Source organism: Mustelus asterias, chromosome 5 (genome assembly GCF_964213995.1).
Source record: "Mustelus asterias chromosome 5, sMusAst1.hap1.1, whole genome shotgun sequence".
Classification (NCBI taxonomy): Eukaryota; Metazoa; Chordata; class Chondrichthyes; order Carcharhiniformes; family Triakidae; genus Mustelus; species Mustelus asterias.
Window position 1 is genome coordinate 111,503,201 of NC_135805.1, and position 557,899 is coordinate 112,061,099.

The window sequence follows — 557,899 nt, forward strand, 5'->3', positions numbered from 1 at the left end:
CCACAATACAAAAACTGTCCAATTATTAGTGATAACCTCTCGAAGTTTGTCCAACTACAGATACAGATGCTGTGAACTTGGAAATACAGCAGAGAGTGGACTTTGAGAATGGGGTTAAGACTTCTTGGTAGCACAAATGATAATGAAACACCAACTTGTTCTCAACCTATGCTATGACTTATAACATGGTGTTTGGAAGTGACACACAATAATGGATTAATTTTGTCAGTATCAGCATCCTAAAGGTGACAAGGATTATGTAGCACGAGAAAAGGAAAATGTTACAGCGGCACACTTGAGATATTCTTTTGCAACTGTGGTTAAAGGATATTTGGGTATCAGGCTGTGATAACACTCTCATTTCCGAGTCATGCCCCATTCAAGAATCTTGAACAAATAACCTTGACAAGCAGCTGACTGCAATGTTGAAGGAGTGCAGCAACGTCAAAGGTGCAATCTTTCAGATGAAATGTTAAGTGGAAAAGAGGCGTGGATTTTTTTACAGTAGAGCATGGGTGTCCTCCATTGTCCTAGCAAAGAGGCAAACTCAGCCAAGCTAAGTTACTTATTTAATTAACAATTGTAGGATCTTGCTGTGTGCCAACTGGTTGCAGTTCTGGGCACTGTTCCTAAGGGACGATAGATTGGTCTGGGGAGTGCAGTGACACCTAAGATCCAAGGGTTGAATTACGAGGAGAAACTACACAAACTTGGGTTGTATTCCCTGGAATTTAGAAGGTTATGGGGTGATTTGATTAAGGCTTTCAGATATTAGGAGGAATAAATAGGGCAGCAGAGAGAAACTATTTCTGCTAGTTGGGGAGTCTAAGACTAGGGGACATTGCCTCAAAGTTAGAGTCAAACCTTTCAGGAGTGAAATAAAGAAATACTTCTAGACAAAAACAGTGGTAGAAGTTTGGAGTGTTTTTCTGCAAATGGCAGTTTACGCCAGGTTAATTGTTAATTTTAAATCTGATACTCAGAGATTTTTGTTAACCAAAGGTATTCTGGGATATGGGGCAAAAGTGAGTTTGTGGAGCTAAGATACAAATCTGCCATCATCTCATTGGGTGTTAGAATAGATTCAACGGGCTAAATGGCCTACCCCTGTTGCTATGCTCCTTTGTTTACGGAAGTGCATCCTTATATAAGCCATGAGCAGACTGCTCCTAAATTGTAAAATTATGGCCCCAGGTTTTGAAAAGTTTCTATCTGACCTATCAAATTGATTAAGCATCTTAAGCAGTTCAATTAGATCATCTCTTAATCTTTGATACTGAAGAGAATACAAGATTAGTCTATGCAATGTGTCCTTATAATTTAACTCTTTTAGCCCCAATATTTTTCTGGTGAATCTGTAGTGTTCTTATTCCAAAGCCAATGAAGCATTTCTGAGGCATGGTTCAGGAGTTCTGTGAGCAGTTTTGTTTACCACACCTTAGGGATAATATATCGGCCTAGGAGTGGGTGCAGTGCAGACTTACCAAAATGATATGGATTCCAAGGGTTAAATTCTGAGGCGAGATTACGCAAAACTAGGTGTGTTCACAGAACTGAAGGCAGTATTCCAGATGCAGTCTATAACCAAGGCTTCATACAACTGCAGCATAACTTTTTCATCTCACTCGAGGAAAAGGTTAACATTCTTTTAGCTTTCCAAATTGTTTTTGTACTTGCCCACTAGCTTTCAGTGATTATTGTAGACCGACCTCTAGCTCTCTCTGTCCCTCCACAGTTCCTAGCTTTTCGATATGCACTGATCTATTGTTTCTGGATTCCCCACATTGGTAGGAATTTTCCAGCAGTGCCAATGCCAGTGGTGGATCCAGGAATGGGTGGCATTGCTGTTTGTGGTGGAAGCAGCTGGCTGAACACAATCACGTGGCGGTGGGCAAATTAATAATTTGGAGGCGTGGAGCCTGGCAAATCAAGTGTTAGGCAGGTAGAAAGGCACCAATCCCAGCATCAGGTGATGGGAACATATGTACTGCCACAATTTCTAAATGGCAGTTGATGTACTACTGCCGTAAAATGTTTGCTTTGTTAACTTTCCAGCAATTTTAAACAGCCATATACTTCACATTGATCCTCAAGACTGAATTAGCAATCTCCCAGGTATATTTGTCTTTGATTGCAACAAATTCTTCATACATTACTAAATACGTAAAATGACATTGTGTAATATTCTAAAATTGGTTAAACTGCATACATATTTGTTTAATCTATTGATTTTTATCCTTTGCAAAATGTCCTTCATTGCCCTTCAATGTTTTTATTTTAATTTTCCCAAAAGAGTCTTTAAGTAGAAAAATGTTTGCTTACCAATTTCTTTAATAACTGGATATGTGGAATGCAGTGTTCCACTTTGTTACCCTATTATGGCAATTGTATTTGCTTGGAAAATATTCCAAATAGTAATCTGTAAATGGCTGTTGACCTAATGTAATTGCGAGATGTAGTTGTCTACTGACTTATTTTATATCTTCAAAGATGCAGTTATATCACATCTGACGTTTATTAAAAGGGGTAGTTTACACACCAAAACCTGTGTTGGACAGCAGAAAAGCTTGGTCACCTTGAGAAAGCAGCATGTTTCACAGAATGAGCTACAGTTTCCACATGGATGTTTAGAAAAAAGTGTTACCTTCAGACTGAGGATCAAGGAAAATAATTAATTGTACTAAACATTAACTGTGAATCCTTCATCCATCAACTTCAAATTCACTTTCTCAGTTCCAAGTCTCTACATGGCCTTGTCCATGTCTAACATTTGAGATCCTTATCCTGTTTTACATCCTAACTGGCATCCTTTGCTCTTCCAAAGAAGATCTATTCTGCACTTCAATCCATCATCACTGGCACCTCCTATTCAGATGACCAAACGCTCTGTTCACCCTTGCTGCTACTTCTCTTAACTCAAAATACTTACTCAGTGCATATTTCCTTAAAGTCTCCCCTTGGCTTCCCTGGCCACCAGTTAACTCTCAACCAACATCACTAAAACATAATTCATCTCATGATGGTTTGGGGAGGATCTTGCTATGTACAAAATTGCTCTAGATTACATGATTAATCCTCAGAAGTTATTGGCTGCAAAGCGTTTTTGGGGGGCGGGGGGGAGAAATGTGGTGATGTTGTGAAAACGATTTATCAACACAAGTTAGTTCTTTCTGACGCGCTGGACTCCTCCCCTCGATGTATATTTTTGTTTCTGCAATTGTTTTCAAACATTTTTGCCATCTTAATAACAAATATTGTATCTGCAGCCACTCTATGTATATACAAGTTATATTCACACTGTCCTAAAGATTATCTAATATTAGGATACCCTCTCCTCAATTTTCAAAAATTCAAGGACAAGGTTCCAGAGCTCTTGCAACAAACTGAACAGTTTCTCCAAATTCCAGGTCAAAGCATCTTAAAAGTGAATGCCTTGCACAGAAATTGCAGCATGCAAACACAGTCTGAACCAATTCATACTGAACAGTAATCTTACTAAAGATTTACACCCATTCACCATTGCATCGCAAACTTTACTTGCACCACCTCTTGCTAGAAAATCTAGTGTTTCGTTAGCTTTTAGTATGGCCCTACCCACTTAGTGAGCTATTTTTCAACCGGAACTTGTAAAAACGCTCTGCTCTTCCACATCACTCAGCCTTTCCTTATTCCAATTCGTACTTTACATATCAAGTTGCCCCACTTCACTTTAGTTTCGCGTACAGATTTGGACATTTCTATGTCCCATCTAAATCATCCAGTGAAAAGAAATGCTCCCAGGACAGAACAGCTCTACCCAGAAACTGCCCTTCAATCCCGTTCCCTGCTTCCTCGCTTCTCATTCAGTTTGCTATCCTCGCGTCCCTTCTCCGGACGGTCTGACTTCACCGAGTCCACTGCACCTCTCCCGGATCCACCCTGCCCCCAGCCCCTCAGGAAGAAAGTTAGAATCAGGAAACAAAACTGTGGGGTCTTTTAAGTTTCTCCAAGAGGCAGAGCAGGTGAAGAGGAGTGAAAGCAAAAGAAAAGGTCTGCAAGAACTCTTGAGGCCAAATTGAATTAAAAGGAAACCCCAGCCCTTGCGCACACACAGACGGCTAGAGAATGAAGACTACTGCTGCTTCTGCTGCCTTGTCCCGATCATCGGGAGCTCGCTCTCGCGCCCCACACTAAACCCCTCTGACGGGGCAACCGAACGTGCTGGCACCATCCCCGCCTCTCTGATTGGCTGTGCGGTGGGCGGGCTGTTCCTCGCGAGGCAAGGTGCGGCTGTCAATCAGCTGACGTCACAATGCCCGGGGTGCCGGGTTAGGTTGAGCGGGCAGAGAGAGCGAGAGCTTTGTGGTTGTTGTGCTGCGGACTCTCCTCCTTCCAGTGCACTGAGTGTTCGCCCAGAGGCTACAATCAGAGCGGCGGCCGCGCAATGCTCGGGAAAACCCGCTCTCTCCTGGCAGCAGCAACATGCCTCTTCATGGTCGCCTTCCCACCGCGGAGCACTGCTTGCCCCAGCCGGTGCCTTTGTTTCCGCACCACGGTGAGGTGCATGCATCTCACGCTGGAGCATATACCTGCTGTCTCCCCGCAAACGACAATCCTGTGAGTATGTGCACAGCTCTTGCAGGGGAGGGCAGGCTGAGCGCTGTCTAAGCTGCTGCTACTGCAGTGCTTTAAGGGATCAGATACATTAGCAGCAAGCCCAGATTTTAAACCACTGCTTGATTGATGTTTATCACTTAGAGTTAGGTGTGCTACATAGTGTGTTTATGAAGACACTTACATCTTACCCCACTTTTACAGCTGTGAATAATCTTTCCAATTTTGAAGAGCATTCTGTATATTGGGAGGGTTCTTGTCTTCCTCTAATCAGTGGCAAACTGCACTAAAACCGTTGGATAGATTTTATTCTGGGAGCTAGGGGGTGGTGAAATAGTCTTTTTTAGAAAACTTATTGCCTTCTATTGACAATGATGAGTGTTGAAAACATGGTGATAAAGAGGATGTGCTTAACGGAGCCAAAGGTATTGTTGAGTGGAAAGTTTGGACACGGCACATCTGGTTTTAAGGATGACTGGGAAGTTATTTTTTGGGGGGTGGGAGTGTTACCGCACAATCTGAAGTCACGTTTAAAAACGAGAGGCAGAAAATAAAAGACAAAGATCTTATATAGGACGTTTACATTTAGTTGTAAATGCAGGGTCTCATTAAAGGGCGCCTGCTGAAACTCGCCTGGAGTTGGGGCACTTCTCTCCAGTGACTCCGATTCGACCCATTGACCAAGTGTAAAATATAATGTCCTGTGCATGACCTGGAAGCTATGGGTAACTGGATTGAGATCAGACCAAAAATATAAGTGGCAGCCTTTCATAATGATGTGGCTTGGGAAAGAAAAAAAAGTTTCAATCGCATTCACTTTTGATTAAACACTGGTTATGTATTAAATAGAATGTAGTTAAGATCAACGGATTTTTTTTGAGTCCTGGTTTACTTATTTTCGGGTTGGAGGTGCGAACGGAAGACGTAATGGAAAGGTTATTGGTTCAGGAAGCATTTCTTACATGGAAATGCTGAGACACATTACCAGGATTACTGGACTTTAGTCCCACAGTGGAATGTAAATATTGGTAACGAATCTGTAACTGGAGGGGAGAGAGGACAACGTTCCTGTTCGTCTTCCAGTTTAAACCACAGGCTGCCCAGAAAATAAACTGTTAATCCTGTTGGAGAGCAATCCATGCCATAAATCGACACCCTAGCTATGACTAACATTACATTCTGCACTCTCTCCTTCCCTATGAACGGTATGCTTTGTCTGTTTTGTGTGCAAGGAACAATACTTTTCACTGTATCCCAATACACGTGACAATAATAAAATAAAATCAAATGTCAACAATTTTGCCTTTTTTGATGGTGTGGGTGGCAAGTGTTTCCCTCTGTTGTTGCCCATAACCTCTGCCCTCATGGGGACTCTAGAATCTGTTTTACTAAATATACATTCATTAAGTTGATGCTCTGATTCTGGTGAGGGCAGAAGGTTAATGTGTGTGTAACCAAGTTTGACTGAGGTAGTTTGTAGGTCATGTTAATTTTATTTACTGATTAGAAAGGAGGAGGAAAATTAAGGTGGTGTATTTTTTCTAAGCATCTGTGAGTCATCAGCCAAAACTTCTCTTTGTTACTTTCATGTTTCGTTCCTTCCTTAGGATGAGCTAACCATATTTTTTGTGCTTTTATTGTAAGCAATTGGTTTTTGTTTTAGCTGTTCATCCATTAATGTGAAACAAAGGACCAGGTTTATCTGACAATTTGTATACATTCAATTTAACTTACTGATTTTCAAGGATGGAGCTATCTTATGCATGGTTGGATCAAGACGTAGTAGAGATGTACTTTAATGAGAATATTGCCACTATTTTTAGGTTTATTTAATGTGCAGACAAACAAAAATTACAGGCAGGAAAAGACCAGCTGATTAATCTAGCCTTCCCCACAATCATAATGACTGGAAAATCACAACTGGACACTTTTTACGGCCAGAAGTCATTTAATTTCCTGGGAGAGATATGGACCAGAATTTTGAGGATGGCAGGGTTTTCTTTCCCACCATCGGACGAGTCAGTGCCGAATACATCCCTGTCGATACTGCCTGCTCCTGGGTGATTTCACGCTCCACAGTGTTAACTGGCTGAAGGCGGAACTTCCACCCAACTTGGGAGGACGTCCCCCTTTGGAGAGCTGCCGACCAATCAGATTGGTGGGCAGCCCAGTCTGTGCAGTGCCAGGGTCTGCAATGGACAGAACTGGGACTGCAGCCGGTCCCCAGAGCCCAAGTCCCAGGATTCCAGGAACAGCGAAGTTATGGGGGTGTCAGGGCCTGCTGAGGGTGGGCAGAGAAGGTTTGGGGTGTCGGTGGAGAGCTGGGAGTCCTGAGGTTACCAGCCCATAAGTGGAGTGCCTGGTGTTATAAAAGAGATGCTGATGGAGGCACTCCCTGGTCTTCCCTCCCTTCCCATTTGAGGGCTGAAGGCAATGTATATTTGTTTCATCCCATCAGACTGAAAATTGAGCCTGTGTGGGAAGTATCCAGTAAATGATCAATAAGTGGCCACTTAAGGGCCTCGATCAGGGCAAAGGTGGACCCAGGCCTCACCCACCCCAGCTTAAAACTGCAGAGAGGCTGGGGTGGGCGAGAACCCAGTGGGAAGCCCATTCAAGGAACTTTAAGCCCCCCTTGCCCCCAAACCAGAAAATCCACCGGTTTGGATGTGTAAAACTCTGCCCATGAAATCAGCAACAGTAACCGAGGGCCCAAAAAATCAAGGGTGGGGGGTGCAGTGCGTTGCGTTGGAGAGGGAGATCTGGACAATTCCTCTCAGATCCCCTGAGGCAAACATAAGCAGCCCAGGAGACCACATTGACCTTGCTTACATCAACTGTTAAATCGCTTGGCCTTTTATTAAAAGTGACCTCTGCCCCAGCCAAGAACACTCCAGCTCCCTTTGAAGCTCTGTAGCAATGCAATATAAAAGCTGACGGTGTATCCTGAAGGTTCACCACTCACTGGGAACATAAGAAACATTTATCTAAATGGCCTAAAAACTTCTCAAGTTAGTTTGGGCACCAAGTGGAATGGGGAAAGAATGTTGATTGTGAGAAGTGGGCGAGGTGATGCGATGTGTAATTGTAGAGGTGGAATTTTGAAAGTCAAGCAAGATGCAACAGCTAATCATTGAACTTTCTGAGCTTTGTAGTAGTGCACAAATGCTGAAAAAAATTACCAATTCTATTTTAATTAAAATCTACCGTTTAATGGCAATTTTGTATTTTACACCCAGTAAGATGAAAATGATACTGCTTCATTGAAGTTTCACTGGTTTTTGGATATTAAAAAATGTATCTCATTCTGACTCTTGTCTCAGCGTGGATGAAACAATATATCCTCTGAGTGGGCATGAATGATGGGACTATTTGGCATAATAATGGTCATGGGAGTTTTCGTTTTTGCACAGTATGTCGCACTTTTTTCTCACTCTGGTACAGGGTTGGTCTGACATGGAAATAAGTAACATTTTTACTTTACTGTCCAGGTAGGCATGCAGATAAATGTTCGCAAAGAGTGATGGGTATTTTTGTTGTGATGATGAATCCCTGATAACCTTTGCGCTGCCAAGTAATGCTGATTAAATTGCAGCCTCTTTTGCGTTACATAACATCTATCAGCAAGAGCTGGTTTTTAGTGGATATTTTTAATAGTGCATGTTGGGTGAAAACTACTCATTTTCATGTTTTGAAATTGTTGCCAGGAAACATTTTTGATATTTGCGTTATTAAGTGTATTGACGGGAAAGCTATTGTGGTATAGAACCACACAGTTAATATGCAAGATTTGTATTTTTACAAGGTTGCAAAATGCTGTTGCATGTTTTTGATGTGGAGGAGTAATTTGGAGCAGTGCCAAGGTAGATTGAAATAGCATTTACAGCCAAACACGGAAAATAAAATCAGATATGTGCAAGAGCTGCTTTTACTGCCAGAATGGTAGAAATGCCATGAATCGTGTTTATTTGATTTTAATGGATCTTTCCAGCAAAAGCTGCAGATGACTTAATTTGGTACACAGAAATTCAGATCATTACTGTCACACTGTAAATCAAACATTTTAGTGTGATTACCATATACATGCAGTCCATTCTGTTGGATACCAGCTTGCTGAAAAGTTTTCATACTTTGATAGTCTGTTTTTGAGTTATTCGGCTTCAATTTTGCATAATCAAACCCTGAAACTAACAATTAATTGGCATATTTTATACTTGCAGTAAAATCCTCTTGTTTTCTTTTTGTTTTATACCACCAAAGTGGATTTTGCAAGATGTCAGTTTATCTGAATGCAAGTCACAGGCAACATCAAAGCTTAATTTGATCATAATGGGCCAGATCTTATTGAAATCATAATGGCATGTTAATGACGTATGCTGTTATTAACAAGCAAATCAGTCACCAAGTTCAGGGAAAGAAAACATTTGACAGGAGTGCAAATTTCCTGAACCCACTGTTTACCTCACATTAGTGCCACCGTGTTCCTGGTTTCCCTGCTATTTTTAAGAGCTTGTTGGATTTGCAAATTAATTTCCCAGTAAAGTCTGATCAGAAAGTTGGAGCCCATAATTAACAGCACAAGTATCTCTTCAGTGATGTGACTTGTTAACACAATGCATGGCACAGTGGTTAGCACAGTGGAGCCTCACAGCTCCAGGGACCCGGGTTCAATTCTGGCCTCAGGTGACTGTCTGTGTGGAGTTTGCATATTCTCTGTGAGGGTTTCCTCCGGATGCTCCGGTTTCCTCCCACACTCCGAAATGTGCAAGTTAGGTTGATTGGCCATGCTAAAATTGACCATTAGTGTCAGAGGGCTTAGCAGGGTAAATACACAGGATAGGGCCTGAGTGGGATAGTTGTCAGTGCAGGCTCAAAAAGGCTGAATGGCCGCCTGCACTGTAGGGATTCAATGATTCAATTTTTGTCCAGAAAGGGAACAATTAAAACTGTTGAGTCTCATTTAAGTAGTAAATTGTTCTTAGAGTTTTAAAATGACAAATTTCAAATGGAATTAGAATGGCTTGACAGCAGCCAGACTTGCAACCAAGTGCTTACATTGGCAACTTTTATTTATACTTTCTGTTTGTGGGACTTCCTTGCGAGCCTTAATATGCTCCTAGCGAGCCCTGTTCTAAAATATAAAGTTAGAAACCCAAGTAAGTAAAGTGCCATCATTACAGAAGATATTTTTAATGGATATTAAGTACTTGCATTCCAGCAAAAATCAAAATCTGATGATTGCCAGACAGAAATTTGACCACACAGATCCTTAATTCTCTTCAGTTTGGCAACTTTGAATGTTTAATCTCAAGAGTAATTATTGTGTTTACTGGTGCCACTGCATTAAAAAAAAGAAGGAATTTGCATTTATGTGGCACATTTCACAATCTCAAGATATTCTAAAGGACTTCAGTCAATCAAGTAATTTTGAAATGCAATGTCTGTTGTACTGTCGGGAATTGGAGCAGGCAATTTGCATGTAGCAAGTTCCCACAAACAGCAATGAGAAAAAAATGATCAAATAATCCATTTTAGCTGAGGGATAAATGTTGACCAAGACCACGGGAGAAGTTTTCTTTCATTGAAAAAGTGTTGTGAGATATTTTAATGTCTATTGAAAAGGGCGGATAGGGTCTCAGTTAATTGTCTCATCTCAAATACAACTTCAAATGTGTAGCGCACTCTCAGTACTGCATAAAAATGTCTGTCCAGATCAATTCAATTGATGTACCTTCTGCTTCCAGGTGCTGCAACTGCTCAAGGTTAGCTAAATGCAAAGAGGCAAATGAAATAATTTCTAGACCTATTTCAAAGTGAGGAGGATGTAGTGAACTTTTAATTTCTATTATATGACCATTTCACAAGATAATAAAAACATATTCAAATGTCTCGACTACCTAGAACTGGGTAGGATATATATCACAGAAACAGACCACTTTGCCCCAACCAGTCTGTGCTAGTGGGTGGCACAATGGTAATTACTGCTGCCTCACAGTGCCAGGGCCGTGGGTTCGATTCCAGCCTTGGGTGACTGTGTGGAGTTTGCATGTTCTCCCTGTGTCTGCGTGAGTTTCCTCTGGGTGCTCCGGTTTCTTCCCACAGCCCAAAGCTGTGTATTGACTATGCTAAATTGCCCATTATTGTCCCACGTTGTGGAGGTGAGAGGGATTAGTGGAATAAATGTGTGGGCGTATGAGCTGTGTAAGATGCTGTAATGGAGAGTTGGTATGGACTCGCCAGCCTCCTGCACTGCAGGGATTCTATGGTTCTAGTGTCTGTGCTCCACTTGAGTCTGTTCCCATATTTCCTCATTTAAATTTATCATTATAACCCCTTCTTCTAGTGGTAGGCAATCTGGGCTGCATGATTGGCCCTCCTTCATCTCAGTGGACCGCAAAATTGAAATCTGGCATGTTTATTAATCATGACCCCATGAATAAGATTTAATACACAGTGAATATTTCATAACGAATTAGGGAAAAAGCATAACCATATTAATAATTGTCATCAATTTCAAATGGTAGACATAAAATAATATTTACACTTTGATTGGATGCAGAGGGTACACACAGCTCTCACAGTCAAAGTTGTGTACAGTCCGCATATCACTTGTCTATGCTATATGTATAGTTATAGGTACACTTCAGTTAAAATGGTAGGAAAACAATTACCAGGATGGAAACCAGCAGACTTTGGTAATCTTGCATGTGGGCGATGGTCAACAAAATGTCTAGTAGGCTGCATTCAGAAACTTGATCGGCCACGTGTGACCCATACACCACAAGTTGCCCACCACTGCTCCATTCCCTTCTCCTCATATGCTTGTCTAGCTTCTCTTTAAATGTGCCAATACGGAGCAGCACATTGGCACAGTGGTTAGCACTGTTGCCTCATAGCGCCAGGGACCTGGGTTCAATTCCTGGCTTGGCTGACTGTACGGAGTCTGCACATTCTCCCCATGTCTGCATGGGTTTCCTCCGGGTGTTCCGGTTTCCTCCTGCAGTCCGAAAGATGTGCTGGTTAGGTGCTTTGGCCATGCTAAATTCTCCCTCATTGTTTCTGAACAGGTGCCAGAGTGTGGCGACTGGGGGATTTCCAATAACTTCATTGCAGTGTTAATGTAAACCTACTTGTGATACCAATAAACAAACTTAAACTTTACTATTTGTTTTGACCACGTCCTTTGAGAGTGAGTTCCATATTCTCACCACTCCTTGGGTAAAAAAGATACTTCTGAATTCCGTATTGCATTTTTTTGGTGACTATCCTACACTGGTGGCCTCCCCATAAGTATCAACTATCAAAACCTTTCATAATTTTAAAGCCCTCTATTCGGTCACCCCTCAGCCGCCTTGCTTCAAGAGAAGACCTGTCAGTCCTTTCCTAATATGTATACCTATACATTTCTGGTATCTTTCTTGTAAATCATCCCTGCACCCACTCCAGCGTCTCCATACCCTTTTATGATATGATGACCTGAACTGACTGAGGTTAGGTTTAGCAGAACTTGCCTAATTTTTTAATTCTCTCCCTCTAGAAATGAAGCCTGGTGCTTGGTTTGCTTGTTGTTGTGATCTTTGTAACCTGTGGCACAATTTTTTAGTTCTTGGTGTATTTATACTCTGATCCCTTTTGTTCCTCTTCCTCTAATTAAAATTAGACTAAATAGTTTTGTCTTTAAATGCTGTGCCATAAAGAATGAAAACATTGTTACTAAATCAATGCCACTCTGGAAAGGTTATTGAGTGCCGCATGCTGTAATTAGAATTACTTGTCATCCTGGTGATTGAAAATGCAACTTGACTGGCTCTGAGGTTGGAATCATGCTGGAAATGGACTCAGATTTGTTGATAAAGACTTATTTTTGCATCCCAAATCTTGGCTTTGTTTAAATAGTTTGTAAATCAGAAATGTGAGGATTCTATTCATTTCCTGTTAAATATGGCTCAAATAAGGCTCAAACTACCAAATATGGTAGTTTAGAAGCAATGTAAAGTTTGGTTTGTAGTGAAGTACTTTTTATCCGAATTCAGAAGAGTAATTCTCTCTCGTGATTTAAATCTTGATGTATTTTCTGCCATCTATTGTTGTTTTAGAAAGATTTCTATGGCTGGTTTCGGCAGTTTTGCTGCTACGACTGAAAGCTAGCTAAACTAAATACTGAAAATTTGAGTTGAGAATGTTTGATAGAAACTGGCGTGTCCAGGTGAACACAAATGCCTGAGGCAGGCTTTGATATGATAGATTAAGAAGCTGGGTACAAACAAAAGCACAAAGACCCAACCTCAGCAAACAGTAGGAAATAGCTCTTCTGTGGAATTTGCTACAGTTAGGTTTTCCATTCTCTGTGCTGTTGTTGGAATGCAAAGCCAGAAATCCCTAAAGCATTATAAATTCCTGCAGACGCCTGTAGTGTTTTTCAGTGATAATGGATGCAAAAGTAGGCTTTTTTTGTTTTCCCCAAGTGTTGCTGAAAGATGGGATTAGTTTCCCCCCCACCCCATTGGAAATGCAAACTGTTTGGTTTTGACAACTAAGATATTGGAATAAAAGTGATTGTACTGCTGCTTCCAAAGTTTCATTTTACTTTGAAACTTTCAAAGTAAAATGACTGGTCAACAATTTGTTCACCTGTTAGCATGAAGTAGTGATTCATAGATTGTCTAGGAAATGAAGTAGCTACTGCCAAAGTAGTCCCCTTTGTAAAGCTATTACTAATGGGGAATGCATTCCTGAGATCGAAGATGCATTGAGACCTGCACTGTTCTGTGTGATGTTTTCAACTGTTCCTGTTCGCAACTTGTTTCTATCAGTCACTGGTTGTCAGGATCTTAAGTTCTTTAACTAGTAAAAGAAAATGATGAGCAGATGATTGAGTTGCACAGACTGGTCATCATCGGCAAATCCTTGTTTTGAGATTGATTCCTCCTTGTGGATGGTGGGTTTAAGTGAGATGTTAGCATTGGTTGTGGGTACACAGATGGCTCATAAGCTATCTATCTTATCCTTACAGTCCGTCCTAAACTGGCCAGTAGAGATGGTGGCGGCGGATTGTTCACTCCACCATTCTATCTCATTTGCCGCTCTTGTTGATTGGAAGGTTTTGACACCATTTTTGGTGATGGTTGCCATTTTGATCATGATTGGGTATCTGCTTCCTGTGTGCTGATCTTAACAGAACAGACATTTGTGGAGGCTTTGAGATTGTCTTTGTAAGCTTTGCTTTGGTTCCTGTGTGAATGGGCTCCCTGACGCCCCTGATTAGAGCACCGATTTGACATATTTCCGTCTTGAGTCAAGCATCCCGACAATATGCCCCGTCCATCTCAGCTAATGTGAGATTATCATGGCCCCGGTACCTGGCATGCCTGCATCCTGAAGGATGCTTTTGTTTATCCTTTCATCCTCCTGCTTAATTCACAAGATCCTTCTAAGGCAGCAGTGATGATGTTGTTGAGTGAGTTGATACAGTGTCTAAGTTGTCCAAACTTGGAAAGCGTGAGGAGAATCATTGCCCAATAGACTTTGAATTTAATGTCGAGTCTGATATACAAAGAACAAAGAACAGTACAGCACAGAAACAGCCTTCCGGCCCTCCAAACCTGCGCTGATCACGTTGTCCTATCTAGACCAATTGCTTGTATCCCTCTAGAACATAGAACATTACAGCGCAGTACAGGTCCTTCGGCCCTCGATGTTGCGCCGACCAGTGAAACCAATCTAAAGCCCCTCTAATCTACACTATTCCAATGTCATCCATATGTTTATCCAATAACCATTTGAATGCTCTTAATGTTGACGAGTCCACTACTGCTGCAGGCAGGGCATTCCACGCCCTTACTACTCTCTGAGTAAAGAACCTACCCCTAACATCTGTCCTATATCTCTCACCCCTCAATTTAAAGCTATGTCCTCTCGTGTTAGCCATCACCATCCGAGGAAAAAGGCTCTCACTATCCACCCTATCTGATCCTCTGATCATCTTGTATGCCTCTATTAAGTCACCTCTTAACCTTCTTCTCTCTAACGAAAACAACCTCCAGTCCCTCAGCCTTTCCTCATACGATCTTCCCACCATACCAGGCAACATCCTGGTAAATCTCCTCTGCACCTTTTCCAACGCTTCCACATCTTTCCTATAATGCGGCGACCAGAACTGTACGCAATACTCCAAGTGCGGCCACACCAGAGTTTTGTACAGTTGCAGCATGACCTGATGGCTCCGAAACTCAATCCCTCTACCAATAAAAGCTAACACACCGTATGCCTTCTTAACAATCCTATCAACCTGGGTGCCAACTTTCAGGGATCTATGCACATGGACACCCAGACCCCTCTGTTCATCCACACTACCAAGTATCTTACCATTAGCCCAGTACTCTGTATTCCTGTTACGCCTTCCAAAGTGAATCACCTCACACTTTTCCGCATTAAACTCCATTTGCCACCTCTCAGCCCAGCTCTGCAGCTCATCTATGTCCTTCTGTAACCTGCCACTTCCCTCCACACTGTCTACAACTCCACCTACTTTAGTGTCATCCGCAAATTTACTAATCCATCCTTCTACGCTCTCATCCAGGTCATTTATAAAAATGACAAACAGCAGTGGCCCCAAAACAGATCCTTGCGGTACACCACTAGTAACTGAACTCCAGGATGAATATTTCCCATCAACTACCACCCTCTGCTTTCTTACAGCTAGCCAATTCCTGATCCAAACCACTAAATCACCCTCAGTCCCATGTATCCGTAGTTTCTGCAATACGTACCATGGGGAACCTTATCAAACGCTTTGCTGAAATCCATATACACCACATCAACTGCTTTACCCTCATCCACCTCTTTGGTCACCTTCTCAAAGAACTCAATAAGGTTTGTGAGGCACGACCTACCCTTCACAAAACCGTGCTGACTATCCCTAATCAAATTATTCCTTTCTAGATGATTATAAATCCTATCTCTTATAATCCTTTCCAATACTTTGCCCACAACAGAAGTAAGGGTCACCGATCTGTAATTGCCAGGGTTGTCCCTACTCCCCTTCTTGAACAAGGGGACAACATTTGCTATCCTCCAGTCTTCTGGCACTTCCTGTAGACAATGACGACCCAAAGATCAAAGCCAAAGGCTCTGCAATCTCCTCTCTAGCCTCCCAGAGAATCCTAGGATAAATCCCATCCAGCCCAGGGGACTTATCTATTTTTACCCTTTCCAGAATTGCTAACACCTCCTTATGAACCTCAATCCCGTCCAGTCCAACAGCCTGCATCTCAGTACTCCCCTCGACAACACTGTCCCTCTCCTGTGTGCATACCGACGAAAAATATTAATTAAGTGCCTCTCCTATCTCTTCAGACTCCATGCACAACTTCCCACTACTGTCTTTGACTGGCTCTAATCTTGCCCTAGTCATTCTTTTACTCCTGACATACCTATAGAAAGCTTTAGGGCTTTCCTTGATCCTACCTGCCAAAGACCTATGTCCTCTCCTGGCTCTTTTTAACTCTTTCTTTAGGTCCTTCCTGGCTAACTTGTAAGTCTCAAGCGCCCTAACTGAGCCTTCACGTCTCATCTTAACATAAGTCTCCTTCTTCCTCTTCACAAGAGATTCAACCTCTTTAGTAAACCACGGTTCCCTCACACGACTGCTTCCTCCCTGCCTGACAGGTACATATTTATCGAGGAGTAGTAGCTGTTCCTTGAACAAGCTCCACATTACAATTGTGCCCATCCCCTGCAGTTTCCTTCCCCAACCTATGCCACCTAAATCTCGCCTAATCGCATCATAATTTCCTTTCCCCCCAGCTATAACTCTTGCCCTTCAGTATATACCTATCCCTTTCCATTGCTAAGGTAAACGTAATCGAATTGTGGTCACTATCACCAAAGTGCTCACCTACCTCCAAATCTAACACCTGGCCTGGTTCATTACCCAGTACCAAATCCAATGTGGCCTCGCCTCTTGTTGGTCTATCTACATACTGTGTCAGGAAGCCTTCCTGCACACATTGGACAAAAACTGACCCCTCAAAAGTACTCGAACTATAGCTTTTCCAGTCAATATTTGTAAAGTTAAAGTCCCCCATAACAACTACCCTGTTACTTTCGCTCCTATCCAGAATCATCTTTGCAATCCTTTCCTCTACATCTCTGGAACTTTTCGGAGGTCTATAAAAAACTCCCAACAGGGTGACCTCTCCTTTCCTGTTTCTAACCTCAGCCCAAACTACCTCAGTAGACAAGTCCTCATCAAATGTCCTTTCTGCCACTGTAATACTGTCCTTGACTAACAATGTCACACTTCCCCCTCTTTTACCACCTTCCCTGCACTTACTGAAACATCTAAACCCTGGAACCTGCAACAACCATTCCTGTCCCTGCTCTATCCATGTCTCCGAGATGGCCACAACATCGAATTCCCAGGTACCAACCCATGCTGCAAGTTCACCCACCTTATTGCGGATGCTCCTGGCGTTGAAGTATACACACTTCAAACCACCCTCTTGCCTGCCAGTACACTCCTGTGACCCTGAAACCTCATCCATGACCTCGCTACTCTCAACCTCCTGTACACCGGAGCTACAATTCAGGTACCCAACCCCCTGCTGAATTAGTTTTAACCCTCCCAAAGAGCATTAGCAAATTTCCCCCCCAAGATATTGGTACCCCTCTGGTTCAGGTGCAGACCATCCTGTTTGTAGAGGTCCCACCTACCCCAGAAAGAGCCCCAATTGTCCAGGTATCTGAAACGCTCCTTCCTGCACCATCCCTGTAACCACGTGTTCAACTGCTCTCTCTCCCTATTCCTCTCCTCTCTATCACATGGCACGGGCAACAAACCAGAGATAACAACTCTATTCCCCGTCGGTTCACGTGTCTATCCAGATAAGTCTTAAATGTTGCTAACATATCAGTCTCAAACCACCACCACCACCCCCCCCCGAACATTTTACATCATTCTGGAACTCCAGTACATAAGTTACCATAGGTTGAGCGAGATGGTGGATTTGGTGGTGTACCTCTTCATAAATGTCAGCTTTATGCACTACATAGCTTTCAAGGTATGGGTAGTGAGGGATATTTTCCAACATTTCACCATGAATCTCAGTTGAAGGCATTGAATTTGATCCTACTGTAGTTGATAGAGGACTTTAGTCTTCCTGAGAGGATTTCTGTCTTCCTGGCAAGTTCTGCTCTCTGTAATTTTCCTGAAATGGATCTGTTACGAAGGCACTGTGGCACAGTGGCTAGCACTGCTGCCTCACAGCACCAAGGACTCGGGTCACTGTCTGTGAGGAGTTTGCACTTTCCCCCCGTGTCTACGTGGGTTTCCTCCGGATGCTCCGGTTTCCTCCCACACTCCAAAGATGTGCAGGTTCGATTGATTGGCCATGCTAAATTGACCCTAGTGTCAGGGGGATTAGCAGGGTAAATGTGTGGGGTTATGGGAATAGGGCCTGGGTGGGATTGTGGTCGGTACAGACTCGATGAGCCGAATGGCCTCCTTCTCACTGTAAGGATTCTATGAAGCTTAGGGTGTTTGTTTGTCTGAAGTGTCAGAAGCCAAACTGGGACTTTGGAAGGACCTTCTCAGAAGTTGGGGGGAGGTGATTAAGAAGTAACCAAGCTAGGATAGTGCCAACAGTTGAGAAAATGCTCCTATAGTTGCTACAGTTTGATTTGTTTCCTATTTTGATGATTGTGATCGTTATGGCATTCGGTGGAAATTCTTCATTCTGCTAAACAAATAGGGTATGTGTATGTCTCTTCCACGTTTCAGTACACGTGAGGATATTGTCAGGACCAGAGCTTTGTTACTTTTCATCCGGAAAGTCCCTTTATAAATCCTTGTTTATTGCTGAGTCTGCTGATTTCAGCCAGGATGACAATGACGATGCTGCAATTGCCTTTGATGCCTTTGAACTAGGCAGAGGGAATACCAGGGTTCCAGCTCTTAATCACTACCCGGAAATACATGCTGGAAGTGTGATTGTTTGTACATCTGATAAAGTCAGCCTGTGATACCCGACTAGCAAAATGACCTGTTAATGCCTCCTACCTACTGCATATGAAAAATGACCACTTGACAGGAGGTACTGCGAATGGAATGATACTGCAGAAATGTTGTGTATTTTAAATAGGATAGGGAATCAAATTGTTAGGAACTAAAATGGCATGCAGCAAACAATATTCTAAATAATAATCACAAACACGTCATGCGAAAATGAAGTCCTAGATCAAAGAGCAGTGGAGTTATTCTACTGTCTTGACAAACTTGAATCCCTCAACTAACATCAATAAAGTGGTTTATCACTTCACTTAGAAACCCTACAGTGCACAAGGAGGCACCGACAACAATCCCACCCAGGCCTTATCCCCATAACCCCACATATTTACCCTGCTAATCTCTCTAACCTATGCATCCCGGGGCACTAAGGGGCAATTTAGCATGGCCAAGTCACCTAACCTGCACATCTTTGGCCTGTGGAGGAAACCGGAGCAGCCGGAGCAAACCCATGCAGACACGAGGAGAACATACAAACTCCACACAGATAGCGGCCCAAGCCAGGCATTGAACCCAAGTCCCTGGAGTTGTGAGGCAGCAGTGCTAACCACTGTGCTACTGTGCCGCCCCTTAGATATCTCATCGCTCTTTCTGGGACATTGCTGTGTGCAAAATTTCTGCCACATTTCATAGAATCACGCAGAAGAGGCCCTTTTGGCCCAGCAATTCTGCACCGACACATTAGAAACACTTGAACTCACATCTAATCCCATCTGCCAGCACTTGGCCCATAGCCCTGAATGTTATGATGTGCATAACATTTTGGATGGATCTCATCCAGATACTTTTTAAAGGATGTGAGACAACCTGCCTCCACCACCCTCCCAGGCAGCCCATTCCAGACCGTCACTACCCTCTGGGTAAAAAAAGTTTTTCCTCACATCCCCCTAAACTTCCTGCCCCTCACCTTGAACCTATGCCCCCTGGTGACTGATCTTTCAACTAAGGGGAATGGCCACTTATCCACTCTGTCCATGTCTCTCATAATCTTGTACACCTCAAGCAGGTTGCCCCTCAGTCTTCTGTGCTCCAACGAAAACAACCCATGCTTACCCAACCTCTCTTCATAACTTAAATGTTCCATCCTAAGCAGCATCCAGGTAAATCTCCCCTGCACGCTCTCCAGTACAATCACATCCTTCCGATATTGTGGCGACCAGAACTGTACACAGTACTCTAGCTGTGGCCTCACCAAAGTTCTATAGAACTCCAACATGGCTTCCCTGCTTTTGCAATCTATTTCTCGATTGATAAAGACAAGTGTCCCATATGCCTTTTTAACCATCCTACTAACATGCCCTTCTGCTTGCAGAGATCTGTGGACAAACACGCCAAGGCCCCTTTGTTCCACAGAACTTCCTGGTGTCCTACCATTCATTGAATACTTGTCAAATTACTTCTTCCAAAGTGTATTGTGCATCACCTCACACTTTTCAGGGTTAAATTCCATCTGCTGAAACAACAAAAATGGCACATTTTGAAAAGCAGTGCAGCAACACAGACAATATTTCAGCATTGAGCTGGTTACATTCTCACCACAGTAATGTCAGGCAATGACCATCCTCAGCAAGAGACAATCTTGTCTCCCTTTGCCATTCAACAGTGTTGACATTGCAGAATCTCCCATCCTCAACACTCTTGACCAAAACGAACCAGCCATGTAAATACAGTGAATGGAAGAACAGGTCATGGGGGCTGGGTTTCTTCAATGAACTCCTTCAATGAATAACCCATCTCTTGACTCCCCCAAACATGTTCACTATCTATAAGGCTCAAGCCAGTAGTGTGATGAAACATTCTCCACTTGCCTGGATGAGTGGAACTCCAACAACAACTCAAAATTTCAACACCATCCAGGATAAAGCAGCACACTTGAGCCTTCTTTCCCATGGCGGCAGTCTTCTTGCACGTGGCACCTTGCAGGTTTACAGGTTGGGCTGCCACGTCTTAGCACTGTGTGTTTTGAGATGAATTATCATCAATCCTGCAGCAAGTATTCGTGTGGCCAAATTGGTTTAGTTTATTTATTTGTGTCACAAGTAGGCTTACATTAACACGGCAATGAATTTACTGTGAAAAACCCCTAGCTGCCACACTCCTCCTCCGTACACTGAGGGAGATTTTAGCATGGCCAATGCACATAACCAGCTTGTCTTTTGGACTGTGGGAGGAAACTGGAGCACACGGGGAGAACGTGCAGACTCCACAGAGACAGTGACCTAAGTTGGGAATTGAACCCGAGTCCCTGGCGCTGTGAGGCAACAGTGCTAACCATTGTGCTAAGGTTACAATGTGGTGAGCAGTTTGATCTGGGTGACCAAAGGCTGGGCTGTCCTTAAATTTCATTTGTGAAGGGGCTGCGATGTCCTTGCAAGGAGTTACCACACTCACATAGGTGCCTTCAAAACCCAGTTTCAGCTCACGGGGATATGTTTGGTGGTGATAAGTTATAATCTAAGGTTTACAGAATATGTAATAACTGAGATGCTAACTTTCTGAAAATGTTTTTTTTTAAATTTCTTAATTTCACCAGTGTAATGTGATGTTTATATTCTACATAGGTGTGAATCCAGTGTAACATAAAGCAAAATTTAAAGGAGGTTCGGTAAATAAAGTAAGATAAGATTCAGATATCTGGCATCTGCAGCATTTTGCTTTTATTATATATGGATAGACAAGGATAGACAAAGATATGGATAGACAACCTTGCATTGCAGCCTCTGGCAATCGGTTATGGAACTGGTTTTCTTTCTCACACCACCACTAACTTATTCAGCTTGTTTTCTAAATAGAAAGTTGGTTTTAAAAACAAACTGATTCCTGTGCTTGATGTATGCACCTTACTGTAAATACAATTGTCAATTAAACCAGCCTCTTTAGAAATGTGACATCAGATCTGTTACTGAAATGCCATAACAGCTCAGATATTCACCATGAATTTGTATTTATATATAAAACATTTAAGTAATAAGTTGTTGCAAGGTGCTTCACAGAGGCATAAAAAAAAACAAAAGATGATATTGAACCAAATAGGGCGGCATAAGGGCTGATAAACCAAAAACCGAGGTAGATTTTAAGGACTGTCTTAATGAGGAAAATGAGGTGGAGAGGTTTAGGGAGGATATTCCAGAGCTAGGGGCGGAGGCAGCTGAAGGCACAGCCACCAGTGGTGGTAATTAAAATCAAAGATGTTGAATTAGATCAAGCAAAGCTATCTTGTGCTTTTTAGGGGCTGGAGAAGATTAGAGTTAGGGTAGGGCCAGTCCATGGAGGGATTTGAAAATGAGGATTTATCATTTTAGATCGAGACATAGTTTAACTTAGAGTTGGTGCGGATCAGGGATGATGGTTCCACATCATGTAGGGCAGCAGGTTGGCACCGTGGTTAGCACTGCTGCCTCACAGTGACAAGGACCTGCATTCAATTCTGGCCTTGGGTGACTGTGTGACATTTGCAATTCTCCCTGTGTCTGTTGGTTTCCTCCGAGTGGTCCGATTTCCTCCCACACTCCAAAGATGTGTAGGTTAGGTGGATTGGCCATGCTAAATTGCCCCTTAGTGTCCCAAGTTATGAAGATTAGGGGGATTAGCAGGGAAATACGTGGGGTTACTGGAAAAAGGCCTGAGTGGGATGATCTGTAGGAGAGTCAGTGTGGACACAATCGGCCGAATGGCGGCCTCCTGCACTGTAGGGATTCTATGAATTGGTGCGAGTTTAGACACTGGCAGCAACATTTTGGATGAGCTCAAGTTTACAGAGGTTAGAATGTAGGCAGCCAGTCAGGTGTGTGTTAGAATGGTCAACCAATTTAGGAGAGGTATGGAATAGTGTTTCAGCAGCAAACGAGCTGAGGCAGGGGTGGAGGCGGGTGATGTTACAGGGGTAGATGTGGGTGGTATTAGTGGTGGATATGGATGTGTGGTGAAAGTTTGGGTCAGGTAAGACACCAACATTGCAAACAACTAGGTTCGGCCTCATTCAGTTGCCAGGGAGGGGAGAATGGACTCACTGGCTCGAGAGGAATGTTAGTGGCAGGAACTAAAGACAGTGGCTTCAATCTTTCCAATATTGAATTGAGGAAATTCCTGCGTATCCAGTATTGGATGTCAGATAAATCATCTAACTGTTTAGAGAGAGCACAAGCATCAAGAGAGGTGTTAGAACATAGAACATAGAACATAGAAAGCCACAGCACAAACAGGCCCTTCGGCCCACAAGTTGCGCCGATCACATCCCCGCCTCTAGTCCTATCTATAGCCCTCAATCCCATTAAATCCCATGTACTCATCCAGAAGTCTCTTAAAAGACCCCAACGAGTTTGCCTCCACCACCACCGACGTCAGCCGATTCCACTCACCCACCACCCTCTGAGTGAAAAACTTACCCCTGACATCTCCTCTGTACCTACCCCCCAGCACCTTAAACCTGTGTCCTCTCGTAGCAACCATTTCAGCCCTTGGAAATAGCCTCTGAGAGTCTACCCTATCCAGACCTCTCAACATCTTGTAAACCTCTATCAGGTCACCTCTCATCCTGCGTCTCTCCAGGGAGAAGAGACCAAGCTCCCTCAACCTATCCTCATAAGGCATGCCCCCCAATCCAGGCAACATCCTTGTAAATCTCCTCTGCACCCTTTCAATGGCTTCAACATCTTTCCTGTAATGAGGTGACCAGAACTGCGCGCAGTACTCCAAGTGGGGTCTAACCAAGGTCCTATAAAGCTGCAGCATTATCTCCCGACTCCTAAACTCAATCCCTCGATTAATGAAGGCCAGTACGCCGTACGCCTTCTTGACCGCATCCTCCACCTGCGAGGCCGATTTAAGAGTCCTATGGACCCGGACCCCAAGGTCCTTCTGATCCTCTACACTGCTAAGAATGGTACCCTTCATATTATACTGCTGCTTCATCCCATTGGATCTGCCAAAATGGTGATTCTGAGAGGCTGGCATCAATGTACATGTGATGTTGTACTTTTGGCTGATGTTGCAGAGGAGCAGCATGTAGGTGAGAAACAGGAGTAGTTGAAGGATAGGTTCTTGGGGACACCAGATGCAACGATAGATGGGGTGGCATGGTAGCACAGTGGTTAGCACTGCTGCCTCACAGCGGCAGGAACCTGTGTTTGATTCCTGACTTGGGTCACTGTCTGTGTGGAGTTTGCACGTTCTCTTCGGGTGATCCAGTTTCCTCCCACAGTCCAAATATGTGCGGGTTAGGTGGATTGGCCATGTTAAATTGCCCGTTAGTGTCAGGGAGAATAGCTAGGGTAAATACATGGGGCTATGGGGATAGGGCCTGGGTGGGATTGTGGTCGGTGCAGACTGGATGAGCCAAATGGCACTGCAAGGATTCTATGATTCTATCCAGGAATAGAAATATAAGCCATTGGTGTTTATTTGGATACGAATAGATAAATAAGAATGGAATCAGGTGAATGGATGATGGAGAGAGTTTGGTGGAGGATAGTGTGATCAGCTGTGTCAAAGGTTTCAATTGGAGTGAGAAGGATGAGGAGGGAAAACCTGTCTTTGTCACAGTCACTGAGGATGTGATTTGTGACTTTGATAAGAGCGGTTTCGCTACCATGGAAGAGACAGTAACCTGGTTGGAGGGATTCAAACATGGACTCCTGGGAAAGCATGGCACAAATTTGGGGGGTGATGACATCTTCCAGGGCTTGGGAAAGGAAAGGGAGATTGGAAATGGGATGATAGTTTGCAAGGATGGAGAGAGTCAAGGTTTGTGTCTTTTTAAGGGGAAGGATAATGGTGGCACATGTGAAGGAAAGAAGGGCAGAACCCAAGGAGAGAGAACTGTTAACAATTTCAGCCAACATGGGAGCCACGAGGGGAATTTGGTGATCAGTAGTTTAGTAGGAAAGAATCAAGGGACCACGATGTGATCTTATAGACAAGATGAGCTTGAAGAGAGCACGATGGGAGAGAAATTAGAGAAGGAAACCCATTCAAGTTTTGGAGGGGAGGGGGAGAGAGAGAGAGAGATACAGAGAGAAAGAAGAGGTTGGGGTAGGGGGAACTTTGGAGGAAGCTTGGCCTCGTGGAGAAGAATAATGAGAGCTGTACCTCTACCAGAGTCCTTGGGATCGGCATTGGAAAAGGGGAGTTGGATAAAGAGGAGATTGGCAACATCAGTCCCCCATTGTCCCTCAGGTGAAAGGTAGGTGAGACATTGGATGGCGCATTTGGGTTCCTGCTCAGGAGAAAACTACGCCTTGTGCCTTGAAGGACTCTTTGAGGAATGTCAAGAGAGTCACAGAGGGAAGCTGTAGGCTTACATGAGAGACAGAACCAACCTGGCCTGGTGGCAGGAGAGTAGGAAGGAGGTATAAAGACAGAAAGGAACTGTCTAGGAGGGGCAGAAAGAAACTAAGTAAAATAGGGAGGAAAATGATAGTGTTGCACAGCAAATGACCGGCTCTATTTCATAATGGCAGCTAAAGTGTGACTTTAATTAGGATGGATATATTCTTGTAGTGACTGGACTTGCTCCTGTTGTCTCCTCAAAATTCAGTAAGAAGTCTCACAACACCAGGTTAAAGTCCAATAGGTTTATTTGGCAGCACTAGCTTTCGGAGCCTCAAGCTCCAAGGAGCTTGAGGCTCCAAAAGCGAGTGCTGTCAAATAAACCTGTTGGACTTTAACCTGGTGTTGTGAGACTTCTTACTGTGCTTACCCCAGTCCGACGCCGGCATCTCCACATCATCCTCAAAATTCCCCAGAGTTAATCATAAGCCCTGCGTTGCGTTAAAGTTAAACTAGTTAGATGGAGTTGGTGTGGAGCATCCACAAACCTTTGTTGCAAGTTTGGAGACAGTCATGGTGGGTGAATAAAGTTCAGAAGCTATTTGAAGGGTAGATTATCAGAGGATGCACTGATGGAGGAATCCCCATTGGACGGAAGGCCCTGGAGAGACGCAGGATCGATTGCAGGACAGAAAAGTTGGAGGCAAACCCCAGAAGCGGCACTGATGTAAATCAGTCTCAGAGACAGTGATCTTGGCCGGAACCCAGCTGAAGCTGACAAATACTGCAGACTTGGCAGGGGGTCGAGTCTCTCAGATGCTTCATCACAGCAGCAGTGGGAGAAGGGCAGAAGCTGATCAAAATTACTTTAAAAACAGAGCAGCAAGTCCATGACACAGCAGCTGTATCTTTCAACATAAGACCCAGAGCTCGCTGAGGAAGGCAGTACACCGATATGTCTGGGTAATGGACAGTGGCCACACACACACACATTCTAAATCTTGTGAAGGAGGCATTGATTGAGCCCAGTTTATTTACATTATATTTGCATGTGAATTATTAAGCTGTTTGGACTCGGACTGCAGCATATTGCAATGTTTTATTCATGACTGGCTTTGTAAAAAAAAGAAACGTGTACTTTTCCGCATCATGTCAGTTGGTTCAATGATACAAATCTTCTCTTGAAAATGTTTTTGTTGGCTCCCCTGATGGTTCGTTTAGTAAGTACACTTGTCTGGTGTAGAAATGAGCTATAAAGGTCAGGAAGGTCCTGCTTTGATTTCTGTCCTATAATGAACTGGAATGATCTCTGCCAAGGTTGTAATAGTACAGCTATAATTAGCCTCTTGGCTGAGGTGGGTGGGGTGGGGTGGGGAGGTTGGGATTCTCACTCCCTGCGACTGCTGCAGGAAAATGCTTGTGAGCTCAAGATGAGGGGTTCACTGCAGGGTCTCTCCTCGGAAAATAGTCAACCATCATCCACTACCTTCTCCTGCACGTGAACAATGGCCGATTGGTGCAGGTAGTCGTGCTTTTTGTGCAGCAGAATGAAAAAGGAAGACAATTTGATTGGAAAGATGAACATTTGTTAATTTGCATACCACTTCTATTGGAACAGATCTGTTTTCAAAAGTGGAAAACTGGAAACTATACCTCTTTGTTATGTAAATTCTGTCATTTGTGTTATCATACACAGCAAATCGCGGAAACAAAACCAGTGATCATTTTACTTGTACACAGAGGGTAGAACTCAGCCTGTAGTTTTTAAACTCGTTTCACATGGAGCTCAGAAAGTGAAAAACAGATTGAAAACAATACACGGTTGTTAATGAGCTTTGCAATGTTTTATAAATTTCAGCAAACTCCATTCATATATTTGTCATGCCTTTTAATGCAGAACGTGTTTGGCACAACATCGTGGGCCGAAGGGCCTGTACTGTGCTGTACTGTTCTATGTAACATCCCAAAGTACTTCCGATCAATGGCGCATTATTGACTGCACTTCTCTTTTTTTCAAGTAATAGATACTTTCTAACATGAAGTGAGTTTTTAGTTAGTGATTTCCACTGCAATATATACAAATCCATTTGTGTGCCAGAAAATTTTAAAAAGCCTTTTTCACCATTGCTTGAGTGGAGAGGAATTAAAACTGGATAGTTGGTGAAGGTGAAAATGAATGCCAGCGACTACCATTTTCTTCCTGGATGTAGACAATTCGTTCATGCAATTCATGATGATTTTATACGTTCAGTGCGAAGATGGTGCATATGATAGCACAAAGTTCATGCAGGAAATATTACAGATTGAGAGCAGACTGCCTTACTATAAATTTATGGCACATTTCTTTAATAGCACATAATCCAGAAGTGAGGAAAGCATTGCTACTTGTAGATTAGTAGCATTCAGTAAAGCCAAGATTTTACAAATATATCCTATCTTTAAGATGATCCATTCATTTGAATTGATTTGACTCAATGTATTATTGTCACATGTATTGGGATAGAGTGAAAAGTATTGTTTCTTGCGCGCTTTACAAAGTATACCATTCATAGAGTACATGGGCAGAAAGAAAGGAGAGGGTGCAGAATATAGTGTTACCAGTCAGCTAGGGTGCAGAGAAAGATCAATTTAATATTAGGTATGCCCATTCAAAAGTCTGATGGCACAGGGAAGAAGCCAGTTCTTGAGTCGGTTGGTCGATATAATCAATAGTCATTCCTCCACTGTCACCTTCTGTCCTACAGTTCATTTAGGATCTGAAGATTGCGAGTAATAGGCCAATAACAGCTGCTGTGAATTTGCTTGCTGGTTCATTTGGTTTGGGATTTAGTCAAGACATTCTTTCAGAATCAGATTATGGACTCTTTTGCTCTACTTTTGTCTTTAAAATTGTTTTCATATCCCCTTTGTGTGTTGGTCTGTTGGGTCCTGCTTGATGTCTGTGGGTTAAAATCTCTTGTAGGCTTTGATAGGGCACAGTAGCAATGAGCTTGTTAAGTTTACGATGTATTTCGCAGAGATGAAGAAAGCATTGCTACCCATTGCCTTGTATTCTGTAAAGCTATTGTCACCTGTTAAGTGTTATTGCAACTGACACAGCACACATTTTGTTGGTATTAAACTAACGAGGTAAAGATAATGATTCAGATTGCAAAGTAACAAATGAAAAAAATATGCTGTATATTAGTCTTGAGGCCAAAGTTGAATAACTATAAATTTTTAGCTCTATAATCTACACTAATCCAGGAAATGGTAGCTCTAGGCTTGCTGACCGTGTGAATTTTTGTTGACCTTCATTGTGACTGAGCTGGTATGAATGTGTGACTCACTTTGTAGTTTTCAAGCTTGTTTTTTCTGTTGGAAGTCTTTTGTCTGTTTTCTGTTTCTTGCTGTGTTGCTCTTCTATTGATCATGTGTGAAAATGAAGTTCTTCAACGCAAGTTGAAGAAGTTTCCGGATTTTTTTTTAGAGCTAGTGTTTCAAACTTTGGGCATGAAATCAACGATGAGATAGTATCTTTTCTCTTGAGCAGTTTGTCTATTTTCTCTCCCGAAGATATTGTTTCTTTTCAGGTGACTAACTACTCTATGGGTGTTTGTTATTCCCTCACTTAAGTGGTCATTATACCTCTGCGAACATTAGGTTAGGAATGGGAAAAATGAGGCAGATAATCCATTCACTTTGCTGAAAGGACACAGTCCTGGACCTTGGGTTTATGCAGGTTGCATCCTCATGATGAAATATCTAGCAGACAAATAAATAATAGACACTTGTGGAAAAAGTGAGTGACACCCAAGGATTCACATCTTCAATAGAGTAGGGATGTGTCTTTTGATCAAGGTTGTATTTCCAACATTGTTTTGTCTTCCATGCAAGTCAGATTGGACAGCATAACCCCAGAAATAAGTACATCTATATCATATGGACAATTAAAAAAAATAGCAAATCCTGTCTCCCACAACATGTCTTGTGACGAACAAGATCTCTTGGTGTTACACACTTCAGTTTGATCGTCTATTTTATACCTCACAATAAACCTCAGGTTTGGAATCTCCCTCACTACCATCCATAGAAATTATAGAAATCATAGAAACCCTACAGTGCAGAAGGAGGCCATTCGGCCCATCGAGTCTGCACCGACCACAATCCCACCCAGGCCCTACGCCCATATCCCTACATATTTACCCGCTAATCCCTCTAACCCACACATCTCAGGACACTAAGGGACAATTTTAGCATGGCCAATCAACCTAACCCGCACATCCCAGGTGTATTATCCAGAAACCTACCTAAAATGCACAGACCAACTAGCCAGCATGATGTGGGGAGCAGAACTTTACTTTCCTTTCCTTTTTATCTTTCTCCCACTTGTGAACTATTCAATTTGATTTGATTTGTTATTGTCACATGTATTAGTATACAGTGAAAAGTATTGTTTCTTGCGTGCTATACAGACAAAACATACCATACGTAGAGAAGGAAAGGAAAGGGTGCAGAATGAAGTGTTACAATCATAGCTAGGGTGTAGATAAAGATCAACTTAATGCAAGGTAGGTCCATTCAAAAGTCAGGGAAGAACCTGTTTTTGAGTCAGTTGGTACGTGACCTCAGAATTTTGTATCTTTTTCCTGATGGAAGAAGGTGGAAGAGAATATATCTGGGGTGCGTGGGGTCCTTGATTGTGCTGGCTGCTTTTCCAAGGCAGCGGGAAGTGTAGACGGTGTTAATAGATGAGGAGCTGGTTTGAGTGATGGACTGGGCTTCGTTCACAGCCCTTTGTAGTTTACTGTGATATTGGACAGAACAGGAGCCAAACCAAGCTGTGTTTGAACTGGAAAGAATGTTTACTATGGTGCATCTGTAGAAGTTGTTGAGAGTTGTAGCGGACATGCCAAATCTCCTTAGTCTCCTGAGAAAGTAGAGGCGTTGGTGGGCTTTCTTAACTATAGTGTCCCCATGGAGGGATCAGGCTGATGGTGATCTGGACATGTAAAAACTTACAGCTCTCAACCATTTCTACTTTGTCCCCATTGATGTAGACAGGGACTTGTCCTCCACTACGCTTCCTGAAGTCGATAACTATATCCTTTGTTTTGTTGACATTGAGAGAGAGATTATTGTCATTGCACCAGTTCACCAGATTCTCTATTTCTTTCCTGTAGTGTGTCTCGTCATTTTTTGAGATCGGACCCACAACGATGGTGTCATCAGCAAACTTGAGAAGCGAGTTGGAAGGGAATTTGGCCATACAGTCAGAGATGTATAAGGAGTATAGTAAGGGGTTGAGGACACAGCCTTGCGGAGCACCGGTGTTGAGGATGATCATGGAAGAGGTTGTTGTTGTCTATCCTTGCTGACTGCGGTCTGTGGGTTAGGAAGTCTAGGATCCAGTTGCAGAGGGAGGGGCCGAGCCCCAGGCCAAAAAGTTTGGAGATGAGTCTCATAGGAATAATGGTGTTAAAGGCTGAGCTGTAGTCTATGAATAGGAGTCTGACATAGGTGTCTTTGTTATCTAGGTATTCCAGGAGTGAGTGTAGGGCCAGGGAGATGCCATGTGCTGTAGACCTGTTGCGGCGATAGGTGATCCAGGCAGTCTGGGAGGCAGGAATTGATTTATGCCATGACTAACCTTTAGAAGCACTTCATAATGATGGATGTCAGAGCCACCCGACGATTGTCATTAAGGCACGCTGCCAGGCTTTTCTTTGGTATCGGGATGATGGTTGTCTTTTTGAAGCAGATAGGGACCACCAGATTGGTGTAAAGAGAGGTTGAAGATGTCTGCGAATACCCCCGCCAGCTGGTCTGCGCAGGACCTGAGTGCTTGTCCGGGTACCTATCTGGGCCAGTTGCTTTCCATGGATTGACTTCTGAGAAGGCTACTCTAACGTCGGCAATGGTGACCTTGGAAACAGATTCATCGGAGGCTTCCAGGATGGAGGGCTTGCACTCTCTGATCTCTTGCTCAAAACGGGCATTGAATGCATTGAGTTCATCAGGGAGTGGTGCATTGGAGCTGGTGATTTTACCTGCCTTCATCTTGTAGTCTGTTATGTCTTGCAGACCTCGCCATAGTTGGCAGGAGTCAGTGTGGCTAGCCTGGGATTCTAGCTTGGTCCGGTACTATCTTTTAGCATTTTTGATGGATCTCCGTAGATCATATCTGGCTTTCTTGTATATTCTAAGATTCCCCAGGGTTAAGATTACAAATTTGAGTCTGTTTCACCTGAAAACACCTATATAATGTTACCATCTAGACAATGCGTTAACAACCACTTGTTTTCCAAAATTATTTGCTTCTCCATTGGACTATTCCCAATATTGTTTCTGTCTTCCACAATTGGAGTGACTTATTCTAAGATCGCTTTGTGCAACATCCACAGTTTTGTTTGGCAGTTACCTTGTTTCTTAGCAATGCTTATTGTTCATCACTTTTCTGAAGGTTCCACACTCCCCATGATAGTACCTAAGAGTAGCTTTTTCTGATCAGTGGGGGTCTCATTTTCAGGTTTGAAGTGTACTTTTTTGAAGTTTATTTATTAGTGTCACAAATAGGCTTACATTAACACTGCAATGAAGTTACTGTGGAAATCCCCTCGTCGCCACACTCCGGCGCCTGTTTGGATACACTGAGGGAGAATTTAGCCTGGCCAATGCACCTAACCAGCATGTCTTTCGGACTGTGGGAGGAAACCCACATGGAGAACGTGCAGACGCTGCACAGACAGTGACCCAACCCGGGTCCCTGACGCTGTGAGGCAGCAGTGCTAACCACTGTGCAGCCATGCTGCCCAATGTACTGTACCAATGGGAAGTTGTGTGAGATCTCTGTCCATTTTGTGTGGATTTTGAATATGTGATTTTGTGAATCCAGGAGACGCTTATGTCATTGTTGACGATGCATCCAGATAAGGACCTAAAGACCTCATAACGCCTTAAGTACTAGTTTCAGCAACTGCTGGTTTTCCATTACTCAACAACGTAGGGTGGGTGTCTAGAGCTCCGCTGTGTATAAAAATGTTAATTACCGGAAGATTTGTGTTAACCCAGCTGATTTTAAATGCTAGGATATTCCAAATCCCAGAAGGGAGAAGGGCAACTTGAAATGCTGGTTCCTAATTGTATTTTTTGCAATGGTATATTGAAGACAGATGCAAAGATTGGAGAAGAATGTTCCAGTCTTGTTTTAATAATTAAAAAAAAAAGGTTATTGAACAGTAACACAAGAGAGGCAACTTAAAACATACACTTAACTATATTAATTGCTATACACAATACATCTAAATTGGCCCAGTTCCAACTCCCTCTTCTTTCCTACCCCAGAGCTAAACCTCCCAAACAACATTTCACAGGTTTTAAACTAAGCAAAATCCAGCAACAGCTACCACACTCAGCAGTTATATGCCTTGTAGGAGTGCACCTGACTTAGAATTGAGACAAATTGGCTGTTCAAACATGATACCTCCAGGTACTTGCTGGGTTGGGGTGAACACAGCGTGCAGCTGTGTGGCTGGGATATTGGACCAGCTCTCTGTATAGGATGAACTTTTGATGTGGAGATGCCGGCGTTGGACTGTGGTAAACACAGTAAGAAGTTTAACAACACCAGGTTAAAGTCCAACAGGTTTATTTGGTAGCAAAAGCCACACAAGCTTTCGGTTCTGTTCATGCTTATATGCTCTGTTTGTGAACAGAATTCCCACTCACCTGAAGAAGGGGCTTGCAGCTCCGAAAGCTTGTGCGGCTTTTGCTACCAAATAAACTTGTTGGACTTTAACCTGGTGTTGTTAAACTTCTTACTAGGATGAACTTTGCCACTGAAACCTGTTTTTTTTTTCTTTTGATCTTTTCTTCTTTGAACTACCTGTCATATAGGTCCTTTTAATGACATTTCTTACATGAGCTTACACATTTAGAATGCAAGTGTGAAATTTTCCCTCATCTACTCTTTTGAATTTTACTATCTTTGCTTTAACTCCTGAAATTTTATGTGCTATTGTTATCCACTTCTCTGAGGGAAATATATCTTCACAGTGTTGCTAGGCTAATCTGCAAATCAAAAACCTCAGTTCCTTCACCTCAGCCAATCGGTCTTCATAACCAATTTGCATTTAAAAATAGTTTGCTCTCTTTAATTCCAAGCCTGTGAGTCCCACAGCAATGTGGTTGACTCCCACTTGAACTTTGAACTGGCATAGAAAGGCACTCAGTTGCTTTGAAGTCGGGGGCTCACCACCATCTTCTTGAGGGCAATTAGACGTTGCCGTACCAGTGATATCCAGCTATTGTGACTGAAATTAAAAGAAAAACCTTTCTAGTGCAGTTTTGTTTGCATCGCTGTTATTTCATGCAGTGCTACTCTGAGCTTCCTTCATTTGTTCTTTTCAACTTGAAAGTAGTAATCATATGCACTCTTCCTGCAATTTTATTCTATTGAAATCGGGTGTCATTGCCCTGGTGTCTGCTCTAATTCAAACGGCATAACCTCTTCAGGGTTCCATCCCTCCTACAATCGAACAGGCCTTTTAAATCCATCTTGGCATTATCCAATCATAACTTCCTGATTTATCTTGTTTTCTGAACTGTTTCCAACTTTCCTGGTCTCCCACACTGTTTGCCTTGGCCCTTGTTTTCTCAGTTTGAAACAAAATATTTACTGTGTGTCATTGGTAATGGCCGAGCTGCCTAAACATTTTAATTGATCCCAGATACATATTTAAATAGTGACTGGATCTCCAGGGACTTTGTTTACCCAGCCGGCACTGAATCTCCCTCCAAATGACATAAAATGAACCAATTTTCCTACTTCCTCCCCAGCACTAGTATAGTATACTGCTTCCCAGATCTAGTTAAACTCCAGTCGTCATTTGTGAAATGGAATCTACTTTCAAGCTGCACTGAAGCTGTGGTGTAAACACATTCTTTGCTGCATTGGGGAATACGTGGGAAGAGCCCAGGTGCTTCCACTTGGGAAGGAGAACTCATCCTGGGTTGCTCTCACATAATTGTGGCTGTTGGCTAAAAAGATTTATAGATTTCCCAGTAGTCTCTTTTTTCAGCTGGACAGTGTTATTTTAAATGGACAAAAAAAAAATTGGATTTTTTGATGGCCTGGTTTTCATGAATTCCTCTGGCCCAGTTGGCACCTCTTAGCTGAACTTGGCTTGCACGTTTCCCCCCACAAGCATGGCAACATGCAGTTCCATACATATTCATTCATAATGGACCATTTGGAACTGCAGTTATTCTTGTCAAAACTAAACCCTGTAATTTGATGTACCTCTTAACGTTTCCTCATGCACTGTATGTAGCTCGATGGGTTGTGACCCTGCCTGCGAGTGAAAAGTCAACCCACTTTGTACAGTGCGTGACCTTCTGGCATGTCACTGAGGACTGCCTCAAAAAGATGTTAACCTCAGTAAACCCAATAATATTCAATTAAATGAACTGTTCTCCGTTGATCAGCAGGATGTATGTGACTGATAGCAAAACGTTGATATGAGTGCAACAGGACTTCCTGCTTCCCGTCAATTTTGATTTTCATATCAGCAGTAGGGTTGGAATCCTATGTTGACAGGGTCCTGGGAATTGCTAACCTAGTAGTAACCTTGGCTGGAAATGGTAATGGTGGACTCAAAGGCCAAAAAAAAGGGAATCTCATCTCTTCATCAACTATCACCACCACCCAACCCTTGATTTGATTAAAAGAAAACTGAGATGGCTGTGGTTTTCAGTTTTGGAAATATGGCTGCCTATTTCTATTCGTGCAACTTAAGCTGGCATTTTGTAAGATTGATGTCCTACTGCGATACATATTAGGCTCAGATCTGTCACCCTACTTGATCTGGAAATAGTCATAGAGTCTTACATCCACCTCCAATGTACCCTCTCAAAGACTGCTCATATTTTTCCCAAACTGATTTTTTTGGATCTGACGCAGTACTCTAGCTATCAAGAGGATTCTTTCCAAAGGATGGAATGGTTTAGTAGGAATCAAGTGAAATAGAGAGCATGCTTCACTTTTGTCATTGAAGTTCAATTTTTTTTCTTGTTGCATTTGTTAATTTTTTCACATTTTTGTAACTGGGGATAGAAACATACAATGTTGCCCGGGAAATGACCCTTTGGTTCATTCAGCATTTCCCAAGGAAATGCAATGTCATACATTCTTCATCTCACCCAAAAGCCACCTGGGAGGGGTGTGAAACATGTCAGTTGGAAGGAGTCAAATGTGGAACATTTCCCTCTGACCCCTTAAGAAGATCAAAACAACTTCTATACAACTCTGGCCCTGATAAATGTTGTGTACCATTGTCCTCGTCATCTGTTTATTGATTCATGGATGACGTCGACTCAGAGTTGCGTGTTTCTGCCATATGTCTTCTGTGTGACTGAACAGGCTAATTCATGATCCACATATCTCTCAGCACGTGGAGCAGGATGTCCAGTGAGGTATTGGAATTCGGAGTACAGGGTTTGCTTCCTTTTCTTGTCTGCCACTGCTCTTCCTCCTCATTAAGACATTGGGACTCAAAGCGTGATGTGGTTAGATGGACGGGTTGTCGCCATTCTAAGTGATCGGCAGGAAGTTCCTAGTTCCTTCCAGTTGTTAAGGTTAACACTGCAGCGGAGAGCTTCAGAATGTCTTTTAAGTGTTTTGTTTGTTCTACCCAGGACGTTGATCCTTGAGTCGAGACAACAGATCTTGGTACGGGCGATGCTTTCTGGATATCCAGATACAGTGCCCAGTCCATCCATGTTAGTTTTATAGGAGTTTTGCTTGTGGAGCTGGCTTCAAGAAGGACATTTCATTGGTTTCATTGGTCAGAACATTAAATACAGGAGTCAGGACGTCTTGTTGAAGTTGTAAAAGACATTGGTAAAGCCACACTTGGAATACTGTGTACAGTTCCGGTCCCCCTATTATAGAAAGGATATTAAACTAGAAAGAGTGCAGAAAATATTTACTCGGCTGCTACTGCGATTTGATAGCTTGTGTAATAAAGAGAGGCTGGATAGACTGGGACTTTTTTCCCTGGAGCGTAGGAGGCTTAGGGGTGATCTTATCGAGGTCTATAAAATAATAAGGGGCATAGATCAGCTAGGTAGTCAACTTCTTTTCCCAAAAGTAGGGGAGTCTAAAACTAGAGGGCATATGTTTAAGATGAGAAGGGAAAGATACAAAAGAGTCCAGAGGGGCTATTTTTTCACAGAGGGTGGTGAGTATCTGGAACAAGCTGCCAGAGGTAGTAGTAGAGGCGGGTACAATTTTGGCTTTTAAAAAGCATTTAGACAGTTAAATGTGTATGATGGGTATAGAGGGATATGGGCCAAACGCGGGCATTTGGGACGAGCTTAGTGGTTTTAAAAAAAAAGGAGGCATGTACAAGTTGGGCTGAAGGGCCTGTTTCCATGCTGTAAACCTCGATCACTCTATGACTAGCATTTGATGGTTCTCCAGTTTAATTCGAATGATGTGGCAGAGGCATTGCTGATTGAATCTGACATTTCGCTGCTACAGAATCCAAGTCTCACTGCAGTGCCGGTGTGATGGCAATTACTCTGTACGCAAAGACTGGTCAGGAGCTCTTTAAGACAAGACCTCCTTTCCAGATGGGGCTGGAATTCCCGCCCTGAGCCAATTAACACAGCTTCCAGTGTAAAATGGGTGTAGGGCAGCTGGCATTTTGATGGATGGGCTCTCTACCAACTTTATAAAGGAGGGGGTTGGGGATGTTGCGGGGATTATGTTGCCCCATTAAATCCAGTCCCTGATTTTCTAATTTGAGTCATGAGAGTCAATAATATTATCCTAATTACATATGGAAAACAATGAGATTAGTCTAATAATGTGTTTGAGCAGTGAGAATGTAAACCAGTGTTATTTTTCCCCGTCAACATGTGCAAAGAATGTGTTCACATGATGGAAGGGAAAATCTGAATTGTCTCTGCATGATAACTGTCCTCAATCTCCAAAATCCTCCAGGCAAAGACTCAAGTTTGGGACTGCCTGGGTCCCAGATGCTGCCACTTCTACTATTATGTCACAGACCTGGAATGAATCGGAGACTTCATTCGAAGAAAGGCTTTTGGAATCTGCTGTCAGAAGCTGCTAAGTTAGAGAAGCAGCCAATTTTCTGCGTGTGGTATGTTTCCGAGGAAGATCATGAATGCAGTAAATCAGTGCCGGTAGATCTGGATAAGAGATATCTGAAAAGTAATAACATTGAGTAACAAATGTTCAAATCGTTTTTATTAAAACATGCATTGCATAGAATAGGTGAGGCTTGTGTGTGTCGTTTAGAACTGTGATTGTCACCAGTCCTGCATAGGATCTGTGATCACTCAACCTATACATCATAAAAAGCTCATATTTCTCACACAGCCTGAGCCTGTGTTTTGCCGGCATGGCATAGCATGTGCTGTTCGACATCTAGCCAATCTGACTAGAATGTCTGAAAGAGCAAATTCACTATTTATCTTTAACAATTGTAACAAATAACATAATTGCATAAAGCCGTTTATGTTTTGTTACAATTCATTAATGGCCTGTGGTGTGTTGCACGAGTGGGAAAATGAACTGCTTTTTAACAGCAGTCCAATTAAAATAAAATTGACAGCAGCAGACTTCTCTTCTCGCCCCCATCCAATTTAGATCATTGTTGATATGTTTTTATTCTCCCCTCCCTTGTGTGTGTATATGTATGCATTTGTCTATCTGTACATTTCCATTTCCAGGGCTATAGCATGAGTGAAATAGATACATTGGTGTTTGTTTGAAAATTGATCCTTGCGATTATTGCCAGGTTGTTAGTTAAATAAAGATGGAGGTCAATTTCCCCGTTTCTAAGGCGCTAAGAACATACATCAGAGCCAGAGGGGAATGCAGCTTCTCACACCTGAGATTGCTTTCTGCATCTTACAAGCATTTTGTTTCTTTACATGTATGTGCTTTCGCTAAGTGGTGCTTGAAAGATTGCATGATCAAATTAGATCTTCTGGTATGAGGGTGAACTGTGATGTTGAATGACCATTTGGCTAAGGGACTGTAAACAAAGGGCAATTTTAGATGGGGTAAATTAGCAATGAGTTAGGTCATGGGTGGAGTGCTGCAGATTTTAATGATGAGAGTCATTGTGGCTCAGATGAAGGCCAATTAGTCCATCAATTCCATGTAGCCATGATATGGAGATGCCAGTGTTGGACTGGGGTGGGCACAGTAAGAAATCTCTCAACACCAGGTTAAAGTCCCAACAGGCTTATTTGGAATCACGAGCTTTTGGAGCGCTGCTCCTCACTCACCTGATGAAGGAGCAGCACTCTGAAAGCTCGTGATTCCAAATATGCCTGTTGGATTTTAACCTGGTGTTGTGAGACTTCTTACTGAGCTCTATATAGAGCAATCCAATAAGTGCCATCTATCTCTGTAGTCCATGTTAAGACCCAGGCTAGAAACTTCCAAGCTGCTTTATGAAGTTGGCCAAGACCCTAAGTTTTACATTTGATTTTGGCATGGGTGAGCAGAGGGTGTTTCACTCCAGATATGATTCTAGTGACCCACTAAAGCTTTTATTGAACAAAGTTTAGTTAAGAACACAGTTAGAATATAAGAAAAATAATTAGCATAGCTTTTCCCAATTACAAGACTTAAACATGACACAGTATAACTCCTAACAACTAGTCATCTCTGTTCCAAGTTAAACACCATCCCACAGACACACCACCCTTCTTCAGACTTGGCACAGAAACAAGTATGCTGACGTGATGCTAGATTTGCAGCTTTTTAACACTTGCTGTGAATTATTCCTTTGAATGTTGAATCAAATCTCTTGAGGCTCCCCAGTCTTGGAACTTTCAAAAAGCCTCTGAAGAGAAAGAGAGAGAGAGACAGCCTTCTTCCACCAGCTTCTGGCAGCAACTGAAAAAAACCCTAAAACTTGGAATCTTTGTAAAATAAAACACCTGTTCCCAGGCATATCACATGACCTGTCAATCATCCTTAATCAATCTCCATTCTGCAATCCTAAATGACACTAAAAACTACAGGATCCTATATTAGTTCAGATTAAAATAAATATGCTGTCCATGATATTGCTTCAGTAACAATTAGGAGGACACCAGCTGCAGACAACATGGTGCCGACAAAATCCTGCAGAGAAACATGATTAAAATATATTTCTTAAAGGCACGGTACTGTCACACCCAGCAGTTTATTCCCCCCAAGTGCCCATTCAATTTTGAAATCATGGTCACCTTTGCTTCCACCATCCTCGTAGGCTGCGACTTCTAGGTCATCACCACTCCTCACATGAAATTATTCACCATATTTCCTGCCTCCAGCTCTTTTCTAAAACATTAAACCAAGGACTTTAATTATCCATGTACCATTATTTAATGGGAACAGTTTTTCTTGTGTACCTTATCTAAATATGTCATAATCTTGTACAAGTTTGTCAAGTCCCAGTCTACTTTACTCCACAGAAAACAACACCAGCTTCCCCACCTAACCTTGCACCTAAAATAATTGATTCCTGGAATTATTTCGGTAAATGTGTTCTGCATCCTTTCAAGGACCCTTGCATCCTTTCTAAACACTGGTGACTTGAACTATACACACTCTAGTTGTGGCCTAATCAGAGCTTTATAAAAGGTCAACATAATTTCCCTGCTTTTGTACTCCATATCTATTTATAAAGTCCAAAATCCAATGTGCTTCACTGACTGCTCTCTCTTGTCCTCCCACCTTCAACGATCTATGCACATGAACTCCCAGGTCCATCTGTCTACTTATTATTTTCATATAATGATGTAGAAAGGGGTGTTTTCAGTATAACAACCATTACATTTTCCAAATTGCCATGACTATTTTTAGAAGATAGTGGTGATTTTGAAATGTATTTCTGTATGTTGAGGAAGTGGTCCCAACTTTGTTTTGCAGTACAGACATTTATTGAATTTATGCATTTATGGTGTATGGCATGATTGCCCATTGGTTAAAGGCAGCTGAAATGAAGCAGGAGTTGAGAGTGAGCATCAATCTCTCAAAGTTTGGACACAATGTCAGGAGGCAACATACAAGCCAAAATGCTCCATTGTTCAGACGATCCACTACTGCAACAATAATAGGGTTATTTGGTAAGACATAATTTGGAGCACAGACTAGGTGTGGTTCTTCCATTTCAGGAGGAACATTATGTGGTAGATTTTAAGCTTGGTGCATGGGTGTCAAGCTGGTATTGTGGGTTGTCTGCCCATTATGGAAGTTGTTTATTTTATATTTCTATTGCTTTCACCAGCTTTATCCCCTGGTGCCAAGCTGTAAATCTGAAGAAGGTGCATGAAGGGAAACAAGGATGGTTCTTGGAGCATTGTACTATGAAGAGACTCTTGATACTTTGAGTTTGCACAAGTTAGTGACTCAAAGACTGAAGAGTGGATTTGATCTAGTTATTTGATTGTTACGGTAAGGATAACTTGGAAGAGCATATGCCTAAAGTGATTAAGGTGGATAGAATTAAGGTCACCCAAAAAAAATGAGAAGTATGAAATAAGATTGAATATCTGGGGGTCTTGCATTTTTCAGGGACTGACTGCCTTACAGGTCAGAATTCCAGAGGACTTAGTACTGAATGTTATTAGGGAAACATTACCTCTTCTAGAAATCGGATTAATTACAACTTTTAAAGGTGGATCATTCTGGATAATTTTATAGATATGGAACCTACTGAGACTTAGTTGTTTTCTATGAGGGATCAGAGAGGAATAAATAACTCAAAAAATGGCTGCAGTTCTCTGTTTATTATGCCTCTTCTAGGAAGTATGGTGACAGGAGGATTGATATATGGGGATGGCATTTGCAAAGAATGGAGGATGCTGATGATACAAGCATAACCTCAGATTGCACCTTCAAACATGAGAATTGATGGGGGCAACAAATGTTCGCTGTGATGCACTAGGTGACATGAGCACAGAATGTCATGAGAATCAGAAAATGAGATTCTCGCAGCGAGATCTTGTTTTCTGATTTTCCCTGTCCTGCTCCAGTGATGTAATGAGGTTCCCACCCAGACGGTTTGAAAGGTTGGCACTGCCTAGGTGCACTGTCGGATGGACCCTCAGGAAAGCTCCATTGGTGGTGGGGGACTTGTCCTGGTGCTTGCGGTAGGAAGGTTCGCCATATCCATGACGGGGGGCTGGGGAAATACTGTTTTCAGCACAAAGTGGTGTGTCCTTTAGAAATGCACCCCGATCTCTGTGGAGTCACGTTACCTGTTCTGTCAGGCCCTGCCCCGCCAGCGTGATGGTGAAAACCTTGCCCCCAGATTTTCTGTGCACAGAGTGCCAGAGAATCCGGGGAGAAAATGCTACACACCAATGTTCTCACCTCAGCCAGCACCCTGTGCATAGAGTGCAAAATTCCACCCAATGGTTCTGTTATTTGGTGGGTGGGTGGTGGGGTGTGAATGGTGAAGAATGAGGCTGTTCCTGGAGTTTGGAGGTCTGATGAGGTATATTGTGCTTTTGTGCAGTGAATGTTTTTGCAGCCAAATAAATGGATGCGTTTATTTTTTTTTAAATGGCATCTTTCTGGGCTGAATTTTATTTTCAGATGTATGTAATAGGTTGGGAAAGGAGCTTCCACAGTCACTCTATGCCTAAGAGAAATTGCTTCTGTACAATATGATTGGTTGCCGATACTGGGAAAGTTGTTGTTTAGTCGATAGTTTCAAGATTCTAAAATCTGTTGGGTTGCAAAGGTCATGATCTTTGACATGAAATTGATTAAACTGGGTGTGATTTGTGCTCTTTCTTCAATTCGTTAAAGCAATTTTATGTACCATTACAGGAAAGACACAATTCTCATCTACCAACTATGACTATTCATTTTCAGGCTCGATGTTGCCTGGGGGAGGGCAGAGAGTGGGGTAATGAGATTTCGTGAAGGCATGTTGCAGCCACTGGGAATAACTTGTGCGATTATGTGCACCTTTTTGAATTGCAGAGAAATACAAAAAGGAACAACTTCCTATTGCTCCTGTCATCAAGTACCATTAAAGCAATAAACTAAGTTTATTGCTTTAATGGTACAACAAAGATGTGCAGGTTAGGTTGATTGTGCTAAATTGACATTAGTGTCAGGGGGATTAGCAAGGTGAATGTGTGGGGTTACGACAATAGGGCCTAGGTGGGATTGTGGTCAGTACAGGCTCGATGGGACGAATGGCCTCCTTCTGTACTGCAGGGATTCTATGACACTAGTGATTCTATAAATGTAACTCAAAAGGCAACTCCCTCCCCAAGTGGGTTCTGCAACTTAAGTGCAATTTACAATGTTGACATTCATTAGGTTCTTTAGAGCAGTTAGGAGGCAATTCAGAGTTGTACTCACCCAAACAGCATGAATAATCCATGACTGGATACTGCTACATACGTAGTAATAGTGACTATTAGCTTTCACATCAGTCTGAAATTCTGACTGGTCTATACTCACAGAATTGGGTAATCACTGTCCAGTTTGGCTCTGAATAATCATATTATTGACTACTAAGATATGGTGTGTGATTTTATCCTTTTGAAGGAAGGTTTGAGGCCTAACTGTTCACTGCTACCTCACAGTGCTCGGCTTTGATTCTGGCCCTGGGTGACTTGTCTATGTGGAGTCTGCACTTTCTCCCTGTGTCTGCGTGGTTTCCTCCAAGCGCTCTGGTTTTCTCCCACAGTGCAAATATGTGCAGGTTAGGTGGATTAGCCATGGTAAACACACAGGGTTATGGGAAAAGGGCAGAAGGAAGGGCTTGGGTGGGATGTTCCTTTGGAGAGTCGGTGAAGATTCAATCGGCTGAATGGCCTCTTTGTGCACTGTTGGGATTCTATGGTACTTCCCTCTCATTTAGATTGATAAATGATAAAGATCTGTGGAGCTCAGGCATATTTAATTTTGTAACTGATATTTTCTATGAATGTGAGGTTAGAAATGGCGCTTCTAACCTTTACCAATTGGTCAGCTGTGTGATTATAGAAATTTATAGGCTCATTATCTTGACATTATATTGAAACATATATGTTTGAGTCTGTTATAAAGGAAACAGTTGATGAGTACTTAACAAGTAATAAATTAAACCTGATGTGGATTTAGGAAGTGAAGGTTACATCTGAAAAATTTATTGGCATTCCTCAACAATGCTGTCTGGAAAATACCCGATGTATATTAAGGAAGAAACTGATTTTTCACTTCCATGTGGGAAAAATGGGAGGGAGTTTCAGGAAGTAACATAATTTAATCACACCACCAGTAGCAAGCATGGTCTCAAAAGAAAATAAAAACTTGTACTTATATCATGCTATCTCAAGATTTCTTTGAAAGCTAATGAATTACAAAAGATACTCCTAAAATGATAGAGAAAAATAAAACCAATTTGATAATAAATTGGCGGAAGAATAAAAAGTAAAAATGATTTCAGTTTTCTGTGAATTCATTTCCAAAATGATTTCAGTTTTCTGTGAATTCATTTCCAAGAACAATATTAGACAAGACTGTGCCTTTGCATTTTCAGACTGAACCTTCTGCTGCTGTTACAAGACCATAAGACGTAAGAGCAGAGGTCTTGGCCTTGAACATACTTAATGATCCAACCTCTACAGTCCTCTGCGGGAAAGCATTCCACAGATTCACTACCCTCTTGAGAGAAGAATTTCCTCCTCATCTCTTAAATGGGTGACCCCCTTACTCTGAGATTATTCCCTCTCATCCTGGACTCTCCCACAAGAGGAAACAACCTATCGGCATCTACCCTGTCAAAGCTCCCTGCGAATCCTATATGTGTTAATAAGGTCGCCAATCATTCTTCTAAACTCCAATGAGTACAGGCCCAACCTACTTAACCTCTCCTGATGAGAAAATCCTCAGCAGATTATTGCATCGTCCATGTTGTTTACAGGGGCGAGTAGAAGGAATCGTGGTCTGAAAACCCCAGAAGGTTTCCCTGAATGTTGTATAGTTTTAACTCCAGGCTGCTTTTGGATTTTTATTCCAACTTCCCTGCTTGACAACCAGCCTGATTGATGGACTTGCCTGCTTATCAAAACAGTAAATAGTGGATTGATTGTGTAGGATGTAGTTAGGTGAGTGTCATGCAACATGGCAGGGGAGGATGGCATGGCTGGGAGTGGGGGTTTGGGAATTAACTTTGGGAGGCTTGGGAGTTTCTTTATTGGGTTAGCTTGTTGGGCCTGGAGCAAATGCTCCTTCTCCTAATGGCCCAAGACATAGAATCATAGGACCCCTACAGTGCAGAAGAGGCCCATCGAGTCTGCACCGACCCTCTGACAACGCATCTTAGCCCCATATTACTGCTCCCTTAACCCCACACATTTCCTCTGGCTAATCCATCTAACCTACATATCTTGAGATACAAAGGGGCAATTTAGCATGGCCAATCCAAATCTGCAGATCTTTGGAGTGTGGGAAGAAAGTGGAGCACCCGGAGGAAACCCATGCAGACACGGGGAGAATGTGCAAACTCCACACAGACAGTGACCCGAAGCTGGATTTGAACCTGGGTTCCTGGTGCTGGGAGGCAGCAGTGCTAACTACTGTGCCGCCCTTTCCAGCAGTGCTGTAAAGGCACTTTCCTTGCAGGTCCAATCTCTTTTTTTTGCTTGTTGTGGTTTTTGGAGCAAGAGAAACCCATCTAACAATGGTGAGAAATAGAAATCTTGCCAAAATTAAGATGCCTATTGGAAGGGTTTTGCAACCAACTGCCTCTTATAGAACATAGAACAGTACAGCACATAACAGGCCCTTCGGCCCACAATGTTGTGCCGAGCTTTATCTGAAACCAAGATCAAGCTATCCCACTCCCCATCATCCTGGTGTGCTCCATGTGCCTATCCAATAACCGCTTAAATGTTCCTAAAGTGTCTGACTCCACTATCACTGCAGGCAGTCCATTCCACACCCCAACCACTCTCTGCGTAAAGAACCTACCTCTGATATCCTTCCTATATCTCCCACCATGAACCCTATAGTTATGCCCCCTTGTAATAGCTCCATCCACCCGAGGAAATAGTCTTTGAATGTTCACTCTATCTATCCCCTTCATCATTTTATACACCTCTATTAAGTCTCCCCTCAGCCTCCTCCGCTCCAGAGAGAACAGCCCTAGCTCCCTCAACCTTTCCTCATAAGACCTACCCTCCAAACCAAGCAGCATCCTGGTAAATCTCCTTTGCACTCTTTCCAGCGCTTCCACATCTTTCTTCTAGTGAGGTGACCAGAACTGCACACAATATTCCACATGTGGTCTCACCAAGGTCCTGTACAGTTGCAGCATAACCCCACGGCTCTTGAGAGCAGATTGGTTTCTTGTTCCTCCTCCTGCTGTTGGTAAAACCATGATGTGGAGATGCCGGCGTTGGACTGGGGTAAACACAGTAAGAAGTTTAACAACACCAGGTTAAAGTCCAACAGGTTTATTTGGTAGCAAAAAACCAAACATGGGCATGTTTGAGCTGGATTGATTCCCCGTTTCTGATTTTTAAAGTTTTAATTTCCACCTGACCCAAACCCTCATCAGTTTTGGGAATTAAAATGACCCCTTTTGGTTCAACTTTCAAGTTCCTCGTTTAAAAAGGACAGGTTTATCTTTGGATAGGCAGCTCACTCAGAAAGATACCTTTTGGTGAATTCAAGATGCATCTTGAGGACCAGGCATCTCCTCCATTTCTTCCAGACCACTCGTACCATCTCAAAGTTTCTCTTGTGCTTCAGGTTTGCCCAAACCATTGGTAAGTTCTCCCCTACACTTTCCTTCCACCTCCAACCAAAGTCTAGCAATGTTTCAGCTGCCTTCTCTTTTCCAACCCCCTATGTCTTTCCCTTGATCATGAATCCTGTTCCGTTTCTGGCTTGGTCAACTCCAGCGTGACCTGATCGTTAGTGTGTGATGCATGGACACTGCCCAGATCGGAATGAAGGACCGTCCCAATGTATAATTTTATTCAAAGCTTTCCGTAATGGTAATACATCAAGATTACTTCTCAATATGAAAGGGGTAAAATGGATCTGAGCTGGGCAGTGTACGTGAAGGAAGGTTTAAGCTTTTTTTTCGAAAGGGCATATTATAGGTTTTGTAAATAAATACATTGATAAAACAGATTTAATAAGTTTCATGTGAGGCGAGAAACTTTGGTAATAAATGAAAGACAAGTTAACTAAATAGAAATTGCCCTATTGTACTTGCCTATCTGGTGCTGGAATATGATGAGTAACACATCTCCTTATTCTGGCTGGCCTTACTTGCTGCAAGCAATTGCCCTTTGTTATTCTTCAAAACTTAACATTACTGTAAATGCATGTATTCACACTATCACTTATTATTCATTCACAGTCTGGAGGAAATGAGAGAATCCATTGTGTATAGTTAACATAAGCCAGTAGTGAATGTATTGGTCTAGACTTTCAGCCTCTCCTCTCTTTCTCTCCACCCCCATGCCCTGCAACTTTTGTCTGATCTGGAACGTGGGGAGGCAGAAAGCAATGTGGGGAAATGCTCAGCTTTGTTCCTACTTTCTAGTTGTTTTATGGCTGATCGTGGGAAACTGCCCATTCATTATACCCCTGCCAAATACATCCTTGCCAAATACATACAAATGATGAAAATGTGGCCTCAGCCATGTTTGCTACCATTTGTAGTCTTTATAAAGCTGTACACTAACCATCTGTTGGGCCCTGGTCTTCAGTGTTGAGACTGATGGAGAGGTCACGTAGACAACTTGAAGAAGGGCCAGTGTACCTTGTGTCATAGCACAGCTCTGCTTAGATCCCATTGTATGTGTAAGAAATAGCTTTTTGGAGGCAGATTTCTCCTCCAATAAGGAACACACTAGCCACTTGTTTTACCCTTTTCATCGTGCTCTCAAAGTAAGTCTTTGCCCTCAAATAGTTGCGGCCCCGTCATGCTCACTGATGCCATGTCATATTCATTACTTTTAAGATACTAGTTTTATTCAATGTGGACTCTTTACAAAGGAATTGTTGACTTCACTGTGCTTCAGAGATGACTGTTAAAGGTCAGCTGACTTGAGTATTGAAAAACTAACTCACTGTCTAATTGAGACAAGAGGACATCCCAGATGAAAATCTGTCAATTACACACATCCTGAGACCATCATAAGGTATTCCCGAATTGAAAGGGTTGTCTTTGAAACAGAAAGGCTCTTAACCCCCTCAAAGTGAATGTCTTCTAACAATAAATCAGGATATGGTTTATCAACCCCAGGCCAGCACCATATTTGGAAACTGAGGAGTCACATCGGCAGTCATGTTAGTCCCCTTGTAATCTGCAACAAGTAAAGCAGCAGCAGGGAGGGCAGTATCATCTGTGGCTCAAAGCAAAGTTTCCTAAACTTTTGGAACTGCAGAGCCCCTAGTGACCCCCCTAAGAGCATTGGGGAACCCCAAATATTCTCATAACATTGTTGCCAATGAATAGGTACAAACACGGAAATCAAATATAAACAAGTCCTTTCTAATTAGATCTATGCATGTATTCCCAATAAAACATGATTATTTTATTTGACAGAGAACCGAAGGCTAACCGTCCTGTTGTCAGTGTGCTCATTCATGTAGGAAGAGGCACACATTCACAAATACATTCATCAGCTACATGGCCCTTTAACATTAACCCCTTGACAAAGCATTCTCCCATGGTCACTTAACAGCAGTATTGGCTAAGCCACCCTCCCATGACCACTTAACATTAACCCCTGGCTGAACCATTCTCATTGGCCCCTTAACATTAACCCCTGGCTGAGCCATTCTCATTGGCCCCTTAACATTACCCAGGCTGAAGCATTCTCATTGGCCACTTAACATTAACCCCTGACTGAGCCACTATCCCATGGTATTTTGTGGACAGGTCATACCTGGTAATTTTACACATTGCTGGTTAGATGCCAGTGCTGTAGCTGTATTGGGACAGCTTGGCTTGGGGTGTGGCTAGATCTGGAGCACAATTCTTCAGTACTGTTGCCGGAATGTAGTTGTGGCCCGTTGTCTTCATAGGTCCCAGCCAGTCTTCAACCAGTTCAATTTGCTCCACGTGCTCTGAGGCCTGCATTTGAAACCAGAGATCCATGGAGATCCAAAGATTGACCTGTGAAGCAGTGGTGTTCTGTTGGCACAGTTAGGTATCTGAGGGATTGCATGGAATACAAAGCTTGAATGCACATGACGCTCCAGAAGAGAGAACCACCAGAAGGAGGTTGAAACCCTGGAGGTGGATCCTTGCTAAAGACATCCGAGAGAAAGCATTATTTGAAAAACGATTCCAAAGGCATATTCTTCGAGAGCAGAGATCAGAAATGCTCATGCGAAAGACAGAGTTCCAGTGAGACCAGTTGGTACATGGTGTGATGAACTTCTGGGGGAATTGATGAGAAATCCACAGGAGTTGTTCTGGGTGGCATCTGTCATTTGGTTTCACCACAGTTTGCCTGTTGATTTACATGGATTGTGTACTTACTGTGTGCATTAGAATATAAGATGGATTTTGTAACTTATGTTATCCTTACAAATCCATATGTGGGGGAGAATGTTCCTGTCCCATAACGGGCGAGAAGCGGACCATGGAAAGGTCCGTTGACCCCTCGCAGGATTTTCCGGTTTCAGGGTGAGCATGAGCAGAAAATCCCGTCCATGGTTTAAAGGTATAGTTGGGGGTGAAAGAGTAGTGTATTATAGTTCATCTTATTCTTTTGTTAAAAGTACATCAGCAGTCTTTGTGACAGTAGCTGCTCTCCACATTTCTAAACAAAAAATAAAAGCTAGGATCTATGAAGCTGGGTTCCACCCTGGGATGTGACTTGTCCAGCAGTAACATCATCTGGTATGGTAACGCATAGAGCATTACTGATTCCTCAGCTGAAGAAGCTGGTAATCCGCAAGAGATTTCCTTGCCCATTTCTGATTCCATATTTCTCTTCCCACTCTCACTCCTGGAACATCTTGTCAAAAAGAGTTGGTATAAAGTCTGGTTTAAGCTGAATGGATGCTTGCTGTGCCATAACCTAGTTAAGTAATTCCCTTTTTATAACTGAATGTTAGCATGTCAGTAGAAGTATGCTAGCATTTCATCTGATGTATAAGCTTTAACCGCATTGTTTCCGAAAAGAAAGCCTCCAGTATAAAACAGAATTGTGCCATGCGCTTCACAGCTGGAACATCTGTTGCTTTGCATTGGTAGAGCAGTATGAAGTCTGTGCTCTGAAGCATAAACTAATAATGTAGCAAAAAAGAAAAGACCATACAACCTATCAAAATTGCAAAGTTACTCAGATTCTCTGTTTAGAACCCTATTTTTTTTATCTTCTAGCAGTTGGAAATATATGTTCATTTTTCTTGCTACTATTGAAGACCTAAATCCATAGTCAAGGGCTACTCCACAGATGGTAAACTTTATTAGGTAAACCAAATTGCCTACATAATGGTTGCTTTAGTTAAAAAGTAAGCTATCGTGTGAAGTTGATGTTTTGACATGTAGGCACATTATACAAAACAATTGCTTTGTTATTGAGTTTTGATTGAAAAACAATTTTTAGTTTCATGTTTTGTGGTTTACTGCAAACGATTGGACTTTGCTACTCACTATTCTGCATGTTAATATTTTTTCAAAGTTTTAAATAGTACGTTCACAGGAAAAAGAAAAGCAACAGAAATGTAAATTTCTTAGTATAACTTTCCAGTGAATACATTGTTTAAGGTGGAAGAAGAATTGGATAAACTGTTTTGGTATAATGTAGGAAGTCTAAAATTGTTATAATAAACACTGATTTTCAAAAAACTTGCAATTTATTTCACATGACCAATGCCCCAAGCACATTACAGTGAATGGCTATACTAGAGGATTCAAATACAGAGGCCTATTTTCATACAAAATCCCAAATAAACTGTTCATTCTTTCAGTGATATTGGCAGAAGGGTGAATGTTAGATATGGCACGAGGATGAGAGAGTTGTAGAGATACACAGCAGGGAAACAGACCCTTCAGCCCAACTGAACCATGCTGTTCTTGTTTTTCCTTTGAAGTAAGATCTTTTAGGTGCCTTCTGGTGAGAACCCTACCAACTGATTCATGGAACAGCTGCAAGTTTTGCCCCAAGCCACACAGCATCCTTGCCTTGGAAGTATATCACCATTCATTCATTGTAGTTGGGTCAGATTCCTAGAACTCCCTTTTTATGTCACAGTGGACATACCTGATTCAAGATGGCAGTTCACCATGACCTTCTCGAGGGCAATTAAGGGTGACCAACAAATGCTGGCCTTGCCAGGTGCAATCGCATTCCATGAAAGAATGAAAAAAAGCTGATAATTGGAAAATGACAGGCTATTTAATATGACCTGCTAAGACTGGGAATGTGATGAATAAATTTGTAAACAACAAATTTTACCTGTAATTAGAAGGTTGAAGTCACACTATTATTGCTTTTGCTGAAGCTAACCTGTTATTATATTGTCTAGTTATCTATAATAATGTATGTTATCAAATGGAACAAGCTATTGTTTAAATGAACTGATCCCTGTGAACAAAACAATTTTATAAGGTTTCTAGATTCAATCATTATCTGACTTATTCTCCCCACGTAACTCACTCCTAGGGTGATCTTGTGTACTGCCTGAAATAATGGTGATACACTCGCACTGACTTTTGGGAAGAAGGCTCACTCTATCTTCTGCCCATCGGGTACTTAAGAGGACACAAGCGGGTCTTCCTTCTAACTGAGGATCCTGGGATACAACATCTGCCTGCCTATAGCTGCAAGACAATCAGAGCTGGCAGCTTTTTTACTCTGCAGCGCTACGAGTGGCTGCTGCTGGAACAACACACCTGGAGTGCCAGGGTTGTGGAATGGCCCAAGAAAAAAAAGTGCTGTTGGGTCAGCAGGGATGCCCCTAGACTAATTTTTTCACTAGATTGTCCAACTTGATTCGATACATACTCTCTCCTTGCCTCCCCCATACTAGCATTGCCCTAGTAAAATTAAAAATTTGTTTGATTTTGTTCTGCATCCACTCTCTCATCCTCTTTTCTTAATTCAGGCCTTTCTTACTTCAGCCCAGTGCTCCACCTCAATTTTCTCTTACCGTATATTGCTTCCAAATGATTTGATATGTATAGTAATCAATACGACTGATTTATACTTTTGAAAGTGGTAACCATTGGACAATTGCATTCTCAAAATTTCAAAGCAATATCATAAAAATGCTAATTTTAATTATTTAGTTGAGGTAAATCAGTGGCCCGAGACTAGGTTCTACTTTACATTACATGGCACCTTTATTTTCTAGCAACTTTTACATCAACATTACGTGCAATGTTATTGGAGATCTGCACAATATTTATAGAGAGAGCACGTCTAGTGTTCCTTTCATGCTTGTCACACTGTTCAAAAGAACTACCCAGGAAAACACAATACGGAAGCCAGAATGTCTGCAATCTTTTTTAGCGTGCCTCATTGTGAACTCAGTGCTTGCTTGCTTTACCTATTAATTTGCAGCCTTTATTGTATACATGCCTACATGTTCCTACCCTCATAAAATGGTGCAAACTCTGCTTTCTTTAGATGAGTGTCATGAATTTTGTATTCGTTTTTACGATCCCAGCTGATACTACTGGACAAGTCAGATCCCAGAGTGAAACCTGGCTTGATAGATCCTAACTTTTTTTTAATGATAGAGGAAAGTTACCAAAATTGAACAAGTTCACAGGAGTCTGCTGATGGTCTTTTAACATGCAAAGAATAAAACAGTTGTTGAACAAGAAAAATGAACTACATTACACCAGACAAAAAGGTTGGAAAGATTTCAGTTCGAACACAAGAAAATGATTCAAACTTTCTCTTCGTTTTGCATAGCAATACAGACAAGTATTGTGAGAGAGATAAAACAAAACAGCCTATTTCTCTACTCTTTTTCCCTAACATTACTGAACAGGATCTGTTTCTGATCTCCGTCCTTATCCCTTACCTGAGACTGTCTTCTGGGACCTGTTTCTGCTCCCTTCCCTTGTCCCTACCTGCGACTTTGTTCTGGGACCTCACTGTCCCACTTTCTGGTTTGGGGGCTTCTTGGTTTGGGACCTTCGCCCTGTCCCCCTCCCTGGGACACCTTCACTTGAATGACGCTCTGGTTCAGGTCACTGTTTAACTTGTTTTGTTTTCCACTGCACACGTACACAGGGTGGGTTCCTAGCCTAAAAACATGAAAATGGATGAACTGTGAATGCGTGGCCATTTCCCAGCTGGTGCATGCACAGAAGGCCCGGCGAATCAGAGAATCCCTACAGTGATAAAGAGGTCATTTGGCCCATAGAATCTGCACCAACTCCCTGTCAGAGTATATTACCCAGGCCCTCTTCTCCGTCCTATCCCGTAACCCCACACATTTACTATAGCTAATCCATCCAACCTACACATCTGTGCAGTGTGGGAGGAAACCCACGCAGACACAAGAAGAACATGCAAACTCCACACAGACAGTGACCCAAGGCCGGAATCGAACCCAGGCCCCTGGCGCTGTGCGGCAGCAATGCTAACCACCATGCCACCCTGTAATGTTTAATGTTTTAACAAAATAAAGACCTGCACTGTGCATGTGCAGCCATGGCCCAGCTGGCGCATGCGTAAAACTGTACGACACTGCTGATTTAAAAATAAGGTAAATATTCTCATTTTGTTGCAACAATAATAGAAAAATGGGATACCGAGTGTGCATTTCTGTCTGCCACACTGAAGTAAAAGCAAAAGCCATTATGTTGCCTTTGCTCCTGTGCAGAATTATTCCAGCAAACTCTGCGAAGTCAAAAATAAATCACCTGAAATGTGTATAGCGAAACTCCGCTGCCATAACAAAATAATGAACATTAGAGTCAGACTGTCTTAACATTCTTTTTGAAGTTCCAGTTCAATCAATCATATTTTAAAGAAAAGACTATGAAATGCAATACTAAATGTTGGATTCTGATCTCCACTTTCTGGACCGAGCAATCATAAAATTCCTCCTAATCTGCGGCTGGATATAAAAATAGACTTGAACCTACAAATTCACCAACAAGGCAACAATTAAACTCTGAATGACCTGAAGTTCTGTTTAGTTAAAATAAATTGGACTTCATGGCTTTTAAAGGACATAGCTCCACTGTGTCAATCGAGTGATACATTATGCACTGCATCGTATAACATTATAGTTCTCAAAGTACCTTCTGACTTATGGTGAGCAGTGCCATGGAGGGTAAGCTAGTAAAAGCATTCTTTTTAAAGAAACACCACTCATTCTCTGCTAAATTTCATGGCCTTGAGATATCCAGACCAGGAGAGTTGAACGGCCGCCAGCCTATTAAAAACTTCAAACAATAGCAATAATTAAGCTATGGTTGATTTTGGACTATTTTGGATGCTTGCTCCACCTGGACTGTTAGGACAATGAGACCTACCAGGTCAGCAATTAAATATGATTGTGTTTCAAGAACCCAGGCGAAAATAAAAGAAACACTTCAAATTGTACAGAGCCTTTCCTGACCTTAGGACATCCCAAAAGGCATTTCAACAAATGAAGTACTTTGAAAATAGTTGCTGTGGCAATGTAAGAAATACAACACTGTATATAAATACAACACGCTGCCAGAAACAACAGTGAAATAATGATCAAATGGTCAGTTTGTGATAATGTTGAGGGATAAATATTGCTCAAAAACACAATTAGCTTTTCAAAATAGTTCCATGGGATCTTTTGTATACATCCAAGAGGATAATCAAGAACCATGATTTAAGGTCTCATCTGAAAGACAGCACCTCAACAGTGCAGCATTCCCTTGATACTGAATTGGACTGTCAGTCTTGATTTTCGTGCTCTAGTGTTGGAGTGGGACTTCAACCCAAAAACCTTGTGACCAACTCATGAACAATGTCCCAGAAGATAAGCTTGTATATTTGGTCTCCTTATTTAAGGATGGATATAAATGCATTGGAAGCAATTCAGAGAAGGTTTAATAGACTAATACCTGGATTAGGCAGGTTGTTCTATGAGCAAAGGTTGGAGAGGTTAGGCTTGTATCCATTGGAATTTAAAAGAGTAAACGGTGACTTGATTAAAATGTACAAGATCCTGAGGGGCCTTGACAAGGTGGATATGGAAAGGATGTTTCCTCTTGTGGGAGAATCTAGAATGAGGGGTCACTGTTTAAAAAATAAAAGGTTGCCCATTTAAGACTGATGAGAATATTTTTCTCTGAGAGTCATGGTCTTTGGAACATTTTCTGAAAAGGTGATGGAAGCAGTGCCTTCAAATAATTTTAAGGTAGAGGTAGATAGATTCTTGATGAGCAAGGGGCCTGAAAGGTTACTGTGGGCAGGTGGGAATGTGGGGTGAGAATACAGTCGTATTAGCCATGATCTTATTGAATATCAGAGCAGGTTTGTCAGGACAAGTGTCTTGTACTCCTCCTATGTTCGTATATATGTAATTAATATTATAAATTTGTAAGATGCACAGACTTGCCTGTTAATTCTTTGCAGTATAGATTCTACTTACACTCCTGTTGCCCTTGAACTCGGGTCAACAGGCGCTGTGAACAAAGACACTCAAACTCTTGAATTATTGTACAACAATTCTCCTTTATTGTACTCTACTAAGTTACCTCAAAAGTTTCAAGCTCTATTACAAATCTTCAGTCTGCCGGGCATCAAACTTTGTTATACACAAAGTATTTAACCTCTGAATTTGCTTCGATATACACAAAGTAACTAACCTCTGACTTAACTTTTGAATACTTTGTGTTCAATGAAGTATCAAAACTTCACAATGTATCCAAACTCACGATTTGGACATCGAGATACTACCCGTAGCAAGGTAATCAGATTCTCTGCCGATGGGCATTTTTCCGATGTCCCCGCGTCCCACACGGGGTCTTGGTGCTTCTTTTACAGTGGTTAATCCCGGGTTACTGCTGCCGATGTCTCCGATTCTCTCCTTCTTATACAGATATTACTGGCACTGATCATACTTCCGGTTATGTGCTCACAGGACAGGGACTAATCAATCATTGTATTTTTGGTCATGAATGCTGAAGAGTCTTGTCTCTGTCAGGGGTTGTAATTCCCTCAAGAGCACAAGACATATAAGGGTTTGTGTTCAAACATTGTTTGTTCAAGGCATTGCAACAGCCATTGTCCAATCAACTCTCACACATGTTCCATGGCTGCACATCCTGTTCTTTGCTGCTCCTAAAGTCCTTAGCCTGACACAGAGTTAGGTCTTTTAACCGTCAGGCTTTGCTGGTGTTTTCACTTTGCTGTTTTTTTATGAATAGCCATAAGGCTACATTTCTATAACCAAAGGTTTATCTAAATTGTCATATTACACTGGTGGGAGTGTGTGATTATAGACTCCCCTAAAACCAACCCCCCCACAAACCCATCAACTCCTCTGTCTGTGCTGTGGAGAAACTCCTAAGCTAAAAGCAGATCTACTCTGATTCCCAAATTGAAACAGCTGCACATTTTATTTAATAAATAATGCAAAGTCCAAATATATATAAATAGAGCAGACTGAATGACTTTCAAATGTGAACTGAATTATGCTTGTGCATCCTAACCAAATTATCTCTTCCCTTTTAATTCAGCAATACTGTAGGAGATTTTTTCCTGAGGGTTGTTGGACTTTGAAACTTTGCCTCAGAAGGTGGTGAAGGCGGGATCATTGAATATTTTAAGGTGGAGGTAGATAACTACTGATTGCTTTGCCTAACAAGAATCTATCCGGTAAATGGGAATGTGGAATTTGAAACAAAGAACAAAGAACAATACAGCACAGGAACAGGCCCTTCGGCCCTCCAAGCCCGTGCCGCTCCCTGGTCCAAACTAGACCATTCTTTTGTATCCCTCCATTCCCACTCCATTCATGTGGCTATCTAGATAAGTCTTAAACGTTCCCAGTGTGTCCGCCTCCACCACCTTGCCTGGCAGCGCATTCCAGGCGCCCACCACCCTCTGTGTAAAATATGTCCTTCTGATATCTGTGTTAAACCTCTCCCCCCCCCCCCCCCCTCACCTTGAACCTATGACCCCTTGTGAACGTCACCACCAACCTGGGGAAAAGCTTCCCACCGTTCACCCTATCTGTGCCTTTCATAATTTTATACACCTCTATTAAGTCTCCCCTCATCCTCCGTCTTTCCAGGGAGAACAACCCCAGTTTACCCAATCTCTCCTCATAACCAAGCCCCTCCATACCAGGCAACATCCTGGTAAACCTCCTCTGTACTCTCTCCAAAGCCTCCACGTCCTTCTGGTAGTGTGGCGACCAGAATTGGACGCAGTATTCCAAATGCAGCCAAACCAACGTTCTATACATCTGCAACATCAGACCCCAACTTTTATACTCTATGCCCTGTCCTATAAAGGCAAACATGCCATATGCCTTCTTCACCACCTTCTCCACCTGTGACAAACGCAAAACGCAAACAGATTAGCCATGATCTTGTAAAATGGCAGAGCAGATTTGAGGGGCCCAATGGCCCACCTGTGCTCATAGAATTGCTACAGTGCAGAAGGAGGCCATTCAGCCCATTGAGCCTGTACCGACCACAATCCCACCCAGGCCCTATCCCCATAACCTCACTTATTTACCCTGCTAACTCCCTGACACTAAAAGGCAATTTAGCATGGGCTATTAACCTAACCCGCACATCTTTGGACTGTGGGAGGAAACCGGAGCACCCGGAGGAAACCCACACAGACATGGGGAGAACATGCAGACCTCGCACAGACAGTATCCCGAGGCTGGAATTGAAACTGGGTCCCTGGCGCTGTGAGACAGCAGTGCTATCCACTGTGCCACCGTGCTGCCCCAATTCGTATGCCCCTAATTCATATGTTCATAGATTGACCAGTACTTTGTAGCCAGTTTGAATATAAAATCAGGGTAAATTAGTGGATTAAAAGTATTCCTAAAAACTGGATGAATGTAGTTGGAACTTTGTTAAATCTATTCAAAACCTGATTGTACACTCATTGTGATTTTAATGCATGTTCTCAGCTGCTGGTTACAGTGGAGTGGCTAGCAAAGTAGAGTAATTTTTGCAAACTCGAGAATTGTATAGTCATGTTGTTTTAGTAATATTCGATGAAACAAATTTGGCTGGCTTGCCAAGAAAACATTTAGAAACTTGTGTACATATAGATTCATTATACACAGTTTTGAATTTCTATCATAGTTCAATGCAAAACTTACATTACTTACAATTGTTAAGCACAGTCACCATGTTGGCTGGTATTTTTTAGCTGTGAACCGTCACACATTTTTCCAGCTGAGAGACTTCACCTCGGTTCTTAGGAGTATTTGAGGAGGACAATGTACTGCATTGCAACTATACTACCAACTGCACTACAAAACTATAGTGATCGTTCTTCTAAGGCATTGTTATCGTTACAATAATTTTCATATCATATATTTTGGACTACTATTCCTCACGACTACTGTTGGAATGAAGGTTTAATTGCTCATGGGAACTATTGATTTATTTTGTAAAATCACAGAGAGCCAGTTATAAAGACCTTTATGGACAAGTTCATCAGGAAAACTATTATAAATGCATAGGACATAAATGTTGTTACAACTGATGAGGCTACATGACAGGACTTGCCCTATCTTTCAATTGATCATAATAGGGTTTTTTTTCGAAATGTATAAGGATGAAGGTGTCAATTCAATTTATGTACTTAACCATTTACATGCTGATTGCAATGACCTGAGTAGACAGGCTATCTGGAGTTTAAATGCAATGGGGTTAGTTTTTATTGTGCTAAAAGCTCACCCTTGTAAAGATATAAGAAATACTTTAAAAAGGTGGACACACATTCCAGCCTTTGAATACACAAATTTATAAGTTATACAGTAAAGGAGGTTAACTTTTGGCCAAATTAAGAATCAGTGATAAAAAGGCAAGAAATGGAGAGTGCACTGTTTGAGTCCTTTGCTGTTGTTGGTCATGGATTTTCAGAGTTGTGCAGACTCTGGAGATCTTTAAAAATGGTGATTGGGATCCAGATGTGGAAATTCCAGTTCTATTTCTGACAGATCCCATTTTTGCTTGCAGGGGAAGGAGCAGGTTGTGTAACTCACAAATGGGAAAATTGAATTCAGCAAGGCCATTTGAAATTAGTGCTCCATTCAAACAGACCTCTTTTACACTGTTCCAAGACTTTAATCCTCGTGTGGGAGTCACACATATATGGCGTAGATTTAAATGCTCTTAACAGGTGGCTATGGTCTGTTGAAGTTATTTAAACCCCCTGCCCTTTAAAAACAATAATCAAAATAAGAAAATAAATAGTTTGAAGCTATCAGAGTTCAGAAAAAATACCAGTATTAGACTGCTTTAATTTAAACACCATCCGAGTAGCTTAGGGAAAAAAACATTGCCATCTGTTCCTTAGTTTCAGTAGGGTTAATTGTTAACATTTCCCAATGGCTAATTTTGCAGCTAAGTTAATTACGAATGCTTAGTCGAAATTCAGAAGTTCCAAAAACACTTACCTCAAGGGTTTGGGCAGGGAGGGGATATAGATTGTGCACTGAGTTGACACCTTAAAGAGAATATTAAAGGATTAACTGCCTGTGATATGGTCACTGAATACAAGTTTGTTGATCTACAACAATACTGAAACATCCTGAATCAAAGACAATTTCTGTAACTGTGAGCATGGTGCATTATCTCTACTCGCATTCTTTCAGTCTTTGATGTAATTGACTGTAGTATTTCTTGCAATAACTCTGTTTTGTGGTTCAGAATGGGTGGGACTGTCTTTGCTTGATTCTATTCTTAATGATTTGATCTTAGCCAGAGCATGTCCAGCACTGGCTTCTCCACCAATCTATTTTCCTCTCCTTAAAGATTTTCATTTTTCACCTACCTTCTTTGGCCTGTGTATTTCTATAAATTTTGTGGAATCAGCATGGATTTTCTTTTCTATGTTAAGGGCATAATATGCATAGAAATTATAAATATTACGTGTGATAATGTTCACAAACTGTACTCCACACCCTTGCCTGAACCGAAACAGCATTTTGTACAAATTTGAACTTGCATTTTATTCCCCAAGTTTATACAATGCAAAATAATTCTGACCTTTTTATGGATTTATTTACCCATGCACTCTCTATCGGGCAATTATATTTTTGAACCCCTGGGCCCATCTGGTCCTCTGTCTTCACTTTCTTTCCACTGAGTGTTCCATTCTTTTTTTTTCTCTCGCTTCATTTTTTCTATTACCTCCTAGATACAGGAGCAAGCCGATTCTGCAATTCAATATCATGGCTGGTCTGTATCCTAACTCTGTCTGGTTCCATGTCTCCTAATACTCTTGGCTTACAAAAATATGTTGACCTTAGTTTAGCTTTAAGGACATGTCACCTTTTCCCCTCGAGTAAGTTTGGTTGTTTACCCCATCGCTATCTTTCAAAATCCAATTGTACGAATAAGTCAACTATCCTGGTAGTAGTTTCTTGGAGCCTTAGTAACATTCCGGTGAACCTGTGTTGCACTCATTCAAGGCCAATATCTTCTCTCAAAGGAACATTGTATGCTTTACACCAAACCATATTCCTATCGGATTTCCAGATTTTTCATTTATTCATCTAATATGAAATTTGAAATACAATTCTTTATTATCTAGTGTACGTATAAAAAAAAATTCCCACTTAATCACCTTTGAGATCCGATCTTAATATTATTTGCTTTTCTAAAACCACTTCCTCTGTGTCTGTTTATTAATTTTAAGCAGTCTCTTTAATTGAGCACTTTTTATTTGACCACATTCTTTGATATCAGCCCTTCTCAAATTGCATTTGGTAAAATGCTGTGTAATTTTGATCAAATTTCACATACAAACAATTATATAAATTGGAAGATTAAGATACAATAAGGAAAATTCCTGAATTGTAAATAACTATCTGTTCATTATTTGATACTTTCTGGTCCAATGCTTTTTGTTGTCTTTGGAATCTTGCCTTTTTACTTAACATGAAGCCGCAGTTCAAACAGTTACCCATAATTGATGGATATTAATTGACTTATTATAGTATCATTGAATGGTTACAGCAAAAAAAAATGCCTTTGCTAGCTCTGTAAGAGTGACTCTCCTAGTTTCTCACCCCTTCATTTCCTCCAAAACTCTGTTAATTTTTTTTTTGCATAATTACCCAAATAGACAGTTACGTGGGTAAGATGGATATAGAGGGATATGGGCCAAATGTGGGCAGTTGGGACTAGCTTAGTGATAAAATCTGGGTGGCATGGACAAGTGGGGCCGAAGGGCCTGTTTCCATGCTGTAAACCTGTTTGACTCTATCAGTGGAATTTTACCGCCATGCTAGCCCCGGAATCGGGGTGGGCGAGCCTCGCAGAACAGAATTTTCCACTGGCCTCGGGGTGGATTTTACGAACCTCACCCAAGCGAGGTCGTAAAATCCCGGCCAATGACTCTAATTCAGACTCATTGGCTGCTTTCTTCAACATAGTTTTAACTATTCCTTCCCTACGTAGTACAGATTTCTTTCATGAGCTAATCCACAAATTAGCCTTTATTATCGCCAACAGTCACCTTGACCTCTCCACCTGAGAAGAGCTTGTTTCACAAGTATGTTGCAGTAGTAAGCATATCCAATTGAGCAAAGAAAGTCAGCACATTTTCTTATTCATTCATGGAATATGGGTGTCGATGGCTAGGGCAGCAATTATTACCCATCTCTATTTGTCCTGGAGAAAGTGGTGATGAGCCTTTTTATTTTGAAATGCTATAGTTCATGTGGGTATAGGTACATCCATTGTATTGTTAAGAATAGAGTTCCATAGTTTTGACTTTGCGCCAAGGAAGGAAAGCTGATTTGTTTCCAAGTCTGGATAGTGCTGGTCTTGGAGAGGAACTTGTAGGTGCTGGTGTTCCCAACAACCTGCGGCTTATATTCTTCTCAGTAGAGATTGCGAGGTGGAAGATACTGTGAAGGAATCTTGGTGAGTTCAGCAATGTAATGTGGGATGTAGTAAATTGGGGGTTAATTACTCCTTCACTGAGGGGAGGAAAAGTGGGTTTGGGGTGTTAGCCAGCACAACACCCATTTTAGATGTGTTGCCAAAGTAAAAAACAAACTTTACAGCCCTCTAAATTTGTTCTTGCCCTTCCCTTTCTTCCTCACAAAGGAAAGCTGTGTATTTCAGTCGTTGAAAAATGCAAAGAGGCTTACATCTTCAATTTCTTTGGAGGCATAATCTTAATGGACATAAAATAACTTTAACAACTCCATTTTTTTCTTTACCTTTTCATAAGATGTGGACATTGCTTGGCATTTGATGCCCATCCCTAATTTTCCTGTAACTGAGTAGCTTGCTCGGCCATTTCAGAGGGTGATTAAATTCAACCATATTGCTGTGGGTCTGGATTCACCTTTAGACACATTTCCTTCCCTAGGGGGCATTGGATGGGTTTTAAAGATAATCAATGATGGTGTCACCATTATTGAGACTAGCTTTCAATTCCAGATTTATTAATGTTGGGGCCTTGCACAAGGACAACATTTGGAGATCAAAAATGACAGGAACAAGGTGTCCTTAAATGAGATCCCTTTTTGGGGCACCTGATAATTAGCAAGTGCGATTGCATGTGAGTCATTGCTTTCTTTGGCCAAGAACTTCCAAAACTGTATGGAGGATTTGATTTATTGTATGTGATAGTCATGACACATGCTTTGAATAATTTGGTGTGACTAACTAAAAAGCGGCAATGAGATACCATTTATATTGCTACTTGTTGTAGGAATCTCTCATGTTCCAAAGTACTATAGCCCCATAATGAAACACTCTTGAAGGTTCTAGCTTTCACACTTGGCTGTGGGAATTCCATGCAAATATTCACACAACCTCAAGTCTCTTTGAGATTGTCAAATTTCCAAAGGAAAACATTTTTGTCATTGTAAAAGAAAAACAAATAATATAGTATTTAACAGATACAGAAATCTTGATGACCTTAAGAACCCTATGAATGACTGCCTTGTATCTGTAAATTCCTATGTTTGAGGAACTTCGGATAACATTTATGTCATCTCAGTTGTTCTGCACTTGTGTATTTAAAATATTGTCATCTCTAGCTCAAGATGATCTGGTCTACCGGTCTTGCAGCACAACCAATTAGGAAAACAGCAAACAGTGATCAGTTTCTTTGACTGTGGCACCAAATTTTGCTGTTGAAATAACGGTGATGCTTGTTGTCATTTGTGCATAAATGATATAGAATTCAACTAAAAAAACAGGTGCACAACTAAATGCCAAATTTGGAAAGTTGCTATCCAAGGATAAATGCAGCTCCTATTAGCTCCGCGGAAATGGCCATTTACTGTTGTCCCACCATTGAACTGCATTGAGTAGCGTGAAAGTTGCTGCATTTCTGCAATAGATATGAATCAAAATAGCCAGAGAGAGGAGAGTCTTGTCATTTCAAGTCCAAATACTTTTAAACGATGTTCTAAGTGGTAGTTACTGCCAACATTCTCTCTGGACTGAAAATAACCATTACAACCCAACAAGAAAGCTGAACTATTACGATGATGGTGTTTCATTGATTCTGGTATGAACTTTTGGAGATTTTGAATACATCAGATTTATTTTTTCCTTCACATTCCCTCTTAACCTAGTTTTACCCCCTCCAAGTATCTTGCTGTTCCTGATCTGACGTTAACTGCACTCACTCTAAATTTCCTTCACTGTCCTTGCACAATTTATTTAATGCCCCTTAGTTTGGTTGTTTAAGCAGATGCATTGTTCTTTGCCCTATTTGCTTAGGTGTCAGGTGGTTGCTTTTCATCATTGCAAAATTATCAGTTCACATTTGCAGCAACTTAGCAAAAGTGCTTTGAGTTGAAGAATGTAAGAGCAAGTCTAATGTAGATGGTATTAGACGCCCTATGATAGTGAAATATAGCCAATTGGATTGTCCACAGTGGATTAGATCTGAATTAACTTTGGCCTAGAACATGCATGAGTAGTTGCAGCCAAAAACCTTCAGAGATCCAACCAACACAGTGGAATATATGATCCTGATCATTTGTTGCCATGTACAATATAGAAATTTTATTCCCACAGTTCTTAATTTTCAAAGAGATTTTGTTAATCGTTTGCAAGTAAGTGTTGTATTTCAAGGGATTTGCATTAGTAACATGTATTTTGTAACAATTTTACATTTTATATTAATGTAATTTTTACTTTGTCAGTAATATATCCTGTGTTAACAAACTCGCTTAGAATTATAACAAAACATATTGCTGGTTATTTTGTGTGTTATGAAGCAAATTCCTTTGAATGCAATCACACCCAGTGACAGTATTATAACCAGTAAATGTGACATAACTCTAATCCTGCATATTCTTTCTTGTGTGTTCTGGAGAAGAGAAACATCTGACCCTGATCCTATCTGCATCCATGCACTTCCAGTAAGGATGGTGTGCAAATCAGTGCGTGTGGGAATCCTGGCCATTGTTTAATTCTCTATTCCTTAACTCCTAGTAAGAGTTTTAACAACACCAGGTTAAAGTCCAACAGGTTTATTTGGTAGCAAACACCATTAGTGAATATCCCAGTGCTCACTTAGCCTTTTTGTGACTCACTTTCCACACTGTAGAAATCCTCAGATTATCGCCAAGATCTTAGCAGAAACTTGGTGAGTTTTTTTCTGAGCTTTTTGAGCTGTGTGATTCAAGCCTGGTTGGCAAGTCTAGAATGAGGGATTATTGGGCTGAATTTTGCCATGGAGGCGAAGGTGAGCTGGCAACACCATGGTGTTTGCTACCAAATAAACCTGTTGGAGTTTAACCTGGTGTTGTTAAAACTCTTACTGTGTTCACCCCAGTCTAACGCCGGCATCTCCACACCTTAACTCATACGCAGATGAGGCCCTCTTTGCAATCAGCTTTGTTGGTGTAGACTGGAGGGTGACACTTAGATCTTCTTCATGCAGCAGAAAACCACAGCTACTCACTGGGTAAAATTAGTAAGTCAGGTAGATGAATCCGCTTACAGAATTAGTGAGGGAATAGTTTGAAAACGTTCATTTAGTGTGTGAAATTTGGTTAAATTACAGCCTTGTAATATGTTGAAATATTTAGTGAAGCTAGTTTGAAGGATAATACAATTCGTTAAGCAGTTGGGGAGATGATACCGTTGTGCTAATGTCACTGGACGAGTAACCCAGACGCCCAGGCTGACGCAGGTTCAAATCCCACCATGGTAGTTAGTGGAATTTAAATTCAATTAGTAAGTGTGGAATTATAAGCTCAGTATTGGCGACCATGACAACTAATCATCGATTGTTATCAAAAACTCATCTATTTCATTCATACCCTTTGGGGGAGGAAATCTTCCATTCTTATCTGGTCTGTCCTACATGCGACTCCAGATCCACAGCAGTGTAGTTGACTTTTAACTGCCCGCTGAAATGGCCTAGCAAGCCACTCAGTTCAAGTGCAATTAGGGATAGACAACAAATGCTGGGCTTTCCAGCAAAGCCCATGTCTCATGTAAGAATTTTAAAAATGTGTAAGGGTCATAAAAACATAGAAAATGGAAGTAGGAATAGGCCATTTGGTCTTTTGAACATGTTCCAATATTCATTATGATCATAGCTGATCATTAAATTCAATATCCTGATCCTGCCTTCCCCCCCATACCCCTTGATCCCTTTAGCCCCAAGAGTTGTATCTAATTTCTTCTTGAAATCACACAATGTTTTGGCCTCAACTACTTTCTGTGGTAGTGAATTCCACACATTCACCACTCTCTGGGTTTTCTATATTTTCTATGAATTTGCAAGATTGTCTACTTGATGTTCACAGGAACTGAACTCAAATGCTGTTTTCTTAAAACAAAAATTTCACCCACTGATTTCCCACAACTCCATATTGTATCTAGGATGTGCTGTCATTTTCTGGTAATAACAGCTGGCTGTCTTCGAATATCCCAGTGCTCACTTAGCCTTTTTGTGACTCACTTTCCACACTGTAGAAATCCTCAGATTATCGCCAAGATCTTAGCAGAAACTTGGTGAGTTTTTTTCTGAGCTTTTTGAGCTGTGTGATTCAAGCCTGGTTGGCAAGTCTAGAATGAGGGATTATTGGGCTGAATTTTGCCATGGAGGCGAAGGTGAGCTGGCAAATTCATGCGACAGCACGCTGTGCTGTTTGCCTGGCGCATATCCACAAAAAATTGCTTGGAAGTAGCAGTGGCTTCTCGGGGAGGACAGCTACCCACCCAGTAGCGATGGGCAGACAGTTTGGGTGATCAAGAAAATGCTAGTTTCGAGACTGACTTTCAATTTGATTAACGTCACACAGACGCCATCCAAACGAATGAGGTAGCTGTACAGCTGGATCTCCTTGAATAAAGTGGCAGACATTAAATTCACAGTATTAAAGGCAGACTGAGCAAACAGGAGCGCTCACATAACCACAGACTTTCCACTGTCTAAGCAAACTCTCAGATGGGGAGTGCTGAATGGGAGGGCGGGTCTTGCTCATGAATCAAGGTGAAAGTTTAATTTGGCAGCTGTGGTCTCAGCGATTGAGACTCTTTCTGAATATGACGGCTAATTATTCAGCGGTGAGCTTTGTGGGGAGACAGCGGCCCGGAGACAAAGATAGTCCTATGGTGTACGGGGGTGGAGAGGTGCTGGTCAAAGGGCAGGAGGGGCTTGAAGGCAATAACCACTGGACCGAGTATACCACCAGATGATCAGCTGCTTGACCATGGTGGAGCAGCAGGGCTATGCCTTTCGAGGCTGATGGTTGTATATATATGTGCATTCTTGCCTCAAGACCTTATGCCACAAGTGACTCTCTAAATGTGACCATACACTATCTAGTAGATGGCTTCGTTTTGGGGATTGACAGTTGACCAATGTGGGATCTCGCTGTTAACAGCCCATGGCTTCATATCTTGGGTGACCAGATGCACTTTTTCTCAGGGCTTCTGTCATTGTCACCCACAGCGCAGTTGCAGCCAGTCAGGAATAGAAGTCTGTGGGATTTACCTCAATGCCAGCCTTCCCTCAGGTACAGAATGTTATCGACTGCACATGTGACTATCAGTCAGAGCTCTGTTGTCTCAGACTGTAAGAAGTTTAACAACACCAGGTTAAAGTCCAACAGGTTTATTTGGTAGCAAAAGCCACACAAGCTTTCAGAGCCTTAAGCCCCTTCTTCAGGTGAGTGGCACTCACCTGAAGAAGGGGCTTAAGCTCCGAAAGCTTGTGTGGCTTTTGCTACCAAATAAACCTGTTGGACTTTAACCTGGTGTTGTTAAACTTCTTATTGTGTTTACCCCAGTCCAACGCCGGCATCTCCACATCATGTCTCAGACTGCCGCATTCATTGACTGGAAAGGCTTTTGTTCATTAAGCATGCAGCTCATAGATGACTATTGGAAGCAGTTACTTCAGGTGTGTGCTAGGTTTCCTGGAGAGTGTCAGATTTCTTTCATTCTGAGGCAGTCACAGGCACGGTAGTTGTTCATGCTCTTCAGACAGTCTTCATGATGACCTCTGTCTCACAAGAGATGACTGCTGATTGCTGTGCAAACTCCCACAACAGAGACATCGGGCAGATACAACCGCTGCCATGTGCTAACAAGGACCGCTACTGAGCAGAACATCATCCTCCTGAAAATGCCATCCTGATACCTTAACTGGTCGGGGGTGGCACCCTCCAGTACAGGTTTGTTGCATTGTTGTAATCTGCTAAACTCTGCAAAATGTAGTCAGTCAGAGCAAAGAACCATTCAGGAGAGTGCATCACCTTGTTAGTGGATGAAGATTTCAATGAGGTCCAGACACAGGCACTGCGGTGCTTACCAGAGAGCAGACTCGTGAGGTGACACATTAACGAGAATGATAGGGGATTGAGCATTTGTTGCCTATCCCTATTTGACCGAGAGAAGGTGTTGGTGAGTTGTGTTCTTGAACTGTTGGAATCCATGTACCTCTCTTTTCTGGTGTACCAACCAAATAAAATCGTATTAACTTGGGAACAACTCAAAAAGGGCAGCTCCCTAAAAGGAGGGGGAACCGCCCGAAATAAAAAACAAAGCACAAAGGAAACTTAAAACATCAAATTAAAATGTGATTATCGGGGTCGCTAATACACCCCAGTCCCTGTGGTGCACAGTGGGCACGGAAGGCTTCAACTGTGGACACTGCATGCTTCCTTTCTGGGGACACCTGGCCGCGAATATAGCCGCGGGAAAAGGGCAGACAGTCAGGGTGGACGACCCCATCAATCGCTCGCTGCCTGGACCTGTTGATGGCTCGCCCCACTAGATCCAGGAGCAGGTTCACAAGGCGGTCTCTCCCCCCCCCCCCACCGCACCAGGTGCCCGTAGATCAGGAGCGTGGGACTGAAGTTCAAACAAAAGATCAATAAAAGATTTTTCAGGAAATGAAAAGGTTGTGCAATCTATAACACAGAACATAGATATGGTTCACAGACTCCACAAGATTGCAAAAAGGGCAAGCTTGGGAGCCCGTGAACCAGAAAAACCTATGGTTGTACGGTACTGCTGCGTGCAGCACCCTCCACCCCAGGTCCCTCAGTAGAGGGACCTCCACTGGGGACGTCCACCGCCCAGCGGCAACAAGGCCGGCCAAGGTGTATCCGGGCGAGGACGCGGTAGTGGAAGGTGTGCAGCAGCAGCCCGTACAGGAAATGTCTCCGTGCAGTGGCAAAAGGCATGGAGGGCATTGCCATGAGGCGCTTCAAGCCGTGGGGCGCCTGATCCGGGCGGGATTCTATGCTTGAGGTCAATGTGAAATTTCGTCCGAGCAGGGGCTCGCTTGGGCAGGATCCCACCGCACACTTGCGCCGCCTCGAGACCACGTGTGCCCTCGGGTCCGAGCACGACTGTCCTAAGGTCTTGGATGGCTTTGACCATGTGCCGGACGGTCACCCCCGCGCGCTCAGCCAGCTCATGGGGGTTCATCCAGCTCACTCCTCCGCCACCCAGCACGTCCCCGATCCTGGTCACCCCGGCATCCACGGCCCTCCTCTCCGCCAGCCACCTGAAGTTATACGGTTGGAGGAGCGGATTCCTGAGCAGCGGCTCTCACACGAGAGCCACTACTCCTGATGGGGGAGAGCTGTGTTGCGAGGCGACCATGTTCCAGACCGTGAGAAGGCCCTGGTAAAAGACGGGCAACGCCTGCAAGGAGGTCCGAAGACTCCCCAGATTTATATACAGGAGCTGCACGTCATAATTCAGGCCGTGCAACTGGCGGAAGAAATACGTCACCAGAGCACACCATCGTGGAGGAGGCTCAACATAAAGGCATCTCTGCAGGATCTGGAGGCGGAAGGTCACCACCTGGGTGCGGAGGCACACCAGTCCCTGACCGTCCTCCCTCAGTGGGAGATGCAGAACCTCAGCAGAGACCCAGTGTAGCCTGTTGTCCCAGAAGAACCGGACGAGGGTTCTCTGGATGTTTGTGACAAAGCCAGGGGGAGAGGTCAAAGTGACCAGCCGGTACCACAACATGGAGGCAAGCAGCTGGTTTATGACAGGAACGTGCGCCCTGTAGGACAGCACTCGGAGCAGTCCTGTTCAGCGACTCAAGCAAGCGGTGACTTTGGCCTCCAACTCCTACCAGTTCGCTGGGCAGAGATGAGCCTCCAACTAGAGGAGGTTGGTCCTGTTCCAGGTGAAAGACCTGAGCTCCTCCGAGAGGGGGTCCGTCTCCCTCGGATTGGCCAGGAGTCCGGAGCACTTGGTCCAGTTGATCCTGGCAGAGGATGCGGTGGAGTACACCGCCTGGCAGTCCCGCATCCTCCGCAGGTCAACCGGGTCCGTGAACATGAGGAGCACATCATCGGCGTAATCCGACAGGACCATTCCGACGCCTGGGCCGCGCAGAGTCAAACCCGACAACCTCCTCCGCAAGAAGCGCAGGAATGGCTCCACGCAAATTGAATACAGTTGGCCGGTCAAGGGACAGCCCTGCCGCACTCCTCTCCCAAAGCGAAGGGGCGCAGTCAGGGACCCGTGAACTTTAATGAGACACTCTGTGGCAGAGTACAGTAATTGGATCCGGGTGACAAAATGCGTCCCGAATCCGAATGCCCGCAGAGTTCCAAGCAGATACTCATGCTCCACCCTGTCGAACACCTGCTCCTGGTCAAGAGACAGGAAGGCGCTCGACAGACCAGCCCTCTGGGAATGGTGGATCAGATGGAGGTTGTCATGTATTGAACGGCCCGGGACTGTGTAGGATTGGTCAGGGTGGAGTCCCTGTGGTGTAGATAAAGCCACAGTGTTGTTAAAAGTGGAGTTCCAGAATTTTTGTCCAATGATAGTGAAGGAAAAGTGATATAGATCCAAGTCAGGATTTTATGTGGCTTGGAGGGGAACCTTTGGATGCTGGTGTTCCCATGCAGCTGCTGTACTTGTCCTTCTAGGTGATGTCAAAGGAAGCTTGGTGAGTTGCTGCAGTGCATCCTGTGGATGATGCACACTGAAGGGTGTGAATGAAAGGGCCGAATGGCTTACTCCTTCCATATTCCATGTTACTATGTTTGAAGCCACTGTATCGTGGTGGCGTAGAGAGTGAATGTTTAAAATCATGGATAGAGTGCCAAACAAGTAGGGTGCTTTGCTTGCTTGATGGTGTCAAGTTCTTGAGTGTTTGCACTCATCCAGGCCAGTAGAGAGTATTCCATCACAATCCAGACTTGATATTTGAAGATGGTAATCAGGTGACTGTAGCCTGATCCTGCTTCTGCAAAGTGGCCTGGAGGTGGACTAGAGACAGGAAATAGCAGGCCAGCTGATGGGGCTAATTTTTGGCCTCACTCACCTTTTAACCCAACCTTGGATATAACAACAGAAAAAATAAAAATAGTTTAAATCTCCAACAACACTGAAGGAATGAGACTTCACACCTTTAAAAGTTAAATTTTCAGTCAGAGAGGCTGGTAAGCTGTAATTATGACCAAAAAATAACTCGCATCTAAAGTTTAAGTTTATTTATTAGTGTCACAAGTAGGCTTACATTAACACTGCAATGAAGTTACTGTGAAAATCCCCTAGTCGCCACACTCCGGCGCCTTTGCGTACACTGAGGTAGAAGTTAGCACGGCCAATGCACATCACCTGCATATCTTTAGACTGTGGGAGGAAACTGGAGCACCCGGAAGAAAGCCATGTAGACACAGGAAGAACATGCAAATTCCGCACAGACAGCGACCCGAGGCCGGAATTGAACCCGGGTCCCTGCCACTGAGGCGGCAGTGCTAATCACTTTGCCACCGTACCGCCCCAGGTACTGTTATATTGCAGGCTGTGAAGCAGCTGGGTAACTAGCAGCCGTAACTTATGGATTTTTACAGTTAACTGCTCGTGTACAGACTTTGAGAGTTGCTTTCCAATTTATGCTATAATAATGCTGAGTGCTCATTGCCTCAGTTGGTTCCTCCCCCAAAATACTGGTCACTATCCATGAACTTAATCAACTCTGAAATTGAGATGTTGATGCTGGACTGGCATAACGCACATAACAGTACGGCTGAAGGAGTTTGAAATATTTTAACTTTTATTCTTGTCATATTAGAACCAGCATTTAAAGGGTTAATTGCCTAGGTTACACACAAGCATAATGTTGAACTAATCTGTCCTCGGGGTGCAAGGACTTTATGCTCTGCTCAATAGTGGTCTGTGGTGTTAATCAATTAATCGCCCTGGGGGGCCCATTATTTACAATTCATAGCTTTTGTTAGCGTTAAGACGTCTGATTGTCCTTCAGCAGTACCATTGTAATGGCTTTCTGCTAACTGTTTCATTCAATTAAAATTTGCATAATAAGTGGAGCAGTCAGGCAAAGTCTTGCATTCTGTTAGAATCGAAGGATAGGCTTTCAACACCTTGCCTTTGATGGCTATTTGTTTCCCCTGTAAAGAGGGTGGTTGTCTCTGTTTTAGATACATTAAAATAAGCTAACATTGTCTAAAATGTGGTCCCGCTGTCCAGAGTTTCAGGGCAGTATGTAACCTCTTTCATATGGTCGACAGGAAGCGCACTCATAACTGCAAGTGTGCTGTCCATGATATTGGTAGAGTTGCCAACTCTGGCTGGACATATTCTAGGTGATACCAGTGGAAGTGATGACATGAGAAGCCAGCCCAGTGTCTGCCCAGTCACCACCCCAAAAATTTGGTATGCGGTACTCATTCCTTAAAGAGATGTTTAGCTATTTGCAAATACAAATGAGGAGTTAGGGGCCTCTTTGAGACCCTCAGTCTAAGATTAGTTTGCTCTAAGGCAACGGTGCAATGTTTGCACTTGGGTTGTGTGTAGAACTAGTTTTCTTAATAGTTATTCCTTAAAAGGACTGTTGGAGGTCCAGTAAGCTTAGATGGCGTTGCAGCAGCCCAAGTTCACTGCTGGTGAGCTGCCTGTCGTCCGTAATTTGTGAGACCCAATACCCCGATATCTGGTATGCCTCCGGCTTCTCAATTCACTTAGCAGAACCCTTTCAACCAATGCTTGAGTGTATGAAGTGCTCAGAGTTTCCAGAGATACTGGAGCAATTTTCAATCCTTTGGGTGAATTTGGGTTCTAATGAACTTTGTAAGTTCTGAAAAGTAATAGGAAGTTGTACCAAAGAAGGAACACAATTTCTTGAGGCAGTTGTAGTAATAGCGTATGGTATTTCTGTTTATGGTCAAAGAGATTGTGAGGTTAAGAATATTGGTAGACCAAACACCATTGGAAGTAGGAGCGTCAAAACTAAAGGGTAGCAGCTTTAGGGTGGATGTGCATTTTTTTAAAAAAGCAATCGAAAGAATTTGAAATATTTTTTTATTATCCAGTTGAAAGACATGGAGAAAATCAACATATAATTACTCCATCATTCATGGGAATTTTGTGCAATGATAACATATTTGAAGGAAGATGTTGGCTGCAGAATGGAATTACTCATAGAATATAGAATTCCTACAGTGCAGAAGAAGGTCATTCGGCCCATTGAGCCCACACCAACAACAATCCCACCCAGGCCCTATCCCCGTAATCCCACACATTTACCCTGTTAATTCCCTGAAACTAAGGGGCAATTTTAGCATAGCTAATCAACCTAATCCGCACATTTTTGGAGTGTGGGAGGAAACCTACGCAGATGCAGTGAGAATGTGCAAACTCCACATTGTCACCCAAGGATGGAACTGAACCTGGGTCCCTGGCGCTGTTATGCACCAGTGCTAACCACTGTGCTATCATAAGAAAAAAAGCAAATAGTGTGGAGTGAAGAAAATTATGGAAGAAAGAATCATAAGGGAGAGGAGAGAGCTTTGGGAGCACTAACTTAATGGAAAGAGTCAGAAAAATATATACACCTGTAGACCTTTGGCGATTTACGATAGTAGATGTCGGGAACTTGGAATTGTGATTTTCTGAGTTCCAGCATTTGTTTTGAATGTGTGGTTGCACAATCTAGGGATACTTGATGTGACTTGTTTGGTCGGAGAGGAAATATTTTGAAGCTTAAACATTCACTAAAATATTTACAATAGTCAAATTAGAGCTGTGCTTGATCTTCTGAGAGATTCAGAAACTTAAGGCAATAAAGTGCAATTTAGCACATAGACACTAATCTTGCAGAATACCAGAATGCGAACTATGTTGTGGGAGGATTGTGGGATGGGGTTAACGAGGATATGGTCAACGTTTTTGATGATTAAATGCAGACTGAGAAAAAATGTTTCAAGCAAGGCAGCGGTGCCTTGGTTACTGAAACGGTGCATATAACAGTGCAATTGTTATAAATCTGTATTCCTGAAAGCATAACCTTGTTGTCCAGTCTGCTTATCTGTGGTGTATCAACCACAGTGCATTCCCTGATATGATTTGGAAACCACTGCAGCACGCCTCTTAATTAAAGTGAATTTTGATTTCAAAGTTGATTTGTCATCAATTGTAACTGATTAGAATATCTAAAGTTTGGAAAAATTTCACTTGATCTATCCTAGGGTTTGATGCCCAGATGTTTTATGGGCTAAATTTAGTTGCCCATTTTCTGCAGTTTTTTTGAAGCTAAACTTAACCATTCATCTATAAATGGCAAAAGAAATCCTGAAATGTGGTGTGGCTAAATAGATGCAGATATTAATTTCAGTGTTCCCACAGCCACCACCCTTTGTCAGATATGTTCCACTACGTTGAAGCAACTGGTTATTTGTATTCAGATGTATTGCTCTGGGACATCGTCTCATGTAAAGCCTTAAGTTGTGATCTTACTAGCTGCATAATAATTCTCCAGATTGAATCAAATTTCATAAAGCTGTTCCAAAGAACCTCACCATGGGTTACTTTTGAAGGAGAATAGTTTATAGCATGTCTAAGGAGTGGTGAAATATCATTGCAGTTTGGCAAATAACTTTGAATTCTCTCAGAAAGGTAGACAAAGATTCCTTGCTGTACTCGAGTCTGTCTGTTTCAGATACCACAATCGTTTCAATCCTGTAACTGATTCATTTTGTGAAGTGTTGTACTTAGAGGGCTAGAGCACTATTAAAGTGTATTTATTAGTGTCACAAGTAGGGCTGACATTAACACTGCAATGAAGTTACTGTGAAAATCCCCTACTCCAGCGCCTGTTCGGATACACTGAGGGAGAATTTAGCACGGCCAATTCACCTAACCAACACGTCTTTCGGACCGTGGAAGAAAATTGGAGCACCTGGAGGAAACGCATGCAAACATGGGGAGAATGTGCAGACTCTGCACAGACAGTAGCCCAAGTCGGTAATTGAGGCAGTGAGGCTGCAGTGACCGGCTGTGAGGCAGCAGTGCTAATTGCCACCGTGCCGCCCTTAAATATATAAATGCAAATATTTGCTGCTTGTGAATTGATAGAAAATGGATTCCCCAGTCATTGCAAAGCAGCAGTCAGCAAAGATAAAGTGTGTGGCCAGATGAGGAGAGTGCAAGTGTCATTCATTTTGCTGTGCTTAAATTGAAGTCCTCCAGTCAGGTCACATTTTGAGCACTGCATTCAGTTCTGATCACTGAGGCATAAGGCAATAATTCATGCCCTGTGGATAATGTACAAGGGGTCACGGGCTGTTTCAGAGGGTCATAAGGACTTGTTCTAGGGTAGACCATTATAAACTCAAAAGCTTCAGGCTTTAAAGAAGGAGATTAGAAGGGACTTTGGAAATGTGCAAGTGGAATAGGCAAGTTAAAGGTTACAACTGTTATTGTAAGACAAAGGAATCCAATTCTAAACTGCCAGAAAGGCAAGCGGTGAAATATTTCAGGAAGAATTTCTTTATGCAGAATCTTTACTGGTTGCAATGTCTTTCTAGTTGGGAGAGCAGACAAAAACTCTGAAATAATTCAACAGATGTTTTGAGTGAATTCGGGTTTGTTGTAAAATAAGGTTATGCGAAATGAAGAGCTACGTGGACTCCTCTCACCATGTATATAGAATTAGTGAATGTTTATCCTTCAATCTACATCACAATAACGATCATCCTCAACACCGTGCCCCACAAGGCTTTGTCAATCATAGAAACCCTACAGTGCAGAAAGAGGCCATTCGGCCCATCGAGTCTGCACCGACCACAATCCCACCCAGGCCCTACCCCCATATCCCTACATATTTACCCACTAATCCCTCTAACCTACGCATCTCAGGACACTAAGGGGCAATTTTAGCATGGCCAATCAACCTAGCCCGCACATCTTTGGACTGTGGGAGGAAACCGGAGCACCCGGAGGAAACCCACGCAGACTCGGGGAGAATGTGCAAACTCCACACAGACAGTGACCCAAGCCGGGAATCGAACCCAGGTCCCTGGAGCTGTGAAGCAGCAGTGCTAACCACTGTGCTACCGTGCTGCCCTAGTCCCTAGTATACTCCTTATACACCTATGACTGTGCGGCCAAATTCCCCTCCAATTAAATTTTCAAGTTTGCTGACGACACCACCGTAGTGGGTCGGATCTCCAACAATGACAAGACCGAGTACAGGAATGAGATAGAGAATCTGGTGACACTAATCTCTTCCTCAATGTCACCAAAATGAAGGAAATTGTCACCGACTTCAGGAAGCATAAAGGAGAACATGCCCCTGTCTACATCAATGGGGATGAAGTAGAAAGGGTTGAGAGCTTCAAATTTTTAGGTATCCAGATCACCAACAACCTGTCCTGGTCCCCCCATGCCGACACTATAGTGAAGAATGCCCATCAACGCCTCTACTTTCTCAGAAGACTAATGAAATTTGACATGTCAGCTACGACTCTCACCAACTTTTACAGATGCACCACAGAAACCATTCTTTCTGGTTATATCACAGCTTTAGTATGGCGCCTACTCTGCCCAAGACCGCAAGAAACTACAAAAGGTTGTGAATGTAGCTCAATCCATCATGCAAACCAGCCTCCCATCCATTGACTCTGTCTACACTTCCTGCTGCCTCGGCAAAGCAGCCAGCATAATTAAGGACCCATGCACCCCGGACATTCTCTCTTCCACCTTCTTCCGTTGGGAAAAAGATACAAAAGTCTGAGGTCACGTAATAACCGACTCAAGAACAGCTTCTTCCCTGCTGCTGTCAGACTTTTGAATGGACCTACCTCGCACTAAGTTGATCTTTCTCTACATCCTAACTATGACTGTAACACTACATTCTGCACTCTCTCATTTCCTTCTCTGTGAACGGTATGCTTTGTCTGTATAGCACGCAAGAAACAATACTTTTCACTATGCTAATACATGTGACAATAATAAATCAAATCAAAATTTTTAAAAAATCATCTGGTCACTAGCACATTGCTATTTGTGAGTTTGCTGCATTTGCACGGCACAGGGGTTTGCACAGCAGTGGCTGCTGTGTTTCCTACAACAGTGACTACACATCAAAAAAAAAACTTCATATTCAATAAGTGCTTTGAGACATCCAATGGTTATGGAAGAATCTTGAGAAATGCAAGCCTTTTTCTACTTTGGAATTTACAGAATACAAACAACCCATCTGGTCCAACAGGACTATGCCAGTGTTCACATTCCGTACAAAACTCCTCGCCCCACTTCTTTCCCACCTGCAATATACCTGCAGTGTGTGGGTGAATGCTAAAGGAGTGCACTTTGAGAAATAATGGGATGTGTGTGAAGGAGTCGATAAGGTGAGCACACAAGGATCACTTACTCATGAGTTGATTTTAGTGGAGGTGGATTATGCTTGGCCAGCTCACTCTCAGTCCTGCACAGCTGTTCTTGGTGCCTTGACAAGCCAGGGCAATTTGAGACGTGTTTGACTGCTGTGGATGATCTGCGGCTGTGCTCACGAACTTTACAGTTGACAACACAGCTGTTCTGCGATACTTTCAGCACCATGGGGGATACCATTTCTTCTGCTACATCTGTCAAGGCAGCTTTATTTGTGCGACTTGAAAAAGTGTGGCTGAAACCCTTGTGTACACCAGCCTTCATACAGTGCTCACCTGACTTGGGCTGTGTGGTGGCTGGTGTGCACAGGCAGCTATGTGGAACCACAGGTGAGAGCTGTGTGAGACCAGCTGAAGTTTATCGATCCATCTATGGAAGTACGGGCCCGGTCTCTGTCAAGCACCCGCCACACTCCATCCCAATTTCATCTAACCCTATCAATATATCCTTCTATTCCTTTTTCCTTTCCTGTATGCACCAGTTTCTCCAAAATATATCAATGCTATTCATCTCCACTGCTCCATGTGGAAGCAATTTCTGCATTTTCTCAATTCTGCGTTGGATGGAGCACAGTAATGCTACTGCCCTGATTTTCTCTGTCCAATGTGAATGATGTCTGCAGGTACCTACTGGGATCTCAGGAGATGGAATTTACCATCTTCTACGTTGTTGACATAAAGAAAATAATGTACGCAAGTGGAATGAATCAACGTTTGTAAATCACAGACGTTATGTTCTCAAATGTCAGCCTGCTCTTTGTGCAGTTTAATTCTGATTTTGGTAATTACTTTTACCAGTAACTTCTACCATAGCAGAAACATTAGGCTCCTGAGATCAAGGGTAACAGTTTCTGGTTCAAATCAGGCCACTCAATATGTTAGCTTAGACGTAATGCATGAGGTATTTCTATGTTTCATGGTTGTGAGATCAGAAACAATTTAAGTATAATTGAACAATTTGCCTTGTATGTAATACTAGGGTGGGTGGTGGCTTTATCCTGCTCTTTTTGTATTTTTTTCCCACCAAATAACAGGCTATTGTAATTGACTGATGTATTTGAATTGGAGTGATATTGTACCTCATCATTTAAACTATCTCGATATTGGGATTTATTTGCTAGTTTCAGACGAACATTGTATCGTGTACAATGTAGAGTACCACTGCATAGTTACCAGTGCATTGCATTTATAGAGGGTCCAAGCTCCAGAAAGCTGGGAACAGAATTGTGTGTGTTAATTGTGACTAGGGCCATGAGTTATCATTGAAGGTTGATTTTTGTTTTGAAGAATAATGTTACAATACAGGTGTTGTTGTTGGAACACGGCATTAGGGGAGGTGATGGCGCAGTGGTATTGTCACTGAGGTAATGCTCTGGGTACGTGGTTTCCAATCTCAACAGGGCAGATGTTGTAATTTGAATTCATTTTTTAAAAAATCTGGAATTAAAAAGTCTAATGAAGACCATTGTCGATTGTCATAAAATCCCATCTGGTTCACTAATGTCCTTTGTTTGATTTGATTTATTATTATCACATGTTTTGGGATACAGTGAAAAGTATTGTTTCTTGTGTGCAATACAGACAAAACATGTCGTTCGTAGAGAACATAGGGGAGAAGGAAAGGAGAGGGTGCAGAATATAGTGCCACAGTTACAGCTAACGTGTAGAGAAAGATTGGCTTAATATATGGCAGATCCATTCAAAAGTCTGATGGCAGCAGGGAAGAAGCTCTCCTTGAATTGGTTGGTATTTGATCTAAGATTTTTGTAAATTTTCTCGACGGAAGAAGGTATGTCCGGTGTGGGTTCTTGATTATGCTGGCTGCGTTTCCAAGGCAGCGGGAAGTGTAGACGGAGTCAATGGGTGGGAGCTGGACTGGGCTACGTTCACAACCCTTTGTAATTTCTTGTGGTCTTGGTCAGAGCACAGCAATACCAAGGTGTGATACATCCGGAAAGGATGCTTTCTGTGGTGCATCTGTAAAGATTGTTGAGAATCATAGCGGACATGCCAAATTTAAGAAGGAAATCTGCCATTCTTATGTGGTCTGGTTTGTATATGACTCCAAATTCTCAGCAATGTGGCCGATTCTTAACTGTCCTCTGAAACAGCTCAGCAAGCCACTCAATTCAAGGGCAATTAGGGATGGGCACTAAATACTTGCCCAGCCAGTGACACCCACATCCCATGAACGAATATTTTAAAAATGCAATGCTCAAACGCCGCGTTATTCAGCAGTTGGCATGCAGGTCAGCAGTGGCCTGGGAACTCCTTTGATCTTGCCACCTCCTTCCAATTCTTCAGCGTTCCCAGATTTGCAAGGCCAGTAAAGAAAATCGCTTCCTGATTGGCTAATTCTGCCATATTGTAAAAATGTCAACATTGGAGCAGATTGAATGTTCAGATGTGACAAGTCATTCTTTTACGTGATCAAGTGAGGTTGATCATTGTTAGATTTGAGTAGGCATTGGTTTTTCCGAGATGGAAAAGGGACTAGCTGAATTAGGCTAGTAGAAACTATGGAAAAGTGTACCATGCAGTCATTTTATGACTTTGTTGGAAGATTTGGAAAGTGGGCCCTACTGCAGTGTAAACTTGGCAGATTTTCATTGTTCCTTTTAGCTTTGGGACTTGGACTAGAATTTCTTGTGTGGACTCTTCTCATGAAGTTTCCTTTGGAATTTAGTCTTCTGGTAGGATCATTAGCTTCGTTGGGCAAGCCTAGATACTGGCAGGGAGTGTGACTAAAAGCATTGGAACACTATTGAACAATCAAAGGATCAGAGTTAATCTTGGGCAGGCAAAAAGTACATGGAAAAGACAAACCAGTAATCACCCCAAGGCTCAGTACTGGCTCCAATCCTGTTTAACCTGTACACAAATGATCTCCCAAAAACTACTTCCCAAAAATTCGTACATGCCAGTGACATTTGCCTAGCAACTTAAGTTCCTAACTTTGATACCTTGGACCAGATCCTAAGCTAGGACTTACTAAAACCTGAATGATGTGACAATATGTGGCAAATCGAGCCAAGCCCTGCAAAATCAGTATCCAACGTATTCCGTCTTCACAATGTGAAAACCAATAAAGAGCTCAGCATCCAAATGAATGGCTACAAGTCAAAGCCCTCCCACACAGGACTAACCTGGACAAATGAATGGGAATCATTGGACACGACAAACAAGTACCTGGTCCCCAACCCTACAGTTGCCTGGGTTTCAGCCTTCCAAGGAAAGAGTGGTCCACCCTCAACAGGTTCAGGACTGGCCATGGCTGCTGCTCACCCAATCTCCACAGATGGTCACTAGTGCCAGCTGCCTATGTGTCTGCAGAAGAGAGAAAACTGTGCACCACATAATTGAAGAGTGTCCAATCCACAGACTCAGCAGAGGCCTATCCGCACTCAGCACAGCAGGACCGGGAGAAACTGCTGGGTTTGTAGCCCATATTTCTTTTCATTCATCTTCCCTTTATTTTCTCCTTGTGATGGTGCTGACTCTTGATGGTGTACAATTCCTCAGCTGCCAGCAATATTCAGTATTTTATGCATGTGATCATTCTTTGTGTCAGATTGGTGTTGAAAGGCAATTCTCCATGGCTGACCTGATCTTTTTTTCCCGTGATTTTTTTTCAAATTCCGCACTGCCCTTTCCTGGGAACATGTAGGGAAGTTGTAACAGTTCCCCCACTGCCATTCTGTCTAACTTGTCACAGATCAAGATTAAATTTTAGACATTCCTGATTTGTCTGACACCATATCACACTGTCTGATGTATTAGCCCCTCTAAGGGAAGCTATGAACAAAGTCTAAGAGGTTGGACACTAAAACCTGAAGTGCATGTTTAAATTTTTAAGTGCACTTAAAGTTAGTGTCTCATGTTAGCCTGCATTTTCAAGGGAACAAGGGAAAAATTAAAAATGCAAATACCTGCACCTTATTACACAGTCCAAAGAGTTTATGCTGTTTTACTGCAGAATTTGTTTTCTAAGGAAACTAAAGTGCATCTGCAGAATCCAAAAAGTATTACATTCACAGTCATAAATCATAACTGACATTGATACGTGGCTCAGACAATTTAAAATATTGCCCATTTTTAGGGTGGCTGTTTAAATGAGGAACTTTGTTTTCAAAACTCACAGACTGTCCTGTTCTGCTCTTGAAATGTTTGTGTAGTGAGTAACTGTTACTGTGGAGGCACTTGCACTAGGTGGGGGGGATAGGAAATATTCATTACATCAGACTTTCAATTAGTTCTCCCCCCTCCAACCCACCCTTTGGCTTTGTAGTTTTGTTTTATTTTCTGTTCTCCTGTAGAGCTACAGGTCAGTCCCGCCAGTTTCTCTAGAGTAAATGACAGCATCATAGGGGATTAGTTGTTTATCTCTTCAATGCACCTCACCCCGAGAAGTAATGTATCTGTGCCTCCCTCTGTTGACCTGGCTACAGTTGCAAATTGAATAAACCTTTTCAAAAGGTGGATACTACACAATGTTATGACTGTATGAAGGAAAAAACACTTTGAGAGGAAACTGAAATCATCTATTCCAGCAGTGAAATGGCTTATTCTAGTGCCTTTGCGGACTGTTAGCAGTTGAAATATTTGTTTGAAAGGTAAGTGAGCCAGCAATGCCAGTTAAGTAGTCAGTGATGATTCGGCCCCATTTTAAAAGCAACTTGGCTGCAAGACGAAAGTAAAACACGCATACACAATGAGGTTTTCAGTTAATTTTGGGTCACGTTTCAGGTTTCAAATATAGAAAAATAACTATAATTTTTATTCCACAGCTGGCCATAAATGCGTTCATCCAATACTATTTATTCATGGAACAAATAGGCTCAGCTAACTTACTTTCACCTCATCCTCTTAAAAATGTCTTGTTAATATTTGTTGGGCATGAAATAGCATTAGAGGGGGTACAGGGCATGTCTGGGTGGAAGAAATGGTTGTTTAGTGTGATAGCACTTTTAGAAGGGATCTTTGTTCTGCACATAAACAAAATCTGCTTTCATGAGAATGGAAGATATTTCAATTAAATCCTTGTTAAACGTGTAGCAGCAGCAATGCCTCTGATCCTTGTGACTAAAAACCATAAAATTGAAAACAGAATTGGAATACTTCATGTTGGGTAAATCACTGCAGGCTGAATTTCAGTTAAGCTGGCATGGAGTTTGAGCTAAAACAGCTTTCTATTCTGAATTTGGAACAGCTTGGTCTTGTTTAATATCGTGTAGAGTAACAGTTGGCCATTGGAGATGAAGTGCGTGTGGTCCCAACCTCCTCTTCCCACCGTGTGAAAGCAAAACCAAAACTGTCTGCATCATCTTGACCAGTTTTTTGTGTAACCAAGGTATAAAAAATAATTTAAAATAAAAGAATAGGTGGCTTAATGGGGAGGGGTGACTGAACTGATACGTCAGTGAATTTAGCAAAATTATCAATTAATTTTCCACCATTTTGCTTTTTTGGGCAGCACGGTGGCACAGTGGTTAACACTGCTACCTCACAGTGCCAGGGACCTGGGTCAATTCTGGCCTCGGGTCACTGTCTGTGTGGAGTTTGCACGTTCTCCCCGTGTCTGCGTGTGTTTCCTCCAGCTGCACCGGTTTCTTCCCACAGTCCAAAGATGTGTGGGTTAGGTGGATTGGCCACACTAAATTGGCCCTAGTGTCAGGGGAACTTGCAGGGTAAATACGTGGGGCTACGGGGTTAGGGACTGGGTGAGATTATTATCACTGCACGCTCGATGGGCTGAATGGTCGCCTCCTACACTGTAAGATGCTACGATTCCACTCACCCCTCCTCCAAAAAATGTTGAGTTACTCCTGATTGTGGAGGTAAACTATGCAAATCAGCACAAGACTCTTGGATTAATGAATAAGGGTCTGGAGGAGGGTGAGGGTAAATGATTGACCCCACTGCCCCTGGACGATCGGGACAGAAGAGGTAAATCAGCCAGCTTTCCCAGTCCTCCAGTGATCCTGTTAGGACATGTGCTTTTGTGAACACAAGGTGGGACAGGCAGTCGAATGGTCTACTGTTACTTGCTGACGAACATTGCATATGGCTACATATAATGGCTACTTTGATAGAATACCAAGAGGAACTGTGGAGCTGCATATATTCACACTTTTTCAAGGAGGAATGTGGAAAATTCGAAGTCTGAGAAGAGAATTTTCTGAACTGTGGGCACAGATGTGACTGCCGTTAGGAATTGAGATCAATAATCTGCATGCAGTCAAAGAAGGGAATATAGGTTGAACAATGGACATTAATTAGCACCACCATGATTGCACTCACTGTACATGGTATTCTTCCGGCAGAAGTAAGGGATTATGCTTTCATTCAGTCCATTCCTTTGGGAAGTAGTTTAAATAATTTTAACAGTCTTGCTATCATTGCACGTGGTAAATGGCTTTCTTGCTGGAGAAAGGAAAATTCAATCAGCTTTCACCTCCCTTTATAAAGAATAAGTAGTTATCATAACTATTCTGCAACTGCACTGTTCTTTTTCTTCCAAGATCTTTACAGGTTGAACGAAGTTTAGCTATAGAGCTTAAAATTATTCATACAGTTGGGAGCTCTTGAGCTGAACATTTATCCAAGTTGTCGGCTTATGCACTGGAACTTGTACACAGTTATTTCAATATATCCTGTTACAGTTTAGACGCTGACATAATACCACAATTCCCTGCATTATTCAAGATATTTATATGCAACATTCAGTCGGGGAAGAGGTCTTAAATCGGAGCAACGTCCCACTCACCAGATTCACTCTGTATATACCATTCCATGCCCCAGTAGGCATGTTTTGGGTTTTGCGTGTGGTGATTTTCCCCAGATAGGTCAAGGACTTAATTGACATTCAAATATCAGGGTCTGATGGCTTTATTCAACTTCCAAAGACATCTAAACCTGGAGCCGTGCTTTTAGCATTTGTCTCTGGACATGAAGGAAATGTCGGGCACCAAGGCAAAGCAGGTTCAGAAGAGGGCCAACTAGGTTAGTCAGTTTTATTCTTGACGCATTTTCTGATGGCCCAGAAAGAGCAGGAGTTGTTGAGCTCTTGGATTCAGGTATATGACTGTTCAATGGGAATTTGAGGTTGTGTTCACTGGTTACGTGGCTGGATGAGGCAATCATGAATGAAAAGGGGGTGTAATGGTTCTCTTCTCCCTTCCCTGCCTCCTGAGCTATTTGCCGATCCCTGGTGGCAAGGACTGGGCCCCCGTGATGGTAAGTTTGTGGAGGACACAGCAGACCATAATTAATCATGATAAATGCTCCAGCAAGCACTGCAATGTTCCTCCACAGTGGTGCAGGTAGCAGAACCATTGCTTGGACAACCCAAAGGCCTACTCAATCATTTTCTGTATGAGAGCATGTCTCACCAGTATGTTTTTGGGTTGCACACTAGATTAATGATTCAGATGGTCCTTGTCACCCAGCAGCCACTTAATGGTTTGATGTGCTCAAAGATGGATGGGCACAGAATGAAAACATCATGACTGTTGTCAGGATGCCGTGCATTTACCTACATGAAGCGTGGTGCATAGTCACCCCCAATTGCACATTCAGGGAGTGGAAGCCTTTATGTTGTATCTCTGCATTTAGAAGCAGTGCCCATAAAGTCACGTGGCAGTGGATGGTATCTTGCACCATCAGCAAATCTGCTATCCTGCATGTTCTGCTTGCCTCTCTCTGGTTGAGCAGAACGCCATATACCCTCCACTTTGGCATAGAGAACTAGTCACCTCCCTTATGCAAAATGGTATTCAGAAAATAATCAAGTTAATGGCATGACGGTCTTTATATCTCGAGGAATAGAATATAAGGGGTCATGTTTCATTTTTTTATTCATTTGTGGGACATCTGGCTGGCCTGGGAGGGCTGGTGAGAGTCAACCACATTGCTGTGGCTCTGGAGTCAGATAAGGACGGTAGATTTCCTTCCCTAAAGGACATTAGTGACCAGATGGGTTTTTCTGACAATCGACGATGGTTTCATGGTCATCAGTGGATTCTTAATTCCAGATTTTTAAAATTCAAATTCAACCATCTGCCGTGACAGGATTCAAACCTGGGTCCCCAGAACATTAGCTGAGTGTCTAGCGATAATTCCACTGGGCCATGGCATCAGGCATACAAACTACTGGTTAGACCACACCTGGAATATTCCAAGCATTTGTAGGCACCATACCATAAAAATTATATATTAGCTTTGAAGAGAGTGCATTATAGTTTTACTAGAATGATACCTGGACTCCAAGGTTCAAGCTGCAAGGAGAGATTAAACAAACTTGGTTTGTATTCCCTGGCATTAAAAAGGTTAATGGTGATTTGATCAAAGTTTTTAAGTCATTAAAGAGAATGAAGGGGGTAGATTGGAAGGAATTATTACCACCAGTTGCAAAGTCTAAGACTGGCAGCATATTCTAAAAATTAAAGTCCGACCTTTAAGTAGAGAAATTAGGAAACAGTCCCGCATGAAAAGAGTGGTGTAGAGGTTTGGAATTCTCTCCCGCTAACAACAATTAATACCAGGTTGATTTTAATTGTGCATCATGAGCCCCCTGAGGAATTTTTACAATATCAAATTTGAAACCACCCGCATCGTATTTGCATCCTTTAATTATCCATCACCTTTATTTCTGTACCTGGTTAACTGAGCACTCGCCTGTTCTCTGCAGTTTCCTCCTTCTGCTCAGCTCAAAGTGGACTCCGTAATGATGCCTATATGTTGCTTCCTCAATCTTCTTCCATCCCAGCTCCTTATTGTATGACTACTGAGCCTTATGCTTGGATAGTCAATGCGAAAGGACAGTCTTCTGCCTTGTAGCTCTGGGACTTTGCCCAGCTATAAAATAAACAAAACAGAACAACAGTCATCACGTACCCTCATTCCCTCTCACGCCCATACACGCCACGTGCCTCATCTATGCCAACTTGTGCCAGCACCCCCGTTGTGCGTATCAGGGAGATCCCCTTGTGCATATTGGGCAGGTACCCCTTGTGCGTGTCGCGGGGGGGTTCCCCCTTGTGCGTGTCGCGGGGGGGTTCCCCCTTGTGCGTGTCGCGGGGGGGTTCCCCCTTGTGCGTGTCGCGGGGGGGTTCCCCCTTGTGCGTGTCGCGGGGGGGTTCCCCCTTGTGCGTGTCGCGGGGGGGTTCCCCCTTGTGCGTGTCGCGGGGGGGTTCCCCCTTGTGCGTGTCGCGGGGGGGTTCCCCCTTGTGCGTGTCGCGGGGGGGTTCCCCCTTGTGCGTGTCACGGGGGGGTTCCCCCCCCCTTGCGCGTGTGTCGCGGGGGGATTCCCCCCCTTGCGTGTGTGTCGCGGGGGGATTCCCCCCCCTTGCGCGTGTGTCGCGGGGGGATTCCCCCCTTTGCGCGTGTGTCGCGGGGGGATTCCCCCCCTTGCGCGTGTCGTGGGGGGATTCCCCCCCCTTGCGCGCGTGTCGCGGGGGGATTCCCCCCCCTTGCGCGCGTGTCGCGGGGGGATTCCCCCCCCCTTGCGCGCGTGTCGCGCTGGGATTCCCCCCCCCTTGCGCGCGTGTCGCGGTCGGATTCCCCCCCCCTTGCGCGCGTGTCGCGGAAGGATCCCCCCCTTGCGCGTGTGTCGCGGGGGGATTCCCCCCCCTTGCGCGTGTGTCGCGGGGGGATTCCCCCCCCTTGCGCGTGTGTCGCGGTGGGATTCCCCCCCTTGCAAGTGTCGCGGGGGATTCCCCCCCTTTGCGCGTGTGTCGCGGGGATTCCCCCCTTGCGCGTGTGTCGCGGTGGAGGGGTGGATTTCCCCCCTTGCGCGTGTGTCGCGGTGGAGGGGGGGATTTCCCCCCTTTGCAGTTCACGGGGGATGCACACATTCATTTCTGTAATCAACATCCCCTTGATAAATGTTATCCTTTGGAGTTGTGATTCAGCTTGGAGCAGGCAAACCAATTGCCGAAACATAGAAGATAGGAGCAAGGGTAGGCTGTTTGTCCCTTCAAGCCTGCTGCACCATTCACAATGATCATGGCTGATCAACCAACTCAATAGCCATCTTGTTCACTGGCCCCTCACGCACGCCTGTCCCCCACCCCCCCTTTCCTTTGATCCCCTTTGTCCCCGGAGCTATATCTAGCTCATTTTTGAAAACATACAATGTTTTAACCTCAGCTGCTTTTTTGTGGTAGCGATTTCAACTCTCTCAGGAACAGAAGGTGATTTTTTAGACTTCAAGTGTTTCTTGACCCATTTATCTGTTAGTTTGTATGAAATTCGTTGCTTAATTCAATCAGAAGTTTTTTTCACGTACGTGATTTTAAAAGAAAATATTATATGTAGATTGAAGTTTTGTGCCAATCCACTTAGTTAGCTTCTCAGCACGCAGTCTACTTTGCTTGCATTGTTTTCTGAATGTTGAAACTTTAGTGTAATGGGGATTTTAACCTTCATACAAAGAAACTCTGGCCCTCAGTATTGTACAGCCGTGACACAGTGAAACATATAACTAAGTGCTCCTTGAGAGCTGACATTATACAGAAGCGATCTTTTGTCTAAACAACTGCTGAGAGCTGGCACACAACTGGAGAGTACAGTACAGATAATATTACAGCCACTGTTGAAGGTTTGAGTAATTTGAGGCCTAACAGCTAGTGGGCCTTGTTGTTTCCTGACTGTTGAAGTGTGAAAAGTACAAAGCAGTGTCACTGAAGGACTTACTCGAAGGCTTTGATTTCAACAGTGGTAGTTAAAATGTAATCTGAGAAACAGGAAAGGCCAGGGGAAAAAAATTGGTAGAGGACAAATAGGATCCTTATAAGCTCATAGCAATTAACCATGATGCAGTAGAAATGGCATTTTTCTGGATCATGGGAAGGAATTCTTGTGCTGATCTTGAGATGATGACCTCATGGTGGTTAATGGACCAAGTACAAATGTCTCCGTATCTTGATCTGCTGAATTACCTTGTGTGTTTTTTAAGGTTAAACATGTTAAAGTATGGGTCTGACAGATAAATCACTATCTTAATGTTTGTATAATAATTATTCAAAGTTTTTATTCCTTTAATCTTGCCAACAACGGATTATATTTCAATGGACTAAAGCTACTTTTGCCCAGTTCAACCTTTGTGGTGTATGCCAAGCATCCTCACATAAATCCCTGTGTGTTAAATACACATTAAATACTGGGAGAGAGGATGTGATTTAGAACATTGATTTTCAGAACCGCAAGTTGAGAGTTGGAAAATAGTCCCATTCCACTGAGGTCTTGCTCTGAGCCAAGCTCAAATAGTGAAACATCAAGCAGTGTTTGTGGTGTCTCTTTCCAGAAAGGATTGATGTTCAGAAGTGGAGGTTCATAGCTGGAATTCTCCGGTCTGGCACGCCTCACTACCGCTGTCGGTGAGAACAGAGAATTTGCACTCAGCCAAATCTCCATTCACTGCAGTAGGATGGCGAATCCCAGCTGTGAGTGAGGTTGGAGAATTCTAGCCAATGTTTGGAGACCCTAGTGCTTTCAAGTAATTCGTGCTTGGAACACTGGTAATGTCAATGGAAGGAGACTGTGCAACTGTTGCCTCAGAAGCAAAGTGTCCAAGCTAAACAGGCTGAAGATGGGGATGATTTACCTCACTAACCTTCCTGACACTAAGGAGACAATTTAGCATGGTCAACCAACCTAACCCGCACATCTTTGGACTGTGGGAGGAAACTGAAGCACCAGGAGGAAACCCACGCAGACACAGGGAGAACATGCAAACTCCACACGGACAGTCACCCAAGGCCGAAATTGAACCCGGGTCCCTGGCGTTGTGAAGCAGCAGTGCTAACCACTGTGCGCTATGCCTCCCTGTAATGTTTAATGTTTTAACCAAAAAAAAGACCTGCACTATGCATGTGTGGCCATGGCCCAGCCAGCGCATGCGCAAAATTCCTAAGGCCCATTGGAAACTATAGTTCCCGAACTACACTGCTGATTTAACAGAAAGGTAAACTTGCTTAAAAATAAGCTGAAAACCTCTGGAGAATTGATTCAGACAAGACAAATGTCTAATTTTATTTCGTATATATGTGGTTATACCATACACTGTTTCACATATACGGTATTAATAAGAGATAATATCAGGGTAGTACTGAGGGATGACATAGGCTCTGAGGAACAAAACGTGGAATCATTATGGGTAGAGATGAGGAATAGTAGAGGGAGAAAGACACTAGTAGGTGTGGTATATAGGCCCCCAAATAATAATGTTGAGGTAGGGAGGGCTATAAACAAGCAGATAAGGGATGCGTGTAAAAACGGAACGGCAATAATCATGGGGGACTTCAACATGCACATTGACTGGCAGACTCAAGTCGGTAAGGGTGGAATGGAGGAAGAGTTCTTAGAATGCTGTCGGGATAGTTTCCTTGAACAGCATGTTACGGAACCGACAAGGGAACGAGCTATTTTGGATCTGGTATTGTGTAACGAGGTAGGTAGAATTAAGGATCTTATTGTGAAGGACCCTCTTGGGTCTAGTGACCACAATATGGTCGAATTTCTGATTCAGATGGAAGAGGAGAAAGTTTGGTCCCAAACCAGTGTCCTCTGTTTGAACAGAGGGAAATATGATAGGATGAGGGATGAATTGGCTAAGGTAGACTGGGAGAGCAGGCTGGCAGGTAGGATAGCTGAGGAACAGTGGAGGATTTTTAAGGAGATCCTTTTCAGTTCTCAGCAAAAATATATTCCAGCAAAAAACAAGGATTGTAAGAAAAGGGAGAACCAGCCGTGGATAACGAAGGAAATAAAGGAGAGTATTAAAATAAAAACAGCTGCGTACAGAGTGGCCAAAAATAGTGGAGAAACAAGTGATTGGGAAAAATTTAAGAAACAACAAAGAGAGACTAAGAAAGCGATAAAGAAAGGAAGGATAGACTATGAAGCTAGGCTAGCAATTAATATAAAAAATGATAGTAAAAGTTTTTATAAATATATAAAAAGGAATAGAGTGGCTAGAGTGAATGTTGGACCCTTGGAGGACGAGAGGGGGGAGTTAATAGTGGGAAATGAGGATATGGCTGAGTCTTTAAATAAGTTTTTTGTGTCGGTCTTCACGGTGGAGGACACAAATAGTTTGCCAAATATTAACGATAGAGGGTTGGCAGCAGGAGAAATACTTAATACAATTAATGTTACCAGAGAGGCAGTGCTGGGTAGACTAATGGGACTGAAGGTGGATAAGTCCCCGGGTCCGGATGGAATGCATCCCAGGGTATTGAAAGAAATGTCAGAGGTAATAGTGGATGCGTTAGTGATTATTTATCAAAACTCGTTGCATTCTGGGGTAGTGCCGGTTGATTGGAAAACGGCTAATGTTACGCCGCTGTTTAAAAAAGGAAGGAGACAAAAGGCGGGTAACTATAGGCCGGTCAGCTTAACGTCTGTAGTAGGGAAAATGCTGGAATCCATTATTAAAGAGGAGATAGCAGGGCATCTGGATAGAAATGGTTCGATCAATCAGACGCAGCATGGATTCATGAGGGGAAAGTCGTGCTTGACGAACATGTTGGATTTTTATGAAGATGTGACTAGGGCGGTTGATGGAGGAGAACCGGTGGATGCGGTGTTTTTGGATTTCCAAAAGGCGTTTGATAAGGTACCCCATAAAAGGCTACTGAAGAAGATTAGGGCACACGGAGTTGGGGGTAGTGTGTTAAAGTGGATTGGGGACTGGCTATCCGACAGGAAGCAAAGAGTCGGAATAAATGGGTGTTTTTCCGGTTGGAGGAAGGTAACTAGTGGCGTGCCGCAGGGATCGGTACTCGGGCCGCAACTATTTACCATTTATATAGATGATCTGGAGGAGGGGACGGAGTGTAGGGTAACGAAGTTTGCAGACGACACAAAGATAAGTGGAAAAGTGAATCGTGTGGAGGACGGAGAAGATCTGCAGAGAGATTTGGACAGGCTGAGTGAGTGGGCGAGGATATGGCAAATGGAGTATAACGTTGAGAAATGCGAGGTTATACACTTTGGAGGAAATAATAACAAATGGGATTACTATCTCAATGGAAACAAATTAAAACATGCTACCGTGCAAAGGGACCTGGGGGCCTTGTGCATGAGACGCAAAAGCCCAGTCTGCAGGTACAACAGGTGATCAAGAAGGCAAATGGGATGTTGGCCTATATTGCGAAGGGGATAGAATATAAAAGCAGGGATGTCTTGATGCACCTGTACAGGGCATTGGTGAGGCCGCAGCTGGAATACTGTGTGCAGTATTGGTCCCCTTATATGAGGAAGGATATATTGGCATTGGAGGGAGTGCAGAGAAGGTTCACTAGGTTGATACCGGAGATGAGGGGTTTGGATTATGAGGAGAGGCTGAGGAGATTGGGTTTGTACTCGTTGGAGTTTAGAAGGATGAGGGAGGATCTTATGGAGACTTATAAGATAATGCGGGGGTTGGATAGGGTGGAGGCGGAGAGATTCTTTCCACTTAGTAAGGAAGTTAAAACTAGAGGACACAGCCTCAAAATAAAGGGGGGTCGGTTTAAGACAGAGTTGAGGAGGAACTTCTTCTCCCAGAGGGTGGTGAATCTCTGGAATTCTCTGCCCACTGAGGTGGTGGAGGCTACCTCGCTGAATATGTTTAAAGCGCGGATGGATGGATTCCTGATCGGTAAGGGAATTAAGGGTTATGGGGATCAGGCGGGTAAGTGGTACTGATCCACGTCAGATCAGCCATGATCTTATTGAATGGCGGGGCAGGCTCGAGGGGCTAGATGGCCTACTCCTGCTCCTATTTCTTATGTTCTTATGTTCTTATGTATATAGGTAATCAGGCAGAGTTAACATGGCTTTGTGAAAAGGAAGTCATGTTTAATCAATAAATTGGAATTTTTTCAATGAGTCACACGTGCTGTGGATTAAGGGGAACCAGTTGGATATATTGTACGTAGATTTCTAGAAGGCATTTGATAAGGTGCCGCATCAAAGGTTAGTGCAGAAAATAAAAGATCATGGTGTGTAAGGAGTAACATATTGGCATGGATTGAAGATTGGCTAGCTCACAGGAAGCAATTAGCATGAAGGGATCTTTTTCTGGTTGGCAGATGTGATGAGTGGTCTGCCACAGGGATCAATGCTGAGGCCTCAATTTTTTACAATCTGCATAAAAGAATTGGATGAACAGATCCGTTCCCCCCCCCCCCCCCCCCCCACTGCCCCAAAAAGATCCATAATCCATTGATATTAGCGTGAGGGTATGATTTTTGAAAGGTTAAGTTGCTGGTGGTGCTGATTTGAAGCTCCATTGCACTGAAGCCCACAATCACATTGTCACAGGCAACTGTTTAAATGACAAGATGCTCATTCAATACGTTTGCATGGGAAGTTTCTTTATCAAGTTTTTACGTTAAAGCATGACCAAACATTGTAGGAAGTGCATGCACTTACAAGATTGATAATGTATAGATTTAAGTATTACCCACTGTTGTACTGGTTCTTTTTGTTGTCAGTTATGTAACCTCTCTTTGTAAGCAGTCTTAGTTTGTGGGTTGTAAGATTACTCTGCCTTTTCATAGGTTTTCACTTCCTTACCTATAGTATTGGCTTACTGACCCTTCAGTAACATTACATTTGCAAAGACATCTGGCTTCACTTACCTTGTGTTCAGTGTATAGTAATAGTAGCATTCAGCGAAGACTAATATTTTAAAGATAATTACAGTGAATTCAAGGCATATCAAGCTGGACATTCCACAAGAATTCAAAGCTTTTGGTGAAGAAGTGAAACCTTGAGATTGCTTACACAAGCAGCTGGCTATAATCTAACCCAGCCTATTACATATTGACACCTAATGGTGTTTGGCAGCGCTCAAGCTCTATTTTTGAGTCTGTCAAAAGTGGGCCTGTGCATATCCCTTAATTCCACAAGTTGGTGCAAATTTGACCGTTTTAGTTATTCTCTCTTTGTAGCTAAGGGGCCTAGTGGTATTATCGTTTGACTATTGATCCAGAAACCTAGATAATGTTCTGGGGGCCCGGGTTCGAATCCCGCCACGGCAGCTGGTGGAATTTGAATTTAATAAAAAAATATCTGGCATTAAGAGTCTACTGATGACCGTGAAATCATTGTCGATTGTCAGAAAAACCCATCTGGTTCACTAATGTCCTTTAGGGAAGAAAATCTGCCATCCTGACCTGGTCTCCAGAGCCACAGCAATGTGGTTGACTCTCAACTGCCCTCTGAAATGGCCTAGCAAGCCACTCAGTTGTAACAATCGCTACAAAGTCTCAACAAAGAAATGAAACCGGACGGACCTCCTGGCATCGACCAAGGCACTGGAAAAGACAACGGCAAAACAAACAGCGCTGTTGACCCTGCAAAGTTCTCCTTAGTCTGGGGGCTAGTGCCAAAATTAGGAGAGCTGTCTCACAGACTAGTCAGGCAACAGCCTGACATAGTCATTCTCACAGAATCATACCTTACAGATAACACCACAGACACCACCATTACCATCCCTGGGTATGTCCTGTCCCACCGGCAGGACAGACCCAGCAGAGGTGGTGGGCGGCACCGTAGTATACAGACTGGAGGGAGTTGCCCTGGGAGTCCTTAACATTGACTCCGGACCCCATGAAGTCTCATGGCTTCAGGTTAAACATGGGCAAGGAAGCCTCTTACTGGTTACCATGTACCGTCCTCCTTCGGCTGATGAATCAGTATTTCTCCATGTTGAACAATACTTGGAGGAAGCACTGAGAGTGGCAAAGATGCATTTCAATGTTCACCACCAAGAGTGGCTCGGCAGCAGCATTGTTGATCGGTCTGGTCGGGTCCTAAAGGATATAACTGCTAGACTGGGTCTGCAGCAGGTGGTGAAGGAACCAACAAGAGGAAATAACATACTTGGACCCCGTCCTTGCCAATTTGCCGGCTGCAGATGCATCTGCATCTGTCCATGACCGTATCGGTAAGAGTGACCACCGCACAGTCCTTGTGGAGACAAAGTCCTGCTTTCACATTGAGAATAACCTCCATCATGTTGTGTGGCACTATCACTGTGCTGAATGGGACAGACTTTGAACCGAACTAGCAACTCGAGACTGGGCATCCATGAGGTGCTGTGGGCCAACAACAGCAGCGGAATTGTACTCCAGCACAATCTGCAACCTCATGTCCCGGCATATCCCCCACTCAACCATTACCATCAAGCCAGGGGATCAACCCTGGTTCAATGGAGAGTGCAGGAGGGCATGCCAGGAACAGCACCAGGCATACCTAAAAATGAGGTGTCAACCTGGTGAAGCTACCAAACAGGATTACTTGCATGCCAAATGGCAAAAACAGCAAGTGATAGACAGAGCTAAGCAATCCCACAACCAACGAATCAGATTTAAGCTCTGCAGTTCAGCCGAGAATGGTGGTGGACAATTAAACAACTCACTGGAGGATGAGGCTCCAAATATCCCCATCCTCTATGATGGAGGAGCCCAGCACATCAGTGCAAAAGATAAGGCTGAAGTATTCGCAGCAACCTTCAGCCAGGAGTGGCGAGTGATGATCCATCTTGGCCTCCTCCAGTGGTCCCCAGCATCTCGGATGCAAGTCTCCAGCCAATTCGATTCACTCCACGTGATATCAAGAAACGGTTGGAGGCACTGGATACTGCAAAGGCGGTGGGCCCTGATAACATTCCGGCAATAGTACTGAAGACTTGTGCTCCAGAACTTGCCGCTCCCCTAGCCAAACTCTTCCAGTACAGTTACAACGCTGGCATCTACCCAACAATGTGGAAAATTGCCTAGGGGGTATGTCTTGTACACAAAAAGCAGGAGAAATCCAACCCGGCCAATTACCGCCCAATCAGACTACTCTTGATCATCAGTAAAGTGATGGAAGGGGTCATCAACAGTGCTATAAAGCAGCACTTGCTCAGTAATAACCTGCTCAGTGACGCCCAGTTTGGGTTTTGCCAGGGTCACTCAGCTCCTGACCTCATTACATCCTTGGTTCAAACATGTACAATAGAGCTGAATTCCAGAGGGGAGGTGAGAGTGACAGCCCTTGACATCAAGGCCGCATTCGACCAAGTGTGGCATCAAGGAGCCCTAGCAAAACTGGAATGAATGGGTATCAGGGGCAAACTCTCCGCTGGTTGGAGTCATACCTGGTACATAGGAAGATGGTTGTGGTTGTGGAGGGCCAGTCATCTCAGCTCCAGGACATCTCTGCAGGAGTCCCTCAGGGTAGTGTCCTAGGCCCAACAATCTTCAGCTGCTTCATCTCTCCATCTTAAGGTCAGAAATGGGGATGTTCGCCGATGACTGCACAATGTTCAGCACCACTCGCAACTCCTTTGATACTGAAGCAGCCCATGTTCAAGTGTAACAAGATCTGGACAATATCCAGGCTTGGGGTGACGAGTAACATTCGCACCACACAAATGCCGGGCAATGACCATCACCAATAAGAGGCATGCTAACCACCACTCATTGACATTCAATGGTGTAACCATCACTGAATCCACCATTGTCAACATCCCTGGGGTTACCATTGACCAGGCACTCAACTGGACTCACCACATAAACACAGTGGCTACAAGAGCAGGTCAGGGGCTAGGAATACTGCGGCGAGTAACTCGCCTCCTGACTCCCCAGAGCCTATCCACCATCTAAATGGCAAAAAACAGGAGTGTGATGGAATACTCCCCACTTGCCTGGATGGGTGCAGCTCCAACAACACGTAAGAAGCTTGGCACCATCCAGGACAAAGCAGCCCGCTACAAACATTCAATCCCTCCACCACCGACGTTCAGTAGCATCAATGTGTACTATCTACAAGATGCAATGCAGCAATTCACCAAAGGTCCTTAGACAGCACCTTCCAAACCCCCGACCACTTCCATCTAGAAGGACAAGGGCAGCAGATGAATGGGAATACCACCATCTACAAGTTCTCCTCCAAGCCACTTACCATCCTGACTTAGAAATATATCACCGTTCCTTGGTCACTTGGTCAAAATCCTGGAATTCCCTCCCTGAACATGGACTGCAGCGATTCAAGAAGGCAGCTCACCACCACCTTCTCAAGGGCAACTAGAGATGGGCAATAAATGCTGGTCAGCCAGCAACGCCCATGTCCCACGAATGAATAAAAAATAATGAAGGGCATGATTTTTTGGATAGCAGGGTTTGCTGTCTTGCCACTGAAAAAGTTGCCTTAAAACTCTCCCAGCTTCAACGAGCCAACTGGCCATTTAATGATCTTCAGTTAGATATTGCGAAGGCCAAAGCCAATGTCTTTGGTCCCCACAACAAATTTTACTCCCTAGCTACCTACCACATCCCTCTCCCTAGCCATTCTCCAAGGCTGAATCAAATGGTTTGTAACCTTGCAGCCCTATCTGACCCTCAGCAGAGCACCTGTACCCATATCTTCCTCTTCACCAAGTCTGTCTACTTCCACCTGTGCAAGCAGCCCTGCCTCAGCTCATCTGCTAAAATATTCATCTATGGTTTTGTTACCGTGAGATATTTGACTGCTCAAATTCTCTCTGGGCTGGCCTTCCACCTCTCACCTTTGCATCCTGTAAAATTGAACTCCTCCAAAATGTTGCTGCCCATATAACCAGACTAAGTCCCATACACTCCTCATCTCTCTGACCACTGCTCTACATTGGATCCCATTCTGAAAACATCATTGTCATAGTCAAGGAGTAGGGGGTTAGAGAAGTTGTATAGGATGAAAATAAAGAAGTACTTAAGGGGTTGGCAATGCTCAAAGTCAGACAGTCACCCAGTCCAATGAGATGCCTCCTTGTCTGCTGACGAATTGAGGATCGCGGAGGCTTTGCCCACAATTTTCCCACATCCCTTCGAGGAGTGCCAGAGGACTGAAGGATTGCAAATACCACATTCCTATTCCAGAAAAATGGGAGCGGAATTAAACTCTACAACTACAGGACAGCCAACCTAATGTAAGTGGTTAGGAAATTTTAAGAGGCAATAATCCAAGGAAAAAAAAATCACTTGGGAAATATGTGGGATAATAAATGAAAGCGAGCATGGAAATTTGAGTCTGACAGTCAATTGAGATTTTTGATTTTCTTTTTCTTTATTCTTTCATGGGATGTGGGCATCACTGGCAAGACCAGCATTTGTTGCCCATTCTTAATTGCCCTTGAACTGAGCAGCTTGCCAGGCCATTTCAGAGGGCAGGTTAAAAATCAATCACCTTTCTGTGGGTCTGGAGTTACATGTAGGCCTGATGAACAAGGTCGGCAGATTTCTTCCCTTTACTGGATATTAGTGAACAAAATAGGTTTTTACGACAGTCAATGATAATTTCCTGGTCGTTATTATTATTGAGACTAGCTTTATATTTTTATTAACTAATTCAAACTCCATCAGCTGCCATGATGGGATTTGAACCCATGACCCTGGAACATTAGCCTGGGTATCTGGATACTAGTCCAAAGACAGTAAACCCCAAAATGGAATGGTTTGTTTAAAGTAATATGATTGATGCTGTTATACACATTGACATTAATTAGATTGGTTATCCTCATGGCAAACAGTAATTTCACCAATTTCAGATACGAGATATCAGCCTCGTTGCATTATCTCCAGTCAGTGGTGTCAACTGAGGAGTCCTGAGGGGTGAATTCAGAGAACTGGTATTGGGAGGGAACAGTCACAGTCTGAGAGGGCAGTGCGATGTGCTAAGTTGGCAGGTCCAGGGTGAAAGCCTCAGTAGCTGAAGGTCTGCTAAGGGGAGAGGAGATGGGGCTCATGGAGGGGGACTACTCAGGTGGCTTGAATAACAGGAAGGGGCAGAGTCAGGGTGGGCACAGGAATTCCAACAGGTGCTGGCTCTGAGGTGAGGGAATGTATGTGGCGGTTGATCAGGGTAGGGTCCAGTGTAATGTGGGGAAGTTCAAAGGTGACAGAGGGCAGAGGAATGGTGATATTTGGTGGGTCAAGGATGATGGGGAGAAGTTGGTGGGTGACAAGGATAGGAGAGAGGGTGATGGCCCAAGTCTGGAAGGTGACATGCACCACTTTTTCCAAAGCTGACCTTCATCATGCAGTTAGTCTGTCAATTAAATCCCTTGAAGTGGAAGGAGGATCTTTTTGGACGGGTGCATTTCAAGGTCAGCACAAGCAGCTGACCAAAGGGGCGCCTGAATAATTGAGACAACTAGATGTCAATCCTGGTCACTTGTGTTCATCTCTCTGTAATACAGCCCATATGACAGCAGGTTTGGTCGTGACTCACTGGTCTCATAACATTGAGATCCCAGCTGGGTGTGGAGCTGCTGTTCATTCTGTACCATTTGCCATTGTCTGCAGCCAGAGGCAGGGAGGGAGGTAGGTGGATGCCTCCAAGGAGCACAACTGATGGCCGCAAGGACTTGAAAGGAGTAATGCAAATCTCCTGGTCTGTATTAAGTGAATGGTTGTCTGGATGCACTTTAAATATCGTGCCAAGACCTTTGACCCTTTGATGTGATGGTGAGGCAGCCAACTTATGCCCACCCGGTCATGAGATTCACCATGCTCCTTGTAGATGCATAATTGATCAGCTGAAAAGCAGAAGATTGCATGTGTTCTACTGGATTTTAGGACTACCGCCCAGCAGGAAGCACACCGACGTTCCCGCCCGTCACCGGACTAGACCCGGAATGGAAAATTCTGCCCATTGTTGCAGGTGATTTGAAGGGCGAATTCATTGAGTGAGAAAAGTGAGAAATCCAACATACCAAAAGCAGAATTGGAAAGACTGCGAGATTGCATGTAGTGAGAGGAAGTGACGCAAATGCTCGCAATCTTTATGTCTACTATTCCTTGTGTTCTTTATAGTTCATATCAACTGCCATTTGCTTGTTAAGTCATGCTTTATTTACGCTAATTGTGTTAAAGTTACAAGAAGGGAAACCCTATTGTAATTTTTCATTTGGGTGAGTATGGTCTGTGCTTCTCCCCTCCCCCCACCCTCCACTTTCCGTATGTTTTGTCATGGGATACTGCAGGTTCTGGTAATAATCATGGCAGTAGTGCTGCAAGTTTAAGGGGGATGTCATAGGAGAGACCTTTTTCAAAAATGGTTTCTTATTTCTAAAACATGATCCTTTGCTTTGTGTGTTTAGTGCTAATGAAGTGTTTTGAAAGATCAGGAATAGTTCCTGCAAGCAAAAGTAATTTCCGCGCTATTATTTTAACAAAATTTAACTAAACAAAGTCAATTCCTTCGTAATAAAAACAAAAAAAAAGCTGCTGGACTCTGGCGAGTCTTTCCAGCAATTTCTGTTTTTATTTCCGATTTCAAGCATCCGCAGAAATTTTGCTTTTATTTCAAATCTATATTTGTAGTTCAGAAAGCCGTCCAACACCTCGACTTTCTCAGAAGACTGAGGAAATTTGGTATGTCCACTATGACTCTCGCTAACTTTTACAGATGTACCATAGAAAATATTCTTTCTGGTTGTATCACAGCTTGGTATGGCTCCTGCTCTGCCCAAGACCGCAGGAAACTACGAAAGGTTGTGAACGAAGCCCAGTCCATCTCTCAAACCAGCCTCCCACCCATTGACACTGTCGACACTTCCCACTGCCTCGGAAAAGCAGCCAGTATAATTAAGGATCCCATGCACCCCGGACATTCTCTCTTCCCTCTTCTTCCATTGGAAAAAAGAGACAAAAGTCTAAGATCATGTACCAACCGACTCAAGAACAGCTTCTTCTCTGCTACCATCAGATTTTTGAATGGACCTACCTCTCATTAAGTTGATCTTTCTCCACATGCTAGCTACGATTGTAACACTACATTCTGCACCCTCTCCTTTCTTTCTCTATGTACGGTATGTTTTGTCCGTATAGCGTGCAAGAAACAATACTTTTCACTGTATACCAATACATGTGACAATAATAAATCAAATTGAAAAAAAGTCCTTAGTACTTGAACAGTGAATGTTGAATGTCCATGATTGCAGCCTACAGTCACTAGCTCCTGGATCGAACCAGTGACCAAAAGTTGGAATGAATTTCTATGTCACATGTAGCAAACTGAAAGAAACTTGGGTTTCAGGCTTTGATGCGGCTCTTCATGCACTGTCAGACCTTCTCAGCCAAGTTTAAGTCTGGAGACAGAAGTCAGAACAGCACATTTCAATAATTGCTTCCTTATAAAATCCATGGCCTGAGTTTTTCGGATGACAAGGTCTCGTTTCCCACTGACTCTGAATGCCTATATCAAATGACTGTTAAGTGGCTGCAAGCAGGGCTTCTGGTCCTCACTCGGGGGGGAAAGCCCATCTCCGAGAGCTACAGGCCAATCAATTTGCTAGCAGCCCTTCAGTCCCTGCAGCGACAGCGCTGCTGTGGACAGAACAAGAAATGCAAGAGGGCATCAGAGCCCAAGCACAGGCACCAGAAGCCTAGGTAAACTCAAGTGAGCCCAAGGAGAAGTGGGAAGACCTTGTGTGTCAAGGAGGTGATCGGGGGAGGGAGGGCATGTGTGGTGGAGGTCGGAGGCCACTGGACGTTAGGGTGGGGATGTGTTCAACTTCAACAGGGGGCTTCTGATGGAGCCTACCTTGCCTTTCTGCCCGAGATGCCACTCTGTTACAGAAGTTCAATCCTCCCAGCAGCCTAAACCACCCACCCCTCCCTCTTCTCCAACCCCCACCTCCATCCCCATCCACCTCCTAAAATTATTCTGGGCCATCATTTGTCATGAAAAATATTTGTTATTGTTGTACTGGAATATGAATGTGTTCTTAATGGTCTCTTTGCAGATGGGACTTGACTGTAATAAGCTCTTGTAGTTCTATGATCATCTTGCTGGTGCCAGTACAGAGCGAGACTGCGGATAGTTGGGAACCTGTCTCGGGGGCAGGGAATTCATATGGTGTTCGTGGAAGTGGAAATGACTAGGGTTGGGAAGCATTTTCCGATCAGGGCCATTGTGATCTCCTGGACTCGTTTCGATCGCCTCAGGGGGTCGGAGAGGAATTTCCCAGATTTTTTTTCCCCCATATTGGCCCTGGGGTTTTCACTCTGGGTTTTCGCCTCTCCCTGGAGATCACATGGTCTGGAATGGGGGGGTGGGGGTGAGTTAATAGGTTGTAATGAACAAAGCATCGTAGCTGTGAGGGACAGCTCGGTGGATAGGATATTGGTATGTAGATAGGCTGGAAAATTGGGCGGGGATCCTGGATTCAGGATTCAATCCTGGACCGGGGGGCGGCGCGGGCTTGGAGGGCCGAAGGGCCTGTTCCTGTGCTGTATTGTTCTTTGTTCTTTGTTCTCTTCTTTACAACAGCTATCAATAAAGTGGTTTCGAAGCTCTTGGACTTGTCCTGACTTTCTTCAAAACAGATTTTTTTGTTTTCTTTTTGAGTTATTTCCAGCGGTGGCAGTCACATGGTGATCAGCAGATTTTTGTTTAATTCATGTGACACAATTCTGTACATATTTTTTGATAAACGCAAGCCTCTGTGGTTTTTGGCAATCGTGTCTGGCTTCCTGTGAATCATTCAACCATCCAAATGCTTCTCATGCAGCATGTCTCTCTATCTGGCCAATCTCACCACTTTCCCACAACCAGTGTAACAGACGGATTACTTTTGCCTTTTCCCCTTATTAGTAACAAGTAGTCTCATGTCAGACTTGGGGATCATCCAGACCGATTGAAAACTTGACATGACGGTTAATAACTGGTCGAAATTGCAGTGCATGTCACATCACAGCTGGATGCTATTATGTGGTGACTGGTTTGCTGTGACAATGTTCAATGTCTTCTGAATTGTTGCTGGAATTCTGAAGTATGATTGCACTTTTTGGAAATAAGTATGAGCTGTGTAATCTTAAAAAATAATTTAATGCCACAGACCTCAAAAGATTTGTTACGGTATAGCCTATATCGCACATTTCGACAAAAGCCCAATGGAACATGAACAGCGAATTTTGGAGGTTTAATTTTGAATGAAATGTCTGATTGAGTTTTCTGGTCAAAATGTACTTGTGCAAACATATTTGTACATCACAGTAAACATTTTGCTAAGTTATGAAGAGATGTGGAAAGAAGCTTAAAAAAGTGTCGGGTTTGAAAAAAATAAAATGGTGGAAATTCATATTTTACAAATTCTTACAAAAGTGGGATAATTTTCTGATAAATGACTCCATTCATTGTGATTGATTCTTTTCATTTCTATTTCTGTTTCTATCAGGGACTTACGATTCAATAAAATCAAAGATATTCCATCTGGAGCCTTCAGACGTTTGAAGCACCTCAACACACTGTAAGTGCCCCTTCACTAACTTCCTCATCTGTGTTTTGTTCAGTAAGTTCCAAGAGACAGCATAGCTCCGCAAGACTTGTGCAATTCCTGTGTCATTCGGGTTGCCACGAAATAGAATTATTGCAGAATGGTCATAAAGTGAGCTGGAGATCCATTCCACTGTAATAATCTTCAGTCAAAATGCAAGTAAAAGGGCCCAAAGTAATGTTGCCATTACTATTTGCAGCAGTGTTTGAATCTGTATGGCACTGGAATACCTGGAGAAAAAGGCACGCCATAATAATTCATAGAATCATAGAATCCCTACAGTGCAGAAAGAGGTCATTCGGCCCATCGAGCCTGCACCAACCACAATCCCACCCAGGCCCTATCCCCATAACCCCATGTACTTACCCTGCTAAGGGGAAATTTAACGTGACGAATAATCCGCACATCTTTGGATATAATTAATTTAGAAAGCACAGGATTCTGTTTTTGCTGTTTAGTAGCCAAACATGATCATGAAATTTATGCAGATGTAACTGAAATTCGGCAAGTTATCTGATCCTTATCTCTCCAGTCAGTGCTGGGCTTAACAATTTCACAGCACGAACCACACAAGTATATTGATTCTTCAGTGGGTTTCCTCCGGGTGCTCCGGTTTCCTCCCATAGTCCAAAAGACGCGCCGGTTAGATGCATTTGCCATGCTAAATTTTCCCTCAGTGTGCCCAGACAGGTGCCGGAGTATGATGACTGGGGGATTTTCACAGTAACTTCATTGCAGTGTTAATGTAAGCCTACTTATGACATTTGGAGTACTGCATCCAGTTCTGGTCGCCGCACTACCAGAAGGACGTGGAGGCATTGGAGAGAGTGCAGAGAAGGTTTACCAGGATGTTGCCTGGTATGGAGGGTCTTAGCTATGAGGAGAGATTGGGTAGACTGGGGTTGTTCTCCTTGGAAAGACGGAGAATGAGGGGAGATCTAATAGAGGTATACAAGATTATGAAGGGTATAGATAGGGTGAACAGTGGGAAGCTTTTTCCCAGGTCGGAGGTGACGATCACGACGGGTCACGGGCTCAAGCTGAGAGGGGCGAGGTATAACTCAGACATCAGAGGGACGTTTTTTACACACAGGGTGGTGGGGGCCTGGAATGCGCTGCCAAGTAGGGTGGTGGAGGCAGGCACGCTGACATCGTTTAAGACTTACCTGGATAGTCACATGAGCAGCCTGGGAATGGAGGGATACAAACGATTGGTCTAGTTGGACCAAGGAGCGGCACAGGCTTGGAGGGCCGAAGGGCCTGTTTCCTGTGCTGTACTGTTCTTTGTTCTTTGTAATGAATAAATACCACTTTTACCTGAATCAGAAGGCTGTGAACTCAACTCTACTCATCTTGAGCACATAAATCCGAGCTGACACGTCAGTGCAACTCTGAAGGACTGCTGCAATGTTACAGATGCTGTATTTCAGATGTGAAATGATGTTGCCTGTTAGGCGTTCTCTACTAAAACAGGTTAAGTAGTCATTTAGCCTGATGCTGTTTGTTGGATTTTGCTGAGAGTAGACTGATTTATTTGTGTCGATATGATAACAGTGACTGCACTTGAGAAACATAATTAATTAGTTGTGAAGTACTTGGACATACTCTGGGGATGTGAAAGGTACAATACAAATACAAAATTATTTTCTTGGTTCATGGCATAACTTGTTTTAAACTTTACTTGGAGTGTTAAGGGATCTGTTCTGCCCAGTACTCTGGGGCTGGATTTTCGGGGTGGAGGTGGGAGTGGGCGGCAGATTTGTTTCCTGGTCGTGAACCCCCCTGCCCCCCCTGGAGGGAGGTAGAAACTGTCTGGTGCCCGGTGGATGTGAGCTGTCCATGTGGGATGATTTTGCTGGCCAATTAGTGGATTAGTGGGGCAGGGGAAGAGAACGGGAAGGGTGCAGGGCCATTGAAAATGCGGGCCACATTCTGACTCACTTTGGCAGCCATTCCTATGGCTCCTGTTTGGACAATTACTTTGGTAAAATGGAATGTGCTAATTTTTCACATTCTGGTGGACAGATATAGACATGAAAGCTGAGATAATGTAAGAATATAAAAATTTCTGAAACATTTCCTGTGATGAGGTAGGCCACCTTTGTTCCTCTTCGCCTCTTCACTATGACATGTAAGCTGACCCTCGGCATTCAAAATGCCGCCGACCCTGTTCTCACCATCCTTGAGATGGTCTGCATTACACAGCGCCTCCAGGCTGCAGTGAAAATTTGTAACTAATCAAGGGTGAGCTCCCTAGTGAGCTTCTTGTGTGTCTTAATTGGTCTACTCATTGCTCTCCACTTGCCTTCATGAAAGACACTGGGCTGAGGTGGCAGACCAGCTGTCAGCACCATCTTGTCAGTTGCTCATCTTTGTTCTGACTTGGTTTGACATCCAAAAGTAGACAAAATAGAAAGGATCGAGAGCTTCAAGTTTTTAGGTGTCCTGATCACCAACAACCTGTCCTGGTCCCCTCCATGCCGACACTATAGTTAAGAAAGCCCACCAACGCCTCCATTTTCTCAGAAGGCTAAGGAAATTTGGTATGTCAGCTACAACTCTCATCAACTTTACAGATGCACCGTAGAAAGCATTCTTTCTGGTTGTATCAAAGCTTGGTATGGCTCCTGCTCTGCCCAAGACTGCAAGGAACTACAAAAGGTCATGAATGTAGCCTAATCCATCAGGCAAACCAACCTCCCAACCATTCACTCTGTCTACACTTCCCGCTGCCTCGGCAAAGCAGCCAGCATAATTACCCCGGACATTCTCTCTTCCACCTTCTTCCTTCGGGAAAATGATACAAAAGTCTGAGGTCACGCACCAACCGACTCAAGAACAGCTGTTTCCCTGCTTTTGTCAGACATTTAGAAACATAGAAAAACTACAGCACAAACAGGCCCTTTGGCCCATAAGTTGTGCCGAACACATCCCTACCTTCTAGACCTACCTATAACCCTCCATCCTGTTACGCTCCATGTACTCATCCAGGAGTCTCTTAAAAGACCCTATTGAGTTCGCCTCCACCACCACTGATGGCAGCCGATTCCACTCGCCCACCACCCTCTGTGTGAAAAACTTACCCCTAACATCTCCCCTGTACCGACCCCCCAGCACCCTAAACCTGTGTCCTCTCGTAGCAGACATTTCCACCCTGGGAAAAAGCCTCTGAGAGTCCACCCGATCTATGCCTCTCAACATCTTATACACCTCTATTAGGTCTCTCCAAGGAGAAAAGCCCGAGCTCCCTCAGCCTATCCTCATAAGGCATGCCACTCAATCCAGGCAACATCCTTGTAAATCTCCTCTGCACCCTTTCAATCTTTTCCACATCCTTCCTATAGTGAGGTGACCAGAACTGAGCACAGTACTCCAAGTGGGGTCTGACGAGGGTCTTATATAGCTGCATCATTATCCCCTGACTCCTAAACTCAGTTCCTCGATTGATAAAGGCCAGCACACCATACGCCTTCTTAACCACCTCCTCCACCTGCGGGGCCGATTTTAGAGTCCTATGGACCCGGACCCCAAGGTCCTTCTGATCCTCTACAGTACTAAGAGTCTTTCCATTTATGTTGTACTCCTTCATCCCATTTGACCTACCAAAATGGACCACGACGCGTTTATCTGGGTTGAAGTCCATCTGCCACTTGTCCGCCCAGTCTTGCATCCTATCTATGTCCCTCTGTAACTTCTGACATCCCTCCAGACTATCCACAACCCCACCAACCTTCGTGTCGTCGGCAAACTTACCAACCCATCCCTCCGCTTCCTCATCCAGGTCATTTATGAAAACAAACAGCAAGGGTCCCAGAACAGATCCCTGGGGCACCCACTGGTGACCAACCTCCATTTAGAAAAAGACCCATCTATACCCACTCTCTGCCTCCTTTGGGCAAGCCAGTTCTGGATCCACCGGGCAGCAGCCCCTTGGATCCCATGCCCTCTCACTTTTTCTAGAAGCCTTGCATGGGGGACCTTATCGAACGCCTTGCTAAAATCCATATAAACCACATCTACCGCCTTCCCTTCGTCAGTGTGTTTAGTCACATTTTCAAAGAACTCCACCAGGCTCATAAGGCACGATCTGCCCTTGACAAAGCCATGCTGAGTATTCTTGAGCATACTAAACCTCTCTAAATGCTCATATATCCTGTCCCTCAGGATCTCCTCCATCAGTTTACCAACCACTGAGGTTAGACTCACCGGTCGGTAATTACCTGGGCTATCCCTATTCCCCTTCTTGAAAATAGGAACCACATCCGCAATCCTACAATCCTCCGGCACCTCTCCCGTCTCCATCGACGACGCAAAGATCATCGCCAGAGGCTCTGCAATCTCTTCCCTCACCTCCCACAGTAATCTGGGGTACATCCCATCCGGACCCGGCGACTTATCTATCTTGATGCCATTCAAAGATTCCAGCACAACCTCTTTCTTAAAGTCCACATACTCAATCCTTTCAGTCCACCGCACGCCCGCAGTACACCCACGCAGGTCCTTCTCCTCTGTGAAAACCGAGGCAAAATACTGATTGAGCACTTCTGCCATTTCTACTGGTTCCGTACAGACTTTCCCGCCTTCACCTTTTATAGGCCCTATTCCGTCACGTCTCATTCTTTTACTCTTCACATATTTATAGAACGCCTTAGGGTTCTCCTTAATCCTACCTGCCAGGTCCTTCTCATGACCCCTTCTGGCTCTCCTAATTTCCTTCTTTAGTCCCTTCCTGCAAGCCGTATACTCTTCTAAATCCCTATCTTCGCCAAGCTCTCTGAGCCTTTTGTACCCTTTCCTTTTCTTCTCGACTAGGTCCTGCACAGCTTTCGTGCACCACGGTTCCTTTAACCGACCAACAGCTCCCTGTCTGCTCGGAACGTTGTCCTGTAGAACTCTAAACAGACATTCCTTGAAAAGCTGCCACCTCTCTTCAGTACATTTCCCCGAGAATACCTCCTTCCAATTTGCTCCTCTAATTTGCTGTCTAATGTCTTCATATTTCCCCTTACTCCATATAAACACTTTCCTAGCTTGCCTGATCCTCTCTTTTTCCAATGCAAGCCTAAAGGAGATAGAGTTATGATCGTTATCCCCAAGATGCTCTCCCACTGTGAGATCTGACACCTGTCCAGGTTCATTGGTCAGTATCAGATCAAGTACAGCCTCTCCTCTTGTAGGCTTGTCCACATGCTGTGTCAGGAAACCCTCCTGAACACACCTAACGAACTCTTCCCCATCCAATCCCCTTACCCTAGGGATATTCCAATCTATGTTTGGGAAATTAAAGTCTCCCATCACAACAACTCTGCTATTACTGCATCTCTCCAGGATCTGTTTCCCTATCTGCTCCTCCACCTCCCTGTTAGTATTGGGCGGCCTATAGAAAACTCCCAGCAAAGTGACCGGCCCCTTCCCACTCTGAACTTCCACCCACAGAGACTCGGTGGACAATCCCTCCACAGCGTACACCTTCTCTACAGCTGTGACACTATCCCTGATCAGCAGTGCCACTCCACCCCCTCTCTTGCCTCCCTCCCTGTCCTTCCTGAATGGACCTACCTTGCATTAAGTTGATCTTTCTCTACGCACCAGCTATGACTAACATTACATTCTGCCCTCTCTCGTTTCCTTCTCTATGAACGGTATGTTTTGTCTGTCCAGCGCACAATAAACAATACTTTTCACTGTATGTCAATACATGTGACAATAATTAATCAAATCAAAAATTCTGCCCCTGATTTCTAGACTTCAGGGTATTCAGGTCTTGGCAGTATTCCTTTACTTGAATCATAGAATCCCCACAGTGCAGAAGATGGTCATTCAGCCTATTGTGCCTGTATCAACGACAACCCCCACCCCGGCCTTATCCCCATAACTCCACGTTTTTACCCTGGTAATCCCTCTAACACTAAGGGGCAATTTGGGAGGAAACTGGAGCATCCGGAGGAAACCCACGCAGATGCGGGGAGAATGTGCAAACTCCACACAGATATTTACCCAAGGCTGGAATTGAACCTGGGACCCTGGCACTGTGAGGCAGCAATGCTAACCACTGTGCCACCTGCTTGTCTTCCTATTCTTTAGTCCTTAACTTGCTGCCACCCAATAACATCTTTTAATCTCTCTTGCACCAAATTCCTTTTGATTCTCCTCGGACTTTATCTTCACACAGCTCCCCAGAAAAGGGTTCTCTTGTCTTAATAAACAGCCTCTTAATTCTCAAATTATCCAATATCTACATACTCTGGCCCAACCTTTAACTCATTTTCTGCTTGACCATTCCATTCATTGTCATTATTTGGATTGATACTGACTTCTTTATTCTTTCTCTCCCTTTCTTCTCTTGTGTCACCTGTGGCTCAGTTGGTAGCCTCTGAATCATAAGGTTCCAGGTTCAAGTTCCACTCCAGGGCTGACCCTCCAATGCAGTAATAAGGACGCATGTTTCAGATGAAATATTAAACTGGAGCCATGTCTAGCTGCTAGGTGGATGTAAAAGATCCCATGTGTTAAGACCCAGGCTAGAACCTCCAAGGTGTTTGATGAAGATAGCCTAGACCTTAAGTTTTTATATTTGAATTTGGCATGGGTGAGCATAAGGCGTTTCACTCCAGGTATAATTCTAGTGACCCACTAGAAGCTTTTATCGAACAAAGTTTATTTGAGAACGGAGTGAAAATATAATAAAAAAAGATTTTGTATAACTTTTACCAGTTATAAGAATCAAACATGATACAGTATAAACCTTAACAGCTAACTATCTATGATGTTCCAAATCAACTAACATCCCACAAGCACCCAACCTTCTGGACTTGGCACAAAAGCAAGTAAGCTCACGTAATGCTGGATTTTGCAGCATTTTAACACCACCTATGAATTGGTCCTTTCAATGTTGGATTAAAACGCTGAGGCTTTCCAGCCCTTGAACTTTTAGCACACCTCTGGGGAGAGAGAGAGAGAGACAGAGACACTGTTTTCTTTCATAAGTCCAAACAGGATCTGAGAAAAGTGAAACGAAAACTGGATTTTTCTATTGGAAGGAAAAAAACTGACTCCAGGCATCACCTGACCTGTTAATCTTATTCCACTCAGCAATTCCAAAAGGGTCATAAAACCCCAGGACACTGCATTGGCCCAGATTAAAAATAAACATGACGTCCATTATATTGCTTCAGCAACAATTAGAGGACACCAGTTGCAGACAAAACGGTGCCAATAAAATGCTTGGACCTGCTTGAAAAACCTTCAGAGAAACATGATTAAAATACATTTCTCAAAGGCACACACGGCAATGTTTCAAAGCAGAGCAGGGGAGTTATCCCCAGTATCCTGGCTAATACTTATTTCTCAAGCAACATAAAAAAGTAGGCTAACAACAGGCGCTATCACATTTCTGTTTGTGGGAGTTTGCTGAGCACACATTAATTGCCACATTTCCCACGTTACAATAGTAACTGCTGCATTTTTTAAAAAAAGTACTTCATTGTTGTAAAATACTTTGAGATGTCCGATGGTCTTGCAAAGTAGTGTATGAATGCAAATCTTTTTTTCTCTTTCTTGTTCACAATCATTCGCAAGTTAGGAAATGAGAGCTATCAAAAGAATGTTTGCATTTATATAGAGCCTTTCCTGTCTTCAAAACATCACAAAGTGTTTCATTTACACTGAATTACGCTGGAACTGCAGTAAAATGTCAAGCATAATGCACCAAGAAGGTTCCCACAGACTGCCATCAAGATGAATAACTATTAATTGTTTTTTCTTAATAGCTGAGGAAGGAATATTGGTCAATTTTTTTTTTAAAGAACAGAATATAATTCTTTTGTTCAAACAAGGACATGTGATTTTATACCATTTGGAACAGGCAAATGAGTTCTGGTTAGTGTTTCATCTTAAGAGCCAAATCTATGACATTGCAGCACACCTTAAGTATTCAAGTGGAATGTCCTCATGTCAATTTGTTCAACATTTGTTTATTATAGTCATTGGCTGCATTATCGTTTTTGCCTTGCACTATGCCTGAGTTTTATTTATCCAAGGTTTATCTAAAGAAACTGGTGCTGAATTTCCTGAGTCTTGGGCTCTTCTTAACACTGAAGCCCTATGACACACATGCATCAAAATGTTTAAATATTACTGTTTAATTCTGGCAAAATGTGCCACATTGGCAAGATTGTTCTCCTACCAACTTTTCAAAGGCAGGACAAGCCAGACCACAAGGCTGCTGCGTTCAAACCAAGAATAAATGTCAACTTAATTGCAAATAATATTTCATAGACACAGGAGAACACAAACAGATGCTATTGTCACAAATATTTCGAAAATGATTGAATTAGTCCCAAACTAGAAAACATACATTTTAGAATATAATCCTTAGACATTGTAGTAACAATATTCTGGGAAGAAGTAATTATTTGTAGTTGTCCAGTCCACCACACACACACACACACACACAACTGAGCATTTCGACTCAACTAAAGTTGACCAGGTACAGCAACCCTGTATATCATGTCACAGGTGCAGATGTTGATAAACAAGTTTAAAGTTTATTTATTAGTGTCACAAGTAAGCTTACATTAACACTGCAATGAAGTTACTGTGAAAATCCCCAAGTCGCCGAACTCCGGCACCTGTTCAGGTACACTGAGGGAGAATTTAGCATGGCCAATGCACCTAACCTGCACATCTTTCAGACTGTGGAAGGCAACTGGAGCACCCGGAGGAAACCACACAGACATGGGGAGAACATGCAGACTCCACACAGACAGTGACTCTCAAGCTGGGAATTGAACCTGGGTCCCTGGTGCTGTGAAGCAGCAGTGCTAATCACTGTGTCTCTGTGTTTTAAACGCAAAAAGTTGTCTTCCTCCTCAAAACGTATCTCTTGATAGGTCAAATTGAAGAGGTCCACTGACTCCAGTGTGCAAACTCATGTAGCTTCACACCGCAAAGACATCTCTTGCCACAAAGCAAACCTAACTTAAATTAGTTTATGAATGCAGACCATGGCATGACCAAAGTCAGCAAAAAGGTTCCCATTAAAAATGTAGGGTCTCACAGACTCACAAGATCAGTTCTACCAATCAGCCATTTACTCGTTCAATCCCAAGTTCATCCTTCACGGTTTTGAACCTGACTATTGGTTTTCCACACACCTTCATATGCCCTTTCAACGTCTAGTTGGAACTCACTGTAGGGTTTTCTATAACAATTAACTCTTGTCTTTCTAAGTGAGGGTTAATTTTTTCATGTATTAGTCTCTAAAAGCTCAGCTGCTACAGAGGCTAAACTATACTACTTTGTTCACTCGCTTTTTTGTCTTCATGAAGATGCGTAAATTTGGCAATCTTGTAAAGTGTATTGATCAACTTCAATATTCAAACTCAGTAATAATACAATACTCGTTATTAAATTGGATTTAACCAATTTATTCAAATTTGCAAATTTACACTCAAATATAAGCTGTTGCCAGATGACTGGCCATATATTGATGCCCCAATTTCACTGATCCATTCTTTCAAAGGGGTTCAAGTGGTCAGCACTGAGATCTATCTCCACTTACACCAGGTTGTAGCTACAGGGCATAACTATATCAGAAAACGGTGATCTGCTCCATCACTGTACCTGCACATGTTAATTCACGATTGATATGTGAATATGACAAATTTACCTCAAAGATGTTGTTTAAAGCACTGCAGTATTGCTGTGTTTCTTAATTGTATACACATAAGGCAAGCATAATTTGCAAACAAGGAGAAATTGTCATAATTTCCAGCTGTCCCTCTTTTCCGTGACAGCATAGAAAGATTAACCACACGATCTCTTGACAGCTATGACAATTCAGCCAAGAGGACCGAGGTTTGGAGTCATGAGTTGGCTGCCCTCCACCCAACCCTACTCCTTGAAAGCATCCACCTCCCTCCCTCCATCTCTGTCTCGGTGCCATTTGACATCGACTGCAGTCAGAATGAGCAGTAGCTTCACAACTTGCTGGGATGAGATCTGTCAGGTGGGAACAAACCTGTTGCAATGGGGGCTTAACCATAGGGAGGAGAACACAAGTGACACCCAGGTGCCTTATACTTATCAGGATGCACCATTAGTCAGCTGCATGTGCTGACCCTGAACACCACCTACCCAAAAGTATCCTCTCATTTTATCATAGGCACTTGCTTAGTTCTCTTTAGGATTTGAATAGAGGAGGTTCATGCAGAGCATTCAGAACCCAAAGGTTCGTCAGGAAATCTGAATCTAAAATGATGAAATTTAACCAACTAGTCAGAACCATTGAGAGCTGTTCAGTGTTTAGGAAGGACAGACAGAAAGGAAAAGGTAGTGGAGTTGCATTGTTGAGTAAAGATGATATTAATACAATATTGAGAAAAGATATTAGCATAGATGATGTGGAATCTGTATGGGTCGAGTTAAGAAATAACAACAAGGGGCAAAAAACATTGGTGGGATGGTATACAGACCACCAAACTGTAGTGGTAATGTTGGGAAAAGCATTAAACAGGAAATCAGAGATGCATGTGTTAAAGGAACATCTGTGATTATGGGCAACTTTAATTTGCATATAGATTGGGAGAGTCAAATTAGTCACAGTAGAATAGAAGAGGAATTTCTGGAGTGCATAAGGAATGGGTATTGTGCAATGAGAATGGATTAGTTGGCATTCGAGTGTGAGGAAACACTTGGGGACGAGTGACCATAGAGTCATAGAGGTTTACAGCATGGAAACAGGCCCTTCGGCCCAACTTGTCCATGCAGCCCTTTTTTTAAAACCCCTAAGCCAATCCCAATTGCCTGCATTTGGCCCATATTCCTCTGTACCCGTTTTACCCATGTAATTGTCTAAATGCTTTTTAAAAGACAAAATTGTACCCGCCTCTACTACCACCTCTGGCAGCTTGTTCCAGACACCCACCACCCCTCTGGACACTTTTGTATCTCTCCCCTCTCACCTTAAACCTGTGCCCTCTAGTTTTAGACTCTTAGACTAAGGGCGAGGCAGGGTAAGTTATTTTTATCCAAACCTATATAGGATAAGGGTAACTATGAATGATAGGCCAGTTCGGTGCTTCCGGTGTGGGATGTGGGAGTTCCTGGAAACACCTAGCCTCCCGGAGGTTCACATTTGCGCCAGGTGCGTGGAACTGCAGCTCCTGAGGGACTGCGTCACGGAACTGGAGCTGCAGATTGCTGACCTTGGTCTAGTCAGGGAGAATGAGAGAATAATTGACATGAGTTATAGGGAACTAGTTACACCGGGGCATCGTGAGGAAGACACGTGGGTCACAGTTAGGAGGAGTAAAGGTCAGAAGGGTAACGTACCAGAGAGTATTCCAGTGGCTGTCTCTCATAATAGGAAGGGCTCGGCGACAGGTGTGAGAGGGGAGGGGAGTGAGCAGTTAGTGGAGGGGTCACCTGTGGTTGTCCCCCTCCAAAACAAGTATATTGTTTTGGATAGTGTGGAGGAGGATGACTCTCCAGGGGTAAGCCACAGTGACCAGGTCACTGGCACAGAGTCAGGCTCTGTGGCCCGGAAAGGAAAGAGCGGGGTTAGGAGAGCAATAGTGGTGGGGGATGCGTCGGTTAGAGGCATGGACAGGCGATTCTGTGGGTGCGAACGGGACTCCAGGATGGTAGTCTGTCTACCTGGGGCTGGGGTAATGGATGTCTCCAAGCGGATAGGAGGCATCTTAAAAGGGGAAGATAAAGAAACGGATGTCATTGTACACATTGGTGCAAATGACGTAGATAGGAAGAGCAGGGGGATCCTACGAGAGCAATTCAGGGATTTGGGAAATAGACTAAAAAGTAGGGCCTCCAGGATGGCCATCTCTGGGCTGCTCCCAATGCCTCGTGCCAGTGAGGCTAAGAATAGGGAGTTAGTACAATTGAATGCTTGGTTACAGGACTGGTCCAGGAGGGAGGGCTTCATTTTCCTAGATCAATGGGAAGTTTTCAGGAGAGGATGGCACCTGTACAAGAAGGACGGGTCACAACTAAGTTGGAAGGGCACGAATATCCTGGCTGGGAGTTTTGCTAGTGCAGTTCGGGGGGGTTTAAACTAGTATGGCAGGGGGGTGGGGATCAAAATATTAGGTCTACAAGTGTAGAGGCTGGGGACGAGCTTGGGACTGGGACAAGGCTGGCAAAGAAGAAGAGCACTCTGGGGGAGGATGACCTCACTGGGTCTGGAGTGCTTATACTTCAATGCAAGGAGCGTAGCAGGTAAGTCAGACGAACTTGGGGCCATAATGCTCACGAGGAATTTGGATGTGGTTGCGGTGACAGAGACTGGTTGAAAGAGGGACAGGACTGGCAGCTGAATATTCCGGGGTACAAGTGTTTTAGGCGTGACAGAGGAGGGGCCAAAAGAGGTGGGGGAGTAGCAGTATTAGTTGGAGAGCATATTACAGCGGTGCAGAGGGAGGCCAATTCAGAGGGGTCGTGTAACGAGTCACTCTGGCTGGAGCTTAGAAACAGGAAGGGCGCAGTCACTATGTTGGGGGTATACTACAGGGCCCCCAACAGCCCAAGGGAAGTGGAAGAACGGATATGTCAGAAGATACTGGATAGGTGCAGGAAAAATAGGGTTGTTGTAGTGGGAGACTTCAATTTCCCTGGTATAGACTGGAAATCGCTGAGAGCTGGGACTCTGAATGGGGAGGAATTTGTAAAATGCGTACAGGAGGGTTCTTTGGAACAATATGTAGATAGCCCGACTAGAGAGGGGGCTATACTGGACCTAGTACTGGGGAATGAGCCCGGTCAGGTCTTCAAAGTTTCGGTAGGGGAACATGTGGTAAATAGTGACCACAATTCTGTTAGCTTTAGGATAGTGATGGAAAAGGATGAGTGGTGTCCCAAGGGTAAGGTGTTGGGGAAGGCTAACTTTAGTGGGATTAGGCAGAAATTGGCAGCTGTTGATTGGGAGAGGCTGTTTGTGGGTAAATCCACATCTGGCATGTGGGAGTCTTTTAAGGAACAGTTGTTAGGGCTACAGGACAGGCATGTGCCTGTAAAAAAGGATAGGAAGGGTAGGATTCGAGAACCGTGGATAACCAGGGAAATTGAGGGACTGGTCAAAAAGAAAAGAGAGGCGTATGTTAGGTCCAGGCAGCTAAAAACGGAGGGAGTTCTGGAGGAGTACAAAGAAAGTAGGAAAGAACTCAAATGGGGAATTAGAAGGGCAAAATGTCCTTGGCAGACAGGATTAAGGAGAATCCCAAGGCATTTTATTCATACGTTAGGAACAAAAGGGTTGTCAGGGAAAAAACCGGACCTCTCAGGGACAAAAGGGGGGAATTATGCTTGGAGCCCAAAGAAGTAGGGGAGATCCTAAATGAATACTTTGCGTCGGTATTCACAAAGGAGAGGGATGTGTTGACTGGGAGTGTCTCAGAGGGGAGTGTTGGAGAAAATCTCCATTACAAGGGAGGAAGTGTTAGGTTTGTTAGAGAATATAAAGACTGACAAATCCCCAGGGCCTGATGGAATCTATCCAAGGCTGCTCAGGGAGACAAGAGATGAAATCGCTGGGCCTCTGACGCAAATCTTTGTCTCGTCACTGGACACAGGTGAGGTCCCAGAGGATTGGAGGATAGCTAATGTGGTCCCGTTATTTAAGAAGGGTAGGAAGGATAACCAGGGTAATTATAGGCCGGTGAGCTTGACGTCCGTGGTGGGGAAGTTGTTGGAGAAGATTCTTAGAGATAGGATGTATGCGCATTTAGAAAGGAATAAACTCATTAACGATAGTCAGCATGGTTTTGTGAGAGGGAGGTCATGCCTCACTAACCTGGTGGAGTTTTTTGAAGAAGTGACCAGAATGGTTGACGAGGGAAGGGCCGTGGATGTCGTCCATATGGACTTTAGTAAAGCGTTTGACAAAGTCCCTCATGGTAGGCTGGTGAAAAAAATTGGATCTCATGAGATAAAGGGGAAGGTGGCTAGATGGGTGGAGAACTGGCTTGGTCACAGAAGACAGAGGGTGGTAGTGGAAGGGTCTTTTTCCGGCTGGAGGCCTGTGACTAGTGGTGTTGGCACAGTAAGAAGTCTCACAACACCAGGTTAAAGTCCAACAGGTTTATTTGGTAGCAAATACCATAAGCTTTCGGAGCACTGCTCCTTCATCAGATGGAGTGGATATCTGCTCTCAAACAGTGCACAGACACAGAAATCAAGTTACAGAATACTAATTAGAATGCGTATCTCTACAGCCAGCCAGGTCTTAAAGGTACAGACAATGTGGGTGGAGGGAGCATTCAACACAGGTTAAAGAGATGTGTATTGTCTCCAGACAGAACAGCTAGTGAGATTCTACAAGCCCAGGAGGCAAGCTGTGGGGGTTACTGATAATGTGACATAAATCCAACATCCCGGTTTAGGCCGTCCTCATGTGTGCGGAACTTGGCTATCAGTTTCTGCTCAGCGACTCTGCGCTGTCGTGTGTCGTGAAGGCCGCCTTGGAGAACGCTTACCTGAAGATCCAAGGCTGAATGCCCGTGACTGCTGAAGTGCTCCCCCACTTGTGGTGTTCCGCAGGGCTCTGTATTGGGACCTCTGCTGTTTGTGATTTATATAAACGATCTGGAAGAAGGTGTAACTGGGGTGATCAGTAAGTTTGCGGACGACACAAAATTGGCAGGACTTGCAGATAGTGAGGAGCATTGTCAGAAGCTACAGAAGGATATAGATAGGCTGGAAATTTGGGCAAAGAAATGGCAGATGGAGTTCAATCCTGATAAATGCGAAGTGATGCATTTTGGTAGAAATAATGTAGGGAGGAGCTATACAATAAATGGCAGAACCATAAAGGGTGTAGATACGCAGAGGGACCTGGGTGTGCAAGTCCACAGATCCTTGAAGGTGACGTCACAGGTGGAAAAGGTGGTGAAGAAGGCATATGGCATGCTTGCCTTTATAGGACGGGGCATAGAGTATAAAAGTTGGGGTCTGATGTTGCAGATGTATAGAACGTTGGTTCGGCCGCATTTGGAATACTGCGTCCAGTTCTGGTCGCCACACTACCAGAAGGACGTGGAGGCTTTGGAGAGAGTACAGAGGAGGTTTACCAGGATGTTGCCTGGTATGGGGGGGCTTAGTTATGAGGAGAGATTGAGTAAACTGGGGTTGTTCTCCCTGGAAAGACGGAGGATGAGGGGAGACTTAATAGAGGTGTATAAAATTATGAAAGGCATAGATAGGGTGAACGGTGGGAAGCTTTTCCCCAGGTCGGTGGTGACGTTCACGAGGGGCCATAGGTTCAAGGTGAAGGGGGAGAAGTTTAACACAGATATCAGAAGGACATATTTTACACAGAGGGTGGTGGGGGCCTGGAATGCGCTGCCAGGCAAGGTAGTGGAGGCGGACACACTGGGAACGTTTAAGACTTATCTAGATAGCCATATGAACGGAGTGGGAATGGAGGGATACAAACGAATGGTCTAGTTTGGACCAGGGAGCGGCACGGGCTTGGAGGGCCGAAGGGCCTGTTCCTGTGCTATATTGTTCTTTGTTCTTTGTTCTTAGACTCCCTTACCTTTGGGAAAAGATATTGACTATCTAGCTGATCTATGCCCCTCATTATTTTATCGACCTCTATAAGGTCACCCCTCAGCCTTCTACGCTCCAGAGAAAAAAGTCCCAGTCTATCCAGCCTCTCCTTATAACTCAATCCATCAAGACTGGGTAGCATCTTAGTCAATCTTTTCTGCATTCTTTCTAGTTTAATAATATCCTTTCTATAATAGGGTGACCAGAACTGTACACAGTATCCCAAGTGTGGCCTTATCAATGTCTTGTACAACTTCAACAAGATATTCCAACTCCTATATTCAATGTTCTGACCGATGAAACCAAGCATGCTGAATGCCTTCTTCACCACTCTGTCCACCTGTGACTCCACTTTCAAGGAGCTATGAACATGTACCCCTAAATCTCTTTGTTCTGTAATCTCCCCAATGCCCTACCATTAACTGAGTAAGTCCTGCCTTGGTTCAATCTACCAAAATGCATCGCCTCGCATTTATCTAAATTAAACTCCATCTGCCATTCGTCAGCCCACTGGCCCAATTAATCAAGATCCTGTTGCAATCGAAGATAACTTTCTTCACTGTCCACTATGCCACCAATCTTGGTATCATCTGCAAACTTACTAACCATGCATCCTACATTCTCATCCAAATCATTAATGGAAATGATAAATAACAGTGGACCCAGCACTGATCCCTGAGGCTGATCACAGGCCTCCAGTTTGAAAAACAACCCTCGACAACCACCCTCTGGCTTCTGTCAAGATTTTGTATCCATTTAGATACCTCACCCTGGATCCCGTGAGATTTAACTTGATGCAACAACCTACCATGCGGTACCTTGTCAAAGGCCTTGCTAAAGTCCGTGTAGACAACATTAACTGCACTGCCCTCATCTACCTTCTTGGTTCCCCCTTCAAAAAACTCAATCAAATTTGTGAGACATGATTTTCCACTCTCAAAGCCATGCTGACTGTCCCTAATCAGTCCTTGCATCTCTAAATGTAGATCCTGTCTCTTAAAATACTTTCCAACAACTTACCCACCACAGATGTGAGGCTCACTGGCCTGTCGTTCCCAGGCTTTTCCCTGCAACCCTTTTTAAACAAAGGCACAACATTTGCCACTCTCCAATCTTCAGGCACCTCATCTGTGACTATCGATGATTCAGATATCTTGGCTCGGGGACCTGCAATTTCCTCCCTAGCCTCACATAATGTCCTGGGATGCACTTCATCAGGTCCCGGGGATTTATCTACCTTGATGCGCTTTAAGACTTCCAGCACCTCCTTCTGCCATAATATGGTAGAATTCTTTGTCAAAGTGGATAGTGATGTAGTTCATTCTGAGACCAGGGTCCTGAAGCTCAATAAAGGTAACTATTGATGGTATGAGGCATGAATTGGCCATGATGGACTCGGAAACGTTACTGAAAGGAAAGGCAATGGCAGGCATTTAAAGGACGAATAGGTGAACTCCAGAAGTTGTTTATTCCTGTTTGGCGGAAGAATGGTAAGGGAATTGTGGCCAAACCATGGTTAACAAGGGAAATTAAAGATAGTATCAGATTCAAGGAAGAAACATACAAATAGGCAAGAAAAAGCAACAGGCCCGAGGATTGGGAGCAGTTTAAATTTCAGCAAAGGAGGACCAAGGGATTGATCAAGAAGTGAAAAATAGAGTATGAAAGTAAGCTAGCAGGGAACATAAAACCTGACTGTAAAAATTTCTATAGGTATATAAAGAGAAGAAGATTGACAAAAATGAATGTAAGCCCCTTACTGTCAGAAACAGGAGAATACAAAATGGGGAATAAAGAAATGGCTGAGGAATTAAATTTGTACTTTGCTTCAGCGTTCACAAAGGAAGACCTGAATCATGTACCAGAAGTGCTGAGGGAAACAAGTTTTAGTGAGGAGCTGAAGGAAATCAGCATTAGTGGAAAAATGGTTTTGCGGAAATTGATGAGATTAAAGGTGGATAAATCTCCAGGGCCTGATAATCTTCATCCCAGAGTACTTCAGGAAGTGGCCCTGCAAACAGTAGATTCATTGGTGGTTAATTTGCAAATGTCTTTGGAGTCTGGACTGGTTCTTACAAATTGGATGTAACTAATGTAAGCCTGTTATTCAAAAAGGGAGGTAGAGAGAAAACAGGGAACTATAGACCAGTGAGCCTAACGTCGGTACTGGGGCAGTTGCTGGAGTCTATTATCAAGGATTTCATAACTCTGCATTTGGAAGGCAGTGGTATAATCAGACAAATTTACAAAAGGGAAATCATGCTTGACAAATCTATTGGAATTTTTTGAGGATATAACTAATAGATTTGACCAAGGAGAACCAGTGGATATGGTTCATTTAGACTTTCAGAAGACTTTCGACAAGGTCTCATGTAACAGACTACTATGTAAAGTTAAAGCACATGGGATTGAAGGTAATGTCTTGAGATGGATAGAAAGCTGGTTAGTAGAGGGGAAGCAAAGAGTTGGCATAAATGGGTCTTTTTCTGATTGGCAGTCAGTGACTAGTGGGATACCACAGGTATCTGTGCTAGGACCTCATTTGTTCACATTATATATTAATGATTAGGAAGAGGGAGCTGAATGTATTATCTCCCAATTTGCAGATGATACAAAGTTGGTTGGGAGGGTGAGCTGTGAGGAGGATGCAGAGATGCTTCAGCATGATTTGAACAGGCTGCGTGTGTGGGCATGTGCATGGCAGATGCAGTATGATGTGGATAAATATGAGGTTATCCACTTTGGTAACAATAATAGGAAGACAGATTATTACTTAAATGGATGTAAATTGAGCAAGGTGGATGTTCAAAGAGACCTTGGAGTCCTCGTGCATCAGTCGCTGAAATTAAGCGCGCAGGGACAGCAGGCAGTAAAGGCAGCAAATTGTATGGTGGTCTTCATAGCGAGAGGATTTGAGTATAGGGATCAAGATGTTTTGCTGTAATTGTATAGGGTGTTGGTGAGGCCACACCTGGAGTATTATGTGCAGTTTTGATGTCCTTATCTGAGGAAGGATGTCTTTGCTATAAAGGGAGTACAGCGAAAGTTTACCAGGCTGATTCCTGGGATGGCAAGTCTGTCATATGAGGAGAGACTAAGTCGGTTAGGATTATATTCATTGAAGTTTAGAAGAGTGAGAAGGGGTCTCGTCGAAACCTATAAAGTTCTAACAGGGTTAGACAGGATAGATTGAAAAAAATGTTTCCAATCGTGGGGGAATCCAGAACTAGGGGTCATAGTTTGAGGATAAGGAGCAAACGTTTTAGGACTGAGATGAGGAGAAATTTCATCACCCAGAGGCTGGTGAATGTGTGAAATTCACTACCGCAGAATGTAGTTGAGGACAAAACGCTATCTGATTTCAAGAAGAAACTAGATCTAGCTCTTGGAGCTAAAGGGATATGGGGGATGGGGGGAGGGGGGCAGGTGGTGGGGAGGAGGAGGAATCAGGATATTGAATTCGATGATCAAAATGAATGGTGATGCAGCCTTTCTGAATGTGCTGTTTTTTCCCATCATCAATATCATTCTCCCGTTAGGACTCTGCTGCTGCCATCATCAACTGTGCCCTCTGAGACACTTGCTGCACCCACACTCCTCCCCCCGCTCTGTTCGCAGATAATTGCACCCCCACGCCAACCCTCCTCCCCCATTCCACTCCCTGGACTTAATCTCCCCCTCCAAATTACTTTTGGCAAGGTGGCTTTTTAATGAACATGCATGAGATGTAGATAGGGTTCTTGCGTTGAAAGTCAGGAGAGCAAAATTCCAACAGTTCATCCTGTATTTGGGGAGCAGATTTGTTTTGTCTCCTGGCAAATTAAGTGCCCCCATGCGCCGTGGTTCCTATTACTGGTGGGTGTGGAAAATTCCACCCATTTCATTTGTAACAACCTGTATTCCCTTCTCCTAACATGCTTGTCTAGGTTCCCCTTGAGCAGCACTATACTATTTGCTTCAACCACTCGTTATGATAGCACTTTCCCCTTTGGATAAAGAAGTTTCTTCTGGATTATGTATTAGATTTCTTGGTCACTATCTTGTGTTGATGGCCTCAAGATCTGCTCTTCCTCGGAATAGGAAATATCTCTACATTTCATAATTTTTAAAAGACTTCCATTAGGTCGCCTCTCGGCTTTTTTTTCAATGACTAACGAACCCAGTCTGTTCCTTTCCTGATGTGTCTCCTGGGAACATTCCTGGGATCACCCTTGTAAATCTGCTCTGCACTTTTCCAGGTGATCAGAACTGCCCACAGGCTTCTGAACTGTGGTTTAGGTTCAATAAAGGTTGAATCCAACTTTCCTACTTTTCAATTCTATATTGATTAATTAATAAAGCCTCGTTAATCTTTGGCACAGCTTTTTAGTGATTGATTCAGAAATTGTTTTTAAATTCCAAATCATTAATGTAGATTGTGAATATCAGTGGTTTCTCCATTGATCCTAGTGCACCACTTCCCTTTGTTACAATGTATGGAGTATCCATAAATGTTCAGTAGTTTATTGTGACAACAATATCATCAATGACTGAAATATGCAGATTTTGATGCAGTCTTTAATTTGGAACACACAAGTTTTGTAGAGTATTATACTGGTCGTTCGTTCGTAAAGTGTGATGTGCTGGCAGTGGACCTAAATTCTGCTGTCCACATATCTAGTTACAATGAAACTTTGCCCATGTGTAAAAGACTGTGTGTGCAGAATTCAACTTTCCAGCTGGTTAAATAAATTAAATTCATTTATGGGCTATGCTTCAGCAACCAACTGTGGTAGAGAATTCCATATGCTAACCATCCTGTCTACAAAAGATTTTTTTTCTCTCTGCGCTTCCTCCCTTTGTACTGGTCTTAAATTGGTGTCCGACCAGTGGAAACAGTCTGTCACTATTACCGTTATCATAATCCTTCATTATCTGGCAAACAGTTGTCAGATTGCTTGTTAACCATCGTGTGATTGCCCGGGGGGTGCGCAGGCAGGGGTGGGGGGGGGGGGGGGGTGGGGGGGTAGCAGGGCAGCAGGGTTGGGCAGGCGGCGTTGGCAGAGTGCATCGGGGTATGCAAGCTCGGAAATCCTCTCCATCGTGCAATGCTCATCCCTAGTAACATCATATTATTTTTAACACTACAAGTTTATTTCCTTTCTTTCCTTTCCCTATATTTCCAAAATGTATCCAGAATTTTCTATATTGACCAGCATCCATCATCTGTCTGACAAATTTTTTATCCTCTCTATCTTGCTGCAATTTTTCCATAATGCCTATCATTTCCCACATCCCTTTCTCTCTCCTGAAATTGAGTCGTTTGCACATTTCAGTGTTATTCTAGCAATTCTCAAGTTGAGGTAATTTATGTATGTAAGAAAGACACTTCCCACATCTTACCAGTTGGATATGTATCTTTTTATTCCTCTGCTGTACTTTTTGTTCTCCAGTCATCTCTCCATCCATATGGCCACCTTTTTGTTTATTGTTGGCTCTTGTGCAGGTTAGGTTGACTGACCATGCTAAATTGCCCCTTAATGTCAGGGGGATTAGCAGGGAAAATACACGGAGTTACAGGGATAGTGCCTGGGTGGGATTGTTGTTGATGCAGGCTTGATAGGCCGAATGGCTTCCTTCTGCACTGTAGGGATTTGATGATTCTAAGTACTTACCGGACTGGCTGCAAGTAAGTGAGGGGCAGTGAAAGTTGATACTAGTTGTTGTTAAATTATTTGTCTAGAAATTGGTCTTCATAATTTAAAAATTGCAATTGGAAAGATATAATGATCAGGTAAAGTTTTGGTAGCTTCAACATTTAGAAGAGCTGTAGCAGATTTCAGTTGTTTTGTTTCCTAATACGTCAGAAAATTGCACAAGATTTGGTATCTGCTGCATATTTTGTGCACCACTATCTCTACGGGAGAAAATATTTTGTTCTAAAGCACTTGTTTACAGTGTTGTTTAACATAGATTAGGCCTGGTTAGTCTGAATCACATCAGGATAAATAAAAGTCCTTATTATAACTAAGGCTTGTTGTATTTATTAAAAAAAAAGCAGTTTGCATTTTTTCTCTCGGTGCTGTGTTTACTTATTTTGCTGTTGTGAAAGGAGTCTTCAGTCACATGACATTCGGTATAAAAGTGCATGTGTGCGTGCTGATACAAATATTTTAACTGCCTATTGGTTAAATGAAAGAACAACTAACTCTGGTTAATTTCTTGTGGAATTTCTAGCATGAGATACAATTGCAATGCAACCCATGAAATAGTAATGAACTGCTCAAAATGTGTATCATTGTAAAATACTAATCATAGAAACCCTACAGTGCAGAAGGAGGCCATTCGGCCCATCGAGTCTGCACCGACCACAATCCCACCTAGGCCCTACCCCCACATATTTACCCACTAATCCCTCTAACCTACGCATCCCAGGACTCTAAGGGGCAATTTTTTTTAAAAACCTGGCCAATCAACCTAACCCACACATCTTTGGACTGTGGGAGGAAACTGGAGCACCCGGAGGAAACCCACGCAGACACGAGGAGAATGTGCAAACTCCACACAGACAGTGACCCGAGCCGGGAATCGAACCCAGGACCCTGGAGCTGTGAAGCAGCAGTGCTAACCACTGTGCTACCGTGCCGCCCCAATACACTTCCCAAAATTAAATCTTCAAACATGAAGAGCTGTTCACTGTTTCTTTTTGCTGAGATAATAACTGTGACCTTTTCTGAATTTTGCTGGCACCAAGCGTGGTTGGTTTGATGGTTAAAGGGGATTCTAGGTTGCTTTACTGGGGAGCAGGTATAAGGTGTTCTCCAGGCGGAATATAGCAAGGGCACCTGTGATGGCTGTGGCAGACTGTTCCAAGTCTCACAGAGAGGTATTAGGTTTGTCAAGTTTCCTACGCAGTTATGTTTTAAACTGTCGACTTGATTCCTAATGGAGATGGGGGTTTTAAAGATAGCTAATCAGCATTTTGATCTGGATTCATATTGCCATAGATGGGCTTTAAGAGAGGAACAGGCCATAGATAGCCATTGAAGTATCGGCATACAGGGTTTTCTGAAGAGATCGCTGAACTTCAGAGATAGGCCTGCAGGAATCTGAGAGAGCAAGAGCACTGAGATAGAGGCAGCCGGTCTAACCATGAGTGCAAGTAGAAGCTCATGAAGCTAACGGGCTGTGTCATTCACAAACCCATCTGGTCATGTCCTTAAGGGGGGTGAAATCTGCCATACTTGCCAGGTCTAACCTATATTTGACACCACCAGTACAGCTAAGTGGTTCATTGTTAACTGCCCTCTGAAATGGCCTAGCAAGCCACTCCGTTATATCAAACTGTTGTAGCTATGCCACATAGATTGCAGCGGTTCAATAAGGCAGCTCACCACCTACTTCTCATGAGCAGTCAGGGATGGGTAATAAATGCTGGCTTCGCCAGTGGTGCTCATATTCCAAGAACAAAAAAAAATTAAAATGCTAAAAATACCCTGACTCACATTGGCAGACTTGATGCCAGATGTTGTTAACAGAAGTTAATGTGGCTTGATTACAGCTGCATTCTGGTCGTAGGCTAGGAGTGAAACTTCTGTTCCGGAAGGTTTATATTACAACATTACCATCTCAAACGCTTTGTTATTGGAAGTAATCATATAGTGTAAAAGAGTCAAAGTATGAGTACTGTAACATAATGGTTATTTGACTGGACATGTAAATCACCATAATGATTCTTTCCCTCCATCACTGATGCATGGTGGCAGCAGTGTCTCCCATATACACGATGCCCTGCAGTAACTCACCAAGCCTACTGAGCAACATCTTCTGAATCTGTGACTTGTACCATCTAGAAGGATGAGGGCAGAAAATGCATGACAAGACTAAGCTCCCCTTCAATTCACATACTATCGTGAATTGGAACTATATCGCCATCCTTCCCTGTCGTTGCTTGCTTGATTGACACACCATCCATCCCCTGAGATATTTACTTTGTTCATCACCAGTGCACAGTGGCCCTTGTGTGTGTAGCAGTTTGCCAACTCTCCTTCAGCATCACCTTCCTGACCCATGATCTCCACCAGCGCAAAGGGAACACTGCCATGATTTAATTTTCATGGAAAATTAAAATTTAATTTAATTTTCCACACATCCAAGGCTAGCTAAGAAGATGAGCACTCTGGAGGAGGAGGACCTGACTGGGCCTGGAGGTCTGGAGTGCATCTGCTTCAATGCGAGGAGTGTAACGGGTAAAACAGACGAACTTAGGGCCTTAATGCTTGTGCGGAATTTGGATGTGGTTGCGGTGACGGAAACTTGGTTAAAAGAAGGACAGGACTGGCAGCTGAATATTCCGGGGTATAAGTGTTTTAGGCGAGACAGAGGAGGGGCTAAAAATGGTGGGGGAGTAGCGATATTAGTTAAGGAGCATATTACCGCGGTACAGAGGGTAGACAACTTAGAGGGGTCATGTACTGAGTCGCTGTGGGTGGAACTCAGAAACAGGAAGGGTGCAGTCACTATGCTGGGGGTGTACTACAGACCACCCAACAGCCCACGGGAAGTGGAGGAAAGGATATGTCAGAAGATTCTGGATAGGTGCAGAAAAAATAGGGTTGTTGTAGTGGGGGACTTTAATTTCCCTGGCACAGACTGGAAAGTGCTTAGAGCTGGGGGACCGGACGGGGAGGAATTTGTAAAATGCGTACTGGAAGGTTCTTTGGAACAGTATGTAGATAGCCCGACTAGAGAGGGGGCTATACTGGACCTAGTTCTGGGAAATGAGCCCGGTCAGATCGTCAAAGTTTCGGTAGGGGAACATGTGGCAAATAGTGACCACAACTCTGTTAACTTTAGGATAGTAATGGACAAGGATGAGTGCTGTCCTACGGGCAGGGTGCTAAATTGGAGGAAGGCTGACTATAGCCGGATTAGGCAGGAATTGGTGGATGTTAATTGGGAGAGGATGTTCGAGGGTAAGTCCGCGTCTGGCATGTGGGAGTCTTTTAAGGAACTATTGATAAGGCTGCAGGATAGGCATGTGCCTGTAAAAAGGAAAGATAGGAAAGGTAGGATTCGAGAGCCGTGGATAACCAGGGAAATTGAGGATCTGATTAAAATGAAAAGGGAGGCGTACGTTAAGTCCAGGCAACTGAAAACAGATGGAGCTCTGGAGGAATACAGAGAGAGTAGGAAAGATCTCAAACGGGGAGTTAGAAGGGCAAAAAGAGGTCACGAGATGTTCTTGGCAGGCAGGATTAAGGAGAATCCTAAGGCATTCTATTCATACGTTAGGAACAAAAGAGTTGTCAGGGAGAAAATCGGACCTCTCAGGGACAAAGGAGGGGAATTATGCTTAGAACCCAAGGGAATAGGGGAGATCCTAAATGAATACTTTGCATCGGTATTCACGAAGGAGAGGGGCGTGTTAACCGGGAGTGTCTCGGAGGGAGGTGTTGACCCGTTAGAGAAAATCTCCATTACAAGAGAGGAAGTGTTAGGTTTTTTAGGGAACATTAAAACTGACAAAGCCCCAGGGCCTGATGGCATCTATCCTCGACTGCTCAAGGAGACGAGAGGTGAAATTGCTGGGCCTCTGACGGAAATCTTTGTCGCTTCTTTGGACACGGGTGAGGTCCCTGAGGATTGGAGGATAGCGAATGTGGTCCCGTTGTTTAAGAAGGGTAGCAGGGATAACCCAGGAAATTATAGGCCGGTGAGCTTGACGTCCGTGGTAGGGAAGTTGTTGGAGAGGATTCTTAGAGACAGGATGTATGTGCATTTAGAACGGAACAATCTCATTAGTGACAGACAGCATGGTTTTGTAAGAGGGAGGTCGTGCCTTACAAATTTGGTGGAGTTTTTTGAGGAAGTGACAAAAACGGTTGACGAAGGAAGGGCCGTGGATGTCGTCTATATGGATTTCAGTAAGGCATTTGACAAAGTCCCACATGGCAGGTTGGTTAAGAAGGTTAAGGCTCATGGGATACAAGGAGAAGTGGCGAGATGGGTGGAGAACTGGCTTGGCCATAGGAGACAGAGGGTAGTGGTTGAAGGGTCTTTTTCCGGCTGGAGGTCTGTGACCAGTGGTGTTCCGCAGGGCTCTGTACTGGGACCTCTGCTATTTGTGATATATATAAATGATTTGGAAGAAGGTGTAACTGGTGTAATCAGCAAGTTTGCGGATGACACGAAGATGGCTGGAATTGCGGATAGCGAAGAGCATTGTCGGGCAATACAGCAGGATATAGATAGGCTGGAAAATTGGGCGGAGAGGTGGCAGATGGAATTTAATCCGGATAAATGCGAAGTGATGCATTTTGGAAGAAATAATGTAGGGAGGAGTTATACAATAAATGGCAGAGTCATCAGGAGTATAGAAACACAGAGGGACCTAGGTGTGCAAGTCCACAAATCCTTGAAGGTGGCAACACAGGTGGAGAAGGTGGTGAAGAAGGCATATGGTATGCTTGCCTTTATAGGACGGGGTATAGAGTATAAAAGCTGGAGTCTGATGATGCAGCTGTATAGAACGCTGGTTAGGCCACATTTGGAGTACTGCGTCCAGTTCTGGTCGCCGCACTACCAGAAGGACGTGGAGGCATTGGAGAGAGTGCAGAGAAGGTTTACCAGGATGTTGCCTGGTATGGAGGGTCTTAGCTATGAGGAGAGATTGGGTAGACTGAGGTTGTTCTCCTTGGAAAGACGGAGAATGAGGGGAGATCTAATAGAGGTGTACAAGATTATGAAGGGTATAGATAGGGTGAACAGTGGGAAGCTTTTTCCCAGGTCGGAGGTGACGATCACGAGGGGTCACGGGCTCAAGCTGAGAGGGGCGAAGTATAACTCAGACATCAGAGGGACGTTTTTTACACAGAGGGTGGTGGGGGCCTGGAATGCGCTGCCAAGTAGGGTGGTGGAGGCAGGCACGCTGACATCATTTAAGACTTACCTGGATAGTCACATGAGCAGCCTGGGAATGGAGGGATACAAACGATTGGTCTAGTTGGACCAAGGAACGGCACAGGCTTGGAGGGCCGAAGGGCCTGTTTCCTGTGCTGTACTGTTCTTTGTTCTTTGTTCTTTGCCACCTGCGTGTTCCCTCCCTGACTTGGGACTATATCCTGGCTCCTTCACTGTTGGTGCGTCAGAATCCTGGAGCTCCCTTTTTGGTGGGTGCATCTGCACCAGATGGACTGCAGGGGATCAAGAATGGTTGGTGCGGGCTTAAAAGGTCGAAGGGCCTGTTCCAGTGCTGTAATTTTCTTTGTTCTTTGTCCTTTGTTAATGCAACTCACCACCAGCTTCTCAAGGGTGATTGGGGATGAACATCAAATCCTGATCTTGCCAGAGATGTACTCATCCCATGAAAGAATTTTTAAAAATCCAGAGGCCTGGACTAACAATTCAAAGTCTGAGCCCAAATGTCAACATGGTTACTGGAATTCAGTTTGGTTAAAAATAACCCATTTTAAAATTTCCTTTTTAATCAGCAAAAGAGACCAAGTTGTTCTTCTCCCCGACATCTCCACCCCAACTAAATGCAAAGCTATAACCAAGTGTTGATTCTAAAATTATACAGAGCACCAGTGAGTTTTTCGGTGTTCTCCACTGATTTACACAACACAAATCAGATATATTTTTTCTAAAGTAGCTGCCACTTTTGAGGGAAAAAGACAAATGAACATAAAATATAGTTTGAAAGAAGTAAAGTTACTTTTTTGTATTCCTTTGGTTTGTAACATATTTTTCTTAATTTTCCAGACTGTTAAACAACAACCAAATTAGGAGAATTCCCAGGGGTGCATTTGAAGATCTGGAGAACTTAAAATATCTGTGAGTAAATCACTTCAGTGTTTGAATGTTGTTATGGACCGTTGAACGGCTGTAGAATTTTGAGAAAATGTATTCGGTTCCTGTTTTCTTTCACTTTTGTCAAATTCTCACTAATGCCTGAAGTTAAGTGATTGCTCAGGAACTGTCTTGTAGGACACTTGTATTTTAGAGTCTGTGTATGCCAACCGATGCACAAGAAAGTTTACTTTCTATAGAAGAGAACGTGTGTATTTGACATTTGTATTTTGTGTTACTGGTAAGCATCACCAGTCGAACACGCACCCTCTCTGCATCTTTTGGTTTGCAGCTGTTACTGGCGGAGAGGCTTGCCTGGATTGAGTTGGTTTCTTGGCATTCTGTTCTCTTTCTGTGTGAAGATTCTCCTGAACGCCATCCATTTTGAGACTGTTTTAAGTGTGAGAAATCAATGAACGTTTTCTGTTGCTGCAAATAAGGAAGCAAAGGATTGCTTGCGTAATTTGCAGCAGCTTTTTAGAAGGTTAAAATAAAGTTGGTGATTAGCTTTTTTTCTGAAAAAATGCTTCACAATTGGCTGCTGCCCTGTTTGCTCATGGGTGCAGTATTCTGGGGATTGCCATAGAAAATACTGACTAGATGACAAGCCTTTTAAAATTGGATTTTTAATATTAAAAATTTGAACACATTATGCCTCAGAACACTGTTATTAATCCTTAGTTCTGAATACAAATAAGTGACAAAAGGGGGCCTCTTGATATATTTTGTTCCTTGCCAGCTGGGTGTGCTTTCCAAGGTTGCTTTAACCTCCAAGATGAAAGGTGGGAGTGAGAAAGCTGAAGGAGAAAGGAAAGTCAATAACATTAAATTTAAAATGGTTAAAAATAGGAGTGGAAAAGAATTCTATTAAAAAGACACAAAATTTAAAATAAAAATGCAAATGAAGTGTAAAAGTAATCTGGGCACTAGTGAATGATGTACAATTTTTAATTTACGTTTGATTGTGTTTTTGGTATATGGTACTCTGACATTAATAATTGCAAGGTGGTTTACTAGTCATAAAGTAAAGGCAATTGCAGTGTTAACTCATGAATTAAGAAAAATAAAGATGGCAGGGCAGGAGCCCTATTACAACTCAGAATGTGGGGGTTCCTGGGCTCTGGTGTGATCCACAGCAGACACGTCTGTAGTAAGCGTCTGCGGCTTGAGGAGATTCGGCTCGGAGTCACTAAACTGGAGATTGTGCTGCAATAATAAAGCTTGTGAGAAAGGTACAGTGATAATCATATGATTTTAATCTACATACAGATTGGGCGAATCAGATTGGCAAAGGTAATCTGGAAGACAAGTTCGTAGCATGTTTTCAGGACAGTTTCGTAGAGTAGCCAACCAGAGAGCTGGATATTGTGGATCTGGTCATGTGTAATGAGACCTCGTATATAATTATCTAATGACTTCATAGTAAAGGTAACCCTAGGTAGCAGTGATCATAACATGATTGAATTTTGCATTCTGTTCGAGGAAGAGAAAAGTAGCTCTAAGACTAGTGTTTTGAATTTAAATAAGGGCAAGTATGAAGTTATAAAGACAGACCTGGCTAAACTGAACTGTGAAATTCGATCAAGGAAAAGTCGGTAAAGATGCAGTGGCAAACATTTAAGGAGAAATTGTAACATTTGGCAAATATACATTCCAGTGAAAAAGAAATATTCCAGGGGAAGGACATACAATCTGTGGTTAACTAAGGAAATTAAAGATGGCACCAAATTGAAAGAAAACGTATACAATTCCACAACGATTTGTGGCCGGTTAGAAGATTGAACAGAATATTTTGAAATTCGAGTATGATAGGAAGCTAGCTGGAAATATCAAAACAGGTAACAAAGAGTTTCTACAGTTATTCAAAGAGGAAACACATCAGTGAAGTGAACATTGGTCCTCTGCAGGCTGAGCCTGGGGAATTAATAATGGGATTAAGGAAATGGTGGATGAATTGAACAGATATTTTGCATCCGTCTTGACTGTAGAGGGCACAAGTAACACCCAGAAATACATATGCATTAAGAGGTAAAGGGGAGGGAGGGACTCAAAATAATTTACTATCAGTACTTTGGCAGCAAGAATCGAAAATCAACACATTATTTAAATGGGGAGAAATTGCAGAACCCTTGAGGTAGAGAGGGATCTGGTTGTCAAATGAACATGAACCTCAAAAAGTTGGTATGCAGGTAGAAGTGATTAGGAAGGCAAATGGAGTATTGTTTGTTGTAAAGGGAATGGAATATAAAAGTAGGGAAATTTTGCTACAGTTGTAGAGAATATTGGTGAGACATTATTTGGAGTACTGTGTACAGTTTTGATCTAATTTAACAATAGGCATATTAACATTAGAAGCAGTTCAGAGGAGGTTCACTCAACTGATTCCTGAAATGCTGGGGTTATCCTATGAGGAAGCATTGGATAGGTTGGGCCTGCTTCCATTGTAGTTTGGGAGAATGAAAGGTGATCTGATTGAAACATATAACATCCTGAGAGGACTTGACAGGGTGGATGCTGAGAGGATGGTTTCCCTTTTGACGGAGACTGGAACTAGGGGACACAGAATAACAATAAAGGATTTCCCATCTAAGCCAGGGATGGGGAGAAACCTTTTCTCTGAGCGTCGTGAGTCTTTGAAACTCTCTCTTCCACAGAGTGATGAAGGCTGGATCATTGAATATTTTTAAGGCTGAGTTGGATAGATTCTTGATTGACAAGGAGTCAAAGGGTATGGGGGTAGGAAGAAAAGTGAAGTTGAGGCCACAGTCTGATCAGCCATGATTGTATTGAATGGTGGAGCAAACCTGAGGGGCTGAATGGCCTCTCCTAATTCATATGTTTGTATTAATATTTTAATCCTTCTAATCCTCGTATAGGAGTTTATTCATTGCTGCAATAAATTTTTCACCACTTCTGTGCTTAAATCTCAAAAAATCCACTTGCCTTCATACAACCATAGAAAAGTTACAGGAGGCCATTTGGCACATGTTGTCCATGCCAGCCCAAGGACACCCAGATGCCTTTTCTAACCCCACCCTCCTGCACCTGCCCATAGTCCTATAGCTTACAGCACTTAAGGCGCAAATCCAGTTACTTTTTAAGAGTATAGCGCTTCTGCCTCCACCACCAACACGGGCAGTGAATTCCACCCACTACCACCTGTGTAAAAACAAAAGTTCTGCCTCACGTCCCCTCTATATCTTCTGCCACTTATCTTGAATCTTTGTCCCCTAGTTCTAGAATTTTCCACCAAGGGGAAACAATTTTATCCATCTCTTTCCCTCATAATTTTGTATACCTTAATCAAGCCATCCCTCAGCCTTCTACGTTCCAAGGAAAGTGACCTCAATCTACCCAAGCTCTCCTCATAGATATGCATTTCTATCCCTGGCAACATTCTTGTAAACCTCTTCTGCACTCTCTCCAGAGGAATTTCGTCCTTCCCGTAATGTGGTAATCAAAACTGCACACAATACTCCAGTTGTGGCCTCACCAGTGTTCTATACAATTCCAACCAATTCCAACATTGTATTGTATCTCTACTTTTTTATCCTATACCTCTGCCACTGCATATGCCGCCTTTACACTCTTGTTTACTTGAACTGCTGACTTTAGGGACCAGTGTTCTTGTACACCAAGATCTCTCACTTCATCTCCCCCTCTTAGTATATTCCCATTTATTGTGTGTTCCCTGTAACTGTTTGACCTCCGTAAATGTATTACCTCACACGTCTCTGTGTTAAAATCTATCTGCCACTTTAGTGCCCATTTCACCAATCCATCTATATCTATTATGGGCAGTACCAATCTTTTTCTACATGTCTACTTTGTACATTTAGGATCTTGCTTTTTAGTGCTTCCCACTAGTTTTCCACTGATTCATCCTCCACCAGTGCTGTCCAGTCCACCTCAGCCACTTCTGCTTTATCTCTATCAGGGCAATGCTAAATCTAACTGAATAGTGATCACCATCCCCGATATGGTCACTGACTGTCACTTCACCCACTTTCCCTTCTTCGTTCTCCAAGACTAGGTCTACAGTTGCCTCGGTGGAGGGGAATTTTCCAAGATTAAAACTACCTATCATTCTGTTCTGAAGAGCAAAGTGTCCTTTTTCATTGTTCTACAATTTGTGTAATATAAAACTCTGGCAAGTATATAGTTAAAGCAGATTGGTGACATTGCCAGCTGGCTTCCTGTGTTGGAGGTGGTGACTCACGCTGAGTTATGTCTTCTGGGCGCAAGCAGCCATCCTGTGCATTGACCAGACTGTCTTATCACCATATCTAATCCAGATGGTGAGCACAGGGCATTTCAGTTTAAGCCAAGATCCATGTGCATGTTTTCCAGGAGTGAAGGCTTTGCAATCAAGAGTGGTAATCCTGGCTTATTTATTTTTCATTATTTCTCTCCAGTCATCCCCAAACTCCCATCCTTGTCCTTCATCTCTGGCTTTTTCATTGTTCCATTAGCTACTCTGGCTCAGATCAGCTAACTCGGCTCAGGAATTAAATCCAGCATCTTGTTTGGCTCATTCCGTGGGACTTTGGGGAGCAATTTGTGTGATTTATACCAATTTCTTTATCAATAAAAAAGAGCACGTACCAGTTAAGTGAGAATAGCAGAGGTGCTGATGCCAACGTGCAGCAGATAATGTGCTGCATACAAGATTTTAGCTGCGTGAGCCGCTGTCCAATTAAGTTATAAAACTGCTGAACTTGAAGGAAAACAAGGGTGAGCGGCATTCAGACTGTGTTAATGTGTGAAATGTGCTGTCAGTTTATTTCCTTTGTGCAAGTTTTAACTGTGAGAATTATGGTCGTGTTTAGGTATCTTTGCACTCAGATTTCAAACTTTATCGCTGAGGAATAGGGAATTCACTGTATTTCCAAAAAAAACCTGATGAATTTTGAGAGTGTTCAGGTTTTTTTTTTGAAAGAACTATTTTTTATTCTTGCTCATGCTAGAATTACCGTCATTGTATATAGGCAGGATTAAAGATTCAGTAATGTGAAAGGACAACAGCTGGTCTAAATTTTGAGTAAATGCAGATCATGTAGACTAATTCAAAGGGCAATACAGTATGAAAAGTATTATGAAATAAACCTTCCCTTTGTGCTGTATGAGTTACATAGAAACACATAGAAACTAGAAGCAGGAGTTGGCCATTTGGCCCTTTGAGCCTGCCCCACCCATTCATTTTGACCATGGCTGATCATCAAAATCAATCTCCTGATTCCGCCTTCCCCCCATATCCCTTGATCCCTTTACTCCCAAGAGCTATATCTAGCTAAGCACACAAGGTTTTGGCCTCAACTGCTTTCTGTGGTAGTGAATTCCACAGATTCACCACTCTCTGGGTGAAAAAGATTTCTCCTCATCCCAGTCCTAAAAGGTTTACCCCTTATCTTCAAACTGTGACCCCCTAGTTCTGGACTTACCCCACCATCGGGAACCTTCTTTCTCAATCTACCCCACCTAATCCTGTTAGAATTTTATAAGTTTCTATGAGATCCTCTCTCACTCTTCTAAACACTAATGAATATAATCTTAACCGACTTAACCTCTCCTCATGACAGACCTGCCATCCCAGGAATCAGCCTGGTAAACCTTCTCTGTACTCCCTCTATAGCAAGAACATCCTTCCTCAGACAAGGACACCAAAACTGCACATGATACTCCAGGTGTGGCCTCACCAATGCCCTGTACAATTGCAGTAAAACATCTCTATTCCTATACTCAAATCCTCTTGCTATAAAGGCCAACAGATCATTTGCCTTCTTTACTGCTGCTGTACCTGGACACCAAGGTCTTGCTGAGTATCTACCTCTCTCAATTTGCACCCATTCAAATAATAATCTGCCTCCTATTTTTACTACCAAAGTGGATCACCTCACATTTATCCACATTTATACTGCATCTACTATGCATATGCCCACTCAGTCAGCCAGTCCAAATCAAGCTGAAGTATCTCTGCATCCTCCTCTCAACTTGCCCTCCCACCCAACTTGGTATCATCTGCAAATTTGGAGATAAAACATTTAGATCCCCCTTCTAAATCATTAATATATAATGTGAACAGTTGTCGTCCTAGCATAGATCCTGCGGAACCCCATTAGTCACTGCCTGCCAATCAGAAAAGATCAATTTCTGCCAACTGTTTGCTTCCTATCTGCTAACCAGCTTTCTAGCCATCTCAAGACATTACCTGCAATCCCATGCGCTTTAACTTTACATATTGGTCTGCGATGTGAGACTGTCAAAAGTCTTCTGAAAGTCTAAATAAACCACATTCACCAGTTCTCGGTCAAGTCTACCAGTTACATCCTCAAAGAATTCCTGTAGATTCATCAAGCATGATTTCCCCTTTGTAAATCCACATTGACTTTGTCTGATTGTACCACTGCTTTCCAGTTGGAGGTTTTGTTTTATTCGTATATTGACAGCAAACAGGATATATTATTAGAACTTATCGGCGGCACGGTGGAACAGTGGTTAGCACTGCTGCCTCACAGCGCCAGGGACCCAGGTTCAATTCCGGCCTCGGGTGACTGTAGAGTTTGCATATTCTCCTTGTGATTGCGTGGATTTCCACCGGGTACTCCGGATTCCTCCCAGACTCCAAAGATGTGCAGGTTAAGTGGATTGGCCATGCTAAATAGCCACTTAGTGTCCTAAAATGTGTAGGTTAGGGGGATTAGTGGGGTACTTGGGGTTACAGGGAGCAGGTCTGAGTGGGATTGCCCCTTATTTTCAGGGGGATTACATGGGGCCTGGGTGGGATTGTTGTCGATGCAGACTCGGTGGGCCAAATGGCCTCCTTCTGCACTGTAGGGATTCTATGATAATGCTATAAGCTGCATTTAACATCAACTTCAATTAATGGATAGGTTTGGGTCTCAATGCACTAAACTACTTCCTGTTGACTTCCATTATGTATGATAGCCTAGAGTTTGTGGTCACTTGTGCAGAAAGTTGATTGTCACTATGCTTGAAGAAAGCCTCACTGAGAGCTGTGGCGACCTCTGTGGCAAGAACTTTACCTATCTTGCGTGCAACTGATTGCAGTGTCCTTTAATGGGGATTCCCAACATGGCGTTAAAGTGATCCTATCGAGCTGTCCATGTGGCCAATCGTATAGAAGAATCCTCTCAGCCAGTCAAACAGGAAATAAAATTCAATAGCTTTTTAAAAAAAAATTTCACTGAGCAAATTAAAGATCAGGACACATGGGGTTATGGTATAAACCAAAATATTATTTAAGAAAGTCTTTAAAATGGATTAGTCATTAATCATAAAGGAGACATTTAACAAATTTCCATAAATATAATTTTTTTTCCCGAAGGCTGTTTGTTGTTCAGCAATAGTTATTACTCAGATTGCTGTTTACAAACTCTTGGTACACCTGATTGAACACGGTGTAATATTTCATGGAGTTTCTAACAGCGATATGAGTAGGAATTGGGAAGTTCTCACCTCAATCACTGACTCCAGGTGATTGCAGGCTCTGCTGAGGATTGTCCACAGTGCAGCTTATGGTGGGGCACTAAGTGACTGACCAAAGCTTCAGGATTCCCATGTTTCTCTGCCCATGTGCTACATTCCGAGGTTACAGTCAGTCTTAAGGGGAAATGACAGTGCATGCTGACCGTTTGCTGTCAAAACCCCCAGCAAAATCTGGACAGTTATTTGTTTCAAGTGTAATGCATAAAGCAAAAATGTGAGCGATGTGTGGCATTTATCCCCGTATAATCTGATTATAAACGTTTAATGTAATAAATGTGCAAGTTTGCTGCCAGATAAATGTTGCAGAAAAATGGCTGCATAAGATGCTAACATGCTCTTCTTTCCAATTGGGTCAGTTTGAATTACTGAGTGACTAAATAAAATGATTTAAATAGATTTTTGAACTGACTACTAATATAGGGCGCTGTTAGCAATCCTGATTTAAAGCATAATGTTTCCTACCAGTTTGAAACTGTACACATTTTAATCCTCTTAAATATACTTGTGCACAGCAGTTTTACAAACTTCTTTGAAATAGCATCCATGGGAACTGGTTTAATGGATTCAACTGTCGTTCCTTTCTTAGGGTTCAAACATATTTGTTTAGATTTATTGTCCCATGCATTATGTGCATTCATAATGATCCAAATCCAGCTTTTGAAAAAAAAAAAGGAATACAAATCCTTCACAAACAGAATGTTTAGGAAAAGGTTTTCGTATTTGTTCTCCAAAGTAAACCGTCATAGAATCTATAGAATCCTTACAGTGCAGAAGGAGGCCATACAGCCTATTGAGTCTACACCAACCTCAATCCCACCCAGGCCCTATTCCCGTAACCACATATATTTGCTCTGCTAATCCCCTGACACCAGGGGTAATTTAGCATGGCCAATCCACCTAACCCGCACATCTTTGGACTCTGGGAGGAAACCGGAGCACCAGGAGGAAACCCATGCAAACACGGGGAGAATGTGCAAACTCCACACAGACAGTGACCCGAGGCCAGAATTGAACCCAGGTCCCTGGCACTGTGAGGCAGCTGTGCTAACCATTGTGCCACCGTGCTGCCCCTGGTCACTAGTCACCTGGTATTTCATGACATCATCATCCGCAACACATCTTTTTGATATCTGGGGTTTTCCTCCTTAACTCGCGCAATTCAATAACATTCTGTTAATCTTCTGTTTCCAAACAATTTTGTCAGATTGCTTATACAACAAGTATATGTTGTAGGAAAGCATATCCTGTCCTGAATAGTTGCAGCTTGTTCCTGATGTCCTTGGATTAGGGCTATTCAAATTCTGGCTGAACGTCAGGAAGACCAGTGAAAACTCTAATCTAATAGTTGAAATTTCAATAACCAGGGTCGCAAAAATCAAGTCATCCCCATGCCTGCGTTTTGAAGTTCGGATAGAGTGAGTAACATCAGACTTAAAATTCTGGGCTGTCTTTATGAAATAAGCAGCAACAGGTAGAGTAGGAATTTTTGCAGGCCAGAGTTGTGTTGTTCAATATTTGACAGTCGCTGTGATGAGGAATCAGGGTTGTCAATTGATAGATACTGGATATTGGACTGTACGCTGGGATTTTCTGGCCCCATCGTGGTGGAACCCACCAAGGGAGATTCAACGGCCCAGCCAAAAGTCCACTGACTTTCAGCAAGACTAGATGATCCTGGTAGCGGACAGGGCTGGAAAATCCTGCTGTTGGTTTAGCGGTTGGAAGACAGGCCTGTACCAGAAGATCCTTTGCAAATGTGTCTAAAAATCAAGCGGGGTGTAAAAGTGACAGCCAACTTGCTGCTGACCATTTTCCATCCAGTGGGAAAATTGCTCCCATAATCCTGTGTCAGATCAACCTACAAAAAAGTACTGGGGATGAGGAGAATGGAGAAGCCTCTCCTTAAAGCAAGGAAGGTTAAGAGCAGCTTTAATAGTTATTTTCAAAATTATGAAGGGTTTAGATAGAGAAAATAAGGACAAACTATTTCTAGTGGTTGAATGGTTGGTAACCAAAGGATGTGGATTTATTGATTGGCAAAAGAACCAGAACAACATGTGGAAACGTTCTTTTGTACAGCAGGTTGCTATGATCTGTAATACAGTTCCTGAAAGGATGGTGGAAGCAGATTGTCAGAACTTTCAAAAGGCAATTGGTTAAATACTTGAAAGGGACAAAAAGGGAAAGAGTAGGGGGAGTGGGATTAATTGGATAGCTCTACTAAAGAACTGGCACAGGCACGATGGGCTGAATGGCTTTCTTCTGTGCTGTATCACTCCATGATTCTACATGCTGTCAAAACAAAAGCACATAATAAGTAGAAGCAGTAGTCGGCCATTTGGCCCCTTGGGCCTGCTCTGCACTTAAAGAAGATCATGGCTGATCTGATTGTGGCTTTAAATCCATTTTCCTATTTTCTGCCGGTCTGCCATCATCTTTGACTCCCTTATCAATCATCTGTCTAACTCGGCCTTGAAAATATTCATTGATTCCAAAGATTATTGATCCTCTGAGAGAAGAAATTCCATCTAATGTCCTCCTTGAATGAGAGTTCCTTTGTTTTTAAACTGTGCCCCCTCATTCTAGATGCCTTCATACGGGGAAGCAGTTTCTCAGCGTCTACACTACTAAGCCCTCTCAGAATCTAATGTTTCAGTAGGATCACCTCCTATTCTTCCGAACCCCAATGAGTAGAGGCCAGCGCGCTTAACCTTTCCTCGTAGAGCAATCCCTTCAGTCCTAGGAATAAGCCAAGTGAACATTCTCTGAACTGCCTCCAATACAAGTATATCTCTCTTTTTAAGTAACGAGGCTAAAACTCTACACAGTACTCTAGTTGCGGTCTCATCAATGTCCTGTATGATTATAGCAAGATGTCCCTACTTTTGTATTCTATCCCCCTTGCATTAAAGGCTAACATTCCATTTGCCTTCCTAATTACTTGCTGTACCCACATGCTAAGATTTTGTGATTCATAGACAAGGACACTTAACTTTTTCAGTGCTGTAGCATTCTGTAGTCTCGCCATTTAAATAACATTTGCTTTTCTATTACTTTCGTCAAGTAGACAACCTCAAATTTTCCCACGTTATACTCCATCTATCAAATTTTTGCTTACTCAATTAACCTATCCATATCCCTTTACAGACCCTTCTTTTCCTTCCTGCAACATGCTCTCCTATCTATCTTTGTATCATTGGCACATTTGGCAGCAATGTCCTCCATCCAAGTCATTAATCAAGGTCATAAATATTTGAAACTCCAGCAGTGAACACTCTGGAACTCCACTAGTTGCAGTTTGCCAACATGAAAATAACCCGTTTATCCTGTTTAACTGTTTCCTGTTGGCCAATCCTCAGCAACATTCCCTCCAAATCCAGCATTTTATCACAACACCTCCAAAAATATTGCACCATAGTTTAAAACACTTTGCAACAGCAGATTTAACCAAATTTTATCTCCTCTGCAAGTTGGGTGCCAGGTCCTTGAAATGGTACTGGTGCACCATCCATCTTGCAGCTCAGCACTTTTTTTTTAACAGAGTGATGTGTAAACTTGTTCAATGGATCTACCTAGTCCAAATTGGGAACTTGGGTGTCTCATCAGTTAGGGATGCATGACATCAGGGTATCGTTGATTCAGTTGCTTCCAGGGCACATGGACACTTCATGCGGATAGTCTCTTCAAGAGGGTACACTATGTGGGCTGCACCAGAAGCAGCTGGCAGCGCAGTACAGTGCACACCCCTGACAGGGCATAAGGCTTATGTAGCAACACCTGATGTTCAGTGGAATAAACTATCATTGTTCCCAGATTTACTTGTGAAGATGTTCCCAACCCTCATTCGTGTTGATTGTTGTTTCATTCTTTCTTTATATCTGAGAAGTTGATATGGGTGATGTTTTGTTCAGGGTGGCAATGGGTTAATCGCCAGCACGTTGAATTTGAGTTGTTTTCTTTGTTCAGTGCCAGTTTATCATGTTTTAACCTGGGAAGCAGCGTACATAAATTCTTGAGTGACTGCTTAGTGGAACACCTTCATTCGGTACGCAAGCATGACCCCAATCCTCCTGTTGCTTGCTATTTTATCTTTCCCTCATGTTCATGTTTCTGTCTTCGGCCTGCTGCAATGCTGTAGTGAAGGCCAACGCAAACTGGAGGAGTGGCACCTCATTTTCTGATATGACATGTTACAGCTCTAGGACTCAACATTGAGTTCAACAACTTTAGACTGCGAAGTTTCTCCTCCATCTTAAACCTCTTTTTAAAAAGTATCCCATACATGTATTGTCTCAGTGCAAATCCCATCCCCCCCCCTCACACAACAGGCCATCTGTCTTTTGTTCTTAATGTTGCTACATCTTGTTGCAATCTTTCACAGCAACACTTTAATATCTTACACATTCTCCTTCTCTTTAGTTCTAATGAAGACCCAAGCGGACTCGAAACGTTAACTCTGCTTTCTCTGTCACTTCTCGGCCTTTTGGCTAAGGTCAAGTGTAGTATCGAAGTGCTCCACTTGTTTGAAGTCACGAGGTTGCATTGAGGCTTCATTTGAAGCAATTTTTTAAAGCAGCATCTTGGCCTTTGGGCTAAGATGCAAATGAGATCAAGCCTTGGAGAAGGTGCAGTGCCTGCTCCACTCAGCTTGGATCAAGCCCAAGACAGGAGGTGAGAGCCCTGTCTTGTCAGCTTGGATCGGGAATGTCTCACTTGATGAGAAGCTGAATTGGACTTGATTTGATTGAATTGGCATAAAGATACAAAAAAAAATAAGACATTAATTCATGTAAGTAGAAATTTAAACTGTTAAGGTTAGGGGGTGGCACAGTAGCACAGTGGTTAGCACTGCTGCCTTACAGCCCAGGGACCTGGGTTCAATTCCCAGCTTGGGTCACTGTCTGTGTGGAGTCTCCCCATGTCTGCATGGGTTTCCTCCGGGTGCTCCGGTTTCCTCCCACCGTCCGAAGGACGTACTGGTTAGGTGCATTGGCCATGCTAAACTCTCCCTCAGTCTACCTGAACAGGCACCGGAGTGTGGCGACTAGGGGATTTTCACAGTAACTTCATTGCAGTAAGCCTACTTGTGACACTAATGAATAAACTTTCAACTTTAAAAAGAAACTGGATCACTGAATTTGTCCTTTAAGTTGCCTGCAGTCATTTTGCTCATTCTTGGGCTTTGCACAGCTATTCTTGCTTACCTTTTTCCTCCTTGAACCCAAACATCCTCTTGAGTCTTCTTGAGCTATTCCTCAATGTTGGACTCCCCATTTAAACAGATACTCAGCCGTCTCGGGATTTTTTTTACTTAACCACAGCTCCGCTTTGTCCGTGTGGCAAAAATCTCAGAACCCATTCATTAGTTTCCTCAGTGAGGAATGATTCTGTTTGAGTCATTTTCTTAATCTTTGCCTCATGATAGTGATGAAGCACTGGCCCAACAAACAGCAAGCAAAACACCATTGAGGAAGGTTTTACTTCATCTATCTTCCCATATCAATATTCAACATTATGGGAATGCGGCCAGTGCTTGAGCTCAGAACCCTGGTAAAGTTGCTTTGGTGACTGGAAATGCTTATCTAAAATATTTCCACATGTGGATTGATGTCGTATAGAATAGATTATTCTAATCTCTGAATTCTAGCTCCATTTCAACGATGACAGTGGGCTGGTGGAAGGTTATGACTTCAGCTACCAGATGCAAGGTACAGACTGTAGGAATACCAAAAATTTCAGTTCACAGCTTCCTCACATTCATTTTTAGTAATTTTAATGACGTGGCCATGGAGGAGGAGGAGATTGAGAATCAGTGGGGTGTGCTTTTACACAAGGGTCTGCTGCTCTCATTGGGGGCGATTCTCCCAAAAGTGCTGAATTGGTGGGAAATTTGTTCTAGATCAACTTCTCAGTTTTCTCAGTTCAACACTCGTATCTCCCCACTTTGTGAATTGCAGAGGTCCCAATCGTGAACCTCATTAAAAACGCAGGAGGGCGGGGCCTATTCGCGCCAAAGTCTGACAGTTCTGGAACTCTGCGCAATCTCAGTGGCCCCAATCTGTCAGTCTCCCCGTTTGCTGGCCAGCTCGATCACTGGCCAGCCCAGGACCCCCGCAGTGCTGTCCCTCCAGCCCCCTTCCACGGCCCGCTCACGGCCCCCCACAACAATTCCCAGGCCAGCCCTGCCCGCCCCCGCATCCAGCAGTGGTGATTCCCCCCCCCATCCCACTCACCCCGGCAGATCCCAGCCCGCCCCGATCGCTGGCCTCCCTCCAGCCCAGACCGATCGCCATGCAGAGTGGCAGCGGGACCCCCCCCTGCCCACAATAAGCCCTGCCCCCTTAGCACTACCTGATGCCTGATGGGCAGTGCCAAGGGGCCCCATGGGCACTTTGCCTCTTGGGCAGTGCCTGGGGCACAGGCTGGCACTGCCAGGGTGCCTATGCCCAGGGGGCACCACCCGTCCACCGTCCGATCCCCTGGGGGTGCCCCGATTGCCTCCCCTTCATTCCGACGGGATCTCCTGCTAGTTCCCCGAACGTGCGGAGCTACTCTAAACCCCGCCGGAATGAGGTACTCCTGGCAGGATGGGAGATTCAATCGGGACCGACAAGTTCCCGATATTGAAATGCTAAACATATTTAAACTACATTAAAAAAATATTCAAATGACTTGCCTCTCTTCCCACTGGTTTCCAGCGTGGTCTGGACTGCAACTGTTCTCCGGCTCTGGGGGACACGCATGTATTCTTGGCGCATGCGCAAATCCTGGAAAAGGCCAACAACGCGCATCTCCCAGCCCAACCCGCCAAAGAGTTGCGGGTCGCGATGGGAGAATCGCCCCCATTTTTACCAAACCGTTGAGCCTCCAGCCACAGTCCCTTGTTCCTGTCCTACTGTCCCTCCATTTTTTGTTAAGGAATGAGAGAGCTTCATTAGAAAGTGTAACTCATTAAAAAAAAACTTAAAAGGCCGAGAAGAGGATTGACGTTTTTTTGTTATTTGGCACTATTGCTGTTAATTTAAGATTATTTTTGTGCTTAGAAATGAAATTAGCCAACACAATGAATAAAGCAGTGTAACCAGCGTCATAAAGGAGACACCTTGTGCAGTAGAATGACAAAATGATCTGAAGCAATTTTGAATGAGGAAAAGTCGATTTGCTTTTTGCTCCCTTTCTCGCTGTCTCTTACTGCTTCTCTGTTATTTAATCTGTAAGTTTATGTGAACAAATATTTGTAGTCCATCTGTATTGGCCTCTTGCGGCTGTCTTTTCCAGCTGGGACCCAAACACACGGTGGCTTTCCCACCTATTCTCAGGTGATCAATATGACTGGAGGATAACTGACCCACCTGGGTGCTAAACTACCTGGTACATTATCAATACACGGGTTTTGGATCATGAGAGACTTGACCTGCTTATGAAAATGGTAGACTTGTTAAATGAATATCTTACGTACCTTTTCTCATTGGAGGAAGCAGATAAAATCAGGGCAATCACTTGTAAACTAAAATGGCCAGGTGCAAGCTTTTAAATCTTCAGATGCAAACAACATAATGATCATCTGTATTAACTTGAAGTTTCCATGAGTTGTGCAGAATGTTTTAATCAGAAACACGGGTTGTCATTATTGGGACCACTTGAGCAAGATAACAGGTTCTCTCAAGTGCCACCTGAGAGGCACCAGCAAGCAACTGACTTCCCTAAGGGCAAGGGATTGAAGTGATGAATGGAGAAATTGCTGCTCTTCAGTTATTAAACTATCCCAAATTAAAGTTTATCTGAACTAATCTTTGTTCAGAACTCAGTAGGGAGAATCACAGATGCTATGGCAGAATCTTCCCGATCCCATGGAGGTTGGTTAGGAGGCAGGGCCAAGAGGAAATGTGGGAACTAGTGCTACCCTATGTATTCCTGCCTCTGAGCAATCTTGATGTGGAGATGCCGGCGTTGGACTGGGGTAAACACAGTAAGAAGTCTAACAACACCAGGTTAAAGTCCAACAGGTTTTGCCGGGGGGGGGGGGGGGGAATAATATCCTGCAGGTAAACCTCATCATTGGAGGTCAGTGAGCTCAGTTGGCTGGACAGCTGATTCATGATGCAGAGCAATGTCAACAGCGCAGGTTCAATTCCTGTACCGGCAGAGATTATTCATGAAGGCCTAGCCTTCTCAACCTTGCCCCTTGTCTGAGGTGTGCTGAGCCTCAGGTTAAATCACCACCAGTCAGCTCTCCCCCTCAAAGGGTCATCTAGGGCAATGGCGACTTTACAGACTTATGAGAAAAAGATTTTTGTTATAAACACAAGAAGTATTGGCTAAATATGTGATGTTTATAATGTGTTTCAATTGTATCCGTCAACTGTAGAATCACGTTTAGGACATGAATGTTGTAGATTATTAGGTTCTAGGAAACTGCGCTTCTGTGATTTTTCTCTCTGTGAGTGGAAACCTAGAAAAGCATCAAATGTCAAAATAAATTGCAAGTGACTTTTGATTTTGTCTTTATATTGAATATCTGAAGTAAATGGTCCTAATTGTAGGCACACAGTTAATGCACAAGTGGACTGCATTCTTCTATATCTGGTTTCATGTGTGCCCTGCACTCCTTTCATCCCACCACCATCTGTGCCTTCAGCTATGCAGGGCCTAAGCTCTGGACTTTCCTCCCTAAATCTTTCACCTTCCGTCTTGCTTTAAGAAACCCACAACCCTGCCCCTTAATACCACTTCTTTGATCAAACTTCTAATTGCCCCTCCAATGTAATTATCTGTTACACAATTTGGATCCTTTTGCTGTTTTAAAGTCGCTGTGCAAAAGTAAGCTATAGTAAGCGAATGAGTAGCGCAGAAAATTTACAGTATAAACGTATTGAAGTAGACATGCAAGAATAGGAAAATTTATATCAACAGCATGTAAACAACCTAGCAATTAGTTAAGTTATGCCACTGAGAAAACAAGAAAACTTTTCAAAAACAAAGAGTCATCTAGACCCGAAACTTTGGCTTACTCTCTCCACAGGTGCTGTCAGACCTCCTGAGATTTTCCAGCATTTTTCTGTTTTTGTTTGAGATTCCTGCATCCGCAGTATTTTGCCTTTAAGAAAACTTTTCAGTTGTCCACCTGAAATGTTATAACTGATGAGCAACTTTTAAAAGTAAAAGATAGTCAAGAAATCATGGATCTTAAATTTTGCAACAATTTGCTTGATTTCTGAGGTAAACAAATTCTGTAGCATAAGGATGAATATTTTGCTTTTAAGCCTGTTCCTGTGTAGGATTTGATGTCCATATATATTTTAAATACCTCTCAATACTATATTATCTATAGTATTAAAGTCATTGGGTGGGATTCTCCAACTGCACTCCAAGACCGGAAAATCCCGCCGGAGGTCAACGGATCTTTGCATGGTATGTGTCCGTGGCGGGAAAATTCCACCCATTATGTCTTGCTGACTTTGATTTCCAAAACCCTTAAGGTGATCAAGACAATAAGATTTTTGATACTGTATCCACATTAAATTATACCTGTACTGTCACATTTTAATAGGACTTCCTCTTAATTTGTTAAGACTGTGAGGTTGCAATTTCATGCACTGGCTGCAAGTATCTATGAGAAGGATGTGCTGATCAATTTTTGTTTTTTCAAAATCCCCTGTCAGTAATCTTACAAAAGGTGTGTATTGTAGAGTATTAAAGGTTCAACTCTTCAACCCTAGTGTTTGTTAAAGAATTCTCATCCTTGGGTGGGATTTTCCGGTGAGTGGCAGCAAGGCAGTCTGCCATTGGATGGCTGTGGGATCTTATGGTCCCGCCATTGTCAACGGAGTTTCCCGTTGATTGCACATTTCACCGCTGGAAAACGCGCGGCTGGAAGATTCCAGTGGCGTGAACGGCCTGAGAATTCCTGCACTTGTTTTCAAACCTCTTCGTGATCTCGCCCCCTCCCTACCTTTTTAATTCTCTTCAACTCTACAACCTTCTGAGATATCTGTGCTCCTTCAATTCTAGCATATCCCAGTTTTAACTGCTGCAGCATGAGTTGGGGGAAGTTCAGACACAATGCTTGAGCCAACAGGAGGTTTGGAGCTTTCTTGATGTGGCAGGTGGCCTGTTTCTGCCATTCAATTTTACATGCTCAGATGTTCTGCTTTCTGCATTTCTTCTTTTGATTCACCATTTGTGTACATTTCATGTGTCTAGACATTGGTACATTTCTTCTATGTACATATATAATCATGTGTGTTTATATTCTGTGCAGGGATTTTGTCATTATTGCATTATATGTTTATTATATGCACTATTATGGACTTTTATTGTGGAACGACGCGAGAGATCAATCAGTATAAGAAATACTTTGAAGTGCAACAACTGAACAGTTCTAGTAACTTCTGTTTCCAGAAGTCAAGTATTTGAAGCTACTTAAAAACAGCTCATGTATTTGCATTCCCTTGTGCACTGCTGAATTTGTTTGTAGCATTAGAAATCACATAGCAGCTAATTCTCTAACCTGCCTTTTTACTTAGTCAGGTAAGACAGTTAGGTGTTAGGAAACGGCTAAATAAACTGGTGGCTTCATTAGTTGTTTCAAATATTGATAGTTGACAATGGGCCAGATTGTGCTGAACTGCTCTTCATTATTTAGACTTCTTCCTGAATCCTTTCACTAATTTTTTGCATTGTAAATTGGTGAATGTCTGAGCTGCTGTCATTGAGACAAGGCTACGCAAGCGCCTGGGACTTCAGTGAGCAGTGGGACCAGTAGTATGTCTCCTTGACCATGGAGATATGATTGTGAAAAAAAGACCCACATGGAGAAGGAGAATGAAATAGACTCAAATCAGGTACAAAGAGAATGAAAAAAAGATTGGATTTAAGAAAGAGAGAAAAAAAAGACAAATATAAAATTCCTCATTTTAAAAACTATTGCAAGGACAGTTCATTACCCGAAGGAAAGAGAATGAACGGTTTATATTGGCCTAGTAGTGGCAATGATCATCAATCCGATTACTGCTGCAATCGAAAATTCCCTCAACTTGACGCTAATGTATATTTCTACCAAGATCTTTTGAGCCTGGCTTCCACAGAAATGCGTAACGTCTATCGGGATCTCCGTCGAAGCGGAGTAGAGTCCAGAGAAAGTCAGGACACGCTCCCCCTTTTACAGCAGCAGCTGCTGTATGGTAAGTTTACAGGTCTGGTTTGAATGTTAGTGGATGGATGAATGAGTGAATGGGTATGTTGAATAAGGTGGGGAGGGTGGGTGAGTGGATAGTTGGGACCGGGGGTGTAATCGGGTGTTTGGGCGGATAGGTCGTGAGTGTGGCCAGGGGTTTATTTGGGTCAGGGGATAGTCTGGTTTTGTCGGGAAGGTGATTGGGTCAGAGCAGGGGATTGCAGTCAGGTTGGGGGATAGTTAAGTCGGGAGGGCTCGTCTGGAAATGATCGGGAATTGGTTTTGTAGTTACCCAGATGTTAGACTAGGTGTTTGTAGTATAGAGTCAGGCAGCTATTGTGGTAATGTGGGAATAAGTACAGTACCATCCACACAGTGATGTAAGAAAGCACGTGACTTGCAGCCAGGGTTAGCTGAGTGTTGGACAGAGTTGTGTACACCACCAAGTATGGAGACAGCCCTTAATGTATATTTGTGAGTAGTTTTAAGAATCGATAAAGATTTATAGTTAACCGACACGTGACCACTAAGATTTTTTCAGGCGTACCAACTAACCATCACCCAACAACACTTTTAATCTTTCTGACATTTCCTGGGTCACTACAGAACTATCCACAACCACCGCCTCTGGCTTATAGTTGAAGACATTCAGGGAGGTACCCGGGGAGAAAGGAAATATCCATCGGAAATTACAACTTCCCGGGCAGTTCCCAGGTAGATGTTCAAATGCACATCTTCAGTCCATGTCCGGTCTCTGACACTCTGGAGACTGGAGGATTTGGGCCATTTTCCTTTTCTGGGCCAGAGAAATTGGTTGACATTGCTTTGGGAAATTTTGCATTGTTCATATATATATTCTTAATTACCAGACTTAACTTTCTGATGTGAATTCAGTGGGCAATTAATGTACAAATCCAGCAAATTCTTACAATTAACAGGATACAGTAGACTTTGGTTGAAGCAAATGGTGGAATAGTACGAATTGACCAAAAGTCCTGGAGATTCATAAATCACAGTTTTTCTCTCTGCCACTTTGCTGGCTGACTTACACATTAATACAAACGAGTCTCATTAACGTAGTCAGCTTTCCAGCAAAATCAAGCCTATTGTATTTTCTTGTTTGATGACTAGAAGCTAAGATTTAAAAAAAATTTTTCACGATTTTGTGCTTTCCCATTTCTCAACGTTTTCTGTTGGCAGTAATCATCAGGGGTTGTTATGTACAATACTTGTTTCATTGGCACATTGAAAAAATTATGTTATCCTCATGGAGATCAATAACTTTAAAAAGAAAAGCAATTTGAACGTCAAGTTGATAGCTGGAAGGATGATACAATAAGAAGTGATGTTTTGACATTTTTACTGTATGTTAGCTTTGTAGGAAACCTATATTTCAAACCAGAGAGCATAACTTTCCCTTTTTACTTTTAGCATAACTGTTAATGCCTACTTCATGGGTATTTTTTACACTGTCCCTGAGAGGCCATTTGGATTTCCTGGACCCAGTCCAAAGTGATTCTTGGCTCTTGAGGGTTTATTCGGTTCCTTTCCTTTCGTGGCCTGGTAGCTTTTAGGCAGTTTTGAAATGTCTTTAATGGTATTAAAGGGTATTTCCTAGTGATTCTCTTTCTAACATAAGCTAGCTGTATCTTCCTGGCTTATTTCAAATCTTCATGAATTAGGTCTTATCCATCTGAGCACGAACTCCCATCTGTATTTTTGTGCAGGGAATCATAGAGATTTTGGAATATCCCTGCTCCATCTGCACTGGATCCAAGCATGCCTGTGTCTGAGAGTTTTCAAAAGTATCTTGGAAACCCTTCCCATCTTAAAACCCTTATCTCCATAGTGACACAAATCATATGGGCCTTGTATGTAGATAGAATTGCTGATTGGCTGTTCTTTTGACCCCCAACTCTATTTTATCTTGGAATTAAATGGACAGTTTAATGTATAACCATTTACAACCGGACATTCTGAATACCTTCCTGGAACCTTCCTTGGGGATTAGCAGTCTAACCACTGTGAATACTTATGCTGCTGCCATTGTCTTAAGTGTGAATGTAGTCTAACTAGTGTAAACACTAATGCTACTGCAGTTGAGTTCAAATGTGAACACTTTACACCAGCAAATGACCTGGGGGTCTCTTTAACCTTTTAACAATTGTATCACCCAGGTTTGTTGGTAGGCAGACTTTAAAAGAGGCCACAAAAAGCCCTCCATTTTATCCTAAATTAAAGGCACAGCCCCAGACATAACAGCATATTTCTTAGGCAATGATGTGTCATCCAAAGCAGAAGGCGCCATTTCTAAATATTGACACCGCAAAGAGCTCAGATGCTGTGCTAGAATTTCTGCAAAACTTTCCGACCAAGGCGATTAATGCAGTTGCATAATGTTCCTGTATTTCACGCGTCGTATGCTTAAAGTGTGTAGAATGTAAATTGCATTAGGATTGATAACTGGCAATAGATTATCATTGGATGAGATCATTTGGATTTAGAATAACAAGTATTTGCTGACCGGGTATCGGTTCAGTTATAGTTATAGACGAAGGCAGAATTATGAAATAGAACTTCACAACTTTTCCATTGCTACAGAAATGTTCAGCGCTAAGGTAATATCAGTTAATGCAATTTAACCATGCATTTGACATTCCCTCATTTTCGAATATGACTTCAAATAATTAAGTCAAACAGAAGCACTCTAAGTGCTTTAATTCTGTCCATCCTTCAAACTGCATTGAAAATGTTTTCCCTCCTTCAGTCAATGGATTAATATATTTTTAATTCCCTAGTATGATTTAGTCTTTTAGTGCATGTCCGTAAGTGACTGGTCTGTGTCTCTGACCCAACTGATGCTCTTTCTCCAGTTGGATTAGTATTTCTCTCATGTTCCAAGCTATGCAGTGATTACGTTCCTAGTCATAACTGTTTTAGAATCCCTACAGTGCAGAAGGAGCTCATTCAGCCCATCAAGTCCGCACCGACTCTCCGAAAGAGTGTCTTACCCAGGCCCACCTCACACCCTATCCCTGCACCCCAGCATTTACCCCAGTAATCTTTCTGACCATAACATCTAGGGACACTAAGGGACAATTTAGCATGGCCAATCCGCCTAACCTGCACAACTTTGGACTGTGGGAGGAAGCCGGAGCATTTGGAGGGAACCCATGCAGACACAAGGAGAATGTGCAAACTCCACACAGACAGTCACCCAAGGCTGGAATCGAAGCCTGGTCCCTGGAGTTGTGAGGCAGCAGTACTAACCATGACGTCCTTGCTTGGTTATTATTATCTGTTTTTGTTATCGAGTCAATTCACTCCCTTCTCTTAACCAATCAAAACTTAATACTTAAAACTTTTTATTTTTATTGTCCTCTGTCTGATGCTCTGAATTTATTCATCTTGTTATTTATTACTCCTGCCCCAGTTGCCTCCTTGTGTTTGCTGCTGCTTTCTCAAACCACTGACATTGATCTCTGAATTCCAGCACTCTCCGTTTCCTTAAGAATAACTTTATGGATCTGTGTTCCTGTGTGTGCTTCCAAAATGGACTCCGCCATTCATACACAACAAACTGCAGACAAGGCATAAACTTGTAATAGAATGGGGCACTTGAGACTTGTAAAGAATTGCACAGCTGTATGCATCATATTGGGTTGAATCCTGTGTTAAATAAATGTACTAGAAGCTTTTTTTTAATTTGTGGGACATGGACGTCGCTGGCTGGCCAGTGTTTATTGCCCATCCCAAGTTTCCCATGAGAAGGTGGTGGTGAGCTGCCTTCTTGAATCGCTGTAGTCCATCTGTGGATTGACCCACAATGCCGTTAGGGAGGGAATTTCAGGCTTTTGACCCAGCGACTGTGAAGGAACAGCAATATATTTCCAAGTCAGGATGGTGAGTGGCTTGGAGGGGAACTTGCAAATGGCACTGTTCCCATCTCTCTGCTGCCCTTGTCCTTCTAGATGGAAGTTGTCGTGGTTTGGAAGGCGCTGTCTAAGGATCTTTGGTGAATTGTTGCATTGCATCTTGTAGATAGAACATACTGCTGCTACTGAGCGTCGTTGGTGGAAGGACTGGATGTTTGTAGATGTGGTGCCAATCAAGCGGGCTGCTTTGTCCTGGATGGTATCAAGCTTCTTCAGTGTTGTTGGAGGTGCACACATCCATGCAAGTTGGGAGTATTCCATCACACTCCGGATTTGTGCCTTATAGATGGTGGACAGGCTTTGGGGAGTCAGGAGGTGAGTAACTCGCCGCAGTATTTCTAGCCTCTGACCTGCTCTTGTAGTCACTGTGTTTACATGGTGAGTCCAGTTGAGTTTCTGGTCAATGGTAACCCAAGGATGTTGACAAGATTCAATTATGGTAACACCATTGAATGTCAAGGGGCAGTGGTTAGAGAGTTTCTTATTGGTGATGGCCATTGCCTGGCATTTGTGTGGTGCGAATGTTACTTGACAGCCTAAGTCCAGATCTTGTTGCATTTGAACATAGACTGTTTCACTATCTGAGGAGTCGTGAATGGTGCTGAACATTGTACAATCATCGGCGAACATCCCCACTTCTGACCTTATAACGGAGGGAAGGTCATTGATGAAGCAGCTGAGGATTGTTGGGCCTAGGACACAATCCTGAGGGACTCTTGCAGAAATGTCCTGGAGCTGAGATGATTGACCTCCACAACCACAGCCTTCTTCCTATGTACCAGGTATGACTCCAACCAGTGGAGAGTTTGGCCCCCTGATACCTATTAATTCCAGTTTTGCTAGGGCTCCTTGATGCCACACTCAGTCGAATGCGGTCTTGATGTCAAGCGCTGTCACTGTCACCTCACCTGAAATTCAGCTCTTTTGTCCATGTTTGAACCAACGCTGTAATGAGGTCAGGAGCTGAATGACCCTGGCAAAACCCAAACTGGGCATCTCTGAGCAGGTTATTGCTGAGCAGGTGCTGCATGATAGCACTGTCGATGACCCTTTCCATCACTTTACTGATGATCACATGAACCCTATCATGTCACACTATCTGTAACCCCCACAACTTGCCTGGGCTTGCAAAATCTCACTAATTGTCCTGGCTAGAGACAATACACATCTCTTTAACCTGTGCTTAACGCTCTCTCCACTCACATTGTCTGTACCTTTAAGATTTGATGACCTGTAAAGACTCGCATTCTAACCATTATTTTGTAAATTGAGTTTGTGTCTTTATGTGCCCTGTTTGTGAACTGAAATCCCACTCACCTGATGAAAGGGCAGCACTCCAAAAGCTAGTGGCTTTTGCGACCAAATAAACCTGTTGGACTTTAACCTGGTGTTGTGAGACTTCTTACTGTGTTTTTTACCCCAGTCCAACACTGGCATCTCCACATCATAACATTTCCCTGGCATGGAATGCAAATACCCTTATGGTGCACCAGGGTGAGAATAATCTAAAGCACAGCCTGATTGGTTACTAATGCCGGGATCAAATCCCCCCGACTAACTGGTCTAATCAATTTTCATACAGTTCCAACCCTTAGCATATTTTGCCAGATTGGGGTTTTTGTGGGGAAGATATGGATTTTCAATGTGAAATGCAGATGTAGCTTGAAGTGCCCATTGTTATTGTAAAATGCAGATGGTCACAAGATGTGTTTGTGTTAAGAAAGACCTCTGTCCTGATGGGCTTAATCCTTCAGAATAATAATGTTATCCGAATGCAGCATTTTTTATTGAAGGGTTGCGTTGTCCTGACCTTAATTACCCTTCTTAGCACCCAATTCCAGCTTTTGATTGCACAGTGTAAGAAATAAAACTTGGCATTTATCTTGAACTTTCACATCTTTGTTTCCCTTTGATCTCCTGCCCTGGGACATCTGAAAATATTGTTCTGGGCTCACTAATCATTGTTCTCCTCTGTACTGAATCAAACATTCAGTTTGGGGGTGGCACATTGGCACAGTGGTTAGCAGTGAAGCGTCAGGGACGCGGATTCAATTCCCGGCTTGGGTCACTGCCGGTGCGGAATTTGCACATATTCTCCTCCTGTCTGTGTGGGTTTCCTCCGGATGCTCTAGTTTTCTCCCACAGTCCAAAGATGTGCAGATTAGATGGATTGGCCATGCTCAATTGCCTCTTAGTGTCAGGGGTATTAGAAGGGTAAATAAGTGGGGTAATGGGGATAAGGCCAGGGTGGGATTGTTGTCAGTGCAGACTCGATGGACTGAATGGCCTCCTCTTGCACTAGGGGTTCTATGATTCTAGTTTATTTGCTGCTTGTTGCTTCACATGGGTGATTTGCTGCTCAGGATTTCCAGCTGCACTATGGGCCTGGTTTTACCATTTTGAGTCTAAGTGCCGAATCTGGGCGTCAAATAGATCCGCGCCCGGAATCTTCTTTCCAGCGCACCCATACGCGTTTTGCCGCCTCCGGTCCGATTCGCACTGTGGGCGGGGCTTAGCGCTGCCGGAACGATCGGAGCTCTGAACTGCGCATGCGCAGTTCGAAAAAAAATCCGAAGCAGCGCGCCTGGGCGGGGAGAAAAAAGCAGAGAGAGCGGCTCTCTGACCCAGACCATCTGGGGGGGCGGTGTGTGTGTGTGAGGAGGAGAGGGGGTGTGACGGGTCCATCTGGCTCACCAAGTCAGTTACAATACTGCGTTCAGCATCTACTGAACCATCTTGGATACAAAGGATAATGGCATTAGGGTTCTGCATGCAAGCCTTGCTTATGCTAAAAATTATATCCTTGGTGTCAGCAGCCATTCCTGATGTTACAATGCTGATGGCACCAGGAAGATCGACCAGTACCATTCATTATCCTTTGTATCCAAGATGGTTCAGTAGAGGCTGAACGCAGTATTGTAACTGGCTTGGTGAGCCAGATGGACCCACAAGGCAGAAGGACCATCTTTGTGTTGATCAAAGTGGATCTAGCTGAGGAACATACAGCTTATCTTGCTAACGGAAGGATGGTGGAGGGAGACCAGCTATCGAGGTAGGTTGGGGGTGTGCTCTGCCGAGGGGGGCCTGCCTCCCAGGGGGCTCCGATCCCGGGGGGAGGGGGGGGGGGGAGAATTGGGTGTCGGTAAAGCCGCGATCTGCTCGGAATCGGGTGCAGATCGTGGTATAGGCCCGATACCCAACCTTACCGGAAACGGGCGCGAAGGTTTAGTAAAATCGGGCCCTATGTCTTGTCCAACTTTTCCCCCACTCTCTAAGTTCTCCAAGTTGATGGATGCATGTATCTGTTAATTTTTGCATGGCTAATCTCTCACATCATTATACAGTCCACTTTATGGTCCCTCTCAGCAGTGTTCAGTCTTCCTCCAAATGTCATCCAACCCAGCAGTTCCACGTTGGGGCAAAATAGATATTAGGCAAAATTCTCCCAAACTGCAGCTGACAGGGTCAATGGCAGGCAGGGAGGAGAATTTGGTGGGAGGGCAAAAATTGGCTTTCATGCCGGCATGAGTTTACAGCGGGATCTTCCGCTGGTGCCTGCCTTGACGGATCAGGAAACCTGCAGGAGGCCAGCATGAAACTCATTTGTAACCCACTAATGGGATGCAGATAAAGGTCTGACCACCCAGGCCTGATTCTCCACAGTGGTAGCAGGAAAACATGCCAGTGCAAAACACGTTTAGAACAATGTGGCATGCAGATGTCGGGACTCACCTTAACAATGCCTGGGGCTGTCTCTGGGGATCAGGATGGAGTAAGAGTTTTAACAATACCAGGTTAAAGTCCAACAGGTTTATTTGATAGCAAATGCCATTAGCTTTCGGAGCGCTGCTCCTTCTACTGTGTTTACCCCAGTCCAACGCCGGCATCTCCACATCATGACTACGATCAGGATGGAAGCAGCCCCCCAGTGGGTGTGGGGAGTATCTACAGGTGGACTTTTCAGATCCGGTAATCTGGAGGGGGTCCATCGTCCGGCCTCAGAGTGCACCCGGAAATCCATCTTCATTTTCAGGAGGTCCACCTTCTTTCTTCAGTTGTGTGTCAGTGATGTTGAGTGCCTGTTTAATGTGGCACCTGGACAGCAGACTGTGCCATCAGGCCAACCCCAGCACAGCGCAAAACACCCAGTTGCAAAATTTCCGAGGTTGGGTCAGAATATTTGGCGTGTTTTCCTGCCAGCCTCTGCAGTGGGAAACATTCCACATTCCCACCTCTGCCGCGGACTTTCTCCCCAGATGGGAGAAGTCTGCCCAGTCCTTTCACCAATCCATTTCCGAGGGAGGTGCACACTAGCAATGAAATGTGTTCACCACTGGAATCATTTCCTAAAAGAATTGACTGTTGATTAATGGGGCTCAAAATAATAGTTGGTGCCACCTGCCCTTTCTTTCTGAACAGGAGTTCACCAAGCTGGGACATAAGCTCTCGTACAATACTTTTTTAAAACTCATTTGTGGGACATGGGCATCGCTGGCTGGCCAGTATTCATTGGCCATCCCTAGTTGCCCTTGGAGGGCAGTTGAGTCAACCAAATTGCTGTGGATCTAGAGTCACATGTGGGCCAGACCAGGTAAGGATGGCAGATTTCCTTCCCTAAAGGATATTCGTGAACCAGATAGGTTTTTCTGACAAACAATGGTTTCATGGTCATCAGTAGATTCATAACTCCAGATTTTTTTATTGAATTCAAATTCCACCATCTGTCGTGGCGGGATTCGAATCCAGCTTCCAAGAACATTAGCCGAGTTTCTGGATTAATAGTCCAGCGATAATACCAATCTGTCCTCCTGTTGGGTTACATAAGGTGATGGATTTCTGAGAGAGTTGTCAACTGGAGGAGGAAGAGAATTATTGTCAGCATGAAGCTCTCAGTGAGAGCCAGCAGCATTGCTTGATTGTATTGTTTCCCACCAGAACATTGGTTGTTTCTTGTGATAAAGGTTTCTTGAGGTCAGCACCTTTGATTAATGAAACTAGCCTTGCTCATCTGTGACTGCTAAAAGCTGGAGCACGGATATAGTTTTGAAGACTTGTATTGACAACCGAGGAGTAACTGAATCACTTAAAATAGCGGTTAAAAAACTGAAAGGGTTACTTGACAAGTAACTTGACAAGTCATTCCCCCTGATGCTTTGTCAAATTGCCCAGCAGATACAAGGACCTTTCTCTTCCTCCACCGAAGGTAAACCAGCCAACTGTGCTCAGATCTTGCCATCTTCAGCAATATCTCCATCTTTTCTGTCAGTGCAGTGACTGTTAATATTGATGCCGTAATCCATCTGCTCCAAATCTCAGTTCAGATGCTTCTAATACACTTACTATCCGAGATGTGATGTTCCATTCACACTGGAGAGGGACAGTGTCGAGGGGAGTACTGAGATGCAGACTGTTGGACTGGATGGGATTGAGGTTCATAAGGAGGAGGTGTTGGCAATTGTGGAAAGGGTAAAAATAGATAAGTCCCCTGGGCCAGATGGGATTTATCCTAGGATTCTCTGGGAGGCTAGAGAGGAGATTGCAGAGCCTTTGGCTTTGATCTTTGGGTCGTCATTGTCTACTGGAACAGTGCCAGAAGACTGGAGGATAGCAAATGTTATCCCCTTGTTCAAAAAGGGGAGTAGGGACAACCCTGGTAATTATAGACCGGTGAGCCTTACTTCTGTTGGAAAGGATTATAAGAGATAGGATTTATAATCACCTGGAAAGGAATAATTTGATTAGGGATAGTCAGCACGGTTTTGTGAAGGGTAGGTCGTGCCTCACAAACCTTATTGAGTTCTTTGAGAAGGTGACCAAAGAGGTGGATGAGGGTAAAGCGGTTGATGTGGTGTGTATGGATTTCAGCAAAGCGTTTGATAAGGTTCCCCAAGGTAAGCTTTTGCAGAAAATACGGACACATAGGATTGAGGGTGATTTAGTCTTTTGGATCAGGAATTGGCTAGCTGGAAGAAAACAGAGGGTGGTAGTTGATGGGAAATATTCATCCTGGAGTTCAGTTACTAGTGGTGTACCGCAAGGATCTGTTTTAGGGCTACTGCTGTTTGTCATTTTTATTAATGACCTGGATGAGGGCATAGAAGGATGGGTTAGTAAATTTGCAGATGACACTAAAGTCGGTGGAGTTGTAGACAGTGCGGAGAGAAGTGGCAGGTTACAGAGGGATATAGATAAGCTGCAGAGCTGGGCTGAGAGGTGGCAAATGGAGTTTAATGCGGAAAACTGCAAAGTGATTCACTTTGGACAGAGTAACAAGAATACAGAGTACTGGGCTAATGGTAAGATACTTGGTAGTGTGGATGAACAGAGGGGTCTGGGTGTCCATGTGCATAGATCCCTGAAAGTTGGCACCCAGGTTGATAGGGTTGTTAAGAAGGCGTACGGTGTGTTAGCTTTTATTGGTAGAGGGATTGAGTTTCGGAGTCAGGAGGTCATGTTGCAACTGTACAAAACTCTGGAGCGGCCGCATTTGGAGTATTGCGTGCAGTTCTGGTCGCCGCATTATAGGAAGGATGTGGAAGTGTTGGAAAGAGTGCAGAGGAGATTTACCAGGATGTTGCCTGGTATGGTGGGAAAATCGTATGAGGAAAGGCTGAGGGGCTTGAGGTTGTTTTCGTTAGAGAGAAGAAGGTTAAGCGGTGACTTAATAGAGGCATACAATATGATCAGAGGATTAGATAGGGTGGATAATGAGAGCCTTTTTCCTCGGATGGTGATGGCTAACACGAGGGGACATAGCTTTAAATTGAGGGGTGAGAGATATAGGACAGATGTTAGAGGTAGGTTCTTTACTCAGAGAGTAGTAAGGGTGTGGAATGCCCTGCCTGCAGTGGTAGTGGACTCGTCAACATTAAGAACATTCAAATGGTTATTGGATAAACATATGGATGATATTGGAATAGTGTAGGTTAGATGGGCTTTAGATTGGTTTCACTGGTCGGCGCAACATCGAGGGCAGAAGGGCCTGTACTGCGCTGTAATGTTCTATGTTCTATTAAGGAAAGGAATCATAGAATCCCTACAGTACAGAAAGAGGCCATTCGGCCCATCGAGTCTGCACCGACCACAATCCCACCCAGGCCCTACCCCCATATCCCTACATATTTTACCCATTAATCCCTCTAACCTACACATATCAGGACCCTAAGGGGCAATTTAATCATGGCCAATCAACCTAACCCGCACATCTTTGGAATGTGGGAGGAAACCGGAGCACCCGGAAGAAACCCACGCAGACACAAGGAGAATGTGAAAACTCCGCACAGACAGTGACCTAAGCCGGGAATCGAACCCAGGTCCCTGGAGCTGTGAAGCAGCAGTGCTAACCACTGTGCTACCGTGCCGCCCTATATAGAGGTTAAATAGAATAGAGGTTAAGCTTTAAGGAGAGCAAAAAGGAAGCAAAAAGCCAGGTAGAAGTGAAGGGAAGGGGAGAGAGAGAAAGTTCAGGGAGGAAGAGTGGGAGGAGAGGGAAATTGAGAGCATCACAGTTGCAGGGATAAGAGGGTGAAGCTGAAGGATAAAGTTTCAGCAAGAGTAAAGGGAGTAGGAGAAGTGATGGTGGGATGGGGAGGGGCGAAGGAACAAGAACGTAGCACCTTTCATTCTCGGAGGTTTGAACGATTTGAGGTTTTGTTTTGCTCCAAATAAGGTACCTTTGATTTATATTATTAATACCTCATTCACATTACCATTCAACATATGAACAAGGAGCAAGAGGAGGCCATTCAGCCCCTCATACATACTCTGCCATTTAATAAGATTATGGTTGATCTGACCACTTCAAATCTGCATCCTGCTTATCCCTGATAACCTATCATCCCCTTGCATCCCAAAAATCCATCCACCTCTGCCTTACAATCATCCAAATACTCTGCTTTCATTGCCTTTTTCAGGAAGAGAATTCCAAAGTTCACCCCATCTCTGTTTTAAATGGGCAACCCCTTATTTTTAAACAGTGAGCTGAGCCAGAGCAGGAATCGAATCTGTGCTGTTAGCATTGTGCTGATCCACATGCCTAGCAATCCAACCAACCGAGTTAACCGATTCCCAACATCTATTAAAAGTTAATCTCGCTATCGAGTTTAAAAAGTAAACTCCAGCCTCATGCCTCCTTGTATTAGGGTGTGAAGGAGTGCTGAATTAGCTACGCTGCCATTTTGTTTAAATTTGTTAGCCTTGTTAAATTTAACAGTGGTTAGCACTGCTGCCTCACAGTGCCAGGGACCCGGGTTCAATTTCGGCCTCGGATCACTGTGTGTGTGTGTGTGGAGTTTGCACATTCTCCCCATGTCTGCATGTGTTTCCTCAGAGTGCTCCAGATTCCTCCCATAGTCCACAGGTGTGCGGGTTAGATTGATAGGCCATGGTAAATTGCCCCTTAGTGTTAGGGGGATTAGCAGTGTAAATATGTGGGCTTACGGGAATAGGGTCCAGGTGGGATTGTGGTCGGTGCAGACTCAATAGGCCGAATGGCCTCCTTCTGCACTGTAGGGATTCTATGATTCTGTGAATCTTCTGAGCAGTGCGAATGTGCTGCGGTGAAGATTTTCCAGACCTGAAACGGCTGTGCCTTTCTACCTGGACATTCCAATCCCAGCTGTCCAGAAAATTCGCAGTGTAGTATCCCCCAGGCAACTCCATCAGAGCAGATAGAATGGGGGGGGGAGGGAGAGGGGCCACACCCCCTTTTAGGTTGTGTTGTTTTGGGGGTAGTTGGAGAGGTCGAGGGGTGGTGGGCTAAGCTTTGTAGGTATCCAGGTGTTAGACCATGTTTTAATCTCTTGCTGGGTAATTACTAAACTGAGCATCATGGGTCTGTCTCAAGTCTCTAAATCTAGCTCATCTTCCAATCCTTCCCTGCCCTGGGTGAGGAGTGATGACTGGCTCCCTGTCTTGTGATTATACTGTGTCTTTAAGAAATATATGTACATCATGTTTCTTGTAAGGGGTATGTTTAGAATTCGGGTCTGTTTTGCAGTGTGCTGGTTTGTCTAACAAAACCTTTAAATTGATAGCTGGGAGCAGAGGTTAAGCACTCATTTTAGACCGGAATGTTTGTTTTAACCAGAGTTAGTGCATTTGTGATTACTTGGGTCTCCCTGGCAGTTTCAGTGTAGAGTTTTGATTGGGTTGATTGACAGGGACAGAATCAGATGCTTAAGGGGATGAGCTAAGCTTGCTGGAAAGAAATACTGTTTTAAGTTTCATTTAAAATATAATTAGTTCCTGCTTGGGCTGTCAGGAGAAACAGATGTTTCTCTCTCTCTCTCTCTAAAGAGGGTGTTTAAGTCTATAAGAGGAATATTGCTTGAATTGGAACTCATCGTGAGATGTAGCAGTTAAGAATTTTACCTTGTTTTAAGTATTGTTCAATTGTTAAAAGTTAAGCTAATTCATTTGTTATAATTAAACCATGTTGTTAAATAAAATTTGTTTTGATAAGTTTCCTAGTATGTCAGTAGAATTGCGCCTGAAGTGAAACATCTTATCGTCACATTGCGAAAATAGCAAATTGTTGGGATCTGGTCTGACTTAATAATATACCTTGTGGTTTCTGATTTGGTATCCTCACAGTCTTTATTCAACCCACCCTCTGCTGATAGTCACAAAGGTTTAATTTAACAAGGTTCTTTTTCCTTTGGATAGTTGTCCAGACCCAACGGTTATGTTTAAAATGGAACCAATTTGTTGCAGACTTTTTTGAGTTAAAATAGAGTAAGTTTATTGACTAACAAAAGGGGAAGGAGAAATGGTAAAACACATGCATCTACATTCATGTGGATTAGTGATAAGAATTGAGTCCAATAATAAGTAAATATATTCAGAAGTTATATGGAACAGTTCTTGAGTTGCGAAGGGTAGATGATGATGTGTTGTGTCTGTTCCGATTGTTTTCCGTATAGTTGGCTTCTGGTGGCAAACAGTTGATTCTTCGGTTTGTGTCCTGTAGTTTGGGAGAGATTTCAGTTCTCTTCCAGCTGTGATCCTTCAGCTGGCTTGTCTGATTTCACAGAAAGAGAGAGAAGTTTCAGATGTTACTGCAAAATCTGGCTATCTTTGCAGGGGCCCTGCCTTGTATTCCCTTCAGTGTGGCAAACTTTCAGCTGTTTTTCGCACAACGCACGCGCGCTGACACGCACGCGCGCTGACACGCGGCGCGCTGACACGCGGCGCGCTGACACGGACGACACGTCGCGACACACCCACGACACGCACCATACACACAGGTTTGTGACCCCCAGGTATGCATAGTCCGTGAAGGCTGGCATGTACTAGCCTGCCTGGGCCATTCTACCCAGAGTCTTGGAGATGAGTGGCCCTCGTGTCTCTTTGTTCTTACCGGAGATGGTATTCAGTCTTTGGATGGTTTTACAAGTTCCTTGACTGGAAGCACAGGGAGGGGTTCGATTGTTCCTTAGAATTGGCTACAGGGGGTTTCTCTGTCAGTGACTAATTGTACATTCTTAGCCAACTTCGGTATCAATGGCCATCTTTAAAAATAGATAACTCTAGTCTTTTTTCCTTGTATAATTCCAGAGTTTTCTCCATTGTCATAATGCTATCACCAACAGAGGGAATCTAACCATCGCTCCTTGACATTCAATGGCATTACCATTACTGAATTCCCTATTGAAAGCCTAGGGGTAACCATTGACCAGAAACTGAACTGGACTAGTCCTATAAATACTGTGGCTACAAGAGTAGGTCAGAGACTAATAACTCACTCCCCGACTTCCCAAAGCCTGTCCACCATCCATGAGGCATAAGTCAGGAATGTGATGGAGTACGCTCAACTTACCTGGATGACTGCAGCTCCAGCAACACTCCAGCTGCTCAACACCGTCCAGGACAAAGCAGCCCATTTGCCTGGCACCCTTTTCACAACATTCACTCCCTCCACCACTGACTAACAGTGACCGCACTGTGTACCACCTAGAAGATGCACTGCAGGAACTCACCATCTCTCCTTTTATGGCACCTTCCAAACCTATAACTGCTGCCATCCAGAAGGACAAGGGCAGCATACAGATTGGAACACCACCACCCAGAAGTTTCCCTCCAAGTCACTCACCATCCTGACTTAGAAATATATTTCCATTTCTTCACTGTTGCAGGGTCAAAATTCTGGAACTCCCTCCCCAACAGCACTGTCTCTACATTGCAGGGACTGCAACAGTTCAAGAAGGCAGCTCACCACCACCTTCTTGAGGGAAATTAGGGACATACATTAAATGCCAGTTTAGTCAGTGAAGCAGACATCCCAATCCGATAATTCAAGTGAAGATTGCAGGTGAAAGAGCTTGGCATAGGGCAAGAGGGAGACCTTTTGAACTTAACTTTTAAAAGATCCTCTTATGCAGATTAGGGTTCGTGCCTCCTCTTAAGGGACCAAAAACCACACACTTTTAAAAACATGACCAAAGCCATGAAAATTGAGGAAGGGTAGGAGATAACTTATCTTCGTCATGGAGCTGGCCAGATTGAGAGTGCCAAACGCAGACTTCTGATAGGAAGGCACTCCTGAAAATTGCATAGCCCAGGAATGGGGAGAGGATTACTGGAATCAGGACCTGCCTGCCATGGCTCCCAGTCAACCCGACTTGGTGAAAATTCAGGTCATACTGTCTTAATATTTTTCTATTTCTGCTATTGTATGGCTTTCCCTGTTTCACTCCATTATACAGTTGTTTGGTGTGGTCCAGATAATTGCTCAAGAAGCCATACAAAACCAAAGTGTTTTTTTACCCTCCTTTTCTGTTTTGCTGGTGTTTATAAAAGTACAGTAGTAAAGTTGGTAACACCTGTTCTATTAACTCTGCTTGCATATTTTATTTTTAGCATCCTTTTTATGTTAAATATAGATGCAATAAACCTGATAAGGCATGCATCAAGCAAAAGATTTAGCACAGCCATGCCATCAGATTAAGCTGGAAAGTAATCGCTGTTTTAAAAAATGCATTAGACCATTGATCTGAAATTAAAGCATAAAATGTTGGAAATATCAACTGAATGGTGCACACGTGAACAATTATAACTAGTCTTTTTAATATCAGAAACTAGGAAATTTTGGTATTCAGAGGGATTTGGGCATTATTGCACACACATCACAAAGTTAACATGCAGATACAGCAAGCAATTGGAACGGCAAAGATATTACGTCGATCTTTATTGAGAGGAAGTTGGAGTATATGAGTAAGAAAGGATTGTTGAAATTGTACCAGGCTTTGTGAGGATTATACCTGGTGCACTGTGTACAGTTTTGGTCATCTTACCTGGGGAAGGATATACTTTGGCGGATGGGGCAGCAAACATTCACTAGATTGATTCCAGGGTTGAGAGCCCAGTCAAGATGGAATGAAATGAGCCCATATTCTCTGGGGTTTAGCAGAGTGAGAGGCAGTCTCACTGAAATATGTAACATTTTCGAGCGTTTGACATTTTCTGAATGTTTTCCCTGGCTAGAGCGTCTAGAACTCAGGATATCTCAGGATAAGGATTTGATTATTTAGAACGGAGATGAAGAGAAATTGATTATTTTCAAGGCTCAGATTGATATATTTTTGGTACTATAAAAATCAAAGGATAGGACAGGAAAATTAAAATGATTTAAAAGATCGGCCATGATATTGAATGACAGAGCAGGCTGAATGGTCCGTATGGCCGAATCCTGGTCTGAGTTTTATGCTTTTCATCACAGATGCTGACAGGCCTGTATATTTCCTGGATTTTATGTATTTATTTTCAGATTTCCAGCATTTGCAGTTTTTCTCATTATCTCAGTTGTCCATTAACATCAGATTAGAAGGCCATTGTCTAAATTGAATTGAATTTCCTTTTAAAGGTTAGTGTTTCTGTATAAATTTCAGCACCTGTTTAAATGGCTATCTTTGCATACACACCAACAGACAACATCTGATTAGATGGCCAATATGCCTGTTTGGTGCTGTAGGTGGCCAGTCACTAATACTACTGATTATTTCTTGTTTCAGCTATTTGTACAAGAATGAAATCCAATCACTTGACAGGCAAGCATTTAAGGGACTTGTCTCTCTAGAACAACTGTAAGTGCCTTTGCTATTCGTGTTCCATTGCCATTTTATTGTCTTTATCTTTCCAGTATCTTGTGCTTGGCTTTTTTTCCATTTACCAACAAAGTTTCCTCAGCATTGTCAGCAATTGCATGCTTTGCATGGCAAATTTCTACAACACAACTGAAAGTGGATAAAATAGGTTTGGACTTTGGTCTCATAAGGATTGGGCATCTAGCACTTTTGAGTATGTTCAGCAGCACTGTCCTTGTGTTACCTACTTTATTTTGATAAATATTAGCTAATGAGTAAAGAATACTTTGCATTGTTCATATATCGAGCATCTGCGAGAAATTTGGGATCTTCTGTTGACTCTATATGTGGGACTTTATTTTGTATTAAAGTGGAGAAACCAGCAGAATATAAATCAGTTTCTAGAAAGCAAGCATGCTCAAATTTTAGTTAGTGTCTCAACCAAGTACTTGGATTTTTTGCATATAAAATCTAATATATGTGTAATTTTGCACGCACTCCACTTGTAATCCTTTATTATATGATCTGCGTTTACGATGCTGAATTTTTTGGCATTCTATTGACATATAATTAGTTAAATTTGTAAAACAACTAACAGTTTTTCTGGATTCTTTTCTCTAACTTTTGTATTACTGCTCTTTATTCGAAACAAGTCTATTTTGAATTAACTATTCTGGTTTTTGATTAAAATCATTTCATAACCGTTAAGTGACATATTCTTTAATGCATCATGTTTTTTTTGTTTGCTCCTTCACATAAAATACTATATCTTAATTCAGAATTCAGCTTGAGGGAGCTTTCCACAAATATTTGCGACGTTCCAGTTAACCTGTTTGATTATTGTTTATTTGTGATCATACTTGTCTTTGATTGAGGACACCTGCATATGTCTATTCTAACTGCATAGTGCCACACAACACACATATCAGGTACAGTTTCACACCTCAGAGTCATTGTATAAAAGATACACTGATTCATGCACTTGCTATAATTTTAATTTGTGTTGTTAACCTTAAAGAGAGAAAATAAAATGCTGAAGAATGTCTGTATTGATCCCTGGAGACTTTGGTGTACACTGATTAAGCTGGCATTACTGATCCCTCAAAGACAGTGCGAAGGAATAACTAATTGCTAATTTTACATGTCAGTGCACCAGATAAATCTAGATTACTTTTAACACTAATCTGCACTACAAAAGGGGGCATTAAAGAAAAGCCCTGCATGCATGAACACACATGAATAATAAATAACATGTGTCCCTTTCATGGGTTAATAAATAAAAGAAGGCTGATTGCCTGCTGGGGGTGACTTTTGATCTAAGTCAATTGCAACATCAGTTTAGATCTACAGTGCCTTAGTGTTCATTATTGCTAAATTCTGTTAGATCTCAGCTGAACGCGGACCGCTATTCTAAAGTTTTGGCTTCACTCGATATTACGACAGTTACTGAGTAACAGTGACGGTACTGAAGTTCATGCCGCATATATATCAGAAAGGTGTAGCTTCATGCAATCTAATTTGGGTGACGGCATTGCGTTATAGTCGTGTTCCTGCTGTGGTGTGAAGATGGACCTCAAAAGATTTTTCCTCTTTGCCAGCTGGAGGCAAATTGCCACTGGCAGCAGATGTAAATAGCTATTATTTTGTTCTGGCCAAAAGCACACTGAGTTTTAAATAGACCTGCTGTTTTTTTTTTGCTTGGCTGCCCCGTCTAGACGCTCTCTGACAGCAGGGAAAGTCTGTCACCGTGAGTGCGAGGTATGAACCTAACTTGGAAGTAGTTGGATGCTCGTGATCCTGAGCTTGTGTAATGAATTTATTGTTGTTGGTACACTGCGTACCATCCAGCAAGTTAAACCAAATGACAGCAGCCTTAACACATCGTTAAAGATAAATACACCATCAGACTACAAGCTGATAAATGTGTGGTTCTTTCGGCATATTCTCAGGTAGGAGTGCAGCCTAAGGCATGATAAATGGATTGAGCTCAGGGTAAGTGGGGTTATGGCCTTCACTCACAATTTTCAAAGGGTCTTCTCTGGGGCAGAAGCACAGTTGTCCCCTAACATTATCTGCTGAGCATTCCTGCTTCCCTGGCCTCAGTGGGACGCAGCTTAGATATTGTCTACCCAGAGAGGCTTATGGACCTTCCTGGACCCTTGAACAAATGATAACTTCTAAAAAGTTGCCTTTTTAAAATCTTTTTACCCAGCGACACGGTGGCACAGAGATTAGCACTGCTGCCCCTCAGCGCCAGGGACCCGGGTTCAATTCCGAAATTGGGTGACCGTCTGTGTGGAGTTGCACTTTCTCCCTGTGTCTGTGTGGATTTCCTCCAGGTGCTCCTGTTTCCTCCCACAATCCAAAGATGTGCAAGTTAGGTGGAGTAGCCATGGTAAATGTGCAGGGTTACGAGGATAGGGCGGAGGGGAAAGCCCAGGTGGATGCTCTTTCAGAGAGTTGTGCAGATTTGTCTGAATGGCCTCCTTCTGCACTGTAGGAATTCCATAATTCTAAAACTTAAACCCTCTCCAAACTGCAACAAGCACAGGAACTTCCAGCCCTTTAGGGCTAGTGGGTGATTGGGATGTGCATGCTGTGTCAGTGCTATTTAGATGTGCGCCCCCTGGCATCTTGGGTTGGAGAGGTGGTGCAGGAGCCTCACTGCCACATTCCAGGTGTAACGGCAATGTTTGTCTATCTCAGCAGTTTTGTTTGGCGCAGGCAGTTTGACATTGATTGAAAATACATTACAATTTTGATTTTTGTCAGAGTCTGTTAGAGAACTGCGTAGTATTTGTCTTCAAATCAAGCAAGGACAGGAAGTAGGAAACCTGGATATAGATGGAATCTTCAACCTTAGCAGGGCTGTATGCAAAATGTCCTTCAACCTTTAGTTACCCTATCCTTAGTTTGACGCACAGTACACGTGGCCCTCCATTATTATTCTGTTGTTGCTAATGTATTGTGACTGGCTCAATTCATTTATCATTTATAAGAGTGTCAAGTCTTATTTGAAATTTAAAAAAGAGCTCGCAAATAACTCCAATGCCCTTGGTTGAGTCAAAATATAGGGGCACAGAAAAGGTATAGATAGTAGAATTAGAATTCAGGGAACATGAAATCAGATGGGTTAAAGAACCCAAACTAATCTTGTGATGTTTCTACTTATGACCATTGGGAGCAATCCATGTAGGCCAGTGTTGTTACAAATGTATTTTTATAAGACTAAAGGGAAGAATGTGTTGGGTTAGTGATATTTTACTCTTTAAGAGTGAAATTACCAAGATATTTTTAAAGATAAGCTTGTGGATCATATGGTAAAATATATCTATATTGTTAATATAAATCAGATTATATGTATATCCATGTTGAGTAGGAGATTAATCTTTCAGGTATAATGTTTATAATGCATGTTTTAGACTTCAGCAGTTGACTATCAATAAAGTTCAGTCAATTGTTCAAGCATTTGGACAGTTAATATTTAATGTTGGCCTTGAATACAGTTCTTGGATCAATTGGGAATTGGGACAGTTGGGATGTTACTTGGGTGATGCCAATCCATTCTCTTGCTGTAGTTCTTGGAAGGAAGCTGATTTACAAGCAGCTGCAGAACCTTGCAAATAGTTGAGCAACCACATTCCTGACAAGTCTTCTGATTTTGAGGTGCATTTTATTCTCTTGGCTTTGCATCAAATCGGCTACAAACGGATCTCTGCTTTATCAAGTCAAAAATCTAAAATACATTTGTGATTTGATTTATTATTGTTACATGTATTGGTATGCAGTGAAAAGTATTGTTTCTTGCGCACTATACAGATGGAGCATACCGTTCATAGAGAAGGAGAGGGTGTGGAATATAACATTACAGTCATACCTAGGGTGTAGAGAAAGATCAACTTAATGCGAGGTAGGTCCATTTAAAAGTCTGATAGTGGCAGGAAAGAAGCTGTTCTTGAGTTGGTTGGTACACGTCCTCAGACTTTTGTATCTTTTTCCCAACAGAAGAAGGTGGAAGAGAATATGTCCGGGGTGTGTGGGCTCCTTGATATGCTGGTTGCTTTTCTGAGGCAGTGGGAAGTGTAGACAGGGTCAATGGATGGGAGGCTGGTTTGAGTGATGGACTTCGTTCATGACCCTTTGTAGTTTCTTGCGGTTTTGGGCAGAGAGGGAGCAATACCAAGCTGTGATACAACCAGAAAGCTTTCTATGATACATCTGTAAACATCAGTGAGTCGTAATGGATGTGTCAAATTTCCTTAGTCTTCTGAGAAAGTAGAGGCATTGGTGGGCTTTCTTAACTATAACGTCGGCATTGGAGGGAGGGGAGAGAGAAGCTCTTGACCATTGATGTAGACAGGGGCATGTCCTCCACTATGCTTCCTGAAGTTGATGACTATCTCTTTCAATTTGTTGACATTGAGGGAAAGATTATTGTTGCCGCACCAGTTCACCAGATTCTCTATCTCATTCCTGTACTCTGTCTCATCATTGTTTGAGATCTGTCCCACTACAGTGGTGTCATCAGCAAACTTGAAAATTGAGTTGGAGGGGAATTTGGCCACAGTCATAGGTGTATAAGGAGTATAGTAAGGGGCTGAGGACACAGCCTCGTGGGGCACCAGTTTTTGAGGATGATCGTGGAGGAGGTGTCGTTGCCTATCCTGCATCCACACACTCCGACCAGAGAGAAGAACCTCATTGGACGCACCTATACCCTTAATACTGCATACTATTCTCACCGTCTCTTAGGCCTGAAATGAAGCAGTCGCTCCAGGAAGTGTGGAAAACGCACAGGCCTGCAGATGAGAGTGAAACAACGTGGTCCCAAGGCCCCCCCTAACTTACTCCTGGCAAATGTCCAATCTCTCAGAAACAAACTAGATGAACTTAAACCCAGACTCACTTTTCAAAGCGAACTGAGGGGCTGCTTCACTGGACTATGCCCTACAACCAGAAAGCTTCTTAATCCACCAAATGCACCATATAGCGGCCTCAGGCAAGGCTAGGGGAGGTAGGGTCTGCCTCCTGATCAACACCTCGTGGTCCCTAGACATAGCAACACTGGCGAGTTTCTGCTCCCCAGGCCTAGAATACCTGACGCTAAAATGCCGCCCCTATTACCTGCCGCAGGAGTTCACCTCTGTTATCCTGAGAGCAGATTACGTCCCACTCCACTCGGATGTGAAGACCGCACTGGACAAAATGTACACCGTTACAAATAGCCTTGAGACGAAACATCCCAAGGCCTTGTTCATCGTGGCCAGGGACTTGAATCAGGCCAAGCTCAAGAGTGTCCTACCAAGATACCACCAACACTGTTCCCCCAGAAGCCAAACATCCTAGACCACTACTACACAAGTATCAAACATTCCTACCACTCTATCACCCGCCCACACTTTGGCTCAGTCCATCACTCAAACCAGCCTCTCATCCACTGACACTGTCTACACTAGTCATGATGTGGAGATGCCGGTGTTGGACTGGGGTAAACACAGTAAGAAGTTTAACAACATCAGGTTAAAGTCCAACAGGTTTATTTGGTAGCAAAAGCCACACAAGCTTTCGGAGCTGCAAGCCCCTTCTTCAGGTGAGTGGGATTTCTGTTCACAAACAGAGCATATAAAGACACAAACTCAATTTACATGAATAATGGTTGGAATGTGAATACTTACAACTAATCAAGAAACTTCAGCGGTCACGGGCATTCGGCCTCTGATATTCGGGTAAGCGTTCTCCAAGGCGGCCTTCGCGACACACGACAGCGCAGAGTCGCTGAGCAGAAACTGATAGCCAAGTTCCGCACACACATCATGACTATACAAGAAAGCCAGATATGATCTACGGTGATCCATAAAAGATGCCAAAAGACAGTACCAGACCGAGCTAGAGTCCCAGGCTAGCTACATGGACCCTGCCAATTATGGCAAGGTCTGCAAGACATAACAGACTACAAAATGAAGGCATTAAAATCGCCGGCACCAAAGCACCCATCCCTGATGAGCTCGATGCATTCTACGCCTGTTTTGAGCAAGAGGTCAGCGAGAGCATGTCCTCCACCCTGGAAGCCCTGGATGAACCTGTATCTGGGTCACCATTGCAAATGTCAGAGCAACCTTCTCGAAGGTCAACCCACGGAAAGCGACTGGCCCGGAGGGCTACCCGGACAAGCACTCAGATCCTGCACGGACCAGCTGGCAGTGATATTCACAGACATCTTCAACCTCTCTTTACAACAATCTGAAGTCCCAATCTGCTTCAAGAAGACGACCATCATCCCGGAACCAAAGAAAAGCCAGGCAGCGTGCCTTAATGACTATCATCCAATTGCTCTGACATCCGTCATGAAGTGATTTGAACGGTTAGTCCTGGCACAAAATAATTCCGGCCTTCCAGATTGCCTGGGTCCACTACAGTTCACCTACCACCACAACCGATTCATAACAGATGCCATCTCCCTCGACCCACACTCAACCCTGGAACACCTAGATAACAAAGACACCAATGTCAGACTGTTATTTATTGATTACAACTCCGCCTTCAACACCATTATTCCCACAAAACTCATCTCCAAACTCCGTGGACTGGGGCTCAGCTCCTCCCTCTGCAACTTGAACAGCACGGTGGCATCGTGATTAGCACTGTTGCCTCGCAGCGCCATGGACCTGGGTTCGATTCCCACCTTGGCTCACTGTCTGTGTGGAGTTTGCACGCTCCCCCCATGTCTGTGTGGGTTCCCTCTGGGTACTCCGGTTTCCTCCCCCAGTCCAAAGATGCACGGGTTAGGTGCATTGGCCATGCTAAATTGCCCCTTTTGTGTCCCGGTATGTGTAGATTAGAGGGATTGGTGGGGTAAATAGGTGGGGTTCCGGGGATAGGATATGGGTGGGATTGTTGTTCGTGCAAACTCGATGGGTCGAGTGGCCTCTTTCTGCACTGTGGGGATTCTATGATTCTATGATCAGTTATAGGGCGGCACAGTAGCACAGTGGGTAGCACTGCTGCTTCACAGCTCCAGGGACCTGGGTTCGATTCCTGGCTTGGATCACTGTCTGTGTGGAGTTTGCACATTCTCCTCGTGTCTGCGTGGGTTTCCTCCGGGTGCTCCGGTTTCCTCCCACAGTCCAAAGATGTGTGGGTTAGGTTGATTGGCCATGCTAAAAAAATTGCCCTTAGTGTCCTGGGATGCGTGGGTTAGAGGGATTAGTGGGTAAAATATGTAGGGATATGGGGGTAGGGTCTGGGTGGGATTGTGGTCGGTGCAGACTCGATGGGCCGAATGGCCTCTTTCTGTGCTGTAGGGATTCTAAGATTCTACAATCAGCAAGGATAGGCAACAACACCTCCTCCATGATCATTATCAACACTGGTGCCTCACAAGGCAGTGTCCTTAGCCCGTTACTATATTCCTTACACACCTCTTAAGATTCTATGGCCTAAGATTGCTCAAAATCATTGTTTAAAAATATTTGGGGAAACATACATCTTGGTAGTCACATCAGGAGGGTGGCTTTGAGATTTTAGATGGTGATTTTCTTTTTGACAGTTTCATGTATTGCTTGATAGATTCTTCACGACGTTGAGAGGCAGTGTCTCCAGACGGTAACTCCCTCTCCCAGCCAAAGCATTTGGGTTAAATCTGATTATTCTTGGGTTTTAACTGCAAAGTATTTGGCCTGTAGTGAGAGACTGTCATTTGCCCTCTGCTATATATTGATTAGTAGCAAAGAGGAGAGAGAAGTCCTTGGGGCCGTTACTGATTTTGTGCACTTTTGAGTATTATAGACATGATGGCAGATTTGGAGTAAATCAAATCCGATAATGTTGAGCAGGCTGTTTTGAAAATCATGTCCAAATAAGGATGTTATAGCATTCCCGTGCTTTCAGAAATCAATTTGAATGATGCCAGCAAAACCACAGTAAAATAGCAGCTTGCATCTTCACAAGGTCTGCCCATGAAGTGTTAGTTTAAGGAAATGCAAGTGTCAGAATCCTTGATTTTTTTTTTACATTGTTATATTAAAAGACTTGCCAGCCATCAGTTTTAAAAGTTGCAAAGTTTTTTTTTGCACTGATCATCAATTGCATGTTTTCTGTGGCCATACCTTTTAATTTGTAGCTTTGTAAAGAATAATTAAGTAGTGATTGTTCAGAATAAATAAAAAGTAAACAGGATGGTGTAGCTAAAGTGTTTTATTTGCCATAACTGATATTGTACCAATATAATCTTTTAAACCGTTCTCTTTTTATCTCTGGTAAAATGGGTCTTTTAAGATTCCGATGGAAGACAGAAACTGAGATTGTACATCTGCTCAAAATCAATTATTCACTGAAAATCTATTGTTGAATGATCCTGAGCATTACCATTGACCAGAAATTCAATTGATCCAGCCGTATAAATACAGTGACTACAAGAACAGGAGAGGTTGGGAATTTTGGAACAAATAACTCGCCTCCCAACTCCCCAAAACCTGTCCAGCATCAACAAGGCACAAGTCAGGAGTGCGATTAAGTATTCTCCTCTTGCATGGATGGGTCCAGCTCCAACAACACTTAAGAAGCTCAACACCATCCAGGACAAAATAACCCATTTGAATAGCACCCTATCCACCACCTTAAATATTCACTCCCTCCACCACTGTTGCATAGTGGCAGCGATATGTACCATCTACAAGATGCAGTGCAGCAACTTGCCAAGCCCCCTTCACCGACACCTTTTAAACCCACAATCTTTATCACCTAAATGGTCAAGGGCAGAAGGCACAAGAGAACACCACCACGCGCTGCAATTCTCCTCCCAAGCCACATAGCATCCTGACTTAGAAATGTACCACCTTCACTGTCACTGGATCAAAATCCTGGAACTCTCTCTGGCAAATGTGGGTGTACCACAAGGACTGCAGCGGTTCAAGAAGCTGGCTCACCACAATTGCAATTAAAGATGGACAAAAATGCTAATGTCCTCATCAAAGTTCACATGCCATGAGTGGAAAAAAAAAGTCCCTTTGAGTTCTCATATCGATCTGGTTAAATCTACACTGCACACCTTCCCTGGCCTTCTTAAGGTGCAGTATGCAGAACTGCTCACTACTGCAGGTACGGTCGAACCAAGACTATGTATAACTGTACTAGTGCCCATTGTGTTCTAGCTCTTTAGATAGAAAAGCCAGTATTCCATTCAGCTTTTGAATTATATTTTGTAGCTATTCATTGCATTTTAATGATTATCTATAAAGTACACTCTCGTTTCTCTTGATCCTATAAATCCTATCTTGTAAATGTACATGGACCTCCAAGACTATTTGGCCCTCCACTGAATCATAGAATCATAGAAATCCTACAGTGCAGAAAGAGGCCATTTGGCCCATCGAGTCCGCACCGACCACAATCCCACCCAGGCCCTACCTCCACATCCCCACATATTTACCCGCTAATCCCTCTAACCTATGCATCTCAGGACACTAGGGGGCAATTTTAGCATGGCCAATCAACCTAACCCTCACACCTTTGGACTGTGGGAGGAAACCGGAGCACCCGGAGGAAACCCATGCAGACACGAGGAGAATGTGCAAACTCCACACAGAAAGTGACCCAAGCCGGGAATCAAACCCAGGTCCCTGGAGCTGTGAAGCAGCAGTGCTAACCACTGTGCCACCGTGCCGCACTGTAGCTTCTACCCATATAGAAAAGACTCTTCCATTGATTTAGGCCCAAAGTAAATTCTGTGCTTTGGTATCAGTGAATTTCCCCAGAATGCAGTATAATCCACACCTCTGCGCGTGTGTATTGATTTGTGTTTGCACTGAAGTCATACAGGAGGGAGGGATGGGGGACTCTAAAATGTAGAGCAGTTTTTTAAAAATCCTAAGAATTACAAATATTTGGCAAACTATGCGAGTAATCCAAATGGGGGTGAGGGGTCAAAACCTTTCTCACTCAGTCAGTCAGTAAAGGAGCAGATAGCACCTATATATATATTTGTTAAATTTACTTTGTAGGGCTCAGTAATCTCTGGGGTGCCTTTAATCCAAGAGGCAGGAATCCTGCCTGCGGATCTAGAAGTTGGTGAAATTCCTAAGCAGACATGAAAGCTGACTGCAGTTTCACCACTGTCCAGTCATGTTGTGGAGATGGATCCTTTGCTGCTCCCAAGGATGCTGGTGTCTCTGGTGCCTGCAGACAAATCCCTTGACACAGCTCCGTTCATCTGTCCAACATTGTGATCTCCATTAAAAAATTATAGCGGCTGAGTTACACTGTGTAGAAAGAACAGCATTAATCTTGTTCCGTACCAACGTGTTGTAAGATTATTCATTTTTTTGAAAAAAGATAGGTGATTATATTTTGTATGTTGTGCTCCTCTTTGATCAACCCCAGACTGCAACTTCACAAACTCCTTGCGTTGTCCTGTGGCACGCAGCAGTGAAATGGCTAGCCCTCCACCGCTTCAACAGCGCTAGCTTTCTCTTGTTGGGAATTTGATGCCCGTGATTCCCACTCGCTTAATCACAAAAGCATTCAGCAGTGGAGTAAAGAAATATTAATAGCCTTCCAATCTGAATTGGCATTCTGTCACAGTGATGCAGATTTGCTGCCTCACTGCCTTTCTCTGGCCATTTGGCCATCAGTTCCTGCAGTCAGGATTCCTACTTGCCCACTCCTACCTGATTCTGTTGCCCTTACCTCCACGAAACCCGTAGCGGAGCATTGCACTAATCCTGCCCCGATTTCACTGATTGACTGCTTCCTCTGCATTCCTTATTACCAGTGTACCATTTTGGAAGTTGAAGTTATGCCTGCATAATCTCCAGATCTAATCCCCTGTCCCAGTGTGTGGTTCTACTCTAATTTCTTACAAATACATCTGCATTTTTCTCTAATTCCCTCTGTTATTCAAGAATTTATCCCCTTCTGTAGTGCTGCCAATGCCAAAATAGTCAGATGGGCTGGATTTCCAGATCATCTCACTCAAGTATCTTCCCGTAGCTGCTGTACTTGGCATTATGACACAAAGGCAGCAGCCGTAAAAGTTGATCTGTTTGGCTAAGTGTGATGGTGTCAGTGAGAGGAAGAATAAAATGAGGACTCCAAAGAAAATGGGTAATGTTGATATGGTAGAGATGGTCTCATACAGAAGTGATGTATGAACAAAGCCTGTCTCATTGAGATTCAGCATTGTGTTTGCTGTGTTTTGAAAATGTTTTCATCACTTGCAGTTGGGTTTCAGTTTGATCCAAATGGATCTGATGAAAGTAATCTGTTTGCCATAAAAATCGAATATGAAAGAAACTTAGATGATTGAAATGATCAGTTAATCATAGCACAAAACTATCCTAAAAGAGACCCAGATTAGAATTAAATTTGTAATTTCACTGAGTTCTGTTTTGAAAACTGTCAATTCTATTGCAGGGCAAACTTTTTATAGACAATGACAGTGAGGGATGAATCATGCTGTACTTGAAATAGGAATGCTTGATATTGATGCTGAGTATCTGAAACTTGGGAAAACATTCCATTTTTCAATGCTTAGAGCCAACATAGTGAAGGTCAAACCATTCGCCAAGTGAGTTGTTTATTTTTATGGCTATTTTTGATAAGCTGTGATGTTCAGATCACCTTTAATAAACAGTGATGTAAATTTTCACCTTTATCTCTAAGATATTGTACTGTTCCCAGATATTTAGTCACAAGTGTTGAAGATGTAGATCCAGCCAGTGTCTGGAAACTTGCATCCTGTGATTTACCAGTGTTGTTGAAATCCACATTTGCACAATCTGATTTCTGCATTACGCTGAAGTTCCACATCAATTGTATCCTCATTTTCCACTATCTTTTTAAATGCAATTTCATTTAAATTTAACTTCAGAAGCAATACAAGATTAAGAAATGTTGCAGTTATACTAATTTATCTGTTGAGATTTACGTTTAGGGAAACTCTGAAGCACAAAATATTTGGCCCAGAAAGAGGGCTTAAAAAGAGACCTTCTCTACAGTTTAATTTAGCAAAACTTTGATTAATAAGGCATTTCATTCTTCGATAGAAATAAAAAAATAGTGATAAGCTGCTAATGGTCACTGCTCGGATTGCTGATCATTGTACATGTAGTTTTCTGAATTCCAGTATGTCATTTTATCCATTGATCTGCGTGGAAAAAGTAAAAACACACTATTTTAGCCTCTCAAAGATAAAAAGCCCTCTTTGATATGCTACTAATGTGGAGCAAGAGTACAGCATAACAGAATCTTAAACTGAGTCCAGTGTACATAGGACTTCAAACAGGATCATTGCTACCCTTATAGATGATGGTTTTGCAAGGAGAAATGTGAGAATGGTCCAGTTACTGGATCATCGAAGACCAAATCGGCTTAGGGCATTGGTCTGACTTCACAGCGTGAGAAAGGAAAATTAACCTTTTTTAAAAAAAGCACTAGGGCCGGATTCTCTGTCCTCGCCCGTGGCTGGGATTCGTCTGTCCCGCTGCAGAGAACAGAGATTTGACTGAGTGCCAAATTCCCTAGTCTCCCTGGCAGCGGTGGCGGGTGTGAACGGCCAGAGAATTACGTCCAAAATAGCACTGTGCAATGGCCTGTTTAAATGACAGAGTCACAGAGTGCTTTTGCATGAATTCTGACATTTTATATCAGTGAATCATATCTGTACCATACAGCTTAATATTTTTGCTATCGGTGTGTGATGCAGCTTTCAGTGTGTAAGAAAGTTTTCGTATCTTATTGGTGATTGGGTCAGGTTGATAGCTTATGAATGGATCGCATGTGTTTGAAGAGCTTGCCCGAGAGCCCTCACTAATACACATGGATTGTAATTCATGTGCACAGCAGCTTTGCTGATATGATCCAGTTCATATTCATTCTGTGCTGAACAGGCCTTTATTTTCATTTTCTGCAGTATCCAATTAAATCTGATGATGGCTTCTGTCTGGTTAGAAAAGACTGCAAGTCTGGGAATGTAAATTCAAGATCCTGTAGTTTTGTCATGATGTTCTCAGGTTTAGGAGTTAGGAAGATGATGTTAATTAGTTATTTAATTTTGCTCATAGTAAATTATGATTTACTTGAAGTGAGCAATCGTGTTAAAGCAGTTAATTATGGGAGATTAAGGCGCTGTTATTAATAAGAGTTTAGGTAAATAGTATGAACATCTTGCATGTTTTGGCGGCAGTATTATATAGTTAAAATTTATATTGCATTGGGATTTTATTTGCTACTTCTGCTCCCAGTAATTATGCCTTTTTAAGTAGAGTCTAGATATGGATACAGCCCACTGATAATTAACCTTTGTGCTACGACACAGAGAGGGATAAAAGGTGCATTGGATTGGTGAGATTTGACAAGCAGTGTTCCCAAGGGATCTGTACTGGGGGTCTCAGCTTTCCACGGCAATTATCAATGGCTTGGCTGAAGGAAAAGTTGTACATCCAATTTTGCAGGTGATACAACATTAGCTGACAGAGCAGGTAGTGCATATGGGGCAAAGCATTAGCAAGGGACGTCACCAATTAGTGAGTGTGCAAGACTGGCAATGGAGTTCAATGTGACGTCATTTGCTTTGAATCCAAGAAAGACATATTTGGAGTTTTCCTAACTGGGTGAGCCAAGAGATTTGGATATTCATATGTATAAATCCCTGCAAGTTAGTGGGCAGGTGCAAAAAATAATCTTAGAGGCCAATAGAGTGTTTGTCCAATTCTAAAGAGGCTGGGCTCCATGTTGGAGTACTGCTGACAGTTCTGGGCACAGCATGCCATGTCCTAGATGAGTTGTAATGCAGATTCACCAGATTGCTACTAGGGTTAAAATTATGAGGCCAAGCTACATATAATAGTCTTGTATATTTTTGCATTTAGATGATTAAGGGTGATCTATGTGAAATGTTTTGAATGTTTACAGAATTTGATGGGGTAGATAGAAAGAAACTATTTCCTCTGGTGGCAGAGTTCAGAGCCGGAGGGTTTAACCTTAAAATTGGAACGAGGCCTTTCAGAAAGCACTCTTTCAGAGTCGTAGAAATCTGGAACTTACTCCTCTAAAAATCTGTTGAGATTAGGTTAATTTTTTCACTTCAAAGCTGTCATAAGCAAAGAGTTTTACAGCACAAAAAGAGGCCCTTTGGCCCATCATGTCTGAACCAGACATCAACTGCAGTTGCTAGATATCTGTTAAGCAACGGGCAGTTTTTTTTGTCTTGTGTATCAACAGTAACAGCGTATTCCCTGTTGAAACTTGAAGGAAGCACTGAATAGTCTTCTAAAAATCTGAGCAAAGTTTGCTAAACCTGAGGATTTGGCTTGATTTCAGCGTGTCAGTGGTTTGAAACTGGCCAAGACCTCATGTCTGCCCAAGGCTGTGTGTTCAGCTTTGTGTGGTTACACAAATCCTATTTTCTCCTGACAAGCCCAATATGACCAATTCTGCATAGCTTTCCTGCAGTGCATCATAAACAGACTTTATTTTAACAAATTATCCACGGCCTTGCTGGTGTGTGTACGTCCTGTTGTATTCGAGCAGCAATAGACTCAGAACTGTGTTTTTTCAATGTTTGCGGTTTCAGCATTATTTGATTAACCTGCGCTTAACGCTCTCTCCACTCACATTACATTGTCTGTACCTTTAAAACTTGATTACCTGTAAAGACCCGCATTCCAACCATTATTTTGTAAATTGTGTTTGTGTCTTTATATGCCCTGTTTGTGAACAGAACTCCCACTTGCCTGACGAAGGAGCAGCGCTCCGAAAGCTAGTGGCTTTTGCTACCAAATAAACCTGTTGGACGTTAACCTGGTGTTGTGAGACTTCTTACTGTGTACACTCTTTGAATCACTGCAGTCCATGTTCCGTGGGTTGACCCACGTTGCCGTTAGGGAGGGAATTCCAGGATTTTGACCCAGCGACTGCGAAGGAACGGTGATATATTTCCAAGTCAGGATGGTGAGAAGCTTGGAGGGGAATTTGCAGGTGGTGGTGTTCCCAATTATCTGCTGCCCTTGTCCTTCTAGATGGAAGTGGTCATGGGTTTGCAAGGTGCTGTCTAAGGATCTTTGGTGAATTGCTGCAGTGCATCTTGTAGATAGTGCACACTGCTGCTACTGAGCGTCGGTGGTGGAGGGATTGAATGTTTGTAGATATGGTGCCAATCAAGCGGGTTGCTCTGTCCTGGATGGTGTCGAGCTGCTTGAGTGTTGTTGGAGCTGCACCCATCCAGGCAAGTGGGGAGTATTTCATCATACTCCTGATTTGTGCCTTGTAGATGGTGGATAGGCTCTGGGGAGTCAGAAGGTGAGTTACTCGCTGCAGTATTCCTAGCCTCTGACCTGCTCTTGTAGCCACTGTGTTTATGTGGTGTGTCCAGTTGAGTTTCTGGTCAATGGTAACCCCAAGAATGTTGACAGTGGGGGACTGAGTGATGGGTACACCATTGAATGTCAAGGGGCGGTGGTTAGAGTGTCTCTTATTGGTGATGGTCATTGCCTGGCATTTGTGTGGCGCGAATGTTACTTGCCACTTGTCAGACCAGGCCTGGATATTGTCCAGATCTTGTTACATTTGAACATGGACTGCTTCAGTATCTGAGGAGTCGCGAATGGTGCTGAACATTGTGCAGTCATTGGTGAACATTCCCACTTCTGACCTTATGATGGAGAAAAGGTCATTGATGAAGCAGCTGAAGATTGTTGGGCCTAGAGGAACTCCTGCAGAGATGTCGTGGAGCTGAGATGACTGACCCTCCACAACCATAACCATCCTCCTATATACCAGGTATGACTCCAACCAGCAGATAGTTTGCCCCCTGATACCCATTCATTCCAGTTTTGCTAGTGCTCCTTGATGCCACACTCGGTCGAATGCGGCCTTGATGTCAAGGGCTGTCACTCTCACCTCACCTCTGGAATTCAGCTCTTTTGTCCATGTTTGAACCAAGGTTATAATGACGTCAGGAGCTGAGCGAACCTGGCGAAACCCAAACTGGGCGTCACTGAGCAGGTTTCTGCTGAGCAGGTGCTGCTTGATAGTACTGTTGATGACACCTTCCATCACTTTGCTCATGATCGAGAGTAGACTGATTGGGCGGTAATTGGCCGAGTTGGATTTGTCCTGCTTTTTGTGTACAGGACATACCTGGGCAACTTTCCACATTGTTGGATTGATGCCAGTGTTGTAACTATACTGGAAGAGTTTGGCTAGGGGAGCGGCAAGTTCTGAAACACAAGTCTTCAGTGCTATTGCTGGAATGTTATCAGGGCCCACCGCCTTTGCACTATCCAGTGCCTCCAACTGTTTCTTGATATCACGTGAAGTGAATCAAATTGGCTGGAGACTGGCATCTGAGATGCTGGGGACCACTGGAGGAGGTCGAGATGGATCATCCATTCACCACTCCTGGCTAAAGATTGCTGTGAATACTTCAGCCTTATCTTTTGCACTGATGTGCTGGGCTCCTCCATCAGTGAGGATGGCGATATTTGAGGAGCCTCCTCCTCCAATGAGTTGTTTAATTGTTGACTGGATGTGGAAGGACTGCAGAGTTTAGATCCGATCCATTGGTTTTGGGATCGCTTGGCTCTGTCTATCACTTGCTGTTTATGCTGTTTGGCATGCAAGTAGTCCTGTTTGGTAGCTTCACCAGTTTGACACCTCATTTTTAGGTATGCCTGGTGCTCCTCCTGGCATGCCCTCCTGCACTCTCCATTGAACCAGTGTTGATCCCCTGGCTTGATGGTAATGGTTGAGTGGGGGATATGCCAGGCCATGAGGTTGCAGATTGTGCTGGAATACAATTCCGCTGCTGTTGATGGCCCACAGCACCTCATGGATGCCCAGTCTTGAGTTGCTAGATCTGTTTGAAGTCTGTCCCATTTAGCACGATGATAGTGCCACACTACACGATGGAGGTTATTCTCAATGTGAAGGTGGGACTTCATCTCCGCAAGGACTGTGCTGTGGTCACTCTTACCGATATTGTCATGGACAGATGCATCTGTAGCTGCCAAATTGGCAAGGATGAGGTCAAGTATGTGATTTCCTCTTGTTGGTTCCTTCACCACCTGCTGCAGACCCAGTCTAGCAGTTATATCCTTTAGGACCCGACCAGCTCGATCAATAGTGCTGCTGCCGAGCCACTTGGTGGTGGACATTGAAATCCCCCATCCAGAGTACATTTTGTGCCCTTGCCACCCTCAATGTTTTCTCCAAGTGTTGCTCAACAGGGAGGAATACTGATTCATCAGCTGAAGGAGAATGGTGAATGGTGACCAGTAAGAGGTTTCCTTGCCCATGTTTAACCTGAAGCCATGAGACTTCATGGAGTCCGGAGTCGATGTTAAGGACTCCCAGGGCAACTCCCTCCAGACTGTATACCACTGTGCCGCCCGCCACCTCTGCTGGGTCTGTCCTGACGGAACATATCCAGGGATGGTAATGGTGGTGTCTAGGGTGTTATCTGTAAGGTATGATTCTGTGAGAATGACTATGTCAGGCTGTTGCTTGACTAGTCTGTGAGATAGCTCTCCCAATTTTGGCACTAGCCCCCAGATGTTAGTAAGGAGGACTTTGCAGGGTCAACAGGGCTGCTTGTTTTGCCGTTGTCTTTTCCGTTGCCAAGGTCGATGCCAGGTGGTCCGTCCAGTTTCATTTCTTTGTTGAGACTTTGTATCGATTGTTATAACTGAGTGGCTTGCCAGGCCATTTCAGAGGGCAGTTAAGAGTCAACCACATTGTTGTGGCTCTGGAATCATATGTAGGTCAGACCAGGTAAGAACGGCAGATTTCCTTCCCTAAAGGACATAAGTGAATCAGTGATGCTGTGTAAGAGAGAATGGTTGGCCAAGCTCATTTCCTGTGAGCCTGATGCTAACTGATCCACTCCTCCTGCTGCCCCAGCTAAAGACCAGACCAGGAATTAAAGGCGGATCGACCCTTCCTGCCGGCAGCTCAAAAGCTCCCTACTTTAATAAAGGGAGCCATAGGGTGAGATGAGAGAAAAACCTTTTGTCACAGAATTTTGGCATGTGTTCAACTCCACAATACATGCAATGGGGAGGTTAACCCACTGTATTAATGAATCCCATTGTCAAATGGGGATTTTAGGAATGTGTGGGTGCATTAACACTTTTAAACAATGAGCAACTTATTTGCAACACGAGCATTAGGTAGCTTACCAGGAGGTGGATCTGGATATCCTTATTCAAGATTGATGGTCACAATCCAGTGCTGCCAGCAAGGAATGGTTTCTATAATCGTTCAGGAAATTACAGATGCAATCTTTGATTTCCTATTAATGAATTTTAGTGTGCGGGTATGTATACTGGGTACACAACTCCGTTTCCTGCGATGTGCTTGCTGCGTGTTTGTTGCTTGCTGGAAACTGCAGATCATGGAAGGACTCCTTTGGAGTTCTGCCTTCAGTACAATGAGATTGCTGAATAGTAAAGTCATACTTTGGGGCTTTTGGAGCACGTCTCCAAAGTACAGCACTTTGAGTATAAGCAGAAAAGTATGTTGTTTATAATGAAACAGTTTGTGCTTTGGAAATGATGATTTGAAGTTTTACACTGAAAGCACAAGAAGAAAAAAAGTGCTGTTTCTGCAAAATGTAACATGTCAGAGCATTGGCAAAGTTTATATTTGCTTTGTTTCATATGAACGCAGAGAAGTATTTACAGCATTCGATCTTTTAGGATGGCACTAAGATAAGAAGCAGTGTTAACTGTTCTTTCTGATTAAGCTTATTTAGTTTGATGGAAAATACATGAATTTAACAACTTTTTCCCCATGTTATGAAACTTTAATTTTTCTTTTCTTAATTCAACTTGTTATACAAAAACCCAGATTTCACCGTTTGAACCATGTGGCTGTTATCAATTCACAGATGATAAAATAAACTATGCTACAATACTTATTTTGTTATCCGTTAAAAGTCTGAATGTGAACTGGATTTTCTATTTATTTTTCAATAGGTATCTTCACTTCAATCAAATAGAATCTTTAGAACCAGAATCCTTCAGTCATCTCCCAAAGCTGGAAAGGCTGTGAGTGCTACACTTTCCTAAAGCGTTTAATAGGTAACCTCTTTGAGAAAAGCTTTACAGGGTATTGACAGCCAAGCCAGAAATTCCTGAGAGTAAAATTATGCCAATTCGGGGGTATTGGAAATGACAAATTTTACAAGTTTACTATTAAGTTGAAAGAGTTTTAGGAGCAGATGGAGTAGCTCCAACAATATTAGCTCCCAAATAACTCTGATTCACTTACCCCCAATCCCAGGGTTCAGTACCAGCCTCATTCACCTGGCCGCTTGTGAGGTGGAACTGCTCTTTGGAGCAGTACAAAACAGCATTTGTGTTTGTGGTTGTCAGTTAGAGGGCTGATTCTTGTAAAGAAGGAGGTTCACCATTAAATGTTTGGCAAGAAGAAAAATTGCCAACAGAAAAGGGAAAATTATGAAAGCTGTGCGATGCCTTTTAAATTAAGCCCCTCTTTAAAATTCAGGCACTTTGTATATTTTGTGTTTCCGCCCTTAAAAATTAAGTCAGCCTTTTATTGTAATTTTTACAGCCAAGAACTAACTTTGAAACATAAAAGCTGCTCCGTTGCTATGATTTACGATAAAACATCTATTAGAGTACTAAAAAATCATTTTGCCTTCAAGGGATCCAGTGTTTCCCCATATATGCGTGTGAAAGTCCCATGAACATCTTTCATTGCAGCCTGAACAGCTGTGTTGTCAATGAAATACATCAGTCGCAACACTGATTACTAGTTGGGGATTGACTATAAAGGCTGAAAAATTAGCAATGTTATTTCAACCGCAACTGTGGTTGGTTGTTCTGTCATACTGCCAGAAATCTACAGTGCCACTTATTTTAAAAAGAAAAGGTGTGACCTTTATCTCTTTTGGGAGGGATGTGTGGGTGTGTGAATATAAAGAAATAAAAAAATTAATAGTAAATGCAGATATTAAGTGTATTTATACATATATGTACACACGCACATAAATGTACACAGTAACCAATTATGGGATGGGCAGTTTAACTCAACAATTCATTTATTGAGGTGGGTTAATGAATACTTAAAACTTCAGATGGATATCAACTTCAGTGTAGGCACTGTTTTTTGGAGCCATTTTGAAAAATGCAGAAAGGTGCTGAGATGTTTCTTGTCTTCAATGGTAGTAAAGTCTTAATGAAAACAAAGTTTGTGGTCTGGACAGTATGTGTTCACATAGCCCCTCTTTGCAGTTCAGATGATCTCAATAGACCTTCATTGGGCCCATGTATGAAATCTAGAACCAAGCTATAGGATAGATTGGTGTTTAGGAAGGAAAAATGGTTGCAGAAAGTGAGAGCCAATGCTAGGGTTCAGGCTTGCAGTAATTGGGTTGCAGTCTGCTAAGCTCAATGATGGAATCATTATCATTCCATGTGGCTATGCTTGGTCAAAAGGACATTGACAGCACACAGGCATTTGATGGGAAATTCTGCTATTTATCATGGTGCGTGGATGGAATTTTTAATATCTAGGTCTATCGAGTGAGAAGTTCAAATCATGTTAATTGTCTAAAGGATGAACCGATGGCTGGCAGGAGCCTGAACAGACCTGGAGGAGTGAACCTGTAAACTGGCCACTGGAATTCTTCCCAGTTGTCTTTAGAAACTGCATGATGGGCAGTGAGAAGCTTGTCAATGCTTTAGTTAAACTCCAGCAATACCTTTAGGTGCACCCCAAAGCTACCCTTCGGGCAAACAAATCTGGGTGGGGTAACTGAGGTGTATCCCAATGCAAAAGTGGGATGCCTAACATGTCTGTTCATTCAGAACATTGTTTATCTGGATTTTTAAAAAAGTATTTTGGGTTGGAAAATATTGATCAGTTTCCTACATCTGGTATGGACATAATGGACTGAATGACCTCTTACTTACCCTTATTATTCTCACGGAAACATCCACTGATTACGTAAAATATTATCCTTCAGTATGAGGCTAAGTTAGACGGAATCCGCATGTTATCACTTGTGAGGGTGCAGCAAATTGTGTACATGGAAAAGTCTTCATGATAATTCAAAGGGTTTTAAAAATGGGAACTTATCTATATCAACAAAAGTGCTTTATCAAAATTCCATTCCATGTTTGGCCCATAAGACAAGTATTTGGGCACAAGTTATTTCACCTGTTCTTTTTCATTGTTTATTTACTTGAATTTTAAAATCAGAAACAGGAAGTCTTCGTATTTCTGAATGGTTATTGCTCGACCCATTACTGCTAACTAGCAGATTCATTCATTTAAAATGAACAAATGTTTTTAATGCAATAGATCCGCAGAAAAATGATATTTGGCTATTTTATTTTCTCTTACAGTTTTTTGCACAACAATAGATTGTCGCAGATTTTACCAAGAACATTCAGTCAGTTAGAGTCCATGAAAAGACTGTAAGTAGGAGAAACTAGCTTTCTTTACGGGATGGTGGGAAAGGGAGGAATGGTAATTAATGGAGCAGTACAGTGCAAGCAAGCTTTACATTTGGTCAGTGCTAATCGCATACATAAGTGTAGAGTGTAAGTTTGGTTGTTTTACCAGGTGGAGAGATAACTGGGGCAGAGTTTCCTGTGTCTGAATCATAGAATCCCTGCAGTACAGAAGGAGGCCATTTGGCCCATCAAGCTTGCACTGACAACAGTCCCACCCTATCCCCGTAACCCCACATATTTACCGTGTTAACCCCCCCCCCCCCCCCCCCCCCCCGCCGAAACTAGGGTCAATTTAGCATGACCAATCAATCTACCCCACACATCTTTGGACTGTGGGAGGAAACTGTAGCACCCGGAGGAAACCCATGCAGACACAGGGAGAATGTGCAAACTCCACACAGACAGTGACTCAAGCTGGGAATCGAACCCGGGTCCCTGGCACTGTGAGGCTAACCACTTTGCCACCCTAGAAGCACGGAACTTCTTGAAGCACAGCATAGAGAGAAAAATCAGATTTTACACAGTGCACATTCATAAGAGAGGTCCCACAGTTATTCTATACGTTAGACTAAGTGGATGAAAATTTGGTGGGTTCCTTTATGTGCCTGCGATCTTCCCCATCCTGGTTTCCTGCATTCATTGCAGCCATGCAATCAGGAACAATAAAATTACCCCAATGCATTTGACTGGTAACTGTAAATAATGCAGTCAGTTTTCAAATACCCTATAGTGGAATGTTTCTCAGATATTGGGGAGTAATTTTTTAACATGGATTTTGATTTGACTTAGACGTCAATGATTTAAATAATTCTGAAATTCCAATTTGTTTTGCAGTCGTGCAAAGTTACTTTTATATTGAAGGCTTAATAGACCTTATTGTGTGTGCGAATATCTTAGTTTTGCTTACAAATAATTTTCAAGAACTCATCTATTAAGTAATATAGGCAAAGAAATGCATTTAAAAATATCAGCTTGTCTTCACTGGAAGCTACTTCTTTTTAATAGGAGATTGGATTCAAATAGCCTGAATTGTAACTGTGATCTTATGTGGTTGGCTGAGATGCTGCAGCAGTATGCTGAGTCTGGTAACACACAAGCAGCAGCTACCTGTGAGTATCCCAAAAGGCTACAGGGAAGGTCCGTTGCCACAGTTACACCAGAAGAATTTAACTGTGGTGAGTTTCAGCTTGGGCAAGCCCAATATAGATCACATTGCTATCCAGGTGTTAAGTTATTGGTCATTAGTGTAGGATTGATTTCCCTTTTGACGTTTTTGTCTATCTTTTAATACTTGAATATATTGCTGCCAAGCTCACTCCAATAAGGGGCTTCTTGAGAAAAGCTGGTTAAACGTAGAACATAGAACAGTACAGCACAGAACAGGCCCTTCGGCCCACGATGTTGTGCCGAGCTTTATCTGAAACCAAGATCAAGCTATCCCACTCCCTATCATCCTGGTGTGCTCCATGTGCCTATCTAATAACCGCTTAAATGTTCCTAAAGTGTCTGACTCCACTATCACTGCAGGCAGTCCATTCCACACCCTAACCACTCTCTGCGTAAAGAGCCTACCTCTGATATCCTTCCTATATCTCCCACCACGAACCCTATAGTTATGCCCCCTTGTAATAGCTCCATCCACCCGAGGAAATAGTCTTTGAACGTTCACTCTATCTATTCCCTTCATCATTTTATAAACCTCTATTAAGTCTCCCCTCAGTCTCCTCCGCTCCAGAGAGAACAGCCCTAGCTCCCTCAACCTTTCCTCATAAGACCTACCCTCCAAACCAGGCAGCATCCTGGTAAATCTCCTCTGCACTCTTTCCAGCGCTTCCACATCCTTCTTATAGTGAGGTGACCAGAACTGCACACAATATTCCAAATGTGGTCTCACCAAGGTCCTGTACAGTTGCAGCATAATCCCACGGCTCTTAAACTCCAACCCCCTGTTAATAAAAGCTAACACACTATAGGCCTTCTTCACAGCTCTATCCACTTGAGTGGCAACCTTCAGAGATTGGTTGTTTGTCATAATCAGAGTTACATAATGCAGTCACTTAACAGCAACTCTAACTTCACCGGTATTGAAGCTGTCCTGTAAATACTTGTTCAACTTGTATTCATTTGCCATCTTTAGTGTAGGAACTTTTAAAGATGTTACAGATAAGCATGAGGAGAATGGTTATTGAGTCAGGAAGGGCTAGGTTAGGAGGGGTGTCCAAAAGCTTGGTGAAAAAAGATGAGGCGAGATTTTCCTCGAGGTCGGCAAAGGGAAAGCAGCATCGAGTCCACCGACAGCAGTCATGGCTCTTCCCGCCATATCATGCGATGCGTAGTGCAGAAAACTTTCATCCGTGGGTTCCACACCATATTGCTGATGAGGCAGCCTTTGATTTGTCAACCTCGCCATCACCTCGGTGTTGCAATCAGCAGACCATACCAGCCACACACACTGCCAAGAATTGATGAGTGCCAAAAAATCTCTCCTTGAGTCCTTGGTCCAAGGTTTTCTTCATGCAGTGCAGCAGGATATGTCCACCATGGTGTAGACACTTGCTGATATCCATCAATACCAATGCCAGAGAATGATGGGGCTTCTCAAGCTCACTTCAGTTGTCTTTGTGTTCCGAGGAGGAGGTCAGGGGCCGTCAGGCACCCACAAGGAGGAGGATCAGCTGGTGCTCACCCTGGGGCCAGACTTGAGGAACTCAGTTTGAGTAAATTGAGTTACAGCTGAATGGCCCCAGCTGCAATGGAGTAATGATGACTGACATCTTTGCCCTTGTCAACACCCCACCTCCAGGCCCCCCCCTCCACCCCTTCCAGTGGAACCACCAGTCCGTGATGAGTGCCCACCCGTCCACCGCACTCCCTCAGGCTTCCCTTCCTCCGTGAGGCCCCTCTAAGAAGCAGCAGAAGGCAACTTCAGGAACTCTGGCCGGAATTTTACTGTCCCACCCGTCACGGGAATCGGAGTGGGCGAGGGGCGGACCATGGAAAGATCTGTTGACCTTGGGTGGGATTTTATGGTTTCCGAGACTGTAAAATCCTGCCTGCTATCTTTTATGCTTGACAGTCTTCCCTCCCCCAGAGTCTTCCCCAATTCACCCCCCCCCCCCCCCCACCCCCAGCCAGTCCCATCTCTCCCGAGTCTCCCCTGTAAACTGCAGTCACCCACCTCATCTCCACCCAACTAGGACCCCAGTATCCTCTGACTAAGCCCCCGGTAACCTTTCAGTGTCACCCAGTCCTGAGTCAAAGGTTGATCGCTCCCAGTCAGAGACACTACCCCAAGTTAGTTCCCTTAATACATGGAGCCGCTCTGCAATCGCTGCGCTCATCTCTGAGCTCCCATCAGAGGAGTGCTCGCCAGGTGCATGCCTTTTAAAGCCAGTTGTGATTTGCAAACGGGAGGGAGGGGGGATCGCAGCGAGCTTTCACGCTGACGTAAAATGTGACTTTGACTATCTCTCGCTATTTTCCGCTCCTCTGTCCCTCAACCCGTCTGACGCTAACAGGAAAGGAAAATCCCAGCCAAGGGCATTGGGAGGCTTTAAAAAGAAGAGAAATTGAGGGAAGGAATTGCAGTGGGTCAGACCCCAGGGACCTGAAAGTTCAAGCACCAAAATAGTGTGGAGAGAAAGGAGCAGGATCAGAGCAATGGAATGTTAGAGGGTGAATGGCATGTTTTAGTCTGAGCTCCTGACTCATTAAGTATTATGTTTTACGAACTTGCTACAAGTGAGCAGCTGATCGTCCTTGTCTGGATCGCTCAGCGTACAAAAGCTCTGTGAAGTGCCTCAGGATGTTTTTCCTGGAGGAGGAGCACACCTCTGATGGGAGCTCAGAGAAGAGTGCAGCGATTGCAGAGTGGCTCCACATATTAAGGGAATTGACTTGGGGTAGTGGCTCTGACTGGGAGTGATCAGCCTTTGACTCAGGGGAGACTGGGGTGATGCTGAAAAGTCACCGGGGTCCTAGTTGGGGGAGATCAGGTGGGTGACTGCAGTTTATGGGGGAAGACTCGGGAGAGATTGGGGTGGGGGGGGGGGGGGAGAGATTGGGGGTTTGATTTGAGGGAGATGGGGAGTTGACTGTCCAGCGTGAAAGGCAGTGGGTGGGAATTTACAGTTTCGCTCGTCCAGAAATCGTAAAATCCTGTGCGAGGTCAACAGACCTTTCCATGGACCGCCCCTCACCCGCTCCAATTCCCGTGATGGGCGGGACAGTAAAATTCCAGCCAGTGTTCCTGAAGTTTCTCTATGTAAAAAGTCCATTTTACATGCAACTTATTGTTGTTGGATTTCTCCTGGATTCAGCTTCGTTTCTCTGCGGTGAAGTATTGATCTTTGGGTTGCCCTGCAATAAGGCGAACAAGATTTCAAATCAGTGGTACTGAGAATCATGGACACAGACCATATTCCACTGTTCTATTGACATAACACATTTGCTCTCCCATATGCTGCACCATCTCCCTATATTTCAATTGCTGTACCAAAGGCCCAGAGACTGGTTGAGAGATTTCAGTGTTATCCTTAACATCAAATGGAATGTTGCCAGCCTTTTCTTAGAACCTCAAGCTGCTTTGATTTTAGCTCCTGCCATTTTCATAGAAAATCATAGAAACCCTACAGTGCAGAAGGAGGCCATTCGGCCCATCGAGTCTGCACCGACCACAATCCCACCCAGGCCCTACCCCCATATATTTACCCGTTAATCCCTCTAACCTACGCATCTCAGGACTCTAAGGGACAATTTTTAACCTGGCCAATCAACCTAACCCGCACATCTTTTGTTTTAGTTAAGATTGGGAAACATTGATGGAACTGAAACCCTTGAACCTTTTAACAGTGCTGGGATTTTACAGTGGTCCGCGAATACACTCTCTGGCTTTAAATTTATAAGATCTGATTTTTGTTTTGTTGTTGGCTTTTTTTCATTTGGTGAACAGTTTTTTGCCGATAGTTTAATATTGGATGATAGCTTAGATCAGAAGTAAACTACTTTAAAATAAATGTGAATGTGCAAAATGCTCTTTTTCCCTTGTTGACATTGGAATCTATTTTAAAATTAGTTCTCAATTTGTATAGAGAAACCACGAATTACAACACAGCCACAGGATGCAGATGTAACATCTGGGAACACCGTGTACTTTACCTGCAGAGCTGAGGGTAATCCAAAACCTGAAATAATATGGCTGCGCAACAAGTAAGTAGATGCACAACATTTTTTGTTGACATGGTTATTAAAATGAAAGTCTGAAATGATGGTGTACAAGCAGCTCAGTCATAAACCCAGTCGTGCGCACTGTGATTAGAGCTAAAGTTCCCAAGCTTGGCTTGGCTCAACTCTCTAATGTTCCCACCGTTACTTTATGAAGCCTGGCAGAATAGCAATAGCTGATCTACTTTGTTGGGTGTCATTGATAATTCAGTGACAACGGCTACCACTTACGATGGGGAAAATTACTTGAAATATGGTGCTTTTTTATAATGTTACAACGACTAAGTATTCTTCTTGCCCCATGTGGTGGAGGATGAAAATAGGTTATTTTCATGCAAGGCACAAAAGGCAGTTAGTAAGTAAGTCTTGATGATGCATTTCATTTGATTGGCATTGCAGTTCAAACCCATGTCCATGCACCGGAAAGTTAATCTATGCTCAAATTCAGCATTGGGCTGAGATTAAAATGAGGGACCAGGGAATGAATGGTACAAATGGAATTCAGCTACCGGGGGGAATTTTACCATTTTGAGCCTAAGTGCCAAATCCGGGCGTCAAATAGATCCGCGCCTGGAATCCTCTTTGCAGCGCGCCCATACGCGTTTTGCCGGCTCCGGCCCGATCCATGATGTGGGCGGGGCTTAGAGCTGGCGGACCGATTGGAGCTCTGAACTGCGCATGCACAGTTCGAAAAAAATCTGACAGAGCGCGCCCGGGCCCGAAAGAAAGAAAAAGCAGAAAGCGGAGAGAGCGGCTCTCTGACGGTCACCCTCTGGTCGGGGGGGAGAAGAGGAGGGGGGGCGGAACCCAGATCATCCTCTGGTCCGGCGGGGGGGGGGGGGGCGTGTGTGACGTATCATCCTCTGGTCAGGGGGGGGTTCTGCTGCCAGTCTGTGGCTGATCCCTCCTGCCGGAGTGGACTTGTGGCCATGCCATCCCACAAAACCTTCAGGATGAAGCAGAACCGGCCGATTTCACAGTGGATCCGCATGAAAACCGGCTACAAGATCAGTACAAGTCCAAGAGGAGACACTGGAGAAGGACCAAGCTGGGCCTGTAAAGGGATACACCATCACTGGTACACTACCAGCCACAGATTACTCTTCCCTGCAGGGGCAAGAGAGCAAGAGAGATGGCTGTGGCTGGTAGTGTACCGCGATTTGGTAAAATCAGGCCCACCATCTTGGCCAAAGTTTAGAATTTTGTCTTTTTGTTGTGTCAAATATGATATACCTCTGCTCAAATAAACCAGACGTGCTGCAGTTATTAATGGGAACACTTGTGTCCAGTCCTCTTTCGGACAGAAGAATTGATCTCAAACAAATGAGTGCCAACTTTGCTCAGTTGATGCCACTCTTAGAGAGTGAAATCTGTGGGTTTAGCTCTACAGATTTCAGCGCATAACCTACAGTTCCGTGCAGCACTGAGGGACTTCTACATTGCAAGAGGCAACAATCTTTCAAATCCAATGTTAATCAAGGCACCATCTGTAGCAGATCCCTTGACACTTTTCAAGGTGCAAGTTCCCCATGTATTTTGGCCAACTCTTTTCAATGAACAAAAATGAATTCCAACCTTTTCCAATGTTTTCTAACATCGACTTCCTCATCTCTCTGTAACCATTTGCTTTGGTTCTCCTGTCATGAATCCAGTGCAGGTAAACAGATTGGTAACCCCAGGAGCATTTTAATGGAACTCAACATATTTGCAAAACAAGGTAGTCCTGTGAGAAATTGAGGTTATTTGATAACTGACACACAAGGCTAGGCCTCAGTGCTCATGTCAAGATGCAAATACCAGAGTCTGTGATGTATTTGGAAGAATAAATGGTCATTTAAATAACTCAACTGGATTATGGAAAAGTCATCGAACTTTATTTCACCCTAGGTGCAGATATCCTGTGTACTCCATCCAGTGGCAAATACAAACGCTGAGACTTGGTTCCTCTCTTTACACATGGAACTTCCTGGCACAAATAGGAAATCACAAACAAATGAAATGCAGTATAATTTTGTGTTTGTATATGTGGCAGTTATTCAGCCAAATGTGTTTTAATTATTTCAATCCCACTGATCTGTTTGATCCATTGCTTACATATTTGAAGTCATTTTGGACTGCACCAATCTTTAACCTGATGTTTTAAATGTGAATCACCATCCCTCAAATTTTACCCAGAAAGGAAATGTCACTAATTAAAATGAATGGAAAGTAATTGAATAAATTGCTTCCCTTTGAGAGTTACTGTTTAAACATTATTGCTGGCAATTCCTGAGCTTGTTAATTGTGGATAACTCAATTAACTTCTGTAATGATGGTTATCAGCCAGTGCGCTTGTATAGATATAGTCACAAAGGAGGTTTTGAATCAATACCATGTGTAATAAAAACAAAATGTGCTGGAAAAGCTCAGTAAATTTGACAGCATCTGTGGAGAGAGAGAAGTAGAGTTAACGTTTGAATCTTCAGAGATGCAGGTACCATGTGTACTCTATGCAGTGGCAAATAATAACAGAGGTCGAGTTCTCGCCTCTTTCACATCTTTTGTGTTTTTTTTCACCAAAATAATTAAAATCCTTTAAATTCGACTGTTAAAAGTTTTATTTAAATTTACAATCACTAGGTGATGGATGCTTTTGCCCCCTTACAGCAATGCGTTAGATATGAAATACAACCCGCGCTTAAACCTGCTGGATGATGGCACTTTGATGATTCAGAATACTCAAGAGGATGATCAAGGTGTCTACCAATGCATGGCCAAAAATGTAGCAGGGGAGGTGAAAACTCCTGAAGTTATTCTTCGGTACTTTGAGATACCAGGTGAACCTTCTTGTTTTAAATCTTGCCATTGGATGATGTGTGTGTATTAGGATGGTGGGAATGGCATTGGTGTGGGTAAGGGAGAAAAAAGTACTTGTTTTTTTTCACTATTGTCTCTTTGCTCTTTACTCGATTACTATCTGTTCACCCACCCAAAAGGGCCTTGATATGAGCCCCCAGCCTTCAAATACACAGGCAGGCCGAGCCGTAGACCATAATGTACCTTGACAAAAACCACAGCTTGTATATGACAACAAAATTTCTCCTGTGAAATCCCCAAACTACATAGTCATGCAGTTACAAAGCTTTGTGGCACAGATGTTTATTCAATTCCAGGGAACAGTTCAGCCTTGATTGATTGTTGAAAATTTTTTTTGCAGCAGATGCAACTTTTCAACAAGCAGCTGCGTCTAAAATTTGGCATGAGTGGGCTATGTTGGAAATCATTTAAAGCTTTTTCCCTCCCACAAAGAATTTTATATGTAATCATGCATGAGTGACCTCTGCACTTATCCCCAATCAGTTGTATCTTGATGGAATCTGAAAAGTAAGTCACACAAAGGTGTAGCAGGAGACTGAGTGCAGCAAGACCTGGATGATTAATTCTTAAGATTTTACAAAGTGAAGGAGTCTTAAGGGCTGATCTCTTTCTAAAATCTAGTCAAGTTTGCATTTAGCATTTAACTTAACTTACAGCAAGTTGTAGTTTCATAGTCCTAATGGTAAGCCAAGTCACTATTTAATTAGATAGAACTGGTTCCCTACCCAGCAATTTCTGACTCAACTCACTGGAATTTGAGCTGGTGTACATACAGGAGGCTTGGTAGATGCACAAAGCAAGTCACACAAAGATGCATCTCGAGACTGAGTGCAGTGAGACTGAGTGCTTAACTATAGGAATTCAGCGCAGTGAGAGAAAAGGTGCTTTTATTGTGCTTTACAAAAAGGAATGATCCAATAGTGGGAGCTGCAGGCAGCAAGACTTGAGACCTGAAGCCTGGAGGCATTAACTAGATAAGCAGGTAGGTGAATTTGAAGTGTTTTCTCTCTCGACTGGCGCAATAGTTTGAACTGGTACTGGGTAGATAGGTAGAGTTCCTGCCATTGATAAATGAAGTGCCTGCTTCAAAACCTATTTATCTTCTGTGGAAAATCAGATCTCCTGAACTGTGCTGTACGTGATAGTTGACAATTCTCCTTTGTCTAAAATGCTTTAACCAGCATAACATTTCTTAATCATGAAAACTTTCCTTTGGGGTTTCTGTTAGAAATCAACTGACCCTCAATACAAGTATCGTTGAGACTGTAGGTCTTTGTGGGTATAGTGGAACCACCATTCATAAAGCCAGAGTAAGACGATAGGTCTGCTTTTCCTTGCATTGGATACTGAATTTGTGGGAGTTTCTGAGCAAAGAGTTCATAACAGTTGCATTAAAAAATCAGACAGCTTCACCTATACACCTAATTCTAAAATCTACACGTCCTTCAACACTCTACACTGGGAGCAACATTGAAGTTTTGGGGCTTTAAGTTTCCATTCAGTAGACTGTACAGAATTATTTGATATATGATGAAATTCTGTTTTGGAAGCTCAAAGATTCACAGTACATGATCGTGTGGTGTGCAAGTTTTCAGAATTAGTTATAGATGTCAGGATCCCTGTGGGGACAGCTAGCTTATTATAAAGAAAGGTGTCCCCACCCTGAGACTTGTCCATCCATAGCTTCATCAGTTTACTCAGTAAGGCTTCCCTGGTGATTATAACTTCACCAAGTTCCTCTCCCCCTTTCACCTAATGATTTACAGCTATGACTGGAATGTCTTTTGTAAAATAGAGGCAAAATATTTGTATACTTATGTCATTTCCTTATAAGAACATAAGAACTAGGAGCAGGAGTAGGCCATCTGGCCCCTCAAGCCTGCTCCGCCATTCAATAAGATCATAGAATCCCTACAGTACAGAAAGAGGCCATTTGGCCCATCGAATCTGCACCGACCACAATCTCACCCTACCCCCATATCCCTACATATTTACCCACTAATCCCTTTAACCTACGCATCTCAGGACACTAAGGGGCAATTTTAGCATGGCCAATCCCTATCCTTGCCTTAAAAACATTCAATGAGGTAGCTTTAACTGCTTCACTGGGCAGGGAATTCCACAGATTCACAACCCTTTGCGTGAAGAAGTTCCTCCTCAATTCAGTCCTAAATCTGCTTCCCCTTATTTTGAGGCTATGCCCCCTAGTTCTAGTTTCACCCGCCAGTGGAAACAACTTCCCTGCTTCTAATCTATTCCCTTCATAATCCTATATGTTTCTATAAGATCTCCTCGCATTCTTCTGAATTCCAATGAGTATAGCCCCAGTCTACTCAGTCTCTCCTCATAAGCCAACCCCCTCAACTCCGGAATCAACCTAGTGAATTTCCTCTGCACCCCCTCCAGTGCCGGTATATCCTTTCTCAAGTAAGGAGACCAAAACTGTACACAGTACTCCAGGTGTGGCCCCACTAGCACCTTATACAGCTACAACATAACCTCGCTGTTTTTAAACTCCATCCCTCTAGCAATGAGGGACAAAATTCCATTTGCCTTCTTAACTACCTGCTGCATCTGCAAACTAACTCCTTGTGATTCCTGCACAAGGACACCCAGGTCCCTCTGCACAGCAGCATGCTGCAATTTTTTACCATTTAAATAATAGTCCATTTTGCTGTTATTCCTACCAAAATGGATGACCTCACATTTACCAACATTGTACTCCAGCTGCCAGACCCTTGCCCACTCACTTAGACTATCTATTCTCCCGTTGCAGACTTTCAGCATCCTCTGCACACTTTGCTCTGCCACCCATCTTAGTGTCATCTGCGAATTCTGACACACTACACTTGGTCCCCAACTCCAAATCATCCATGTAAATCGTAAACAATTGTGGTCCCAACACTGATCCCTGAGGCACACCACGAGTCACTGATCGCCAACCAGAAAAACACCCATTTACCCCCACTCTTTGCTTTCTGTTAGTTAACCAATCCTCTATCCATGCTAATACATTACCCGTAACACCGTGCACCTTTATCTTATGTAGCAGTCTTTGGTGCGACACCTTGTCAAATGCCTTCTGGAAATCCAGATACACCACACCCACAGGTTCCCCATTGTCCACTGCACATGTAATGTTCTCAAAGAATTCTACCAAATTAGTCAAACATGACCTTCCCTTCATGAACCCATGCTGCATTTTACCAATGGGACTATTTATATCCATTTGTCTCGCTATTTCTTCCTTGATGACAGATTCAAGCATTTTCCCTACTACACAAGTTAAGCTAACCGGCCTATAGTTATCTATCTATTAGCTCCCCATTCTCTCACTCTAGAAAGCCAACACTCACTTTGCTTGCTCCTTTTCTTTTTAAATGCCTGTAGAAACTCTTGCTATCTGTTTGTACATTCCTAGCCATCTTCCTCTCATACTCTAATTTCCTTCTCCTAATTAACTTCTTAGTCATTCTCTACCATTCTTTATATTCTGAGCAATCACTTGCCCTGCTACTCACCTTTGTGCAATTAAATGCTTTTTCCTTAAATTTGATGCTTTCCTTAACTTCTTTGGTTAACTATGGTAGGAATATGCATACTGAGTATTCTGAAATATCCCCTTAAATGTCTGCCACTGCTCATCTATTCATCTCCCCTTGAGCTTCGTACTCCAGTTCATATCAGCTAGCTCAGCTTTCATGCCACACAGTTGCCCTTATTTAAATTTAAAATGCTAGTCTTTGACTCACTATTCTCCTTTTCAATGATGTGGAGATGCCGGCATTGGACTGGGGTGGGCACAGTAAGAAGTCCCACAACACCAGGTTAAAGTCCAACAGGTTTGATTTGATTTATTATTGTCACATGTGTTAACATACAGTGAAAAGTATTGTTTCTTGCGCGCTATACAGACAAAACATACCATTCATAGAGAAGGAAACCGAGAGAATGCAAAATGTAGTGTTACAGTCATAGCTAGGGTGTAGAGAAAAATCAACTTAATGCAAGGTAAGTCCATTCAAAAGTCTGACAGCAGCAGGGAAGAAGCTGTTCTTGAGTCGGTTGGTACGTGACCTCAGATTTTTGTATCTTAATCCCGAAGGAAGAAGGTGGAAGAGAGAATGTCCGGGATGCGTGGGATCCCTAATTATGCTGGCTGCTTTGCTGAGGCATCAGGAAGTGTAGACAGAGTCAATGGATGGGAGGCTGGTTTGCGTGATAGATTGGGCTACATTCACGATGTTTTGTAGTTTCTTGCAGTCTTGGGCAGAGCAGGAGCCATACTAAGCTGTGATACAACCAGAAAGTTTATTTGGAATCACAAGCTTTCTAAGTTCAGGGTGTACATATTGATTCGATTGTACAAAATATTAACTTAGTATGAAGTCCGTTTTAAATGAATTTGATGTTTTTTTTTCTTCTTTCTTAAATAGCTCTGCCTGCTTTTGTAATTCAACCACAAAACACAGAAGTATTGGTCGGTGAAAGTGTTACTTTGGAATGTAGTGCAACAGGAAACCCTCAGCCACGGATCACCTGGACGAGAAGTGATGGGTCTCCCTTACCCCTGGATCCTCGCTATACCATAACTTCCTCAGGAGGACTCTATATACAGAACGTGGTACAAGCAGATGGTGGGCAATATACCTGTCATGCAAACAACAATCAGGACTCCATTCAAGCAAATGCATTCATCATAATTAAAGGTATGTGATAGAAGTGCCGTTCTACCATTTAGAGAGCAGATATTTATCAATTTAGGACGTGTTTAGATCCATCTGAGCCGTGATACTTTATATCTCTTTCAATGTATGTAGTTACAGAGGGCGAGAGGTTCCTGCAAATTGGCAAAGGTCAATGGTGGACAGGAAAAGCAGCGTTGAAGCTTACCGCAATGGCGGCTTTCGCCGCTGCATGGTGCAGTACTTTGGATGGGAGGTTGGAAATAAAACCTTCAAGGATCGGGTCCCATAATGTATCGCTGGTGGGGCGGCATCTGATTTGCCCGCCCCACTTGCAACTTAGACAGCAAAGGATCGGGACGCCATTTTTAAAAGCTGCTCCAATGCAGAGCGAGCGAAGCATTTCATCCCGGGCGCTTCCCCCAGATATGACCCCCTCCCTCCTGAGCATCTCAGTTACCTGAGATCTGCTTGCCAGGTGCAAGCCGTGGGTGACGTTGTGATTTCTGTAGTCATGGCACCATGGATGGATTTTGTGACGGGCGGGGGAAGGGGAGGTGGGGGAGAATGTTTCTGATGTAGGGGCCTGATAATGATATGGTAATTTATTATAATGAATAATAAACAACCTGTCACTGATGAGGAGCAGGGATAATCACGTCACTCATTTACGCCAATGTTAAACATGACCTTCCAGTTCTCCTGATATATGCTGCTCCCATTGCTGAACCCACTTTACGTGAACAGGAGCAGAAAATCCCAGTCATCGTTTTCATAGAACCAGAACAACCCATTCTGCTCAATAGGCAACACAGGTGTTCTAGCCTTCTTCATCTAACCTCACCAACATATTCTTCTATCCCTTTCTCATATGTTTATCTAGTTTCTCTTTAAAGGCGCCTATGCTATTCACCCCAACTGGTCCTTGTAACGAAGTATCCCATTCTAACCACACTCTGTGCAAAGATGTGTCTCCTGAATTCTCTGTGTTGGATTTATGGATATCACATATTTATCCCTTCAAGTTCTTATCTCATCAACAAATGGAAACATGTCCTCTATGTCTACTCGATTGAAATATTCTATTATCTTAAAGATTTCTATCAGACCACTCCTCAGTCAAAAGCCCCAAAAGCTTGTTCAATTTTTCCTATAGGGTATAACCTCTTAGTCCTGGCATAGTTCTAATAAATCCATTTTGCACCTTCTCCATAGCATCTCCAGTGCAGTTGGTGGCATAGTGGTTAGCACTGCTGCCTCACAGCTCCAGGGACCCACGTTTGATTCCAGTCTTGGGTCACTGTCTTGTCTGTGTGGAGTTTACACGTTCTCCCCGTGTCTGCATCTCCAGGTGCTCCGGTTTCCTCCCACAGTCCAAAGATATGCAGGTTAGGTGGATTGGTCATGCTAAATTGCCCCTTGGTGTCCCAAGATGTGTAGGTTAGGGGCATTAGTGGGGTAAATGCGTGTGGTTACAGGGATAGGGCGGCGGGTGGGTGGACTGGGTAGGATTATCTGTCTGAGTCGGTGCAGACTCGATGGACTCAATGACCTCCTTCTGCACTGTCGGGATTCTATGATCTATATCCTTAGTAATAATATGGAGCCCAGAATTGTTCATAGTGCTCCAAGTCTGGCTCATCCAAGGTTTTGTATGCACCACACAACTTTCTTGGTTTTCAATTCCATCCTTCTCGGAATGCATTGTTTGCCTGGGTTTTTTAAAATTCCTTTCTAACATTTAAATTATTTCATTTCATTCTATGTATGTATGTATTATTCTAGTCTAGTATGTATGTATTAAAGTTGTGTTCTTTTTAATCTGCCACTTTCTTTTTATCTATAGCTCCACCGCAATTTACCGTCCTGCCACAAGATCAAACTGTTGTCGAGGGCCAGGCTGTGGATTTCCATTGTGAGGCCGAGGGAAATCCTGCTCCAGCTATAGCATGGACTAAAGGAGGTAGTAGGATGCACCGAGATAACTTGCAGTCTAAAGTCAAGCTTGAGTTTGGGCTAAGCAACTCTGTCCGAACAAAAACAAATTCAATTCATCATTGTGTCTGATGTCAGCTGTTGGATTGTGGGCAGATCTCATTTGCTTGCTTGCTCTGTAGAATAAAGCCTGTGCCCAATGTACTGAGTTGTGTTTATCATAGCTAAACAGAAAATCTTGAATTTGATTTTGCTGACTGAGGGATTTAGTATTCTGTTCATGTAAGCTAATGAGTGTTTAATATGACTGGGGCTTTGAGAACTAATTGTTATCTTTTGATTCTGTCTTTATTGTTTGGCTAAATTGCTTTGCTTTTGTCCTGGATGGTGCGTTGAAATAATTTGCTGCTTTTTTTTCCCCCAGTTTGCAATGTCAATTGCAAATTGTGAAGTGCTAGTTTGAAATTTTTGTGCAGAGTTTACTTTCACTTCATCCAGCAGACAAAGATCAGAAGGGAATAATTTGCACGTGTGTCTGTTTTCAGCCACAGATCGTTATCCCAGAGGAGGCATCAATTATCCTTTTGTTTCTCTCCCCACACCATCTATAACAGGAACCCACTGGTTTTGTATGTTTACACACTTTGGGTATGGGAATTATTGGCCTCGACTAAATTGCTTGGGTCACCACACACACTCCATAAACCCATGTGTTGCTGATATTGTTGACATATGTCTCTTCGAGTAATAAATGGGCTGACTTAGTGTTGTGTTTTTTTTAAATCTTGTGCAAACAGTATTGCCACGCTGGTCACAGAAATCTGCTTAGTTCTTGAAGTGTAATAGAAATCCTCTTTGGCTTATAGGCAGTCCACTTCCTGGGGACAGGCGGCATATGGTCCTATCCACAGGGACACTGAGGATTTCCAGAGTTGCCCTTCATGACGAGGGACAGTACGAATGTCAAGCTGATAACATTGTTGGTGCTCTTCGAGTTGCAGTCCAGCTAACTGTACAACGCCGAGGTACTCTTCAGATCCACTGCTACAAAATGAGTCACAAATTAATGTAATTAACTGTAAAGGAACTTTTTGTTAAACCATTTTTGTTTGAAAACCTTAGTGCCAACTTAGTAAGAAAAATGATGTTTGCTCTGTTTTGTTGGCCCTTGTGTTTGCTCCTTTTACATTTAATGTTGTTGCGCTAAGAAAAGACATTTGGGTCAAATGGATTCTTGAATTGAAATCTGAATTCCGAGTCCTCTATAGAATTAGATAGAATATACCAACAGTGATGGACAAGAATAGACCATTCAGCCCATCCCACAGCAGTGATTTCTGGTGAATTGCAATATGTATATTCCCAACCTCAGCAAAAGCCATGAGGCAAAGAATACGATAGAACCAAGGCCAACCAGATAGGAATCAATCTGCAGAACAAGTTTGGAAAGTTTTGGCTGTCTTATCTTGTTGGGCACAGATGTTGGGTCACTTCAGGAAGAAAATATCACAGTAAAATTCCTAACTTCTTCTGTTTGGATCACCGTAACAACATTCTTTTTTTTTCCTTTCCTTATTGGGACCATCAGTAACACTGGTCATTACGAACATCCCAGCTGATCTGACCGTGGCAGCTGGGTCTGATGTGCAGATTCCCTGCAGTTCTCTGGGTGAACCTGAACCAACTGTAACCTGGAGTAAGGTAATTGCGAACCTTGATAAAAGCTGTTTGTTGAGGTAAACCAAGCCACATTTTTTAAAAAAAATACCTTTTCTAAAGGCCTCATGCATTAGAGATGGCCTTACTCGTAAAAATGAAACTAAAATCATCATGTGGCAGCATATTTACTCTGAATGCTATTGCTGAGCATTCTGCCTGATAGACATACAGAGGTTATTAGCAGCTCCAGGGACCCGGGTTCAATTCCCAGCTTGGGTCACTGTCTGTGTGGAGTTTGCACATTCTCCCCGTGTCCGAGTGCTCCGGTTTCCTCCCACAGAGTCCAAAGATGTGCGGGTTAGGTGAATTGGCCCCTTAATGTCAGGGGAACCAGCGAGGGTAAATGTATGGGGTTATGGGGATAGGACCTGGGTGGGATTGTAGTCGGTGCAGACTCGATGGGCTGTATGGCCTCCTTCTGCACTGTAGGATTCTATGATTCTATGCGTTGTAGATCCTGGGTTTTACTTAGATGTTTACATGTTGGATGATAGGAAGCTGGAAGGACGAAAATGATTTAGGGTTTCATGTCAAGAAGGGTGGGAGAGTTGTTACAGTTTCATAAAGCCCTTGTTTGATCATGTCTGGAATACTAAATTTAGTTCTGGAGTTCACGCCTCGGGGAATACATTGCCTTTGGAAGGCGTGCAGTGCAGATTTACAAAAATGATATTGGAGCTAAAAGGGTTATAAGGGTTACAAATGTGAGGTGATGCATTTTGTTCGATCCAATTCAGGTGGGAGCTACAAAATGAATGGCAGAACCATCAGAAGCATAGACACACAGAGAGATCTGGGAGTACAGGTCAACAGATCCTTAAAAGTGGCAGTACAGTGGAAAAGGTAGTGAAGAAAGCATGTGGCTTGCTTGCCTGCATTGACCGGGGCATCAAGTATAAAAGTTGGCAAATTACGTTACAGTTATATAAAACGTTGGTTAGGCCACATTTGGAATACTGTGTCCAATTCTGGTCACTACACTACCAGAAGAATGTGGAGCCAGGAGGGGGAGTACACAAAAGATTTACCAGAATGTTGCCTGGCATGGAAGGTATTAGGTATGAAGAGAGATTGAATATACTGGGATTGTTCTTCCTGGAAAGACGGAGGCTGAGGAGTGACCTGATGGAACTTTATAAAATTATGAGGGGCATAGATAAGGTGAACAGTTGGAAATTTTTCCAAGGGCAGAAATGACAATCACGAGGGAGCACAAGTTCAAGGTAAGGGGGGAAAAGGTTCAGCAGAGATGCTCAGGAAAAGATTTTTACACAGAGGGTGGTAGGAGCCTGGAATGCATTGCCAAGTGAGGTGGTGGAGGCAGATATGTTAGCGACATTTAAGACTTATCTGGATAGGCACATGAACAGGCAGGGTATAGAGGGATGCAGGCAGTTGGTCTAGGTAGGACAACATGATCGGTGCAGGCTTGGTGGGCCGAAGGGCCTGTTACTGTGCTGTACTGTTCTTTGTTAGCTTGTAAGAACAGGTTGCATAGACTAGGATAGTTTTCCCTTCAGTAATCAAGATTATGGATTGATCTAATTGAGTTATTGAAGATGATAAAAGAATTCAGTCGCGTAAATAAAAATAATTTATTTCCCCCAGTGGGTTGTCCAGAACAAGGGGCCACAACCTGAAAATTAGAACAAGGCTTTTCAGGGATGATGTCAGGAATTAATTCTTCATGCAAAATATTATTTTAAAAATCTGGAATTCTCCCCAAATAAGCTGTTGAGGCGAGGTCAATAGAAAAAAAATCAAAAGTGAGATTGATAGATTTTTCTCTTGACTAAGTGTATTAAGATATATAAAAGGAGTGATGATGACAATTCTCCATGATTTACTTGGATAAAATGGGCTCGAAAAGCTAACTGGCCTTATCCTATTGCTAGGTTGGTACATAGGAGTATGCAGTAATGGAAAAGTCTATTGCAGTGCACTTGGGCAGTTTGAAAGCTTCAAAGACACAGTAATGTATCTCTTAATCCTCTTGATTTCTTCTTTTGCCAAACGTGCGTAACATACAAGCATTCTTCATCCTTAACCCTCATCATCCTAGTTATCTACATGACAAAACTATTTCATTTTACTCGACCTTGCAGTTTCTCCTCCTCCTATAATTTTCATGATAAGGAAATATATATTTTTCTACTTTTTGCATTCAACAGTGGACTTTTTGATTCTTCCTGAAACGACTATGATAATAACACTGCCCAGGAATGGTTTTCCCTACTTCAGGCCTCCACTAACCAGCATCTGCTCAAATCATTTACTATGGTTGATTTGACTATGACTACAGTGGCTGAAGTCAATATCAAACCATGTCATAAACAACCCTGCAGTACACATATCTGTCTTTCAGCGACCTGAGACAAATCCTATCCCCAATACACCATTAGAATAGAACTTTTAATCAATGGCTTAAACGGTGGATCGTTTTTCCTGTGCTCCCACCGCACAGTTGCCTCTCGGGTCCCTCTCTATTTGTCACAATACAATCTGGGTGTTGTAATTTCTTCAAAGTGGGATGAGTACTGAACATCAGATCATACCTTTCTTTCCTGTACGGAATTTCTCATCAGGAGCTGGAACTTAATGTTTTTCCATGTGGTTGTCATGTGACATAGTTTGTCAAGGAGCTCTTTGATTTGTTCAGAGGAAGTTTAATACTAACTCTCACAATGCATAATTATTTTTTTCAGCTTTTCTACTTCCTCTGGTCTAGGTCTGTCTTTCTTTCTCTCTCTCTCTCCCCTTTCCCTCCCCCCTCTCCAAATCCACATGAATGTTCTAGGCTGCAGTCAAGACCAAGGGACATTTGTTATTCAAAAATGGTGAAGTAAGTTGTGGCTCAATTGATAGCACTCTTGCCTCAAAGTTACAGATTCAACCTCTGTTCCAAGGGCTCCCAGCAGTGGAATTGCAGGCAGGACGGGACAGGGGGACTGGACGGGGGCTGGGGGGAAGGTGGGGTGGGCTGTGGCTGTATAATGCCATGAATGCCCTGCTCGCTGCCCATCTGCCTGCCCCTTCACCACAATTTTACCAGCAATGGGGAAGGCTTGCCTTCCTATGGGCCACTTGAGGTCCTGTCATGCCCAATTGATTCTGTCCTAAAAGCTTTCACTGCATGGCCTGGTTGTGGCACGTGCCATAGGGATCCTTGTGAAGATGCATGACTTTGCCACACCCTCCCCCCAAGGATTGTACTTTCTTGACTAAATGCCCTTTGGAGTGTCCTCTGGTCGTGAAAGCCACTATATAAATACAAGAGGTGGCATAGTGGTTATCACTGCTGCCTCACAGCACTAGGGACCTGGGTGGATTGGCCATGTTAAATTGCCCCTTAGTGTCAGGGGGATTAACAGGTTAAATGCATGGAGTTGCAGGGATAGGGCCTGCGTGGGATTGTTGTTGGTACAGGCTCAATGGGCCAAGTGTCCTCCTTCTGCACTGTTAAGGATTCCTTTTAAAAAAAATTTTTTGGGTATTGGTGCCTTTTTCCAGAGTTATGCAAGTCATTTGAAGGTAAGTTATTAGATGTTCTGTTATAAATGTTGATGTTACCTGTGTACACCAGTCTCAAGAGAGAGAGGAAGATGATGAAAGGAAACAGTTTTGAGGAATTAATTTGACCAACTTGATCGTATCTGTGGTACTGCTCATTACTCAGAAATGGTAGCTCTAGGAAAAGAATGTCTTGCATTTCAGACTGATACTGCTTGATTTTGTTTGCATTTAATCATTTGAATACTTAACTTATCCATTTATCAATTGAGCCACTAATGATGATTTGAATGAGTTATGAATTTTCTGCCGAAATATGGAAGCATGGCGTTCAGAGTCGTGGACCTCGAGATATGACATGTTTTTATGGTGTGTTGCCTCTGAGACAATGCTTTGAGGTTTAATGTCAGGGAGGCCTGCTACGTGCAAGATTTTTAATTAAATAAGTCACTAAATTTTGAGAGTTAACTAATAATAACCAACTTTGTTAGTTATTTATATTTGCATACTTTTAGCCTTGTTACCATTTAGCAGTGATCTGGTGCAGTAATTTTGCTGTGTATATCCTGGTAACGCTGTTATACTGGAAAATTTCAGTCGAATATATTTCCTCACTTTTGCAGCCCTAAACCTGAAGTGGTCATTAATCTGGCTTTACACATTTAGCAAGCCTTGGTTCAGTCAAAAAATACAAATCTACCATTGCATGTTGAGTGCCTCTAACCTGCAGAAGCTGTCAGTCGATAATCTGCTAAGTTATATCAAAACATTAGCTGAAAGAATGCAGGCCCTGTCAGGGCTGTGTAAGTATACATTAGTGACGCAATGTTTTCAATATAGGATGGAATTCAGATTACGGAGAGTGGAAAATTCCACCTTAGCCCTGAGGGATTTCTTTCAATTCGCGATGTTGGACCTGCAGATCAAGGACGATATGAATGCATTGCCAGGAACAGCATTGATCATTCTGCTGCTAGTATGCTGTTGACTGTGGTTGGTGAGTTTAATAAATGGGCTTGCTGGTTATGATATTACTAACATTAGTTGATGAGACCATCCAGATGATTTTTTTTCCATTTTGTTCACCACGCTAGCGAAACACATGGATGCCGTAAGCACTTCCTTGCCATTCCATTCCCTTTTTGATTTGGTGTCTTTACTAAGTTTTGTATTTTTTCATTTGAATATTTATGAGTTAAAAACCAAGGCCTGGATCGTCCCCTCAGGGTCGCAGCTTGACTACAGTGAAGGTTATGTGTTACGTTAAAATAAATAGCCCAAAATATGCAGCCGTTAGCATTTTTGGAGTGAATGTGTGGAAGCTTTTATTCGAAGGGGAAAACCTACTGTTGTTGATGCAAAATTAAAATGTTGCCTAAAATGCCTCAGTCATGTCTAACTCCCGCTTATCCCACCAGTCCCAGACATTGTTCGAAGTGGAGACACTTTTGTCGAGTCCTCAATCAAAGAAGCTATTCATAGTGTTGACAGTGCCATCAACTCCACTCGCAGAGATTTATTTGAAAGGTAAAATAAAGCTCTACTGATATATCACATATCCTGCTGGTCTGTTGAGCATGCCTCTGGAATTTTTTTTCCAAAGTTTGGATAATGGTTTTTGACTGGTATGCAGAATTTTTTGTTTTAATTCTCGTACCTTTGGAATTTTCATTTGCGGTTCCCTCTACTCCTCCCCCAACCCCCACCAAAAAAAATGGTTCTCAGGTGAAAGGTTATTGGAAATTATTCATGCTAACGAATCACAATAGTTATTACTTATTCCAGAAGTACTTTAATAAGTTCCCAATCCCTTTGTAGAAATACCTGGTGTGGCACTGAGAGACGGTGTTTACCTATCCGGCAGCCCTCATAGGCTCCCAGATGTATCCAAACCTATGAAACACACACTAGTATCTATTGTCAGGAAAGAATAAACTGTTAGTGATTCTTTTTTTTAGATGTAATCGTGGGCGGCACAGTAGTTAGCACTGCTGCCTCACAGCGCCAGAGACCCAGGTTCAATTCCCGACTTGGGTGACTTTGTCAGTGCAGAGTCTGATCATTCTCCCCGTGTCTGCGTGGGTTTCCTCCGGGTGCTCCGGTTTCCTCCCACAGTCTGAAAGATGTGCTGGTTAGGTGCATTGGCCATGCTAAATTCTCCGTTAGTGTATCCGAAAAGGCACCGGAGTGTGGCGACTAGGGGATTTTCACAGTAACTTTATTGCAGTGTTAATGTAAGCCTACCTGTGACACTAATAAATAAACTTTTAAATGATGGAATGGCATAAATAAGACAATTGTGTTCAGAAAAAAAACGTATGACCCATGGAACTGGGCTTGATATGCAAGGTCTATGTTGCAAGTGGTGTGCAAAAGAAAACCCCCATTCAGTAATAACTGAAGAGAAATGAAGTGCTGGTGAATAATAGAGTGTAGAGTGCTAAGTTGAGTTAGTCCAAGTGTGCTGTGGTTATTTTTTTGTAATTGCCTCACTACATCAGCCTTCGCTGTGTTTTTGTATGAGATTTTGGTTAACATGAAAATGTGACGTTTCTTATTTAAAGTCAGAGGTAGAGTGATTTACCCCCCCCCCCCCTTTCACATTGAGATGTGGCAGCTGGAGCTTTAGTTTACCAGAAGTCCTGCAGTCTCACTGGGGGCTAGTGCATTTGCAACTTGTTCAGTAAGTCTACTGCTTCCATTAAGACAGTCCAGAGTAATGTAGGTCATAAGGGAAAACAACTTTGTGAGAAGCAGATGGGGAACGAGCCAAAGTCAGGAAGTGGAATAAGAGAGAATCGACAAGAAGAAATGTGTGTTTAGAATTTTCCATGCATCATTGCTTCCACATTGTACACTCTGCTCCATGATTTCTTTTATATATTCCACTGAAATGCATTCCACACATTTCATAACTCGGGATTAACAACACGTAGACTGTTTGGTCAGAGTGGTTCATTTTTAACATAAAATTGTTTTACGACTTCTAGATTCAGCTCGGGTAGGGAAAAATATTATGCAGATCAGCAAGAGCATCAGAAATGAAGACTTTTGTCACTTTCTGTGTTTACACTTGTTTACCCTGTTTTCTTATTTAACAGTGTCTCCTTTTTTTTCTTATCTTTCTAACCATGTTGGACGATATAGTGCAGGTATAGTATCAGCTGTATTAACATTTTATCTGTTCTATAAACTTCCCTTGTACCAAATATTTTTGATGCAGCATGTTTTGATGCTATACATCTGTTAATTTTCTCCTTTAAATTACATTTTAACCCTTTGATGGCCAGAAGGTGTTGCATAATTTAACACCGACACATGGTTTGAGGCCATTTGATGCAATCTGCTTTGTGTTATGTTCAGTGTTGTTGGTCTTTGTACTTTATTGCATAAAGACAGTCTTTCTTTTTAACATTTATTCACCTTCTTTCAAAGTTCATTTATTTATGAATGTAACTAGAACAAATGAAAGTACAAAAAAAATCATTGCCATAATGCACTAGAGCAAGGTAGTTGAATGAGCAGAGATAGTTTCAAGATATTTCTTTCTCTCTTAAAGAAAGCCAGAATATATTAAGCTGAATTGCATTTATAAAATCCCAGTTTTATTAAACAAAATCAATTGATTTTTTGTTAAGGGAACACTAATGAGATGTTCTTTGTCTAAACGTTGCTCACTCACAGAAGGCCCCAAACCCCAAATGAGCTGCTTGCCTTATTCCGATATCCACGACTTCCAATTGTTTTTGACCTTGCTCGAGCGGGGGAAATTTTTGAACGAACACTGCAACTCATTCAGGAACACGTCAATGATGGGCTGATGGTTGATCTGAATGGAACAGGTCAGTATACCCATGGTTGACTTCAGGTTGAAATACTTTTAAATAAACAACCATTGCCAATAGCTTACTCTTCAAAAGTTACCTTTCCTGAGGCACATGTTAATTTGCAATTTAACATGTGCAGTGTTGTTTCCCCACAAAGCTGTTCTCTCTAATGGGCTCAGCTGACATTTATCCCTCAACCAATGCTTAAGTCAGATAATATGGTCCAAGGTCCCATTGCTGTCAATGGAATGTTCCTGTGTACAAATTGTGTGCCATGATTCATACATAACGGCAGTGACCACTCTGTAAAAGTGGCTGTGAAAGAAAGAATTTTATATAGGGAGAAATCAATCTTACTGGCTTTTCACGCCGGTCGATCGGTGTGGCGCCCTAATCATCTGGGCTCACTTGCCTGAACGATCTCGCCGGTGGAGGTCCTCACTGGCAAGGATCACATCTGTTCCAGATGTGACAGCCTCACTGGTCCATTGAGGCCCCCCTGGTGGTTAGGGACAGGGTGGGCAGTAACCCTTGGGCAGTGCCAGCCTGGCACTCTGGCACTGCCCACTGGGCACCCTGACGCTGCCCACTGGGCAAGGGACAATGCTAAGAAGTGGGGAGGGTGTGGGGCCCAAGGGGAGGTAGCGCATTGGGGCTGCACACTCTTGCAAGTATGGTAAGATTAGATTTTTTTTTCTCTCGCCAAAAAAATGGGCAGGATTCTCTCCCATTTTCACGCTTGTTCGGCACTTAGAATTTTTTTGGTAAGCTCACCCCCATAGTGTTTTTTGTTACCACTGGAAAATCTCAACACGCTGCACTGTCAGTGAAGTACTTTTCAAATGTGGCTGCTTTTGTGCTGTAGGAACATAACATCCAAACTTGCACAGCAGACTCCCACAAAGAGCAAAATAGACCAGGCAATTTGTTTTTTGTGGTGTTGATTGAGGGATGAATATTGACCAGTACGTCAGAAATAACTCGCTGCTATTCTTCAAAATAGTGCCGTGGGAACTTTTACATCAGTTTGAGAGGGCAGACGGGCCAACAGTTTAACATCTCGTCTGAAAGATGCACCTCCTGCACAAACTCGGTACTGAGCTGGGCTGTCAGCCTTGGAGTTTTTTTTGTGCTTGAATTCTGCTGTGGGACTTAAAATCACAACCATGTGCATTGGGTTGTACTGTGGATATAAAAGTTTCAAATTTAAAGTTTTCATTCTTGTGTTCAAATGTTTCGATGACCTTGTCCTTTCCCCTTTCATTGCAGTAAATTCATGCATTTCTTTTCAGTTTTGAGAGTTAAAAAGATTATAATTGTATCATTGCAATCATTTCCCTGTGGAAATAGGTGAAAATGCTTACAGGCAAATTTCTGTCATCGGCCCAGTAATGTTTCAGCACTGCGTAATCAATGTCATGCAAAGTAGATGAGTATTGTCATTAGATTCATTCCAATGCATGATAGTATTGGTGCAGTCGGTAGCATTTGATTGAGAGTCAAATTTCAAAATAATGGCCAGGATTTTGTGCCCATGTTTGCCGCAGGCTCAAACAGCGACATATATGGGTGCAAAAAAGAGTCGAAAAGGTGCCCAGGGAAGGCCGGGAATCTCTCTTTTAAATAGATCAACATCTAATTCTGGGGCTTCCCCCTATCCCGACATTGCTGACTTTTTCTGGCCCTGCCCTGCCGGCGTGATAGTGCGGGTCACACCCCCAGATTTCTTTCTTCCAAGCGCTGCTCAGTATGGTGAGAAAAGCTGGCTGTGCAGCCAGCAAGCTACACACCACTTTCCTCGCCTGAGCCAGCACTTAGAAGAAAAAAGGAAAATTCCACCCAATGACTTTGTTTGAGGACACTTTGACCAGTTATCTTAAGACAATGTTTTGTTTTAAAATAACTTTCATTCTAAGGTATACTCGGGGAGAAAAATGCAGCTTATTATGCACCCCACAATCTTTTGCACACTTTGCTCTTGCAGCTCTGAGATTTTCTGTGGTCCCATGAATTTAAGGGTTGGGAGAATTTACATGTTCTCCATCTGATGGTTTTATGGTAGCCTGGTATGGTACAAGTTCCATTCATTGGTACCTGATTTTTTTTTGGTGATGGATATTGCTTATATCATCCAAGGGCTCTCGTAGGAAACAAAGCAAAAATATTGCAGTGTAACATATTACAGAAGCATCAACTTGGCCAATGTTATTCCACAATCTTTGGAGATTAATAGGGGGGCTTTGACTGCCCACGACAAGTTCCACACTCCAGCACACTTTTATTATATAAATAAATTTGGGTTTGTGTAACAACATCATCACTGGATTCTATTAATTTTCCTTTAGAAATGATCAACTATCTGATTTGGGAGCTGATTAGAATCCCTTGGTGCTTTGAACTTTAACCAAAGTTAGGTAAAATATTTACCTTATCTGAGTTTAAAAACTAAACATTTTCCAATAAACTACTGGCTATAACATTTTTGTGTTTTGAATTTTGTATTTAAACAAAGGAATCATAAAGCCTGACTGAGAAAGGGGAAGTATGCATCCTTAATTTTGCACAACATACAACTCTGAAAAGGTAAATATTTTACCTAGGTTTGGTTAAAGTGTATTATTAAGCTCAAAACACCAAGAGATACTAATCTGCTCCAAAATCAGAATGTTGACAGTTTCTATCTTCCTGTGATCTCTGGCTGCAGGCTGTACAATATCACTGAGATAAATTTTGTCTTCACTGGAACTCACGAGCTGTGTTTGTTTACCTTCCCCTCAGTTGTCAAGATCTTTGTCCCGAATGTAATCATAAGTATGTTGCAATGAGCCCATTGTGTGTTTATTGTTAAGAAATGTGAGCAATCTCATTGCAAATGTCTTGCTGTGTGACGGTGGTCCTCCCAGTCCCCTCGCATTTCCCGACTGCTCATGACAGCAGGTATTTTCCATTTCATTAATTTTAGTTTTGCATCATGTGGTTCTGTTTGTGGACCTGGGTGTGAATTCTCCAATCGGAGAGCTGTCTTCGCACCTCCCAGTTCTAATGTTAGATTAATCATGTTCTTGTTTCCTAACCCCATTACTCAAACTCTAAAGTTTGGTAGTTGTTCAAACATTTGCGAGCTGGCAGCTGCCGTTTATTTGGGAAAGGTGCTGAAACACATTAGTGAAGCAGTTTCCATGAAGTTTTATTCTTGAATGAACTTTGAGAGTTTCTAATACCTCTAGTTGTTCGCTTTGATTAGCACACAATGATCAAATCATTTAATTGTTTTAAACCATCGATCTTGTCAATGTTTTCCGTGTGCTCATTTCCAGTGAGTGCTTTTAGTCACCGTTCCTTGTGGACTTTGCTCTTGTCTTGCAGTTACTTAGCACAACTCACTGGGTTCTTGATGCAAATTGGAAACGACAGCAATTGGCAAGCTACTGTTAACAGGGAAACATGGGGGCAATAATGGTCTCAGCAGAACTGGCAATTGGAAACCTAAAGCTAAAGTAAAAGCATGCGGCACCTTTTAAGCAAAGGGTGTTGAAACTACTACAGTGTTTTTAAATAAAAGGCAACACGAGAAAAGGTTTATTTCCCTGTTTCCCCAGTTGTTTGACTGTCGAGGCACATGCTGAAGTGAGGATTTGATGGTTATCTGTTTGCTTAGAAGCTAAAATGTTTTCAGAAGTACACCATTCACATTCCTGAGGGTGAAAGTAGCAAATAAAGAGTTACCTTTTCAAAAATGCATTTAATTTGCATTTAAATGTTACATATTTAGCACATTTAAAGAGTTATGTCAACGCTAATACAATATTTAAATAGTAAGCAGTGTGTTTTGGATTGAAAATAGCTAACATCTCTCACTATATCTTCAGTTAACTGAAACCATAATACGCCACAACTTCCTTTTATGTAGTACCTTTAATGTAGGAAAATATCCAAAGGCTCTTCACAAAGGTGCAAAGAAAATAAGGGGATGCCAAACCAAAAGAGAAGTTAGGAAGGTTTTTAAAAGCTTGATTGACGAGGTAGGTTTAAGGAGTATCTTAAAGGTGACTGAGGGGTTTTAGAAAGGGAGTTCCAGGGCGTAAGGCCAAGGTGACTGACAGAATGGCTGCCAGTGATGGTGTTAAGGGACTGGCTGATGTGAACGAAGGTGAAGCCAGAGGAATGGAAGAATTCAGCAGATGGCACAGTGTTTGAGAGTCAAAGACAGAGTTTTGAGCCTAGGAAGGGTTTGAACACCAGAAGGAGAATTTTAAATTTGAGGCATTGGGATACTAAGAACTGATGCACGTCATTGAAGACCAAGTGATGGGGGGATCAGAATTTGCCCGTGATAGTTTACAAACAGAAGAATTTTGTGTTTAAAGTGATGGGATTTTTCTGTACAGTTAATAGTGGATATTTGATTTTGCTTTCACATGTGACAAATGTGATTTTAATTTGCCTTTTCTTTCAATAGGTTTTCGCTACAATGACCTTTTGTCTCCAAGATTCCTGAACTTGGTTGCAAATCTGTCTGGCTGCACTGCCCACCGCCGAATCAATAACTGTTCCGACATTTGTTTTCATCAGAAATACCGATCGCATGATGGGACATGTAACAATCTCCAGCACCCCATGTGGGGAGCTTCCCTTACAGCCTTTGAGCGCCTTCTAAAATCAGTCTATGAAAACGGGTTTAATCTGCCAAGAGGAATCAATCGAAACCAGTTTTACAATGGATTTCCTCTCCCTCTACCTCGCCTCATTTCAACCTCTCTGTTAGGCACTGAGACCATTACGCCTGATGATCAGTACACGCACATGCTGATGCAGTGGGGTCAGTTCCTCGACCATGACATAGACCTCACAGTTGCAGCACTCAGTCTTTCCAGGTTCTCAGATGGTCAGCACTGCAGTTCTGTCTGCACCAATGATCCACCGTGCTTTCCTATCTTGGTCCCTCAAAATGACCCCAGAGTGCGTAATGGGGCGCAATGCATGTTCTTTGTACGCTCCAGCCCTGTCTGTGGGAGTGGAATGACATCTTTGTTAATGGAGTCTGTGTATCCACGTGAACAGATCAATCAGCTGACTTCTTATATCGATGCTTCCAATGTCTATGGGAGCTCAGATCAGGAAGCTGAAGAAATACGTGACTTGGCTAGTCAACGAGGCCTGTTAAAGCAAGGGATAGCCCATCGATTGGGGAAACCCCTTTTACCATTTGCTACTGGTCCACCAACTGAATGTATGAGAGACGAAAATGAGAGTCCCATTCCTTGTTTCTTGGCTGGAGATCAACGTTCCAATGAACACATGGGTTTAACTAGTATGCACACAGTCTGGTTCAGGGAACACAATCGAATCGCTACTGAGCTGCTAAAATTAAATCCACATTGGGATGGTGAGACAATCTATCATGAGTCGCGCAAAATAGTTGGTGCCCAAATGCAGCACATAACCTATAGCCATTGGCTACCTAAAATCCTTGGTGACGTTGGAATGAAGAAGTTTGGAGACTATAAAGGCTATGATCCTAATGTTAATGCCGGAATAGTGAATGTATTTGCCACTGCAGCTTTTAGATTTGGGCACACACTTATCAATCCTATCCTTTACCGCTTGGATGATATGTTTCAGCCCATTCCTCAAGGTCACCTTCCTCTTCACAAAGCATTCTTCTCTCCATTCAGGATAGTGAATGAGGGCGGCATTGACCCGTTGCTGCGAGGTTTGTTTGCTGTACCAGGGAAAATGCGAGTCCCAACAGAGCTGGTAAATACCGAATTAACTGAGCGACTTTTCTCCATGGCACATGCAGTGGCACTGGATCTAGCTTCTATGAACATTCAGAGAGGTAGAGATCATGGGATCCCTCCTTACAATGATTACAGAGTCTACTGCAATCTCAGCTCGGCTCATGATTTTAAGGACCTAGAAAATGAAATTAAGCATCCACGAATTAGGGAAAAACTCATGAAGTAAGTGAAACTGTTTTGATAGCTAAAACGTTAACAGATATCATTAGTAATACTTTTGTAAATGTGATCCCCCCCCGCCCCCCAACCGATTTTTACAAGGACAGGGAAGCCTTGTCGCCTTTAATGACAGAACTTTATTTATACCTTGTTGATCTGCTGTTGGCAGCTGACCAGATGGCAGACTGTCAGGGCAGCAAGGAGAGATCAGGCCCATCAAGGCAGGTGGAGGTAGATCCACTGAGCTGGGGAGGCTGAAGACTTCCCCGAGGAGGGGGGGCGGGGCGGCACCCATCTCCAATCTACTGCAGAATTTTCCAATCCCTGGGGTCACTCCTGCAACACCAATTAATTTCAAACTAGGCTCGCATTTGTATTGTAGGATCCCAATTTAAATAGGTTAATAAATTATTTCATGCCAAGTTGGAGACATGTTACGCAGATTTCACATTTTAAGACCCCAGCCCTCCTCTGTCTGTTTTGGGTAGAAATAATATTGAGACCAATGATGTGAGAGCATGGTTTAAGAAGGTCCATTTTTATTAATACTTGCAGTTATCCTTCATTCCCAGTGGATTAGATTGATTGGTCCAACATATAAAAGCTAAATGGAGGCCAGGTTCCTCCCAAATAAATTTTAAGCGCCGAATTCACATAAAAATTGGAGTAAATCCCACTTTTTTAGTGGGATTTTCAAAATAAATCTCCCACGCTTTGAGCACTGCAGAGTGCACTAGCATGAAGCTGCTTAAAAATCAGTGGGCAGGGCCTATTCCTGATGGAGAGACCGGCAGCGTAGCGCTGAGCGGGCCACCGTGCATGTGCTGATCTATCAGCACGTAGATCGGTGCGTGCGTAGTAGCCCCGCACTGCCAGCCTCCCGATTGCTGGCCAGCCCTGTGACTCTCACTGGCCTTCCAGACATTTCTGGGCTAGACCTGACCCTGGCCCACCTTGATCTCCCCCGAGACTTCAGTCCCGGGCCCACTAATGATATTAAAATTTGAATTTAAATACTTAATCAGCTCCACACCGATTTCCGGCACAGAGCTGACGATGCCAGAAATCCGGCGTCCGGAGATGTGGTGCTCAGCGGCGAATCAGCTAAACAGCCTCCGCTTATGTCTCCCAGCACAGCGGGCTGGGAAAATCCCCCCCATACCCCCCATAGAATTGCTACATATTAAACTGATGTACATATTCACCAGTGACCATCCAATCTGGATGGCCAAAGAACATAATTGCTCCTTGAACTTATCTCACAAAAAACATTTGTCATAGAGTCATACAGTGGGGGAAATAGGTTAATAAATCACTTCATGCCAAGTTGGAGACAATTCAAATTTTAAGACCCCAAACCCCCCTCCACGTGTTTTGGGTAGAAATAATATTGAGGCCAATGATGTGAGAGCATGGTTTAAGAAAGTCCCCCAGGCCTCGGTTCTCCCAGTGCCCTTCGGCCCATCAAGTGTGCACTAGCCCATTGAGTCTGCACTCGAGTCATTTGAAAAATTATTATTCTGACTTGAGATACGGGTATCACTGGCAAGGCTGGCATTTTCTTCTGGTCCACAGTTGACCTGGCTAAGTGGCTTGCAAGTTTCAGGGGTGAGCCTCAACAGATGAACTTAGGACAGTTTGAATAGTCGATGGAGGGTGGGGGGAGGTGGTTGTCCAGTGTCACATATAGACCAGACCAGTCAAGATGATAGGTTACTTTTCTTAAGCAACATCAGTGAACCAGTTAGGGTTTTACGACAATCCAACACCGTCATGGCTACTTCTCAGAAAATGTTATGGAGGGACTTGCACTCGAGTTTCCCAGATTTTTAGTCCAGGCCACTGGATTACTACATGCCATAACCGCTACACTCCTGCACCCCCTAAAATTTAAGGAACTGATTTAAAACGTCAGTGTTTTCGGCTTGCCAAATGCACATATAAACAAAGAACAAAAAATAGCAGATGTTAAAATCTGAAGCAGCAAATGTTGAAAACGCTAGCAAGCCAATGAGTATCTGTGGAAAGAACAGATGAGTTACTATTTCGGGGTGTAGAGCCTTTGTCAAAGCTGTGTGAAATGTTTCTCTTTCTCTCATTGATTCTTACAGCTTATATGGTACACCCTTGAACATAGATCTGTTTCCTGCATTATTGGTAGAGGACTTGATCCCTGGAACCAGATTGGGACCTACACTTCTGTGCTTGTTAGTTACACAATTTAAACGTCTTCGTGATGGCGATAGGTAAGCTGCAACCCGCGTAATATTGGTTTGTTCTGTCTACTTTAATCAAGAAGGAAAGCCTTCATTATCACATTTAGAAGCTCTAACTCAGTGGTATATAACTACAGCGAGAGAATCATATCCCTGAGGAAGATTCTGTTTAAAAAAAAAACATGTGGTTTTTGAGTTTCCTATTAGTCCATTGGGTAAAGGTCGTCTGCTGTAATGCTCTTCAGACCAAAAACATCCCAGCTTTGACTTGCTGGTCTGTGTTTGGACTGCAGTTGAGATGCTACCATTCAGTCGACTGCAGTGCTCGAGTGTAGAAGGGGGAGAAATCATCGCAGGTTCCTGGTGCAGATTCCAGTGACCCATGCTGGATTGACTATAAGAAAGACTTGTTCTTGTGTAAAGCCACATTTCATTTCTCTGAAATGCCTTGGGGTACTTCATAGACAATAAATCACTTTGAGACACAGCCACTTCTATTATGTAGGCAAGTGCAGCAGGTATTTTCCTAGAAGTGAGATGAATATCTATTTGGTCGATTGTGTGGAGGAAGAAATGTCTGGATCATGGGAATACTATTATTCAAAAAATATTATGGATTTTTTCATGTGCACTTGAACCAAAGTTAGATCAGGCCTTAATTTAACACCTCGATTCTCCCATCCTGCTGCGTTAATTTCTTAGCACAGCGGGCCGGGAGACTGTCGCGTCAGCCGATTCCCGGGGTTTGCGTGCGCCTTCACGCATCTCCTAGTGCCAGATTTCCAGCGGCGTCTGTTCTGCGTCGGAAATGGGCCAGGGGGGCAGGAGAATTCGGGAGCGGAGATCTCGGAAGTTCTGCACACGTGTGTTTTGAGCGACTGTCGGACATCACGTGCCACTGATGGCTCTGGTTCCGAAAGGAGACAGTGTGACACCTGTGCCATTTGTTGTAGGACCTGGCACCTCTGGGCACGGGGGGAGGCACCCACTCCCAGTGGCTGTGAAAATCACAGCAATCGTAAACTTTTATGCCACCAGGTCCTTCCAAACCACCTGTGGAGACCTTTGTGGCATTTCCCAATCATCCGTCCACAAGTGTGTGAAGGAGGTCATGGATGCCCTGTATGCCTGGGCTGGCCAGTATATTAAATTTTACCTGGACCAAACCCAGCAGGAAGTCCAGGCGGATTTGCGTCCATCTGGGGGGGGGGAGGGGGATGCCAAATGTGCAGGGCGCTAGAGACATTGCCCTCCAGGCCCCATTCAAGAATCCAGGAAGATTCATGAACAGAAAGGGCTTCCATTCAATAAACGTGCAATTGGTGTGTGGCCATCAGCTGAACATCATGCATGTCTGCGCCAAACACCCCGGCAGTGTGCATGGCAGTTTTATATTGAGCAGCTCTGATATCCCAGAGGTCTTTGAGGAGGAGCCCAGGGTACAGGGGTGGCTCATGGGGGACATGGAGTACCCGCTTCGGACTTGGCCAATGCTGCCTGTGCAGAGGCGGAGACCCGATATAATGAGGCCCACGTTGCCACCCATTCAAACATGGAGGAGTGCATAGGGCTCCTCAAAATGCTGTTCATGTGCAGGGCCCTGCAATATAGCCCCGATATCGTCCCGCATTATGGTGGTGTACTGTGCCCTACACAGCCTGGCGTAGCAGTGAGGAGATCTTTTGGAGGAGGAGGTCGTGGAGGCCGACCAGCCAAGCGTCGCTGTGGAAGAGGCCACCCAGCAGGAAGAGGAGGGGGACGAGGGAGAACGATGAGCAACACCACACAGCGCTGGAGGGCTGGCGGCAGCAAGGGTCAGGCATGCGAGGGCGGCAAGGGAGGCCCTGACCACACTAGTGTGCTTTGAGTGACTTTGGTCACTAGGGGCCTGTGTTGCCACATGTGGGTTCCATTTCCACCCCCTCCCCCCAATCCCTTTGGAGTCATACAATCTCCTGCAACATTGTAACACCAGAGTGGTGGGACTGGGTACGCTGTGTTAGTGAGTTTCTGTGGCAGGCAGGAGGGTGATGACGACTCGCTAAGCACCACTGTAGTGATGCCCTGGTGCAAACTAATCTGACTCCTACTTGAGCTCCGTATGCACTAGGCACCTGGGCCCACATCTGGCTGGTGGGTAAGGGAGCAGTAAACCCCCATGCAGGGTTCCAAGGTGGGTGGGGTGGGGGGGGCTGTGGAGGGAATCTTTTGTGGGTTCTGGGGATACCATGGCAAATGCTGTAAGTTGCTGCCAATGCATGCCACTCGCTGTAGCCAGTGAATTATTTGAGCGCCTTGATTTTTACAGCAGCAGTGCGTTGAGGGTGCAGGGTCCCTCAGGCGACCATTGGGGTAAGTACATTCCTGTTAGCGGCTAATCAAAGACAAATTAGTCACAGGTTTGGGGGTGAAATAACATATATTGGTGCCAATAAAAGTGCCTTCAAGATAAGTGATAATATAAAAACATGCAAACATGGGACTTTAAAGTGTCTAAATATTCTATCCAGCTAGTGTTGCCTTTCACCTGTACCATCTTAGTGCCGCTACAACTTCTTACCATCTCAGTGTCTCCCCAGGATGTACATCGGAGGTGGAGGTGGCCAGCTGCCTACTGTGCCCTGTGGCCCGTGATGCCCTTGGCGATCGTCCTCTGGAGAGCCTGGACCTTGAGGGCCCTAGCCAGCTTTCAGGAGTCAGGGACGTATCCATGCCATCCTCGTCAGCTCGCTGCCCTTGAGATCCCCTGGTGTCAGGAAGGGGGAGTCAAAAGTTGCAGCCACAGCCTTCAGGGTGGAAGGCCCCAGCACGGGCTCAAGCCCTTCCTCATTCCTCGGGGCTACTGTGGGCCCCTGGGTCGTTCTATGGGACGGCGGTGCTTCTGCAGTGAGCTCCAGAAGCTCTGGCATCATCCGGCCCTGCCAATCCTGGAGGACCACCTGTGTTCTTGCCATGGTGGCCAAGCCCTCTGTGATGGCCCTCTGAGACAGGGGCCAGGCTCTGCAGTCCTTCAGCCATGACCCTCTGTGATTGGGCCACGTTCGCAAAGGCTGCTGCAATAGCCTGCTGTGTCTCAGCACTAACCCGCTGGGTCTCCTGCAAGCTCTCGAGCCTCCCAGCCAAGGACCGCAGAATCGCGATAAGCTTGTTGAGGCCCTCAGCTGTGGTCTGCTGTGACTCCGCCATCGCTTGGAGCCTGCCACGCATGGTGAGGATTTCCTGCCCTAGGCTTTCTGCCGCAGACGCCACCCTTGCAGTGTTGGCCTGGGAGCCATGCAAGACAGACAATAGCTGTTCCGCCTGAAAGCTCTGGGACTCCTACCAACAGCTTCGTAGTTGGTCCAGTGTGGCCGTCAGCCCCTCCTGCATTCTTTGGCTCTGTTACTGCATCTCCAGCAACTGAGGGAGAAGTGATATCGGAGACCAAACATGTAGCCTGGGGCCAGCTGAGTCCTTGCCTCTGGCAGGCCCCCGCATGCCAAGGCCTTGGACATTCCCTCCTCCACCCAATGCACATCAGCAGATGTGTCATGTGCACCAGAGAGTGACCCAGATGCCTCACTACTAACTTGACCCACTGATGTGAGAGTCTCTGGGATGGTGAATTGCAAGGTGGAAGCTGGCGCAAAACTGGTGCTGGCCTCGGAGGTCCCTTCATTGGCTTCCTCTGAGGAGTCCTCCGAGCTGTCAGGGGCAGGATGGGTGGGAGCAGCAGTGGGGGCCACGATGCCAGATGGCCCAAGCACGTCGGGGTCCCTTCCTGCAATAGAGGACGCAAAGTTAAGTGCAAGGGAGGGAGAGGAATCTGGGCTGCATGCAACTTACTTGAGATTTTTCCAATAAGTGGAGGATTGGCAGGTGCTCACTTCTATGCTCCAGCCTAACCATGCTGTCTTAATGGTCAACATCCCCTCCTGTCCTGCAAGCTCACTCCTCAAAGGGGGTGAGGACCTGGATCTTAGGCACATCACCCCCTGTCTTTGCCGTCTCCCCGGCAATGATGGGCATTCTTCTCCTGTGGGGACAGAAGGAGCTGTGTGAAATCTGATGGCACAAGTCCTGCAGGGTATCAGGGAGTGGCCCTCAGAGAGCAAGCACTGCGATACTCTTTGGGGGGGGGGGGGGGGTGCTTGGGGGTCAGGTAATGGGAGCATGTCGGGTGCTGGGAGTTGGGGGATCTGGGGGGCATTTTGGTTGAAGATACTAGGTGAGGTTAAACACTCACCCTTGCTGCCCGGATGAGGTCATTCAGTTTTTTTGCAGCACTGCTTCCCGGTTCTCCTGGCCAGTGTCCTGGCACTAACACATGCTGGCACCGCCACCCAGGCTGCGTAGCCATCCCTTCCCCTGGGTCAGTGCCCTACTGGGGAGGAAGAGGGTGTCCTGCTTTGCCTCCATTGCCTCCAGCAACCTGGCCAGATCATCATCAGAAAAATGGGGAGCTGTCTTCCTGGAGGCCATTTCTTCCTGCACTGCCTGCCTGTCTGTCCATGCTGGGGTTTTTATTAGGGCTTGTTAGGGCAGATCAGTTGCAGGCAGTTTGGGTGAGTCACGCGCCCGTTAGAGCATTCCAGCAAGTTTAATGTAGTTTGCCTTGTTATCTTGGAGGGGAAGCCAAGTCAGCACTGCAGGTGTGCCAGGGGGGGTGGGGGGGCCGGGGGGGGGGGGGGGGGGGGTGGAGGGTGAAATTTGTGCCTCTGATGATCGGGGACGGGGGAGAGACAGGGTCAGGTCAGTCAGCTATTGGGGCCAGGGGGATAATGAGGAGACCATGTGCAAGGAGGTCTGGGGGGTTAGGGGGGTCAGTAATGTAGAGAGCGGGTCTCCAATGTCTGTGGGGTGTGGGAGAGGGTGTATCTGGGGTCTTTGCCAGGAGCGCTGCTTATTGTTTTGGCTTTTGCTGCGTATGCACTGTTTGTGGCTCCAATCTGAGCTGCTGGCTGTTTGGTGAATTAAACCCCACCCACTGCCACTGGTGGCTAGAAATGATCTCGTCCACTTTCTCAAAGACTGAGTGCATAAGATTCGGCGTGAAAACTCACCTGGAAAACAGATCAGGAATTCTCCCGCTTTCACACTTAGAAAAAATTTCATAAAATTCTGCCCAGTAAGTGGACCTTTGTGCCAGTTAGGTCCAAGGCAACCAATAGGTTTTTAATTGTAAAAAATACAAGTCAGGAAGGTAACCGGTCTTTATTACATGTTTTCTTACGGGACAGTAATCTTCATTGAGCATTAACACCATTTTTAGGAGCACGTTGGAAGTGCAAAACAAGTGAAAGCTGTATTTTCTATTATCTTCCACAGTTACCTTTTATTTATTCATGTAACTTTTTATTCCCACTTAATAGTACTTCCATTCAACATGTACAAGATTTGGTTATGTAATCACTAAGGAGAAGCAACAAATTTGAGATTGGGTAGTACCCTGAGGTAACCACAGATGGAAATGCTTCATCTTCCCCACCCTGCCCTTTGGATGATCTTTTAGAGTTTGCTTTACACCTCGAATCCATCACCCCCAGAGAAATCAAAATTAGTTTCAACTACATTCACTCTGTCTCTCGGTCATTACTGGGGGTGACCACTCCTGTCAAAACTCTAATCCATACATTTATTTTCTGGAGATTTTATCGCCCATGTGCTTCCCTTGCACCCTTTCCTGCTTCCATCTCTTTTACCTGTAACTTATTCAGAATGGCATGGCATGTGTCTTCACCTACACAAAATCCCATTCTTAATCACCCTCCTCTTCCCAAGTTCTGGTGGCATACCTTTCTCCAGTAAGGTCAAATCCCTCCATTGCCTCATTCCAACCCTGTCTTGAAGTTGTAGATTCTTTCTTTTTCTTGCCCTCTGTTCCTCCGACAGGGGTTAATTGTTTGTTCTGACTGGCTCCACTGCATCTTTGGCTGCTTCCGTAACAGCTCTCTGTAATAGCCTTTATTGTTCTTTTCCCTGTGTCACTTTCAAAAGCCGCCCGTCAACTCTTTGGTCCTTTGGAGAATGAGAAGGGGGACGTAATAACTGGAAATGAGAAAATGGCCGAGGCATTAAACAGGTATTTTGTGTCGGTCTTCACAGTGGAAGACACAAATAACATGCCAAAAACTGATGACAGGAAGGCTATAGCAGCTGAGAACCTAGCAACTATCATTATCACGAAAGAGATAGTGTAGGGCAAGTTAATGGGGCTAAAGATAGACAGGTCTCCTGGTCCTGATGGAATGCATCCCAGCGTACTAAAAGAGATGGTGGGAGAAATAGCAAATGCACTAGTGGTAATTTACCAAAATTCACTGGACTCTGGGGTGGTTCCCGCAGATTGGAAAACAGCAAATGTGATGCCACTGTTTAAAAATGGAGGTAGACAAAAGGCAGGTAACTATAGGCCAGTTAGCTTAACTTCTGTAGTAGGGAAAATGTTTGAATCGATCATCAAGGAAGAAATAGCGAGACATCTGGATATAAATTGTCCCATTGGTAAGACGTAGCATGGGTTCGTGAAGGGAAGATCATGTTTGACTAATTTGGGGGAATTCTTTGAGAACATTACATGTGCAGTGGACAATGGGGAACCTGTGGATGTGGTGTATCTGGATTTCCAGAAGGCATTTGACAAGGTGCCGCACCAAAGACTGCTACATAAGGTAGAGGTGAACGGTGTAATGGGTAATGTGTCAGCACGGATAGAGGATTGGTTAACTAACAGAAAGCAAAGAGTGGGGGTAAATGGGTGTTTTTCTGATTGGCGATCGATGACTAGTGGTGTGCCTCAGGGATCAGTGTTGGGACCGCAATTGTTTATGATTTACATGGATGATTTGGAGTTGGGGACCAAGTGTAGTGTGTCAAAATTCGCAGATGACACTAAGATGGATGGCAGAGCAAAGTGTGCAGAGGGCGGTGAAAGTCTGCAAAGGGATAATAGATAGTCTTAAGTGAGTGGGCAAGGGTCTGGCAGATAGAGTACAATTTTGGTAAATGTGAGGTCATCCACTTGGTAGGAATAACAGCAAAATGGACTATTATTTAAATGGTAAAAAATTGCAGCATGCTGCTGTGCAGAGGGACCTGGGTGTCCTTGTGCAGGTATCTCAAGGAGTTGGTTTGCAGATTCAGCAGATAATTAAGAAGGCAAATGGAATTTTGTCCTTCATTGCTAGGGGGATGGAATTTAAAAACAGCGAGATTATTATGTTGCAGCTGTATAAGGTGCTGGTGAGGCCACACATGGAGTACTGTGTACAGTTTTGGTCTCCTTACTTGAGAAAGGAAATACTGGCACTGGAGGAGGTGCAGAGGAGATTCACTAGGTTGATTCCGGAGTTGAGAGGGTTGGCTTATGAGGAGAGACTGAGTAGACTGGGACTATACTCATTGGAATTCAGAAGAATGAGGGGAGATCTTATAGAAACATATAGGATTATGTAGGGAATAGATAAGATAGAAGCAGGGAAGTTGTTTCCACTGGCGGGTGAAACTAGAACTAGGGAGCATAGCCTCAAAATAAGGGGAAGCAGATTTATGACTGAGTTGAGGAGGAACTTCTTCACACAAAGGGTTGTGACTCTGTGGAATTCCCTGCCCAGTGAAGCAGTTGAGGCTACCTCATTGAATGTTTTTAAGGCAAGGATAGATAAATTTTTGAACAGTAAAGAAATTAAGGGTTATGGTGAGCGGCGGGTAAGTGGAGCTGAGTCCGCAAAAAGATCAGCCATGATCTTATTGAATGGCGGAGCAGGCTCGAGGGGCTAGATGGCCTACTCCTGCTCCTAGTTGTTATGTTCTTCTCTTCCTGGTCAAGCTTTTAGTCTATCCCACAACTTTTGTTTCTCTTTCCTTCTGCTTTATGATTACTTTATCTGTTTCCACTTTGTAAAGTGGCCTGAGATGTTTACAATGCATAAGCAGAACAATGGAAATGTAATTACGACTGGATACATATGATTAACTTGTTAGACTATTTTACAATCCTCTGGTGAACCAGAACATTTAAACACAGCATATAAATGTATTTACAATGACATTTCTGAGCTGTTGACATCTATTGCATTTTGGTTGGATGTTTTTGTCGAAGGGCAATTGATTTAAATTTCAGTTTGAAATTTTGCCAATTTAATCAATGACGTTAAATCACAAGAAACAAATCTGTTAAAAAGAGCAGGGAATGTTGAATTAAGGATACAAGACACCCAAAAGGCATCTGTAATGAAACAATGAACTGAAGAATCTTTGCAGATCTTAATAGACTTAAAATTATTCTTTTTCCTATGGGCTAACAGGTTCTGGTATGAGAATCCTGGGGTGTTCACTCCAGCCCAGCTGACTCAGATCAAGCAGACTTCCCTTGCCCGTGTCCTGTGTGACAATGGAGACAACATCACCAGGATACAGCCTGATGTGTTCAGAGTTGCAGAATATCCCCATGGTTATCAGACCTGCGATGATATACCAAAAATTGACTTGCGGATGTGGCAAGATTGTTGTGAAGGTTTGTAATTATTTAATGGGTGACATTTGAGTGCTGGGTGGACACTTGAACGTTTAGAAGCTATTTTGTGATTTATAAACAGTCTATAAGGAATATAAGGTGGAATTTCTGCTTAGCAAGACAGTTCCCACACTAAATGTGAATAATTCTTTGCATCTGTTGTGAAAGTTCGAACTGTTATAACTGCAGTCATGGTTTAAATCAATGGTGTGAAGCTTGCAGGCTAATTTTAACATTCCGTTGTGGAGGTTCTGCATTCATTACAATTTGTTCTAACTTCCATGCTTCCCAAAATATCCAGTTCAGTGGTAAGATTTTTTTTTAATTGAATGCCAGGAAAAGGGTATATATATATATATATATATATTATATATATATATATATATATATATATATATATATATATGTATATATATATATATATGTGTGTATATATATATATATATATATATATATATATATATATTAAAAGTTCAAATGTGAATTCAAGTCTATTTTTATTATTATTTCTGCAGTTTCTATTTTTCATTTTGGGAGCGTGGAAGTTTCTTCCACAATGTATTCCCCTATATATAAAAAAAGTTTTACCGAAGAGAAATGTGAAATAATTGCTAGGAAAGATGACCAAGAACATACAAGATTTTAAGTCTGGAGAAATTACAGCAGGTTGGACAGGTTTAGACATGGCATTCCAGAAAATTTGACCAAGATGACTACTTTTTGGTACCAAGGTTAAAATCCTTTGCAATCTGAGCAACGGCTCAATGGGATGTGTAAGCAGAATTTATTATGCAGTAGGACATGGTGTGACTTTTTAAAAAATCATGATCAAGAGATTTTTTAAAATCATAATCTCTGCAGCTCGTAGCCTTAGGTGATGTCATTGTTGGGAGGAGAAAAAAAACTGTGTGGAGCTTAAGTGACAAGAGTTGTTTTTAGTTTTGTTTTGGCTGCAGTGTTGGAAGCATAGCTGAAAGAAGTCTCTTTTTATTTTGAAAGTTTTATCAGATAGCTGAAAGCACATCTTATTGCCATGCTGCAGTAAAGAATCTATATTTTTGGTGTTTTGGGGAGCTAATGACTACAAGTTGCTCTGAGTTTTCAAGATCATTTGAAATCAGCATTCAGTCCAGGGAACTGGATTCCAGTATCATGTGAGCTTTAGCCTGTGCAGTGATAAATCTGTTTAAAAGATTTTGTTTATTAGATTTTGGTTTTAATTGGAACATATTAGAGATTCATTAAGAGTTATACATTATAGTGGTCGTTTTGTTTCTTGTTTGTAATTGTTGAACGTTCTTGCCAATTTTCTTATTATACATGTTAACTATATTCTTAAATAAACTTTGATGAAAGCTCCCTAGTGGGTCATTTGAATCACACCTGGAGTGAAGCATCACATGCTTATTCGAGCAAATTCAAGATGCAAAACTTATGATTCGGGCGGGCTTCATAGAACAATTTGGAGTTTCTGACCTTGAACCATAATAGTGGTGGACTGTGGAATTTTGAAGTTTATAAAGGTTGTACTCAGGAATCTGACAAGGGCATCATTAAAGGAATGAAGTAGATTGTTGCAATTGAAGTTTCTAAGGTTATTATGTTTCAGGATTTTAGCTTTGAATTTAGGGGAAATGGAGAGGGTCATGTGACCGGTCTGCAGGCTGCTTGACAGCAAACCTGGGTGGTTTATAAGATTGTTCGAGACCAAAGGAAGACTTAAATTGCTTCACTGAGAAGGTGATGCAAGGTATTTACACTTGGAGACAGTGGCAGCAGCCTCTGAGCTTGCAGTGATAGACACTGTTTCCCAAAGTTCCAGCAAGATGTTGCAGGTATCTGGTTGTAAACAGTTGTGCTGCAAGCTGCCCATTTGCTTCTAGGATGAAAGGGAATTGGGTTCAAGGGTAGTTATTTGGCATTTCTATCTGGATGCAAGGATGATATGTTTCACGTTGCTATCAGGCGCATGGCAGAGGAAGCCATTTTTGAGATCAGGTAACAGGCTTCCCTCCACTTCCCTTGAGGAATATAACAGACAGGCAGCAGCAGTTCTTTATGGTCAGCAGAGAAAAAAGGCTGTTTAACTTTTCGAGCTACCACAGTCAGATGTGGGAGGAAGACTATCTGTGGTTGAAGAGACACATCCTGCAGCCATCTAAGAATTCCAGGAAATTTGTCCTGGTGTGGCCAGAGGAAGGAAAAATCGAAACAGGTTTTACTGTTGGTGATGGGATTTGGAAACTCTCAGAAAACTGAGGAAAGCACCAGAAGATGATCACCTGAAGTTACTAGTCAGTGAAAAGAAGAATGGAACCAGTTGGAAGCAACTATACACTGTTTGCTGCAAGGACTTTGATTCCAAGGAAGGTGTGATAAGTATAAAAGGAGAATGTTTACCTCTGCAGTTTAAAGTATAAATTGCCTACAGAAATAAAAAATAGTGTTAGTGAGTAGTGCTTTTAGCAATTTGTTACAGTAAAAGTTTTTAAACGTGAAATCTTGTAATTCTTCAGCTATCAACTGGCAGTTTAAATCTCTTTTTAAAAGTTATAGATCTCTGCCGACATCGTAACAAGATAAAAGGATTTCAGCAATGGTGCAAATGAAGTGCGAGTGGAGACAGGTCATGTTCAAGTGAAGCAAGTGGTCTTGATGATGGATGCAACATAGGGTATGAAGCTCAGTTCTGAAAAGAACACTGAGATTATGCATCATTTGGCTCAACGTTAGCAAGCAGCTTTTGGATTTGGTTTTGATAGCATGGGTGTGAAGCTTCTGATGCCCAGAAAATACTTTGGTCTCTGAGCAAGGACAAATGTTCAACAGTCAAAAGTTGGGTAGGGAAAGGGTTGAGGAAGCAAAATATGAGTCCAAGTAGACAAGATGAAACTGGTATTTATGGAGGGGGTAATAATGGGGGACAAGTTACAGACTCAGTGGTTGAGGGCTAAGTTGAGGGAAGGGCTGAGGGTGGGTGGGCAGTTGATGGTTTGAGATGATGTTGACATAGATTCCCAGTTTGATCTACGTTTCAGATGACCTTCAAACTGAATAGTTGCAACTCCGCAATGTTGACTTACATACAAATAACACTTCTAATGTAGAAAATCTTTTCAAGGCACTTCAGAGGTGTAATCAGCAAAACAAAATGGTCACTGAGCCAAAGAGACAACAATCTCACATTTATATAGCTCCTTTGTTGTAGTAAACATAGAATTGGGAGTGCACAGGGATCTGAGTGTTTGTAGGGCCATAACCATTTAGAGACTTGGAAAGAATGAGGCTATGGAGAATTTAGAAACACAGATATGAATATTAAAACCATGGCATTGGTAGACCAGCAACCAGTAGGTCAGGGATGATGAGAAAAACTAGACTTTTAAGTTGGCAAATTAAGTTTTGGATGAGCTCAAAGGAGGAAATATTAAGGGCAAAAGTTGCCAAAAGCTTAGTCAGAGGTGACTTTTAAGAAGGTCTTAGAGGAGGAGAGGGAAATAGAAAGAGAACGGAGTTCCAGGAAGCAGTTACATTTTGAGACCATTCAGAGTGCAAGGCTGTGGGTATTGGGGTGAAAGGAAGGAAGAAGGGATTTCCGGGGGCTCGTGTTGCGGGAACATAAAGTTTTGCGTAGTTTGTAGTTAAGCTATTGTGCCTTTTTGTTAATGCTTTGCAACTGGAATGAATGTAAATATTCTGTTTCTCATTTTCTTCCTCCCCCCGCCTCCCCATTCCAGTTTATGTTCTGAATACAGAAAATCCTGAGTTCTTTGTTACATCTGGGTTCAACATTATTCTACATACATCCTTTATATTTCCGGCCAAGTGGAAAAGTTTTCCAACTGCAAAATGGTTTAGCCATTTATCAAATACAAGCGGGTTCTTGGCTGTGATTTAGTCAAAAGCAGTGGGACTGTGACTGCAGTTGCATTTTCTTTTAATTAAATATTCAGTACAAGAAGTGTCAAATAGTTTAGTGTGTTTGAAACAAAAGGGAAGAAATATTGCAAACTGATCAGTATTTGAAAAGATAAAAGACAGATTTTAGTGTTTTGGATCAGTTCCTTTTTCAGAGCCTCTCGTCTCTCTCGAGAGTTATATTTTGTGCATGTGTTTATTAAAGTACTTGTGGGATAGACCACACTGGCCGGAATCTTAACCACCATTCATGCCGGCGTGATTTCCCCATCCCGCTGCAATGAACGGAGATTTGGCTGGCCACCAAATTCTCTGACCTTGCTGCAGTGGGAGCAAGGCATGAACGGGCGGTAAGATCGCGCTCACAATGTTTTCAGAAGAGGTTTATTTACCCAGTAATAAGCAATGTTCTCACTTAGCTAGAATTGTCGTTGTTCTGACTTTCACTAGAATCATTTGATCAAAGAATTCCTGCTCTTAAGTATAGTTGTGACATTTTCCTGTAATGTAGATGTAGAACTCTTCATACCTAATGTACATTGTCATCCTGTTGTAATCTAGTCAGGTTTCTGACATTGAAGTGAAAAAATTGGAGGTAAGATAATGTTGCATTCTTCTGTGCGAATTTGCTGGCAGAATGGAACGATTTCCATTCATTCGGCCTTGGTTGGACATTGTCTAGACAAATGTACTGTAGAGACTGTAGCTGTTACTTCTGTTTGTGTTCACAAGTTCAGAAGGAGCCAATATTCTCGTCTGAAGTTGCAGATGTCTTAAATTAAAGGTGCAGCCAAAAGTGAGAGAGTTTTTTTGAATGTTGCGCAAAATTCAATTTCAACTGGCACAACTTTGTATTAAGGTTGAAAAGAATTTTTCTAAAGTTCCTGAAATGTTTGTTTCGGTTCCAGTGCACTTCTTGCCACCTCAAGGATTTGCAATGAGAGCCATCGCCTCTGTGACAACCCAAAAGAAGTCTAGGTCTGAGGGAATGTCAACCAGACTGAAAGCTGAATGCTGCCAATAGAGGTGCTAATCAAAAGAGCAGCAACATTGGTAGCAATATTTGATGTCGGTGAAGAACCACCTAATCATGTGGTTCTGGTGAGACAACAAAGCAACAAATTCCATAAGTTGCTGAAGTGTCAAGTGGAAGTCTCCCATCTGGGGACTAAGTCTTGTGGCGGTGGCAGGAGGTGGAGTGTTTCCCGTTGTGGATGCTGGCGGGAAAACACGCCAAATCTTCTAGCCCCAAACTCATTAATTATGCAGCCGAGTGTTTTGTGCCGTATTCCTTGGCTGGCAGGTCTGATGGCGCTTGGTCCTCCTTCGTCCTTTCCAGCCACCGTATTGAAAAGGTGCCCAACATCACTGACCCACTATTGAAGAAAGAAGGTGGACCTCCTGAAAATGAGGATGGATCTCCGGGAGCGCTCTGAGACTGGAAGATGGACCCCCTCCAGGACATAAAATCTACAAGCTCTATCTGTAGATGCTTCCCCCCACCACCATTCTACTGCTGTGGTGTTCCAGGGTTGCTGTCGGCCTCCATTGTGAAGTCCAGAGGTAGCCTCAGGCATTGTTTAGGTGAATCCCGACATCTGCACACCACGTCATGCCAAATGGGTTTTGCGCTGGCATGTTTTCCTGCTTACGCCATAGAGAACCAGACATGGTTGTTCAGACCATCATATGCACCTCATTAGTAGGTTGCAAATTACGTTCATGCCAGCCTCCAGTGCGTTTCCTGCTCTGCCGTTACAGACAACAGTGGAAGATCCTGCTATAAATTCACACCAGCGCAAAAACAATTTTTGGGCCTCCTGCTGAGTTCTCCCCGCCCCTCCCAGCTGAGGAGAATTCAGCCCATCGCTTCATGAAGGAACATTAGTGTACTTGTAACAACAAAAACTTGCATTTATGTAGCCTCTTCAACATGGAATGGAATTGTCTGAAGGCTGACATTTTTGATGTTGGGGACTTCAGGCAGAGGCAGTCATGGATCATGCACATGGCATTTACAGCGGAAAATGGTTGCAAATGCTTCAGCCTTGATTGTGCGCTTTATCACTGGGTTCCCCAGTCATTGAGGATTGGGGTGTTCATTGAGCTCCCTCCTCCAATTAGTTATTTAATTGCCCACTACCAATTAGCACAGGGGTCATGTGACATAGCACAATGGAAGGTGTCCTCAGTACCAAAATGGGACTCTGTCTCCACAAAGTCAGTGCAGTAAACACTGCTACCAACCCTGTCATAGACAGATGCATCTGTAACAGATAAGATACTGGTAAGAACAAAAATAAGTATGTTTCTTTTCCTCTTGTTGGTTCTTTCACCACTTCCATAGTGCAGGCCTAGTATGACAGCTGCGATCTTCAGGATTTGGCCAGTTAAACCAACAACAATGCTACTATATTATTCTTGGTGATGGGCTTCGAAGTCCCCCACATTTTGTACCCTTTGCTGCCCTCAGTGCTTCTTTCAAAGGGTACTCAACACTGAGGACCCTCAGGTTTATCAGCTGAGGGTGAGGAATAAATGGGAACTGGCAGGAGGTTCCCTTGCCCATGCTTCACCTGATACTATAAGACTTCATCTGGAGTCAATGTTAAGGATGCCCAGGGCCACTCCCTCCTGGCTGTGGAACTCTTGCAGTCAAAAGGTTGGTTAATAAATATAACTCTGTGGGTAGGACTATCTCAGACTGTCGCTTGGCTACTCGAGGCAGCTGTTGAACTTTTAGTCCCTGGTGGCACAGTGGTTAGCACTCCTGCTTCACAGCTCCAGAGACCTGGGTTTGATTCCTGACTTGGGTCACTGTCTGTGTGGAATTTGCACGTTTTCGCCATGTCTGCGTGGGTTTCCTCCGGGTGCTCCGGTTTCCTTCTACAGTCCAAAGATGTGCAGGTTAGGTGCATTGACCATGCTAAATTACCCCTTAGTATCCTGGGATGCGTAGTTTAGAAGGATTAATGGGATAAATATGTGCAGTTATGGGGTTAGGGCATAGGTGGGATTGTTGTCAGTGCAGACTCAAGGTCTGAATGGCTTTCTTCCGCACTGTAGGTTTTCTATTCTTCTATATCATGAGGGAGACTGAGTGTGCCTTCGTGTGCCTGAATCCAGTGTCTAGGTCAATGCTTGGTGGTCAATCGCATTTTATTCCTATGGTTTGGTACAACTGCATGGTTTGCCAAGCCAATTCAGTGGGCATTTGTCAGTCAGTCAGTCTGGTGTCACATGTAGGTCCAGCTGAATAAGGACAGAAGATTTCCTTCCCTGAAGAGCATTAAAGAATCAGTTGGTCGTCATGACTGCTTTTTATTCTGGATCTTTTAAAAAAATTGAATTTAAATTTTCTAGCTGTTGTAGGATTTGAACTTGTGTCTCCGAATCATAAATCCAAGCATCTGGATTATGAGTCCACTAACATTACCACCATGCCTACATACTCCGTTCATGGAGAATTGCTGTCGATAATGTGGCACATTGTAATTCCCCTCATACACTGCAGCTGAGATAGTCTAACTGGGGATTGAAACAAGAGTGTTTCTTGTTTGTAGAGCTTATTTTATATTAAACAGTGTCTTCACCAATTAAGGTTAGAGGAACTGCAACGTGGAGACTTTTCTCCGCTGACGTTTGCGGAAGCTGGCCATGACTAGCTTTGAATTCCTGGGAACTGCTTTATATACAGGTGTTAGATTGCAGCCAATAAGATGTTACCTCGTAGCCAGACTGCCATTTTGGATAGATTCCAGTATAGTTTGAATTGTTTTTGGCAGTCTTATAATAGGCGTTTTCGCACCATTACTGTGTAGAACAGTTGCAAGGCAGTGACTACATGGAGTTTATTAAGTGAGTACAATCAGCTACTTCCACAAAGTCCCTCAGTTTATCAAATTGTAGTGCATTAACCACATGGAGCTTTACGTGGTTGCTTACAGCTTTTACTATAACATGAATTTTTTTTTAAACTGTCTATGAAAAAAAAACTAAATGAAGCTTGAAACTTAAAAAAAAAGTGGTAGCTTTACTTTCTCCATAATTTTATGTTTCATTAATTAGAAAGAGAGATTTATGGTGGATTTGTCACTTTGGGTGAAACTTTCCATTTCCCCTAGGGATGCTGGCGTGGAGAATTTGAACTGCATATTCTGGAAAATTTCAAAATGTAAACCAGACACTAATATTTGTGAGGCGATTATGAACCTCACGCTGATGATAATTCTGAGGAAATAAGTATTTCCCTAGATTGGATGTTTTTGTAACTCATGCTGAAATAACAATGGAAATCACGTTTGACAAAGCTCCTGGGGTGTTATTAAAGAAAGGAAAGAAATTGCATTTGCACAGCAACCTTCACAACTTTGGTATTTTCTAAAGTATCTCGCAGCCAATAAAATACTTTTAAAGTGGTGCAGGTCACGTGATGTAAGGAATTGTGGCATCTAATTTATGCACAGTGAAGAACCACATTAAGGGAGAATTTCAGGAGAATCTTTCACTCTTTTTCAGATAATAATTGGGGTCATTTATGTCCAACTGAGAGAAAACAAGGGGCAGAAGTTTATGGACCTCCCGCTGTTGGGATCTTCCAGCCCTGCTGAAATCGGCCCCTCGCGGCAGGTTTCTTGGTGGTGGGATGGGAAAGTCACGCCAAAACGCATAGACTTTGACGGGAACAGAAGATCCTGTCAGCAGCCACTGGTTTGCCATTTCAGCTGTGGGAGAAACAGCCACGGGGTGGAGGGGGGGGGGGCAGAAAATCCCGGTTAAGTCCTTTCTCAAACCACATTGAGGATTCACCTGGAAAATGGCATTCTAGCAATGCAGCACTCTCTTAGTTCTGTGCTCAAGTGTCAGCCTAGTTTATGTGCTCAGTTGTCTCTTGTGGGGACTTTCTATTGATGGACAAAATGTTGGTCTTCTGTGCTGTTATGACTCCGTGACCTTCAAACTCAAGAAGTTAGAGTGCAATCACTGGTATTTTATGATTGCCATTTTAACCCTGTAAAACAATATATATTCTTGAAGCATCATTTTAATTATTTTTGATTTTAATCCTTCAATTTGCTTGACCATGCAGTACTTAAAGTAAACCTTTTTTTAGTATCTAAACTGTTGGAGAAAATTCTGAAGGAGAGAATTAATCGACACTTGGAGAGACAAGGTTTGCTCAGGGATAATCAGCCTGGCTTTATCAGAGGGAGGTCATGCCTAATGAATTTGATTGGATTTTTTGAGGTGGTGCTTGGGGTGCGTAGATGAGGGAAGTGCAGTTGATGTTGTTTATATGGATTTCAGCAAAGCCTTTGACAAGATCCCACATGGGAGACTGGTTAAGAAGGTGAAAGCACATGGGATCCAGGGTAACTTGGCAAGTTGGATCCAAAACCAGCTTAACGTTAGGAGGCAGAGGGCGGTGGTAGAAGGCGGTTTGTGTGACTGGAGGCTCGTTTCCAATGGTGTACCGCAGGAATCACAGCTGGGTCCCTTATTTTTCATGATATATATAAACAATATAGATGAGAATGTGGTTGGGGGGAGGGGGGTTGGATGATAAGTAAGTTTGCAGGTGACACAAAGATTGACAGATCAGTTAATAGTGAGGAAGAAGGTCTTAGTTTGCAGGAAGATATAGATGGGTTGATCAGATGGGCAGGTCTGTGGCAGATGGAATTCAATCCTGAAAAGTGTGAGGTGATGCACTTTGGAAGGAGTAGCAAAACAAGGGAGCATGCCATGAATGACAGGACATAAGGAAGCCCAGAGGAACAGAGGGATCTTGGGGTGCTTGTCCACAGATCCCTAAAGGTGGCAGGACAGGTTAATAGGGTAGTTAAAAAGACATATGGCACGCTTGCCTTTATCAGTTGTGGCATAAATTATAAGAACAGGGAACTGTACAGAACTTTGATTAGGCCACAACTGGAGTACTGTGTACAGTCCTGGTCGCCTCACTAGGAAGGATGTGATTGCACTGGAGAGGATGCAGAGAAGATTCATGTGGATGTTTCCTGGGATGGCGCATTTGAGCTATGAAGAGAGACTAGATAGGGTTGGATTGTTTTCTTTAAAGCAGAGAAGGATAAGGGCAGGGGGGAGGGAGGGAGTGTGGTCGGGGGTGGCTCCATGGCTAAAACTCAAAAGTGCAGTACCAGTAAGAGAATTTGCTCATGCCCAGAACTTTATGATACCATGAGAAGTAAATAGAATATGGCGCACCGAGGTCAGCAAAGTTCATGGGGACGACCTTGCCAAAAAAATTCTGGATCCCAAATGAGTGTGAAAATGGGAGCATTTCAGATCTGTTTTTTCTGCGAGGCTTACACTACTCTGTGAAACAAAAAATGCTACATCTGTTTCCTGCCAGTACAGGGAGGGGTCGGGCCTTAACTCACAGGAAAACCAGCAGCTCACATTAGAGGGCGCAATCGTGCATGTGCAACAGAACAGAGAGATCTGTCAGTCACCCACTATCCTGCAAATCACCCGGCCTGGTCGATCACAAGCTGCAGAGTGCGTATATTCCCCAACCCACCCCGCCTGCCTTCACTTGCACCCTTCCCCATCCAGGCCCTGCCATCTCCCCATAGGCCCTGCCCCTTGGCACTGCCTGGTGCCCAGTGGGCACTGCCAGGGTGCCAGGCTGGCACTGCCCCTTTCCCCCCCTACAGCTGACCTCCTGGGGGGGCCTCAATGGCCTCCTATCCTACTGGTGAGGCCTTCATGACAGGCCCCAGTTAATGGGGACCATACATGATCCTTGCCAGTAAGGAACTTCACCGGCGAGGTCACTGAGGCAAGTGAGCCCAGACGATTGCGGCCTGGGCTCACTAGTAATATTTAAATCCACATTTAAATGGATTTAAATATTATAATCTTAAACTCGTGCCCGAAAGTCGATCTCGCCGGATATCCTGGGCCGGTAAGATTGCAAAATCGGGCGCGAACCCGATTTTTCACCCCTCACGATCTTACCGGCTCGCCCCACCCATTGACCTGCAGGGTGAGAAAGTAAAATCGCCCCCTATGGTTTTTGGGTTCTTACATCAGATACAGCTAAAGCAATGCAACTGAAGCCAGGGTCCCACCCCATATGGCTCTATGCATCCCCACTTCAAGTTTGAACTTTGGGGCATAGTGGGGGTGAGGGAAGGGGTTGGGGTGGAGACTGATAAAGAGATGCCATATGTATTTCCTGATTACCCCAAAGATCTACATAAAATTGATTAGGTCATAATATTTTGACAATCCTGTTGATTTTACCTCAGAAGAAACTTGGTGTGTTTAGTCCACAAGAGGTTAAATTCACGGCCACAGTTCTAGGGGTGTGGATTAAAGTTCAAATAAAGCATCTAACCAGGGCATGTGACAATGGAAGTTTACTTAAAATTATGGTGCAAACCCACACCTATTATTTTTGGGCTGGACTTACTCATTCTTGAGAGAAGTCCTGGTGATCCTGTATGCAACGCAGCAGTTCATCATAGAATCCCCACAATACAGAAGGAGGCCAATTGGCCCATTGAGTCTGCACCGACCACAGTCCCACCCAAGCCCTGCTCCCACAACCTCATGCATCCATCCCGCCAATCCCCCAACACTAGGGTCAATTTAGCATGGCCAGTCAACCTAACCTGCACATCTTTGGACTGTGGGAGGAACACAATAAGAAGTCTCACAACACCAGGTTAAAGTCCAACAGGTTTATTTGGTAGCAAAAGCCACTAGCTTTCGGAGCGCTGTCCCTTCGTCAGGTGAGTGGGAGTTCTATTCACAAACAGAGCATATAAAGACAAACTCCTGTGGGAGGAAACCAGAGCACCCGGAGGAAAGCCACGCAGACACAAGGAGAATGTGCAAACTCCACACCAATAATGACCTGAGGTCGGTATTGAACACAGGTCTGTGGTGCTGTGAGGCAGCAGTACTAACTACTATGCCACCATGCCGCCCAACTAATTTGCTGATTTACATTTGCCCCAGACTCTCAAGTGTTGTTCAAAAAATTGGAGAAGGGCACATGGAGGCACCTTTGCAATCAGTGTCTGTTTTATACAGGTTTCATTGTGGCCCTCCCTGGTTTCTGATTATTTTCAGACAGTTGCAATAAACTCCTGAGTATAAGAACTGTGGGATTTGCTTTGGAGAAGTTGCATTCGAGTTGCTAAGAATGAAAAATTACCCTCTTCGACAAGATTGCAAGCAACCTGCGTGAAGGATTATAGAGCCATTTTTTAAAAAAAGTATTTTTAAAAATTTTCCCATTTTTCTTTGAATGCATTTTGTTTATTAGTTACCAAAAAAATGGAGATGGAAAAGAGAAGGCTATTTGACTAATTGACAAGAATGATCCAAATTGGTCTTGAAGGGCTGGATTTTTAATTGCCAGTGAGGTTGGGATTTGGAGTGCGCTAATTTAAAATCACTTTTCCAGATGCAACATAATTTTCAAATGGAGAGAGGAATAGGGAACCTGCTCCCCCTTAATTAATGGCCTATTAAATTCCCCGAGGAGCATTTTAGTATTCAATTTTCAATGCAGAACTTGGTGACCCTTAACAATGTGCCCCACATTGGTGCACCGTTGTCGGGCTCGGTATGCACTTATCTGGAATTCTGTTTTTATTTGATGAGAAGTCTGGGAAATAGAGAATTTAGCATCAGAATATGCCCATTAACTTAATTTTGGGTGTGGCCACTTTGGCATTAATGCTTCTGATCCTGAAGGTGCTCTCTGCTCCCTTTTGTCAAGGCCCCATCATGGCTGTCATTTGCCTTTGTCACTGGTGCTGTGCTGGCAGCTCCCAACTCCTGGAGATGCTTGGTGCCATTGATTAGGCAGTGAGCTTGCTTCTTACTTGATTAGGGCATTACCATTTCAAAATAGCAAGATAGAATAGCAGCACGGTGTCAGACCAAGAATTATCCAGATGTCGTCTTCCCAATCTTGCTTTGAAAATCTGGCCCAAAGGTTTTAATAGTTGCTTTGCAATAGCCTAGGAAAGCAAGCTGTTGTGAGGATGGATGTATTAATGACTAATGGTAGGAGCTTGGAGGCAGGATAGTTGGAGGTAGGAAATCATGTAATGAAACCTCCGGTATATATCAAGCCAGAATTGGTAACCCGAGAGACACTGAGATTGAGAAAATATCTAGAGCCATACAATCAAATGGTCAAAGCATTAGATTTGCTACCACAATGCCATTTCAAAGTATACATAGACACGATTGATGTAGATGCCTGGCATTTTTTATTGAGTAATTGATTGAATGCTATAAAATGGAGTTATTGCCTCCCGGTATGGCCTCAGTCAACAGGCCAAAAGCTAAAATTCATTTTTTTCTTGGGTAGATTTTTAAAGAACATTCTGTTTTTTTGCATAACTTGTGTATGAACTTTACACAGAGCCTTAATTGTTTAGTGCACAAGTTATTCTGTGAGATATATTTTAAGTTTGTTTATTTGGTTGCCTAGTCATCATCTGGCACTTGCTTAGGGTATGGCTGACAAAAGATGTAAAGAAATTTGTCTGGGTTTCCCATGGTTGCTGTGGAAACTTAGATTTTTTTCTCAAGATTGTTCTTCAGAATGGGGCTATTTGTCGAAGCTGGGATTTCAGATATGTCAGATTTATTTGGCTGATGAAAGCAGCTGGACAGTGTGCATCTGTGTGGGTGATGAAAGGGAAATATGTTTGCAATGTGTTATACTGAGGTGCTTGCACTGACTGACATTGCGATGGCTTGCCTGCGAAACAAAGAAGCTGTGGGGAAGCGTTTGTGTCAGATTCCCTCTACAGAATTAGGATATGAATTAAACCTGTGTCTGGATCCTCAAACCACACGTTTGTTGTTCTTGATTTCAATGCCTCAAGAGTAAAAATGAACAGAAGGTATTTATAAACCAGTAATTGGCTCCATATTTACAGGGAAGTAGTAAAGGGTGGTGGGGAAGCTTCACGAGGTCAGGGACATCAAGTGATCATTTGCTGTACAGAAGCTGGCCAAGTTGACAGGCTGGTTAGCTGCCAGCCTGGGAAACTGGTGGCCACAGCCTGGGGCGCTTTGGGATGAGTTGGAATGGTCCCCAGCAATTATGATTGTGGGCAGTCTGCAGGTGGGTGAGGTTAGTTTGGAGAAGGGAGTTGATTACGGGTAAGGTTGCAAAGGGGGGGATTGGAAGATGAGGGTGGTCAGTTATAGGGTGGGTTGGATGTGGGGTCAGCTGTAAATCAGGTTTTGGGAGGGGGGGGGAAGTCGCCCATTGTGGATCAGAGTGTTGACGGGAGACTGATGGGGATATGGTGAGGTTGAATTGTGGCAGAAAGGGGGTAGCAGAGAGAAGGGGCTCAATTAAGCGGAGAGGGCAACGGCTTCCTCAGGTGGCTGGGAGAGCACAGCTACTTCACTTTTTCCATCAATAGGTTAACTTGCATCGGGCTGTCTGTTGTGCTGTGAGGGCCTTGAGTTCAGTATGTGAATGAAGAATCTCTGTTTCCAAACCAGGACAGTCGGGCAGCTCACTACACATTGAAGTAAAAATGGAAACATGCACTGTCGGGTTGAGGACTTGTATTTTAGGATTTAATCCTGTCCCCTCTCTCATCATGGATAGTGCTTAATGTTCACCCCGTTCTTTGATTTATGTGAAAAGTTTCTGTGGTCCAAGTTAGCTGCTTGATTCCTGCCAAACATTGGTTACTCATTTCTTATTGACTGTGCTTTATCCAAACAGAAACAGTACATGCTAGAAATAAGCTGGTTGGCCAACATCTGAAATAGAAATGTAGGTCAACATTTCAGAATTTCCTTTCTGAATTTCTGCCTTTTTATTACATTAAATATTCTGTTTCCCAGGATTCATCTCTTTTTTTTTTTGCCTCCATAACACTGCCGATACTGTTTCTGGATGAGCTGAACCCAAATCTACTGACCACAAATACTTCTCGTGACTGACATTCCAAAATGTTCTGCCAAAGACTAACCAAGTTTCTTTCTTTCCCTCACCTCCGCTTGAATCATGATCAGTCCAAGATCACAGCTATATGAACGCAAGCCATTTTCCATAGTTATTGTCCAGTGGCGCTGTCTCCTCAAGTAACAATGTTCTATGAATTTGGGCATTTGTGAATGCAGGATTTGCTTTGTTGCAAATAAAAAGTGACACTGAACTGATCCACTCTCTACTTCCAACCTTGTATAACGTAATGAGATCTGGAAGTAACCGGAGTTTGAAAGCCAAATGGATTTTTAAGCACTTTTATTTGTTAAAAAATAAGCCAACTCTTAAAGAACCATGGTGTTAATAAGTGTTCCAGACATTTATTTTGTTTCCAAATCTGTTTAAAAATCATATTTTATGGCTTCCTATCATGAGGCTCTGTTCAGTCCATTGAGTGTGTAAAAAGTCAGCATTCCCAACTCTCATTAGTCATATCATCTATTCTCTCCCCATTGTCCCTCCTCGTTCTAGATTTGATACTTCACAGTACTTCTCTCTCTGCCTCTATCAGTTTTTTTTCTTTTCCTGAAGGTGCAAACTTATGCTGGAGTAAGATCCCAAAATAGCCAGCCTTCTCTCAATAACTTGTCTTGGTGACCTCGTGTGCCCTGGACAGTGGGTGTCCATAGGCCATTCAAGCGTGATGACAGGGAAGGAGGACACCACAGTTAAACATTTAAATCTCCAGCTAACGTCCACACATGGAACTTTATCAAAGTTATCCAGAGTAGGAAACTTTGCAAATACCATTACAGGAGAAAGTTATTCATTATAAAAACCCAGCACTGCTGTGGCCCAGATGAGTAACCTAGCACAGTCCAAGATTTAAACCTGTTGGCCTTCCTGTGCAGTCCAGTTACCAACTGAGTTACCAAGTCACAAGGATGCCAGGTTATTGATGGGATCAAGAAAGTGGTGCTACTGGCACCAAACTTGGCCCCCCTGAAATTGGCAGATGGTGATGTTCTCACCGACAGAAGTCCCGCTGGTTTGAATTTTAAAGTAGGAGTAGGCACAGTAGGAGAGTGTGCCCAGTCATTGATGCACCTTATTGGGGCTGGAAAGAGCATGTTACACTTTTCAAAAACTTACCTATGACAAACACCAGAAGCAAACGAGGGAATAGCTACAGTTTCATGAGAAAACTTTCATTTATTTTCTATTTGTATTAATTGTTCGGTTGCTAACCATTTTAACCTGCCTCAGAAAGCTCCATTATTTGTTTTTTACAGCCTGGAAAGTCGGTTATGCCAAAAAATGTTGGCCACCATTTTTTAACATCTACCCACTGTGTAGAAATTGTGCATTTCTTAAAAGAAGAACATATTACCACATCTACGTGTTCAAACTTGTGTACTCCCTGGTGCTCTATTTGTAAAACCATTTGGCAACCAGGCCAGTCCCACTTCCGCTTGAGTCCAGTTTTGTGGTTGGCTGTACAAATACCTCATACTTCTCATGAAGGAGATGCCAGCAGACCCTTGATCTTTTGTTGCCTTCAAAGCTTTAACTGGGATCCAACTGGAATCATCAAGCATTCAGCTGCAAGAAATGTTGTTCAAGAAGGACATTCATTATTGAACTACAGGAATATATTGATGACGAAACATCAATAACGTTTGAGACGTTAGGTCAAGTGAACAAATAACTTGCTGAAAAACCATCCATATTAAAAGGACAGGATAAAGTAACTAAAAGTAAAGGAGTTTTTCAAGTGAAGATCTAGAATAGTGGGGTAACTTTAAATGTTTGTGCTGATTTTTATAGCCAGTAATGAGCAAACTACTTTTAAGGTTATGTCTCAAAAGGGCACTTGACACACCTTAGGCTCTTTTTAATTCGGGCGTCTTCAGGCTACCCATATTTCTGTCTCACTTTGAAAGCGAAGGTGACTGATAAATTAAGGAACATGTCTCTAAATTTCCTGGTCTGCTTATATTTTTGGTTTGTCGTAAATCATGTTAATGGTATCAATAAAAATAATTTCTTCACAAGAAGTTACTTAACGCTCTTTTTAAAGGTCCTGATCTCACATTCATTGCATCTGGGCCAAAGTGCAAGGAAATTAATGCATTTCAGTGCAAACAAACTTAATTTTGTCTAAATGATTAGCCTTATGTCATTGTATTGTGTTAACATATGGGAAGATTTGAACTGGAAAGATATGAAAGTCAAGATTGTGCGGTCAAGAGAAACTTAGAGAGTTGCTTTCCAGTATGTCGTAGGCTAAATGATAAATGAGCTACTCTGAAGTAATTGTATCAATTTATGACCATAGTGTTACTTTTGAGGCCAAAGTGCACATTTGTTTGCAAGTCTGTTTTACGACTTGAAGGACTTAACAATTCAAGATTATGACAGCCAGAACAGCAGGCAACAGTATTTAGTTCTGTAGAAGCTGGCTGATTTGAAAGGAGAGGTAAACACTTAAAATTAAGACTTTTAAGTGAGTTGTAATCTCTTCCAGAGTGGACAATGAATATGATTAGCCAAGAATTAAAGATTTTAACAATCCCACTTGCAAATCAAGAGATTAATAAAGGATAATTATATTTGAATCTGATGCAGTATTAAGTGACTTATTATAAGCACATTTTTTTATTGAATTAGTATTTTAATAAAATATTTTACTTCATTCTGCAGATTGCAGGACCAGAGGGCAATTCAATGCACTGTCACACCATTTCCGTGGCAGGCGTTCGCCTGAATACAGCTTCCAGGATGAGTCACCTTTAAGAAAATTGAAAAGCCTAACGCATTCCAGGTTCATTTCAGTTGACGGCTGAGTTCTGTTGCATAATCTGTTCATTTGTATGTGGGGAGGTTGTCAGAATTGAGAGTCAACTGCAGAGCATTTCAAATATCTTAACAAAGGTTGGAGATTAACAAAGTAACAGCAACGGACATTAAGAGCCTTAAATTAACAATGTTTGGCTCCTAATTTTAAACTAACCTGAGTTTAACACTCCAGATAACCCATCTATTTCTGTTAATGAACTATAATTATTTTTATGGGGATATTCTCAATGTGGCGTTTGCCTTTGTTACTTACCCATACGTACCTTGTAAAGGAGGTGGACCATCTTCCTTGAGCTGATCTTTTCTGAAAACAATTGGACTCCTGAAAGGGTATCAATTTCGATGATCTCTTGGTGCCATGCCATAGGGTGTAGCCATGATGTGGGACTGGGTGCTTCTGTGGCTTAAAGACATCAGCCACCTGAAAGGGAAAGGCTTTTTAAAGGGAATTCTATTAAATTAAGTATTGGAGAGTTGTGAAGTCCATTTTAATTCATTAAGGCTCCAAATTGCATTTGTGACCTTCGTGTCTGTGTCATCCCCTGTTATTGAGGGCAGACTGCTGTGCTTTTGCTGGGATGGCTCCACAAACCCCTGCAGGAGTCTGGATGCCCTTATCATTTGATGTGGAGGGAGTTCATAAAAGGGTAACCCCATAGTGATCAGCAGTAGATAGATGTACAGGGCAAGAAAGCAAGTGCAAAACATGTTGAAAGAGGAGTGTGCTGGTTTAACAACCGTTAAATTCAAGATGGCATGGAAGAGAATTCATGGCGAGGGGAGAAAAGGATTTTAGAATTGTAGAAATCGGCAAAGAATGACTAAAAAAAAAGAGGGAAAATTAAAGTATGAGAGAAAGATGGCTAGGAAGTGAAAACAGATAGTAAGAGTTTCATAATCATCATGGAGAAAGTACTGGGAAAACAAAACAAGTCCTGTGGGTATGGTAGCTTTCATCCTAGAGCTTTAAAAGAAGTAGCTGCAGAGATGGTAAATGTATTGGTTGTGATTTTCCAAAATTCCCCAGATGCTGGAAAAGTCCCAGTGGATTAGAAAACCACCACTGTAACACCTCTATTCAAAACAGGAGGGAAACATAAAGGAGGCTACTTAACCCAACGTCTATCATAGGGAAAATGCTAGAATCCATTACTAAGTAAGTAATAGGACATTTAGCAAGTCATAATATATTAAGGCAAAGCCAACATGGTATTGTGAAAGAGAAATCCTGTTTGACAAATTTATTAGAATTATTTAAGGAAGTAAAACGCATTATGGATAAAGGGGAATCTGTAGATGTGGTGTACTTGAAGTTACTTCACAAAAAAAGAGATCATATTGTACTGGGTAATAAACTAGCATGGATAGAGGATTGGTTAGCTAATGGGTCACAAAAAAGCATTGGCCAGCAGGACTAAGGAAAATCCCAAGGCTTTTTACACATATATAAAGAGCAAGAGGGTAGCCAGGGAGAGGGTTGGCCCACTCGAGGACAAGGGAGGGAATCTATGCGTGGAGCCAGAGGAAATGGGTGAGTTATCAAATGAGTACTTTGCGTCAGTATTTACCAACGAGAAGGACTTGGTGGATGATGAGTCTGGGAAAGGGTGTGTAGATAGTTTGAGTCATGTTGAGATCAAAAAGGAGGAGGTATTGGGGTTCTTGAGAAACATTAAGGTAGACAAGTCCCCAGGGCCTGATGAGATATACCCCAGAATACTGAGAGAGGCAAGGGAGGAAATTGCTGGGGCCTTGAGAGAAATCTTTGTATCTTCACTGGCTACAGGAGAGGTCCCAGAGGATTGGAGAATAGCCAATGTTGTTCCTTTGTTTAAGAAGAGTAGCAAGAATAATCCAGGTAATTACAGGCGGTGAGCCTTACATCAATGGTAGGGAAATTATTGGAGAGGATTCTTCGAGACAGGATTTGTTCCACTTGGAATTAAGTGGACGTATTAGTGAGAGGCAACATGGTTTTGTGAAGGGGAGATCGTATCTCACTAACTTGATCAAGTTTTTCGAGGAAGTGACAAAGATGATTGACGAGGGTAGGCAGTGGATGTTGTCTACATGGACTTCAGTAAGGCCTTTGACAAGGTCCCTCATGGCAGACTAGTGCAGAAGGTGGGATCGGAAATGAGCTGGCAAGGTGGATACAAAACTGGCTCGGTCAAAGAAGACGGAAGGTAACAGTGGAAGGGTGCGCTTCTGAATGGAGGGCTGTGACAAGTAGCATTCATCAGGGATCAGTGCTGGGACCTTTGCTGTTTGTAATATATATAAATGATTTGGAGGAAAATGTAACTGGTTTGATTAGTAAGTTTGCGGACGACACACAGGTTGGTGGATTTGCAGATAGCGATAAGGACCATCAGAGCATACAGCAGGATATAGATCGGTTGGAGACTTGGACGGAGAGATGGCAGATGGAGTTTAATCAGGACAAATGTGAGGTAATGCATTTTGGAAGGTCTAATACAGATAGGAAATGTACGGTAAATGGCAGAACCCTTAAGAATATTGATAGGCAAAGGGATCTGGGTGTACAGGTATACAGGTCACTGAAAGTGGCAACGCAGGTGGAGAAGGTAGTCAAGAAGGCATACAACATGCTTGCCTTCATCGGCCGGGGCATTGAGTTTAAAAATTGGCAAGTCATGTTGCAGCTTTATAGAACCTTAGTTAGGCCACACTTGGAATATAGTGTTCAATTCTGGTCGCCACATTACCAGAAAGATGTGGAGGCTTTGGAGAAGGTACAGAAAAGATTTACCAGGATGTTGCCTGGCATGGAGGGCATTAGCTATGAAGAGAGGTTGGAGAAACTTGGTTTGTTCTCACTGGAACGACGGAGGTTGAGGGGCAACCTGATAGAAGTCTATAAGATTGAGAGGCATGGACGGAGAGGATAGTCAGAAGCTTTTTCCCAGGGTGGAAGAGTCAATTAATAGGGGGCACTGGTTTAAGGTGCGAGGGGCAAGGTTTAAAGGAGATGAACAAGGCAGATTTTTTACACAGAGGGTGGTGGGTGCCTGGAACTTGCTGCCAGGGGAGGTAGTGGAAGCGGATACGGTAGTGGCTCTTAAGGGACATCTTGACAAATACATGAATAGGTTGGGAATAGAGGGATATGGCCCCCGGGAGGGTAGGGGGTTTTAGTTCAGTCAGGCAGCATGCTCGATGCAGGCTTGGAGGGCCAAAGGACCTGGTCCTGCGCTGCAATTTTCTTTGTTCTTGTTCTAATAAGGATGACTCGGTATTTTTTGGGTTAGCAAACTGTGGAGTGCCACAGAGGGTCATTAGTCTGTGGAATTCACTTCCCCATAGAGCAAAGGACGCTGCGTCACTGAATAATTTCAAGGCTAAATTCTATTTTTGATTGGCAAGGGAGTCAACTGTTTAGGGAGGGGGTGGAGGAGGCAGGGTGGCAGGAGTGGGCTGACTGGAGGTGGAGTTGAGACCACGATCACATCAGACATGATCTTATAAAATGGTGGAGCTGACTTGAGGGGCCAAACAGCCTGTTTTTGCTCTTCTTGTGTGATATTCGGGGAGCCATTTTTCAGACCAAAAGAGAGGCATGGAAATGTCTTTAGAAATCATCAAGGGGATTGAGGTTGTTCACTCTAATTTGCGTGTGAAGAAGTCATGTTGCAATGTTCCTTCGTGTTCCATAGAAGGCTCCAATCTAGTATCCCTAGGGGCGAATTTAAATATTTTGATGCAGTTAGCAAGTGTTCTTTGTTTAGTTTCTTTCACCTTGGCAAGAACTGTAGATCAATGGCTCCTTCATGTCTTTGTGACGTGAAAGAATTTGTTATTTCTTTCCTTGAGTTGAGTGTAGCAATAACCTGCATCATCCACAATACAGCAGCACATACAGTGGAATTTCAATTGTGGAGAAGATTAACATGGGCCCTGTGCAAGGATGAAATACAGATTTATTATGGTATTTTATTTTCCAATAGATGCAGCAATGTGTGGGACTTAAGGTCTTTCTGGCTGAACAAACTAATATGGATCAAATGGCCTTGATCTCCTGAATTATTTTACTGTCTGAAATTGATCAGTACAATTGTGAATATATTATTTTAAGTAGATGCAAATAGCAAAATTAGTGAGGCACAATATAACCATTCATTTTAAAATGTCCTTGCAGTTCTCTGATGAATGCGTTTCAAAATGAAAATGCAACCATGTCATTAAAAGCTGCCTCTGAAAAAGATGATGCTGTCATCAATGATTTCCAAGACTTCATGTCTGAAATGCAGAAAACCATCGCTGATCTTCAAAATCAGGTGAGAATACACTTAGAGATAAAAGAGTTTGCATTTTCTTCAGTCTTCATTTAAATAACTGACGCACAAGAGGTAACAATAACTAGATTTACTGAAACCAAATTAGAGGACATAGTTTACTAGTGTCACAATTAGGCTTACATTAACACTGCAATGAAGCCACTGTGAAAATCCTCTCGTTACCACACTCCGGCGCCTGTTCGGGTACACTGAGGAACAATTTTGCATGCCCGGTGCACCTAACCAGCACATCTTTTGGATTATGGGAGGAAACCGGAGCACCCGGAGGAAACCCACGCAGGCACAGGGAGAATGTGCAGACTCTGCACAGACAGTGACCCAAGCCGTGAATTGAATCTGGGTTCCTGGCACTGTGAGGCAGTAGTGCTAGCCACTGTGCCACCGTGCCACCCAGTAAATTGTGATGGAGAATGCAAGAGGCTATGAAAGTTTAATGGTGTGCGAAGCTAATGCAAATGCAATTCTGTGCAGAAAAATGTGGAGTAGCATATTTGGAGAGAAAAAAAAGTAAAAGAAAATATATGCTAAATGTTTACAGTTGTTAAAAGTGCAGAAATAGAGATCTAGGAGAGCAGATATATGAAGGATAGAAATTGATTCACATTGCATGTGCTTTTTTGCTATGAAAATAACATTGGGGGACCAATTTCCAAATTGGCAAACAACTCCAAGTATTCAGGTTGATCATCCAGTAAAGGGCGCTAATCAAATGACCAATGCCCAGTTAATAACCCCAGTGCCAAACGTGGCTAAATAAATAGAAGGTGAAGAAATTTGCTTGCTCCCTGCCCCCACCCCCTTCTTAAATAGCCCCCCCTTCCAAAGTTGGTGCCGGTGCCTGTAAGTGCCACCTCAACATTCCTCTACTGTCCAACAATCAGTGCAGTTGGACTAAAGGAATGAACTATACGTTTTAATAACCCAGCAGTAAGAATGGCATTTGTGACAGTCTTTCTTTCCTGGTTGAGCACTGCTCCCGAAGCAAGTCTGTCAAAAACAGGCTTTGATTCTTTGATCTAAATGTTACGGCAGGCACTATCAGCAGCCTGATGTTTACTGATTCTATAGAAGATTCCCTCCCGTCTGCTTCTTTACAAGACGTCAACACATTTCACAATCAGCATATTAAGCACTTGTCCACTAAAATGGCCAAGAGTGATATTTGGGTTACCTTTATTTTTAAGTATAGTCTTTTTTTTCTATTACAGAACCAGAACTAACAAAACACTACAGATATGTTTAGCAACAAAGCTGTCAAGTAAAATAATGAAATCGAGGCCAGAATTTTATGGTCTTGCCATGCTGCGTCTCCCACTGGCAGATGTGGCGAGCCATTTAAATTGTGGTTTACTTCGGCAGGTTTGTATAATATCCCACCAGACACGAGCGTTTGTAAAATTCCAGCCCTCGTTCTGTGGACAAGGGGATTTTAGTGTCTCATCAAAGTGTGGATGATTGCAAGGGGAAATAAGTGATTTTCTATGTTGGACCCCATTGTACCACATTTCCAAAGTGCATGACGTGCCACAATAGTGTTCCTTTTCTCACTTAGACATTCGCTGGAATTTTCCAGCCGCTCCCGCCAGCCGGCTATCTTCCGGGCTCTCTGCAGGTTTCCTGGCGACGGGGAGTGTGGGGGTGCATATAATGCATAACCCCATTGACAGCGGCGGGACCGGACTATCCTGCCATTGCCCAATGGAGAGCTGAGCTGCCTCCACACCGCAGAACATGCTGCGGGTAGTGGAAAATCCAGCCCATTGTATAGTCCCTGTTTTCTGGGCTGTCTGGTTGTGGCTGATTAAAGACAGATAGTCATCATTTTACTTTCAATCGTGTCCTTTATTGCCTTTTTCATATTTTTCCAGATTAAAAAACTTGAAGGGCAACTCAGTAAATCTGGATGCACTGATGGAAAGGCACAGGAGCGCTCCGACAAAGAGGAGTGGAAGGAGGACTCCTGCACCCACTGTAAATGCAAGGTATGGCTGCAGATATTTGATGGCAAATAGGTGCTGGTCTGGAATGCGCTGCCTGGGTGGGTGGTAGTGGCGGGTTGCCTCACATCCTTTAAAAAGTACCTGAATGTGCACTTGGCACGTCATAACATTCAAGGCTGTTGCGTGCCCTTTGTACTAGTGGTGAGCACAGCTACCTTGACCACCTCCCTTTGCAAAATCCAGGCTTGTGTATTTTTCATTTGTCTGTATTGGTTTGTTTATTTTTGTTTTAAGAGTTGCGTGGCGTGTATTTTCACTTAACTTTCCAGCATCTTTAGTAAAGTCGACAGTGCATTCCTACTTTGACATGATGAAGAAGTGAAAATTTATTCAAAAAAGCCATAATTGATGTTATCCTGAGGTTACGGTCTGATAGATATTAAATGCCTGTGAGAAAGCAGATAATTGAAAACAGTGAGAGGCTAGTTGCACTTCGAGTCCTTGCTGTACAGCTGGGATGCAGCGCTTGTTTTGACTTCAATCGTACTTGAAACAAAATCTCTTTCTGTTTTGCATTTCAGGCAGGACAGCTTACCTGTTTCGTTGAAACATGTCCATCAGCCAGTTGTGCTAATCCTGTGAAGATGGAGGGCGCTTGCTGTCCAGTCTGTGCAGAACACACCTTGAAACAAGATGAGAGGTCCTAAACCCTCACTGCAGGACTGGAGGGGATGTGCTGTCCTTTCAATTGTACAGTGAATCATGATGTCTGGATGTCGGTGTGCTTTCAAAACTACCCATGAGTATTCAGTCAGAATTGCAAAGAAAACACCAATTTAAAGAAATCCCGAACAATATTAAAAGAAAATGCTCAAATGCATGCTTCGCGTAAACTGGGTTTTAAATCAGCAACATGGTTAAAACATTTTATGTGCATGCACCATGAGTGTACTGTCAAAACCACAATGCAAAAGCGTTGAAAGGGAAGAAGTGTGTTTTATGACACGGTGATTTCAATTTGTCTGTCAATGTTTTCCTGGTAAGAAGCTTCTCAGGTTAGAAATGCCAAAATGAAAATTGGTGCTACATGTAATTTCTTGTATATGACACTATAGTTAAAAAGCAGGGGGTAACATACCTTAACACTTCCACACAACTTTCTTTGTTTAAAGACAGAAACAATCTCAAGGACTCCTCTGGCTCAACATATATTTGTTTATGTGCTGGTTTTCCTTTTGAATGACCGAGGGAAAATGTTTTGGAGGAGGAACGTTTAAAACAAAAACATCAAAAGAGGGGTTTTGCATATTTCACTCCGTTCTCAAGCCCCAGGTATTTTGTGTTCTAAAAATCTAAAGGCTTTCACTCTCCCAAGGTGTTGAGACTTGTATGCAGGCTGTTCTTGTATTTACTAATGTGAAGATGTTATTCATACTTGTTTGGACGTTTGACACATAGATGCCTACTAATTTGCAGATTGGTGTACATACTACATTGGGAAAAAAAGTGCCCCATCTATTTCACTAATTGGCACTATATGTCAGTGTCCTCACACAGTGAGTAAGATTGCCAATTATTTGTCAATCTAGATCAGAGCATTTGAAAAGAAATCTTTTTTTTGTTTTGTCTTTGTGGTCTGGCTACTGAATTTACAGCTCTAACCATTATACCTTCTTGGATTTATGGCATTTTGCACTTCTTAATTTTTTTGGATTACTGTTTTTATGTACTAGTAAAACCTTTTTTACATTGTAGTAATTTGTTACTGTATACAGACATAAGAAATGGTGGGGGGGATGGGGGGAGGAGGAGGAGGAAGGGGGAGGTCCATAAAGGGGTTTCTTGCTCCCTGATTATCCATTGAAAAGCTATGCTAACCAGTGAAACAGTATTAAATGTCATTTAACATTTCTAACCATTGTTTCTTTATTGTTGGGAAGATTTTTTTTAATTTATTTACTCAGTCAGGTGTTAATTGGTCACTTTTAACCATTAATGAAGGACATCTAATTTTTTTTTTTAAATCATCATACCTCACCTTTCATCTATGGTGCTATTTGATTTTAAGGCAACATTCTCATGTTACTTTAACAAAAGTAACCATATTTGTTATATGCCAACCTCTTAGCAAATCTATGTTTTTAACATTCGCAAAAGATTTGGGGTAGAGACAAATCAGTGCATCACAGCAGCAACAAAACCTCATGTGATTTAAGATTTTATTTTAAGTACTTCTTGGCAAAAAGATGCCAACTATTGACAGGAGCAGTTGAATTTCATGACATTCAACATAAACTTACTGAACATTTTATTCAGGGGTTCCTAGGATATAAAGGAGCAATTTAGTATTTTGAAAAATATTTAAGTTTTTGCTCTGCCTTTAAAAGAAAAGTCACTTGAGTTTCATCTTTGTTTGCATGTCTGTTTTATTTTTTTGTCTTGCAAGCAGGCAAAGTCGCATTGGACCAAATGGCCTCATTTCTATCTGTGTGACTCTCTGTAGGCTCTGACACTGATAAACGGATTGTTCCGTCAGAACAACAGAACGCTATTCTACTGCTTTGTTTCGCTTTTTTTCCCTCTCTTAACAACAGTGCTGATTTAGTTTTTATACTGACCGTTGTCGTCTTTGAATTTGTACACATTGTTCTGAGATTGAGTGTCTTAATAGCCATATTGCTTAAATGAGACAGAACAGGAACACAGCATAAAACAAATTTACCAAAGAGATGTTTGCACTGTGTAATGCATTTGTATGAACCAAATTAAACAGACCACATTATCTGACATATGCATTGTCATTTTCCTCGTGTCACTTGGTCACACCTAGCACATAAATAATCCATTTCCAGGTCCCAGTGGAATAACCAATCTGCTTTATTTTCAGGTGGTATTTGTTGGTATTCTGTTTCAATTCAATGTCATTCATGATCACGTCATTTACAAAGATGACACTTATGTAATAGTGGGATACCGTATCTCACAATATCAAGGGGGTCAGAAAGGTTTTACACACCAGAAGAGCAAGTTGTGGATTTCCTGTGTCACATTAAATATATTCTACTGCTTGCAACTCAGTACTACTTTGGATTTGAGTCACCCAAATAAGTAGATAAATTCCAGAGAGCATCATCAAAGGAAGGTGATGTGGTGAATCAGTAATAATTATTGAGTGATACCAAACCTGGCTTTTGAAATTCTGAACATCAGAAACATATAAGACATTTAACATATTTGATGTCCTGGGAAAGATTGGCAGGGATTTTACCTGCTGGCATAAGTCCTGATGTTGGGATCAAATGTATGTCCGGAGCCCACGTGAGTGGCCAGATGGTGGGGACAGCAACAGTGTTCTCTCTGGTGCAAGTTCTTAAAGAATTGCAGGCTGAAAATCCACATGGCCAGATTTTGAGATGCCTTCTCAGGAGCTGAAGACAAAACATTGCCCAGGATCAATGCAGTTCTCAAGCTCTGCATGGACTCTTCAATGAAAGAAACCATGACACACAGACCCTCGGGGATCTTACACAACCCACTAGACTTCCAGCATTTTCTGCCTGATCAATGACTCCTCAGGCTCATCATCTGCCTGGGACTCGGCATGGTCCTGGTCTCCAGCAGTCCACCGAATGCCAGCGCCTTGGGAAATCTGAGTCCACCATCGCTCATCTGAGGGAGATGTGCTCTCACCACTATGCACTACCATCTGATCTGACGTGTTATTGCCCACTGATGTGCCAGTATCTGTGCTGGTGCTTGTTACAGATAGAGGTTGTGACGTGGGTGCATGTGTCGTCCGCACTTCCACTCGAAAGTAAGCCAGGGCCCTCGAGGTCCCAGCCCTCCCTCAAGGGCATTTCAGGCAACAGGGTGTGGTAGATAGAAGGCCGCCTCGACTCTGAGATGCATCCTGGGAACACACCTAGATGTAATTGGAGGGTTCACAAGTCTAAGGAATTGTACGGGCACAGCATGAGCATGGGTGAAGTTAGGCACAGGTAGTTGTGGGGGCATTGTCACTTGTTAAATTTGGAAATGCCACTGAATTAAATATTATTGTTCGTCACCAACGCCTCAGAATCTTCAACCCTCCTTCCAGTGGCATGGTGCTTCTCCCCATTGGGACGAGGTTGTTCACACTGGCCCTCCATGCTCGCTAGACTATTGGACCCTCTGAGTGCAAATGGTTCATTTTAGGCATGATCCAGTGAATCTCAAGCCCTTGCCCCTTATCCCCCACTAGAGCAGAAAAAGAAGAAAAATGACAATGTAGGCGCAGGTCAATGGTAGAACACACATTGGAATTAAATTGTCGGTCCAAACCCGTGCACTTAATGTCAAGAGCATTCTCAAATGGTTTGAAAATTGTGATTACTTCTTTAAAATTAACATTTGATCTCGAGTCAATCGCTGTTTGCAGAAAGAGTTCCAAGCTACTCCTAGCCTTTGCATGCGGAAGTATTTCCATAGGCATCACAGTATTGTGATTTAATCCCATGCACCGCACCCAAATGAGGACAAACCTTAAGATTTCTACCAACTACATAAGCAAACCAAACTTTGTAAAAGTTGAAATGGGCAAGCTGCCAGCACTTATGAATACAAATGAAGCCAAAGACCTTACCGTTGATTTTGGGACCTGACAATGGGCCTGATAAATTTTCCCATCCAAAATGTCATTTTGTAAAATTGTGTTCATGTTATCAGTATTCAACTCCCCCTTGCAGTGGTGCTGACTTTAGAATTTGGATTGACATATTTGAGTGGAGTCAATATTGCTTTGAACTTTCTGTAATTTGTTACCTTTATGCATCTGGTTTGACTCTGAATCTGTTATTTCAAGGAGCTTGGTTACAATATAAAGACTGACATTTCTAACAGAAAATGTCAGGGTTTTTTTTAACGTGTTTTCTGTGACGGCCTACATCAGATTTGGAACAAAAATTGGATTGAATTAAAAGTAGCTTTACGTTTAAGTAGTGTTGCGTTTTACATCACAGAAAATACAGAGAACACTGGAGAAAAAGAAACCAAGACAAATGAGCAAAACTGTCCAGATTACATTGTCAGTGGATAGGGGAGCATTCTCTCTGTCCACTGCCAGGGTCTAATCTTACAATCAGAAAAATGCTTCATTCAATTTCAGCATAGAGCAACATTTGTGGCACTTTTCCACCTGTCAATCACATGATTTAATAGTGAATTACCTCATACCAAGAAACTTTGGCGAACTCATGTAATAAGCAACAGTCTGAGCTTTGTAATGGATCTCATGGGAAACATTCAAGAGACTATCCCCAAGTATGAGAATGGTTCATATTCTTGGGACTTGAGGACGAAGAAACTTCAATTATTCATTTTGTAAAAGTATTTGGGCGGGGAATTTATGGGATCAGGGCATGATCCTGCATACATGCACAGAAGAAAATAAGTGAAAAGTGTGAAATTGAGAACCAGGTCACTTGAACTAGAGCACCATTCAAGAGAAGGTGCTCTAGAGAGCAGGACATGGAGAGGGGGACAGGAAGAAGGTCCCAAACCAAGGAAAAGGTCACAGACCAGGGAGTGGGACAGAAAAAAGGTCCCAGAAGAAGGTCAGGTATGGAACAAGGACAGAGATCAGAAACAGGTGCTGTTAAGTAAAGTTGAGAGAAAGGAGAATAAGGCTTTAAGTTAAATAAAGAGCTGCAAGAAACAGATTTGAAGCAAAGTGGGCTCAATAGAAACCCTGAAGATTCAAGCTAGTAGCCAAATGTTGGTGATTCCAAACTGTGGGCTGTAAGGGCAAAGGTGCCCTTTTGCTTGGCATAGCCAAAGATCTGACCATGTGCTTGGAAGGTAAAGCCGGAGTGTAAGCGGAGATTCAGAGAAAAGGAATCTCAGAAGGTGAGATTAAAACCCTGGAGGTGGATCCATGTTGAAGCCAGCCAAGTGGAAGCAACCTTTGGAGAGAATTCCGAGGCAAGTTCTTCAAATGTGGCGATCAGAATCACTTGTGAGGAAGACAGAGTTTCAGTGAGACCGTTTGGTTGATAATAGCAGTCCTGAAATAGAAGGCTTTTTTGCTGGTGTATTTAAGGTGCCACTGCTGGACTTGATATACAAATTGTTCTTTAGGAATATAGACTTGTGATTAATATTGATGTTTCTGTTGACATTCAACTTTATGCATTTGAATGTACAATCTAACAAAAGCCTGCTTTGATTGTTCAAAGAATAAATGTGAAAGGATTAACTCACATGCAGCTCATAAACAACTAAGTCATTATGGTTCGGGTGGCAAATCCAGTGAGAATATTTTACTTATGGGCTGCTGCAAACTGCTAAATGAAATGTTTAATTGCAAAACAACAAAATCTATTTCTGACGATCACAGGAAGCAAGTTTTACAGTTTCAATGACAATGAGCCTTTCCACATCTTTGTGGTTGATGCAGACTTGCATTGCCTCTAAATTAAACGATTTCTTTGATGAAATCAGTGCCAATACTTGACCAGATCATTACCATTTTTACTTTGCCCTTATTATATCTTTGGATTAATCAAAAAATGCATTCTTGTCTCAGTAACGCAAAGCTAAAATGGTGTAACACACAACTGGCATTCGTAATTGCTTATCTCATGCAACAGAGAAAAAACAAATTCTATTCATTTACTCCACATTATGATTGCTCAAGACAAATATAGGTAAAAGAGGAGATTCTACACATCTGAACTCATCATAAAGAAAGAAAATTTAGGGCAGAACTTGACATGGCAAGACAGAGTGGGATCAAGTGTTAAATTCTCACCAAAAGGCTGGCGAGTCAGAAACGCAACATGATCCAAATCATTCCCAACTTTTACTGGAGCAAGTTTGGAGCTAAATAGGACATTCCCCTGGAGATGTCAGGTCTGTAATTTAAGTATGTTGAGAGCCAATTAATTCAGACTTTAGCCTAGTATTCTGGCTTTCACAACCAGTGCAAGGGCTTCCCAAGCTGTGTGAAACTCCTCATGATCAACAAGGCGAGAGTATAGCAGTGTTTCATTACTTAGTGAATTTAACAGATTCAAAAGCCTTTTTGACTGAAACTGCACAGCCATTTTGCTACCTATGCAAAAGGTGCTGCTAGCTGGATTTGTATTCGAGGGTCTGCTTTCACTGTATGGCATGTGATTTTCAACATTTTGAAAGTTAGTTAACCTCTTTTGATAAAGGCAAAATACTGCAGAGACTGGAATCTGAAACAAAAACAGAAAATGCTGGAAAATCTCAGCAGGTCTGACAGCATCTGTGGAGAGAGAATAGAGCCTCTCTTGAGCTTCTCTGCTGTCTGCCTTTGCTACAGCATGAGAGCAACTTATGCACTTGGATCTCTGATGAGGAACAAACTGAACAGCAACTGGAGGAACGCAATCGGCATCAGTTACCTTCTCCTAATCTACATGCATTCACAGGACAGAAGAGTACACAATGAGTTCCAGATCAAAGGATGTGATACTTTTAACATAATTGTTTTCTTATTCATTCTTGAAATGTGAGCATCGCTGGCAAAGCCTGCATTTATTGCCAATCCCAAATTGCAATTGAGAAGATGTTGATGAGTTATAATCTTGAACCACTGTAGTTCAAGTGGTGTTGGTACATCCACAGTGCTGGTAGGGAAGGAGTTCCAAAGTTTTGACCCAGCAACAGTGAAAAATTGGTGCTATTGGAAGGTGTTATTGAAAGGGCCTCAGAATGTAGCTGCAGTGCATCTTGTATATAGCACACACTGCTGCTACTATGCAGAATGATAGAAGGAGTGAATGTTTAAGCTGGTGGGTGGAATGCTGATCAAGCAGATTGCTTTGTATTACATGCTGTCAAGCCTCTTGAATATTGTTGCGACTACACGCACCCAGGCAAGCGGACAGTACTCCATCAAACTCCAGACTTTTGCCTTGTTGATGCTGGACAGGCTTTGAGGAGCCAGGACTCTCTCCAGAATTACCAGCCTCTGGCCTGCTCTGTAGACTTTGGGCAGGATTTTATGGCCTCGCTCGTCCCAAGACCTTAAAATTTCACCCGAGATCAACAGACCTTTCCATGTTTCACCCCTCCCCCTGTCCGATTTCCATGGCGGGCGTGATGGTAACATTTTGACCATTGTATTTGTATGGCTAGTCTAGTAATGGTAAGCATATAAGATGTTGATGGTCATTCAGTTTTGCAGCAGAGAAAGAGGCCCTTTAGCCTGTTGTGTCTGTGGCCATGATGTGGAGATGCCGGCGTTGGATTGGGGTAAATACAGTAAGAAGTCTCACAACACCAGGTTAAAGGCCAACAGGTTTATTTGGTAGCAAAAGCCACAAGCTTTCGGAGTGCTGCTCCTTCGTCAGGTAAGTGGGAGTTCTGTTCACAAATAGGGCATATAAAGACACAAACTCAATTTACAAAATAATGGTTGGAATGCGAGTCTTTACAGGTAATCAAGTCTTAAAGGTGCAGACAATGTGAGTGGAGAGAGGGTTAAGCACAGGTTAAAGAGATGTGTATTGTCTCCAACCAGGACAGTTAGTGCGATTTTGCAAGGCCAAGCAAGTCGTGGGGGCTACAGATAGTGTGACACGAACCCAAGATCCCAGTTGAGGCCGTCCTCATGTGTGTGGAACTTGGCTATCAGTCTCTGCTCAGCGACTCTGCGTTGTCGTGTGTCGTGAAGGCTGCCTTGGAGAACGCTTACCCGAAGATCAGAGGCCGAATGCCCATGACCGCTGAAGTGTTCCCCACCAGGAAGAGAACACTCTTGCCTGGTGATTGTCGAGTGGTGTTCATTCATCTGTTGTCGTAGCGTCTGCATGGTCTCCCCAATGTACCATGCCTCGGGACATCCTTTCCTGCAGCGTATCAGGTAGACAACGTTGGCTGAGTTGCAAGAGTATGTACCGTGTACCTGGTGGATGGTGTTCTCACGTGAGATGATGGCATCCATGTCGATGATCCGGCACGTCTTGCAGAGGTTGCTGTGGCAGCGTTGTGTGGTGTCGTAGTCACTGTTCTCCTGAAGGCTGGGTAGTTTGCTGCGGACAATGGTCTGTTTGAGGTTGTGCGGTTGTTTGAAGGCAAGAAGTGTGGGTGTGGGGATGGCCTTGGTGAGATGTTCATCTTCATCAATGACCTGCTGAAGGCTCTGGAGAAGATGTCATAGCTTCTCCGCTGCGGGGAAGTACTGGATGACGAAGGGTACTCTGTCCGCCGAGTCTCGTGTTTGTCTTCTGAGGAGGTCGGTGCGGTTTTTCGCTGTGGCGTGTCGGAACTGTCGATCGATGAGTCAAGCGCCCATATCCTGTTCTTGTGAGGGCATCTTTCAGCATCTGGAGGTGTCTGTTGCGATCCTCCTCATCTGAGCAGATCCTGTGTATATGGAGGGCTTGTCCGTAGGGGATGGCTTCTTTAACGTGTTTAGGGTGGAAGCTGGAGAGGTGGAGCATCGTGAGGTTATCCGTGGGCTTGCGGTAGAGTGAAGTGCTGAGGTGACCGTCCTTGATGGAGATGCGTGTGTCCAAGAATGCAACCGATTCCGGAGAGTAGTCCATGGTGAGTCTGGTGGTGGGATGGAATTGGTTGATGTCATCATATAGTTGTTTCAGCTTCCACCCTAAACACGTTAAAGAAGCCATCCCCTACGGACAAGCCCTCCGTATACACAGGATCTGCTCAGATGAGGAGGATCGCAACAGACACCTCCAGACACTGAAAGATGCCCTCATAAGAACAGGATATGACGCTCGACTCATCGATCGACAGTTCCGACGCGCCACAGCAAAAAACTGCACCAACCTCCTCAGAAGACAAACATTGGCCAGAGGACAGAGTACCCTTCGTTGTCCAGTACTTCCGCGGAGCGGAGAAGCTACGACATCTTCTCCAGAGCCTTCAACATGTCATTGATGAAGACGAACATCTCGCCAAGGCCATCCCCACACCCCCACTTCTTGCCTTCAAACAACCGCACAACCTCAAACAGACCATTGTCCGCAGCAAACTACCCAGCCTTCAGGAGAACAGTGACCACGACACCACACAACGCTGCCACAGCAACCTCTGCAAGACGTGCCGGATCATCGCCACGGATGCCATCATCTCATGTGAGAACACCATCCACCAGGTACACGGTACATACTCTTGCAACTCGGCCAACGTTGTCTACCTGATACGTTGCAGGAAAGGATGTCCTGAGGCATGGTACATTGGGGAGACCATGCAGATGCTACGACAACGGATGAATGACCACCGCTCAACAATCACCAGGCAAGAGTGTTCTCTTCCTGTTGGGGAGCACTTCAGCGGTCACGAGCATTCGGCCTCTGATCTTCGGGTAAGCGTTCTCCAAGGCAGCCTTCACGACACACGACAACGCAGAATCGCTGAGCAGAGACTGATAGCCAAGTTCCGCACACATGAGGACGGCCTCAACCAGGATCTTGGGTTCATGTCACACTATCTGTAACTCCCACAACTTGCCTGGACTTGCAAAATCTCACTAACTGTCCCGGCTGGAGACAATACACATCACTTTAACCTGTGCTTAATCCTCTCTCCACTCACATTGTCTGTACCTTTAAGACTTGATTAGCTGTAGAGACTTGCATTCCAACCATTATTTTGTAAATTGAGTTTGTGTCTTTGTATGCCCTGCTTGTGAACAGAACTCTCATTTACCTGACAAAGGAACAGCGCTCTGAAAGCTAGTGGCTTTTGCTACCAAATAAACCTGTTGGACTTTAACCTGGTGTTGTGAGACTTCTTACTGTGTCTCTGGCAACCATCAAACACCCACCTATTCAAATCACATTTTCCAACACTCGGTCCATAAACTTGTATGCTATGGCATTTCAAGTGTTCATCTAAATGCTACTCAAATGTTGAGGATTCCCCCTCTATCATCCTTTCAGGCAATAAGTTCCAGATTCCCACCACCCTCTGAGTGAAAATGTTTTCCCTCAAATCTTCTTACCTCGCTGGCACGGTGGCACAGTTGTTAGCACTGCTACCTCACAGTGTCAGGGACCTGGGTTTGATTCATGGCTTGGGTCACTATGTGGAGTCTGCACGTTCTCCCCGTGTCTGTGTGGCTTTCCTTCGGGTGCTCTAGTTTCCTCCCACAGTCCAAAAGACGTGCTGGTTAGATGCATTGGCCATGTTAAATTCTCCCTCAGTGTATGCGAACAAGTGCCGGAGTGTAGTGATTAGGGGATTTTCACAGTAACTTCATTGCAGTGTTAATGTCAGCCAACTTGTGACAATATACAAATGAATAAAATCTATGCCCTCTGATTATTTACACCACTACTAAGGGGAAACATTTCTTCCTATCTATATCCCTCACAATTTCGTACACCTCAATGAGGTCTCCTCTCAGCGTTCTCTGCTCTAAGGAAAACAACTCCAGCCTATCTTCATAGCTGAAATGCTTCAGCCCAGGCAACACCCTGGTGAATCTCCTCTGCGTCCTTTCTTGTGCAATCACATCCTTCCTATAGTGTGGCGACCAGAACTGCCGACAGTATTCCAGCTGTGATGTAATAAGCATTTTATACAGCTCCACACCACCCATCAGAACACCCATCTTTTCTTAGATCAATGGATCTTGACCTTTCCTCCCTACCCTTGAAGTTGTCATTTTCAAATCTGTATTCATGGCTGTTGAATACTGTATCAAATTGAACTTCATAATTGAGAAGGTTAAAGCTATTTATAACTTGATGAATAATGAATGCTTTATAGATAAATCTGTTGTCAATGAAAGTCTTTCTAGATAAATGCGTAGGATGTCAACAGTTGGCAATAATGGCCGGAGTAAGTGAACCTGCAGTGAAACAATTTTTGTTTATTTTAGCTCCAGGAGGTAAAGAGTACTTTGTTTGCAATTAATCTTCATTTTTGGAAAAAAAAGTATATATTTTTGTCACATAGCCATGCATGAAATATGGTATGATTGATAGAGTTTGTTCAAAGTTGTTGTGATCACAAGGAAATCAAATTCCATCGATTATATATATATATATATATATATATATATATGGAATATTGTCCAGTCACGCCCTGTTTTTAAAAGAATTCTGACTGAAGAATGTAATTTCAATCTTTCATAATGGCTGACTCAACAATTGCAAAGTTATGGAAAGCACCACACCACCAGTATGTCTTGAGGTTGGAAGGTTTCTTGAGCTTAAAAGATTGAAGGGTGATTCAAATGGTAAAAGCGTTTGATAGAGTACAGTCAGAGAAATTATTTCTTTCACTGGAGATACCCAGTACAACAGAGCACACCTTAAGATTAGCGCAAGGCTGTATAGGAGTGAAATCAGTAATGTTTTTCATACGAAGTGTGGAAATATGCAGTTTTGCTCCTCAGAACACATTTCTGGGTCAATTGAAATGTCTAAGCTTGAGATTGACATAATTTTGTTGGATAAGGGTATTGAGGAATAGAGAATCATAAAAATACAGATACAGAACGGCATACTGTACCTGTGCTGCTGTTTGGAAAAACTATCCAATTAGTTTCACTCGCCCACTCTTTCCCCATACCCTGCATGTTTTCTCCTTCAAATGTTTTCCCAATTTCTTCTTGAAAGTTACTATTGAACCAGTTCCCATTAGCTTTGCAGGCAGTACGTTCTTGATTGTAACAACTCACTGCATAAACAATTTTTCCCCTTGTGTTGCCTCTGGTTGTGTTGCCAATTATCTTAAATCTGTGTCTTTTTGTACTGACACTTCTGCCACTGGAAACAATTTTTCCTTATTTAATCTACTAAATTCTTCTTGGCTCTGAGTCTCTTCATCAAATCTATCTTTCATTGTTCCTGTCCTAAGGAGAACACCCCAGTTATTCATTTAACTTACATTCCTCCATCCTTACTACCAGTAAATCTCTGCACTCTTACCAGATTCTTGATTCAAGATGGTGTCGGAGGGTGGTGATTTCATGCAAGCGGTGCTGAGCATACCCTCTAATCCTATCTTTTACTCTAATTCTATGCTTCTAAAACTGTGACTGTAACACCACATTCTGCATCCTCTCCTTTCCTTCCCTATGTATGATATGCTTTGTATAGCGTGCAAGAAGCAATACTTCCACTAATTCCACAACACTTCCACTAATATATGTGACAATAATAAATCAAATCAAATCAGTGTTTGACATCTTTTCTAAATCTTGGTGCTCAGAACTGGACTTGATTCACCAGCTGGGTCCTAAGCAGTGTTTTGTAAAGAGTCGGCATATTGCTTCACCTCATTCTTCCTGCCACAGTGAGTTACTTAATATTTCTCTATAGGTTCAAATGCATCAGTTGTGTTTCTATTCAGTTCATCTGTCTGCCCATGGCATCCCGAAGGTCATGTTGTTATCCTATCACTATTTATTATTGTGTTTCACATCAAATTTATTTATTTTTAAATTTATAGGATGAGGGTGTCTCTGGTTGTGCCAGCATTTATTGCCCCTCTCTAACTGCCCTCCAGTTCAGAGGACGTTTAAGAATCAACCACATTGCTGTGGGTCTGGAGTCACATGTGGGCCAGACCAGATAAGGGCAGGAGATTTCCTTCCCTAAAGCACATTACTGAACCAAATGGCGTTTTACAACAATCGACAATGGTTTCATGGTCATCATTTGACTTATAATTCCAGATTTTTATTGAATTCAAATTTCACCATCTGCCATGGTGGGATTCAAGCCCAGGTCCCCAGAGCATTAACCTGGGATTACTAATCCAGTGACAATACCACTACGTCACTGCCTCCCCCTGATCTGCCTGATCCCCTTATCCTCAAGCCATTAATCATTGATATATATCCATAAATAAGATATATATAATACTTTACTCTAGTTTGAGAAACAACCATATACTACTACTCTCCACTTTCTGTTCATTGGCCAATTTCCTTTCAATGCCCCTTTAATCCCAAGTGTCAATAGAACAACAGCAGGTAGCTGGAGTTGAAGCATATGCCAACTATGATCTAATTAAATGGCAGAACAAGCTCCAGGGTGAAGGATCTACTCCCGTTTCTATGCTCCACTGTGTGTGTTCCCTATAATGTTACTTGAAAAATGAGTAGATTTAATTGCCAAAAAAAGCCATCACAAAGAAACAGTAATTACACACAGAATGGTTTTAGAGTCAAAACTAATGATTACATCGACTCCTGCACATTGTTTTGGCTGGGTATTGCTGTTAGTGAGATAAAAGACCTCTAAACATCTCGGGGAGTATTTTTGTGTGAGGGATGACAACTGGAGATCAGAAAGTTATTCCATGTTGGTCTCACAGTTTGTGTCTCCAGCCCCAGTATCGGCTGGATCAAATAAAGTTCTTGCTCTGTGCCAACAATACACTTAGAAAAATGTGAGGGAAGGCAGGATTAAAAACAAAGGTCATTTGGCCCTTGAAAGCTTTTCATTCTGATGCATTAACTCCCCATCATGATGTCAGTTCTGGTTCACTTTGATAAGTTTTATCTATCACCCACTGATTTTAAGCTTTTGGAATGGGTTTTTAACATTGAGTAGGCACACAAGGTTGGACTTGACAGGGCTGCATTGCTATATTTGGAAGTGAGATTGCAATCCCAGCTGCACCAGTGTGAGACATTCATTTCTGACATTGTCCATCTTTCTGGATCTGAGCAACATTTCCCATTTATTAACAATTATTGCTGAGTTGTGTTATAATTTGTATCGTGGACTCAGACACTGAGATGAAGCTGTCTAAAATAATTTTGCTTCGGACTTGTACAGTAAAAGGAAAGCTTTGGGATTTGAATTCAATAAGAGTTTTAACAACACCAGGTTAAAGTCCAACAGGTTTATTTGGTAGCAAACACCATTAGCTTTCGGAGCGCTGCTCCTTCGTCAGATGGAGTGGAAATGTGCTCTCAAAGAGGGCACAGAGACACAAAAATCAAGTTACAGAATACTGATTAAATCCCTGCAGCATTTGAATACACATTTGAATTCAAACCATTCCAGATTGGCAGCATTAGGGCTTTTATCCCATCAGTCAACCATTTGATCAACTCCAGCCTTCATTCCATCCCTGAACTCATATTTAGCTGGCTTCCTATTAAGGAATTAACTGTGAGAATCAAATATGTTTGTCGGTCATCCATCCCACTTATCAAACAATCTGTGGGGAATCATCGAACTTTAACCTTGCTCGAAACATATTAATGTCAAGTTTTTGACTGATGGTTGTGCGTTGTCCAAGTTGAATAATCTGTTTATTATTTCCATGTCTGTCATTTTGTAAAGCTCACATCTAAGGCGAGAGATCTTCTCCATGTTCCCACCTGAAACGGAGTGGGTTGCCAGTGGTCAATGAAGCAATATTTGGCAATGAAGTGAAGCGCTGCCTCAACATCGTGACCTGGAACCTGTGACATGTAACAATGTGATGGGGGAAGTGCCCAGAAGGATTTGCCTGCCCCAAATATTGCTGATTTATGGGGAAAGAGATGATCCTCCTGTGGAGGGGAAGGGCGATGTAGCACCCTCCCTTTTCATTCTGGCCCCCATTTTCCTTTCTATCTCTTGTTATAGACATAGAAGATAGGCGCAGGAGGAGGCCATTTGGCCCTTTGGGTCTGCTCCGCCAATCATAACGATCATGGCTGACCATCCAACTCAATAGCCTAATCCTGCTTTCTCCCCATAACCTTTGATCCCATTCACCCCAAGTATAGAAACATATGATCCAGGCCAGAAACTCCAAGGTGTTTTATGAAGTCAGCCTGGACCATAGGTTTTGCACTTTGAATTTGACATGGCTAAGCATAAGATGTTTCACTCAAGGTATGATTCAAGTGACCCACTAGGGAGCTTTTATCAAATGAAGTTTATTTAAGAACACAGGTAATATATGATTAGAAAATCAGCAATAGCTTTTATCAATTACAAAAACACAACTATAACATTGTATGAACCTTAACTACTAAGCATATTGTTCCAAATCATACAAACCCTACAAGTATACACTTACACTAGGCTTAGCACAGAAAGCAAGTATGCTCATGTGATGTTGGAGTTTGCAGCTTTGCAACATTTGCTGTGAATCAGTCCTTTGGATATGAAATTGAAATGCTGAGGCTTTCTGGTCCTGGAACTTTCAGCACCACTCAACAGAGAGAGAGACACTACTTGCCTCTGGCTTCTAGCTAACCAGCCACCAACAGCAGAATTTCCAATACCAGGGAGCGAGACAAGAAAACGCTGCTTTCAGGTTGCAGTCCAAACAGCTGCCAAAATGAAAGTAAAACCATTGGATTTCTCCTATGAAAAAACACTGTCCCAAAGTACCAACTGACCTGTCAATCATTCTTCAACCAACAATTCAAAAAGGTTCATAAAACTCCAGGACACTGCATTAGTTCAAATTAAAAACAAACAATTAAAGGACACTGGTACAGACAGCATGGTGCCAAAACCAAAAATGCCAGACCTGCTTGAAAAACTGCAGAGAACATGATTAAAATACATTTCTTAAAGGCACAGCAGCATCACACTTCATCTCAGTTAATAGCGGCAAAGCTGCTGAAACCATGATCTTATGGTTCTTTGGCCGCTTCAAAGTCCACTGCCTCTTCTGGTTCTGGAGTAATGTAGTATTGTTTAGATTTCAGGGTTGGAGACTAGTGAATTCCCTCTTTTTAGTGGAAATTCAGCTGAGAGTTTGCCATGCATCACCAATGGCCACTGATCCATTGAAATGGAGCAAATTTGGGCAGACTCCAAGTGCAGGAAATCTTGCCTTGTCAGACCTCAACCCTGAAGAGGACAATTCTTCCCCCTCTCTCCATCCTCTTTTTGCAATGAAACAAACTTTGGACACAATGGGGTGAACAATCCTGTCCCACTCACCACGGGAACCTTAGTGAGCGAGGAGCGGACCATAGAAAGATCTGTTGACATCAGGCGGGATTTTCTGATTTCGGGGCGAGTGTGGCCAGAAAATCCCATCCAAAATCTATTACTGACTTTACCAAAATATTCAATGGCAGCAAGACAAGTGATGTTTACATTGTCCATTAATCCCATTTACTATTAAACAAACATTTGTCATGAGCATGTGAAGCTTGGTTAACCTAAACTTGCAATCACATGTCCTGTAAGAATTTTTACATTTATTCTTTATTCATCAGCTAGCATGTTGACAGTGAAGCTGCTACCAGTTTCCCTTGACGTTCAATGGCATTGCCATCACTGAATCCCCACTGTTAAATTCCTAGGGGTGACCATTGACCAGAAACTGAACTAGACTAGCCATATCACCACTGTGGCTAAAAGAGCAGGTCAGAGGCTAAGAATCCTGCAATGTGTAACTCATCCTGACTCCCAAGAGCCTGTCCACCATCGTCAAGGCACAAGTCAGGAGTGTGATGGATACCCTTCACTTGCCTGGGTGAGTGCAGCTCAATACCGTCGCTGGCACAGTGGTTAGCACTGCTGCCTCACAGCGTCAGGGACCCAGGTTTGATTCCCGGCTTGGGTCATGTCTTAGTTTGTACGTTCTCCCTGTATCTGCGTGGGTTTCCTCCAGGTGCTCCGGTTTCCTCCCACATTCTGAAGGATGAGCTGGTTAGGTGCATTGACCCGAACAGGCGCCCGACTATGACAACTAGGGGAATTTCACAGTAACATCATTGTAGTGTTAATGTAAGCCTTACTTGTGACTAATAAATAAACTTTACTTTATCATCCACTTGATTGGTGCCCCATCCACCACCTTTAATACTCACTCTCTCTGCAGCGATTCAAAAAGTCACCTTCTCAAGGGCCATGAGTAAGGGGCCATAAATGCTGACCTAGTTAGTGAAACTCACATTCCTTGAATGAATAAAAAGAAGTTTCTACCCATCATGCGACATACATTTTATCATACCACATACATGCTTTGTGTCAGTGTTACTCCAATCTTTACAGTTTTGCACAGTTCCAATTTTTATTTCAGCCCTGAAGAAGGTCATCCAGACTTGAAACGTTGGCTCTATTCTCTCTCCACAGATGCTGTCAAACCTGCTGAGATTTTCCAGCATTTTCTGTTTTTGTTTCAGATTCCAGCATCCGCAGTACTTTGACATTATTCATAGAATCATAGAATCCTACAGTGCAGAAGGAGGACATTCGGCCCATCGAGCCTGCACCGACCACAATCCCACCCTATCCCCATAACCTCATGCATTTACCCTAGCTAGCCCCCCTGACACTAAGGGGCAATTTACCATGGCCAATCCACCTAAGCTGCACATCTTTGGACCGTGGGAGGAAACTGGAGCACCCACCTACACAATCACGGGGAAAACATGCAAACTCCACCCAGACAGTGACCCAAGCTGGGAATCGAACCCGTGTCCCTGACGCTGAGAGGCAGCAGTGCTAATTGTTGTGCCACCGCACCTCCCCTTTTAAAATGTTTATTGGTTGGTTAAAAGCTGCACTGTTAAGTGGACTGGTTATTAAGTTTGAAGGTCAAATTCCAATCAAGCTGGGTAATTTCCTGTAAACTGAGATTCAAACAAAATATAGCAAGATGGCATATTCATCACTTCTTTGGGCGCAGCTAAGCATTGTTCAACATTTTTTGTTGCCAACTCATGTACCAGAAGACTTGTACAGCATTTGAACCTGCTATCTATTCCAAATAATTGGATCAAAGCTGTGCTTTTTTGCAACGTTGACTATTCTAAGTCCTAATTAATAAAAAAGTGGATTGAACTACGTGTTTAATTTTGAAGCAAAAAGCCCAAGCAGCTCCAGAGAGGGTGTAAGGGACAAAATGACTGTGTGTAAAAAGAGCAGAGATTGTAAAGAGTGAGGAAAAGAAAAGTAAAAATTTTAAAGAAGCATTTTCAAAAGGTTCAGAGGAGGAATTCCAGAGCATTGTACTTCAGCAGCTGGAGGTATGGCTGAGAATGGTAGGATTAAGGGAGTGGAAGCTGCATAAAAGACCAGAGTCAGTGAAATGGTGAGTGTTGTGGGTGAGGGATTTGAGGTTGAAGAAATAAGGAGAACAGCGTTTAAACAGAAGTTTATGCGCATAGATAAAATTTTCAAACCTAAGGTGTTTTCACTGTAGGTCAGCAAGGGTACTGCTGATGGGTGAATGAGGTCTTGTGCGTGATTAGCAGCAGAGTTTTAGATGTGCTAAAGTTTATGCAGTAAGAAGTTTAACAACACCAGGTTAAAGTCCAACAGGTTTATTTGGTAGCAAAAGCCCCTTAAACTTCTTACTGTGTTTACCCCAGTCCAACGCCGGCATCTCCACATCATAAAGTTTATGAAGCAGGGTGCGTGGCTGGGGAAGATGGGTGACAGAAACCAGAGGCAACAACAGTTTTTAGTTGCACTTAGGAATATAGAAAATAGGAGCAGGGATAGGCCATTCAGCCCTCTAGCCTGCTGCAACATTCATTATGATCATGGCTGATTATCCAACTCAGTAACCTGTTCCTGCCTGCCCCCCTTATCATTTAATCCCTTTAGCCCCAAGGGCTATATCTAACATATAGAGTGCGATCTTACCTGCCATTTATACCACACTCCTGCTACAGCGAAGTCGGAGGATTTGGTGGATGGGAAAATCCTGCGGGCGTGAATGGTGGTAAGATTCTGACCACAATGTTTTGGCTCAATTGCTTTCTGTGCTGGAGAATTCCACAGGCTCACCACTCATAGAATCATATAAACTCCACAGTGTAGAAGGAAGCCATTCGGCCTATTGAGTCTGCACTGATAGAAATCCCACCTAGGCCTTATCCCACTCTCCAGGTGAAGAAATTTCTCCTCATCGCAATCCTAAATGGTCTACCCCATACCCTCAGACTGTAATTCCTGGTTCTGGACATCGCTGCCATTGGGAACATCCTTCCCCTATCTACCCTGTCTAGCCCTGTTAGAATTTTATAGATTTCTATGAGATCTGCCCTCAGTCTTCTAAACTCTAGCAAATATAATCCTAACTGACTCCATCTATCTTCATACATGAGGCCCACCATCCCAGGAATCAGATTGATAAACCTTCGCTGCCCTCCCTCCATAGCAAGAACATCCTTCCTCAGATAAGGAGATCAAAACTGCACATAATATTCCAGGTATGGCCTCACCAAGGCCCTGTATAAATGCAGTAGGTCATCCCTACTCTGTACTCACATCGCCTCGCTATGAAGGCCATCATACCATTTGCTTTCACTGCCTGCTGCACCTACATGCTACTTTCAGTGATTGGTGTACAAGGATAGTAAGAAGTCTCACAACACCAGGTTAAAGTCCGACAGGTTTATTTGGTAGCACAAGCCACTAGCTTTCGGAGCGCTGCTCCTTAATCAGGTGAGTGGGAGTTGTGTTCACAAACAGGGCATATATAGACACAAACTCAATTTACAAGATAATGGTTGGAATGCGAGTCTTCACAGGTAATCAAATCTTAAAGGTACAGATAATGTGAGTGGAGAGGGGGTTATGCACAGGTTAAAGAGATGTGTATTGCCTCCAGCCAGGACAGCTAGTGAGATTTTGCAAGCCCAAGCAAGTCATGGAGGTTAGAATAGGAAGAAATGTGGGGGGGGGGGCGATTCTCCCGAAAGTGCTGAATTGGTGGGAAAACTGTTCTAGATCACGATTGTTTTTTCAGTGCAGATTCAGACCTGAATCTCCACACTCTATGCACTGCAGAGGTCCCAATCATGAATTTCATTAAAAACCTGGGGGGGGGGGGGGGGGGGGCTATTCACGCCAGAGTCTGACAGTTCCAGAACTCTGCACATGCGCAGTGGTCCCGATCTGTCAGACTCCCCGTTTGCTGGCCAGCTCGATCGCTGGCCAGCCCAGGACACCCACAGTGCTGCCCCTCCAGCCTCACCCCCCCCCCCCCCCACAGCCCGATCGCGACCCCCATAACAATTCCCGGGCCAAATCCCCACCCCCCCCCCCCACTGACCCCTTCCCGGGGTCAGACCCCCCCCGGGGAGGGCAGGCCCTCCCCTGGCAGACCATCACCCTCCCCCCCCATAGCCCACCCGGATCATTGGCCTCCCTCCAACCCAGACTGACCACCATGCAGCGTGGCAGAGGGACCCCCCATCCCCACCAATTGCCCCTAGGCCCAGCCCCCAATAAGCCCCACCCCCTTGTCACTGCCTGATGCCCAATGGGCAGTGCCAAGGTGCCCCCTGGGCATAGGCACTTTGCACCTTGTGCAGTGCCGGGGGCACAAGCTGGCACTGCCAGGGAGCCCATACCTAGGGGACACCACCCCCTCCACTGCCTGACCCACGGGGAGGCCCTGATTGCCCCCTTTCATTCTGGTGGGTTCTCCCACTAGTTCCCCGAGCGTGGGGAGCTACTCTAAATCCTGCCGGAATGAAGTACTCCTGGCGGGGTGGGAGATTCAATCGGGCCGGGAAAGTTCCCGTTAATCACATGCAAAACATATTAAAAAAAGATTTAAATCACTTACCTCTCTTCCCAATGGTTTCCAGCGTGGTCCGGACTCTGACTGTTCTCCGGCTCTGGGAGATGCGCATGCGTTCCCGGCGCATGCGTAAATCCTGGAAAAAGGCCAACGATGCGATTCTCCCGATTGGACCCGCCAGAAAAGTTGCGGGTCGTGATGGGAGAATTGGGCCCCTGTGTTGGTGTGGTTTGGTTTAGACAAGGGGAAGGGGAAAAGCAGCTGAACAGATGTGATGAAGAACTTGATGGATTCCCAACAGTTGTTGTTCGAGGTGGAAGGGCCAGAGGAGAAGATTTTACTGGACAGTTGTTGAAGTGTAATACAGTATTACCCTTCAGGATAATCGTAGAGTGGCTGATCCTTTTGGCAACAGAGGGCTAAGTACAATAGAAGTTGATGTGATTGAATCGCTGAGGGAATGATATGCCACAAATACATCCATTGCTTCTGAGAAAGTGAAAACAGAAGTCACGCTAGGTGATCGACAGAGATAAAACCTTATGAAAGTTTAGTTGAACGTGCAGGTGATTTTACTGGAGAATGTGAGAATAACAGAAAATACAAATGATTTATCCTAATATTTAACTGTGCAACCTGCACTTCTCTCCCCAACCTGGGTTATTACTGGCCTCTTTCCCCAAATTGCATCCAAGCTAGAGTGTTGGGATCTGGGTTACCTCAGCTCAGCAGAGAAGAGATTTGCAATTATGGTCCACTGTTTTACTGGCTGCAGCCCTCAGGCATGTCTTACTGGAAAGGGAGAGAGAGGGGAGGGCAATGAGGGGCAGAAATCTGGCAGAAAGTGTGAGGATGACCAAGAGAAGAAAGGGTAGGATATTTAGAGAGAGAGGGAGTGGGGAGTGACCAGGAGGAAGGGAAAGGTATTTGGAGAGAGATTATCATAAACACTTTAATAATGGGAAATGGTTCATTTTCAAGGACTAAGAATATGCTGGAAGAATTTGAGTTTTTTAAAAGACATTGGCCGGAATTTTACCGGCTCACACGCCCCGATTCCAGGGGCAGGCTCGGCTCGGAGAACAGCATCCTCCGTTGGCCTCGAGCGGGATCGTAAGAACCTTGGGCGGACATTGTCTCATAAAGGGTTAAAGCTCGGATTCTGGTCCTGGAAAATACAACATTTTACAAGAAAAGGTAATTAAGCAGTTTTAAAGAAGCTGCAATCCTCTTAACCCTGGTGGACAAGAAGCTCACATGGTGGTTTATGACTTTGGAAAAAACATACCTTGAGAACTCTGGTAAACTGTTTTGCTGGGGGAAAACAAGAAGGATCAACTGCTTAGGTAAAGAAGACAACAATTCCTGAACCTCCACACCCAGTCCAAAGCAAAAAGTGAATGGAAGTTGCTCCGAAGTCTCTCTGGGTTCTGAAATTGACTGACTGCAAATTTTCCCTGAAGTCTACCTAAAAAGTAGTGTAAGAGTCACCAACTGTTTCCCAGACCAGTGATGAGAAAGCAGTGACATAACCCAGATGCCATTTTAAGAACTCCACCATTGACTTTTAACTTTTTGGTAGAATTCATCTATTTTATTTGATTTTTTTGCTATGTGTGCGTGAATTAGCATTCAGGCTGTATGTTAACAAGCTGTGTGTTGTTTATTGAAGATAACATTCATTCATGGGATGTGGCCATCGCTGGCTAGGCCAGTGTTTATTGCCCATCTCTCAAGACATTTAAGAGTGAACAACATTGCTGTGGGTCTAGAGTCACATGTGCGCCAGACCAGGTGGAGTCACATATTGGCCGGACCAGGTAAGGATGACAGATTTCCCAGATTTCCATCCCTGAAGGATATTAGTGAACCGGATGGGTTTTTACAACAATCAACAAAAGTATCATGGACTTTTAATTCCAGATTTTTATTGAAGTGAAATTTAACCATCTGCCGAGTTGGGATTTGAATCCGGGTCCCCAGAGCATTACCCTGGGTCTCTGGATTACTAGTCCAGCAACAATACCATTATACCACTGCCTCCCTCTCATTACCACATATAGTTCATGACCAACATCCCTGACCCTTCACTTATCTGGGCATTGAATGGTCACACTGAGATTCTTAAGTAAAATATATAATAGGCCATGTAGCTAGCTTGGAAAATCATTAATATATCTGTTGTGACACGTGGAGTGGTGGAACTGCAGACAGACATTGCACTCCTCCCATCTTGGTCATAACAGAAGGAGAGGAGGAAGTGATCAGCAGGAGAGGAGAAGTGTTTGGAGAGAGTAAAAGAGGAGAGGAGGGGAGGAGAGGGGTGTTTGGAGAGGGAGGGAAGGGTTTGATCAAAAGAGGGAGGGTGTGACTGGGATAGAAAGGGAAGGAAGACAATAGGGAGTTGATCATGGCCTTCAGAAGTGCGGTGCAGTGGGGAGGAACACTCCTGCTCCTTTCTATTTTTGGTCTTTCAATTGGATTTTAATTTTTTTCCAGGAATCTTACTTTTGTAGAGTTCAGATCCCATTTCTGATGCTTCCTTGCAATGGTAATGTGTGGCATATTTGCCACTTCAAAATGCTCAGCTGTTCCCCGTTACTTTTTTTGGAGCACAATGGAATTTTACTTGGAATTGGTGTACTTGTCCCTTCTGGCCGTGTGCACTTGGCCCCCTCCCTGGAGCAGCAGCTCTCACACTGCAATCTGTCACCTCAAAGTCAAAACAAACCCCACTTTGTTTGTGTGAGGAAGCCATTGAAATGATTGTGACATGTCTAACATTGACCATGCTGCTGACTGACTGCAGCTTCAGCAGAGGATCCAGATGTCTATGTGACTACCACCAGTCACAGCTAGAATGCACTTCTTAAAGTCTCTGAATCCTTTAAAGGGGAGATCCATTTAGGCTTAAGCTGCTGACAGAACTTTGGCCAAAAGTAGAAGGAATAAGAGAAGGAATAAGGTTACAAGTGGAAAACCAGGCCAGAGAGAGGTTTCCTAATACAGTGCTGGAAGCCTTTGGCCAGGAGGTGGAAAGGAGATGAGACCAGAAGGCTTTCCAAGCACACACTGTGACGGGAATGGGAAAAGATTATCACAGAGGTCAATTCAAAGAGTCAGACCCTAAGGACCTGGCTGCAGTGCCACAAAAAGTTCAATGACCTCACATAGATGGTCAAGCTCAATAAATGCGTCTTCAAATATCATCTCCTACCCACCATACCACCAACATCATTCACTGCTCAATGCACCATGGATCCATCACTCACCAATCAGCCATCAGGACTCACCCCTAATGTTCAAAGATCCATATTCCTCACACACATACCAATGCTGCCAGCCTGACACCCGCATCCTTGATTTGATTTGATTTATTAATATCACATGTGTTGGGATACAGTGAAAAGTATTGTTTCTTACATGCTATCCAGGCAAAACATACCGTTCATAGAGTACATAGGGGAGAAGGATAATATAACGTTACAGTCATAGCTAGGGTGTAGAGAAATATCAGCTTAATGTATAGTAGGTCCATTCAAAAGTCTGAGGGCAGCAGGGAAGAGGCTGCTCTTGAGTTGATTGGTACGTGGTCTCAAACTTTTGTATCTTATTCCCAACGGAATACTTCCAGCTATTCAGCTCGATGGGCAGATCACCCAAATACATTACAACACTTTGGCAATCATCCTTCTCTCTTTTACAGGACAAAGTGGCACATAACAGCAGGCAGCAGCGAAGAACTGGTAGAAGACAGGCATGTCCTGAGCACGCTGGAGTATACAGTGCGGCAAATTATTGGGCCAACAATGCTTGAGGCCATTGCAAATGGTGTCACCAGGACAATACATTCCTGTCTTGTGCATCTTTTCAAATCTTGCTTCGCCCTCATCCCACTAACTGTCGTGGAGTGGAAGCTGCAAATAATGTAATCATAATTCTCAACCAACTCTCTCCCTCACCCTGACCCACCGTTCTGTATTTTTAGATACCCAAGATCTGCTAATTGATCAGCCAGTTCCAGCCTTTTCATGAAAGCCACAAACAAGAACAGATGTCTAATGATGAAGAACTAGCCGTTGATCTGATATGTACAACCACCAGCTCAAAATCAAGATCAGCAGGTGTGAGTCACAGCATGAACAGAGAGGCGGGGGGAAAGCATTGCGAATGTGCCAACTCCCTGGAGGGCAGGTTCTGCTGCAGAGGACTCAGATGAGGGCTTCAATGGAGCATTGTAAAGGTGGAGGCTAATGGGCCTGCACACAGGACGCATGGTGCACTGGCAGGCTTGGCAGAGATTTGTTATCCCACCCAGGAGGACGGGCAAGTCCAGCTCCAACTTGGCACAAGGCTTCCCATAGACCTTGGAGCCCATCCTTTCCAATGTGGAAATGGTAGCCCGCTCCATGACAGCACTTCTATAGCAGCGCCTGGTGACCAATACCTTGGCTTCCATCATCGTGAAGTAGGATCCATCCAATGTCTGAGTGCTGTACTGGAAGCTCAGGCTGAGCATGAGATCCCTGTTTGTTGCCATACAAGTCCAATTTAGTGTCATGCAGGCTCAGACTGCGGGCAATTCACCAAGGATCCTTAAGCAGCACCTTCCAAACCCACGATCACTTCCATCTAGAAGGACAAGGGCAGCAGATACATGGGAACACCACCATTTGCAAGTTCCCCTCCAAGCCACTCACCATCCTGACATGGAAATATATCGCCATTCCTTCATAGTCGCTGAATCAAAATCCTGGAATTCCCTCCCTAACGGCATTGTGGGTCAACCCACAGCACGTGAACTGCAGCGGTTCAAGAAGGCAGCCCACTACCACCACCAGCTTCTCAAGGGCAACTAGAGATGAACAATAAATGCTGGCAACCAGTGATGCCCATGTCCCATGAATGAATAAAAAAAAAGACTGCTGCCAACATTGTTTAAGGAAACCAATGCTCAAAGGAGCTTGCAGGCTCTCAAAGTAGTTCAATAATTCATGCTCCAACTATGCTTGCTGAGGTCCTACCCTGGAGGAATAGCCTGGCCCCCGGAGCACAAGCCTGCTGTTCTCTCTCATGAGGAGAGTATTTATGCTCCCACCACTGTCAGTCCACCAGTGATCCTGTTATCTCCAGTCAGCCAGTCAACCCCCATGCTGAACTGGTGCAGTCTGAAACCAGGACCTGAGCTGCCCAATGTTGTCTTACAAAGCCATCTGCATTCCCCCAGTGGAAGCAAGAAATGCTGCAGTCACTAGAATAGCACTACGGGGGAGTACAAGGTCAGGTAAAGGAATCCAAATGGCAGGGACTATGGAAACACACAAGGAGTTTGATTTTGTGTGTATCATTGGAAATGTTGTTTGACAAAGCAGTCAAGGGATAATTTCTTTGGGTGGGGGGAGCGTTAGTTCAGTGTGTTGTCCAAGAAAATGCTGTGATGGTCTGCAGAAGAGGGATGAATAGATGGAGAATTGTGGAGCAGTGGTGATGATGGGATGATGGTTTGCTCCACGACATTCTGGTGGCAACTTGGCTCTCATAAGTGCATTGTTGAAGTGTGTTTAATGGTGGAGGGGGGGGGTCAGGAGCCAGGTGTCCCTTGTCACCAAAGAGCCAGCCTCTGGTTCATCATTGTGGCTCAGATATGGCAGGAATGGCTGACTGGCACAGGACAAAAGCATTGTAGTTGTGTTGTGATGGTGGGCATTCAATAACTCTATGGTCTGTGCATAGTTACACACCAACTGCGCAATAAGGAAATGGTACCCATTGCAGTTCTGGTGCATTCCCTGTTGAGATATGGGGCCTGCAGAGTCACATGTGTAAGGTGGATGGCTCCCTGCTCCGTTTAAAATCCAACTTTCCTGGCAAAGCCAAATGCCCGCTCTTCCTGCTTCTCTTTGTACCCAGGTTTCCCTCACTGCTGCCAATGCTCCACCTCCCTGTTGTGCTGCAGCCTAAGAGGCACTGAAACTATAAAGTACCTAGTGAGAGCAAGCTTTCTGCTGCCAGGCCTTCAAATTCCTCGGAATGCCTTGGAAAACTCCAGCCCCATTCCCTTCTGACTCAAACAACTTTTTGGAACTCCAACAAGGATACAGTGGGCCCGATTTTACCATCAGGTCCTGCCCATTTTCAGGCGCGGAAACTTGGTGAAGTCGGGCATGAGGAGAGTAGCGCAATCCGTGCCCACCTCCACACCAGTTCCCCCTTTACCAAGGCCTAAAAATAGCCGCAATCGGGACCGCACCCGAAATGGGCACAATGACCATTTAAATGCATTTGCATGCATTAATATTGACTTAATGGACTGCACGCCCAACCTTACCGGCATTTCCCCCTTTACCACCGCATTCGCTCATCCAGATTCGGCGTGAAGCAGACATGCTCCACAAAAGTCCGACTCGGGCGCTCCAGTTAGTGAGGAGGTAAGTGCCGAGCATCCGACAGCTCTCTGCTTGAGATCGGTGGTGGGGGAGGCCGCTGCCACTCTGCCTGAGGTCAGTGAGGGGGAAGGGGAGGGAGGGGGGCCGCGATCGGTCTGGGTGGCGGAGGGGGTGAGGGGATAAGGGGGTCAGTAATGTTGTGGGGGTGGGGAAATGTCTGTGGGGGCCAGGGGGAAGGCATTATTTGGCCTGGGAACGATGTGGCAGGGGAGCCGCATTCTATCATTTTTTTTCTGCACATGCTCAGTTGGGATGCCAATCGGACCTGCAGGATTTCGAGTGCGTTAAGCCCCGCCCACAGGTTTGTGAAGCGCGATTCGGAATCGCTGATATTTTTTCAGGCAGAGTGCGTATGGGGGCACCGGAGAACGGGTCTAAAAGTCGGATCTGAAACACTCCCAGTTTCAAGTCCACCCAGCACTTAGAATCAAAATGGTAAAATAGGCCCCAGTATTTCCACTAATTCTGTTCAGCAAATAAAAATCAAAAGTGCCTCTCCTGAAAATCCCATGCTGATCACTTTAAATAGCATTTGTTGGGGTCCTGTCATGGTCTTCATTCTGTAAAACCAAAACAAAATAAGATCTCATGGTGAAGGGTGTAACATTATACCTTGGATAGAGGATTGGTTGGTTAACAGGAAGCAGACAGAAGGTATACATGGGTCAGTTTTGGGTTGGCAAGCTAGTGAAGTGCCACAGGAATCTGTGCTGGGACCTCAAATATTTACTATTTATATTAATGACTTGGAGGAACGGGACTGAGGGCTGAATGCATGCTCAGCTGAGACTGTTTCAGGGAAGGATTTAACAGAACTTGTTTAATTCGAAGTGGAGGGTCAGGTGCCAAATCAATGATAAATACAGAGCATTGTCACCATCTGCCACTTTACATGTTCCTGGTGCGAACACAGGCTAGGGCCTTTACAAAACATGACACACCAGAAGCAGACTTGTTGCTATTTTTGGGAATCTGGGCTCTCATAGTGCTGAGGCCAGCCATGTTTCAGAGGTGAATTTTGCAGACATTGGGGGTAATTTTACCGTTTTGAGTCTAAGTGCCGGATCTGGGCGTCAAATAGATCTGAGCCTGGAATCCTCTTTCCAGCGCGCCCATACGCGTTTTGCCGGCTCCGGTCCGATCCGTGCTGTGTGCGGGGCTTAGCGCTGGCGGACCGATCGGAGCTCTGAACTGCACATGCGCAGTTCAAAAAAAATCTGACAGCGCGCGCCTGGGCGCGAAAAAAAAAGCAGAAAGCGGAGAGAGCGGCTCTCTGACGGTTCATCTTCTGGTCGGCGGGGGGGGTGGTGGTGGTGGTGTGACCGATCATCCCCTGGGGGCGGGGGGAGGAGAGAGGGTGTGACGTCTCATCCTCTGGTCGGGGGGGTTCCGCTGCCTGTCTGCGGCCGATCCCTCCTGGCACCATCACTGGTACACTACCAGCCACAGCCATCTCTCCCACTCTCTCACACCTGCAGGGAAGAGTAATCTGTGGCTGGTGGTGTACCAGTGATGGTGCCAGGAGGGATCGGCCGCAGACAGGCAGCGGAACCCCCCCGACCAGAGGATGAGACGTCACACCCCCTCTCCTCCCCTCCCCCGGGGATGATTGGTCACACCCTCTCCCCTCCCACCACCCCCAGGGGATGTGACATCACACACCCCTCCCCCCCCCCCCCCCCCCTCAGGGGATGAGACATCACATCCCTTCTCCTCCTCCCACCCCCCCTCCCGCCCCGACCAGAGGATGACTTGGGTCAGAGAGCCGTTGCAGTCTCTGACCCCGCTCTTCGCATGCAAATGCATTTAAATCGTCGGGCCGCCTGATTTGGACCCGTGCCCGAATCGGGTGTCGGTAAAGCCGCGATCTGCTCGGATTCAGGTGCAGATCACGTTAAAGGCCCGACGCCCAACTTTACCCCGATTTCGCGCCCGAGTTTTGGTAAAATCAGGCCCATTGTGTGCTAAAGAACAATTTGTGAAGTTGCTGAGATTCTATTACAGTTAATCCTGCCATTCTCTAAAGATTCGCATGCCCCGTAGTCTGAGACTGAACAAGCACAACTTTGCCCTCACTGAAAATGCAGATAAAGAATTTTCATATGGAAACTTCTGTAGTATTGGATGGTCAAGTGACTGACAGATGCAAAACCATGGGCGAAGTGCTTCAAAGATCACACATGTTTCAAAGCCCCCTTTGAAAATTATGTTGCTGACACTGCGACACTGATTGGGAAGTGGCTCTATAAGTTTTGTTAAATACTTTTAGCTTTATTTTTGTCTTGGGCAGTACACGATGACAGACGAGTCATCATAAAAGGTAAAGTCATCATAGTCCCAGATGACCATGGGCTGCTCTCCCCTTTGATGGGGAGAGCTGACTGGTGGTGATTTAACCTCAGGATCACAACACTTCAGGTGAGGGGCAAGGTTGAGAAGGCTGGGCCTTCATGAATAACCCCAGCCAGTATGGGATATCAACCCATGCTACTTTCCAGCCAACTGAGCTAAACTAACCAGGTAGTCAGTTTATCATAATCAGGTGATCAAAAACAATCAGACATCAAATATCAAATAAGATATCTATGGCAGTAGTAATGTGGAACATCATCAGAACACTATCAATGACTAGGAAATAGAGACCAAAGAGAACTCACTTTGCTGTAAGAGAATGATCACATTATAATCTAATGGTGTTAAAGTTATTCTATATAAAGAGAGCACAATGCAACATATTCGTCAATATTTTTGTGATTGTGCTTTGTGAGTTGGTTTTACAAGTTATCCTTGTGCATATAAAAGGCACAAACCTGGATGCAGTCTTTGTGAAAGTGACGAAGTAACCATCATTATAACACTTCTGAACAATAATTTTATATCAACTTGTTGAAACATGTTTGCATCTAATATTTGTATTTATCGGTAGTTGCAGGCTATTCATTTTGTAAAGCCAAATAAAATAAGAGCTCAAAGTATAGGGTATAATCTTATTATATTTTATAACATATTAATACATATGGATAGAGCAATGATGAGCTAACAGGAAGCGGAGAGTAGGGATAAATGGGTCATTCTCAGGTTGGCAAGCTGCAACCAGTTGAGTGACACAGGATTCAGTGTTGGGGCCACAACTATTTGCAATCTATATTAATGACTTTGGGGAAAGGATCAAATGTATACTTGTTACATTTGTTGATGACACAAAGATAGGTAAGAAGGTAAACTGTGAGGAGGACATTAAGAGTTTGCAAAGGAATAGAGATAGGTTATGTAAGTGGGCCAGGAATAGCAGATGGAGTATAAAGTAGGAACATTTGAACCTTTTCATTCTGGCAAAGCAAATATTATTTAAGTAGAGAAGAGAGATTGCAGAACTCCTTTTGGTTAAGATTTGAAGTGTCAGATCAAGACCGAGAAGGGTGCAATGTCTTATCTTGTCAGCTTGGATCTTGTTAGTCTCTTTTGTGGGGGCCATGAATTTGATTGAATTTGAATTTGTTTTTTGTAGCAAGCAAGGAGATGGATTTGGGTCTGCCTGGTCTACTCTGAGTATTGGTTTTGTAACTTTAAGTCGGTAGGTGGTAGTGGTCAACACTGCTGCTTCACAGCACCAGGGACCCGGGTTTAATTCCAGCCTTGGATGACTGTGTGGAGTTTACACATTCTCCCTGTGTCTGTGTGGGGTGCTCCAGTTTCCTCCCACAGTCTAAAGATGTGCAGGTTAGGTGGATTGGTCATGGTAAATTGCCTCTTAGTGTCAGGGGGACTGGCAGAGTAAATACATGTGGTTACAGCGAATAGGGCCTGGGGGGATTGTGGTCAATGCAGACTCGATGGGCCAAATGGTCTCCTTTTGCACTGTAGGGATTCTATGATTCTATGAATGGAGTAAAAATTTTACAAAACTCTTTTGTGGTACAGAGGAATCTCGGTGCCCTGGTGCATGAATCACAGGAAGTTAGACATAGGTAGAGAAAGTGATTAGGAACGCAAATGGAATGTTGTCATTTATTTCAAGGGGAATGGAATATAAAAGTAGGGAAGTTTGGCTACAATTGTACAGGGCATTAGTGAGACCATATCTGGAGTACCTTTTGGTGCCTTTAATTAAGAAAGAATATAATAGCATTAAAAGCAGTTCAGAGAAAGTTCACTCAATTTAATCCTGAGATGAAGGGGGTTATTTTATGAGGAAAGGTTGGGTCTATACCCATCGGAGTTTAAAAGAATGAGAGGTGATCATATTGAAACATAAAAAATCTTGAGAAGACTCAAGGGGTGGATGTTGAGTGGATGATTCCCCTTGTGGGAAAGATTAGAACTAGGGGACACAGTTTAAAATTAAGTGGTGTTGCATTCAACTTGGAGAGGAGAATTTTTTTTTCTCTCAGAAGTCATTAGTCTGTTGAATTCTCTTCCCCAGAGAGTAGTGAAAGACAAGGCCATTGAATATTTTTAAGGCTGAATTAGATAGATTCATGATTGATAGGGAAGTCTGAGGGTATTGGGGTTTGACAGAAAAGTGAAATTGAGGCCACAATCAAATCAGCCATGATCTTATCAAATGGTGGAGCAGGCTTGAGGGGCAGAATGCTCCTAATTCAGATATTCATACGTAACAATTCATGATTAATCACTGCTGCAAGCAATAGATGCGGGACAATGAACAGAACATTTATAGAACAGTTTTAAATCTTCAAAATATTTTCAAGCAAACGCCTAAAGTCACCTTTTTAAAATATATTAGTGAAACAGCGAGTCAGAAAGCTATTTTTAATCCATTGTAAGGCCAGAAGTATTTCACTGCTCGTATTCAACAGTTCATTATGAGGGAAATGAATGCTATTCAGCTGTGAGCTAATCCTAAAATCACACAACAGAATTTCTATATACTTATCAATGTTTCTCAATAATCACTTGTCACCATATTTCATTCCTATCAAAACTGGTTAGCGGTAGCCCTTTTGTAAAAAATTCCCTATGGTTCGACATTGTGAAGTTCTGCCCCCATGACACTGTGCATGAGAACAGCAACTCCACCCCATAAGCTCACTGGTAGAACGTCCCACTATAACAGCCTTACACACAATGCTTGCTCCCAGGCCATCTCAGATTTACAGCAAGCAGTGGCTGAGAACACCAATAGGCGTAATACCTTTCTGTCTAACATAATGGATTATGTGTCCATTCAAGACTCATTCTGTGTAAAAATGCCATGTCTGAATTCCATTGAAAGCTAAACATGTGGGGAGATAAAATATTCGGTGTTCTAAACACCACAGCAGGACTGGTCAAGTTAATGAAATGAGAGGTCAAGGGTAAGAAGGTAAGATTTATCTGGTTCCACATAATTACCTGGGTAATTTTATGTTTCAGTTGACATAGCCTAGGGATTTGTAAAGTGTTCATAAATGGACGAATGAGCAATAATTATGCACTAGATTTCCAAAAGTGTATTAAGTGTTCCCAGATGTATAATTAAATGCAGCAGGTCCTCAATAATGCTATCTTTGGAAACTCTGCAAGAGAGATATATCATGATGATGTGGTACAGAAAGAAAGCTTGTGTGATTCCTCTGCTAATGGCAGAATTATAAAGGATGCATGTTGTATCAGATGAAATGGTAATAAGAGGACAGTGTTACAATAAAGGAGCTATTGTGAAAAATAGAATTTTCCAGTAATGCATTGGAAGCATTTCCTGTAACAGCTGGTGTGATAACTCATATCTTCACTATTCTAACATAAAGCAACAGACTCAATCCCTGTTTACTGCCAATCTCAGCCAGAATTGTCACAGGGCATCCAAATTTTCCATCAGCATTCTGAGTCGGGGAGGGAAAAAAAAATCAGCCACTGTTTGAATTGCTGATTGCTATCTTGTGACTCTGGCTGTGCAAATACAAATCAGATGCTCCCCACAATCAAATAGTACGCTAACACATACTGTCGGGCCTCAATGTCCTGTTGGGTGAATTGATCCATGCAACTGCCCCAAGCACCAATTTCAGGAGCAGAATTGGAAGGATCCCTCGGCCGTACTTGTTCATGTTGTTTGCCAATATGAAAGCAGACTTGTTCAAAGATCAAATGCTGGGAAGGTCTGCAGTCTGACTCTGAAATATATTAAACTTGTTAAGCTGAAGTTTAATTGGTGTATGTACATCAAATAGCAGCCAGGTTTGGTTGCGTTATGAATCGTAACAGACTTAATTTAAACAGTTATCCCCCATGTATTGTAATATGTTAGTGAGGTAGATTACTTCGCACTTCATCTCCCTGACTGAAAGTCTTTGAGGCTTTTATAAGGCAGGTTTAGGAATAAATATGAAAAACGAAGCTCTGTAATCTATCAGTCTGTTTTCAAACCAGATGGAAATGAAAGCTCATTGCCTTGCCCATTGCATTGCCAAATCCGAATCCCCCTTGCTGCAATTTCTAACTGTTCTTACAGAAAATGCGGATGTCTGGAAGAGTAATAAGTCCTTGTTTATGTGACCAGGCATGTTCTATTTCGTGACTGTGATGGAATTTTAATAATCAAACCTGGTTAAACAACTTGAAAAGTAGTCATGTTTATGTGGTACAGCCTGCGTTCATTCTTTACCCTTCAGTGAATTCCTTCAATTAAATATCTATTAATTGTTTGGAGTACAGTTTCCTGGTGGAGTTCCAGGAAACTTAGGGGTCCAGTAACTTTTTTCTTGAGATATTCAACGTTTATTTAAAACCGTTAGGCTGAAGTCTACATAACATCTGCTTTAACAACTGTAGTTTTCCTAAAAACATATGCAAAACTATTTAGAATCTGCACATAATAAAGACAATACAGTACTTTCAATTATTTCTTCCTCATTCTTAAATAATTTACAGATAGTCCAAATTTAACCTGTAATAGTATAAATGAATAAACATATTCTAAGAACCCACTTTTTTTTGTTATCCATTTTTGGGATGTGGGCGTCACTATCTGGGACAGTATTTATTGTCCGCTTCTAAGGCTTGTAGATCTAGAGCCACAAATAGGCCAGACCATGTAAGGATGACAGACTTCCGTCCCTAAACGGTATTAGTGAACCGGTTGGATTTTTTTCAACCATCGACAAGGTTTCAAGATCAGCATCAGACTTTGAATTCCAGATTTTTATTGAATTCAAATTTCACCATCTGCCATGGTGGGATTGAATACAGGTCCCTACTAGTCCAGTGACAATACCACTATGTCACTGTTTCCCCTGAATGATAAAAATGTATCTTAATTTCTTCCTCTGTTTTTCTAATGATCATCCTTCATCTTTGTCCCCCTAGCCACCAAGTGTAGGAACTAATCTGTTAGTATTGTTTCTCTAAAAAGCTTCCATAGTTTTGAAACCTTTTATTAGAGCTCCCTTAAATATCTCAGTTTCACTGAAAAAGAAACTAATTTTTTAACCTTAGTGTGTAGCAGTAATCTTTCAATTCCTGATAATATCCAGTGAATCATTACTATATTCTTCTTGTTTGTTTAATATCTTTTTTTTACCGAGAACAGCATGCAGTAATCCAGCTGTGGCCATTTCAACACAAGTTCCTTACTTTCATTTTCATTGATTCTGTGTTTGAAACCTAAATTTTGACAGGAGTTTTATCGTGCGGCCTTAAAATGTTAAGAAAAGCTAATAATGAAAATGGTTCATTCTGATCTTTGTAAGAAATGGCAAGTACACCTTTTATCATGTAATAGACATTACCACACACAGAACAGATCAACACAAACACACGGCTTTAATTAGATGTCTAATTCTGTCGTGTTATTGAAATGATGTGGAGTTGCCAGTGTTGGACTGGGGTGGGCACAGTACGAAGTCTCACAACACCAGGTTAAAGTCCAACAGGTTTATTTGGAATCACGAGCTTTTGGAGCTCCGGAGTTTTGGAGCAATATTATATTGAAGAAGTGGGTAACTGCAGAAAAATGCAGTTTTTCTCACAACTCCTTCTGGTACAAATGGAAGTAAAACCCATTTCCAAATGTGAAGGCCACTGGAAAGAAGGATGATGTGCCCTGTGAAACGCTGCTGCCAGCAAACAGTATCTGATCTCCAGCTGCCGGCTCTCACCCATCTTCATTTCACTGCAGCTCTTTTTTTGTTGCCTATTTGTGCTTCCTTGACAAAGCCTCATGGTCAATGACCATGCCATGCAATATTCAGTACATTAGCAACCTTTACGTTTTTCGAAGGGCAATATGATAAGATGACGTTGATTCTGTGCAATCCTAACATCCAAAGCATTACTGGAGCACACCTACAATTCACTGCCCCTGGTTACTAAATAGCTTGAGGATGTGTATTCTGAGGTTCTCTACAGTGATTGATCAGAGGAATAATCAGCTTTGTATCTCGCTTGCAAGCTCTGGAATAGCTCTGGAATTCCCTCCCTTAACCTGTCTATCTCTTTTTTGGCATTTTAAGACACTCCTTAAAACCTAAGGGGGCGGCATGGTGGCACAGTGGTTAGCACTGCTGCTTCACAGCTCCAGGGTCCCGGGTTCGATTCCCGGCTTGGGTCATTGTCTGTGTGGAGTTTGCACATTCTCCTCGTGTCTGCGTGGGTTTCCTCTGGGTGCTCCGGTTTCCTCCCACAGTCCAAAGATGTGCGGGTTAGATTGATTGGCCATGCTAAAAATTGCCCCTTAGAGTCCTGAGATGCGTAGATTAGCGGGTAAATATGTGGGGGTAGGGCCTGGGTGGGATTGTGGTCGGTGCAGACTCGATGGGCCGAATGGCCTCCTTCTGCACTGTAGGGTTTCTATGATTCTATTCTATCTATCTCTTGGATCAAGCTTTTCAGGGTCTGTCCTAATATGTCCTTATGTAGTTCAGTGTCAAATCTTTTTTGATAATGCCCCTCTGAAGAACCTAGGGACATTTTATCATGTTAAAGATACTATATAAATGCAATTTGTTGTTACTATCAATACTGCCCTGATTTTCGAGGAAGTAGACCATCCTGTAAAAGCGAAAGGAACTTTCAGCCTGTTGTGATTGATGCCAAAGTGTGTTGTACCTTTGTCGAGAGCTTTTGTCCCAACACAATTTGCTCCTTAGTTGTGGAGCCAAGTCCGGCCTACGAATAACCAATACAAATATTACCTTTTCACATTTCAGGATTTCTGACTGTAGTGCCACTGAAGTCCTTTAAAGAACAAGGATTGTAAAAGAACTTACATATATTTTGGACCTTTCATGATATCCGGATATTCCAAAGCACTTTACAACCATTGGAGTACTTTCGAAGTGTAATCATTGCTACAATTAAAGCATATGTTAATTACAATGTACAAAGCAAGGTCTCGCACACACAGCCATGATCAGGAAATCTGTGTTTTGGTGATGCTGATTAAGGGTTAAATATTGTCCAGGAGACTGGGAAGAACTCCCTGCATTTTTTTGAGTAGTGCCAATGGGACATTTTACGACTATCTGAGAGCAGTGCTGTTGTCAAGCTGTGTGTTACGCAGATCTTGAACAGTGACAAATGATGTCCATGGACGGTTGTGCAGTATAATTTAAAGTTTTTTTATGTTTATGTATTAGTGTCACAAGTAGGCTTATATTAACACTGCAATGAAGTTACTGTGAAAGTCCCCTAGTCACCACACTCCGGTGCTTGTTCAGGTACACTGAGGGAGAATTTAGCATGGCCAATGCATTTAACCAGCACATCTTTCAGACTGTGGGAGGAAACTGGAGCACCCGGAGGAAACCTGCAGACATGGGAGAACATGCAGACTCAGCACAGGATAGTGACCCAAGCTGGGAATTGAACCCAGGTTCCTGGTGCTGTGAGGCAGCAATGCTAACCACTGTGCCACTGTGCTGCCCATAAGCCTGAAATGCACTGAAAAATTGGTCACACACAATACATTTTCAAGCGAACATTGCCTGAAAGAGCAATTGATGCTTTAAATCTCATCTGAATGATATCACCTCTGACTGCAGCATTCCAACAATCCTGCATTGGAGTGTCAAGTCTCTGAAGTGGAACTGGAAACCACAAGCTCTTGACTCCAAGGTTATAGTTCTATTACTGATCCATAGCTGACATCGAGCATGTCCAATTGTAGTCTCACTGAGCAAAAATGGAATTTCTCCTCTCAGGTAGAGGAATTATAAAACATCTTTGATACAGCTATCAACAAAACCATTGTCCAGTTATTGGGTATGGACATCTGGGAAGTGGACCCTGGTACCATAAGGAAATTTTCTCTGAAGCTGACGTTTTAAGTATGAAGTATATTTGGTATTCTGCCTGTCTATTTTACACCTTGCTTATAATACCACAAGCAGATTCAAAGTGCAAAAACTTCACCCATTTCTCTTAATGTTCCTCATAATATTAATGGGTGTGGTCACCTTTCAAAATGAGCATTGCAAGATTTAATTATTTACTCATTGCTCCCTGAGTATTAGTTAGACAGGCCTGGAAACATGGATCGGAAAAACCTGAAACATTCCAGAGTAGGCCTGGAATGTCAGTTAGGCAAACCTGGAGGATCCATCAAAGGAAGTGTAGAAAGTTGGCCGGAAAGTTCATGTGTCTCTTGGGGAAGCCTGAAGCAAAGACTGGAGACATCTGATGGATCGGTTTAGGACCAATTTACTGAAACCTTTAGGTTCACAAATCACCATTATTTAGGTAATTGCTAAATAAATAGCACCGAACTGTCAAAAGTTGATTGAAGAAATGGGTAGTTTTGCCTTAATTTTAGCTTAATATGCTGACTTCATCCTTACATTTTAACAGAAGCTCAAAACCTAAATCATAAACCGTTGGAAAGAAGAGGCTACTATACCAATGTGAAGTGATTTGTACTTCAAATACAGTGCAAACTTATAAATTTTGAAAGTCAAAGCTTTTATCCAGGTCACTGGCATCTGGCCAGCAGTGGAGCAACCCTACAACACCATCCCCCCCCCACCCCCCCCCCCCCCCCCCCAACTCCCACCTGCCTCTTTCCCCCACCATTTGGAGAAGCCACAATCTTTATGGAGTTGGTTTCTCTGCAGCTGCTTAGGTGGGGGTGGGTCATTGGAGATGAAGACTACTTTCCCCCAAAGTGGGGGCCATGGCCAGGAGAGGGGCCTCCGGGAAGTTTGCTAAATAGTGCAGCTGCTGGCTTGGGACCCCCGTTTGGTCCTGTCATTAGGGATCCAAATCCTGCAGTAAAATTCAACACAATCTTTTAAATAGATAATTTCAGCCCAGGCTAAGGTTTTGGGCCTATCATAGAATCCGACAGTGCAGAAGGAGGCCATTCAGCCCATCGAGTCTGCACCGACCACAATACCATCCGTAACCCCATGCATTTACCCTAGCTAGTCCCCCTGACACTAAGGGGCAATTTAGCATGGTCAATCCACCTAACACGCACATCTTTGGAGTGTGGGAAGAAACTGGAGCACCCAGAGAAAACTCATGTAGACATGGGGAGAACGTGCAAACTCCACACAGACAGTGACACAAGCCGGGAATCAAACCCAGGTCCCTGGTGTGGTGAGGCAGCAGTGCTAACCACTGTGCCACCATGCTGCACGTATAGTTCGAGTGAACTCTCCAGTGTAGATCTGAGGGAGTATAGCTCTGAAATAATTACGTGGGAAACATCTTACTTTCATAAATTGAGCCAACCATTCCTCATGGTTAATGTGGTGTTAAACAAAGACTCTGTCTGCTGCCTTAGATGGACGCAGAAGATGGATGCAAAAATTCCATCGAATTCCCGTGTTATTTTGAGAGCAGGGGAGTTCTTCCTGGTACCCCGACCAATATTCGTTCCTCAAACAACATTACTAAAAGCAGATAATCTTGTCATTATTACATTGACATGAACGGGATCTCGCTGTGTACAAACTGGCTGCTGCGTTTCTTACATTACAACAGTGATGATGCTGCAAAGGTGCTTCATTGTCCGTAATGCACTTTAGCTTGTCTGAGATTGTGAAAGAAGTGACATAAATGCAAGTTGCTTTTTGTAACTAGTTCCAAAGTCCAGTGGTCTCAGTGTCAATAGGAAATGACTAATCAATGGAAATACATTTCACTGTCACTAATTAATTACAGTAAGAATTTTAACAACACCAGGTTAAAGTCCAACAGCTTTATTTGGTAGCAAACACCATTAGCTTTCGGAACACTGCTCCTTCGTCAGATGGAGTGGAAATGTGCTCTCAAACAGGGCACAGAGACACAAAAATCAAGTTACAGAATACTGATTAGAATGCGAATCCCTACAACCATCTGGCTGTAAACCTGTTGGACTTTAACCTGGTGTTGTTAAAACTCTTACTGTGTTCACCCCAGTCCAACGCCGGCATCTCCACAACATGACTAATTAATTAACCAACCAGTGAGCAATATGACCCATGCAGGACAAAGTATTTTCACAAAGCATATTTTCTTCTAGTTTTCTACATTGCTTTAGTCTTATCAATTTAGCACTACTTAATGCCAGCAGGCTTATTAATATGGGTCAGGGACCAGTATGATCTGCAAATAATCTTAAACTGTAACATCTGGTTCTTAACTCTCTCTCCTACATATACATGCCCACATTTGTTTTGCATAATGGGATCATTGGCGTCCATGTGTTGCTCCAATTGCTATATGTCAACATTTGAAATGAGGACATCAAGGCTTGGGAATTAAATATATATTTAACTCCTTGGGAGTTTCCACAATGCCTCGGAGAGAACTTGTGTGATTTAGTTAATTTCCAGATATCTTCTTCCATGCCCGGTGCAAAGGATCACTTCCACAGGTTATACACATTTCATATACAAGAAAATGTGACTTGATGTAATTTGGGCGGTGTTGCCCTCAGGGTGACCGTGGATCCATTCTGCTGCTGATAAATTCACCCATTAACGTGGTCACCAGCTATCAAAATTCCAGACAAAAATATTAAAAATGCGGAAGGAAAGTCATTGAGGCTGCCAGGAGAGTGTGGGTCAGAAGCAGGACTACAAATAGTCGACAATCACTGCCTCGGCTCACTGTGGGCAGATTAAATTTAAATCATTACTATGGGGCATCATCGGAAGGAACAGAAGGGATGATCACTAAGTTGTACAGTAACATGATGGCATTGTGACACAGTGGGGGCAGCATGGTGACTCAATGGTTAGCACTGCTGCCTCACCATGCCAAGAACCCGGGTTCAATTCCAGCCTTTGGTGGGGTCATTGTCTGTGTGAAGTTGGCATGTTCTCCCCATGTCTGCGTGGGTTTCCTCCAGGTGCTCCAGTTTCCTCCCACAATCCAAAGATATAGAGACATAGAAACTAGAAGCAGGAGTAGGCCATTCGGCCCTTCAAGCCTGCTCCGTCATTCATTTTGATCATGGCTGATCATCAAATTCGATATCCTGATCCCCCCTTCCCCCCATATCCCTTGATCCCTTTAGCCCCAAGAATGATATCTAATTTCTTCTTGAAACCAGACAATGTTTTTGGCCTCTGTGGTAATGAATTCCTCACATTCACTGCCCTCTGGGTGAAGAAATTTCTCCTCACCCCAGTTCTAAAAGGTTTACCCTTTATACTCAAACTATGACCCCTAGTTCTGGACTCCCCCACCATTGGGAACATTCTTTCTGAATCTCTTCTCTAATCCTGTTAGAATTTTATAAGTTTCTATGAGATCCCCTCTCACTCTTCTAAACTCCAGTGAATACAATCCTAACTGACTTAGTCTCTCCTCATATGACAGACCTGCCATCCAAGGAATCAGATTGGTAAACCTTTCCTTTAGTCCCTCTATAACAAGGACATCCTCCCTCAGATAAGGACACCAAAACTGCACACAATACTCGAGGTGTGACCTCACCAATGCCCTATACAATTGTAGTAAAATATCCTTATTCCTATACTCAAATCCTCTCGCTATGATGGCCAACATATCATTTGCCTTCTTTATTGCCTGCTATACCTGCGCAGGTTTGGTGGATTGGTTGTGCTAAATTGCCCCTTAGTGTCTCAAGATGTGTAGGTTAGATGGATTAGCCATGGTAAATGTGTGGTGTTGCAGGGATAGGGCAAGGGAGAGACCTTGGGTTAGACACTCTGTCAGAGAGTCAGTGCAGACTTGATGGGCTGAATGCTCTCCTTCTGCACTGTAGGGATTCTATGATATATATTTTTACACAATTATTCAGGCATGGCACCATTGGCACATCTAGATGAATCTTGATAACCCACACATTACGGGTGTGTAAGAGCAGCAGGCCGAGACATAATGATCTTTCTGAAGGTTACATTGTGGGATTATGCACCCAGCAACCAGTTCTTCTGTGGCTCATGCACCAATAAATCTAATGTCTTCCACTGGGAGATCTTCCTCGATTTAAAATGTAGATTTGCCTGAACAGTCCCAAGACAGCTGTGTCCTTCACCCACAATCAATTTTTCACTACAGTACGCTGGAAAAGAAATATCAAAATAATGAGAAGCTTATTTAGCACCCTGGCCACTGCTAATCATGCAGCCAGAATAACTTTCAATTTGAAGGATGTTTTACGGATGAAGATTCAGCCAAGTGCCAAAGGCACAAACTGTAACTGGATTTGTTGGAGATTCAGGAAGTGCATACAGCCCACAGAAACATTGGCTTATTACAAACCATTCATACATTCCAGTTTCCTGGCAAACAATATACCAGTGAATTGAATAAGTGTATTATATTTTTAGAAAGTGCAATGAATTGTTCAGAAAGAGAGCATTATTGGACTAGACACAAACTTCAGTTTCAAATCATCGGAATTTCTATTCTGCTTATTTTTACGGGAGATTATAGAAAGACTGAGGTTCAGCATTTAAAATATAAAATCTGTCCTGAATCCTAAATTATCCCTTTGTCTCGCTAGCAGGATCCATGAATACTCTGAGCCCATTTGCAGAGTGACTGAAACTATTTCAGAAGCATGGTAATTTTCAGAATGGCATCTGATACTTTGCACCTGCGGGGTAAGGCAACTCTTTTTCAAACTGGAGCAGCGTAAGAAGCCAGAAAAAGCCATGTAGTGTGTGTGCAGATCAACATCATGGAAGTTAACAGGCAGCAACTAAGTTTTTCATTTCTTATTCATTCCTGGCATGTTCTCATCACTGGCAAGGTCAACATGTGTTTCCTTTGAGAAGGTGGTGGTGAGCTTCCTTGGTAGAAATGTGAGTGGTGAGGAGGACGTTATGAGATTTCAACATTATTTAGGCAAGTTGCGTGAATGGGAAAATACATGTCAGATGCAGTATAAAGTGGAGAAACAGAATGGCAGAGTATTATTTAAATTGTGATAGATTGGGAAATGTTGATGTACAAAGGGACCTGGGCGTCCTAGTACGCCAGTCATTAAAAGAAAACAATCAGATTAAAAGCAAAGTACTGTGGATGCTGGAATCTGAAACAATAACAGAAAATGCTGGAAAATCTCAGCAGGTCTGACAGCATCTGTAGAGAGAGAATAGAGTCAACATTTTGAGTCTGGATGACCCTTTGTCACAGCAGCAAACATTGAAAGCTAACATGCAGGTACAGCAAGCAGTTAGGAAGGCAAATGGTATGTTGACCTTCGCTATAAGAGGATTTGAGTACAGTCACCTAGGGCCCGATTTTACCATTGCGTCGCATCCATTTTCGGGTGCGAAAATGTGGTAAAGTTGGGTGTGAGGCCATTAACGCGATCTGCGCCCGCATCTGCGCAGATGGCCACTTTACTGAGACCCGGGAATGGCCACGATCCGATTTGCGCCCGAAACGGGTGCAATGACGATTTAAATGTATTTGCATGCATTTCAATTGAATTAATGAACTGCCCGCCCAACTTTATCAACATTTCCCCCTTTACCACTGCGTTCGCCAATCCGGAATCGAGCCGAAATTGATATGCGAAATAAAAATCTGATTCGGGTGCTTCATCAAGTGAGGGTTGGCGAGGAGGTAAGTGCATGGCGTCCGACGGCTCTCTGCTACTCACGGGTGTCCTGTTGTTATGGTCATTTTCTGTCTCATGTCGGTGGCGGCTCTGCGAGTGTGTGGGAGGGGTGGGTGGGGGGTGTTGCTCTGCAGGGTCTCCGTTGTTTGTCTTGCAGCATGGACCCGGGTCTCAGCACTGACCTCGGGTCTTGCAGTGCTGCTGGGTCCTAGTGCACTCAGCTCACTTCAGGCTGAAGGATGTGCACAGACCCCTTGCAGATAGCACTGCTGCAGCCTCTCAACTTTACCAGGAGCTGTGATTGTGGGGAGCATGTGGCTGGGGGGATTGGGGAGCGTTGGGGAGCTCTGATTGTGGGGAGCATGTGACTGAAATCATAGAAATCATAGAAACCCTACAGTACAGAAAGAGGCCATTCGGCCCATCGGGTCTGCACAGACCACAATCCCACCCAGGCCCTACCCCCATATCCCTACATATTTTACCCACTAATCCCTCTAACCTATGCATCCCAGGACACTAAGGGGCAATTTAACATGGCCAATCAACCTAACCCGCACATCTTTGGACTGTGGGAGGAAACCGGAGCACCCAGAGGAAACCCACACAGACATGAGGAGAATGTGCTAACTCCACACAGACAGTGACCCAAGCCGGGAATCGAACCCAGGTCCCTGGAACTGTGAAGCAGCAGTGCTAACCACTGTGCTACCATGCCGACTGGAGGGATTGGGGGGCATGGGGAGGGGGGGGGGCTGTGATTGTTGATGTGCTAGGGGCAAGCAGCATTGCATGACTTCCACATTTGTTCATCTCCACCCCCCCACCCCCCCCTCCCCACCCCCGTCCCTTTCAGAGTGATGAGATGGCTTTTGCAGTGCAACCAATCGATCTTGCTGTTCTTTTGGCTGCTGCTAGAGCTGAGGAGGAGGAACTGGAGGAAGAATTGCAGGCCCATGAGGCTTGGGCCTTACCACTGGCAGGACCGGAGGGAGACGACCACCAGAGGCAGGAGGTGACCGCCATTCACCCAGAGCAGGGGCATAGGAGAAGGAGGGAGCAGAGACCCCGGCAGTTCCGTGCATGAGTGTCCTTTGAGCAGATGTCGGACACCTTGTGCCGCTGACGTCTCCGACTCCGAAAGGAGACTGTGCGACATCTGTGCAACCTGTTGCAGGACCTGGCACCTAGAGGCGGCGGGGGGGGGGCACCCACTCTCAGTGGCTGTCAGATTGATGGCCGCTCTGAACTTCTATGCGACTGGCTCCTTCCAGAGCCCGAGTGGAGATGTTTGTGGCATTTCCCAGTCTTCAGTGCACACCTGTGTGAGGCAGGTCACTGAAACCCTGTCTGCCCGGGCTGGGCAGTACATCAAATTTAACCTGGACCAGGCCCATCTGGAAGTCTGGGCTGCAGGGTTCGCTGCAATTGCGGGGATGCTAAATGCGCAGGGGGCGGTCAACTGCATCCATGTCGCCCTCAGGGCCCCCCCTACAGAATCCACGGTGATTTGTTAATAGGAAGGGGTTCCACTCCCTGAATGTACAAATCATGTGCGACCACAATATGACCATCATGCACGTCTGCACCAGACATCCAGGCAGCGTGCATGACAGCTTCACTGTCAGGAGCTCGGACATCCCGGAAGCATTCAAGAAGGAATTCAAGCTGCGGGGGTGGCTCCTAGCTGATATGGGTTACCTGCTTCGGACATGGCTGATGATGCCTGTCCGGAGGCCTGTGACTGAGGTGGAAACCCGCTATAATGAGGCCAATGTAGCCACCCATGTGATAGTGGAGAGGTGCATTGGGCTCCTCAAGATGTAATTCTGGTGTCTGGACTGATCTGGAGGGGCCCTCCAGTACAGCCCCCTGATCTCCTCCCACACAGTGGTGGTGTGCTGTGCCTTGCACAATCTGGCTCTGCAGCAAGGTGACCTCTTGGAGGAAGAAGAGGACGTGGAGGATGACCAGCAGGAGGAGGAGGAGGAAGAGGAGGAAGAGAACGCCTTGGAACACCAGCCAGGTGGTGCAGGGCTGACATCTCAGCTGAGGCAGGTGAGGGTGGCTAGGGAGGCTCTGATAACCAGGCGGTTCAGTCGCTAGGGGATGGTGATTGTGGGTTCCATTCCCCCCCCACCCCACCAAAATGCCTTCCATTTATCCTGCACATTGTCACATCAGAGTGGTGGGCCTGGGTACTCTGTGTTAGTGAGTTTTTTTGGTAGGCAGGAGGGTGATGACGACTCGCTAAGCACCATTCAGATGATGCCCTGGTGCAAACTAGTCTGGCTCCTGCCTGAGATCCACATGCACGCTGGCACCTGGGCCCAAGCCTGTCGAGTGGATAAGGGATCTGAAACCCCCATACAGGGCCCTGGGGCGGGTGGGGTGGGGAACGAGAGGGAATCACTCATGGAGTATGAGAGACCAATGGCTTCCTTTTCTCAGTGACACTGCATTGAGGGACCTCCCCAACTGATATCACCATGAGGCATCCATCGGGTGATCGTCAATGAGACAGGAATCATATTCGAGACAACTTGTTCATGGGTGGTTGTTGAGAAAAAACATTTATTTGCAATAAAGGCATTTAGATAAACTGTTGTAACATAAAAACTTGTGAAAAGAAAATGTTCACCCGTGCCATCTCAATGCAACTACAACTTCCTAACCTTACATGGCCTACCACTACACCTCAGTGACTCCCCAGAATGTAGATCGGAGGTGGAGGGGGCCAGCTGCCAACCTCGCCCCGTGGCCTGTGAAGCACGTGGCGGGCATCCTCTGGAGGCCCTGGACCTTGAGGGGCCTGGCCTGCTTCCAGGTTTCTGGGATGTTTCCATGACACCCTTTTCATTCCGCTGCCCCTGAGATGCCCCACTGTCAGGAAGGGGGGAGTCAGAAGGTGTTGCCATAGCCACAGTCTCCTGGCTGGAAGGCCTCGGCGTGGGCTCGAGCCTTTCCTCCTCCTTTGGGGTCCCCTTTGGCCCCTGGGTCACTCCATGGGACACTGGTGCTTCTGCAGTAAGGTCCAGAAGCTCCGGTATCACCTGGCACTGCCAGTCCTGGAGGATCACCTGCATCCTATCCATGGTGGTCGACCTCTCCGCGAAGGCCTCTTGAGTCGTGGGCCATCTCTCAATTGCCACAGCAAGTGCCCTCTGGGACTCGCCCACACTCTGCAAGCCCTCAGTCATGGCCCTCTGACACTGGGCCACCTTCTCAAGGGTTGCTGCCATTGCCCTCTGTGTCTCAGTGCTCTCTCACTGAGCCTCTCAGCCATGGGTCGCAGAACCTCGAGAAGCATGCTCAGTCCCTCTGCTCGGCCAGCTGTGACTCGGCCATTGGGGCCTGCCACTCATGGTGCAGTATTGGCCTGGGAAGCACGCAAGACAGCCAATAGTTGGTCCGCCTGAAAGCTTTGGGACTCCTCCCAGCAGCCTCGCAGTTGGTCCAGTGTGGCCATCAGCCCCTCCTGCATTCCCTGGCTCTGTTGCTGCATTCTCCAGCAGCTGAGGGAGAAGTGATCTCAGAGGCCCAGCGTGTAGCCTCGGACCAGCTGAGTCCTCGCCTCCAGCAGGCCCCCGCATGCCAGAGGCCTCGGACATTCCCTCCTCCACCCGATGTACATCAGCAGATGTGCTGTGCTCACAGAGAGTGACCCAGAAGCCTCATCACTAACTGGACCCACCGACGTGTCAGTATCTGGGATGGTGAGTTGTGAGGTACTAGCTGACGGATAAACGGTGCCACCCTCGGAGGTCCCTTCACCCATATCCTCCAAGGACTCGTCCAAGCTATCGTTCTCAGGATGATGGGAGCTGTAGCCAGGGCCTGCGGTCCAGAAGGCCCCGGGGCAACAGGATCTGTCCCTGCAACACAGGACACGAGGTTAAGTGCATGGGAGGGAGAGGAATCCGGGATGCAAAACACATGAACCACATTTCTCCATTGAACATAGAGCTTTCGGAGCGCTGCTCCTTCGTCGGATGGGGTGGAAATCTGCTCTCAAACTGTTTGGGGGCGGATTTCCACTCCATCTGACGGGGGAGCGGCGCTCCGAAGGCTAGTGGTGTTTGCTACCGGATAGACCTGTTGGACTTTGGCCTGGTGTTGTTAAAACTCTTACTGTGCTACGAGAGGGAGTCGGTACAGAGGAGATGTCGGGAAAGTTTTTCACTCAGAGGGTGGTGGGTGAGTGGAATCGGCTGCCGTCAGTGGTGGTGGAGGCAAACTCAATAGGGTCTTTTAAGAGACTTCTGGATGAGTACATGGAACTTAATAGGATGGAGGGTTATAGGTAAACCTATATATAAGCCTAGGTAGGTAGGGACATGACCGGCGCAACTTGTGGGCCGAAGGGCCTGTTTGTGCTGTATTTTTTCTATGTTCTAAAGCACCAACAAAATTACATCACAGGAACAGGCCCTTCGGCCCTCCAAGCCTGTAGTGACCAGGCTGCCCCTCTGATTTGTTTGCCCCTACCCTTCCGGGGGCCATATGCCTCTATTCCCATCCCATTCAGATAGCTGTAGAGATGCCCCTTAAATGTCCCTATCATTTCTGCATCCACGACCTCCCCCGGCAGTGAGTTCCAGGCACCCGCTACCCTTTCTATGCAAATAAACATGCCTCGTACATCTCCTTTACACCTTTCCCCTCGCACCCGAAACTCGTGCCCCCAAGAAGTTGCCTCAAAGTGAGTGCAGGAATGACAGGTGCTCACGTCAGGATGGCAGCCCGACCATGCTGTTGCTGACAGCCCGCGTCTCCCCTTCTCTGGAGAGCTCCAGTGCCCGCTCCTCAAAGGGGGTGAGGACCCGGAGATCTGGCTCACCACCCCCTGTCTTCGCCCTCTCAGAGGTGTTGTGCTCGGTCTTCTTCTGTAGAGACAGAATGAACCATGAAATAAATGGTGGCGTGACTCATGCAGAGAATCAGGTGGTGACCCTTAGAGGGCAAACACAGTGGGGCTCATTGGGGGGAAAGGAAGGAGCTGCTTGAGGTTCAGGAGCTGGAAGCATGAAGGGTGCTGGGAATGGGAGGATCTGGGGGAGATATGGGGAAACATGCTAAATGGGGTTCAGCACTCACCCTTGCTGCACGGATGAGGTCATTGAGTTTTATCCAGCACTGCTTTGCGGTTCAGGGAGCCACTGCCCTGGCACTGACCGAGGTGGCAACTTCCTCCCAGGCCGCATTGCCATTAGCCCCCTGGGTCTGCATCCTCCTGGGAGGAAGAGGGTGTCCCGCCTCGCATCTGCTGCATCCCAAATCGTCCTCAGAAAAGCGGGGAGCTGGTCATGAGCTCATTTTCTTCCTGCACTGCCTGCCTGCCTGTCCATTGTTGAGTTTTTAATGGAGCTGCCCCTCGTTAGGGCAGATCAGCTGCAGGCAGTTTGGCAGAGCATTCCAGCAAGTTCCATTCAGTTTGCTTGTTAGCATTGAGGGGAAGGCAAGTGAGCACTTGCAGGTGTGCTGCTGGGGAGAGGTGGAGGGGGGTGGATCAGTGCCTCAATGATTGGGGACAGGGGAGAGAGAGGGAGGTGTCACACATCCATCGGAGTCCGGAGGAGATGGGGGCCTTGTTGCAGGAGGGTCCAGGGTGGGGGTGAGGGGGATCACTTTGCCTGATATCTGTAGGGTGGAGGGGGGAGGGTGGATCTCTCTGCCTGAGATCAGTGGGGGAAAGGGGGAGGGAGCTGCGATTGCTCTGGGTGGCGGAGGGTGGGGGGATAGGTGGGTCTGTAATGTTGTGGGAGTGGGGCAATGTCTATGGGTGCTAGGGGGAAGCATTATCCGGCCCGGGAGCGATGTGACAGGAGTGCGATTTTCAAATTTTTTTCTAAGTGCGCATGTGCAGTTCAGAGCTCCAATCGTTTCAGGTGTGCTAAGCCCCGCCCACAGTGCAATTCAGACTCACGATTCTTTTTTCAGGCAAAGTGTGTATGGGAGCGCCTGAGAACAGATTTCCAAGTCGGATCTGAATTGCGCCCAGATTCAGCACTTTGGATGAAAATGGTAAAATCGGGCCCCTAAAGTATTGTGTGCAGTTAAGGTCTCCTTATTTAAGAATGGATACACTTGCCATAAACGGAGTGCAGCAAATGTTCAACCAACTGATTGCTGGGTTGGCAGGATTGGTGTGTGAGGAGAGATTTTTTTAAATTTGTACATGGGATGTGGGTGTTGCTGGCTAGGCCAGCATTTATTACCCATCCCTCAGGGCATTTAAGAGTCAACCACATTGCTGAATGCCAAATTCTCTGTCCTCAATTGCAGTGGCAATGAGGCATGAACGGATGGAAGGTTCTGCACTAAAGGGATCAAGAGGTATGGGGAGAGCATGGGAGTATGGTGTGGAGATAGAGAATCAGCCATGATCACGTTGAATGGCAGAGTAGGCTCAAAGGGCTGAATGACCTACTCTTGCTCCTATTTTCGATGTTTCTCTGTTCTTGATACATTGCAGTCCTTGTAGTACAGGCACACCAGGATTTTGAACAAGTGACGGTGAAGGAACAGCAATATACAGTTCCAAGTCAGGATGGTGTGTGACTTGGAGGGGAACTTGCAGGTGATGGTGTTCCCATGCTTCTGTTGCCCTTATCCTTCTCGGAACAGATGGCTGTTTGTTTTGGGATTAGGGCAGCCCCATGGTTCACATAAACTACATCTCCTTGCTGTAGGTAGCTTAACTCCACTAAAACTGCAGGAGGGATTTAAACTGCTGAATCCTGCAGTGGAGCCGGCATGGGTGGAGGTGATGCAAGGGGCTGGGCTACCCATATCCTTATCCCATACCTATGAAAATACTGTAAACACAATTGGGGGCGGGAATCCAGGAACTATCTGTCATTTTTAAGGAGCTCCCGAATCATCCCAATTTTCAAAAGGTCTAAATCTCCCCACAACACAAAAACAGAAAATGCTGGAAAATCTCAGCAGGTCTGACAACATCTGTGGGAAGAGAATAGAGCCAACGTTTCAAGTCTGGATGACCCTTCATCAGAGTTTCCCCAGTTTTGTTCAAAACACTGTCATCTTTATGAAATTCCTAAGATTATAAATGTATCCTGAAAAAAAAATCATGATGACTAAACTTAAAAAAAAGACTAAACTGAAGTAACTAATCATTCTAATGTTTTTTCCTATCTCCTCGCTTCTGTATAATGTAACTGGCTTCAAAACACATTAAACTGAAGAGCTCAATTTCTCAATTTGCTATGTAGAAATGGTACAATCTCTATGGAACTAAATAGGGCTAACAAACCAATGGGGGTTTGAGTTTGAACCTCAATGTTACCTTACCAATTACTTGCGTTAGTGAACTTTAGTCAAAAGGTAATCTCTTACACACTATTAATTTAGTGGTGAATTATTACTTCAGCGATAATCTTTAAAAGCTACTTCCAGCTATAACCAGGCATCATAACTCAAGGCTCAGATAGCAACCATTTTCTCACCCGATTATAATGTCAGTGAAGTTATTCCAGAATCGGTTCACAGATGGGGAAAAGTATGAAGACAGGAATCAAATCTAACATGATATCACACAGGCTAGATAAAATGGGTATTCATTAATTAACTTTCATTGACTAATCTGTGTCTCTTAGTTTGCATGGACTCATCTAAAACTTCGATGTTAAACTTGTGCCAAATGGATCAGCCTTCCTAACCAATAACTCTGAATAGTTACTTTTGCCCTCTTACTTTGTAATGAGTTAAACATTCAATTCTTCAACCTATACATTGAAGCTTCTTTGCAGGATGAAGTTAATAAGAATGTACGATGTAACATGCAATTAAAGCACACAGACTGTTAAAGGTTATTAAAACAATATTCATTTATTCCACTGGCATCAAAGTGGCCTCAACTCTCAAGGGGAAGTTAGTTACAGGGAATATTCACTCTTGCTTCTCTAGATCTCTGTCCTATTCGGACCTCGGCTCCTCAACTCAGTCACTCACCAGGCTTGCTCAGACTTGTTCTGCTGCCCAGCTCCTGGCTGAAGTCCTGTTCTCTCATCCTCCTTTTCATTAGGCTTCTCAGACTCTGGAGTGCTGCTAGTTAGTTTGACTGGGTTCCAATTCCTTCCCTGGCTCCTTAGGCATCATCAGGGGATTCAAGCTATCCTAGATGCTTGCCACACTGTCCCAGCCCCTGAACTGTCTCCCTCAACTCCTAGCATCTGGATCTATCAGTCAGCTTGTCAAATACACTGTTCCCTGCAGATAGAGGCCTACAGGACTGACCAGTTCCCCTCCCCAACATCACCACATGCTGCTAGAGGCCCTGCTACATGAAACCTTGAAAGGCTGCACAAAAAGGTGATAGATCTAAAGCGTTGCATCAAAATTTCAGTGATATATTTGACATTGATTCTGTTTGTTGTATGAGTTATAAGTTATAAAGAGAAGTTGGATAGGCTTGGGTTGTTTTCTCTGGAGCAGAGAAGATTGAGGAGTGACCTGATTGAGGTGTTCGAGATTAAGAACAAAGAACAAAGAATAATACAGCACAGGAACAGGCCCTTCGGCCCTCCAAGCCCGTGCCGCTCCCTGGTCCAAACTAGACCATTCTTTTGTATCCCTCCATTCCCACTCCGTTCATATGGCTGTCTAGATAAGTCTTAAACGTTCCCAGTGTGTTCGCCTCCACCACCTTGCCTGGCAGTGCATTCCAGGCCCCCACCACCCTCTGTGTAAAATATGTCCGTCTGATATCTGTGTTAAACCTCCCCCTCTTCACCTTGAACCTGTGACCCCTCGTGAACGTCACCACCGACCTGGGGAAAAGCTTCCCACCATTCACCCTATCTATGCCTTTCATAATTTTATACACCTCTATTAAGTCTCCCCTCATCCTCCGTCTTTCCAGGGAGAACAACCCCAGTTTACCCAATCTCTCCTCATAACTAAGCCCCTCCATACCAGGTAACATCCTGGTAAACCTCCTCTGTACTCTCTCCAAAGCCTCCACGTCCTTCTGGTAGTGTGGCGACCAGAACTGGACGCAGTATTCCAGATGCGGCCGAACCAACGTTCTATACATCTGCAACATCAGACCCCAACTTTTATACTCTATGCCCCGTCCTATAAAGGCAAGCATGCCATATGCCTTCTTCACCACCTTCTCCACCTGTGACGTCACTTTCAAGGATCTGTGGACTTGCACACCCAGGTCCCTCTGCGTATCTACACCCTTTATGGTTCTGCCATTTATCATGTAGCTCCTCCCTACGTTATTTCTACCAAAATGCATCACTTCGCATTTATCAGGATTGAACTCCATCTGCCATTTCTTTGCCCAAATTTCCAGCCTATCTATATCCTTCTGTAGCTTCTGACAATGCTCCTCACTATCTGCAAGTCCTGCCAATTTTGTGTCGTCCGCAAACTTACTGATCACCCCAGTCACACCTTCTTCCAGATCATTTATATAAATCACAAACAGCAGAGGTCCCAATACAGAGCCCTGCGGAACACCACTAGTCACAGGCCTCCAGCCGGAAAAAGACCCTTCCACTACCACCCTCTGTCTTCTGTGACCAAGCCAGTTCTCCACCCATCTAGCCACCTCCCCCTTTATCCCATGAGATCCAACCTTTTTCACCAGCCTACCATGAGGGACTTTGTCAAACGCTTTACTAAAGTCCATATAGACGACATCCACGGCCCTTCCCTCGTCGACCATTTTGGTCGCTTCTTCAAAAAACCCCACCAGGTTAGTGAGGCATGACCTCCCTCTCACAAAACCATGCTGACTATCGTTAATGAGTTATGAGGGGCATGGACAGGGTGGATAGGGAGCAGCTGTTCCCCGTAGTTGAAGGGTCAGTTACGAGAGGACACAAGTTAAAAGTGACGGGTGGGAGGTTTAGGGGGGATTTGAGGAAAACCTTTTTTACTCAGAGGGTGGTGACAATCTGGAATGCACTGCCTTGGAGGGTGGTGAAGGCGGGATGACTCACATCCTTTAAAAAGTACCTGGATGAGTACTTGGCACAGCATAACATTCAAGGCTAGGGGTCAAGTGCTGGCAAGTGGGATTAAGTGGGCATTCAGGGCCTTTCATGCGTCGGTGCAGACTTGTTGGGCCGAAGGGCCTCTTCTGCACTGTAGTATTCTGTGATTGTATGATTCTGAGTTTTTTTGCATTTTGTTCTGCTTCTGTCTGTTGATGCCCTGAAGTATCAGACCGAGAAGGTAGCCTTGTTTTTTCTAAGATTTTCTTAAAAAGAAGTCGGGAAGGGAAGGCCAGATGAAGTAGACATTTTGTGATGCAATTTTGAGCTAATGGTTTTATAGTAATTGAACACTAATATAATATCTGGGGGTTGTGTGTGGGGCGGGGGGGGGGGAGGTGTTGCTGTGGATGGTGGTTGCTGGGATGGAGGGAGGGGTTGACAGTGGGAGAAGCGTTAGCAACATATCACATGTGTGATGCATGAAATACTGAATCCAATCAGCATTACAGACAAAATATCATTAGTAATAGCTCAACTATAGGGCAAGTTACCTGTTAGGCTACAGGCAAACAGTCTTTAGGTATTGCTGCATTGTTGGTGCCATTTGAAGTTTAGTAACATACTTTATGTATGAGCCTTGGAAGCTTTAGTACTTTGGACTGAAATACCTATTATACAGGCAATAATTAGCTTGATTAAGAAAGTAGAAGCAGGAGTAGGCCATTCGGCCCTTTGAACCTCCTCTGCCATTCATTTTGATCATGGCTGATCATCAAATTCAATATCCTGATCCCCCCTTTCCCCTATATTCCTTGCTCCCTTTAGCCGATCTAACTTCTTGAAGTCAGACAAAGTTTTGGCCTTAACTACATTCTGTGGTAGTGAATTCCACACACTCACCACTCTCTGGCTGAAGAAAGTTCTCCTCACCTCAGTTCTAAAAGGTTTATCCCTTATCCTCAAACTATGACCCCTAATTCTGGACTCCCCCACCATTGGGAACATTCTTTCTGAATCCACCCTGTCTATCACTGTTAGAATTTTATAAGTTTCTATGCGATCCCCTCTAAATTTTCTAAACTCCAGTGAATATATTCCTAATAAACTTAGTCTCTCCTCATATGATAGACCTGCCTTCCCAGGAATCAGCCTGGATTTTGACATGATAATGTTCTTCCAAAAAGCAGTTTGGTAGCAAGCAAAATAGTTAACTTTACTGAGCTGACGGGACTAATTGCAGATCCACTGGCCGACCCACTGGACCAGAAACACTGGTCCGTAGATGTAAACATTACATTGTGTAAATCTGTCAGAGGCAATATCTGTGCCTTTGAAGTCTCCCATGATTGGAAGCTGTATCTGACTGTGAAAGACACCCCTTTTGATCTTTTGTTGTTCCTGTTCAGTCTTCAAAGTAAAATAGGTGAGTTGTAATTAGGGACTTGTATCAAAGCTTCTTCGGGTGAATTTCACAGATGCACTGGAGCACTTGGTGGATTTCTGAATTCACATATTGATTCTACTTTACAAACATGTGTTCCAAATTATGAGACTTATTAAAACATTTAACTGCTTGCTTTGAACAGGATTCGAACTAATGTTGTGGGATCAAGTCTCCTTTTAAAATATTTGCGTAAAATTTGCTGCTAGCTTTTGCTTTGGTTTAATTTTCTTTATTGAATACAAGCTTCATAATTGACAATCTGAGAAATATGGCATTAGGTTGGTGGGTGGCTCCTGACAACCCACAGCTAACCTGCTGGAGCTCCCTCTCATTGCTTATGGAAGTGGGTTTGCATGTGATTTCCTGCCCTGGTTTTGACTGCCTAAGGGAGGTTTTCCAGAGTAATTTATCCCTTATTGGCTCAGGTTCTTCTGTCCCTCCCAGAGATTACATGCCTGCAAGGGTGAGGGGAAGGTTTGGGCAGGGAAGAAGGATTTGGTCATGTTAGTTTAGACTTCCTGCCAATTAATTTCCTATGTTTGTGAAGCCACTGGTCATTGGCTCATCCCAGGGAGGGATAGGAATTAACTTTTCTAGAGCCAAGTAGTTTTTTGTGAATTATGGAACTACAATAACAAGAATCATAGAATTCATACAGTGCAGAAGTCTGCACTGACTGCAATCTCACCCAGGCCCTATTCCCGTAACCCCTCATAATTACCCTGAAAGCTTATGGTATTTGCTACCAAATAAACCTGTTGGACTTTAACCTGGTGTTGTGAGACTTCTTACTGTGTTCATCCCTCTGACACCAGGTTTAATTTAGCATGGCCAATCAACCTAACCCACACATTTTTGGACTGTGAGGAAACCAGAGCACCCGGAGGAAACCCACACAGACATGGCGAGAATGAAGCATAAGACTGCAAAAATGATTGAAGGAGATTCTAGAAGGTGGGTGGAAAGGGGTCTTGAGAACACAACACAAGACACAAGAAATAGAAGCTGGAGTAGGCCACCAAGCCCTTCAAGCCTGTCCCACCATTCAATATGATCATGGCTGATCTTTGTTGGCCTCAACTCCTTTTCTGTACAATTTCTCTATAGCACTCTATTCTTTGATCTATCAAATATTTATTCACCTCCATTTTAAATACTTCAAATGATCCAGCCTCCACCACCCTTTAGGACAGAGAATTCTAGAGATTTACCCCCCTCTGCAAGAAGAAATTTCTACGCATCTCAGTTTTAAATGACTGGCCGTTTATCTTGTAGCTATGTCTCCTTGTTCGAGACTGTCCCACTAGTAAAAACATCTCAGCATGGACCCCGTCATGCCCCCTCAGGATCTTATATATTTGAATACTCCAAAGAATACAGACCCAGAATCTCTTGATAGGACAGCCCTCTCATCCCAGGAATAAGCCTGGTGAATCTCCTCTGGGCTGCCTCCAATGTTACTATATCCTTTTTAAGGTAAGGGGACCAAAACTACATGCAGTATTCCACGTGAGGCCTCACCAACACCCTGTACAATTGCAACAAAACCTTCCTGTTTTTAAACTCCAACCCCTTTGCAATAAAGGCCAAAATGCCTTTTGCTTTATTAACCACTTGTTGAACCTGCTTGCTAGTTTTTGTGATTCATGCACTAGAACATCTAGGTCCCTCTGCACTTCTCTCACCTACAGTCTTTCTCCATTTAGATAATAATCTGCCTTTTGATTCCTCCTACTAAAGTGCATGGCCTCACACTTCCCCACATTAAAGTCCATTTGCCAGATTTTCACCCAGTCACTCAATCTATCTATATCCCATTGCAGAATCACAATATCCTTATCACAACCTGACCTCCCACCTATCTTCAGGACCAGTAATATACATCTGTGAATATTCTATGATGCACCATCAATTTACGAGGACTCCAGCGAGTGAGTGAAAATAACAGGCTTTTAATCGCAAAGAACTGGAACACATCCTTGTAGCTAACCGGGCCCAGACTGAGGCAGGGGGGAGGAACTGTCACCTTTATACCTTGTTCAGGTGGAAAGGGAGGAGTTTCAGGCCAGGTGCAGCAGGGGTGTGTCCAGGCATACAACATGTAATTACAGTGGGTCACCACATTCACCCCCTCTTTAAAAAAAAAGAGTCCGGCGGGGGTGAGATGGGTGGAACAGTATATACAGAGGCACGAAGATAGATATACAAGAGTCACGGCTGAAGTAAGACGTCGACCCCTCACAGGTTCAGCCTGTCGGGCGGCTTGATCAGTCGCTGCGACCGCCGTAGTACTGGTTGAGGTGTTGTTTCAGATGGCAGGGTGAAACCGCTCGAGTCCGCCATCGTCCCTTCTGGTCGGGTACTGTGCGGTGACTCCAGGGGCTCAGGCGAGCTGCATACAGGGGACAAAGAAGTAAGCAGACCTGGTGCTACCTGAACAACAGAGGGGTCTAGGGATGTGGGATTGGAGGTCATAGTGGGCTCCGGGGCACCCGCAGGCGCCAGGTCCTGGATAGAGACTGTGTCCTCCCGCCCATCGGGGTATGCCACATAGGCATATTGGGGGTTGGCGTGGAGGAGCTGGACCTTTTCGACCAGGGTCCGACTTATGGGGCCGCACATGCCTCCGGAGCAGAACGGGGCCTGAGTACGTCAGCCATGACGGTAGTGAGATTCCCGAGGAGGACTTCGTAGGGAAAGCAAACATCCGCTCATGAGGGGTGGCATTGGTAGCCGTAGACAGGAGTGACCTAATTGAGTGCAGTGCATCAGGGAGGACTTCTTGCCAGCGGGTGACTGGAAGGCCTTTAGACCGCTAGCAAAACGGCCTTCCAGACTGTCGCAATCTCCCTCTCTACCTGTCCGTTACCCCTGGGGATATGGCTGGTAGTCCTACTCGAGGCTATGCCTTTAGAGAGCAGGTACTGACACAGCTCATCACTCATGAAGGAGGATTCCCGGTCACTATGGATGTAGCTAGGGAAACCGAACAGGGTGAAGAGGCCATGCAGGGCCCTGACAACCGTGGCTGAAGTCATATCCGAGCAGGGAATGGCGAAAGGGAATCGGGAGTACTCATCTATAACGTTGAGGAAATAGATGTTGCGGTCAGAAGAAGGAAGGGGCCCTTTGAAATCAATGCTGAGGCGTTCAAAGGGGCGGGTGGCTTTTATGAGGTGTGCCCTGTCCGGCCGATAGAAGTGTGGCTTACACTCCGCGCAGACCGGGCAGTGTCTGGTTATAGACCGGACGTCCTCAACAGAATAGGGCAGGTTACGGGCCTTAATAAAATGGTAGAGCCTGATGACTCCCGGGTGACAGAGGTCATTGTGGAGAGTCTGTAACTGGTTCACCTGCGTGCTGGCACATGTTCCGCGAGGCAGAGCGTCTGGAGGCTCATTGAGCTTCCCGGGCCGGTATAAGATATCATAATTGTAGGTGGAGAGCTCAATCCTCCACCTCAGTATCTTATCATTCTTAATCTTGCCCCTCTGCGCGTTGTTGAACATAAAAGCCACAGAACGTTGGTCAGTGAGCAAAGTGAACCGTTTGCCAGCTAAGTGTTGCCAGTGCTGCACCGCTTCGACGATGGCCTGAGCCTCCTTCTCGACAGAGGAGTGTCCAATTTCCGAGCCTTGGAGGGTTCGTGAGAAGAAGGCCACGGGTCTGCCCGCCTGGTTAAGGGTGGCGGCCAGGGCGAAGTCAGATGCATCACTCTCCACCTGGAAGGAGAATGACTCATCCACAGCGTGCAACGTGGCCTTCGCGATGTCCACTTTGATGCGGTTGAAGGCCGAGCGGGCCTCTCCCAACAGGGGAAAAAGGGTGGATTTGATAAGCGGATGGGCCTTATCTGCATAATTAGGGACCCACTGGGCGTAGTATGAGAAGAAGCCCAGGCATCTCCTCAGTGCTTTGAGATTGGTGGGAAGGGGAAGTTCCATGAGGGGGCGCATGCGGTCAGGATCAGGGCCGATGACCCCGTTCTCCACTACATACCCCAGGATGGCGAGGCGGTGAGTGCGGAAGACACACTTCTCCTTATTGTAGGTCAGGTTAAGGAGAGCGGCCGTGTGAAGGAATTTATTGAGGTTTGCGTCGTGGTCCTGCTGATCATGGCCGCAGATGGTGACGTTATCCAAGTACGGGAAGGTGGCCCGCAGCCCGTTCTAGTCCACCATTCAGTCCATCTCACGCTGGAAAACCGAGACCCCGTTGGTGATGCCGAAGGGGACCCTAAGGAGGTGATAGAGGCGGCCATCCGCCTCGAAAGCAGTATATTTGCGATCCTCCGGGCGAATGGGGAGCTGGTGGTAAGTCGATTTGAGGTCAATAGTGGAGAACACCCAGTATTGCGCAATCTGATTGACCATGTCAGATATGCGCGGAAGGGGATACGCATCCAGCTGCGTGTACCGATTGATGGTCTGACTGTAATCGATGACCATACGATGTTTCTCCCCAGTTTTGACCACCACCACTTGTGCTCTTCAGGGGCTAATACTAGCCTCAATGATCCCTTCCTTCAGGAGCCGCTGGACCTCGGACCTAATGAAGGTCCTGTCCCCCGCACTGTACCGTCTGCTCTTGGTGGCAATAGGCTTACACTCGGGGGTGAGGTGTTCGAATAGTGAGGGAGGGGAGAGACCTGGGACGGTTTTTTGCCCAATAAATTTGAACGGGAGGAAACCCGAGACACTACGCATGTAATGTTTCCCACCCTCCCCCCTCCTCTAACCTAAAAAATAAGACTTGGTGTGTGAGCAGGTGAGCTTTTTTTTTCTTTTTCTTTTCTCTTTCGTTTCTTAGTAAGGGAAGTTAGCAAGGATGTCAGTGCAGGCAGTGCAATGTTCCTCCTGTGGGATGTTTGAGGTGAGGGACACCGTTAGTGTCCCGGCTGCGTACACCTGTCGGAAGTGCACCCAATTCCAGCTCCTTGAAGACCGTGTTAGAGATCTGGAGCAGGAACTGGATGAACTCAGGATCATTCGGGAGGCAGAGACACTTATAGATAAAAGCTACAGGGAGGTTCATACTCCTAGGAATGAGGATACTTGGGTGACAGTTAGAAGGGGTAAGAAGCAGTCAGTGCAGCGATCCCCTGTGGCCGTTCCTCTGTATAACAAGCATACCGTTTTGGATACTGTTGGGGAGGACGACTTACCAGGGGTAAGCCATGGGGTACAGATCTCTGGCACAGAATCTGTCCCTGTTGCTCAGAAGGGAAAGCGGGGGAGGAGTAGAGCATTAGTCATTGGGAACTCCATAGTTAGGGGGACAGATAGGAGATTCTGTGGGAATGAGAGGGACTCGCGGCTGATGTGTTGCCTCCCAGGTGCCAGAGTCTGTGATGTCTCGGATCGTGTTTTCGGGATCCTTAAAGGGGAGGGGGACCAGCCCCAAGTTGTGGTTCACATAGGCACCAATGACACAGGTAGGAAAAGAGATGGGGATGTAAGGCAGAAATTCAGGGAGTTAGGGTGGAAGCTTAGAGCTAGAACAAATAGAGTTGTTATCTCTGGTTTGTTACCCGTGCCACGTGCTAGCGAGGAAAGGAATAGGGAGAGGGAGCAGTTGAACACATGGCTACAGGAATGGTGCAGGAGGGAAGGATTCAGATACCTGGATAATTGGGACTCATTCTGGGGTAGGTGGGACCTCTACAAACGGGATGGTCTTCACCTGGACCAGAGGGGTACCAATATTCTGGGGGGGGGGGAAGTTTGCTCATGCGCTTCGGGAGGGTTTAAACTAATTCAGCAGGGGGATGGGAACCTGAATTGTAGCTCCAGTGTACAGGAGGACGTGAGTAATGAGGTCATGAGTAAGGTTTCAAGGTCGCAGGAGTGTACCGGCAGGCAGGAAGATGGTTTGAAGTGTGTCTACTTCAACGCCAGAAGCATCCGGAATAAGGTGGGTGAACTTGCAGCATGGGTTGGTTCCTGGGACTTCGATGTTGTGGCCATTTCGGAGACATGGATAGAGCAGGGACAGGAATGGTTGTTGCAGGTTCCGGGGTCTAGATGTTTCAGTAAGATCAGGGAAGGTGGTAAAAGAAGGGGAGGTGTGGCATTGTTAGTCAAGGACAGTGTTACGGTGGCAGAAAGGACGTTTGATGAGGACTCGTCTATTGAGGTAGTATGGGCTGAGGTTAGAAACAGGAAAGGAAAGGTCACCCTGTTGGGAGTTTTCTCTCCGAAAAGTTCCAGAGATGTAGAGGAAAGGATTGCAAAGATGATTCTGGATAAGAGTGAAAGTAACAGGGTAGTTGTTATGGGGGACTTTAACTTTACAAATATTGACTGGAAACGCTATAGTTCGAGTACTTTAGATGGGTCCGTTTTTGTCCAATGTGAACAGGAGGGTTTCCTGACACAGTATGTAGACAGGCCAACAAGAGGCGAGGCCACATTGGATTTGGTACTGGGTAATGAACCAGACCAGGTGTTAGATTTGGAGGGGAGCACTTTGGTGATAGTGACCACAATTCGGTTACGTTTACTTTAGCGATGGAAAGGGATAGGTATATACCGCAGAGCAAGAGTTATAGCTGGGGGAAAGGAAATTATGATGCGATTAGGCGAGATTTAGGATGCATAGGATGGGGAAGAATTCTGCAGGGGATAGGCATAACTGAAATGTGGAGCTTGTTCAAGGAACAACTACTGCATGTCCTTGAGAAGTATGTACCTGTCAGACAGGGAGGAAGTGGTCGAGCGAGGGAACCGAGCTTACTAATGAAGTTGAATCTCTTGTGAAGAGGAAGAAGGAGACTTATGTAAAGATGAGACGTGAAGGCTCAGTTAGGGCGCTTGAGAGTTACAAGTTAGCCAGGAAGGACCTAAAGAGAGAGCGAAGAAGAGCCAGGAGGGGACATGAGAAGTCTTTGGCAGGTAGGATCAAGGAAAATCCTAAAGCTTTCTATAGGTATGTCAGGAATAAAAGAATGACGAGGGTAAGGTTAGGGCCAGTCAAGGACAGTAGTGGGAAGTTGTGCGTGGAGTCCGAAGAGATAGGAGAGGCGCTAAATGAATATTTTTAGTCAGTATTCACACAGGAAAAATACAATGTTTGTCGAAGAGAATACTGAGATACAGGCTATTAGACTAGACGGTATTGAGGTTCATAAGCAGGAAGTGTTAGCAATTCTGGAAAGTGTGAAAATAGATAAGTCCCCAGGGCCAGATGGGATTTATCCTAGGATCCTCTGGGAAGCTAGGGAGGAGATTGCAGAGCCTTTGGCTTTGATCTTTATGTCGTCATTGTCTACAGGAATAGTGCCAGAAGACTGGAGAATAGCAAATGTTGTCCCCTTGTTCAAGAAGGGGGGTAGAGACAATCCTGGTAATTATAGACCAGTGAGCCTTACTTCTGTTGTGGGCAAAGGTTTGGAAAGGATTATAAGAGATAGGATTTATAATCAACTAGAAAGGAACAATTTGATTAAGGATAGTCAATACGGTTTTGTGAAGGTAGGTCGTGCCTCACAAACCTTATGGAGTTCTTTGAGAAGGTGACCAAAGAGGTGGATGAGGGTAAAGCAGTTGATGTGGTATATATGGATTTCAGTAAAGCGTTTGATAAGGTTCGCCACGGAAGGCTATTGCAGAAAATACGGAGGCATGGGATTGAGGGTGATTTTGCAGTTTGGATCAGAAATTGGCTAGCTGTAAGAAGACAGAGGGTGGTGGTTGATGGGAAATGTTCATCCTGGAGTTCAGTTACTAGTGGTGTACCGCAAGGATCTGTTTTGAGGCCACTGCTGTTTGTCATTTTTATAAATGACCTGGATGAGGGCGTAGAAGATGGGTTAGTAAATTTGCGGATGACACTAAAGTCGGTGGAGTTGTGGACAGTGCAGAAGGATGTTGCAGGTTACAGAGGGACATAGATAAGCTGCAGAGCTGGGCTGAGAGGTGGCAAATGGAGTTTAATGCAGAAAAGCGTGGGGTGATTCACTTTTGAAGGAGTAACAGGATTACAGAGTACTGTGCTAATGGTAAGATACTTGGTCGTGTGGATGAGCAGAGAGATCTCTGTGTCCATGTGCATAGATCCCTGAAAGTTGGCACCCAGGTTGATAGGGTTGTTAAGAAGGCGTACAGTGTGTTAGCTTTTATTGGTCGAGGGATTGAGTTTTGGAGCCATGATGTCATGTTGCAGCTGTACAAAACTCTGGTGCGGCCACACTTGGAGTATTGCATACAGTTCTGGTCGCCACATTATAGGAAGGATGTGGAAGCATTGGAAAGGGTGCAGAGGAGATTTACCAGGATGTTGCCTGGTATGGTGGGAAGGTCTTATGAGGAATGGCTGAGTGGCTTGAGGCTGTTTTTGTTAGAGAGAAGAAGGTTAAGAGGTGACTTAATAGAGGCATACAAGATGATCAGAGGATTAGATAGGGTGGACAGTGTGAGCCTTTTTTCTCGGATGGTGATGGCTAGCACGAAGGGACATAGCTTTAAATTGAGGGGTGATAGATATAGGACAGATGTCAGAGGTAGGTTCTTTACTCAGAGAGTAATAAGGGCGTAAAATGCCCTGTCTACAACAGTAGTATAGAACAGTACAGCACAGAACAGGCCCTTCGGCCCACGATGTTGTGCCGAGCTTTATCTGAAACCAAGATCAAGCTATCCCACTCCCTATCATCCTGGTGTGCTCCATGTGCCTATCCAATAACCGCTTAAATGTTTCTAAAGTGTCTGACTCCACTATCACTGCAGGCAGTCCATTCCACACCCCAACCACTCTCTGCGTAAAGAACCTACCTCTGATATCCGTCCTGTATCTCCCACCACGAACCCTATAGTTATGCCCCCTTGTAATAGCTCCATCCACCCGAGGAAATAGTCTTTGAACGTTCACTCTATCTATCCCCTTCATCATTTTATACACCTCTATTAAGTCTCCCCTCAGCCTCCTCCGCTCCAGAGAGAACAGCCCTAGCTCCCTCAACCTTTCCTCATATGACCTACCCTCCAAAGGTAGTGGACTCGTCAACATTAAGGGCATTTAAATGGTCATTGGATAAACATATGGATGATATTGGAATAGTGTAGGTTAGATGGGCTTTAGATTCGTTTCACAGGTTGGCGCAACATCGAGGGCCGAAGGGCCTGTACTGTGCTGTAATGTTCTATGTTCTAAGATATCCATCTTATATTCTAATATTCATGCTATGTATGCAGTACATGTAAACTAATAGGTGAACTGTGGTCAGGTATACCACACTCCAAAACCAAGTGACAGATGCCACCTAAGCAGATTGTATGGATTTCTCATCAATGGCCCAGAAGCTTGTTATGCTTTGAGCTGTTGTAGGTAAAGATACCTCTGAGTCTATTCGTAGGTCAAAATACATTGGTTTATTTGCACAATTGTGGGAGACCGTCCGAAGCCTAACACGGCCTCAGACTTCTCAGCAAATACAGGTTATGAACATACATTTATACCCCCCCTGTCATGCCCGCAGTTTCCCAGGCCTCTCAGGTTCCCATGCTGTGGCTTGTCTTCCATTGTGTGAACCTTGCTGCCTTGGCGGTTTCTTCACGGTTATCCCAAGGCCGCGAGTGTTGTTGTTCTCTGTGAGCACAGGTGGGGTATCTTACCAATGTACAAGGTTACAGTCTCGCACAAACAAGTTAACTGGCTTATAACAATTTATATATGTTCGTAGGTACTTGTATAATGTATATCGGTACAGGTTACGATGAGTATATATGAATGCATCATTATACGATCACAGAAGGCCTACATGTAGGCATCTACTGTTACACACCAATACATAATTAAAGAATACAAAATGGCGGGTTAGCCACATTCTTGAACAGATTAGCTGGGAACAGCTGCTGCTCTTATCTGTTCTTGGATACATGAGCATGAAAACACACTAACGTAAACATGAGTTCTACAGTATTTCTCACACAATCTCTAAATATCACAGAGTTCACTTTGACACTTTGAGTATTAGAGTTCATTAACCCATTCCCGTCTTCAGAGCCAACCATTCTCATTGAAACCCTGAATTTCTCAAGAGGGCGTCCAACCTCCACATTCAAATAACTCACCTTGAAATTCTCTCCCAAGCAATGGTTTCACTTTGATGTCTTCAATAAGGATCCATCTCCAGGGTTTCCATCTATCCTTCCTTTCCCCTGGATTTACTTGTGCACTCAAGTTTCACCTTCCACACACTCTCAGATTTTTAGTGTGCCAAGCAGAACATCACTGTTTCAAAGGCCCTTACTAAGGAGTTACCAACATTTGGCTGCCTCCCCGGATTCTGTGGCTTTTCTCAATCCCCCTTTGCACCAGGACTAAGTCTCTTTAATCTGCTCCTTTATTTTTCACTTCACTTAACAGGACCTGTTTCAGATTCCTGTTGTTTTCCTTTGACTAAATGGTCCTTCTGTGATTCATGCACAAGTTCCTGTGAAAGCAAACATTTCCTACTCTCTCACCATTCAAAAGGTATTCTGCTTTTTTTCTTACCAATTATGAATATCTTCATAATTCACTACATTGTATTCAATCTGCCATGTTCTTGTCCACTCATTTGACCTTTCTGTATCTTTCTACAGCCTCTTTGTGCCCTCCTCATAGATTACTTTCCCACCTAAACTTATATCATCAGCAAACTTGGATACATTATACTCAGTCCCCTCAGGTAAGTCGTTAATAAAATTTGTGAATAGCTGAGGCCCAGATACTGCTCCTTAGTTACCCCACTAGTTGCAGCTTGTCAATCTGAAAATGTCCCATTTAATCATACTCTCTGTTTTCTGTCCTTTAATCAATCCTCAATCCATGCTAGTATTATCACCAATCCCAAGAGTCTAAAGTTTGTGTAATAACCTCCTGTGCAATACATTATTAAATGCTTTTGAAAATTCAAATAAATTACATTCACTAGTTCCCTCTTAGCCATGAATTTCATCACCTTGATGCATTTATCAAAGCACAATTTCTTTTTCATAAATCCATATTGATTCTATCTAAGCTTATGATTTTTAAGTGCTCTGTTACCATATCCCTAATGATAGATTCTAGCATTTTGCCTCATACTGATATTAGGCTAACTGGCCCATAGATCCCATTTTTTTTCTCTTTCACTATTTGTAAATAGTTGGGTTTGTTTGCTATCTTCCAATCATTGTGAGCTGTTCCAGAGTCTAAGGATTATGGAAAGACCAAAACCAATGCATCCACTATTTCGGAAAATGCTGGAAAATCTCAGCAGGTCTGGCAGTATCCGTGGGGAGAGAATACAGCCTAGGCTTTGCGTCTAGATAACTCTTTGTCAGAGCAAAGAGAATCAGCAGAGATTTATACTATTAGGGTTGTGGGGGGGGGGGGGGGGGGGGCCGGGCAGGTGCTGGAATGGGACAAAGGGAATGCAAATGAGGATACAGAAGGTTGAGAAAGGTGCTAAAAGTTTCCTGTGATCATCTAAAGTGTCCATTAAGAAATCAGAATTTGTGAATGGCAGAAGAGGTACAGATTTTCCAGCATTTTCTGTTTTTTTTTCCAGATACCAGCATCCGCAGTATTTTGCTTTCATTCACTATTTCTTTGGCTACCTCTTTGAAGACTCGACGGGGGAGATTTTCCGACATTGCCACGCTTGCCGCAGATTGCTCCAATCCCGGAAAATAGTGTGTGGGTCTAAAAATTTGTTCCAAGCCTGGTGCCAAATGTTTTGCAATTGTCCTGGCCCCTTTCTACTGGCACAAAGGGCGTGAGGCTAATTAGCATGAGATTGACGATTTCAATCTCATTAGTGAGTTTGGTATGCGATCACTCCCCTCCTGGTATGTTCCCACCCCTCCAGCGGGACGTCACATGGACACGAGTCATATTAACACAGTTTCTGATTTAGAAAATTATCTTTTATACATTCCATCACCTTGTCTCAACACTACTGTAGCAAATTTGGTTTGCCTCATCTACATGAAGAAATAATTCCCCATAACTATTGTATTGTTCTTAATACATGCATCTCTAATTTCCTAAATTACAGTCTGTCAAACACTACAACTACAGTTAGGAATCCTAGCCACAACCTCCACTAATATTTTCTGCACTTTAGTGTTTCTTAGCTGTACCCAAATTGATTCTACTTGATTTTCTACGCCAAGGCCCTTTCTCTCAGCTGTCTTTGTTATCAGGGCCCCTTCTCCTTTTCCATTTCCAAAGTTAAGAGAGACTCTTAAAGAGAGCCTGCTCCTGCAAGCTTTATAATTATAAGATGGATGCAGTGAAGTGTACTTGGCATTTAGATTTCTTTGCATTCTGTCTTTGCAAAGGGAAGTGTTACACAGAACCTGTGAGCATCTAATACAAATGGAGGAGCAGTGGCCTGTTTCTGAAATTGGAGTGCCCACAAAGAGGAAGTTTTGCTCCTGAAGGGGAGTGGTTGGAGAGACAGAATAGTAAGAAATGAATTGCCTCAAAAAAGTTGTTTAAAAACCAAGTTAAAGTCCTGATTGCAAAGGATATTCCTGATTCAATCATCTTAATACCGGGTTCTTATTCACCAGAGCTTGGATGGTTGATTATTGCCTGATAAAATTCTTCTGACAGTTTCCTGGATAAGTATGCAAAATAAAGTGATTAGCATCACACATGAAATGGAGGTTATGGGAATGAAACACCTTCTTGCTCATGAAATAGAGGACATTCTTATATAGCTTTACGGCCAGATGTTTTGTGTCCATTGCTGTCTGGATCTATGACAGCCATGCCCATTTACCATATCCTGAGTACCCACTCTCTTTGTTTTGCAGTGTGCATTAAGAAGGCAATGAAATGCAAGTCATGTTGGATAACAGCATTAGTGATACCTTTATCCAATGGCCAGCTGCTGCCTTAGTAATATACCACATGCCACCTGAGCTTGCCTGCAGAGGTAAATGTAATCTTCAGTGGCACTACTGGCTGGAGAAATCCAAGTAAAACATTAAAAGACAAGTAAAACCCATGGCAGTTGACTTTTTAGAAACAGATGTCTTCTGTGATGTTTTAATCTAAGTTCCTGTAGTCTATCCTATTCAATTTCCTCAAGTTTCTCCTCTTCGTAACGTTGAAGGAAGGTGATTTCCATTACAGAAATCCATTTCCCCACTCCAAAGTCTAAACTTTTTCAGTACTCATGGTAAATGACAGGAGAGCTGTGTTGTGAAGTTTCAGAACTCAAAGCCAAAGGAAGACTGCTGTCCTGAGTTACTTTTTGAGAAGGCAGCAGGAATTTTATGGAAAAATTGTCTCATCTATACACCATCCACCTCAGGGATATATTTATACTGCTTGTATTTCCCCCCATGCCAACACTATAGTTAAGAAAGCCCACCAAAGCCTCTACTTTCTCAGAAGACTAAGGAAATTTGGCATGTCAGCTACGACTCTCACCAACTTTTACAGATCCACCATAGAAAGCATTCTTTCTGGTTGTATCACAGCTTGGTATGGCTCCTGCTCTGCCCAAGACTGCAAGGAACTACAAAAGGTCATGAATATAGCCCAATCCATCACGCAAACCAGCCTCCCATCCATTGACTCTGTCTACACTTTGCCTTGGCAAAGCAGTCAGCATAATTAAGGACCCCATACCCCCTGGACATTCTCTCTTGCACCTTCTTCCGTTGGGAAAAGGATACAAAAGCCTGAGGTTGTGTACCAACCGACTCAAGAACAGCTTCTTCCCTGCTGCTGTCAAACTTTTGAATGGACTTATCTTGCATTGAGTTGATCTTTCTCTACACCCTAGCTATGACTGTAACACTATATTCTGCACTGTCTCGTTTCCTTCTCTATGAATGGTAAGCTTTGTCTGTATAGCGCGCAAGAAACAATACTTTTCACTGTATGTTAATACATGTGACAATAATAAATCAAATCAAATCAAATCAGAAGTTAGAGTTTTCCATGGTTACATTAAGGATCTTAGTTGAAGGTTATTTGATGGAACAGAATGGGCATGTCCAGCCTTCCATTTACATTCAGTAGGAGTAGGTTCAAAGCTGAAAAGTAATGTTGCTGGTGAATCATAGAATCGTAGAATCCCTACAGTGCAAAAGGAGGTCATTTGGCCCACCGAGTCTGCACTGACTCAGCCTCTTTCCCAGGATGTTCAGCTTGCTTATGGCAAAAACTTTCACAAAGGCAGTTTCCTTGCATTGGAAAGAATGGCTAGAAAGCAACAACAAAGCCACTTAGAAACATAGAAACAAAGAAAATAGAAGCAGGAGTAGGCCATTCGGCCCTTCAAGCCTGCTCCGCCATTCAATTAGATCATGGCTGATCATCGACTTCAACTGCAACATGGAGAGAGAGGAAGCCTTAAAAAGGCAGAAGGCAACCAGAGCACCACAGTTCCTAACCCAATCGTTCTGAAGAAGAATCATATTGGATTTGAAATGTTAAGTGTGGGAGGAAACCAGAGCACCCGGAGGAAACTCACGCAAGCACAGGGAGAACGTGCAAACTCCACACAGACTGTCAGCCAAGGCTGGAATTGATCCCGAGTTCCTGGTGTTGTGAGGCAGCAGTGCTAACCACTGTGCCAAGTGAGTTTTTAAGAGGGAAATTTTGTTGGCCATGGTGTGAAGCAAATTTGTTTCACTCCAGAACAGATGTGTTTTCAAAAGGAAAATTCATACCATTGTCGGTAATTTTGCGAGGATGAGAAAGAAGGCCATAACTCGCATTGCTCTCATTGAGCTCAGCAGCACCATTAGGTGTGCTATATTGTAAGATTTTGCACATAAGAATGTGCTTCAATCCATAAAGAACAATGTCTTCTTTATCAGAGCAACCCCCATGCTGCACATACAGAAAAGCATCTAATGAAAGTCACACTGTGGTCTTGCTAATACTGTTTTCTAACACAATAGAACATAGAACATGGAACATAGAACATTACAGCGCAGAACAGGCCCTTCGGCCCACGATGTTGCACCGACCAGTTAAAAAAAAACTGTGACCCTCCAACCTAAACCAATTTCTTTTCGTCCATGAACCTATCTACGGATCTCTTAAACGCCCCCAAACTAGGCGCATTTACTACTGATGCTGGCAGGGCATTCCAATCCCTCACCACCCTCTGGGTAAAGAACCTACCCCTGACATCGGTTCTATAACTACCCCCCCTCAATTTAAAGCCATGCCCCCTCGTGCTGGATTTCTCCATCAGAGGAAAAAGGCTATCACTATCCACCCTATCTAAACCTCTAATCATCTTATATGTTTCAATAAGATCCCCTCTTAGCCGCCGCCTTTCCAGCGAAAACAATCCCAAATCCCTCAGCCTCTCCTCATAGGATCTCCCCTCCATACCAGGCAACATCCTGGTAAACCTCCTCTGCACCCTCTCCAAAGCCTCCACATCCTTCCTGTAATGTGGGGACCAGAACTGCACACAGTACTCCAAGTGCGGCCGCACCAGAGTTGTGTACAGTTGCAACATAACGCTACGACTCCTAAATTCAATCCCCCTACCAATAAACGCCAAGACACCATATGCCTTCTTAACAACCTTATCTACTTGATTCCCAACTTTCAGGGATCTATGCACACATACACCTAGATCCCTCTGCTCCTCCACACTATTCAAAGTCCTCCCGTTAGCCCTATACTCAACACATCTGTTATTCCTACCAAAGTGAATTACCTCACACTTCTCCGCATTAAACTCCATCCGCCACCTCTCGGCCCAACTTTGCAACCTGTCTAAGTCTTCCTGCAAACTACGACACCCTTCCTCACTGTCTACCACACCACCGACTTTGGTGTCATCAGCAAATTTGCTAATCCACCCAACTATACCCTCATCCAGATCATTAATAAATATTACAAACAGCAGTGGCCCCAAAACAGATCCCTGAGGTACACCACTTGTAACCGCACTCCATGATGAATATTTACTATCAACCACCACCCTCTGTTTCCTATCCGCTAGCCAATTCCTGATCCAATTTCCTAGATCACCCCCAATCCCATACATCTGCATTTTCTGCAGAAGCCTACCATGGTGAACCTTATCAAACGCCTTACTAAAATCCATATATACCACGTCCACTGCCTTGCCCCCATCCACCTCCTTGGTCACTTTCTCAAAAAACTCAATAAGGTTAGTAAGGCACGACCTACCTGCCACAAAACCATGCTGACTATCACCTATCAATTCATTACTCTCCAAATAACTATAAATCCTATCCCTTATAATTTTTTCCAACATCTTGCCGACAACAGAAGTGAGACTCACCGGTCTATAATTCCCGGGGAAGTCTCTGTTCCCCTTCTTAAACAATGGGACAACATTCGCTAACCTCCAATCTTCTGGTACTATACCAGAGGCCAACGACGACCTGAAGATCAGAGCCAGAGGCTCTGCAATCACTTCTCTTGCCTCCCAGAGAATCCTTGGATAAATCCCATCCGGACCAGGGGATTTATCTATTTTCAGACCCTCCAGAATATCCTGCACATCCTCCTTATCAACTGTAATACTGTCTATTCTACTCCCTTGCAACCCAGTGTCCTCCTCAGCTATATTCATGTCCCCTTGCGTGAACACCGAAGAGAAATATTGGTTCAATGCTTCACCAATCTCCTCCGGTTCCACACATAACTTCCCTCTGCCATCTATAACTGGCCCTAAACTTGCCCTAACCAACCTTCTGTTCTTGACATACCTATAGAACGCCTTAGGATTCTCTTTAACCCTATCCGCCAAAGTCTTCTCATGTCCCCTTTTAGCCCTTCTAAGCTCGCTCTTCAACTCCCTCTTAGCCAATCTAAAGCTTTCTAGTGCACTACCCGAGTGCTCACGTCTCATCCGAACATAAGCCTCCTTTTTCTTTTTAACCAACAAAGAAACTTTTTTGGTGCACCACGGTTCCCTAGCCCTACCAATTCCTCCTTGCCTGACAGGGACATACCTATCACAGACTCGCAGTAGCTGCTCCTTGAAAAAACTCCACATGTCGGACGTTCCCAGTCCCTGTAATCTCCTAGTCCAACCTATGTTTCCTAATTCTCTCCTAATAGCCTCATAATTACCCTTCCCCCAGCTAAAACCACTGGCCCGAGGTTCATGCCTATCCCTTTCCATCACTAAGGTGAACGTAACCGAATTGTGGTCACTATCACCAAAATGCACACCAACTTCCAAGTCTAGCACCTGGTCTGGCTCATTTCCCAGCACCAGATCCAATATAGCCTCACCTCTAGTTGGCCTGTCTACATACTGAGTCAAAAAACCTTCCTGCACGCTTTGAACAAAAACTGACCCCTCTAACGAGCTAGAGCTATAACAATTCCAGTCAATATTAGTCAAGTTAAAATCCCCCATAACAATTGCCCTATTACTTTCACTCCTAAGCAGGATTGACTCCGCAATCCTTTCCTCAACCTCTCTAGAACTTTTAGGAGGTCTATAAAAGACTCCCAACAGGGTGACCTCTCCTCTCCTATTTCTAATCTCCGCCCATACTACCTCAACAGATAAGTCCTCATCAAACCTCCTCTCTGACACTGTGATACAATCTCTGACCAATAATGCTACCCCTCCCCCTCTTCTACCTCCTTCCCTACTTCGACTAAAACATTTGAACCCCGGGACCTGCAGCATCCATTCCTGCCCCTGCTCTATCCATGTCTCTGAAATAGCCACAACATCGAAGTCCCAGGTACTGATCCACGCTGCAAGTTCACCCACTTTATTGCGAATACTCCTGGCATTGAAGTATACACATTTCAAACCCTGCTCCACCCCACCTCTGCAATGCCGTGCATTGCAGTCCCCATCCATGCATCCCTCACTTTCAGCCCCACTACTCAGGATCCCTCCCCCCCCCCGAATCAGTTTAAACCTCCCTGCATGGCCTTAGCAAATTTACCCCCCAGGATATTGGTCCCCTTCTGATTAAGGTGTAGACCATCCTTCTCATAGAGGTCACACCTTCCCCAGTACGAGCCCCAATTGCTTAAGTACCTGAACCCCTCCCTCCTGCACCATCCCCTCAGCCATGAATTCAAACCTTCCCTCTCCCTATTCCTCTCTAAACTATCCCGTGGTACAGGCAAGAGTCCAGAGATAACCACTCTGTCAGTCTTGGCCTTTAGTTTCCACCCCAACTCCATAAATCCCTGCCTAATATCCCCTTCCCCTATCCTCCCTATGTCGTGTGTCCCCACATGTACAATAACTTGTGGTTTATCTCCCTCCCCCCTAATACTTATAACCATTTCCAGTTTCTAGTTTGTCAGGGGTCAGGATAATTATTCTTTAAGAAATTCAGTATAATAGAGACATGTTGCAAACTAATTTAGTTGATTGTATTTTTGTTTTCACTGCCTGATTACAAGAAGCCCAGAACTCTTTTATTCTCTGACAAACCTCCAAGTACTGACCACATAAAACAAATAGTTTTGTTTTGGGTTAATCAGCTAGAGTACCCTTCAGTCATATTTAGAATTCTGGAGTAAATTAATTTAACCTCTTCCACAGTGGAAATGCAGACCCAATGAATTTATCTTAGTTCATCCATTCCTCCCTTGCCTCTGGTCCCCTAGCTCAATCCATAGAATCCTTACGGTGCAGGTCTGCACCAATTCGCTCAAAGAGCATCTTACCCAGGCCCAACATCCACTCCGCCCTACCCCTGTAACCTTGCACACCGATCATGTATAATTCACTAACCTGCTCATCTTTGGACACAAAGGGGCGATTTAGCATGGCCAATCCATCTAAGCTGCACATCTTTGGACTGCAGGAGGAAACCAGAGCAGCCGGAGGAAACCCACGCAGACACGCGGAGAACGTGCGAACTCCAAACAGTCGCCCAAGGCTGGAATTGAACACAGGTCCCTGGCACTGTGAGGCAGCAGTGCTAACCACTCTGCCACTGTGCTGCCACTTCGATGAGAATGAGCAGATAATTCCTGACTGTCACAGCCAGGTTGAGTTAGAACAGTGGTTCCCAAAGGGTGCGGCGCACCACACTGGTGTGGCAAGAGAGGATGGCAAGTGTGGAAGATTCAAGGACAATCAAAGAAACATTTAAACATGGATTAGATATTTTTCCAAAGTGATTGTTTTATACTTTCTGGATGTCCCATGATCATATTATAAAGTAGTTGTGTTCTATGTTATGAATCAAGCACTGCGAGGAGTTGTTTTTTTTTGTTTTTGAATGTATTTCTTATCAATGAAAAATTTGGTGTAGCGCGAGCAAATTTTTATTCCGAAAGTGCGGCCCAGTGAAAAAAGTTTGGGAACCACTAACTTAGACCATAAGACTTGTCCTTCCTTTCTTCCTTCAAGGGAAACCTTTGCTCTTTAACATCTTGCCTAGATGGCCTGAGTGATTTTGGAAACTTGCTGTCCCATGAGACTTGTGAAAGGACAAAGCCTCATTTTAACATACTTCTCCTGTATGCAGTGTATTACTGCATCAATGGCTCTCTTACCTAATACATTTTTATATATGGAAAAGACATTTTTAAGATGATCAATTCAGCAGACTCTGTATTATAATTTGTATAATTACTTTCACATAATTTTGGAGCCTAGAAATGGGCCCAGAACCTCTGATATCCAGATGGTCAAATTCTGGAGGCAGCCTCCAAGATGTACTATGGGACACCTTAGAAATCCTGATGTACTGACTACACAGGAATTGTCTGGAAAGTTTGAACTTCTGATGGCCAATTCCCCACATCTGGAACCCTCCAAAAGAATCTCAGAATCTGAATTAGCATCGAGATTTTGGATGGTTCCAACTCAGTTTCCAGAATAGTTACCCAGGAAGGATTAAAATCAGTTCTAACTCTGGATTACTATATTATTGACACCTACCCTCCACACAACTCTACATTGGTCCCCTAACTCCTCCCTCTGACCTGACTACAGCTTTCATTCCCCAACTGCCCCCCCCAACTCAACTACCCCCTCCCCCGACCCGACTACCACCCTGATCTGACTGACTATCCTTCCCAAACCTGACCCACCTACCTGCCACCCTCACCCAATTACGTCACACATTCGACTTTTCTCTGTAGCTTGTCACAGTAGCTTTGGGACTTTTCGAGGTTTTACTTACTGGAATATGGCAACTAGTGCCGTAAAGTGAGGGCCTATGGGCTTCTGAATCTCTCCACTGCTCCTTGTGAGAATTGCTGCATCCATCAGATATTGGGCCTGAAAAATCATAGGAAGGGAAATGAGTAACTTTTTGTCTAATCTGGGTTGGGAATAGGGAAGTTCTGGGTCAGAAACACTAAGATGTGAGGCATGCATGCACACAGTACATGCTCATGAGAATCCGGATACAAATAATTGATTTGAGGCTGTTTGGGAATTGTAAATAAACTCCAGACTGGACATGACATCACCTAGATTCAGCTGGTGAAATGTGATATCACATCAGGTTTTGCACTTTGCACCAGTTTTATCCAAGCGATTGAAACTCTTTATTGAAAAAAATGTTCCAGCTGGAGCTAATTTTTCTTCCTGGGAAGGTAAAATTAATTTTTATCATGGACCTTTACAATACAATGCTAACTTTCCTGTGAGGTTTCCTGGTTAGCTTTGCCAGGACAGCTGGAAGACTCTTGTCTCCAGAGATGCTACAAGCAGACCTGCAGCTGCTGCAACACAACGTACTTTATGCAGGCAAGCAGATGGCTAAAATGAATTGGAAAACTATAATTTGGTTCATATGATACTGTAAGCCATCAGAGAGAGCAGCAGTGAAATGATTTACAAACATCACCAGAATCTTTGAGACCCAGCTATTTCCTTCAGTCCAGTGGCACCTATTTGATGCAAACTGTTTTTTTCCTTACATTTACTTTCCACTATCAAGCATCATGCACACTCTTGGCAAAGTGACAAAAATCTATCTCTTACCTTTTAATTAAATGTGCCATGGCAAACTAAAAAAGCCTTAGGGAGCCAGGAGGGTTTGTATTGAGGAATGTTGTGCTTACAAATAAATGTGGAACATTTGCATTTTGTCTTTACCATCCCAAGTTAATAGTATTTAATCAAATAATGTGTACTATCCATTTTTCAGCATCTAGTGATGCCTGCAGAATACAAATTATGTAATCTGTACAAATCAGGACATCAAAATTAATGATTGTATTTCAAAATCAAATGCTTGTTTGGTAATATTTTTGAGACTGTTTCGAGCGATTATGTTAAATTGCCCATTCCTTCCTTGTCATTCAACTGGACTCATTTAGGCTATTATTCTGGGGGATGTAAGAGTGTGTATTACTGTCGACGATATTGCCATATGAATGACCATACCATTGTATCATATTCCTATTGCCAATATTTTAACTGAGATCGAACCCATTTATTTTAAATAGATTATCAACTCCATTGAAATAATGGAAGGAAGAATTTGATAGATATGCACAATGCATTTTTATAATAATATAACCAACAGTAAATTCTATCCTACAGCGTTTAACAAGTTCTTAACTGCAAACAATATACCACTTTCTGATTTCAGAATAACAAGCTCAAGTTTGGATGGAAGATCTATTGTCAGGAGAGATTGGAGAGCAGTGGGATTAGAGTTCACTTTCGCATAGAACAGCTAAGTCAAATTGATACGCTTAATAGATTCCATTTTCACAGACACTTTAGTTCTTGACCCAACAGCAGAATTTGCTGTTATCTGGATGTCTAGCTTTCGCAGATGTGATATCCAAGCAGCTGTGACCTTAACCCTATTGGGGATTGTGCTTCCCCAATCTGGGAAACCAGCAGAAATTGGAGCTTCGGACTAGCACAGTTGCAGGCGCTACACTGCCGTGTAGCTTTACATGAAAATCTCACTTTTAAAATCATATCATTTGTTTGAGAGTTCTGCTGATCTTCTGCTGAAGCTTTGCTGGGAGCAACACAGCAGGGCAATGTATAATTTGCTCATTTGGATTGCTCGTTAGGAATGGGATCCCATCCCTTATGACAAATAATCAACGTTCTATTCTAATTTTTTTTTAAAGTAACATTTTCCCAAATGTTTAGACTGTTAATAAAGTGCAGATACAGTCAAACCAACACTACACTGTGTAATGTTTTATTCCAATGGATTATAAACTAAAAAAAAGGTCAAAAGGAATTCAATGTTAAGTGTGATTATTAGTGTCACAAGTAGGCTTACATTAACATGGCAATGAAATTATTGTGAAACTCTCCTAGTTGCCACACTCCGGTGCCTGTTCGGGTACACTGAGGGAGAATTTAGCATGGCCAGTGCACCTGATCAGTATGTCTTTCAGACTGTGGAAGGAAACCGGAGCACCTGGAGGAAACCCATGCAGACACGGGGAGAACATGCAGACTCTGCACAGACAGTGACCCAAGCCAGGAATTGAACATGGGTCTCTGGCACTGTGAGGCAGCAGTGCTAACCACTGTGCCGCCCATGTTGTGAAATGTTAAAGGCAACCAGATCAAATTTGTCCCTAAATACTGGCTGTATTCTTCAGCTTCAATTATTTTGAAACCCCTCAAAGTTTATCCTAAATTGTACTTTTGCTTGCTGTTTAATAGTTAAATATATCCAAATGTGTGGTATTTAGAATATATTGATATGGAGTTGCTCTGATTGTTCCCATCCTACACCAACCCTCTCCTCCCATTCCCCAGGTCCTCAATTATAAGTGTTCAGATTTCAAAAACTGGAATGTAGTGTTTAAAGGTCATTAGGGGCCAAATTTAATATCCAATGTGTTAGCGAAGCCTACTCTTTTTGATGCTGGATGGTGCCTCAGCCAGAAAGTGAGATCAGACTATTTTGAGGATATTACTTTCCTGTACTGCTCGAGTTCTCCCTCCCTCTGTAAGAAATAAAGATTTCTCTTTTTGTCATTCTGCCAACTAACCCTGAAAGTCCTAAGTTTGCATCCCAGCGCTCTCTGTCACATGAGCCAATCTATCTCAGATTGAGTTCATTAGCTCTTGGCCATCACTGCCTGACTTGTGGCGGGGAAGGCAATCTAACAACTTTTAAAAAAAAATCATCTCCAGCCAGATGATCATCGAATAACGTTGAATACTCACAAGCAGAAGAGTGTGTTGGCAAGTAGCCCACAACAGTAGGAAAATGGGAGAACATGGAGATAAACAGGAAGGGTTAGTGAAATAACATCACCTCACGCTGGATGAACCTGGGCATGTTTTCAGTTAATGACTTGATTTACAATTGGTGGTAAGTACATTAAATCCTACAACATCATTAGGTTGTGAACATGAATAATTTCCACATGGTTACTGCCCAGATAGTTTCAATAGCTGCAATTTAACAGCATGATAGTCACATTCAGTACCGTTCATTGTCCAATGCATTTTACAAGCAGTGGAGGATTGGGGCTCACAGATCGTAAGCAATAAATAATGTCAATCAGAAAGTGTAATTTTCCTCTCTATCTCTCTCACTCAGCCTTCCCTTAGTACCATCCACATCTCTGAATAAAAAGGTTGTGGCACTAAGCTCCATACTGGGAGGATTTGAACAGGTGCAGGTGCCAGTGCAGTACAGAGTGTTTCTGTGTCAGGAGTGCTCTCTTGGATGAGACATTAAACTCAGGCTCCATTTGCCTTCTCAGATAAATGCAAAAGATAACAATGCACTTTTTGTGAATAGCAGGTGATGCACTATCAATAAGGCGAAAGACTACCGGTGTGCCAATACAAGTGTAGGCTTTTATTCACAACAGAATCAGGAGCACATCCCAACAAATAACCGACCTGGACTGAACAAGGGGGAGGAGACAGCCACCTTTATACTAGGTGCCGAGGGGAGGAACCAAACCGGGAGGGGATATGTCCAGGTATGACAAACACACAACGGTGGTCCATATAGGACAAAGGCACAACTGAGGTCCACCACAGCAGGCAAGATCTCCTAGTGGCCTGGCCGATACTTACCCCTCAATTAGCAGCCTTTGTACAAAGAAATTGGTCATTTATCACATTGCTGTTTGTAGTATCTTGTTGTGTGAAAATGGGCAGCTGTATTCCCCTACAGCAGTGACGACACGCCACAAAAAAATTTTCAATTGGAAGTGCTCTGGAACGTTCTAAGGTCGTGGGAGGTGCAAGTTTTTTTTTCTGACAGCACCATTAAATTACACTTTGTAAAAATATCCATCCCCTTTCAATGACAGTTAACACCGAGTCTGGAGACCCTAACCTTTAGACAAATCCTGGCCTGGAACTGACTGTGTATTTCATTAGCAGGTCATGGTCTTGATGCCGGCTTTGTTATTGTAACTGAGCTGGAACTTCCTCTCTGCATTTATCATTAAACTGTAAATCATGCTCAGTCAGCTGTCCCAGGGAGCTCCCAGTGCAACGCTGTAATTGCTTTGTTACAAAAGGGTTTAATTCAAATTGATCTAGGAATGATTTACACATCCTATATGTACCTTAAACAACTTTGTTTTTAGCATTATAATTCCTTTTCGAGCCAGCTTCCCAGTTTCCAGTTTATATTTTTGGGTCCATCAACGCCATACATCGTTCCTAGACAAAGGCACCAGTTGATAGCCTAATTTCTGCACCAAACATGTTTGCTGAGAAATGTACAGCCTATCAATGTTTTGATTGCCTTTTGAATTTTTCCTCTTTCCCTCGGCCGAGGGAATCACCTCACTTCTCATTCGATGCTTATTCCTGCGGCGTTGCTGTCAGCAGAAGCTCACCACATCGGGATGTGTGGGTGAGAACCCACTTCCTACAACTACTTGGCTTTAACTGGAGTAGATCGCCAAGCGTGAGAGCAATACTTTCTGAAATGCAGAGCAAACTGTTAAGTAGTTTGCTCGGAGGAGGCATGCGACACAAGTAAGAAGACTGTTTTCCTCTTTTATGAATACACAATTAAGGGGGTCTGAGGCTTTGTTTTATGTGACTGTGGATCATTAACGAGTGATTGCTTCAGTAAGATACTTTCGAATGGGGCAAGGTCACCTCTGATGTTTTGTCCAGTGCAGCTGAGGGATAAAGCAGATTTCTAAATCAAATCAGAACGAATGCAACATGAAGGCCAAATCATTTGTCTTTCAAGGCAAGTTACCAGGTTAGTAAATGGAAGAAGTGCAATGACACAATCAGCAATCGTGATGCTATTGAATCATATGACCTAATCCAATGAAAAATATATGCAATTTGGAAACATGCATCTATATTCTTGGCGGGGGTTGGAGGGGGTGTGGAGGTTGGGGTTTGGAAGGGTTGGAGAGAGTCAGGAGGTTCGGAGAGTTGGGGTGGTGAGAAGGGTAAGAAGTCTCACAACACCAGGTTAAAGTCCAACAGGTTTAGTTGGTAGCACAAGCCACTAGCTTTCAGAGCGCTGCTCCTTCATCAAGTGAGTGGGAGTTCTGTTCATAAACAGGGCATATAAAGACACAAACTCAATTTATAAAATAATGGTTGGAATGCGATTCTTTACAGGGAATCAAGTCTTAAAAGTACAAACAATGTGAGTGGAGAGAGGGTTAAGCACAGGTTAAAGAGATGTGTATTGTCTCCAGCCAGGACAGTTAGTGAGATTTTGCAAGCCCAGGCAAGTTGTGGGGGTTACAGATAGTGTGACATGAACCCAAGATCCCGGTTTAGGCCGTCCTCATGTGTGCGGAGCTTGGCTCTCAGTTTCTGCTCAGCGATTCTGCGTTGTCGTGTGTCGTGAAGGCCGCCTTGGAGAACGCTTACCCGAAGATCAGAGGCTGAATGCGTGTGACTGCTGAAGCGTTCCCCACCAGGAAGAGAACACTCCTGCCTGGTGATTGTCGAGCGGTGTTCATTCATTCATTGTCGTAGCGTCTGCATGGTCTCCCCAATGTACCATGCCTCGTGACATCCTTTCCTGCAGTGTATCAGGTAGACAACGTTGGCTGAGTTGCAAGTGTATGTGCCGTGTACTTGGTGGATGGTGTTCTCCATGTCGATGATCCGGCACGTCTTGCAGCGGTTGCTGTGGGAGGGTTGTGTGGTGTTGTGATAACCGTTCTCCTGAAGGCTGGGTAGTTTGCTGCGGACAATGGTCTGTTTGAGGTTGTGCGGTTGTTTAAAGGCAAGAAGAGAAGGAAAGGATGTCCCGAGGCATGGTACATTGGGGAGACCATGCAGACAGTACGACAATGGATGAATTAACACCGCTCGACAATCACCAGGCAGGAGTCTTCTCTTCCTGTTGGGGAACACTTCAGCAGTCACGGGCATTCAGCCTCTGATCTTCGGATAAGCGTTCTCCAAGGCGGCCTTCATGACACACAACAATGCAGAATCGCTGAGCAGAAACTGGTAGATAAGTTCCGCATACATGAGGACGGCTTCAACCGGGATCTTGGGTTCATGTCACACTATCTGTCACCCCCACGACTTGCCTGGGCTTGCAAAATCTCACTAACTGTTCTGGCTGGAGACAATACACACCTCTTTAACCTGTGCTTAACCCTCTCTCCACTCACATTGTCTGTACCTTTAAGACTTGATTACCTGTAAAGACTCGCATTCTAACCATTATTTTGTAAATTGAGTTTGTGTCTTTATATGCCCTGTTTGTGAACAGAACTCCAACTCACTTGACGAAGGGGCAGCACTCCGAAAGCTTGTGGCTCGTGCTACCAAATAAATCTGTTGGACTTTAACCTGGTGTTGTGAGACTTGTTATTATCTTTTATCCACACCGACACCCGAGATGCATTGCTGATTTCTTTTGATTGTTGGTGCTCCGACGTTGTGAAGATTTTCTGAGGTTCTCTTTGATTTTTCTTCTTGAGGTGCAAATTTGAGATTATTAACACACATATATGCTGCTTTAAGCTCTAATATCTGCACTAATTCACCTTATTTTTGCATTTTTATGCTTTGTTGCTGTGATTTTAATAACTGGAATTCTTCCTTGTGTTTTTCTGACTTTATGCACATTATTTCGTTATGAAAATGGATGACATCCTTTAACGGATCCTTCCACCAACTGACTGAACTTTAAAGCATCCCACTTGTTAACTTGTCTTATCTGTGGATGATTTAGTGGGCCAAATTCTCGTTCTCTTCACATATGCCATGTTTTTGTTAAGATCAGCCTTTTGTCTGGTGTGCATAGTTTAGATATGAGCTACCTCATATCTGCTACATTGCAAAGACATAGGAGCTGATCAGGTGGGTGTTGGACGGCATCTGCATTGTCTGCCTCACAATATTGCCACAAGTCCCCAATAATTCTGGTCTGCTAAGCTGCCATGATTAACTACACGGTTTTGAGTATCTTACCTTGAAAGGCAGACCTGGAGACATCACGGGTGAAGTGGGACAACAAAATCTTATAAGCATGCACAGCAAGAAGACAATGGACATATGGAGATCTTTAAGGATCAAAACACTTGAGATTGGATAAAACAATGAGCATCAGATTTGATTCTAGCTTTTCTAGACTGTGTCTACAGGCCCATTAATTACAGCTATAATTACTGTGGTTTGACCTATAATTGCCCATGGTTTGGATGTTGGTTGAGAAAGTGGCAGTGGCATTGTCAATTAGCAAGAAAATGGTGTTTGGGGGTCCTGACAAGATCCATTGATCACTGTTTCAATGGGGGTGATTTTTACTTGTCAATTTGCCCCCTAAATCCATAAGTTAGCCTAATTGACCTGCTTTGGCTTCCAGTTGGATGGAAAGTATTCTGCATGAAGGTCAGGACCAGGTAGGTCTTGTCTCCGATGCAGGGAGAAGGGGTCCCCAAATCCTAATGCAAATCCCAATCCCTGACGCCCTGGTTGTTCAATCCCAATGCAACTGACCCCCAAGCCAGGTTAGGGAGTGTGATACGATCCCTGATGAAGAAAGCTTCCCATTCCAGCTGCAGGGAGCTGTTGTCCACTCCCAGGGATGGAGGGGCTCAGATAGTTATGAGAGGTTTGTGGAGCTGGGAGGAAGAATTCCTGCTTCTCCTGATCCGCAAGAGGAATAGTGAAGGCACTTACCCTTTCCCTGAGGCTGTTCTCATCTCGCTGCAGCAGAAGGATCCTGGAAACCCAGGCTGTCATGGTTAAACTTGCAAAGCAGTCTGAAGCTTCTAGCCTCACTAACAGACTTGAGGGTGAGGGCTGGCGTCGCTCTTCTCCTGCCTCAACTTGGAAGCCGATGAGTTGATAATTGTTTCCCAATGTGCTCAGAGCTTTCTTCATTTAAACCCTCATCCATACCAAATCCCAACTGCCCACCCAGGTTAAAATTTCCCCACCAAATTTAGTTAGGGTCCTGCCCATTTCTGAAGAGAGACCTGGTACTTGACTGCTTAAAGTGAAGTCCTCCGGAAAAATCAAAATGGATAGATATCAGCATCAAGTTGATGGTCTTCCACAAGCCTCCATCCTGCTGCACTTAATGATTTTTGTCTTGTCACTTCCCTGCTTAATTTTCTTTGACTCCATATATCTTGTGACGTCCTCATAGAATCCCTAGAATGCAGAAGGAAGCCATTTGGCCCATAAAGTTAATGTTTATTTATTAGTCACAAGTAAGGCTTACATTAACACTGCAATGAAGTTACTGTGAAATTCCCCTAGTCGCCACAGTCCGGCGCCTATTCGGGTCAATGCACCTAACCAGCATGTCTTTCAGAATGTGGGAGAAAACCGGAGCACCTGGAGGAAACCCACGCAGACACGGGGAGAACATGCAAACTCCGCACAGACAGTGACTCAAGCTGGGAATCAAACCCGGGTCCCTGGCACAGTGAAGCAGCAGTGCTAACCACTGTGCTACCGTGGTTAGCACTGCTGCTTCACTGGGAGTCAGACAGTAAACCAAGGCTGGAATCGAACCCGAATCACTGGCGCTGTGAGGCAGCAGTGCTAACCACTGTGTCACCATGCCACCCGTCCTCTTACAGTTTTGTCAATCCTTTTAAAGGTGCTTAAATCCTTTATCATTGAAGTGTGATTTAGTGTGGAATTTAGAATGAGAATATTTTGCACTGGCAGAAAATAAGACAGATTCATTGCAAAGATTAAATGATCATGGTTATCTTTTCACTGTAAAATCAACAATAATAAGGGCCTAATTTAGCTGACTATTAGACTGTGCAGTACAGAAGGCAAGATTTAAATTTAAGATTAACAGATAATATTCTTATATTCATTAATTTCAGAAAATTCCACCAAATCCGGGAGAATCCACATTATGAGAAACATCTGGAGTATTCCCAATGGGTTGGTTTGAATTTCAGACCTTTTTGTCCATTGGCAATGGTGGGGGGAATTTTGAATTTGGGATATAGTGTAAAATAGGTGATATTGTTTTTGCTGCGTGTGTTACCTCTTTCCCTTTTCCATAAAGTCAAAATTACTGCCAATGGGCAAGATGATAAACTTTGAACCTTGCCTTAAGTCATTAGCTCTGTAAGATTCAAAATTCAAAGAATCGCAGAATAATTACAGTGCAGAATGAGACCATTTGGCCCAGCGTGTCTGCACTGGCTCTCCAAACAAACATCATGGCTTAGTGTCATTTCCCTGCCTTTTCCCTGTACCTTTGCACATTGTTTCTATTCAAATAATCATCTAATGCCCTCTTGAATGCCTCGATTGAACCTGCCTCCAACTCATTTCCAGGTAGTGCATTCCTAACCCGAACCACTCATTATGTGAAAAATGTTTTTCTCACATCACATATGCTTCTTTTGTAAATCGCTTTAATTCTGTGTCCTTTTATTATTGCTCTTCTTATGAACTGGGACAGTTTCTTCCTATCTACTCTGTCCAGCCCACTCATGATTTTGAACCTCTCTATCAAATCTCCAGTCCCAGCCTCTCCAATCTATCCGCAAAACTGAAGTTCTCATCTCTGGAGCCATTCTTGTAAACCTCTTCTGCACTCTCGCCAATGCATACAGATTCTTCCAATAGTCCAATACCCAAAACGATACAAAGTACCCCAGCTGAGGTCTAACTAGTGGCGTATATAAGTTCAGTATAACCTCCTTGCTCTTGTACTCTATGCCCCTATCAATAAAGTCCAGAATACTATGTGCTTTATTAACTGCTCTCTTCACCTGTTCTGCCACCTTCAATAATCTATGTGCATATACACCCTTTGCTCCTGCAGCCCCTTGAGAATTTTACCCCTTATTTTATATTCTAAGAACTCCATATTCTTCCTACCATAATGCATCACCTCATACTTCTCTGCATTGAATTTCATCTGCCACTTATCTGCCCACTCAACCAACTTGTCTATGTCCTTTTGAAGTTCTACAATTAATGCCAGATTTGTTGTACACGAGGTAACAGAGAGGACTCCCTAAGAAATTATAAGAAGATCACTGTAAGCTTGCACCAAGAATGGGGTTTTAGAATGCATGGTATCTCCAGCACATTGGTGAGGTCACACCTGGAGGACTGAGAGCAGTTCTGACCTCCTTACCTAAGGAAGAACATACTTGACCTAAAGCGAGTGCAATGGAGGTTCACTAGATTTGTTCTTGGGCTGAGAGGACTGTCCTATGAGGAGAGATTGAGTAGTCTAGACCTATATTTCTTTGAGTTTCAAAGAATTATCAGTATTCTTGGGTAAGCCATTCAGCCCCTTGTGCCTGCTCTGCCATTCAATAAGATTATGGTTGATCTGATTGTGGCTCAATTCCACTTTCTTCTCTTCTCCCTTATCCTTCCCCCCCCACTCCCCCGCCCTTAATCCTTGACTCCCTTGTCAATCAAAAATCTATCTAACTCAGCCTTGAATAAATGATCCAGTCTCCACTGCTCTCCGGGGAAAAGAATTCCACAGGCAAATGACCCTCTGGGAGAAAAATGTTCTCCTCATCTCAGTCTTAAATGGGAGACCCCTAATTTTTGACTGTGTCGCTTATCTCTAGACTCCTCGACAAAGGACAACATCCTCTCAGCATCCACCCTGTCAGGTTCCCTCAAGATATATGTTCAATAAGAATGCCTTTCATTCTTCTCACCTCCAGTCTGCCCAAGCTTTCCTCTTAAGATAATCAAAGCACACCAAGAACATGGGATCACAGTCTCATAATAATGGATTGGTCAATTAGGATTGGAATGAGGAGAAATTCCTTCACTCAATGGGATGTGATCCTTTGGAATTCTCTCTCCCAAGGAGCTATGAGTGCCTGATTGTTGAGCATATTCATAGAGTCATATCGTTCAAGAAAGATGTTGATAGGTTTTTGGATACTAAGTGAGTTAAAGCATATGGGGGATAACATAGGAAAGTGGAGTTGAAGTAGAAAATTGCCATTATTGTATTGACTGACAGAGCAAGCTCGAGGGGCCAAATGGCCTACTGTTCCTTTATTCTTGTGTTCTTAGAAGCTAGCTTGCCACAGGTTAACATAATCTCTTTGGTCAGAATTACAGCCTTTCCCTTCCCTTGAGGCTACAAAATTAGAATGCAATCCGCAAAGCCTCCAGTCCACATGAGTCATGAACAGCTTGCATTGGGGTTTTCTGTTGCTCTTTGTTTTAGGTCAATACTCAGCTTTTCCAAAAGTAATAGGCGGGGATGTTTTCACTCTTTTCCTGTTGTGACTTTTCTGCCAGGTTAAGACAATGGGAAGCAGATCATGGGCCCAGAAGAAGGCCAAACACATACATTTCTTTTATGTTTTCTCAACTTTCCATCTGGTGTTACGAGGTGTGAGAGTGCTCTTCCAGGACACGTAAAGGGTTCCCCCCACCATCTCCCTCCTGTGATATCCTCCTGAAACCCCGCTCCTTGCCACGGCTAATAGTTATTTGGTACTGGCTGGTGGCTTCCTGCTGCCTGGCGTTCGATGTCCACTACCAGCTACTGCTGCCTGCCCATTCTGGGCTCTCGGATAAAGGTTACAATGGCCCAAAGCTCATGCTGCCAAGCATGAAGAAGGGAGGGATTGGGGTTGGGTACACCCTTCCCTAACCTACTGTCACTTGATTCCACTTCTGTTGTGTGGTGAACCATAGATGGTTACCACTATGGGTATTGAACCATAGATGGTTAGCACTATGGGTACTTGTACATATGTTACTGTTGTCACTGTTGGGGTTAGGGTTGGGGTGTTCCACCTCTTGGTATTGTTCTGTGGTACACTCCGGTTGGCTCCGCCTACCTGTAGGAGTATAAAGGTCACTGCACTGCCGGGTGACCCTTTAGTCTGGGATTGTATTGTTATGCAGTATGCTCCATTCTTGTTACTAATAAAAGCCTTTATTTCCCGGGTACGATCCAGCCTCCCGAGTGATTTAATCGCGCGTCATGTTGGAAATAAGGCCTTGTGTTCTTCATGGGAACAGTGTAGCCTGCAAATTCTTGTAGGGTGCATTCACCTCCAATGTGGACCCAATTCTCCTTTTCTCCCACAGTTCCTCAGACTGTTGGTTGCAAGGCCAGCTGTATCTGTTGCAAGTCCAAGTTAAAGGTTATTCTGTACCTCCAGCACACCTCGAGACTTTGTTAGCCTGTGGGCTCTAAATTAAAGATGCCCAGTCTCGTTTAACACACCATTAATTAGCCTCATGCAACTGAGCAGGCAAATCACGGGGCTTCAACACTCTAAACCCATTCCCCTTCGTTGTAGTAAATGCCAACAGCCTCTCCACATCATCAGCAAATATACTTTGCAAAAATGCAAATCACAGAACTGCTTTTGCGGCAGAAAAGTGACTGAAATATGATCTGCTCTGGGGTCTGGTACATGTCTTGCAAATCCTAACTCATCAGGGAGTGTGAGAAATCTCTGGCCTGTTGTGTGTTTTTAATCCATAAATCTGATGCAATATTTTATTTAAGGTGGAAAGATTTCTGTGTAATTTACTTTTTTGATAACATATTTCCCTCAGATTGACTTTAGACTGTTTACCATTGATACAAACAATCAGTTTGATCAGTTTTCCTTGCCTTCCGGCTGCCGCTTTCGTGTACGTGTGATCTTTATTTTGCCCTTTGTTTTCACCCAGTATCTGCTAGCCTGGCCACATGACCATGAGAAAACACAGCTGAGCAAGACTCAAGAGCTCTTCATTTCAAACAGGCCTCACTCTGCAACACTATTGACGATTTTGATGCTTAGTAGCCACCCTGGGTATGCAAATGGAGGCCAACATTTGAATTGTTCATCTTACAGGACTGCTGGAATGTGTTTTAGAACCAGCAGTACTTTCAATAGTTCCTTCTTTCATCACTTAATATGATTTTGTCTGAGAAATTTTGTCAGAGCAATTTTTTTGGCATGTATCCATAGAGGATTGTTTGACAAACATACGTTTCCTTCAGCTTGTGTGGAGATTAATAATGAATGTAGCACATGCAGACTTTTTTCTTCAATAAAATTTACCTCCTGTTGCAGAATTATGGAACGTTTTTCTTATTTTGACCTTACTGTGTTTTTCAGGAATCCTAAAGCTTTTAGAGACAAAAGATCCTTTGAGTATTCAAAAGTATGTTTTTCATAACTTAACACCAAATATTCTACAAAATTTCTAAAGGTAGAAGTTATAAAATGTATTTACAAATATATCAATGGTACTACATTGATTTACAATAACAGCTGAAGGGCAAATTTACCCTGCAGTCATCTCAATCTACAGAGCCAATTTTTAATGGCCTTTTCTGATGCTTGATGGTTACTTGTGATCTGAACATGGCTTGTGTACAACCATGTTTAGGTTGGTGCTCCAGTTGCCACCATCTTAGGTAGGATGGGCAGCCACTTGCTTGTGTTAGTTGGTGGGCCACTTGTAATATCAGGGACTTAAAGAATGAATAGGCTTCCACTTGTAATTTTGAGGTTCAAATAGAATCATAGAATCATAGAATCCCTACAGTGCAGAAAGAGGCCATTTGGCCCATCGAGCCTGCACCGACAACAATCCCAACCAGGCCCTATCCCCATAACCCCACATATTTACTGCACTAATCCCTCTAACTGATGCATCCCGGGACACTAAGGGGCAATTTAGCATGGCCATTGCACTTAACCCGCACATCTTTGGACTGTGGGAGGAAACCAGAGCACCCGGAGGAAACCCACGCAGACACGGGGAGAATGTGCAGACTCCACACAGACAGTGACCCAAGGTGGGAATCGAACCGACGTCTCTGGAGCTGTGAGGCAGCAGTGCTAACCACTGTGCCACCTTGGTACATATGAAACATATGCCTCTCTGTAGTTGACATATGTAGCATTCAATGGTACATTCGCCAGTCTTTACATTAACAAATAAAATTTATGTATCACGTTTAATGTAGTAACTTATCCCAAGGTGTTTTACATTGACCATTAAAATTTGATACTGAGCTTCATGAAGAGATATTGAGACACATGACTGAAAATTTAAGGAGGCAGGTATAAAGAGCATCTTGAATGAGGAAAGAAGAGAGGTGAGCTGTTTAGGGAGGGAATTCCAGAGGTTAGGCCATGGACAGCTGAAGGCACAGCAGCCAATGGTGGAGTCTTTCAAATTAGAGATGCATAATTGGATGAGCCAAGTTGTCATGGAGGGTTATAGGACTGGAGGAAGTTACAAAGATAAGGGGTGGCATTTTACGGGCTCCCGCTGCATGTTTTACGACAGCAGAGACAATTCCCCATATGAGACGTTGATCATCCGGTCCCACCGATGACTATTGGGCTTTGCGAGGCCTGCACCCTCCGCTGGCAGGGAACTTGCTGCGAGGGACGTGGGGGGGGGGGGGGGGGGGGCGCGGTGTCACCATCAATAGAATCAGAAGATCCCGCCAGCAGGGAAGGCTGATAAATTCCACCCAAGGAGGAGCCAAGCCTTGGGAGGATTTGAAAACGAGAACTAAAATTTTAAAATTGAGTCCACTCAGGAAACAACCAAATTAAATGTGATTTTTGCCCATAGGTGCAAATTGGCCGCTGCCAGACTGTGCAAGTCCTCCTGCAATCCCACTTGCACCCCATTGTGATTGCCAAACCCTCTCAGGTGAATGGTGTTCGCACCAGGTACACGGTACCTACTCTTGCGACTCGGCCAACGTTGTCTACCTGATACGCTGTAGGAAAGGATGTCCCGAGGCATGGTACATTGGGGAGACCATGCAGACGCTACGACAACGGATGAATGAACACCGCTTGACAATCACCAGGCATGAGTGTTCCCTTCCAGGGAACAGTTCAACAGTCACAGGCATTCAGCCTCTGACCTTCGGGTAAGCGTTCTCCAAGGCGGCCTTCACGACACACAACAACGCAGAATCACTGAGCAGAAACTGATAGCCAAATTCCGCACACATGCGGATGGCCTCAACCGGGATCTTGGGTTCATGTCACATTGTGTGTAACCCCCACGACTTGCCTGGGCTTGCAAAATCTCACTAACTGTCCTGGCTGGAGACAATACACATCTCTTTAACTTGTGCTTGGCCCTCTCTCCACTCACATTGCCTGTACCTTCAAGACTTGATTCCCTGTAAAGAATCGCATTCCAACCATTATCTTGCAAATTGAGTTTATGCCTGTATATATACCCTGTTTGTGAACACGAGTCCTCACTCACCTGATGAAGGAGCAGCGCTCCAAAAGCTTCTGCTGCCAACGAAACCTGTTGGACTTTAACCTGGTGTTGTGAGACTTCTTACCTTGGGGAAGTGGCTGCAGGCAAAAGTTGAGTGGTTTTCGGCATGTTTCTGTCTCATGCCCACTGTGGAGAGAGTATTAACATCTACTGTTTGATATATGTTTTTGATTCACAAGTTCATTCTAAGTTCATTTTCGTAATTACTCAGGTTTATTTAGGAACGTTCATTGAGATATTACTCCCCAATTACCCAATGAATGTAGCTGGAAGTTTCATAAGATTTCATTCTGAGTTCTGAATAAAGAATAATGCTGATCTTCTAAGTTCTTGTTTCTCCATTTTAATTTGATGCTTTGCTCTGTTTATGTAAAAGTGCTGGCTAATCCCTGTGCTCACAGCATTCTCTCAGGAGCCTGCAAAGGCTGAACCACATTGTATTCTTTGTTATTTAAGTGATATCCTGGCTGAGTGCAGCAAAAGCCAAATGGAGCCGATATATGTTGAGTCTGTGGACAAAGGCATGTGGGAATTTTAATCTCATTGCCTTCCTTTTTGCATTGATGTTAATCCTATTTCACTGGAACATCTGCTGAAGAAGAGGATTTACTTTGTATTGACCAAGGGTCCCTAGGTTCTCTTTAGTTCATGTACTTCCATTTTATACCACAAATGGATTGAACACTGCTGATTTATTTCACATGGCTATTTCCGAAATGTGCACTTCTTTCATTCCCAGTGTTCCATGGTGTCACGTGAAATGCAAGTCGTACAACTTGAGTTGGCTTCCTCTCAAAGCCATCTTTCCTGACACCAATGTCTCTACCAGTTGCAACTATTTTTAAGTTTACGACAAAGTCCATTCTTCCTTGTTGGCTTACTTTCTTCCTGCACAATCTCATTGTCAAACTGTGAGTAAATAAAATCAAGAGCTTTTCTCATATAGCCACATGATCTCCCCCATTTCACCAATATGCCAAATGCAGTTTGCATGATCATTTATCCCATTGTTATTTGTGGGACTTTGCTCACATAACAATACTTCAGTAGTCCTTGCGTACCTGCCATAGTGGAACATTTACCTCTGCGACAGCTGAGACCATTTATTCTTCATATAAATGGTGAAACCTCACAGGCAGAGGGAGTCGAAATGATTAAACCTTAGTATATGAGGGTTTTGAGTATAACATAAATGGGTATTTCAGCAAGTGTTGCTCATTTTAAAAACTTCATAGAAAAGGAGAAATGTAATGGATGGGTTATGTAAGTGGGCCAACATTTGGCAGATGACATTTAACGTGGTTAAGTGTGAGGCTATCCATTTTGGTTGGAGGAATAAAAAGGCAACTTATTATCTAAATGGAGAGAAACTTCAAAATGCTTTGGTACAGAGGGATCTGGGTGTTTTTGTGCACTAATTGCAGAAAGTTAGTATGCAAGTACAGCAGTTAATAAGGAAGGCAAATGGAATTTTGGCATTCATTGCTGATGGAATAGAATATAAAAGTAGGGATGTGCTGATGCCACTGTATAGGGCGATGGCGAGATCAGATCTGGAGTACTACACACAGTTTTGGTTCCCTTACTTGAGGAAGAATGTAAATGCATTAGAGGTGGTTCAGCGAAAGTTCACTAGATTGATTCCAGGAATGAAGGACTTATGAAGAGAGATTGAGCAGTTTAGGCCTATAATGGCTGGAGTTTAGAAGGATGAAAGGAGATCTAATTGAGGTTTATAAGATGCTTAAGGGAATTGACAGGGGAGATGTAGAGTGGGTGTTTCTCCTTGTTGGACATTCGAGAATGAGAGGCCATAGCTTTAGGCTAAGGGGTGGAAGAATTAAAACAGAAATGAGGGAGATTACTTCACTCAAAGAATTGTGAATCTGTGAAATTCTGTACCCCACTGGACCACTAAACAAATTTGATGAGGAGATGGATAGGTTTTTAATTAGTAGGGGGATGAAGGTTTATGGGGTGCGGGCAGAAAGGTGGAGTTGAGACCGCGATGAGATCAGCCATGATTGTATTGAATGGTGGGGCAGGCCCGAGGAGCTATTCTTATTCAAAGTGGCTCAATCAGAAAAAGTAACTTAGTTGTGTGCTTATAGATGACTTGGAATGGAAATATCTCAGCTGGAAATATGATTGGTAAGATTTTGAATAGATATATACAAGGTGATAAGATTTGAGAAGGGAATGTTGCAATAGGATTGAAGTTGGGGTTACAGCACACGAAAGAGACAAGGACACTGCTGAATCGCTTCTTGAAAATGAAGGTCAAGAGTGAAAAAAACCCAATAAAAACCTGGGCTATATAGCCCAGGAGATAGAACAGAAGTCCCGACAAGTAATAGTGAGCTTCTTTATAGCAGCAACTAACCTGCCAGTGGGAATTAGACACCTGGGCTGTGAGGGAGACTGAGAAAATTGGCAATGTTTTTGGTGAAGGAAAAGTATTCAGTTAAACTTTATTAAAGCTTTCAAGATTCTGAGGATTATAAAGAGAGCCGGAATGCGTGACGGAATCACAAACTCTGTGACCAGGGCACATTCTCAAACTCAGAAGTAGGACAGTAAACAGATGGTGTTTAGATTTATCTATTTCACACAAGGAGTAGTGAATGAGTCGACTAGACTGCCCAGAAAGATGGTGAAGGCAGATAAGGGGCAAACCTTTGAAATGATGCTTTCGTCATGGTGCCTTTTGTCTGCTGGTTGCATTTATCAGCGATACAGGCATGCTCCTGCATGGCTTTCCACACATACATTTTAAAATGAAGCAGCAGATTCCTGTGGTTTTCCTCTAGATGAGTTGGAGGCACACTGTTTACTAACAATAGGTTTCTCAATTACAAAACGTGGCAGTGATGTTAAAAAAAGGATGGGTATTTATCTGAGCACTTTCATGACCTCAGGATGTACCAAAGCCCATAAAACCACTGAAGTACTTCTGAAGTGTCATCACTGTTGTCATCTAGGGAACACAGCAGGCAATTTGTGCACAGCAAGGTCCCATCAACAGCAATGTGATAATGATCAGATAATCTGTTTTAATGATGTTGGTTTGAGGGATAAATGTTGACCAGAATACCAGGGTGACCTGTTCTTCTTTTAATCAAAACAGTGCGATGGGATCTGTCACAGCCATAGGATGTATGCCAGACAGTAAGTGTAATACTTAAGGGAAATGTGCACCATATTCAAGATATTTAATATATTTAATGGATCCCCTATGGTGTTACTTGTGTAAGTTGTTGTATATGGAATCTCTGTTCCCTACCTCTGTTGTGTTTATATTGCTCTTTATTCAATTATTTTAAATTATTTTCTACTTTCGCCACTCTTCTTCTTCACTCCCGCTCAACTCCACATTCTTTCTCGCATGTCTCGATTCCTTTGTTCCAGTCTCTCTTTTATTTTCTTCCTTTTTGGCTGAATGCTGGGCCAGATAAGGCTGCTACTGAGCACTGCACCCTACATTTTCTGGAAAATGTGGCTTAGAAGCCTTGATGGGTGCGTCCACATGCCTCATGAGTCCCCTAATCTTGCCACTTCACCTGCACGCAAGCTAAATAAAGTTTGCCCCTTCCTCATTTTCTAATTCCACCCTCCTAACCAAGCCTTAGGGAACTCTTTAATTCAGAGTCCCCCCCTCTTTATCCCATATTGCCTTGTCCTGCCATTGTGTCCCCCTTCACTGTCATTTCAAACTGGAGCATCATTATATAGGAAACAACAGAAAAAGAGTAGGTGATTCAGCCCCGAGAACTTGTTCTGGCAATTTAATTAGATCATGGCTGATTTGTATCTAAACTTTGTTTAACTCCTGCTCACGTTTCTGATGAGTCTGTGCTCTCTGGGACTTGTGCCCAAGATTCAAAAGCTCATAGCCACAACTAGTCCTCATTTTCAGTTGACAGATCGGTCTCAACCCTATCCTCCGGCCCTCACAAGCATAATGAAAAATACGCACTCATTGGTTCAAAAACCTAATGTATCTAGACATCCTCCTGCACGATTGCAAATGGTAACTTCCCTATAACGACCGACTGGGATTGGAGCGAAACAGAAAGCCTCAGGCTAGACAAAAAAACTTTTTAAAAACCTAATTGACAACAAATGGACAAGAAGGGTGACATTGGGAAAATCTGAGGATTGGAATCAGAATGAAATCTAGCAGTTTGAGGGTTGAATAGCTTGTGAAGCTTGTGGGGCATGTGAAGGTGGACAATGCCATCCCAGATCCATTCATTTGTGCTTCTCCCACCAACCTGCTTCCAGTACCCATCCCTTCTTAGTCCAAATATACTATCCCCTTCCTACTGCCCTTTCATTCCTTGCATTTTTATTTCTTCACCTTTCAATAATCCACCATTTTCTTACATCATCCCATTACCTTCCTCCGCTGTCATTCACTTTCATTTTAATCCTTCAATTAATTCTACCACATGCCACATGGATCTCCCTATGGTTGGTGAATGTAAAGTCAAAAAAAATTGGGCGATGTTGATAATGATCAGCTGATCCGACATCCCCCTTACACTATGTCCGAAAGTTAAAGTCACCCCGACACACTCTCTCGCTCTCCTTCCAAAGTTTACTGGCACGCAAAACAATAACGAGAGCAGTTATGTAATCAGAATTCGGTAAATTTTTTATGTCAATCTGTTTCTTCCTGAAGCAGCCTCTCGGTTTTAGAAACACACCACGCAGCCTCAGTAAAACCTTGGAAGTATATTATCTTGTTTTTCAAAATCAAGAAAAGCTCCTAAGCATGGACTGCTGGAGACTATAAAGGAATTCCATCACTACAGTTGTTTGAATGACACTGATAGGCTTTATGAACACAGCCTATATAAAGCAATTCATTGGATCAATTTAATCAGTTTATTTTGAAATTAGCACTTTTAAAAATTCTACCTTTCCTAGTTGAAGACTGATTTTGGGCATTAGGTACTTCAGATAATAAGGGTAAACAAATGATGGATAGGCTACATTTTCAGAAAGTATTATGAGTGATTTGTGGAAATGTGCAATTTACTAAACAAACCTCTATATCGAAAAGGAATTTATAAGGGCACGTCATTGACACAAGGAATGTGTTAAAGCAATGGAAACAAGCAGTTACCCTGTGGAGTGAGGATAAATGTACTGATATTAGACTGATATAAGATTGTGGGGGAGGCACTTAGCCACTTCCTGATGCACCCTCCTGTTGGATGAAGCTCTGTTCTTGTGGAATATTTGCATAAAACTAGTCCCAAACTGTCAGTAATTTCAAGATTGGAGGGGGGGGTGGAGTTTGTTTTTCAATAAAAGAACAAACGAAAGGTTGAAGAAAAGAAGAATACAATTAGCATGATTTACACCTGTTTATTGGGCATAAAATGGGCATAAATCGTGCCAATTTAGTGCATTTATTTTGTGCAGGCCTTGGAATTGCTGAAATTCATGGGGTCTATTTTTTAGGCTGCTAAGCTTGCTTCACAGGAAGCTTGAGGGTTAGGATATTGATCCTTCGGCCTCCTGGTTCCGGCCTAGATTAGCTTCTGTTCCAGACAGCGTAACCTGGCATTTTTCAAAGATTGAGCCCAGCTGCAGTGCTATTCTCCGATAAATAGAGATTAATTGACTTACTCTACCAGACCTAAGTGACTTAGTCACTTCCGAGAGAAACTTTGAGAAAACCATTGCCTGCAGGAAATTCAATAACAAAGAAGACTATCATGGGGTTTACAAACAATAATGGGATTGTGTATGAAAACATCTGATTATATAGTTCGAAAGAAAGGATAACATATGGTGAAATCTTCCAGTTCCGTAATTCTTGACATAACATCCTAGGACTGTGGTTTACCTCTCTTGGGGTGTTGCACAAGGGGATTCAAGCAGCCAAATATAGTATTCAGGTCAGGTGGGATTATGGGAAGAGGGATCAGATCAGAGGAAGGGGAGGTCATAAAGGAGGCAGAATTGGAAGGGGCAAGTTGGAGGGAGAGAAGAAGTGAGGGGGAGGGGAAGTTGATACATTAGGTACATAGGGAGGAGGGCAGGGGAGAGGAGAGGAATGGAATCAGGAAGAAAAGAGAGTTGGGAGGGGGTTGGGGGTGGGGTGGGGTGGGGAGGGGGGATGGAGATTAGAGAGCGTAGGTAGGAAAACTGCCTCAGTAGGGGGAGTAGCGGATAGCCATCAAGCACTCTCAGGCCCAGAAATGCATCTCATCAATGGAAGAAGAGAGTTAAAATGCTGACACTGACATTGGGTGAAGGGTGGCAGTGGGCTGGGATGGGTGGATGAGGGTTGGGGTCCAATGAAGACATGACATTGTTCAAGACTGGATTAACAATGATGATCAGTCATAAAAGGAAGAATAACAAAGAGCAAATCAGTTATCTGTCACCTCTCAGGCTCTCCCATCTTTCTAGCTCATTTCCCCAAAGTTAAAGTGCGACTTTTGTGGAACAGTCACTTTATTTGGTGGAAATGTGAGTTCATTACAATATTGAATTTGCCAAATTACCTCCTGGGAGTGAGTTGGCCTCCCACTCCTGATCCATCTGTTTTAATGGGAAGTGTTCAAGCTGGAGGAAGGGGATTGGGATTCAGATTTCTAGCACTTTAATCTCTCACCTGATCCAAATCTGATCATTTTTTGGTGTTAAGACATCATCCCCCTTGGTCCTTGCAATTCACTTTTGGCTTCAGTTGCAGTTTGTTTGAGCAGTTGGTGGTGTTTGTTGGGCCTGCAGATGTATATTGCATGATTTATCGTCTTAATTTCTCTGCCAGGCCCACAAACAAATGCTGCTGATGGAAATTCAGTGATGACTGTCCGCAGTTTAAAAAAAGGATAATGTGGAGTAAAGAGAAATCAAGAAATTGCTGCTCCTGTCTTTCTTGCATGTAGTATCTTTAGATTTGATTTGATTCAATTTATTATTGTCACATGTATTAGTATACAGTGAAAAGTATTGTTTCTTGCGCACTATACAAACAAAGCACACGGTACATAGAGAAGGAAAGGAGAGAGTGCAGAATGGAGTATGACAGTCATAGCTAGGGTGTAGAGAAAGATCAACTTAATATGAGGTAGGTCCATTCAAAAGCCCGATGGCAGCAGGGAAGAAGCTGTTCTTGAGTCGGTTGGTACGTGACCTCAGACTTTTTGTACTTTTTTCCCGGCGGAAGAAGGTGGAAGAGAGAATGTCCGGGGTGAATGGGGTCCTTAATTATGTTGGCTGCTTTGCCGAAGCAGCGGGAAGTGAAGACAGAATCAATGGATGGGAGGCTGGTTTGTGTTATGGATTGGGCTACATTCATGACCTTTTGTAGTTTCTTGCAGTCTTGGGCAGGGCAGGAACCATACCATGCTGTGATATAACGAGAAAGAATGCTTTCTATGGTGCATCTGTAAACGTTCGTGAGAGTCATAGCTGACATGCCACATTTCCTTAGTCTTCTGAGAAAGTAGAGGTATTGGTGGGCTTTCTTAACTATACCTTCCGTTTCTTAACTTACCTTCCGGTTGGCCAAGAGTTCTGCAACATTAGGCTGCAGAGCATAACCTTCATAGCACTGCCTGTAATAAAATACCAATAGAATATTGCAGTGAAATGTGTAGTTACAGATGGACTGTGTTTACCCAGCCAAATCTTCTTATCAAATGAAAGCAAAATAGGATGTATAGCAGATTGTGGGGTGGATTTCGTGGCCATCATTCTCCTCTCTGCTGGGCATCTTTTTGGTAAGGGGGAGGGCATATAAAATATGACAGATGGCTAGCCCCACTGCCTTCCTGCCCACTCCTGAACCTTTCCCTATAAAACATGGGATATATGGGCACTGAAATCAGCAGTCCTTCCACCCATCATTTAAAAAATGATAATTAATGAGTTTTTTAACAAGCCAATTGAACTGAATATTATACTCCCCATACCTTAAATACAAATATATAGTTGGAGTGGGCAAGCAGGCTGGAGTGGGTAGGTCAACTTTTAACCAACATATTAAAAGGTAGACTGGAGGTGGGGAGGGGGGGGGCAGAAAGTCTGGAGGAAGTGGCCCAATGTGCACTGGGTACCTACGCGCCAAGATTCTTGCCACCAAAATCTGTGCCCCCCCCAATACCCGCTATGAGACATACATCCCCAATGAATCTGTTACCTACTAGACAATGACAAATTTTTCCCTTCATCATTTTTAGTATACAATGGATATTTAAAAACTATTATAATTGGAATATGTTCTTTTAGGTAAATACTTAACACAATATACTAGGAGACATATCCTAATACAACATGAAACACTGTCCTACATCTCTGTCATTTCTCGGGTTTATTTCCACAGTTTATTAGTTTATTGTCTTTTGACTTGTGTTTTATTTTAATTTTGTATAATTATTGAGGATGTTATAAAGTACATCAGAAGAAATAATTATTTCCTGATTTTCACTCATCACTGGGGGAGGAAAGGCTGGTTGCATTATCCATGCATCTGTTCTAAGCACGCTTTCTCTTCATCATTTTAATCCCTACATCCTTTGTCATCCAGGAAACTCTTAATTTGTTTGCCTTACCTTTCCCCTTCATGGGAATATATCTTGATTGTACCTGTACTATCTCTTCTTTAAAGGCAACATTTGTTCAGGCACAGTTTTGCCCACCAACTTTTGATTCCAATTTATCTGGGCCAGGTCTATTCTTATACCATTAGAGTTTTTCCCCATGATTACTTTGGATTGTTCCTTGTCCTTTTCCATAGCCAACCTAAATCTTATGATACAATGATCACTTTTCCCTAAATATTCCCCTCCTGACACTTGATCCACGGTCCACCTCATTCCCAAGAATCAGATCTAGCAATGCCTCCTTTTTCTGGACTGGAAACATATTGCCATAGAAAACTTTTTTGAACACACTCTTTTGCCCCTCTCTGTTCTTTACACTACTACTATCCCAGTCTATGTTCAAATAATTAAAGTCCCCCATTATAACTACTCTATAATTCTTGCATCTCTCTGTCATTTCCATAAAAATTGTTCCTCTACATCCTTCCCACAAGTTGGTAGTACTTGTAGACCACATCGAGCAACTCTCCTTAGCTCAGCCCAAAGCCTGTAAACCACATCGAGCATATCTTTTATTCCTTAGCTCAGACAAAATAGATTATGACCCTGATCCAGCACTGCAATGTTCTCCTTATCAATGCTCTTACTCCCACCCCCATCGTTCTTTTTCTATCTCTTCTGTACACCTTGTGTCCAGGAATACTTAATATTTAATACTTAATATTTAGTCCTGCCCTTCTTTGAGCCAGGTCTCTGTTATAGCCACAAAACACCAATCTGTGCCTGCAACTCACCAATTTTATTTACTACATTCTGCCTATTTACATAAATGCCCACTAACCCTAATTTAGACTTTATTACTTTCTCCTTTAGTCTGAACCCACCTAATAACTCACTTTTCCCTACTCGAGTTCAATTTGTCTTTCCTGGTGTTGTTTGCATCTTGGTATTTCTTTCTGATAGTATGTCCTAATTTCCCCAACCAAATTAATCTAAAACCTCCTCATTCACACTCGCAAATTAGCTGCAAAGAATTTGGTCCTGGTTATATTTTAGTGCAACACACCTGGCCTATGCTGATCCTGTCCCACCCAAAAATGGTTCCAGTGGTCCCAGGAATCCACCACCCTCCTTGTGTGTCACCTTTCCAGCCACATATTCATCTGCTTCATTTCGATACTCACTTGCACATGGTACCTCAAGTAACCTGGAGATTGGCATAAAATATTCCATTAGTTTGAAGAGAGTTCTCACTGGTATTCTGAACAATATCTATCCTTCAACAAACATCGCTGAAAACAAATTATCTGGTTGCTCTTAGGTTGCTGTTTGTGAAAAGTTGCTGTGTGCTAATAGAATGCCATGTTTGCATAGTTGTTACAACTATGGTTACACTTCAAAAGAAGCAGCTAATTGGCTGTAAAGTGCTTTGGCATTGAGGTGCCTCCATTTATATTTTGATGCTATCTACTCGGAAGGTGGGCGGCACGGTGGCACAGTGGTTAGAACTGCTGCCTCACAGAGCCAGGGACCCGGTTTCGATTCCTGGCTTGGGCCACTGTCTGTGTGAAGTCTGCATGTTCTCCCTGTGTCTGCGAGGGTTTCCTCCGGCTGCTCCAGTTTCCTCCCACGGTCTGAAAGACGCGCTGGTTAGGTGCATTTGCCATGCTAAATTCTCCCTCAGTGTACCTGAACAGGTGCCGGAGTGTGGCAACTAGGGGATTTTCACAGCAACTTCATTGCAGTGTTAATGTAAGCCTACTTGTGACACTAATAAATAAACTTTAAACTTTAAAACTTTAGGTGTTACACTTCATTATTTTTATCCAATGTTGATGTCCATATCCCCTATTGGATAAGTTCCTCTCGCTGTAATAAAATTAAATGTCACCCTGCAGACCTCAAATTGGAAGCTCTTAAAAGGTAGAGGTGCCACTGTTGCCTTCCATGTAATTATTGACAACTTCTTTTTATTCATTTGTGGGACATGGATATCGTTGGTTGGCCACCATTTGTTGCCCATCCCTAGTTGCCCTTGGAGGGCATTTGAGAGTCAATCACAGTGCTGTGGTTCTGGAGTCACATGTAGGCCAAAGTAGGTAAGAACAGCAGATTTCCTTCCCTAAAGGACATTAGTGAACCAGGTGGATTTTTCCGACAATCGACAATGGTTTTATGGTCGTCAGCAGATACTTAATTCCAGATATTTTTTACTAAATTCAAATTCCACCATCTGCCATGATGGGATTCGAACCTGGGTCCTGGGTTTCTGGATTAATTGTGTAGCCATAATACCATTAGGCCATTGCTTCCTCACTGCTGATGAAATCTCACTGTGTATCCAGGCACGGAGAGGGAATGCTTTGTTTAGTAGAACTCTGTATGGTATAATAAGATAAACTTGAGCAATGCAGGCTCCAGCTATAAGGGCTTGTCTCACAACCATTACATATCAAATACAGATATAGGGAAACAGATATCTGCAGCAGATACATGGGAACACACTGTCTGGAAGTTCCCCTCCTTGCCACTCACCATCCTGACTTGGAAATATATCATTCCTTCACTGTTGCTGGGTCAAAAATCCTGGAACACCCTCCCTAACAGCACTATGGGTGTACCTACACCATATGGATTGCCTCAGTTCAAGAAAGCAGTTTACCACCGCCTTCTCAAGAGCAAATAGGGATGGGCAATGAACACTGGCCTAGCCAGTGACTCCCACATCCCTTGAATAACTGAATTTTTAAAAATGTGGGAGAAAATAATAGACCCATGAAGAGTCATTTTCCAATCATCAGACAACTGTTAGAAAAGAACAAAACATAGGGGCAGCACAGTGGTTTTTATTGCTGCCTCACAGCTCCGAGGACCTGGGATCAATTCTGGCCTTGGGTGGCTGTCTGTGCGGAGTTAGCATGTTCCTCCTGTGTCTGTGTGGGTTTCCTCTGGGTGCTCTGGTCTTCTCTCACAATCCAAAGATGTGCAGGCTAGATGGATTGGACATGCTAAGTTGCCCCTTAGTGTCCCAAGATCTGTAGGTTAGGTGGATTAGCTACGATAAATGGGTGGGGTTACAGGGATGGGGTTGGGGAGAGGGCTGGGATAAGAGCCTGTCAGCCCCACCAATGGGCTGAATGGCCTCTTCTGCATTGTAATGATTCTATGATTTTGCTTTGCCCTTCCAGAAATATCTTAAAGCAATAATTCCCTTCCATTCTTTTGGTGTATTTTATCATCCAAATTTATGTTACACTCTTTCTACCATGACAAAGAGTCACTGCCCTTCTAGTTAATGGTGCTATATAAATAGTAGGTATTGTTGTTGTTATTGATTGTAGTGCTATTCCCAATATAAGATGAACTTTTCTCCATGCAGACTGTTTTGTGGGCTTGTTACCCTCGTAAGAGGCCTCGTATTCTTTATTGTCTGGAGTGCTCTGACTCAGTATTTAACTAAATAATAGAACTTAACATTGGTTTCTTGTTTTATCTATTGCATTACATAGTCTTGCCTGCACCCACAGGCTACATCCTCCTGTCCTTCTGGGAGATGGAGTGAAAAACATTCCACTGACTTCAGATCAGTAATAAATCAACAACCTATTTATGAGTTTACGAGAAATCCTCATATAAAAAATATAAACTGTGATATTAAATAAAACTCACTTCTATTTAGGTTATAAACTGTATGGGGACGTTATGGACCTCTATGTCTCTGACTGTCTGACATGCATCTTCCAAGAGCAAGAAATACTCTGACTCTTCTTATTGACCAACCAAGCTGTCAGTCAAAGTTCCCACCTTGAATGAACTATTGCTTGATGTGAGCAGATCACACAATTTTTTTCAGCCAATCATGATGCCTGTCAAGCTTATGTAATGTAAAACAATTTTTCATGATGGAGGGAGGCACTCAGGATCAAACATAAATGAATGTTATTGTCTTCAAGGTAACATACAAAAGTAAACAATTTGATGTCTGGTCTGTCTAGTGTCTCTACCTGAGGCCATTCTTATCAACATCCCAAATGGCTCGAATGTCTGTGGGTGCATTGAGCTGGATTTCGTCTTTCGAGAAATATCATGGCATAAAATAAGATAAACTCCCTTCCAGGCATATAGGTAAAGATCTCTAAATGCTACACAGACGTACTTTAATTATGTTCTTTAGCCCAAGTAATGCCAGCTGAAGGCAGTGTACCTAACTCTTTTTAAATTTATTCTTTCATGGGTTTTGGACATTGCTGACTAGACCAATACCTGTTGCCCATCCTTAATTGTCTTCTTGATACACCCACAGTGTTTTTAGGAAGGTGTGATGAGCCTGTTTTAAGCCAACAAATTGATTTGTTTTTACACATTCTGATTTAATAGGAAGTATACTAATTACTTCATTTTATGCTACTGAATTATATAACTATGAATCCAATGAAGGACTGTTGTTTACACATCTTGCATATTGTTTCTTCAACTCTCTGCTTTCTACTAGGGTAGACTTGATGGTGTCCTATCTGGACCCATTTATTTAAATATAATTAATTAGTGCAAAGCCTAGTTCCAAATCAGTATATTAGTTTTGTATTGTGCACTGTGGTGAACCATAGATGGTTACCACTATGGGTACTGAACCATAGATGGTTATCACTATGGGTACTTGTACATATGTTACTCTTGTTACTGTTGGGGTTAGGGTTGGGGTGTTCCACCTGTTGGCATTGTTCTGTGGTACACTCCGGTTGGCTCCGCCTTCCTATAGGAGTATAAAGGTCACTGCACTTCCTAGTGACCCTTTTGTATTGTGCACATGGTTTTGATGCTATTTAAACAGAATGTTGTGCATTCTGGTTTTTCTTTCCTTCTGTAGCTGAAGTCCATTTGTTCAAAAAATAACTTCTCGAATACAACTTTGTTGAGAAATTAGCTTGCTGCAAAGTACTATGGTTATGGTACTAATGGCTATGGTTAGGTTCTGACAAAGGGAGACAGCCACTCATCTGGAAAACATTACAATGTATAGACAGACGCTGGCCCATACAGATAAACAATGGAAAATTGCAAGCCACTAAAAATTATCTCCTGCAATCCACTGTTAATGCCAATTGTAGTCAATTTTGTGATAATTACAAAGTGGCATGAATGAGATTGCTGGCTAAAAAGCCACATGAAACATTTTAGCAATACAGTCATCTCCAGGTAGTCACGTTCCTTATCTCAACATAATTTTGATCCAAGGAATGAATTCCAAAAGTCTTAAGCACTTCCCTTCCCAATAGTTTTGGAATTATTGATGTAATCATAATTTATATGTAAATACTAAATCCTGATCAAAGCATCGGATGTTTCCACATCAGCCAGCCATTTATCTTGGTATTAATATACTCAGTCTATTACTTCATGTAGAGACAGCAATGTATTTTTGGATAATGATTACTTTTTGTATAAAGTATGTCTAATTAAGTGTTTACTTTTTCTCTTAATTAGGTGATTTGTTGAATGAATGATCAAATGCACCATGATATAAAGGTTTGAAAATCAACTCTATTCACATGGAGTTTACATTATTCTGATCCAGGTATAACTTTGGATGACAGACAAACCTTACAAGATGTAACTTCAAACTCAGTTTATTCTTTTCATATTTAAGAGACAAATAATAATGAGGTCAGTTGGCTGGCTGGTAAACAGATTTCCAGTATGCTCAACTCATTTGAAGTTAATTTTAATTGATTAATGAATTTGGCCTGGAATAATTTTCCAATAATAAAATTGCACATTCTATTCGAGTCTCAGAGTCACATTTTGTCACACTGTCTCCCCCATTTTCATGTTTGTTACCTTTTTACGTGATTAATATAACAAACAAATGTTGCATGCATTGCTTTCCATTGCTTACCCTATGTCATTAGGGGGGATTTTGACTTCCAAAGCTTTTGACATGTTTCTAGATTAAACATTGAGCCAGCTTGTGAGTTTCAGGTCATGTAGATGGCAATGTCTCCCAGTGTAATTATCATAATAAGGTTTGGATATTGACAGACGCAATTAGTTAGGTCTTTGAACTTGTTCAAAAGTCTGCTGTGAGGATTACTTAAATGCTGCAGCCAGAGATTTAAGTCCCCTCCCACCCCCCGCAACACCCATTTTAGCCCCATTCTTCCAGACAGCAATAACATACTGACTCAAGTTCAGTGCCTCAGATGTGGTAATTTTTAAAAACTATTTTCTTTATAAATCGTTGTGAGTTGCTGAATGCTTGGGTTAGAACTGTTGTGGTGACTAGATTACTAAAGCCGCATCAGTGACTCCTTGTAGATCCTATTGAAAATGATGCAGATGCAAGCGAATAACATGCCTGCCTTGCAGGGCCTTGTTGTGTCTCGATGGCAGTATGTGCATTGATAATGGTAGATGTCTCATATTATTGAATTAAGTAATAATGGGCGAGATTCTCTGGTCTCCCAGCCGTATGTTTCCTGCTGGCGGGAGGTGGCGCGTTGTTTGCTAGCGGGATTCTCTGGTCCTGCCACTGTCAATGGGAATTCCCATTGACATCACCCCACGCTGGCAGGAAACCTGCTGGCGTGAACGGCCATAGAATTCCAGCCAATATCTTTAAAACAATAATTTAGTTTCATATATTGGTTAAAAAAAAGACTGGGGAGAGACTTTGAGCCCAATCCACGTGTGGGAATGGTGCAGGGTGAGTACATGGTTTTGTGCCGCCGGTTTGCATGCTGGTTAGCTGGCAGCGTCTTGGCCCTGAGCCACTTTCTGATGGACTGGATCAGGAGAGGAATGGTTGCCCAATTTCAATTGGCAGGTAGCTTGTCAAGATAATTAGGAATGGAAACAGGAAATGTTGGAACTACTCAGCAAGTCAGGCAGCATCTTCCAGGTGAAACAACAATTTGACCCCGATAATGGTGTCCCCATCCAAGGTGCAAAATCCTGCCCCAGTTCAAAAAAATACAGTAACGTTTCCAGTGACATTTCATGGCAGATTGTATTATGGATTGGATTTTACTTTCAGCAACATTAAACTTTTGAGAAAAAATGATCACAATTGCTGAACTTTGAAGCTTGTGGCTGCAGCTATAACCAGATAAGAGGGGAAGCTGGATCCCCTTGTCTGCTGCCAACAGGTTGCCTCTAGGTAACTCCATACTAATGTTTAATATTGCTGAATGGGTACATAGAATCATAGAATTCTACAGTGAAGGTGAAGGCCTTTTGGCCCATTGAGTCTGCACCGACCACAATCCCACCCAGGCTCTATCCCCATAACCCCATGCATTTACCCTAGCTAGCCCCCTGACACTAAGGAGCAATTTAGCACAGCCAATCAACCTAACCCACACATCTTTGGACTGTGGGAGGAAACCGGAGCACCCGGAGGAAACCCACGCAGACATGTGGAGAACGTGCAAACGCCACACAGGTAGTGACCCAAACTGGGTTAATTACATCTCATTTGTAAATTAAAAACTATTTTGCTAAGCTCTGTTGCTGCCATCTATGTTGAAATAATTACATGGCAACACACTGCCAGGAGATACAGTTCCAGCATTCAGGTAATCTTTTGTTCCTTTTATTTTGCAGGGCTGCCACAGGGGCAGGTCTGATTTCAATGTCAAGGGTAAAATATAAATGAGACTTTATAAATTTTGACCAACGGAAGGCAATAATGGCAGAACTTTATAAATCACTGGTTCAGCCTAAGCTGGAGCATTGGTTCCATTCTGCACACTTTAGGAAAGAGTTCAAGGAGAGATTTACTAGAAAGGTATCAGGGATTAGGGACATAATTTAGGGAGAGCATACAGAAGCTAGGATGGGAGAAATTTATTGGAGGAATTCAAATTTGTGAGGAGTTTTGTTAGGGTAATTAGGGGGAAACTGGTTCCACTGGCAGGAGGGCTGGTAACTAAAGGGTACAGATTCAGTAGTAGTTTTCAAAGGCATATTGAATGGGGAAAATTTGTATGGAAAAGGAGAAAGACCAAAGGAGTGGGATTTATTGGTTATTTCTTTTAAAGAGCTGATGCACACAATGGACTGATTGGCCTTCTATGCTAAATGATTCTATGATTCAAGATCCTTATCTTCAAAGATCCAAGGGAGCAGAGAACCACTTCTGATGGAGGTTTGTTGTAAAAACAGAAAATCAGGAGACAGCAAACGTTAGCTTGTGGATATGTGACTGTTCCTCTTGTTTCTACTCCTGTAATTCAGCATCACAAGTTTAGAGGAATAAATTGCACACAATCGGGAGCTGCCATACTGTGCATACTGCTTGAATTAGAAATGTATATCAAAGGCTCAGAACAATAGTTTATTGCATTGACAGTAGCAGCAAGGATAATGCACCACAGATGTCTTCACAACACAAATACATCTTGCAAGGTTGCAAGCTGTAGCCTAGAGGTATAAGTTCCGAGAACCATTATTGATAGCAATTGCATTGAATGCCATAATACAAATATTTAGAGTCAGGCTTTCAAGAAGTAAGCTTGAATGCACAATAATTGGTCCATACTGATGGTTACTTCCATAATTCTTCTTGTCATATGGCAGAAAACAATCAGAAATGAATGATGAATAGGATGAAATGCAGATAAATGTATGATACAGATATAGTGCACATTAATCCAGGCAATCTTAGACCATGAATCAGGGAATTTTAGTAACAATAAGCCCAACATTTCACGGAGTGCTATCTACCTTCATCTAATATGAGCAATGCCTGGAATTCTTTGAGGAGGTAACCCCAGTGGCTCAGGGCTATTCAATGGAAATATTTACTCAGACGTTCAGAAACATGATAACATCTATTCTTGAGGCTTTTTACAGAAGACAAAAGCACACAGAATTAATTGGAACACTGTTGGTCTGGGCTTAAAATTGGCTTTACAATAAGGGGATGATAACGAGGAAAGATTTGGTCTCTGGACCAATGATTAATGGAGCTCCATGGGACTGGGTTATTGATCTTCTACTCTACACACTATTCATAAATGATTACGAAGAAATTATTTTCTGTGATATTGTAGAATTTGTTAACAAGACCAAAAATAACTGCCATTTATATTGCAGCTGTAACATGTTCTGATGATAGAGAAAAACCCCTGGAATTATGCACAGAAATATTGTACTTTTAAAAAGACCTGAGTTTTATATTTTTAATAAATGACACAGACCTTGAAGATGACTGAGAATGTACAGCTAGCCATGGAGAGGAATGGCTGCCGGGGTCTTCCTCTAAGGAACAACGAAACTCCTTCCTGTGGTTCCTAAAAGAATCCAGAGACTGATTAGCATCTCTGGTACACTCAAAGGAACATAATGACTATCCCATCCAAAGACTCTGGGTGTAATTGCCTAGACTGACCCAGTGGACTCCAGTTCACATACACAAAGACAGGGCTTGTGTGGTGGACCTCAGTTGTGCCTTTGTCCTATATGGACCACCGTTGTGTGTGCTTGTCATACCTGGACACACCCCCTTCCAGTTTGGTTCCTCCCCTCGGCACCTTGTATAAAGGTGGCTGTCTCCTCCCCCTTGTTTAGTCCAGGTCGGTTACTTGTTGGGATCTGCTCCTGATTCTGTTGTGAATAAAAGCCTACACTTGTATTGGCACACCGGTAGTCTTTCACCTTATTGATAGCGCATCAATTTTATTCACAACAGTTAACCAGCATGGAGCAGTTTCTAAAACCCGACAAGTTAGCATTAGACCCTCAAGAGGTTGGAGTCTCAGATAAATTCGATCATTGGCTGGACTGCTTCGAAGCATTCGTCGACACCGCTACGGCCATCAACACCGACGACGCTAAACTCCACGTGCTTCGCGCCCGGGTAAGCGAAGCTGTCTATGGAATCTTCCGGGACGCTGCTACATACGCGGACGCTATCGAACTCCTAAAAGGGCAGTTCCGAAAGAGCCCTAACGTGGTTTACGCCAGACATCTCCTAACTACCCGCAAGCAGCAGCCAGGAGAATCGTGCGCCCAATTTCTGCACGCCCTGCGTGTCCTAGCTCGAGCTTGTGACTGTAAGGCTGTTACAGCAGCTCAGAACACGGAGGACCTGATCCGCGATGCCTACGTTGCGGGCATTGAGTCTACATACATCCGGCAGCGTCTGCTGGAACAAGATGACCGAGATCTCCGAAGAACAGCCACGGTGGCTGAAACGTTAGAAGCGGCCTCTCACAGTCTCGGGTCTTACCTTGTAAGACTGTTCTACCGACGGCTCCACCGCAACGGCTGTTCCGGCGGGGCCCAAATGTTACTTTTGCGGCCTACCCAAGCACCCTCGGCGTCGCTGCCCGGCGAAGGACCCGATTTGCTCCGGATGCGGTAAGCTGGGCCACTTCGCTAAAGTCTGCCGAGCAAAGCCGCTTCCGAAGCCTCGTGTCGCCATGTGTGTTCCGCGGGCGCAGCCATCTTTAATGCAGGCGGCGGCTGCGCGCGAATCGGCATCTTTAATGCGGTCACCGGAAGTGCGGGAATCGCCATCTTTGATGCGGTCACCGGAAGCGCGGGAATCACCATCTTTGAGACTGGCATCAAGACGCGCTGAGCAGGAAGCTTTATCCGTGACGTCATCAGACGGCGACGAAGACGGATTCTTCTTTGATTCGACGGTGGCATCGATTTGCCTGAACCAGTCGCAGCCTCATCAACTCTCCCTGTCAATAATGGAGATCAAGGTAAATGGTCATGCAGAAAACTGCCTGTTCGACTGTGGGAGCACAGAAAGTTTTATACACCCTCGCACAGTGCGTCAATATGCCCTTCCCGTGCGACCCTGGAGCCAGACCATCTCCATGGCCTCGAATTCCCACTCGGTGGAGGTCCTCGGGTGCTGCTTGGTGACGCTGACGGTACAGGGCACAGTCTACGAGCGTTTTCGGCTCCTCGTGCTGCCGCGACTCTGCGCAGCTGTACTGCTGGGGTTAGATTTCCTCAGCCATCGTAGGAGCGTCATCCTGCAGTATGATGGCCCTTACCCCCCGCTCTCCGTCTGCAAGGCGCCGTCACGGCAGCGCCCCTCGCGCTCCACCTGCAGTCTCTCGACCCTCAAGATCACCCCCCCCCCCCCCTTATTTGATAACCTTACCCCGGATTGTAGGCCTATAGCCACCAAGAGTAGGCGCTATAGTGCGGATGGCCGGGCCTTCATTCGGTCCGAGGTACAACGGTTGCTCCGGGAAGGGATTATCCAGGCCAGCACCAGACCCTGGAGGGCGCAAGTGGTCATAGTTAAATCGGGGGAGAAACACCGCATGGTGATTGACTACAGCCAGACCATAAACAGGTATACCCAACTAGATGCGTATCCTCTTCCCCGTATCGCGGACATAGTCAACCGCATCGCGCACTATAGGGTTTTCTCGACGATCGGTTTGAAATCGGCTTACCACCAGCTCCCTATCCGCTCGGAGGATCGCCCATACACTGCCTTTGAGGCGGATGGCCGCCTCTACCAGTTCCTCCGAGTCCCCTTTGGTGTCACCAATGGGGTCTCAGTCTTCCAGCGGGCCATGGATCAAATGATAGACCAGAACGGGCTACGGGCCACTTTCCCGTATCTGGATAATGTCACCATCTGCGGCCATGACCTGCAGGATCATGATGCCATCCTACAAAAATTCCTTCGTACGGCCACTCTCCTGAACCTCACATATAATGAGGCGAAGTGTGTTTTCCGGACACGCCGCCTCACCATCCTTGGGTACGTGATAGAAAATGGTGCACTTGGCCCCGACCCAGCCCGTATGCGTCCCCTTATGCAGCTTCCCCTCCCTACTACCCTCAAAGCACTGAGGAGATGCCTGGGCTTCTTCTCCTATTATGCCCAGTGGATTCCCCGTTACGCGGATAAAGCCCGTCCGCTCCTAAAATCGACCTCTTTTCCCCTGGCGGAGGAGGCCTGTCGGGACTTCGACGACATCAAAGCGGACATTGCGAAGGCCGCAATGCATGCTGTGGACGAATCCATCCGATTCCAAGTGGAAAGTGATGCGTCTGACTTTGCCCTAGCCGCCACCCTTAACCAGAGGGGCCGTCCAGTGGCCTTCTTTTCCCAGACCTTACAAGGCCCTGAGATTCGACACTCCTCGGTCGAGAAGGAGGCCCAGGCCATCATGGAAGCCGTCCGGCACTGGCGCCATTATCTTGCGGGCCAACGATTCACCTTAATTACGGACCAGCGGTCAGTTGCCTTCCTGTTTAACACCAGGCAAAAGGGCAAGATTAAGAATGACAAGATCTTGCGGTGGAGGATAGAGCTCTCCACCTACAGATATGACATCATGTACCGGCCCGGGAAGCTCAATGAGCCCCCAGATGCCCTGTCCCGTGGATCATGTGCCAGCGCCCAACCAGACCAGCTGCAGTCCCTCCATAACGACCTCTGTCATCCGGGTGTCACCAGATTTTTCCAAGTCCCGTAACCTGCCCTTCTCCCTCGAGGAAGTCCGGACGATTACCAGGCAATGCAGGGTCTGCGCTGAGTGCAAACCGCAGTTCTACCGGCCAGGTAGGGTGCACCTTGTAAAGGCCACTCGCGCGTTTGAGCGCCTTAGCATTGATTTTAAAGACCCCCTCCCCTCCTCTAACCGCAATGTTTATTTCCTGAATATCATTGATGAATACTCACGTTTCCCCTTTGCCTTCCCCTGCTCGGACATGACCACGGCTACAGTGATTCGGATCCTGAACAAGCTCTTCACCCTGTTCGGCTTCCCAGCCTATGATCATAGCGATCGTGGGTCCTCTTTCATGAGTGACGAGCTGAGGCAGTACCTACTCGCCAATGGCGTTGCTTCCAGCCGCACCACTAGCTATAACCCCAGGGGCAATGGACAAGTAGAGCGGGAGAACGCAACCGTCTGGAAGGCCGTTCTATTAGCGTTACGGTCTAGGGGCCTTCCAGTCAGCCGTTGGCAAGACGTCCTTCCGGACGTATTACATTCCATTAGGTCACTCTTGTGCACAGCGACCAATACGACCCCTCACGAGCGGATGTTTTCGTTTCCCAGGAAGTCCTCCTCGGGTACTTCGCTCCCGGATTGGCTGATGTCCCCGGGGCCCGTCCTGCTTCGGAAGCATGTGCGGACCATAAGGCAGATCCCTTGGTCGAGGAGGTCCAATTGCTCCACGCTAATCCTCAATACGCTTACGTAGCGTACCCTGATGGACGGGAGGACACGGTTTCTGTCCGTGACTTGGCACCCGCGGGTGCCCCTGAGGTCACCACGTCCTTCCGCCCCACGGTCCCTGGTGTTGTCCACTCGGAGTTTGCTGCGCCTCTTCCTCCCTCAGTCCCTCAGGCCACATTTGGAGTACTGCGTCCAGTTCTGGTCGCCGCACTACCAGAAGGACGTGGAGGCGTTAGAGAGAGTGCAGAGAAGGTTTACCAGGATGTTGCCTGGTATGGAGGGTCTTAGCTATGAGGAGAGATTGGGTAGACTGGGGTTGTTCTCCTTGGAAAGACGGAGAATGAGGGGAGATCTAATAGAGGTGTACAAGATTATGAAGGGTATAGATAGGGTGAACAGTGGGAAGCTTTTTCCCAGGTCGGAGGTAACGATCACGAGGGGTCACGGGCTCAAGCTGAGAGGGGCGAAGTATCAGAGGGACGTTTTTTACACAGAGGGTGGTGGGGGCCTGGAATGCGCTGCCAAGTAGGGTGGTGGAGGCAGGCACACTGACATCATTTAAGATTTACCTGGATAGTCACATAGAACATAGAACATAGAACATAGAAAGCCACAGCACAAACAGGCCCTTCGGCCCACAAGTTGCGCCGATCACATCCCCACCTCTAGGCCTATCTATAGCCCTCAATCCCATTAAATCCCATGTACTCATCCAGAAGTCTCTTAAAAGACCCCAACGAGTTTGCCTCCACCACCACCGACGTCAGCCGATTCCACTCACCCACCACCCTCTGAGTGAAAAACTTACCCCTGACATCTCCTCTGTACCTACCCCCCAGCACCTTAAACCTGTGTCCTCTCGTAGCAACCATTTCAGCCCTTGGAAATAGCCTCTGGGAGTCTACCCTATCCAGACCTCTCAACATCTTGTAAACCTCTATCAGGTCACCTCTCATCCTTCGTCTCTCCAGGGAGAAGAGACCAAGCTCCCTCAACCTATCCTCATAAGGCATGCCCCCCAATCCAGGCAACATCCTTGTAAATCTCCTCTGCACCCTTTCAATGGCTTCAACATCTTTCCTGTAATGAGGTGACCAGAACTGCGCGCAGTACTCCAAGTGGGGTCTAACCAGGGTCCTATAAAGCTGCAGCATTATCTCCCGACTCCTAAACTCAATCCCTCGATTAATGAAGGCCAGTACGCCGTACGCCTTCTTGACCGCATCCTCCACTTGCGAGGCCGATTTAAGAGTCCTATGGACCCGGACCCCAAGGTCCTTCTGATCCTCTACACTGCTAAGAATGGTACCCTTCATATTATACTGCTGCTTCATCCAAAATGGATCACCACACACTTATCCGGGTTGAAGTCCATCTGCCACTTCTCCGCCCAGTCTTGCATTCTATCTATGTCTCGCTGCAACTTCTGACATCCCTCCAAACTATCCACAACACCACCTACCTTGGTGTCGTCAGCAAACTTACCAACCCATCCCTCCACTTCCTCATCCAGGTCATTTATGAAAATGACAAACATGAGCAGCCTGGGAATGGAGGGATACAAACGATTGGTCTAGTTGGACCAAGGAGCGGCACAGGCTTGGAGGGCCGAAGGGCCTGTTTCCTGTGCTGTACTGTTCTTTGTTCTGTGTTCTTTGTTCTTTGTTCCCTGTCCCCAATGTAGTGCGCCCAGAGCCTGTTGCGGCCCCCCACCCCCTAGCTCCGGTTCCCACTGTTCCCCATACGCCACCAGGCCACAGCCCACTCCTCTCGCCCCTGTGTACAGCTTGCTTGAGTCGCCGGAGCCGTCGCCACGCAGTACCCGACGACTGGACGGGACGACGGATCGGTCCGCTTCACACCATCTGGCGCCTTCTCTTGACGCTCACTGTACGGAGCCTGGGCCGACATCGCTCCCTGCTCAGACGACTCTGTGACCTGCACTACGACGATCGCGACGGCGGATCAAGCCACCGTTTGTCTGGACTTGTAATATTGTTTCCGCTTCACCCCCGTGTCGTTTTTTTTTAAAGGAAGGGGTGAATGTGGTGGACCTCAATTGTGCCTTTGTCCTATATGGATCACCGTTGTGTGTGCTTGTCATACCTGGACACACCCCCTTCCAGTTTGGTTCCTCCCCTCGGCACCTAGTATAAAGGTGGCTGTCTCCTCACCCTTGTTTAGTCCAGGTCGGTTACTTGTTGGGATCTGCTCCTGATTCTGTTGTGAATAAAAGCCTACACTTGTATTGGCACACAGGTAGTCTTTCGCCTTATTGATAGCGCATCCGCTTGCAAGCTCGTCAAGAGGACTGCCCAGTGTCTGTTGGTTGGTGTGTGCGCTGTGAGAAAAACAGCTCGATGTTTTCCACACTAAAAGTGATACAGTAACCAAGGCCAGACCCCTGCAAAAATAGCCAGCTTTTGCAGGAATATTTAGAACTCTCTCTGACTGTGAAAGTTGATCAGTCAGCAGAAGAATGGAAAAATAACTGAAATATCTCAGTAGAACTACAGACCACCTGAACTGGAGAATCAACGATACCAGAATCAAACTGTATCTTCTGCAATACATCATCATCTACTCCTCAAAATTCAAGGACTGTTCTGTAGAACCTTTTATTTATATTTACTGACTATTGGACTCAATTCTTACTTCTGATCCATATGATTGTAGATGCCTGTGTTTTACCATTTCTCCTTACCTTTTTAGTAATTAAGAAACTTACTATACCTTACCTCAAGAAAGCCTGATTAAATTGCTTCCTTTTTAAACATAACCATATGGCTTGAAAAAGGTATCCAAGGGAAAGGGAAACTTGTTAGATTAAACAAAAACAGAAAATGCCGGAAAACCTCAGCAGATCTGATGGCATCTGTGGAGAGAGAACAGAGCTAACGTTTAGAGTCTGGATGACCCTTCGTCAGAGATCTTGCTATCAGAAAGGATGAATTGAATAAATACATGGAGACAGTCATCGCTCCTCACCCGGGTTTGAAGGGTATCCCAGCTAAATGGTGATAAATTAGGGGTCTTGCCTGGATCAATAATTTGAGGCTAGTCATAACATTAGTGGAAAAATGTCCATGGTATTACACAGATATGTGTGACTTTGTATGGGGTTTGGGGAAATGCCTGAAGCACTCGTCAAGGAGATGCTCAGGGAGCTTCCAAAACCATTATCAAAATTAAGGAGGCCAAGATGAATGAAGGGAGGGGATCCTAGTGAACTGAATCTAGATGGCTGAGGCCCATGCAGGAACAACATAAAAGTAATAGGGAATACAGACACATCAGGCCAGAATCAGGGGTGTAGGGTAGAAGGGGGACATGAGTTTAGAGTAGATCTGCACATGTGGGTGTAGATTGGGACCGTGAATGTCTTTGTAGATGAGGATGAGATTTTAAATTTGATGTACAGAGTAACAAGGACCTAGTGTAGATTATTGTGGAGGGGATTCCTGACTGAGTGAAATTGAGTGTGGTGTCTAATATGGAATCAGAAAATGGTACAGGATAGGAGGAGATCATTCAGCCCCTCGTGTCAGTGCCAGCTCTTTAAAAGAGTTATTTCAAGTAATCCCACTCACCTGCTTTTTTCCCATACTTATAATGCTTTTGCTTTTCAAGTACGAAAGCTGTGCGGGACCTAGTCGAGAAGAAAAGGAAAGTGTACAAAAGGTTCAGAGAGCTTGGCAAAGATAGGGATCTAGATGAGTATACGGCTTGTAGGAAGGGACTAAAGAAAGAAATTAGGAGAGCCAGAAGAGGTCATGAGAAGGCCTTGGCAAGTAGAGTTAAGGAAAACACTAAGGCGTTCTATAAATATCTGAAGAGTAAAAGGATGAGACGTGAAGGAATAGGGCCTATAAAAGGTGAAGGCGGGAAAATCAGTACGGAACCAGTACAAATGGCAGAGGTGCTTAATGAGTATTTTGCCTCGGTTTTTACAGAGGAGAAGGACATGGGTGGATGTACTGTGGGCTTGCGGTGGACTGAAAAGATTGAGTATGTGGACTTTAACAAAGAGGTTGTGCTGGAATCTTTGAATGGCATCAAGATAGATAAGTCGCCGGGTCCGGATGGGATGTATCCCAGGTTACTGTGGGAGACGAGGGAAGAGATTGCAGAGCCTCTGGCGATTACCTTTGCGTTGTCGATGGAGACGGGAAAGGTGCCGGAGGATTGCGGATGTGGTTCCTATTTTCAAGAAGGGGAATAGGGAGAGCCCAGGAAATTACCGACCGGTGAGTCTAACCTCAGTGGTTGGTAAGCTGATGGAGAAGATCCTGAGGGACAAGATTTATGAGCATTTAGAGAGGTTTAGTATGCTCAAGAACACTCAGCATGGCTTTGTCAAAGGCAGATCGTGCCTTACGAGCCTGGTGGAGTTCTTCGAAAATGTGACTAAACACATTGACGAAGGGAAAGCGGTAGATGTGGTTTATATGGATTTTAGCAAGGCGTTCGATAAGGTCCCCCATGCAAGGCTTCGAGAAAAAGTGAGAGGGCATGGGATCCAAGGGGCTGCTGCCCTGTGGATCCAGAACTGGCTTGCCCAAATGAGGCAGAGAGTGGGTATAGATGGGTCTTTTTCTAATTGGAGGACAGTCACCAGTGGTGTGCCCCAGGGATCTGTTCTGGGACCCTTGCTGTTTGTCATTTTCACAAATGACCTGGATGAGGAAGTGGAGGGATGGGTTGGTAAGTTTGCCGACGACACGAAGGTTGGTGGAGTTGTGGATAGTCTGAAGGGATGTCAGAAGTTACAGAGGGACATAGATAGGATGCAAGACTGGGCGGAGAAGTGGCAGATGGACTTCAACCCAGATAAATGCGTAGTGGTCCATTTTGGCAGGTCGAATGGGATGAAGGAGTACAATATAAAGGGAAAGACTGTTAGTACTGTAGAGGATCAGAAGGACCTTGGGATCCGGGTCCATAGGACTCTAAAATCGGCCCCGCAGGTGGAGGAGGTGGTTAAGAAGGTGTATGGTGTGTTGGCCTTTATCAATCGAGCGATTGAGTTTAGGAGTCCAGGGATAATGATGCAGCTATATAAGACCCTCGTCAGACCCCACTTGGAGTACTGTGCTCAGTTCTGGTCGCCTCATTACAGGAAGGATGTGGAAAAGATTGAAAGGGTGCAGAGGAAATTTACAAGGATGTTGCCTGGATTGAGTGGCATGCCTTATGAGGAAAGGCTGAGGGAGCTTGGTCTTTTCTCCTTGGAGAGACGTAGGATGAGAGGAGACCTAATAGAGCTATATAAGATGTTGAGAGGCAAATATCGGGTGGACTCTCAGAGGCTTTTTCCCAGGGTGGAAATGTCTGCTACGAGAGGACACAGGTTTAAGGTGCTGAGGGGTAGGTACAGGGGAAATGTTAGGGGGAAGTTTTTCACACAGAGGGTGGTGGGCGAGTGGAATCGGCTGCCGTCAGTGGTGGTGGAGGCAAACTCAATAGGGTCTTTTAAGAGAGTCCTGGATGAGTACATGGGACTTAATAGGATGGAGGGTTATAGGTAGCCCTAAAAGGTAGGGATATGTTCGGCACAACTTGTGGGGCCGAAGGGCCTGTTTTTGTGCTGTAGTTTTCTATGTTTCTATGTTTCTACATATTCAATTTTCTCTTTAAGGTTATTGCAGAATATGCTTCACCACACTTTCATGCAGTTCATCCCTGATCACACCAACTCACTGCGTAAATAAAATGCTCTTCATCTCACCCTGGCTTTCTTTGCCAATCATGCTAATACTGGAGAACATGATTTTAGCAACTGGCTCTGGAATAAAACTACTACAGCTAAGGTGTTTTAAACAGTAATGAAGGAAAGTATTCTCTCATGCACCAGTGTGACATTTAATTCTAGTAACTTTTCTGGGTGATACTTCTGTAGGTGGTGACATTTTAGATAAGTTGGAGCTTGTGGAAGGCAGGAGGGCGGTCAAGGACATTGTAACAAAATGGGCGGCACGGTGGCACCGTAGTTAGCACTGCTGCCTTATAGCGCCAGCGACCCGGGTTCAATTCTAGCCTTGGGTGACTGTGTGGAGTTTGCACGTTCTCCCTGTGTCTGCGTGGGTTTCCTCTGGGTGCTCCGGTTTCCTCCCACAGTCCAAAGATGTGCAGGTTAAGTTGATTGACCATGCTAAATTGCCACTTAGTATCCCATGATGTGTAGGTTAGGGGGGGATTAGTGGGGTTAATACGTGGGGTTACAGGGATGGGGTCAGGGTGGGGTGCTCTGTCAGAGAGTTGGTGCAGACTCGATGGGTCAAATGGCCTGCTTCTGCACTGTAGGAATCTATGAAAAATATGGATAAGGTTCAGGTTAATGTAAGTGTGGCTGGGGTGAAGGCAAGAAATGTTGATCATGGACATAAGTGTTTCGGTGTTATTTTTCCTCAGTTCTGAGGAAGAGACAATTTGATATGTTTCTCTCCACAGATTCTGCCTGACCTGCTAAGTATTTCCAGCATTTCTTGTTTCGCTGTTGGATTGTTAGCCTATCATATCTTCACACTCTTCCCTGCCACAAGGCTACACATGCCTTGGCATTATCATTGCAGTAGCATTAAGTGCCCAGACAGGAGTTGGCAGCAGAGCAGATGGCCCATTGTTTGCGGCTTATCACCACAGCCACTTCACTGAGTTACTGTCAATGCAACCTCATTCCACATCATTACCCTTGAATGGCCTGTTCATAAGTGGCTGAAACATTGCCAGATCGGTGAAGGCTCAGAGGCTCCAGCTGGGAGATTCTCATCGGGTTTGACATCCAGACGATGTGGTTTATTCTGTAGCTGTGATCTCTACGCAATCATTCTCTACTGTTCTACACTGAAGAGAGTGGGTTGGCTGAGTGAAAGAAGCTGTGTCTCATCTTCAGTCGACTGTGGGCATTATAACTGCTTTCATCTGCCTGGTGGTCCACCACCAGCCAGCAGATACAGATCATTTTCATGGGTAGGTTTGAGGCAGCCAATAATGCAACAGCAGCAGATATTTGGAACTGAGCATTCCCATACTGAGCAAACATTTTCAGCAGCAGATTCTTCAGTCTTTGGATCAGTGCCCATTTGGAGTTAGCCAGATTTCGTGTTATTCCACCTTCCAACATTAGCTTTGATGATGCATTCCTCGTAACTCAAAGTGCGATCTGTGTAGACATGGTTGAAACAATAATCAAGTCTCTTCCCATTCAAACCAATATATAATTTCTGTTGGCTTCTCTATTCTTAAGATGGAATGTGTGGAGTTGTGTCTTATCTGAATTGGTCTTCAGTTGATTCTAGGTGTGGTATTGTGATAGGTCAGCAAAGTTGTCACTCTGAGTTACTCCAATCCTATCAAACGTCCAGCTTTGAACAGTAATGGGAAGAGCATGTTCATGCAGGAAAATTCTGATACCAACCTGGAAGGGTTGGTGATTTACATGTATAATTGCATCCCACTCTACCTTATGGGAGCCCATTCTACTGCCTATGCCAATTAAATTTTTTAATCCCACATAGCTGCCTGAAGGAATGGCAATTTGCCAATAAAGCTTGGATAAGAATTTGAGATGAGAATCCCGTGTCCATATTGAAACATTATATATAAGTATGCAAAATGCAGTGTCATAGGCACCTGGCAGATTAACAGTCGCTCCAGCTATTAGGCTTTGTTCAAATCTATCTTCAGTATGCTGGGCCAGATTGTGTTGTTGGTTCATGCAGCCTTTCTAAGGAGGAATTAGGCTTGTTTAGGTATAAGCTGTTGCTCTGGCCGGGGAAAAAGATGGTTCAAATTCAGGACCAGTGAAGGAGTGTTTGTGTTACTGACTCTGTCGCGGTTTATATCAACCTGTAGAGCCAACTGTTTCTTTACTGTAGTCTCAAAGATACATTTCATGACCATGTTGATTGTCCTGCTTGAAAAGTTGTTGGCATGAAGGCCATAGGATAAATGTAGATGAAGGCAATCAAACTTATGAAGAAAGTTGGACAGGCTAGGCTTCTAACCACTGGAGTTTAGAAGAGTAAGAGATGTCTTGATTGAAGCTCCTGGGTGGTTTTGAGAGGGGGGATGGAGAGGATGACCATAAGACCATAGGACATGAGATCAGAAGTAAGCTATTCAGCCCATCAAGTCTGCTCCACCTTCAATGAGATCTTGACTGATTTGAAATCATAATCCTCAACTCAACTTTCCTGCCTTATCCCCTAACCCTGGATTCCCTTACTGATTAAAAATCTGTCTATCTCAACTTGAACATACTTAATGACCCAATCTTGATAGCTCTCTGCAGTAAAGAATTCCACAGATTCACCACCCTCTGAGAGAAGAAATTCCTCCTCATCTCTTTCTTAAATGGGTGATCCTTTACTCTGAGATCATGTCCTTTGGTCCTCGACTCTCTTACCAGAGCAAACAACCTCTCAGCATCTACCCTGTTAAGCCCCTGAGAATCTTATGGCCACAATGCTCCCAAAAAAGTTCTGAGTGTCGAATTTGCGGGAAAACTGGTGTAAACCACACTGTTTTTTTTCAGTGCGACTTCAGACAAGGATCTCCCACACTTGTGCAATGCAGAGGTCACAATCGGGAATATCATTAAAAGCTTGGGGGACAGGACCTATTCATGCCGGAGTCTGACAGTTTTGGGTCTCTGCGCATATGCAGTGGCTCCTATTTGTCAGCCTGCAGTTTGCTGGTCAGCTCGATCACTGGCCAGCTCGGGATCATCGCAGTGCTGCCCCTCCAGCGCCCCCCATGGCCCGATCATAGCACCCCTTCCATTTGCAGGCCAGCCCCAAAACCTCCCCCCCCACCCTCGGCCCAGACTGCCCAATTTCCAGCCCCCCCCAGCAGTGACGATCCCTCCATGCCCTCCGGCAAAATCCACCTCCTCCCCCCGGCAGAACCCCCTCCCCGGAGGCAGACCCTCCCCGCAGGCAGACCCTCCTCTGGCAGACCACCCCCCCCCCCCCCAACAGCTGACCACCCCTCCAGCCCACCCCGATCACTGGCCTCCCTCCTGCCCCCATTGATCGCAATGGCAGAGTGGCAGCGGGATCCTCCCACCCCCACCGATCACCCCCAGGGTGCCCTGTAGTCCCCGCCCTAGGCCCACCCCCTTGGCATTGCCCCATGCCTGATGGGCAGTGCCACGATGCCCCCTGGGCATGGGCACTTTGTCCCTTTGGTAGTGGCAGGGGGCACAGGCTAGCACTGCCAGCGTGACCATGCCCAGGGGGCACCACCCCCTGCCATCCTACCCCCTGAGGGGCCCTGATTGCCCTCCTCTTCACTCCAGTGGGGTTGTCCTGCTTGTTCCCCGAAAGTGGGGAGCTCACCTGAATCCCGCTGGAGTGAAATACTCCTGACAGGATGGGAGATGCGAGCGGGCCTGGAGAATTCAGTCCCGGCCCCACTAATCAGATTTAAATTACATTAAAAGTAGATTTAAATCACTTACCTTGTATTCCCACCGGTTTCCAGCGGGGTCAGATGGTGCCAGATATCGGGCACTGGGAGATGGGCATGCAACGGGAATGCCTGCGCGAATCCCATGAATTGGCAGACACAAGATCCTCCTGGTCTGAGGCCTAAAAATTTAGCGCGGCGGTATGGGAGAATCGTCCCCTATCTGCCTCAGTAAGGTTGCCCCTCGTTCTTCTAAACTCCAGTGAGTGCAGTCGCAACCTGCTCAAACTCTTGTCATAAAAACACCCCTCTATACCCAGGATCAACCTAGCAAAACTTTTCTGGACAGCCTCCAATGCAATATATCTTTCCTTAGATAAAAGGGCCAAAACAGTTCACAATATTCCAGTTGTGGTATAACTAGGGCCTTGTATAGTTTTAACAAGACTTGATTTTATACTCTATTCCCTTTGAAATGAAGGCCAACATTTCATTTCCCCTCTCAATTACTTGCTGAATTTGCATGCTAGCCTTTTGTGATTTATGCACGAGGATTCCTGAACGCCTCTGAGCTGTAGCTTTCTGCAGTCATTCTCCATTTAAACAATATTCAGCTCCTTTATTCTTCCTACCAAAGTGCATAACTTTGCATTTACCTTCATTATGGCTGGAGTTCTCCGACCTGCTCTGTGGCTGGGATTCTCTGGGTCCACTGCTGTGAATGGAGGTTTGGCTGAGCACCAAATTCTCTGTTCTCGCTGGCAGCAGTGACGGGACATTTGAAATCGGAGAATTCCAGCCTTTATTCCAAAAGCCAAGTTTCTGCCCAAGAACCTAACCTGTCTTAATACCTCTGTAGACTTTTTGTGTCATCCTCACTGTTTGCCTTCCCACCTACCTTTGTGTCATCTGAAAACTTGCCAATAGTGCATTCACTTCTCTTGTCTAAGTCATTAAAATATATTGTAGATACTAGTGACCCCAGCACTTTGGCACTCCTCAAGTTACAAGTTGCCATCCTGAAAATATCCCTCTTTTACCAACCCTACTGTCTACTATTAGTTAGCCCATCTTCTATCCATCATAGAATCCATAGACTCATAGAATCCCTGCAGTGCAGAAGGAGGCCATTCGGCCCATCGAGTCTGCACCAACCACAATCCCACCCAGCCGCTATCCGCTTAGCCCCAAGTATTTACCCTGCTAGTCCCCCGACACTAAGTGGCAATTTAGCATGGCCAATCAACCTGATATGCACATCTTTGGACTGTGGGTGGAAACTGGAGCACCAGAGGAAACCCATGCAAACACTGGGGGAATGTACAAACTCTACACACAGTGACCCAAGCCGGGAATCGAACCGGGTCCCAGGTGCTGTGAGGCAGCAGTGTTAACCACTGTGCCACCGTGCCACCCACCTGACCACGTCATACAAGGGGAAGTTGCTAGGAAGGTCAGCACCTGTGGCCAAAGAAGACGACTGTCCTGCAATGCAGGAAAAGAATGAACAATCTGATGGGGTCCACCAGGTACATCAAACTTTGACTCACTCTGGACTGAGACGCTTTTTCTTATTGATGTTTTTATTGAAAGTTTTCTATTTTACATTTACCACATGAATGCAACAAATTTCCAAAATCTAGTACAGTATAGAGTAATCATTATTCTGCATAAACAGACAGAAAAGGCTAACATATATTCATGCAAATGATTCAAAATATCAATCATTGCAATCGTTGTATTTGGCGTCTCTCTCGTACAGATAAAGAAATGATACCAGAAAGGGTAGGGGATCTCAGAATAACGGTAGAGCCATGAGCACATGGCCCAATGATGCACACCCTCCTCCACAGGATAACAGAGACAGAGCTGCACAATAATCAGGATCCCTTCTGGGGTAATATACCATCAATCGAGGTCTAACTCAACAACCAAGGACCTCCATGCAATAAAAGGATAACCCAGAAAAGGGGAACCTATGGATACTGCCATCGGTACAAGATGTGACGTGGCACTGTACGCTCTCATGTACAGAAACCAGTAAACCAAAGATTCGTACACCTCACCCAGGCTCGCAACACAACAAGCCTTCCTCCTCTCCAGCCATATCAAAGGCACTGATCGGGCTCCCCATCAATGGAGCATTTAAACCATTTTCCACCAAAGAATCCTCACTGACAGGAAGAAGAAGAATAATCAAGACACCTATCAACAGGGTATCTAAGGGAAAGATATGACTCTCCTCCCCTTGACAAGATAAGGAAAACCCTCTAGAATTAACAATAACAAACCAGAACCTGTATCAACACCGCACCTTTGTGGAAAAAGGAACTCCAAAGGGAAAGGAACATCAGGATTCTCCAAAAGATGCCAGATGTAGTCTTTCAGCATACACTTCCACAGGAAGGATACCAGGAACAGAAGAGCATAACCTTACAAGCTACAGGATACTGCTTCCCACCCCCCTCCACCCCACCCCCATCCTCCCCAAGGGAGCCCAAACCTAGGAGACAAACTGGAAGTCTCCATGTAAGACCACTTGGAGGAGGGAACCTTCTGCCAGCCTAATCTCCAACTGAAGAAAGATTCCAACAACTCTGAACTGAAGCATCCAGACTCGCACTCAAGCCCTGCAGCTAATAGGCCACTACACCCTCAGGGGAACCAAATCTCAAGAGGGAGAGCAGTCCAGATGCCCCCCAAGGTGACATCTTGGGGGAGAGCAACCTACCCTCCCCCGCCCAACATACCGTCCACCTGACCCGGACAGCTGACTTGCCTTAACTTGCTCAACCACACACTAAGGACCAACAAGCCAAGAATATTCACATATTCCTGATATAAATCAGCGGTAAACTTGACCCACCTTTAACCTGCCATCAACATCGGAAGAACAGGATTCCAAACGGAATTTCCCACTGGAGGAAAACTGACATTTTCAATGCCTTATTTTAAACTATTATTTTTGCTGCCCTGCTTCCAAAAGGAGGTTAATTAAGCGCTGGAGGGTCCACGGTGCTACACATTGTACACTCCTTCCGCTGGCCCTGCAAAAAGAAGCTGTGGATCCTGAAAGGAAAACAATCACAGAGCATGTCCACCAGAATCTGAAAACAGAAAAACACAAACCCACGCAATCCTGATGAGGAGCTTATTCCTGAAATGTTAACTCTTGCTGTCTTCTTTCCAGAGGTTTCTTAGTTCTTATTGCAAATATGCTGAATACAAAAGATATTATTAATTAATTATTAAAGCATTATTAATACATCGTGGGTCTGGACAGACATTTTTGCAACAACTTTTTCAGGCACCAGAAGCCTACACACTTTGTGATATATATTCCTTCCTCAGGGAAGCGTAAACTAACACATCAGTTATCAGCTATTAAGCTATGTAATAAAGGACCCTTTGTGAAATGTAAAAGGGAGGAATGCATTTCTGACATTATTGTATCTAAATCCCGGAAAGTAAACCTCTCTTCAAACGACAGATTTAGCCGAGTGCTCCAGTTTCTCTGATGAAGTGTTAAGCAGACGTAAAGGGCCCGATTTTACCATCAAGCTGCGCCCGTTTTCGGGCGTGAAAACTTGGTAAAGTCAGGTGTGAGGTGAGTAGCGCGATCCGCGACTGCCTCCGTGCCCCTTCCCCCTTTACCAAACGTCTAAAATGGCTGAGATCGGGACTGCGCCCGAAACAGGTGCGGTGGCAATGTAAATGTATTTGAATGCATTTAAATTGAATTAATGGGCTGGCCGTCCAACTTTGCCAGCACTTCCCCCTTTACCATCACATTCGCCAATCGGGAATTGGCGCAAATCAGATATGCTCAATAAAAGTCTGATTCGGGCGGTCCATCGGTGAGGATTAGTGAGGAGATAAGTGCATAGCGTCTGACGGCTCTCTGCTACTCATGGGTGTCCTGTTGTTGCGGCCATTTTCTGTCTCGGGTCAGTGATGGCTCTGTGAGTGTATGGGGGGGACGGGGGAGCTGTTGCTCACCAGGGACTCCGATATCCGACTTGCAGCACGGACCCGGGTCTCAGCACTGACCTCGGGTCTTGTGGTGCTGCTGGGTCCTAGTGCACTCAGCTCACTTCCAGCTGAAGGATGTGCACAAAGTCCTTGCAAATTGCACTGCTGCAGCCTCTCATCTTTACAAGGAGCTGTGATTGTGGGGAATATGTGGCTGGGGGAATTGGGGGGACTGTGATTGTGGGGAGCATGTGGCTGGGGGAATTGGGGGTACGGTGATTGTGGGGAGCATGTGGCTGGGGGAATTGGGGGGCTGTGATTGTGGGGAGCATGTGGCTGGGGGAATTGGGGGGCTGTGATTTGGGGGAGCATGTGGTTGGAGGAATTGGGGGGTATGGACAGTGACTGTTAATGTGCTAGGGGCAAGCAGCGTTCCATAACCTCTGCATGTGTTCCTCTCCATCTCCCCCACCCACCCCCACCCCTCCCCCCCCCCCCCCCCCCTCAGAGTGACAACATGGCTTTTTCTATGCAACCAATAGATCTTGCTGTTCTTTTGGTTGCTGCCGGAGCTGAGGAAGTGGAGCTGGAGGAAGAATTGCGGGCACAGGAGGCCCGGGCCATACCATTTCCAGGACCAGAGGGAGACGACCACCAGAGGCAGGAGGTGGCCACCATTCACCCAGAGCAGGGACATAGGAGAAGGAGGGAGCAGAGACCCTGGCAGGTCCGTGCATGAGTGTCCTTTGAGCAGATGTCGGACACCTTGTGCTGCTGACGTCTCCGACTCCGAAAGAAGACCGTGTGACACCTGTGCAACCTGTTGCAGGACCTGGCACCTAGGGGTGGGGGCGGTGGGGGTGGGGGGGGGGCACCCACTCTCGGTGGCTGTCAAATTGACAGCCACTCTAATCTTCTATGCGACTGGTTCATTCCAGACCCCGAGCAGAGTTGTCTGTGGCATCTCCCAATCTGCCATACACACCTGTATGAGGCAGGTCACTGAAGCCCTGTATGCCCAGGCTGGGCAGTTCATCAACTTCAACTTGGACCAGGTGCAGCAGGAAGCCCGGGCTGCAGGGTTCGCAGCCATTGCGGGGATGTCTATAGTGCAGGGGGTCATCGACTGCACACATGTTGCCCTCAGGCCTCCCTACAGAATCCACGAAGATTTGTAAATAAGAAGGGATTCCACTCCCTGAATGTTCAGCTAGTGTGCGACCATAATATGGCCACCATGCACATCTGCGCCAGACATCCAGGCAGCTTGCACGACAGCTTCATTGTCAGGAGCTCGGACATCCCGGAGGCATTCGAGGAGATGCCCAGGCTGCGGGGGTGGCTCATGGGTAATATGGGTTATCCGCTTCGGACATGGCTGATGACACCTGTGCGGAGGCCTGTGTCTGAGGCGGAGACCCGCTATAATGAGGCCCATGTAGCCACCCATGCGATAGTGGAAAGGTGCACTAGGCTCCTCAAGATGCGATTCCGGTGCCCGGACCGATCTGGAGGGGCCCTCCAATAGAGCCCGATGATCTCTTCCCACACAGTGGTGGTGTGCTGTGCCTTGCACAATCTGGCTCTGCAGCGAGGTGACCTCTTGGAGGAGGAGGGGGACGTGGACGCTGACCAGCCGGCCGTCACTGGGAGGATGACCAGCAGGAGGAGGAAGAGGAGGAGGAGGAAGATGAGGAAGAGCATGCCGAGGAACACCACCCAGGCGCTGGAGGCCTGGCAGCTCAAATGAGGCAAGAGAGGGCAGCATGGGAAACCTTGATCACCAGGCGGTTCACTCGCTAGGGGTTTGTGTCTGTGGGTTCCATCCCACCCCCCCAAAATTCCTTCTATATCCTCGCATTGTCACACCAGAGTGGTGGGCCTGGGTATTCCGTGTTAGTGAGTTTTTTGGCAGGCAGGAGGGTGATGTCGACTCGCTAAGCACCATTCTGATGATACCCTGATACAAACTAATCTGACCCTTACCTGAGCTCCACATGCACGCTGGCACCTGGGCCCACATTGTGAGGTGGAAGCTGATGCCAAAACAGTGCCACCCTCGGAGGTAGCTTCAGCCATATCCTCTGAGGACTCGTCCGAGCTGTCTGGACCAGGAGGGGCAGGAGCTGCAGTAGGGGCCTGTAGTCCAGAAGCTCCGAGGCGTCCGGATCTGTCCCTGCAACACAGGACACAATGTTAAGTGCAAGGGAGGGAGAGGAATCCGGGATGCCAAACGTATGATTCATATGTCTCCATGGAACAGAGAACCAAGAACCAAGAAAGTCACATCTCAAGAACAAGCTCTTCAGCCCTCCAAGCCTGAAGCAAGGCTGCCCATCTGATTTTTAATCCCCTACTCTTCTGGGAACCATAAGCCTCTGTTCCCATCCCAGTCACATAGCTGTAGAGCTGCCCCTTAAAGGTCACTATTATATCTGCATCCACAACCTCCCCCGACAGCAAGTTCCAGGCACCCTGATGCGCTATCAATAAGGCGAAAGACTACCGATATGCCAATATAAGTGTAGGCTTTTATTCACAACAGAATCAGGAGCAGATCCCAACAATTAACCGACCTGGACTGAACAAGGGAGAGGAGACAGCCACCTTTATACTAGGTGCTGAGGAGAGGAACCAAACTGGAAGGGGATGTGTCCAGGTATGACAAACACACACAACGGTGGTCCATATAGGACAAAGGCACAACTGAGGTCCACCACACACCCACTACCCTCTCTGTGCAAATAAACATGCCTCAGACATTTCCTTTACACCTTGCCCCTCACACCTGAATCTCAGGGCCCCGAGAAATTGCCTCAAAGTGATTGAAGGAATGACAGGTGCTCACGTCTTGACGGCAGCCCGACCATGCTGTTGCTGACAGCCCGCATCTCCCCTTCTCTGGAGAGCTCCAGCACCCGCTCCTCACAGGGGGTGAGGACCCGGAGATCTGGCTCACCACTCTCTGTCTTCGCCCTCTCGCAGGTGCTGTGCTCGGTCTTCTCCTGTGGAGACAGAAGGAGCCATGAAAGAAATGATGGTGTGACTCCTGCAGAGTATCAGGTGGTGGCCTTAAGAGGGCAAGCACAGTGGGGCTCATTGGGGGGATAGGAAGGAGGTGCTTGGGGGTCAGGAGCTGGGGATGGGAGGATCTGGGGGAAATTTGGGGGAAGATGCAAGATGGAGTTCAGCACTCACTCATGCTGCATGGCTGAGGTCATTGACTTGTTTCCGACACTGCTTCACGGTTTGGGGGGGGCCAGTGTCCTGGCACGGACCGAGGTGGTGACTTCCTCCCAGGCCACATTTCCATCGTCCCCCCCCTGGGTCTGCGTCCTCCTAGGGGGAAGAGGGTGTCCCGCCTCACCCCTGCTGCATCCAGCAGCCTCCCCAGGTCACCCTCAGAGAATCGGGGAGCTGTCGCGCACACATTCTGTGCAGGAATGCCTGCACGTCTGTCCATTCCTGAGTTTTTAATGGAGCTGCTCCTCGTTAGGGAAGATCAGCTGCAGGCAGTTTGACAGAGCATTCCAGCAAATTCCATGCAGTTTGCTTGTTAGCATTGAGGGGAAGGCAAGTGAGCACTTGCAGGTGTGCTGATGGGGAGGGGGGGCGGCGGGTGTGGATCAGTGCCTTAGTGATTGGGGACAGGGGAGAGAGAGGGTGGTGTCACATAGCCATCGGAGTCCGGAGGAGATGGGGGCCTTGTGCAGGAGGGTCCGGGGTGAGGGTGAGGTGGATCACTCTGCCTGATATCTGTTGGGTAGAAAGGGGAGGGTGGATCTCTCTGCCTGAGATCAGTGGTGGGAAAGGGGGGGTCCACTGCCACTCTGCCTGAGATTGTTGGGGGGAAGGGGGGAAGGGGGAAGGGGGAGGGGCCCGTGATTGGGGGGGGGGCGGGGGGATAAGGAGGTCAGTAATGTTGTGGGGGTGGGGCAATATCTGTGGGGGCCGGGGGAGGGATTTTCCGGCCCGGGCACAATGTGGTAGGGGAGCAGAATTCTATTTTTTTTCTGCGCATGCGCAGTTGGGGGCACCGATTGGAGCTGCAGGGTTTCGGGCACATTACGCCCCACCCACAGGCTTGTTCTCTTCTGATGTAATTTGTCTCATCATATACTTTTTCCCAATTCTCTCCTAAAAAAGATAAAATATAGGAGTGAAAATATATATTTCGAGAAGTCAGCAACTTACATCATTCAAAAACCCAAAATGCTCTGATGTTGTTTCGAGAACAGTCTGAAACTGCATTTATGTTTTGCATTTGATGATCTCACCTGTTGGTTAAGATACAAAGAAAAGCTAAACTCGTGTGTTGTGTATATAACTAGGGATACACAGATATTGTAGATTTGAGCACTGTGTTAAAGGATTTGATATTGACTGTTCCCCAAGCTAAATAGTGAAAAGGATTAGCTCATAATGACCTTAGCATGTCTGTCTGCTAAGATTTTCCATAAAATATTTCAACTAGCAAGTTATTCAGCTGTTTGGATGGTTTTTTTTATTTCCACGAGACTAACTACAATAATAAATGCACAGTTCTAAACAATGGAGGAACAAGATAATTTTTGTAGCTACAAAGAGATTTCACACACATCAAGATAATCAATCACAGAAGATTTTTGGCCCAAAAGGGCTACAATGGTTGGCTCGTGTTGCAGCTTTGTGCTGCGCCACTCTGCACTGGTGAATTGAGGAGGTACTGGGGCAAAGTTTCCGGTTCCGCCTGCCATGGGAATTGTAGCGGGCAAGGGGGCAGAAAGGTTTATTGACCTTGGGTGGGATTTTCCAGTTTCGGGGTGAGCGCGGCTGGAAAGTCCCGCCCAATGTGTTTAATGTGTCCTTACAAGGTGGGATCCTAGACCCAACTATTTCACCAGTAGAGTGAACCCCAGGTTCACTATACAGAGAATAGCCCAGCTTCTAATGATACATAATGGACCCACAAATCCTGATACATCAGTTTGCTGCATAATCGGGGATGGGGGGGGGAGGATGGGGGGGAGGAGGAGGGGCAGTGCAGTCTGCATGGCCCCCTCCTGCACCTCTTTCTAGAGGGTAGTCCCAGTGATTTAAAATTTGCCAGCCCATTTGGGGTGATCGCATACAAATTAAGTTAAAATTAAATGCTGTATTTTCTGCTGCTTTGTGTAGAAGAACAATCATCTTCATCTGTGTCTTTTCTGATTTTGATTTGATTTATTATTGTCACATGTATTAGTATACAGTGAAAAGTATTGTTTCTTTCATGCTATACAGATAAAGTATACCGTTCATAGAGAAAGAGAGAGTGCAGAATGTAGTGTTACAGTCATAGCTAGGTTATAGAGAAAGATCAACTTAATGTGAGGTGAGTCCATTCAAAAGTCTGATGTTGGCAGTGAAGAGGCTGTTCGTAAGTCGGTTGGTACCTGATCTCAGACTTTTTTATCTTTTTCCCGATGGAAGAAGGTGGAAGAGAGTATGTCTGAGGTGTGTGGGGTCTTGATGATGCTGGCTGCTTTTCCGAGGCAATGGGAAGTTTAGACAAAGTCGATGGATGGGAGGCTGGTTTGCGTGATGGACTGGGCTTTATTCATGACACTTTGTGATTTCTTGCGGTCTTGGACAGAGCAGGAGCCATACCAAGCTGCAATACAACCAGAGAGAATGCTTTCTATGGTTTCTATGCTTTCTACATCTTGCGCCAGTGAGAGGCTTTATTGAATTGTTCAGAAATGGCAGCCTCCAGTGCTTGCCTAATGGCAGAGTCACATGACTATGTCAAGCCAGTTAGTTGGATAATACAGGATTGCATTTACAAAATCTAATTACTTGTCATGTGTTCTCTTTAAATACTGTATCCTGGGGCAGATTGTTGGACCCCAGTTTCCACTGTTTGAATTCCAGTGGAAGGAATGTATTAAATTTAAAATAGTCTCCCTTAAATTTTAAAAGGCTGCCTTGTTACAGTTAAGTCGTCAAAAGCCATTGGTAAGAAGTCGGTGGGTCAAAGAAACACATGGGAAAGATGCAGTGAACTGATCTGTATGATTAGTATTCAAACACTTCTGCCAGGTCCCGTCTACAGTTCAATGCAGCAGATGTAGCTATTTTTCTTTCATCTTCTGAGAAAACAGTTAAACTTGTAACTACTGCCAATCTACAATATATTGTTTCCATTTATCTATAGTCCAAAAACAAGGACAATCAAGTGAGGGATTTGATGTAACTAGTAACCAAAGTTCAGTGACACTGGCTTTCCGCTCAGCCCATGAATTTGTTACACATGACCTATGTGTGAATTGGAGAAAGGCACATTGTGTCACAGAGCGAGGGAATGCCCACAACAGTTGTGTAAGAGGCTGAACCCAAGAGAAATATTTGGAATTAAAACTGCAGAAGGGAAAAAGCCAACACCCTGAATGCTGTGGTCATCATACAATGTATGGAAATAATTCAGAGGCATGATTAATGTCTTTTTAAACCAATTTCTATTAATGTTGTATACAAATCACTAGCTGTCATTGTTAGAATGTAGAAAACACAGAAGCCAATTTCCTTTTGCCAACAGTGATGCGATGCTGACTGGATAATCAGTTTCTGTCATGTTGATTCAGGAATAAAAATGACCAGGACAAACAGGGATAACTCCCCTGCTCATCTTCAAAATATTGCTGTGGGATGTACTTACATTCACCTGAAGGAGCAACCAAAACTCTCATCTGAAAGAAATCCCGACACTTTGATGCTCAAATCTGAAAGATGTGCTGTTAGGTGCATTGGCCAAGCAAAATTCTCCCTCAGTGTACCCGAAAAGGCGCTGGAGAGTGGTGACTAGGGGATTTTCACATGAACTGCATTGCAGTGTTAATGTAAGCCTAAAGAAGCGACTCTTGCCTGGTGCAGGGATGATTACTCTTGCTCCTCAGTGTATGATACCATCCTGGCAATTCAATTCATCTTTGCAGATAACAAATGGTTTTATCTCTTCAGAAACTGGCCCCTTGGCCCAACCTGTAAGTGTCTCACTTGGGACAGGAATGGATCCTGACTGGTCCAGTACCTGATTTGCTTCACTAAGACTGGCAATGTGTCTAAAAAAAATTAAATTTCCCGTGGTTCTGGAGCTGGTATAACACTTGTAAAGGTAGATAGCGAAATGCATCCGCGTTACTATGTGTGTTCCAAATCGGTGTTTGAATGTATATTCGTAGGTGGACAGAATTAATGCCCAATGCTGAATTCTTGCAATTTGCGGAATAGCCTTGTCTACTTTAAGAAGATCTAAGAACGGCTTGTGGTTAGAAATGATGATAAAGTGTCGATCATATAAGTGCTGGTGAAATTTCCTGACATCATAAACTATTGATAATCCTCTTTCTCAATTTGTTAGTAGTCATTTTTGGCCTCTGAAAAGGATTCTTGAGACATGGACCAGAACTCTACCACCTTGCCCGCCATGAAATCAATGCGGGCGAGGGTCTGACAACAGAAATCTCCATTGACCTCGGGTAGGAATTTCTGGTCTCGCTTGAGCGAGGCCATAAAATCCTGCCCATAGTCTATTGGCATTTCATGGGGCAAAACCACATCAACGCCATAAGGAGAGGTATCGCAGGTCAACACCAGTTCCTTAGACCGTGAGTCAAAATGTAGTAACAAGTTTGAAGAATGCAGCAATTATTTTAAGAAAACTTCTTTCTTTCTGGTATTTCTTTAGCAGAATATGCAAAAGGGCTCAATAACGTTGACAAGTTTAGTTAAAAAGAAAGCCCATAGTAATTTACCATTCCCAAAAATGACTTGAGCTCAGATGCATTTTTGGGAGCTCATGCCTCCTTTATGGCCTTGATGTTATCTTCCATGAGGTGTAATCCTTGTTGATCAACATTTGGGATAGACCTTCAAGTAGAGTAGGCGAAAACCTATTTAAGAAACAAGCAGATGCAGCAATTGGGAAAATATAGGGTTTCATTTGTAGGTACCTTGTGATCTTATACTGTTAACACAGTGTGTTTTGTTCACAGCTTTATTTATGTCTGTAATTGTGGTCTCAGAAGGGAATAGATTTATTTCTTTACCTGCAAGGGTGCAGAAAACACTATTTTTGAAATATATAAAACCCCCCAGGATTTCCTGGCTCCTGCTTGTTTGCCAATTCTTTGTTTCGGTGTTAAAGATCTGAAGGCAGTTTTTAAGTTTGGCTGCCCCACGGATCATTGCAGGTGCTGAACTTCCTTTTGTGGTTGAGCATTTCTGTGAGGCTCGGGGAGAGCTTAAAGTAGTTTGAGGTTTACTACAAGCTGTAAAATTCTGGATGGAAAAATGACATATCCTCCAAAGCCAGATAAAACTCCCGAAAACCAGACACAGACTTGCCTCATTTCCATCAAAAAATAAAATCGGGCAATCTGCTCCAAAAGCAAACAAGTAACAACCCGCACTTGCATCATTTTCTTTCATCTATCTGTCTTCTCTCATCTCTTTTGTTTGCTTTTAACTTTCTCTGTTCATGCCCTTTTAAACTCAATGCCATGGCAGATCTTTCAACAAGAGGCTGAATTGAAGAAGATTGTTTTGGAAGCCAGGATGAATGTTTCTGGAAAGTTTTATGAAATCTATTCACATCAGGTCACCTTGGAAACAGCACTAACTAGGTTGAGATGGTTCAAAGGTGCTCATTTCTCATCTTTACATGTAATTGATATGCTTCCTACTCTGCTCTGACGAAGGGTCATCTAAGCTCAAAACGTTGGCTTTATTCTCTCCCCACAGATGCTGCCAGATCTGCTGAGATTTTCCAGCATTTTCTGTTTTTGCTTCCTCGTGAAGAACTATCCCTGTTAACTTTTTCTTGACCAAGTTTTATTGCACTTGCTTGCGAACAGTACAAATTCCAGATATAAATAGGCAACCTCAAGACACCGTTTCCCATAGCTGCCTGAATATGAGGACTAATAAGGAGGATTGATTTTGTAGGTTTGTCAAGATGCAGAGAGAGAATTTTGATCCCCTGATCACCCTGTTTTACAGTGTGAGTACAGCAAGAGTTTTAACAACACCAGGTTAAAGTCCAACAGGTTTATTTGGTAGCAAATACCATTATTTGCTACCAAATAAACCTGTTGGACTTTAACCTGGTGTTGTTAAAACTCTTGCTGTGTTCACCCCAGTCCAATGCCGGCATCTCCACATCATTACAGTGTGAGTGACAGAAAGGTGAAAAAAGCAAAACCAAATAAATAATAATAAACAGTAGAACACACCTGTTTGGACCTATCCTGATAGTAGAGTCAGCATCAAAAAGAGAGAAGGGAAGACTATTAGAAGGCAGAAAACCAAGTATTTCCCCCTCTAATTGCTACTGTTGCCAATTCTATTTCACTAAGATCAAAACAGCTACAAGAACACAGTGATCATTGTGGAAATAATTGAATTGTCCCAATAAATATCAATAAGTACCATTAGACTACAAATTAAAGTCACTCTGGATTTCGCAATAGGAGTTGGTCTCAGCTGGGGTGCCGGAGTTGAGAATTGCACTGGTATCCCTGCACTAGGGAGAGGATGAATTGCAAAATGAAATGTAAGGGCAGGAAACACTGGTGCCCATGGAGATGTATGGAAGGGGATAAATTATGAGGATAAGTCACATAGACAAGGCTTGTACTTCCTTAAGTAAGGAAGGATAAAAGGTGATCTGATTGAGCAGTTTAAGATGATTAAAGGAATTGATTGGCAAGATAGAGAGAAACTATTTCACCCAGTGGGGGGAGCATGTGAGATATTACATAAAAGTTGGAGTTCGGCCATTCAGGAGTGATGTCAAGAAGACATTCTTCACACAGAGTGCAGTGAAAATCTGGAACTCTGTCCCTAAAGGCTGTTGAGGCTAGGGGAAAGTGAACATTTCAAAATTGAAATTTATAGAATATTATTAGGTGTTATGGAGCCATGGAGAGCCGATAGAGTTCAGAGACAGACTTTTAATGATTCTGGGATATGAACATCGTTGGAAAGGCCAGCATTCATGCTTGTTTGGCACTTTGAATTTTTTTGGTAGGACTGCCCCCAAGGTGAGGGAGAGAATAAGGTGCTAAACATCGGAACCAGCTATAACCGCTGTTATAATGGACATTTTGAAATTGAAAGTATGGGCCTCACTTTTAGCCATAATATTTTCTTAATGTATCACACAGCTGCCACCAAACGTACTGGACTGAAAGTGCTTTCAGTTGATTACACATTCCTGCTGAAGAGCATCAAGGCTTCAGGTGTTTTGATAGGCAAATTATGCCAGAGGAATTGAGACATAGAAACACAGAAATTAGAAGCAGGAGTAGGCCATTCAGCCCTTCGAGCCATTTATGTTGATCATGGCTGATCATCAAATTCAATATCCTGATCCCCCCCTTCACCCCACACACTTTGATCCCTTTAGCAGCAAGAGTTATATCTAATTTCTTCTTGAAATCAGACAATGTTTTGGCCTCAACTACTTTATGTGGTAGTGAATTCCACACATTCACCACTCTCTGGGCGAAGAAATTTCTCCTCACCTCAGTTCTACCTCATCCTATGAACCCTTGTTCTTCTTTCTGTCTTGAAGCCAGCTAGCAAACCATTCTGTCATCTATCTCCTGACTCTATCTCTGAATGAATTTATTTTGTATAAAAGGGGTACCTTGTCAAATGATAATGATGACAATAATTTAATTTCCTTTAACAACAGCAAGGCACAGTTTCAGTAGATCCTCCAAGTCACTTACCAAATAGCTGACTGTATTGTAGATCAAGCAAGAAGTGAAGGATGAATTGCCATTACTGTCCTGTCACAAAATACGCTTCCAATCTCTGCTGGAGCAAAGCAATGCAGATGAATCATTCCACCAACCCCGCCCCCCCCCCCCCTCCCCCCAACCCCGAGTGTAGAGTTGATCATGAATTCAGGGTCTCAGTTATAATAAATTAGTAATGGAAATGAGGGAAAATTGCATTGTATGTTTGGTGGCAGCTGTATGATACATAAAGAAAATATTATGGCTGAAAGTGAGGGCTATACTTTCAATTTCAAAGTGTCCATTATAACAGGGGTTATGGCTTAATTATATGAATGGTTCCAAAATTATTCTCTCCCTCGCCTTGGCAGTGATTGATTATCATTACTGACATCTAATAGTTCTCACACAATAGAAGCACAATAAAACATTTTCATACCACACACATGATCCTGCCAGTTTCCCACTAGTGTGGGACTGAAATTGCTTTCAGTTGATTACACATTCCTGCTGAAGAGCATCAAGGCTTCAGATGTTTTGGCAGCCAAATTATGCCAGAGGAACTGAGACATGTGAGGGAGAGATTCTGTGCCGTTGTAATCATAGAATCCTACAGTGCAGAAGGAGGCCATTTGGTCCATCGAGTCTGCACCGACCACAAGCCCACGCAGGTTTTATCCCCATAACCCCATGCATTTACGCTAGCCTGTGCCCCTGACATGAAGGGGCAATTTAGCGTGGCCGATCCACCTAACCCACACAGCTTTGGCTTGTGGGAGGAAACCAGAGCACCCGGAGGAAACCCACGCAGACACGGGGAGAACATGCAAGCTCCACACAGACAGTGACCCAAGCCAGGAATCGAAACCGGGTCTCTGGCGCTGTGAGGCAGCAGTGCTAACCACTGTGCCACCGTGCTACCCATGATTCAGCGGACAATATTATCCAGCAACATGTGAAAACCACCTGACCATTGTATCCTCTCAAAAGACGTGACCAAGATATTGGTAACTAATGTTAAATGATGGTGTTAGATTCTATTGTGCAAAACAAATAGCAAAAGTAAAAGATTGTAACAACATGATGGGTGTCATTTTAATTTAAAATTGAAAACAGTTACGGTACAGGGTGTACAGGATAGAATGTTTCAGAATGGGGAGATCCCTGCAGTTCCGTAATACCAATCTAAGATTATGCATTGAAATTACAATGTACAATATATTGCTAATATAGGTAAATGTGTTGGAAAACCGGCTACTCTGGGACGGAGTCTGCATCGGATTTTGGAACTGTTAGTTTTCGGCTCAGGAGGTTTGAGTTGGGCAATTTGGAGCAGGGTGGGTTAATTGGGTCCCTTGGGTCACTCGAAACATGGGAAAAGGCAAATGCAAGAGACCAATAACTAGTCAGCACACACTGCACCAATTCAACATCCAGCTAAACAAGCCAGTATTTACCATATCTAATAATAACTCATGCATGATAGCTTAAAAAAAACCTGGTTTTCATACATTGTCGGTTATTGGACAGTTGGATTTAAGACGTTGTATCTGTAAGGGGCTAGGCTGTGTTAAAACTATCTTTTTGTGTCTATTTTGATTAAGAGGTTTAGTTTGATTTATTTATTAGTGTCACAAGTAGGTTTACATTAACGCTGCAATGAAGTTACTGTGAAAATTCCCAAGTCGCCACACTTCGGTGCCTGTTCGGGTACACTGAGGGAGAATTTAGCACGGCCAATGCACCTAACCTGCACATACTTCAGACTGTGGGAGGAAACCGGAGCACCCGGAGGAAACTCACGCAGACACGGGGAGAACGTGCAAACTCCACACAGACAGTGACCCAAGCCAGGAATCAAAACTGGATCCCTAGTGCTGAGAGGTAGCAGTGCTAATGACTGGGCCACCGTGCCGCCCCAGCTTAAGAAAGAGAAAGAAAGAAAAAGTAAAAGCTTCTATTTATATGGCATTGATTATGACCTCAGGAAGTTCTACGCCCAGTGAAGTACTTTTGAAATGGAGTCATTGTTGCATTGTAGAGATTGGAACAGACAATCAACACACAGCAAATTCTCACTGACAGCTATGAGATAATGACTAAATAACCTGCCTTCATAATATTGATTGAGGGAAAAAATATTGACCTTCCCTTAATTCTCTTCTTCAGATTGTTGCCATGGAATCATTTCTGTCCACCCGATTCAGGAGACAGAGGTCTCGGTTCAATATCTCACCTGAAAGATAATGGTTGGAATCCTCGGACCTCGTCCGCGGCTGGAATTCTCCAGTCCCGCTGCAGTGAATGGAGTTTTGGCTGAGTGCTAAATTCTCCGTTCTTGCTGGCAGTGGTGGAAGAATGTACGAGACTGGAGAAGCCTGGTCATCCATTTAACTTTGTGGTTAAAAAGTTTCAAATTTTTAGGTGTTCAGATTACCAACAACCTGTTCTGGACCCCCATGCTGACACTATAGTTAGGAAAGCCCACCAATGCCTCTACTTTCGCAGAAGACTAAGGAAATTTGGTATGTACACTACGACTCTCACCAACTTATACAGATGCACCATAGAAAGCATTCTTTCTGGCTGTATCACAGCTCAAGGCCATAAGACCATAAGACATAGGAGCAGAATTAGGCCACTCAGCCTGGCATGGCTCCTGCTCTATCCAAGACACCAAGAAACTACAAAGGGTCGTGAATGAAGCCCAGTCCATCACTCAAACCAGCCTCCTACTCATTGACATTGTCTACACTTCCCACTGCCTTGGAAAAACAGCCAGCACAATTAAGGACCCCACACATCCCGGACATTCTCTCTTCCACCTTCTTCCGTCGGGAAAAAGATACAAAAGTCTGAGGTCATGTACCAACTGATTCAAGAACAGTTTCTTCCCTGCTGCCATCAGACTGTTGAATGAGCCTACCTCGCATAAGGTGATCTTTCTCTACACCCTCGTTATGACTGTGATACTACATTCTGCACTCTCTCCTTTCCTTCTCTATGTGCAGTATGTTTTGTATGTATAGTGCGCAAGAAACAGTACTTTTCATTGTATACTAATACGAGTGACAATAATAAATCAAATCAAATCAAAATAATGGATAACAAAATTTCATACACACACCTTTCTTTGTGAGTTACCAACATGTTGTTAATTTAATGCAAGATAGATGTAGTATAATCCTAGATCCATGCAAATCATACTGGTACTTATATTTCCATTATATGTTCAGTTGTTCACTTTGCTAATCCTCCCTTTTATTCTGCTTCATTTTCTGCATATTTTCCCATATTTTTACTTGGGTCCTTTTTTGCATGGTTACCCCGAACATTGTTAGACTTGTTCCAAAATTAAAACAAGATTGCATTTTTAAAAAAGGGATATCTGTATGAATCATGAAATTGAGCGTGTTTTGAAGTATGACTAACTCTCGACCCATTGAATTCCAGGATTTTGCTGGTCAGTTTTGCATTTTACAACGAACTTACAAAGGCTCTTAAAAACGTGTCTCTATCCACATCTGAATTCTAGACATGGAGTCAGAGTCCATTGTGGTTTATCATATTTACTTAAGTCTCCTTTCTGAACGGTATCAAAAATATAAAAATACATTGTAGTCTAAACAAATCTGGAATTCAAAAAGAAACAAATGGCTTGACCACTTCAAGAGACAGAGGCCTTGAAATTACAAATGTGGGTTGCACATTCATTTAAAATTTAACTTATTTTCAATGGATAGAAACCTTCATTAAAGTAACAGTCAAAATAATTCCAGATGAAACATAATACAAATCAACTTCAAATCTTTTGCAGAATTCTTAGCGCAATTCTTAATTTTTCTTCCATCACAAAATGCAAATTTAACTTCATATTTCTAACTTCCATCAGGGTTTATGCTTAAAGTGAAAAAAAACTTAAATATTTGAAAACTAAGTGATTACATGACATGAGATAAATTACTTAGTTATCTCAGTAGTTCATTGGGTCAAGCCACATTAACATTTATGTATTACTTCCCAACTCTATCCTCCAGCCCCCATCATACTGAGGGTCTATTGGTCACCATCGTACTTGGGGCCTGTTGTGTGGTCTCCAAGACTGCCATGATATGTACAGTAAGAAGTCTCACAACACCAAGTTAAAGTCCAACAGGTTTATTTGGCAGCACAAGCTTTCGGAGCACTGCCCCTTCATCAGGTGAGTGGGAGTTGTGTTCACAAACAGGGCATATACAGACACAAACTCAATTTACAAGATAATGGTTGGAATGCGAGTCTTTACAGGTAATCAGGTCTTAAAGGTAGAGACAATGTGAGTGTAACCTGGTGTTGTGAAACTTCTTACTGTGCTGACCCCAGTCTAACGCCGGCATCTTCACATCATGATATATACAACCATAATTACACTCTTTAAATATGCAAACAAGTGTAAACCTTTAGGTATTTGCAGCATTTTGTACAAAACATGTACTAATTCACACCATTGCTACTCGGTCTTCTGTGATAAAATATTTAGGAGGAAAACGCTAGTGCTGTCATGAGGTTAAGATTAATGGGTGGGAAGGGAATAACTGGACCAGGCTGGTTGGATCAGAGTTGCAAAAATGGAGGCCAGTTGAGGCCAAAAGAGGATGATGAAGTAACGTGGTGGTGGATGTTGTGTTTAGGGTGGGAAAGAAAGTAAAGCATTGTGGAGGAGACATGGATGTGGCTGGGTCCCACAGGACTGTCACAATCTACACTGAACAATATTCTTTCTAAATAAATTGTTGCCCGGTTATAATTCAGAATCTCTGTTGATATGCCGTGGCTTTCAATGAAACTTTTCTCACCTTTTGTACCGGTGACTGATTTTGTCCCGTAAAAATTGCTTTTTCTACTCTGGTACATATTTACACATCATGCCATTTGACAATTTACCAACCATATGTATTCCGTTCCAGCCTTATAAAATTGAATAATTGTTTCATTAGTTGCTTCTATCTAGACCTATCTTAAATGAACAAAATGAAAACATCATGAAGCCCATGTATTAATCTCATTGTGTACAGTATGTGGAAAATTAGTTACTGTGGTATGTTTTAAATATCTGTCAGGGAAAAGTGGGCCTCGTTCTTGAAAGCCATTAAACAGCCTTCCCAGTCAATTCTTAAACATGCAGCATTGTTAACAAATGGTTAATAATTCAGGTCAAAGATTGAATTCTGCATACAGGACTTAAATAATAAAAGTAACCTAATCGGTATTAAGAGATTAGAGTTATTATTCCAAACCTAATACAGTCATGCGTTATTAAGCTGATTCTATATCCCATTTAATGCACAGCTGGCAGTGACTTGGGGCCTCGCAGCCTCAGCAACCTCCTCCCCCGGTCCCCTGATGCCTGCAATCTGTCTCCTATTTTAGTGGGTGGAGTGGGTTGTCCCTTTGCTGCATTCCCATCCCTCACCACTCACTGCTTTCTGCTGGTAAACTGGGAGTTGAATTTTCAAGCAGCAGGAGCTGGATCCAGGGAATGGGTTCAATGCTATCAGGAGGCCTTGAACAAGTAATTTGTAACTCATAAACTGAACAAAGGAGGATCTGTGGAAATCTGGAAAAAGATGGGGAAAATCCAGGCAAGGACTCAGAATGGCAGACTTGTTGCTTGGTTAGTGGTTGGTTAGTGATTGGTGAGGCATAGTGAGTCCCAGCAAGAGGCCTGAAAGGGGAGAGATGCAGATGCTAGTGGTAGAGGGAGGAAATAGAAGGCAGAGGAAGGGAAAATGCACTTAATTAAAAGGAAAAAAAATGCTAACTTTAAAAGTTAAAGATCAACTCATCTCACAAGGAAGTATCAGTATTCAAAATAAAAGCTCACTTAATTTTGATGTGAAAAGATAACTGTAAGAGCTATGCACATTGTTATTAATGTAAAAATTGTCCAGCAACTTGTAGCCAAGAAGACATATCCCATAAATTGTGGATTGCTAGAAGTTACAGTCTAATTTGCATCACTCTGCTGGTAACTTCACAAGAATGGCATCTTCCCTTTAACCTCCCTGTGAGTTACATGAAGTTGCTGCATTTGCGTATTAATGGCTATTAAACTTGCCACAGTATCATAGAATCATAGAATTATACAGCGCAGACGAGGCCCTTCGGCCCATCGAGTCCACACTGACACATTATTCATTTGCATGCATAGTACTCTTTTAAGGATGTGCTAATTATTAATGTTTGTCAATTAACCTCTTTTGCCCAGAGAGTGAACATTTAAAGAAGTGGATGGAGTCATTCCTTTCCATTGTCAATTGATTCAGAAGATTTTTAACATGTTAAAATTTAACTTTTGTTTTTTTTTCTTCCTTACCACCCTTATAGAGAACAATGACTTTTAAAGAGAAATCCGAGCTATTTGGTGAAAAGATGACACTTCAAGATTTTGCGTTTCAAAATACTTTTACGCAATCAATGACTAAAAACACGATGGCCAAAATATTCTATCCTCGTTCGTGGCTGGGATTCTCCGGTGCCGCTGAAAATTAATGGAGTTTTGTCTGGAACGACAAATTTTCCATTCTCGCTTGCAACGGGTCCCACCATGCATTAGACAGGAGATTCTTGTCTTTTTGTTGTAGGCAAATCATACCTTGAACTACTAAATAGAATTTGCCGCTTTCTAATTTTAATGATAACCCAATTTTGTTATGTTATTTGATTTCTTAAGCAGACATCCAATCCTCTTGGAACTAATTCAAAGGATTCTACTTCTGTTTGTTTCCTTTCTCAGTACGATCTTCCAATATGAGATTTTTCCTGCAGAATCTCCCTCTAGCTTCAGCTAGGAGAACCCTCCAGCCATGTTTTAAACGCTCAAAAGCTTGGTGTTCAAACTCAGCATGAGTTCCAGTTGATATTCCACATGGTGAACAATAGAATTGACATTTTCTCTGCTTAATGTGCTGGCCTTTGCTTTCCTCCCCAGTTGACTGCAGGCTTCACAATGCCAAACTATAACTTTCTCTGTGATATATTTGAGTTCATAGGGAAGTCTGTAACCTGAACTCAAAATGGCTTTATCTACCCTCTCCCATGGCAACAGGAAGACATTTATTGTTTTTACATTGGAACCCAAGTTCCCAACATTCCTTCCTTTTATAAGTAAAGACATAGGGCAGAATTCACACATTTTGAGATGAAGTACGGTGGTGGGCAGCTTGGATGACACCTGATTCAGCGCTTGGAGCCTAATTAATTATGCACATGTGAGCTCCCCTCTGAATCTGCTGGTGGGCAGCAGCTAATCTGTCTGTCCTGCCTCAGCTGATGAGTTCAAAGATCCTGGTCCCATATTTACACAGCAGTCCAGCACACTCATATTGCTCTCTCCATCACATCACCCGTCTTCATGCTACTGTGCAGGATGTCAGCAAACCAGAGGGACAAGGATAGCAGCCTCAATAAGAAGTCTATTCTTTGATTCAACCACCCTTGTCCCGCGCCCATCACCTGTGAGGCACCCATGCCTCTCTTGAACCTCTACCCACTGCCTGTTGTCTTTATGCATCCCCTTTCAGTGTTGTATCTCTTGTTTGTGAGTTTTCACGTAGCTTTGTCCGGTTCCAAATTTCCCCCAACCCCCAGCTGCCCCCCTCCCCCTCCCCGTCCCCCCCCCCTCCCCCCCCCACCCCACCCCCGGCCTTCCCTCTCCCTTCCATTGTTCATCTTTTTCATCCATCTCGTTGCCTCTCTGCCTGCCATCATGAGCCTTTGCCCTTCGCCCCCACCCCATCCCCCCACACTCTTTGGACAGCCCTCCTTCCATGTGGTCTGACAAAGACGAGGGTGGCCATCAGAACACCCCTTCCCCACCCTTACCCCTCTCCTCGCACTGCACTTCTGGTCAAACTTCAGACTTCACGGGGAGGGATTGTGTTGGGGAGGGTTGGGGGGGGGGGGGGGGGGGAGGGGGGGGGGCGGGGAGTTGAGCAGACTCCTGTACTCCCTAACCCCAGGCACAGTATTGAACTGGGATGGTGACAGAGGAGTGTCCATGGGTCCAGCAGCACGGTGCTGTCCGTGAAGACCAGACCATGGAGATGGAGGACAGGAACTGGTCTGCCCCGGCAGCATGCTGTACAGTGCATCAGGAGCAGCACAACACGATGGCAGTGCTGCACTCACCTCAAGGTCTCTGGAAAATTGAGGGGCATCAAATGAGTTTAACGGTGACATGATTTCCCACTGACGTGCCTCAGGATTGGGAAGCTTGTTCGGACACTGGTTGGCAGCTGTTATAATGAGCATTCAAGAGTTGCAAATTAATTCTTTCATTTCTCAACCTTTAAATCGCATTGGTTATAAGGAGATACTCTGTTGTGCGGCTCTAGATGCATCGTTTGCCAGTCTGTTGGGGCAAATTGGTTCCTGCCTCCATGCCGAGTTGGTCTTCATGGACAGCACCATGCTGCTGGACCCATGGGCCCTCCTACGTCCCCCATTGCATACCAAGATCCTAAATGCCCCACTGCCCATGCCACTCTGTCACTTCCAGCAACTTTACAGAATAAACATGCTCAAACAAGATTACTTTTCCAGAACAGGATGCCCAACTCCAGTACAATCTGGCCCACTGAGACACTGAAAGTTGTGAAAGAAATTTCAAACCTTTGCTCCGCAATGCCACTGGGTGGCCAGAGCCCGCAACTGTTATCATATTAATGAAGTACTCCATTAAAATGTGATAAAGCATGCACCCCTGTTGTAGGACAGCTATGTTCATAATGAACTTTGAGATCCCCATAGAGAATATTAACAGCTGACAGGATATGCGGTGGCAAGAGTGGTGGATCACAAGGGTAATTATTTACTTTGGCTGGGGCAGAGAACTGATGGGAGTGGATCAGCCTGCCTCATCCCATTGCGATTCTGCACTGAGTGCATGAAGTTCCTCAAAGTTGAAAAGATTTCATGAAATTCATCATAAAGCAATGTAAAGGGTTACAAGATGTTTTGATAAATTTCGTGGAGTTCTCTTGAAATTAACAAACTCAATATGACCTCACTCCATAGGCAACATTATTTTGATTACAATAGCCGCAATTTTCCCGGCAGTGAGCAGGGAAATATTAACGGGAAGGCTGAACTTTCCCAGGCTATTTTATGGCGTAATGAGTCTCACGCTGGAGACAGCATGAGGCTGATTACAATATGGAAATCATAATTTCCATATCATTAGTGAGCCCAGGCTGGTATTGTCCGGGATTGCTAATGTTTCCCACCCTGCTGGGGAAAGTTCCAACCAGCAAGGCTTACAGCTGGTCCCCATTGATGGGGACCAGGCATGATGACCTTGCTGGTGGGGCAGAGGCCATTGAGGCCCCCCTGGAGTTTGGGGGTAGAGAGGGTTGGCATCCTGACACTGCCTCCTGGGCACCGGGCAGTGCCAAGGGGGTGGGGCCTGAGCGGCAGGGCCTTCTGGGGAGCGGGGCCAGACCGGGGAGGACTGATTGCGGGAGAGGCATGGTTGGGGAAACCATCGGGAGGCTGGCGATTGGGTGGCCATCGATGAGTGGGCTAATGCAGGTGCACCAATCTCCCGACTGGGCGACTGGTGCATGCGCAATGGCCTGCTCAGCACGCTGATGCCAGCCTCTTGGAAGGGATTAGACCCTACCCCTCCCACCAGCGTAAACCCCCGGCGGACTCTGTGGAGCACAGAGTGCCGGAAATTCAACTGATAAAGTGCGCCCAAAAACAGGCGGGAAAATCTCCTGCTTCCCTGCCCGTCGGGCACTTGGCTTTTTTTGGGAAAATTGCCCCCAGTGAGTCTGTTGTTGCACAGATTCTAACTGTACGTTGAGTGCTTGGACCCTACTTTTTTTACCTTTACACAAGATATCACTTGTACCACTGGGATTGTCTCTTCCATGCTTTTACTAAAGGCATCTAGAAAACGATGGTAATGGGACAAGATATCAAATCGCTGCCTTTAATCACACTAAATAATGCACCCTGCTGGAAGCAGTTGGCAAATTCTGCTACCTTGAGTTCCTGGTCATTGATAATCTGTCCGTAATTGCAGAACTTGGTATTTGCACGGGAAAACAACTATCACTTTGGCCAACTCACAAAACATGCATGGGATGACATCAAGCTGACTCTGAGGACCAAGGTGCTGGTTCATAAAATCTGCATTCTCAGCACTTTGTTTATGGTCCTGAAACATGGTCAACTCACAGTTACAAAGGAAGGAACCTCAACAACTTTTATGTTTGCAGTTTGAGGTTTATTCTGGGCATCTCATGGAAGGACAAAATCATGAATGTGGCAGTCCTCTCAAGGCAAAACTCCCAAATATGTCCCCGGTTATTAAGCCTAGGTGACTTTGCTGGCTCAGAAATGTTTGCAGCATACAGTCGCGTACTCTAAGGATGGGTAGCCAGAGCTAGATGATCAGAAGGATGTTCAAATCATTGCTCCAAGGGTGTTTGCAAGCATGACATGAAGGCCTTACATGTCATGATTACAGAGGACAACGTCAAGATCACCTGCAGGCTGTCCTCTCTGCCATGACAATCAGTGGCCACAGTCAGGTGTTGGCATCAGGTGCCAACACTGAAAACAGCAATCCACAACAACACCTGATAGCCACTTCATATTGTTGGCAGGACCTGTCTCTGATGGATTGGTCTCTTCAGCCATCAGCAAAAGTGCACAATATGAAGCTACCCTAATCCAAACAACATGAGGGGGTGATGCGGGGGGGGGATTCTCTGGCCTCCTCGTGGCATGTTTCTCGCGACAGGAAGCGGTGGCATGCTGTTTGCCAGTGGCAGAATCTTCTGGTCCCACCATTATCAATGGGATTTCCCATTGACAGCACCCCACATTACCAAGAAATCCGTGGTGGGGGTACACTGTCAGCGAGACCAGATAATTCTATCGGCGTGACCAGCTGGCAAATTCCAGCCTTGATTTTTTGCACGTCCACCATTTTACACAGATGGCAGGATGCCAAGAAGATAAGTGGCATTTTCATCAGCAAAATAACATGTCCCGCCGTAATGTCTGGCCTTACAGTGAATTTGCCTTGTGTCCAGTTTGTTACAGTTTGTTGATCCCAAGCTGCCTAGTAACCACAAAGTTTCAGAGGATGGTTGAAGGAAATTAGACGTGCCTTGGTTTTCTTTTGTTTCACAATTCTGATGTTCCAATGTAAATGTTTGGTCTGAAATTCCTCTCTGCTCTTTGAGCTGAGACATTAGCCATATTATAATAAATAAATTAATGCTTTCAGTAAGATGGTGAAGAGTGGGAGTTCAGGCAAACACGCTCAGCTTTAATACAGCAGTTTCCCCACTTTAAAATTTAAAAGCTCAACGCTCTGTTTTCTGGTCAGTACATCTCCATTTACAGTTTTCTGCTGTATACAAGCCTTTTCTGAAGTTGCCCCTCCATGGGCGGCATGGTGGCATAGTGGTTAGCACTGCTGCCCCACAGCACCGGGGACTTGGATTCGATTCCCAGCTTGGGTCACTGTGTGGAGTTTGCACGTTCTCCCTGTGTCTGCATGGGTTTCCTCTGGGTGCTCCGGCTTCCTCCCACACTCCAAAGATGTGCAAGTTAAGAGGATTGGCTATGCTAAATTGCCCCTTAGTGTCAGGGAGACTAGCTAGGGTAAATGCATGGGATTATGGGGATAGGGTTCTGGGTGGGATTGTGGTCAGTGCAGACCCAATGGGCCAAATGGCCTCCTTCTGCACAGTAGGATTCCATGATAATTACTGTCAGTTCTTTGGAAATAATTCCAGCATGTTAACTCTTTTTCTCACTTCTACTTCCTCCACCATGATAAAATTGTTTTCATATGAAGCTCCGTTTAGAAAAACTCGTCAGGTCTTAGGTAGGTAAGTTTGAGTGACGGGCAGATGTAGGACCTCCAATATTGACCATCTGTTGTCTTTTAGGATAAAGAAAATAGGTCTGCAGGCTTTTTTATGCAAGTCTGACACGTTTTTGTTATTTCAAGACTGCACACTTTAGAGTTCAAGACCTTTTACTGGAAACTCAAACGTGTCCAGACCCAGAGTAGCAGCTGATATGGAACACTGTAAATCAACAGTGAATCTATACATAGATCATCAAGTCCTTGATATTGCAATTTAGTATTTAGCACAGTACCACAATTGAATTTCTACATTTCTTTCATGATTTGTTTATTGTGAAATGTTTTTGTAGTTAAATAATTCAATCCATACGTCATTTGCAGTTACCTTTCGTTCTGGATCACATTTGTTCTTATAAGCCAAAGGAATTGGCAGCTTCACTTCGGTTGCCTTCATTGGCAGCCCTTAAAAGTAGTTTTCTTCTGTATATTTTGCCTCTTTCGTTAAAACAAAACTGAAGTAATTACATCCGAACTTCTAGTGCCACCTTTGGAACTGGATCCTTTTCCATCTGCAGTTTTATTTTGGTAACTGTCTGAGTGCCACTGTTGTTTCAGAATTACAATCCCAATGGCTCACTATTTTAAGATTGCAAATGTTTTCATTTCAATGAAGAACTGGGTTCATTCACATTTATAAGTAGTTGAATAAATTGATGGCACATGATGTTAACAAGGACAATGTGTGAATTATAGAGCTGATATATCAATATACACTAACCCAGGAATGTAGTAAGAGCTGATTGCGATTCCCAAATAACTAATTTTGTTATAGCCTTCAATATTGACATGTTATGTGTGAACCAATAATACAGGTGTGCCGTGTTAAACTGCAGGTATAACTAACTTTCCATCAATTGTTTTGGAGGAAGCAAGTAACCTGAAGCACAGTTTGTAACAGAAGTTGAGTGAGAAATTTTTGAACAGGAACGTGAGCACTGCACAATTGAGAGTCGGAATTCTCTGACCTCACACAGCTGCCAGCGAGAACGGAGAATTTGGAACTCAGCCAAAACTCCATTCACTGCAGCGGGACCGGAGAATCCCTGCTGCAGGCAAGCAAGGTTGAGAATTCCAGCTGAAGTCTATTTATCTCCTTTTCTCTCTTTCCCCATCCTCAAAACATGAGAGTTTTGGTTGGTGACTGTAGTTTCAGGAGATCAAAGATGTGCCATTTGCTGAAAATTATTGACCACTGATGTTACTCATTTCAAAATTGGTCTCTTCAGCCACATTACTATTAAGTCCATTGAAGTGAACTGAAAATGTGTCCATAAATATTACTCAAATGAAATTATTAATTCAAATGTTCCAACTGTTGAGGACACAGTGCTGATCAGATCTGCCCTGCCACATTCTGCATTTTAGTAAAAGATTATGTACCTTTTCAACAGATGGGTCCAAATAAAAAAAAATGGTGCTGCTAAATACATACACAGTACAAAGAGCGTGATAATTATCCCATCTCCTTTCATTGTATACCTAATCAGCATCCTTTCTACTTCCCTACAGTGCAACATTATTACTCCTTCACTTTGTGTAGTGAGGGGGTATTACTCTTGTACAGTACAAATGCTTATGTCCTCTTCTGCACTTCTGCCCAAAGGTAGGTCCTGGCTCATTGTGCTCTTTCCATGTCTCTCTATCTTGTGACGGTCTTTTCACTTTCCCATAACTTCTCTCAATTTTCAAGCCATCCAGCATTGATATTCTCTTCCTATCACCTTCCTCTTCTTCTTTTTCCTTGAAATCTCCTTCATAATGTGTCTTATAAGTCCATTTCCTGTTAAGTTGTGTCCTACCCAGACTGCCTGTCTAATCCTAATGATGTTCAGCAAATTTCTTTGTTCATTCACTCTCTACAGGACTTCAACATTGGTTACACATTCCATCCCAGAGATCCTTTCCAGTCTTCTCCAAATGCACATTTCAAAACTCTCATATCCATAGAAAACAAATGTGACCACCTTTTCATTGTGTCATTCATTTCATTGATTATTGTCCTCTTTTCAAGAATGTACAGATTTATACATATATACATATGTACCCTTTTCCTCTTACTCCAATCATTCCATATACATTTAAATTTTTTATTTGCCTTTCTGTCAACCATAAGCATTCTAGATGCACCAATAAAGTAAATATAAACAAAATATTGTACTCACATTGAGAGCCTAATTTTTGCTAATTGGTGTCTTTTAAAAATAATCTTCATGATTGTACAACATTTTCACAACAATTGTATTACATCTTCCATGGATAGCAAAGAGCTCAGCTGATTGAAAGAGTCTTATTAGAGTAGGTCACAATTCGTAAAAGATTTTGTTTATGTAATGATCATTTCAATTAATCTTGCCCAATACTGGAGTCACGTGTTTACAATAGCACAATCCATGTTGACTCATGGACCTATATCAATCCTCGGTGATTCACATCAGCACGCATGGACAAACTGTCTTGAGGTGTAGAATGCTGACTGTCCATGTACAATGTGGGCATCATGTATGTAATGTTGTTGTTTCTCTTCCTGCACCTGGTGGTGCACAAGACAGGCTTTCATCTGTTTCCATAGGGAGGTTTTTCCTGGAACAGGTCACTAAGTCTGTCACCAGAGACTTATAGCTTGAAGGAAACCACTCCACGTCAAGCATGGCTGACCAGGAGTCTCTCCTGCTCTCACCACCTACCATTAGCATGTAGGAAGGACTTAGCAGGTTGACACTCAAACTGATGGCTACACTTAAACACACCTTCCTTGGCCATTAAATCCTGAGGTGGGGCTCAAATCCAGACCTTCAACCCCAGCGACATGGATGCCAGCCACTGTGCCACCAGACATCCTATGAATGCAATATATAATGTGTTAATTCAACCAAGTTGTTTAACTTGCCTCAGTGGTCTCTTGCTCACCTGGGTTCAAGCCCCACTTTATAGACTCGGACACAAAATCAACCAAACACTTCAGTGCCGATGGGATTCTGCCAATTTTCAGAAAAAACATTAAGCTAAATCCCAAATATGAAAAAGTGATGAATTTATTTACAAAATGTAAATTCAAAAAAAAATATTTTAATATCCAGGTGAGAGGTGAATGGTATTAGTGGAAGTTGTGAAGGGGCATGGATGATGTGAGCATCTGTTTGCAATGAGAATGACAGATGATATGATGTGGACATGCGCTGTGTGGTGAAGGATATGATGGAAGGATGGGAATTATTAAGACAGATGAGAGGGAATGAGGTGAAGTACTGCTGCCACTTGTTGACAGGTCATTGAAGTGGTTCCTGCATTATATCCAAGTCTTGGAGGTCACACTCCTGGAGTGGATGAGTTCCAAAATCTCCATATATTATGGACAAAGAGCTTGGCAGCCTTCTGGCACTGCTGACGAACAGGAGTTCCTGTTTAGTCCTCACCACTACCACAACCATTTCCAGGGAGGCTTCTGACAACCTGAAGGCTCAGAGGGGAAACCTACCTCCTTTTAAGAGGTGTATTCCCACTTCAAATAGGCCTCAGTCCTGCCAGAATTGACTTACCAAAAGTGGATGTGTTTTCAGACAGGCCAGCCAATTTAGTGGGGAGCTTATACATGATTATAAATAGATCTGGAAGATAAAATATGCCACTTCTGTTTTTGACTGAAGGAGACAAGTTGTAAATTGAATGGGATACTCACCTGTTCAAAATTGACCACGTGTTCAAATTGGAACAGTAGAAAAGGATCATGTGGCTCTAAAAATAATTGATTTGTCTGAATCTAGCTTCCAGAAGTTGGCATTGTGCCTTAAGCCCTGCCTGGCAGGATGCCCTGTCTCACTGCCGTCTTGAACTTGAAGGGGATATGAATTGCTTTGTTTTAAAAATGTATCCAAATAGCCATTTCCTGTTTTTAACTATCTACACTGGAATTACTGAGAGATCATTAACCTGTGCTAAATATTTGAATTCCATATAACTTATCACTTTGGTTATCGCTCGTTTGATAAATTGTTGACTATCTTCACTGTAGAAATATATTAGTTGAATATTAACAAATTAGCTCTGAAGTGTGCATTTCCTCCTTGTTTACTCCTTCATTAACACTTTGATGCACAATATAACACACGAGAGGCTGGATGTACTCGGGAAATAAAGGCTTTTATTGCCAACAATAACAGAGCTACTATATACAGTATACGATCCCAGACTAAAGGGTCACCAGGCAGAGCAGTGACCTTTATACCTCTCCCAGGAGGCGGAGCCAACTGGGGTGTACCATAGGACTATATTAACAGGTAGAACAGCCCAACCCTAACCCCAACAGTAACATATCTACAGACTCATAGTACTGGCCAGACCATGGCTCAGCACTACCTGGTGGGAACCAACAATGGTTCACCACATTCACCCCTCCTTTGGAAACAAAGGCCGGCGGGGTACAAAACACAGAACAATTGTTCATCTGTCTATAAGTTCAAATGGTCCGGGGGACCGCACCGTCGCTGTGACCTCCTCAACACCGGCGATGACAACGGTTCAGGCAATCGTGGTGACGTTCTCTCCCAGGCGGTGTCCAGCGACTCCTCCAGTGCCACATGGGCTGGTAGACCACGAGGTGGTGACAATCCGCTGAACTCGGGCATGCCTTGAAGTGGCGACCATCTCCTGGACTCAGGCAAGCTGTACACGGGAGTAAGAGGGTTAAGTGGTGGTCCCGATACTGCCCGTGCCGTGTCAGGAGGGGAAAAAATGGTTGGGGGGTCCCTAACAGGAGGTGTGGGAGCGACAGGGGTTTCCAAGCCCCCTGCTGGCGCCAGATCTCGAATCGAGACCGTGTCCTCTCGCCCGTCAGGATATGCCACGTAGGCATACTGAGGGTTGGAGTGGAGGAGATGGACCTGTTCAACCAAAGGGTCGGACTTGCGGGTCCTAACATGCCGCCGCAGGAGGACAGGTCCTGAGTACGTCAACCAAGACGGTAATGAGGTCCCAGAGGAAGACTTCCTAGGGAATGAAAACATTCTCTCATGAGGAGTAGCGTTGGTTGCCGTACACAGGAGTGAGCGTATGGAGTGGAGCGCATCAGGGAGTACCTCTTGCCAATGGGAGACTGGAAGACCTTTAGACCTCAACGCCAGTAAGACAGCCTTCCAGACTGTAGCATTCTCTCGTTCGACCTGTCCGTTACCCCTTGGGTTGTAGCTCGTGGTTCTACTAGAGGCAATCCCATGTGAGAGCAGGTATTGCCTCAAGTCATCGCTCATGAACGACAAGCCCCTATCGCTGTGGATATAACAGGGGTAACTGAACAGGGTGAAAAGATCACGAAATGCCTTGATAACCGTGGCAGCGGTCATATCAGAACAGGGTATGACAAAAGGGAATCGTGAGTACTCATCAACCACATTGAGGAAGTACACGTTCTGATCTGTCGAGGGAAGGGGGCCCTTAAAGTCCACACTCAGTCTTTCGAAGGGACGAGTGGCCTTAACGAGGTGTGCCCTGTCAGGTCGGTAGAAGTGCGGTTTGCATTCCGCGCATACCCGGCAGCTTCTGGTTATGGACCTGACATCCTCCACCGAGTAGGGTAGATTCCGGGCCTTTATGAAGTGGAAGAGCCGAGTGACCCCCGGATGGCAGAGGTCATTGTGGAGAGTCTGCAATCGATTCTCCTGCACACTGGCGCATGTTCCATGCGACAGGGCATCCGAGGGCTCGTTGAGCTTCCCTGGACGGTACATGATATCATAATTGTAGGTGGAGAGTTCGATTCTCCACCTCAAGATTTTATCATTCTTGATCTTACCCCGTAACGTGTTGTTGAGTATGAATGCCACGGACCGCTGGTCCGTGAGTAGAGTGAACCGTTTTCCCACCAAGTAATGGTGCCAATGCCGAACGGCCTCCACAATGGCCTGGGCCTTCTTTTCCACCACCGAATGTCGAATTTCAGGGTCTTGGAGGGTGCGAGAGAAAAAGGCGACGGGCCTGCCCGCCTGGTTAAGTGTGGCGGCCAGGGCAAAATCAGATGCATCACTCTCCACCTGGAAGGGGATGGACTCATCGATAGCGTGCATCGTGGCTTTCGCGATGTCGGCTTTTATTCTTGCAAAGGCTAAGCGAGCCTCTGTTGCTCGGGGAAAAGAGGTAGACTTGATGAGCGGACGGGCTTTGTCCGCGTAATTGGGAACCCACTGTGCGTAGTATGAGAAGAAGCCTAAACATCTTCTCAGTGCTTTGACGCTAGTGGGCAGGGGAAGTTCGAGGAGAGGACACATACGGTCTGGATCAGGGACAAGGACCCCGTTTTCCACCACGTATCCGAGGATAGCTAGGCGGCGCGTGCGAAATACACACTTCTCCCTGTTGTAGGTCAGATTCAGGCGAGATGCAGTGCGTAAGAATCTAAGAAGGTTGGAATCGTGGTCCTGCTGGTCATGGCCGCAGATGGTGACATTATCCAGGTACGGGAAGGTAGCCCGCAGTCCGTTCTGGTCCACCATTCGGTCCATAGCACGCTGGAAGACCGAGACCCCATTCGTGACACCAAAAGGAACCCTTAAAAAATGGTACAGGCGACCATCCGCCTCAAAGGCCGTGTATTGTGGGTCCTCTGGGCGAATGGGGAGCTGGTGATAAGCAGATTTTAAGTCGATGGTGGAGAACACCCGGTACTGCGCAATCTGGTTGACCATGTCAGATATGCGTGGGAGGGGATACGCATCCAGCTGCGTGTATCTGTTAATGGTCTGACTATAGTCTATGACCATCCGGGGTTTGTTCCCATTCTTAACCACCACGACTTGCGCTCTCCAAGGACTAGCGCTAGGTTGGATGATCCCTTCCTTGAGGAGCCGCTGAACTTCAGATCGAATGAAGATCCGATCCTCAGCGCTGTAACGCCTGCTCTTTGTTGCGATGGGCTTGCAGCCTGGCACGAGATTCTGGAATAGGGAGGGTGTGGTAATCCTAAGCGTTGAGAGACTACATGTGGAGCGCGTTGGGCAATTTAGAGGCTGCGGGTCTCCCACTGAAAGCGGAGGGAGTGGCCCATTGTACTGCAGGGTTACACTCTTCAAGTGGACCATAAAATCTAGTCCTAGGAGTATTGGCGCGCAAAGGTGCGGTAACACAAGGAGCCTGAAGTTCTCGTAAACCGTGCCCTGCACCGTCAGATTGACCACGCAGCTCCCTAGCACGGTGACAGACCGGGACCTTGACACCATCGAAATTGTCTGCTTGACAGTCCGAATCCGGAGACCACACCGCTTCACGGTGTCCGGGTGAATGAAGCTCTCCGTGCTCCCGCTGTCAAACAAACAATAAATCGGGCGTCTGTTTACCTGTATGTCCATCATGGACTTGTCGAGTCTGTGAGGCTTGGCCTGGTCCAGGATGATCGACGCCACCGTTGGTTCGTGGGTGCAACTGCAGGCAGCTGAGATGGTTGATAACGACCCCTGCTGGTCATTCGCGGTCAGTGCCGACCAACATGGCTGCCCCCATGGGTCGCACGTGGACGATGGTGCCAAAACCTGCGGCCCCTGCAGGTCGCACGTGTCTTGCGACTCCGTCGTTCGGAATGGCGACGTCCTGGAATCGCACGTGGTAGAAGACCTTGAAGACGCAGAAGACAAGGAGGCCGGCTCCGGGGAGTCACACACCGCGCTGCTGTTTTTGGATGGAGGTTTGGACCGGCATACTTTGGAATAATGCCCCTTCTTGCCGCAGGCGGAGCACAACACCGCTTTAGCTGGACATCGCTGCCGAGGGTGTTTCACCCCCCCACAGAAGTAACACCGCGGGCCACCTGGAGCTGCTGCCATCGTCAGGTCCGAGGCTGGGAACGCAATCGCAGTTTTTCGGTCCCGCTGAATGAAGTGGAGTCTGTGACTGCCCCTGCCACACTGTCTCCACATGGTCGTCGGGGTACATCACCAGACTTTTGGAGGCCGTTTCTAGTGCATCAGCTAACTCTATGGTTTTAGTGAGATCGAGGTTACCTTGCTCCAACAGCCGAAGGCGGATGTACGACGAGCCGATTCCCGCCACGAACGCATCTCGAGCTAGGTCGCTCATGTACTGGTCTGCCGACACTGACTTGCAGTTGCAGGCTCTGGCTAGCTGCTGAAGCTCGCACGCGTACTGTTCCGTCGTTTCGCCGGGCTGCCGCCGTCGAGTGGCTAGAAGGTATCGAGCATGGATCTCATTCGACGGTTTGTTGTATCGCTTCTTGAGAAGCTCGAGGGCCCCTTTGTAGTCGGTGGCCCCACGGATCGCTAAGTATACAGCGTCACTTACCCTCGCGTGGAGGACCCGGAGTCTGTCAGCATCGTCGGTGACCGCTGTGGAGGCGTCGAGGTAATCTTGGAAACACTTCAACCAGTGGTCGAAAGTGTTCGATGCTCCCGCCGCACGTGGGTCCAACGTAAGCTGTTCGGGTTTAAGCATTTGCTCCATGTTTTCTTTTGTCGTCTTTTTTTCAAAAAAAAAGAATTTACTTGTTGGCAATAAAATTGATGCGCGAGATAACACACGAGAGGCTGGATGTACTCGGGAAATAAAGGCTTTTATTGCCAACAATAACAGAGCTACTATATACAGTATATGATCCCAGACTAAAGGGTCACCAGGCAGAGCAGTGACCTTTATATCTCTCCCAGGAGGCGGAGCCAACTGGGGTGTACCATAGGACTATATTAACAGGTAGAACAGCCCAACCCTAACCCCAACAGTAACATAACTACAGACTCATAGTACTGGCCAGACCATGGCTCAGCACTACCTGGTGGGAACCAACAATGGTTCACCACACACTTGTAGATTTAATAGCCAACTGCTACACACCAATCATTTGAGTCAATTTTATGAGTTCACCATGGCACCTTGCAAACCTGCTGTATTGTGGAATTGTTTGTTCACTTTGGAGTCTTGTCAAACTGTGATCAAAACAAAATTTATAACTTAACGTAACTCTGTTTGTCCTGTGTATATTAGTCCATGACATAAACTTAGAAGTCTTGCACATCACTTATTTTTCTCTTCTTTAGATAATTCTTCAGGATTGTGATGTGGTACTAATCTTATTCAATAAATAATGATTAGAAGCAAGCTTAATTGTTATGGGCTTTCATTCGTAATGTTGTCGTTCCAATTGCTGGAAATTTTATTGAAGTTTTCAAGAATATCCTACATTTTTTAAACTAATCTTATTGTTGTGATACTAATGTTGACGTAGAGGCAATTCTAAAGTAAGTATCACACTAAGTGGTGGCAGGATTGATCTATGGGTATAAGTAGTTGGAAGTAACACATTATATAATATTAGCATATGTTCACTATGTGTTCTGTCATGATCTCCGTGGAGCCCAATAACATGGAAGAACCAAACTTCCCAAATGACCCCAAGGGAAGAAATCGGAATAGATTTCACTTATTAAAAGTTTTACTGTAACAAACAAGCCAAAATCATCACAAATTAAAAATGAACTAACAGGCAAATTGTATTTCATAGAAACTATAAATTATATTTTAAATTGACAATAGAGCAAAGATAAGTCTCATGAATTTACTGAGTGTTTCCCCAGCATATAAGGCACCATATGCAATCACCAAAGTCTTTCACAATTTATTTATTTATTTATTAGTGTCACAAGCAGGCTTACATTAACACTGCAATGAAGTTACTGTGAAAATCCCCTTGTTGCCTGTTTGGGCAAACTGAGGGAGAATTTAGCATGACCAATGCACCTAACCAGTATATCTTTTGGACTGTGGGAGGAATCCAGAGCACCCGTAGGAAACCCAAGCAGACACAGGGACAACATGCAAACTCCGCACAGACAGTGACCCAATGGGAATGAAACCCGAGTCCCTGGCACTGTCTTGATGCTCTCTCCACTCCCATTGTTTTGTTTCTTAAAGACTGGATTAGTTGTAAGTATTCGCATTCCAACCATTATTCATGTAAATTGAGTCTGTGTCTTTATAAATTCTGTTTGTGAACAGAATTCCCACTCACCTGAAGAAGGGGCTTAGAGCCTCGAAAGCTTGTGTGGCTTTTGCTACCAAATAAACGTGTTGGACTTTAACCTGGTGTTGTTAAACCTCTTACTGTGTTTACCCCAGTCCAACGCCGGCATCTCCACATCATGACTGTGAGATAGCAGTGTTAACCACTGTGCTACCGTGCCACCCTTTGGCTTCCTCAGCTAAAGTTGGACTTCTTCCTCTAATGCTGGATTTGATCATTAAGTGGTTCATTGGCAACCGCTTTACTACATTTGAATTCCATTGATACAATTATCACTATCGAGGCACACTTCTGCTGAAGTTCTTTCATTCGATTCACAACAATCCTGATTATATGAGTTTCCGAGAGTCACCTGCATCTGACCACTCAATAACACGCTGGTGTGCAGTATGATCAACTCTGGTAATAACCACCCAGCTCCTTAGTGTTCAGCGATTGTTCACAAAGTATTCAGTCTTTTCAGCCCAAGAACACACATTGCTTCACAGCCACTGTCCTGTTCTTACACTGCCTGAAACATATTGAACACCGAGAGCCCCTGTGCCTGTTCTGACCACAAGCTGAAATCCACTCTCCCAGCCTGATTTATTCTTACCAATTAGCTTCCGTTTCCTAGCAGCAAAGGGACAGACTGATTTCTCAGAAGTCTGGAATCGCAGCAGGAAATCCAATTGATAAGCTCTTCCAGAAACTGACTTGATTTCTGTTTCAGATACGGACAGTCTGAAAAAAACACCGGCTTTGAACCAATTTCATTGTGGTTCATATGGAGCCACATGGTCAACTGTATTAACGGAAGTGTTACCTCATCTAATGTATAGAATTATATAATCATGTGGCACAGAAGACGACCAATTGACCATCATTCTGGAGTTGCCTGTTTAAAAGAACTATCTACTTTGTCCCATTCCCTGTTCTTTTCTTATAGTCTTGCAATTGTTTCTTTATCAATTCGAACTTAGCCAATTCCCTCTGAAAGCTATCATAGATTCTGCTTCCACGACCCTTTCAGACAATGCATTCCAAATCAGAAAAACAGATCTCATTTCCCCTTTGGTTCTTTTACCAATTATCTGAAAGTATCCTGCCAGTAGCAACAATTTCTCCCTTCCTACCATATCAAAGCCCTTTATAACTGTGAACAGCTCTACTGAAACTTCCTTTGCACATCTGGCCTGGCTAATGTTTATCCCTCAACCAAACACCACTGAATCAGATTATCTGGCTGTTATCACTTTATTGTTTATGAATTGTCTGTTGCATTTCCTACATTGCAAGAGTAACAACAACACTATAAAAATACTTCATTGTCTGTGAAATGTTTTGGGGATGGGGCAGGGGGTACCCTGAAGTTGTAAAAGGTGTTATATAAATGAAATAGTTTATTTTCTTTCTTAAATTTCTCATCTGTCAGGACAGCAATCCAAATGTCTCTACTCTGGTTAATATTGTTATTAAATAGCAGACAAATGAATTGCTCATAGACATATTAATTAATTCATATGCTAATATTCCACAATAGAATTTCACCCTAATATATTTTGCTTTGCAGTTTATTGAGTCATCCTCATCTTCCCTGATCTTCTAACTCATAATATAGCTTAGTAATGTACTGGAATGGATAACCACCTCACGTGATGTGCCCTACTGAGTGCAAGCACAGATAGCAGATTTCCATCCTTGGCAAAGCAGCCAGCATAATTAAGGACCCCATGCACCCCGGACATTCTCTCTTTCACCTTTCGTCAGGAAAAAGGTCTGGGGGCACGTACCAACCGATTCAAGAACAGCTTCTTTCCTGCTGCCGTCAGACTTTTGAATGGATCTACCTCGCACTAAGTTGATCTTTCTCTACACCCTAGCTACCACTGTAACACTACATTCTGCATTCTCTTGTTTCCTTCTCTATGAATGGTAAGCTCTGCCTGTGTAGCGCGCTAGAAACAATACTTTTCACAGTATGCTAATACATGTGACAATAATAAATCAAACCAAAATCGTCAGCACCTTTGAAAGAATCTAATTACAATGACTAAAACCTAAAGTTCCGCTTGCTTACATGTGTCTTAAGTAAGGGCTCAGGATGGCACAACATTATTTCACCTCCAATAGCTAGGTTTGAACCCAACCCAGCCTGATGGAATTTGAGTCCTGATTTGTGGTGTGCAGTCAGTGGCAAAGTGAAGAATGCTGCCCTTGGAGATATGAGAAACTCTGCGGCATGGATTTCACCTTTCCTGACATTACTTTAATTCTGCACCAACTCTAGCAGTGGCAATGTCCTCAAGCAGGCGAAGCATCCAGTTGCCTTTAATCATTCTCAAATTCAGACAGCAACTAGTAATTAAAAACATTGATTTCTTAATAGTTTTGTAGACAATGGAATGAACATTGGAATATACTATGGGATTAATCATAGAATCCCCACAGTGCAGAAGGAGACCATTCAGCCCATCGAGTCTGCACCGACAACAATTCCACCCAAGTCCTATCCCCATATTCCCACATATTTACCCCGCTAATCACTCTAACCTACGCATCCCAGGACACTAAGGGGCAATTAACATGGCCGCTGCACCTAACCCACACAACTTTGGACTGTGGGAGGAAACCGGAGAACCCGGAGGAAACCCATGCAGACACGGAGAGAACATGCAAGCTCCACACAGTGACCCAAGCCGGGAATCGAACCAGGTCATTGGAGTCGTGAGGCAGCAGCGCTAACCACTGTGCCACCATGCCACCCTAAGGTAGTAGCTGAAATGTATTAAACAAAGGTCAGAATTTTACTGGCATGTCTGCCCAAGGTTCGTACAATCCCGCCTGAGGCCAATGGGCTCTGAGCTTCGCCTACCCCCGGAACCGGGGTGGGCACGCCGGTAACATTCTGGCCAAACTTTAAACAATAGTTTTTATTTTTTTTTAAATCTACGAATGTTTTATGGAAATGTTTAAATTTGCTGAAAATATAATTCAAGGCCAGAGGAGTTTGTCAGCAGTAATTATGAATTTAGTATGCTGTTCAAAAAAAACGCAGTTCCACTTCATTCAACAAACAAAATGCATTTCTCATGGGTTAGCAAAACTAATAGCATAAGAAGCAGAAATTCATAACTTATCAGTGATTTTTAGATTATTTCCATCTCCAATCACTTCAACATTAAGCCATGCGAAGGAGTGTGGCATCACTGACGGCAACCTCTGGGTTTCTCTATATTGCTGAACATTTGCAGATGCCAGAAGTTGCTTTCATTTCACAGAATATTGAGAGCAAATACTGACAGTTTTACTGTCATTACAAATATAAGATGTGACCCTTTTGGATTTAAGAAACACCAGCATAAAAGATCAACAAATTGGCACCATGTTCCTATTCTCCCTCATATCAGTCATAGAGATGGCTGTTTAAGGAATGGAGAACTTTATGTCAGTGTAATCAAGTGTACTTTTCTGGATTTTGGACGAAAATGTATTGTTTAAACCTCTAAAAGTGGGAAAGTATAGACATATTTTTTAAAAGGAGTAATAAAGACTTTAGACTGTTAGATTGGGACATCTACTAGGTTACACAAAAGATCATTCATTTGGAATTATTCAGATATTTATGACGAAACTCGACAATGTGGAATTAGAGTTCCGTCAAGAATTCTGCTCAAGCAAAATAAATTAATTTGCAATAATTGAATATGTCTGATAAACATTCCACTGTGAATGGGATATTGTAGGATGCTTATACATTTCTGGAACAGTTTAAACAATCTTGAGAGGAAAAAATAACATAAATTTTATAAAATAATCCTACTTTATAAGATTTGTTCTGTCTTATTAAATATGATGAGATCCCTGTACCCCACAAACAGAGACTTTTAGGATATTACATTTTTTTACAATAGGCAGGACATTTAAATGAGCGTACCACTTATAATTTTGTCATGAAAGTGCGCTACAGCTTCCCCTACTACCTATAGGCAGATTGAGCATTTCAAGGATGACTTGAGTTTTTAAAGGAATAAGTCAAGGCACTGAACAAAAGATGGCTGATATTGGCAAAGTGACAACATTCTGGAAAATTCCTTACATGGATTACACTGATAGACCTGGGAGGGACTTGGAATTTCACACCTGAACATGTGTCAAGGTTCACTTCAAACAGAGGAGTTTGGAAGAAAGGAATGGACAATGCAAAAGCCTGAACTAACCTTCTGGGTTTGTGAGAACAATGGAGGCGGTTTCATACATCTCTCCAGACATCCCAAAACACCCATCTCCACTTGATTTATATCTCGGGTTGTGTAAAAAGCTGTGAGGAATGCAAGGCAGGGCTACTTCCCCTGTCGGGAATACACAGGAAAAATAGTCTAAAAACTGACCAATGAACTGTGAGGAAGCAGAAGAACAAAGAAGCAAGAAATACCTCGCCCTTTCTTGTTGGAGGCAAGTTTCCCAGCGGACACAGTTAAGCAGAAATAAACAGGACAGCAAATATATCATATTTGGGCCTCTTCAAGGTTCCTTCTCCATGGCGTCCAATGTTGCTGGCAAGGGTGGCAACAGGTACCATTGGGTTAGGAATCACATGCTGGCCTGTTACATGGTGAGAAACACAGAGCTAGCAGGCGTGCTAAGATTCACATGTGCTGCAATGGTAATCCCCTTGCACATCCCATGCTTGTCAACCACAGTGGAAGGGTTTAAATTGGGGCTTTTAAATAAAATAGTCATCTGGAATGTAGTTAATCTGGCAGCCATGGCATCATATCTCAGCTTGGGTCCATACTTTCAAGATAGAAAATGGAGAAGAGTGCTGAACACTGCTATCGAAGTTGCAGCACATTCTCAGTCTGTGAAAATACTATAAATAATGAGGAGGAAGCTGAAACAGGGCGGCACGGTAGCACAGTGGTTAGCACTGCTGCTTCACAGCTCCAGGGTCCTGGGTTTGATTCCCGGCTTGGGTCACTGCCTGTGTGGAGTTTGCACATTCTTCCTGTGTCTGTGTGGGTTTCCTCCGGGTGCTCCGGTTTCCTCCCACAGTCCAAAGATGTGCGGGTTAGGTTAATTGGCCATGCTAAATTGCCCCTTGGTGTCCCGGGATGCGTAGGTTAGAGGGATTAGCAGGTAACATGTAGGGATATGGGGATAGGGCCTGGGTGGGATTGTGGTCGGTGCAGACTCAATGGGCCGAATGGCCTCTTTCTGCACTGTAAGATTTCTATGAGTTTATCACCTAAATCCCATTCACAGTAACTCTTTTTCCATGAATTGATGGATTCCCTCAATAAAGCAGGATAAACCTAAGTTCAAGTTTACAAGAATATGAATGTAATAGATGAAGAGAAAAATGCTCATCTAAATGCCAGACAGAGAAGCAAAGAAACAAGAACTTAGGCATAATAAGAATGCACATGCTTTCTTTGATGAGAAATGACATCCATTTGTGCTTTTAAAGAGCTAGGAAACAACTAAATAACTTCACAACAAAATTGGAAAAGTTACATAGTGGAAGACAGCAATACAGTCTTGGAGAGTGAAGGGTATGGTGAAGGTGGCATAGATGCATGAATTGTGCCAACCCATCAGTGAAACGGAAATACTGGTTAACAATTAATGCCATTAATCAGTGAAAAAATGGATTCTATTCGTTCACCGTGAACAAATGAATGCTTGTAGTTAGGCCAAGTCATTGAGTGGAGAGCAGAGCCACATTGGTTCAGTGAGGTAATTCACAAGTTAGTTCTCACCCCCCGCAGGTCTCCCAATGTAACATCTGTGGAGTGGAATGCTGCCAATCTCTTTGTGAATGCTCGTGTCCCAGGGGGAAGTTAGCAAAAGAGGAGGCAAAAGTGAGAATGGATCCAGTGGACGAGGGAGCTTTTTTATGAATCCTCATTTGAGGCAGGAGGTGAAGGAGGGAAAGGTTCGGTGCACATAGCTCCAGCAATGGACAAAACAGGCTTTATTTTACCATTTTGATTCTAAGTGCTGGGCAGACTTGAAACTGGGACTGTTTCAGATCTGACTTTTAGACCCATTCTCAGGCGCCCCCATACACACTCTGCCTGCAAAAATATCTGCGATTCCAAATCGCGCTGCACAAGCCTGTGGCTGGGGCTTAACATGCCCAAAACCCTTCAGCTCCGATCGGCGCCTCCAACTGCGCATGCTCAGAAAAAAATGATAGAACGCTGCTCCTCTGCCACATCCCTCCCGGGCCTCCCCCTGGCCCCCACAGGCATTTCCCCATCCCCACAACATTACTGACCCCCTTATCACCCATTCCCCACACCCCAAAACAATCATGGACCCCCCTTCCCCTCCCACTGATCACAGGCAGAGTGGCAGCAGACCCCCTTCCCCCCAACCGATCTCAAGCAGAGTGGCAGCGGACCCCCCTTCTCCCCCCACTGATCTCAGGCAGAGTGGCAGTGGACTCGCCTTCCTCCCCCCCCCACCACCCCCACCCCCCCAATCTCAGGCAGAGTGACAGCGGATCCCCCTTCCAACCCCCACCGATCTCAAGCAGAGTGGCAGCAGACCCATCTTCCCCCACACACCAATCTCAAGCAGAGAGCCGTCGGACGCTAGGCACCTAGCTCCTCACTAACTGGAGCGCCCAAATTGGACTTCTATGAAGCATGTCTGTTGCGCGCTGATTCTGGATGGGCGAACGCGATGGTAAAGGGGAAAGTGCTGGTAAAGTTGGGCGTGCAGCCTATTAAGTCAATTTAAATGTATACAAATGCATTTAAATGACTGTCATGCCCGTTTCAGGTGCAGACCCAATCGTGGCCATTTTCGGGCCTTGGTAAAGGGCGAGCCGGTGCGGAGGTGGGCGTGGATTGCACTACTCACCTCACACCCGACTTTACCAAGTATTCATGCCCAAAAACAGGCGCAACGCGATGCTAAAATGGGGCCCTACGCCTGGGACAAAGCCAAGGTGTGCATAAGCATCAACTGGAGGCTGAGGAGCAGAGGCCCAGACAGTGGAGATGACTGGTAACACCAAGGGTTTATCATCCACCAATCTCCGTTCTACAGATGAGTGAGAGGCAGTGCAGGGCAAGGCTGCCATTCTCCATGGATACAATCCACCACATAAATCACATGCTCTGAGAAGACCTGATGCTACATGGGTTTGAAGGCTTCCAATGACGTGCTGAATATTTGATTTGATTTATTATTGTCACATGTATTAACATACAGTGAAAAGTACTGTTTCTTGCGCGCTATTCAGACAAAACATACCGTTCATAGAGAAGGAAACGAGAGAGTGCAGAATGTAGTGTTACAATATAATGGGGTGACTCTAACAAGCGAATATAATGGGTGACTCTAACAAGGGTGGGGAAGGGGAAGGTGGTAACTCACTGACTTTAATAACGGCTGCCCCACTACTCAACAAGTGAGTATGAGCTGCAGGAAGAAGACTCAGAGGCCAGTTTAACACTGGGGGACGGGGGGAGGCATCATTAACAAGGTAAAAGTGGGATCTCCACCCCTCAGGGACAGGAAGTCCCACCCTCGAGAGCTGCTGACCAATCTGATTGGCTGGCAGCTGAGCGGTCCTCGCAGCAACAGAGCACAGTAGATGTGGCTGCTGGGACTAGAAGGAAATCCTGAGGAGAAGGTCATGAAAACTTGTATTGATTGTCCTTTTAAGGGCAACACACCTGGCCTGGATGACCAATGAGGACTCAGAGCAGGGAATCACCCCAGGGCTGCAATCCTCTTAGGCATAGTGGCATTTTGGAGCAAGCTGCAGCCATGTAGCTGTTGTACAGTTCTTATTAATAAATATATTTTGTGTCCATTGGTGAAGTCTTCGAAAGTGCTTCTTTACAATACCGGATCTTTGGTCAGGATGGATCAGAAACCATAGCAAGGCAGTGACGGGGGTGCAAGACCAATTTGGGAATCCAGGTTGCTCCTTGGGGGTGGGAGGAACAACAGGGGCTGGGATGGTGAGGGAAGTGGGGAGGTACCATTTGAAGGGGTTTCCTGATGGGCACAGGAGACCTCTAAAATAGGTATTGCCTCCTTTTCTCCTAACTTTTGCCCTGCTCAGTGATTCTGCGTTGTCGTGTGTCATGAAGGCTGCCTTGGAGAACACTTACCCGAAGATCAGAGGCTGAATGCCCTTGACAGCTGAAGTGTTTCCCGACAGGAAGGGAACACTCCTGCCTGGTGATTGTTGAGCGGTGTCCATTAATCCGTTGTCGTAGTATTTGCATGGTCTCGCCAATGTACCATGCCTCGGGACATCCTTCCCTGCAGCATATCAGGTAGACAATGTTGGCCGAGTCACAAGAGTATCTATCTGTACCTGGTGGATGGTGTTCTCACGTGAGATGATGGATCCTTGTCGATGATCCGGCACGTCTTGCTGAGGTTGCTGTGGCAGAGTTGTGTGGTGTCGTGGTCACTGTTCTCCTGAAGGCTGGGTAGTTTGCTGTGTACAATGGTCTGTTTGATGTTGCGCGGTTGTTTGAAGGCATGTAGCAAGTTTGAAGGCAACTCATCGATCGACAGTTCCGACGTGCCATAGTGAAAAACCGCACAGACCTCCTCAGAAGACAAACACGGGACAGGACAGATAGAGTACCCTTTGTCGGAGCAGAGAAGCTACGACATCTTCTCCAGAGCCTTTAACATGTCATCGATGAAGACGAACATCTCGCCAAAGCCATCCCCACACCTCCCCTACTTGCCTTCAAACAACCCCGCAACCTCAACCACCCAACTGTGCTACAGCAACCTCTGCAAGACGTGCCGGATCATCTTGTAATTGAGTTTGTGTCTATATATGCCCTGTTTGTGAACTGAATCCTTCACTCACCTGATGAAGGGGCAATGCTCCGAAAGCTCATGCTACCAAATAAACCTGTTGAAATTTAACTTGGTGTTATGGAACAACTTTTGCCCTGAGTTGGGCTTCCCCCACCCAACATATGATGGCCTTTGATTGGCAACTGAAGGCCTCAATAAGCCACCCCCTGTCATGTGGAGAAAGCCCAGGGGCGGGTGGGATTGTGGTGGGCCGCCCACCTATTTTATTTTATGCGCCCCACCTGCCTCAAATACATTGGAGGGGGGCGGTGAGGTGTAAAATTTCTCTCACTGAGTGTGCGCAGGAAAATAGGCACAGGAATAAACCATTCAACCGCTTGAATCAGTTCTGCCATTTAACTAGCTCATGGCTGATCTGTATTTTAATGCTATCTGCCTAATGGATTATGTACTCCTAAATCCCCCTTAACTAGTAAAAATCTATCAAACTCAGTTGTTAAATTTTCACTTGACCTAGCCTCCATGACTTTTTGACGGAGACAGTTCTTGGTGCAAATAAATGATCAGAGGAAGATCTTGCAACTGCTTTGTAAAATTTTTGTTCAAGTATACTGGTCTTTTGAATAGTCATGATGTGGAGATGCCGGCGTTGGACTGGGGTAAACACAGTAAGAAGTTTAACAACACCTGGTTAAAGTCCAACAGGTTTATTTGGTAGCAAAAGCCACACAAGCTTTCGGAGCTCTAAGCCCCTTTCACTTGAAGAAGGGGCTTAGAGCTCCGAAAGCTTGTGTGGCTTTTGCTACCAAATAAACCTGTTGGACTTTAACCTGGTGTTGTTAAACTTCTTACTTTTGAATAGTGACAGTGAAAGCAACCCAAACAGATCTTCTGGTTTGCATAGTCTCCGAATTTGTCAGCTGTGGGGATATGCACATATATAGCATGTCTCAGTGTCTCTGGTGAGTTGCTGTTCTTAGGTTTGCTCATTAAATAGAGAAAGCAGATGGACAAGATGTATGTTTGGAACTCTAGGGTGCATGCATTTTCATCTCACCACTGAAGCAGTGTATCACAAAATGCCTACAATTCAGAAGGAGGCCATTCGGCCCATCAAACCTGCACCGACAACAATCCCACACAGGCCCTATCCCCGTAACCCCACCTATTTACCTCTCTAGTCCCCCTGACACTAAGGGGCAATTTAGTATGGCCAATCCACCTAACCCATACATCCTGGCACATTAAGGGGCCATTTACCATGGCCAATTGGCCTAACCTGCATATCTTTGGACACTAAGGGGCAACTTAGCTTGGCCAATCCAGCTAACTTGCAAATCTTCGGACTGTGGGATGAAACTGAAGCATCCGGAGGAAACCCACACAGACACAAGGAGAATGTGCAAACTCCACATGGACAATGGCCAGATTTGAACCCGGATCCCAGACACTGTGGTACTAACCACTGTGCCACCATGCCGCTGGTGTAGCCAGTGAACAACATAAATACAAGCTGATATTAGTTTTTAGGTGTCTAATAAGAAGCTGAAAAGCACTGGTGTTTCCACATACTCTGTTTATGCCCTGCCTTTTAGTTTGCTATTTTAATTTCATTTAAAAGTGAACCAAGTTAGTTGTAGCTCAGCAGATTGCAGACAGGCCTTTTACCTCTTGGATTCTGGGTTCAAAGTTAACCTAGATTTAAAGAATGGCAGATTTCTCTGCTGATCCATAGGAGTCCTTTGTGAAGTTTATTTTGAAAGACTTGTCCAAAATACTAGTGGACATGGGCCCACAGCACAAAGCCAACTATTTCACTCAGGGAAAAACACAAACATTTGGGCATACATATTAGTATTTAAGATTTATTATTGGGCTGCAATAAAGAGAGCTTTTCTCCTTAATTGTACAATGGTACAATCTAATTGTATAATAAATGAACCGAGAGTACTTGTTGGTGGTTGCCTAAAATGGAAAAGTCTTCCACTTGTCAGTAAAGTAATCTGGATAAGTAAAAACATGTTAACACATTAATATATACAACCGTCATGAAAAGCATTTGTCGTATATTACATTGCTTATGAAGAAGACACTTGCTTTCTTTTTATTCAGTCTTGGGACATGGGCATCGCTGTTTGGCCAGCATTTATTGTCCAGCCCTAGTTGCCCTGGGAGGGCAGTTGAGAGTCAACCACATTGCTGTGGATCTGGAGTCATATGTAGGCCAGACCAGGTAAGGATGGCAGATTTCCTTCCCTAAGGAATATTCGTGAACCAGATGGGTTTTTCTGACAATCGACAATGGTTCTCAATTCCAGATAATTTTTTTTATTGATTTCAAATTCCACCATCTGCCATGGCGGGATTCGAACCCGGGTTCCCAGAACATTTTCCTCCCTGTGATGTCTCCTCACTGACAGGAAGTACTTTGAGATGATGGGATCGATTCTAAAGCATTGTATGGAAATAAAGCTGGCATTATGGATCAGCTGCCCGGTCACACTTCCATTATACTCGGTGCCCAGGTGATTGGAAAATCTACCCTGATACCTTTCTACATGATTTAACTTTTTCAGTAAAGCATTCAATCAGGAGGTACTTTTGAATTAAAGCAAATGCTTGGTTAAAATGATTTTCCTTTGCAGGTTGCAAGGCAGTATGCAATGATGTACAGTGGATTCAGTTTACGTGAATGTGCAACAAAACATGACTCGTGTAACAGTGTAGGAACTGGTTGGTGAAAGATGTGTATATTTAATATTAAAGTGGGCTCTCTTTTTTGCCTTTCTGTTGGCTAAGAAGTACTGATTGGGACTGAACGTGGAAGATGTTGGTAATTAATTGTAATGGAATTACATTCAGACGACAGCTGTCTTGTAAGTGAGTTTTATACCTTTGAGATGTTATATTACATTTCTTCACAAATTAGGGGCAAGAACCTTCCTATACCATATCCCTACTATGTAATGTTACTAAAGACAGAGATAGTATAATTTATGTACATAAGTTGTTATCATAAACAACTCAAGAAAATTATGTTTTATCCCTTTTAAATGCTAGGTACGACAAACTAGATTATACAAATGTTCCTGGGTCACATTTTATCTTTATCTGTTTTCTCGTTAAACTTTAATGGAGGTTAAAGCAATTGCTAACCAGCTTTTTCTTTTAAAAGGACATTTTGTAATTTAGGCTTCAGCTAATAAAATAGAGTCATATTAAACCTCTGTTCTGAAATGTTATTGTTTAGTACATTTTGAGTATGAATACATCACCAAGATCATACAGCATCAATCTGACTTTAATAAAAAATCCAACAGTGACAAGTGAAAGAGATAATCTCTCTATTCAGCAAGTGAAAACTGTTCTTTCAGAAAACAGAAGCTGTTGTCATGGTGAAAGCAAAATTAATTATGCTTCATGACTATGACTAACGTAAGACAGCTTCATTGCAAAGCCAATTATAATCGGCCCACACATTGTCACCTCAGTTAATCGTTCACAAACCACTTAATAATCTATGTTCACAAAGTCGACCCGGACTGAAATTTTAACCCTTTGTTGAATCTAGTACCACGAGAAAAGCAAGTCTGGTTGCACAAAGACTGCTAATGATCGAATGTTCTCCATTTTTCTAATTAAACTTTGACTCTGATGTTTATTATTTTTTTCCAGATTATCAGATATTGAAGTGGAATTTGTGTAGAAGATGTTATCAAGCTACAAGATGTGAGTGGGTAATTAGAAACAGTTTTAATTACGCTATTAAAGTATTTTAGCCAATCACAAGTTCATGCCTCTGCCTCTCTGCAGAGAAGAGAAAGAGTATAACTAAGCAAAGAACTTTTCCGATACTATGTTCCTACAAATGACATTATGTAAAGTTACTAAAGACAGCTTTGCAGAGACATTATAATTTATGTACATAATTTATTATAAACAACTCAAGAAAATAATGTTTTATCCTTTCGAAATGCCAGGTACGACAAACTAGATTATAAATAAATAAATCCTTATGCTTTGCAACTACCGCACCTTCCATCTTAGCGTTAATTAAATCCTCTATCTAGCTTCAGTCGTATGGAAAATGAGAAGACTAAAGGTCGTGGCTTTGGAACTGTTTTGTTTGTTATTATAACTGAGAATCAGAACTGAAAAGGTGTTCAATGGTGTGAAGTAACACATGCAGCTGTCCATCATGCAAAAAACTTCAGCTAAGTTCTATTCTTAACAATGGAGACAGTGTTACAAAAATATCAGCACAGAAAAATGGTAGAAAATATGCAGCTTTTCGAATCACAACATACCATGCATATGCAAATATTAAGTCTTACAATACAGTCAACCATTAGTCTTGCTATTATTCAGGATCAGGTTTGATGCAAAACACTGGACCAGAATTTACAGGCAAGATATTAATGATCATGCCTTTATTAGTGTGCAACTCAACCAGCAGTTGTAGTGAGGGAGAGATATTGTCTGAAATGCAAATCAATGCAAGTTGCTGGATGATTTCCACTGCTCTACTGTTAGCCTCCGAAAGTCACAACTTACTGTCAACCTTACTGTGCTTTTCAAGAAATTGTGCATTTGTTACAAATTAAACTGACCACAGAGACTTAAGGCTGGTACTTAACAGCCAGAAGACAACTTTAATGGGGTAATTCATGTTCCTGAAATGCCTTTTTCCCCCAAAAAACATGTTTTATTTATAAGAAAGCTGCAAGAACATTCCAAATATTCCAAAATGGAATCACACAAAAAGCAATAATATTCTGATTCTTTACATACATCAAGTAACACTCTGAGATGCTTCAGTACAGTAAAGGAAATGTTTCAGACATTTTACAATGGTCCTTACAAATATTGAAAAGTTATTTTAAAGTTGTCTACATAGAACAAGTTGCACTCTGAGGTGCTTCAGTACAACTGCATATTCACTGTAAGCATTCAGTGAGTAATTCAGCCCAAGCGTGCAATGCTGCACTACCAACCAAAACTCCTGGTGGTACAGTTACAATTCACACAGGGAGTCCACTTTGCTGTGACAACATGCACTTTTTCATGCATGTTGTAGTCTGAAGCCACGGATAGTGATGGTAGAGGCACCCAACATTCTTTCCATTACTGGCTGACCAGAAATCTCTCCCACTATTACCGCCTGCCATTGGCACGTGTTGGAATGATTTTGTAGGTTGATACTCAACCTGTTTGATCTCATTCAGAACCTTGGCCATTAAGTACTGGTGTGGGACTTGAATCCAGAGTTTCTGGCTCAGAGGCAGGAACACTAACCATTGCATCACAAAACCTGCACGTCTCAGTCCTACAGGCAGTAAGGCTTTATATTAGCAATTTTTCTTAAACTTTTCCTTTTTGTCTGATTTTTCCCTCAGTCTTTCTTTCCCTCTCTTTATTGGCAGAAGATGAAAAGTAACATTTCACAAGGATTAGTTCCTGAGTCACTGTTGTTCATAATTTACATAAATGATTTGGACTCAGGAATCAGGAGTAAAAAATAAATATTTGCAGCCAATACTAAATTGGGAGGGATAAAGTTAATACCGATGAGGATTGCAACAAAATACAAGAAGGCATGAACAAATATGCAGAATGAGTGGGTAAATGGCAAATGAATTTTAATACAAGTTGTTAAGTCTTTTATAGCCAGTTGGTGAAAAAGGAGACTGGGAGTCAATCTTTACCATTTATTCTTAAAGTGAAACATTAAAAATGTATAGCTCCTAACTCTACAACCCACTCCAATGTCAATACATGTCTTCTACTCTTTTGACAAATGATAAACAAATAAATGAATGATCAATCCCCTTTAATATGGGCATTTCTGTTATTGCAACTAAAACAAAACATTTTAAAGGAAACGTATCAAATTAAAATATCATTCCAGTGATACACTCAGCGATACTCCTTTTATACTCCTTTGAGCAAAACAGTGTTACCCCTGAAATTGGTACTATCAGGTTATTGTAATGAAAAAACAAAAATATCAAAGAAAACTTATTAAAAATAAATTAAATTATAGTGATGATGATGCACCCAGCCCCTGCAGTGTCCACCAGAAATGCCCATATAAAGTCCCACATGGCAGGTTGGTTAAGAAGGTTAAGGCTCATGGGATACAAGGAGAGGTGGCTAGATGGGTGGAGAACTGGCTTGGCCATAGGAGACAGAGGGTAGTGGTCGAAGGGTCTTTTTCCGGCTGGAGGTCTGTGACCAGTGGTGTTCCGCAGGGCTCTGTACTGGGACCTCTGCTATTTGTGATATATATAAATGATTTGGAAGAAGGTGTAACTGGTGTAATCAGCAAGTTTGCGGATGACACGAAGATGGCTGGACTTGCGGATAGCGAAGAGCATTGTCGGGCAATACAGCAGGATATAGATAGGCTGGAAAATTGGGCGGAGAGGTGGCAGATGGAGTTTAATCCGGATAAATGCGAAGTGATGCTTTTTGGAAGAAATAATGTAGGGAGGAGTTATACAATAAATGGCAGAGTCATCAGGAGTATAGAAACACAGAGGGACCTAGGTGTGCAAGTCCACAAATCCTTGAAGGTGGCAACACAGGTGGAGAAGGTGGTGAAGAAGGCATATGGTATGCTTGCCTTTATAGGACGGGGTATAGAGTATAAAAGCTGGAGTCTGATGATGCAGCTGTATAGAACGTTGGTTAGGCCACATTTGGAGTATTGCGTCCAGTTCTGGTCGCCGCACTACCAGAAGGACGTGGAGGTGTTAGAGAGAGTGCAGAGAAGGTTTACCAGGATGTTGCCTGGTATGGAGGGTCTTAGCTATGAGGAGAGATTGGGTAAGCTGGGGTTGTTCTCCCTGGAAAGACGGAGAATGAGGGGAGATCTAATAGAGGTGTACAAGATTATGAAGGGTATAGATAGGGTGAACAGTGGGAAGCTTTTTCCCAGGTCGGAGGTGACGATCACGAGGGGTCACGGGCTCAAGGTGAGAGGGGCGAAGTATATCTCAGATATCAGAGGGACGTTTTTTACACAGAGGGTGGTGGGAGCCTGAAATGCGCTGCCAAGTAGGGTGGTGGAGGCAGGCACGCTGACATCGTTTAAGACTTACCTGGATAGTCACATGAGCAGCCTGGGAATGGAGGGACACAAACGATTGGTCTATTTGGACCAAGGAGCGGCACAGGCTTGGAGGGCCGAAGGGCCTGTTTCCTGTGCTGTACTGTTCTTTGTTCTTTGTTCATGGAAAGAATGTGTTATCCTGTACTCCAGTAAAATAGTCTAATTAACAAATTCACTAATAAAACAAATTGACAACCCCTTAAAGTGACACTGTAATAAAGACCTTTAAAGAAGCTTATATAATTAAAATGCTGTTTCCAGGGCTGATGAAGTACCCCAATCCCTGCAGTGCCCGGCGGTCATAGAAGGCCTCAAACATATCAGTGGATGTCGTATGTTCCCTTTCCAGGGACACACTGGGTGGCAAAAGAGCAGGAATCTGGGGCTGAAGTGCAACCAGAATTTGAATAACCAAAAAGTCGCTGCAACCTCACACAGTCAAGGCCGCAGAAAATATAGGCAGTCTGGGCGTCTGCGAACCAGCCTTAGGTTGCATGGGACTGCTGCATACATTACCTTCCATACAAATCTGTGTCTCCTTATATGTGCATAAGTAATTATCTAATACGGCACCCCACCTGTATACATTTAAATTATACAATGAACAAAGGTAAAAATGAGTTGGTACTTTATTGGGAGGAGGGATAGGGGGTCACATACTCCTGGGAAAATAAGCGCCCAAATAAGATAAAAGGAATCCAAGAACAGATACACAAATCATTTAAAGTAAGAATACAGGTTAACAAAGCTATTAAACAAACAAAAAAAAAGTGGGGTTCATTTCTAAAGGGATGGAAATCAAACACAGAGGTGTTACAGTAAACTTATATAGAACTCTGGTTAGGCCACACTTAGACAACTGTTCACAGGACTAGTCTCCATATTGCAAAAAAGATATAGCAGAATTGGAGAAAGGGTGAAAAAATATTTACGAGGATAAACAGAACTGAAGATTTACAAATGAGACAGTCCAGGCTTTGTCTTTTTCTTCAGAAAAGGGAAGACTCAGAAATCATCCGATAGAGATCTTTAAAATTGTGGTGGGATTTTCCTTGCAGCCCTGAGGAGTGTTTTGTGATGGCATAGGCGGCCCTTCATTGGCTAGCGGCAGGATCCTCTGACGGGGTTTCCAATTCTACGCACCATGGTGGGGTTCGCCGTCAGCGGGACCGGAGGATCCTGCCGGTGAGAACAGCTGGAAAATCCGGGCCGATGAAGATGCTTGTTAGGGTAGAGATAGAGAAAACTTTTCTGTCAGTGGAAAGTCCAAAATTAGGGAGCACAAATATAAAACAATCCCGAATAAATCTGTGGTGATATAAACAGGGCCTAGTTTTAAGGCTGATAAAATTGGATATCTTAAATTAAAGAATTGGGCATTTTGAAATCAAACACAGTCACACCTCAGGCAGGCCAATTGTACAATACACAAATGTGTCTGGGCCTGACCCATCAAAGGTCGTTACACTCTACTTGAGACTTAGCAGGAGATCATGGCACCTCATTGAAATGCTTCGGTCTATTGTTAGAAGCCCAGATCGGGCCAGACTTTCTGTCACCAAGAGATCCTGTAGAAAGCTTACATGATAACAAGTTCAACAACATGGAGATGGACACCTGGGGGGCGGACCCTGGTGTCCTGTCAGGCAGACATCAAGAAACCTGGGGGGCGGACCCTGGTGTCTTGTCAGGCAGACATCAAGAAACCCACTGGGTATCGGAACCCCCTCCTGGGACCTCATTGGCCAGAAGCCAGAGAAGTTTCTGGAAAGGCAAGCAGGCTGGGGATAAAGGGACACACTCAGAGGCACACTCGACAGGGGAGACAGCCGTGACCATTCGGAAGACTGACCAGAGAAGGAAGGAAGGAAGGAAGAAGCGGCCATCGAGACTCACCTTCGTGACGACAGACCAGAGGGACTCAGAGAATCGGGCCTGCAGTTTAACCAAACCATCTTTACGGGTAGTATACTTGAATCTGGGGTATCCTCTTGTTTTATGTGGATAATTTAAGGGTTAATAGTGTTATTTAATAAACTTGTTGAACCTTTACTTGTGTTTGTCCTTTGTCCACCTTGCAAATAAGGGCACCGGGGTAAAACCTTGGAGTAAGTAAACTGGTTGAAAGTATCTGAGAATTAACAGGTACAACAGTGGCACCCCAGATGGGACTTCGATAAGAAGTTGCTCCGAAGTCGAACCTTCAACCCAGTATTCTCCAACACTCCGTCTGAGCCTGAATTAAGAGGGCAGATGTGCCATGTGACGGCCAGTCTTAAGCGAGTGAAGGACTAATACAGATTCAACCAATAAATTGGGCCATAAACTCGGTGTCTGTAACACAAGGTGGACAAACTGTGTAGTCAGAACTAGAACAGTCTAGGGAATTTGGGTAAAATCTACGGGAGGGAATTTAGTACCTTACCTATACTCAAGTGACGAATCCTAAAAGGAAATAATCATGGCCAGTCATGCTGCATGGGAGGACCTCTGGGATTGGGGTTCAAATGTCCAAATCCACCCATGGGTCCGCATTCTGTCACAACTGGCCGTAATAGGAATCCAACTTATGATAGTGTACCTAACCATCCTCACATTTAAGTGCGCCCGATGGAAGACTGCGCGCATACAACAATTGGAAGTGGAGGTAAACACACGAGAGGAAAGGAACCAAATCAATATGATACACATGAGCCAATTCCAGGCTCAATGTGATAAAGCCTACCTAAAGGCACAGCATGCTGTCCATGAGAGAGAGGCTGCACTGCAACAGGTAGAGGAAGTTAAACGTAAATGCAGCGACCTACAGGCTGCAGTAAAAGTTTTGCACCAAGCAGGAAAAGTAAATACAGCCCGCGCAACAGACCACTCCAAATGCCTGCGCGAGATTAAAGATTTAAAAGCACAACTAGCCATAAAAAGGGGGGTAATGTGGGCATACATGACTGAAACAGGGGATAGTGACCCAGGGGTAGAGTGGGGGGATTTAGAAGAGGATGCCTGCCATTATGCAACAGCTAGCATCACTGCCGACTGGGGACCCCCACCTCCCTTCCCGGGAGTGGAACCAACGGCACCACCTAATCCAGCCCCCATCTGGGGAAACTCAGTCTCAGCTCCTCGTCCTTGTACCATTCCAAAAAGCCCAGTCACTAATCCGGTTCCTGTACCGATGAATCCGGTCACCACCCAACGACAGGACGGACAGAACCACAATGTGACTTATGTAACTCCATACACCATGACACAGCTTACTGACATAGCTAAAGTGATTGGAGTATTTGAACCCTCCGGGGATCCACATGCTCTCTTTGACCAGGTTACCCAATATCGTGTTTTAAACGGCCTAGACGAGGCAGAAGAGGTTAAACTTATTCTGTTATGTTTAAGTCCTGCCATCCGTTCCGCCCTACCCGAACCCCAGAACGTGGCCGGGGGAACCCTACCAGAAATGAAGGCGGCCGTTCTGGCCGCCATAGGCTACAATAGGGATGACCCGGTACAAGGCTTAAACAACTGCCAACAAAAGAGAGGGGAGCACCCGACAGCCTATGCTGGCCGACTATGGAACCAACTTGTTGCGGTTTTTGGCCAATTAAATCGAGTCCAATTAAATGCACACCACCGGCCCACATGGATCCGGACCCTGATAGCACACGCCACCGAGGGGAGTCGGAAAGCCTGTGAGAATTTTGATCCCGATGATAATACGCACACAGAAGCCTGGGCCATCCGCAAAATGACTCGTGTGTGGGAACGGGAAGTCAGACAAACAGACACCCCCAAGCCCACAAAACACGGATTGATGAACCCAATCCACACAGACCTGGCCCCGGTTTGGCGTAACGAAGGGGGTGGTGGAAACAGGGGACTGGGAAACTCACCCCCATAGACCCCTGCCAATCATCGATACAGAAAACCGCAGCCCCGCCCAGAACCCCGATATATCCCCAACCCCAGGTACAGGGAACAAGACAAAGCCACGTCCAGATATCCACCCCCACAAGTGCAGTGTTACAACTGTGGCCAGATCGGCCATTTTGCCAGGGAATGTAGAACCCCGCCCAGCCAGACCCCACAACCGCCCCAAAGATTTCACAGAGGAGAACCCCGACCTATGTCATTAGAAGGACCTGCCAGACAATGCATCACAACCCCGGTGGATACCTCCGACACCCCTTTCAGCCTCTACCCCCAATTAGACTGCGGACTGGAAGCATGACTGTGTCAGACCTCCCCAACTTGGGTCTGCAACACCGAATGGGATAGTGTAGGGAGACCCCTTGTAAAAGGCAAAGTAGGAGGCCGCCCCATCGAGTTCCTATGGGACACAGGGGAATCCCGTACCACTCTTAACACATCCCGTGACCCCCGCTGCACTTGGCCTACCAGGAAAACAATAATGTTAAGTGGCTTTACGGGACATTCACAGGAAGGCTTGGAAACAGACCCATTAGAATTTCGACTGGGTCATATAATATGTCATCACCCAGCTATCTTGGTTAAACTCCACCCAGAGGCAGAGCACATTCTAGGGTCCGATCTGATGAGGAAATGCAACCTGTCGTTTGACCCTGCTAACTGTTGCATTTGGCAAATGCCAACCACCTGTCAATCCCCAGTCGAGGTATCCACCGGCAGATACGTAGACAATACGTAGATGATCTCCTCTTACAGACTGAAACAAGAGGGGAACATCTAAAGTTATTGGATGAACTGCTGAACCTCCTCACTACATTAGGGTTAAAGGTAAATCCCAAAAAAGCCCAGATCATGAGACGACATGTCTCTTACTTGGGTACAGTAGTGACTGAGGGAAAGCATGAGATAGAAAGGAAGCGAATCGAATCTGTAACACGCCTTCTCTTACCAAAGGACGTGAGCTGCCTGCGCTCCTTTCTGAGCTTAGTGGGGTACTGCCGCAACCACATAGACGGCTTCGCCACTAAAGCCGCTCCCCTGTCCGAACTTTTACGGAAAAACACCCCGTGGGTCTGGACTGCGCGACACACACAAGTAGTCTCAGACCTCAAACAATCCCTTGCACAAGCCCCTGCCTTACAGGTACCCAACCCTGAACTCCCCTTTGCCCTTGAAGTAGCGGCCACTGACAGTACACTAGCTGCTGTGCTCCTCCAAGAACGGCACGGACGACTCGGCCCAATTGCTTACGCTTCCCGCATACTAACTCCGGTTGAACGAAGTTTTTCGGTGTGCGAAACCCACTTATTATCAGCGCACTGCTTTAACTACATAGTCGGCTTGAACCCCCTCACTATACTTACAGAACACACCCCCATACAACTACTGCTGAACGGCCGAATTAAAGATGGGATGGTTAGTCAAAACCGTATTGCATGGTGGACACTCATGTTACAGGGTCGAGACATTGAGGTCAAACACACCCGGGTCCCCACATTCCTGGCAGACAACCTAACCTACGGTGGGGAGCCCCATGAATGCCAGGTTCCGGCAATAAAAGACCCCAAGGGGCCATTTTTGCCTAAACAAAAGGGGGGAGGAGCCAGGAGAATCAGCCAAACCCAGGCTCAGGACAGTTTAAAAATTTTTGTAGATGGGTCATCCACGGTGGAAGAGGGAAACAGGAGGACAGGATGTGGGATATACGTGGAAGACCAAGAAGGCAAGCCCCTGAGGGAGATAGCCTTAAAACTTCCAGCACACATGAGTGCACAAACTGCAGAACTGGCAGTGATAGCATATGTAGTCAGCCATCCTGACCTGTTCCCCACACCCGCGGACATACACTCCGATAGTATGTATGTCTGCAACAGTTTAACAGACTTCATGCCCCTATGGGAAGCAAGGGGATTCATATCGGCAGATGGGAAACCTCTACCATCAGCCCCAATGTTAAGATTTATTTTCCAGGCTGCCCAAGACCGGGAGTATGGCATAATTAAAGTAAAGGCCCACAACCGCACCTCCCCACTCGGGAACATAAGGGCAGATTAATTAGTCAAACAGGGTGCTAGAGTGGGGAAATTTTGGCAACCAATAGTTACAGAGCGAATTGAAGCTGTGACTGTTGCCAGACCAAGGTTGAAGACCTAAAACAAGCCCAGAGCAGTGACCAGGACCTGAAACAAATTCAGGAAGGGGCAAACCCCGCCTCCTTTGAAAAATGGCGGGACGCAATATCGGTACAGGATGGGTTTGTCCTTAAGGACGGCCTATATGTGGTCCCAACCAGGGACCGTAACCAAATCATTTTCCAAAACCACGATGTCCAGGGCCATCAAGGAGCAGGAACCACAAGTGAGCGAATCAAGGGATTGTGTTGGTGGCCAAACCTAGAACAGGATGTGCGGCATTACGTCGATAATTGTATCATCTGTGCACAGAACAATCCTGATAAATATGCCCACAAAGGGGAACTGAGGCATACTCACCCTGTGGAAGGTCCCTGGACAAATCTCCAGATTGACTATATTGGTCCCCTACCGCCCGGAGTGGGAGGTTACAAATACATCCTGGTCATCGTAGACACTTTTAGTAAATGGGTGGAAGCTTTTCCAACCCGCACTAACACAGCCAAGGTCACGGCTGACATCCCAGTGCAGCACATATTCACTAGGTGGGGCCTTCCCCGCAGCATCGACTCGGACCAGGGCACTCACTTCACTGCCCAGGTAATGCAATGCGTAATGGAATTGTTCGGGATAAAGCAACAATTCCACATTGCTTACCACCCCCAATCTAGCGGTGTAGTAGAGAGGATGAACCGCACCCTCAAAGCTATGATCCGTAAGATCCGTAAGATCAAGAATGGCATCAAGGTCGGTAAGTCGCCGGGACCGGATGGGATGTACCCCAGGTTACTGTGGGAGGCGAGGGAGGAGATTGCGGAGCCTTTGGCGATGATCTTTGCATCGTCGATGGAGACGGGAGAGGTTCCGGAGGATTGGAGGATTGCAGATGTGGTCCCTATATTCAAGAAAGGGAACAGGGACAGCCCGGGAAATTACCGACCGGTGAGTCTAACCTCAGTGGTTGGTAAGTTGATGGAGAGGATCCTGAGAGACAGGATTTATGATCATCTAGAGAAGTTTAGTATGATCAAAAGTAGTCAGCACGGCTTTGTCAAGGGCAGGTCGTGCCTTACGAGCCTGGTTGAGTTCTTTGAAAATGTGACCAAACACATTGACGAAGGAAGAGCGGTGGATGTGGTCTATATGGACTTCAGCAAGGCGTTCGATAAGGTCCCCCATGCAAGACTTCTTGAGAAAGTGAGAGGGCATGGGATCCAAGGGGCTGTTGCCTTGTGGATCCAGAACTGGCTTGCCTGCAGAAGGCAGAGAGTGGCTGTGGAGGGGTCTTTCTCTGCATGGAGGTCAGTGACCAGTGGAGTGCCCCAGGGATCTGTTCTGGGACCCTTGCTGTTTGTCATTTTCATAAATGACCTGGATGAGGAAGTGGAGGGATGGGTTGGTAAGTTTGCTGACGACACCAAGGTAGGTGGTGTTGTGGATAGTTTGGAGGGATGTCAGAAGTTGCAGCGAGACATAGATAGAATGCAAGACTGGGCGGAGAAGTGGCAGATGGACTTCAACCCGGATAAGTGTGTAGTGATCCATTTTGGCAGATCCAATGGGATGAAGCAGCAGTATAATATGAAGGGTACCATTCTTAGCAGTGTAGAGGATCAGAAGGACCTTGGGATCCGGGTCCATAGGACTCTTAAATCGGCCTCGCAGGTGGAGGATGCGGTCAAGAAGGCGTACGGCGTACTAGCCTTCATTAATCGAGGGATTGAGTTTAGGAGTCGGGAGATAATGCTGCAGCTTTATAGGACCCTGGTTAGACCCCACTTGGAGTACTGCGCGCAGTTCTGGTCACCTCATTACAGGAAAGATGTTGAAGCCATTGAAAGGGTGCAGAGGAGATTTACAAGGATGTTGCCTGGATTGGGGGGCATGCCTTATGAGGATAGGTTGAGGGAGCTTGGTCTCTTCTCCCTGGAGAGACGAAGGATGAGAGGTGACCTGATAGAGGTTTACAAGATGTTGAGAGGTCTGGATAGGGTAGACTCTCAGAGGCTATTTCCAAGGGCTGAAATGGTTGCTACGAGAGGACACAGGTTTAAGGTGCTGGGGGGTAGGTACAGAGGAGATGTCAGGGGTAAGTTTTTCACTCAGAGGGTGGTGGGTGAGTGGAATCGGCTGACGTCGGTGGTGGTGGAGGCAAACTCGTTGGGGTCTTTTAAGAGACTTCTGGATGAGTACATGGGATTTAATGGGATTGAGGGCTATAGATAGGCCTAGAGGTAGGGATATGATCAGCGCAACTTGTGGGCCGAAGGGCCTGTTTGTGCTGTGGCTTTCTATGTTCTATGTTCTATGTTCTAAGACCGTTCAGCAGAACAATCACTCCTGGAACAAAGTCCTTCCCTTCATATTAATGATAGTGCGCAATTCCGTATCTAGTTCCACCGGATTCACCCCCCATGTCCTCATGACTGGGCGACCTATGCGAGGAATTGAACCTTTACTCGGGCTGGATGTGTCCGGGCCCGAAGTCACGGCCCTCACCCACGAAAATGCCGTGAGAGCCATTCTAGAAAACATACAGGCCGCACAAAAGGCTGCAGCCATTAAGATAGGCAAACGGAAGCAGCAAAGTAAGGCCTATTTTGATGGTAAGGTAAAACCCATCGAATATGAGGTTGGGCAACAGATAATGCTCAGAGTCTTCCAGCCAGGAATGTTCTTGTCCCCCAAATATGCCGGCCCCTATTCAGTGGTAGACAAGGCCAGCCCCTCGGTATACAAGGTCATGGTAGACCACAAGAAAGCCGGGTGGTATCATGTGAACCAAATGAAGGCATTCGGCTCCCAGCAAAATTTTCACCAATACCATGTAACTACATACTTCCCTGTTATCTGGGACTCCTCGTCTCAGACCGAACCACAGACACCACATCAACCAAAGACCAGAAGATCAGCCTACGATACCCCGGATTAACGTGGTTCACCCCACGCCCGATGGAAGTACACTCGTCAGAGGTCAACCTTTTGGCACCCCTTAGAAACTTTCTGGAAGGGGACTACAGAACAATACCTAAAGAACGTAAACTCTTGCAGAATAAAAGACTTGATTTAGATGCAGCAAAAGCAAGACTGAAGAAGGCAAAGGTCTCAGAGGCCCGTTCAGCAGCAGAACAGGAAATGCGAATTACACAAAGTGAATTTGATCGCCAGGCAGAGATCACAAGACTTTTGTTTGAAAGAATTTGCAGTACACATGCTCATCACCTTCATTGCCTGCATGACTATGTTGGTGCCCAGTTGACCTACTACGCTCAGTGTTACCAGTATATGGTTGATTTACAGAAGCAACTTGAAAGTTTTCCAACCACGTTTTCTTCCAACAACAATCAGACTGCTCCGGCTTCCCTGTCATCCTAAGGAATTTCGGAAAGGGCCATCCGACATCGGGAGAGGCTCTACAATCAAGAGCCTTGATACTCTCCCATCTTGGTCACTTGTCATTTTGTACTGTTTATTGCTTTGTTTTGTATATACCCAATTGACGTATTGTTTCTTGTTGTTTTTTAAATTATTTTACTTCATTTTGTACCGTTTATTGCTTTGTTTTGTATATACCCGATTGCTTATTGTTTTTTTAAATTATTTTACTTCATTTAAATTTGTTAGTACTATTGTGGGTTAGGGATGATACTGTCAACTCCAGATTCGGGGTACTTGCTTGTTCAGATGGTTTGGTGAGAATTGTGTGATCCGGTTCGCTGACGCTCATTGGATCAAGAGGAGGGAATGTGGTGATATAAACAGGGCCTAGTTTTAAGGCTGATAAAATTGGATATCCTAAATTAAAGAATTGGGCATTTTGAAATCAAACACAGTCACACCTCAGGCAGGCCAATTGTACAATACACAAATGAGTCTGGGCCTGACCCATCAACCACCCATCAAAGGTCGTTACACTCTACTTGAGACTTAGCAGGAGATCATGGCACCTCATTGAAATGCATCGGTCTATTGTTAGAAGCCCAGATCGGGCCAGACTTTCTGTCACCAAGAGATCCTGTAGAAAGCTTACATGATAACAAGTTCAACAACATGGAGATGGACACCTGGGGGGTGGACCCTGGTGTCCTGTCAGGCAGACATCAAGAAACCTGGGGGCGGACCCTGGTGTCTTGTCAGGCAGACATCAAGAAACCCACTGGGTATTGGAACCCCTCCTGGGACCTCATTGGCCAGAAGCCAGAGAAGTTTCTGGAAAGGCAAGCAGGCTGGGGATAAAGGGACACACTCAGAGGCACACAGCAGCGAAGACTCGACAGGGGAGACAGCCGTGACCATTCGGAAGACTGACCAGAGAAGGAAGGAAGGAAGGAAGGAAGGAAGGAAGGAAGGAAGGAAGAAGCGGCCATCGAGACTCACCTTCGTGACGACAGACCAGAGGGACTCAGAGAATCGGGCCTGCAGTTTAACCAAACCATCTTTACAGGTAGTATACTTGAATCTGGGGTATCCTCTTGTTTTATGTGGGTAATTTAAGGGTTAATAGTGTTATTTAATAAACTTGTTGAACTTTTACTTGTGTTTGTCCTTTGTCCACCTTGCAAATAAGGGCACCGGAGTAAAACCTTGGAGTAAGTAAACTGGTTGAAAGTATCTGAGAATTAACAGGTACAACAAATCCAATAAGGAATTCACAAAGTTTTATTTTACTTGGAGAGTGGTCGGAATCTGGAACTTAATACCACATAGAGTCGTTAAAGCAAATAGCATAGGGAATCTAAATAGTCCATGAAGGAGAAAGGCGTGGGTTAGGATTTTCTGGCCCCACTGTAGCATGTTTCCTGGTGGTGGAGGTGGTTTGCCATTGGCCATTGGTGGAAGCTTTTGGTCCCACCGATGTCTATGGCATTCTGCGTAGGTCGCCCATCCTGCCGTTGGGATCGCCTTCGGTGTGACTGGAAGATCCCAGTAGAAAATCCCACCGTAGAAGGATATGATGATAGTTAAGATGAAGTAGATGGAGTTGGAGGAGGCTTGTGTGGAACATAGCCTGTCTGGTATTAGTAGTCTAATGCTATATTTTAAATTCTATGTCATTAATAGATTTTCCGGAACAGAGAATTCCACATTCTAATTACAAATTGCATTTTTCTTAATTTCTTGATTTATCTTAGATCTATACCCTCTTAGTACCAATAGAAACCATCCACCATTATTCATAACCTTTCATACTCTTGCAGACCAATCAAACGTCTTGATGTCAGTGACACGAGCCTTACTGTTTCAAATGTTTCTTCATAACTGCTAACTCTTTATACTTGATAACATTCTCGTGAATCTATGTTGCAATATTTACTGTTACCTTTATATGTTTCGTGCATTGCAGTGCCCAAACATTGTATAATCAGACTTTTAACAAGTTTAACATTTCCTTCTTGCTTTTGTAGTCCCTGCTTCCAGGCACAAGACTAATGAGTTTATAACCATTCCCTATTAGTGCTGCCATCTTTAATTACCCTATCAATTTTCACACCAAGGGCTGTCTGGACATTTGCTTCGGTTAAACTTTTCTATTATATGCATATTTTCTTTGTCCATTTCTAGTTCCAAAATATATCACTTCATACTTTTCCATGTTGAACAGCAACTGCCACTCAACTGTCCATTTTACTCATCTATCTCTTGAAATGGTTGGAGAGGGAGGGGGGAGGATCTTGTGATACAGGAGCCCCTCAGCCAGAAGCCCTGGGTTCAAGTCCCACTCCAGGACTTGCTGACCACAGAAGGAATGATCAAGACGCAATTCAAACAGGTTAAGAATCAGCCTGTTAATCCTTCCAACATTTCTCGACTGTTCCCCAACAGTGTAAAAATGTGTGAGGATTCAAAACAACTACCTCTTCCAGTCATTCACAATGTGTATCATGATTTAATATATTGCTCCATCCCCAACCAGCTAAATTCAATATTGTCCCCTCACTTCCTAAGTTCTGATTCGTTACATATACTGTATAGTAAGTTATATTAATACTGAACTCTGGAGAACACCATACACCACATCTCTTCAATCTGTTAATCTTCTTTAATCCTTACTCTTTGCCTTCTGCCCTCCAGCCATTTCATTTAAGTGGACACGTTCCCCTAAATTCCTTGGCTCATCATGTTTAACAATACTTCCTACTGACAATGTATCAAGTGTTTATTTTAATCTGTGGAAACCAAAATCTACTGCATTTCTTTTAATTCTCCTCTGTTATTTCTTCAGACTGTTCTTTAAGATTGCCAAACATGATTTTATTGCCAAACATGACTTTATAAAGCAACGCTGATTTGTTCCAGTTAACTCATTTTTTTCCAAGTGCTTAGTAATTTCACTTCATAAGATAGACTGAAATAAGACTATAAGGTCTATAATTTCCTAGTTATATTTTCTACCCTGATGTCCTTTCCAAACTTTTCCTTTCCAAAGAATTTGGGAGATTTATGGTTGGAGTCTCTATTATCTCTGCCTTAATGACCCTCAGATGCAAACCATCAGCTCCCTGCTATTTGACAGCCTGTGCAGGAGGCTTATTTGGTCATTTGTGTCTTGTGTCAGCTCTTTGTTAGAACAACCATAAGTGGTTCCTTAAGCCCTGAATGTTCTTCAGCTTCAAATGTTTATCTTAAATTTGAGAAACTTCTTTGGTATCATTGCTTTTTCAGTTAACCTCTGTTTATTGTTCTGCATCAACCTGGATTTTATCATCCCAGGGATTTTTTTTTACCATTTTGCTGCAGATGAGATTTTGAAAATGTTTTATGTTAAAGGTTGCTTCAAATCGTGATGATTTTATGCAATTTGTGAAGAAAGGCACAGAAGTAATAAGTAGCCAACATACTAATGAGTTAAGCTTTGATCTTGTTTCATCTGCAGACTTCAAATAGTGAAAATTCATGAGCTGGTCTCGCCAGTCGATGAACATTGCACATTAGTTGTTTCAGGAAGTATGTGATTCCTTTTAGGCTTGAAAAGACATAAAGGAGAAAGGAAATCAGAGATGGAGGTAGTCAATAAGGAATTACAATGCACAATGCTGCAAGGATAAACAGGACATGCTTTTAACAGAAAGCTCGGGGTCTTGAGGCAAAGCTTTGGCCAAACCCAGCATTGGATAGTAGGAGAGAAGTTATGAGTTATTAAAGCAGTCAGATACAACATCAGTGGAGGTGCAAATAATTAGTTGAATTTTACAGGACACCCATGAGTGGGAAACAGATGGTTGGACCATGATTTTATCAGCAGTGGGGATGGTGTGGGATGGGTTGCCCACCCCACCCACCCATGGTCCAATTCAGGCCTTATGTTGGCAATCAATGCCCAATATAAGGACCTCATGCTACTGCTGCCTTGATTTAGTGGCTGGCTGAAGAGACCGGCACTCAGCTCATGGGCTACTGGCAAATTAAGCAGGTGGATGCTTCTTGTCAAGTCCCAGGTCTCAATTGGAGGCCCTTCCCCACACTGTGGCCTCCACCCTCACACAGTGCAACATGCTCCCCATCCCCCCCTTGACTGGGCCTATCACCTTGTGGGTTTCTGGATCTACCTGAAAACCTAGGTCATCACTGGATGCCACCTCCTTGGCTTCCCTGCTGTACCAGCAGTGCAGTAAGAAGTCTCACAACACCAGGTTAAAGTCCAACAAGTTTACTTGGCAGCACTAGCTTTCGGAGTCTCAGGCTCCTTCATCAGGAGATGAAATAAGACTATATGGTCTATAATTTCCTAGTTATATTTTCTACCCTGATGTCCTTTCCAAACTTTTCCTTTCCAAAGAATTTGGGAGATTTATGGTTGGAGTCTCTATTATCTCTTCCTTAATGACCCTCAGATGCAAACCATCAGCTCCCTGCTATTTGACAGGAGATGAAGGAGCCTGAGACTCTGAAAGCTAGTGCTGCCAGATAAACCTGTTGGACTTTAACCTGATGTTGTGAGACTTCTTACTGTGCTTACCCCAGTCCAATGCTGGCATCTCCATATCATGGGTACCAGCAGTGGCCACTACTCCTGCTGGCACTGTTAGCATGCAGAGCTGCTGTCATACTAAGGTGTGATATATCCAGAAAGGATGCTTTCTATGGTGCATCTTTAAAATTGGTGAGAGCCATAGCGGACATGCCAAATTTCCTTAACCTCCTGAGAAAGTAGATTGTGGAGGGGATGGTGGGGTTGAGGATGCCAGCAATGATTGTGGACGGGGTAAGGTTTGTGCTTCATGCCAGTTTTCGTCTCAGAACTGACACTTTGCCAAATTCTGGTATTTGCTTGTCCTTTGAATATTTCTTAGCTTCACCTTTAGTGATTTACAATATTTTCCTTTGATTTCTCTCCCATGTAAAATATAAGTTGTGCCACATACTTTAGTTTTGGAGACTGGGAAATAACCATATATCTGCCACAATTTGTCCTGGGGTGACTCAGCCTTTGATTTCCCCTCCTTGCATTTTATGACACTCCCAACATGTTGCATTATAAATCCCATTCTTGTTGCAGTGTGGCTCAGCACAGCAGTGTAATAACCCAATAGAGCAGATTTCTGTCTTCACTGTGTGGGTGATAATGGGATAGCACAGCTTGCCCACCCAATCGAATGGAAAATGGATGGTTCTGTCATGAGCAGACTGTCCACTTTGCCAGATTGCTGTCCAGGGCTGAAGTAAAAAATTATTCCAATGTATCGATGTGCTTCCGCTTCTGATTTCTCAAAGCTCCTCAAAGGACTTGAGAAACACAGCCACAACTAATACTGTGAACTATGCCTTTATTGACTAGGGGATTCAGCGGATTATTTTGGCCAAAGGATGAAAACAGGCATTAAATGAGTGCTGCACTAACAAGGCATATGTGAATGTCTGGACCTAGTTTACAACTGTGGTGCAAATTGCTGATTATTTTACTGCAGGGGCAGAACCAGAACCTTGTAAATTTAACACTCAAGTTTGACTAGATGCAATTTTTGTAGAGCAATATATGTGGGCTCCTCACATTCGATTTCACTGAAGATACAGAGTGCACTAACTGGCCCACAGTGGCATTGCAGGATGGCTCAGGGGCAGAGGGAGATGGGCTTGGGTTCTAAGATATGGCACTGGTGGTACTGGTAGAAGTGGTCCAGGAAGGAATGGATATCCTGGGCCCTATTTTACCATTTTGATTCTAAGTGCTGGGTGGACTTAAAACTGCAAGTGGTTCAGATCCGACTTTTAGACCCGTTATCATGCGACCCCATACACACGCTGCCTGCAAAAATATTAGCGATTCTGAATTGCACTGCAGAAGCCTGTCCGAAACCCTGCAGCTCCGATCGGTGCCTTCAATTGCATATGTGCAGAAAAAAATGATAGAATGCTGCTCCTCTGCCACATCCTTCCCGGGCCAGATAATGCCTCCCCCTGGTCCCCACAGACATTGCCCCACCCCCCCCACAACATTACTGACCCCTTTATCCCCCCAACCCCCCACCACCCAGACCGATCGCAAGCCCCTGCCCCACTTCCCTCCCACCGATCTCAGGCAGAGTGGCAGCGGACTCTCATTTCCCTCCACTGATCACAGGTAGAGTGGCAGCAGACCCCCCTTTCTCTCCACTGATCACAGACAGAGTGGCAGCGGATCCCCCTTTCCCTCCACCGATCTCAGGCAGAGCGGCAGCGGACCCCCCTTTCCCTCCACTGATCACAGACAGAGTGGCAGCGGATTCCCCTTCCCCTCTGCTGATCTCAGGCAGAGTGGCAGCGCATCCCCCTTTCCCTCCACCGATCTCAGGCAGAGTGGCAGCGGACCCCCCTTTCCCTCCACTGATCTCAGGCAGAGTTGCCGCGGACCCCCTCCCCACCTCCACCGATTTCAAGCAGAGAGCCTTTGGATGCTAGGCACTTACCTCCTCACTAACTAGAGCGCACGAATCGGACTTCTATGGAACATGTTGGTTTTGTGCCCATTCTGGATGGGCGAATGTGGTGGTAAAGGGGGAAGTGCCAGTAAAGTTGGGCGTGCAGCCCATTAAGTCAATTTAAATGCATGCAAATGCATTTAAAAGGCTGTTGCAACCGTTTCGGGCGCGGTCCTGATCGCACCCATTTTCGGGCTTTGGGAAGGGGGAACTGGCATGGAGGCGGGCGCGGATCGTGCTACTCACCTCACACCCGACTTTACTAAGTTTTCGCATCTGAAAACGGGCGCAACTTGATGGTAAAATCGGGCCCTCTGTATCTCTGCAGCAGGGAAGGTTGCCACCTTACTTTCCTGACTCTCTTGCAGCATCTGCTGCTCTTATTGGTCTTCATGTTTTCCTCCCATTCCTCACCCGGACCAAGGGTGCCCTAGCAAGATGCGCATGACCAAGTACTTCCTTTCTCCTGGTGGGCTCCTACAAAGTATTCAGTGTGATGGAATAACAATGCACTTAACCTTTTTAGGTGATAACTTCAGAACATTTTTGGAATAAATACTGCTTGAATATTGAAGATGTTTTGACGAAACATCCCAGAAAATCTCCAGATGTGTTTCAGAGGCTCAATTCACAGCTCATTCACTATCGAGCATGAAATGCTGAGTGTCTCTTTAAATACTTCCTGAAATGAATATAAATACCCCTGTTTACTCTCAATCAGCTGGTCGATGTTAAGGACTGTGCTAGTTGAATGCTAGCCACCAAAATGTCATGGAGCCTCTTTATTGAGGAGCAGCAAATATTTAAGTGGGCAAAAAAGGATGAGTGGTGTCCCAAGGGTAAGGTGTTGGATTGGGGGAAGGCTAACTTTATTGGGATCAGGCAGAAATTGGCAGCTCTTGATTGGGAGAGGCTGTTTGAGGGTAAATCCACATCTGGTATGTGGCAGTCTTTTAAGGAATGGTTGTTAGGGCTACAGGACAAGCATGTGCCTGTAAAAAAGAAGGATAGGAAGGGTAGGATTAGAGAACCGTGGATAACCAGGGAAATTGAGGGACTGGTCAAAAGGAAAAGAGAGGCGTATGTTAGGTCCAAGCAGCTAAAAACGGAGGGAGCTCTGGAAGAGTATAATGAAAGTAGGAAAATACTCAAACGGGGAATTAGAAGAGCAAAAAGGGGTCACGAAATGTTCTTGGCAGACAGGATTAAGGAGAATCCCAAGGCATTTTATTCATACGTTAGGAACAAAAGGGTTGTAAGGGAAAAAATCGGACCTCTCAGGGACAAAAGTGGGGACTTATGCTTGGAGCCCAAAGAGGTAGGGGAGATCCTAAATGAATACTTTGCGTCGGTATTCACTAAGGAGAGGGATGTGTTGACTGGGAGTGTCTCGGAGGGGAGTGTTGAACCCTTGGAGAAAATCTCCATTACAAAGGAGGAAGTGTTAGGTTTGTTAGAGAGTATAAAGACTGACAAATCCCCAGGGCCTGATGGAATCTATCCAAGGCTGCTCAGGGAGACGAGAGGTGAAATAGTTGGGCCTCTGACGCAAATCTTTGTCTCGTCACTGGACACAGGTGAGGTCCCAGAGGATTGGAGGATAGCCAATGTGGTCCCGTTATTTAAGAAGGGTAGGAAGGATAACCCGGGTAATTATAGGCCGGTGAGCTTGACGTCCGTGGTGGGGAAGTTGTTGGAGAAGATTCTTAAAGATAGGATGTATGCGCATTTAGAAAGGAATAAACTCATTAACGATAGTCAACATGGTTTTGTGAGAGGGAGGTCATGCCTCACGAACCTGGTGGTGTTTTTTGAAGAAGTGACCAAAATGGTTGACGAAGGAAGGGCCGTGGATGTTGTCTATATGGACTTTAGTAAAGCGTTTGACAAAGTCCCTCATGGTAGGCTAGTGAAAAAGGTTGGATCCCATGGGATAAAGGGGGAGGTGGCTAGATGGGTGGAGAACTGGCTTGGTCATAGAAGACAGAGGGTGGTAGTGGAAGGGTCTTTTTCCGGCTGGAGGCCTGTGACTAGTGGTGTACCGCAGGGCTCTGTATTGGGACCTCTGCTGTTTGTGATTTATATAAATGATCTGGAAGAAGGAGTAACTGGGGTGATCAGTAAGTTTGCGGACGACACAAAACTGGCAGGACTTGCAGATAGTGAGGAACATTGTCAGAGGCTACAGAAGGATATAGATAGGCTGGAAATTTGGGCAAGGAAATGGCAGATGGAGTTCAATCCTGATAAATGCGAAGTGATGCATTTTGGTGGGAATAATGTAGGGAGGAGCTACACGATAAATGGAAGAACCATAAAGGGTGTAGAGACGCAGAGGGACCTGGGTGTGCAAGTCCACAGATCTTTGAAGGTGACGTCACAGGTGGAGAAGGTGGTGAAGAAGGCATATGGCATGCTTGCCTTTATAGGACGGGGCATAGAGTATAAAAGTTGGGGTCTGATGTTGCAGATGTATAGAACGTTGGTTCGGCCGCATTTGGAATACTGCGTCCAGTTCTGGTCGCCACACTACCAGAAGGACGTGGAGGCTTTGGAGAGAGTACAGAGGAGGTTTACCAGGATGTTGCCTGGTATGGAGGGGCTTGGTTATGAGGAGAGATTGGGGAAACTGGGGTTGTTCTCCTTGGAAAGACGGAGGATGAGGGGAGACTTAATAGAGGTGTATAAAATTATGAAAGGCATAGATAGGGTGAACGGTGGGAAGCTTTTCCCCGGGTCGGTGGTGACGTTCACGAGGGGTCATAGGTTCAAGGTGAAGGGGGGGAGGTTTAACACAGATATCAGAAGGACATATTTCACACAGAGGGTCGTGGGGGCCTGGAATGTGTTGCCGGGCAAGGTGGTGGAGGCGGACACACTGGGAACGTTTAAGACTTATCTAGACAGCTATATGAACGGAGTGGGAATGGAGGGATACAAAAGAGTGATCTAGTTTGGACCAGGGAGCGGCGCGGGCTAATTGTTCCTGGTTTCTCGTTTCAAGGCTTCATTCTACGATCATCTTGCTGGTGCCAGTACAGAGTGATACTGCGGATAGTTGGGAACCTGTCTCGGGGGCAGGGGATTCATATGGTGTTCGTGGAAGTGGAAATGACTAGGGTTGGGAAGCATTTTCCGATCGGGGCCATTGTGATCTCCTGGACTCGTTTCGATCGCCTCAGGGGGTCGGAGAGGAATTTCCCAGATTTTTTTTTCCCCATATTGGCCCTGGGGTTTTTCACTCTGGGTTTTCGCCTCTCCCTGGAGATCACATGGTCTGGAATGGGGGGGTGGGGGTAAGTTAATAGGTTGTAATGAACAAAGCATCGTAGCTGTGAGGGACAGCTCGGTGGATAGGATATTGGTATGTAGATAGGCTGGAAAATTGGGTGGGGATCCTGGATTCAGGATTCAATCCTGGACTGGGGAGCGGCGCGGGCTTGGAGGGCCGAAGGGCCTGTTCCTGTGCTGTATTGTTCTTTGTTCTTTGTTCTTTGTTACCTATTGAGGTTTCTAGCAGCCATTCCTAGTGCTAGCTTCAATCCCTTTAACAAGATATTTCTCGGCGTTTTGGCTAAGATCAAGCATCAGATCAAGTCTGATCTGTCAAGATCAACGTTCACGAGGGGTCATAGGTTCAAGGTGAAGGGGGGGAGGTTTAACACAGATATCAGAAGGACATATTTTACACAGAGGGTCGTGGGGGCCTGGAATGGGTTGCCGGGCAAGGTGGTGGAGGCGGACACACTGGGAACGTTTAAGACTTATCTAGACAGCTATATGAACGGAGTGGGAATGGAGGGATACAAAAGAGTGGTCTAGTTTGGACCAGGGAGCGGCGCGGGCTAATTGTTCTTTGTTTCTCGTTTCAAGGCTTCATTCTATGATCATCTTGCTGGTGCCAGTACAGAGCGAGACTGCGGATAGTTGGGAACCTGTCTCGGGGGCAGGGAATTCATATGGTGTTCGTGGAAGTGGAAATGAATAGGGTTGGGAAGCATTTTCCGATCAGGGCCAGTGTGATCTCCTGGACTCGTTTTGATCGCCTCAGGGGGTCGGAGAGGAATTTCCCAGATTTTTTTTCCCCATATTGGCCCTGGGGTTTTCACTCTGGGTTTTCGCCTCTCCCTGGAGATCACATGGTCTGGAATGGGGGGGTGGGGGTGAGTTACTAGGTTGTGATGAACAAAGCAAAGTGAGGGACAGCTCGGTGGATAGGATATTAGTATGTAGATAGGCTGGAAAATTGGGCGGGGATCCTGGATTCAGGATTCAATCCTGGACCGGGGAGCGGCGCGGGCTTGGAGGGCCGAAGGGCCTGTTCCTGTGCTGTATTGTTCTTTGTTCTTGTTCTAAGTCCAAGATGGGTTGCAATGCCTTATCTTGTCAGCTTGGATTTTGTTTGTCTCTCTTTTGGGGACCTTGAATTGGATTCAATTGGATTTTGAATTTGTTTTTTGAAGCAAACAAGGAATGGATTTGGGTTAGCTCGGTCCACTCTGAGCATTGCCCTTATAACTTCAAGGATGGAGTAAAAAATTTTAAAAAAACAAGATAGTATCTTGCACTAAACTCTAGTTGCAGCTCAAGATTTCACTTGCAACATTTCGGAGACTCTTGTGCATCTGAAGTATTTGATCCTTTAATCTCTGTGTGAATCACTTCCTGTAGCTCCTTAGTGGACTATCTGCAATGTGACATGAGTCTATATAGAAGAACACTGAAAAAAATACTCTCCTTTGGCTCACTCTATCATGAGGTCCACATAGATCAGCACCTCTATCCCACTATCTCACTGTGACATTGATCTCACCTTATTACTCATTACTCACTGTCAAATCACATTTCTTTAAAACTCGAGTTTGTTCTGTACTGCTGTGTCAGCCAAGCTTTCTGCCCGTTAGTTTTAAGGGAGAGATTTTAACCCTAGCTGCTTGACAGAAATCTTGGGGGTTAAGTCTTTAAAATACTTAGGTACTGCAAGAATGCAGCCCAGATCCCATCATTTCCAATTCAAAGGGATAGTTTCTGGCAGAAAGCTCCTACTTCATTTGTATCAGCGAGGTGATGGCCTAGTAGTATTATCGCGACACTATTAATCCAGAAACTCAGCTAATGTTTTGGAACTCAGGCTCAAATCCCACACAGCCGTTGGTGGAATTTGAATTCATTAAAAAATATCTGGAACTAAGAATTTACTGATGACCATGAAATCATTGTTGATTGTTGGAAAAACCCACCTGGTTCATTAATGTCCTTTAGGGAAGGAAATCTGCTGTCCTTACCTGGTCTGGCCTACATATGACTCCAGAGCCACAGCAATGTAGTTGACTCTCAACCGCCAGACACACAGAACAGCCATGGGGACCAAATTCGCACCTCAATATGCCAACATCTTCATGCACAGGTTCGAACAAGACTTCTTCACCTCACAGGACCTTCAACCGATGTTATACACTAGATACATCGATGATATTTTCTTCCTTTGGAGTCATGGTGAGCAATCACTGAAACAACTATATGATGACATCAACAAGTTCCATCCCACCATCAGACTCACCATGGACTACTCTCCGGAATCGGTTGCATTCTTGGACACACGCATCTCCATTAAGGACGGTCACCTCAGCACCTCACTGTACCGCAAGCCCACGGATAGCCTCACGATGCTCCACTTCTCCAGCTTCCACCCTAAACACGTTAAAGAAGCCATCCCCAATGGACAAGCCCTCCGAATACACAGGATCTGCTCGGATGAGGAGGATCGCAACAGACACCTCCAGATGCTGAAAGATGCCCTCATAAGAACAGGATATGGCGCTCGACTCATCGATCAACAGTTTCGACGCACCACAGCGAAAAACCGCACCGACCTCCTCAGAAGACAAACACGGGACACGGTGGACAGAGTACCCTTCGTCGTACAGTACTTCCCCGGAGCGGAGAAGCTACGACATCTCCTCCGGAGCCTTCAACATGTCATTGATGAAGATGAACATCTCGCCAAGGCCATCCCCACACCCCCACTTCTTGCCTTCAAACAACCGCGCAACCTCAAACAGACCATTGTCCGCAGCAAACTACCCAGCCTTCAGGAGAACAGTGACCACGACACCACACAACCCTGCCACAGCAACCTCTGCAAGACATGTCGGATCATCGACACAGATGCCATCATCTCACGTGAGAACACCATCTACCAGGTACATGGTACCTACTCTTGCAACTTGGCCAATGTTGTCTACCTGATACGCTGCAGGAAAGGATGTCCCAAGGCATGGTACATTGGGGAAACCATGCAGACGCTATGACAATGGATGAATGAACACCGCTCGACAATCACCAGGCAAGACTGTTCTCTTCCTGTGGGGGAGCACTTCGGCAGTCACGGGCATTCAGCCTCTGATCTTCAAGTAAGCGTTCTCCAAGGCGGCCTTCATGACACACGACAGTGCAGAGTCACTGAGCAGAAACTGATAGCCAAGTTCCGCACACATGAGGACGGCCTAAACCGGGATGTTGGATTTATGTCACATTATCAGTAACCCCCACAGCTTGCTTCCTGGACTTGCAGGCTGTCCTGTCTGGAGACAATACACATCTCTTTAACCTGTGCTTAATGCTCCCTCCACCCACATTGTCTGTATCTTTAAGATCTGGTTGGCTGTAGGGATTCGCATTCTAATCAGTATTCTGTAACTTGATTTTGTGTCTCTATATCCTGTTTGAGAGCACATTTCCACTCCATCTGACGAAGGAGCAGCGCTCCGAAAGCTAATGGTATTTGCTACCAAATAAACCTGTTGGACTTTAACCTGGTGTTGTTAAAACTCTTACTGTGTTCACCCCAGTCCAACGCTGGCATCTCCACATCCTGGCTCTATGAGGCAGTACTAACCACTGTGCCACCGTGCCACCCATAATTAAGAGGCAAAGGATTATATTGCACACAAGTTTATGTGCTGTACCAATGCAGATCCTTTTCAGCATGAGATCAAAGCAAACTAACTAGAAATTAGTTGGCACTAACTAGAAATCATCCTCGGGAGGATATAAAAGATCCTTTTTAAAGGTGATGCTGTGTTGTTTCTGCTAAACCAAAGTGTTGTAGAATTTATTACTCAGGTGCTTGTGATTTCCAAGCTCGCTTACGCTATCAACAATGCAAACCCGGTGCTGTAAATGATCTCTAATACAAGCCCATGTTTGAAGTGCAACATCGGGCAGTGATGTGATTTTGAGTCAATATCCACATGAGGCTTTGAGCCTTAATCCTGCTCAACCAAGCTGCCCTCTACATGTGTGAAGCTCTTGACAAAATGTAACCTTTGATACAAGTCAACACATCTATTGTGCTGTACTCGGGGAGGCCTAAAGGCATCAATAACTTCGTGAAAACGTCAGTAAGAGTGTAAAAGATAGACTGCTTGTTCAGCACTTATCTGGAACATTACCCAGATAGTCTAATCTTACAAATAAGAACATATGCATTATAAATATTTATAATCTCTTATCATTTTAGATTTCTACTTTCTTTGCAAGTGATTTTCAGTGATGAATATTTCCTGTGTTCTTTTGTTATCTTTGGCTTCTCACATTATTCACGAGGTCAGTGGGCAGCCCAAAGGTTGAATGATAGAATCTAAATTGCCTGGGCCATCCACTACACTCTATGTAACTGTTTGAACTCCCTTGATTTTAGCCTCTGTGCTACCTACCCCCACTAACCACAGGGTCAGACTCCCACGCATTCACTCCTATTAAAGCTGTACCACAGCTCTGCAGTTTGTCCCTGGGAAATATGCTCACAATGTCTTTACCAGCCTCCTGTGGTTATATGATTCAGCAAGAATTTTTCATTGAATTTTCCAGCAATCGTAAGTAAATGAGCAAAACAAAGAGGAGCCAGAGCAGTTAATAGTCTCCTTTGATCCATGTCCTATTGTTCATGGCAAAAGGAGATATTTGGTAAAAAGGACACGCAGGCTAGTTCAGGAAACTGTCCTTGTAAAAATTTATCTCTCTAATAATAAAAGTTCAGACATTTTTCTTTACCACCCGGAAGTCAGCCTGATTGACAGGCTGGAGGGAATTCCAGAGCAAGAAGGCAGAAGGAGACAAAGCAGCTATATGTTAGGAATGTGGAGCTGTGGGGAGGAGTGATTGCCTGTCCGAGAGGATGGGGTGAGAATGGGTGGTCACCGATTCTGGGAAGGATTGTGGAGGAAAAGTTTGGTTATCAGTCTGGGGTTGGTGGGGTGGTACCGATATCCAATCCTTGGTGGGTAGGTCTAATGTCCAAATGTCAGGCATCTTTGGCCCCGAAGGCAGACAAAAAATCAGGTAGGTTTGGTGGGCTGGCAGGAAGAACTTCTGCTCCTCTTGGCCCATAGACAGGGGAGAAACCATTGCTTTATTTGGTGATGTTCACTTTACAGTTATCAGAGGTTCATGATCTGGGAAAGATCTTGAGTCATTTTCAAATGCTTTGTTATTTTGCAGTGCTGCAAAGACACATAACAGAATCCCAGGACTGTTACAGCACAGGTGGAGGCCATTCAGCCTGTTGTGGCTGCACCAGCTTGCAGAATAAGCAATTCATCTAGTGGCATTCCCGAGCCTTCTCTCTGTTACTCTGCAGCATTTCATTTTCAGAAATCAGTCGAATTCCACCCCTTTAGCCGGCAGGTTTCCTGAGGCCTGGTGGACCAGGGTTAGAGCTGAACAACAGGTTAAATATGAGACACATGGGGGTGGAAGTTTTGCAGAAAAATTCTATGTGTAAAGCGGGTGAGAAAACAGGAGGGCTTCAATGGCCTCCAGTTCCACTAGCGAGGCCATCACATCTGGTCCAGTTGGTGGGGACCAACTTTGATCCTTGCCGGCACGGACATCCACCGGTGAGGTAGGAAAGGTAAGTGAGCCAAGACTATTCCAGCCCTGGCTCATTAATCACATGGCAATCATGTAATTTATATTTAGGGCACGAGGCTTGATTTTGCTGGCAGAATGGGGCCGGCAACATTGAGAAAGGTGAGAAATCGGGTGTGAACCCGAGTTTTCGCCTCCCGCTCTTATTTCTTGCCCCATTACGCTACTCAGCCAATGCAGCGGGGTGGAAAAATCCCACCCATGGTGTCACTAACATGTCCACCCAAGCACCGCCACAATTTTACCAGCAACAGGGAAGATGTTGAGAAGCCCTACCACCTATGGACACATTAATGGCCACCTTAAGGGCCTCATCCCACCACTGCTGGGATTTAACTAATGGTAGAAGAGGCTGACCACTAATCAGACAGCCTGGCTGCTTTCACTGTGTGAGCTGGTGGCACGCAAGTGTATGGTTCCTCCTTAATGGAACCAGCCCCGTGCCAAGGTCTTACACCTCCTGTGTTTGCCCTTCCCCACCTTCTGACTGTGTCAACCCAATCCCATCTCTCTCCCTCCCCCCCACCCTTGTCCACCTTGCCAGGGCCTGCCAACCCAACTCCAGCATTCCCCCACTTACCATTAGCTCCAACTCCATGGCTACTCACTGTTGTGGACTGGATGCAGGCCCTACAGAGGCCACTTACCCCAGTGTTGCTGCTAGGACCTGAGAGTTGCTGGCTATTTGATTATCTGTTGGCTGTCAGAGCTGAGACTTCCTGCCCAGATGGGGGAGGGGGTAAGTCCTAAATTAAATTGGTTAAATCAGTGTGGGGCAACTGTTGGAACAGGGCATGGGCTCATAGAACAGTGAGGGGTGGCTTGATTGAAATATATAAGATCCTGAACGGTCATGACAAGGTGGACATTGAAAGAATGTTTCCTCTTGTGGATGAGTTCAGAACTAGGAGGCACTGTTTTAAAATTACATAAATTGCATTTATAAGACAGAGATGAGAGAACCGTTTTCTCTCTGAGGATTTTGTGACTTTGGAACTCTGTGCCTTAGAAAGCAGTGGAAGCAGGGTCACTGAATATTTTGAAGGCAGAGGTAGATAGACTCTTCTCAGGCAAGAGAACCAAACCTTATTGGGCTAGATGAGGAAAGTGGAACTCAACACAAAGAGATCAGCCATGATCTTATTGAATGGTGGAGCAGACTTAGAGTCATAGAGTCATAGAGGTTTACAGCATGGAAACAGGCCCTTCGGCCCAACTTATCCATGCCGCCCTTATTTTTTTAAAAAACCCCTAAGCTAATCCCAATTGCCCGCATTTGGCCCATATCCCTCTATACCCATTGTACCCAAGTAACTATCTAAACGCTTTTTAAAAGATAAAATTGTACCCGCCTCTACTACTACCTCTGGCAGCTTGTTCCAGACACTCACCACCCTCTGTGTGAAAAAGTTGCCCCTCTAGACACTTTTGTATCTCTCCCCTCTCACCTTAAACCTATGCCCTCTAGTTTTTAGACTCTCCTACCTTTGGGAAAATATATTGTCTATCTACCTTGTCTATACCCCTCATTATTTTATAGACCTCTATAAGGTCACCCCTCAGCCTCCTACGCTCCAGAGAAAAAAGTCCCAGTCTATTCAGCCTCTCCTTATAACTCAATCCATCAAGTCCCGGTAGCATCCTAGTAATTCTTTTCTGCACTCTTTCTAGTTTAATAATATCCTTTCTATAATAGGGTGACCAGAAGTGCACACAGTATTCCAAGTGTGGCCTTACCAATGTCTTGTACAACTTCAACAAGACGTCCCAACTCCTATATTCAATGTTCTGACCGATGAAACCAAGCATGCCGAATGCCTTCTTCACCACTCTGTCCACCTGTGACTCCACTTTCAAGGAGCTATGAACATGTACCCCTAGATCTCTTTGTTCTGTAACTCTCCCCAACGCCCTACCATTAACTGAGTAAGTCCTGCCCTGGTTCAATCTTCCAAAATGCATTACCTCGCATTTGTCTAAATTAAACTCCATCTGCCATTTGTCAGCCCACTGGCCCAATTGATCAAGATCCCGCTGCAATTGGAGATAACCTTCCTCACTGTCCACCATGCCACCAATCTTGATGTCATCTGCAAACTTACTAACCATGCCCCCTATATTCTCATCCAAATCCTTAATATAAATGACAAATAACAGTGGGCCCAGCACTGATCCCTGAGGCACACCACTGGTCACAGGCCTCCAGTTTGAAAAACAACTCTCTACAACCACCCTCTGGCTTCTGTCAAGAAGCCAATTTTGTATCCATATAGATACCTCACCCTGGATCTCATGAGATTTAACTTTATGCAACGACCTACCATGCGGTACCTTGTCAAAGGCCTTGCAAAAGGGGCCGAATAGCCTACTTCTGCTCCTATTTTGTATGTTTGTATGTATATTTGCTCAGCAGACTGCAATGTGATAATGACTAAATAATCTGTTTTTGTGATGTTCATTGAGAGATAAATATTGGCCATGACACTGGGGATAACTTTCCTTCTCTTCTTTAAAATGGTACCATGGGATCTTTTACATCAGTGGAGTGATTTCCACTCCATCTTTGGTAGCAAACGCCACTAGCTTTCGGAGCGCTCCGAAAGCTAGTGGCGTTTGCTACCAAAGAAACCTGTTGGACTTTAACCTGGTGTTGTTAGACTCCTTACTATCTTTTACATCCACCAGAGCAGGCAGCTAGAGAATCAATTAAACATATCATTTGAAAGACAGCACAGTGTCACTGGAGGTCAGCTTTGATTTTTGCACTCAAACTCTGGAGTGAGACTTGAACCCAGAATCATGTGATTCAGAGCGAGAGTGCAACCAAATAAGCCACAACTGACAATCAGTGCTTTGATATATAGGAAGGACACCAATCTTGGCTGGCATGACCTGACAGCTTTGCCCTGCACACTGAAAGCATTCCAAAAATCATTCTATTAGCCTTTCATCCTGATCATTTCTCACAAAGTAGATGGTTTGAAATTCTCACTTTGGCTGGGGCCAATTTGGGCGACAGGCCTTTGCCACATACTTCACCTTCCCTGCCCTGGTGGCCAACCACATGTACCAACAGAAGTGTGGAAACCCACAAGGAAAATGTTAATGAGAGAACCTTCCCTGACCTTGAATACTCAGCAAGATTTTTGGTGGAGATTCCCCCGCTGAGCAAATCTCAGCACGCAGGCCAGGATCAAAGGCCTATAGATGTTTAGGTCTCCAAACTGATAAAAGGTATCCTTTCCCCTGCTTCTAATTGTAGTTTTGCTCTAGTGAACGATTGGCGACTGAACAAAGGAAAATCTGTGGATGCAAAAATTGCCTTTAATAGCAATTCTTCCCCCCACCCCCAACAATCTCAATTCCACAGTGTCTACTTTTACAAGAGAAGTCACGCTTATTTTCTTTTTACCTCCAGCGGTGGCTGCATGACTTGAGGGAGGTTACTTTCAATCATATTAATAAAGTATGAAACACGAGAAAGCTGCTTGTATCATGTTTAATCTTGCTTAACCTCCAGAGGAAAGGTTCGGTGAATCATGTCAGTCAAATAAATGGAAAAGCTGATATCTGGCATTCAAACTGAACATGTAGTTCTCCACAAGTTTAATGTTTTCATTTGGTAAACAGGTAGAGGAATCTCAAATCCTTTCCAATTTTTACTTTATTTCCTGGAGCGAAAATAGTTTAGAAATTCAATTTTTTCATCCACCAATAAATAACTGGTAATTAGATAACACTGCAATCTGTTGAATGCAGATTTTGGCGGTAGCAGTTCATAAAACACAGTAAAAAGAATTTCTGCAGTGAAGAAAGAGCTAATTGTGAAACATATCAAGGAAACATAAAGCAAAATAGCTGAAATATATAAACTGATGGGGAATTGTGAAGGACTTCAGGGTCACTTCCAATCTGCATAAGATGTCTTGGCTGTTGACGGCTCAAATACCTCAAGCGGGAGAGGAATTTTGAGGGTAACATTTTGCAATACAGCACATTAGTCCCAAATGTGCTTAACTAATGTGGTGGAGGATGTAAAAAATCCCAGGAAAGGTTCTTGCTGTTACTCAGCATGCCTGCCTTTTTTGGTTAGCATGGGCAACTGCTGTTGGGGGCTTCAGGTGATGGAACACTGAGACATTAAAGGCTGTAAAATTGAAGATGGGACATCCCTATCTGTAGCTGTGCAAAGGCAGCAACATTGCTCCAAGCAAGTATTTGGTGCATCTTGAAACATACATCTTGGCTTTCGATTGCAATTCTCCTTAAAGATGCTTGACCTGCTTTGAGATAAGAGGGGTTATTTTTTGGGTTGCTTTTGTCAGATCCAGTTAGCTGCTTTCAAATTTCCCTTTGTTTCATACAAATTTTTAATATTTTTCCTTTTCACCTTCCATCGGTCCTGGATTCCTACAATTGTAGAACGATCCAACTCAGCAAGAGGCAATTTGTCCCATCCTGTCTGTCCTTGCTCTAGCCATCCCATTTACATGCTTTTTTTCCCATTGCCCTTCCAAATCTTCACCTCCAAATATTTATCCAATTCAATTTGGAATATTACTATTGAATTGGCTTCCACTATCCTTTCAGGCACTGCATTCCAGATTACAGCACCTCACTGAGTAGAATATTGTTTTATTATCACACTGGGTTACTTTAACAATTACCTTAAATCTGTGTCATCAACTTTATTGCCACAAATCATTGTAAAACTAGCCATGATTTTGAACACCTTTATCAAATCTCTCCTTAACCTCCTCTGCTCCACCAAGAACAGTTTCAATGTCTCCAGTCCCTTCACATAACTGGTCCTGCATGCCTGGTTTCTCTCTAGTCGCGAGATGACCTCAGCAAACTCTTCTGAGAGGCAGGATTTTGCGGATCCCTCGCTGTATTTTTCTGTAATAGATCTATCAACTCTGCTTCATTTACATCTTAGTTTTCAATCTAAATTAAAAATCTCTCCTAAAACTCCGCATCAAGCGAAGAGGACAATGTAGCTATTGTGTGTTTGAAAAACCTGCAGGGGATAAGTCATGTGTTGTATTATCCATTAACAAGTTTTGTCTTTCTTTGCGTTGATCAAAGTGAGGAACGTCAATGCTGGGGAATGGAACACTTTTCTACTTTTGTCATCTAGTGTCAGGATCAAGCACTCCCAGGTCACATATGGTGCAAGCTGATGCAAAATAATGCTTTGTTTCTACTCTCCTGACAAATATGTGTTGACCTGTCACCTCATAAGAGTACTCCTATTGTGAATATATGGCTTTTATATTTCATGACTTCAATGATCCTGCATCCTTTCTGACTGAGATTGTCAGTTTTGTGTTATTAAAGTCACATTGTGTGTTATGGATTTGCACATATAAGAAAGTGGAATTTGACCAGCCATATTTATTTTCTATTAAGTCTCTCACAGATGGCAAAGGAAAGACACAGGTCAGGATTTGAACAAATACCCTGAAAAAGAGTGTTCTAATCCAACCCAGGTGATCACCTGGGGGCAGCACGGTGGTTGCCTCACAGCACCAGGGACCCGGGTTCGATTCCTGCCTTGGGTCACTGTCTGTGTGGAGTCTGCACTTTCTTCCTGTGTCTGCAAGGGCTTCCTCCAGGTGCTCCAGTTTCCTCCCATAGTCTGAAAGGCGTGCTGGTTAGGTCATTGGCCATGCTAAATTCTCCCTCAGTGTACCCGAACAGGCGCCGGAGTGTAGCGACTAGGGGATTTTCACAGTAACTTCATTGCAATGTTTAATGTAAGTCTACTTGTGATACTAATAAATAAACTTTAAACCTATTATACTTGTCGAGTCCCCAGGGCAGCACCAATTACCTTCTGAGCTAGCGTTTTTCATGGAATCACAGAATCTTACAGCTTTCAAGGAGGACATTCATCCCACTGTGCTGGTATTGCCTTTTAACTCCACTGCTCTTTCCCTTTGGCTCTGCAAATTTGACCTTCTAAAATATATATCCAATTTCCTTTTGAAAGTTACCACTGAGTGACTTCCACTACCCCTTCAGGCAGTTATTCCAGATCCCAGACCCTGATCCCCTGCACCTCCGCCCACCCTCAAGTTCCAGCATCGCATGGTTATTTTATGTCGTCTGGTCATGTTCACTTCATCCAATGAAAGGCCAACATTTATGAAGCACTTTCTCATTTATCTCAGAACTGTCTCATGAGCCTTGATGTGCAATGATGCACACTCGCTCTTATATAGGCAAATATAACAAACATTTTGGGTACCGTAAGATCCCACACACAGCAAGATGATAGATAGCCAGTTGAACTATTTTTTGTTGGTTGAAGCAGCAATTCGGGCCAAGCGATGAGACTAACTTGCTGTCGCTTGCAACACTTTCGGACAGTGATGTGCCTTTTTGATGTTACATTCAGCAGTATAAATAAGCATTTAAATATGACATACGATGCTCCTGCAGTGATTGCTGTCAACAGAATAGGAACATTAAAGAACTATTTTTTTCTTAATTACATCTGAAGCTTTCAAACAGCTGGCTTGGGTTGCGTATTCGTGTCTGACATAATAGACTGGAATATAATTACTGAGGAGGGTTTTAACTATCTTGCTTATGTTCAGTGTTAATGATGTATGGTGTTAGATAAGAACTCACTCCTCCCTTATTGGCTTCAGGCCACATTCCAGTCCTGATGGCAGTTTAGATCGCAAAAGGAACAGACATTGCTTTTTAAGCAGGCAGAGACTTTGTACATTAGGGACTCAATTTTAATGTGTTTGGGAACAGGTGGTGTTGTGGGGATAGGCAGAAGGGGGAGTTAAAACCAGGGAAGCCCATTGACCTGCATTTCACTCCAGTGAGTTAGGCTGGGTGCGACCATCTTGGGAGAGGAGGGCTGTCAATTTCAATATGTTACTCACAAAATTACAATTATATTAGCATGGGTTTCAAAATCTTACTCTGGGTCCTTCTATGGGCTTCCCGCCTTTTTGGAACTTGCTAGTGAAGGCAAGTTGAGAAGACAGCAGGAGTTGAGGGGGCTGCTGTCATGAGAGGAAAATAAATCAATAGTTACTGAGCGCTCACAGCTGCTTTCTTACCTGCCTGTGTAAAATATCTTGTTCACAGTATTTCTGCTGAGTGGTTACTTTGGCAACTTTGGGTGTTTGTATGTCTTTTTTTAATTCATGTGTAGGTCACCAAAGAAGGACAATTCATTGTTTGTACATGTGGAAGACTTTGAAACTCTCTGCCTCAGAAGGTAGTGGAAGCTGGGTCACTGAATATTTGCAAGGCAGAGGTAGTTAGATTCTTGTTGGCAAGGGAATCAACGGTTATTAGGGTGGGAATGTAGAATGCAACACAAGTAAATCAACCATGACCTTATTGAATGGCAAGGCAGGCTTCAAGGGTTGTGTGGCCTACTTCTTCCACTAGCATGTTCCTACATAAGAGCCTCTTCTTGAGAATAAGGAACAGCATGTGTAGATCATCACAAAAGGTAAAACACTGGGTCACTTTAAGGGAATGCTGTGTTGAGATTGTGGTCTTCTCTGTGTCACTTCTTATGGAAGTTTGCATGGAAGTATCCATATTGAGTGACAAACTCTCCCATCAGTATTTGTTGCAATTCTTTCTCACTGTTATGACAGTGCACTTCAAGCTTATTCCAGTTTCAGGAATGATCACCATCCCATCTGACATAAAAATGTCATCCAAAACAGCCTTGTTTTCTATGTAGCTAAAGGCAGAAGCCTTGTGGGGTAAACCTTTTTAATCGTCTTGGATTCAAACTCGAAGATCCCACCAGGGCAAACATTAACATGATCAATGATGGATTGATGAATGGGACTTGATGGATTGAGTTATAAGGAGAGGCTGGATAGACTGGAACTTTTTTCTCTGGAGTGTAGGAGGCTAAGGGGTGATCTTATAGAGGTCTATAAAATAATGAGGGGCACAGATCAGCTAGATAGTCAATATCTTTTCCCAAAGGTAGGGGAGTCTAAAACTAGAGGGCATAGGTTTAAGGTGAGAGGGGAGAGATACAAAAGTGTCCAGAGGGGCACTTTTTTCACACAGAGGGTGGTGAGTGTCTGGAACAAGCTGCCAGAGATAGTAGTAGAGGTGGGTACAATTTTGTCTTTTAAAAAGCATTTAGATAGTTACATGGGTACGATGGGTATAGAGGGATATGGGCCAAATGCGGGCAATTGGGATTAGTTTAGGGGTTTTAAAAAAGAAAGGGCGGCATGGACAAGTTGGGCCGAAGAGCCTGTTTCCATGCTGTAAACCTCTATGACTCTAATGATGCATGCATCCTTCCTTATTTACTGGAACGAGGGAGATTAAGGGATACTGCCATACTTCTCATATTGACATATCAAGTTAACCTGTTTTACATAATTTGAGAGAGTTGCCATTTGCAATCTGTGCTGAAGTGTCACAGGAGCTGTAATGACTCAAAGCAAATGGCATCGTTGAACAAATCGACTCATCGTCAGGGAAATCTAGTCAATGTACGATGAGAAAAATATGAACTTAGACCATACGTAATCTTCGGGCAATCATTCCAGACAAGAATCAACTTCTTATAATCCAAGAACTGTCAGAGTTATTTTGGGATTCCACAGACTTCTCAAAGCTCAGTATGCGATGGAGCAAGTACCTCTGGAGGAGTAACATTGATACCTTACAGCTATTGTTACTCAGAAGTGTGACTTGCAGCCACACAATACCGTATGGACTAAATTCAGAACGCAGTGCATTCCAGAAGGTTATTCTTTCAGTTTTTGTCAGATGATGAGAGAATGTTCAGCTTATTTGATAATGTCGTTGTCCATGGAAAGACAAAGTAGGACACAATCAACAAATATCAGCATTGTTGAACATTGCAAAACACAATTTGATGTTCAACAAGGACAAATGTACCTTCAGGGCATCTGCGATTGACTTTCTAGGGCACAGAATGGCAGCAGCTGGAATAAAGCCTGCACACGACAACATCAAAGCCATTCATGTTTTTCAGATGTGAAAGAGTTGACATAGTTCCTCATCACTACCAACTTTTATCACAAATTAAATTTCCACATACGCAGAGATCATGGACCCCAATGCGCAACAATGCACAAAGGGAATGGACAATTGCATCGCAAGCAGCATTTAAAATATTCAAGGTGAAGCTAGCATCTCTGCTGTCCTTGTACATTTCAGCTGGCATTCGGTTACACATGTCACAACATATGTACCAGGAAATGCAATTGGAACTGGACTCTCACAGTACATAGTTGGAAGTGAACAAGTAATCACTTATGCCTCTTGCATGTTGTCAGAAACTGAATGCAAATACTCAACTAGAGAGCAGGAAGCACTAGCCTGCATCAATGCATGTGAATTGGTGCCTGTATCTCTATAATAGGAAGCTCAGTCTCTGCTCTGATTATCAAGCATTAAGATCTGGTCATCGACCTCTACGCACCCACCGATGGTCAGATTGTCTTCATCAGTATATAACTTTGAGATCAAGTATCTTGAAGGTTCATGAAAGCAGATAGGTGATATGCTGAGCTGTACTACTATTGGAAGCAGTGTCAGTGATTGCGAAGCAACTTGCAATGCTGAAGACCACATGATTGTGGTGAATTTGTGTATGACTGTGTTGTGAAAAAGGAGTTGGAGGCAGAATTAGTGGCAGACAGCATACTGCAGGAAGTAAGTCAGTACCTAAAAACCGGGTGGTCTTGTGAAATAGGGGAAGAACTGATCCCATACTGCAGAATACACAGTGAAGTTCCATTGTTCAATGATGCAGAACTTTAACTAGCACGAGTGAACCACGATTTGATGCTGGAGATTGGGTTCAAATCAAATGGCCAAAATTGCAACCACAAACTTGCATCATCAGTATCAGGTCCAAAGCAGATCACCGTGCAGTTGTTCAGTACCAACACCTATATGTTGGTTGGCAACACAAAGTGAAACATAAAATATTTGATATTGAGCAGACCAGGATATTTCCAGGACAGTGATTATAAAATAATTTCCTTTTCCAATGAGCAACGTCAATAATCTGCCTCATCAAGGGATGTGAGAAAGTGCATAGACAGAGAGAGTGGGACAAGCGGACCTGTAAGGTAAGTGGGTGTGAAGAGTGATGCGCTGGAGTAAGCTTGACAAGGCAGAGTGAGGGGTGTTGGAGTGATGCACATAGAATCATAGAATGCCTACACGACAGGCATTGCATGCGGAACTCGAGCAGTTATCACTACAGTAATGTACATTGCATCTTGGGCATGAAGGACATAAAGGTGTGGTTAAGATGAAATAATAATCCTGTGAAGCAATCTGGTGGCCAGCAATAAGAGACTTCATTAAAAACTGCTTGTACACCCAGTGAGAAATTATTCAAACTGTGTCCCACACTGCTCCAACTGACTCGATGGCCAACAAAACCATGGCAACAACTTCACATTAACATTATTGGAGAAGTTCAAGTCACCCATAGGAATCAACATTTTCTGCTCATTGTTCATAATCTACAAATGGCTGGAAATTGCAACAACAAATGCCATGACCACCACTTCAGTCATTGACATTCGAGACAAGTTGTTTACAAAATGGAGTTTTCTATAGACAATGGACCGCAATTTGTTTGCAGCTAGTTATGGTCCTCCTGGCAGGTTATAGAATTCATCACCATCTAGATTGTGCTTAAACCTACAATTGAATGATGGTGATAAAACAATTTAACAGGGTGATAAAGGACAGTCTGAGTGTGAGTATGCTGGAGGGGAAATTGTTAGAATGACTCATTAATATCCTACTTTTCATATATTGATCCAACCAACACTCACTGAGTGGAAAGACGGCAGTTGAAATAACTTTGGCATGCTACTGACCATTCTTAAACTGTCGGCACCAATTAACGTGAATGTCAGAGTGAAAGCAGAAAAAATCACGAAGTGACAAGGCAAAGAAAAAGCTTTAACGAGCACGAGGGAACCACGATTTGATGCTGGAGATTGGGTTCAAATCAAATGGCCAAATTGCAACCACAAACTTGCATCATCAGTACCAGGTCCAAAGCAGATCACCGTGCAGTTGTTCAGTATCAACGCCTACCTGGTGGTTGGCAACACAAAGTGAAACATGAAATATTTGATATTGAGCAGACCAGGATATTTCCAGGACAGTGATTATAAAGTAATTTCCTTTTCCAACGAGCAACGTCAATAATCTGCCTCATCAAGGGATGTGAGAAAGTGCATAGACAGAGAGAGTGGGACAAGCGGACCTGTAAGGTAAGTGGGTGTGAAGAGTGATGTGCTGGAGTGAGCTTGACAAGGCAGAGTGAGGGGTGTTGGAGTGATGCACATAGAATCATAGAATGCCTACAGGACCGAAGGAGGCTATTCGGGCCATCAAGTGTGTTCCGACCACAACCCTACCTGGCCCTATTCCCATAACCCCACACATTTACCCTGCCAATCCCCCTGACACTAGGGTCAACTTAGCATGGCCAATCAACCTAACCCGCACATCTTTGGACTGTGGGAGGAAACCAGAGCACCCGGAGGAAACCCAAGCAGAAAAGGGGAGAAAGTGCAAACTTCACACAGTCACCCAAGGCCAGAAATGAACCCGGGTCTCTGGAGCTGTGAGGCAGCAGTGCTAACCATTGTGCCACCATGCCACCTGTAATAACACATCAGGAAGTAACTGGAACAGCCACTGCCCTCAACTTTGCTGCTCTATTTAGATCATTAAAATCACTAAATTACTTAGCCTTCACCATGAGTGTGACCCCTCCACTATCTCCAGCCACATTATTTTTCTGCCAAGAAGGCAGAATATCTCCCCATGGTGCCTTGCAGTTCACAGCAGCAGAGGTGCAGCATTTAAAAGTCAGGATTCCATTCTCCCAGTTCTGTTGGTTGTGCACCTGCTTCCAAATCCCATCAAATTACGTGCTTGGGATATAATTTTAAATATGTCTTGAAATTGACACACAGGTTGACATCTTGCCTGCTCATGCTAATCAGTCGGGAAACCCTGAAATGATATGATAACACAGTGGCTGGATGATAAAGTCTGTAAGAAGTCTCACAACACCAGGTTAAAGTCCAACAGGTTTATTTGGTAGCAAAAGCCACTAGCTTTCCGAGCGCTGCTCCTTCGTCAGGTAAGTCCACTTACCTGACGAAGGAGCAGCGCTCCGAAAGCTAGTGGCTTTTGCTACCAAATAAACCTGTTGGACTTTAACCTGGTGTTGTGAGACTTCTTACTGTGTTTACCCCAGTCCAAGGCCGGCATCTCCACATCACGATAAAGTCTCTGGCAGGTGCACTGCACTTACTGTTGTGGGTTGCTCTTGCTAAAGATTTTCACTGACATCCCCTCCCCAACTGTACTCTCACTGGACAGGTCGGGAATGTAAAATCCAGCTCCTATGTATCTGCGAGTGTGTGCTTTTTGTCCTCAGAGATAAAACATTCAAAGAGACTGAGAGAAACCACCCCAAAACATCCATCCCTTTTATCTACTGCTGAATCATTGGGCTGCTGCTGTGGCAACCTGTAATAACGGTTGACACCATTCGTTCCAGATGTTCCAAACCATTCTTTGAGACCATGCGCCACGCAAAAACAAACCTCCTTTCTGACTTGAGGAGCAAATTACCTCAGGTTAATACAACAGGAAACCGGATGGCCTCGTTATTGATGTCTGCTCTTAGTAAAGGATCCCACTTAATGGCTATTGAAGAAAATTTGAGTTTAAGTTAGCACAGCACTGATCAGCAGCATGTTCACATTAAGAAGAATAAATCTGGCTTCGGTGCTATTTGTTCTCAAAGGTTTCTTCCGCCGGTTATGTTGATTTTGACCAAAGTATGACAAGAAAAACAATGCAGTTGAGTGCAAACTCCAGCGCACAATTTGCACCTTGGTTTGTAACCTGACAGACAAATAGAAAGTCAGGAACACTTGGATTTCTTGAGGTTGATTTTGGCTTTGTGCATTCGTATAAAACAGATGATATTCTATTTCAATTGACTTCAACAGCAATAAAAAACTTGGACAGATGTAAAACGGTCTATTATCAGCCAATTTACACTTGCTTGGAAAGTCAAGATTCCACCCCCCCCACTCCCGTTGTGTTGTTCTGGAGTTGGTCAGAGCTGTTACAATTTGTATGCCAATGCGGGCTGGAGGAAGATGGGGTGGAAACATAATTTCACATAAAAGTATGTAAAAGTCTCATGCACGGTGGCACAGTGGTTAGCACTGCTACCTCACAGCGCCAGGGACCCGGGTTCGATTCCCGGCTTGAGTCACTGTCTGTGCGGAGTCTGCGTGCTCTCCCCGTGTCTGTGTGGGTTTCCTCTGGGCGCTCCGGTTTCCTCCCACAGTCTGAAAGACATGCGTGTTAAATGGATTGGCCATGTTAAATTCTTCCTCAGTGTACCTGAACAGGCGCCAGAGAGTGGCGACTAGGGGATTTTCAAAGTAACTTAATTGCAGTGTTAATGTAAGTCTACTTGTCACACTAATAAAATTTTAAAAGCAGGTGTGCCTTTACTCATAGGCTGTCTTGGTAGATGCTGCTTCACTGGCCTTTGGAAGAAACCAAATCATTTCACCTAAAATACCACATATCTTTCTTGCCAATCTGTTCAGAAGCTGATCTTTAACCAAGCATTTCTAAATAAATTGATGACAAACTTGCCAAAGCCGACAAAGTAAGTTACAGCATTGGACTCTGTAGCCGAGAGTTGGTGTTGAAATGGATTTGAAGGCAGTTCTTTGATCATCAATACCACCTTGTGGTTTCATCATGCCATGGCAGAATTATACTCGGATTTCAGTATTTTTCATCATGTTAGTAGATTATATATTGATTATATTCAGGGACATTAATTTACATTATCCAAAAGTGTTTTTTTAAAGTCAAATTGGATTTCTGGTGTTTTCAAAATCTAATTTCACAATTGAGAAATTTAAGTGTAAACTGTAAAGTTAAAAGAGGTGTCACGGTGGCACAGTAGTTAGCACTGCTGCCTCACTGCGCCAGGGACCTGAGTTCAATTCCAGTTTTGGGTGACTGTCTGTGTGGAGTTTGCACGTTCTCCCCACGTCCACGTGGGTTTCCTCTGGGTGCTCCAGTTTCCTCCTACAGTCCAAAGATATGCAGGTTAGGTGGATTGGCCTTGCTCAACTGCCCCTTAGCATCCCAAGATGTGTAAGATAGAGGAATCACTGGGGTAAATATGTTGGGCGACGTGAATAGGACCTGGGTGGGATGCTCTGTCAGAGAGTTGGTGCAGACTTGATGGTCCGAATGGCTTCCTTCTGAACTGTAGGGATTCTATGATTCTATGATGATAACCTCAGTTGTAAAATTACACTGCGTAGCCATGATTTTGTAGGACACCATTCTCACTGTGAGGAACTTGTCAACAAATCACTGTGGGAGCGAATCTGTACAGATGTTTAGTTTGTAACCTGGCATTTTTGTGTATCCAGCAACTTTATGCCTCCTTAACCCCATGCATTTACCCTCGAGTCCCCCTGACACTAAAGGGCAATTTAGCATGGCCAATCCACCTAACCCGCACATCTTTGGACTATGGGAGGAAACCGGAGCACCCGGAGGAAACCCACAAAGACACGGGGAGAATGTGCAAACTCCACACAGACAGTGACCAAAACCGGCAATCGAACCCAGGTCCCTGGTGCTGAGGCAACAGTGCTAACCACTGTGCTGCCCCGTGCCACTGTGCTGTGTGGGTTTGCCATATTCTACTGGTTTCCATCCGCATAGTATTTTTCCCCACCAGTGTGACTAAAGTGATAAGCATGTAAAGCAAATGAGGTGCGTGCTAACTGCACACAAATTGACTATGAGATCCATGTCCTCCCTCTGCATCCAACCAAAGCACAAATATTTATTTTGTTTTATTATTTGAGATTGATGACAGTGACAGGGGTGGCACGGTGGCACAGTAGTTAGCACTGCTGCATCACAGCGCCAGGGTTCCAAGTTCGATTCCGGCCTTGGGTCACTGTCTGTGTGGAGTTTGCACATTCTCCCGTATCATCGGTTTTCTCTGGGTGCTTCAGTTTCCTCCCACACAGCAAAGATGTGCGGGTTAGGTTAATTGGCCATGTAAAAATTTGTCCCTTAAGTTTATTTATTAGTGTCACAAGTAGATTTACATTAACACTGCAGTGATGTTACTGTGAAAATTCTCGAGTCATAGAGTCATAGAGATTTACAGCATGGAAACAGGCCCTTTGGCCCAATTTATCCATGCCGCCTAGTTTTTAACCACTAAGCTATTCCCAAATGCCCGCATTTAGCCCATATCCCTCTATATCCATCTTACCCATGTAACTGTCTAAATGCTTTTTCGAAGACCTTTGCATGCATTTAAATTGACTTAATGGGCTACACGCCTAACCTTACCGGCACTTCCCCCTTTACCACCGCATTCGCGCATCCAGAATCGGCGCAAAACAGACATGTTCCACAAAAGTCCGATTTGGGCGCTCCAGTTAGTGAGGAGGTAAGTACTAAACATCCAACAGCGCTCTGTTTGAGATCGGTGCTGGTGGGGGGGAGGGGGGAAGGGTGGGTCTGACGGCTCACTGTTCCAGATCTGTTGGGAGGGGGGGCCGCTGCCACTCTGCCTGAGATCAGTGAGCGGGAAGGGGGAGGTCCGCTGCCTCTCTGCCTGAGATCAGTGGGGGGAAGAGGGAGGGGCCCACGATTGGACTGGGTGGCAGAGGGGGTGGGGGGATAAGGGGGTCAGTAATGTTGTGGGGGTGGGGAAATGCTTGTTGGGGCCAGGGGGAGGCATTATCTGGCCCAGGATGTGGCAAGGGAGCCGCAGTCTATCATTTTTTTCCTGCGCATGCACAGTTGGAGGCGCCGATCGGAGCTGCAGGGTTTTGGGCGTGTTAAGCCCCACTCAGGCTTCTGCAGCACGATTCGGAATCGCTGATATTTTTTCAGGCAGAATGCGTATGGAGGCGCCTGAGAACGGGTCTAAAAGTCAGATCTGAAACACTCACAGTTTCAAGTCCGCCCAGCACATAGAATCAAAATGGTAAAATAGGGACCTATGAGTCTATCAGTTTATGAATGATTAAGTATTATCTATAACTCATTATGAAATATTCAGCGTGTATTAAATGTATTTAATCATACTTAGCATGGTTAGTGAACATGTCCAATTTCAATCTTGCGGCCCACTGAGGTGAGGGCCACTCAAGCGGCCCACTCTGCTGCAGGTTGCCCATCACTGGCCTGGTCTCATGACTGAAGCAAGGTCACACCAGTGGAAAACTACCTCAGCAGGAATCAGTCTCTGTGCTCCTACAAAAGAAAATTGGAAAAGAGAATTTAAAAACAAAACATAACATAACCGTTAGGAGCAACCAGAAATAAAGTACCTGCAATAGCCTCTGCTGCATGTGTTGAATCATTTCTAACTTGCTGACCCACATTAACACCTCCAATTTAAAACTTTCATCAATGTGTTCATATCCCTCTATAGCCTTGCCTTCTATATCTCTGTAACTTCCTCCAGCTGTACAACCTCGATTCTAGAATAGCCATTGTGGGTTGAAAAGATGCTAATGTAAACACATTATTTAAGGAAGGAGGAAGAGAACAGAAGAAACTATAGACAGTTATTCTGACATCAACAGTAGGAAAATGCTAGATGCTTTTATTAGGGATCTGATAACAAAGAGCTTCGAAAATCATAACATTTGAGGGCAGAGACAATTTATGAAAAGGAAATATGAAAGGGAAATCGCTTTTGACAGATCTTTTAGAATGTTTTGAGGGTGTAACTACTGTAACAGGGTGTTCAAGGGGAAACCAATAGATGTAGTATGTTTGGATTTTTAATAAAACATTTCATCAAGTGCAACAAAACAGATTATTACATAATATTAGGGCTCATAGTGTGGTGATTTTAAAATATAGGCTGCAGGTCTCAAAGGTTTAAACAAACAAAGAGCTTTATTGAAGGAATGTTAACACTACAGGCTGCTAATATAGACTGTGCAAATGACAAATGTTGTCATCAGTAATGTCATGTGATCAGTTTCTACCAGTTCCCCTGTAAAGCTGCGAGTGAGGAAACACCAGAGATAACATAAATACACAACACCTTTCCTCCCTCTGCAAATTAAAGGTCTCTGACACAATAACAGTATAATGTTAATAATCAAAACTAGCAATATGAACAATTAATAAACAACAGTCAATAGGTCAGATGTTTCGGAGGCCATCATTCTCTGTGTGATTGTCAGCCAACCTCAGGTGTCTGATTTTTAGTGTTTACTGCAACCCCTGGTGTCTTTGGCTTGGTTTGGATATTGCCCGTGGTGGTTATCTTAACCAGAGTTGACTTAGTGTTCTGAGGTTCACTCGGTTTTGAAGGGTTTTCAACAGAGGTACTGACTTCCCCAGTGGGTTTGGGTAGTGTCAGGTTCTCAGAATGGTCCAGGTCCTCTCTTGGCACAGCTTGATGTGGACTCTCTGTCAGTTCTGTCTCTGCCAGATTGGTTCTTGTTGCCAAAGGTTGATCCACTATGTCTTCTCCATATTATGTCACTGTTTGTACAGTGTAGGAGACTAGTCCTGTCTGTGCTAAAATGATGGTAGGTATCCACTTTTCACCAGTAGTATAGTTCCTTGCCAGAACTTCTTGACCCTGACGAAAAACATTAAGCACGATCTTAAGACCTTGTCCCACCCAGCTTTGGGCAAGGTGAGGTGGTAAGATCAGACGAGAGGCGAAAAACAAGAAACATGCCTGACTCCTCGCTTCCCCTGATCGTACTAGCCCTGTTTTCCTGGCAAAATTGGCTTGGCACCCAAAAAGGACGCAAAGCTGATTTAAATATTAATGGCATGCTTAACATGTCATTAATAAGTCCCAGACGCTATCGTCTGGACCCACCTACCTTAAGCAACGCTCTCCCCAGTGAGAATCACAGCTGATCTTCACCAGTGGAGACCAGACATGATGGCCTCACCAGTGGGATAGCAGGCCATTGAAGCCCCCAGGTGGCTGGGGGCAGGGCTGAGCAGTGCCCATGGGGCAGTGCCAGCCTGGCAGTGCCCACCGGGCACTCTTGCACTGCCCAACAGGCACCATAACTCTGCCAGGGTCAGTGCACCCAAAGGGGTGGGTCCTGAGTAGGGACAGGGCCTGTGGGGTGGAGCTATGAAGTGGAGGAGAGAACGGGAGCTCTGAAGGGGTAGGAGGGAAGGAGAGAACCTTGCCGGGGTGTGAGGGAGGGAAGAGAACTCTGCTGGGGGCGATTGCGAAGGAAGGGAGGAACTCTGTAGATGGGGCGATCGGAGAGGGAGGGACTCTGCAGATTGGGGCAGCGATGGTGGAGGGAGAGAGGGAACTCTGCAGATGGGAGCGATCAGTGGGGGGGGGGGGGGCATAGCGATGTTTATGGGGCATGAGGATGGGAGACCTTCACAGAGGGTGATCGGTGGTGGCATGGGGCATCTAAAATCTGTGGTGGGGGGTAGACCGGCATAGGAAATAATCAGGGTGGGTGGGGCATCCCAATATGCATGGGATGCATTGTGGTTGGGGGGGGGGGGGTGACAGGACATTTCCCACTATATTGGGAGATTGGGGCACCTGCGTAATGGCGCCCCTAGAGCTCAGCAGCCGGCTTCCCTCTGTCACCAGCTTTGGTGTAGCAATGACTTCAAATATTTATTCTTCTGTCGGGTGTCTACAATGCCATCGGACCTTTTTCACTTTGATGTTGGAGGGGCTGCAAGTATGATCCTATCACCTCGTTGCCATTTTCCTTTGTGGTAGTTTTAAAAGATAAGTTGCAGATCTTGAAGGTTCAAACAAACAAAGAGTTTTACTGACAGGGTGTTAACACTACAGGCTGCTAAGATAGACTGCCCGTTTGCTCATGCAAATTGCTGTTGACATCATCAGCGACACAATGTGATTGGTCTCTTAAAGTGCCACTGCCAAGCTGCGAGTGAGGAAACACTTGAAATAAGATGAATATACATCACATGAGACTGATAGTAATATACTAGCATGGATTGAGGGTAAGTTCATGGACACAAAACAAGAAGTTGGGAGAAAAACATTCATTTTGGGTTGGCAGGAGTTAACTAATAGAGTACCACATGGGTTATTACTTAGGCCTCAGTTACTTCCAATCTGTAGCAATGATTTAGATGAAGGAACCAAGTGTAACTTATCCAAATTAGCTGATGATAAAAAGTTATGGTGGGAAAGTAAGTGGTGAGGAGGATGCAAAGAGACTGCAGAAGGTTAAATGGATGGACTAGAAGATGGCTGATAGATGTGAAGATGTGTGAATTTATCCACTTTGGTAGGAGTAACAGAAAAGCAGAATTTCTTTAATTGGTGAGAAACTGGGAAATGTTACAGAAAGTTAACACACAGGTTCAGCAAGCAATTAAGGAAGCAAATTGTATGCTGCTATAAAGGAATTCAAGTAGAAGAGTAAAGAAATCTGACTGCAATTGTATGGGGCCTTGCTGGGATCACACCTGAAATACTGTGTATAGCTTTGGTCTGCTTGCCTAAGGAAGGAAATATGTTTGGAAGGGTCGCAATGGATGTTCGATAGACTGATGCCTGGGATTGTCCTATTGGGGAAGATTGAGTTTGTTAGACCTATGTTTCCAGGGGTCACAGTGTCTGAGTAAGAGGTTGGCCATTTAGATCTGAGATGAGAAGAGATTTCTTCACTCAATGAGTTGGGAATCTTTGGAATTCTCTACCCCAGAAAACAGTGGATGTTCAGTTGTTGAGTGCATTCAAGATAGATGTTAATAGATTTGTAGAGACTTAGCAAATCAAGGGATATGGAGATTGTGGGGTACAGTGAAGTTGAAGTAGAAAATAACCATGTTCTTACTGAATGGTGGAGTATGCTTGGATGGATGAATGGCCTTCTCCTGTTTCTACTGATGCCCTGACCCTCTGAAAACTCTATGGCCGAAATTTTACCGCCTCACCCACCCCAGAATCGGGGAGGGCGAGGCTCACAGAACAGAATTCTCCGTTGGCCTCGGGCGGGATTTTATGAGCCTTGCTTGAGTGAAGTCGTAAAATTCCACCCTATATTCCTGCAAATTAGGTCTCTCATATGTCGCCAATTTCCACTGACTAGAATCTAGTTTCCCTAGTTCTTCTCCATTCCGCTGTCTTAATTTATGACACTCTTTAAAATATATCTTTTGCATCAAGTTTTTATTTATCTATCCTAACATTGCCATTCATTATGTTACTAGAGGGGCCAGTTAGCTCAGTTGACTGGTGGGGGATTCAGAATAATGCCAGTAGTTCAGATTTGATTCCTGCTCTGGCTGAGGCAGACTTGGGACCTAACTCCTTACACTGCCCCGAGAGTCGAAGACAATAAAAAAACTACCAAGGTAAACAACTCAGAATAAAGCAGCAGATAATGTCACTACACTAGTAATCCAGAAACTTTAGCTGATTATTCAGAGAATGTGAGTTCAAACCCCACTGAGAAATTGAATGCATTTTTTTGTAATTAATAAAACTCTGGCAATAAAGCACTTACATTAATGAAATTAATATCCTTGTTTGTTTAAGTTGTATGGGGAAGGAAACATTCTGTCCTTACTCTAACTAATCAAAATCACACTACTGTGGTTGCTGCTTGGCTAACTGTTCTGGCAAAATATTTATTTTTATCACCACATTCACAGGATAACCAAAGGATCACACTGAGTGTTGACCTCACCCGTAATGCCCACATTTTGAGAATGGACTTGGAAAAAAGATTCTGTCCCAGTTCTGTCAGGCTCTGTGGCCCCTTCCAATGCTCCCAGATCCCAGGATTGCTACAGTGTTGACAAGACAGTGGCTTGGTCGATATTTAGGTTGCATAATATTCTGAAAAAAACTTAGTATCCCTACAGTACAGAAGGAGGCCATTCGACCCATTGAGCCTGCACCGACAACAATCCCACTCAGTCCTTATCCCTGTAACCCCATGTATTTATCTCGCTAATCCTGCTGACATGAAGGAGCAATTTAGCAATGCCAATCAACCCAACCTGCATACCTTTGGACTGTGAGAGGAAACTGGAGCATCCAGAGGAAACCCACACAGACACGGGGAGACTGTGCCTACTCCACACAGACAGTGACTCAAGGCCGGAATTAAACCCAGGTCTCTGGTGCTGTGAAGCAGCAGTGCTAACCACTGTGCCACAATGCCACCCTAACTCTGGTCTGAATTTTCAGGATGGCAAGTGCTTGTTGCCTGTCATGCTGAGTGTTGGCGGGAAGTGCTCTCTGCCAACTCGACAGGCCTATTACCTTTTTTTTATTCATTCATGGAACATAGGCGTCGCTGGCTAGCCAGCATTTATTGCTCATCCCTAGTTGCCCTTGGAGTTGAGAGTCAACCACATTGCTGTTGCTCTGGAGTCACATGTAGCCATGATGTGGAGATGCCGGCATTGGACTGGGGTAAGCACAGTAAGAAGTCTCACAACACTAGGTTAAAGTCCAACAGGTTTTTCTGGTAGCACAAGCTTTCAGAGTATTGCTTCTTCTTCAGGTGAGTGAAGAGTTGTGTTTCACAAACCAGGGCATACATAGACACAGACTCAATTTATAAGATAATGGTTGGAATGCGAGTCTTTACAGGTGATCAAGTCTTTACAGATACAGACAATGTGAGTGGAGAGAGGGTTAAGCACAGGTTAAAGAGGTGCGAAGAGTTGTGAAAGAAGTGGTCACATGTCGGCCAGACCAGGTAAGGACAGCTAAAGGACATCCGTGAACGAGATGGGTTTTTCTAACAATCGACAATGGTTTCATGGCCGTCAGTAATTCCAGATATTTGTCATTGAATTCAAATTCTTCCATCTGTCGGGGTGGGATTTGAACCTAGGTCCCCAGAACATTAGCTGAGTTTCTAGATGAATGGTCTAGTGATAATACCACTAGACCATTGCCTCCCCACGTTCAGTTGAGCATCAATGAGCTGCAGGTGGTACCTCTGCACTTGGTCAGGAGTCTAGTCTTGGAGAGCAGTTCTCCAGTCTTTCCAGGCACAGCACTGCAGTGACCAGAAGTGGTACTGCAGTGCCGTGTCTGAGACTAAGATCCAGGACCACACCTCAATCAAGTCATACAGGTCCTGGGGAGGGGAGGATAGAGGATGGGTTGCAGGAGGATACAATCTCACTGCCTGGGAGGGAGATGGTGGCGAGGTAGGTGGTGGTGGGGGGGGGGGGGGGGGGGGTGAATTAGGCCATTTGGGTTGGGTTGGGTTGGGTTGGGTTGGGGGGGATGGAGGGAGAACCAGAGCTCCCAGGTCCCTGAGCGGAAGGCTCCTCCAGTCTGAAGAGGCTTTCCTCCCCAAAATCAAAGGTGAAAATTTGTCAGTTTCCCACACCAGTCATCAGGCATCACCAGCCTAAAGCCTGAAACTGGGCGGGAATAGGGGCATGGGTGGGCTTTGCTGTATCTTGCTTCTGTATGGGTACTTTTAAGTAGACTTGATTTTCAGTCCTTTTCACACTAGATGGCATTGCTGCATCTGCAAATCTTTGTTCTCAGCTCATCCCACAGCTTGCTGTTGTGTAAACTCCATTCTCATCTATGCCTTTCAGTTATACAATTAATGAATTTGGAACGAGCTCATTATCACACTGTTCAACAATAATCTAATTCAGTTCATTTTTCAGATGCCTGCCTGGCTGCTAAAGGTTGATCATATTTCATGCAGTTATTTGGGACGTGTTTTCCTATTCTCGAGCTTCAGTCCTCATCTCCAACTCCATCGGCCCAACCCTTTAGGCACTTGCTGCTGACTGGCCCTGTCTGCATATTCCTGTTTGGACCTCTTGCCTTTGGTCCTACACCCTCCTGGCCACCTGCCCCTTGACCCCCTGACCCCTTTGCCCTACCTGCCCTGCCAACTGTGTTGCCATCCTCCTGACTCCATCTTTCTTGTTTTCTGGTTTCGCTGAAAAAGCAATTTGTTCCTAAAAGTCTTACTGCGGCCCAATAAAACGAAGTTTCAACTTAAGAGTTCTGTAAGTATACAAGAGGGCCAGTCTCCACATTTGGTGTTGCGGGATGGCAGAATGAGGATCAAGCTGTAGAGGTTGAGCCTCAGGCTGATGGTGATGGCATTGATGGTGGTTAAGCTTAACATATTATATCAGGTATACTAAAGTGTAGACCAATACTGAGAGGTTTGAGAATATGTAGGCCATTTGGTCCAACAAGTCTGCTCCACCATTTAATGAGACCTTGAGAGATCTGAGATGATAATTATCAACTTGAATTTCCCACCTTATCCCCATAACCCTTAAATCCCTTCCTGATTTAAAATCTGTCTATCTCAGTCTTGAACATACTTAACGGCCCAGCCTCTATAGCTCTCTGTTGTGAAGAATTCCACAGATCCACTACCCTCTGATAGAAGAAATTTGTCATCATCTCTGTCTTAAATAGGTGACACCTCACTCTGAGATTAGGCCCTCTGGTCCTAAACTTTCCTACAACCTATCGACATCTACCCTGTCAAGTCTCCTGAGAATCCTATATATCTCAATAAGGTCACCTCTCATTCTTCTAAACTCCAATAAGTATAGGGCTAATCTACTCAACCTCTCCTCAGAAGAAAAACTCTCCATATCCGAATCAAACTAGTGAACCGATTACCTTGGTTTAGATGCTAACTGCATGGGATCAATCAAAGCACCTTGCCCAAACTGAGTCTAAAATTGGGCTTCTCTTGTCAAGTTGAAATTGTGCCCAAATTTACATGTAAACTAAGTAACACAAGCCTGAACCTGAAATCTCCTGTCAATCATGAAATCGATGAGCATAACGGAACAGGTATTATGGGGCACCTAGGTGGTCAGGTGAGGCAGTATAAAAGGTGAGGAAAAGTAATTCCTCTTCAGAGTAAGTAGCATTGCAAACTTCTCCATTAATGAACTTACATTGCAATGCGGGAAACTTTTTAACTTTTCCCTTTCTGCAGTTGAATTAAAGTGAGAAGAAAGCTGTCCACAAGCAGGCCTCCAGTTTTGCAATGAAGACTTTCCTTAATGAAGACCAGGCAAAGCAGGTTAGAGGGTGTGGTAAATCAAAGAACAAGGCAAAGCAAAAGAGAAAGGTATGATTATGGGAAATGATAAACAGACCATGACAGAAAGGGATTGAGTCACAGAGGTCATAGAATCATAGAGGTTTACATGGAAACAGGCCCTTCAACCCAACTTGTCCATGCTGCCCAGTTTTTACCAGTAAGCTCGTCCCAATTACCCGCATTTGGCCCATATCTCTCTATACCAATCTTACCCATGTATATGTATAAATGCTTTTTAAAAGACAAAATTGTACCTGCCTCTACTACTACCTCTGGCAGCCCATCCCAGATACTCACCACCCTCTGAGTGAAAAAATTGCCCCTCTGGTGGAGAGTACAAATCTTACAGTAGATCAATGCTTGAGACTAGAAGCTATAAAGAAAGGTATAAAATGAAAAGCTCTCTATCTGAATGCATGTATCATTTGAAACAAAACAGATGAACTGAGATTGCACATAGAAATAAATAAGTACAATTTGATAACCATTCTGGGAGACATGGCTGCAGGAGGACATGGATTGGGACCTGAATATTGAAGGGCACAGGTTATTTAGGAAGGATGGGAAGTGAGGAAAAGGTGGAGGGATGGTCCTTTAGTTAATGATGATGTTTGCATAATACAGAATCATGCCCCAAGTTCAGGAAACCAGGATATGATAAGTTATTTGAAGAGGGAACCTGTGCTGTGGATAAAGGGGAACCAGTGTACTTAGATTTCCAGAAGACATTTGATAAAGTGCCATATCAAAGGTTATGGAGGAAAATAAAAACTCATGTCATAAGAGGGGAACATATTGACTCTCTTGAGTCAATGGCAACACCACTGCCTGGGTCATGTGAGCAGAATGGATAATAGCCACATCATCAAAGACTTGCTTTATGGCAATTTTGCTACCAATATGAGACCGCCAGGTCACTACAAGTTGACCGGGATTGCTATCAATATATGGAAAATCCTTGCTGCTGAATGGAGTACCTGGGGACAAGCAGTCAGGATGGTTGTGGAAAAAGCAGAGGACAAAAGAAATGATCAGATGGTGGAAAAGAAAACCCGCCAGAAGGAAAAAACATCAGTCGAACTCGGATCAGCGCTATACATCTGTGCCAGCTGTGGAAGGGACTGTCACCCATGAATTGGCTTCTACAGGCATAGCAAATGATGTTCAGCAAGAAATGATATACTCCCTGGGCACAGTCTATTGCCTCCCAAAAAGAGATGCCAATACTAACATAATATACACAACAGCTACTGTCCGCTGATGATGGAGGTGGAGGATAATGATGGAGAGTAAAACCAAAAGCATGAGTGGAAAATAGGCACTACTAATGACCAAGGTGGCATACCTCTTCCACTCTAATTTCTGGATGTGTACAGTGCTTTGTCAGCAGTGAAATAGGCAGGCTGGTAGCAATCAATTTGATCTGAATGCATATGTTTCCCAAATCATTGTAATGAAGAGAATATTAAAAGAGGCAAGGAGATCTGCAAGTAATAAATAAAGAACATTTTTCTGGGAAATTTCAACCTGACTCAATTTGATGGGAAACTAATACATGGGAACACCATCAGCTGCAAGTTCCTGTCCAAACCACTCACCATCCTGACTTGGAAACATATCGCCATTCCTTCGCAATCACTGGGTCAAAATCCTGGAATCCCATCTCTACTGGCATTGTGGGTCAACCCACAGCACATGGACTGCAGCGATTCAAAGAGGCAGCTCATCACCACCTTCTCAATGGCAACTAGGGATGGGCAATAAATGCTGACCAGCCAGTGATGCTCATGTCCCACAAATGATTAAAAAAAAGATTGGGTCAGACTGGCTGTATGTTTTGAACCCTCCCTGTTTTTGGGAAATTGATCTGATTCTGCAAATTCTCCTCACATTTGGTTAATCTAACATTTGGTATATTGGCATTAGGTGCATACAGTCAAGAAAGTCAGAGCTTATTTTGCGAAATAGTTTGTACAATGCTATTCTACAATTTAAGTGTGAAGATAGGCAATGAGAAAGCTATCTTTTTATGTCTTAAAAGTTTAACAATTTCTGAAATTACCAAAAGCCCTTGAGACATTCCTGACCATCTATCAAGTCACTGATGCTGATAATATTCATTCTTTTGATATACAGCACCAGATGGTAGATTAACAGGAAAGGAAGGTTTTGTATAGGTACTGGAAAAAATTCAAAGAAGGGAAGAGAAAAATATGTATTAAAGTAATTTGTCATGAAGGGGCAAAGTCATTTCTCTGAACAAGAAAAAATGATTAACCAATACAATAACTAATGCACCATTTTTGTTAACACATCTTGCCTTGAAATTAACTTAATGTTTAAAGTATTCAAAATATAGCTCCTTGACTCTTGACTAGATGATCATTCCATGAGTGCATGAGCAAGAGGATGGGTAAATGGCCATGCAACTTTCCTTCTATGATAACCATTTAATTGTTTCTTATAGAAGGAATCTGTTTGTAATCATTCCAATGTTTTAATTTAGAAATCATATTTAGAGTGTCATTCAACAAGTTCCACGAAGAAAATGACAATTAGTTTTATATCCCCTGAATTAACGTATTTTCTATGGGCCTTAATTTGTGTTCATTAATCAAACTTAACATAATTTTGCTATCATGTTGTGGCAAATGGTAACATTTGTCCAAAGATGTGCAGGTTAGGTTGATTGGCCAGGTTAAAAATTGCCCCTTAGAGTCCTGAGATGTGTAGGTTAGAGGGATTAGTGGGTAAATATGTGGGGATAGGGCCTGGGTGGGATTGTGGTCGGTGCAGACTCGATGGGCTGAATGGCCTCCTTCTGCACTGTAGGGTTTCTATATTTCTATATTCTAACAGTTCCAGCCCTAAAGCTTCACAGGATAGTAGTTTCTGTTTTTGTACATGCATTCACACTCATACATACATTAAGGTAAGCTAAAGTTGCCATTGTTCCAGATGACCATAGGCTGCTCTCCACTTTGAGGGAGAGATCGGGCTGGTGGTGATTTAACCTCCGGCAAGGGGCAGGATTGAGAAGGTGGGGCCCTCATGAATAACTTCAGTTGGTATGGGAATTGAATCCCTGCTGTTGGCATCACTCTGCAATGTGAACCAGCCGTCCAGCCAACTGAGCTAACCAACATGCATTAATGGATTGTCTATAGCTATGCCCATGGAAATTCAGGACAAACTAAATTTCTTTCGGAGTGTATTGATAAAGAGGGTAGTTATATGGGACTTGTAGAATCTAACTAGTGGGGAGCAATTTTAGTGTCATTGTATGGTATTTCTCAAAAAAAGGAGCGCATTGCATTTCCCATTAGAGATGCCTATGTCTCTACCAATTGCCTGTGTAAAGTTATTGCATTGGAATTACAGCTTCTTGTTTGGAGCAAGAGGAGGTTGGAAGGGAGTGGAAGATTGGGGAATATCAGACTGTTTAGAGGAAGAGTAGGGTGAGGGGAGGAGGGATTATGAACAGACAGAGGAGCAATGATGGATAGAAAAAGGGAAATATGAGCAGGATAGAAGTGGTACAGAAGGACAGCAAGGATTTACAGGAGGCAGTGGATGAAGAAATGGGGATGTAGTGGGAGAGAGGAGGCATAATAGTTGGTAGAATACAGGGTTTGGGCAAGGTAAAAAGTTAGGGGTTGGGGTTATTTTAATATCAAGCCTTGTGTCATCTCCCTTTTACCACCACCTGTCCTCTCTTCACTCCACTCTCAGCTATAATCTCTTCCCTTTCCCCATAGCACTATTTACTCCTTCACTCCCCCTTTAAGCCATATCATCCATTCACCTATCTGAGTAATCCTTTCTAATTCTCCAGTCCCTTTATTCCCCTCTACTGCACTTTCCCCTCCCATTCTGCCTCTCTCCCAACCTGCACTCCTGTACTCCCTGACTCCCCCCACTGCAGTCAATGGGATAAAAATCTGGAGGGATGTGGATTGGGCAGCTGAATCAATATTGCCTGCTTTACACTATCACCCAGGCAAAATTACTCCCATTTTCCTTTGAAAGTTATAGAGAAGTTTCACGGAGTTTTCCTTTCTTGTCAGTCTTAACCGTATTTGTTTATCTCCCTTGGGCGATTGAATTGGGTGAAATCTATCACATTGCAGGTTGTCTAAATGCTCAATTGGAAAATGCAATTCTGAAAGGACAAATGGTTTTGTTCCTGTCTCACTCAATCCTCTACCTTGTTGTGTAGCAAATACATTTTTGTATTATCATGTCTCTGTGCTTTGAGGCTCATCTGTCACACTTCAGATGGCAGATTGCTATGTGGACAATCTTTTTTTGTCAAACTTAAAGCAAGGTATAAAAGAAAATGAATGACAACTGATAATTTCCCAAATGAAGAGAAATATGTACACAAAACATGCTTTAATTGATGTCATGGGACATGTAATTTTATTTTTTAAAAACAAATCTGATATGGTGCTTATAAAAGTAATAATAATTGAGCCAAGGAATAGAAATTACACCTCATGGTCTTAAAAGTGCATCCAAAGTAACGTACTGCTACACTTAGCAACAGAATATTAAATTGTGTTACATGCTATGATGAAAGGACTGAGTCTTGCGACCATCTCTGAATAGTGACATTACATTATTTTTGACTGACCATGGGATTTGTTCACAATATAGTTATAAATCCAATATATCGGAACCACAAAAGATAATCCATTTAGCATAGATATTAGTCATCAAGTAATTCCATTCCCTGAAGCAATGCTGAAAGCAAGATTGCTTTTAATAAACCCCATTCAATGCCTCACAAGGAATTGCTACCCTGGACTCAAAACTTCCTTCATTCATGGTTTAACACAAATATCTGCCCCCCCGCCTCCCCCCCCTCCAACAACCTGCTTTGGTGATGTAAACAAATGCAGCCCAACATAAATTCTAGAAGTGAAATATGATGAATAGAAGTCATTATAAATGTCCCTTGGTATGATTTAGAAGTATGAAGCTGGTCAGTGTAAACCAAAATGCTCAATACCCATTCTCAAGCCTTTGTTGCCTGATTTCTACCTGTGTTTTATAATTGTATAAATGTTCTTCTGACATGTGTTAGTTGTGTATGATTTGTTGGTGGGGTGGGGAGGGGGGGGGGGTGCGAAGAGCAGCAAGAAGCAGACTGCTTTCAAAATTGATGTGTGTCTTTGTGGATTGCGGTTTGTGTTTTTTGTTTCAAGTGTGGTAGTTGATGAATGAATGGGCTACATCCTTTATGTTTCAAATAAACGGAGATCACTAAGCTAACCATTGTCATATAATGTTGTACTCATTCTAACTGAATTGGTATTTGGGGTGGATACTATGAGGTCAAGATAAACAAATGGTGGAACTCAATTGAACTGTGATACGGTCACACTAAGAAGCGTCTGTAAATATAGACATGATTGATTTAAACTTCAAGAAGTCTGTAGAACTTGTGAAAACAACTTTATTGATTGATCTTACAAACCCTATCAGTATATGCTGCATGACTATTGATGCTAGAAGTTAAAACAATGCCAGGAATCAGCTTAAGAGGAGGAGATTGTGCAGCCTCAGGTGCTGCAGGTGGATAGGACTCGAAGATGTGGAGAGACGGAATGACATGGAGTGATTGGCCAGCAAAGTCCGCTCCCAGCTAAAAGTAACTCGGAGATTTGAGTGTAAAGTGTAACTTTTCCACAAACTTTTATTCACAATACAGATTCCCATAGTTGGTAGAAACAATTTGAATCTGATCTGAATGTGTCTCATCCATACTAGTCCAGAGTAAAGCTCTGAACTTAACAGTAAGGTTTTTTTTCACCCTGCAGTCAGTGGTCCATTGTCTTTTCCGTTTATTTTAATATTGCAACTCGCTGCACCAACAAAGGATTTTACTTTTAAAACTTGATGCACTTTTGATTTGAGGCAAAGGAAATATTTTCGTCAAACTTTTACGTCGTTATGTAAATTTAACACCTTGATTTTTTACAGTACACTGATGACTCATTAAATGTGTTTGTGAGCTGATTAAAACTTGTTAGAGCGATTAACTGCCAGTTGGTGACAACAGTGGGGTTTACGAGTTGTCGAATATATTTTATACTGCCCAAAGGAATTGAGGAACAGGTATCCTGCAGTATAAACGGGAAGGCAATTTCAAACAGAGTTCATCTCCTTATGTGGTGATAGAGATAGTACATGTAAGAGAGGAGAACTGGCAGTGATTCTCACCATGACAATTATTATGTAAAGACATTGTTAACGTATCTCCTCAGGCAGCATCAACAAATGAATATATCCTTTCACACACCTACCTTCCTGATGGCTCAGCTACTTGTACAGATGCGGGAAGCAAATAATTGCATTAGGACCTTTCACATCAAACTGACTCAAAGGAAGTCATGGCATGATGAAGGTTTATTAGGGTCAAATTACTTGTTAACTGAGTGATAATGCCCGTCAGTTAAGTCTTACAAGGCCCTAATTGCTGTGAAGTTTTAATACACTACCTTGAGCGACCTTTCTGATCACAAGGATTATTAGGCACTCCTTTGACAAATGCATTTTGCCAGAGACTTTGCAGAACTTTGGTAGGAAGAATGTAGAAAGGCAATAAATGGTACAATTTTAAAAGGGATTAGTCACAGAGACCTTGGAATGTATACATGAAAATCGCTGACAGTGGTATGAAAAGTTCAGAAGGCTGTTAAACACAATATATGGATTCCTTGGCTTTATTAATGGAATAACAAAACACAAAGGCAAGGAAATTATGCTAAATCTTTATAAGATTTGTCCTCAGCTGAAATATTGGGATGGTTTTCGTCATGCTAAAAATGGTGATGCATTCAGAGTTCGCTATTTTGGACATCAGAGCAGACGAGCAATTTCTAGTGTGGACTGTAGTGTGAAAAGCCAGAGGTTGCAGGGGATTTGCCAATTCCACTCCTGAGAGCTCAGAACCTCCATCACTGAGCTGTAGATTTAAAAGGTAGGTATGGAGCAAGCATGAATTTGGGCTAATTGGGCATTAGTAATGAAGCATTCCCACTGAAAAATTTTAGATCTTGGGTAAAATCTTGTGCTCTTTCCTGAGGTGAGTTTGGTGATGCGGGCATTTAATCTGGCATCAGGATAGCATTTGGAGACTTGACTACATTTCCAACTCCACTCCACTTAGGTTTTATGGCAGGAAGGCTGCCAACTGAGTGAGCCTCAAAGGACAAGATCTTGGAGCCCATCAGCAGAGATGCATTAACTGTCATTATGGACAGGGGGGAGAGAGACAGGCCTGACCTTTATTTTCTCACTGTCTGTCCAGAAGCAGAGGTGTTTTAATTTTTGAGATAGGCTGTGGCATGTTTCTCCAAACCCTCTGCTTGTGAAGTTAATTTTTAAAGTGACTCGCAGCAAACTCTTTTTCGGGTTAAATCAGAAGTATAATTTATTCATACATTCAAACCCTGGTTATGGTCTCAACTTCATATGCATACAAGCACACAATAAGAAGATAGGAAATAACAGCTGTTACAACTATGAATAACTTAAAATAAGAATAACCACAGATATGGATATCAGTTCATTTGATTGCGAAGGTCCAGAAAGTCAGAGTGCAATGAAGGTTCCTTCATGGAGGACTTACAGTTCAGGTAGCTTCAGCTAGGTGAAGCAGGAATTGCAAAATTCCTTTAAAGCTGATGGTGACTCAGCAGGATGAGATTGGTATATAGAGACTTGGTCTGCTCAGCAGACAGTGGCTGGGACCTTCTGGAGAGTAAGAAGTCTCACAACACCAAGTTAAAATCCAACAGGTTTATTTGGTAGCACAAGACACAAGCTTTCGGAGCGCTGCTCCTTCATCAGATGAGTGGGAGTTCTGTTCACAAACAGGGCATATAAAGACACAAACTCAATTTACACAATAATGGTTGGAATGCGAGTCTTTACAGGTAATCAAGTCTTAAAGGTACAGACAATGCGAGTGGAGAGAGGGTTAAGCACAGGTTAAAGAGATGTGTAGTGTCTCCAGCCGGGACAGTTAGTAAGATTTTGCAAGCCCAGGCAAGTCGTGGGGGTTACAGATAGTGTGACATGAACCCAAGATCCCAGTTGAGGCTGTCCTCATGTGGGCGGAACTTGGCTATCAGCTTCTGCTCAGCGATTCTGCGTGTCGTGTGTCATGAGGGCTACCTTGGAGAACGCTTACCCGAAGATCAGAGGCTGAATGCCCGAGACTGCTGAAGTGTTCCCCAACAGGAAGCGAACACTCCTGCCTGGTGATTGTCGAGCGGTGTACACATCTCTTTAACCTGTGCTTAGCCCTCTCTCCACTCACATTGTCTGTACCTTTAAGACTTGATTACCTGTAAAGACTCGCATTCCAACCATTATTTTGTAAATTGAGTTTGTGTCTTTATATGCCCCGTTTGTGAACAGAACTCCCACTCACCTGATGAAGGAGCAGCGCTCCGAAAGCTTGTGGCTTGTGCTACCAATTAAACCTGTTGGACTTTAACCTGGTGTTGTGAGACTTCTTACTGTGCTTATCCCAGTCCAACACCGGCATCTCCACATCACCTTCTAGAGAAACAGGCTTTGAGGTGGCCTAGACTTGGTGTAGGCTATTGGTCAACCTGGGGTCCTGCTTTGATGTTTTCAGGCTGGAGGTTAAACAACACACTGAATTGCAAGCCCAGAAATGTAAATATTAAATCTTTTCAAAAGCCAAAAGCTTAGATATATGATGATGTTATCCTCACAATGAGTCAACTGCAGGCTAACAAGCAGTTTCTATACCTCTGGTCAAAATTAATTGTTTATCTTTGGGGATAGATGGTGGCTATTAGCATCTCTATGGGTCTAATGAGGTTTGATGGCTCTCCCTTTGTTATAGGGCTAGGCTGGGGAGATGGATTGTTTGCTGGTCCCTGGTCTTGTTGATTGCAATGTGTTCTCATAATGAGAGGTGTGAGGCTACACAAGAATGAGGGTTGAGCTTTAAGTCCTGTAAGTGTTGTTGGAAATGTCCAGAAACTGTAGCCAACCTGTGAATCATGTGACTGGTAACAGCCATCTTTTGGTTTAGTAAAGTCCACTTTTTAAATAAGCAAAAAAAGAGGTTTAATTTAAATAGTTTATTTGTTTTTATGTCTTAGGGACATGACACTGTCATTGTAAGACTTATGTGTGGTGTAGGATAAAACAAAAAAAATGATGCTTAGGATACCAAAAGCTTAATACACCAGAAAGTCTGGAAGAGTATAGGAAAGCAAAGAGAGGGTATGAAGAAATAATGACAAGTAATGTTATGGAAATATTTTAGAAATACATATAGAGCAAGAGAACACTTAAGTAAAGAATGGGTCCCTATAGAGATCAAAAAGTTAACTTGTGTATGGAACAAAAAGGCAAGGGCATGATTGTTAACAAATACTTTGTATTGGCATTCACAGAAGAGGGTGATGATGCAGATATTGTAAACAAGGAAGAGGAGTGTGAAATATTGGATGAGGTAAACATAATGAGAACATAATAAAGGGGTTAGCATATTTGAACGAAAAATTGCCAGGCCTGGATGAAATGTTTCCCAGGTTTTCAAGAGAAGCAGGGGAGGAAATAGCGGAGGCTCTGATCATCATTTTATAATCCTCTCTGGCTACAGGTCTGGAGGAAGGTGTATTGTGGTTTGAAAAAGGAGAGAGGGATAGCCTGTTATAGACCAGTCAACCTGACTTCAGTGGTGGCAAATCATTGGAAAACTTTCTTAGGGATATTATAAACCATTCTTTCAAAAGACACAAATTAATCAAGGACATACAGCATGGACTTGTTAAGGAAAGATAATGGGCTGGATTCTCCGATCTCACTCACTGCTGGGATTCTCCAGTCCTGCTACAGGAAACAGAGATTTGGTTGAGTGCCAAATTCTCCATTTTCACTGGCAGTGGCGGCAGGGCATGAACGGTGAGAGAATTCTGACAGAGATGTAAATAACCATGGGGTATAGTTTTTCAATCGTTGGCAGAAATATTAAAGGGGATTTAAGTATTTGAGTGGTAGAGTTAGAACACTTCATTGCATTTAAAAAGAAAACTTGGATATGTACTTGAATTGCTGTAATTGTAGGGCTATGGACCAAGAGCCAAAAAGTAGGATTAGGCGCAATAGCTCATTTCTTGACCAGAACAGGCATGGCGGCTGGAATCTTGTGCTCTCGCTAGTGTCAAGGTTGGGAGTCGGAAGGGCGCATCATTAGGTGGGATGGTGGTGTACCAGAATCCCGCTGTTTTCCCACCACTGCCAGAATTAGATTCTGGGTGAAAAGATGAATGATTGACCTTCCTGCCCTCCTGTCAATTTAGGCCGTTAAGTAGCCACTTACGAACCTCCTCCCACCGAAATTGGTATTAACCCAGCTGCTGGCAGACCTGTCACCATGTGGCATACACGACAGATAGAATTGTGCGCTGCTGGTCACTTTCGTGGATCTTCAATCGAAGTGGACTAGACATTGGGAAGAGAGAGCCTGCTGAAAGCTACCCCAACCCCTGATGTTGACCCAACCTGCACTCCCATCCCTCTACCTTGCAAACAACCCACAGTGGCACTGTGGAGCACAAGAGCCGCCAGCCTCTAATTGGCTGGCAATTCCTAGGAGGTGAGACTCCCAGAATTGGGATCTTGTTGGGGGCCTCAATGGCCTCTTTCCCCACCAGCGGTGTAAGTGCACCAGGTCCCTGTCAGTGGGGAACAGTTGTAAACCCTGCTGGTGGGAACCTCTAACCAGCACAGGGGGAGACACTAGCTGGCCCGGAAACTGCTGTCCTGGGCTTATTAATCATTTGAAAATGATTTCTACATGGTAATCAGTCCCGCGCCGATTTCTAGCGCAGGGGCTGATTATGTCAGAAAAAAAGGCCTGGGAAACTGACAATCGGCCGGATGCCAGTCGCGAGTCCCGCTAAAGTCTGATGCCTCCCAGCTGCTGCCCTACTCAAGCAGCACAATGGGCTGGGAGAATCCCAGCCATTATTCTTTTAAACCTCTGGTGTACGTGTGGGATAATAAATAACCTTATTTATTTTAAACCTCATAAAATGGCTTGCTGCTGGGATTATTTATATTGGGATAAGCACTCTGAGGGTAAAGATACAAACACCTCACATACATATACCATTTTGAACATGGATAGTAAGTGAACGCATAAATTTTGTCCATGACAATTAAAAAAACAATTATGTTCAATACCTTAAGACCATAAGACCATAAGACATAGGAGGGGAAGTAAGGCCATTCGGCCCATCGAGTCCACTCCACCATTCAATCATGGTTGATTTCAACTCCATTTACCCGCTCTCTCCCCATAGCCCTTAATTCCTCGAGAAATCAAGAATTTATCAATTTCTGTCTTGAAGACGCTCAACGTCTCGGCCTCCACAGCCCTCTGTGGCAATGAATTCCACAGACCCACCACTCTCTGGCTGAATAAATTTCTCCTCATCTCTGTTCTAAAGTGACTCCCTTTTATTCTAAGGCTGTGCCCCCGTGTCCTAGTCTCCCCTGTTAATGGAAACAACTTCCCTACGTCCATCCTATCTAAGCCGTTCATTATCTTGTAAGTTTCTATCAGATCTCCCCTCAACCTCCTAAACTCCAATGAATATAATCCCACGATCCTCAGACGTTCATCGTATGTCAGGCCTACCATTCCTGGGATCATCCGTGTGAATCTCCGCTGGACCCGCTCCAGTGCCAGTATGTCCTTCCTGAGGTGTGGGGCCCAAAATTGCTCACAGTACTCCAAATGGGGCCTAACCAGTGCTTTATAAAGCCTCAGAAGTACATCCCTGCTTTTGTATTCCAAGCCTCTTGAGATAAATGACAACATTACATTTGCTTTCTTAATTACGGACTCAACCTGCAAGTTTACCTTTAGAGAATCCTGGACTAGGACTCCCAAGTCCCTTTGCACTTTAGCATTATGAATTTTGTCACCGTTTAGAAAATAGTCCATGCCTCTATTCTTTTTTCCAAAGTGTACGACCTCGCACTTGCCCACGTTGAATTTCATCAGCCACTTCTTGGACCTCTATCCTCTATCGAACAGTGCACTGTGATGTCCATCTACATGCTCAAGATTTAACGTGGAACAATGAATGTCTGCTCATCATTGGATCTTGAAGCTAGCAGAAGTTCTTGTTAACCAAGTTCTAATATAGCACCTCCTCGTATACTATTTTATTTATAGTCTGCTGGACAAAGCATATTTCCTGATCTCCCAGTTGTTGAAAATGTGAGACCTCATCTCTTTTCATTAACATTTATTTCCCATCATTGCTTTTCCAGAGCTATAGCTTTCTTGTACAAACCCCTATGATGTAGGCTCTATAGCAATACATTGCTTCTTATATTGCAACAATCTCCACCTTGCTCTCGTACTTTGCCTGGTTTTTCAAACATAACAACTCCTAAAGCTCAATATTGCTAACTTGGCTTATTTATCTAATAATCTCAATCTGTCTGTCTTTACAGTACAATGCCTTCGGACCTGAGATTTATCCTTCTCCAATCTGTATCATAATTGCGGGGAAAGTCAAGATTTTCGATAAGATGGTTGAAACTGATTCTGCTGATATTGCTGCTCTGTATCAGAATATTGTTCACAAAAAAATCCATATTTTACACTTCGAAGCTTTCATCAAGGTTGCTGTCTCCTTACAACCAACTGTCTCACCTACTGGATCACTGACATTATCACTTAAGCATGCCCGATGGAAGTGAATCTTACCGATTGAATTTCCACTCCACTCACACTATTGTTCAGAATTCATAGAATCCCTACAGTGCAGAAAGAGGCCATTTGGCCCATCGAGTCTGCACCGACCACAATCCCACCCAGGCCCTACCCCCATATCCCTACATATTTACCCATTAATCCCTCTGATCTACGCATCCCAGGACACTAAGGGGCAATTTTTAGCATGGCCAATCAACCTAACCCACACATCTTTGGACTGTGGGAGGAAACCGGAGCACCCGGAGGAAACCCACGCAGACACGAGGAGAATGTGCAAACTCCACACAGACAGTGACCCAAGCCGGGAATCGAACCCAGGTCCCTGGAGCTGTGAAGCAGCAGTGCTAACCACTGTGCTACCGTGCCACCCATCACTGTACTGACCCTGTGGACTCAGCCCTTCTCCACGTTCAATCCACCTGCTGTCAAATGAATTATTCATCATTGGACTTGGAAATTTCTTTGAATTTAGCTTGATTTCACAAAGTAGCCATAATTAATTCAATAGTGTGATGTTTCAATGGCCTTAAAATAGAGATGAAATCCTCTTACCAGATATTATAGCTGATTCTACATGGATATTCTTGTTTGAATTGGTGATAAGCCAAAAGACAGGTGCTAAAATATGCCAACAAAGCAATTAAAATGGAGAAATGACCGAGTTGCTACTTAAAAATATTTGAAATGCTAGATCTGCAAAGAATTAAATTATCTGTTTCTTACCTTATTTGGAAGGTTAACTAGGACAGCTCCAGAAAACAGTTGTGGGGCTTAAGATGTTTGATTCACCTGTTCCTATTCAACATAATGCAGGCAACATGCCAACTTGTGCAACACGCCAACTTCTGCAGCATGCCAACATGTGTTGCATGCCAACTCATGTTGTGTGCCAACTCGGGCTACTTGCCAAGCCATGCTGCGTGCTCATTTCCAGTGATTGCTGTGTGCAACCAGTTTGTTGGTGCTATGTATCACCATGGGACCCAAAATCAGAACTTCCAAGCACCACTTAACTCTAGCCAACACTGCTTAAAATTAGCCTGCACTTAAAGGGGAGACACATTGATGGATGGAGTTCCTTACAATCCTGCAGGAAGTAAATCTGATTTGGGAATGAATGACTTAACATGGGAGACCGGGTTCCCAGTTTTTCAGGTGTTGCACAGGAGGCAATGGTGGAGGGAATGGAGAAGAGGAGAGATATCCTGCATTGCATTGGTGGTAGTGGTGGGAGTGAGGGGTGGTGTAGGAGCCCCTCCACATAAAGGCTCAAGCAGTAGTGGGAGCAGATCGCTGTGAGGATCCATGGCAGGCAACAAGCTCCGAGGACTTGGCTGCAATGCCGCAAGATGTTCAATGATCTCACAGAAGAGGTCCAGATCAATGAATACATTTTCAAATGCCATAAATTATCAAATGCACCACAAGCCTCATACACTGCTGAATTCACTGTACTATCACTTGTGGGTGGTGAGGGGGCATGAGAGTCAGTGCAGGCTTGATGGGCCAAACAGCCCCCTTCTGCATTGTAGGGATTCTATGATTCTCTACCTGACATTCATAATGTGTCAGGTTAAATTTTTATTGAAGCTGAACCAATGTAAGAAGTTTCAACATTACTTTCATGCTCCTGTATTCCATGCCTCAATGAATAAAAGCCAGGATCCTGTGTACATTTAACCACTTTCTTCTCCTTTAACATATATTCCTCAATCTCTCTGTTCCTCCACCCACTTCAGAATTTATCCCATTAGTTTATATTGCTTCTTCGTGTTCTTCTTACCAAAATGTATCACTTTGCAGTTCTCTGCTTTAAACTTCACCTGCTAGGTGTCTGCTCATTCCACCAGCCCCTCTGTGATCTCTATCCCTATCATTCTCACAGTTCTGAATACTTCCAAGTTTTTGTCCCCTGCAAATTTTGAAATTGTGCCCTGCACACCCAAATCTAGATAATAAGGGTAGATGTCAAAGTTCAAGCAATTCCAGGACAGCTACAATTCTGGCATCTACCATGCAATGTGGGAAAATGCCCAGGTACGTCCGGCTTAAAAAAGCAAGGACAAATCCAACCTGACAAATTTCCACTCCATCATCAGCCAAGTAATGGAAAGTGCTATCAAACAATACTTCATAAACTGCTAATTGATGCTCAGTTTGGGTTTTGCCAAGGCCACTCAGCTTCTAACCTCATTACATTCTTGGTCCAAACATGGACAAAAGGGCTGAACTCAAGAGGTGAGATAAGACTGACCACCCTTGATATCAAGGCAGCATTTGACCGATTTTGGTATCAAGGAGCGCGAGTAAAACTGGAGTCAATGGGAATCAGGGGGAATCTCTCTACTGGTTGGAGTCACACCTTGCACAGGTTAGTTAAACATGATTTGCCTTTTACAAATCCATGCCCGCTTTTCTTAATTAATCCTTCTTTGTCGAAGTGGCTGTTTATTTTGTCCTGGATTGTTGTTTCGCAAAGAATTGGCCACCACCAAAAGTCTGTAATTGCTAAATTTATCATTGCACCCATTTTTGAACAGGGGTTTGACATTTTAAAGTTTCTTGCACCACCCCCAGACATCGAAGGAGAATTGGAAGATTATGGCCAGTACCTCCAGAAATTCCACTCTTCCCTCAGCGTCCTTGTATACATCCCAGCTGTCCTGGTGACTAACCAATTTTAAGTACAGCTAGCCTTTGTCCTCTTTATTAATTTCAGCCCATCCAGTTTACAATTACCTACTCCTTCACTATGACTTTAGCAACATCTTCTTCCTTGCCAAAGACAGATGCAAAAATGTTCATTTATCACCTCAGTCAAGCTCTCTGTCCCCAGGCATAGATCTCTTTTTGGTCTCTAATCAACTCCCACTACCATTTTACTGTTTATATTTCAGGGGATCTTTTACATCCACTCGAGGGGGGCAGAAGGGGTCTTGATTTAAAGACGACATCCCCAGCAGCATAGCACTCTGTCAGTACCGGAGTGGCAGTTTTGCTTTTGCTGCTGAAGTCCTGGAGTGGGACTTGATCCCACAATTTTCTGATTCAAGAGGCGAGAGTGAACTAAGCCACAAGTGACATGGTGGTGTTGTGGTTATGTCACTGGACTTGTAATTTGGAGACCTACTCTAATGCTCTGGGGATAAGGGTTCAAATCCCACCACTGCAGTTGATGGAATTGAAAGTCAATTCATAAACCTGGAATAAGAGCAAAATACTGTGGATGCTGGTGTTTGAAAATAGAAAATGCTGGAAAATCTCAGCAGGTCTGACACCATCTTTGGGAGAGAATAGAGCCGATGTTTCGAGCTTGAATGACCCCTTCATCAGAGCCACTGACAAAGGGTCATCCAGACTCGAAACATTGGCTCTATTCTCTCTCCATAGATGCTGTCAGACCTGCTGAGATTTTCCAGCATTTTCTATTTTTATGTCATAAATGTGGCAAGTAACTTTCAGTAATAATGACCATGCCAACTATCATTGATTGTTGCAAAAGCCCATCTCTCCTTTAAGGAAGGAAATCTGCTGAATTCGATGATCAGCGATGATCATAAAGAATGACAGAGAAGGCTTGAAGGGCCGAATGGCCTACTCCTGGTTCTAGTTTCTATGAGCAATCCAACTGGTCGGTATAGCTCCCACCTCCATATCTGGTTCCGATATCCCAAGAATCTAAAGCCCTCCCTCATGCACCACCTGTCCTGCCACACATTCATCAGTTCTATCTTCATATTTCTATACTTGCTTGCATGTGACATTGGCAGTAAATCAGAGATTAGGACCTTTGAGGTCTTGTTTGTGAGTCTCCTTCCCAGAACTCTAAAATCTGCCTGCGAGACTTCATCACTGTAGGTACTGATATGGATCATGACTGCTGGATGTTCACGCTCCCCACCTCAGAGTGTTCTGTAGCCACTCAGTGACATTCTTCATCCAAGTACCAGGGAGGCAACACGCCATCCTGGATTCACATCTGCAGCTAGAGAAACACCCATCTGGCCCTCTAATTATCGAATCCCCTAATTTTCTTCCTGCCTCCTGTATTGCCAAGCTGCCTGTGGTGCCACGGACTTGGCTCTGGTTGCAATCCGAAGTGGAACCATTACACTCACCAGTATTCAGAGCTGAATACCACTTGGAGAGCGGGATGCACACTGGGGACTCCTGCTTGGCCTTCCTCGACTGCTTGGGCAGTCACCCATTTCCTCTCTGCCTGTGCACCGTTTGAACTGCAGGGTGACTTCCTCCAGGAATGTGCTATCCACAAAATGCTCCTCTCATGGATGTGAACTGAACTAATGCAAGCTGCTACTCAAACACGGAAACCTGGAGCTCAAACTGCTATGGCTGAGAGAATTTCCTGCACATGGTTGTCTAAGATATGATAAGCATGACTGAGCAAGATATTAAAATCTCTTGAATTCATAATTTAATTTTGCTCAGATTAATTGAAAAGATTTTATTTTGAATATATACTGGATATATATTTCCAGTAATTCCTATGGCTCCAAACTTTCTTCTCATGAACCATGAATGAAAGGGCGGCAGGGTGAGACAGTGGTTAGCATTACTGCCTCACAGCACCTGAGACTCGGGTTCGATTCCCGGCTTGGGTCACTGTCTGTGTGAAGTTTGCACATTTTCCTCGTGTCTGCGTGGTCTTCCCCCGGGTGCTCTGGTTTCCTCCCACAGTTCAAAGATGTGCGGGTTAGATGGATTGGCCATGCTAACTTCTCCCCTAGTGCAAAGGGGACTAGCTAGGGTAAATGCATGGGGTTGTGGGGATAGGGTCTGGGTACGATTGTGGTCGGTGCAGACTCAATGGGCCCAATGGCCTCCTTCTGCACTGTAGGATCCTATGAAAAGCAAGTTACTTCCAACTGACAATATTCAAGACATGTGGGGTCGTAAAATACCGGCCATGGGCTGCAATTCTCCGATGTTGTTCATCCAGCCACCACTACCAGTGAGAACAGAGAATTTGGCACTCAGTCAAATTTCCATTCACAGCAGTGGATCTTACTGGCCGCCGTGCTGGTTGATCAAGTCGGTGAACCGGGAAGATCACGGGTAAGGATAAAAATCCGATTCCCACTGGGCACAAATTGCTTTTCTATCCTCCTGGCCCTGTTTTGACAGCCAGAGTTAAAGGGACTTACTTTGCTCCCGCATGGCTTCTTCTGGCCTCCTCAAATCTTCTCCCTCGACGGCATGATGTCATGCTGGCAAGAATCACTATTGGTCTCCACTAGCAGAGGCCAGGCACCATGGCCATACTGGGGGTGGGGGCTTCTGCAGGGGAGGGGAGAAGTCTTCAAGGGGGGTGGAGAGGCATGTTGAGGGTCTGCCAAGGGACTCAGAGGGTCCCACTGTCAACCCATGTTGGGGGGCTCTGATGTCCATGGGAGGGGTGGAAGGTGGGTGTGTAGGAGGAGGTCTTCCAATTCAGCAGGAGATTGGTGCGCCCTGCACAATTAGGCCTGAGCGCTCTGAAGCTGGCCGCCTTGGTGTTCTTGGGCTCCCCCTCCGCCTGCTGGTACAAAGCTCCCAGCTGTCAGAAAAACTGACAAGAGTGTAGGAAATTGCAGTGCTGAACTTGCCAAAAGACTGGTGTGGAACACTCCCGTTTTCAGATTTTTATGACACTTTTTGGGAAGATTCCAGCTTCTGTGTTCATCAAACTCAAGACTCATAACATCCCCTTCCCATCAGTGGCCATGCCTTCAGCCATTTACACCTGAAGCTTTGCAATTTCTTCCCCAACCACTTGCCTCTCTATCTTCCTCCCCTCCTTTAAGACAGTGCTTAAAACTTACCTCTTTTACCAAGCATTTGGTCCCATCTCCCAATGTCTCCTTCTTTGCCTCAGTCTCTGACTGTGCTCTGAAGTACTTTGATACATTTTATAATGCGAAAGCTGCTACATGAATACAAGATGTTGTTCACTCTATCAGCCTAATTACATATCTATCTCTCCTTGGAGAATTGGCTGAAATTATTGTTGAGCCTGTTCCGAGTATATGTATTACTGCCTCAAGGTGGTGCCAGAACATAATGTACAGCACACGTTGCAGCAATGGATTTCTTGTGCTTTGATCCAATGCTTCGACTAGTCTGCTTGTGTGACCGATAGAATATAAACAAGAATTAAGATTTTACTTGTGTTGCAAAATTAACCTTGATACTTTCTTGGAGCTTTTAGTCAAAATCCAAGTTACAGGTGGTTTAGGAAAAGGAGAAATCAATTCAGCCAAGATTCTGGTTGCTGCTTCTAGCACGAAGTGTGTATTTGTGACAGAATTCTGTTCAGTTTCTGGATTACATCAATAGGCACTTCCAGGTTTATATACCGGCAAGTTATCAAAGAGCTGCTGGACATGAGGATCTCCATCCAATCATAAATTAATCCATTCCGGAAAGAAGAATGAAGGTGGACAAAAAAACATGACAAAGACAGGACAAATAAAACCTGGATGAGAAAATGTTGTGGACTACTGAAATAATTCCCATTCTCTTTGTAATGCTAATTTTCTCCAATCCTCCCCTGAAATGTTGGCTCTTTGTTGGGATATTCTTTTGTGAATGCTAGTCACGTGTGACACATGCTGCATATCTCACTCAAGTGGTCATTATTTACGGACAAATGAGAAAGTCAACTCTGCGTCCATGCTGCATTAATCAGTTCACTTCCAAATGATTTGTTGTGTGAACTGTCTAGGGATGTTTTGGAAAACCACGATGTACTGTTGTATAAACCTGTTACAAAAGCAAAACACTGCGGGTGCTGGAAATCTGCAATAAGAGCAAAACGATGCTGGACGTTCTCAGCAGGTCTGTGGAGAGAAAAGAAACAGGAGTTAATGTTTCAGGTTGATGATCTTACATCAGAATATATGCACCATGTAAACCTGCCTTCTGATGTCAATAAGTATCATAGAATCCCTGCAGTGCAGAAGGAGGCCATTCAGCCCATCGAACTTGCGCCAATAACAATCACACCCAGGCCCTATTCCTGCAAGCCCACTTATTTATCCTGCTCATCGCCCTGACACTAAGGAGTATTTTAGCATGGTCAATCAACCTAACTTGCACATCTTTGGTGTGGGAGGAAACCAGAGCCTCTGGAAGAAACCCATGCAGACACAGGGAGAATGTGCAAACTCCACACAGACCGTCACCCCAGGCCAGAATTGAACCTGGGTCCCTGGCGCTGTAAAGCAGCAGTGCTAACCACTGTGCCACCGTGCAGCCCAAGTAGTTTAATAGGGGACAGAATTCCGTTCATTCCCTAATCCTGAAGTGCTGATATCAATGATGGTACTCATATGACTAGTCCGTCAAGCCTGTCACAGTCCAGAGCTTTAATTAGGATCTGCCCTTAATTGTGTTGCTGAGTTAAACACTCTGAGCCATCAGGGAAACCAAGATAGAAACCAAGATTTTCCCTTGGAAAAAAACTTCCCTCAAAAGATAACTTTTTAAAAAACTGCACCTTAACACACTTTTGTTCAGTCTGGGGAAGAGTGGGGAGGTGGGAGAAAGATTTCCATGCTGATCCTCAGCCCATTGAACCACATCTTAAAAACTCCTTCTATGGTCAACAAGTCTTGGCATGGGATATGAATCCTAGAGAGACATTATCATTGAGCCACAAGACCTCCTACTCAAAATAAATTTAAAAAGCTTTGTAAACTGGGAGTTTATAAACTTTGAACTTTATACACAAAGGAATGCATTCCCTAAAAGTGAAAGCATTTTTTCTATAAAGTGTGTTCGGAAGTAAATGACATCTCATTTTTTGTTGTCTGTATTGATGACACCCTGCTTGATGACTGCACATTACCAAGACTATTTAGCTGTTGGCATTAAAAGTAGATGAGATTAGTTAGATCAATTTCTTGTTTCTCATTAGCATCCATGTGATTAATTATACTTCTTCCATGCAGGATATTACAACTGAGTATTGAAGGAACATTAGCTGGAGCATCATCCATTTTTGGAGAAAATCACAAATGGGCTACAGATTTAGATTAACTATTTCAGGAAAGTTAAGACAAAAGTCGTTCAATTCGGGTGCAATGATACATCAGTCTACATGAGATACTGCACAGTTAGTGGAGTCCTCATCCTGAAGAGGTATCATTATGATCCCCGTGGAGAACAAGAACTTTTAAAAAGAAAGGAATTCCCATGACACCAACAAAAAGAAACTGATGGCTAAGATTCCATTTTGTTAAAAATCAAACCAAAATCAATGTGATTCCAACATCAAACATCATCAACACCAGCACTGACACTTCCTTGCAAATCTTTGGGAGGTAACAATCATTCAGTGTGAAGTGCTGGTATGGCATTATTATGTGGCAGGCTGTAACGTTTAGATCTGTGGAAATTACACAGTGTAGCTTCTCTTTGCTGTTGACAAGAGAGTGGCTGATATCGTAATCAGCACTGTGGTAAGTGGGGATGAGGAGAACTCTGGGAAGATGGCACCTTCTCCAAAGATGCGCAGGTTAGCTGGATTGGCCATGCTAAATTGCCCTTTCATGCCTCACAATGTGTGGGTTCGGGGGATTAGTGGGGTAAATGTGTGGGGTAAATGTGTGGGGTTACTGGGATGGAGCCTGGGTGGGATGCTTTGTTAGAGGGTCTGTGCTGATGCAATGGGCTGAATGGCTTCCTTCTGCACTGTCGGGATTCTATGATTATAAAGCAAACGATACATCAAATAGATAGCAAATTGCACTTTAAATAGTCTATTCAACAAAGATGTATTTTTAAAAAATACAAGCACCCAAACCCCCCCTCCCCCCTCTCCATTCCAGCATTAAACTCAGCTACCAAGTCCCACAGCCCTCTACATTTTCCGTGTGGAAATCAAGTCCCAATACTGACTTATACAGTTGGGCCTCAAGTCCTTTCAGACAGAAGTCTCACACTATCCAATTTCCACCCACCCACAAAAGACATGTCCTTCCTAACCTCACAGCTCAGCACCCAGAGTGTATCTTTCTGACCTCCTGCGCCAAAAGCCACAGCCTCCTATATCAGCTGCCTTACACCCACAATTTCACAGCCCCTGCTCCGTTCTTCAAGAACATCCCCCCCGCTTCAATTCGCGTCTTTGTATTCTGCAACTCCTCAGCCGAAACTTAAAACCTAATTTCCTGACTATTTACCTTTGGCTTTAACTCACTTCGTTTCCATGGCAACATTGATCACATGAGCACTTCTCGGAAGTTATCTCAACGTGGTCGGACACCATTATAATTCAGTTTTAGTTTGGATTTAAAGGGACCTTCACAAAAAAAGTGCTGGCTGTTTTTCCAAAACATAAGTCTAATATTCACAATATTTTAATTGAACTTATTTCAGCATCTTATTTGGACATCTGAAGTTCGGCACCCATGTTCTAGATTAGCATAATGCAACTCAAGAACAGAGAATGAGAAGACGCTTAAAGGTAGTGCATTGAAAATATGATGCAAAGCCCAAGGGACACTACTCAAAAATTGAGTCAACCTCAATCAATTGTATGCCATAAATACAAAAAAGTGTGAAACAACAAAGAAATTCAGTCGGTCAAAGAAATTCTACCACTGGAATTTTATGCTTTAATGTTAGTTCATCTGGGATATCTCCTTCCATTGAGCGCTCCGAAACATGTTCTGCAGGTTTCCTGTTATCAAAAAAAAGAATAATTTTGAGAAAGGGAACTCTTCAGGAATTGAATGATAGGTCAGCTTTTTTCTCAAAGACATAATTTGTTTGGAGCTGTTTGCTCGCAGGCTAAAAGGAAAACCTAAGGCTTTTAAGGGAACTGGGGACCCAGTCATTTGCTGTCTTGTAAGATAAGAAATCTGCCTTGTTCACTTGCAGATAATGTGACAGGTGAAACGTGTACACTCACTGTGGATGGGAATTCACGGCAGAGACTGACTGCATTTTAGATCTAGGATGAAATAAAAGAAGAGAACGCGTCACTGTTACAAGTTCACTGTCTCCGACTTTAATTCTTTATCTCTGCAGATATTTTCTAATTCGCTAATTTTACCTGAGCCAGCTGCTCATCACATTAAAAGCAGCATTGACTTCACAAGCTTCATCACAACATCAGAAACGGACTGGCTAAATTGCATGATGAAGTGGATCATATGCCCATGGGGCACAGACCCTGGAGGCACAAAGCTCACCTGAAATTGAGCATTGGGTGTCTTCAATCATTTGAGTGAGCTACCTGTGCCCTATGCCTCATGGAAGACAGATTAATTTTAGTCCTCTTTCCTAGCTGCTATTAGCCCTCGGGTGGTGAATGGATAACACACAGAGAGCTGAATATCAGCTCACAGACTTCCCTGCCACAGTTAAAAATGTTTACTTATATTTTTGGCTGTATCTACTTTGCTCAGTCCAGGCCAAGAGGGGTCCTAAGCATGTGTTAGGCCCCATATTAGCATATGCAAATGAGCTGGTAGATGTTTTAGGTGGCCACCCTGGATGCCTGAAAAGTGGTTTAATCCGAGTTTGGGTTGGACATTTTTAGGCATCCTTAGGTGCAGTACATTGGTTCCTTAAATTGGGCCTGCCTTACGCAATGATGTCCAATTTATATTCCAAAAGTCCCATGTGTGCAGCCACATGTGGGACATAGAACATGTCCTATGTTGTTGTTGTTTCTCTTCTCACACCTAGTGGTGCACAGGGCAGACTTTCCTCCGTTGCCATAGCCAGGTTTTCCCTGGAACAGATTGCTAGCCTGTCGCCAGAGGTGCATGGCAAATGGATAATTATTAAATAAAAGAAATACAACTACTTATTCAATTGAGCTTACTTTGTCAATGCCATTTATGACCATTCCAGGGTTACTGTAGATATGAAGAAGCCTATGATTAACAAGACGCACCCCATTTGGTATGCAATCATTGAAACAAGACATTTCTGTCATTTACATCATAGTCAGAGGATCACAGTGAATGGACTTTCACATACTCTGGGGAAGGTTTTATCCTTCTGCTAAATGTTTGAAGCCAAAACTGAAATAACCTTTCTCTGTTGTTTTATAGATTTGTTTGGACAAGTTATATTGCTTGAGAAATTGCAGTGTTTGGTCCTTAATTTTAAATTTTGATTAAGACCTGAAAAATTTCCTATGTTGGATTTAGCTCTCGATATGCATACACTCTCTTACCTGCCTGTAATGACACCGATTAGAGTTTTAATTTCTCATTTACATGGACAAAATTTGGCAAACTGTTTGCCCATCTATTAAATTTGAAATGCTTAGGAGAAGTTAATAATGAATTATTAAGCCCAGATATTTATGAATCATGATTCTGTGGGTGGAGGTTAAGTACACAGGCTGTCTGTGTGTCTGATAACCGACTCAGAATTACTGAGCAAAATTATGTCCCTCAGTCAAACAAAATATGCCACTAGCCCTACCACAATAAAACATATTTAATTTAGTAATCTCTCATTTTAAAACAGGGTTCTACTTCAAAATTCTGCCTTGAATAATAACATCAGGTTGAATTAATTTCTAGAGGAGAAATATTTGGCTGATCAAAATGATGTGAGACTAATCCAGAATCAGATGGATCCCACAGCTAAGCTTATGAGGTTTTTAAAAGAGTTCTTGTACCAAAATCCAATGAGTATAAAATAAAATTGCTCATAGTAGCCACTGTGTTATATATGTTTAATACAGTGTCACAAAGTTTAAAGTATATTTATTAGCATCACAAGTAAGCTTACATTAACACTACAATGAAGTTACTGTGAAAATCCGCTAGTTGCCACACTCCTGCACCTGTTCGGGTACACTGAGAGAGAATTTAGCATGGCCAATCCACCTAACTAGCACATCTTTCAGACTGCGGAAGGAAATAGGAGCGCCCGGAGGAAACCCCCCGACACACAGGGAGAACGTGCAGATAGTGACCCAAGCCGGAAATCAAAGCCGGGTCCTGGTGCTGTGAGGCAGAAGTGCTAACCACTGTGCCACCGTGCCACCCTAACAACTGTGCCACCGTGTTGCCCTAACCACTGTGTCATTGTACCGCCCAAGATATGTCTACAGTGAAGATAGAGTTGACTTCTTGATCAATAGCTACACCATGAGGAAATATATGGAGGGCCTGTTATGAGCTCAAAGAGTACATTGCTTCTAGTACAATGTCTTTATTAGAACTAAGTATAACATGACTGCCCTCAGTTTCTCTCATAGCAGAGGTCACGTTACTACTGAAAGTCAGTTAGCACTTCTGGTACATGTTTCCATTTCAAACCCCAAACATTCCCCTTTACACAATGAATAAAAGACAAATTTGCATGCACTAACCAAGTTATCCACTACACACTGTTCACTATTCTCATCAGCCTCTGAACATGCATTGCACATATAGTCATTAAATCGTGCAGGTCTCTTAATGATACGACTGAGTGTTGTCATTGGCTGTTTGTCCAGGTGATGTTCCAGTGGCATTACAGTGGCACTTGTTGCCATGGTAACTGTTGTTGGTGTTTCATTTCCTTTGTTGGAAAATGGTAGACCTCTGGGAGTGTTGGTTGTTCTGTAATCTGTGTAGCTGGTGAGATCCTATCTTTCTGATCAACCACCTGCAGTGAAGTTATGCCACGTATAATTGAGATGACAACTGCTCCACTCATGTCCCAAGTTTCCATGAAGGTTTGTAACCTGACTGACTCTTTAACGCTCAATTCTTGCAGTGGTTTGGTAGTTGTGTCAAAATGAAATTTGGCTTTCTGCCATTTCAGAGTGATTTTTTTCATTAATGTCCATTATTACTTATGGCTTCAGTAGCTTTTTGCTAAAGAAAGAGTAGTTTGGGTGTGATGTGACATTAGTCTTTGGGCTAGACTACTTTTCATGCCTTTGGTCACTATATTTCTCCAGTCAAGGATCGTCTGTGCACCTGTGTACACCTGTGCTTGATTTCCCGATGATTTCTTTGATGATTTTTGCTGCTGCCTCGGCTTTTCCATTTGACTGGGAATAGTCTGAAGATGGTGTAGTACATTAAATTTCAAAGTGGCTGAAATCTTCCCTTGTGAATTGAAGGCCAACGTCACTCATTGCAATGTTTGTAATGCCATAAAGACTGAAATATGCTTTCAGACATTCTACAATCTCACCAGTAGTCATTGAAGTCAGCTGGTCTGACTCCCAGTAGACAGATTCTATTAGGGTAAAGATGTCTACTCCCAGCTTCATTCATGGTCTGTCTGGGATGTCATGCATCGTCACTAGCTCTCTAGCTTGCTTAGCTTGGTACTCATTACAAGTGTCGTACTGGCTGATGTGGTCCTTAATTTCATTGCTCCTGTTTGGCCAGCTGAGCACTTTTCTTGCCTTCCTCAGACTTTACTCAGTTTCTTGGTGACATTCATGAATGCACTTCAGCATTTCTCCACTCATGATCATAGGGATAGTGACTCTACAAGATGCCACCTTGGGCTGCTAATGCATCTCTGTATGTCCAATATCCTCTTGTGACCACAGATATCTCCTTGATTCTCTGAGGCTATTCATTCATTACTACTCCTTGCAGAACTTGGAGAGTTGCATCTTGTTCGGTAGTTCACATGATTTGTGCAAGGCCTTTGTCTGTCAGATTCAATGTTTCTGTAGGATTAATGACTTTTCAAATATGTTGAGCTGCTGCTTCACCTTGAATCTGGAAGATTGCATACTCTGTTTCAGCATCCTCAACTTTCTTCATAGGGAGTGTTGCTTTTGACAGCGTATCAGTGATGCAGATCTGTTCCCATTGCCTATATGCCACCTCCAGAGGAAATCTCTATACATGAAGTCACATTCTTTGTAGATATTTTGGAACAGATGGTAGCAGGTTGCTTTGAAGTGGCTGGTGGTTGGACTCTAATGTTATTTTGTTGCTCCCAAACAGGTATTGATGAAAATGCTCACAAGCAAAGACAATAGCCGGGCACCCTTTCTTGATCTAAGCCTAGTGTTGGTCAGTTTGCATTAACATCTTGAATGCAAATGCAACTGGTTGTCCTTGCTGTATTAGTGTTGCCCAGAGACCTGTCTTGCTGGTGTCACACTGCAAGGTGACTTCATCATCGATATCATAGTACTTCAGCACAGGCATTGCTGCTTCCTGCTCTGTGCCCCAATTCCACTGCATATCCTTGACAATGAGCTACCATAATGGTTCACTCTGACTATAAATTAGGCAAACATCTTGCTAAATAGTTCACAAATCCAACAATTTATTGAGTTGCCTTCACATCTGTTGGTTGCTGTATTGCTGCTACAGCTCTCCCCATTACAGGATCCAGGAGAAGATGTTTTGCTGCTAATATTTGACCTGTGCGCTTGACTTCAGGCATCTTCAATTGCAATTTTTTCTTGTTCAGCTTCAGGTTAATCTGGCAAGATCTCTCTAGCACTCACAACAGATTCTGTTTGTGGTTAGCGAGGGCTTCTTCCATTGTGAATCCACGTCCATAGACTAGTAGATCATCCACTATTTCTTCCACTCTGGGAAGATCACTGACTGGCTGTGTTAACATATTTCTGGAAATGTGGAAATGCCAAACAGCATGTGCAACCATCTGCATTTCCCAAATGGTGTCCCGAATGCTATTAGGAAACTGTTACTTTCATCCAGCTTCAATTTCCAGTAGTCATCCTTCACATCCCGGGTAGCAAAGCTTTGACAGGTTGTGGCAAAATTCAATCAATGGTTGGCATAGGATAGTGAAATCTTTTCAAAGCTTTTCAGATCATTTGGGCCTAAGCATACGCTCAACTGTTCAACTTGTTTTACTGCTACCACACTGTTAATCCAGTCTGTATGAGTTGTTACTTTCTTGATTATTCCCTTCTTTTCCAGCTTTTAATTTCCTTGCGTAACAAGAATTTACCTCCACCTTAAAAATATTCAACGACCCTTGCCTCCTCCACCTTCTGAGGCAGAGTTCCAAAGTCACATAATCCTTTGAGAGAAAACATTTCTTCTCATCTCTGTCCTAAAAGGTCACTCCCTAATTTTAAGTCAGTGCCCCTTAGTTTTGGACACATCCACAAGGGGAAATATCATTTCCCATCCATCTTGCCAGGACTAATCAGGATCTTGTATACTTCAATTAAGTCATCCCTCACTCTTCTAAACTCCAGTGGAAACAAGCCCAGTCTGTTCAGCCTTTTCTCATAAGACAACCCGCTCATTTCAGGTATCAATCTAAAAATCCTCCTCTGAACCACCTCCAACTTATTTACATCTTTCCTTAAATAAGAAGACCAAAATTGCACACAGTATTCAAGATGTTGCTTACCAAAACCCCATATAACTGAAGCATAGCATCCTTACTTTTATGTTCTCCCATAATAATGGATAGCATTTCATTAGCTTTCTTAATTGTTGTACCTGTATACTAACCTTTTCTGACTCATGCATGAGCTCACTTAGATCTCTCTACAACTCGGAATTCGGCAGCCATTTTCGATTTAAGTAATATTCTGTTCTTTTATTCTTCCTGTCACAGTGAACAACTTCATATTTTCTATGCCTGCCAACTTTTGGCCACTCATTCGTCCTATCTAAATCCATCTGCAACTAATTTGTGTCCTCGTCACAACATAGTTTCCTACCTATCTTTGTGTCATCTGCAAATTTAGTTACCATGCCTTCATTCCTACCATCTAAGTCACTGATGTAAATTGTAAAAAGGTTGAAGCCCCAGCACAGACCTCTGTGAGCCTCCACTCATGCCAATCAGAAAAAGACCCATTTTTGCATACTCTTGTTTTCTGTAGTATTCATAGAATCATAGAAATCATAGAAACCCTACAGTACAGAAAGAGGCCATTCGGCCCATCGAGTCTGCACCGACCACAAACCCACCCAGGCCCTACCCCCCTATCACTACATATTTACCCACTAATCCCTCTAACCTACGCATCTCAGGACACTAAGGGCAATTTTTAGCATGGCCAATCAACCTAACCCGCATATCTTTGGACAGTATTGTATACAGAGATTCATCAGGTTCTCCAGTGACCATCTGTACAGGCTTGTTTTACTTCTTTCCAGCTGAACACTTATGTAAGAAATTATTTGGCTTCTTGCAGATAGAACACTACTTTTCCCATGCTACACGAGCCTTTTATTTCTTTGCGTGGTGTCCTCCATAGTACTTGCATCTATCCCTTTTCCATGATTGTTCTGTTCTTTCAGTCTGGAATATCTATCAGCTTAATGCAGAGTGGTTTGTTCTGCCGTATATATGCACTAGCTGATGTTATGCAACCTCAGTGCTTCAGCACGTCTCTCGCTTTCTTGAGAGTGAAGTTCACCTCTCTCAGTGTGGTATCTCTTATGCCTCAGACAATCCTTTCTTTAACTGGATCAGCTTTTCGTTACCTGAATTCACAGGATTCTGTGAGCTGTGTTACTGCAGTCACATATTGAACAATGGACTGTTATTTACCTTAAGTCCTGATGTTAAACACATAGCATTCATGAGTTACATTCACTTGGTTTTCAAAACATGCTTTCATGACATTTTCTGTCATCTGTTTTTTTCTGTTCCTCAGGGAGATTTAGAGCGGAATACAATTTGTAGCAGTCTCTCGCCAACCGCGTTAAAAATGTTGCTACTCATATTGGCCCCAGCTTATTAATTAAATCTGTTGCAATTCAATGTTGCTTCGAAGTTGTGCGACCCACACAACAACCCAGACATTCCCATGCAGACTGGACAAAAACTGACTTCTTTGGAGTATTTTGCATTCACGGCAGTGCAAATAAACTTAAAAGGCCCACGGGTTTAAGTGCTGTGTGCGACAAAATAATTAGTGGGAACATACGGGCTGCACGGTAGCACAGTGGTTAGCACTGCTGCTTCACAGCTCCAGGGACCTGGGTTCGATTCCCGGCTTGGGTCACTGTCTGTGTGGAGTTTGCACATTCTCCTCGTGTCTGCGTGGGTTTCCTCCGGGTGCTCCGGTTTCCTCCCACAGTCCAAAGATGTGCGGGTTGGGTTGATTGGCCATGCTAAAATTGCCCTTCGTGTCCTGGGATGCATAGGTTAGGGGGATTAGTGGGTAAATATGTAGGGATATGGGGGTAGGGCCTGGGTGGGATTGTGGTCAGTGCAGACTCGATGGGCCGAATGGCCTCTTTCTGTGCTGTAGGGTTTCTAAGATTTCTAAGAAGATTGCTTGAGCTTCCTTTGCCCAACTCCTTTCCCCTGCCATTCTCATCCAGAGTAACCACCTCTTCCTCCCACTTACCACTTAGTGCAGTGATCCCTGGCTGCAGCTGCTTCTTCCTAAACCCTGCCAGATCAACAGTCAGAATATTGATGGTAATGAAGCTTAGTCATAAGGATTGCCTGGGTCACCGTGGCTGGACTCATGGCATTTGCTGTCTGCTTCATTGGTTCTTGCATGCTCCTTACCTGCTCTCCCCAGTAAAATGGGGTGAGGTGGGGTTGGGGTGGGGGATATCTGTGGAAGATCTGTGGAATTCCCTGCCCAGTGAATCAGTTGAAGCTACTTCATTGAATGTTTTTAAGGCAAGGACAGATACATTTTTGAACAGTAAAGGAATTGAGGGTTCTGGTGAGTGGACGGGTAAGTGGAGCTGAGTCCATAAAAAGATCAGCTATGATCTTATTGAATGGTGTAGCAGGCTCGAGGGGCCAGATGGCCGACTCCTGCTCCTAGTTCTTATGTTCTTATATTGGGGTGCAGGCAGTGGTGGGCATTGTTTCTGTGCGTAGGGGCTTGTATATTGTGAATACATAGAATTTAAATGTAACTGTGACAGAAGCATATACATAATCACTCAGTTAGTAGACTAGTTCTACAAAGCCAGCATGCATATGTTCAATGGAGGGTAGAAAAGAGCATCTCAAATCTTCTCCAGCAAATCTTATTAGTGGGACCTGTTTTTATGGCTGTACTCAACAGCATTGAACAGAAGATGCAGCGGACTTGCTGTCCAGCTGCACAGTTAGATAACACACCAGGTGACAGTTTTATTGACATGGATCTTACATAGGCCACTGTCTGTGTGTATTCTGCTCATAACCAACTAGATAATCAATTTGATTTTTACGACAGTTCTGATGCAAAAAAAACATATATTCTTAGATATCGTGGAATTAAGTGTTTTTTTTAATGTTATAAAATACCTATAGGGAATTAGTAGAGATAAGTGTTAGGAATGCATATCAAGAACTTGAATTTCCCTAGGCTACGGTTTTGTAACCATTTACATTAACAGACAGAAAATCACAGGGCTGGATGTGGGGAGAAACAATTTCTCAGGCCTGTTTTCTTGGCATGCTTTAGAAGTGTCAAATCACTCCATCTCTTACATTGTAAAATGGATAATTAACAAATTTGGCTTTCATTTTCTGAAGTTGGCATCCTGCCATATCTTATTTTTTTCCCTGTAAAATTCCATCTGGAAATAAGGCAATTAGTTTTAGCCTGTGCACATTGAAATGATGGTGTTGTATTTTCTCTCTTTTTGAAGAAGATGACCAGGCTGTATAATCTCTGGTGTCCTGTACATCCTCTTATTTTTAAAAAACCTTTGTTTTGGAATGTGAGTGCTCTATTATCTGTCCCCACCCTGCTTCAACAGCTTGTCTTTTCACCACACCGTCCTCATCCAAAGCACTCAATTGGAGCCACGCATATCCAACCAATCAAAAACCGGAATACCTGGAGGAAACCCACGTAAACACAGGGCGAACATGCAAACTCCACACAGACAGTCACCCAAGCAGGGAATTGCACCTCGATCTCTGACGCTGTGAGGCAGCAGTGCTAAGTTTTGGTCCTCTTTTTTGCGAAAGGATATATTGGCCTTGGAGGGAGTGGAGAGAAGGTTCACCAGGTTAATACCGGAGATGAGGGGTGTAGCTTATGAGGAGAAATTGAACAGATTGGGTCTGTACTCGTTGGAGTTTAGAAGGCTGAGGGGTGATCTTATAGAGACATATAAGATAATGAAGGGGCTGGATAGGGTAGAGGTAGAGAGATTCTTTCCACTTAGAAGGGAAACCAGAACTAGAGGGCACAGCCTCAAAATAAGTGGGGGCCGGCTCAGAACAGAGTTGAGGGGGAACTTCTTCTCTCAGAGGGTGGTGAATCTCTGGAATTCTCTGCCCATTGAAGTGGTGGAGGCTACCTCATTGAATATGTTTAAATCACGGGTAGATAGATTTCTGATTGATAAGGAAATTAAGGGATATGGGGAGCAGGCGGGTAAGTGGAACTGATTCACCTCAGATCAGCCATGATCTTGTTGAATGGCGGGGCAGGCTCGAAGGGCCAGATGGCCTACTCCTGCTCCTACTTCTTATGTTCTTATGTTCTTAACCACTGTACCACTGTGCCACCCCATGTACATTGAGCATGCATATAGGTGAGTATATAGGAGCGAAAAAGGAGGAACAGCCTGCTGGCTGGAGTGCCAAGAGCTATTACCTCTTGGGACCCACATCTCATGGGTCTGCATTTAGAAAAAGGTGGCTTGCAGTGTTTGAAGTATATTTACAGGCACAGAAAATGGTCCCTCAGTACATGCAGCAAACAGCTCAATTGGAAATGTCTCGTATTTGGCTGAGGAGCATGTGGTAGTTCCATGTGAGCTACAATGGAAATCTCTGAGAACAGTCTGCAATGGATATTCAAATTGTCTCAGAGAGGCCGTGTTTGCTAGATTTTAAAATAAATCGTCTTATCCTTTGTGTCATTGGCAAGTCGAACACTCTTTTGGTGTTCCAGCTTCCTCTGAGAACTAAAAGATTTGCTCGGTTATCTCAGAGGGCGTGTCGATTAGTGTCACAGATAGGTCAGACGGGGGATGAATAACAAGTTTTTCCTAATAGAACATTGGCAGTTGGATTATTAGAACAGTTGGATTATTGCAACTTTTACTAAAGTCAACTTTTTATTTCCAGACTTTTTTTTAAAGACTGAATTCAAGTTCCGAAACTACCAGATTGGGATTGGAAATCATGCTGTCTGCATTTTTAATACAATAACCACTATTGTAACATAAAAGCAAAAAGATAAGGAAACTGGAACTCTGAAATGAAAGCAAATAATGTTGGAAATACTCAACAAGCCTTGGAGCAAATGTGGAGAGATAAAAAGATTTAACATTCCAGACCCAAGTTTTAAGCTTAAAATGCTCCTTAAAATCCACCCACTTTGTTTTAGTTTATTTATTAGTCATAAGTAGGCTTACGTTAACACTGCAATGAAACTACTGTGAAAATCCTCTGGTCACCGCACTCCAGTGCCTGTTTGGGTACACTGAGGGAGAATTTAGCATGGCCAATGCATCTAACCAACACGTCTTTTGGACTGTGGGAAGACACCAGAGGAAACCCATGCAGACACGGGGAGAACATGCAGACTGCGCACAGAGGGACCCAAGCTGGGAATCGAACCTGGGTCCCTGGCATTGTGATGCAGCAGTGCTAACCACTGTGCCATCTGTGATTTTTCTTCAGGAATTTTGATGAATGGTCACAAAGCTGAAATGTTGGGTTGAATTTTCCTACAGTTCCTGGGACCCAAATGTTGGGGCAAAATGGGTTCCAGAGTTCAGGTTTGCCAGGAGTGTGACTGATGGAGCAATATTCCCATAGGTGGCCTCTTCTAAATGGACTCTTCTGAGAACACCATCCTATTAAAAATGATGGATTCCTGGTGTTGCCAGTCCAAGCAGTGGGCTGGCAACCCTTGAGCCTCAGCAGCGCCCCCCCCCTCCCCCCCTCCCTCCCCCCCTCCCCTCCCCCCCTGAAAGGTGGGCACTCTGCTGAGGCAGGCCTGAGAACATGAAGGCACTTCATCAAGAAGATGCCGTCCCTGGAGGTAGAAATTTCAAGTAAAATTTCAGAGCAATCAAGCTTGTAGTCCCCTCAGACTGGAGGGCAATCCCTTCTGGAGGAAGCATTGGGGCTGCGGGTGTGGCTTTCCCTGTCAGTGGCTCCCGCTTGGGGCCAAGGAGTCTGCAGCTCCAAATGCTGCTACTTGATGAGAATTAGAGATTGAGCCAAAGCAATGATGTACATTGAGCATGTGTATTAATGAGCATGTAGGAGTGAAAAACAGGAGGAAGAGCCTGCTGGCTGGAGTACCAGGAGCCATTCCCGGCGAGGCCATAAAGGCAAGCGAGCCCGGATGATTGAGCACTGGGCTTGTTAAGCAGATGCAAAACAGTATTTGCATACATTTAAATAAATTAATCAGCTTCTTGCCCGTTTCCGGTGAGAGCCTGATCACGTCCGAAATCCAGATGTTGTAAAATCCCGAGAAGCGCAAAAATGGACGCCATTCCCACTAACCACTTTACGCCTGATTTTATAGCATTTTCCTGCTGCAAAACAGGTGCAAAGAGATCATAAAATTCCACCCTAAATGTTGATAATCTGGGACCAAAACCTAACCAGAATTGTATGGTCCCCATCCCCGCGCCTCACCCTGATGGGTTTTGCGACAGGTGGAAACGTGAAATTGCACGGAATAGATTCCCTCCAGGATCCTACTCACCCCAAACTGGGAACAATTTTACGGTAGGCGAGGAAAGCCTTTGGGGGGAGGCCCGTCCTTGCCCCAATTAAGAGCCTTAGGTGGCCACTTAATTGCTACTTAAGAACCTTTTACTGCCCAGCCTCAATTTTGATTTGATTTGATTTATTATTGTCACATACAGTGAAAAGTATTGTTTCTTGCACACTATACAGACAAAACATACCGTTCACAGAGAAGGAAACGAGAGAGTGCAGAATGTAGTGTTACAGTCATAGCTAGGGTGTAGAGAAAGATCAACTTAATGCAAGGTAAGTCCATTCAAAAGTCTGACAGCAACAGGGAAGAAGCTGTTCTTGAGTCGGTTGGTACGTGACATCAGACTTTTGTGTCTTTTTCCCGGAGGAAGAAGGTGGAAGAGAGAATGTCTGGGGTGCTTGGGGTCCTTAATTATGCTGGCTGCTTTGCCGAGGCAGTGAGAAGTTGTTATGTTCATTTTTCACGAGACTCTTCCGTCCTTGATACAAAGGCAAACACCAACCGTTGTCAGAATCAAAGTTCTTTATTTGTCCTACATATGACTAACCTTTGCTACTCAACTTCCACACAGTGCTGGAAGTCAGTTAGCAAAAAGCGCCCGGAGTAACAAGGCTGACCCCTTTTATACAGTTTTACTATTGCATCAGGTAGATGTGATTTCAAATGAGACTTAAGCACACATCACCTGATTCAATCAAAAACGTCTAGACTTAAGCATACATCACCCGATTCAATCAAAAATGAATAGTTACAGGAATTGCTGCATAAGAAAAAACATTCTATTCAAACACGCACTTACTAGTAACAACCCCCACTCATCAGAACCTAAGCATAATGTCTTTAAGATACGCTACCTGTTGGCACAAAAGAGAACATTGTCACGTACTTGGCTAAACTCGCACCCCAGCCGTGCCCAGCAAGCTGGAGCCTGTTTTGTCAGTTTGCTCCCATGAGCTGTTTCTCTGCCGTTCTTGCAAGCCCAATAGTTCACCTTGCCCTCTACAATGGACATTCTCATATCTCATTCCCTCCTTTTATCCTTCCATGATAACTAATTCGTAAATCGTTTTACAGGGGACCGTTAGAAGAATGGGACAAATAATTACATAGACATTTGAGAAGAAATAAAATGACCAATACGACCAAGATAATGATTCCCAGGTGTACTCAAGAAAGAGTTAAGAAGAGCCAGAAGGGGACATGAGAAGTCTTTGGCGGGTAGGATCAAGGAAAACCCTAAAGCTTTCTATAGGTATGTCAGGAGTAAAAGAATGACTAGAGTAAGATTAGGGCCAGTCAAGGACAGGAGTGGCAAGTTGTGCGTGGAGTCTGAAGAGATAGGAGAGGCACTAAATGAATATTTTTCGTCAGTATTCACACTGAAGAGGGACAGTATCGAGGGGAGTACTGAGATGCAGGCTGTTGGACTGGATGGGATTGATGTTCATAAGGAGGAGGTGTTAGCAATTCTGGAAAGGGTAAAAATAGATAAGTCCCCTGGGCCGGATGGGATTTATCCTAGGATTCTCTGGGAGGCTAGAAAAGAGATTGCAGAGCCTTTGGCTTTGATCTTTGGGTCATCATTGTCTACTGGAACAGTGCCAGAAGACTGGAGGATAGCAAATGTTGTCCCCTTGTTCAAAACGGGGAGTAGGGACAACCCTGGTAATTATAGACCGGTGAGCCTTACTTCTGTTGTGGGCAACGTATTGGAAAGGATTATAAGAGATAGGATTTATAATCACCTGGAAGGAATAATTTGATTAGGGATAGTCAGCACGGTTTTGTGAAGGGTAGGTCGTGCCTCACAAACCTTATTGAGTTCTTTGAGGTGACCAAAGAGGTGGATGAGGGTAAAGCAGTTGATGTGGTGTGTATGGATTTCAGCAAAGTGTTTGATAAGGTTCCCCATGGTAAGCTTTTGCAGAAAATACGGACACATGGGATTGAGGGTGATTTAGTGGTTTGGATCAGGAATTGGCTAGCTGGAAGAAAACAGAGGGTGGTGGTTGATGGGAAATATTCATCCTGGAGTTCAGCTACTAGTGGTGTACCGCAAGGATCTGTTTTAGGGCCACTGCTGTTTGTCATTTTTATTAATGACCTGGATGAGAGCGTAGAAGGATGGATTAGTAAATTTGCGGATGACACTAAAGTAGGTGGAGTTGTAGACAGTGCGGAGGGAAGTGGCAGGTTACAGAGGGACATAGATAAGCTGCAGAGCTGGGCTGAGAGGTGGCAAATGGAGTTTAATGCGGAAAAGTGTGAGGTGATTCACTTTGGAAGGAGTAACAGGAATACAAAGTACTGGGCTAATGGTAAGATACTTGGTAATGTGGATGAACAGAGGGATGTGGGTGTCCATGTGCATAGATCCCTGAAAGGTGGCACCCAGGTTGATAGGGTTGTTAAGAAGGCGTACGGTGTGTTAGCTTTTATTGGTAGAGGGATTGAGTTTCGGAGCCAGGAGGTCATGTTGCAACTGTACAAAACTCTGGTGCGGCCGCACTTTGAGTATTGCGTACAGTTCTGGTCGCCGCATTATAGGAAGGATGTGTCAGTGTTGGAAAGGGTGCAGAGGAGATTTACCAGGATGTTGCCTGGTATGGTGGGAAAATCGTATGAGGAAAGGCTGAGGGGCTTGAGGTTGTTTTCGTTAGAGAGAAGAAGGTTAAGAGGTGACTTAATAGAGGCATACAAGATGATCAGAGGATTAGATAGGGTGGATAGTGAGAGCCTTTTTCCTCGGATGGTGATGGCTAACACGAGGGGACATAGCTTTAAATTGAGGGGTGAGAGATATAGGACAGATGTTAGAGGTCGGTTCTTTACTCAGAGAGTAGTAAGGGCGTGGAATGCCCTGCCTGCAGCAGTAGTAGACTCGTCAACATTAAGAGCATTCAAATGGTTATTGGATAAACATATGGATGATATTGGAATAGTGTAGGTTAGATGGGCTTTAGATTGGTTTCACTGGTCGGCGCAGCATCGAGGGCCGAAGGGCCTGTACTGCGCTGTAATGTTCTATGTTCTATGTTCTACTATCATTCCTCCCCAGTCTCCAAATATGTTACCAAACGGCCACCAACCAGGGGGGTTGTAATGATTGAATTTATGCTCTTCTGTTCTGATCTTATCTGCTGTCTCTCTAATGTGATTAGTTAGGCTTGTTATATTTTCGGAGGAATCAGGGATATAGGTGCAACACTCTGTTCCCACTGGAGTGCATGTACCTCCTGATTCAGCCAGTAAATAGTCCAAAGCCATTCGGTTTTGAAGGGCTACTGTTCGGATGGCAATCACTTCTGCCGATACCTCAGATATCGCAGTGCCCATACTTTCCAGACCGTCTGCTGTGTCATTGGCTATTTTCTCGAGATCTGAGGCCATGTTGATCAGTTCTTGGGCAGCTTTGGCTGTACCGTAAAGAGGAAAGGCTATCATCCAAAACCGCTGGGTTTCTGTGATAGCCCGTTTGATCTCAAAAGGTGTATCTTGGGGTGGAGGCGTAGGGAGTCATAATGTCGGATATAGGGGACCACATACGCTAGATAGCAAGATCCTGCCCAGTCCCAAGGGAGCCATGGATAGGCGTTGTGTCCGCAGACAAAGTAGGTACCATTATACGCAGCCATGCCGCTCAGTAGTTCGGCATCCATCCTTAGTTGGACAGTACCGTTAGAACACTCAATTTTCAGCATGTCCCTTTGGTGACCCTCAGTGACATTGAAAGTCTGGGTACAGCTACTACGGCCTACCAGCTTAGTCCCATTTCTAATGATACATACGGATCGATTCTGCTGATTCATGACAACAAAATGGGGTGGGGATTCCGACATATTATACTTGGGTTTGAAGCTATGAATAAAGGATGTCAAGTTACACCCAGCAGTTTTCAGAGTAGAAATGTCACCCGTAATATCTACTTGGTAGTTACTTCCGATATTCTGGGACCCGCTTCGTCTCCCACATTCAGTCCCGTTTTGATGCAATATCCATCCTATAGTTTCCTGTGTGGATAAGGGGACGGGGAACAAGGGGCTCCCTCCTTTGGTATGGGTAGGAATATGTGCAGTAAGAAGTTTAACAACACCAGGTTAAAGTCCAACAGGTTTATTTGGACTTTAACCTGGTGTTGTTAAACTTCTTACTGTGTTTACCCCAGTCCAACGTCAGCATCTCCACATTAGGAATATGTGAACATACCCAACACTTACTCAGGTTTGACTGCAATGCATACAGATAAGACATGTACAGAAAGGTATTAGAGTGCAAATGTCCATTGGTTAGTCCATTTCCCAGACTTTCTTTCCTTTGGATTGGTCGTCCTCATACCAGAGGGATAGCCGAAAGGGTGAGGATGATGAGAATAAACTTCATGGTTTATTGGTAGGTACTGGTGTCCACCGTTTACAGTCACTCAGATGTATCCAGCGAGATTGCCCTTTAACCTTGATTGCAGTTGGAGTCTGGAGGAGAACTTGGAATGGTTCTTTCCACCATGGCCCAGGTTTGGGCCGATCCCAGTTCTTTATTAGTACTAGATCTCCTATCTAGGGTCCAATGAAGTTGGTCTGTGGGTCAGGATCTGGCTCCGTCCGCTCATTTGGTCCAAAGGCGCACTGTACCTGTGAATGCAGAAACTTAAAAGACGATGTTAGCCAGTGCAAGTACTTCTGCATTTCGTCACCCATAACGTGTAAATCTATCTGCGTGGGCGGGCTTGTATTTGCATCCCAGGGCGTTCTGCTTGGCTTACCATAGACTATTTAGGTAGAGTGAGGTGTTATTCTCATGTGGTAGAGGGCTAAGAGTAAGACCTTTAGCCAATTTAGACTGGTTTCAGTCGTTAGTTTGGCTAGCTTGGCTTTAAGGGCCCCATTAGCTCTTTCCACTATTCCTGCTGCCTGGGGTTGCTAGGCACAGTGGAACTGTTGCTGAATGTGTAGTAAGTCGCACAATTCCTTATTAATTTTTCCGACAAAGTGGGGACCATTGTCCAAGCTAATCTGTTGGGGTATGGCAAATCTGGGTATAATTTCTGTCAATAATAATTTTACTACTGTAGAGGCTTCATTATTGGTGGTGGGGAATGCCTCGATCCAATGGCTAAACACATCAACAATCACAAGACAATATTTGTAGCAATGTACACGCGGTAATTCTATAAAATCTAACTGGATGCAATCAAATGGGCCACCTGGCAAGGGGGTGCTACCTTGTGGACACCTGATACCATGGCTGACATTATTCTGTCGACATATCAAAAATGACATAATACGGGATTGGGCTGCTTCATTTAATCGTGGGTGCCACCAGGTGTGGAGCAATATTCCACACATTCCCTCCTTGCCGAGGTGTGTATCTGAGTGCAAGCAATCAAGCAATAAAAGGTAATAATGCATCAGGTACACAAACTTGGCCGGCTGGAGTAACCCAGAGGCCTGTTGACGCAGAATGCGAACATCCATGCGTCTTCCAAAGGTCTTGTTTGGAAGCAGGGGCGTCTCCCCGTAAGCGCTGAATAGTGTCTATATCTGGCATGCCCGGCGTGTTCAAAGGAGGCGAGCGGTTTATCGCCTGCTTATTCATGGATGGCACGACCATAGTGCAGCGGCGTTGGTGGCACGATCAGCCAGGGCATTACCCTTAGTGACCAATGACGAGTCCGATGTGTGGGCTGCACACTTAATAACAGCCAATTTTGCGGGGAGAAGGATGGCCTGTAGTAGGTTCTGAACAAAAAAGGAGTTTTGGATTGGGGAACCCGCGGAGGTAAGAAAACCTCGCTGGGCCCATAACTGACCAAAATCATGGGTCTCCTGCTCTCGGAGCAGATGTGTTAGTCCACTGCACCACTTGGAAGGGACCGGGCTTGTTTGGATTATTTCCTTTCTTACGTCTCCCGGTATGAGACCTTATGCAAAAGACAGGAGAATCATGGGAAGCCGCTGCTTGGGGCGACCGGGAATTAACTACTGGTGGACTATAAACTGGAGAAATGGCGGACAGGGCAGGTGGTGCCGGTGTCAATGGCGTGGGTGGGCCGAAGGGAGCAGTTGGGTAGAGGTTCCAATCATAGTCTTGGTCATCGGTGTCATTTGTTTCGAACAACATCGGCAAGCCAGATAAGTCAGGAGGTACCTCACGTTTCTTATGCTTTCTTTATTCAGCCTGTCTTTCTAATCCTTTTTTCTTATCTCTATCTTCCTTATCTAACCTCTCTTGTTCTGCTCTATCTCTTTTCTGCTTCTCGTATTTTTCACATTCCCATTTCAAAATTTGCCAGGATTTGGGTTTACCCTCATTACCACATTCACTTATCCCCCTTCGACGTGCATTGTCCTCCCAACTTGCCAGTTTTGACTTCTCAGTTAGTTCATTAGCTTCCTTTCTCCAAAGGGACATTAATACTTTCCATTTACTTCCCGCATTTTATTTCCAAATAGCCTCTTCGGCTTTAATACACCTCTCCAGATCCCAGGTTCCCCCTCACGGCCAATTTTCGTTTCGCAATTTTTAAATCAGGCAACCCGACAGTCGCCTTAATTTTTGCTCCTCAGCCGGGTGCTGAAGAGAGAGGGTGTATAAGGGGCTTTCATCCCCTGACTTATTAAGGATCTGACCCATATTTTAGTTAGTTACATATATTACTTCAGAGGACTCGAACCTCAATTGTGTTACCGACCTCGGGACTCAAACCCTAAGGTTAACGGGGGACTCGAACATCCGTTATCTTACCGAATAAACCTGGGGACTCGAACCACCAGGCCAACTGGGAGACTTGAACCGCCCGGTGTCTTACCAAATAAACCTGGGGACTTGAACCACCAGGCCAACCGGGGGGCCTCGAACCGCCCGGTGTCTTACCGAATAAACCTGGGGACTCGAACCCTCGGGCCAACCGGGGGACTCGAACCACCCGGTGAAGGACTAGTCAGTGTTCAAGGACGTAAGTCGTCTCCGGGTTCCATCAATAAAGGGCCCCAGGGGATGAGGGGTCGACTGAGTATTAGTTCAGTGAGAGAGACCAAGGTTAATCTTACCTTGTGGGCCCGTCCATCTCACGTTACCGACACCCAGACGATTGCTTACTCAGTCCACCTCAGAGGATGTCTGTATATGTTGGAACCCTGCTCGCAGCACCAATTGTTATATTCGTTTTTCACGAGACTCTTCCGTCCTTGATACAAAGGCAAACACCAACCATTGTCAGAATCAAAGTTCTTTATTTGTCCTACATATGTAGGCTGGCTAACCTTTGCGACTCAACTTCCACTCAGTGCTGGAAGTCAGTTAGCAAAAAGCGCCCGGAGTAACAAGGCTGACCCCTTTTATACAGTTTTACTATTGCATCAGGTAGATGTGATTTCAAACGAGACTTAAGCACACATCACCTGATTCAATCAAAAACGAGTAGTTACAGGAATTGCTGCATAAGAAAGAACATTCTATTCAAACACGCATTTACTAGTAACAACCCCCGCCCATCAGAACATAAGCATAATGTCTTTAAGATACGCTATCTGTTAGCGCAAAAGAGAACATTGTCACGTACTTAGCTAAACTCGCACCCTAGCCGTGCCCAGCAAGCTGGAGCCTGTGGTTATCTTGTTTTGTCAGTTTGCTGCCATGAGCTGTTTCTCTGCCGTTCTTGCAAGCCCAATAGTTCACCTTGCCCTCTACAGTGGACATTAACTCTTTAATATCTCAAAGTGTAGACAGAGTCAATGGATGGGAGGCTGGTTTGCGTGATGGATTGGGCTACATTCACGACCTTTTGTAGTTTCTTGCGGTCTTGGGCAGAGCAGGAGCCATACCAAGCTGTGATACAACCAGAAAGAATGCTTTCGATGGTGCATCTGTAAAAGTTGGTGAGAGTCGTAGCTGACATGCCAAATTTCCTTAGTTTTCTGAGAAAGTAGAGGCGTTGGTGATCTTTCATCATGGGGGGACCAGGACAGGTTGTTGGTGATCTGGACCTAAAGACTTGAAGCTCTCGACCCTTTCTACTTCATCCCTATTGATGTAGACAGGGGTATTTCTTCTTTACGCTTCCTGAAGTCAATGGCAATCTCCTTTGTTTTGTTGACATTGAGGGAGAGATTATTGTTGCCACACCAGTTCACCAGATTCTCTATCTCATTCCTGTACTCTGTCTCATCATTGTTTGAGATCCGACCCACTACGGTGGTGTCTTCAGCAAACTTGAAAATTGAATTGGAGGGGAATTTGGCCGCACAGTCATAGATGTACAAGGAGTATAATAGCGGGCTGAGAACACAGTCTTATGGGGCACTGGTGTTGAGGATTATCATGGAGGATTTTTAGGTTAGTGGATGGAGGACAGATCACAGTGGGAGAGGTATGGTGAAAACAGAAAAATGAACAAACTTACATCCTAAGCTGTAAGGAAAGGGGGAGGAGGCACCACGATCAGAAGCCCCTTCTGACTGGGTGCATAGACCCGTCAAAGCATGGAGACCTCTGGATCTTTCTCCTCATTCTGTTAACCTATCCCCTGGGACCCCACTCATGACCTCCTGGCTTGCCCTACTTTTCACTTCCTGGGACCCTTGCCATTTACCTTCACTCTGGCTCCTTGCATGTAGTTCCAGGCACATTGGTGCAGTGCCTCTTCCAGCCACTGCAGCACTGTGACTGGAGGGCTGGAGAGCTTATGGTCAATCTGATTGGCCAGCAGTTCTCCAAGGTGGGACTTCCGCCTAAGTGAGAATGGAAGTCCCACTTTTGTCCATCAATGCTTGTTAGAGTGTGAAATGGCAGCAAGCCTGTCGGAGTCGGGGGGAAACATATCCGGGCTGAGCCCTGCATCCAAAGGTTAGGCCACTATCTGCCAGAAAAGTAAAAATGCAGTAATAATGATGGGGGCAGTTCTCCCAACTCGTTGCACTGCTTTTGCATGGTTGGGGCCTCTGTGGGTGGGAGATCGGTGGGGATGGGAGGGTCCCGTTGCCACTCTGCATTTGGCAATGACAGAGGGAGGGGCGCCAGTGATCAGGGCTGGCCATGGAGGGTGAGGAGAGGAGGGGCAGTGGAGGAGTCGGGGCTGCCGGGGGGGGGGGGGGGGGGAGGGGGAATTGGGAGATCAGGACTGCTGGGGACAAGGAAGAAATCAAGGTGGGCTGCGGTAGGGTCAGGGCTTGCCTGGATACATCCAGGGCGCCAGTGATCGGGCCATGAGGGGATCGGTGTGACAGTGATGGGGGGTTGCTGTACTGGCCAGCGATCGGAAGGCCGGCAGTGTGAGGCTACTGTGCATGCGCCGATCTCGGCTATGATAGATGGGCATGTGCGCAGTGGCCCGCTGAGCACTATGCTGCTGGCCTGTCCAGTCGGAATAAACCCTGCCCTGGATTTGTAATGAGATTCACACTAGTGCACTCTACATTGCACAGAGTGTGGGAGATTCATTTTGAAACTCCTACTGAAAACACCAGTGGGATTTACTCCAGTCTTTATGTGAATTTGGCACTTAGATTCTTCTTGGGAGAATCCCACCCGATACGTTTACACATCTATATTCTAGAGCAGTATAATTGCGATGGGAGTTCTCTATTCTGGAGCTCCCCTTTTTGCACCTTACACCCAAGGATATCCAAAGTGCTTTAAAGTCAATGAAATGCCATTGAGATGTAGTCATTGATGCAATGGAGGAATTTGACATGTACTCTCATGCTGTGACTGTGAGCTGAACTCCATGGAACAATGCAGTATCCATGTTATGTTCATCAAAGATGCTGAAAAAGACCCTCAGGTTATGGACATGGTCAATTTTAAGTTTAAAGTATTGTGTAAGAATTGTGTTGTAGGTTAGTTTTTGAATTCCTTTATGCCTCTGCGTAACTGCAAAATATTGTAAATAAAATGAAATGCTCGTATTAGGCAGAATTACATTGTCTATCAGTCTCTTGAAGTAGGCAGGATTGAATTTTAAAAACAATACAAACTCTGGTACTAAAGAGTCATTTTAATCCTGCAGCCTCTTCAGATCATAGGAGACTTGGTTCTGCAATATATACGAAATGCACTTTACCACCAATACAAATAAAGTGAATTGGGAGAGAGCACAAACAGAGATACTGGCCGGAATCCTCTGGCCATTCGCACCAGCAGGATTCTCTGGTCCCGCTGCAGTGAATGGAGAGTTGGCTGAGCGGAGCACAAACGGTCGGAGAATTCTGGCCTCTGTAACAATATTTTCCTCTTCCAATGTGCATAAATTGGAGAACGGCTCTAGATACATGAGTCACAACATGTGTGCAGCTTCTTGAAGTATTGATCTCATTTACAGATTACTTGATCTTCAACAGCTTGCTGCCACTGTGTTATATGAGATCAATGGCCTCAGATAGAGTCTATTTGAGTTTGTCGATTGATGCACCATTTCCAATACGATCAATAGAATCTCATCCTACAAGCATTAATCTTCAAATGCTTAGTACCAGGGTCAATGGGTTTTCAAGGCTTGGGTGTTTGTGACTTTCTGATAGCATCTTGTTTACAGTTTTTTGAAAGTTGTTAATCTTGAACAAATATGCCAGCGGCCAGTGTCAATCTTAATCTTTCTAATTGCCTCTTAAAAGTTCAATAGAAGATGGAACCAGCCAGATGTAGGATGTAATTTTAAAACTCTTAATGATTTTCTCAGTGCAGATTACTGTTATTCTACAAAGCATGGTCACGCGTTCTGGTTAGTCTCAGTGAAAATGTTTAGAACCAATTTGCATCTTAATTTAATTTGCTTGATCTTGCTTACGCTTTCTTTTATATTAAACACAATACACAATTCAATGCGTTAATCATCCAAATAGCACATGTTTCAGAATCTATAAAACAGTTCTTTTTAAGGATCAACCTTTATTGCACTACATAAGCAATCAGTGCCATTCCAAGATCTAAATTTTGTAAACCTTTTGCTATTTAATTTAGACACCCAAGTCGAATTGGAAAATAACAGAAAAATTCTCTGGGCTATTATAATAAACTTAATTTTGGGGCTTAAACTAAATTATGTTTTTCTGTACTGCAACTTCCCTTCATTATTTGCTCCTGTCAAAGTTTATTTGACTTAAGTGTAGTATGTGAGATATTTCATTATATTTACTTTCATTAAAGAAGTCTGACACAAGTGCCTTTTTTGTAATAGTTAAGGGTTCTCTTTGAATGTGCATTTGTAGACTGATTGCTACTTGCTGCATTAACAATATTGCCAGAAACATAATTAGCAATTAGCTTTTGGGTAAAGTCCTGTGATGGGCAGTGCAGTAGAAATGATGCATCTGGATTTGCAAAGTTAAAATAAGTCTTTCAAGTGTTGACTGCTGAGTCTAATGAAATGTATGCATAGGTGTTGAGTTATATCCTTGTAATTCATATGTAAATTACATCTGAAGACTAATGCAACCTCTTCCTGGCTTGTTCATTATAATTTTTTTGCCATGTGCAGTTCCTGCTGGTTGAGTGATTTGAATGGGATGTCTTTCTATGAGCACTTTTATAGTGTTTTTCTGTTACTGAGACTAACTTCATCTTGGATTATGTATCATCAAGTATTATTTATCATTGAGAAACCACACAATAGTGTTACTTCTATCATTTACCCCACCAATTATGCACTCAATTGCTTCTAAATCATTTTGGCATTAAGCATTTTGAGCAGCACTTAGTGTCCTGGAAATTCTAAGCTGGCAGTGAATATGTTACATACAAATTTATAGACTACATGTGAATCTAACCATGGTGATTAAAAAGGTTGTCCTGCAGCTTCAAATGGATTATGATTTAATTTCACATGCATTTGGAATGTTTGTCTGTGTTTTTGTGCAATTTCTTTTTCTTAAAACAGTGAGCACTGATGGCTTAATTGGTAGTATTGGGAAAAAAGCAATTGTCAAACTGAACATTTGCAGCGCGTTAAATTAACACCCACACATGTAAAAATGACAAGATCATTGAGGAAGCTTTGAGTCAAAGGCTGTGTCTATTGATATTAATTCAGCTTCTACAGATAGTCAAGTTTGCAATGAGTACCAGATAATGCTGAAACAAAATAGTCTGGGCTAAACAGAACTGCCCAGTTAACACTTTTTGGTACAGGTCATTAACTTGGAATGCTTTAAAATTATGATGAGCTTTCCTAGTTTAATTTAAATCTGCTTTTACAGCACAAAACTTGGAAATAATAATTTTACTTCATGGGCATAAAAGAAGTGGAAAAAAGCACTGATGATGGCTGCTGTTTTAAGGTGCAACCAAGATACACTGTTGGAAAGAGTAGAGTTCATTTAATTTTTCACTTTGCCTCATATATATCTCACCCATTGTTATAAATAAGAACAAAAGTAAGAAAAATGCATCATTCTATCACCGATATCTCCTTGGATGACAGGGGAAATTGTCAGCTTAGTCAAGAAAAAAAAGTTTGAGGCGGCAGAGGGACTTCACTGGAGCATTCTGGGAGAAGTCAGCCCAACAACATCTACTAAGAAGTGGGAAGCGGAAGAACCCCTCCAGTGATAAACAGGAGGAAGAGCATCTGGTAGAGGTGGCAAGGGACTTCACTGGAGTATCGCTTCTCGGCCAAGATCAAGTGTAGTATGGAAAGGATGCTGCACTTGGTTGAGGTCATTAGGTTACATTGAAGCTTCATATGTTTCATATGAAGCAATTTTTAAAAGCGGCATCTTGGCCTTTTGGCTAAGATGCAAATGAGCTCAAGTCTTGGAGGAGGAACCTCCCCCTTCTCCAATCAGCTTGGCTCATGTAGATCAGGCCCAGGACAGGGTGGTTTGGTCGCTTGCCCTGTCTTGTCAGCCTGGATCTGAAATGTCTCAACTTGTTGAGACTCTGAATTTGATTTGATTTGAATTGGAAAAGTATTTTTTTTTTAAAAATCGCTTCTCGTCCTTTTGGCTAAGATCAAGTGTAGTTTCAACGTGCTGTACTTGGTTGAAGTCATGAGGTTACATTGTGGCTTCATTTGAAGCAATTTTTAAAAGTGGCATCTTGGCCTTTTGGCTAAGATGCAAATGAGATCAAGCCATGGAGGAGGTGCAATGCCTACTCCAATCAGCTTGGATCATGTAGATCAAGCCCAAGACAGGAGGTGAGAGCCCTGTCTTGTCAGCTTGGGTTGGGAATGTCTCACTTGCTGAGACTCTAAATTGGACTTTGATTGGATTGAATTGGATATATAAACAAAAAAAAAAATTCTGAGAGAAGTTGGTGGAGTTGCACATAGTGACAAGGATTGTCAAAGGATACAGCAGGATATAGATCAATTGCAGACTTGGGCAGAGAAATGGCAAATAGAGTTTAATCCAGACAAATGTGAGGTGGTGCATTTTGGAAGATCAAATTCAGGTGCAAATTATACGTAAGTGGCAGACCCTTAGGAGCATTGACAGAGAAGGTTCTGGATGAACAGGTCCACAGATCCCTGAAAGTGGCTACACAGGTGGATGAGGTGGTCAAGAAGGCACACAGCATGCTAGCCTTCATTGGTTGGGGCATCGAATATAAAAGTTGGCAAGTTATGTTACAGCTATATAAAACTTTAGTTAGGCTACATTTGGAATATTGCATGTAGTTCTGATCACCACACTACCAAAAGAACATGGATGCTTTGAAGAGAGTGCAAAGAAGGTTTCCCAAGATGTTGCCTGGTCTGGAGGGTTTTAAGTTTGAGGAGAGGTTGAATAAACTTGGATTGTTTTCACTGGAAAGATGGAGGCTGAGGGGTGGCTTGATAAAAGTCTGCAAAATTATGAGGGGCAAATCATGGTGGGTAGTCAGAGGCTTTTTCCAGGGTGGAAGGGTTGACTACAAGAGGGCACAGGTTTAAGGTGAGAGGTAGTAAGTTTAGGGGAGATGTGCGGGGAAAGTTTTTTGCACAGAGGGTGGTAGGTGCTGGAATGCACTGCCAGTGGAAGTGGTGGAAGCAAGCACATTAGCAACATTCAAAGTGTACCTCAATAAACACATGAACAGATGACAAACAGAGGGATAGGAAACACGTATAGGTGCAGGCTTGGTGGGCAAAAGAGCCTGTTCCTGTGCTGTATTGTTCTTTGTTCTTTGATATGACTCACCTTGAAGAACAAATATAATACCCAGAACTAATGTTGTCCAACTATCACTAAAATTAGCCAATCTATTTTAAGTAATGTAAAATCTCATTTATATTATTGTATTTTAGGGATTCACAGTACCTAGGGAATCTTCTTAAAAACATTAGTGTACCTGCAGGAACCTACTTGGTGATATAGCTACAATTAATCATTCTAAATTAAACACTCTTCTATTTATGTGTTACAGGATAGACTTTCCACCTTCAGCACCATCGGCAAATTGCAAAAAAATGGGACTCCAAATTGCACTAATTTTTTTGACTTAGTATTTTGCTCAAACTTTTCTCATTGCTGAGCGCAAACCTTTTCATGATGCAGCCCGGTTTGTCAGCCTTCTGCAACATAAATTTGAAAACAAATACATGCAGTGGTAAGCCATTTGAAATGGGTTTCTCATCATAAATAAGCCCTCTTGTAGTCCGCTCTTCCACCCTGCGAAAAAGCCTCCGACTATGCCTGTCTCTGCCTCTCAAAATTTTGTAGACATCTATCAGGACACCCCTCAGCCTCCATCTTTCCATAAATAAATAACCAATCACAAATTAGTCAGACTGTAATGCCCACCAGCTGCAGTAACCTGATTTTAAGAATTCTCCAGCTGTTCGCTGGCAAGATTCTCTGATCCTGCTGGCAGTAGACCACCTGCCGTGGGTTTCCCGGCAAAGCAGGGTGGCTTCAGTGGGAATTCCCATTGCTAGTGGGTGGGGACAGAGGATCCCACCATCAGCGAATGGCAAACTGCCTTTGGCCGCTGAGAAACACGATGAGGGGGAGGGGGGGGGGGCCAGAGAATCTCACCCTAAATAACTGAAAGCGACTCAGAAAGCTATAAAGAACCACAAACCAATTTCATTGATCAGAAAGAAAGCCGGAAAGAAACAATGGAGTAAGGTTCAATATGGAGCCGGAATTGAAACTGGAGATTGACAGACAGAAAACTCGCTATAAAGAACCACAAATCAGTAGGTTAAAAAAGGTTTTAAAAAGTGTTTATTAAATAACAGTGTAAATAACTTACGAGTCTCTTCAATGGCCTATAGTTAGGCGCAATTCGGAGAAATGTGCCATGATATTTAGTTCAATCTGAGACATGAGTCGCATCATCATCATCATGTTTCTTAAACTAGTGCTAAAAAAACACGGAAAACAGTTTGTGTTGGATGTCATTTGTGCTTGAAATTCTGTGACACTTTCACTTTGCTGGTTTAGCTGGCTATGAATGAATTCTGTTGGAAATACCAAAATGCAACTGAATTGAAGTTCTCCACCTATAATTTTTTATGTATAACTTCAGAATGACCACAAAATTGTGGTAAGTTTTCAACTTGTAAGTGAAATAGGATAAGACAGTACTGTGAACGTTAATAATACCTTAACTCAATAAATCCAATCATTTGCCAACAAGTACAATAAGTCCTGATAATAACAGAGAAGCTAGTGCAGTGAATTGAAGTTGAGATGTATGCCAAAAATAGATAAATGTCTTGAACGTATTAAAAATGTTGAAAAGCATATCAATGACCTGCAGATGAAAATGGGCAAGTTATGTGATGAGTTCCAGACAGGCTATAGATTGAAATAGATGAGCTGCACACTGATATACAGACAAAATAGACTGAATTGTGTACTCGGTTGTATAATGGAACAAAAAGGGAGATTAAAGCAGGGACAGAGTCTGAGAGAGCTATCAGGAGAAGTGAATGTGAACAGTACTGGGACCTGTCACTTTCTTGCACAGGGGCATGAGCAAATCCATTGATGATAGACTACATTGAGCGCATCAATCAATTTTATATATTTAATATGTTGGTCTATCACTTAGTCAGCAACTACAGTGCATTAGAAAGACACTGGCTTGTCAATATTCAAACTCAGTGAAGTTATCACCAGTTACATTTGTTCTCTTCAGGGCTCTTTGCAGGGTGTATGATGTGTCCAGTGATTTCTTCAAGTGAAAACCAGGGCAGGATTCTCAGCTCTCATTCGTTGCCACCCCGCTGCAAGTGAGATCGGAGAATTTGGCATTCCAGCCAAAACTCCATTCACTCTCAGTGGCACTGGAGCATCCCAAGTGACCTCATGAAGAAGCTTTTATGAAACAAAGTTTATTTAAGAACACAGTTAAAATATAACAAAAATTAGCATGCCTTTTACCAAGTACAAGACTTAAATATGACACAGTATAACTCCTAACTGCTAGCTATCATAGAATCATAGAATCCTTACAGTGCAGAAGGAGGCCATTCAGCCCATTGAGTCTGCACCGACAACAATCCCACCCAGGCCCTATCCCCGTAACACCATATTTACCTTGCTTATTCCTCTGACTATGGGGCAATTTAGCATGGCCAATCAACCTAACCTGCACATTTTTGGACTGTGGGAGGAAACCGGAGCACCTGGAGGAAAACCACGCAGACACAGGGAGAATGTGCAAACTCCACACAGACAGTCACCCGATGCCGGAATCAAACCCAGGTCCCTGGCGCTGTGAGGCAGCAGTGCTAACCACTGTGCCACTGTGCCGCCCCACTGCCACTCCACACTGTTGTTCCAAGTGTCTCTCTGTTGTTTCAAGTTAAACACCATCCCATGGGCATACCCCCTTCTTCAGACTTAGCACAAAACAAATATTTTCACGTGATGCTGGATTTTCAGCTTTTAAAGTTTATTTATTGGTGTGACAAATAGGCTTATTTTAACATTGCAATGAAGTTCCTGTGAAAATCCCCCAGTCGCCACACTCCAGTGCCTTTAACACCTGCAGTGAATTGGTCCCTTGAAGGTTGGATCAAATCACCAAAGCTCCCCAGTCTTGGAACTTTCAGAAGGCCCCTGGAAAGAGAGAGACACTGATTTCCTCCATTAGTTCCTGGCAGCAACTGAGAAATAGAACTAAAACTTGAAGTGCTCTGTGAAAAATAGCTGTCCCCAACCACATTACATGACCTGTCAGTCATCCCCAAATCAAACTCTACTCAGCAATCACAAGGGACCATTAAACCCCGCAGAACACTGCATTAGTTCAGATTAAAATCAACATGATATCAATTATACTGCCTCAGTAGCAATAAAGGACACTGGCTACAGACATGATGCCGACAAAATATCCTGCAGAGAAACATGATTAAAATACATTTCTTAAAGGCACAGTATCATCACAGTATGAAGGGACATAGATTTAAGATTTTGGTGAAGTGATGCAGAAGGAATTTGAAGAAGAACATTTTTACTCAGCGAGTGGCAATAACCCGGAACTCGCTGTCTACTCCAGTTGTGGATGCAGTAAAACAGCTGGCCCACGTAGGGGGTCTCAGTGATTCTGAATTTACATTTGGCAGGGTTGAGCTTAAATGTATGGTTCTGATTCTGTCAAGGACCAAATGCATATGTTCATCAGGCTCCTCCACTGTGCGCCCTCAAAATTATGTTGTCACCAATGATCATTTCACAGGGCTGTTCCATGGACCTTTGGAAAATTTCATTGCCAGTAGAAACACCATAGGGCAATTGCAGGAATCTGTGTCTGCCTACAGGAAACATGGAAGCCATAAGCTTCGAGGACTCTTCATTGAGAGGGATTTGCCAAAATCCACATTTTACATCCAAGATACTGAAGATCTTGGCATTAGGCATGTCTGCTATGACCTGTTCATCTCTCTTCATTGGATGGTGAGGTCACAGAAGTGCTTTGTTAAGGTGAACTTGGTCACTACAAATGCTGAGTGCCACTACAAGTGCCATCTTTCTTTACTACAGTTATCATCGCAAAGACCCATTCTGTGGCTTCATCTATGGGGGCTTGATAGATACCCAGTCTAGTTCATCTATTACCTTCTGTTTTGTGGCAAGGGGTACTCTTCTTGAAGTCCAGACAGTGGGTGGCACTTACTCATTCAGCCTCAGGTGATGGATAACAGGCAGCTCCCTAATAATATCACAGTCAAATAGGTCCCCGTATTTCTGCATCTCTGGTGCTTGTTTCAGTAAGGGATTCACATCTGGCCCAAGGTGGATTAGTCCTAGTACAATACTGTCAGGGAGATTTGGCAGGAGTTTCAAATCCCAGTCGACTACATGAAATTGGAAGTTATTTATTAGTCACAAGCAGGCTGACATTAACACTGCAACAAAGTTACTGTGAAAATCTTCTGGTTGCTACACTGGCGGCTGTTCTGGTACACTGAGGGAGAATTTAGCGTGGTCAATCCACCTAACCAGGATGTCTTTCGGACTGTGGAAGTAAACCGGAGCACCGGGAGGAAACCCATGCAGACACGGTGAGAACATGTAAACTCCGCACAGACAATGACCCAAGTCGGATATCGAACTTGGGTTCCTGGCACTGTGAGGCAGCAGTGCGAATCACTCTGTCACCGTGCTGTCCCATCTACTCTGCATGCAGTCCAGGGTAGCTGTGCCGTCTGTGCATATAGTCTGTCCACGATGTGCAACAAGGTTTAGTTTGTTGGTGGAATCTCGTACAGCACAAGGCTTGATTTTCTCCAGCAGCAATTTTGAAAAACATTACAAATTGTCCTAGTGTTAATTTTGACTTTCATTTGGGCATTGTTGTTTGCAATGTTGAGCATTGTGAATATTTCACCCCTGACAATGAAGAGGTCAACACTTTCATAGTAGACTGCTTCAGTGGGCCCAAGGTTTTGTTTTGTCTCCAGCTCATTCATTTTGGTTATATGCTGAGCCCGGGGGAGGTAGCTGGCTGCAGCATGTCTTGTGACAGTAGCTGGTTGGTATGCTTGTAGCTGCTAGTCTGCTTTGATCTACAACACTTGGCAAAGTGATTCCATTTACTACAGTTTTTACAGTGCTTGTTAAATGCAAAGCATTTGCTTTTTTCTGGTGGGTTCTGGCCACTGCATTTGAGCAGTGTTATAGTCCAAAGTGTTTTATGGAGCTCACTTGGATCATAAGTTTTGCATCTTGAATTTGGATAGGATAGGTTTCGCTTCAGGTATGATTCAAATGACCCACCAGGGAGCTTTTATCAAACAAAGTCTGTTTAAGAATATGGTTAACATGTATAGTAAGACTATTAGCAATAATGTCTATCAAATACACACAACACCAAAATAATGTATAACCCTTAACGAATGTAGGAGTTGTTCCATTCAAATCAATCCCATAAGCAAAACCCTTCAAACAGGTTTAATACAGCATAGGCTAATGCTCATGTGATACTGGAATTGAGTCCTTTGGATTAAGTCTGCAGTTATCTGGATAGACTCAGAACAGTTCGAAGTCAGAACAGCTTTCCAGAACCCCTGGGAGAGACTTTGGTCAAACCATCACAGTGGGTTTTCCACTCCAGGAAGGCAAGACCTTGTTTTCAGATAACCAGACAACTTCAAAACCCAGGGAGAGAAAGAGACTTATTTTCAGCTTGATGCCCCTTCTAAAACTAAAAAAACAAACTAAACAGCAGCTTAAACTGAAAATGAAAGAATACCCATCATCTGACTTGCCAACCAGTTTTTCTCCGAACAATGTAGAGTCATAAACATCTGAGTAAGAATAAACAAACCCCCAGTTAAGCAGCAATAAAAGGACTCTTGTGGACAAACCGGTGCCATAATGAGATCAGCTAAGGCTGTGAGCTGAGAAACACTGACTGTGAGAGCTGCAGAGATCACGATTTAAAAAAAAAATCTCTTAAAGGTACACTAATGTCACATCAGCGTATGTTTTATACTGAGAAGACTTCAGGTTCTCTTCTTAAGTCTTTAGTGCTCCTGTTGTGTTCATCCAGCACACAAATATTAATAGCAGATTCCAACATTATGTTTTTTTCATGAGCAGCTACTTGGCGCACACTGTCACTGTGTATTCCACACACTACTCGGTCTCGAACAAGTTTGTCAGCGAGAGCATCAAATTTGCAATTTTGTGCTGGAATTTTCAGTGTTGATGCATATGACAGTATGAATTCATTTGGTTTCTAACTGGCAGTGTTGAAAGTGTGTCTACCATGATTATCTTTTTACAGATATGCAGATTTGTTCAAATTTCTTTAGTGGTATCTCAGGACCCTTTTCGTCTTCCGATTTCTCCACAGCCACAAGACCCATCAGGTTCAGCAGCATGGAGAATCAGACGTTCTTTGACTTGTTGGACAGACTGGCATATCAGTAGACAGTCCTTCTCAAACCTTTTCCAGTTCTCAGCGATATTCTAATCAAAAATAAGCAGGTCAGTGCGACAGAGTCCCTGTGCCATCTCGCCAGCTCCTGACACCATGTAAGGTTGTATGGTCTTGGGTGAATAAGGACACTGGTGATAGCTTGAGCAGTCTGTTAACTGAAGAACTCTACTGCTTCCATATACTGTGTCTGCAGCTTTGCGGGATTATCTTTCCGCTTCTCTCCCACATTCCATAACATTACTGGTGCACTGGTTGTTTGACAACATGCAAATAAATACACATTCCACAGTAATGGTGTTCTTTTTAAATGCACTTAGGGTGTCAGACTATACAAGGTACAATATAAAAAAATTCTCTTCCCCCACTGTGTGTGATATAGTTTGAATGGTAAACCATATAATTCACAGATGGAATCCAATCCCTTTTAAATGGCAAGGCAGATAGTCCTCACTGACGAAATATTGTATAGTACTCTGAGTATCCCAATTGAAACTAAAGAGAAGATAATGCATTGTGTATATGGAGCTAATTCCTCTACCTATGGTGTTTTTGCCAATAATGTCACTGATCAAATAAAATCACAGCCTCAAGGGCAATCTCACTACAGTTCTACGCTTCACTGGCTGATAACCCCCTGTATTGCTCAGGAAAGTAACTTTAAAACACACTGAGGGATATTAAACACTTAGTAAGCACTGTAGGAGCCTTAATAATTATGTTAAAGGTTGCCATGGCTGCTGAAACAGTTCCAGAGAGTGAAACACAGTCTGGATCTGCAAAACCCTCATGACAAGGTGAACATTTCCAAAAGTGCTTCACACAGGTTAAAAAAACAGAACTGAGATACCAGGACTGCAACAACTGTTTTTCCTATGGAGAGCCAAACACACAAGTTGTTTACAAGTTGTAAAAGTGCACTATCTTCTTGAATTGTATCTTTATCGACTGTGTGTGTGTATGTGTGTGTGTGGGTGTGTGTGTATGTGTGGGAGTGTGTGAGCGATGTAGTGTTTAGAATTTTGGGGTGAGTGCATGAATAAATAATCATCTTTATTGAAACCAATGAAAGTTTGCTACTGATTATTTAAAAATTGACCACCTACTTAGAAGTTGAGAAAGTTACAGAGCATCCTTTCCAAAAGCATGCTAATTATGGACGGGAAGGGGTCCAAGAGTTTTAGTTTCTCCCATCTCTGTCCGCCTAGCACGTTGGCCAAAATACCTGAAATTGAAAGTAAAACATAGAGAAGGCAGATGCAAAATAATCCACAATCAGAAGGGTGTAGAAGGCTTAGAGAAAGAAAGGGCTGAAGGAGCTTGAAGATGCAAGGACATATAGGAGCCTAGGGCTGAATGAGGTTGGAGAGGACATACAAGAACATAAGGCTGAATGTGTTTGAGGATGAGGGGGCAGACATAGGGCTGAATGTATTTGAGAAAGTGGGAAGAAGTGAGCCCTGAGAATATTTGTAGGTAAAGGCAAAGATTTTGAAATTGATGTATAAACAGAGAGCTACAGAAGGTTTTTGAGCATAAGAATGTTGAAAGTATGAGGATCTGATGACATCCAGGATATATAAATGATAATGACGCAGGTAAGCATTTCAGGGCAATAAGGATAAGACCGGGACATAATTATGCAACGCTGCAGAAGCTGAACAAGGCTTTCTTAGTCTACGATATAGAATTTGATGATGAAAGCCATCCAATAAGCTGTATAGCACATCAACACTGCAAAAGCAAAAGCAAGTTATCACTAAATTAAAGAGTTAACACTAATTTCAAATTCAAGTATGATCCCCTGGACTGGTGCCAATTGCCTTGATGAGTCAGAGATGAATTTCAGGATGACAAAGCGGGAAAGGTCTGGGGGGTGGGGGGTGGGGGTTGGGGGGGGTGGGGAGTGGAATGGGATGTGGTGGTGATCAGCCTGACATCTTTGCTACCTTGCATTTAGTGATCAGAAAGGTTTGAATAGGTGATTGATGTGGATAAGCTACCAGCCCCTAGAAATAAAGGGTATTAAGGAGTACTCAGATGGAGCAGTCGCTATCAGGGGGCAGCCCTCATCAGGCAGCTGCCTTCTTCAGATGAAAGATGGAGAAAGACTGGGGGAAACACTTCAAGTAGAGAGCAGAATGCTGCTATCACATGCTACTGAGACCAACACTCCTGTGTTAATTGTCCGTTCATCCTTGGGATCAGTGAGCTGCTTTCAATGTCATGGATTGTTTACTTTTCCTGTCTATTTAGCTCATGCATCATATCTAAACTGTTACTGCTTAATAACCTACTTTAAAATAACTAATGTATACTCGTCTGCCTATCTTCGGTGTCTGTGGTTCCTGAATACCAAAATCTGCATGTAATTTAGTGCTGAACAGCACTTAGCAAAGTGCATGGCTTTCAGAGCTGCAATAATATTTTGGATGACTTGTTGACAAAGAAATTGGTCTCTTAAGTGACATTTTGAAAGAATTCTGAAGTGTAAAGATTCAAGTCAATAGTCACTATAATACTCACAAGTAGAATTCAGCTCATAGTGGAGGTGACCAACTGACAAAATGCCCTCAAATATTGCAAAATTGCTTAATTGCCATGTTTAGAAATATACTAATGAGTGTTGATGCCAGGAGGTGCAAGAATTTTATGTTGTCTATGCTTTGTCTCTGCCCTTTGCAGTCTAGTGCCAATCCAGCTTCTCCAAATGTGACCATTGATGTAGAAGAGGTCGGGCCTGGTGTTTGGGGACTCTGAAAGTCAAAGAACCAATGTCATCAACACTCGGTCTGTGGGTGAAAATCCCGGAAGTTCTTTTCTAATGGCTCTGTGGATGTACCTACATCATAAGGACTGCAGCGGTTCAAAACATTGGTTCGCCACCACCACAAGGGCAATAAATGCTAGCTCGCCAGCGATGCCCACATTCCCTGCATGAATAAAACAAAAAGTACACTGCACAATGTTGATCCTTTATGGCCACAGAAAACAATGCAATAAAGATGGTTGGTCTTTAAGTGCACTTATGCATATGTTGGATAATTCAGACTGCATGCACATGTTGAATCACATTCAAGTGAATGCTGCTGTTCAGTGATTAACATCAATCCACCTACAAAATTAGAATCCTGCACTCTTCCCCTCTTTATTCACCTCTATTCCTGCCAGAATCATTACAACAAAATTGTATTTAGCCAATAATCATGTGGAAAATGTATCACGTCATTAGAGGTTTCATTGTGTGACTTACTCCATTTTCTATTTAATTGGAAGCTACAGTGCAATCTGATGGTTTCTTTTGGCTATTGTCGGAGGTTGGGCGGTCACAGGTATAGAACGAGCCTACTTAATCATGCTGTAACTATATTGCTTTTCAAAGCAACTTCCCAGTTTTGTCTATCACTTGGGTCACTAACCATGCCATTATTGATCTGAAGAATCTATAACAATCTTGACTACTTTGCAAACAAACAATAAACCATACAATAGCCACTTTTTTTGGAGCAGCAGAGATGATAAAGCAAATTGGTTCTGCTATAACTACTTTGATTACTATGTGCACATTATTTGCATGATTAAAGCTACATTCTTCTGCATATCCTGGTTAACTAAAGTACATAATGTTCTGTTGTGTGCTATAAATTTCCAACTTGCTTCTTGGCATTATGAAAATGATGCATGTCAAAGACCCAGTTTGGGTTTATTGGTTTGCGTATTGAATGCTCTTACAAGAATCCTTTATGTTAAAGTGTGCTGTTTAGAGGCACTTTATGTAACAAATGATCTCATCAACTGCACTGAATGCTTGTGGTGCAGATGAAAGGACTGGAAATCAGAAATAAAAAGAGAAAATATCAGAAATACGCAGCAGGTGCTCCTTGTCAATTATTTTCCCAGCCAGGTGCACCCAACTAGGGAATTGGCCATTAAACTCCAGAGAAAAGATTCTCCAAGATTTTTTCAGGCCTCCTCCCTCAAATAAATTAGAAATTTAGCAACATTTCTTCCTCCTGTTGGCAGGTCCATCGTTCTCACAGCTCAGGACACTGTTCCACCCAACATTTAATCTCCACTTGTACTTGCCCTCGTTAACTTCGATAAATTCAATTGAATGTCACAACTCTTAATCAGCATTGGCTGCTGTCTGTTTCAAACGTTTTCTTTGAGTTGAATGTGGGATTGTGTTTGGCATTAAAATGTTGCAAATGCATAGAGTATCTGTTGACTGGAGTGAAATGTGCTGATTTATATTGTAATTGTCTCAATGATAAATGCATTATATGGTTTTCTTTAAAAAAAAACAATTTTTCCATTTATTTTGACAAAACATGTGGATGATATAATTGTCCAAGGAGATGAATGAGATGCACAAACCATTCCACTGATCGGGATGAGACAGTGTAAATGATTTATTTTCACTACAAGGAAAAAAAATGAAGAACATTTTTCCATCCACTCATAAGCCTTACTCTATAAGTTATAGTGATCAGGAGGGAGAACGTTCATCATCAGGTACCCATCTCAGGTACCTGAGTCCAACTGCAACACCCCTACCATTGGTAACTGGTGACAGCTAAGTCAGCAAAGGTCAAAGATTGAAGCAAAAGTCTTCCTGACCTCTAAGATTCAGGCACTCCGTATGTGACTTAATGGAGGGGTGGGCAGCCAAAATCATTTTAAATGATTAAGTAACATTAAGGACCAAATCAGAAACTCCAAGGTACATTATGAAGTTAGCCGAAACCCTAACTTTTCCTTGTGATTTTGGCATTAGTGTGAGCATCAGGTGTTTTGTGCTAAGTATGATTCAATTGACTCACGAGGAAAGTTTTATCAAAACAAACTTTATTTGAGAACAATCAGAATATAACAAAACTTAGCATAAAGTTTACCAATTAAAATACTTAAACATGACAAAGTATAATTCTTAATAGCTATCCATCTCTATTGTTCTAATTTAGCAGTATCCCCATAGACATAAATGCATTCTTCAAAACCAGTTAGCACCGAGAACAGACATGGCCATGTGGATGCTGGATTTCCAGCCTTTTAACACTCTGGAAAGAGAACCAGACAGACACCTGTCTCCTGACTCTCATACAACCACCCTCAGAGAACGATCCATCCCCAAACACCAGAATCTCAGAGAAAGAGATTTACTCCCTGGCAGATTCCAGTCTCAAACTCCAGTGAGAGAAAGAGACACAGCAAAAGCAACCCCTCTCTAAAGATCCCCAGCAGCAGGCTGAGCTTGATTTCTCTGTGTAAGCCTAGCTCCGCCTAGTCACTTGATTATTCTGTCAATCAACCTAATTAAGTCCTACTCTGCAAAACTCCAAAGGGAACACTAAAATAACAGAACAGCATTAGTTCAGATTAAAACAAACATTCTAGCAATTAGGAACAATTATGCTGCTGCATTAACAATACAGGGCTGCCGGACACAGACCCAGCTACATCGATCAAATGGAAGGGACTGCTAAAAAAACATCCTGCACAGAAATGTGACTAAAATACATGTCGTGAAGGCACAGTATCGTCACAGTATGAAAAGTAGATAAATCACCAAATTGCAAAGTACTGTGAACATATTGTCAGTTAATGACTTAAAAAAGTGATTCAAAAATTCTTAAATACCTTCATTTTGAATAGAATTGTTAATTTATGGGATAAATTAGCATGGAGTGAGTTAATGTTTGAAAAATGTTGATATTATAACAGGCCAGAAGCTTAACTATATAGGCCCAAATCCTCTGATCAGCATTCAAACTGTGTCCAAAGCTGATCAGACAGAAAGCTACCCACTTTCCTGGAAGTGAGTTTTCTGGCCAAACCTCCCATCCATGATACAGAAGAATTCCCTCAACGCAGAAATCCATGGAGAGAGCAGCAAAGAGAATCAGCACAGAAACCATGCCCCATTTTTACAGCATTAACTGCTGTATTCTGGTAAATGTTTAAAGATCCCAAAGTGTGGTAGTGAATGAGCATATGAGTGAAGGGGTGAGTGAATAGATGAGTGTTTAAGTAAGTAGGTGGATAAGGCGAGTGGGTAAGTGAGTAGGGTGGAAGGTGGTTAGGGTGGTATTTAGGTAGAATGGCATTTGTGTAGAGTGGCAGGGCGGATGAGGTGGTAGCCTGGTCTGTATGTAGTGTAACGGCTGGGTGATTGGTCGGGTGGGTAGAGTGACAAGGTGGCATGGTGGCAGGTGGGTGAGGTGGTCGCCTGGCAGGTGGGCAGTGTCTACTTTGCTGTGCAGTCATTCTTTAATGTGCTATTTAATTAGAACTACAGTACCTTACAGATGTTTGAATAGTGATTAACAATGAACTCCACAAATTGACGTAATTCTAACATTATGGAAATTGTGTTTCACATTTACAGCAGCAACAATTTGAAACCTTTCACACTCACACTAAAAACCAGGATTGGGTATTTCTTTTGATACCAATCAAGTAAACGAACTCAAATTAACTTAGGGACAAAGTAAAAGGGACAGCTCCCCAAAAGGAAGGGGGGAACAGCCCGAACCAAAAACAAAGTCGAAAGGAAACTTAAAACGTCAAACCAAAAGGTGATTATCGGGGTCGATAATACACCCCAGCCCCTGCGGCGCCCAGCGGTCGCGGAAGGCGTCAACCGCGCCCGTGGACACCGCATGCTCCCTCTCCAGAGACACCTGGCCGCGAATGTAGCCGCGGTAGAGGGGCAGACAGTCGGGATGGACGGCCCCGTCGATCGCCCGCTGCCTGGACCTATTGATGGCGCGTCTCGCCAGGCCCAGGAGCAGGTTCACGAGGAGGTCGGCATCCCGCCCCGCCCCTCTCCGCACCAGGTGCCCGTAGATCAGGAGCGTGGGACTGAAGTGCAAACAAAACATCAGTAAAAGGTGTTTGAGGAAACCAAAAAGGGTGTGCAGCCTAAAACACAGAACGTAGACATGGTCCACGGACTCCACGAGGCCACAGAAAGGGCAGTCTCGGGAGCCCGTGTACCGGAAAAACCTACGGTTGCACGGCACTGCTGCGTGCAGCACCCTCCACCCCAGGTCCCCGAGATAATTGGGGGAGATCCCTCCGTAGAGGGACCTCCACTGGGGACCTCCGCCGCCCGGCGGCAACAAGGCCCGCCAAGGTGTATCCGGGCGACGGGCGAGGACGCGGTAGTGAAAGGTGTGCAGCAGCAGCCTGTACAGGAAACGCCTCCGCGCGGTGGGAAAGGGCACGGAGGGCATTTCTGCGAGGCGGCACACGCAGTGGGGCACCTGACCCGGGGGGGGAGGTCTAGGCTTCGGGCCAATGTGAAATTCCGTCCGAGCAGGGGAACGCTCGGGCGGGATCCCACCGCACGCCTGCGCCACCTCCAGACCGCGTGCGCACTCGGGGCCGAGCACGACCGTCCTAAGGTCTTGGATGGCTTTGGCCGCGCGCCGGACGGTCACCCCCACGCGCTCAGCCAGCACAAGGATTGGGTAGCTCTTTCGGCACCAATCAAGTAAACAAACTCAAATTAACTTAGGGACAAAGTAAAAGGGGCGGCTCCCCAAAAGGAAGGGGGGGAACAGCCCGAACCAAAATCAAAGTCGAAAGGAAACTTAAAACGTCAAACCAAAAGGTGATTATCGGGGTCGATAATACACCCCAGCCCCTGCGGCGCCCAGCGGTCGCGGAAGGCGTCAACCGCGCCCGTGGACACCGCATGCTCCCTCTCCAGAGACACCTGGCCGCGAATGTAGCCGCGGTAGAGGGGCAGACAGTCGGGATGGACGGCCCCGTCGATCGCCCGCTGCCTGGACCTATTGATGGCGCGTCTCGCCAGGCCCAGGAGCAGGTTCACGAGGAGGTCGGCATCCCGACCCGCCCCTCTCCGCACCAGGTGCCCGTAGATCAGGAGCGTGGGACTGAAGTGCAAACAAAACATCAGTAAAAGGTGTTTGAGGAAACCAAAAAGGGTGTGCAGCCTAAAACACAGAACGTAGACATGGTCCACGGACTCCACGAGGCCACAGAAAGGGCAGTCTCGGGAGCCCGTGTACCGGAAAAACCTACGGTTGCACGGCACTGCTGCGTGCAGCACCCTCCACCCCAGGTCCCCGAGATAATTGGGGGAGATCCCTCCGTAGAGGGACCTCCACTGGGGACCTCCGCCGCCCGGCGGCAACAAGGCCCGCCAAGGTGTATCCGGGCGACGGGTGAGGATGCGGTAGTGAAAGGTGTGCAGCAGCAGCCTGTACAGGAAACGCCTCCGCGCGGTGGGAAAGGGCACGGAGGGCATTTCTGCGAGGCGGCACACGCAGTGGGGCACCTGACCCGGGGGGGGAGGTCTAGGCTTCGGGCCAATGTGAAATTCCGTCCGAGCAGGGGAACGCTCGGGCGGGATCCCACCGCACGCCTGTGCCGCCTCCAGACCGCGTGCGCACTCGGGGCCGAGCACGACCGTCCTAAGGTCTTGGATGGCTTTGGCCGCGCGCCGGACGGTCACCCCCACGCGCTCAGCCAGCACAAGGATTGGGTACATGTTTGAGGTTCCAGCGACGGGAACATTGTCAGATTGGCTACTTCAGGTTGCTGATTGAGCCACTTAAATAGCTAATTAATGGCTACTTCCCACCTCCACAAGCAATTTGTCCACATTGGAAGGGCCCACCACTGCATCAGGCGACCACCCAGTGAAACCAGCTGGCCACTCAGCAGGCTCGAGAGGGCAGTTCCTTTATGGGCACTCCATGTGCCTCCCCGCCAGTTGGAAATAGCTGCTCAGTGAGTAGCACCAATGGAATATCATTCTTTAGGTTTGTGTCATTCCCTGCTTGAGGCTTTACTTCAAATGATTGTGACGCACATTATGGATATTTAGACAGGAAAAATTCATTTTATTCATGATTTTAAAAGATATCAAGGCTATGCATGTGAGAGGGAGGAGAGAAGCACTTGATGGTGTTATAATTATGTACCTGTAGTGTTTGTTTTGTGTCTAATAAAGTTCAGAAATGTAAAGGATTGGTGCCTCTCATATTATAAACCTACTCATTATCTCTATGAGGAAAGTGGCCTCTTAATAAAGTTTATTTATTAGTCACAAGTAGGATTACATTAACACTGCAATGAAGTTACTGTGAAAATCCCCCAGTTGCCACACTCTGGCGCCTGTTCGGGTACACTGAGGGAGAAATTAACTTGGCCAATCCACCTAACACGCATGTCTTTCAGACTGTGGGAGGAAACCGGAGCACCCGCAGGAAACACATGCAGACACGGGGAGAATGTGCAAACTCCACACAGACAGTGACCCAAGCAGTCAAACCCGGGCCCCTGGCGCTGTGAGGTAGCAGTGTTAACCGTTGTGCCACAGTGCCTCCACAAAAGTGGGTTATTTAAAAATCTCAGCTGCATGGTCTCATTTTTCCATGCATTGAAATGATGGGTGGAAAATCAATGGAGGTTCCATTTTCTAGTTATTCTACTGGTGTAGATAATATTTCACCAGTGGTATTACAGGACTATCGGGAAACAGGACGACTGGAACATTTTGCCCTTAGACTTTAGCTTATTATCTTCATATTTGCAAATTCAGTATCTCCCAAAATTGAAAACTGATATATTTCTTCCAGAAATAGTAACGAGTCATGCCCAAAACGAAAAAAAAAATAATCTTATAACCATAACAAAAGAGGGGCAGCTGCTGAATCATTTGGAATGCATATTAGTCCAAGTGATTCCACGCCGCTTGCTTTTCTTCTCAAAAGTATCCCTGTCAAACTTTATTTGCTGACAATAGTTGCAGTTCAGCAATTGATACCTGGTATGGCTAGTTTTCTTCCAAAGTTACCTCAGAGATGAGAGAGTTCACAGAATCTTAGAATGATACAATTCAGCCCATCATGTCTGCACTGTACTTGTATGATCATTTTTCATGATTCATGTACAAGGACACCCAGATCCCTCTGCACCACAGCATTCCGTAGTCTCCCTCCATTTAAATAATATTCTGATGTTCCATTCTTTCTACCAAAGGTGGCAACTTCACATTTTCCCACGTTACACTCCATCTTCCAAATGTTTGCTGTCAGTATCCCACTGTAAACTCTTTCTGTCCATTTCACAACTTGCTCTCCTACCTAACATTATGCTGTCAGGAAATTTGGGCTACAATACATTCTATCCAAGTCACTGATATAGATAATACATGGATATGGCCCCAGTATGATATCTGTGATACTTCACTAAGTCAAAGCATGTCTTGCTGAAAATGACACATTTATCTCTATTTTCATTTAGTTAGCCAATTCTATATCCATGCAACTATATTTGCCCCAACAATATGAGCTCTTATTTTGTGTTGTAATCTTTTACGTGGCACATTATTGAATGCCTTTTGGAAATCTAATTACACATCTACTGGTTCCCCTTTTCATAGAATCCTACAGGGCAGAAGGAGGCCATTCGATCAATTGAGTCTGCACCAACCACAATCCCACCCAGGCCTTATTCCCGTAACCCCATGCACTTACCCTAGCTAGTCTTCCCGATACTAAGGGGTAATTTAGCATAGCCAATCTACGCAACCTGCACATCTTTGGACTGTGGGAGGAAACCAGAGCACCCGGAGGAAACCCACACAGACAAGGGGAGAATGTGCAAACTTCACACACAGAGTGACCCAAGCCATGAATCGAACCCGGGTCTCTGGCGCTGTGAGGCAGCAGTGCTAACCACTGTGCCAGCGTGCTGTCCAACCACTGCGCCACCGTGCCACCCTATTTGTTACCTTCTTTGTTACTTACAAGAGCTCTAGTAAATTTGTCAAACATGATTTCCCTTTCATGAAACCATATTGACTCTGCCTGATTGTATTATGATTTCCTAAATGTCCTGCTATTATTTAATAATGAATTTTAGCATTCTCCCAATGACAAATGTTAGGCTAACTGACCTCCAGTTTCCTGATTAATCTCTCCCTTCTTTCTTGAATAGAGGTGTTACATTTGCTGTTTTCTGATTTGGTGCATGGGCATAGTTAGACAAGGCTGTGTAGCCTCCTTTAGGGTTTTAGTTTTTGATCTTATTTTTACCCAACACTTTGGAATTTTCACTTGCAGTTAAATAGCAATCCTTGGAAGACACAATGCCGAGGCACTACAGCAGGAAGATTTAATTGCAGTATGACAAGTATACATGAAAATTTCCATTATAGATATGGACATAGGAATTCAGAGAGGAAACATCCACCGACAAAATATTTTACTCAAGTTGAAAGCATTTGTGTCTTCAAACAGATGATGTATTCTGAGTTTGTAGTGAAGGGATACATCAAGGTATATTGGGACACCATGTGGCAATTACATCATCACATTGAAGTACACACTATTTCCACAATGTTATGCAGCAGAGTCTTGGCAGCTGAAGTTTTTCAAACACACCCAGGAGTACAGAAAATTTACCAAAGTCTTCTTTGAGTTTTTACCTTCACAACACGAAGAGCAAATTTATTTAATTTTCAGATGAACTATCACGAACGTTCTAAAAAAAGAGAAAATAAATATTAGTAATGCTGTTAAAAATATGCATGTCGCATGTTAAGCTTCTTCAGTAACATTGTGAAGCTATCACCACTCAACAACAGCCTAACTGTGTGAAGCAATGATAATACTAATTTCAAACATAAGTTAAAATTAGTATCAGTAAAAGGGCCACAGAGAAAATCCTCTGCATTTCCAATCTGCATTTATTCAGATTTGAAGATTTCAAAGAACATTTGACAATTGCGCTTCGTACGGATTTCTTGAAAGTTGACATATTTTGTTCATCTGGTCTACTCCGATTGAATCCTCAGTGAGACCCACCTGGAAATACAGAAATGCTGGAAACAAGGCCAAAGCTGGTAAAAGGGCAATTTTTCGGGATAGCCATTTTTGCAATTGTTAGGGAATGGAGCTGAAATATGGACAGAAGACTATAGATTGGCTGCTCTTGCAACCCAAGTCTTCAGAAGCCACTGAATACAATGGGCAGAGGTAATATGCTGACCGCCTGCAGGCTGGACCCCAGTGACTTGGGCACAGTTGCTTTTCGTTTCAATTTTTAAAGGCCAGAATTTGTAAATTCAGAATGCACACTTCCCACAGATGTATTTGCACTGCTGTGACTACAAAGCTCGTAACTGAAGAGCTCTGATTATTAAAATACAGCAAATCTGTAGTAAAGCTGAAGCAGATTTATAGAAGTTTCTCTGGATTAGGGCGCCACGTCAGCTCCAATAGTAGAAACAACTCAAATGGCAGTAAACTCTGCAGACAAGGTAACACCTTACAGTGCATTATTTCCCAGACTGCAAACATTGGCTGGGATTCTCCGACCACGCCATGGCCATCCCACTGTAAGTGACAACAGAGTATTTGCCATTCCAGCCAAAACTTCATTCACTTTCAGCTGCACTGGAGAATACCAGTCGCGATCGAGGACGGAGATTTTCGAGATGTTTACATGTGCCTCTGCTATATAATGTCTTATTAGAATTTTGCAAAAGTTAATTGTTTAAAGTTTTCAAAGTTTATTTATTAGTGTCACAAGTAGGATTACATTAACACTGCAATGAAGTTACTGTAAAAATCTCCTCATTGCCACACTCCAGTGCCTGTTCGGGTACACTGAGGGAGAATTTAGCATGGCCAATGCACCTAACCAGCACGTCTTTCAGACTGTGGGAGGAAACCGGAGCACCCGGAGGAACTCCACGCAGACATAGGAAGAATGAGCAGACTCCGCACAGGCAGTGACCCAAGCCGGGAATCGAACCCTATTTTCAAGTTTGCTGACGACATCACCGTAGTGAGTCGGATCTCAAACAATGACGAGACAGAGTACAGGAATGAGATAGAGAATCTGGTGAACTGGTACGGCAACAATAATAATCTTTCCGTCAATGTCAACAAAATGAAGGAGATTGTCATCGACTTCAGGAGGCGTAGAGGAGAACATGCCCCGGTCTACATCAACGGGGACGAAGTGGAAAGGGTCGAGAGCCTCAAGTTTTTAGGTGTTCAAATCACCAACAACCTGTCCTGGTCCCCCCATGCCGACGCTGTCGTTCAGAAAACCCACCAACGCCTTTGCTTTCTCAGAAGACTAAGGAAATTTGGCATGTCAGCTACGACTCTCACCAACTTTGACAGATACATCATAGAAAGCGTTCTTTCTGGTTGTATCACAGCTTGGTATGGCTCCTACTCTGCTCAAGACCACAAGAAACTACAAAAAGTTGTGAATGTAGCCCAAACCATCACGCAAACCAGCCTTCCATCCATTGACTCTGTCTACACTTCCTGCTGCCTCGGCAATGCAGCCAGCATAATTAACACCCCACGCACATCCGGACATTCTCTCTTCCACCTTCTGTCGGGAAAAAGATACAAAAGTCTGGGGTCACATACCAACTGACTCAAGAACAGCTTCTTCCCTGCTGCTGTCAGACTTTTGAATGGACCTACCATGCATCAAGTTGATCTTTCTCTACACCCTAGCTATGACTGTAACACTACATTCTGCACTCCCTCTGTGAACGGTATGCTCTGTCTGTATAGCGTGCAAGGAACAATATTTTTCATTGTATGCTAATACGTGTGACAATAATAAATCATATCAAAGAACCTGGGTCCCTGGCGCTGTGAGGCAGCAGTGCTAACCACTGAATTGTGATTCCAGATAGACTTCGGCTTACAATGGCCCAGCAATCAAAACACTCACTGTGTTATTGAGCAGTGGACGCAGAAAGAATATTCCAGAGACAGCCAATGTAACTCATCACACAGGCACTAACCAATAGTCTTCGTACAGGTTGGTAAGTGCACACCAATGACATTAGCAGTGGTAGAAACCGCACATCTGTGATGGAAACAGTGTGAGCCAAGTGCATGTGCACAAAAGTTCCTGGCGCCTGTTTGATCAGTGACAGAAGTTACAGAGGCCAAGATTTTGTGCCTGCATCCCAATGTGGGATTAAAATCCTGTGAGAGTCAGAAAAGAAGAATCTCCCCAGGGGCAGTGCTGTGGGTTAGTGCCAGGTACCAGCAGGCAGTGCCGGAGGAACTGTCGGGGAGGGGGATGTTAGTTGCCGAGATCCTCGCAGGGGGTCCCATGTGTGAGGGGGATCCCTGTGTCCTGGTAGGAAAGTGGGGGTCCTCTGTGGAGAGGGGGGTTCTCTGAGGCTGGGTGGAGGGGGGGGGATGCGGTTTGTGTGTATTGTGTCCCTGTTCTCTTTGGGGGTGCGGGAGGGGTGTTAATCTTTTTTTTAAGATCAGGATGCCATTTTTAAAAAAAAGGTGCCCAGATCTCTGGAGAGCCGATGTTGCCGGCTCTATCGGGCCACAGCCTCCAACGTGATGGTGTGAGACATGCCTCCCGCCTTTTAAAAAAAATTAAGTGCTGGAAAATACGGAGAGAAAAGCCAACTGTGCAGCTGGTGAGCTGCACACCAGCTTTCTCACCTGGTCCAGCACTTGGGACCAAACAAAAATGGAAAATTTTGCCCAATATTTTACAGCAGCCATCTTTGTAGGGCACAGCTGAATGTTTCTTCTATTTGTGGGGCAGAGATAAAAACCTCCTTCAGCCGAGAATTCCTCTACCTGCCTTTTCGTCTGCCAGTGCAGGGTTTGGATAGAGATATCATCATAGAAATCATAGAAACCCTACAGTACAGAAAGAGGCCATTCGGCCCATCGAGTCTGCACCGACCACAATCCCACCCAGGCCCTATCCCCATATCCCTACATATTTTACCCACTAATCCCTCTAACCTACGCATCTCAGGACACTAAGGGGCAATTTTAATATGGCCAATCAACCTAACCCGCACATCTTTGGACTGTGGGAGGAAACCGGAGCACCCGGAGGAAACCCGCGCAGACACGAGGAGAATGTGCAAACTCCACACAGACAGTGACCCAAACCGGGAATCAAAGCCCAGTCCCTGGAGCTGTGAAGCAGCAGTGCTAACCACTGTGCTACCGTGCCGCCCCGTAACACTTCCCGCAACATCAGCTTTCCTGGTTCTTTTTATTGCAGGTTACAGATTTAAAGGGATCACAGCTCCTGTTGATGGTGTTTTATTTCGAATCCTTAATGAGCTTGTAACTAAATTCTGTCCTCCACCACTTTAATGCAGTCATTAACATGCTTCTTCTAATTAGTGTTCTGTTCAAATATCATGGATCAAGTTAACCTGAGAGCATTCGGTATTTGTGCAGTAGCAGAAGCAATTGCTGTCCTGGTAAGTAGGGAAAGTTGTATTCGTGTCGTTAAAAACCATGAAAGCTGCTTTGTTTGAGGTTTCAATGTTAATGTGGAACAGGTAAGTCATTTCAAAATCCAATTTGGTCCATTAAATCTACTGAAGTGTATCGGGCCTTAACACTGCACCCTCTGGTGCCAATAAAAAAAATTGGGGGAGAAATGGTAATGAGCAGAATAGTTCAAGGAAGCTAAGTATCAAAAACAAAATGAAATAAGAGCCTTTGAAAGGCTGGAGACACAACTCCATAAAACCTGCCATCCTTTGAAAGACCATCTTGCTTGACTTTCATTTCAAACTCATCCTTCCTGCCGGGTTACCGTGTACACGCTGGGGACTCAGCCGAGAATGAGCTTGTAACTAAATTCTGTCCTCCTTCTATGACATCCTCCCTACTTGCTATCGGCAAATGAAGCTCCTGACTCTTGTAGCATGAGCTAAATACATCAGTCCCAGGCCTCAATCTACCCAACCTGCACACCTTTGGACTGTGGGAGGAAACCAGAGCACCCGGAGGAAACCCACACAGACACGGGGAGAATGTGCAAACTCCACACAGACAGTGACCCAAGCCATGAATTGAACCCAGGTCCCTGGCGCTGTGAGGCAGCAGTGCTAACCACTGTGCCGGCGTGCTGCCCAATCACTGTGCCGCCATGCCACCCTATTTGTTACCTTCTTTGTTACATACAAGAGCTCTAGTAAATTTGTCAAACATGATTTCCCTTTCATGAAACCATATTGATTCTGCCAGATTGTATTATGATTTCCTAAATGTCCTGCTATTGCTTAATAATGAATTTTAGCATTCTCCCAATGACAAATGTTAGGCTAACTGACCTCCAGTTTCCTGATTAATCTCTCCCTCCTTTTTTGAATAGAGGTGTTACATTTGCTGTTTTCTGATTTGGTGCGTAAGGGTCCAAAACCAATCAGTGTGGAAATGAATTCACTCAATTTCCTGGCTGTTAATGCCTGGATTCTTTCCCCTTCTCAAAGGCTGACAACTTGTGTCTTTCCAGCATTTTCAGTTTGATTTCAAATTTTTCACATTTGTCATAATACCGGAAAATGCCTGAAAAGCTCTTCTTCGGATAGAAGAGCCACACCCACTCGGAACGTTGGCTGAAACTTTCCGGCCGTTCACGCCAGCTGGATCTTCTGGTCCCACCGACAGCACATCCCTCTGCGGGTTTCCTGGCATCAAGGGGTGCATCCAATGGGAAACCCCATTGACAACAAGGGTGCCAGAAGGTCCTGCTGCCACTGCAAAATACATGGTGGGTTGCATGGAATATCCCGCCCATTAACTCTGTTTCTCTCCCCACAGATGCTGCCGGAACTGCTGAGCTTTTCCAGCATTTTCCGTTTATATTCCAGATTTTCTGTGCCGCGGTGCTTTGCTTTTATTTCAGCATTTGAAACTTTTTTCTTTTGACAATAGCTGATTGCAAGTTGCATTTGGTGCTGTGTGGGACAACTCTGAATGTGAGCTCCCAAATTATTCCACTGAAAATCACACAGAAGCACAAAGATTTCTTCACTCATTAATCTGGATAGAATTCCTACTTAGGTTCATCCAGTCCTACCATGCATCTCATCTAAATAACACAGAGAAAAGCAAGACTAATTTCAAGGTCTAATTTCACTGAAATGAAAAATAAAGTTGAAATGATAACATTTATCATAGTCTAATTCCATTATAATTTTTATGATAGTGGTTTGGCTGCTTTGTTTCACAATTTGATGCCCAGCTGTGTCATTATTTGTTCCACGTTCCATAATGTTGATAGGCTCACTGTTTTACAAATTTTCTTTATAGTTACGGGTGCTTATGCAATCGGAAGAGGCTAAGGAAATTCAGTATGTCTGCCAAGACTCTCACCAATTATTACAGATGCACCATAAAAGCAGCCTTTCCAGTTGGTAAGGCTCCTGCTCTGAGCAAGACCGCAAGAAATTAAGAAGGGTTGTGAACGAAGCCCAGTTCATCACGCAAACCAGCGTCCCATCCATTGACTCCGTCTACATTATCCACTGCCTCAGAAAAGCAGCCAGCATAATCAAGGACCCCACACGCACTGGGCATACTCTCTTCCACCTTCTTCCATTGGGATAAAGCTACTAAAGTCATGTACCAACCAACTCAAGAACAATTTCTTCCATAACATTGCGTATGTGCACTTGCACCCTGGTAAAATAACACTGGTTCAGTTTGTAGCACTCTTCAGAGCTTGGAGCACAACCTAGTCCAGCGCACTTCTGAGAGAATGCTCCACTTTGTTCTCCTTTGGATAAGATATCAAAACAACACCCTATTCTATCGAACATAAAAACTGAAAATACTGCAAAAACTCTGTCAGCCTGGCAGCATCTGTGGTAAGAGACAGAGTTTTGAGTCTAAATGACCCTTCTATAGAACCTATCCTATCTAGTTGTTTTCCCATTTCAAATGCACATGAAAGGTTCAAAGGTATTACTGTAATTTCCAAAAGACTTGAGAGTTGTTCTAGTGATCTGGTCAACATTCCTGCAGCCATTAGTCATTTCCTACCATTTGTGGGATCTTGGTGTATGTAATGAGGCCACTACATCTGCTTACAAAATAACAGTCATTGAATTTGAAACCAATTGTTGATATGTTTTGAAAAATTCTGAGAGAGGGGACAAAGTACTGTGTATATAAGGTGCTGTAGATTCTGAGAGCAGAAAGTCCACCTGATTTGCTTTGAAAGTCTATTTGAACCAAAGACAGGATTCTTTTATAATCACAGAACCTGAGTACATAGATAACGGCCCTGATATTTATGGGGGAATGGGGAGGTTGTTGCAGAACACGGTACTACGCGGGAAGCTGGCAAAGTTGGGGAAACGGAGGTCAGGCTGAATGGTCGCGACAAACAGAAGGGGAGAAGACCAGAGATTGAGAACCATGGGGGTGGTGGTGGTGTGAGAAAATTGGGAGGCAGGAAGGCCAGAGATTGGGATTTTGGGAAGGGGAGGTCTTTAATCATGATAGAGGGAAAGATAAGTCATGACCAGCGAAGGGGAGAATGAGTCTTATCGTGAGCTAATGGAAGCGCAAGGAGTGTTGTAAAGATAAGTCATGACCAGCGAAGGGGAGAATGAGTCTTATCGTGAGCTAATGGAAGCGTTGTAAAGACAATTACCTACTTGAGCCATGAGCTCTTCTGTCCCTTTTACTGTTGTCAGCTGCTCAATTTACATTAGGTTCCCAACTGCACAATGGGAGTCTAATTTAAACATTCCAATGTAGTGTCCGACCTCTCCAATGTATTGTTTTAGGAGCACCATGTCTTGTGATGCCAAATGATGATTCATGAAATCCCACAAATTCCAAGGCAACATTAAGGAAACGAAGACTCAAAAATGTCACCCCTTTCCCTGAATGTAGTACCTGAGGAGCTAACTGCTCCCTGGGGCCAAAGGTTAGGTAAATCTGTCAGGATCTACAGATTAAAAACAAAGAAGAACAAGCTTTACACAGACTGTTTGACTGGAAGTATTTGAGAGCAACTACTTCACTGTTTATGAAAATAGTGATGAGCAATAAATGCAGGCATAGCCAGTGAAGCCCATATCCCTTGAATAAATATTTTTAAAATTCTAGATTCTCCAAGAGGAAACATCTTCTGCATATCCATACTGTCAAGACTCCTCAGAATCCTAAAAGTTTCAATCAAGTCGCTTCTTACTCTTTTAGTGGATACATGTCTAGCCTGTCCAACCTTTCCTCATAAGACAACCTGACCTTCCTGACATTAGTCTAGTAAATCTTCTCTGAACTGCTTCTAATGCATTTACATCTTTCCTTAAATAACAAGACAGTACTCCAGATGTGGTCTCATCAGTACCCCGTACAACTGAAATATAACCTTCCTATTTTTTTGATCAATTTCCCTCACAGTACACAATAACATTCGATTAATTTTCCTAATTATTGCTGTACCTGCAAATCAGCCTTTTGTAATTCATGCACCAGGACACCCAGATCACTCTGAATCTCAGAGCTCTGTAATCTCTCACCATTTAAATATAACATTTTTTTAGCCTTCCTGTCAAAATGGAGAACTTCATGTTTACCCACATTTTCCTTCATTTCCAGATCTTTGCCCACTCACTTAACCTATGTGCCTTTGGGGCTTCCTTACTTTCCTACCTATCATTCATTATTATATTAATCATGAATATTTCAAACCATGCAAAAAGGAGAAAGGTTTTGGTTAATTGGCTGAAACTTGGGGGAATAGCTTCTGTTCAATTGTATGTTTAAGAGTTAAGAGCCCCAATACAATGAAACAACAGAGGATGATCACTAACAAGATGCAAGACACTGATTCTTTGCACAGTCTGCCAGAGTGTAAGAAGTGGAAGTGCTATATTGGACAATGTCAAAATGTTAGAGACAATATTTACAGAATACTCCTGGGAATAAATGTTTCATAAATAGAAGCCTGAAGGTTCAGCCTCCTTTCTAATCCATATCCAAGGAAAAACATCTTTCTGCATGTCTACTTGTCACTTTTCATGATTTTTAAACTAAAAAGATTTGGAAAAAGAATCACTTTGTTTTAAGAAACAGAATGTATTGATTACAAGGGAAAGGAAAAGAACTGCCACACTAGATAGACAAAATAACGTTGAGCTAATATTTTTTATTCTTTCCCTGACAAACGTGCATAATGAACAAATGTTAAATGTTTCACACCCAATGTCCTGGGAGGTCTCGGGACATGGTTACTGGGCTGACAGACCTTCCTCTCTGCCTGGGTAAACAGGCAGATAAAAATAGAGGTAGAGACTCAGGCAGTCAGACAGAGCCAACAGTCTGTAAAATCAAGTCAGCTTTTAAAACAGAAAGTTGTGAAGACAAACTCTGGCCAATCTCAGAAGGAGAATGCAGGAGGGTGGTCAGAGGTTATTACATTTAAGTGGCCAGGTGACCCACTGATGTGAGAACACGTTGCATGTTCATTGTTTTGCATCAATGCATAAAGACAATTTGCGGTAATTGAATTAAGTGAGCCCAATCATAAGTGTTGCTCTGGATGTGCCTTTGATGTGAAAGCTGTTTAATGATTCATAGCCAGCTTTATCACACCGATGTGTTCGTGGTCCATCTTTGGGGCAAGCAACCCCTTTAAGGGGCAATCTTCTGAAAGGGTCACATGACCTGGGCTGACCAATTGGGAACTGAGTTGGAGCTTCATTCCAACTTGGCTGGGCTTGTCCCAGCAGTTAGATCCTAGAGCCATGGCTACTCATCGAAGTAGGATTAGAAGATTGTGGCCAGTGTCTCTGTAATTTCCAGCTCTATTTCTTCCTTCAGCATTACTGGATGCAAAACATCTCACTTTGATAACTTGGCAACTTTGCGTATACTCATCCTTTCTTATATCTCCTTTTCATCAATTTTTAGCCCTTCCAGTATCTCAACTACCACCTCTTTGACTATGACCTTGAAAGCATTTTCTTCCTTAGTAAAGACAGATGCAAAGTACTCATTTAGTACCTCAGCCGTGATCTATGTGTCCATTTGTGCATCTCCTTTTTGGCCCCTCATCAGCCCCACCTTTACTCTCACTTCCCTTTCACTATTTATATGCATATATGGGAAGTTGGTTTAGCTCAGTTGGCTGGACGGCTGGGTTGTGACGGAGGGTAGCGCCAACAATGTGGGTTCAATTCCTGTACTGGTTGAGATTATTCATGAGAGCCTTACCTTCTCAACTTTGCCCCTCACCTGAGATGTGGTGATCCTCAGATTAAATCATCACCAGTCAGCCTATGGTCATCTGGGACTATGGCGACTTTACCTTATATATGGTGTTCGTAAAGCAGAAGTGGAAATGAATAGGGTTGGGAAGCATTTTCTGATCAGGGCCAGTGTGATCTCCTGGACTTGTTTCGATCGCCTCAGGGGGTCGGAGAGGAATTTCCCAGAATTTTTTTCCCCATATTGGCCCTGGGCTTTTCACTCTGGGTTTTCGCCTCTCCCTGGAGATCACATGGTCTGGAATGGGGGGGGGGGGGGGGTGGGGGTGAGTTAATAGGTTGTGATGAACAAAGCATCGTAGCTGTGAGGGACAGCTCGGTGGATAGGATATTAGGATGTAGATAGGCTGGAAAATTGGGCGGGGATCCTGGATTCAGGATTCAATCCTGGACCAGGGAGCGGCGCGGGCTTGGAGGGCCGAAGGGCCTGTTCCTGTGCTGTATTGTTCTTTGTTCTTTGTTCTATATGCTTATAGAAGCCTTTTGGATTCTCTTTTATGTTAACGGCTTCTCATGTTCTCTTTGCCTCCTTTATTTTATTTTTTTCACTTGCCCTCAATTGCATTAACTTAACATCAGTAAATGCCCATTTTGTTCTGTTTCATTTTGTTCTCTTTCTCTTCTGTCATCCAACTGTATTACCCTCATTATTCCCTCTGTTACTTTATCAAATAACTCAGCAAAATGTTTCATTCAATGATTTCGACAAATGCAATGAAAATTGATGAAAAGTGTCAATAAAATTGATAAACCAGCAAATAAGCAATAGTCACTGCCTTGAGTTATCCACTAAACGCATTTAATAGGAAAGGATGAAACATCGGGTTCATGGAATCGGAAAGACTGCACAGACTTTTAAAAACAGCCCAGATGCAGAATTGAACATCAATTTTTGCCAGCAGGGAAAGGGAGCTGGATGTGATTCCCAAAGGAGGGACACCCAAACGAGGGTCATTTGAATTTAATGCTGAGTTCAAACAGGCCCCATTTTGGTTGTTGCAAGGGCCTTAACCCACAGAATGAGAGTCACAAGTTGATGGAGCAGATGTTAATGCTGGATAAATCAGCGTCATGATCTGAAGTTTTTAAAAAAAACCCTGCTCCTCAAATGTGAAAAAACAAAAGGTTTGAGCTATCTATGAGAGTTAAAAGGAATCACCTGCTTGTCTGCTTTCACTAACAGACTATCTGGTGTAGGTTAGAAAAAAACTGTCCATATATTCATAGAGTTTCAATAATTGCTTTTCTAACTACTATTATTGTGTCATTATGAATGCTTGGCTGATATTCAAAAGCTACCATTACTTTAGCAGCGGGTTCTGAGTTCAGAGCAAGGCTGATAAGGTTGGGAAGTGCAAGGTACAAACCATGAATATCATATTTCATAAGTTCATTTTGTTATCACTATATTTTATAACATACAGGGTAATACACCATAGCACTGCCACGCACTACAATATATTATTTGAGAAGTCCACAGTGCCAAAATCAAATAGACTATGAAATTGAAGTAATATTGTTATATTTTCAGTAATTCTTTCTTATTACAATCTGGAAATAATTCCCTCTGCACTTCCAAAAATGTATGAAGTCACAACTTGGGGTCAAAGTCTACAGTGGTCTGGTGATGCTGGGCAATAAGATTTAACTGATAAGTTTTAAATTTTGTCACCTGCAGTTTACTACTTCTATTTCCATGATGTTGAACACATCACATTGGTAAAGCATGTTTGTGCTGACGTGGCTATTGTAGATTCTATGGAAATTTTACCAGAGTAAGAAGCAGGTAATGTTAAAGAGAGATCATGCTAACTACAGTTAAAATCAAAGAGGCCATTTTTGTCTTGTTATTGCACCATTTATGCTTAGAAAGGGCGTGGTAGTGGGTTCAACAGCAACAAGGGGTAGCCTTGTCAACTATGCCAGTTTCCAGCCAGGTCTCCATCCTGGTGACAGGAACACGAGCCGGAAGCAGGAGGGATACATGTGGTCAATTTTATATATAGGTGGATTTTCATCCCATTTACTGAATTGGATTTGGACAGTGTAATGACTTCAATCAGGCCATTGAAGTTGGCCTATTGGAGTATGAACTCCCTGATTAAGGATCCAATTGATGGGTCAATCAGGGAGTCTTTGCCTTGTACTTAACCAGGAGTGTCAGTTCCTCTGACACCCCCTGGAAATAGACCACTAACTGCTAGCACTCTGTGTACTGCTGTTCGAGTTCGTAAATAAAGGGATTTTGGTAAAGGGACTTCTGTCTCCGAAGACCTATTACAGACAGTAATACAATGAAGAAACAAGACACATCATTTACTGCTTCATTTCCCTTGATGTCTAGCCTTTATGGATCGTTGAAGATGGGCTTTCAAATAGGCAAGCAGCTTCGGTCTTGGTTAAAGCAGCTGAGGGTTTACTTACCATATGCAAATAGAGTCTGAAGGCACATGGTGGACCAGAATATGATTGTGGGCACTCACTACACAAGTCCTGACCAGTGGAACTGTATGAAGAATACCCTAACGAGCAGTCCTTAAATTTATCATATGTCGGTCACTCCAGAAACACGGCAGTTACATTACGGCAATGCATATTTGTGGAGTCAGGGAAAGCATCAATATTTCTGTTAGCTCCACAGAAGTTTTTCTGTGCACTGCCAGTTCTTTCACTGCCCACCCCCATTGTTATCCATTCCCTTAATGTGTCCCTGCTCCCATGGCTCTGTGGAGAATAAACAAAACCTCCTGTTCCTCCAATTAATAGACTGTTTAATCATGTTGAAAATGCTTAACTGAAATAACTGATCTCTCGACCCATCCTGGAGATGATTATTTTCACATTGTAACTCTGGGGGCAAAGGATGTGGTGGAAAATGATATGTGTGTGTTATTTACATATAGTTAACTAGATGTCCCCGTGACATGATAAAAATAAGTATATTTACACTCTGGTATCTGCTCTTTTATTGTTTTTGTAATCCTTTGAACTAATATCCCAGAAGCTCTGAACAAAAAAGCAGATAGTTATTACCAGGCCAATTGTAATGGTGACATTCAGGATGGCACGGTGGCACAGTGGTCAGCACTGCTGCCTCACAGCACCAGGGATCCGGGTTCAATTGCCAGCTTGGGTCACTGTCTGTGCAGAATCTGCATGTTTTCCCCGTGTCTGCGTGGTTTCCCTCCATGTGCTCTGGTTTCCTCCCACAGTCCAAAAGACATGCTGGTTAGGTGCACTGATGTGAAGATATACAAAGCCAACACACGCGGCCGTCCCATCGTATCGGGCAATGGGACCCTGCGCGAGAACCTTTCCGGTTACGTCGAGGGCATCCTGAAACCCATCATACAAAGAACCCCCAGCTTTTGTCGCGACACTCCGGACTTCCTACAGACACTCAGCGTACATGGAGCAGTTGAACCAGGAGCACTCCTCGTCACAATGGATGTCTCGGCACTCTACACCAGCATCCCCCAGACGATGGCATTGCTGCAACTGCCTCAGTACTCAACGCCGACAACTGCCAATCTCCAGATGCAATTTTACAACTCATACACTTCATCCTGGACCACAATGTCTTCACCTTCAACAATCAGTTCTTCATCCAGACACACGGAACAGCCATGGGGACCAAATTCACACCTCAATATGCCAACATCTTCATGCACAGGTTTGAACAAGACCTCTTCACCGCACAGGACCTTCAGCCGATGCTATACACTAGATACATCGATGACATTTTCTTCCTTTGGACTCATGGTGAACAATCACTGAAACAACTATATGATGACATCAACAAGTTCCATCCCACCATCAGACTCACCATGGACTACTCTCCGGAATTGGTTGCATTCTTGGACACACGCATCTCCATCAAGGACGGTCACCTCAGCACCTCACTGTACCGCAAGCCCACGGATAACCTCACGATGCTCCACTTCTCCAGCTTCCACCCTAAACACATTAAAGAAGCCATCCCCTACGGACAAGCCCTCCGTATACACAAGATCTGCTCAGATGAGGAGGATCGCAACAGACACCTCCAGACGCTGAAAGATGCCCTCATAAGAACAGAATACGACGCTCGACTTATCGATCGACAGTTCCGACGTGCCACAGCGAAAAACCGCACCGACTTCCTCAGAAGACAAACACGGGACACGGCAGACAGAGTACCCTTCGTTGTCCAGTACTTTCCCGGCGCGGAGAAGCTACGACATCTTCTCCGGAGCCCTCAACATGTGATCGCCAAGGCCATCCCCACACCCCCACTTCTTGCCTTCAAACAACCACACAACCTCAAACAGATCATTGTCTGCAGCAAACTATCCAGCCTTCAGGAGAATAGTGACCACGACATCACACAACCCTGCCACAGCAACGTCTGCAAGACATGCCGGATCATCGACACGGATGCAATCATCTCACGTGAGAACACCATCCACCAGGTACACGCTACATACTCTTGCAACTTGGCCATCATTGTCTACCTGATACGCTGCAGGAAAGGATGTCCCAAGGCATGGTACATTGGGGAGACCATGCAAACGCTACAACAACGGATGAATGAACACCGCACGACAATCACCAAGCAAGAGTGTTCTCTTCTGCTGGGGAGCACTTCAGCGGTCACGGGCATTCGGCCTCTGATCTTCGGGTAAGCGTTCTCCAAGGTGGCCTTCACGACATACGACAACGCAGAGTCGCCAAGCAGAGACTGATAGCCAAGTTCCGCACACATGAGGATGGCCTCAACCAGGATCTTGGGTTCATGTCACACTATCTGTAACCCCCACGACTTGCCTGGGCTTGCAAAATCTCAACAACTGTCCTGGCTGGAGACAATACACATCTCTTCAGCCTGTGCTTAACCCTCTCTCCACTCACATTGTCTGTAACTTTAAGACTTGATTACCTGTAAAGACTCGCATTCCAACCATTATTTTGTAAATTGAGTTTGTGTCTTTATATGCCCTGTTTGTGAACAGAACTCCCACTCACCTGATGAAGGGGCAGCGCTCTGAAAGCTTGTGGTAGGTGCATTGGCCATGGTAAATCCTCCCTCAGTGTACCTGAACACCGGAGTGTGACGACTAGGGGATTTTCACAATAACTTCATTGCAGTGTTAATGTAAGCCTACTTGCGACACTAATAAATAAACTTTAAATTTTATCTTCTGGATAGAGTCTCTTTTGGAATGACGGGTCTATTTTGGGGAAGATAAACTGATTTCCTTTTGGATAAGTTTTACTGAGGCTTTTTCCCAGAACAAAAGTATTAACATCCTGCCTCCAAGCACCCTGATCAATTAGAGAGAGTGGGTGGCAGGTTCATTCTGTCAAATACGTACCTCTAATTAAAGGGACCACAACATGGGTCAGGAAAACTTACCAGCACTTGGATCTGTGAGGCTGCAGCAAGTGCAGGAATGGAAAGGAGACTTTGGGAAGGATCTCTCAGTTTTACCTGGAAATTCCACTGAGGGATCGGAGTAGCTGAAATGAGGCGAGTTCTCTCCAACCACGCAGGCAGAGAAAAAAGTGACTGAGGAAATCAGCAGCAGAAGTGTGGTTCCCTCCAAGTTGGAAACAGAACATTGAAAAATCTATGGCCTCATGAGAGCATAATGGGTGAGTGGCATACAATTCTCAGATGCCAAGCTCAACACCCTAACTTGCCCAACAGTTTCCTGCTCAGCATTTTTCAGGTCAACACACCTTGCAAGCTTCACTCGTTCCTCTTTCTGTAGACACCTCGCCATCTGAATAGCCAGTCCTCATCTCCTCTTGCATCCACACCTCACAGTCACCCATCCCTCCTCTCCACAAAAACCATTCCAGGCACTCACAATTCTACTTTCTCTCCTTGCAGGAGAAGAGAGCACATGATACTGAGAGGCTGAGGCCTGGGGGTTGGGTGGAGGTCGGGATGCAGTGTCCTCTACAGGGACTTTGTGGCCACTGACAATGTATGCCCACTTACTCCACTGGAAAGGAGGTATTGTTCCAGGAGGCTGCAGATGTCAGCAGTGACTTGCTGCGAGAACCTGAGCCCCCTGAGGCACTCATATTCAGACATGTCGATGAAGCTGATCTCTGATTGTTAGACTATGTGTTAAGAATGTTTCCTCCTTTCTGCTGGATCTCAGTGTCTATCCCATCCGGCTGGTGGAGGAAAGAAGCTGGTGGTACTGCTGACGATGGAGCTGCTGGCAGTGGTGTGGCTTCTGTTCTTGTCCCTCAGTGGAGTTGGAACTGCATGATCTGCTCCCATGCCATGTTGAAGACTGGCAGCTGAGGGTGAATGAAATGTTTGACAAGTCAAGTGATCCAAGCAGTTGGCAATCAATCACCTGTCAAGCAGTGATAGTACTTTCTGAGAGAAGCAGTTCTTTGAACAGTAGTTTATCGATGGCCATGGCTGGAGCTCTTCAATTTCACTGTTCACTGCTTCCCAGCATGAAGATGCTCTTCTTGCTGTCCACTTGTCTTCCCCAGCCTGACAAGGTGCTGATACAGTGTAGGACCCGGGCATTGATGGGAAAGAAGTAATCCTGGGTTAAACTGGCTCTGATTGCCTTTTTATTTGATTCAATTGCTTTCCTAGCAGACCCAAGGAGGTTCCCCACTGGACTTGGAACCCACCCCAGAGAAAGCCAGAAGAGAATGGGTTTTGGTCAGTATCTCGACCTGACCTCAATTTCAGGGGATTGCACTGGAACGGACTTTCATTTGGCTGCAAAAATTCTACCCAATACATCTGCATACTGGCCAAATCTAATATCCAAGTTATTCCCTGCCTTAACTTCTTGGCTTGATCCTTCTCAGATTTCAGTCTTATTAATCTGTAACACTGCCCAATTGGACAGAATGGTGTAAAAACTGAAGCTGAATATCTGCAGGCAGTGCAGAATATGCAGTGCAGCATTAATTTTGTATTGGACCATGACCAGATAGAACTTGTAAATTGTGCTCAATAAGGCAACAAATTATTTGAACTAACTATAGAGCATTCACACAAACAGCCATTATAATTTATGTTGATTAAACCAAACATTTTTTTAATACGAGACAGAAAGGCAATGGATAGAGAACAAAAGACCAAAGAAGGGGTGTAGGATATAGGACAAGTCACTGAAGGCACAATTTATCCATCTTCTTATGCTATCAATCAATCTCATTTTAGTGCAGGTTACTGAAAGTGTCTGGAACACTTTAATATCTCCATGCTTTTATGAAAAATGAATTAACTTCTTTTCAAAAGATGTGACCAACCATCTTGGAAATCCTGTTTTGCCAGTTAAGGTTTGAAACAATAGACAGATATAAACCTATGTTAATAACACCTTATGGAGCTTATTAAAATTTCCGGGTCTGTGACATTTTGGCACAATAAATTTTACAAAATAAATCTTATAAAAATATTTATTCAGCACTTGAATGGTTCTTTATCTTTAACTGACGCTAATTGATACCTTCTGCACTTTGTTATCTGATTTACAAATATATGTACATCATTTCCAGTCAAATAATTGGATTCGTACAATATGTGCTCGGCACTGACTAAAAGTACATACTCTATTGCTGTATTGTAAGGGGCTGGTATTGGATCATGGAATATTACTCGAAAGAACAAGGCCATTGACTAATATGACAGCCCAGGGATTTTACTCTTCATGACCTAATTTGTCCGATCCCACTTACCTGCCTGCCCCCTATTTCTCTTCTTCTTCTTCTTCAAATGATGAATTCCCTCTCTAAATATGTAATAGCTTCTCCTTCAGTGACAGTTTGTGGAGAATTCCATATTTGAGCCACCCTTTGTGCAAATAAACCTACCTGTGTTTTATTCCCTTTAATTATTTCAATGATTAGCTTAAATCTGTGTTCTCCTGTTCTCACCTGAACAACATTGGATGCAATTTATTACCATTAATATTGGAAACTTTT

General features: G+C 43.8%; 1 protein-coding gene and 1 non-coding gene across 6 annotated transcripts; both read left to right on the plus strand.

Moving 5' to 3' along the window:
* The first annotated feature begins 4,316 nt into the window (after window positions 1-4,316).
* On the plus strand, window positions 4,317-253,304 carry pxdn (peroxidasin). 5 transcript variants are annotated; one of them, XM_078213208.1, is made up of 23 exons: window positions 4,317-4,596; window positions 101,434-101,505; window positions 128,839-128,910; window positions 164,553-164,624; window positions 183,596-183,667; window positions 185,993-186,064; window positions 187,109-187,278; window positions 191,194-191,311; window positions 193,973-194,142; window positions 198,619-198,891; window positions 200,714-200,830; window positions 201,669-201,827; window positions 202,391-202,503; window positions 206,872-207,028; window positions 207,450-207,558; window positions 209,716-209,873; window positions 214,318-215,821; window positions 217,930-218,064; window positions 226,320-226,528; window positions 244,101-244,221; window positions 248,416-248,554; window positions 250,444-250,557; window positions 251,097-253,304. In XM_078213208.1, the coding sequence occupies exons 1-23, from the start codon at window positions 4,424-4,426 to the stop codon at window positions 251,220-251,222; spliced, it is 4,425 nt and encodes a 1,474-aa protein (XP_078069334.1). In that variant the 5' UTR covers window positions 4,317-4,423; the 3' UTR covers window positions 251,223-253,304. The 5 variants fall into 5 exon arrangements, with proteins under 5 accessions (XP_078069334.1, XP_078069336.1, XP_078069335.1 ...); XM_078213211.1 differs by having other exon boundaries at window positions 4,367-4,596; window positions 183,596-183,700; XM_078213210.1 differs by lacking the exon at window positions 185,993-186,064 and having other exon boundaries at window positions 4,327-4,596.
* A 268,157-nt stretch (window positions 253,305-521,461) lies between these two features.
* On the plus strand, window positions 521,462-521,660 carry LOC144494563 (U2 spliceosomal RNA). Its single transcript, XR_013498104.1, has one exon. It is a non-coding gene; the product is annotated as a U2 spliceosomal RNA (small nuclear RNA).
* The last annotated feature ends 36,239 nt before the right edge of the window (window positions 521,661-557,899 follow it).

Excerpts from the sequence above, each read along its gene's own strand:
- pxdn (XM_078213208.1), top strand. The coding sequence starts at position 4,424 with ATGCTCGGGAAAACCCGCTCTCTCCTGGCAGCAGCAACATGCCTCTTC. Across the intron at positions 200,831-201,668 it reads TATAGCATGGACTAAAGGAG|GCAGTCCACTTCCTGGGGAC; the intron begins GTAGTAGGATGC and ends TTTGGCTTATAG. Across the intron at positions 201,828-202,390 it reads GCTAACTGTACAACGCCGAG|TAACACTGGTCATTACGAAC; the intron begins GTACTCTTCAGA and ends TGGGACCATCAG.